Raw genomic sequence first — 441,695 nt, forward strand, 5'->3', positions numbered from 1 at the left:
TTTTTCCTACATTTAATTTGTTGCCAGCACAGCAGAAAAAGATAGAGTTCTTACTAAAGCAAGGCAGCCCATCTCTAAAAGCATTTTAAGTACTTTTTATGACAACAATTTAAAGTTGTTAGCAACACCAAACATCCTTTAAGAAATTGTTGCATTCATAGATTATGCAAATACATTTTTATATCAGTGGGTAAAGTAAGATATTGAAAATTGCAAATGTTGAATATGATGAAGTTTACCACCCTGCTTTTTGAGAAATTAAATAGATAGCAACTACACCTGAAACTTTATTGGAACATGCATGTACAAGAAAAGCTCAAGGTATTGACTTGCATCCTCTAGTGTTGGAGAATAACAGAAACAGAAGTAAAACTATTTTGCAATAAGCATTTTTGAAAGTCAGAGGAGCGTAAAATTGGGTGGCATGTAAAACAGAAGTCCGACCCGAACCGTCTCTGCTCCCACTGGGCAGGTTAGGTTAAAATCAGAGCTCATGTGATTCTATTAAAATTAAAACTGAAAGCAATTTTGGAGACAGATCCCACCTGCGGTACAGATTATGGTTTATTCTTGTAAGCTAACTGCCAAGACGCCCTCAATTATCAAAGCTATCAAAGTTAAAGGAATGTCACCCCTTTTTCATTAGACCCTGTACAAGCAACATTTTAAAAATATATAAGTTCTGCCATTATGGGTTACAAAGGACGATGGGGTAAAAATTGGAAAGCTCCAGCCCACCTCTGCAAACTGGGCACAGGGAACTATCCTTGCACCAGAACAGGTAGGCCCGAGACCTGTGCGAAATTGGGCCTTGAGCCTCATTTAAATTAGACTGGCAAGCTGCGGACACCTGCTGTGTGTCCCCAGGCAGCTCGCTGGCGAAGCGGACATCAATTTCAGGCTGATGTGACCAGTAGTGGGCCTCAGCTAGGTCCTGGTAGGGGTGGGGGCGGGAGTGGGGGGAGGAGGTGATCGGGGGCCGGCAACGATCTGTGGGCATGCTGTGGGGTCGGAGGAGCACTCCTGCTCCTCCTGGCTCTACATTCAGGTAAGAATCTTTTAAGAAACTTACCATTTTTGTGGCGGTCTCCAACAGTCCCTTTAAGGTTATCCAAAACACAGCTGTGTTCCGGGCAGCCCAATTTCAGGAAGAAGTCCTAAAACAGCCGATAGTCCCATCATTAACATATGCAAGGAGTCTTAAGCCTGTTTTAGGCATCTGCCCAGATTGGTCGCAGGCCGTCCCACTGCTAAATTGGTAATCTATGCCCCCGTTTTATGCCCCAAAGGGGTATGCCCCATGCCAGTTCCCAGCAACAGAGAAAACCAAATAAACCAAATGTATTGCTGCCTGCTACACCAAAGCAATAAACTAGTGGCACAACAGAGAAAAAGCCTAGCACAATTAACTTTTTCCTAAAGTGTTTACAGCCTTATTGGTGCTTAGATGGATAGCAAGACAACTGGTGCATCTCCTTAACCTCTCTTCAAGATTTCACTAGTCTCCACAAAAAAATCGCAGTTGTTTTGACTGAATGATATGAACCAGATATTCAGCATGAAGGCAATATAGACTATTTTCCATTGGAAAACATAACGTTTCTACTGAGCCATCAGTACTGAAAAAATCTTCTAATTTACTGTTCTAACAAATGGAAATTAAGCTCCCCAATGGCTTAATGGGTCAAGCCTCCACCCAATGTAGTACTGAGCAACACAGACCAACAAGTCCCAGATTTGAGCCCAGTTGTTATCGGGTTAGCTGATGAAAGCCAAGATGGCAGTAGATGTGGTACAAATGATCTCAACACACCTAAGCCATAGAAGGAAAAAAAATCAGCCTACTTCTGATTTTTATTCAGTGACTCTTGCTGAAAAGTGTGCACTTGTGGATGCTGTGTGAGGACAGGTTTGAGTGTGAGTTGTGACGATTAGTTGTGACTTTCGCATAGTCTGCCAGAACCTATTGTCTAGGCTCATACTTGAAGAGTTTCTGACTGCTTGGATGAAATGCCAGAGGACGGGCAATATCTGTAGAACTGTGTCCCAACAAGTATCAGCATCTTCAAGGGCAGAAAGGAGAAACTGGAAGGGAAAAAGAATTAACAAATGTTAATCAGTTATTTGACCTATGTAAATGAATGTGAGTTTGCTGGCAGTAAAGACTGAAGACTATGAGGGTGAATTTCCTCACCATTGTGCAGGAACAATGTTGGCAACTTTTTTTTGCAAGGTAAGTGGGATAGAAGCCGTTACCACCCTAGTTCCACCTTTAAATGGCTTACCCCTTAGCTCCCTCGCTCGTCTGCAGCTGTCTTGCTATCTGTTCACTGAGTCACCACTGGCTTCATTTGAATATGTCAAAGTGGGAACCAGTGGCAAAACAACTCTGAGTTTCCTGCATTTGGATCGCTGCTGCACTTGTGGTAAGTTATACACAGTTCAATGTGGCACAGCAGCTGTCAGGATCAGCTGTTCAAGGTGGGAGTGAGGAGTTCCTCAAACAGTTCCTGAAACTGGAGATCTTTGAATGCATATTATTGCTGGTAGGAAACGATTGTTAAAGTAGATTTTATTGCCGTTCTGCCTACAGACACCTGCACTTGTTTCTGACTGCTTCTCACAGGTCTAGGCCACCGGTGGAATTTGGATCACCTACCCCCTACTCACAATCAAGGCTTCTCAGGAGCAGATAGAGCATTCCTTATGGGCACCTATTCTCGTGCTTCTTCTAGGTGCCACCTGAGGACCAGGGTCGCAGGAGGTTGGCTGCTCATTCTCAAAAAAAGGCTCATGGAACTGAGGTCGTCCCATGTCTGCATACTCCTTGGCAGCTTGGTGTTTCCATGTTCCTTCCATGTTCCAACTGGTGCAATGCTATGAGGGGGATGGCTGGAGGCCGAACATGTGCTGCTGTCCTGACAGATGACAGTATTATGCAGCTGTGACTCTTGACTGGCTTGGTCCTCATCATCCTCTTCATAATCATCATCTTCCGCCTCCTGTGCTGCCTGTTGCTGTGGCAGATCTGCAGGAAAGGAATGTAGAAGCTAAGAATGGGTGAGTATCACTAGCTTAGGACTAAGGAGCCAGAGAAAGGCGTGGAAGGTTGTTTCTGCATGGTGCTTCAGAGCGACAGTTTAGTCAGATCAATAACCTGGTGCCAATAAGATGTCACCACCTCCCACAAATGAGTGGAGTGTCCTCTCATGACGTCCATGGCCTTCTCCTTGAAAGTGGTGAGATACTTGTGGTTGGGGAACCCCCTCCAGTTGCCAGCCATTGGTGGGTACTGTGTGCCAATTTATCCTGAAATGAGATAGAGTGAGTGAGGGTAAGGCTAACACTTGAGGAGTTTGTGCCCAGTTGCCACGGGAGAGATGAAGTAAGATGTGGGGGTATGAGGTTGTTAAAGTGGAGTCTTAGAATTGTGTATGTAAATAATGGCTATGTGAGGGGCTGGGTAGTCACAGTGCAAAATGCTGAGTTGCACCCCACTGAACCGGAAGGAATTATGAAGGGTTACTTGAGCAAATATTTAAGAGGGTGAAGAGTATGTTGGTGCCCAGGATAGGCAAGGAAGAAAAAGGAGAGATGTGCAGTGTGTTACATTGCCTGCCCTGCTGAGGATGTGGAACTTTTTGCGGCACTGTCCTGTAGTCCTGGGGCTGAGGGAGCCCCAGTTGGTGTCAATGTCACCTCCCTCCAGGTGGCATGAGTCATGATTCTGGGAGACTTGGTGGCAGTCGTACCCAGGAGTCTGTTCATCTTAACCTCAATACCCTCAACGAGAGCTTAGAGGTATGTAGGAGGGAAATTGTGTGTTCATGGAATCATAGAATCATAGAAAATTTACAGCACAGAAGGAGGCCATTCGGCCCATCATGTCCACACTGGCCAAAAATGAACCACCCAGCCTAATCCCACTTTCCAGCACTTGGTCCATAGCCATGTAGGTTACGGTACTTCAAGTGCACTTCCAGGTACTTTTTAAATGAGTTGAGGGTTTCTGCCTCTACCACCCTTTCAGGAAGAGAGTTCCAGACTCCCACCACCCTCTGGGTGAAAAAATCTATCCTCAGCTCCGGTCTAATCCTTCTACCAATTACTTTAAATCTAGTACCCCTGGTTATTGACCTCTCTGTTAAGGGAAATAGGTCCTTCCTATCCACTCTTCATAATTTTGTACACCTCAATTAAATCACCCCTCAGCCTCCTCTGTTCCAAGGCAAACAACCCCAGCCGATTAAATCTTTCCTCATAGCTAAAATTCTCCAGTCCTGGCAACATCCTCTTAAATCTCCTCTGCATCCTCTCTAGTGCAATTATGTCTTTCCTGTAATGTGGTGACCAGAACTGTACGCAGTACTTCAGTTGTGGCCTAACCAGAGTTTTATACAGTTCCAGCATAGCCTCCCTGCTCTTATATTCTATGCCTTGGCTAATAAAGGAAAGTATTCCATATGTCTTCTTAACCACCTTATCTACCTGTCCTGCTACCTTCAGGGATCTGTGGACATGCATGCCAAGGTCCCTCACTTCCTCTACACCTCTCAGTATCCTCCCATTTATTGTGTACTTCTTGTGTTTTTCTCCTCTGGCTTAATGCCATGCCCTGCTGCCCTTTGGGCACAGATGGTGTTTGGGTGATCATAATTCTATATAAGAGTAATAAAAATATTGGTAAGACATTCAGTGAAGTTATTAAAGAGTGAAGTGAAACAGCCAAGCATTGTTGCTGTCTTATCTGTTTGTCCCCCAGTCTGTTGCCAAAGACCGCAGTCTAAACTGTCTTTTTAAAGGCTACACGGTAGTTTCCAAGTAGTTCAGCTGCTTACACCTGTTTTATACCAGTTTTATACCACAGCTTGCACCAACGGGTACCCAGGAACGATGTGTATCTCCCTCTACAGGCCACCAGTAGACACAACACCTTTTTTTTACAGTAACCAATTTTGAGGAAATTCTAAGCTAATGTCCTAGTAAAATATAATTATTTGTTTTAGTAAAATGGTGCACCAGATTCAAAAATTATAGCACAACAATAAAAAAAATGATTTGCAAAGGACACATCACAAACAAAATCCTGCAGCCAATACATTAGACTTGAGTTTTTAAATGAGGCTGTTACTGAAACTGTGCTTACCCAAAAAACTACCCAATTAAGTTGTCAATAGTTTCCTTATGAAAAAGCACAGCTTACCTGATCCAAACCAGTTGCAGTCTCAGTGCAGTCTCCTCACTGGAGAGATCTTGTATGTGTATTTGTTTGGCTTAGCTTGCCCATTTCTACTCTGTGCTTTTGGGCCAACAATGCATCTTAACACTCAACTCACAAATCACCACCTCCCATTACTATGGCACAAAAAGAAAAACCTACAATCCACCCATCATGCATTCCAATAGCCTCTTGAATTCTAAGGTTTTGCCTGAACTATTCTTACTAGATCTCTACACCAAGTATTAATTACTCTTTGCATGAAGAAATTCTTCAGGACATCAGTCCTAATTTACCCTTCACCACTTTAAACCTATGATCCCTCGTCCTCCCATCACAATTTACCTGAAATGATGCTCAGGTTTACCTTTTCTATACCAAAGATCTTAAATACTTCTATAAGATCTTTCACCCTCAGTCATCTTCTTTCAAGGCTAAACAGTCTCAGTTTCTCTAATGTAACCTCATAGTTCAGTCCACTGATGCTGGGGATCAGCCTAATGGGTCTTCTCCTGACTGCCTCCAGGGCTTGAAAATGTTCAGTTTGTCTTGAGGCATTGTGAATGGAGCTGAACACTGTGAAATTGTCAGTGAACAGGCCCAGCTCTGGCTTTATGATGGAGATATGGTCAATTATGAAGCAGATTAAGATAGTTGGGCCAAGGTCGCTGCCCTGAAGAATTCCTGCAGTGATGTCCCAAGCTAGCCCGCATCGCACGGTGTTCCGCATCACAAACACTTCCTCTGCTAAGCAACAGTGCAGCTACACACACCCTTGAGTAAATATATAGTGAGGCTGAGGATGATGGACAGAATGAGTTACATGTACAAGTGAGGAGAAGGAAATTGTATTGGCTACTGAATACCAGGCACCTATTGGTCTCCTAAGAGCAATTGTTCTACTCTTCCTTCACTTTGAAACAAGGTTGACACAGATGATTGCTTTATAATGAAGATATTGGGAGAGGACCGTGAGGAAACAGGCATCCATCTGCATTATTCTGTGCTGGTGGCTGTATACCAGCTGGATATTGATCGAATAAAACCACTTTTGGTTCATATAATGTCACAGATATGATCAGTAACCCCTCCCCCCAGATTCTTGAAAAGCAATCAGACCTGCAAAATTGTGTCGCCATGGTGTCAGCCTTGGCTCAGTGGTCGCATTCTCAACTCTGAGTCAAAAGATTCTGTGCTCAAGTTCCGCTCCAGAGACTTGAACACAGAATCTAGCTGGCATTTCAGAGCCGTAATGAGGGAGTCTTTCAGATGAGATGTTAAACCAAAGCCGCATCTGCCCTCTCAAGTGTATGTTAAAGATCCCATGGGATAATTCGAAGAAGATGACGGTAGTTCTCCGCTGTCCTGGCCAATATTTATTCCTTAACCAAGGCCTAAAACAGATGATCTGGGGGAGACCAAAACTAGGAACCATAAATATAAGATAGTCACTAATAAATCCAATATGGAATTCAGGAGAAACTTCTTTACCCAGAGAGTGGTTAGAATGTGGAACTCGCTACCACAAGGAGTAGTTGAGGTGATTGGAATAGATGCATTTAAGGGGAAATCTAGATAAACACATGAGGGAGAAAGGAATAGAACGAAATGCTGATCAGATTAGATAAAGAGGGGTGGGAGGAGGCTAGTGGAGTACAAACACCAGCATGGGCCAAATGGCCTGCTTCTGTGCTGTATATTCTATGTAATCATATGTAATTTATTTCATTGCTGTTTGTAGGACCTTGCTACTTGCAAATTGGCTGCAGTGACTATATGTCAAAAGTACTTAATTGGTTGTAAAGCTATTTGGGACGTCACAAGACCATGAAAGGTGCTAGATACGTGCAAGTCTGTCTGTCTGTCTGTCTCCCTCCCTCCCTCCATTTCCCATTCCGTCCCACCCTCCCTTTCTTTCTTTTTTTCTTTATCATGCTGCTAGTGCTGGTCAGTGATGAGAGTGAAATTGTTCGCCCTGCTGAATAATGTATCTGTGGCATCTTTGATACATTTGTGAACGACAAACTGATTGTCACTGTACACATTACCATTGCTAGGCTGGAAGGAGGTGATGCATAAAAACTAAATGCAATGCACTGAGTCCACAATATTTTTTTTAACTTTGTCTTTAGCTACTTCTACACTGTTTATACAGTGTAGAAGTAGCTAAAGACAAAGTATGCAATACTTTATGCTTTGATATCTGCATTAAATTTTATTTATCATTATTCTGGCCATTTACAGAAGGGGAAGATCCTGCCAGATTGGTTTATTGAGATTTTTGATGGGGTGGTATATTATGTGGACTATGGTAAACCTTGATCTATATTAAAAATGTCAATGAACTGGTCTGGCAGGATCTTCCCCTTCTGAAGCTACTTACTAGGATATTATTTTATGGGTGATCTTTGAATTTGCTCTTGATAATTTGTTTCATTATTTTATCTGTTATTGACATTAAACAAATGGGTCTGCAGTTTCATTGCTGTTTGTAGGACCTTGCTGCGTGCAAATTGGCTCCAGTGACTTTACGTTGTAAAGCGATTTGGCACGTCACCTCCTCTCTCCCACTCCGTCCCTCCCTCCCTTTTTTTTTTGAATACCAGTGGGTACCAGTGGCTATGCACAAGGCAAGTCAGAAAATATGATCTCTTACCTGTCTCTGTTGTCTTCATGTCGTTTCTCTCTCCATGTTTTGGCTTCTGCTTCGGTTTCTCCCTTTCTCTTCCCTTCTGCTTCTCTCTCTCTCTAACTCCTCTCTCTGTCCTCTTCTGTTTCTTTCTGTCTTTATGTTTTTTACTTTCGAGTAGAATTTAGTCGGTGATTTGGTATAGCAGGGAAACGAGATAGCGACAGCTGTAGGCTGCGGATACCAGAAAATGTGGTCCTCTGCAGTTCCCTTCCCCATCACTCGTGTTTACACACCTTGTCCCATCACAACAGCCCTCCTCCCCTCCCCCTCCTATCTGTTTCCTTCAAGGAGCATTTTTATGCTTTCAAGCTTTATCTTAAAAAAAATCAAATGAGGAAAGACACTTTGTCTCTATCTGCCTGTCATACAGCTGTGTGCAATTATAATCTCGGTCTCAGAGGTATTAACAATTGCAACATTTACATTTTCTAACTGTCAACAATTACAGGGGACATAAAGGAGTTTTTGTTGGCTTTAAAATTCAGCTTTTCAAAAATTAACAAATATTAGCATGAGGAAAGAGACACTTTTTGTCAGCTTAATACACTTTCTGGAGTTTATAAAGCACAAAACAGTCTACAGTAGGTGCATTATTTTCATTTTCATTTCTCTCCCTCTTGCAAACACACAAAGAGCCTCGCTGCTTAAAACTCAACTTATGTAAACTGTACCTGAATAAAGCTTTTGATGTATGTCCTCTAGCTTTTCTTTAAATAATTTTGATAAGCAACTGAAAGCTAAAGAAAACTATTCAATCAACATGATTGACTGAACAAGACTGATGTATCCTGGGAAATTAGATGCTGTGAGCTGAATTTGTATTGTGCAGTCTGGCAAATGCTCTGACTGCACAATCCAAATTCAGCTTACAGTGTCACAGCTCTGGATAAAAATATCAAGTCCAAGCCCAGGCTTTTGGAAGAGGCTGAGGCCTTCAAGTAAAAACTAATCATAGAATCATAGAATGATAGAATGGTTACAGCACGGAAGGGGGCCATTCGGCCCATCGAGTCCATGCTGACTCTCTGCAAAAGCAATCCAGCTAGTCCCACACCCCTGCTACGTTTCCGGCCCAACGAGGAAGGAGGCATTGCTGGACTTGGTTCTAGGGAATGAGGTGGGCCAAGTGGAGCAAGTATCAGTGGGGGAGCATTTAGGGAAGAGTGATCTCAACCTGCCCTGTCACCAGTAACGATTTGTGCACATATACCCTCAGATCTCTCTGTTCCTGCACCCCTTTTAGAATTGTACCCTTTGGTTTATATTGCCTTTCCTCGTTCTTCCTACCGAAATGTATCACTTCACATTTTGCTGCATTGAATTTCATCTGCCACGTGTCCGCCTATTCCACCAGCCTGTCTAAGTCCTCTTGAAGTCTATCACCACCCTCCTCACTGTTCACTACACTTCCAAGTTTTGTGTCATCTGCAAATTTTGAAATTGTGCCCTGTACACCCAAGTCCAAGTCATTAATATATATCAAAAAAAGCAATGGTCCTAGTACCAATCCCTGGGGAACACCACTGTATACCTCCCTCCAGTCCAAAAAACAACCGTTCACCACTACTCTCTGTTTCCTGTCACTTAGCCAATTTCATATCCATGCTGCCACTGCCCCTTTTATTCCATGGGCTTCAACTTTGATGACAAGCCTATTAGGCGGCACTTTATCAAATGCCTGTTGGAAGTCCATATAACCACGTCAACTGCATTGCCCTCATTGACCCTCTCTATGTTACCTCATCAAAAAAATCAATCAAGTTGATTAAACACGATTTGCCTTTAACAAATCTGTGCTGGCTTTCTTTAATTAATCCACACTTGTCCAAGTGACTGTTAATTTTGTCCCGGATTATCGTTTCTAAAAGTTTCCCCACTACAGAGGCTAAACTGACTGGCCTGCAGCTGCTGGGTTTATCCTTACACCCTTTGAACAAGGGTGTAACATTTGCAATTCTCCAGTCCTCTGGCACCACCCCCGTATCTAAGGAGGATTGGAAGATTATGGCCAGTACCTCCGCAATTTCTATCCTTACTTCCTCAGCAACTTAGGATGCATCCCATCTGGACCTGGTGACTTATCTACTTTAAGTACAGCTAGCCTTTCTAGTACCTCATCTTTACCAATTTTTAGCCTATCCAGTATCTCAACTACCTCTTCACTTACTGTGACTTTGGCAGTATTTTCTTCCTTGGTAGACAGATGCAAAATATTCATTTAGTACCTCGGCCATGCCCTCTGCCTCCATGCGCAGATCTTCTTTATGGTCCCTAATCGGTCCCACCCTTCCTCTTACTACCCATTTACTGTTTATATGCCAATAGAAGACTTTTGGATTCCCTTTTATATTAGCCGCCAGTTTATTCTCATACTCTTTCTTTGCCCCTCTTATTTCCTTTCTCGCCTCCCCTCTGAACTTTCTATATTCAGCCTGGTTCTCACTTGTATTATCAACCTGACATCTGTCATATGCTCCTTTTTTCTGCTTCATCTTACTCTCTGTCTCTTTTGTCATCTAGGGAGCTCTGGCTTTGAAGGCATTCAATGGATAAATTTAATAATGTTAAACCCTTATTCTGGGTAATACAAATTTCAGTTACTGAGATAAAAGTGGCAGCTGAAGAAAATTTTAGCAGGTATTTTAAGCAATTTGTGAGGAAACGGTATTACAGCACCACCCAGTGGCCAAAGTGCAGGGTGACATGTTTACATAGGTGGTTTCCATTATAAATGTGAACATAGGTATTCATAATATAAAAAGGAGACATAAAAGTATGATGGAAATAGTGACAACGGGAGGTAAAGTTTTGTAGACAGGAACTGCACACAGATGGAGTCTGTCATTCTCCCATGATGTTGTACACAGGGAGTCAAAACAAATTTCAGTATTTTGGTTACAATGAAGTTTAGAGTGCTGGGATGGGGGGAATAAGTGGAAGGAGAGAGGAGAGGAGAGAAATGTTGATGGGGACAAGGGAAGAATGGTGGTGGTCGATGGGAAGAAAGAGGGGAGGTGGGAAAGGAGGAGCAAAGGAAGGCTCATTTTCTTCTCAGTGGGAGCGTAGCAGAATGGGTTACAGTCCATTTCCTTCATTGTGGGGCAGGGAGGAGAGAAGAGGAGGATAGAGAGAGGAGAAGGGGCAAAGGGTAAAAGAGAGGGGGCAAATGGAGATGGGTGGGTGGCACTGGGCCATGGCTGATTTTCTTCTCAGTGGGAAATTGGGATGTAATGGGCCTGAGTCCCTTCTTTCCACAGTGGAGAGAGTTGCATCGGGCAAGGCATATTGGGTCAGCAGAGAACTACAGATCAGCCATGATTCAATGATGGAACAAGCTCAAGAGGCTGAATGGCCTACTTGTGTTCCTATGCTTCTTTCTTAGCTGGATAGGTACCTAAAAACTTGAACTCTAACCTTCCCCAAACTCTCTGCTTCAAGGTTGGCAAGTTCAGCTGCCAATTAAAGCTACTGCCTTCTATGGGAGTCAACTCCATGCTGAGTTCACTTAAATACAGCTCTTTCAACATACCATGTGTGAATGAGAGAGCTATCCAATTAGCCCCACTCCCAAATTTTTCCCCTTCAGGTATTTATCCCATTCTTCTTTCTTTCCTCCAATCATGGCTTCCCTTTATGCTCTGGGCCATAAAGCAATGGTGTATTTAATGGCACAAAGGAGGCCTACTGTCCTGCTCATCCGTTGGTTGACTTTCCCCCAGGTTCGAGATGAAGTAATCTCCAGCAAGACACGTAAACAATCTTGCTTAATTTATAAACCTACTACTGTCCCTGTAATGAGGCTGAAACTTCTGCTCTACAGGTTTTCATGTCACTGAGTTAAATAAAAGCCACTGGGAAACTTTTTGCACCATGAGGCAGAGAAGACTGAGCCGAGGTGCACGTGGTGGCTTCTAACCGAGACCTCGCAAGTGGGGAAAGGAAATAACAGGGCTGCATGCAGGGGAGGGGAGAAAAACAGGGCTGAGCACCTGGGGGAGGAGGGGAACGGGGCTGAGCGGGGGGGAAAGCAGGGCTGAGCGTGGGCAGGGGAAACAGGGCTGAGTGCGGGTGGGGAAACAGGGCTGAGCACGGGGGAGGGGGAAAAACAGGGGTGAACGCAGGCAGGGGAAACAGGGCTGAGTGCGGGTGGGGAAACAGGGCTGAGCATGGGGGAGGGGGAAAAGCAGGGCTGAGCACGGGGGAGGGGGAAATGCAGGGCTGAGCGCGGGGGAGGGGGAAAACAGGGCTGAGCGCGGCGGAGGGGGAAAAGCAGGGCTGAGCGCGGGGGAGGCGGAAAACAGGGCTGAGTGCGGCAGAGGGGGAAACGGCTGAGCACGGGGGGGGGGAACAGGGCTGAGCACGGTGGGGGGGAAACAGGGCTGAGCACGGTGGGGGGGGGGAACAGGGCTGAGCGCGGTGGGGGGGGAACAGGGCTGAGCGCGGTGGGGGGGGAACAGGGCTGAGCGCGGTGGGGGGGGGGGAAACAGGGCTGAGCGTGGGGGGGGGGAACAGGGCTGAGCGCGGGGGAGGGGGAAAAACAGGGCTGAGCGCGGGAGAGGGGGGAAAACAGGGCTGAGCGCGGCGGAGGGGGAAAAACAGGGCTGAGCGTGGGGGGGGGGGGGGTAAACAGGGCTGAGTGCGGGGGGAGAAACAGGGCTGAGTGCGGGGGGGGGGGGGGGAACAGGGGCTGCGCGGAGCAGTCTCTAACCGCCGCCTCAAGTTAGAGGGAATTCAAGTGCAGAGTGACAACTTCTAAGGAAACGTGCGTTGTGGCGGGGTGAATATAGAAGGGCTGCGCATGGCAGCTGGATGGGGGGTGGGCGGGTGCAGGGAGCGAGCACAGCACGCGGCGGCTTCTAACCGAAACGTCGCGCGGGGTTTGTGACCGTTGGGAAGGGCGGGAGTGAAGGAGGGGGGGGCTGGTTGGCACGCGGCGCAAAAATGGTGGGATTTAAAAAATAACCGTCAAGAGACTGAAGCGCGTTAAAAGGTACAGGGGGGTTATCATCATTTACCAGCGAGCATTTACTGGGGCCAATGAGTAACTTTGCAACCCCGGCCCAGCAGTCTGCGGCTGTGAGCGTGGTGGCAGACGATGTGGATGTTTCGGCTCCGCCCGAGGTATATGCGAGTGTCTTGTGGCATGGCGGACTGCTGGGGCTCGCTTACTACAGCGTAAATGATTGCACCGTCTACATCATGCCGGATGCCCCCGACGAAGAGGATCTCAGATTGCTGAGGAAAGTGATCCAAGAGATCCAGCCCCGGTGCATCCTAACAAGTGCAAAGCAAGACCGTAACATGGCGGACTTCCTCAAGACAACGGGGACCGCCAACAACGGAGGGGATGGGAAGCCAGAAATAGCACTCTTCCCCAACGTGGACTTCGGGCTCAATATCAGCAAGCAGCGAGTATTGTCGGTGAACCTGCCCTTCATCCCCACTCACCTGACTGAAGCGGAAAAGATCATGTATCTGGCGTCAATCATACCATTTGAGAGCGCCACCATGTTGCGAGCACTTGGGGGGCTGTTGAAGTTTCTAGAGAGGAGGAGGATTGGTGTGGAATTGGAAGATCCCAATGTGAGTGTCCCTATCCTAGCATTCAGGAAATTTGCACTGAATGACACCGTGCACATTGACCAGGACGCCTACTGCGTGTTGCAGATTTTCAAGTCAGAAGTGCACCCATCTGTGTACAAACTGGCATCAGGACTGAAAGAGGGGCTCAGCTTGTTCGGAGTTATGAATCGCTGCAAATCTCAATGGGGGGCAAAGCTGATGAGGTTGTGGTTTATGCGCCCGACGAAGAACCTAGAGGAGTTGAACAAACGGCTGGATGTCATCCAGTTTTTCATGCAGGCGAGAAACACCGAGATAGTGCAAACACTTCAAGACTGCTTGAAGCACATCAAAAATGTCCCAATGATTCTGAAGAGGATGACACTGTCCTACACCAAAGTGAATGATTGGCAAGGTCTTTATAAGACCGTGTACAATTCTGTGTGCATTGGAGACACTTGCAGGTCCCTGTCGAGGTCTGTGGAACTCTTTGCAAAGATCTCTCAGACTTTCACAGATGATCTTCATTATATCGCCAGCCTCATAAATAAAGTGGTGGATTTTGCAGGTAGTAATGCGGAGAATAGATTCACAGTTAAGCCAAACGTGGACCCAGCCATAGATGAAAAAAAACGTAAACTGATGGGTCTGTCAGATTTCTTAACTGAAGTAGCAAGGAATGAATTAACACTACTGGACAACAGGATTCCTTCATGCTGTGTTATATACATCCCACTGATTGGATTTCTTCTAACTATTCCACGTCTTCCAAGCATGGTAGACAAGAATGATTTTGAAATAGAAGGGCTGGATTTCATGTTTCTCTCTGAAGGTAGACTTCATTATAGAAGTGCTAGGACCAAGGAGCTTGATACAATGTTGGGAGACTTGCACTGTGAAATCCGGGACCTTGAGACAGCTGTCATGTACCAGTTGCAGGTGAAGATTTTAGAGAAGTCTGCAGTCCTTTATGATGTGATGGAGTATGCAGCTCAGTTGGATTGCCTAATTGCTATGGCTGTTGTAGCCCGAGAGAACACCTACACAAGACCAAGACTAACCAGCAAGAATATAGTCAACATCAAAGATGGAAGACATCCTCTGATGGAACTGTGCACAAGAACATTTGTTTCAAATCCCATCAGCAGTGGTCAGGAACATGGAAAGATTCGAGTCCTCACTGGTCCAAATTCTAGTGGGAAAAGTGTATATCTCAAGGAGGTTGGGCTAATAGTGTTTATGGCACTGATAGGTAGTTACGTCCCTGCCACAGAGGCAGATATTGGTCTAATAGATGGAATTTACACTCGGATCCAAAGCCGTGAATCTGTGTCTGTGGGACTCTCCACCTTCATCATAGATTTGAACCAGGTGGCGGCTGCAGTTAACAATGCTACAGAGAGGTCCCTGGTGCTAATTGATGAATTTGGAAAAGGAACCAACAGTGTGGATGGCTTGTCTCTTCTTGCAGCTGTATTGAGACACTGGGTGCAGCAAGATGTGAAATGCCCCCATATTTTTGTATCTACCAACTTTCACAGTTTGGTCCAGCTTAACCTCATCCCCACTAGTACTCTTATGCGTTACCTAATGCTAGAGACCATCCAGGATGGAGAGGAGCTGGTATTTTTCTACCAGCTGAAGGAGGGAGTGTCCACTGACAGCCATGCTGCCAATATAGCTATACTGGCTGGGATGCCACCACAGGTGGTGCAGCGAGGAATACAGGTTTCTGAGCTGTACCGCAGAGGAGAACCTATTCGTCATGTTGACTGTCCTTCAAAAGCAAACCAATTTGAGGGATACAAGGCATTGGTGGATAAGTTTCTTCAGTTGGACCTCAATGACCCCAGTGTGGACTTGCAGGAATTTTTGAGCAAGGAGGTGCTGTCATTTGCGACATCTGAGCTTTAACATGGCTTGCTGGTGAACTACGTTCCTCAGGACATCGCCTCAAGTGGAAAGTGAATTGGATGTCTTCCTGATGAGCCCATGAATTTTATCCTGTTTCCCAGAAGTTTGTAATGGGTAAACAAAAACCTTTTCTGGGATTGGCAGTTGCTCAAGGTTTGAGGTGAGCCTATCAAAAATGCATTGATAATGTGATTAAACTTTTGTTGCTCAAATCTGTTAGGTTAATTGAGCTCAGCGTTGTGACAGTAGTGATACTGGGTGGGGAGGGGAAAATTCAGACAAAGATCCTGTTACAAATTATGGATGCGCCTTAATTATTCTTTAGGGTTCAGCGGTACTGGTTACTCCTGTAAGCGGTCCGTAGGTCTTAAGTTCAGGATTATACTTAAACTGCCCACTATAGAATACAATAGCAAGTGGTACCTTCTCGTATCTGAGCTAGATGTCATGTCTTTCACATGTGCCCTCATGAGTTTCTTCAATCCTTCTGTTGGCAAACTGAAAACACTTTAGTGAAAAGGGGCCAGATAGGAATCGGTAAACTGCTTTATTTTACAGACAGCAAGTGAATGTATAAAGTGGCAGTTATAATCAAAACTCACTTACTTCACTTCAAACTGATTCTTGCGAATTGGAACAAAAAACAAATACACATTAGTGAGCTCACTTAACTTTTCTGGTCACACTTCTAATTCTAACCAGCTCTAAGCTTAAGATGAGATATGTTTTTTCTTGTTAGGCTGGGCTCCCTTCCTAGGCCAAACTGGACTGAATGATTTTTCGTGTCCCTTTAACCTGTTTTTTCCTCTGTTCCCTGGAAGTTGGAGAGCTGTCCCCCAACTTCTTTCCTGTTCAGAGATTCGCCAGTATGCCTGCCAACCAAACTTGCTACCTCCTTCCCAAGAGCATATTCTCAGCAGATAACCCCTCTGGTTGGGTGCCCAAGAATACTGCCTTGAGTGAATGGTATGTTTGTAGTTTAAATCAAGACAATGAATTACTGCCCCATGTCATTGTGGAAAATAGTGAGGATAGTTGGTTCATTACACATCAATCCCCTCTTTGTTTCAGCTGCTCTCAGGAGGACTGTGAACTCACTAAATTTTAAAACACAACACCTAAACATAGCTCATTCCATAAACCTTTCTGTGGAAAAATGGTCAAAAAAATCCCAAAATATAAGAGTTCCTACTTTAGGTTCATCTCCAGTGATCCTTGCTGAAAATTACATGAGTGTGGACTTTGTGTCCCCTAAATACCAGAATGTGTCTTTAACTGCCCAATATTTACGTAGACATTACTGAGACTCAAAGATCAAACAGAGACCCCTTGCTACAGTATTCCAGCTATTAGAATGCATCACTTGCCACATTTTCAGCAGTCAGATTGAATGTAGACCCTATCAGACTGAGACTCAGGCTATAAATCAGCAGACAATTTATTTGACATAGAACAGGCAAATGAATAGTATTCAGTATAAAATTGTATGCTTATAGTAATTTACAAACTTTGGGTCAGAATTCCATTGTGCCGGACCTTGGTGCACAATCGCAACTGGAAGTGCGCAATTTCACAATATGCACCCCTAAAATGCTACCACTGAATGACTTTTTAGCATAACTAGATCCAAATGGTTGCTCGTTTCTTATGTGGTGAAATACTGCCGTGGAATCAAACTAGCACATATCCCCTGTGGGTAGTAGAATGACTTCTGAGCTGAGGTGACTTCAGATAAGCTCCCAATTGGAGGTCTATGGCCACACATTTATCAATCAAATTTATCTTACTAGAATGCTTGATGCTTTGATTATTTTCAGATAACTAGAACTAACCTGTTTCAAGATCTGGGCCAAATATTTTGAATACATGCGGCTGGCAATTAATATGTTGTCTACCCAGCTTTCAAAGCTATCATACAACAAGTACAACTCAAATGTTTCTGCAGTCAGTCCACATTAGAGTATTAAAACACCATTGTTTGTTTCAACAGGAACAAAGACACAGAAACATATTAATTGACCTTCGCCTGCCTGAATGAAATGCATATTTTCTATACCTTGTAGAAATAACACGTAGAAACCATAATTAACCCTGCATTTATTGTTACTAGTAATTAGTAATTCCATTCAATAACCTAAAATAGACAAAATGTCATATAGAGGATGTCAGGCAACTATGGAACTGAGCCAAGCAGAATTTATTACTTTCAGGAGAGTAGGAGGGGAGAAATTGGCTTTGTCGCTAAAAAGGCAGTTGGATGAAACTTTCTTTTGTTGTGCTGATGACATCATCTTTTTAAGTGTGCTGTAGTGTTATGAAGTTTCATCTCCCACAAACTTCTCTGAGGTGCTGAACCATTGCCTCAGTTTTTTTTGTAAATTATTGGTCTGTTTCTTTGACTCTGGAAACTGTATCAAACTCAAAAATAATTTTATTTAAAGAGGTAGTGTCATGTCATTGGGAATTTTTGGGCTGTTTAGTTCAATGAAAATGCATCAGAACTGCTTTAGTGACAGCCTGGGAAACTTGTGGTGCAGTAAATGCTACATGTGCATTGTCGTATGCTAATTCGATGTGTTTGTTCATGCTTTTATGTGAATTGTTAAATTTTACGTAAATTGGAACATCTTTGGTCCAGGTACAGAAACTGTGGAATCAAACTTAATTTTTTCATTTACAGGTCTGGGAAAATGACATGGGAATCATTTTATTGGGGTGGTATTGTCCCTTTAAGAACATTTCTGTCTCCCCTGGATTTGAATTCAGTTAGGATCAAGGAGAGAAATGGTGTTCAAGCACATGCTATCACTCTGGCCCCCAGGCTGCTTGTCTAATATTGACTTTCCTTTTTGGAGTATTATTGTTCAGTAAAATGTTTGTTCCAAATATTTGATTCCACGGCAGTATTTATCAGACCAACTGTACAGTTTCAAATAGCACAAATCTTTGGGTCCACAAAAGTTGAGAAAGAGCTTCCAAGAATTTTTTAAAAATCAATATTCAACTGCTAACACACTCCCAAAATAATATTGTCTCTTCTGTTATGTGATTTTAAGTTTTACAAAAGCAAATGAACTGGATCCTGTTTGAGGTTATCCACTTAATTGTTGTACCTATGATCGGGTCTTATTGCTGTGTTACGAACCTCATTACATCATGTTGTCATGTATCCATGTTAATGTTGAATAGATGAATGCCAACCATATGAACATACGAAAAAACGGGCAAGAAAAGACCGTTTGGTCCATCAAGTCTGTCTCAAACAGTCGTAAAGCAAGTAAGCATCATGACTCCCAGTGTACCCTTCCACTTATAGCAATGTAATCTCATAGGAGAGCTAAAAAAAAGATTAAAAAATCCATAGGCCAATTCAGGGAAAAAATCTGGAAAATTCTCCTCTGACCCCTGAAGGCGAACAAAACGATTCTAGGAGATCACAGTGACTCAATGTCCCATCTACCTTTTGTACGCAGTGGGATATTAGCCACAGCAAGGAACTTGTCCTGTTCTTTTCCGAAATATTGCAACTGTTCCAATGCGTAAAGAAAAACCTCCTGACGTCTAACCTAGTTCTATGCTTGAATTAAATTTGGTGTAATATGTAAGAAATATTGTATCCATAATTCCAATATATAATCTACCTCAGTCAAAGAATATCAGACGAATCTTTCCCCATTTTTGTAACATGTACACATTGGAAGGTTGGATTGGATATCCATTATTCATGTTTAAAGTTTATTAGATGCTTAAATTAGCTCATGGAATGTCCCATATAGTCAGATCAAATTGTATTGTTAGTTACCTAAGCCAACTCATCACAACAGGACTACAATACTGAGTGAAGTGTAATTAAATTCTACTTGCAGAGTCATCAAAGATGAAGTCAGGCAGAGATGCAACTAACACTACTTAACAACATCTATAATAATACAATTAATATAATCACAAGGTTAAGTGTTGAGAATGGCAGAAGGAATTGGATAGATGCTATTAATCGACAGTGTCTAAATCATCATAAACACAGCAATAATTTAAGTATAATATCTCAACATTAGCCGAGTTTTGCTTAATAACAGCATACCAGTTCAATGCTCAAGATTTCAGTATTTTAGCAAGGTTAAGTTTACAGTCTGCAATTAATGTATTACTGATAAATTTCCAATATTAAGGCTGGCCGATCTGTGACATGAACATAACTGATACCACCTTCTTACTTGTAGTAGATTGGCATTTCTGCCTTTCTCTGAGTTGCTCAGGCTTCACCTCTAGGGACACCTGCAGCATGTCAGTACTTGCCTTCGTCACTCGTCTTGTCTTAGCTTGATTAACTTTGCATCTACATTATTTTTCAGTATTTGTTGTATTACTATTTTATTTCTTTGTAGTCAGAAACTTAAGCTATTAAAATACAGCTATGACACACCTTGCAATTTACTTCTGTTCCACTTAACCTTTCTTAACTTTCCAACTTTCAATCTTAACAGGTTCCAAGGTTTTAAAGTCCTATTTCCAAGGCTCTTTACCACTTTTTAAACTTTTTACCATTTCTGAACAGCTTCTGATTTTTGGTAGGCAAAGTATGGCCTTTAATACCTAAATCCATCAAATATCACATTTAGGGATATCATCCTTAGGGACCTACAATTGTGCACTATTTAGTCACATAGGTCCTTTCCCAAGGTGTCATTCAAATAGACACATAAATCTGAACCTATAATTGGCAGGTTTTAATTAGTTTGATGAAGGACAGGACTCCAAATTAGGTATCACATCCCTTTCCTTTTTCCTAGCACCTAATATAGAACAGAGAGACATCCTTTCTGATACTGAGATTGTTCCAGGCTCTTCTTGGACATTACCCTTTTCTGTTAAAGGATCATAACACATTTGTAGTTTTAAGAAAATAAGAAATAGGAGCAGAAGTAGGCCATACGGCCCCTCGAGCCTGCTCCGCCATTCAATCAGATCATGGCTGATCTTCAACCTCAACTCCACTTTGCTGCCCGATCCTCATATCCTCTGGCTCCCCTAGAGTCCAAAAATCTATCTATCTCAGCCTTGAATATACTCAACGACTCAGCATCCACAACCCTCTGGAGTAGAGAATTCCAAAGAATCACAAACCTCTGAGTGAAGAAATTCCTCCTCATCTTAGTCTTAAATTGCCGACTCCTTATCCGCCTCCAGTTCTAGACTCTCCAGCTAGGGGAAACAACCTCTCAGCATCTACCCTGTCAAGCCCCCTCAGAATCTTATATGTTTCAATGAGATCACCTCTCATTCTTTTAAACTCCAGAGAGTACAGGCCCATTCTACTCAACCTCTCCTCATAGGACAACCCTCTCATCCCAGGAATTAATCTAGTGGACCTTTGTTGCACTGCCTCTAAGGCAAGTATATCTTTAGATAAGGAGACCAAAACTGTACATAGTACTCCAGGTGAGGTCTCACCAAAGCCCTGTACAATTGTAGTAAGACTTCCTTACTCTTTTACTCCCACCCCCCTTGCAATAAAGGCCAACGTGCTTTTTGCTTTCCTAATTGCCTGCTGTAGCTGCATGCTAACTTTTTGTGTTTCTTGTACCAGGACACCCAAGTCTCTCTGGACACCAACATTTAATAGTTTCTCACCATTTAAAAAATATTCTGTTTGTCTATTCTTCCTACCAAAATGAATAACCTTACATTTCCCCACATTATACTCCATCTGCCACCTTCTTGCCCACTCACTTAACCTGTCTATATCCCTTTGCAGACTCTTTGTGTCCTCTTCACAGCTTACTTTCTAACCTAGCTTTGTATCGTCAGCAAACTTGGATACATTACAATGGGTCCCTTCATCCATGTCATTAATATAGATTGTAACTAGCTGAGGCCCAAGCACCGATCCTTGCGGTACCCCACTAGCTACAGCTTGCCAACCTGAAAATGACCCGTTTATTCCTAGTCTCTAGAATCTAGGGAATTTTGGAAGATCATACCAATGCATCCACTATCTCTGCAGTCACCTCTTTTAGAACCCTCGGTTGTAGGTCATCAGGTCCAGGGGATTTATCGGCTTTTAGTCCCACTAGTTTCTCAAGTACTTTTTCTCTACTGATAATAATTACTTTAAATTCCTCACTCTCATTAGTTCCTTGGTTCCCTACTATTTTTGGTATGCTTTTTGTGTCTTCTACTGTGAAGACAGATACAAAATATTTGTTTAACGCATCTGCCATTTCCTGATTCCCCATTATAATTTCTCCTGTCTCAGCCTCTGGAGGACCAACTCTCTTCCTTTTTACATACTTGTCGAAGCTCTTACAATCTGTTTTTATATTTCTTGCTAGTTTACTTTCATATTCTATTTTCTCCCTTTTTGTCAATTTTTTGGTCATCCTTTGCTGGTTTCTAAAACTCTCCCAATCCTCAGGCTTACTACTCTTCTTGGCAACATTATAGGTCTCTTCTTTTAATCTAATACAATCATTATCTTGTTTAGTTAGCCACAGGTGGATCACTTTTTCCGTGGAGTTTTTATTTCTCAATGAAATGTATATTTGTTGAGAATATTGAAATATTTCTTTAAATGTTTGCCATTGCTTTTCAACCATCATACCCTTTAATTTAGCCAACTTGCCCCTCACACCTATGTAATTGGCTTTATTTAAGTTTAAGACTCTAGTTTTGGACTTAAGTATGTCCCTCTCAAACTCAACGTGAAATTCTATCATATTATGATCACTCTTCCACAGAGGATCCTTTACTGTGAGATTACTAATTAACCCTGTATCATTACACACTACAAGGTCTAAAATAGCCTGTTCTCTGTTTGGTTCCATGACGTATTGCTCTAGGAAACCGTTTCGAATGCATTCCATGAACTTGTCCTCCAAAGTACCTTTGCCAATTTGATTTGCCCTGTATATGAAGATAAAGTCCCCCATGATTACTGCATTACCTTTGTTACAAGCTCCTATTATTTCATGACTAATATTCTGTCCAACGGTAAAGCTACTATTACTATTTGCTCAGACCCTAGAAGAAGCTGACACCAGTTTTAATCGGAAATCCCTGGTGATACCAGGATGTATAAATCCTTTGTGTCTAAGATTTCCCAGTATACGAGGATTAACCCTTTTATTTTTCCCAGAGTGCTTGTAGTGTCCAGCATCAAGGTATCCAGAATAGCCACTATCTTTCCAACAGAATCCTTCTACATGCAAACAACTATTTGCACCGTTTCTCCAGGTTTTCCACTGATGTTACGAGATAGGGAACATCCTGCTGAAATTTCTCCCGTGGTAACTAATCAATCTTTCGTGGTGTTGCACATGGAAAGTCAAGACCGAGTGTAGTATTCAGATCAAGCAGGGTTAGAAAGCAGGGAATATTGAATTTGATGAAGAAAGAGGCATGGTGAAGGAGGCAGTTGGGAGGGTGGAGGAAGGGCAAGGCGGAGGAGGGCATTTGGGAGAGGCAGATGGTGGAAGTGGTTGATGGGGGGAGAAAGGGAAAGGGGGGAGAGGAAGCATGAGAGAGAAGGGCAGAGTAGGAGAGAATGGAGGGGAGAGTTGGAGATGAGGAGAATGGGGAAAGAAGAACAAGGAAGCTGTCTCCAATCAGCTAAGTGATGCTCAGTTGGATGGGGAAGGGATTATGCTGAGGTGAGGGTGCTGTTTTCTGGTTACCAAAACGATGTTCAGTGAGTGTGGGGGGTACTGGGAGTGAGAGAGGTTGTACTGTTGCGGATTGTGGGTTCTGATCTTCTAAATCTAATTGATGGTCATTGTGTGGGGTGGGGGAGGGGAGGTGGGGAGATGTGCTCAGGTAAGGTGTGTGGACTCCCATTGGAAGCGATTAGAGGTCAGGTGAGGGGAGGCGGGGGAGAAGCACAATATCACTGCTCAGTGTGAAGGGGAATCTAATGTGAGGTTGGGGTATTGCCATTATGGGCGTCATTTTAGCACCCGCTATCGGGTGCGTTCCTGGCGGGGGGCTCCGAAAATCGGAGAATCCCGGAGCTGGACCGGAGCCCGCCCCGAACCCGCGCACTTCCGGGTTCCCTGCTGACGCGCCGGCGTGCGCGCGCAGTCCCCGCTGGTGGGAATCCCGCAGGCAATTAAAGCCAGCGGGATGCCACTTGAGAGTATTTACCGTGGTATTTCAGGTCATTAACAGACCTGATTAAGGGATTATGTGAGGAGGGGTGGGATTTTAGAGCAAACTGGGACTGTTTCCCACACTGGGGGAAACACTCCCAGGTCAAATGGACGTGTTGCAGCTGTCAGCCTGTGGCAGCTGCAAAGGTCCATTTGACAGGTGGAGGAGGGGGAGACCCTCACCCATTGCAGGAGGCCACTCTGTCACTTGGGACAAAGTTTGGCCTCCACCACCCTCCTCCTGACAGTCAAAGTCACCAACCTGCATACTTACCCCGGGGTCCGGAGACATGTACCTACCTTGCGGACCCCCTCAGATGTACATCTTGTGGATGGGGGCCGCCGTAGCTGCAGTTATGACCTCCTAGGAGGGCGAACAGCATCACTAGCCTCACCATCCACGCCGTCCGCCTCTGACACTTGGAGCTCCACAACAGAGTGCTGTGACACATCCACCTGTACAGCAGGAGGGAGGGCTACCGCAGAGAGAGATGTGACGCAGAGGGAACTACCCTCGCCACAGGGTCCACAGACCGAGGCTCAGCCTCCTGGACCTCTCTGAGCAGCAGTGCACACGGAGGCTCAGAGTCACCCGACATGTAGTCGTGGACATCTGCAGCCTCTTTCATGCCGAGCTGCTCCTGGCTGGCCCGAGCACCATCTTCTTACCTGTCCTCAACAACTTCTCCTCCGCATCCTTCCAGGGTGCTACCGGGGACATCGCCGATGTCTCTCAGTCGTCTGCGCAAAAGAGCCCTGCAAATACACCTACACCCACTCTGCAGTGACACAATGGGTGGCATCAGTTGTGGGTCCTCATAGTGATCCTCAGGAGAGGGCATTATTGCACAAGCCAGACAGGATTCGCGAAGACATGGCAGTAGTGGTGCCAATATAATATGTGATGTGAGTTGGTCAGAAATTCAATATAAGTAACACCCGTGACAAACCCTCAAACACCCTTGTGCATCCCCTTCATGCTCACGACACGTTTTCCTTACGCTGCCTACTGCACATATGTGATGCATGCCCTGTGGCTGCAGCACAGGTAGTGGCAGGTTGAGTGAGGCTGGCCGTGAAAGAGATGCACGAGAGGGTGAGTATGAGATAGAGCCATGAGATTGTATGAGGATTGGGTTGAGTGGTAGTGGCAGGATGAGTACTGGCGAGGTGAGTAGGTGCAGGTAAGCTGAGGATGAGGTTTGAGTGGGTATGAGGGGTGATGTGACAGAGTAGTGTTGGCAGTGCTGAAGGAGATGTGGGGTGGGGGCAGTGATGTGGCAGACGGAGTGTAGGGGAATGAGTAAGTGTACTCACTTTGGCTGACCTACTGAGGTCATTGGAGCGCCTCCTGCACTGTATGCAGGTGGGCGATATGTTGGTTGCGCTGGTGAGCTCCTCTGCCACCTCGAGCCAGGCCTTCCTGGTGGCAGAGGCAGGCCGCTTCCTCCCACCCGCCGGGAGGAAGATCTCTGTCCTCCCCCTCCTCCTCACCCCATGTATTGATACCTGGAGTGAGGCATCATTAAACTGGGAGCAGCCTTTCCCCTGGGCTGCTCCATGCTGTAATTTTTTCTATTTGTTGCAGCATCTGTCAGTGGAGGACTGCCCCTTTAAATAGAGCTCCTCCAGCTGACAGATCGTACTGCGCATGCGCAGCCCGCCCGACGCGCAGATCAGCAGTGGGGAACCCGGAGGAGCAGGTAAGTGAATCCAATTAGTGGATTGTCTGCTACAATCGCGCGGGAAGCTGACTAATTTCACCGGGCGCGTTACCCACGCGCCCGATAGCCCCCCCGCCAAGAACCCGCAGCCCTGCTAACATCGGGCCCTATATTTCTGATCTGTGGGGTGTGTTTCAGTGCTGGGGAGAGGGATCATGGTATCTTGGCTTAGTGGCGGGGTGAGGTGGGGGGAGACATCCAATTGTGGGTTGTAGTCTGATCCCAATTTTTTGGGGGAGAGGTTGTATGTGGGTTTGTGTTCCTGTTCCTGTATTTCTGCTCAGTTGGCAGGGGTGAGGAATAATGTTGCCTGCTCAGTGTGTTTGCGGGGATAGTTTATTTGTGATCCAATTCCTGAACGTGTGCTCAGTTGGGGGCGGGGGGGGTGGGGGTGAGGGGGAGAGAGGAATTGACCTGTTCATTCAGACCTGAATTTCTTGCCGGTGGTTGGGGGGTTGCTTTCAATGTTGATTTGCTGTTTTGTTGGTTGAAAGACGGGAAAGTTTTCAGTCCAAGCTTGCTGTTTAAGCTCAGTGTTGGTGTTAGAATGGTTCTCCTAAGTCTCTTATGTGTGCTCAGTGGGGAGCTGAACAGCTTTGATATTTCTGCTCTGTACTTGGTTTGATGGCTAGGATTGTGGTCCATGGTATGGGGTAGTGCTTTAGACGAGTTTGTTGTGTAGAAGGGGTGAGAAGGTTTTTGAATTTTCTGCAAAAGGGAGGGATTGGGAAGGGGAGGAGGTAAAAGTATCAACTTAATAGTTTCATGTTAAATCAGTTGATTAATATATATGGACCAATGTCCATCATCTGATTAACTCATCACATCATTCAAAGTATGCAAAGAATAGGTCATTACCCGTATCTTTTTGAGAAGCATTACACATCTGCAGTTTTACTCAGACCCGAGTTGAAGCTGACACACATGAGTATTGTATTGGCTACTAAGGACACTTTGAAGGTCAATCAAAGGTTTGTTAGACACACCTTTTGAACATTCATATTAACCTGTGATTTGAGCATACAAAAAGTGATGGACAGGAAAGGATACCTCTGGTCCATCCAGCCTGTACCACACAATTGTGATGCCTTGTGCATCACAATATATACACTCTCCACCCCACCTGTAACTATGTGATCTCCTGGGACTTATGCTATGTCTATGTTTATAACCATTCAAAGATAATTAAGTCAATCTCATTAATGTTCCATTATTATCTGCTAACTCACCAATCCATCATTCCAACCTTTGTTTCCTAAAATATCTATCTTGGCAGGATTGCTGATTGGACCTGAAGTTTTCTTGACCTAGTCTGGCATTATCCTGGATTTTGTACAAGTAAAGGTTGCAATTGAATATTCTCATCCATTTGTAGTCCTAATTATGGGTGTATGGGCACTTACAGTTTGTTGTAATTGGGCCTCATTAGTTCTTTACATTCAAAATATATTTGTACTGGAACGGCCATTCTCACACGAGTTAAACCTTTCACTTAGTCTACATACCTGGATCAATCACGCTATCATCATTTTCTATTGCTAAAACTTCTCTGAGACTTAATTCTAGGGAAATTTTCAACTCATCAGATGAGCTTGGACTTAGCCTGAGTTTAGCCATTTTGGCCCAGCCATATTCTAGTGTTTTGGTTTGGTGTACTTGAGGAGGATGCCGTTGCATGCTTTGACGATTGTCCTCTGAATCTGTGAGTACATCACCACCCTCGGTTTGTTCATTGCTTCAAACTTTTGCAATTTCTTTATTCTTTCTTTCATTTCTTTTAGTAATTTTGAATGATCTCTTTCTGCTTGAGCTAGTAGTTAACTTCGCCGGGGACTTGTATTTTGGGATTATCTCTGTGGCCCGTCATTTATGTTTCTTTGAGGCCTTCTACCCTTGAATTCTTATTCTGTTACTTCTAACCTTTCCAGTAGGTATTCTGTTGAGTATCTTCCTGGCATCTACTATATTCGCATTACACAGGCCATACGTCTGCCATTACTGTGGCTTACTAGCATCTACATCCCAACAGCAGGGGATACCTTTAGAGATAGAAATCTTGCTTGATTGATTTCTTATGTGGTACCTAAATGATCTAGATGAGAATTAACAACCATTAAATGCTTAAAAATAGAGAACCATGGATCTTGTAAGTCAAACATTCACAGAAAACATTTTTTAGTAAGATTTTGTTTTGCATTACAGGGCAGAAATGTCGACTGTGTGTTCCCAGGTTGAGTTTCTGAGACCATAACGACAAGGACTAGAAAAGACCGTTCCCTGTGTAGTATGGGTTCAGACATCATGGGAGGCTATTCCCAGTTGATTCCCCTTGGACTGTCAACGTTCTCCATGGCAAAGCTCACGGAATAGGGGAGAGGAGTTTCTTAAGTTATTTTGGACTTCATCTATTTGATGAAAAAGGTAAGCTTTATCTTCTAATAAACAGGCAAGTTCATCCTGTATCCGTAAAGATCCGGATAAAGTTCCTGTATCCGGAAAAGATGTCTTTTCCCTTGCAGTTTTGAGTTACTTGGTTTGGATCTTGCTTGGTTGCACTTCGACTTATTTCCCATTATTTCTGCTCGAGACTATTAATTTCTAAGTCTCATTCTTTTAACCACATTTGGGCATTATAATATTCCAGCTTAAAGCCTCTAAGTTGTACCTCTACAGTGATGGAGTTCTTGATCCTTTGAGTTCATGTTGTAGCTGTTCTAATTCTTGATCTCTTTCTTTGAGCCCTGTTTCATTTTGATTAACCTTTAAATCACATTGGCACGCTTTCTCTTTCCGCACTAATTTCTTTTTACTTTTACTTCATTAGTTATTTTCGGCTTTGTGCTAATTGCTTGCCTTTTTATTTGCATACTTGTTTTATTTTGATGCAACTGCTGTTTTGTTTTCATGAATTCAGATTCATTCATTGTTGACTCAGCTTTACTTCACAATAGCTCTGCATTTATTCTTTAGGTATGGAAATACAAAACAAGAGAATGTCATTTAGTCTTTCTTTCAGACTTTTCAAGAATATCATTTTTGCATTGATAAGTTTCTGATTATCTATAATCAACTTCTGCCAGCTACTTTCTGATTCTTGTACTTAAGAGCACATAACAGCTTAACTTTACATGCTCTTAAGGATGAAATTGGTATAATAGTGAGAAATGATCTTGGCTCAGAAGATCAAGATGTCGAATCAATTTGGGTGGAGGTAAGAAATAGCAAGGGAAAGAAATCACTGGTGGGAGTTGTATATAGGCCCCCTAACAGTAGCTACACTGTCGGACAAAATATAAATCATGGGTGATTTTAACTTTCACATAGATTGGACAAATCAAATTGGCAAAAGTAGCTCTGAGGAGGAGCTCATAGAGTGTATTTGGGACTGTTTCTTAGACCAATACGTCGGGGAACCAACCAGGGAACAGGCCGTTTTGGCTCTGGTAATGAAACAAGATTAATTATTGATCTCAAAATAAAGGATCCCTTGGGAAGCAGTGATCATAACATGATAGAATTTCACATCCAGTTTGAGAGCGAGGATCTTAGGTCTGAAACTACTGTATTAAACTTAAATAAGAGCAACTACAAAGGAATGAGGGCGGAATTGGCTAAAGTGGACTAGGTAAACAGATTAGATGGTATGATGGTGGATAAGCAGTGGCAAACATTTAAAAAGATATTTTATGACTCACAACAAAAATATATCCCTGTGAGGAGGAAAGACTCCACAAAAAAGGTGAACCAACCATGGTTAACTAAGGATGTAAAGGATGGTATCATGTTAAAAGAAAAAGCATACAACATGGCAAAGATTATTGGTAAGCCCGAAGATTGGGAAAACTTTAAAAACCAGAAAAGGATGACTAAAAGAATAATAGAGGGAGAAAATAAATTATGAGAGTAATCTAGCAAGAAATATAAAAACTGACAGTAAAAGCTTCTACGGGTATGTAAAAAGGAAGAGGGTAGCTAAAGTAAACATTGGTCCATTAGAGGACGAGACTGGGGAAATAATAATGGAAAACAAGAAAATGGCAGAGGAATTGAACAGATATTTTGGGCTCGATATTAGGAGGGAGGTGGGTTGGCAGCGGCGGGGTCGACTTGGTGCGTGGGTAACGCGCCCAGTGAATTCGGGGTGCTCCACACGCGATCGCAGCCTAATTGAAGGCACTTACCATGGCTTCCGGGTTTCCCGTTCCAGATCTGCGCAGCGGGTGCACTTCGCACCCACATCACAGGCTGTCAGCAGGAGGAGCCCTATTTAAAGGGGCAGTCCTCCAATGCTCCTCCTGCAGCAAATAACCAATTTTGGATCATGGAGCAGGCCAGAGGCAAGGCTGCTCTAAGGTTCTCTGACTCCTCACTCCAGATGCTGCTCGATGGAGTGAGGAGAAGGAGGGAATTTTTTTTTCCATCGGATGGGAGGAGGTGTCCTCCCTCTGCCACCAAGAAGGCCTGGCTAGAGGTGGCCGAGGAGGTCACCAGCAGCGGCAATGTATCCAGAACCTGGGTCCAGTGCAGGAAGCGATTTAATGACCTAACCAGGTCAGCCAAAGTGAGTATACTTACACATTCTCCCACACTCTGTCTTCCACATCACTTCCACCACCACACAACGCCATCTGCACTGCCACCACAATGCTCTCGCATCACTCCTCACATCCACTCAACCATCATCCTCACCTTGCCTGCACTTACTCACCGTCCTAGTTCCCATTCGAACACTACCATGCAACCCAATCCTCATACAATCTCATGGCTATGTCTCACAGGCACCCTCCCATGCATCTCCCTCACGCTCACCCCCACCCACACCAATGCATGCAGCGGGTCACCATGCAACCATCACTCAATCATGCCTCTGTGTTTTGCCTTGATAGGAGAAGAGATGCCAGAATGCCTGGGAGAGGGCAAGGACTGGAGGGGGCCCATCACACCAGGTGGTCTTAACAGACGTGGAGCAGCAGGCACTCGAAATAAGCCGCACGCTGGAGTGCCTGTCCGTGGCGGACGCCAAGACTGGGAGTGCACAAGCGGCTGGTGACAGAAATCTAACACTCAGCACTCATTATAGCGAATGATCTTAGCATCACTTGGCATCTGCAGTACCTCAACATCTATCCACATGCTTAATATTGCTTTCTGTTCTCTTGCAGGGCCATCTGCGAGCGTCGTGACGGCGGAGGGCGATTCCTCAGAGGACCTGCTGGCCTCTGAGGGTGCATCATCATATCTGAGCCAGCCATCCACCAGCGCAGATACATACACCTCGGTGGGACCCTGTCCTTAGTTAGTTGGGCTTGCACATGGTGAGTCACCATGCACGTGAGCACGAGCAGATCCTGGTGGCAGGGGCAGCCGTGGAGAGTCCGCGTCGGTGGGAGCACTCTTCTCCAGGCTCTGCTCAGCTGGACCCAGATGCTGAACCCTGGGGGCCAGCCGTGAAAAGGAGAGTCATCGAGGGCCAGCAGCACATTGCCGAAGTACTGGAACAGTTGCCACGCGCACTCTCCATAATCGCGCAGAGGATGGAGGAGTCCAACTCCTGCATGAATGGAATACTGTCACAGGGACGTGAAGGCATCTCTGAGATAGTGTCCCGGGTAGGTGCAGGAATGTCTGCGATGGAGGAAAGGCTAACCTCCACCAAGCTTCAAGCACGGCTCAACAATGAGTCCATTCAGGCCCTGACAATGGCCGTTCGGATTCAGGGTGAGCAACATTCTGCCGCCTTAAACAGGCTGATAGATACCTTACAACTGGCCTTCCAAGGCTTCACACAAGTCCTCCAAACTGTCGTCCAGCAGGGTGGAAGGAGTGATGTGGGCCTGGGCCAGGAGAGGGATGATGGTGAAAGGAAACCCAGAGGGCGTCCGCGCAAAGCATCTCATCGGTCAGGGCATGGACAAGAGCAACCTGCCACTACCTCTGCTGAAGCCACAGGGGTAGCACCACGTAGGGGTTCCTGTAAACGTAAGGCGAAGGTTTTGTGAGCACAAAGGGGATGCACAAGGGTGTAAGACAAAAAGTCATGTTTTTGATTTACTTTTGTTTGTTTTGCAAAAAATCATAAAAATCTGTTATCACCACTACTGCCACGTCTTTGCAAATCTTGTCTGATTTATGCAATAATGCCCTTTCCTGAGGATCACCAAGAAGACCCACAACTGATGCCACCCATTGTGTCACTGCAGAGTGGATGTAGGTGTATTTGCAGGGCTCTTTTGTGCAGACGACTGAGAGATGCTAGCGATGTCCCCGGTGGCACACTGGAAGGATGCGGAGGAGAAGTTGTTGAGGGCAGTGGTGACTTTGACAGCGACAGGTAAGAAGATGGTGCTTGGGCCAGCCGGGAGCAGCTCGGTATGAAGGAGGCTGCAGATGTCCACGACTACATGTCGAGTGACTCTGAGCCTTCATGTGCGCTGCTGCTCAGAGAGGTCCAGGAAGCTGAGCTTCGGTCTGTAGACCCTTTGGCGAGAGTAGTGCCTTCTGCAACGCATCTCTCTCTGCGGTTGCCCTCCCTCCTGCTGTGTAGGTGGATGTGTCACAGCACTGTGTTGTGGAGCTCCACTTGTCAGAGGTGGACGGTGATGCTGTTCGTCCTCCGATGAGGTCATGACTGCAGCTACGGTGGCCCCCATCTCGGAAGATGTACGTTTGAGGGGGTCCGCAAGGTAGGTAAATGTGTTTGCATACCGGGGATGAGGTTGCAAGTTGGTGAATTTTGGTGTTAGGAGGAGGGTGGTGCAGGCCAAACTTTGTCCAAATTGACAGAGTGGCCTCCTGCAATGAGTGAGTGTCTCCACCCCCCCCCCACTGTCAAATGGACCTTTGCAGCTGCCACAGGCTGAGAGTGTTTCCCAGTATGTGAAACACTCTCAGTTTAGATGAAAATCCACCCCTCCTAAAATATCCTACAAATCAGTTCTGCTAACGACCTGAAGTATCAAAATAATTGCCTTAAGTGGGCAATTAAAGCCGGTGGGAGTCCCGCATGCGGGGGCTGCGCGCGCATCTAAGCGCATCACTGGGGAACCCAGAAGTGGGCGGGTTGGAGCCGGGAATCCCCAATTTTCGGAGCTCCACCCCGCCATGAACGCACCTGCTCGGACGTCCGAGAATCGAGCCCTTTGTATTTGTCTTCACATTAGAAGAAACCAATAACACACCAATAATAGTAGATAATCAAGGAGCAAAGGGGAGGGAGGAACTAAAAACAATCACTATCACTGGAGAAAAAGTACTAGTTAAACTAATGGGTCTAAAGGCGCACAAGTCCCCTGGACCTGATGGCTTGCATCCAAGGGTCTTAAAGGAAGTGGCTACAGAGATAGTGGATGCATTGGTTGTAATCTTCCAGAATTCACTAGATTCTGGAAAGGTCCCAGCGGATTGGAAAACCGCAACGTAACAGCCCTATTCAAGAAGGAAGTGTGTTAAAAAGCAGGTAACTATAGACCAGTTAGCCTAACATCTGTCATTGGGAAAATGCTAGAATCCATTATTAAGGAAGTAGCAGCAGGATATTTGGAGACTCATAATACAATCAAGGAAAGTCAGCATGGTTTTATGAAGGGGAAATCGTCTGACAAATTTATTAGAGTTCTTTGAGGAAGTAATGGGTAGGGTGGATAAAGGGAAACCAATGGATGCAGTATATTTGGATTTCCAAAAAGGCATTCGATAAAGTGCCACATAAAAGGTTACTGCACAAGATAAGAGCTCATGGTGTTGGGGGTTATTTACTGGCATGGATAGAGGATTGGCTAACTAACAGAAAACAAAGAGTCGGGATAAAAGGGTCATTTTCAAAATGGCAATCTGTAACTCGTGGGGTGCCACAGGGATCAGTGCTGAGGCCTCAATTATTTATAATATATATCAATGACGTGGATGATGGAACAGTGGGGGAAAAAATTCGATAGGGGCCATTTTTGGGCGTGGGTAGTGTGATGTGCTATTACTCCACGTCCAATGACCCCTGCGCAGGCAGGACGCACGTTTTGACCCACCCAAGTACTTACCTGCAATCAGCCTTTCATTCCAGGCCTTGCACGTGGAATCAATGCAATTTGCACTTTATACCACCAGAGGGAGCTCAATCTCTTAAAGGGAGGATGTTCCTTAGAAATCTCTTAAAGGTAGCTGGTACCTATTATTTGCTGAAAATAACAGCCTGCTGTCTGCACGGGGTCTGAACGGAAATCAGACATCGCACACGTAAAACACAGACGCAGGTCTCATCCCTATGTTTACACACCGATGAGTTATGTTAAAACATTGAATAAAGGTTGCGCACTATTAAATCACACATCCTCCAATCTGCACACCAGACCTCACCAAGCTGCCGAGCTGAGTTGGTACCAGGCCTGCGAGAGTGCATGCACCAAGGTTCTCTGCAATTGCTCTAGAGACCTTGGTGCAACAGGTGGACAGAAGGAGGGACGTCCTATATCCGCAGGGGGGAGTGTGGGGGAGGGTGCGGCAAGAGGCCCTCCAGACATATATCCAAAAGGCAGTGGTAGGCAGCGGGGGATGAAGTCAATGCCAGGCGCACAGCATCATGAACATGGATGCAGTGCAGGAAGAAGTTCAATGCTTTGACATAAACGATCAAGGTGAGTGAGGTCAACTGTCAAGTGGCTTCCCCTACCAACTGCACCACGCACTACAACCCCCATCCCTCACATACCAACAAACTTTTTCCATCAGTACTCAACTCTGCCAATCAGATGCTTCCTCTGACCCTTACACATTACCACTGTTGCAAGCCACCCGCAGGCCACACACACTGACAGGCACATCACCCAGACACACGTCCCAATTTCTTGCAGGAGAAGGTGGCGCATATCAAGAGGCAGCAAGTGGCAGTGGCATTTAGCCCGTTGAGCCTGTTCTGCCATTCAATGAGATCATGATGGACCTGTGACTCACTCCATATACGCATCTTAGCCCCATATCCTTTAATACCCTTGGTTCACAGAAATCTATCAATCTCAGATTTAACATTCACAAGTGAGCTAGCATCAACTGCCGTCTGCAGAAGAGGATTCCAAACGACTCCCACACTTTGTGTGTAGAAGCATTTCCTAACTTCACTCCTGCATGTCCTGGCTCTAAATGTTAGGCTATGTTCCCGCGTCCTAGTGTTCAAGTCTAGGAGACCTCCAAAAACATTTACAAATGTCTCGGCAGCCAAGCAATAATCCAGCAACTAGCCTGTAAATCCTGCATGGCCTCTTTAAATAGTGCTGGTGGAGAGTCCTCCAGGCACTCTAAGACACGTTCAGATGGTCGGGGATAAGACTGTGCGTTGAGTTGAGCGTTAAGTCCCAAAATGGTGTCTATCACTTTAAATCAGCGTTGCGCCCTGATTGAAGCCATTTTCTCCCTACTTTACATGATTGCAGCATTCGTTATCTGCGCCTACGCTAACTCCTATACCAAGATGGCATCTGGCGCACGTCACACTGGAAACGTGCGTCCGCATCCAAGACGCTAACTTGGATGTTGGAGAGGCCGTGTAGCGCCGAAATAACGGGCGCTACATGGCCCAATTTAGCACCCAGAGTGTATTGTGACCAAATTTGCTGATGATACGAAGATAGGTGGAAAAGCAAGTTGCGAGGAGGACATAAAGGCCCCGATATTAGCGGGGAGGCGGGATTTGGGAGGGGGGGGGTGCGATTGGGCGCCTGATTAACCCGTCCAATAAAATCTGTCTCTTCCCCATGTGATTGCGGGTCAATTGGAGCCACTTTATGTGGCTTCTGGGTTTGCCATCCGAAAGCTGCGCAGCGGGCGGACTGACCACCCACATCACAAGCTACCAGCTGGAGGAGCTTTACTTAAAGGGGCAGATGGTGTAGCCATCTCCTCAAATGGCACTTAGTTGCATGCACAATCTTAAAACACCTTCCCCTACTTTAACAGGGTGACACCACCATACCTCTTGCATTAGCTGTCCAATACCAAATGAAAGACAATGAATTGCCATACTTTACTGAATTCACTCAATCTCATTGCAGGAGATATTTGCGCACAATACCCACAAGAGGCAGGGCACAAGCAGGTGCATCCCCGACATCAACCCCGATGAGGATCCAGGCATGGATATGATGGGGAGGCATTCTGCTCTTGTGGGAGATGGCAAGGTCAGGGGCATGGTGCCAGCATGAAGTTAATGGCTGCATACCTACACGGTTGCCATGGCATTCCTGTAGAGCAGCACACAGCCAAAACCCTCCACTTCCTCTGTGTCTCCCTAATCACAAGTGGGTAATGCTCATCACTTCTTAGCATGTACCGTACTTTCCTGCAGATTCACCACAGAAATGGGGAGGTGGTGAGCAGAGGACGAGGGATCTGATAGTACCATTAAATTATCCATTCCACTGATCAGTGGGGGCACAGATTCAGGGCCCAGTGTAATGGTGATGGCTAGAGTCAATCTGCCTGAGGTTGCCATCTCTCAGCACAGCAACACATGGCAGGTATCCAGCCTTCCCTCTCAGAGCACCATACCAGTGGCATGTAGGAGGCAACACAGTGTTGCCCAGAAACAAGCTCCAGAGATGCATCCAGCAGTGGCACCTTCCCAGGAGCAAGATGTCATGAGAGGAGTGCCACCTCAATTCCGTGAGCTCTTTGTAGCATAGGAACAGCCAACTGCCTGGTGAGGTGCATCCTCCTTAATTGCTGCCTTACTCTGTTTTCCTCCATCTTCTCCTGCTCCTCCTCCTCCATGATAATGGCAAACAAAGGTGTGCCCATAGAGAATGCCATAACTGCTTTTGAGAATCGTTCACTGTGGGTGGTGGAATTTCAAAATCTCCAGTGCTCTGCATGGAATACCATCACCTCCAAGTTTCCCTCCAAGTCACACACTTGGACATATATCGCCATTCCTTCATTGTCACTGGGTCAAAATCCTGGAACTCCCTACCTAACAGCATTGTGGGAGTACCTTCACTACATAGACTGCAGTTCATGAAAAAGGTTTATCACCACCTTCTCAAGGACAATTAGGGATGGGTAATAAACCCTGGCCTTGCTAGCGATGCGCACATCCCGAAAATGAAAAAAAAAACACTCCCACAGGAAATCAGAAGCAAGTCCAAGACTAAATGCAAAAAAAAGCTCCAAAAAGTCACTTCCAGATGCAGTAGTTGCTGCTCAAATTTTCAGCAATCTTCAACTCAAAAACTCCTCACTTCCAAAAGTCTCAGCTGTTCATGGCAATGGCTGGGCCTTATCTTTCTTACTGCAGCCGCACTGACGCTCATTATCATAAATTATAATCAGGAGGCTGGGGAACTTAGTGACGGATGGTCGAAAGAGTCAAAAATCATTGGAAACTCAAGGAGATTGATTTTGAGGCGGAAAAGTGATGTAAATGGCTCCCAACCTAACATGCTACCCAGGAAAACTATTTGTCCTGATTTTACACTAAAAAAAATGAAAACAATTTCAGGAACTTTGTCTTCTAAAACCATAAGATCATAAGAGATAGGAGCAGGAGTAGGGCATTTGGCCCCTCGAGCCTGCTCCACCATTTAATGAGATCATGGCTCATCTGATTTTTACCTCAACTCCACTTTCCCACCTTTTCCTCATATCCTTTGATTTCCTTGCTGATCAAAAATTTGTCTCACTCAGCCTTGAATGTATTTAATGACTGAGCATCCACAGCTTTTTGGGGTAAAGAATTCCAAAGATTCACGACCCTCGGGGAGAAAAAATTCCTCCTCATTTCCGTCTTAAACGGGCAACCCCTTATTCTGAGACTATGCCCCCTAGTTTTAGATTCCCCCATGAGGGATAACATCCTCTCAGCATCTACCCTATCGAGTCCCCTCAGAATCTTATTTGTTTCAATTAGATATCCTCTCATTCTTCTAAACTCCAATGAGTATAGACCCAACCTGTTCAATCTTCCCTCATAAGACAACCCTTCTATACCCGGAATCAAGCTAGTGAACTTTCTCTGAACTGCCTCCAATGCAAGCATGTCCTTCCTTAAATAAGGACACCAGAACTGTATGCAGTACTCCAGGTGTGGTCTCACCAGCACCCTGTGCAGTTATAGCACGACTTCCCTGCTTTTATACTCCATCCCCCTAGAAATAAAGGTCAATATTCCGTTTGCCTTCCGGATTACCTGCTGCACCTGTATGTTGACTTTTTGTGTTTCATGTACAGATCCCTCTGTACCGGAGCATTTTGTAGTATTTCTCCATTCAAATAATATTTTGCTTTTTTATTTTTCCTCCCAAAGTGGATGACTTCACATTTTCCAACATTATATTCCATCTGCCAAATTTTTGCCCATTCGCTTAACCTGTCAATATCCCTTTGCAGACACTTTGGGGACGATTTTTGGGTGACGGACCGGGTGCTTTAGGGGCTTCAAAAATCGCTAAAATGCCAAGCGGGTAACCCGCTGACTTCCGGGTTCTCCATTGACGCGTCCGGATGCGCACGCGCCTCCCAAACGCAGGAGTCCCACCGGCAATTAAAGCCGGCGGGATGATAATTTGCATAGTTTCTCCGATAGTTGAGGTAGTTGAACTACTTGATTGACTAGACATTTTAGCAGGGGTGCGATTTTGAAGGATCCTCAGCGTGTTTTCCGCGCTGTGGGAAACACTCCCTGTTGAAACAGACGTGTTTCAGCCAACAGCCGCTGGGAGATGCAAATACTTATTTGACAGGTGGGGAGAAAACGTCATTTATTGCAGCAGGGCACTCTGTCACTTCAGAAAAGTTTTGGCTGCAAGATCTTTGTGTTTTCACTCAAAATTCTTACTTTCCACCCAAAACTCTGCTGTGCAAACATATTTAACTACTTTGTGGACCCCCTCAAACTCACAACGTCAGGATTGGGGGGCGCTATGGCTGCATTCACCACTTTACCCGAGGACAAGCAACATCACCAGCCTCTCCAGGCACGGCATCTACCTCCGCCACGTGGAGCTCCACAACTTAGTGCTGCGCCACAGGCACCTGCACAAGAGCAACAACAGAGAAAGTGACATCGCAGGAGGCACTACCCTCGCAACAGGGTCTACAGACCTAGGCTCAGCTTCCTGGACCTCTCTGAGGAGCAGTGCATATGGAGGCTCAGAGTCAGTCGCCAGGTAGTCACAGACATCTGCGGCCTCCTTCATGCCGAGCTGCTCCTGGCTGGGCCAAGCAGCATCTCTTTACCTGTCACTGTCAAAGTCACCACTGCCCTCAACTTCTTCACCTCCAGATCATTCCAGAGTGCCTTTGAGGACATTGCCGGGGTCTCTCAGTCATCTGCACACAAGTGCATAAAGCAGGTCACCGACAGATTGTTTCGCAGGACCTTGCACTACGTCAATGTCCCCATGGACGACCCCAGCCAGACGGAGAGGGCAGTGAGATTCCACGCTGTGGCTGGCTTCCCACGGGTGCAGGGTGTAATCGATTGCACCCATATAGCAATACGAGCACCTCCACACGAGCCAGGACTTTTCATCAACAGGACGGGTTATCACTTCATCAACACTCAGCTCGTTTGTGACCACTGCAAGAGATTCCTTCACGTATGTTCCAGATACCCTGGCAGCTGCCACGATTCCTTCATCCTCCGGGAGTCCAACATCCCACCCCTCTTCCACGCACTGAACACCTGTGAGGTCTAGCTCCTCGGGGACAAGTGATATCCCCTGCACATGTGGCTCATGACACCTCTGAGGAACCCCACCACTGAGTAACAGAGTTGATATAACGACAGCCACATTGCTACCAGGTATAAAACTGAGCATGCTATAGGGCTGCTCAATATGCGCTTCAGGTGCCTTGATCGTTCTGGGGGAGTGCTTCAATACGCACCAGACAGAGTGGGACGCATTATAGTCGTGTGTTGTGCCCTGCACAACAAGGCACAACAGAGAGGGGTGCCGCTTGAGGTGGCCCCATCCACATCTGCCACCCACATTGAGGAGGAGGAGAAGGAGGAGGAGCAGGAGCAACCCCTGGGCAGAACAGTGGCCCACCTGGCTGCTCGTGAGGCCAGGGAGTCACTGATATGTTAACGGTTCTCCTAACTTCAGACAGTGTGAAGTGTCCAGTCCTCAGCACCTGGATACAGCAGCGGCCACACCAGCCACCCCCCTTCCCTGCACAAAACAGTCCTGCAACTACACATAGGCCCACTGTAGCGTGATCCAATGGGTGGCATCAAGTGTGGGCGTTCATGGTGAACCTCATGAAAGGGCCTTATTACAGAAGCCAGTCAAGAATGGCCAAGACATGGCAGTAGTGGTAACAATAATAATATTTAATGTGAGTTTAACAAAAAGCAAACTTTAATAAAAAGCATGACCAACCGTCAAACACCCTTGTGCATCCCCTTCGTGCTTACAAAACCTTCGCCTCTCGCTTCCGACTACTTCTACGTGGTGCAACCCATGTGGCTGCAGCAGAGGTAGTGGCAGGTTGCTCTTGTTCATGCCCTGACCGATTAGATGCTTTGGGCCTATGCCCTCTGGGTTTTGGTGCCCGTGAGGGCCCCTCCAAACAGTGCTGCATCTGCACCTGTGCAGGGGCAGACTCAACCACCTGGAGAGGGGGCAGCATTGCGGATACTGGTTGAGAGGGGGCTAACGGGTGAGATGTGGGGGTGCTTTGAGTGGCGTCCCAACTTCCATGTCCCCTTTCGCCATCATCCCTCCCCTGGACCAGGCCCACACCACTCCTACCACTCTGCTGGACAACAGTTTGGAGGGCATGTGTGAAGCCTTGTAAGGCCAGTGCTAGTGTATCTGTCTGCCTGTTTAAGGCGGCAGAATGTTGTTCACCCTGAGTCTGAACGGCCGTTGTCAGGGCCTGAATGGACTCATTTGTGAGCCGTGCTTGAAGCTCCATGGAGGCTAGCCTTTCCTCCATCGCAGATATTCCCGCATTTACCCACGACACTATCTCAGAGATTCCTTCCCTTATCTGTGCCACCATTCCTCTCATGCAGGAGTTGGACTCCTCAATCCTCTGCGTGATTGTGGACCTGTTCCAGCACCTCGCAAATGTGCTGCTGCCCCTCGATCATTCTCCTTTTAAAGGATGGCCCCCAGGGTTCAGTATCTGTGTCCAGCTGAGCAGAGCCTGGGAAGGAGTTCTCCCACCAACGCGGACTCTCCACAGCTGCCCCTGCCACCAGTGTCTGCTCATGCTCACATGTGTGTGGTAACTCACTATGTGCGACCCCAACTAACTGTGGGCCGGGACCCACCAAGGTGTCTCTACCTGCGCTGGTGGATGGCTCGCTCAGATGTGACGGTGCACCTTCAGAGGCCGGAAGGTAATATTAAGCATGATCACAGATGTGACATGTTCAAATGAGCATACTGAGGTGCTGAAGATGGCAAGACATGTTAACATCAATTGATATTGTGTGTGCTGAATGTTAAAGTTCTGTCACCAGACATTTGTCGCGTACCGGTCTCGGCGTCCCCGACGGACAGGCACTGAGGAGTGTGGCTCAGCTCCAGCGCCTCCTGCTCCGCATCTGTGAGGACGACTATCTATTGGGGCCCCTCTCTGGTCCTCGCCCTCTCCCGTGCATTCTGGGCTCTCTTCTCCTATTAAGGGGTGAGTGAGTGATGGTGACGTGGTCAGCCGATGAATGCATTGGTTTGGGTGCAGCTGACCATAAAGAGATGCATCAGGGGGTGAGTATGAGACAGAGCCATGACATTGTATGAGCCCTGAGTTGAGTGGTAGTGCTGGGGTGAGTAATGGGGAGGTGGGGAAGTGATGAGGAAGTGCAGGCAAGTTGAGGATGAGCTTTGAGTGGATGTGAGGAGTGATGTGATAGAGTAATGTTGGCAGTGCAGAATGAGTTGGAGGCGGTGATGTGGAAGACGGTATGTCGGAGAATGAGTAAGTGTACTCACTTTGGCTGACCTAGTTAGGTCATTGAAGCGCTTCCTGCACTGGATCCAGGTATGGCAGATGTTGGTGCTGCTGGTGACTTCCACTGCCACCTCGAGCCAGGCCTTCTTAGTGGCAGAGGTAGGCCACTTCCTCCCGTCCGCCGGGTAGAAGACCTCCTCCTCCTCACCCCATCCAGTAGCACCTGGAGTGAGGCATCACTAAATCTAGGAGCAGCCTTTCCCCTGTGCTGCTCCATTGTGCTGTGAGGGTGTTTGCTTCAGGATGTTTTTGCAGGATCTTGCTGGAGGGAAGGGAGGGAATCCGGGGCAGTGGAGGTCACAACTTTACTTGTGGGGCCCGAAGGAGCACTGGTTTCTGTCGGGCAGGTAGGGTTAAAATCGACCCATATAAAATGTAATATTCCTAGTTTGTGCCCCCTTTAATAAGAGTGCATTGTGAATGGTTTGTACATGTCTTAATTATAGAGGTTCAAGAGTGGTGCCCAAGGAATATAAGAAAGAGTGACTAGTATGCTACCTTTCCTGCCCTGGTCAGGTCATTGAACTTCTTGCACCACTGATCTGCAATTGTCAGGGTGAGAGAGATGGCATTCAGAGCTAGTGTCACCTGGCCCAAGACATAGTGAAAGGTTTCCTTCCATGCAGCCCTAGCATTCACTCCCTGTTCTACCTCCTCGAGGAGGGTTTGGAGATTAGTGTGACTAAAATTGTGAGCTCTTCTTTTGTTAATCCTTGACATGCTTTTGACCCTTTGTGACAGATCATCCATTAATAGAGTTTTTTGAAGTGGGACAAAAACACAGTTGAGTATCTAGCGCTTGACAGTGAACTGAGTGATCCAAATAATTTCCTACTCCTGGCTGCTTCCCCAGCCAGTTGCTGCAAACTTCTGCCAGACCAGGCTTTTTAAAGGCTGCATTTTAATTTTCAAGCACTCCCAGCGTATTATTCCTGTTTTATACGGGATTTGTATGGGAGACCGTACAATGGATAGGCAAATGAGCCTACTCAGAACTTTTGGCAGATTTAGCTCTGCAAAGCATCGACAACAGCAACTTGCATTTATATAGCACCTTTAATGTACTAAAACGTCCCAGGGTGCTTCACAACATTGACTGGTGCAACTCATGACTCAAAAGTACAAATCCAGCACAACTAACCATGCGGAATTTTGAGACCAAAATTTCCAGCTGGAATGGTTCATCGATCATTATAACTTAGCAATTCAATACAAGTTCAGATACTGTGAGAAGAACAATTAAAAATTTCACTTCCCAGTTCTAGTAGCGCTGGCATGCATCAGGTGCAATCAGGCAGAAATTTGGGGCAGAGGCCTTGCATCATATATGTGCCATGAATGCACTGGAGGAGCAGGAGGCTTACGATGCTCCAGAGCAAGAGCATTAATAGAAGTGATAATTTGCTGCATATGGAGGCAGACTTCCCAACACCCCCCCCCCCCCGGCCTTTTCTGGACGCCACTATGCAGCCAGAGAAAGTACTTCCTGGGCTTTTTAAAGCTGTCCAATGGTTTTTTTGCCTTTTTGATTTCTTTTGTTGTATTTATTTAATTGCATTGGTTTATCTTTGCATTGCAGTTTAAGTTAGCTTTTTTAAAAACCTTTTTCTCTTTTTAACCACCTACCTGTCAAGGAAGTTTCACTGTGACAGCCTCTGGTAATGAGATGGGCATTCCTTTTGAAATTTCTCTTGCCCTCAGAGAGCTGAATAAATGGCAAGGAGCATTTTCAAAGGATGCATCAGAGGGAGATCTGCCTGTACCTTAGGTGGGTTAGCAGGTCCATAGACCTTGCCAGAACTATTTAAGCATGTCAGCAGAGATGTGCCTTCACCACCTGTAAATAGCGTACAAAGCTTTGAGTCTTTTTACCACCTATTGCTAGGACTGCTGTCCACTGGACAGGACACCCTGAAGTGCCAAATTGGGCAACCTTCCTCACACCACCTCATAAAACTGCATGTCCATTTAGCTATTCACCAAATAGGGGGTTACTTATTGCACCCTTCTTGTCAGTTACCTATAGAATCTGTTTTGTCCTTCCACATTGGGTTTCCTTTAATTTAATTTAAGCCCACTACTTTGCTCCCACTCCAGCCTTGGCCATCGCTGACAAATAACTGAAATTCATTTTGAAGCTTGATAAAGGCTGAAACAGATATTTTTTCCCAATTGAGGGCACTACCTTTTAAATGTGCACACCACTTTAATATGGACGTGCTGGCTAGATTTTCCACTTCCCCCAAACTCTCCCTCCAGTGGGCTTGCTTCCTGCATAAGGCCAAAGTTGCATTGGCAGCTATGAGTTTTTATTGAAATCAGCTCATGTGAAAATTGAGATCATTCAGTTCATTGTACTGCTAGCTAGCTTTCTTCCAGCAATTGAGGCACAAAAGCCATATATTTAAGATTTAAGGCGATTGCTTTTGCACAGCTTAGTGGACTGCCCCTTTAAATTTACTTGTGAAAAGCAATTGCTTTCTGAAAGCTCTGCCCCTAACTCACGATCTGCAGCATACAGCTTTAACCCTTAGTAAATAGCTTACCATAGCTTATTGCTGCATGGTCTTACAAAGACAGGCACTTGAACCCTTTAGCCCCTAATTTTAATCGGCCACTCCTCCAATGGAAGAGTGGTGGAGTGGACCCTAATTCTGTCTGAGCAGACTGTCAGTGCCCATCCCAAATTGAGGGGACAGGGTCATTTGTATACTTCGGGCAAGCAGCTTGTGCCTGTGACTGTAAGAAAGGCACATTAGTGGTGCATGCCTTGATGAACAGTCAAAAAATTAGAGCAGCAACAGGTGGAAGGAAGTATCCAGCAAAAATATTCACCTACAATCTTCTGTTCACAATGGAGCAAGTGGGCTTTTTGGGAAACGTAGGAGGGAATCAGTACCCTGTGGGATCGATTATCTGTCCTTGGTAAAGTGTTGGAGGCTTTGTAAAGCTGGCGAGTGTTCCCCTAATGGCTTATAGTGTATATTGGACAGAATTCCCATGGTAACCCCGATTAGAATTTGGGGACCTTTGTCTGCAGTACACATAAAACTTCTGGTGACTTAATCGCTTCAGTCCTTGAGCAAGAGTTCAAGTTTATTAGGTAAACCTTTGTTTTCTCAGGCATAAGATGTAGCAGTTGTTTGCACAAACTTAAACTGCACATGATGGTGGAGGTAAAAAAAACATGTCAGTATAAAAATGAAAAGCAATGAAAAGCAAAGAAAATAAAGACACTTAATGGCTGAAGCTGCTTATTTACAAATATTTTGAAAAACTGCAATCCAGTTCCTCTAGAGGTCACTGTTAGGTTATAGGCTTAGAAACGAAAAGGAACTGTTAAACATAATAGGGTCGAATGCTACTTTTCCTTCAAAATTACCCAGCAAATTAATAGTTTTACACCTTTTTAATTTTGCATTCACTTTGGCAAAACTACCTTGGAGAAGTATCAGGCATTGGCAATACTAACACTGATCTAATATTATTATGGGTGAGCTGTTTTTTTGTTTGGAGGTTTAACACAGTAACAGCAAGTATTATTCTACCTTTTAAAATAATTAAGGAGCATAAAAGCACAGAGGAGAACGGAAAGAATAATAGTTAATTCCAATATTATCTGGAAAAACAGAAAGCATAACTTTTGGAATGTTTTGTTTTTGACTAAGCACTAATTGTTACCATAGGGATTATAAATCTGATGTTCTTAAAAGTAATTAGATTGTTGGATTCATTGAAGCAAATTGTGAAACAACCTTTAAATAAAATGAATGCAGGGTCTCTCCCTTTGAGATACGCCTCCCTAATGACTGTGTGTGAGACTGTTAGCAAATGGCAACTTGCCAGACCCACATGGAACAGTGTGAGAGCGAGTCAAGTTCGTGCATTTCAGGGGGCAGACAGACTCAGACAACATCACTCCATACCTCCAACTTAGAGGTTGCAGCTGCAGTACAAAAACTCCTGTCAGCCCCTTCAGAAGGTGAGCTACTAACATCAAGGGGTGCATGCTTCTGAGCACTTCATTCTCATTGACTATTATGTAAGTAATTGTGCATAACTGTAAAGAAAATTCTATAAAATGGTGAAAAAAAAAGACAAAGCATGTTAGCCAATTTTGGTATTGGGTACAGTATTGAAAACCAATAATTTAATTTCAAATATTTAATGTTCATACAGAATTGATTGAAATGGGTTCTGATTAGTTTCTTTGTATAAAGTTACGATAGAGAAAAATATGCCCTAATACTGTACTAAAGAACAATTCAAAAGACTTTCTAATACTTGTTCTGTATCTGAAATTAGAATGCTGTTTCCTTTTGCTGTATGTGTAAGCTATGCTCTCTTCTCAAGAACACTAAAGTTTATATGGATTATTTATTATTAGTAATAAGGATTAAACAGAAAATGTTAAAAGTGACAGTTAGGATTCCTGTTCTAAATAAGCTCTTAACATCTGTGAAGTATGATTTGTCTGTAGTCAAACTACAGTCTGTTGATGAGATTGATCCTTCCTGAAACACAACTGTGCTTTATGTTTCAGCATGTTTGTCAGGCATGTGATTTTTCATAATTGTAAAAAAACCACAAAGTTAGGGAGGAGTGAGGAATTTTGTTATGTACAAGAAAGTTAATTTGAGGTTAATGTTCACTGCATGATTCTACAAATAACTTCAAATTAACTCCACGGTGTGAATCTGTAGATAACTATAAATGATTGGAAGCAAATGGGAGCTTGGGACAGTCGTACATACTTGTGCAATGCATCAATAATATTTGAATTATTGCTGTTACAGTTACTTCATTACTAATCAACCAGACAGAAAATCCACATGCCCTGTCGATTTTGCAGGAATTTGGTATATATGCTATAGTGAAAAAAGGTAATTTTCTTAGCATGCAAGATGTAGATGAGCATTTTGCCAATACAAAATTGATAGCAAGGCACAGACCCCAGCAAAGTAAAATGCTTAAGTGTAGATATCCCTGTGTAGCTTGAATGTTAAATATTGAATTATTAAGTAGGGACATCGTCAGAAGTGTTGTCACAGACGTGGTTTGGCACATTTATTAATTGCACAGATACTGACTACTACAATCCATGAAAACAATTTTTAATTTGTGAAAGTACACATTTGCCCTGAAGACCCCTGCATTGCCTATCGTTAATTAGGCTATTTCATTAGTTTTTGCACTATAGCATTTAGAACCATCAATTCTTGCCCATCTACCAGTATTTTGATCTTTAATTTAATATGCTGCATTTTCAATTTTTTTAGACATTTATTTTTAAGTTTTGAAAGAAAATATAAAATTTTAGCATCTGCCAGGGTAACTTTATAGGTAAAGTGAACATTTCTCAAGAGTCCAAGGATTCATTTTTTAAAAGCTGGTTTTCATCCAATTGGATTTACGAACAGCTGGTTGCTATTTGTATGGCTGTGAAATTAACCTCGGCAGTTCCAGGTACTGCAACATAATAAATTAAGTCTGTGTTTAACAACTCAATAAGAATAAGTCATTTTTTTCAGGTGCCTGGCTTGATATTTTTACCGTATTTCTTTTCATACTTCTAAACACGCTAAATCTCATTTTTTTATTCCCAGAGGAGTTACTAATCATTAGAGATGAGGTAAATTCAGGTTCTGGAAGTCGCCTGCAGTTGCCCCTGATTTTCCTGCATCTACCTCCATCGCTCAGCCCTGTGTCAGGGCTACCCCTGGGCATATAAGTGGTCTGGAAAGGAAATCCTGGCAGTCTCGGGGCCGGACAGGAACAGTGCACTGGGGGAGGTGGGGGGGAGTGGGGGTAGGAAAATCTGGCCTCCTTTTCCAGCCATTGCAGAAGCAGAAATGGAGGTTGATTTTCCTGTACTGGTGTAAGTCGTCGAAAAGATAAAGCACTTGTGCTAATCCTGCTTAGATGATAATGTGCTAACAGTGCTCAAATTTCTGGGGTCAGTCTATTTCCATAATTATTCACAGATCTTGGTAACCTCTGCAGATACTGGCAGGTGGGCACAGAGCACCTCTTACGCAACCTGATCTCCCTGACATTCCTCTAGTGGTTCTCCTCTTATCTTTTCTTCCCAGCATTTTAAATAGGTTGGAAACTATTGTCATGTTTAAGGATTTTTGACCATTTTTCACAAAAAGTATTTGGAAAAGAGTTACATTTAAATGTTGGGTTTATAAAGCAAAGTGTATTCATATAAGTTTAAAAAAACATTTGAGACAAAAGGTAGTTAAAATATTGATCTGCTAGGTATTCAAGTTGTTTCCTCAAAGACAAAAAAATAGTAAGCAGTTCATTAGCCTGTCACAAAAATTGATGCTGAAGTTGTTTCTCATATCTTTTTCCCATGACACACTCGGAATCAGCTTTGTTGCCTTCCTAGCCACTGCCTTTAGAGCTGAATTACCCCTTTATGTCGTACCGCACAAGGTACTATAGGTGCAATCTGACCAGGGCACTGCACAGCCTTTAGCATGTCTCAACTGATTTGGTGATATAATCTGGCAATCTATTTGATTTATTTATTACTGCCTCACACTGTTTAAACCTGGTGAACAGCAAGTCAGTTAACATCCTGGGTCTCCTTCAGTTTGCCCTTTACCAAGTTCCTATTCACAGAGTATATATGCCTCCTACTTTTACTTCCAAAATGCAGTACCTTGCATTTATCCATATTGAACTTCATTTGTCACTGATCACCCAGCTACAGACTCTGCCAAGCTGTCTTTGTAAGATTCTATCTACTTCCTCTGGATCTGCAATAAGCACCCATCCCCCGCCCCTCCCCAGGTTGGTGTCACCTTCAAATTTAATAACATTACATTGAGACTTCCAGATCATTTATGTTTGCAGGGAATAGGAGAAGTCCCAGCATGGAGTACTGAGCACTCACTCATTTCCTCCCTCATTGCAACCTAGTTCCCCTACAATTACTCTCCGCTACATACTCTTTAGTCAGTAACTAATCCACTTCCACGTGTTATCTTTGTTACTCACTGACTTTCGTTTGTAAAGGAGCCTATTATGCAGTACTTTATGGAAGACCTTATGGAAGTCTAGGGATACTATGTGAAATGGCTTCTCCCCAACAATTTGGGATGCCACTTCCTTAAAAAAGTGAATTAAGTTGGTCAGACAAGATCTACCCCTTTTAAAACTGTTGAGTATTATTTAATCAAATTTTCATAAATATACTCTTCAGATTTGTTTCTGATTTGACCTAGTGAGGCCTGTAAGTCAAGTTTTGAAGACTGTCAAAGGTTGTTCTGAAGCAATATTGTCTAGCTTGAGTGATAGACAATCTTAGGAGTTGAACTCATGGCAGTCTAGTTGGAATGTAGGTACTCTTCTAACAGAACTTGTAATCAGCCTGCAAATTTTATATTAATCACAATACCCAGATAGCTAAATTGTGTACATGATAGCAACAGTTCCAAAGAGTTACACAAAGTTGCTCTGCATCAGAAACAATACTGTGTTTTGTAACCTTTTTTGGAGAAATATGGTGGAGAAAAGGAGTCATACAGAGCCTGATTTTCCTCCCTTCTGACACCAGTGTAAGTCTGGTGGTGTGCATTTTGAGCTTAGCTGAACACATAGGGAGAAAAATTGGATAGGGGCTGTTTTTGGGCGTAGGTAGCGTGATGTGCTATTACCACACGCCCAATGGCCCCTGCGCAGGCAGGACGCAAGTTTTAGTCCACCAGAGGACTTAGCTGCAATCAGCGTTCTTTTCCCGGTCTTGCACGTGGAATCAATGCAATTCGCACTTTTCACCACCAGAGGGAGCTCAATCTCCTAAAGGGAGGACGTTTCTTAGAAATCTCTTCAAGGTAGCTGGTACCTGTTATTTGCTGAAAATAACAGTCTACTGTCTGCATGGAGTCTGAACAGATATCAGACATGGCACACGTAAAACACAGATGCAGATCCCATCCCTATGTTTACACACTGATGAGTTATGTTAAAACATTGAATAAAGGTTGCGCACTACTAAATCCCACATCCTCAAATCTGCACGTCAGACATCACAAATGTGCCGATCTGAGTTGATACCAGGCCTGCGAGAGTGCGTGCACCAAGGTTCTCTGCTGATGCACTAGAGACCTTGGTGCAAGAGGTGGACAGAAGGAGGGACATCCTATATTCGCGGGGAGGGGGGGATGGGGGGGCCAAGAAGCCCTCCAGACATATATCTAAAAGGCAGTGGTAGGCAGCGGAGGACGAAGTCAATGCCAGGCGCATAGCATCATGAACATGGATGCAGTGCAGGAAGAAGTTCAATGCTTTGACATGAATGGTCAAGGTGAGTGAGGTCAACTGTCAAGTGGCGTCTCCTACCAACTGCACCACGCACTACATCCCCCATCCCCCACATACCAACAAACTCTTTCCATCAGTACTCAACTCTTCCAACCAGATGCTTCCTCTCACCCTTACACATTACCACTGTTACAAGCCGGCCACCCACAAGTCACAGGCCACACACACTGGAAGCTATTCAACCATGACAGGCACATCACCCAGCCACGTCGCGTTTTCTTGCAGGAGAAAGTGGCATATATCAAGAGGTAGCAAGTGGCAGTGGCATTTAGTCCCTTGAGTCTGTTCCAACATTCAATGAGATCATGGTGGACCTGTGATCTAACTCCATTTACCCGCCTTAGCCCCATATCCCTTAATACCCTTGGTTGACAGAAATCTATCAATCTCAGATTTAACTTTCACAAGCATGCTAGCATCAACTGCCATCTGCAGAAGAGCGTTCCAAACGTCCCCCACCCTTTGCGTGTAGAAGCATTTTCTAACTACACTCCTGCACGTCCTGGCTCTAAATGTTACACTATGTCCCTGCGTCCTAGTATTCAAGTGTAGGAGACCTCCAAAAACAGTTACAAATGTCTCAGCAGCCAGAAGCAATAATCCAGCCACTAACCTGTAAATCCTGCTTGGTCCCTTTAAAAAGTGACGGTGGGGGGTGCTCCAGGCACTCTTAAGACACGTTCAGATGGTCGGGGTTAAGACTGTGCGTTGCGTTGAGTGTTAAGTCCCAAAATGGAGTCTATTACTTTAAATCAACTGATTGAAGCCATTTCCTCCCTACTTTACATGATTCCAGCATGCGTTATCTGTGCTTGCGCTAACTCCTATACCAAGATGCGTCTGGAGCCCGTCATGCTGGTAACGTGCATGCGCATCCAAGATGCCATCTTGGATGTCGGAGAGGCCGTGTAGCGCCAAAACAACGGGTGCTACATGGCCCAATTTAGCGCTCATGGTTCCAAGTTCAGCATATTTAAATATGTCGGACAAGTGCCAGCAGGCCTACTGTTGTGAATCAGCACTTAAACCAATTCAGGGGATGGGCAAACTCCTGGGGGCATTTTGGCCTGCTGGCTGCTATGAAAACCAAAACCACATTGCCTTCAGCCACCAGTGCAGCCTTGCACTTTAGAAAGGAAAAAAAAACTTCCTGAAGTTGCTGACTGTCCCTTTGCAGATACCCTGATCTAAAGGGGCAACTGGCATCCTGTACTGCAGTTTCCTTGGGCAATACGTAGTGCAGTGTTCCAACAGGTGGAATCCCAGGAAAATGACATGGGAGTGACATCATTATACCTCCATTGTAACATATACAATTTAAATACTCTGCCTGTTTCAGGCAGGAGCTTCCATCTGCACCAGGGATGCTCCAGGAAATGTGCATCAAATGCAAAGGGTACCGTGAGGCAGCATTTCAGGTCTCTGCCTCCTTTTCTTTTTGGCTGTTGCCCTGGAAATTGACACACATAGATAGAGGTAGATTGGCCTCAGAAGAGGGCTCTCAAGAACATTGTGAAAATCTTCAGATGTTGAGTTTACACCTTTCTGAAGTCAGTTGCTAAACAAAGGTAAAACAGATTTACCTTCAAATTGGATAAATTTAATTGAGACTTGTCCAACGTAATCATGTAAGACTATACTGAGCTGAATTGAAATTTAGATTTGAGAACAAAAGCCAACATCTTAAACCACTGTGCTTCCTTTTCCCTTACTGAGACACTAGGGAATATTGCTCAAAGATTTCCTAAAAACTATAAATTGTTGCTCAGATGCATAAATAATCCAAAATATTTTCCTGACAGGAGTTATTCTCTTGTTAAGAACTTCCCAGTAAGATGTTCTCCAAAAGTATTTCTGGATTTAATAATCTGCATTGGATGTTCCACATAATAAGAATGTATTTGCAGCTGATTAGCTGGACAATAGCCAGTAAATGAAGTCCTCCAGGAGTGCAGTTGCTGATTTGCTACACATTCCTTTTGTCACAGACATACTTCATAATTTCAATATGCTTGGTGGAACAAATATATGACCCCTGCACTAATGCACGCATTATTTGAGCCTAATTAAATTGCCATTAGCAATTGTCATTTTTAATTTCTGGACACAATCACACAAAGTCATAAACAGCTAAATTAATTCCACTGTAGGAAGACATTGGGGGAAAAATTTGATAAGGGTTCGTTTTGAGCAGTGGTAACGCAATGCGCTACCACCTCACGCCCTACGGACCCTGCGCAGGCAGGACGCAAGTTTGGACCCAAGGGAGCACTTACCTGCAGTTGGCGTTCCTTTCCAGGCCTTGCATGTGGAATCAATGCAATTTGCACTTTCCACCACCAGAGGGAGCTCAATCTCTTAAAGAGAGGATGTTTCTTAGAAATCTCTTAAAGGTAGCTGGTACCTGTCATTTGCTGAAAATAACAGTCTACTCTTGATTGATAGAAATCTATCAATTTCAGATTTAACTTTCACAAGTAAGCTAGTATCAACTGGCGTCTGCAGAATAGCATTCCAAACGTCTCCCACCCTTAGCGTGTAGAAGCATTTCCTACCTTCACTTCTGCATGTCTTGGCTCTAAATGTTAGGCTATGTCCCCACATCCTAGTATTCAAGTGTAGGAGGCCTCTAAAAATAGTTCCAAATTTCAGCCAGAGGAAATAATCCAACTACTAACCTGCAAATCCTGCATGATCTCTTTAAATAGCATCGGTGGGGGGTCCTCCAGGCACTCTAAGACACGTTCAGATGATCGGGGTTAAGACTACGTTGCGTTGAGTGTTAAGTCCCAAAATGGTGTGTATCACTTTAAATCAGCGTTGTACACTGTTTGAAGCCATTTTCTCTCTACTTTCCATGATTCCAGCATCCGTTATCTGCGCCTGCGCAAACTCCTATACCAAGATGGTGTCTGGCGCACGTCATGCTGGTAACGTGCGTGCGCATCCAAGACAACATCTTGGATGTCACAGAGGCTGTGTAGCGCCGAAACAACGGGCGCTACACGGCCCAATTTAGTGCCCATTATTTTTTTTTAAAAATTATCCATAATTGTTTTATAATAAAGCTTTTATTTGGAGCATAGTTAAACCATGTACTGTGGTATTCTGTACCTGTCACTATCTATGACAAAATCATACATTTTACATTATAGTGTAGATTTTCCTCTTCCCTGCTGCCAAGCTGTGCCTAAGCTACGGGCACAATGTAGAGGAGAAATGGGCACACACCCCTTGTGCTGGTTCAGTGCCTCATTTGCAATTTCCTCTATAGTTTTCTCTGGTTGAACTAATTATGCCTGAAGTGTTGCAGCTATTTAAATGAGATGGTAATGGGCGCCAAATAATGTTACTCTAGGCTGCAATCAGATTTCCTCCACTTCCCGCTAGTTGCTGATCACGGGCAGGTTATCTCCGTAAAAACCTGGTGCTGCTGCTTCTTGTGCTGGCATTTATATGTTAGTTCCCTTAAAGGGACAGGCTGCTGCTGTATGAAGCAAGTTCTGAATTTTTGGCTCTTTGCTTTGCATCTTGTTTTGGAGCTTCAGTCCTAGTTGCTGAAGGCTGCAAGACTCTGAATTAGTGAATATGTTTAGTGCTTTTCCATCTCCCTGTTCTAAAATGGGATTGCCCTTCCCCTGAGCAAACTACTACTCCATCCCACCGTCAATAAAAAGAGATTCATACAGTTCACCCACCAGCCTGCTCCTATTTCCAGAGCTAGTTATAGTCCAACGATTCCAGAGCATCATCCTTCTGGGCAATACATTTCCTCCTTCCCTACAATCAAAACCTAACTGGTTCATTATTGTTCTTTAGGGAAGGAAACCTGCCGTCATTACCCAGTCTGGCCTGCCTGTGACTCAATCCCACAAGAATGCGGTTGACTCTTAACTGCCCTCTGAAGTGGCCTAGCAAGCCACTCAGTTGTCAGGGTGACTAGGGATGGCCAATAAATGCTTGTGTTGCCAGCAACGCCCACATTCTGAGAATAAATAGCAAAAAAGCAGTGAGAAAAGTAAATAGTACAGAAGAGTTTTCTGCCTAAGAGCTCATATGTAATGACCATTGGTGATTATTGCATGATGGAGGAAGAAAAGTAGGGGTTATTCTAGGACTACAGTGAAGATAGAAGATGCTACACCAGCAGCAGGTCTACAACAGAATCAACTATCTTGGCTTGATGCAGGAGCAATGGGTAAGAAAGTTCAGGCTCAAGAGGGCGGTGGCGACTGATGTGTGCCATCTGATTAAGAAACGCCGGCAGAGACAGCCAGCTATACATATTGCACCATCAGCAGCAGTCAGTGCCTCCACAGTGCTCAATGTTTATGTCACAAGGAACTTTCAGATACTCACAAGGGACATAGGAATAGTAGGCCATTCAGCCCCTTGAGCCTGTTCACCATTCAATTAGATCATGGCTGATCTGTATCTCAACTCCATTTACCCGCCTTGGTTCCATATATTCCCTACCCATGTTAATAGTTTGCCTCCAATTCCATGCGCTTTTATTTTTGCGAACAGTCTCATATATGGAACCTTGTAGAATGTTAATGTTATGGGACATCTCAGGAGTTAGTCACTTTATTGTGCATTCCTTATTGAGGGGATAATTGAAGCCCTGTATCGTCATGCACTTCAGTAGCAACAACAACTGGACAGGCAGCAACAGTTTTCCAGATTGCTGCTTTCCCTAAGATACAGGACATTATTTACTGTATGCATTGACTGTATGTATGTAGCTATTTGTGAAGCTACCAACAACCTTATGGTATCCCTAAAAAGGAAGATCTATTGTTCCATCAATATGCAAATAGGTATACTAAAGGTGAAAAGCGAGTTTTTAACTGGCAATAATATATAGCGCTCAATTCATGGCCAATAGCATAATTTTTGCCTTTATTTCTCCTCAAACAACAATGAAAGGTGTTTAAGGAGAAAAAAAGGACATGCCTATTTGCCAGAACTGTGCTTACATAGCAATGAAGTACAAATGAAGATTAAGCCAAAGTTGCTTTAATTGAAATTAATTTTACTGAGTGATGTCATAAGGATAGAAATTGTGTGCCATAGAAATTTCACACTGCTGCAATAGGACATATCCTTATTACATTGGGACTGATTGTTATCATTTAGAGGGCACTATTTATATCTGCTTTTCCATTGTCTGATTTGAGCTAAGAGTTTTAAAACTGAAATATATATACTAATACCAAGAACATAAACTTCTTTGCATTCTCTGTAAATAGATTCCAAAGTGCAAAAGCTCTTCTTCTGTGGCCTATATTCTGTCCTTCCTGCCAAAAGTTGCCCAAAATGTTCCATTGTTGCAGTATTTTCCACTGTTGCGGCAAGGAAAATGAATAAATCTGTAGATGGGCCACACCACCTATTTTCTCTCTCACCATTTGCTCTGTAATCATTTGCATAGTGCAAATGATAACACCCTACTGTCACTGCTACCAGGAAGGTGAAAATATATCCAGCTATGTTCTGGAACAAACTCTTAAGTTGCTCCAGTTCTAAGCCTCAAAGTACATTGGTTCTGGTACAAACAGCATTTATACCACTCTGCCAATGCAAAAAAAATATAGTTATAGAAAAGAATTAACTCCAGATACTTTTTTCCACTTTTCCGTAGTTCTTGGCTTTGATATTGAAACAAGATTTGTGTACAAACACAAATTTTTGCTTTAATAGAATATTATATGATGAACCTTATCTTATAATGCCCGACTTCAGTTTTTAACTTTTTTTTTGGTGCCCATCAAAGGTCAGTGCTAGGAAATGGAATGCTTGCTCTTTTCAGATATTGTCAACAAGGAGATAGATATTGTCAACAAGGAGATAGATAGCTATATTTCTTAATGCTAAAGGGATCAAGGTATATGGGGAAAAAGCGGGAACAGGGTACTGAGTTAGACGATCAGCCATGATCATTTTGAATGTTCCCGAAGGGCCGAATGGCCTACTCCTGTTCCTATTTTCTGTGTTTCTATGTTAAGCACTCCCAGCTCAATTATAGCAGAGTCAGTTACATAGCAAAGATTTACTCTATCCCAACAATTTAACTTGGCCTCAGTCTCAGAATATTCCCAATGTTGCACCAGTATGAATTTTCCATTTCCCACACGAGTCATCCTTTCGGCCCTTCTAAGCAAAACTACCAATTCGTGCCAAATTAGATGTAGTTTTGTGCTATGGGTCTTTGCTGACTAGGAACTCTGTTAAGACTCCTCAAACTCATTTCATGTAAAACTCTTACTCTTACAGGTCACAAAGAGAGGAGATTTTCATCCCAGTACTCCAGACAGAAATTAAATCCAAATTTCAGAAGTAAAAAGGAAATATGCTAACTTACTGCAATACCCTGTCTCCTAGATTTCCAACTTTAATATGTTATCTGCTTAAAGTCACAACAATAATTATCTTCAGATTTTAATTTACATTGTTAATTAGTTCTTAAATTCAGTCAAATACTATGGAACTTAAGTATATAAACCTTGTCTGTTATGCCTATCTATAATATGATGACTCAGAATTTGTTGGAGCGAGGCATCTCGCAGCATGCGCTATTAGTTAGACTTTTTCCCTCACCCTTCAGCTCGAAAACGTTTTCTGTGCTGTCACCGGGGCATCTGGGACCTTGGTGAACAACGGGACCAATAGTCTGTCTCCTTAATCAATGAGAATTAAGGATTGAGAAAGAAACAGGAATGACGGAGATGGAAATAGGGTGCATTAGAGTCAAATCAGGTACAGAAAGAGTAATAAAGAGAGGGAAAGAAAGGTTGGATTAAGAGAGAAAATAAAGAGATAAAAACGACAAGTAAGAAAATAATTAAACATTTAATTTTTAAAAAATCTCTAAGAACAATTTACTACCTGTAGGAATGAGACTCCACAGTTTCAATTGTTCCCTTTCTGGGCCGGAGAGGTTGAGTGGCATTGCAGGATCATAAATCTGATCATAAAAAGAGTCCTTACGTTGTTAATTACTAGCCCTAACTTTCTGTGGTGCGTTTAATTAGTAATTTTTGTGCAAATGCAGCAATTTCTTCACATGGGGAGGTTGAGGGCGAGCCGCCATTTTCACAAGATGAACGGCTGAGTGGCGTAAATCGGCCAGCAATTTGAGGCGATTTGCACCCTACAGTGTATCTCTTCCTCACCACAAATTGCTGGGTTATTTACAGACTAATAACGGCGTGCACGTTAAACTTGCCATTATTTTCCGAGCAGATTCTGGGTCATTAAATCTTATGTATAGTGCGCATGTCCTGTTCTATAACACTTCACGTAATATCACACTCTTACTATCACATCCAACGTGGTGTGTGGCACTATCACCGTGCTAATTGGGATAGATTCAGAACGGATCTAGCAGCTCAAAACTGGGCATCCATGAGGCGCTGTGGGCCATCATCAGCAGCAGAATTGTATTCCACCACAATCTGTAACCTCATGGCCGGTATATTCCTCACTCTACCATTACCAACAAGCCAGGGGATCAACCCTGGTTCAACGAGGAGTGTAGAAGAGCATGCCAGGAGCAGCACCAGGCGTACCTAAAAATGAGGTGAAGCTACAACTCAGGACTAAACAGTGGAAGCAACATTTTATAGACAGAGCTAAGCGATTCCACAACCAACGGATCAGATCAAAGCTCTGCAGTCCTGCCACATCCAGTCGTGAATGGTGGTGGACAATTAAACAACTAACGGGAGGAGGAGGCTCGGTAAACATCCCCATCCTCAATGATGGCGGAGTCCATCACGTGAGTGCAAAAGATAAGGCTGAAGCATTTGCAACCATCTTCAGCCAGAAATGCCGAGTGAATGATCCATCTCGGCCTCCTCCCGATATCCCCACCATCACAGAAGCCAGTCTTCAGCCAATTCGATTCACTCCACGTGATATCAAGAAACTTCTGAGTGCACTGGATACAGCAAAGGCTATGGGCCCCGACAACATCCCGGCTGTAGTGCTGAAGACTTGTGCTCCAGAACTAGCTGTGCCTCTAGCCAAGCTGTTCCAGTACAGCTACAACACTGGCATCTACCCGACAATGTGGAAAGTTGCCCAGGTATGTCCTGTCCACAACAAGCAGGACAAATCCAATCCTGCCAATTACTGCCCCATCAATCTACTCTCAATCATCAGCAAAATGATGGAAGGTGTCATCGACAGTGCTATCAAGCGGCACTTACTCACCAATAACCTGTTGACCAATGCTCAGTTTGGGTTCCGCCAGGACCACTCGACTCCAGACGTCATTACAGCCTTGGTCCAAATATGAACAAATGAGCTGAATTCCAGAGGAGAGGTGAGAGTGACTGCCCTGGACATCAAGGCAACATTTGACCGAGTGTGGTACCAAGGAGCTCTAGTAAAATTGAAGTCAGTGGGAATCAGGGGGAAAACTCTCCAGTGGCTGGAGTCATACTTAGCACAAAGGAAGATGGTAGTGGTTTTTGGAGGCCAATCATCTTAGCCCAGGACATTGCTGCAGGAGTTCCTCAGGGCCGTGTCCTAGGCCCAACCATCTTCAGCTGTCTGTAGAGTAGTAACATTTGCGCCAGACAAGTGCCAGGCAATGACCATCTCCAACAAGAGAGAGTCTAACCACCTCCCCTTGACATTCAACGGCATTACCATCGCCGAATCCCCCACCATCAACATCCTGGGGGTCACCATTGACCAGAAACTTAACTGGACCAGCCACATAAATACTGTGGCTACAAGAGCAGGTCAGAGGCTGGGTATTCTGTGGCAAGTGACTCACCTCCTGACTCGCCAAAGCCTTTCCACCATCTACAAGGCACAAGTCAGGTGTGTGATGGAATACTCTCCACTTGCCTGGATGAGTGCAGCTCCAACAACACTCAAGAAGCTCGACACCATCCAGGACAAAGCAGCCCGCTTGATTGGCACCCCATCCACCACCCGAAACATTCACTCCCTTCACCACCAGCGCACTGTGGCTGCAGTGTGTACCATCCACGGGATGCACTGCAGCAACTCGCCAAAGCTTCTTCGACAGCACCTCCCAAATCCACGACCTCTACCACCTAGAAGGACAAGGGCAGAAGGCACATGGGAACAACACCACCTGCACGTTCCCCTCGAAGTCATACACCATCCCGACTTGGAAATATATCGCCGTTCCTTCATCGTTGCTGGATCAAAATCCTGGAACTCCCTTCCTAACAGCACTGTGGGAGAACCTTCACCACACGGATTGCAGCGGTTCAAGAAGGCGGCTCACCACCACCTTCTCAAGGTCAATTAGGGATGGGCAATAAATGCTGGCCTTGCCAGCGACGCCCACATCCCATGAACGAATAAAAAAAAACACTTTGTTGATTGCCTCAGAGTAAGATAGCTGCAAATCAAAACGGAAGGGATAGGGAATGTAGGAAACAAAAGTAAGGAAAGTGGCTAGACATCAATACTGAATGACCAGCCAGGAGAACACACCAATGAAAACAATTTTGTCTACCATTTATTTTCTCCACGACTGAAATTTCTAATTTAAAAAATCAGGGTTGTAACATAAAATGAGTTTAAAAAGTCACATATTTTACAAGTACATAATTAAACTTTACTATAAAGTTTTTTTGTGTCTTTGAGTATCTCCAGTTCTGCCAAACCAAAGGTTTCCCTTCCATAATTCTGCCAAACTCCAAGTTTCCCTTCCATAGCAATGCCAAACTATAGAACGTCCCCTCTCTCCCTCCCCATGTTGTCAAACCCCAGGACCCCCCTCTTAGGCTACCAAAGTTACGGTGGGAGATCAGAAGAATCCTTGCAGAAAATTAGGACCTTGGTCTTCTTATGGAACTGTAAACATGACAAAAGATGTTGGGAGAAAAATGTACATGGAAAGATGGGTTTCTCTACATGACCAGTGCTTCCACTGGTGAAGTCCTGAATATTGCAACTGCAAGCTAAGTTCTGAGGAATTTTCTGACTTAAAGCCTCTTTTTAATATGACTGAGAAGAATACTAATGCAGCGGCAGTCACTTGCTAAGACTGCTGCCAGACATCAACCCTCCCTGAATACTGTCACACCATAGCCCTCTTTGAATCTGCTAGGATACTAACCCACTCATCCACCTCAAATGCTCCCAGATCCCAGCCTATTCTGCCCACAATATTACTGGATTTCAATCTTGCTGAAGTGTTGCTAGGTCCCTGACAGCCCGCTCCCCACTTTGCTCCCAATTCCTAAGATGAGCCACAGGCCATCAACTCCCTTCGAGTCCCCATCTGCCTCTGCCCACCTCATCCCATAAGCCAACCCTAGGTGCTGGTGCCCATACTCAGCCTCCGTGCTGCCATTTCTTTCTCGCCTGCACATTTTTCACCAACTTCCAGATAGCCTGTCCATACCCGATTACAGTACCCATATCTGACACATTACATGATGGCTATTAATTTGCTGCATCTTCTGGACTTTAACAAAGGTAAAACAGAAATTTGGTATATTAATAAAGGAACATGTGTTAACAATCAAAGCGGACATCTGACAGCATAAAGAAAAGAGGGAATATAGTGGGATGGTGAGACAGAAAGATCGGAGAGACTTACAAAAATAATGGTAGAGAAATTGAGAAAAGGTATATCCTCTGACTCAACATTAGCAATGCCACAAGTGATCTGCTAGTCTATAAATATTTTATAGGTTTTGTACAATGTGGAAACTATGGCCCCAAAATTCCTGGTTTGGGGGAGACTGTAAATTGGGATATGTGCCTTTGTGGGGCAGGAATTTGAATCAGACCTTAGACCTGCCAGGGTTCCACCCCAGAAGAAACCTCGGATAAATTTCAGCAATTTTCAGGGCAAGCTGAAGAAGTTCCCGTCCTCTTAATGGTTTACATATTTGAATCATGGAGTTCATAGAATCATAAATCTTAGTGCGGAAAGAGGCCATTTGACCCATTGTGCTTGTGCTGGCTCTTTGAAAGAGCTATCCAATTAGTCCCATTCCCCTGCCCTTTCCCCATAGCCCTGCAATTTTGTCCCGTTCAAGTATTTATCCAATTCCCTTTTGAAAGTTATTATTGAATCTGCTTCCACTGTTCTTTTAGGATCTCCAGATCATAACAACTCGCGTAAAAAATTTTCTCTTCATCTCACCTCTGGCTCTTTTACCAATTACCTTAAATCTGTGTCTTCTAGTTACTGACTCTTCAGCCAGTGGAAACAGTTTCTCCTTATTTACCCTTCATGATTTTGAACGCCTCTATTAAGTCTCCCCTTAACCTTCTCTGCTCTAAGGAGAACAACCCCGGCTTCTCTGGTCTCTCCACATAACTGAAGTCCCTCATCCCTGGTACCATCCCAGTAAATCTCCTCTGCACCCTCTCCAAGGCCTTGACATCCTTCCTAAATTGTGGTGCCCAGATTTGGACACAATACTCCAGCTGAGGCCATTCAGTGATTTATAAAAGTTTTGCATAAACTCCTTGCCTTTGTACGCTTTACGTCTATTTATAAAGCCAAGGATCTCATATGCTTTTTTTAACAGCTGTATAAACTTGTCCTGCCACCGTCAAAGATTCCTGTATGAAAACTACTGGTCTCTCTGTTCCTGCACCCACTTTAAAATTGTACCTTTATATTGCCTCTCGTCATTCTTCCTTCCAAAATGCATCACTTCACACTTCTCTGCATTAAATTTAATGTGCCATGCATGTGTCTGCCCATTTCACCAGTCTGTCTATGTCCTCCTGAAGTCTGTTACCATTCTCCTCACTGTTCACTAAACTTCCGAGTTTTGGAAGCTGCAAACTTTGAAATTATGCCCTGCATACCCAAGTCCAGATCATTACTATATATCAAAAAGAGCAGTGGTCCTAATACTGACCTCTGGGGGACACCACTGAATACTGCTCTGCAGTCTGAATAAAAACTTTCACCACTTCTCTCTGCTTTCTATCCCTTAGCCACTGCCCATTTAATCCCATGGGCTTCAATTTTGCTAACAAGTCTATTATGTGGTAGAGTTAGGGCAGGATAACTGATTTGTCCTAAATTCGATGACTTCTGCCTTCCCATGCACCCTTCTGATTGTACGTCACTGTGCAACAGCCGCTGTTGCCAGGACCTTCTCACCAAGGTGGAAATACTTGTTTATAGGGAACCAGTGAAAGGTGTGATACTGGGGCTTAGAGGGTAAATTATGAGGACAGATTGCATAAACTTGGCTTGTATTCCCTTGAGTACTGAAGATTAAGGGGTAATCTGATTGAGGTATTTAAAATGTTAATATGATTCGACAGGGTTGATACAGAGAAACTAATACCCCCTTGATGGCGGAATCAAGAACGAGGTGACATAATCTCAATATTAGAGCTATGCCATTTAGGAGGGGAATCAGGAAACATTTTTTCACACAAAGAAATCTATAGTAGAAATCTGGAATTCTCTGCCCCAACAGATCACGGATGCTGGGACAATTAGAGTTGTCAAAACTGAGATGAATAGATTTCTGTTAGATAAGGTTATCAAGGGATATGGAGCTAAAGCAGATAAATGGAGTTGAGGTACAGGTTAGCCACAATCTAATTGAATGGTGGAGCTGGCTCAAAGGGCTGAATGGCCTACTCCTGTTCCTAGGTAAGATTGGTTTTGGCCATTTTTTGGCATTTACTGGTGCTATTTGAAAAATGATCTCACCATTGTGTTCAAGAAGTCTCCGCATACCTTCTCCAATACCCATGGAGAGCCATGTAGCTAAAGGGAATTAGGGAGTAACTTTTGAAGGTTGCAAAATGGGTTTCTCATTGGGAATCATAGTTAAAAGGATATATGTGTTGGAGGAAGAGGAGCAGCAGGAGGCTGTCAGGCAACACCAGAGGAAAGCCAGACCATCCCGATGATACAAATCTCAGAAGGGTGCATTGACCCCTGTCACAATTCCGCCAGCACACCAGGGACCCAGGAATTTTGAGGCCTATAGAATTAAAGAACTTGCATTAATGTAGCACCTTTCGCAACCTTAGGATTTCTCAATGTGCATCACAGCCAATGATATACTTTTGAAGTGTAATCATTGTTGTAAGGTAGGCAAATGTAGCAGCCAATATGCGGACAGCAAGCTCCCACAAACAGCAATGAGATAAATTATCCGTTTTTTTAGTGGTGTTGGGTTGAGAGATAATAAATTAGAATAAGGGGCTGCTCTTTCAAAACTGAGATGAGGAGAAACTTCTTCACTCAGAGGGTAGTAGGTCTGTGGAATTTGCTGCCCCAGGAAGCTGTGGAAGCTACATCATTAAATAAATTTAAAACAGAAATCGACAGTTTCCTAGAAGTAAAGGGAATTAGGGGTTACGGGGAGCGGGCATGAAATTGGACATGAATTTAGATTTGAGGTTAGGATCAGATCAGCCATGATCTTATTGAATGGCGGAGCAGGCTCGAGGGGCCGATTGGCCTACTCCTGCTCCTATTATGTTCTTAAATGTTAGTCAACACATTGGGAAAGTCCTCTGCTTCTATTCGAATACATCCACCTGAGAAGGCAGACAGGGCCTCGGTTTAATGTCTTATCCAAAAGATAGCACCACTGACAGTGTAGCATTTCCTCAGTACTGCATTGAAGTGTCAGCCTAGATTATGTGCTCAAGTCTATGGAGTGGCGCTTGAAACCACCAACTTCTAGCTCAGAGGCAAGAGTGTTATCTCTGAGCCAAGTCTGGCACCTTGTTTTTCATTTGAGTATGCTTCCACAGGGGATAGATAATATATGCAGTCAGAAAAATCATTTTAACAGGTTCTTAACTGGACTCAAGGCAGAAATTGCTGTTAGCGATGTTATCATGTGAACATTTAGGGGTAAACATTTTCTGGGGCTGTTTTTGGGCCCCGAATTGGCACTGCACAGGCAGAGGCCTAAGGTCGGCCTGAAATTAGGCCTCAGGCCCAAGGGAGAGGGCTTTGTAGTGGCTTCCTCTCCCTTCAGTTGGTCCCAGTCTTGGCTGAAGCCATCAGAGGGATGTTTCCTGTAAATGTTGGGGTACTCTTGCTCCGTTAAGAACTCTCGCCGAATCCTCTGGTGCTTCAAAAGCACTGCACGGATTCTCCAGCTTTGTACTGGTGGGCACCCCTTTGACGTTGTGAATCCCATCGGGCCTCTGCCATGCATATGTAATGAGTCCTGATCTTTGAAGATGGGTTTGGGCTGGGTTGAATACAGAGGAGCAGGTGGAATTTACCTAATCTATTTTATTCTTTTCAGCCTGGAAGGCACCCTACACTTCATGGTGTTGAATTATAGATTTTCCAATAACCATAAAAAAATATATAAAATATAGCCTTCTCTCAAAGGGAACTTGCTCACATGATTTGTCATGTGAGACTTAGTGATTGACAATTCCGTTGAGCTTGATTAAAGGTCTGAGCTGTATTTTCTAGAAGCATTAGTTAATATTTTCTTCCATCAACAAGAAATTTTCTCAAGCAATATCTGTAGGACTTACTAGTTGTGTGCTTCAAGAATTCATTCTTCATTTTTCTTCCAGTTGTTTCACTGGCAAATATATTATTAGAAAGCTCGAAGGAGTTTGAAAGATTACAAAAAGAGATTTTGAAAAATAGGAACATGTATTATGCTAATTTCTGTGAATGTAAGCTGATTAGTATTTGTTATTTTTCTTTATTTCAGTTTTTGATGTGTACTTCCAAAAGCATATGACTTATGGAACTGAATATAAGCGCCATGAAATTTGTCCTGCACAGTTTTCTGTTGCTGTTGTTCCAAGAATTCAGTACAGCTGTGGATGATGACATAAGATCTAGTAAGGAACTAATACTTTCTTTTAATTTTGAATTTGTTGTGGTATTTAGCTCGTCAAGTTGATGAATTACACTGCTAAGCGATGGAACAATTTTCTACTTTGTGCCCAGGTACAATATTTAGCAGTGTTTGGTCATAGAAAGCCTGGACCAGTTCCATTGTAGAACTCATTTTATTTAGCATGGCTCTGAAAGAGAGGGAGAGAATATTTGTTTCTGAGCAACTTGTAAACTCCAATGGAAAGACAATGGGCTCAATTTTAGGGGGAAATTGCGGGAGCGTTGGGGGTGGGGGGGACTCCGAAAATCTCGGAAATCCCTTTCGGGTTCGGAAGTCGACTCCAACCTGCCGAGTTTTCCAAGGACGCACCTGTGTGCGCACAGGCGTCACGAAACCGGAAATCCCACTGGCAACTAAAGCCGGCGGGTTGACAGTTAAAGAGCCAAAGGTACTTAAGGCACTTTACTTGTGATAGATTAAGTGATTGTAACGATTTTTAATTTACCTGGGCGGCTTGCGCACCGCTTCTGATTCACGCCTGGTGAAACCAGGTGTGAAGGGCCGGATCAAGGAAAAGGAAATATTGTTTAATTAAAAGAGAAAAAACGTGCAAATATTGGAAATCTGAAATTAAAACAAAAAATAGTGAAAATACACAACAGATAAATCAGCATCTGGCAATAGGTTAGCATTTCACATGTGGCTCCACCTTCACATCAAAAGTTTCAGAGCTGCTATATATTTCCAGCAGAGTTGTTTTGTTGTATTTGCAACTTGGGTACATTAAAGATGATTATTGGGAATTAGGTATCATGATGAATTACAAAGTGCCTTTTCATCTTTGTGACCATGCTCAAACTCAGACAGAATAATGGGATAAAGTTGAGGCTGCTAAGTAAAATCAATTGGAGTAAAAACTCCAATGTGCAAATCTGTCCAAATGAACAGAAAATTCTGGGCTGGGAGTATGCAATTTTGCGATATGTGCTTGCAGTGCACGCCAAAGAACAGCAGATTGGAATTTTTGTTGGCTATCTCAATCAAATTCTCAATGGTCACAACTCCACGGGAAAAAGTTATAATTTGACACAATTGGTAATTATCTGACAAATTGCATTCAGTAAACCCATAGGAACATAAGAAACAGGAGCAGGAGTAAGCCATATGGCCCCTCGAGCCTGCTCCGCCATTCAATAAGATCATGGCTCATCTTCAACCTCAGCTCCATTTTCCCGCCTAATCCCCATATTCCTTGATTCCCTTAGAGTCTAAAAATCTATCAATCTCAGCTTGAATATACTCAAAGACTGAGCATCCACAGCCCTCAGGGGTAGAGAATTCCAAAGATTCACAACTCCGAGTGAAGAAACTTCTCCTCATCTCAGTCCTAAATGGCCGACCCCATATCCTAAACTGTGCCCCCCAGTTCTAGACTCTCCAACCAGGGGAAACATCCTCTCAGCATCTACCCTGTCAAGCCCTCTCTGAATCTTATATGTTTCAATGAGATCACCTCTCATTCTTCTAAACACCAGAGAGTATATGCCCATTCTACCCAATCTCTCCTCATAGGACAACCCTCTCATCTCAGGAAACAATTTAGTGAACCTTCGTTGCACCACCTCTAAGGCAAGTATATACTTCCTTAGGTAAAGAGACCAAAACTGTATACAATACTCCAGGTGTGGTCTCACCAAAGCCCTGTACAACTGCAGTAAGACTTCCGTACTCTTGTATTCCAACCCCCTTACAATAAAGGCCAACACACCATTTGCCTTCCTTATTGCATGCTGTACCTGCATGTTAACTTTCTGTGTTTCATGTACAAGGACATCCAAATCCCTCTGAACACCAACATTTAATAGTTTCTCACCATTTAAAAAAAATTCTGTTTTCCTATTCCTCCTACCAGAGTGAATAACCTCACATTTCTCCATGTTACACTGCATCTGCCACCTTCTCGCCCACTCACTTAACTTGTGTATATTCCTTTGCAGACTCTGTGTGTCCTCCTCACAGCTTACTTTCCCACTTAACTTTGTACCGTCAGCAAACTTAGATACATTACACTTGATCCCTTCATCTACGTCATTAATATAGATTGTAAATAGCTGAGGCCCCAGCACTGATCCTTACGGCACCCCACTAGTAACAGCCTGCCAACCTGAAAATGACCCGTTTATCCCTTCTCTCTGTTTTCTGTCCGTTAACCAATCTTCTATCCATGCTAATATGTTACCCCCAACCCCATGAGCCCTTATCTTGTGTAACAAGCTTTTATGTGGCACCTTATCAAATGGTGGTGTTTTTACTTCTCAATGGAATGTATATTCGTCGAGAATTATGAAATATTTCTTTAAATGTTCGCCATTGCTTTCTACCGTCATATCTTTTAATCTAATTTCTCATCCTGCCTTATCCAACTCGTCCCTCATACCTATGTAATTGGATTTGTTTAAGTTTAAGATTCCAGTTTCGGACTTAAATACGTCACTCTCAAACTCGATGTAAAATTCTATCATATTATGATCACTCTTCCCCAGAAGACCCCTTACTATGAGATTACTAATTAACCCTGTCTTATTACACAAGACAAGTTCTAAAATAGCCTGTTCCCTGGTTGGTTCCATGACGTATTGTTCTAAGAAACTGTCTCAAATGCATTCCATGAACTCGTCCTCCAAACTACTTTTGCTAATTTGATTTGCCCAGTCTATATGAAGATTAAACTCCTCCACGATTAGTGCATTACCTTTGTTACAAGCTCCTCTTATTTCTTGATAATTACTCTGTCCAACAGTACACCTACTATTAGGGGGCCTATAACCTACTCCCACCAGTGTTTTCTGCCTCTTGTTATTTCTTATCTGATTCTACTCCCTGATCTTCCGAGGCAAGATCCTTTCTCACTACTGTCATCTTATGTCATCCTTTATTATCAGGGCTATCTCCCCTCCTTTTCCATTTTGTCTGTCTTTTCGAAAAGTCAAGTACCCTGGAATATTTAGTTCCCAACCTTGGACACCTTGCAACCACGTCTCAGTAATGACTACTAGATCAAACCCATTTATCTCTATTTGTGCCATTAATTCGTCTATCTTATTACGAATGCTTTGTGCATTCAGATAAAGCCCCTTTAATTTTAACTTTTTACAATTTTTCCCTGATTTGACCTTATTCACTGATGCTCGTCAAACTCTTTGTCCCTTCCTGTCACACTCTGCTTATCTTTACCCAAATCGCTACTTTACTCCATGGCCGTGACTTTTCATAGAATCATTGAAATTTACGGCACAAAAGGAAGCCATTTGGCCCATTGTGTCTGTACCAGCGAAAAAGAACTATCCAGCCTAATCCTACTTTCCAGCTCCTGGTCCATAGCCTTCTAGGCTACGGCACTTCAAGTGCACATCCAAGCACCTTTTAAATGCAATGAGGGTTTCTTCCTCTACCACCCTATCAGGCCGTGAGTTCCAGACCTCTACCACCCTCTAGGTGAAAAAACTTTTCCTCAGCTCCCCTCTAATCTTTCTACCAATTACTTTAAATCTATGTGGTTGATTCTTAACTGCCCTCTGAATTGTACAATCTCACTACAAAAAGTCATAATGAGAATAAAACCAGAGGGACCACCCAGCATCGGACCACTAGGCACCGGACATGACAAAGGCAAAGGCAAAACAAACCCAGTCAACCCTGCGAAGTACTCTTCACTAACATCTGGGGACTTGTGCCAAAATTGGGAGAGTTATCCCACAGACTAGTCAAGCAACAGCCTGACATAGCCATACTCACAAAATCATACCTTTCAGCCAACATCCCAAACTCATCCATCACCATCCCTGGGTATGTCCTGTCCCACCGGCAGGACAGATCCACCAGAGGTGGCGGCACAATGGAATACAGTTAGGAGAGAATGGCTCTGGGAGTCCTCATCATTTACTCCGGACCCCATGAAATCTCATGGCATCAGGTCAGACATGGGCAAGGAAACCTCCTGCTGATTACCACCTACCGCCATCCCTCAGCTGATGAATCAGTCCTCCTCCATGTTGAGCACCACTTGGAGGAAGCACTGAGGATAGCAAGGGCACAGAATGTACTCTAGGTGGAGGACTTCAATGTCCATCACCAAAAGTGGCTCGGTAGCATCACGACTGACCAAACTGGCCGAGTCCTGAAGGACATAGCTGCCGACTGGGCCAACGGCAGGTGGTGAGAGAACCAACACAAAGGAAAAACCTACTTGACCTTGTCCTCACCAATCTACCTGTCGCAAATGCATCTGTCCATGAGAGTATTGGTAGGAGTGACCACTGCACAGTTCTTGTGGAGGCGAAGTCCCGTCTTCACACTGAGGACACCATCCACGTGTTGTGTGGCACTACCACCGTGCTAAAGGGGAAAGATTCAGAACAGATCTAGCAGTTCAAAACTGGGCATCCATGAGGCGCTGTGGGCCATCAGCAACAGAAGAATTGTATTCCACCACAATCTGTAACCTCATGGCCCGGCATATCCCTCACTCTACCATTACCAACAAGCCAGTGGATCAACCCAGGAGCAGCACCAGGTGTACCTAAAAAAATGAGGTGCCAACCTGGTAAAATTACAACGCAGTGCTACATGCATACTAAACAGCGGAAGCAGCATGCTATAGACAGAGCTACGCAATTCCACAACCAATGGATCAGATCAAAGCTCTGCAGTCCTGCCACATCCAGTCGTGAATGGTGGTGGACAATTAAACAAGTAACGGGAGGAGGCTCTGTGAACATCCCCATCCTCAATCATGGCAGAGCCCAGCACGTGAGTGCAAAAGATAAGGCTGAAGCGTTTGCTACAATCTTCAGCCATAAATGCCGAGAGGATGATTCATCTCAGCCTTCTCCCGATATCCCCACCATCACAGAAGCCAGTCTTCAGCCAATTCGATTCACTCCACGTGATATCAAGAAGTGGCTGAGTGCACTGGATACAGCAAAGGCTATGGGCCCCGACAACATCCCAGCTGTAGTGCTGAAGACTTGTGCTCCAGAACTAGCCACACCTCTGGTCAAGCTGTTCCAGGACAACTACAACACTGGCATCTACCCAACAAAGTGGAAAATTGCCCAGGTATGCCCTGTCCACAAAAAGCCGGACAAATCCAATCCGGCCAATTACCGCCCAATCAGTCTACTCTCGATCATCAGCAAAGTGATGGAAGGTGACGTCGACAGTGCTATCAAGTGGCACTTACCAATAACCTGCTCACCGATGCTCAGTTTGGGTTCCACCTGGACCACTCGGCTCCAGACGTCATTACAGCCTTGGTCCAACCATGGACAAAAGATCTGAATTCCAGAGGTGAGGTGAGAGTGACTGCCCTTGACATCAAGGCAGCATTTGACCGAGTGTGGCACCAAGGAGCCCTAGTAAAATTGAAGTCAATGGGAATCAGAGGGAAAACTCTCCAGTAGCTGGAGTCATACCTAGCACAAAGGAAGATGGCAGTGGTTGTTGGAGGCCAATCATCTCAGCCCTAGGACATCGCTGCAGGAGTTCCTCAAGGCAGTGTCATAGGCCCAACCATTTTCAGCTGCTTTATCAATGACTTCCCTCCATCATAAGGTCAGAAATGGGGATGTTCGCTGATGATTGCACAGTGTTCAGTTCCATTCGTATCCCCTCAGTTAATGAAGCAGTCCGTGCCTGCATGCAGCAAGACCTGGACACATCCAGGCTTGGACTGTAACATTTGCGCCAGACAAGTGCCAGACAATGACCATCTCCAACAAGAGAGAGTCTAACCACCTCCCCTTGACATTCAACGGCATTACCATCGCCGAATCCCCCACCTTTAACATCCTGGGGGTCACCATTGACCTGAAACTAAACTGGACCAGCCACATAAATACTGTGGCTACAAGAACAGGTCAGAGGTTGGATATTCTGCGGCGAGTGACTCACTTCCTGACTCCCCAAAGCCTTTCCACCATCTACAAGGCACAAGTCAGGAGTGTGATGGAATAGTTTACACTTGCCTGGATGAGTGCAGCTCCAACAACACTCAAGAATCTCAACACCATCCAGGACAAAGCACCCCATCCACCACTTTAAACATTCACTCCCTCCACCACCAGTGGAACATAGCTGCAGTGTGTACCATCTACAAGATACACTGCAGCAACCCGCCAAGGCTTCTTCGATAGCACCTCCCAAATCCGCAACCTCTATCACCTAGAAGGACAGGGGCAGCAGGCGTATGGGAATACCACCACCTGCACGTTCCCCTCCAAATCGCACACCATCCCGACTTGAAAATATATCGGCGTTCTTTCATCGTGGGTCAAATTCCTGGAACTCCTTACGTAACAGCACTGTGGGAGAACCTTTACCACATGGACTGGTTATTGACCAGATTGCTAAGGGAAATAGGTTCTTTGTAACCACTCTGTCTAGGCCTCTCATGATTTTATACACTTCAATTAAATCTCCCCTCAGCCTCCTCTGTTCCAAATCTTTAGATTTATAAATTTCTCCTCACGTGAACCCCCGCTTTGCCCCCTTTTTCCCCAGTGCCCCGTGAATCAAAACCCCCTGTCTCCCACACTACTCTTTGAGCTACGCATTTAACTCTCTGATCCGTTTGACAATAAGCTAATTTGCCCATGGCTCAGGTGGTAATCCAGAGATTATTACCTTATTAATTTGGACCCTAGCTCTTCAAACTCCCTCAGCAGAACCTCATTCCTAGTTCTACCTTTGTCGTTGGTTCCTATGTGGACCACGACAACTGGACCTTCCCCCTCATGCTTCAAGTTCTTTTCCAGCCGCGAGGAGATATCGTTAACCCGGTCATCGGGCAGGCAACACAGCCTTTGGGACTCCTGGTCATGGCTGCAGAGAACAGTATCTATCCCCCTGACTATACAACCCCCTACCACTACCACATTCCTTTTTACTCCCCCCACTTGACTGGCCTCCTGTACCACAGTGCCGTGGTCAGTTTGCCCATCCTTCCTGCAGTCTTTGTTCTTATCCATACGGGTAGCAAGTACCTCGTATCTGTTGCTCCTCCATCACTGCATCCTGGGTCACCGTACCTACCTGACTCGCAGTCACATCCTTCTGTCCCTGACACTAACCATATCTAAGGGATGTGACTGCCTCCTGGATCAAAGTGTCCAGGTAACTCTCCCCTTTCCTGATGCATCGCAATGTCTGCAACAAATCTGAGCTGAAGTTCCTTGAGGTGCAGACACCTACTGCAGATATGGTTGCCTGGGATCTCGCTGCTCTCCACAAACTCCCACATGCTGCAGCTACGACACACCACCTGTCCAGCCATCCCTTTCTAACCTTGTTTTATATATTTAATTATTTAAAGTTTTTATTCACTAATTAGTTTAACTAGTTTAAGTTAGTGATTCAATAAAGTAATAGTTATAGTTTCCCAGCTGTTAGTTTAAACCACTGCCCTAGCTTAGAGAGCAATAAAACGGTAATACTCACCAACCAATCACCTACCTGCTGCCCTGTGATGTCACACCTTGATTATTTCCTTCTCTTCCCTGCTACTTTATACTCGGGCCAGGGGGATTCCCAGTCACTGGGGGGGATTTCCCGTACTCTCTCTTTCTCCGCTGTGTAGGGGGTGGTGGTGTGTGTCAGCTTCACCTCTGACTTCCGAGCGATTCGAATCGCTCCCACTCCCTTGGTTCTGGACCTTGGACTTATTTGGGGGTTGTGACAAAAAGTGCAGCAGACAACTGGTTTTGGTGCAAGAAAAACTGGGTTTATTGAAGTCACAAATGAACTTATAACATTAGGATTACACTGAGATTATACAGACCTACAAAAGTACACTTAGTTAAGAATGGGGAACACACGGCATAACGAGGTAAAATCACGCTACTAATCCCCTTACCCTTGTCCCACCCCCAAAACCTAACTAAATTGAACTAGGAGAGGTCAGGGATCATGCTCACCAACCAGGGTTCCTTGACAGTTCGAAATCCAGCCAGGTAAGCCGGTTGCAGTTTTGGGGTACGCTCTTTGTGTCCTTTGGGGCCTGCCGTCCCCACGTGGTCCTGGTCTGTGGAATCTGTGAAGGTTCTTCAGTTGGGTGGAGTCCGCTGATTCGGTAAGGTGCGGTTGTGGGTGGTCGATCTTCGTGGAGGGCTGCGGTTGCGGCCTTGTTGTCTTCGGTTGAGCCTGCCACACCCTGCCCCTCGCCGTGATGTTGCCTGCGGGCCTGCGAACCTCCGGATCTCCTTCCTCTGCTTGGCTCAGCTACCTCTCCCTGCTTAAACTCTGCTTAAAACTGCTTAAAACCCGCCCCCTTCGTAACTGGTGGCCCAGTTATACTGTTTTTCGAGTTTCTTATCTGAGCTCCAAATCAAGGTTAGTTCTTTGTCTGATTTAGGTGGGCTTCTTCAGGTGATTATAGTTTTTCGCCTTAACTGGTTTTGGGGCGGTTGTCTCGTTGTTTTTAATGGGCTTGCATAATTGGTCCATTGTTGCCTTCCTGCCTGTTAGCTAGTAGTGATTATTTATGCAAGATTTTGATGGGCTTTAGTTTCGTGTAAGATGAAGTCTTTCTCTGGGTTGATTGTTTTAAAGGGAAGAATACGTATTCTGTCTCCTCTCGTTGTCTGGTTTCAGGCAACAATCCACACTGCACCCAACAAGCCCGGGCATGTCAAGTCCCAGGCCCTTATGGGCCTAACCTCCTGTCTGCAGGGTTCCACATTTAACCCAGCAGTTGGGTCCTCTGCCATTAAAGTCATATCCTCATTGATGATATGAAAAATGTGGGAATTTTGAGAACCCTCCGCTGCTCCTTTATACCCAGGCCGGGGGATTCCCAGTCACTGAGGGGGGATTTCCCGTACTTTCTCTCTCTCTCCGCTGCTCCTTTATACCCGGGCCAGGGGGATTCCCAGTCACTGGGGGGGAATTCCTGTACTTTCCCTCTCTCCGCTGCTCCTTTACACACGGGCCGGGGGGATTCCCAGTCACTGGGGGGGAATTCCCGCACTTTCTCTCTCCACTGCTCCTTTATACCCGGGCCGGGGGGATTCCCAGTCACTGGGGGAGATCCCGTACTTTCTCTCTCTCTCCGCTGCTCCTTTATACCCGGGCCGAGGGGATTCCCAGTCACTTGGGGGGAATTCCCGTACTTTCTCTCTCTCTCCGCTGCTCCTTTATACCCGGGCCGGGGGGATTCCCAGTCACTGGGGGGGAATTCCCGTACTTTCTCTCTCTCTCCGCTGCTCCTTTATACCCGGGCCGGGGGGATTCCGAGTCACTGGGGGGGAATTCCCGTACTTTCTCTCTCCGCTGCTCCTTTGTACCCGGGCCAGGGGGATTCCCAGTCACTGGGGGGGAATTCCCGTACTTTCTCTCTGTCTCCGCTGCTCCTTTATACCCGGGCCGGGGGGATTCCCAGTCACTGGGTGGGAGTTCCCGCACTTTCTCTCTCCGCTGCTCCTTTATACCTGGGCCGGGGGGATTTCCAGTCACTGGGGGGGAATTCCCGAACTCTCTCTCTTCGCTGCTCCTTTATACCCGGGCCGGGGGGGATTCCCAGTCACTGGGGGGGAATTCCCCTACTTTCTCTCTCTCTCCGCTGCTCCTTTATACCCGGGCCGGGGGATTCCCAATCACTGGGGGGGAATTCCCGTACTCTCTCTCTTCGCTGCTCCTTTATACCCGGGCCGGGGGGGATTCCCAGTCACTGGGGGGGAATTCGCTTACTTTCTCTCTCTCTCCGCTGCTCCTTTATACCCGGGCCGGGGGATTCCCAATCACTGGGGGGGAATTCCCGTACTCTCTCTCTCTTCGCTGCTCCTTTATACCCGGGCCGGGGGGATTCCCAGTCACTGGGGGGGGAATTCCCCTACTTTCTCTCCACTGCTCCTTTATACCGGGCCAGGAGGGATTCACAGCTGCTGGGGGGGAATTCCCGTACGTTCTCTTTCTCTCTGCTGCTCCAATATACCAGGCCGGGGGCGGGGGGGGGGGGATTCCCAGCCTCTGGGGGGAGTTCCCATACTTTCTCTCTCTCTCTCCGCTGCTCCTTTATCCCGGGCCGTTGGTGAGGAATTCCCATGCTTTATCTCTTTCTCTCTCTCCGCTGCTCCTTTATACCCAGGCCGGGGGGGGATTCCCAGCCGCTTGGGGGGGATTCCTGTACTTTCTCTCTCTCTACTGCTCCTTTATACCAGGCCGCTGGGGGGTATTCCCGTACTTTCTCTTTCTCTCTCTGTCTCTTTCCTGCTCCTTTATACTGGGCCTCTGGGAGGGGGGGGGATTCCCGGGATTTCTCTCTCTCTCTCTCTCTGCTGCTCCTTTATACCAGGCTGCTGTGGGGGGAATTCCCCCACTTTCTCTTTCTCTCCTTCACATCAGACTGCTGGGGGGGAGGGTTCCCGTGCTTTCTGAGGGTGGTTCCCTCTCTCCGCTGATCCTTTATACCAGGCTGCTGGGGAGGATTCCCACACTTTCTGGAATAAACAGTGACAAAAGAAACATTACAGTAATTGGACTTAAGCGCACTCTTTCTGTTAAGCAGCATGGGAAAGGGGCTCTGCATTAAGTGTGGCCTATGTTGTGGAAGACTGGGTGCAAAGTAGAAATGTAGTGGAGCAGATTCTCTCTCTCTCCGCTGCTTCTTTATACTGGGCCACTGGGGGGGGGGGGATTCCCGTGCTTTCTCTTTCTATCTCTCTCTCTCTCTTTGCTGCTCCTTTATACTGGGCCTCTGTGGGGTGGGGGGATTCCCGGGCTTTCTCTCTCTCTCTCCGCTGCTCCTTTATACCGGGCCGCTGGGGGGAGATTCCCGGACTTTCTCTCTCTCTCCGATGCTCTTTTATACTGGGCTGCTGGGGGGGGATTCCCATGCTTTCTCTCTCTCTCTGCTGATCCTTTATACCAGGCCATTGGAGGGGATTTCCACGCTTTCCCTCTGGAATAAACAGTGACAAAAGGAACATCACAGTAATTGGACTCAAGTGCACTCTTTCTGTTAAGCAGCATGGGTAAGGAGCTCTGCGTTAAGTGTGGCCCATGTTATGGAAGACTGGATGCAACGTAGAAATATGGTGGAGCAGATTTTCCCGTTCCTACGCTTTGGGGTGTTGCATCGCCTAGGTGTAGTGGCTACAGGAAAATCTGATGGAGAGCAGCGTATGCCTCTAATGAAGCCCATCAGATTTTCCATATATTCATTTAAATGGATGGAAAATTGGGCAGGCTACTTTACTTTCCGTTTCTTCTCCATGCCTGGCCTGTGCCCAGGTGATATAATACTCCCAGGTGCAAGAACAGGAAAATCTACACCATTCAACTTCTCAGTAATGGCACTCTTCATAATGAACATAAATACACAAAATGTAGCAAAACGAACAAATAAAATGGCCCTGAATTTCCTCAGACTTTTTGCCGCCGTGCCACTGTGACTTTACCGGAAGTGCGGCAGAAACTTCGTTTACAGCGATGCAGTGGCAGAAGGTCTGAGGAAATTAAGGGCCAATGTCTTCTTTCAAATATTTAGTTTACATTTTATGAGAAAAGATGGTGTCATTATGACCTTTTTTTGTATTAAGTCAAAAATGTTTAGGATATTCATAAAAGGGGTACCAAGCACTATAATTGCTGCTATTGTTATTTGGAAGAAAGCCTCAAGCATAAATCAACAGTCAGACTCCATGATGAAATGGTGGATGACAAAGCTATGTTTTTTTTTATTCGTTTACGGGATGTGGGCGTCGCTGGCGAGGCCAGCATTTATTGCCCATCCCTAATTGCCCTCGAGAAGGTGGTCGTGAGCCGCCTTCTTGAACCGCTGCAGTCCGTGTGGTGACGGTTCTCCCACAGTGCTGTTAGGAAGGGAGTTCCAGGATTTTGACCCAGCGACAATGAAGGAACGGCGATATATTTCCAAGTCGGGATGGTGTGTGACTTGGAGGGGAACGTGCAGGTGGTGTTGTTCCCATGCGCCTGCTGCCCTTGTCCTTCTAGGTGGTAGAGGTCGCGGGTTTGGGAGGTGCTGTCGAAGAAGCCTTGGCGAGTTGCTGCAGTGCATCCTGTGGATGGTGCACACTGCAGCCACAGTGCGCCGGTGGTGAAGGGAGTGGATGTTTAGGGTGGTGGATGGGGTGCCAATCAAGCGGGCTGCTTTATCTTGGATGGTGTCGAGCTTCTTGAGTGTTGTTGGAGCTGCACTCATCCAGGCAAGTGGAGAGTATTCCATCACACTCCTGACTTGTGCCTTGTAGATGGTGGAAAGGCTTTGGGGAGTCAGGAGGTGAATCACTCGCCGCAGAATACCCAGCCTCTGACCTGCTCTCATAGCCACAGTATTTATATGGCTGGTTCAGTTAAGTTTCTGGTCAATGGTGACCCCCAGGATGTTGATGGTGGGGGATTCGGCAATGGTAATGCCGTTGAATGTCAAGGGGAGGTGGTTAGACTCTCTCTTGTTGGAGATGGTCATTGCCTGGCACTTATCTGGCGCGAATGTTACTTGCCACTTATCAGCCCAAGCCTGGATGTTGTCCAGGTCTTGCTGCATGCAGGCTCGGACTGCTTCATTATCTGAGGGGTTGCGAATGGAACTGAACACTGTGCAGTCATCAGCGAACATCCCCATTTCTGACCTTATGATGGAGGGAAGGTCATTGATGAAGCAGCTGAAGATGGTTGGGCCTAGGACACTGCCCTGAGGAACTCCTGCAGCAATGCCCTGGGGCTGAGATGATTGGCCTCCAACAACCACTACCATCTTCCTTTGTGCTAGGTATGACTCCAGCCACTGGAGAGTTTTCCCCCTGATTCCCATTGACTTCAATTTTACTAGGGCTCCTTGGTGCCACACTCGGTCAAATGCTGCCTTGATGTCAAGGGCAGTCACTCTCACCTCACCTCTGGAATTCAGCTCTTTTGTCCATGTTTGGACCAACGCTGTAATGAGGTCTGGAGCCGAGTGGTCCTGGCGGAACCCAAACTGAGCATCGGTGAGCAGGTTATTGGTGAGTAAGTGCCGCTTGATAGCACTGTCGATGACACCTTCCATCACTTTGCTGATGATTGAGAGTAGACTGATGGGGCGGTAATTGGCCGGATTGGATTTGTCCTGCTTTTTGTGGACCGGACATACCTGGGCAATTTTCCACATTGTCGGGTAGATGCCAGTGTTGCAGCTGTACTGGAACAGCTTGGCTAGAGGCGCAGCTAGTTCTGGAGCACAAGTCTTCAGCACTACAGCTGGGATGTTGTCGGGGCCCATAGCCTTTGCTGTATCCAGTGCACTCAGCCGTTTCTTGATATCACGTGGAGTGAATCGAATTGGCCGAAGACTGGCTTCTTTGATGGTGGGGATTTCGGGAGGAGGCCGAGATGGATCATCCACTCGGCACTTCTGGCTGAAGATGGTTGCAAACGCTTCAGCTTTGTGTTTTGCACTCACGTGCTGGACTCCGCCATCATTGAGGATGGGGATGTTTGCAGAGCCTCCTCCTCCCGTTAGTTGTTTAATTGTCCACCACCATTCACGACTGGATGTGGTAGGACCCAAGGGACTCAAGGCGGATAAATCCCCTGGACCTGATGGCTTCCATCCTAGGGTCTTGAGGGAAGTGGCAGTTGGGATTGTGGATGCTTTGGTGATAGTTTTCCAAAATTCCCTGGACTCAGGAGAGGTCCCGGCAGATTGGAAAACTGCTAATGTAACACCGTTATTTAAAAAGGGTAGTAGGCAGAAGGCTGGAAATTATAGGCCAGTTAGCTTAACATCTGTGGTGGGTAAAATTTTGGAGTCTATTATTAAGGAGACAGTAACGGAACATTTAGATAAGCATAATTTAATAGGACAAAGTCAGCATGGCTTTATGAAGGGGAAGTCATGTCTGACAAATTTGCTTGAGTTCTTCGAGGATATAACGTATAGGGTGGATAAAGGGGAACCGGTGGACGTAGTGTATTTAGACTTCCAGAAGGCATTCGACAAGGTGCCACATAAAAGATTATTACTTAAGATAAAAAATCACGGGATTGGGGGTAATATTCTGGCATGGGTGGAGGATTGGTTATCGAACAGGAAGCAGAGAGTTGGGATAAATGGTTCATTTTCGGACTGGCAACCAGTAACCAGTGGTGTTCCACAGGGGTCGGTGCTGGGTCCCCAACTCTTTACAATCTATATTAACGATTTGGAGGAGGGGACCGAGTGCAACATATCAAAATTTGCAGATGATACAAAGATGGGAGGGAGAGTAGAGAGTGAGGAGGACATAAAAAACCTGCAAGGGGATATAGACAGGCTGGGTGAGTGGGCGGAGATTTGGCAGATGCAATATAATATTGGAAAATGTGAGGTTATGCACTTTGGCAGGAAAAATCAGAGAGCAAGTTATTTTCTTAATGGCGAGAGACTGGAAAGTACTGCAGTACAAAGAGATCTGGGGGTCCTAGTGCAAGAAAATCAAAAAGTTGGTATGCAGGTGCAGCAGGTGATCAAGAAAGCCAACGGAATGTTGGCTTTTATTGCTAGGGGGATAGAATATAAAAACAAGGAGGTATTGCTGCAGTTATATAAGGTATTGGTGAGACCGCACCTGGAATACTGCATACAGCTTTGGTCTCCATACTTAAGAAAAGACATACTTGCTCTCGAGGCAGTACAAAGAAGGTTCACTCGGTTAATCCCGGGGATGAGGGGGCGGACATATGAGGAGAGGTTGAGTAGATTGGGACTCTACTCATTGGAGTTCAGAAGAATGAGAGGCGATCTTATTGAAACATATAAGATTGTGAAGGGTCTTGATCGGGTGGATGCAGTAAGGATGTTCCCAAAGATGGGTGAAACTAGAACTAGGGGGCATAATCTTAGAATAAGGGGCTGCTCTTTCAAAACTGAGATGAGGAGAAACTTCTTCACTCAGAGGGTGGTCGGTCTGTGGAATTTGCTGCCCCAGGAAGCTGTGGAAGCTACATCATTAGATAAATTTAAAACAGAAATAGACAGTTTCCTAGAAGTAAAGGGAATTAGGGGTTATGGGGAGCGGGCAGGAAATTGGACATGAAGCTGAGTTCGGATCGGTCAATGCCCTGTGGGTGGCGGAGAGGGCCCAGGGGCTATGTGGCCGGGTCCTGCTCCGACTTCTTGTGTTCTTTAGATTTGTGGTTGGGATCAGATCAGCCATGATCTTATTGAATGGCGGAGCAGGCTCGAGGGGCCGATTGGCCTACTCCTGCTCCAATTTCTTATGTTCTTATGTTCTTATGACCCCAGAGCTTTGATCTGATGCGTTGGTTGTGGAATCGCTTAGCTCTGTCTATAGCATGTTGCTTCCGCTGTTTAGCATGCATGTAGTCCTGAGTTGTAGCTTCACCAGGTTGGCACCTCATTTTTAGGTACGCCTGGTGCTGCTCCTGGCATGCTCTTCTACACTCCTCATTGAACCAGGGTTGATCCCCTGGCTTGTTTTTAATGGTAGAGTGAGGAATATGCCGGGCCATGAGGTTACAGATTGTGGTGGAATACAATTCTGCTGCTGATGGCCCACAGCGCCTCATGGATGCCCATTTTTGAGCTGCTAGATCTGTTCTGAATCTATCCCATTTAGCACGGTGGTAGTGCCACACAACACGTTGGATGGTGTCCTCAGTGCGAAGACGGGACTTCATCTCCACGAGGACTGTGCGGTGGTCACTCCTACCAATACTGTCATGGACAGATGCATTTGCGACAGGAAGATTGGTGAGGACGAGGTCAAGTAAGTTTTTCCCTCGTGTTGGTTCGCTCACCACCTGCCGCAGTCCCAGTCTGGCAGCTATGTCCTTCAGGACTCGGCCAGCTCGTTCAGTAGTGGTGCTACCGAGCCACTCTTGGTGATGGACATTGAAGTCCCCCACCCAGAGTACATTTTGTGCCCTTGCTACCCTCAGTGCTTCCTCCAAGTGGTGCTCAACATGGAGGAGGACGGTAGATGGTAATCAGCAGGAGGTTTCCTTGCCCATGTTTGACCTGATGCCATAAGATTTCATGGGGTCCAGAGTCAATGTTGAGGACTCCCAGGGCTGCTCCCTCCTGACTGTATATCACTGTACCGCCACCTCTGGTAGGTCTGTCCTGCCGGTGGGACAGGACATACCCAGGGATGGTGATGGAAGAGTCTGGGACGTTGGCTGAAAGGTATGATTCTGTGAGTATGGCTATGTCAGGCTGTTGCTTGACTAGTCTGTGGGACAGCTCTCCCAATTTTGGCACAAGTCCCCAGTAAGGAGGACCTTGCAGGGTCGACTGGGCTTGGTGTTTTGCCGTTGTCGTGTCCGGTGCCTAGTGGTCAGATGCCGGGTGGTCCGTCCGGTTTTATTCTTATTCTGACTTTTCGTAGTGAGATTTTGCAACTGAGTGGTTTGCTAGGCCATTTCAGAGGGCAATTAAGAATCAACCACATTGCTGTGGGTCTGGAGTCACATGTAGGCCAGACCGGGTAAGGATGGCAGGTTTCCTTCCCTGAAGGACATTAGTGAACCAGATGGGTTTTTACGACAATCCGGTAGTTTCATGGTCATCATTACTGATACTAGTATTTTAATTCCAGATTTTTATTTAATTAATTGAATTTAAATTCGCCAGCTGCCGTGGCGGGATTTGAACTCATGACTCTGGATTTTAGTTCAGGCCTCTGGATTACTAGTCCAGTAACATAACCACTATACTACCGTACCCCATATGTGATATCATACGCTTATGTGTAAACATATGCAGGGAATACAGTGACAAATCAGAAAATGATTCTTCATATCCGGAGTGGTCTCACTGGCCTTCCACAGTGGGTCATCTGTGAACTTTATTTGGGTGCTTCAGATAGAAGGATAAGGTAAGTGTGGGTTTCTCATCCATCAGGTGGAAGGTGGAGCCTGTGTGAAGAACTTTACTAAAGTACACTACCATGATTAGCTAAGGAGTATCAAAATGACTGACTCCTATATCAAACATATTTCAGCAGTTTGAAAACTGTGTTCTTTGTAAATTGGATTTATACCTGCGGGCCTCCACCTTTACTATTACTGAAATGGTTGTTACTCTGTGAGAAGCACAAGCATGTGATTTTCATTAAACAAAACCCAAGAAGTTTGTGGCTTGCAAGTCAGAAATTCCCAACTACCTGACTTACAAATATAGGTGGGAGCACCAAACAGATAGGTGCAATGTTAAATATAAACCTGTGTAATATTCAGATTCTTTAAAATTCCTACAAAAATTGTAGCACAAAAATAATATTGTTAACTCCATAGTGGATAATATGCATTGTAGTATTGCATTCCTTTATAGTAATAACATTTTTCTTTTCCCTTTTCTTCTAGGCTGCAGAACTGCTCCAAATGACTTAGTTTTCATTTTGGATGGCTCATTTAGTGTAGGGCCGGATAATTTTGAAATCGTCAAAAACTGGATTATCAACATATCCAGCAGTTTTGAAATAGGGACTACGTTTACACAAGTAGGTGTCGTACAGTATAGTGATGATCCTGTGCTAGAAATCCCATTGGAAAAATATAGTTCCAATGAAGATCTGATGAAAGCAATGGAGGCCATATTATATATGGGTGGAAACACTAGAACAGGAAAAGCTATAACATTTGGAGTTAACGATGTGTTTGCTACCTCGACCAGGGCTTCTAATACTGTGACAAAAGTAGCAGTTGTACTTACCGATGGAAAGTCCCAGGATGACGTGAAGGACTCGGCAGAGGAAGCAAGAAAAAAGAAAATTATATTGTTTGCAATTGGAGTTGGTCAGGAAATAGAAGATGCAGAACTTCAGGCAATTGCTAATAAACCGTCATCCACATATGTGTTCTATGTAGAGGACTACACTGGTATCTCCAGAATTAGAGAAGTAATGAAACAGAAACTTTGTGAAGGTAAGTAGTGTTTTTTCTTCTTTACATACTTGCATCAAAAAAGATCCTTTTGCAAGGTTGAAGATAGCTCCCAAAAGCAGTTTCATACTAAAATAAATTCCAGAAACCTAATTTCAAAATTGTTTTATAAAGAAAAAGCTGAATTCTATGATTTTTTTTCTATCAGTGTAGAAATGCGCCAGACTGTATGGTGTAAGATTATAATTTTTACACACTTAAATTTCATGACTTTTTATTTACAATATTTTCTTTAATCTACAAAATACTTTATCTTCTCTTGATACATTCCAATTATTTTCAGCATTACTCGTTCATTATTGTGTAGAAAGCACTAAGAAACTGAAAACAGTACCTTTGTGTAATTCAACACTGCATATGTAATACATTACATATAGAACTCTGGTTCAGCTGGCACGGAGACAGTGGGCCAAATGCCTCCTACTGTGCAGTAAACCTCTGTGTGGTTCTATGATTCCAGCTGCTGAAAAGTCTAAAACTGAAGAGGGGCAGGATTCAGGTGGGCATGGGAATGGTTTCGTGGCATGTGTTCTGCTATTTTCTTTGGTGATGATCAGAATTCATTGAAAGCCTCAAAACAGTGATGTGGATGATATGGATTTCTATTTTTTAAAAGTGAACTTTTGGTGTTGGTATACATTTTAGTGTTTTCCAGATAACCTAATCAAAAGCTGTTCGGCCTAAAGCCAGATGGTGGCAACCCTATGTACAATTTTAAATTTTACAGCCTTTCCTCAAATTATTTAACCTGTGAGGGAGGTGTCTAAGTACAGAGTGTACATTTCCAAGAAGATAAAGATCTGTGAATTTTTTTCCTGATTCTGAAAGTAATCTGGCAAAACTTATGGGAGTTGAAATTCCTCTATGTGGTACTTTTAGTACTGTGGTTAACATATTTGCATCAAATTCCTGTATATACTGTTTTGATGAAGTCAAGAACCCATTTAACAACTTGGTTAAAATAATGCACACAGGAATTTGATGTGAACGTGTTAACCAATGCACTAAATATAGTGCATAGAGGAATTTCAACCTTCAGGATATCAATTTAATATTACATTATTCAATTTTGAGTAGTTGTATTCTGGAGATGGACATTTTCAAGATGTCATGTATCAATGGGCTCCATTCATAGAATTACATAGAATGCACAGCACAGAAACAGGCCATTCAGCCCAACAGATCCATGCCTCTTCTCTCCTACTTCATCTAACCCTATCAGCATGTCCTTCTATTCCTTTCTCCCTCACTGTTTATTAGCTTTACAAACCAGAGTCAGAGTGTAGCTGTTTTGGAACTCAGTGTATGGCCCACTTTGGGTTCCTGTTTCTCTCTGCTCTGGCTGTTGGCAATTGGCAATGATTCTGCTTGCATTTCCAGAAAAAGCTCACCTTCATCCTCATCTGGCCTGCTCCTATGCCTTAATTCCTTCCATACTCAGCTCCCTCTGTCTCATTTCCAACTCCAAGTGTGGTCGAACCAGGGTTCTACACAAGTTTAACATAACCCCTCTGCTTTTCAATTCTGACCCTCTAGAAATGAACCCTTTAACTTTCTAGCTTTCATTTTTGCTCCTATCCCAATATTTAGGTCACAATTGGAACTTTTAGAGTTCTGGACACCCCATTATAGGAAAGATTCGAATCATGAAAAGGGTACAGAGAAGATTCACTGAAAAGATACTGAGAATGAGAGATCATAGTTATGAAGAAAGGCTTGAAAAATTGAGGCTTTCCTCACTTGAACAGAGAAAGTTAATGAGAACATATTAGAGCTTTTCAAAATTCTGAAAGCTATCAAGAGGGTAGAGGGAGAATTGTTTCTGTTGGTTGGGAATTTGGTCACAAGGGGTCGTAGACAGGATTCTCTTAGGAAGAATGAAGGGGGAAGTTAGAAGACATTCTTTCATGCAGTGGTTTGTTAGGACTTGGGATGCTTTACCACAAGTGGCTATTGGATTAGAAACTGTAACCTCATTTAAATGGAATTGGTAAAGTATTTGAAAGGAAGAATACAAAAGAATATGAGGAAAAGACAAGGAAATGGGACTAGAGGACATAGCTCCACTCGAAGAATTAGCACCAGCAAAGATACAATGTTCAAATGATTTCCTTTACTGCAATAATTTTTATGACTCTCTATGTATCCAGCTCTTATTTTTTAAAAAAGGAAAACAGTACTGGATAGTTGCTCGCACCCATGCAACTGTACACCAGCATGACTCAAACAGGAAAGAATGAAGCTGCCAAGAGAAAGATGACAAATATTAGAACATGTAAATTCTGGTTTGTGTTCAAAACAGGGGTATATGGTGTGAAGCCATCGTTTCTGCTGATTGCACTTGCATAGCCATTTACTCCTGATATTCAGGATTTGCAAATGTTGACTATTCAATATAGGCTTCCATCTGTGCTAGGGCTACTTAGTGGGGCATTTGCACCAGATCCACAGATGATGTTGATTTAAAGAGCTGCAGGTGGTGTTTACACTTCAGCATTCTTGCCTTCAACAAAAGGCTTTGAGCTGGAAAATTCCTGGTCAATTTAGGCTTTTCGTCCACGCATAGCCAAATTTACAGATACTGCGGTGAGGGAAAGGATGGTGTCCCCTTTGGTACTAAAGAGCATCCTATACAGAAAAGACTGGTACAGCAAGTCTGACAACAGACAGATAACAGGGTTAATATGGTCACCAGCACTCAAAGGACTTGACTCTAAATGTGCAAAAAGATGGCAGACCTGAGAAAACTGTCACAGTAAGGCTCTCGAAAACCATTCTATACTAAGTAGCTGCCCCAAATATGCATGCCACAAATGTTTCTCATAACATGCCACTCCTGTGCTAACCTGTCAAAGCATTCATACATTTTACATACCTCAGGGCAGCTCTTCTCCATCAACGTGAGAAGTGTAGGAGGAAAACACATTAAATAGAAACTATACATTTACAGGTACATTACTGGAGAAAAATGATGCAATGGAACCACTGCGCTACTGATAGATGGGCATTGTTCAGTTAGGTTAGCACTGCCATTATTTATATTGATGGGAAAATTAAGTCTGAAAATTGCATTTATAAAAACACACAGATAGATAGTGATCATTGGAGGCCATATGATGCTTTCACTCATCTATTCTCTTATTATAAATGAGGTATTAGTGAAGCCATGCAAGTGGTGTTTTCTATTACGAACTTACTGAGTTTCCAAATGCATGCACCACATAGATAGCTACCATTGGTTTTAACTTTACTTTTCCCAGTAAGTGCCTTATCACATCCTCAGAATGTGACCAATTTACTACCAATGGATTACTTTGTACTTACTACAGCATTGTTGTACTGTAGGTAAATGCAACATCCAATTTGTACACAGGAAAGTCCCATAATGAATGAATAATCTGTTTGTGGTGGTGTTGGCTGAGGAAGTGATGTCGGCCAGGATCGTTCTCTCCTCTTCTTCAAATAGTGCCATAGGATTTTTAACATCCACCTGAGCAGGTAGATGGGGCTTTGGTTTAATGTCTCCTCCAAAAGGCAGCACCTCTGACAATGGAGAATTCCCGTAGTACTATATTGAAGCATCAGCCTGATATGTGCTCAAGTATGTCGTGGGGCTTTAACTCACAACTGTCTAACTCAGAGATGAGAGTGAGCCAATCTGACACTTTGCTCAATAATGAAACAAAGTAGACAAAACATTCTAAATTAGATCGCTTTAATACAAAATCGGTCGGTCATTGTGGGGGGGGGGGGGTGGTCGGGGGTCATCGGGGAGATTGGGAGTCATCGGGGTTGGTCATCAGGGGTCAGGAGTCATTGAGGGTGGGTCATCGGGGGGGGGGGGAGGGAGTCACCGGGGGGTCGGAGATCGTGGGGTGGGGTTAGGGTCGCTGCAGGAAAGCTTTTTGGGCCTGGGGAAGCACTCCTGCTCCTCCGGGCCCACAAACAGTGCGATAAAGGCACTTACCTGCTGTTTCGGGCCTTCTCGTCTCCTCTCGTATGGCGTGAAGTAGAAGGCCCAGGGAATCCCGGCCCCCAGGAGTTAAAAATAAAAAAGCTGTAAAAATGGAGGGCCGCAGCCTCCTTGAAAGCTTTCACTGACTGACCCGCCTCCTAAGAGCGGGGTTGGGTTTTATTTTTTACAATTTTTACCTTCGCACCCGCCCCTAAACCACCCATTCGTGGGGTTAAAATTTAGGCCTCAGTGTAAGACTCACTTTGGGATCCTGTTTCTCTCTGTTCTGGTTGTTTGCAATTGGCAATGGTGCTGCTTGCTTTTCCAAAAAAAGCTAACTCTCATCTTCATCTGGCCTGCTCCTATGCCTTAATTCCTTCCAATCTCAGCTCCCTGTCTCATTTCCAACTTTCCTTTGCTGCTATGTGTTGACTTCCTGGCTTGCTGTCTGTAAGTTTTGACCCACCTGTACTCAGCTTTCCCAGATGCATTTTTCAGCATTTGATTTTTCAGTATTTAGTGGTTACTTCCAACTACCTCTACTTTTACTGCTCCCTTGTGCGTTTCTCACTATTTCTGAACTCTACTGCTATGTTAACCATGTTTTGTGATGCAAACGTTTCCTGGGTTTTTCCTTCTTGTTCCAAATTTTCCTGTACATTTAAGCCAGCTGTTGATTTAGATTTGCAATAACTTTAAGGACTAGGAACAGGTTTATATGCTACAGCACTTAAGCATTGCGTAGGATTATCTAAAAACAGGCCCCCAAATTCCACATGGTGAGTTGCACCAAATTTACACCAGTACATCTGGAGTTGCATTTGCTGAAGTTCTACAGAGCTGAATCTGCCAGAATTTTGTGGATCAGCTCATTTGTATATGCATTTGAGGATCGCCAGTGCAAATCCCATGTAAAACAGGAGTAATGTGTTGGGGGTGCTTGAAAATTAGAATGCAGCTTTTATAAAGCCAACTCTGGCTTACGATTGCAGCAGCAGGCTGGGGAAGCATCAGGTAAGTGCTTGGATCACTGAGTGCACTGGATGGCTTTTGTCACACTTTTGAAGAATGTGTACCACTGGAGGATCAGGCACAGACAGCTCAAGAAGAGAGAAGGACAATGCAAGAAGGAATAAAAGAAGAGCTCACAATTTTACAGTATGTATAGCCATTTGCCATTACTTGCATACAGAAACCTAAAACCTCTTCCTCCACATTAACAGGGTGACACCAGGCGGAGAATTTTAACCCCAAGAACGGTTGTGTTGGGGGGCGGGTGGGAGGTCAAAATTACAGGTTTTTAAGTTGTGACCACACTTATCGTGGGCACATTTGGATGAATGCAATGGACGAGGTCGAGTTCCCAATTAGTGCCGGCGGACGGCTATTTAGCGTGGCACTTGACATCGTTAAGAGATGTTAAGCAGTGTTTTTTTAACTAATTGAGAATTAACTTTAAATTTAACGCCTCCAGGATGGCTTTCCCGGGGCTTGTGAATCTCGCCAAGTAAAAGGAAGCGATAAGGACCAGTTCATTTAGGTATGTGCCTTTATTGCACTGCTTATGGGCCAGGAGGAGCAGGAACATTTCCTACAGGCCCAACAAGCTTACCTGCAGTCATTGGTCCCCCACGATCGCCCCCCCCCCGATGTCCGAACCCATCATTGAGTTCACACCACCCCCTCTGTGATTGCCGAGTTCTCACCCGACCCCTTGTCCAGCCCCCGAGGGCACAGATTTCTCCCTGGCTGCTTTCCCGCCTGACAGGCAGCCAGCCTGTCAATCAGGCTGACTGCTGGGCACGAAACCTGGAAGTAAAATTTATTGCCTTCATTTGAGTTGCAATCGCAGATTCTGATGTGCTCACTTCACTTTCCAGGTTTCCCATGCGAAAATGTAACCACCTGCTCTCTTCCCGGATCCAGGTAAAAATTGTGCCCTAGATCTCTAATATCAGCTGTCCAATGCCTCCTGGGAAACAGTCCTCTATAGCTAGCCTTCACCTAATTCATTCAACCTTGTTGCAGGAGAAACTTGCGCACAATATCTGCAAAAGGCAGTGTGCCGGAGGGGCTTCCTCGACATCAATGGAACTCCAAAAAACAATAACCCAGCGAGCTGTTTCTGGACGCCCATTTTGGGCGATCATCTCGCTGCATCTACATTCATGAGGCCCGGCTGTTAAAATGGACCAGGCCTCTAGCAGCAAGTCCCGGGAGTTAAAATCCCTCCTTATATAAATGCAAGTTCTTTCTTTTAAGGAAATAAAAGTTATCTGCAGTTTACAAAGTCGTTTTTTTCAGACTGATCAGAAGGACTGGAAGCAGGTGCAGTGGCAACAGCTGCTGGACACCTGAGAGACAGACTCATTCGGCACATCTTCACAAATGAACACAGCACTGTTATTTGGAAGTCTCAGCCCATCATAGATCTGTCTCCTCTCACCAAGCTCTGAATGGTCCATGTAAAATCCTTGCTCCTCATAGCTCAGGATTAGGATGTCCTGGCTAACTATCACATTCGCTCATTATCTGTTCCCCAGTGTCATACCAAGCTGCAAGCAGTCCTTACATCAAATATTCCAGTGATTTATTTTAACTATTTACAAAACATAATTTGCTTCTGTCACCATGCACACCTTTTGTGACCACGCAAATTTTTCTACATGCCATCTGGACTGCTACAAAATATTATGAACCTCTTGAGATGGAGGTGGCCCTTCTGTCAGGGCTCCCAAGTCCTGCAATGGACACGGAACAGGTTGACTCTTTGTTATGGGCTCCGTGGCAGCCTGGTTCTGCAAATATGAAGACTTCTGCAGGGAGCTGATGGAGTGCTCCTCTATCCTGCAGCCATAAAGGGATACAGAGTCTGAGGCAAACACACCAGCTTCTCCATTGCTACTGAGAATGATCAGTGGGAGAATAGATTTGAAGGAATCAGAAAGATTTTTACATCCCTGGGAAAGAGCCTTTCATTCCTTTCAGATGCTGCCCTATAGACTTTGAAATGGCCTCTCTGGTTGATTCCCCCAAGACTCGCTGTCCTTTATTCAACGCACTCTATCATCAGCAGGTTTTTTGTAGATTTTTTCAAATGGTGTCAAATGCTGGATGTTGGCATGCCTCTCTCCAGTATCCTGGTGTTCTCAGGCATTTTGTGCTGCTTTCTGCTCCTGGAGGAATGCATTGCATTCATTAGCTGCTGCCATCTCAGGTAGTCGGGATTTGTGGGATAGAAAGTAGGAAGAGTAGATGTCAGGGAGCAAGTGTCTAAGTTGTGAGAGTTCAGTGTTCTAGCATATGAGACATTGAATATGAGCGCTGCCGAGCTACTTGAGGGATGCTTCTAACCCTGCCTGCCAACGGGTAGTTAGACTTGCCTATGAGACTTACCTGCTGATTTTCCACTCCGTTCCCACTGTCTTTTATTTTAACTAGCACTTCTGAACAGGTAGGAATGACACCCGCCTGGAGTCGATGGGATCCTTCTTTAAATATACAGATCTGGGTCTGATGATGTCATTGGGTCCCAATTGCTATTTTAAATTGTGGCTTGAGGGGGGAAGCCAGTGTGATCTTCCCGCCAGATAAAGATAACGGGAAGAGGATCCTGGACCAGAAGAACCAACACAGGCACGTGTTTTTTTTACTTTCCTTGTGGGGCTAGGAGGAGAAGGAGTGCTCCTTCAAGCCCCACGAGGAAAGTTCAGAACACCCCATTCCACGCTACCCCCCATTCCGAACGCAAGATATTCCTGAACTGCCTCCATGCTCGAAAACTTCCATCCTCGCTCCCTTAGTGACAATTTTAAATTAATGATGCTTCAATTCTGACTTACCAACCTGAGAGAATAGTCTTTCCCTATTTGTCCTATCAAAACCTTTCACAATTTTAAACACCTCTTAAATCTTGTCATTGCCTTCTCTGTTCCAGTTAAATAGTTCCAGTATCTCAAGTATCTCCTCATAACTATACTTTTGGAGTAGAGTAGGCTTACGCGTTCCACACCAGAAAAATTACTTGGAAAGGTTTGTTTCACAAACTTCACACAGTAGTCATCAGCACTGGTAATAAATAACTAATTAATTGATAGCATCTTTGTGTACCATTCCCAGTTACTTCACTCCAAGTTACTTCAATTTCAGCTTGCAACACTGTCACTTTTTATAGGCTTTGTTTCGTAAGACTTCTTTAGACAGTTAAAATTCTTACACACTTTCGGATTTCTCCATCTACATCTGTTGTATTTCTTTGTTGGCTTACTGTGCTTTTCTCGCAACACAAATCCCTTCTAAATGAGCTATTAAGCTTTGTCAGGGAGCAAAACTATCAACAGAAACTGCACTTGATCCTTTTGGGGGATAATTTTACCTTTAGGTGATGGTGTAAAACAGGCGGTATCGAATTGACTGTCCATTATAAACCTCACCCGATTTTCCATTTCCATTGACTTCATTTCATGCTGTGTGGGTGGAACTTTTTGGAAGCATTTCTAGCACACAATGGCTAACATTATGAGTAAGTTTAGTATTTTTTTGTGAATTATGTAATTTTAATGCATTTATTATGGTATGAAGCTCATAAAGCTCTTCCTGTCCTCAAAACTACTCACCACTCTAGAATAATTCTGGAGAGCAAAGGTAACCCCAGCTTTTTTTTCATCTGCAATCAATCATCTCCTTAAACCCCTCTTCCCAGCCCCTCCACCCTCACTTCTAACAAGTGCAAGGAACCAAGCCTCTGCTGCTTCCATCCTTCCCCTTGCCCACCAAGCCAAACCTAGACGCTGCCCCTCGCCCTAGCCCTAAACCTCCCTTTCTCTTTAATTTCTCTCCTATCTTTGCTCATGCCCTCTCCGAGTTCATCTCAATCATGAGATCCAACTCCTGCTCCCTTAGCTCCACTCCCACTAGACCACACAGCTTCCTTTTATGGCTCCATGCTAACTGACTTTGTAAATGGTTCACTCTCCTTAGACACTGTCAGACACTACCCCCTCCCTTTAAAACTACTGTTGTCACCCATCTCAACTAAAACACACCTCCAACCTTTCTGTCCTTGCAAACTACTGTCCTAAACCAAATCTCCCTTTCCTCTCCAAAAACCTCAAACCTGCTGTCACCTTCCAAATCTCTGCCCATTTCTCCTGCAATAACATGTTTGAATCTTTTCAATCAGATTTCTGCCCCTGCCAAGGAGTCGAAATGGTCCTAACAAAAGTCACAAATGACATTCTTTGTTTCTGTGACCAAGATGCATTATCTCTCCTTATTTTTCTTGTCCTCTATGCAACCTTTGACATGGTCAACTACACCATGTTGTTCCAACACCTCTCCTCCATTATTCAGCTCAGTGGATCCGCCCTTGCTTGGTTCCACTCTTAACCAACCAATTGTAGTCAAAATATTTCGCGCAGTGGTGTTTCTTCCAGCCCTTGCACCATTACCTCCAGAGCTGCACAAGGATCTACCCATTGCCTCGCCTCTTCTGCGCCTACATGCTGCCCCTGGGTGAAATGGGATCAGATTCCATATGTATGCTGATGACATCCAGCTCTATCTCTCCACCACCTCATGACCCCTCCACAGCCTCTGTGCTGTCAGACTGCTTCCAACCTCATATCTTCTCTATCAGAAAGACTGCCTGCTTTCACCTCTAACCATCTGCTGCTGAATCCTTTATCCATGCCTTTGTCAACTCCAGACTCAACTATTTCAATGCTCTCCTGGTTGGCCTCACATCCTCCATAAACTTCAGCTCATCCAAAACTCCGCTGCCCGTATCCTATCTTATATCAAGTCTTACACATCCATCATCCCTGCTCCCACTGACCTACGGTTGGCTCCTGGGGCCCGATTTTAGCACCCGCTACCGGGTGCGTTCTCGGCGGGGGGGCCCCGAAAATCCCGAAATCCAGGTGCGGGACCGGATCGCGCCTCGATCCCGCCCACTTCCGGGTTCCCCGATGACGCGCCGGCGTGCACGCGCAGCCCCCGCTGGTGGGAATCCCGCAGGCAATTAAAGCCATCGGGATGCCACTTGAGAGTATTTACTTTGCTTGTTCAGGTCATTAACTGACCTGATTAAGGGACTGTGTGTGATTTTGGATAAACTGGGAGTGTTTCCCCCAGTTTCACACACTGGGGGAAACACTCCCAGTTGAAACGGACGTGTTGCAGCTGTCAGCCTGTGGCAGCTGCAAAGGTCCATTTGACAGGTGTGGGGGGGAGACCCTCAGCCATTGCAGGAGGCCGCTCTGTCACTTGGGACAAAGTTTGGCCTCCACCACCCTCCTCCTGATGGTCGAAGTCACCAACCTGCACACTTACCCCGGGGTCCGGAGACATGTACCTACCTTGCGGACCCCCTCAGATGTACATCTTTCGGATGGGGGCCGCCGTAGCTGCAGTCATGACCTCCTCGGAGGGCGAACAGCATCACCAGCCTCGCCATCCACACCGTCCACCTCTGACACGTGGAGCTCCACAACAGAGTGCTGTGACACATCCACCTGTACAGCAGGAGGGAGGGCGACCGCAGAGAGAGATGCTTCGCAGAGGGCACTACCCTCGCCACACGTTCCACAGACCGAGGATCAGCCTCCTGGACCTCTCTGAGCAGCAGTGCACACGGAGGCTCAGAGTCACTCGACATGTAGCCGTGGACATCTGCAGCCTCTTTCATGCTGAGCTGCTCCTGGCTGGCCCGTGCACCATCTTCCTAACTGTCGCTGTCAAAGTCACCACTGCCCTCCTGAACTTCTGCCCCACAGCCTTCCAGGCTGCAACCGGGGACATCCCCGATGTCTCCCAGTCGTCTGCGCAGAAGAGCCCTGCAAATACACCTACACCCACTCTGCAGTGACACACTGGGTGGCATCAGTGGTGGGTCCTCGTAGGGATACCCAGGAGCGGGCATTATTGCACAAACCGGACAGGATTCGCGAAGACATGGCAGTAGTGGTGCCAATATAATGTGTGATGTGAGTTGTTCTTTAATTCAATAGAAATAAGAACCATGACAAACCCTCAAACACCCTTGTGCATCCCCTTCATGCTCACGACACGTTTGCCTTACGCTGCCTACTGCACATATGTGATGCATGCCCTGTGGCTGCAGCACAGGTGGTGGCAGGTTGAGTGAGGCTGGCCGTGAGAGAGATGCACGAGAGGGTGAGTATGGGATAGAGCCATGATATTGTATGAGGATTGGGTTGCATGGTAGTGGCAGGGTGAGTACTCGCGAGGTGAGTAGGTGCAGGTAAGATGCGGATGAGGTTTGAGTGGGTATGAGGGGTGATGTGTCAGAGTAGTGTTGGCAGTGCTGAAGGAGATGTGGGGTGGGGGCAGTGTTGTGGCAGACGGAGTGTAGGGGAAAGACTACGTGTTCTCACTGTGGCTGACCTACTGAGGTCATTGGAGCGCCTCCTGCACTGTATGCAGGTGGGCGATATGTTGGTGTCGCTGGTGACCTCCTCTGCCACCTCGAGCCAGGCCTTCTTGGTGGCAGAGGCAGCCCGCTTCCTCCCGCCCGCCGGGTGGAAGATCTGTGTCCTCCCCCTCCTCCTCACCCCATCTAATGATACCTGGGGTGAGGCATCATTAAACTGGGAGCAGCCTTCCCCTTGGGCTGTTCCGTGCTGTAATTTTTGCTGTTTGTGGCAGCATCTGTCAGTGGAGGACTGCCCCTTTAAATAGAGCGCCTCCAGCTGACAGATCTTACTGCGCATGCGCAGCCCGCCCGACGCGCAGATCAGCAGCGGGGAACCCGGAGGAGCAGGTAAGTGGATCCAATTAGTGTGTTGCCTGCTACGATCGCGCGGGCAACCCACTAATTTCACCGGGCGCGTTTTCAATGCGCCCGCTGGCCCACCCGCCGAAAACCCGCACCCCTGGTAAAATCGGGCCCCTGGTCTCCCAATGCCTCCAATTTAAAATTCTCATTCTCATGATTCAACCTCTTCATGACCTTTCCCCTCCCCATCTCTATAAACTTCTCAGCTGTATGACCACCCTCTCTGAACTGTTTGTTTGTCTGACTCTGGCCTTTTCCACATTTCCCTCCATTGGCCTCACTATTGGCTTCACCGCATAGGCCTCATACTCTAGAATTCCCTCCCTAAACCTCTTCACCTCCCTCTGCTCCTTTAACATCCTCCTTGAAACCCACCTCTTTGGTCACCCGTCCTAATTTAATTTTCTGATTTCACCTCTGTGAAATGCTTTGGGACATTTTTCCATGTTAAAGGTGCTATATAAATGTAAGTTATTGTTGTAAATTACATTTTAATATGTTTGTACTTGTATGTGTGAGGAAAGACCTGGTTCCCTCAAAGAATTTGACCAACGGTGCTGAAACAATTTAATTGGTTGGTTTTCTGGTGGTTGCTGGTTGTTGATTGGGAGCCTTGCCTATCTGTTCAGTGAATGGAATTGTTTTTTGGTTGGTTTGCATTTGAATTAATCAATATGATTAGCTTAATAGATCGTGGTTATTTGAACCAATCAATATGGTTAGCTTAACAGATTGTGGTTATTTGAACCAATCTGAATAAGAATAAAACCCGACGGACCACCCAGCATCGGACCACTAGGCACCGGACATGACAAAGGCAAACCAAGCCCAGTTGAACCTGCAAAGTCCTCCTCACTAACATCTGGGGACTTGTGTCAAAATTGAGAGAGCTGTCCCACAGACGAGTCAAGCAACAGCCTGACATAGCCATACTCACAGAATCATACCTTTCAGCCAACATCCCAGATTCTTCTATCACCATCCCTGGGTAAGCCCTGTCCCACCGGCAGGACAGACCCACCAGAGGTGGCAGTACAGTGATATACAGTCAGGAGGGAGTGGCCTTGGTAGTCCTCAATATTGACTCCGGACCACATGAAATCTCATGGCATCAGGTCAAACATGGGCAAGGAAACCTTGTGCTGATTATCACCTACCGCCATCCCTCAGCTGATGAATCAGTCCTCCTCCATGTTGAGCACCACTTGGAGGAAGCACTGAGGATAGCAAGGGCACAGAATGTACTCTAGGTAGGGGACATCAATGTCCATCACCAAGAGTGGCTCGGTAGCGCCACTACTGACTGAACTGGCCGAGTCCCGAAGGATATAGCTGCCAGACTGAGCCTGCGGCAGGTGGTGAGCGAACCAACACGATGGAAAAACCGACTTGACCTCATCCTCACCAGTCTACCTGTCGTAGATGCATCTGTCCATGATAGTATTGGTAGGAGTGACCACCGCAGAGTCCTCGTGGAGTCGAAGTCCCATCTTCGCTCTGAGGACACCATCCAATGTGTTGTGTGGCACTATCACCGTGCTAAATGGAATAGATTCAGAACAGATCTGGCGGCTCAAAACTGGGCATCCACGAGGCACTGTGGGCCATCAGCAGCAGCAGAATTGTATTCCAGCACAATCTGTAACCTCACGGCCCGGCATATTTCTCACTCTACCATTACCAACAAGCCAGGGGATCAACCCCGGTTCAATGAGGAGTGTAGAAGAGCTTGCCAGGAGCAGCACCAGGTGTACCTAAAAATGAGGTGCCAACCTGGTGAAGCTACAACACAGGACTACATGCATGCTAAACAGTGGAAGCAGCATTTATAGACAGAGCTAAGCGATTCCACAACCAATGGATCAGATCAAAGCACTGCAGACCTGCCACATCCAGTCATGAATGGTGGTGGACAATTAAACAACTAACGGGAGGAGGAGGCTCTGTAAACATCCCCATCCTCAATGATGGTGGAGTCCAGCACATGAGTGCAAAAGACAAGGCTGAAGCGTTTGCAACCATCTTCAGCCCGAAGTGCTGAGTGGATGATCCATCTTGGCCTCCTCCCGATATCCCCACCATCACAGAAGCCAGTCTTCAGCCAATTCAATTCACTCCACATGATATCAAGAAATGATTGAGTGCACTGGATATAGCAAAGGCTATGTGCCCCGACAACATCCCGGCTGTAGTACTGAAGACTTGTGCTCCAGAAGTAGCCACGTCTCTAGCCAAACTGTTCCAGTACAGCTGCAACACTGGCATCTACCCGACAATGTGGAAAATTGCCCAGGTATGTCCTGTCCACAAAAAGCAGGACAAATCCAATCCTGCCAATTACTGCCCCATCAGTCTACTCTCAGTCATCAGCAAAGTGATGGAAGGTGTTTGTCAACAGTGCTATCAAGCGGCACTTACTCACCAATAACCTGCTCACCGATGCTCAGCTTGGGTTCCACCAGGATCACTCGGCTCCAAACCTTATTATACCTTGGTCCAAGCATGGACAAAAGAGCTGAATTCCAGAGGTGAGATGAGAGTGACTGCCCTTGACTTCAAGGCAGCATTCGACCGAGTGTGGCACCAAGGAGCTCTAGTAAAATTGAAGTCAATGGGAATCAGGGGGAAAACTCTCCAGTGGCTGGAGTCATACCTAGCACAAAGGAAGATATTAGTGGTTATTGGAGGTCAATCATCTCAGCCCCAGGACATTGCTGCAGGAGTTCCTCAGGGCAGTGTCCTAGGCCCAACCATCTTCAGCTGCTTCATCAATGACCTTCCCTCCATCATAAGGTCAGAAATGGGGATGTTCGCTGATGATTGCGCAGTGTTCAGTTCCATTCGCAACCCCTCAGATAATGAAGCAGTCCGTGCCCACATGCAGCAAGACCTGGACAACATCCAGGCTTGGGCTGATAAGCGGCAAGTAACATTTGCACCAGACAAATGCCAGGCAATGACCATCTCCAACAAGAGAGAGTCTAACCACCTCCCCTTGACATTGAACAGCATAACCATCGCCGAATCCCCCACCATCAACATCCTGGAGGTCACCATTGACCAGAAACTTAACTGGACTAGCCACATAAATACTGTGGCTACAAGAGCAGGTCAGAGGCTGGGTATTCTGCGGCAAGTGACTCACCTCCTGACTCGCCAAAGCCTTTCCACCATCTACGAGGCACAAGCCAGGAGTGTGATGGAATACTCTCCACTTGCCTGGATGAGTGCAGCTCCAACAACACTCAAGAAGCTCGACACCATCTAGGACAAAACAGCTCGCTTGATTGACACCCCATCCACCACCCTAAACATTCACTCTCTTCACCACCGGCGCACTGTGGCTGCAGTGTGTACCATCCACAGGATGCACTGCAGCAACTCACCAAGGCTTCTTCGACATCACCTCCCAAACCCGCAACCTCTACCACCTAGAAGGACAAGGGCAGCAGGCACATGGGAACAACACCACCTGCACGTTCTCCTCCAAGTCACACACCATCCCGACTTGAAAATATATCGCCGTTCCTTCATCGTCGCTGGATCGAAATCCTGGGACTCCCTTCTTAACAGCACAGTGGGAGAACCTTCACCACACGGACTGCAGCGGTTCAAGAAGGCAGCTTATCACCACCTTCTCAAGGGCAATTAGGGATGGGCAATAAATGCTGGCCTTGCCAGCGACGCCCACATCCCATGAACGAATTTAAAAAAATCAATATGGTTAGCTTAATAGATCGTGGTTATTTGAACCAACCAATATGGTTAGCTTAATAGTTTGTGGTTATTTGAACCAATCAAGATTTTTTGCACCACAGACTGTAATGTTTTTTGTGGTGTGTGATACAATGGATGCATGCTAGATGAAAGGTAGATGTGGAATTGAGGAATTTAGAATAAAATAGGATACAATAAAATTAAACTAAAGTAATAGCATCGCTAAAAAATATTTAATTTTTGCATTTTACTTCTTGAAAAGCCTCTTATAATTTGTGCCAACCATATAGAAAGAATGTTAATTATTATTTAGGTGGGCATATCAGATTGTATTTGAAATAGCATCGCTAAGCATTAATTATTTTATGTCGAGGTATAACCACAATTTTCAGAATTTGCATTTGATTAGTAAAAACATTGAACAACCAGTGCACGCTTACTATTATATTTGTTTTAGAAGTATTTTGGGGTTTGTGATGAAGACATAATGTGAAAATTAGGCATTGAAACTTTATTACAGTAAATAAATTAATTTGTTGCAAAGTATGTTGTTGCACTGGGCCTGGCTAAAGGTTAATATGAGAAGCATAGGCAAGCTGGATTGGCTTAGGGGAGGAGATTTGTGAGGGAGTCACAGAACACTGGAGAGGCACCAGTGGATTGAAAATTGGCTAATGTGCACTAAAGCAAATGCAGACAACTACAAACTTATCAATCATAGTTCATTGCCATGTAAAGCAGTTTGAATCAGTTGTCGGAGATAAATTTGAGGATCATTTGTCCAATAATAAGTTTGTAAAAGGCGAACAACACGAACTCAGAATGGGAAGATCCTGCTTGACTGAACTCCTTCACTTTTTGAGAAACAACAGCAACAACAACAACTTGCATTTATATAGTGCCTTTAACGTTGTAAAACATCCCAAGGTGCTTCACAGGAGCGTTATCAAACAAAATTTCAGACTGAGCTAAATAGGGAAGTATTAGGACAAATGACCAAAAGCTTGGCCAAAGAGGTAGGTTTTAAGGAGCATCTTAAAGGAGGAGAGAGAGGTGGAAAGGTTTAGGGAGGGAATTCCAGAGCTTAGGGCCTAGATAGCTGAAGGCACGGCTGCCAATGATGGAGCAATTAAAATCGGAGATGTGCAAGAGGCAAGAATTGGAGGAGCGCAGAGATCTCGGCGGGTTGTGGGGCTGGAGGAGGTTCCAGAGATAGGGAGGGGCGAGGTCGTGGAGGGATTTGAAAACAAGGATGAGAATTTTAAAATTGAGGCATTGCCGAACCTGAAGCCAATGTAGGTCAGCGAGCACAGAGGTGATGGGTGAACAGGACTTGGTGCGAGTTAGGATACGGACAGCAGAGTTTTGGATGAGCTCAACTTTATGGAGGGTAGAAGATTGAAGGCCAGGCAGGAGACCACTGGAATAGTCCACTCTGGAGGTAACAAAGGCTTGGATGAGGGTTTCATCAGCAGAGGAGCTGAGGCAGGGGTGGAGACAGGCGATGTTACGGAGGTGGAATTAGGCAGTCTTGGCGATGGAGCGTGGATATGGTCAGAACCTCATCTCAGGGCCAACTCGGACCCCAAGGTTGCGAATGGACTGGTTCAGCTTCAGACAGTGGCCAGGGAAAGGGATGGAGTCGGTGGCTCGGGAATGGAGTTTGCAGTGGGGAGCAAAGACAATGGCTTTGGTCTTTCCAATATTTAGTTGGAGGAAATTTTTGCTCATCCAATACTGGATGTCGAACAAGCAATGTGACAAATGAGAGACAGTGGAGCGGTCAAGGGAGGTGGTTGTGAGGTAGAGCTGGATGTCGTCAGCGTATGTGTGGAATCAGACGTGTTTTCAGATGATGTCACCGAGCTGTGAATGAGGGCCAAAAATTCTGCAATTATTTAAGAAATAGGTTGGAAATTGTGGGATCTATCTGGACGGACGAACTAAGATCAGCCGAATGGCCTTTCTCGTCCGTGACCTTATAACTATAAGTGATTAGAATCATAGAAGTTTACAACATTAAATAAATTGAATGGGTTCCAAAAGAGTAAACATTGTTTGAGGTTTGTGGAAGAAATGGGCTTGATGGCAAAATAGCCATATGTTGTTCCATGCTTTCTTATGTTCTTATGTTATGCCTGCAGTACAGTTTTGTGTTAAAAACAATACCTGAATTATACATATATGTATGAAACCTGTGTTAAACTGTCATATCTTTGATACTGTGACAACTCTTGAAATCATGCTTGGTTTTCAATTACTTTGCTACATTAGATTTGATTTGAAAACACTAAAGTCAAAGATTCAGCCTTATCTGTTAAACTTTTCTTAACCTAACAACTACTGTCAAAATTTGTATTTTAATGTAAAATTACCCTCCAAGATTGTGCAGAGATTATCCCATATGACTGTGCGTGTGTATGTCAGTAGGTGTGTGTGAATTTTAATAGCAAACATTTTGTTGTCCTTTTCAGAAACTGTCTGCCCTACAAGAATACCTGTGGCATCTCGAGATGAAAAAGGTTTTGATATCCTTGTTGGATTAGATATTAGGAAAAAAGCCAGTAAAATTGAAGGCTCTTACCATGGAAAAAAAGCTTATAGGGTTACATCGCAGAGTGATTTAACAGATAAGACCAGGTATTCGTTTACAGGATCTACTTTTTAGAAAATCATTTCCTTTTATCTTTTCATTGAAGCATTGCCTAAGATATTTTGTGGAGTATTCTGTAATGCAAAAACCAAGAATTTTCATTGCAGGGATATTTTTCCTGATGGTCTTCCTCCTTCCTATGTCTTTGTGTCCACATTACGATTCAAGAGACCTGTAACTAAGGAAAAATGGGATTTGTGGAGAATCCTAGCTCTAGATGGCACAGCTCAAGCAGCGGTTACACTGAATGGTGAAGATAACACAGTCATTTTTCATACAACACATATGATGAATGATACGCAGTCTGTGACCTTCACTTCTGCTCTTATACAGGTAGAAAATACCATTAATGCTGTTTAACCTATTCTGTCCTATTCATAGTCTCTTTACTAGGGACATACTTGTGCATCATTTCGTATAGATATATAGAACTATCATTTATTTTCATTACCAATTCCATCTGTAGGCTTATTTTTTAATTTTATCATTGTCTTATAGTTTTGGAGTTACAGAGAACAATTAGAAATCATCTTGTTTGTGGATTTCCATCAACAGTAAAAATTACAAAGTACAATTAGAAAAATAAACTTAACCAGTGTATTACATAATGACTGGATTTCTACGATACTCCTGTTTTCAGTGGTGAGTTGCAATTTTCCAGGACAGTTTCCACACCCTCAAGTCTTCCTCAGCCTTTAAACTGGGTTTTGCAACATGAACCATAGGCATTTACAGCACAGAAGGAGGTCATTCCACCCATTTTGTCTGTGTTGGCCTTTAATTGTCTTTCCATTAAGTATATATTCCCATTCCTTGCTTTTCCTCCTAAAATATATTACTTTATATTACTTAACAATTATCCACATTAAATTGCATCTGCCACTTGTCTGCCCATTCTTATAACTTGCCTGTGTTGTCCTGAAGTCTTTTACAGTCCTATTTGTTTGCCAACTCCCCCCCTTCTTTTGTGTCATCAGTAAATTTAGAGATTGTATACTTTTATCTTTATATAACTGAAAACAAAAGTGAACCCAGCACTTCCAACCCTTCTCCAATCCAAGTAGCACCCATTTATCCTAATTCTTTGTTTCCTGTCCATTAACAAAGTTTCTATTCATGCTGCTACATTTCGTCTTATTCCATAGGCCTGAATTTTTCCAAGAAGCCTCTTGTGAGACATCTAATCATCACCTTGTGATATTCATATACACTACATGCACTGTATTTCCTTCATCTATTTCATTGGTCACTTCTTCAAAAAACTCTATGGGTATGATTTTGGCTCCGAGCCGGGAAGGCCAAATTGTGGATGGGAAACCTGGAAGTACGGGTTTCCTGGATGACCGTACGATTTTGACGTAAGGACATCTTTTATTTTTTTTGTCGGTTTGCCATCCGACTGACCTGCCAGATTGACAGGCTGGTCTCAGTCGGACAGGAGACCAGCCAGGGAGAGGACGTGTTCAAGTAAGTCTTCAGGTAAGTCTTTGTTTGTATGGAGGGGGGGGGGGCATGGGTGGACATGGGTTGGCACGGGGGGGCATAGGTTGGCACGGGGTCACAGGGGGAGTCAGTCATGGGGAAGGGATTGGGGGTCAGTCACGGTGGGGGTGGTGTCGGGATCAGGGGTCATCGTGGGGGTCCGCGATCATTGGGGGAAATCGGGGTCGGGGGTCTGCGATCGTTGGGAAGGGTGCAGAGATCGGCGGGCAGGGGTCCGCAATCATTGTGGGGAGGGGTCGAGGTTGGGGGTCCGCGATCGTTGGTGGGGGGGCTGAGATCGGGGGCGGGGGTCCATAATCGTTGAGGGGGGGGTCGCTGCAGGTAGGCTTGTTGGGCTTGCAGGAAGCGTGGCGTGAGAGAGAAGGCCCAGGTAATCCCACCACCCTGAGGTTGAAATCGGAATCTGTGCAAAAATGGAGGCCCGCAGCCTCCTTGAAAGATTTTAAGGCCCAACCCGCCTCCTGGGAGCGGGTTGGTTGCCCGCCCCTCGTCCCGCCCCGGTGAAAATCGGAAATGGGCGGGTTGGAGACGGGTTGGAGGCAGGTTGGGGGCGGGTCTGAAATGGTTGCAATTTTGAATGCCCTCCCCGCCCCCAACCCACACGTTTTCACTTTTAAAATCGTGCCCTATATTTCCACTGTCATTTGTAAAAACTAGTGCAAAATATTTCGTATCTCTGCCATACCTTGCCTCATTTTTGTTAGGCAAAGGTATTAAGGATTACGAGCCAAGGCGTGTAGATGGAGTCAAGATACAGATCAGCCATGATCTAATTGAATGGCAGAACTGGCTCGAGGGGCTGAATGGCCTACTCCTGTTGCTATGTTACCTTCATCCTCCACAATTATACTTTCTCCTTCCTCCCAGAGTAGTCCTATCCTCTCCTTAACTATTACTTAGCTTTTTATATGCTTATTTCCTTTTATATTATTTTTTAGTCTTTATCCATATTCCTTTTTAACCCTTATAATCTTCTCTTTCACTTCCCTACTACACTTGTAAGTTCGTCATGATCATCTTTAATATTGTAAGCCCTAACTTTATCATATGCTTTCTTGTAAGTTTTAAATAGCTGGTTAAATTTAAGAAAAAAATACTGCCTAAGGAAAGTGAATGTTTTTTAGCTCACTAAAAGGGTCATAGAATCATAGAAATTTACAGCACAGAAGGAGGTCTGTGCTGGCCGAAAAAGAGCTACCCAGCCTAATCCCACTTTCCAGCTCTTGCTCCGTAGCCTTGTAGGTTACGGCACTTCAAGTGCATATCCAAGTACTTTTTGAATGCGGTGAGGGTTTCTGCTTCTACCACCCTTTCAGGCAATGAGTTCCAGACCTCCACCACCCTTTGGGTGAAAACATTTCTCTTCAACCCTCCCCTCTAATCCTTCTACCAATTACTTTAAATCTATGCCCCCTGGTTATTGACCTCTCTGCCAAGGGAAACAGTTCCTTCCTATCTAGGCCCCTCATAATTTTATACACCTCAATTAAATCTCCCCTAAGCCTCCTCTGTTCCAAAGAAAACAACCCCAGCCTATCCAAACTTTCCTCATAGCTAAAATTCTCCAGTCCTGGCAACATCCTCGTAAATCTCCTCTGTACCCTCTCTAATGCAATCACATCTTTCCTGTAATGTGGTGACCAGAACTGAGTCATTCTGGCATGGTTTATTATTTTTCTCTCATTTATGAGGAAGGACTGAATTTTAAGTGAGTTTTGCTACAGCTGTTACACTGTATATTCGCTTACTGATTCATATCCGGCCTCATTTTACTAAAGTGTTAATCAGTCTTCCTTTAGGCAGTTCAAAAGCCGGAGGGTCTCATTGTTACACCCCTGGCCTACACTATTGTACATCTGGATATTGCGTAGTGAAATTAAACTCCTAATTGTTAGAGACACTTCCAGGAGAGATTAATGATGCTAAACTGGGAGAATATCTAAGGTAGTTCTGAAATTTATAACAAGCACCTTCATAAATTATCATTGCCTTTGTGTTGGGTTTGAATTTGAAAATGTCTTAACTTCTTTGCTGCTTTGTTCTAGGTACAAATCGAATGTCACAAAGTGTTTTTAAAAAAAAGCAGTATTTTTAAAAGACTTCGAAGAAAGTTGTACTTTCCTAAGAATGCAAAGAAATGCCTCAAACTGGTCATAATGGTTAAAGTGTTGCAGCAAATGTAAAACACAGCAGAAGGTTTATGTCTGAGGAACCTTCCCTATGGCAAATATAAGGATAAATTATGGGAAGTTAATCTAACATTTCAGAAGGATAGATACTCAAACAGATCATAAAATTTATATATATATATATATATATCCCATGTATCAATATAAGAGTGAATTTTCAGGCCTCCTGCCCGGAAGAAACAGGGTTGTAGGGCCTTGAAAATGACCTACTGCCCTGTTGTCGCCATGACTGTGGCCACGGCAATATTTTCTCAGGCTTACCGCAAAAGCCCCTAAGTCAGGCGATAGACGTGTTTAAAATTCTAATCGGGTCCTATGATGTACATAGGACCCTGATTGTCATTTTTGGACTGACAGTAACAACATCTTGCATTTAGATAGCGCCTTTAACCTAGGAAAACGTCCCAAGGTGCTTCATAAGAGTATAATCAGACAGAATTTGACACGGACCCACATAAGGAGGTGTTTGGACAGGTGTCAAAGAGTAGTTTGAAAGAGCACCTTAAAGGAGGAGAGAGATAGAGAGGTGGAGAAGTTTAGGGAGGGAATTCCAGAGCTTAGGGCCTAGGCAGCTGAAGGCCCGGGTTGTAGGGCTGGAGGAGGTTACAGAGATAGGGAGGGGCAAAGGCATGGGGGGATTTGAAAACAAGGATGAGAATTTTAAAATTGAGGCGTTGTCGGACTGGGAGTCAATGTAGGTCAGCGAGCACAGGGGTAATCGGTAAACAGTTCTTGGTGTGAATTAGGATTCGGACAGCAGAGTTTTGGATGAGCTCAAATTTACGGAGTGTGCAAGGTGGGAGGCTGGCCAGGAGAGCATTGGAATAGTCCTGGAACGAGCTTGTGCCGTGCACGCTCCAATCAGCACCAGGCGGCACTCTGGCTGAAGAGAAACCCGAAGTTGAGTTCCTCTTTATTTTTGTGGGGCCAAGAGGAGCTGGAGTGCTCCTCCAGGCTTCACAAACCCAGCTTGGGCCATTGGCACTCTGGCTTCCCCACCCTCCGCAGATCAGGGACCCAAAAACCTACCTTTCTCTGGCCTGGAGGTTAGTTAGGCCACCTGATATTGCGCAATCTAGAGCTGGCGGGCTGCCCCAGATGATCGGTTTCCAGCCCTGGCCCGCCGGTCTGATTCAGATTAGGCCTGGTCCTCAAAATCCACATAAGGAAAACATATAGGTCCTGAAATTCCTGGTTGGGGCGGGGGGAAGTTGGCAATTATGCCATTGCGAGCCCAGGAATTTCTGATGTGTTTGATTTATGCCGGAATTCCGCTGGAAAAGAGACCCAACATAAATTCCATTCAGTTTCAGTGTGGATTGAAGACGCGCCCATCCTCACAGTGGTAGCTGCATGCAGATGTCTTAGATTCTGGGACTTCTGTCTTCCCATTCGCCTTTGAGAGTATGCACCACTGTTTAAAAGGTGTAGTCTGCCAGGACCCATTCGTCAAGGTGGAAGTACAGCATTAAAGGGACACTGCTCACTCAGTTTGCTTGTGGAGACTTCTGGCCATATCTTGAGACACGTTGCAAGTATTGCAAAAAAAGCTCCATTTCATTTCAACAGCAGGGGCAAAGGGTGGGAAGGCTGCTGAGTAACAAGTCTACTCCCATGATTCATGATGCCTCTTTGTAGGACCACTAGCACTGCAAAGAAGCGCCACACTGAAGCATACATGAAGACAGGGATAAGAATTGAACAAGCTGTTGGGATCCTCAAGGAAGATTCCAGAATCTGAATAGGTTTGGGTGTGTCTTGCATTATGCGTTCGGAATTATGTCACGAATTGTGATGGCACATTGTGGGAAGTGGTGTAGAAGAGGTGTATAAATTGGGCATGTAGGCAGGAATGATTAAACTTGTAGTATACTGAGGTAAAAATAAATATATTGCACATAGTAGCTGATAAAAGTTATTTTTAGAATTCTTGTAGAAGATAAAACAGTGTATTTGTTTTTTAGGATTTGGAACGGATAGTGGGAAATTAAATCAGAGGATTGGGAAAGGTCATCAGATGGAAAACATTAGTTGTAAACCAGGATTAGGATGTAGCAGTTGTAATGGGGAGGCAGCTATTTATTATTTATATATTTATTAGTCACAGCAAAAAATGTTTTAAAATTCAGCATTGAGAGGAGGGGGGCAGTGTATTACAATTTAAATTTTGAACACAGAGAGGATTTTAGGAGTATGCAGCAGGGAGAAAGGACAACAGAGGGAGAAAAATCATACTAGAATGGGGACGAGCAGCCTGTTGAGTGGCTTTTTCTAAGAAATTTGGCTGCGTGGGTGCAGATTGTGATAGCGGTACAGCAGCGATATGAGAACACTTCCAATCTCTCCGCGCAGTCTCTCTGAGCTTTATTCTGGTAGTGCACCTCTACCTTCGTCCTCCTTCTGGGTTGCACTCCTGAATATTCGCACCCTCTAATCTCTCTTCTCTTCTGTGCTTAGGGACATATGTGGCAACCCGTTTCTTCTGCTGCTTTTATATCCAGCAGGTCATGCTCTGGGTTGTTTTAATAACGAAGACCCCTTTTTATGTGGATAGATCATTAGCCTAACTGGGGGCCACAAGCTAGATGCAATGGGTGGGGGGGGGCCTCTTTACTCCCATCAGACTCGAGTATCCCGCTGGATGTCAACCCAGTATTCAGAGACTGAAACTCTTATCACCGCTTGCCTGGCGCACTGTCTAGTGGGCCGCACGTTCTCCCAGGCCACACAGCTCAATACTTAGCGTCCACTTTTTTAGATATCAGCCAGTAGGCTCCGCAGTCAATGGACATTATGGTTGGATTGCCATCCTTTTTCCGGGGGCAGGCCTAGGGTAATGACCTAAACCCACAAATACAAATGGGTTCAGGTCAGATGAAAAGGAAACAAGAGAAACGACCCCTGGATATTTAGGTAATATAGGATGTAGGGGAGAGAAGTTTAACTTATGGCAGCCCATTTGTCTGTTGTAAAATTGGCGTTAGACCTCCAAATTTTTGCATCATGAGCTGTCGTACACGATCTATGCCGGAAGTCTGCCAGAAGGCTTATTGATTCGGGTGACTTTTAGTCGTCGTGGACACCCGCCTGAAACAAGCGTCCGGTTCCTTAAATTTGCAAATTGGGGTCCCCTTCCAGTTAAAGGATCCGGATTGCAAAATTCAGGTACAAATGAGAGGAGTGTGCGTCATTCATACTCAGCCTAGCTGTACTAGTGATCCTTAAAGGGACCATTGGAGTCCACTCAAAAATAGGCACAAGAAATTCTGAGGCTTGTTTCGTGGGCCGACACAAGAACTTGGGCCCACTTGAAGTCCTCCCTGGGATTGCGTCCCCTCCCAACCTGCTGGCCAGCTCACGATTTTCTGCATTCCCCGACCGGCAAGCTGCAGCATGGTGCCTGTTTGGCACCCATAGCTCGATGGCAGCAGTTAAATGGAGCCCGAAGCCCAATTTTGCTCAGGCTTCAGGCCACGTGAACCAGTGCACAGAGTGGTCACATGCTGATTTCATGCTATTTCTCAGCATAGATTTCTAGGGTAAAAGCAGCTCAATATTTCTCCCGTTCCCCTAGGTTGTGTCTTTTAATATTATGCATGTTCCCTTGCTGTAGAGGTCGGCAGCTGTTCTGAAACCTGCTGCTAGATGCATGAGAGTGGTTCACAGCGCCTTTCTCGTTAACTGTTTCCATCTTTACCTTGGAAAATGCTTGACCTCAACTTGATGTTTCCCCACAGTGGGCTGAGATACTTCTATGGAGGATTCTTGTCATAAGAGCCCCAGTGCAGCACACTACTTTATTGCCAAGGTGGCCTTTAAAATTAACTGTTAATTTTCAAGGCCACCCGGACGATAGACCTGCACATAGGAATGTAGTGAGATCCTTCAAATTGGATAGTTGTTCAATTCATAGCCCCACCATTCTCAATGGCAGCATTATATGAGCATTACTTTCACTGTGCAGCTCAACGAATGTAACAGTGCTGTTCAGGATTGATTGCCTGGGTCACCCATTTCCTCCTACCCTTCACCTCTCAGATCTTCAATTAAACTTGTGAATCCTCTCAGTACCAAGAATACCATGTATAGAAGTTGGCTGTATGATTCATATCCCATTGCATAGTATATCCACCAAAATACTGACATAGCAAGGGATTCAGTCCTGGCTTTATTTTACTAACAAGTGTAAATGCACAAAACTAATTCCAAACTCTGCACGAAACTGGCCAGCACTCCATCTAATGGATTGACTGGTATTACATTAACTGTCATGATAAAACCTACAATATGGTTTACTGTGCAATTCAGGGAATTGCTTTATTTATTAGTATTTTCAAGGAAGCAGTTGTTTGGGGTATCTAATTAATGACTTTTAACAGGTTAACTCCTCTCTTGAAAGAGGGAACAGAGGGACTACAAATGTACAAGTTAAACGTGTATACGCTAATCCTTGCATAATGAATTTCAGGGCCAAAAGAGACTGCTTGCAGATGAACTAACAGTCATGATGGTGAAGAGATTAAGAAGACCCAAACTAAAAATACACTAATACTGAAATTTTATCTCCTTTCTTATTTTACGCAAGGCGTTATTTGATGAAAACTGGCACCAGCTGCGAGTCCTGGTAACAGAGAGGGATGCCACTTTATACTTAGATGATAAATTAATTGAGACAAGGCAACTAGAACCTGTTCTTGGTATCTTCATCAGCGGAAAGACACAGATAGGAAAGTACTTTGGGAAAGAAGCAACTGTACCAGTAAGTTTGACTCTCAGTAAATTGCGCTCATGAAGTAATAATGAATAACAAATTTTCCCAACGTACATTGCAGTCACAGATAGAGTATCAGTATTTAAGATTTGTTCCTTTCTTGAACCTTTTCTGATCTTAATGTGCTAAAATAAAGGGAAATGAAAATGCTCTGGTTATGTAACTACTTCTGTGCAGATCAATGGGAAGCTGAGATTTACAAGTTCAAAAGACTCCATCAAACTTCCAAAATTGAAAATTATTTATTGTATGTAGAACAAAACATAACATTGTTTTAAAAAGCAAAATACTACAAATGCTATTTTTGCTTAACATGGCATTATGTTTTGTTTGCAGTTTGAAGTTCAAAAGTTAAGGATTTACTGTGACCCAGAACAAAGTGAGCGAGAAACTGCCTGTGAAATTCCAGGTGTGGTAAGTACCTCAATGTATGATATATTAAAAATTTTTCTTATAGCATGCACTTCCTGTAAATGTAACCCTTCTTGTACCACTTTCCAATCACACTTTATTGATAACATCCCTATGTCATAAAGAGTATATCCTCTGACTCACCTCAAGCATTGCCACGGGAGAGCTGGTATTAAGTGTACCCATTTTGATAAATGTATAATACTGAATTAAACTTAAATTCAAATAGATTTAAAACAATGGGTGAAATTCCTCTTTTGTTAAAAACGGGAGAATGCCATTTTTCTCCGTAACTAACAACATATTGATGAAATCTTATTCTCGCAAATTGGATGTTTCAAAGCCTTGTGTCCCCATGATTTAGTTAACAAATAACATCCTTCAATTTTTCCTTTATAGTACATTTAGACCATGAACTGTTTAGCCATGAGACAACCCCCATCATCAATGAGTCTTGTGAAACTATTTGATGAATGTTTAAGTTCGAACAGCTGCTTTCCCTTCATCCTCCATTTAGCAAAAAAAGTTTCCTTAGCAACCACTCTGCCATCACCATTAAAAAGGAGACCAAAACTAATCAATAAAAACATTACTTAACAGTGCGAGCTATGATGACATCCACAGATCAGTTATTTTCCACTCCTTTGGTATTATGGCACTTTACTGTGGTCACCTTAATCTACTGCAAATCTGCTTTACTTTTATTTCCATTTTCTGACCTTTTCTCAGTTATGGAAAATATTTATGATCTTATTTGTGTGTTTTAGTTTATATTCATGCGCAAACAGAAAAAGTCTCGAGACCCAATAAATATGATGGTCTCGATTTTCCACCTGTTCCCGATGATTTTTTAATGAAGTTGGGATAGGCAGGCATTGGAAAACTGCTTGGGGTGCACGCTACCATGTCCCCGCCTCATTGTGAGGTCCCTTCCCCTAATTTCCTGATCCCGTATATGGGCGAGCGTATGAAAAGGAAATGCAAATTAGGGAAATATGTTCTCTGACATATTTCTAGCCATTTGCATCTTCAGAACATTGGATACAAGGAACAACCAGCAGTCTAAGGGCAGCAGAGGGGGCCCCAAATGTTTTTTGGATTGTAGGGTTCCTTTGCAGTCACTGTCAGAGAGATGGAGTACATGGAACCAAAAGGTGAGTTCCAACTTTTGTATAAAACATTGCTCGTTCCACAGGCAGCACAGAGAAGCCTCTAATGTGGCAACGACCTTGGGGCCAGGAAAATCATCTGGGGCAAGGGACACATCTCTATGATAGGCAGGTGTGCTCCCTCCCCTCCCCCCAACCCCGAGACGAGCCCCGACTTAACAAGTGTTGAAAATCTAGACCGATATTTGAGTCAGCTATAAGCGTATAAGAGCAGTGAAATTATTTGCATGTTATTTGATTGACTCCGTCTTCTGGAGCAGCATTATATCTATTGAGACCCTGATAAATATACCCTATTTCTTCCACTCTGGGACTGTTATATTTTTGCTCCTTAGGGTTTAGGTCTTCTGTTACCGTTACCAATTTTCCCTATTTTTCACATAAGGAGAGTCAGTGTCATGTGATAAGAAAAGATGAGACAGTGCCATTTTTTTCAGTGTGTTGCTAGGATAGCCATTATTTTGTATCCATTATTGAATTGTGCATTGATATCCTTTAGTTACCAGCCTAATTATACCTTTTTGAACTTTTATTCCAGGATCTTCCGGTATGTATTAAATATCTTATTTTGGAAATGATCAAGTAGGTGGTGTTCATATATTTTAATCGTATTTTAAGCTTATTTGCATAATCAATTAAAATGTTTCTTCTGATTTTGTAAAAAGTTTGAACATAATTTCATCTGAAATAAGCAAAACCATATAATGTTACAGAGAATATGCAATCATTATATACATCATATATGAAAATCTCATTCAAGAGAGTTGCTTGACAACTAAACTTTAATTAGAAATGTGATGCACTAAAAGTTTGCTTACAATTACGGTTTATTTGTATTCAAATTAACAATATTGCTGATATCAGAAACAAAATGAATCCACAATGTTTCTGTATTTCTCCATTTCACAGTGTCTAACATGATCTTTTTGTTTACATACAGCATTTGATAAAGGTTATTTTCAGGTCTGTTACTTATGGCGGCTTTGTGTTGTGATATTTGGCTCTATTTTAGCACCCGCTATCAGGTGCGTTCCTGGCGGGGGGGGCTCCGAAAATCGGGGAATCCCGGAGCGGGTCGGGAGCCCGGCTCCAACCGCCCACTTCCGGGTTCTCCACAGACGCGCCAACGTGCGTGCGCAGCCCCCGCATGTGGGACTCCCGCAGGCAATTAAAGCCAGCGGGGTACCACTTTAGAGTATTTATTCAGGTATTTCAGGTCATTAACAGACCTGATTAAGGGAATATGTCAGGAGGGGTGGGATTTTAGAAACAACCGGGACTGTTTCCCATACTGGGGGAAACACTCCCAGATGAAATGGACGTGTTGCAGCTATCAGCCTGTGGCAGCTGCAAAGGTCCATTTGACAGGTGGGTGGGGAGACCCTCCCTCATTGCAGGAGGCCACTCTGTCACTTGGGACAAAGTTTGGCCTCTACCACCCTCCTCCTGACAATCAAATTCACCAACTTGCACACTTACCCCTGGGTCATGAGACATGTACCTACCTTGCGGACCCCCTCAGATGTACATCTTTCGGATGGGGGCCGCCGTAGCTGCAGTCATGACCTCCTCGGAGGGCAAACAGCTTCACCAGCCTCGCCGGCCAAGCCGTCCACCTCTGACACGTGGAGCTCCACAACACAGTGCTGTGACACATCCACCTGCACAGCAGGAGGGAGGGCAACCACAGAGAGAGATGCGTCGCAGGGGGCACTATCTTCGCCACAGGGTCCACAGACCCGAGGCTCAGCTTCCTGGACCTCTCTGAGCAGCAGTGCACACGGAGGCTCAGAGTCACTCGACATGTAGTCGTGGACATCTGCAGCCTCCTTCATGCCAAGCTGCTCCCGGCTGGCCCGAGCACCATCTTCTTACCTGTTACTGTCAACGTCACCACTGCCCTCAACAACTTCTCCTCCGTATCCTTCCAGGGTGCCACCGGGGACATCGCCGACGTCTCTCAGTCGTCTGCACAAAAGAGCCCTGCAAATACACCTACACCCACTTTGCAGTGACACAATGGGTGGCATCAGGTGTGAGTCTTCATTGTGATCCTCAGGAAAGGGCATTATTGCACAAACCAGACAAGATTCACAAAGACGTGGCAGTAGTGGTGCCAATATAATATGTGATGTGAGTTGGTCAGAAATTCAATATAAGTAAAAACCATGACAAACCCTCAAACACCCTTGTGCATCCCCTTCATGCTCACGACATGTTTGCCTTACGCTTCCTACTGCACATATGTGATGCATGCCCTGTGGCTGCAGCACAGGTAGTGGCAGGTTGAGTGAGGCTGACCATGAAAGAGATGCATGAGAGGGTGAGTATGAGATAGAGCCATGAGATTGTATGAGGATTGGGTTGAGTGGTAGTGGCGGGATGAGTACTGGCGAGGTGAGTAAGTGCAGGTAAGATGAGGATGAGTTTTGAGTGGGTGTGAGGGGTGATGTGACAGAGTAGTGTTGGCAGTGCAGAAGGAGATGTGGGGTGGGGGCGGTGATGGAGCAGACGGAGTGTAGGGGAATGAGTAAGTGTACTCACTTTGGCTGACCTACTTAGGTCATTGGAGCGCCTCCTGCACTGTATGCAGGTGGGCGATATGTTGGTGGTGCAGGTGACCTCCTCTGCCACCTTGAGCTAGGCCTTCCTGGTGGCAGAGGCAGGCCGCTTCCTCCCGCCCGCCAGGGGGAAGATCTCTGTCCTCCCCCTCCTCCTCACCCCATCCAATGATACCTGGAGTGAGGCATCATTAAACTGGGAGCAGCCTTCCCCCTGGGCTGCTCCATGCTGTAATTTTTCCTATTTGTTGCAGCATCTGTCAGTGGAGGACTGCCCCTTTAAATAGAGCTCCTCCAGCTGACAGACCTAACTGCGCATGCGCAATCCGCCCGACGCGCAGATCAGCAGTGGGGAACCCGGAAGAACAGGTAAGTGGATCCAATTGGGCTGCGATCGCGCGTGGGGCAGACTGATTTCGCCGGGCGCGTTACCCACGCGCCCAATCGCCCCCCACCACAAACCTGCAGCCCTGGCAATATCAAGCCCATTGTCCCTGTGCATTGTTGAAGAGGCTGTCTGAACCAACATAGGGAGTTCATCCAGCAGATGATAGTATTCTGCATTTGAGTGACTCAGTGCTGCAGTGTCCCTGGGATTTAGGGTCAGTTCCAGCCCAAACTGATGAGATTCTCTCTCTTAGTGAATGAAATTAGCTTTGGGCAGACACAACCCACTTACCAGTGAGCGTAGGTTCACAGCATAAAGTTGCCCATATTTTACCGTTGTAGGGCGAATTTTCCTCTTGCACACTCTGGATGTGGAGCTTCACTATTGGGTGTGCATATCAAGAAATCATGCAATTTATGCATGGAAGATTGGGGGCTACACATAAGATTTCCTGATGCACACTTCTGGCGGGCAGGGCTTCACGCCAGTTGCGTGAGAGTGGAAAATTTACTCTTTAGTTGTCAATCTTGCTCAGGGAGGCCACAAGGTTGGATTCCACAGACTGGTGCACTGCGAGGGTGGCATTAGAACATATTGTAGGTACAGAATAGTGGAAGCTCAACTCTGTGACTAACCCATACTGTACCTGGCCCGGGAATGTTTTAAGAGGATCGGGTATTGGGAAGATGAAGGGGTAGGGTACACAATGGGTGCAAGGGAATGAGGAGAAACATGAGTGATTGGGGAGTAATGGGAAGGGAGCCACTGAGCCACATTTTCTCTTTAACCCCTACCCTAAATTTAGCCTGTAGTAATTGGTCGCTCCTTTCCTTGACACACCACACATTGCCACCCACAATCTCCCAACCAAAAGGAAAGAAGGAAGGAAGAAAAAGACAGAGAGAATCAGAAGAGGACAGAAAGAGAACAAAAAGTGGAGCTGGGGAAAAAGAAGCAGAAGAGAAAAGAAAGAGATAAAAACAGAAGAGGAGTGACAGAGAGAGAGAAACAGCAACTTGACAACAGCATAGATAGCTAAGAAAAGACCATGGGGGAGATTTTAAGTCACTTGCCAGGTGGAAACAGGGCGGTAGTGCCCCAGAAATGGTGGGAACAACATGCCATCCCATTCCCGCCGACGGTATGACCAACACTATCTTCCCAAGGGCCTACTGCTGGGCGGCCAGAGTGCCTGCCTGAGTCAGGTGGTAGGCCTTTTAATATGCAAACTAAGTCCTATAACATACATAGAACCCCGATATTCACTTTTGGACTTTATATTAAAAAAAGGTTCATCTTGAATAGAAAATGTTAATAGCTGCACTTCTTTTCTTTTTGATATTACATTAACATTTTTAGTGAGGTTAGAAAAACATCAGAAAACATTTCGGCACTATGAAACTGTTACTAAGGGAACAATACTTATAATTTGTATTCAGTTTTGATTTTTTGGGGTCTAGATTTGCCTACAGTTCTCTGGAAAATTGCTGGAATTTTTCTCTGGATTATTTTTATACATGAAGGAAAAGTATCTTCTATAAACAAGCTATAAACAAACTAAATTCTGACCACAATGCCACAAAATGACATTGAAAAAGAACAGTGCTTTAACCGAGAATAGTTAGAGCAAAGATTTAAATTTCCTGCATTAATTCCCCAGTGTAAAATTGTTGGCATGTGGTATTTTCTGTGATTTACTTTCTGTTACATGAAGCAAGTTGATCTTCAAGAAAAAACTCAATCCTGACCATAATATCACAAAATAACACTGAATTAGTTGATACTTTAAAAAGGATCAGCGTCAGCTTTGAACACTATGCAACTTTAATGAGATTTGAATTCGGTGTGTATTAATTCTAGGGCGTTGCTTCTCTGTCAAGTATTTTTCCACAGTTATCTTTGTGTCTTCCCTTTATTTATTTTTATTAACCAATTTTGTTAGTAATTTTATTCCTGTAGGAAAAAATGACTGCTTTTAATTAACAAAGTAAAAGCTTATCATGGGATGGTTGGCCTCAATCAGATAACCATCTTTCCAGCTTTTCCAATAATTGGAATAAACAAGATGGTTCTTTGCTTGCTTGCTTCAGTTCCCAGCAGCTCTGCTGTTCACTACTTTAAGTGGAGCAGCAGAGGGTAATGAGGGCCAAGGCTAATATTAACAAACATTATCATGATTCCATGACCAGCTTTGAAATGCCCAGTAGGGTAATGCACTGACAACTATAGCCCCAATTGGAACGCTAGCCACCATTAAAGATTGCAGCACAATTAAATAAGTCCACAAAAAACATAAATGGAATCCTTGATTTTGTATCTAGAGGCACAGAATATAAAAGCAAGGAGGTAATGTTGGATTTGTGTAAGACCTTAATTAGGCTGCAGTTGGAATATTATGCACAGTTTTGAATATCCTATCACAGGATGTAAAAGCAATGGAAAATATGCAATGTAGATTCACTAGGATGTTACCAGGAATGGGGAGTTAAAGTCATGAAGAGACTTGAGAAGTTATGGCTGAGAAGATTCAGGGGTAACCTGATTGAGGTTGTCAAGATTATGAAGGTTAAGGTATATTAAAAGGTAAATAGTGACACACTGCCAGGATTTTGACCCAGAGCCGGGAAGGGGGCAGTGGGGGGTGGTGGTCGAAATGCAGACGGGAAACCCAGAAGTACGGGTTTCCTGGATGTCCGTATGATTTTGACGTAAGGATGTCTTTTATTTTTTCTTGTTGGTTTGCCGTCCGACAGGCTGGCCTGATTGACAGGCTGGTCTCAGTTGGACAGGAGCAGAGTAAGGAAGAGGATGTGAAAAGGTAAGTCTTCAGGAAAGTCTTAGATTGAATGGATGGGGTTGTGGGGGGCATGGATGGGCACGGGGGCATCGATGAGCACGGGGTCATGAGGGCATGGGTGGGTACGGGGGGGAGAGTCAGATATCGGGGACGGGGGGAGGTCAGTCATCAGAGGTCAGTCACCGGGGGAGTCAGTCGCCGGTGTTGTGGGGGGGGGGGAGGGTGTCGGGATTAGGGGTCATCGCGGGGTCTGCGATAGTTGGGAGTGAGTGGTCTGCGGTCATTGGGAGTGGGGGGTCTGTGATTGTTGGGGGTGGAGGGTCCACGATCATTGGGGAGGGCCCGCGATCGTGGGGGGGCACGCTGCGATCGTTGTGGGGGGGGGGGGGGGTTCCACGATCACTGGGAGGGAGGGTCCGTGATCATTGGGGGGGTGGTCATGATCATTGCGGGTCGCTGCAGGTAGGCTTGTTGGGCCTGGGGGATACATTCCTGTTCCTCCGGGCCCACAAGCTGTGCCAGAAAGTCATTAACCCGCAGTTTCAGGCCTTCTTGCCTCCTCTTACATAGCGTGAAGGAGAAGGCCCGGGAATCCAGGCCCCCAGAGGCTAAAATCGCAGAACCTTTCAAAATGGAGGCCTGTAGCCTCCTTGAAAGGTTTTAGTGACCAACCCGCCTCCTGGGAGCGTATTGGCCACCCACCCCCATCCTGCCCTGGTGAAAACTGGAAATGGGCGGGTTGGGGGCTGGTCTGAAATTGTTGCAATTTTCAATGCCCCCTCACCCCCAACCCACCCGTTTTTCACAGTTAAGATCCTGCCCATTGGTTCTACAACTGGCTAGATGATAGCAAAAGGGCACAAATTTAATATAATCACAAAATGAATTAAAGGGGGAGGGCAGATAATATTTCTTTATACAAGGGCTGGTTAGAATGTGGAATTCTTTGCCAAAGAAGAGCCCAAATTCCTTTCAAAAGGGAATTAATTCCTTGAAAAGAAGAATATTAAAGAGTATGGGGAGCAAACAAGTGGTGTTCATTTAAGGAGTTATTTTACAACTTTCAAAAAAAATATATTCCACTGAGGAAAAAAGGGTGTAAAAGAAATGTCAGCCATCCGTGGCTAAGTAAAGAAATTAAGGATAGTATCCGACTAAAAACAAGGACATATAAGGTAGCCAAACTTAGTGGGAGGATAGAAGATTGGGAAGTCTTCAAAAGACAGCAAAAAGTAACTAAAGGATTGATTAAGAAAGGGAAGATAGATTATGAAAAGAAATTAGCAAAAAATATAAAAACAGATAGCAAGAGTTTCTACAGTTATATAAAAAGAAAAAGGGTGGCTAAGGCAAACGTAGGTCCCTTAGAGGATGAGACCGGGAAATTAATGGTGGGAAACATGGAGATGGCAAAAATGCTGAACAAATATTTTGTTTCAGTCTTTACGGTAGAGGACACTAAGACTATCCCAACACTGGACAAACAGGGGGCTCTAGGGGGGGAGGAGCTAAATACGATTAAAATCACTAAGGAAATGGTACTCGGTAAATTAATGGGACTCAAGGCGGATAAATCCCCTGGACCTGATGGCTTACATCCTAGGGTCTTGAGGGAAGTGGCAGTAGGGATTGTGGATGCTTTGGTAATAATTATCCAAAATTCTCTGGACTCGGCAAAGGTCCCGGCAGATTGGAAAACTGCTAATGTAACACCCTTATTTAAAAAGGGTAGTAGGCAGAAGGCTGGAAATTATAGACCAGTTAGCTTAACATCTGTGGTGGGTAAAATTTTGGAGTCTATTATTAAGGAGACAGTAGCGGAACATTTGAATAAACATAATTTAATAGGACAAAGTCAGTATGGCTTTATGAAGGGGAAGTCATGTCTGACAAATTTGCTTGAGTTCTTTGAGGACGTAACGTACAGGGTGGATAAAGGGGAACCAGTGGACGTAGTGTATTTAGACTTCCAGAAGGCATTCGACAAGGTGCCACATAAAAGATTATTGCTCAAGATAAAGAATCACTGGATTGGGGGTAATATTCTGGCATGGGTGGATGATTGGTCATCTAACAGGAAGCAGAGAGTTGGGATAAATGGTTCATTCTCGGACTGGCAACCAGTAGCCAGTGGTGTTCCGCAGGGGTCGGTGCTGGGTCCCCAACTCTTTACAATCTATATTAACGATTTGGAGGAGGGGACCGAGTGTAACATATCAAAGTTTGCAGATGATACAAAGATGGGAGGGAAAGCAGAGAGTGAGGAGGACATAAAAAACCTACAAGGGGATTTAGACAGGCTGGGTGAGTGGGCGGAGATTTGGCAGATGCAATACAATATTGGAAAATGTGAGGTTATGCACTTTGGCAGGAAAAATCAGAGAGCAAGTTATTATCTTAATGGCGAGAAACTGGAAAGTACTGCAGTAACAAAGGGATCTGGGGGTCCTAGTGCAAGAAAATCAAAAAGTTAGTGTGCAGGTGCAGCAGGTGATCAAGAAGGCCAACGGAATGTTGGCTTTTATTGCTAGGGGGATAGAATATAAAAACAAGGAGGTATTGCTGCAGTTATATAAGGTATTGGTGAGACCGCACCTGGAATACTGCATACAGTTTTGGTGTCCATATTTAAGAAAAGACATACTTGCTGTCGAGGCAGTACAAAGAAGGTTCACTCAGTTCATCCCAGGGATGAGGGGGTGGACATATGAGGAGAGGTTGAGTAGACTGGGACTCTACTCATTGGAGTTCAGAAGAATGAGAGGCGATCTTATTGAAACATATAAGATTGTGAAGGGGCTTGATCGGGTGGATGCGGTAAGGATGTTCCCAAGGATGGGTGAAACTAGAACTAGGGGGCATAATCTTAGAATAAGGGGCTTCTCTTTCAAAACTGAGATGAGGAGAAACTTCTTCACTCAGAGGGTAGTAGGTCTGTGGAATTTGCTGCCCCAGGAAGCTGTGGAAGCTACATCATTAAATAAATTTAAAACAGAAATAGACAGTTTCCTAGAAGTAAAGGGAATTAAGGGTTACGGGGAGCGGGCAGGAAATTGGACATGAATTTAGATTTGAGGTTAGGATCAGATCAGCCATGATCTTTTTGAATGGCGGAGCAGGCTCGAGGGGCCGATTGGCCTACTCCTGCTCCTATTTCTTATGTTCTTATAAACAGAAGATTTGGATTAGACTACGCAGTTCACATAGAGAAAAACACCAGTACAGACTTGATGGGCCAAATCACCAGTTCTTTGCTGTAACAATGTTGGATTTTATTTCAAAAATTGGATGCGCCTTGCATGATTTTCTGTCCATTGTGGACAAAAGATAGTGTGGTATGCGCTGACCACTGTGCCCGAATTCTTGACATGCCCTCCTGCCTCATGACGCCCTGTGCTGGGAGATCTCATTTGTAAAATCTACCTCATTCCTTGAAAAAAATACAAGTAATTTAGCAAAACATTTAACTTTATTTTTGTGAAAATACTTTTCACCAGGAATTGTGATCAGTTCAGCTGAAAATTGGTAAAAAGGCAAAGGACTACTGCAGTTTCCACTTTATAATATCTATCTTAAAATTGTTCACCTAGGTGATAGTGAGGGTCAGACTCCCATCTCATTTTTCTTTCAGTTGTCAATTTTGTCCACAAATTTCTCTCTTCCTTTCCTCTCCTAAAGTCATTGACTCATGCTGCTGCACAGTTCCAAATGTGTCAGTCACATTCTTGTACCTCACCCAAATGGCCAATGTTCATATGTGAACCTTGACAGTGAGTATGGGAAAATCACAGCTGAGCCCAGTCCTGTACTCACCTAATGTTCACACATGTGCACTTGCAGCAGGGATTTCTGTATAGCTATCAGAAGCAGGTACCCTGTTGATTTTTTTTTCCTTCCCTAACCCATGGATACTAAAGCCATTTATAGTCCCCTGCTGCCACCCTAGTTGACATCAGGGGCATCATTTTAGCACTGGCTATCAGGTGCATTCCTGGCGGGGGGCTCCGAAAATCGGGGAATCCCGGAGCGGGTTCGGAGCCTGGCTCCAACCCGCCCACTTCCGGGTTCCCCACTGACGCGCCGGCGTGCGCCCAGGTGGGAATCCCGCAGGCAATTAAAGCCAGCGGGATGCCACTTGAAAGTATTTATGTTGCTTGTTCAGGTCGTTTACAGACCTGATTGAGCTGTTTTATTAGGAGGGGTGGGATTTTAAACTGAACTGAGACTGTTTCCCATACTGGGGGAAACACTCCCAGTTCAAACGGAGGTGTTGCAGCCAGCAGCCTGTGGCAGCTGCTAAGGTGCATTCGACAGGTGGCCACTCGTTCACATTGGACAAAGGTTGGCCTCCACCACCCTCCTCCTAACAAGAAAATTCACCGACCTGCAACCGCAACCCAGGTGTGAAGACACACTTACCTACCTTGCGGACCCCTTCAGATGTACATCTTCCGGATGGGGGCCGCCGTAGCTGCAGTCATGACCTCCTCGGAGGGCGAACAGCATCACCAGCCTAGCCGTCCATGCCGTCCACCTCTGACACGTGGAGCTCCACAACACAGTGGTGTGACACATCCACCTGTACAGCAGGAGGGAGGGCAACCGCAGAGAGAAATGCGTCGCAGAGGGCACTACCCTCGCCAGGGGGTCCACAGACCGAGGCTCAGCTTCCTGGACTTCTCTGAGCAGCAGTGCACACGGAGGCTCAGAGACACTCGACATGTAGTCGTGGACATCTGCAGCCTCCTTCATGCCGAGCTGCTCCCGGCTGGCCCGAGCACCATCTTCTTACCTGTCGCTCTCAAAGTCACCACTGCCCTCAACAACTTCTCCTCCGCATCCTTCCAGGGTGCCACCGGGGACATCGCCGACGTCTCTCAGCCGTCTGCACAAAAGAGCCCTGCAAATACACCTACACCCACTCTGCAGTGACACAATGGGTGGCATCAGTTGTGGGTCTTCATAGTGATCCTCAGGAAAGGGCATTATTGCACAAACCAGACAAGATTCGCAAAGACGTGGCAGTGGTGGTGCCAATATAATATGTAACGTGAGTTGGTCAGAAATTCAATATAAGTAAAAACCATGACAAACCCTCAAGCGCCCTTGTGCATCCCCTTCATGCTCACGACACATTTGCCTTACGCTGCCTACTGCACATATGTGGTGCATGCCCCGTGGCTGCAGCACAGGTAGTGGCAGGTTGAGTGAGGCTGACTGTGAAAGAGATGCACGAGAGGGTGAGTATGAGATTGTATGAGGATTGGGTTGAGTGGTAGTGGCGGGATGAGTACTGGCGAGGTGAGTAAGTGCAGGTAAGATGAGGATGAGTTTTGAGTGGGTGTGAGGGGTGATGTGACAGAGTAGTGTTGGCAGTGCAGAAGGAGATGTGGGGTGGGGCGGTGATGTGGCAGATGGAGTGTAGGGGAATGAGTAAGTGTACTCACTTTGGCTGACCTACTTAGGTCATTGGAGCGCCTCCTGCACTGTATGCAGGTAGGCAATATGTTGGTGGTGCAAGTGACCTCCTCTGCCACCTTGAGCCAGGCCTTCCTGGTGGCAGAGGCAGGCCGCTTCCTCCCGCCCGCCGGGGGGAAGATCTCTGTCCTCCCCCTCCTCCTCACCCCATCTAATGATACCTGGAGTGAGGCATCATTAAACTGGGATCAGCCTTCCCCCTGGGCTGCTCCATGCTGTAATTTTTTCTATTTGTTGCAGCATCTGTCAGTGGAGGACTGCCCCTTTAAATAGAGCTCCTCCAGCTGACAGACCTTACTGCCCGACGCGCAGATCAGCAGTGGGGAACCCGGAAGACCAGGTAAGTGGATCCAATTGGGCTGCGATCGCGCGGGGGGCAGACTCATTTCACCGGGCGCGTTACCCACGCGCCCAATCGCCCCTCCGCCGCGAACCCGCAGCCCTGCTAACATCGAGCCCCAGGTAACTCAGCAAAGACTGGGCATCGAACCTGGGACCCTACTGGTCTGTTTTACTCAGCTATTTACTTATTAAACTTGCTGAGCCGTTAAGCGGAAGCTGTCCTTTCTGTTTTTAAAAGGAAAAGAGTTGACAATTTTCCTGGTCCCCCTCTGCCAGGGCACTCAATAGGCGCAGTGTGCCCGAAGTGTGCTGTGTCTGTCCAGACTGAGCTGTGCCCGAATTTGGTGGACTGAATCATTAACATGGCCCAGTCACACCTCAGTGCAGGCCTGCTCCCTGGTAGAGCCTAGTACCTGGTAACTGGGCAGAAACAGGAGCGCAGCTTCAGGCCTGGTTGCTGGTCTCAAAGTCTTCTGGCATATGGCCAGAAAGTCGCCATGATGTCTCTGAGAAAAAGTTACCTACCTCTCTTCTGCTCCTGTTTGGTTTGTTACAGGGCCCTCTGAGACCCCCCCCCCCCGATCTAAGTGAACTCTGGTGCAAGGCCCACCTCCATCTTCTTAGGGCCCCTCTGCATCTGGTTGCCCCAGGCTACAATGACAGGAAATTGAGGTGGGAGATGCAGGCCATGCAATGCCCCTCAGGGAAAGCCCTGGAAATCCTGGAACAATGTAAAGGAGGTGGCGATACAGCATAATAGGTTTCCACCTCCTTTTCACTGAATTTAGCATCGGGGAATAAGCATTCCTGGGGGGGGGCGGGGGATGAGGGAAAATTGGTCTACGCCAGTAGGATCCAACGGAAAAGAAGATCAGGCGCAGTGTAAAGCGGACTGCTGATTCACGCTACTGGCTGGACCAACTTCACCCCCAAAGCTCAGCAAAATTGGCCCCATAATCTTTGTAGTCATTACTGAAGATTTTTATAATGAAAATTAAGTTTTGTAAAGTTTTGAGTAAAATTTACAATGTTCTTTAATTGTTACCGCCACTAAAGATACAGAGTTGTCACTTCCTTCTCATCTAAAGTTTCATCGCTCAGAGAAGCCATAAAAATGCATCCAGTGCTGGAATGTGATGTTATCACTGGCTTCCTCCTTCTCTGAGATACTGCCAGCAGCTCTTTCATAATATTGGATTGATACCCATATTGTTTATATTATAAATCGATAGTTAACCACATAGTTTTGTTTTGTTATTTTGTAAAAGGCTATTTTGAAAAGGTGTTGTATTTATTTAATGATTTAGTGGATCTGATTTTAGTGATTTCAGTTTTGATGTGAAACATCGTCTAATATATTGCAGCACTGAGCTTGATGCCATTTTAATATTACTACAGTGTACAATAGAAAATTAGGTTAATACCAGAAAATGGTATACAGAACTACATAGAACTTTTTTAAACATTTCTTATGTGCAACATTTTCCAATCTCTAACTCCCAATGCATGCAAAGAAGGTGGCCTCACTAGTCTTTTGGTTAAAGTTGTTTTAGACTACGTGCCCCAAAGTACCATTTCCTTTTTTACTATTTCCAAAAGTACTGTCATTTTATAGATAATACTACTCACAGTTTACCTCACATCAACCAAACATAAAGTGAACACACTGTCTTATGTTCCTTCTTAGAACAGTTTTGTTTTCTCCACTTTAGTGTGACAACAGTCTTGATGATGTTAGTTCTACACCACCCCCTTGTATATGTACCCCAGGACCAGCTGGACCTCGAGGTCTAAAGGTAAGACGTGTTATTTTCCAACAGCCTGTAATATAAATGAATTTTAACTTTCTCAAAAACTCTATAACTTGACAAAGTAAACTAAAGTTAAGTGGGAGTTATTTGGCAACAACAGTGATAATTAGACTCTTGGCCTACAGTCACATATTTAACTGCCCGGAAAGTAGTTATCGCATTTTTTGTGTACTGCCAAATTAATGTTCCCTGAATAGCCCATAAATGTTAACCATAAAGGACTGACCTAATTTACTGTTTTCCTATCAATTGGTTAAAAGTGCTATATTTCCTGTTTACAAACAAGATACCAGAAACAAAATATTAGTCTCAATTTTAACCCCCCATCACAGGCAGGAAAGGGTTGGGTGAGGGGTTAAAATCTTGAAAATCGCAATCCCGCCTGCAACCCGCCAGGTTCCCGGCCTCCCTAATATTAACGGCAGCGATTCTGGTCATCGACGACTCTCCTGCTAAAAGCAGGTGGGGCTTGCTTAAAGTGCAAAAACCGTGGCCCGAATACATCATTGGGCCGCAGCATAATATTAACGTCAAGCCAGGGGGCGTCCCGCACTGCCCGTGCTCAGCGGGAGGAGCGACTGGCCAAAAGAGGCCAAGGTTAGTGTAAGAAATTCCTGTCTCTTTGAACCCCTCCTCCCATTGACTGCCAGAGATCGTTCCCACGGGTCCCCAGCTGCGGCCTCCTGCAGCCAAATTCCCACTCCCTCCCGCCGGCCAGGTAGTGAATCTCGCTGAGTATCAGGCAGGATTCCTGGAACTTTTATTTAAGTGAGGCCCCCTGTTAAGATTGGCAGGCCTCCATGTCCCCGATTCTCCGGGTACGCCGCCTACTACCGGGCTCGCGTGCACCGTTCCCGTCCCCTCGGAAAAATCGAGGCCTTAGTATCAAGATTTGGGAGAACTGTAAAACCTAAAGCATTTAACCAACACTTCTCTTCCTTACAAAGCATTTTTCCAAAATGGATAATAACATGATTTCATCACTTCCTTGATTTTAGAAATTTGTAGCAGAGGTTGATTATGTTGCTTATATTTGAAAAAATTATCTCACAGTTTTGTGTTCATTTATTTATAAACAAAAAAATAACTTCATTAAAATCACATGCATGGCAGATATTAATTTGGTCAAATGTGCTCTATAATATATCAAAAATAAATCTGTTTATAAACTTCAATCTTTCTTATATCAGTGCTTTGCATTCAAAGATAATCAGGAACGTCATATTTTAATAGTAGCCAGAATTAAAATTTGATTGTAATTAAATTTGTTCTGGCTTGTGTTGGTTCCAAATATGATCGGTTGCTCATGAGGAGTAATTAACGATTTTTACTGAATATAACTGGCAATGCGTTATACAACATGTAACATAACTGTTTTACGATGATGTTCTGATAAAGTATTTAAGGAATTCAGTCAATCGTTGGTTGCCTGCTCCATATATCTTTGTGAGTTTCAGTGTCAGAACAAAATTTGGCTTATTGCAAGTTTTGGCTCAGTTCAACAGTATGGGTTAACAGTAAGATATCATCAGCATGATTTCATTATATTCCTGTGTGAGATTATGAAAAGGAAATGAAGAGGTTTCCAAGAAAATTAAGCTGTGTTGAAACAACGATGATCTCTATTCATTATTTCCCAGATTACAAAAATTTCCACTTTTTATATAGGTTGATCTGAAAATTGGAGCTGGGAAATCCTCATTTTACAGCTGTGCTTTGGTGTATTGGAGGATACAGTGTATTGGACATGTTTCTGCAATTACTATACAATTTTCAGCTTTTATAGGACCATTTTCTCTTTCCGCAATTTCATAGCTGTTCTTTTAAATTGGCCTTGTCCTCTATGATCTGGAAGCTGTACTTTTTTTGATAATCCATCTCCTTAGAGTTGCATATTTCTGAGGGTTAACAGTTACTCTATGTGTAGTAATCTCACTGGATTAGACCCAGTTTTGTGCTGTATTGCACACTATCTTCAAATCTCCACATCATATCTTCAAATAGGCAGATGTTACACAGGGATCAGTGTTTCCTTTTTCAGGCTAAAACAACTAATATATTTATTTTCTGTTGAATAAAAATATGGAGCACAAAACAATTTGGTAAATATTATCAAATACATTGTCAAACATAAAAATAGTGAACCAAATCTGGAATGGGTTTATTACCCTTTTCAATAACTTCACTGAAGAAATGTAACAGTTTATTCGTTATTGGAACAAATCCTGGGTTACTGCCAAAGTGAATTCAACAACAACAACTACTACTACTACTACTACTACTTGCATTAATATCGCACCTTTAACATAGTAAAACGTCCCCAGGCGCTTCACAGGAGCGTTATCAAACAAAATTCAACACCGATGCACATAAGGAGCTATTAAGTCAGGTAGGTTTTAGGAGAGGTAGGTTTTAAGGAGTGTGTTAAAGGAGTAAAGAGAGGTACAGAGGCGGAGAGGTTTAGGGAGGGATTTCCAGAGCTTAGGGCCTAGTTGAAAGCATGGCCGCCAATGGTGGAGTGATTACAATCGGGGCTGCGCAAGAGGCCAGAATTGGAGGAGCTCAGAGATCTCGGAGGGTTGTAGGACTGAAGGAGGGTACAAAGATAGGGTGGGATGAGGTCATGGAGGGATTTGAAAACAAGGATAAGAATTTTTAAAATCGAGGCATTGCCGGATCGGGAGCCAATGTAGGGGCCAGCAAGCATTGAAGTGATGGGAGAATGGGACTTGGTGCGAGTTAGGATACGGACAGCAGAGTTTTGGATGAGCTGAAGTTTATGGAGGGTGGAAGTTGGGAGGCCAGCCAGGAGAGCATTGGAATAGTCAAGTCTAGAGGTAACAAAGGCATGGATGAGGGTTTCCGCAGCAGATTTGCTGAGGCAGGGGCAGGGACGGGCAATGTTACAGAGGTGGAAGTATACGGTCTTGGTGATGGAGGGGATGTCTTTTATTTAACACTTCCTGTACAGGAATGTGATGTATTCAACATAAGCCTCGTCTTATGGAATCTTCCCTCTGTCCAAATCCCAATGAATGAATACACTGAACTGAAAAGTTTTTTTTTAACCTGTTGTATTTGTTTGACATTAGGATTTCTGGTGACTTGTGCCATTTGGTTTGAACAGGACTTTGCTCTTAGATATTTGTACATTACTTCCTGATCGCACAGGCAATGCTTTATAATGTTATAATTCATAATATCAATTGATAACAGATGAACATTTCTCATAGGACAATGAGGCAGCTTAATTGTTTCACACTAAAGTGCTTATTTTATGAAGGTACCTCAACTTTGCACATCTGATTTGTGGTGTGCGCCATTTTGCCATTTGGGAAGGGAGGCAGGTCACGTTCATATTTACAGAGTTCAATCATTTAAATCAGGTTCCATACTGAATTTCACAAGTTTGGGCTAGACAAGGGAACATAACAGGGATTTGAATTTGGCCAGCTTTGACCAAATTCTTAAAGTAAAGTTGTCGGTATTTTGTTGGTGTTGAAGTTTCGGGTTTTTTTGGGCAGGACTTATTTGTCTACTTTTTCATTGAATATCCTGTATACTTTTTTCCTAGTGTATTGAGGCCTTTTTTAAGCAAGGCCTTTGCTGAAGTGTTCGGAATTGCTACTGTTATACAAGTTGCACCTAGCAGAGTTGGGAGAATGGGAAATCCTTTGCCTATTCCCATTGTATTGCTTGAATTGAATGAGGAGGACTAATCCTAGCGAGCACAACATCTTCAAAATAAGTTGCACTTATATAGTACCTTTACTAAAAAAAAATCCCAAGGCACTTCATAAATGGAAACTGACAGAGAAATGGATGCTGAACCATGATGGGAGAGATTAGGAAGGGGAACCAAAAGCCTGGATGAAAATATGGGGTCTGAGAAGGCTTTTAAAGGAGGAGAGAGAAGTGGGCGGCAGAGGAATTTTGGGAGGAAATTCCAGAAAGTAGGGCAAAGATGGCTGAAGGCTCTGGTGTTCATGGTGGGAGGAACCATGAAAAGCCAGAGTGAGAAAATCGAAGGATGTGGAGGGAGGAAATGTAAGGGAGGTTGCAAAGATAAGGGTTTGAAGCTGAGAACGATGAGTTTAAATTTAATATGTTGGAGGATGGGGAGACAGTATAGGTCAGCAAGGAAGAGGATGATGTGCAAACAGGATTTAGTGCAGGACAGGATACAGATAGCTGCGATTTTGACAAGTTGGAGTTTGTGGAGGATGGAGGAAACAGGGTATTGGAGTAATAATCTAGAAATGGCAAAAACATGGGATTGGACTTCAGTGGCAGTGAGGCTGAGACAAGCGAACGCAGGCAATATTGTGCAGGTGGAAATATGTGTTCTTAGTGATGGAGAAGATGGAGGGTTTAAAGCTCCGATCGGTAGAAGAACTCACCAAGAATTTACATGGTCTGGTATAGGCTGAGTGGCTACATAAGGGGAATGGAATTAGTGGCAAAAAGTACACAATTCAAGGCAGGAGCTGAAAATGAAGACTGGCAACATCATCCCTGATACCCGCCCACAGTCCAGCTTGCCCAACTGGATTTTATGGCAAGAGGTATAGAATATAAAAGTCAAGGTGTAGTGGTCTACAAACGTCGTAGGAATTATTTTTAGTCAGGAAATTTCAGTGAAAGTCGCCAATAAAACACTTCTCCTGACTTTCCTTGCGCTTTTTGAGCCCTCCCATCAGGTCTGTTGAGACTCCAATGATCTTATTTGCAGAGTAAGAGCCATATTCGCGGGATGGCACTCCAACGCACGCTGGGTAACTTAGACTGAGATTTATGAGGTGCAGCAGCTGTCAATATCAGTTGATTTAGTGAGGAGTTCCTGACACAGAGATTTTGAAAACAGATTTTGGCAGCTGGAAAATGTTTTTTAATGCATTTTTTTGCCTTTCTGCCGACACACATCTGGATTTGCTTGTAACTGCTTCTCAGGGTCACAACTGGTAGGTTTTTGTACCCCTCCACCCCCCATCACCTACCCACAGACAGGGGCTCTCAGGAACAGGTATGGCATTCCCTATGAGCATAGACTTGTATGCCATTATCATGGAGGAGGAGGAAGAGTACTACCGAATGGAGCAAAGGAGACTTGGGCAGCATTTATTGAACGAGGCGGCACAGCACATGTCACCACTGAAAGCTTCTCTTCTGTGAAAGAAAATCTACTTTTGATACCACATCCTGACCTCAATCTTCCCCACTTTCAAATAAAAAGACAATGCGTCCAACCACTACTCACCCTACCACATGACAACACATCAGCCCTCTTTGCCCCTACATGACTGTGCCAGTTATCATCACCTAAGTGAAGATGTCAGCATCACAAAAGTGCTCCCTTCCCTCTATGACTCTAATCTTCATCAATAATAAAGTGCTGTGTCAGTGCACATTCTGTTTTATTACAGTGAATTCAAAAGTGCACACAATCAGCCTACTCTTTCTTAACACCATGCTTCTTGTAGTTGCCTATACATGCTTTAATTAAATCTATTTTTGTGCTTCTAGGTGCCACCTTAGGGTCAGGATTGTGAGAGGTGGTTCGCTGCTTAGACTCTACCAAAGGCTCATGTGATTGAAGTATCTCTCATCTCATGGCAATTGGTTCCTGACAGGGAAACGCTACAGGCGGCATCTCTGAAGCTTGCTCGCCTCCCACGTTCTACCGATGTGGTGCTCTGAAGGGGAAGGCCAGAGGCCTGGCGTGAACTGCTATCCTGATAGATGGCAAAATCAGGCAGGCAGACCCAAGCCATCGTCATTCCACTGGGATGGTATCTAATGGCAGCTGACTGATCCTAAAAGACCTGAGACACAGTGGTCTCCACAGTCTTGAAGCCACGATTCATGCGCTCCATTCTATCCCCTATTGCCTCCATAGCTGCAGTTTTTACTTCCATGGAAGTGCAGGCACCTACTGGTCTCAGGCCATTTCTTAGCTGGGGAATCTGCTGTAGATTACAATGAAGCTGCCACTTGCTGCATTGGTGTCTGCACGGAAGACAAAGCTTTTGTGATGTTACCGCAGAAGACAGTTGTAGACTTGAGTGTCATACCTATTAGTTGCTGCACATCCTTCAAGAATGACCTCAAAGCCTGCACATAAGCATGATGTTCCTCTAATATAGTTCTTTTCATGCCTTCTAGGTCCCATGACTCCAAACCCATTGGCAGCCTTCTCCTCAGGCTCAGCTGGGATGGTGGCACATTCTCCCCACTTCTCACTCCTCCATTGGAAGGTTGTGTCTGTGTGGTGCTTCAGAGGGATGCCAGCACAACAGTGTAGAAGCTCAGCCAGTAACCTACCTCAGCATTTTCCACAGCATGAGCTAAGTGCCTCCCCTTGAGCTGCATGGCCTTGTCCTCGAAGGTGTGGAAGCACCTTCCGGTGGCGTGTATTTGGCGGGCATTGTGCACCAATATCTCCTGCAAATAGATAAGTAAATGAGAGTGCAGCTGGCGGTTAGGGAGTGAGTGGCATGTGAGAGATGAAGTAAGTGATGAGGGCATATGAGCATATTAAAATGGAGGACATGGTTTTGGGGTTGTGCACAGTAGTTTTGTGTTGGGAGAACAGTGTTACCAAAGTGCAGGAAAGAGAGTTGGAGGCACCCTTAATCCGGGAGCATTGTGGAAGTTCTGCTTTAAGAGGGTAAAGAGTGTTTTGATGCCCAGGGTGGGCAAGAAAGAAAAGGAGCAGGTTGGAATGTGTAGCCTTGCCTGTCCTGCTGAGGATGTGGAACTTCTTAAGGCAGTGTTCTGCTGTCCTTGGGTAAGAGTGTTGGCAGTCAGTTCCAGTGCTAACTCAGTCCAGGTGGCATGAATGATAATTCTGGGTGACTTGGTGGCACCCACATCCAGGATTCTGTCATCCTGCTGTCATTGTGTCCTCCAGGAGGGCGTAGAGGTCATGGAGGTCTGAAGTTGTTCATTCTTCTCCTCTGCCTTGGTGCCATGTCCTGCTGCCCTCTGGGCACAGATGGCATTTGAATATGCATAATCCTGTCCAAATGTAATAAAAACATTGGTAAGACATGTAGTGAAATAATTTGAGAGAGAAATAAGAGTTCCTGTCTTAACTTCTTGTCCTCAGTGTGCTGCTGAAAAGGCTGTACAGAAGTTTCCTGCTGGTTCAGCTGCTTGCATTGGTTTCACATCAATGCATGCACCAATGCTGTGCAAATGAAACTTCTGTGGATCTCTCTAGAAGCCAGTGGCAGATGTAACACTTTTTTAAAGGTGCACAGCGTGTAAATCCCCCTGAGGTGTCCATGTCCATAAATCACCAAAAGCTAGTGCACAGATACAAAAGGTAATCAAAAAGGCTAATGTAATTTTCGTCTTTATCTCAAGGGGGCTGGATTACAAAAGTGAGGAAGTGATGCTTCAGTTGTGACGAGCCTTGTTCAGACCCCCAGCATATTGCATTCAATTTTGGGCAGTGGAGGTCAGGAAAGATATATGGGCCTTGGAGGGGGGACAGCGCAGATTCACCAGAATGATACCAGGGCTTCAAGAGTTAAATTATGAGGAAAGGTTGCATAAACTTGGCTTGTATTGTCTTGAGTTTAGAAGTTTGAGGAGTGATCTAATTGAGATGTTTAAAATGATAAAGGGATTCCATAGGGTAGATATGGAGAAAGTATTTTCTTTGGTGGGGGAATTCAGAACAATAGGCCATAATCTTAAAATTAGAGCTAGGCTATTTAGGAGTGAAATCAGAAAGCATTTATACACATGAAGGATAGTGAAAATCTGGAATTCTCTCCCCCCAAAAGTTATGGATGCTGGGTCAATTGAAATTATCAAGACTGAGATTGATAGAGTTTTGTTAGGTACAGTTATCAAGGGCTATAGATCAACAATGGTTGAATGGAGTTGAGCTACAGTTCAGCCGTGATACGACTCAAAGGCGGAACAGGCTCATTAAAACCTACCTCTTTGACCAACCTATTGGTTACCTGTCGTAATATCTCCTTATATGGCTCGGTGTCAATATTTGTCTGATTATGCTTCTGAAGCGCTTTAGGACGTTTTACTATGTTAAAGGCGCCATATAAATGCAAGTTGTTATTGCCGTTGTTGTTGATATGGATCATAGGCGGGTAAATGTAGTTGAGGTACAGATCATCCATGATTTAATTGAATGGCAGAACAGACTCGAGGGGCTAAGTAGCCTACCCCTGGTCCTATGTTCCTAATTCCAGGCCCTTGTGGAAGAGCCGTCCAGAAACAAACAGGGAATCAGGCAGTTTGAGAGAGAGAGAGAAACAAATAATTAGAGAGTTGGGGAAAAGTAGAGAAACAATTGCAGGAAGCAAGTGAGCTAAGTTTTATTTTTTATTTTTGTTCCTGAATACTGTAGGCTTAAAGGCCGTGAATGTCCTCGGAGCTACTCCCAATCCACTGCTGTAACTTCACCGGGAGCAGGTCCAAGGAAATTTCTGGCCAATGTTGAGACTTCGCCGTTTCAAATAATAATGTTTACAAGTCCATGCATTATAATCGTTATCATTGTTGCAAGGCTATTGTGAATATTAGAAAATGTTGCTCGTTTTCAATTCAGTTACTTGAAAGTAATGGGTATGTTGACAGTGCAGACTGTAAAAGTAAAGTTTCTTTTGTAGAGTTCTGAATCACACATCACTTCATAAATTGAAACCCTTAGACTAATAGGAGTGTAGGCTCTGTAGGATATAATGTATTTGTACAAATTTATCAGCAGGTGCTAAAAACATCTTGATTTGACGTTGAAAATTTATCCAGACATTGATTTTTTGTGGACTTTCCTGCTGCAGGATTCTGCCCGTAGTTTGCTAAATATTCAGTAATTGTATTTCTTTGCCTGTGCTGGAAAAGGCGATTACACTTGAGATAAAATTTTACTGGGAGAAACTGACACAGTATTTGTGCTTTTTGGCACAGTTGACTACAAACATGTTTTTTCTATTAGTGAAATGTTCTGTCTTGTGAGCATTGTGCTGCATTATCTAAATGTGTAGTTAAAGTATGTTAGTTAGTGATGCAAGCACCTTTACAACGAACAACTTTGTATCTTTTAACTCTATGCAACATTTCATTTTTAAATGGTAACTGTGCCTAAATCATATAAGTTCCTGAGGAACACATCTTTTTTTTCAGCTAACCATAGCTAGGCATGTTGCCACATTGTATGGAACAATACAACTTATAGGTCTGTTTGAGGGGATTTGAAACAGGCTCAGACAATGCTTATGTTAATATTTCATTTGTTTTTCTATAGGGAGAACGTGGAGTACTTGGGGAATTTGGTCATCCAGGAAGACCTGGTGCAGATGGTAAGCCTGTGAGTACTAAATGGTTTACTCACCTCTATTTGAAGAAAACTGTCGTGCTTTTTTATGAGTCTTGTAGCTTCTTCTAAAATCAACATTTAATTTGACCTCAAAATTAGCATAATTGTAATTTGCAACTCAGCTCCATTATTTTTAACACAATATGCATATATTTTTAAGTAAAATTATTACTGCCATACTTCAGGATATTTTGACAATTTCTCTACAGAAAGGATTTTTTAAAAAGTTATTTTTAATGCTAGTTTTTTAAAATAAAGTGCTTTCTCAGAAGTTTTAAGAAGGCATCTAGACAAATGGTGGTTAATAAGCTAAATGGAACTTGTTTTCGTCAGAGACTAAGCAATAAGCAATTCATTAGTTTGTCTAGGTATTCGAAAAACTCCTCACACCCATTATGTTGAAAAGTCCTATGATTTCTGTCTGTGAACTGAAACTGGGAAATAGACTAAGATACAGGCGTTTTGAAACAGAAACACTATGAGGGCAGTCATGTTGATTTAAAAAAGAAAGCTGTGAGGTTATTTACTCAGGTGAAGAGTTTAGAAATGCTGGAGGATAGTTGGAAACCATCTTGTTTAAGTCAAGTAAGATGAGCTACTGATATGGAATGTTTATTTTGTATTGTGATGTGAGGATATATTGCATGAATTGAGTCTGGTCATAATGGCTGTTTGGTATGTCCAGCTTGCTGTGAAGTAAAGCGACTTAACGAGTCGTATGAGGCCTCAATAAGTGTTTGCTCAGCCTGCCTTCAGAGAGATTAATAAAGAACATGTGCAAAAGACACAAATACCTGGTTCAGCTCTCAAGGGGGTACTATTGTTACAGCCTCAGGTCATGCTATTGTACAAGTAGATATGGGGCAATGTGAGTCAACTCCCACAAAAGTAAGACACTTATGGGAGTGGCTGACAGCATTGTGCTTGAGAAAAGCAGATCTGAATTTGCGACAATTTTATTTTGAACAATCTAACTTTTTATAAAACCTCCTACCAGAAGTTTAAAAATGGTCAGACAGATGATAATAGGTTTTTGTAACAAGAATATTTTCCATACTGTAGAAAGTTCTTTATTCAAAAAAAATTATAGGGGGATTCTGCAAAGGATACTTCACGATCAAGACAGCATGACCTGGTCTTGTTATAGAAAATTTAAAACCATTAGATTTTTATTCTGTATCAGTATTTGCAATGTTGTGATAAATAACTTACATATATCTATGGATTTTGCATGGAGTAATTTCAGGTAAAAATATAACTTCAGTATTTACCATTAGGTTTCATTTTATGATTACATAACATCCAAGATGTGCAGAACCAATGCTGAATGCAGGATTACAATTCTATTACACAAAGTTAATGCTTGACCAATGTAGGGCATTGTCCCAGCTGCACAGACAGGAGACAGAAGATGACCTAATGCTGTTGAATCTAAAAGCTCACCTCTTCAGTATCAATTAATAATGCATATTTGAAACTTAGATATACAATTTTTAAATACAAAAAAAATTGAACAGGAAATTCCTCAGAGCTGATCCTGCTCCACCAGTCTTACTTTGCCGGAAGTGTGACGGAAACCACATTTATCCACAGAATTGATGATTTAAAGAGATCGTTAAGAAGATAAGCTACTGTTTTTGAAGATGCTTTCTGAGTCATTTTGTGCTGTTTCTTTTGTTACCTTTATATTGTTCACAAACTTGGTGAGAAAACTTTGGGGCATGGGCCTTACCATATTTTACTTAGATCCTAGAAATTTGCATAATTGGTTTTTCTATGGGAATTTCACTCTATATTTTCCAGCTGAAGAATATTTTTTTTTGCTCAACTGTGTGTTTGACACAAGTGGAAAGCCGTACCTATGTTTATAAGTATCCAGGTCAAGTTACTGAGGAACCTACACCTACCTGCAGGGTTTCTGTTCATCCAATATGGAGGGTACACAAGTTCTCAGGATTGAGCCTGGAACTATTTGCATTGATGGCTTTGCAATGATTGGCATGGATTCTTTGGTTCAGGAAAGCTGTTCAATCCTTGGAGCCAAACTTCCTGCTTATCTCGATTTTGAGATAATCAAGATGCTTTCTTGCCAACATCTGGCACCAAATACTTTAATAATAGCTTGGTTGAACATACTTCAGTCTTGAGATCTCAGGGGCTCTAATCATCACAGGCTTTGGCCAAACAGCCTTTATGCCAGAGTCATCCTGTTTTCAGTATGGAATCTACTTTCTGCTGCTTTAGTGAACCACATTTTTTTGTACTGTGCACAGTTCTGGTCTCCATATATAAAAAGAACATAGTGGCTCTGGAGAAGGTGCAATAAAAATTTACAAGGATGATACCAAAACTTAAGGTTATACCTATCAGGAAAGATTGAACAAGCTGGGGCTCCTTTCTCTAGAAAAGAGAAGGTTATGGGGTGACCTAATAGAGGTCTTTAAGATTATGAAAGGGTTTGATAGGGTAGACGTAGAGAAAATGTTTCCACTTGTGGGGAGTCCAAAACTAGTGGCCATAAATATAAGATAGTCACTAATCAATCCAATGGGGAATTCAGGAGAAACTTCTTTACCCAGAGAGTAGTTAGAATGTAGAACGCGCTACCACAAGGAGTAGTTGAGGCAAAAGCATAGATGCACTTCAGGGGAAGCTAGATAAACACATGAGGGAGATAGGAATAGAAGAATATGCTGATAGGGTTAGATGAAGTAGGGAGGGAGGAGGCTCGTGTGGAGCAGAAACACCAGCATGGACCTGTTGACTCAAATTACCTGTTTCTATGTTGTACATTCTATGTAATGTGTAATTCTTGCTGACGTATGGCTAGACCAACAGCAAGGACTGTTCATTCAGATAAGATGGAGATTGAGTTTGAGGCTTTTACTGATGAAACTGTGAGTGCCTTGTACTGGTTTCCCTCTTAGATAGAGTAGACATGGTACTCAACAGCATTCTTCAGTTTTGCAAGATGGTACACCCTTAAATCTCAGCAGCTTGTAATACATGACTACCCTTGGCTGTGAATTATTACCAGCGTTCCAAATTGTCTTGGAATCTGGGCATAGTGGAAACAGATTGCAGTAAAAGAACTGTTACAAGATTTGTATGAAAATTTTCTGTTTGCTTGAAAAGCACTGAAGCCCAATTGCATAATTTTAACCTGCCCCTTTAGGGGAGTACAACTAATTCTGATATTTGACTGAGACCTGCCACTGAAGATTGGAGGATAAATGCTTTAAAAGATATATACAACCTGGTTTTATTTTCTTTATTACATTAAGGTCCATTATTTTAAATTCATTCTTATTTAAGGAATTTTCTAAAGGAAATTCCCCAGAGCTGGTTCCGTTCCACTGTCGTTACTTTGCAAAGTTCCGAGGAATTTCCAGGCCTATATCTTCTCCAAGTCTGCATTTCTCTAATGAAAACAGCCCCAACTATTTGAGCTCACCCTGATAACTAACAGCTCTATGACTGGAGTCAGTTTTTCAGTTCTCCAGGATGATTTTTTAAAAATTTGTTCTTGGGATGTGTGCATCGTTGGCAAGGCCAACATTTATTGCCCATCCCTAGTTGCTCTGAGAAGGTGGTGGTGGGCTTTCTTCTTGAATCGCTAGCAACTTGCTACAATTGAGTGGCTTGCTAGGCCACTTAGGAGGGCAGTTAAGAGTCAACCACATTGATGTGGAGTCACAAAAAGGCTAGACGAGGTGAGGACAGCAGGTTTCTTTCCCCAAAGAACATTAGTGAACTAGCTGAGTTTTTAAAACAATCTGACAGCTTCATGGTCACTTTTACTGATACCAGATTTTTTATAAATTTCCATATTTATAAACAGAATTCAACTTCTCAAACTGCTGTAGTGGGATTGAACTCATATTTTTTGGATTGTTCGACCAGGCCTCTGGATTACTAGTCCAATATCATAACCACTATGCTACCATACTCTTGGTGTAATAAGCAGATTTAGCAGTGGAAAGGGAATAATAGTACAGCTTGAAGTGGTCAAGCCAAATCTGGTGGTGGATAGCCAAGCTAGTTTTGTGCCATGCACTTGAGCTCACGGTCCATGGATTTAGGCCCCACGCTATTATACTGAGAGAAGAACGGGGGTGGGAAACCCTCCAGGATATGAGGGCATTGAAGGTGGAAGTCAAGCAGTTATGGAAACAAAGGGGGAGTCAGATACTAACGTTGCATAAGTGAGTTGCTAAAAACTTGCATAACGTAATTATGAGTGATCTAAAAATAGGGTTATACAAAGAAATGAAACTTCGAACTATTCGTTGGAAATGTACATGTCACAGATTACGAAAAAGGAAACCTCAAGCTTAATTTCATGAGTAGGAAACTTAAATGAATTGGTTCCTTACATTTTAGACAAGTATAAAGGATGATTAATGTCTGTTGTCAGAAAAATGACTCCTGCTGGAACTTCTAGGAATTAAGTCAGTGATGCTGCATGTTGTTAAATGTTAGGGTCATTATTGACTAGTGGACACTACCATAGTCAAAATAGTCAATCTCCTGTGGCATTACATATGGGGAGTCGAGACCAGGTGTAATATTCAGTTCAAGTAGTGTCAAAGAAGAGGATGGTGTGAAGTACAGGAGGCGCTGGAGATGGGGAGGGGTGGGGAGAGGAGAGTGGTTGGGTTGGGACCAAAGTGCCTCATGTATCATTGCACCTCCATGTGTTGGCCCTTCACAAACTCTTCCTCCTTATCCCGAATATTCAGCATGTTTGTAAGCCCCAGTGGAATACCCATTCTTTGATGATGATATTTAATACCAGCAGTAACCAAATATAATGAAGAAAAGTATTGACAGGAAAAAAAAACAAAAATGGAAGACTTCCAAGCAAAACTAACTAATGCAGGAAGCACAATGGAATTGAAAACACAAAATTCATTGCAACAAAAACCACCATCTGCCTTTAAGAAGCTTAGTTGAACAGAGCAGGTCCTGGGACTCCCCAGTTACTCAGGATATAATAGGGCAAGCAGCACAATGTGGCCAGAGCTGTGGAATCTTGGGGCTCAGCAACCAGGAACTCCTCGTGCACTCCTCGAGCAGCACAACTCACCACAAAATGTCTGAGTGCACCATCATAAGATAGATACTGATAAAGAAGCACATTCTGTTCATCTTAGCTCATCCATCCAGAATGATCCTAAAATCCCCCATTACACAATCTGCTGTTTCTTAAATGATTCTAGGGTTTTTGCTTCAGTATCCTAATTGAAAGTCCATTCCACTCGTGTGTCAGCTTAGCTCATTCTCATCTCTGAGTCAGGTTGTGAGTTCCTAACGACGGTCCTAAATTTCTTTTTTGCCATTATGTCATTTCTATACTGATTACTGTCTTAGATGGCTCTATAAGATCACTTCTCAAGCAGCCCCTTTAAAGCCTGGAAAGCCCAAGTTTCTCCATTCTTTCCTCACAGCTCAGTCCCCTGACATTAGAGATTAATCTTATGGCTCTTCTCCAGGTTGCTGGCCACCTTCCAATACCTTGCCCAAGTGCCATTCTTCATTCGTGAGTTTGGACAATAAAGTATCTGGATGGCATCTCAGCGAGTATTGATCCTGTCTTTAATCAACATCCAGACATGCGCACTTTCAGAAGGTAACACAGGATAACACTCAGCAGTGGTAACCCTGTCAACTTTCACCGTTCTTTCCCAGAGATGCTGACACCAATTGTTATGCCTGCAGAGTTTGCTTGGCAGAGTAACATTTTTGTGGGAGAGATCATAATTTGTTTACGCAGCAAGTTGTTATGATCTGGAATGCACTGCCTGAAAGGGTGGTGGAAGCAGATTAAATAGCAACTTTCAAAAGAGAATTGGACAAATACTTGAAGGGGAAAAATTTGCAGGGCTTTGGGGAAAGAGCAGGGGAGTGGGACTAATTGGATAGATAGCTCTTCCAAAGAGCTGCCACAGGCACGATGGGCCAAATGGCCTCCTTCTGTGCTGTATCAACCTATGGTTCTCTGATTATCTAACTTTAGTTTGCTTTTGATTATTTCTATCGTTATATGACATTCTTTGGAAATAAGTGGTTGGTGTTCAGTGTTTTCATCTAAATGCTGCTAAAAGTCCGTAGAAAGTTTCTACACTGTGGCTTTTGACTGTGACAGAATGAGTTATGAGGGGAAAACAAATTAGTTTCTGTTGTATGCTTACCAGCTTGGCTTTCTTTACATTTCTCTGTTGGATGAGTCATTTTTATGGGGGTGGATTTTTCTGATGCTCCATGTGGAAAAAGCATAGTCCCCTGAGCTGTAGGAAAGTACAGTAATGCATCATTAGAAAATGGCAATTGTGATCCCCTAACAAATTCTTCATCACTTAGTTGCATGCTCCAATTTAGCATACATTATGCTATCTTGGGCTTTAAACTGATTAGTCAATAATAACAAACAAAATATATCATTTTATTGAAATATACTCCCCCTAAAAAGGATCTGTCATCACAGCAATAGAATTCAAATTGAGACCCTGTAGACATGTGCAATTTGCTGTTTAAATTTTGTGATTAAACATTAATTATTAATTAAGTATTAATCACTCTTGAGCTTTTTCTTTATTCGTTCATGGGATGTGGGCATCGCTGGTGAGGCCCTCATTTATTGCCCATCCCTAATTGCCCTTGAGAAGGTGGTGGTGAGCTGCCTTCTTGAACCGCTGCAGTCCGTGTGGTGAAGGTTCTCCCACAGTGCTGTTAGGAAGGGAGATCCAGGATTTTGACCCAGCGACGATGAAGGAACGGCGATATATTTCCAAGTCGGGATGGTGTGTGACTTGGAGGGGAACATGCAGGTGGTGTTGTTCCCATGTGCCTGCTGCCCTTGTCCTTCTAGGTGGTAGAGGTCACGGGTTTGGGAGGTGCTGTTGAAGAAGCCTTGGTGAGTTGCTGCAGTGCATCCTGTAGATGGTACACACTGCAGCCACAGTGCACCGGTGGTGAAGGGAGTGAATGTTTAGGGTGGTAGATGGGGTGCCAATCAAGCGGGCTGCTTTGTCCTAGATGGTGTCGAGCTTCTTGAGTGTTGTTGGAGCTGCACTCATCCAGGCAAGTGGAGAGTATTCCATCACACTCCTGACTTGTGCCTTGTAGATGGTGGAAAGGCTTTGGGAAGTCAGGAGGTGAGTCAATCACCGTAGAATACCCAGCCTCTGACCTGCTCTTGTAGCCACAGTATTTATATGGCTGGTCCAGTTAAGTTTCTGGTCGATGTTGACGGTGGGGGATTCGGTGATGGTAATGCTGTTGAATGTCAAGGGGAGGTGATTAGACTCTCTCTTGTTGGAGATGGTCTTTGTCTGGCACGAATGTTACTTGTTACTTATCAGCCCAAGCCTGGATGTTGTCCAGGTCTTGCTGCATGCGGGCACGGACTGCTTCATTATCTGAGGGGTTGCGAATGGAACTGAACACTGCACAATCATCAGCGAACATCCCCATTTCTGACCTTATGAAGGAGGGAAGGTCATTGATGAAGCAGCTGAAGGTGGTTGGGCCTAAGACACTGCCCTGAGGAACTTCTGCAGTAATGTCCTGACTCTTGAGCTCGGCAAGTATTACCTGAATTGTGAAATTTTACAAAGAATAATGTTGCATGGTATCCCTATAAATATCAATTTGAAGTTTAGCTGTTGTACAGAGAGGTATAACATTACAGATCTACAAAAGAATGGATCACTCTACAGGAAGCAGTTAAACCCTTTTTATGTTAGGATTTTCGTGCGGAATTACACTGTAGCAGTGTAAACTCAGTGCTACATCGAGGTAGAGAACATTTCAGTTAAGTTACTCTCCATTTAACGAGACACATCTTTTAGGCGGCCTGAAGCTAGGGTACAGCATAAAAACTGTAGACGGCACAGTGCTCCAATAACTAAAGTGCATTTTGATATCACAGCTGACTAATGCCGGGACGTAGTTTGAAGCTATGTACGGCTGGATGAAATGGATGGCCACACTAGATGCTCGGGCCCAAGTTTCCACGCGGTGAGTTGCGCTAATGCAAGATGAGTTGCATCCACTGATGATCTAGAATGCTGTTTGCAGCAGAGTTTTGTGGCTCACTTGCATGTCCATTGGAGGAGTCATTGGCATAAATCCCATGTAAAACAGGAGTAGGAACATAGGAACAAACAGGAGTAGACCATTCAGCCCCTCGAGCCTGTTCTGCCATTCAGTTAGATCATGGCTGATCTGTACCTCAACTCCATTTACCCGCCTTTGCCCTATATCCCTTAATACTCTTGCCTATCAAAAACCTAACAATCTCAGTTTTGAAATTTTTAATTGACCCCCATCCTAAACAGTTTTTTGAGGGAGAGAGTTCCAGATTTTAACTACCCATTGTGTGAAGAAGCTTCCTGACATCACCCCTGTCTTCCACCCTTCATAAATTTGAGCTCATCCAAAACTCTGCAGCCCATATCCTAACTCGCACCAAATCCCGTTCTCCCATCACCCCTGTGCTCACTGACCTACACCGGCACCCGGTCTGGAAACGCCTTGATTTTAAAATTCTCATCCTTGTTTTCAAATCCCTCCATGACCTCGTTCCTCCCTATCTCTGTAACCTCCTCCAGCCCTACAACCCTCCGAGATCTCTGCGCTCCTCCAATTCTTGCCTCTTGCGCATCCCAATCACTCCACCATTGGCGGCCATACCTTAGCTGCCTAGGTCCTAAGTTCTGGAATTCCCTCCCTAAACCTCTTCACCGCTCTGCCTCTCTCTTCTCCTTAAAACCTACCTCTTTGACCAAGCTTTTGGTCACCTGTCCTAATACCTCCTTATGTGGTAGATGGGGTGCCAATCAAGCGGGCTGCTTTGTCCTAGATGGTGTCGAGCTTCTTGAGTGTTGTTGGAGCTGCACTCATCCAGGCAAGTGGCTCGGTGTCAAATTTTGTTTGATAACGCTCCTGTGAAGCGCCTTGGGACGTTTTACTACATTAAAGGCGCTATATAAATGCAAATTATTGTTTTTGTTGAACGGCCTAGCACTAATTTTAAGATTATGTCCTCTTCTTCTAAATTCCCCTGTGAGGAAATGTTTCTTCTTGAGTGCAACCTTTTAAATGCCTGTTCTGGATGAAGATTGCAGCAGCAGGCTGGGAAACCAGTGGACAAGAGTATGGCAGAGGCATTAAAGAAAAACCCACAACCTCAATGTGTCAGACCTACAAACTCTCCTCAATGGAATAGAGCAGAGGAAAGACAGACTGCTGGGTGTTTGTGACAGGAAGCCTGCAAAGAACATCTCTTGCGCCATGTGGAGGGAGGTGGCACAGTCGCCACGGCATTCTAATGAAGCACTACACAGCCACAAAGTATCACCTCCTTGTCTAACTCCCTAATTCCAAGGCAATAGTGCTCACCCATTCATAGCTTCTACTCTCCTACAGATCCATCACAGAAAAGAGAGACACAGGAGGAGGAAGATGATGATGATGAGGATGAGGGGGGAAGGGAGATGGAATTACTTCTTCATAGATTATGAGGATGACAAACATGAGGATGACAAACATGAGGATGATGATGAATTGGGAGAGGAAGTCAGGATCAAGACCTTCAAAAATCACATGCAGTGTCTCTGCCACAACACTCTCGAGCTTACTCCCTGTGTCACTTGCTTTTTCCCCACCATGCACTAGCTCAGGTACTTTCACTGGGGGCAATTACATAGTGTTAGTGAGGGTGTGGCACCAGGTGGTTCACAGAGCCCTTGGGAGCAGGGAGTGGGTGAGGATGTGCTACCATCTCAGCGGAAGCTGAGGAGAAATTGCTCATGGCTTTGAAGTCGTAGAATTCAGAACTCATGCATATTTGCCTTCAGGCAAATATCCATGAGTTCTGGATTCTGCAATTTCAAAGCCACGAGCAGTCTTCGAGGAAGTACAGCAATTGACATGTGTGACTCTTGAGTCTGCAGCTGTCGCAGCAACAGCAGGGAATTTGTTTCTTTGATGCAGATACCAGTGTAGTGTGTGGCAACTGCACTGGAATGTGCAGCAGACCGCCACTTAAGAAGAGGCCAGGGATCAATTGGTGCCTCCACCTCCACGGAAGCACAGACTGCTGCCAGTAGGGGACCGACTAGGCAGTAACCTGCATACCAGCTTCCAGTTCCTGATTACTGGGATATATTCCGCTGCCTCTCAGAGCTTTCAGGATTTGGTAGCTTCCATCAGAACAGCAAACCGGCTGATCAGTAGGGACACAGCACCTGGGTCCAGTGAGATGGTGACGTCTGGAAGAGGCCTGCCCGAGGCCACCACCTTACAAGACAGCTGCACATTCCAGGCCCCTGGCTTTACCCCTCAGAGGCGACACCAGGCCGCCCAGAAACAAGTTCCAAAGATGCAGCCAACAGCAGCTCCCTCCCAGGAGGAAGCTACCATGAGAGGAGGGCCTTACAATGGTATGCCCTCAGGGAATGCCACATCTGCTCTTGAGAACCCCTCACTGTGGGTTGATCAGAATTACACATGGTCTCAGACTCTCAGAAGCAGTGAGAAGCAAGTCAAAGCTATGTGGACAGAATTGCAAAATTGTTGTTCCCAGCTGCGATAATTACTATTCAAACTATCCACATTCTAGAAGCTCAGAAACTCTTCACTTCCATTTATCTCAGCTGATCTTGGCAGGAGCTGTGTTTTACATCTCTCATTCTAACTTATATCTAGGAAATACAGGGTCACACCATTACTTCTCCTCATTACCGTATATTATAATGAGCTCACTCAGGACTCAGTGCGCAGATTGTGAGAAGGATCAAATCACATTAGGAAACTCAGGAGTACCGATTTTGGGATGTGAAAAGTAGTGGAAATGGCTTCTGCCCCATTTTGCTGCCCAAAGCAAAAAAAAAACCCCGATTTTGCACAGAGGACATGCTAAAAATGGTTATGAAATTCGGGACCTCGGATTCTTCAACATTTCAATGTGGCATTAGGTATAACTGGCATGTATGCCCAGTGTCACATTTACTTGCACATGTGTAATGGTCTTCTGAGCTTAAGGGAAACTGGAACACCACAACCTAGAAATTCGCCATGCAGCCCCATTTTTTGCGTGCTAAATGGCCTCCTGAGACTCCAATATGGCGAGCAGGAAGCTCATGCTCATTACAAGTTGGAAGTGCACTGCTTGCCATATAGGTAAAGGTCAAAAAGTCAGGGTGCAGTGCCCATACCTGAAGCAGGTGTTAGGTCCTTTGCATATAAAAATAAGGGAACCAACACTTGTTTGAGGCCTCCACTGCAATAATGGTTTGCCCTGAGGAGTTTCTGAGCCTGAAGAGTCTGGAGAGTTTGAATAGTGATTTCTGCAGCTGGGAAACAATTTGTTTTTGCAATTTTTTATTGCTATTCTTGGTGCAGACACCTGCACTTGATTCTGACAGCTTCTGACAGGGTCAGACCACTGACAGGTTTTCACCCTCCACCCCCTACCTACAGTGAGGGCTTTTCAAGAACATTCACTATGGCATTTCCTATGGGCATACCATTGTATGCCATTATCATGGAGGAGGAAGAGCAGCAGGTGATGGAGCAAACGAGAGTCGGGCGGCATTTAAGGAGGATGCAACCTACAAGATACTATCCCCCACCCATAGAATATACAGGCAGCACAGATCCTATGAGGACCTTTCTGAGGAGTTAATGCATAGAATCATAGAATCATAGAATCATAGAAGTTACAACATGGAAACAGGCCCTTCGGCCCAACATGTCCATGTCGCCCAGTTTATACCACTAAGCTAGTCCCAATTGCCTGCACTTGGCCCATATCCCTCGATACCCATCTTACCCATGTAACTGTCCAAATGCTTTTTAAAAGACAAAATTGTACCCGTCTCTACTACTGCCTCTGGCAGCTCGTTCTAGACACTCACCACCCTTTGAGTGAAAAAAATAGAAAGAATGAGTTTCATCAAGGGACCAATAGGGCAGCTCTGTCGTCTACTGATAGAAGGACATGCAGCCACGCTCAGCTGCCTGAACTGCTCTCCCTGTGGCTTTGAAGGTGACCACCGCTCTCAGTTTCTAGGGCACAGGATCATTTCAGGCAACCATGGGCAATCTGTGCAATATCAACCAGGCAGTAGTATGGGTATGCATTTGTTAACCTGATGGATGCTCCAATGGCAGCTATCAGATCCTGAAAGCCTTGAGAAACAGCAGTCAGCGTGGTCTGGGAGCTCTGTTCTCTTCCCTATTGCCTCCAGAGCAGCAATCTGTGCTTCCATGGATGTGGCGGCACTGACTGGTTCCTGGATGCTAATTAGCTGGGGATCTGCTGCAGATTTCAGTGAAGCTGACACACTCTGCGTTGGTTCCTGCAACAAAGGCAAAGCTTCCAAGATGTTCCTACAAAGGAGAGCTCTAGATACGGGAGCCACATCTGTCAGTTGTCGCACATCCTCAGAGATTGGCCAAAGAGCTTGCACGTAGTTACGATGTTCCTCAAACATTCCTTCTTTTCCGGCATGTGCTCCTGAATTGTGGATCAGAAGCCATAGGCAGCCTTCTCTTGGTAGGTGGTACATCCTTATCCATGTCCCAGTTCTTTGGCTCTGTGATGCTCAGTGCTTCACCCAGTGCCACATCCTCACTAATTGCCCCCAAGTGAAAATGTCCGCATCATCATTCTCATTGTCCCAGTCAACGAGGAAGAAATATCTTCCCTGCTGCTCCTCTTTATCTTCATCATCATCCTCCCCCACCGCTGCCCACTCCACCGTTGCCGTCGTGGATCTGTGAGAAAGGAAGGTAAGAATGGATGAACATTGAATACAGGAGTTGGGATGTCTTGTTGAAGTTGTACAAGACATTAGTAAGGCCACACTTGGAATACTGTGTACAGTTCTGGTCACCCTATTATAGAAAGGATATTATGAAACTAGAAAGAGTGCAGAAAAGATTTACTAGGATGCTCCTGGGACTTGATGGTTTGACTTATAGGGAGAGGTTGGATAGACTGAGACTTTTTTCCCTGGAGAGTAGGAGGTTTAGGGGTGATCTTATAGAAGTCTATAAAATAATGAGGGGCATAGATAAGGTAGATAGTCAAAATCTTTTCCCAAAGGTATGGGAGTCTATAACGAGGGGGCATAGATTTAAGGTGAGAGGGGAGAGATACAAAAGGGTCCAGAGGGGCAATTTTTTCACTCAAAGGGTGGTGAGTGTCTGGAACAAGCTGCCAGAGGCTGTAGTAGAGGCGGGTACAATTTTGTCTTTTAAAAAGCATTTGGACAGTTACATGGGTAAGATGGGTATAGAGGGATATGGGCCAAGTGCAGGCAATTGGGACTAGCTTCATGGTATAAACTGGGCGACATGGACATGTTGGGCCGAAGGGCCTGTTTCCATGTTGTAAACTTCTATGATTCTATTATCCCCTTGGGATTAGGGAGAGAGAGAAAGGGCTGGAAAATTGTATCTGTGTGATGCTACACATGGATGCCAGGTCAACAGTGTAGGCGTTCAGTCACTAACCTGGTGCTAGCAATATGCCGCCAATTTCGCCATCTCTCATAGCAAGAGCCCCACAAGCTCCACGGCTTTCTCCTCATAGGGCGCGAAGGATTTAAAGGTTGGACTGTCATGCACGAGGCCTGCTTCTGTCGGGCACCAAAAAAGGTGGATCTCCAAAAAGACAGATGACACAAAACTGCCTCTAGAGCTCCCCTCATGGCCCAGTAGATTAAGACAGTGAGCAGCTGAGCTATACAGTCCAGGAAGTTCCCATGATTAATTCCCAATCTATGTTGAATTAGCTGATCTTAATTGAAGTGGTAGCATTATAATTCATCCCACTACCTTGCATAAAGGAAGCAGGTCCCTGGTCCTGATCACTATTCAGTGACCCCTGATGGAAGTGCACATTAGGTGAGGATAGTATTGGCCTTGACTGTAACGTCCCCTGCAGTTAAATAGGCTTTCTTGCCACTTGGGTGAGGTACAGGTGATCCAGCATCTATCCAGCTGTACTCCAAGGAGTAAACACTGTAAGAAGAGGAGATGGAGTGGACAGGAAAAATACAAAATTGCATTGTTTATGTTGGCAAATGGAATCAAATGATAGCTTTATTCACCTCTCATTCACTTCTGTAAATTTCTATTCCTACAATATTGCTATTGCCTCTTACGTGACCTGTATGAAATATTTTCTTCCTTCTATGTGCCTGGGCCCCCAAAGTGTGCTCTGCCTGCAGTGACCTGAAACTGCCTGTATTTCTAGGTTAAGATCTTTATCTTACCCCCGATGTGCTCACAGTTCAGGCCTGCCCTCAGTAAGGCCTTGCATCTAGAAATGGGGGTGGAAAATAGCCACTGGCTTTGGAGTCTTTTAGATGCAACACAGGTCTCCACCCTCTTTTCTTCTCCTAACTGAGTGTACCCAGGCACATTAGAAAGGAAATTTGACCCTTAAATGTTTAAGAAAATATCTCAAGGCAGAAGTAAACCTTGTGCAATCTACAGTCTAAATGTTAAGATAAAAAATTCCACATTTAAACTAAGGTAATTGTTACTCCCTCAAGAGAAATGAAGTCAGTGCACTCTAATATTGGCATGTGCTAACTTGTCTAAGGAAGAGAAAGGTGGCTATTTAGACTTTTCTTCACCAAAACTTCATCAGATTTTCTTTTAATTGAATTGATTTAGCACAATTAAGGCTGTTTTTGTTGGGCCAATTTTCTGAGTTCATCATGCTGGCAGGGAGCATTGCCTTTTGGCTGTACATACAGGGAAATCCATATGGATGGAAAATCAAGGGCAGCATAGATTTCCAGATATGCATGGCCGGCAGTTAAAGTTCCACACGGACAGCACTGAGAACATTACCCCTAATGCCTACTACGGCCAAAATATATTCCTTTGTGTTATCAATATGATACAACTTGGAAGATAATGTACAATGCTAGTTTTGTATTATTTTTGGATGTGGTGCAAAAATGCTATTGCAGTTCCCAAAAGACTAAGATGGCCTGCAATTCTGATGGAAAGTTGAGGGAAGAAAAAGGGAACCAGGAAAAAGTTTTGCACCTATTTAATTCTCAACAAAATAGGCCTTTGTGAGGACAGTGCTCTACATTTTATAATGCTAATTGTATCTAGTGTAGAAAAATAAGTGCTAGAAACATAACTGTCAAAATGCAAATAAAAATTGCTTAAGCACTGTAGAATTGACAAGGGAATCCTTGATTCTGACATTACTGCAAAAGTAGCAAAATGCTCTTTTCTCCAACATTGATATTTATCATCTTGAGAAGCACAAAAAAAACCTTTCTCCAAAAATTTACCAAGCACAGAAGAATATTCAAAGCTAAAATACAAAAAAAAGCAAATAATTTTCACCAAGCCTTTACACTTTATACTAGCACTGACTGTGTGTAAGCATACTAGGAGGTATCTTTTCCTGTCTTTACTAATTTTCTACAAAAAGGCATGAACTTGGGCAATCCTGGGGAGTGGCCCTAGCTGCTTTGGGGGCAGAAGCACACGGAGCAGAGCGTCACGATGCCCATCACTCCAAGGTCTCTTTAGTGACTGCTGCAAGGAGCATCAGAGCACAACTTATCACTGAAGTGTTCTCGTCTGTTTAACACAGACTACCTTTGTCACCACTGCCATAACTCCTTCTACCCCACCTTCAAATAAGGACAAATCCTTCAATTCCGCACTCATGCTAGAACATCACAACACCACTTCACCCCTACATGTCCATGCAAGTCTTAATCATCTAATTGAAATGTCATTACAAAATAAATGCACCCTTTCCTGTATGACTATAATGGGCCGAATCTTGCTGGAAAAATAACAGTGTGTTAATGACAAATGCCATTATTAAATGCGCAAATCGGCCAGCAAGTTCAGGGGATTAAGAGATACACCGTGAGTTGCAAATCTCCAGAACTTGCTGGTCGATTTACGCTGCTCCGCCATGTCCAGCATCTTGCCCTTAGCCTTCCCATTATTTTTAAGAATTTGCTGGATTTGCACATTAATTGCCCATTAAACTCGCCGCAGAAAGTTGGGGCTGGTGATTAAGAGTGTAAGTACCCTTTCAAAGATGTGATAATTGTTAATGCAATGCCAATTCACCTCTCTGGCCTAGAAAGGGAATAGTTTAAACTCAGTCTCATTCCTGCTTGTGGTCAATTCTTCTTAGAATTTTACAAATTTCAAGTGTTTTAATGTTTTTCTTACATTTCCTTTCTGTCTCTTTTTTTCTCTCTCTCTTAATCCAATCCTTTCCCTCTCTTTATTTCTCTTTCTGTACCTGATTTGACTTTATTTACCCTCCTTCTCCATTGTTCCTCTGGTTCTTTCTCAATCCTTAAATCTCATTGGTTAAGGAGATAGATTGTTTGTCCCGCTGTTATTAAGGTCCCAGATGCCCCTTTGCCTCACCACGCCGTTATCAGCTCGCACTTCCAGCAAGTTATGATGCAAAAAGATTTTGAGCTGAAGGGTACATAAAGTCTAACTAACGGCACATGCTGAGAGATGCCCCACTCCTGCAAAATTTGGCCCATTCTTCACAAGTAGTAAAGCTTTAATACAAAAAAATCCAAAATGAACAAAGGTCAAGCTACTCTCTCCTTACACCTTGTTTCCCCTGGGTGATTAAAGATGCCTTTCTCCTATTCTAGTGCTTCTCCTAGGTGCAATCTGAAGGTTAGTATTGTGAGAGGTGGTTGGCTGCTTCTGTTCTAATAAAGGTTCATGAGATTGAAATAGCCTTTCTCTCATGGCAGCTTGCTATTGGGATGGAGTTGCTTCAAGCTCCTTCTCTGGAGGTTGTTGCTGGCAGCTTGACATTGCCTCCTGTGTGTCACTTGTGTGGTACTTTGAGGGGGAAGGCCAGATGCTTGGCATATGCTGTTGTCCTGAAATAACAGCCTCCAGCCATCGCCATTCTGCTGAGGCCTGGATCTGTATTCCCACTGGATGGCTAATAGAAACAAAAAAATTTATGGTACAGAAGGAAGTCATTCAGCCTATCGTGTCTGTGCCGGTCAAAAAGAGCTACCTAGCTTAATACCACTTTCCAGCACTTGGTCCATAGCCTTGTAGGTTATGGTACTTCAAGTGCATATCCAAGTACTTTTTAAATGTGATGAGGGCGTCTGCCTCTACCACCCTTTCAGGTAGTGAGTTCCAGACCCCTACCACTCTGGGTGAAAAAATATTTCCTCAGCTCCCGTCTAATCCTTCTACCAATTACTTTAAATCTATGCCCCCCTGGTTATTGACCTCTCTGCCAAGGGAAATAGGTCCTTCCTATTCACTCTATCTAGGCCCCTCACAATTTTATTAAATCAATTAAATCACCCCTCAGCCTCCTCTGTTCCAAAGAAAACAACCCCAGCCTATCCAATCTTCATAGCTAAAATTCTCCAGTCCTGGCAACATCCTCGTAAATCTCCACTGTACCCTCTCCAGTGTAATCACATCTTTTCTGTAATGTGGTGACCAGAACTGTATGCAGTATCAAGCTGTGGCCTAACTAGTGTTTTATACAGTTCTAGCATAACCTCCCGGCTCTTATATTCTGTGCCTCAGCTAATAAAGGAATGTATCCCTTATGCCCTCTTAACCACCTTATCTACTGGTCCTGCTACCTTCAGGGATCTGTGGACATGCATTCCAAGGTCTCTCTCTTCCTCTACACCTCTCAGAATCCTTCCATTTATTGTGTATACCCTTGCCTTGTTTGACCTCCCCAAATGCATTATTTCACACTTCTCCGAATTGAATTCCATTTGCCATTTTTCTGTCCACCTGACCAGTCCATTGATATCTTCCTGCAGTCTACAGCTTTCCTCCTCACTTTCAACCACACAGCCAATTTTTATATCTTTTTGCAAACTTCTTAATCATGCCCCCTATATTTAAGACTAAATCATTAATATATCCCACAAAAAGCAAGTGACCTAGTACTGAGCCCTGCAGAACCCCACTGGAAACAGCCTTCTAGTCACAAAAACACCCGTAGACCATTACCCTTTGCTTCCTGCCTCTGAGCCAATTTTGGATCCAATTTGCCACTTTCCCTTGGATCCCATGGGCTTGTACTTTTTTGACCGGTCTGTGAGACCTTATCAAAAGCCTTGCTAAAATCCATGTAGACTACATCAAACGTACCACCCTCATCGACCCTCCTTGCTACCTCAAAAAATTCAATCAAGTTAGTCAGACACGACCTTCCCTTAACAAATCCATGTTGACTGTCCTTGATCAATCCGTGCCTTTCTAAATGACGTTCGTACTGTCCCTCAGAATTGATTCCAATAATTTGCCCACCACCAAGGTTAGACTGATTGGCCTGTAATTATTAGGTCTATCCTTTTCTTCCTTTTTAAACAATGGCACAACGTTAGCAATCCTCCAATCCTCCGGCACCACGCCTGTAGCCAGGTAGGATTGGAAAATGATGGTCAGAGATGCACTATTTCCTCCCTTGTTTCTTCTAACAGCCTGGGATACATTTCATCTGGGCCTGGCGATTTATCTACTTTCAAAGATGTTAAACCCCATAATACTTCCTCTCTCACTATGCTTATCCCATCCAATATTTCACACTCCTCCTCCTTAACTACAATCTCTGAATCAACCCCCTCTGTTATGAAGACAGATGCAAAGTATTCATTAAGAATTATACCCATATCTTCCGCCTCCACACATAGGTTACCTTTTTAGGCTAGCCTAATGTCAGCTATCAGATCCTGAAAACCCTGAGATACAGTGACCGCACTGTTCCCTCTAAGCTGCACGCGTGCGCGGCCGGGCAGCAGTGTGTTGTGTGCCATGCACTTAATCATTCCATCTGTGCGCCAAACCAGTGCTCTCTATCCCTGTCCCAGACTGACCAGTCCCCAGGCATCTCTCTCACAATGACCAGGCTCTTCTCCAGCTCTACCTCCCCGGTCCCCAGTACTTCAGCCTCAGGCAGGCTGCTCTGCCTCTGATGCTGGGAAGTGTCCGAGTGTCCGGAGGTCTGAGTTTTGCCGCCACATTGTTTACCTCGTTGCTAGGAAATGCAGTCAGCGAGCAGCTGATTGGCTGCGCAGAAACCAGACCAGGAAGTAAAATAAACCGATTGACGAACCAATCACAGACTGGACCTCTCCACCCAATCACAGATTGGGCATTTCCACCCAATCAGAGATCAGGTCTCCCCACCCAATCATAGAACAGGCATCCCATCCAATCACAGACCAGGTACCTTCACCCAATCACAGATGAGGGGCCCATGACCAAACCAGTTCCCTGCCTTACATAGAGGGAGCCAAAACTAATGAGACCTGCAAGATGTACAGTTGTAATGCATTCATTTTTTAAACCCTGCTGAGGATTCACTGGAGGGGGAGGAAGGGGGACGGGGGCGGGTGGGAGAGCTTTAATTAAATTGTTCCCTATCCCTAAATTCACACTGACTGATTTGACAGCTGTTTTGAATTTCTGACTCAATTTAACAATTCTGATTGCACACAATTTATTTCTGTTTGAATCAGAGTTATTAAGCTGATTCAATTAAAATCTGATTGGAATCGTTCCCATCAGATAATTTTTAATAAAATATAATGAGACAGGTCTGCTCAATCCTAGTGCAACTTAACAAACCCATTTCATAAATTATATAAATTTATCAGCCAATATAGCATTAAATTGTTACAATTATCCATTATTTTGTACATTTTTTCTGTTTGTTATAAACCCCGAATAATGTTTTTTAAAAAGATGTTCTTTTCAAAGTTGTGATTTTTTTTTACGGTGGCGCACACAGCCTTTATATCGGTGCACAAACTCAAATTCATTTCGCACATGGCTGAAAAAAATTAGAGGAAACATTGAGTGACTGATATCCCGACCTTGCGACTAACAAGATAGAGAATCCTGTGGTCGTTTGTGGCTGTGTGCTGCTTCATAGGAATGCTGCAGCAGCCGTATATGTGTGCACCCACTAACCTGGCAGTAGCACTCTTCCACCAATTGTACCATCTCTTTGCCACTAGAGCAGAGTGCTTTCCCAGCAGCTCCATGGCCTGTTCATCGCCGGGGGTAAGTTCTTTAATGTCGAGGATGCTCCTTCCAGTACCCTAACTCTCACAGGCATTGTGTGCAAGTATCTCCTGCAACAAAATTTAGTGAATAAGGTGAACGGTAGCAATTGAGGGTTGTCTCCCAGGTGCTGATGTATGAGTACCACCCTGTTAAAGTGGGAGAAAGGGATTTTAAGGTTCTGCATACAAGTAATTGCTGTTAAGGGAGATGGCGATGCATAGTACAAGATCATAAGTTAATGCCTTCACTTAACAGGAGTGCATTATGAAGGGTTATTTGTGCAGCTCTTAATTTTAGAGGATGAAGCGTGTGCTGGTGCCTAGGATGCCTTCGGAAGTCAACAGAAGGTTGCTAGTGTGTTACGTTGGCTGCCTTGGTCCGGTCATGGAACTTCTTGAGGTATTAGTCTAGAGTTCAGCTGAGAGATCTGAGACATGGCACGAGATACATATTTTGCAGCTTCCTCCCAGCAGACTCTCTTTGTTCTCTGCTGAATCTCCTCTAGAAGGTTTGGAGGTCCATCTTATTGAAACTTTGCATGCGTTTTTTGTGCCTTTTTCCCATCTCCCTTCTTTGGCTGTCTCTGCCGGATCCTCTAGTGGAAGACATCATTAAAAAGTGGGACAAAATGACATGAGCCATCCAGTGCAGCTACTGATCCAAGCACTTTCCTATTTACCTGCTGCTGCCCCAGCCTGCTACTCCAATCTTCAGACAGATTCTAATTTCCAAACACCTGTAGCACAGTTCTTTTGTTTTACATAGGATTTGTATTATAGAATTGCCAATGGACATTTAAGTGAGCTGTACAGAGCATTAGCAGGTGGAGGTCCTGCCTCATTGCTGCAAATCCAGCGCATTTCACCACGTAGGATTTCAGGGCCATAAGCCCCAATATTTGCGGGGGGAGGGGGACGCGGTAGCGGGGGGTATCCAGCAAGTCCGTGGCCGAATTTAATGGCAGGACCTCATTATAACTTTCTTCTTCCATTTTCCGCCCGGCAGCCAGCCAAATTAACAGGTTGGCCGGCTGCCGGGCGGGAAATCCAGTGGCTGTAGGCCACAACTGGGGACTCTTGGTTCGGTCTCCGGCAATCGAGAGGTGGACAGGCTGCAGATCAGGGCTTGGTGGGGGGGAGGTAGGCGGTCATGGAGCAGGCTGCAGATTGGGGGCTGGGTGGGGAGAGGTCAGCGATTGCAGCAGGGGGCAAGAGAGAGGCCGCAATCTACAGAAGGGAGGCCGAAAGATTCCTCGAGGGTTCGGGAGAAGTACTCCTGCTCCTCCTGGCCCACAGGAAGTGCTATAAAAAGCACTTGCCTTCTGGAGCCGGCAGCTCCCGCCTCCATTTCGCTGTTGGGTTTCCCGAGCCCTGGGTAACTCGGCCGGCAGCTGTTAAATTTAAATCCAATTGCACTGCGGCAGCCTGATTTAAATATGTTAATAAAGTGTTCCGCCTCTCCAAGACGGGACACTTGCGCGGCACACTACCTGCCACTGTAAAAATGGCGGCAGGCGTTTCCCGTCGGGTTGGGGTCGTGTTTCACATTTTTAAGAGTTTACCCCCCCCCCCGACTTCCTCCCGCCCGTCGTCAGGGGGGTTAATATCAAGGCCATAATTTCTGAAACTCTTCCTTAACTTTCTGGACTCATTAATGTTGGAAGAAACAAAATATTTTTAAGAAATTGTAACAAAACTCTTAAGAGTTGGGAAGGCAACGTAATAGTTAAAAAAAAATCACATTTGAAAGGAAAATCCTAAATGTATCATTGTACTTCGCACTGTACAAATGTAAAAAAATAAGAGCTCAGGAGGGAACTCCTACTAAACTGCCTTTTTGGACAACAGAGATGTGGGAGTTAACACAATGTCAAGAAGCCAGTAATTTTTCCAGCCAGCACACACATCTGTGCTCATAATGGCAGGCTCAGAGCTTGCAAACTAAACCTGATACACGTGCATCTTATACAAGGAAGGAAAGTACAGAATAGTATATGTAAAGATGTAGACACAATACCTTGCATTTTTAATGCTCATCTCTGCTTCTTTTGCCCCTTGCTTTTTAATGCTCTGTTGCATTTCTGTTCTTTTACTATTCTTGTGTAAGTAGTTCTTACCCAATTCTTTAATCTGCTGGTTCTGTCTGGGCCCCATTAATCCTGGCATTTTTTATCTGCTGTTACTCTTTCTGTTCTTGCATGTGTTTTTGGTTTTTGGCTTTGTTACTTTATTTTTCCTATTCCAACTCTGTTCCGCTAGATTACTCTATCCCTGGCTGTGTTGGCCTGTGATCTTCTGCATTACACTATTCTTTTTGTTACTGCCACTAGTTCTTCATGTCATGTATTTTCTAAATGTTAGGATTGAATTAAAAAACCATGTCACTTCTTGTTAGTGTTAGGGTGAGATTTCTGAAGTGTCAGCCTATTAGAAGTGCACCACATTAATGTTTTTTAAAAATGAGTTGTGAATAATACAGCACAGAAGGAGACCATTCGGCCCATCGTGCCGATGCGGCTCTTTAAAAGAGCTATCCAGTTAGTCCCACTCCCCTGCTCTTTCCCCATATTTTTCCTTTGCAAGTATATATCCAATTCCCTTTTGAAAGTTACTATTGAATCTGCTTCCACCACCCTTTCAGGTAGTGCATTCCAGATCAAAACAACTCGCTGCCAATTAACTTAAATCTGTGCCCTCTGGTTATAAAACCTCCTGCCATTGGAAACAATTTCTCCTGATCGACTCTATCAAAACCCCTCATAATTTTGAACACCTCTATTAAGTGTCACCTTAACTTTCACTGCTCCAAGGAGAACAATCCCAGCTTCTCTAGTCTCTCATCTCTGGTACCATTCTAGTAAATCTACGCTGCACCCTCTATAAGGCCTTGACATCCTTCCTAAAGTGTGGAACCCAGAATTGGACACAATTGAAGCCTAGTCAGTGATTTATAAAGGTTTGCCATAACTTCCTTACTTTTGTACTCTGTGCCTCTGTTTATAAAGCCAAGGATCCCATATGCTTTTTTAACAGCCTTATCAACTTGTCCTGCTATCTTTAAAGATTTGTGTATGTGAGTTAATTGAAAAATTATTTATAAAGACTAATTTTAAGATTTAAATTATTGATTAGTAGAAGACTGATTTAACAGTCTAGAAACATAGAAAATAGGAGCAAGAGTAGGCCATTCGGCCCTTCGGTCCTGCTCCGCCATGGCTGATCGTCTAACTCAGTACCCTGTTCCTGCTTTTTTCCCATATCCCTTGATCCCTTTAGCATTAAGAAATATATCTATCTCCTTCTTGAATACATCTAATGACTTGGCCTTCACTGCCTTCTGTGGTAGAGAATTTCATAGGTTCACCATCCTCTGAGTGAAGAAATTTCTCCTCATCTCGGTTCTAAATGGCATACCCCGTATCCTGAGACTGTAACCCCTGGTTCTGGACAGCAAACGGGAACATCCTCCCTGCATCTAGTCTGTCTAGTCCTGTTAGAATTTTATATGTTTCGATGAGATCACCTCTCATTCTTCTAAACTCCAGTGAATATAGGCCTAGTCGACCCAATCGCTCCTCATATGTCAGTCCTGCCATCCCAGGAACCAAGTCCGGTAAACCTTCGTTGCACTCCCTCCATGGCAAGGACATCCCTCCTCAGATAAGGAGACCAAAACTGCACACAGTACTCCAGATGTGGTCTCACCAAGGCCCTGTACAACTGCAGTAAGACATCCCTGCTCTTGTACTCAAATCCTCTTGCAATGAACGCGTACATACCATTCGCCTTCCTAACTGCTTGCTGCACATGAATGCTTGCTTTCAGCGACTGGTGTACAAGGACACCCAGGTCGCGTTGCACCTCCCCTTTTCCCAATCTATCACCATTCAGATAATAATCTGCCTTTCTGTTTTTACAACCAAAGTGGATAACCTCACGTTTATCCATGTTATACTGCATCTGCCATGTTCTTGCCCACTCACCCAACTTGTCTAAATCACATTGGAGCCTCTTTGCATCCTCCTTACAGCTCACATTCCACCCTAGCTTTGTGTCTTCTGCAAACTTGGAAATGTTACATTCCATTCCCTCATCCAAATCATTGATATATATTGTGAATATCTGGGGTCCAATCACTGATCCCTGCAGTACCCCACTAGTCACTGCCTGCCACCTGGAAAAAGACCCGTTTATTCCTACTCTCTGTTTCCTGTCTGTCAACCAATTCTCAATCCATGCCAGTATATTCCCCCCAATCCCATGTGCTTTAATTTTGCACACTAACCTCTTGTGTGGGACCTTATCAAAAGCCTTCTGAAAATCCAAGTACACCACATCCACTGGTTCTCCCCTATCTATTCTACTAGTTACATCTTCAAAAAAACTCCAGTAGATTTGTTAAGCATGATTTCCCTTTCATAAACCCATGCTGACCTTGTCCAACCCTGTTAATGCCTTCCAAGTGTTCTGTTATCACATCCTTTATAATAGACTCTAGCATTTTCCCCACTATTGATGTTAGGCTAACTGGTCTGTAATTCCCTGTTTTTTCTCTCCCTCCTTTTTTAAATAGTGGGGTTACATTTGCCACCATCCAATCTGTAGAAACTGTTCCAGAGTCTATAGAATTTTGGAAGATGACCACCAATGCATCCACTATTTCCAGGGCCACTTCCTTCAGTACTCTGGGATGTAGATTATCAGGCCCTGGGGATTTGTCAGCCTTTAGCCCCATTAATTTCCCTAGCACTTTTTTTACTAACACTGGTTTCCTTCAGTTCCTCCCTCCCACTAGACCCTTGATTCCCTAACATTTCCGGGAGGTTATTTGTGTCCTCCTTTGTGAAGACAGAACCAAAGTATGTGTTTAATTGTTCTGCCATTTCTTTGTTCCCCATTATAATTTCCCCCACTTCTGACTGTAAGGGACCTACATTTGTCTTCACTAATCTTTTTCTCTTGACATATTTATAGAAGCTTTTACAGTCAGTTTTTATGTTCCCTGCTAGTTTACTCTCATACTCTGTTTTTCCCCTCTTAATCAATCTCTTTGTTCTCCTTTGCTGAATTCTAAACTGCTCCCAATCCTCAAGCTTGTGCTTTTTTCTGGCAATTTTATATGTCTCCTCTTTGGATCTAATACTATCCTTAATTTCTTTTGTAAGCCACAGTTGAGCCACCTTTCCTGTTTTATTTTTGTGCCAGAAAGGAATGAATAATTGTTGTAATTCCTGCATACGTCCTTTAAATATTAGCCATTGCCTATCCACCGTCATCCCTTTTAGTAAAGTTCCCCAATCTATCCTAGCCAACTCACACCTCATACTTTCATAATTTCCTTTATTTAGATTCAGGACCCTAGTTTCGGATTCGACTACTTCACTCTCCATCTTAATGAGGAATTCTATCATGTTATGGTCGCTCTTCCCTAAGGGACCCTGCACAACAAGATTGTTAATTAATCCTTTCTCATTGCACAATACCCAGTCTAGGATCACCTGTTCTCTAGTTGGTTCCTCAACATATTGGTCTATAAACCCATCACGTACACACTCCAGGAATTCCTCCCCCACAGTATTATTGCTAATTTGGTTTGACCAATCTATATGTAAATTAAAGTCTCCCATAATTATAGTTGTATCCTTCTTGCAAGCGTCTCTAATTTCCTGTTTAATGCCCTCCCCTTCATAAATCATTGACAAAGTAGCCTCTTACTACTTTTATTCACTTTATTTATAACCTATTCAAATTATAGAGATGTGACCTCAGATAGATCTCTTAAATATCTAATTAGTTTCATTACACGTTGCGGCAATTGTGCCTGTTTAAAAAAAGTTCACAAAATTAGATTGAGGGGAAGTGTAATCCACTGAAGTGCCCCATAATCCTAAATGTTACAAAGGGTAAATATGCACAATTGCATGTTTTTCCTCAGTTACTTCTTGTAACTGCATTTTATGCTTTAGAACTGCTGGCGAAAAATGGCCTGAAGTAAACATTTTGGCCCCGATATTACCAGGGAGGCGGGATGGCAGCGGGGGGTGATTGGGCGCGTGGGTCCCGCCCAGTAAAATCCGTCCATTCCTCACGCGATCGCGGGTAAATTGAAGCCACTTACCATGGCTTCGGGTTTCCCGTCATTCATCTGCGCAGCGGGAGGACAGCGCCCCTGCATCACATGCTGTCAGCTGGAGGAGCCCTATTTAAAGGGGCAGTCCTCCAATGTTGCTCCTGGAGCAAACAACCAAAATTATAGAAAGGAGCAGCCCATGGGAAAGGCTGCTCCCAGATTTACTGATGTCTCACTCCAGGTCCTACTGGATGAGGTGAGGAGGAGGAGGGATATTTTCTACCCGGCGGACAGGAGGAAGTGGCCTGCCTCTGCCACCAAGAAGGCCTGCTTGAGGTGGCAGAGGAGGTCACCAGCAGCAGCAACGTCTCCCGCAAATGGATACAGTGCAGGAAGCACTTCAATGACCTAACTAGGTCAGCCAAAGTGAGTACACTTAATCATTCTCCTACACTCCGTCTTCCACATCACCGCCCCCACCCACAACTTCTTCTGCACTGCCAATACTACTCTATCACATCACTCCTCACACCCACTCAAACCTTATCCTCAACTTACCTGCACTTCCTCACCTCCCCAGTACTCATCCCACCATCACCACTCAACCCAATCCTCATACAATGTTATGGCTCTGTCTCATACTCACTCCCTGATGCATCTCTTTCACGGTCACCCTCACCCAAACCAATGCATTCAGCAGTTGGCGCCGTCACCATTACTCACTCACGAGAGACCAGAATGCACGGGAGAGCGCGAAGACCGAAGGGGGACTGCAAAATCTGGTCGTCCTCACAGACCTGGAGCAGGAGGCTCTGGAACTGAGCCGCACCCTCGAGTGCCTGTCCATTGGGGACGCCGAGACTGCCACCCAACTAATGGCTGGTGACAGAACTTTCACATTCAGCACTCACAGTAGCAAATGTGTTAACGTGCCTTGCCATCTTCAGCACCTCAACATCTGTCATCATGCTTAATATTGCCTTCTATTCTCTTACAGGGCCTTCAGCAACCACCTTGACAGCGAAGGGCGATTCCTCAGAGGACCTGCCGGCCTCTGAGGGGGCAACGTCACATCTGAGCAAGCCATCCACCAGCGCAGATACACACACCTCGGTGGGTCCCCGTCCTCAGTTAGTTGGGGTCACACATGGTGAGTCACCATACACATGTGAGCACGAGCAGACACTGGTGGCAGGGGCAGCTGTGGAGAGTCCGCGTCAGTGGGAGCACTCTTCTCCAGGCTCTGCTCAGCTGGACACAGATGCTGAACCCTAGGGGCCATCCATGAAAAGGAGAATGATCGAGGGGCAGCAGTACATTTGCGCGGTGCTGGAACAAGTGCCACACGAACTCTCCACAATTGCGCAGAGGATGGAGGAGTCCAACTCCTGCATGAGTGCAATGGTAGCACAGGTACAGGAGGGAATCTCTGAGATACTGTCACAGGGACGTGAGGGCATCTCTGAGATAGTGTCGCGGGAATGTCTGCGTTGGAGGGAAGGCTAGCCTCCATGGAGCTTCAAGCACGGCTCACCAATGAGTCCATTGAGGCCCTAACAATGGCCCTTCGGACTCAGGGTGAGCAACATACTGCCGCCTTAAACAGGCAGGCAGATACTTCTGGCACTGGCCTTACAAGGCTTCACACATGTCCTCCAAATTGTCATCCAGCAGAATGGTAGGAGTGATATGGGCCTGGCCCAGGGTAGGGAAGATGGCGAAAGCGGACATGGAAGTGGGAACGCCGCTCAAAGCGCCCCACGTCTCACCCGTTGCCCCCCTCTCAACCAGTACCCTCAATGCTGCCTCCTGTCCAGGTGGCCGAGTCTGCCCCTGCACAGGTGCAGGTGCAGCAGTCTTTGGAGGGGCCCTCACGGGCACCGAAACCCAGAGGGCATAGGCCCAAAGCATCTAATCGGCCAGGGCATGAACAAGAGCAACCTGCTACTACCTCTGCTGCAGCCACAGGGGAGGCACCATGTAGGAGTACTCGTAAGCGTAAGGTGAACGTTTGTGAACACAAAGGGGATGCACAAGGGTGTTTGACGGTTTGTCATTTTTAAATTTATATTTGATTTTTGTTAATGGCGCGTTAAATATTATTATTGTCACTCCTACTGCCACGTCTTGGCCATTCTTGACTGGCTTGTGTAATAAGTCCCTTTCATGAGGTTCACCATGAATGCCCACACTTGATGCCACCCATTGGGTCACTTTACAGTGGGTGTATGTGTAGTTGCACGACTATTTTGTGCGGGGGCGGTTGAGGGGGGGATGCTGGTGTGGATTCTTCACACTGTCTGATGTTAGGAGAACCATTCACGTATCAGTGACTCCCTGACCTCACGAGCAACCAGGTGAGCTGCTGTTGTGCCCATGGGTTGCTCCTCCTCCTCTGCTTCCTCGTCCTCGTCCTCTTCCTCCTCCTCCTCCGCCTCTTCCTCCTCCTCAATATGGGTGGCAGATGTGGATGGGGCCTCCTCCAGCGGCCATGTCGTGTAGGGCACAACAGATGAATATAATGCGTCCCACTCTGTCTGGTGCATATTGAAGCGCCCCCCCCCCCAGAACGATCAAGGCACCTGAAGTGTATCTTGAGCAGCCCTATAGAATGCTCAATTGTAGACCTGGTAGCGATGTGGCTGTCGTTATATCGACACTGTTGCTCAGTGGTGGGGTTGCTCAGAGGTGTCATGAGCCACGTGTGCAGGGGGTATCCCTTATCCCCGAGGAGCCAGCCCTTGCGGGTGTTCGGTGCGTTGAAGAGGGGCGGGATGTTGGACTCCCGGAGGATGAAAGGATTGTGGCAGCTGCCATGGTATCTGGCGCACACGTGAAGGAATCTCTTGCGGTGGTCACAGATGAGCTGATGGAGTGATAGCCCTTCCTGTTGATGAACAGTCCTGGCTTGTGTGGAGGTGCTCGTATTGCTATATGGGTGCAATTAATTACACCCTCCACCCGTGGGAAGCCAGCCACAACGTGGAATCCCACTGCCCACTCCGTCTGGCTGAGGTCATCCATGGGGAAGTTGAGGCCCTACGAAACAAGCCGTCGATGACCCGCCGTATGCACTTGTGTGCAGACGACTGAGAGACCCCGGCGATGTCCCCAGTGGCGCCCTGGAACGATCCGGAGGCAAAGAAGTTGAGGGCAGTGGTGACTTTGACAGCGACAGGTAAAAAGATGCTGCTCGGGCCAGCCGGGAGCAGCTCGGCATGAAGTAGGCTGCAGATGTCCGCGACTACCTGGCGACTGGTTCTGAGCCTCCGTATGCACTGCTCTTCAGAGAAGTCCAGGAAGCTGAGCCTTGATCTGTAGACCCTGTAGTGAGGGTAGTGCCTCCTGTGACGTCGCTCTCTCTGTTGTTGCCCTCCGTGCTGTTGTGCAGGTGCCTATGGCACAGCACTGTGTTGTGGAACTCCACATGGCGGAGGTGGACGGCATGCCTGGCGAGGCTCGTGATGTTGCTCATCCTCAGATGAAGTGATGAATGCAGCTATGGTGCCCCCCATCCTGACGGTGTGAGTTTGAGGGGGTCCGCAAAGTCACACACCATCCCGACTTGGAAATATATCGCCGTTCCTTCATCGCCGCTGGGTCAAAATCCTGGAACTCCCTTCCTAACAGCACTGTGGGAGAACCTTCACCATACGGACTGCAGCAGTTCAAGAAGGCGGCTCACCACCACCTTCTCAAGGGCAATTAGGGATGGGCAATAAATGCTGGCCTTGCCAGCGACGCCCACATCCCATGAACGAATAAAAAAAATGTGTTTGCACAGCAGAATTTAGGGTATAAATTAAAAATTTTGAGTGGAAAGACAAAGGTGTTGCAGCCAAAACTTTGCCTGAAGTGACAGAGTGCCCTGCTGCAATAAATGAGGTTTTCCCCCCACCTGTCAAATAATCCTTTGCATCTCCCACTGGCTGCTGGCTGAAACACGTCTGCTCCAACAGGGAGTGTTTCCCACAGCACGGGAAACACGCTGAGGATCCTTCAAAATTGCACCCCTGCCAAAATCTCCACTCAGTGAGATCTCTCAAGTACCTAACTATCTGACTATCTATCTAAAGCAGCATCCTGCCGGCTTTAATTGCCAGTGGGAGTCCCGTATTCAGGAGAGCGCACTGGAACGCGTCACTGGGGAACCCGGAAGTCAGCGGGTTGGAGCCGGGCTCCGAACCTGGTCCGGGATTCCACCATTTTAGGAGCACCCCCCGCCCCCAACGTACCCGCTCAGCCATCCGAAAATTGGCCTCTTAGTGTAGAACCTCCTTAATGTAACATCATTAGATTCCCTCCCATTAACACCATGGCCCGATTTTAAAGAGGGAGGGATATGGAACGCACGAGCCCCGGAGCGAGCGGCGAAGCCAGGGAGTCTGGGGATGTGGAGGCCCGAGCAATCTAAACTGCCCAGCCCTCATTACCATAAATGTTCCCGCTGACCCACCTGAAACCAGCCAGATCCACTACCAGGCCAGCGGGCATGTGTGAGAATTCAACGGCAGAAGGCCACAGCTGGGGACCCAGATAAGTGGTGGGGGGGGGGGGGCTCTGGATACAATCGGGGGGAGCCAGGAGCAAGGGAGGCCCAAGGTTTCCTTGTGAGGCCCAGAAGAGCACTCTTGCTCCTCCTGGCCCACAAAGCCACCTCAAATAAAATTTTAAAACTTACCTGCCTGGATCTCTTCTGGCCCACGATCCATCTCCCGGCAGGTCTGGCCTGGCAAGGAAGCCGTCACTGCTCCTCCGCTCAGGCCTCCGACTAAAGTTGCAGATTGGGTCTCAATGACATCATTGGGGCCCAATCTGCACATTTAAAGAAGGACCCTACTTCCTTTCTCTGTGTGTACTGCTCGCCTGCTCAAGAGAGTAGGTTAACTTCGGGACACAGCGGGACGGCAGCAGGATCAGAGCGGGTAAGATTCTGCCCTAATTTTAACTGCTCCCCTGCCTGGTTTCCATTAGGCAGGGGGGAGTTAGAATTGGAACCCACGAGTGAGATGGCAGATTGTGGGAGGTACTCACTAATGATGTCACAGACAGTGGAGTGCTGCCCAAAATGTTTGCTCTCAAACCGCCTTGAGAAAACTGAGAGGTACTGGTAAGTGTGATTCTCCTTGAACCTTTTCCCTGTAGGCACCTTTCTGTCTTCCAACGCAGACTACTTCCTGTTCCTTGCTCCCTCTGATCCACCATCAGCAGCCTCTCCTTCTGCCACCTTGCTCTGCCCTCTGGAATTCCCTCCCTCAGTATCTACGTTTTGCCATCTCCCTCTTTGCCTTCAAAAACATCCTTAAGACTCTGCTGTTTGACTGATTGTGTTGCCTTCTGTGCTTCATCCTTTTCTCCCCCTCTGCTTGGCGCCCACTTGCTATCCCCTTAATGATATTCAGGATTACCAGCAATTCAATAGACAAGGAGTGGCCAACATTTAAAAGTTTAAGAACTTTAAAAGAAATTGCATACTAACAAAAAACCACAAGTCTTGAACATAGTATAATAGTATGCTCGCTGATAATCTCATTAGAATGACAAGTCTACCATGCAAGAAATTTTGACATTCTTTGTTTTCAAATATTTACTTGAAATCTGGTTTGTGCTCTTTCGTTTCCTTCCTCTGCTCCCTTGTATCATTTCCTATTCCCTGTCTAATAGTCCCAAATCTCTCACAATCCATCTGTTTCATTACTTTTGTCATACTCTCTCTTCCAGTTTCTCACTTTCCCCCACTCCCTCTTACTCATTCCCTCTTTACTTCTCAATCCCTCTGTCCCTCTTACTCAATCCCCCTCCATCTCCCACTTTCCTTTTTTCTCTATTTCTCTCTCTTTCCTTCTTTCTCCTTCCTTTATCCCTCTCTTTTTATTATTCTGTATACCTAGATAGTGATTGTTGGCATAACAGAACTGAGTTCATGGGTAGAACAACATTCAAGAGGTGCACTTTAGCAACAGAGAAGCTAGTTGGGAATATTGGGAATTCAGGTGCACATCTTCCATGAATTTCCATCCATTACAATACTGGCAGATCTGATGAATTGTTATACCCAAACTTGTCTTTTCTCTTTACTTTACATTTTTCTTTTTATTGCACATTTAAATCTTTTTATTTAATAGCTTGCTATTTTTTGAGAATAGCAACATTTAGCTGACATTTGCCATGAGTCTGCTCAGTGAATTATCAGCCAGGCAGTATGGAGATTGACTTAATTTTAATTTCTGGATGCCAGAATTAGCATTTATTTTCCAAAGCAGTAACAAATGAGTTTTGCTATTGATTCACTATAACATGTCCAGTTAGTACTGCCTTAGAAAATTATTTAATTGCCATTCAGTTTAGGAAACAATTCCAGTGTCCATTTTTTTCTTCTTTTTCTTCCTCCCCTTCTTCCTTTCCTAGTGAGATAAATTTCCTACTGGGGTACAGTTCCATGGGCATTGGCTATTCTCAGTATCTTACCCAAACAGCCATTCTTCCTAAATACACCTAGACAGGCTCTTTGTCCAGTGGAAGGAGGAAGGCACTAAAGCTGAGCATGATCCTGTCCCCACAAACAAGCACTTCCAGTATTGGTCATTGGATGGTGATGAGGAGCAGGAACCTTGGCTGATTTTTCCTTTCCTAACGCAGGGATGCTCATTGTAGCGTAGCAGCCTGAGCTGGACATAAAACCAGATTCCCTAAGATAAAAGATCAACTCTTCAAGCTAATGTAGCAAACAGCTCCATCCTCTCTAAAGAAATATTTGCTTTCAAGTAACTTCTTGTCAAGTTATTTGTTATTCTCAAATGAATATTCAAAGTGATATTTTCGATAACATGAAAAATCTTTTAGAAATGTTTTGGCCAGTATCAGCACCTTCCACCTTATTGAAATTATATCCATCACTGATTGCTGAAAGAGGAGAGGGTAGCATGGAAGAGTGTCTTCCACTGTTGAGTAACGGCAGAAATGGCAGAGACGAATATTAAAATTGTCGGAAAATCAGGAGATTAGCTGACCTGCCAATTCTATTTCCCACCTCTGCATTGCATTACTCCCTTTTTTTTGTCCCCAGATTTATTTGAAAAATCCATTTTTGCATATTAAGCCTTAGCTGATGAGCTTTCACAGAAAAATGTAATAGACTTCAACCGAGGGGGGAGGGAACTAAAATGACCAGGGAGGAGTTCACTGGCTGACTGAGCTGTAGTTAACCCAGCTGATTGAGCAGTTAAATTCCTTGGCAGAGTATCTGTTCAACCTCGATTTTGCTACAATCATTACATCAAAAGGCTCAGTGTTACCGCTGGTGGGAGAAGGCTGTCATGGAATTTACCATGGATGAACTATCATCCCACAAACTACCTTTGGGCAATTAAAACCCAACTGTGCTGCACTTCCTGGCACTTTATTCAGCTCACCGGAGCTCAGCTCAGGAGTATTTTAAATTAATAAGTAGTAAAGTGTTCAAAGGCCCTGCTCATTTTTATGTTTAATTTTTCCTCATGGGAAACTGAAAATCTCTAACTTTTGACAGTCAAATAAATCAATACAAGTACAAACAAAGTTTGAACTAGCCATCAAATCTATATAATAGATTAAAGTTCTTGCGTGTGATGTGCACTTTCTGTACACATTACTTACTTACTATGTCATAATATTTCAGAAATCCTATATTTCCATCATTAATAGTAATATTTGGGACGTCTGAGCATTGCCTGTAACGTATAAAATAAAATATCAATGTAGACTTAACATTGGCCTTGATTTTCATCTCCCTTCTGTCCCATTTTTCAGCATCAACAGGGCTGTAGTGTGATAAAATTAGCGATAAAAAACGCTGACTTACTGCCCGAAGTTCATACCCGATGCAATTTTCAAGCAGATCAGCACTCCCACTCAAAGCAGGCAGGAACCTCATGCAAACATTTAAATTGGGGTCGTATGGTTGTATTTAGGACCTTGATGCTATTTTGGAGTGAGTCAGCGCTGCCACCGCTGTTTCTTAAAGCTTCCTACTACGGACTATTCATGATTGGTACAGGTTGGGAAACAGCCAGCTCGAGCACTACTTAAAGGGGCACTTGCTATCGTTTACATCACTGGAATCATTTAGTAGACATCTTGCCGGCATTTATCTGTTGATTTTGGCTGCAGAATCACTGTTTTTTGATTGCAGTTGCTACAAACCTATCAGGAAGTTGAAGGAGGTACTGGCAACATCAGAAGATGGAAATCCTTTTGGCCACTCCAATCTGGCTAGAGGAAGAGGAGCAGCAACAACGGGTGGAAAGGCCACATGTAACTGTAGCTGGAGCTGCAGGGAGTCCGCAGAGGAGGAGGGAAGCTCGCAAATGTCCTTGCCCTCCAAATAGGGTGCACAGTCCCAGAGTCACCTAAGTCCAGTTCTCTGAGGAGCAGTGTAGAAGGAAGCTGCACTTCTCCAGGGAGGCTGTCACAGACCTGTGTCGCCTCTTACAGCAGGAGCTGTAACCCACTGCCACAGCTACCAATGCATTGCCTGTTGCAGTCAAAGCAACAACAGCCTGTTTGCCTCTGGCTCCTTCTAGGCTCTAATGGAAGATAGCAGCAACATCGGTCAGTCTTTTCATGCTTGCATTAAGCAGGTGACTTATGCCATGTTCGATACAGCAAGCGAATTTATTACATTCCCCATGGACATCTGGAAGTAGCAGAATATGGCTCTGGGGTTTGCACACATTGCAGACTTCCCCCAAGTCCAGGGCATCATTGGCTGCACACACATTGCCATGAGGGTTCCTGCAAACAAGCCTGCTACCTTCATGAACCACAAGCATTTCCATTCCCTTAATGTGCAGCTGGTGTGCTGTCTCCATCAACAGATCATGCAGATCTGTGTGCTTTCCTGGCAGCTGTCATGATGCCTTCATACTGGGCAAGTCCTTCATCCCCCACTCTTTGACTTAGACCTATACAGCAAGTCAGAGCCAGGCTGATTGAGGAAAGGGCTATCTTGCCTGTGCACCTGGCTCATGGTATCCCTCAGATACCCATGCTCGCCAAAGGGCCTGCACTACAACCAGGTTCACAGGCCAGCTAGAGTCCTCATTGGAGTGTTCAAGCAATGCTTCTGCTGCTTGGAGGTCGATTGGCTTTTTCCAATACAACCCAGAGAGAAAGTCTCAGATCTTCGTTGTCTACCACATGCCACACACCTTTGTTCTGCAGCAGGGAGAAGACATGGAGCCATCACTGGATGAAGAACTTCAGCTTCGTGACCAGGACAACTCCAACAACATCGAGGATGGGGCAAAGGTGGGAGGTCACCAACAGCACCCTGCAGCCAGAGCTCTTTGGCAGCAACTAATTGAAAATCGCTTCGGCTGATCTATCCTGCATCCCCCATCACATTAACAGTCCAGTCCAACATCTCTCCCAGACCTTCCAAACTCCAATAAACTACTTCCAACCAAAGACCAACATTGATATATATGACACCTGACATTGCAAGGTCAACAGCTACTACAGGATCACGTTGCAGACAAAATAATAGTTTAATAGCCTACACAAATGCCATCAAATAAATTATCACCCAAGTATTAGCTCATACTGCCTTTCTTAAATTATTTCTTTCCTACTTTATCAATTCTACAAGGTGCTCCCTCAGTGGCTTCAGCATGGGAGGTAAAGGCTGCTATTGCTTAGATGAGGGCTCTTCAGATGCTCCTGGTTGGCGATCTATAGGAGTTCGAGCCTGAGAGGGCCCGTCTGCAGACTGCAGCATCTCAGCAGCAGCTGAGGCAGTCTGTCCCAGCTGCCGTCCTGTGTGCCATGGAGCTGCGGCTTGGCACTCCCACGGATCAGAGGGAGAGCAGAGTATGATGCATGTGAAACCCTACCTATTCAATCCCAAGCCTGTCCAAGGCAAAGGAGATGGTGGCGCCCAGAGCCTGCATGACACCGGTATGTACCTTCCTGAGAGATGCAACTACTGGTGCCATAGACTGCTGAAAGGAAGACAGAGGTGTAATGTCCAAAGAGGTAAACACACACTCTGAGATTGGCTGCAATGTCAATGCCATGCACCAGAACCCCACACAAGTTGGAAATGGACTCCTCCATACTCTCCACACATGGTGCGGCAGCAACTTACCACACATTCCAATCCTTCAAGCAGTTACTGGTGTACATGAAAGACTTCTGGAAGAGGAAATGGAAAGGTAAGCAGTAGCAGATGAGGAGCTGCACACTGTAGCACTACATTGCTGCCCTGACTGCATGTGTGATTGTCTGAGGAAAGAGAAAACGAAAGGAAAATATCCAAACACCCTGCTGCACTTGGCCACCAGCCTCACCATCTCCAACACTGCCTGTCCTCCCTCTGCCAATTATATCGATGGTAGCATCCTCCACTTAAGCGAGGGTTTGCAACATTACTTCACTTCCACCGGTTCTGATCATCTCTGCGATTACTTGCTAGCTTGTTCTGCACAAAGAGTGGTAGTGGGGTTAGTGTCTGCCCTATCACAGAGTTGTAAAGATTTGTGATGCAGCTTCATATAGTGTGCATACTGAAAGGAGAATCAGCAAGTTGTGTGCAGTGGGGGAGGGGGGGGGTTGCGGGAATGGCGGTTGTGGTTGTCTGGAAGTGCATACATTGCGAGGTGTGAAAGAAGTTACCACAACAGTGAAATTTCTTCTAATTCTAACCAAATAAAAGCAGAATGTTGTTTGTGCCAATTTTGAGGACAGTAGCAGGTGCTAAATTATGATTAGATGCAAAGGGAGGTGTGATGGAGTGTGGTTAGGTGATTGGAGGAGAGGCATGTGGAGTATGGGAGAGACGATTGGTGGTGGTAGGGGAAAGTGTGATGTTACAAGGCTTCATTCAGAGTAAAACAAATATAAAGTTAACATTCTTACCTTGACAGCCCTGGTAAGGTCATTGAATTTCTACCTGCACTGCAGGCAGGTCCTCGGTATGCTACTGCTGGCTTATCCTGTTGAACCACCTCTCTCCATGCCTATTGGCTGATTTGTCTAGGGACCCATCTGCCATCAGAAGGACCTCCTTTCTAGCCATCACTTGCTCCACCAACATCTCCACGACAGCATCGCAAAGACAGGGTGCCCTGGCATTCAGTGTTCTTCCTTCAGCTTTTACAAACGTGTTTCTCAGAAACCACCACTAAAACGTCACCTCCCCTTTAAAAGGTGCAGGCTGGCTTTAAGAAGGGTTTCCCACCCTTCAAATGGCGGCATGCCTATGAACAACGAGGTTCATGCTGGCAGCTTTAAATCAAACTTAAATGCAACCCAACCATTAAAATGGTTCGGGCCTTCTGATGCCTGCTGCCCACCCGATATACGCTCCAAACCAAAATCGGGGCCATAATATTTACTGTTCAATCTTCCCCACGCTAGTTGGCACTTCTGTTCCCCCAAATGGTGTCCTCCACATCTGCTTTTCTAGGTGGAGCTACAGGTAGGCTTTATTAACTTAACTTTTACAATTTACTAAAAGTATATTTTAATATGGTAACTTTTAAAACCTGCTGCCTGCCTGCCTGCTCTTCTTGCTGCTGATAATGTGATGCTAGACGCTGATAGACCTCATGCATATTGGGTGCAGGTGACCTATATTATTGAGCATTGATGCATGCTGTACATCTGTGGTGCATAGCATGGTATAATATGGTGGGAAGCAGTTGGGGTGCTAAGTGTCATAGCACCAGATGTGTGCCATGCCCACTAAGGCCTCTAAAAATGTTAATACAGTCCTTACCCCAAAATACAGTCTCAGCACTTGAACAGCACTACTGGTTCTCAGCACCCATATAAAATGGGTGCTGAATGGTCTGCCCATTCAGTCAAGTTGGATCCTGTTCAGTAAAGGGTATTTTGCTTGGCTGTTGCATCAGTAACTGCAAGTTGCCCCAGCATATGTATGGTGCAGTATCACATCAGATAGTGCTTTAACCTACCAAGCCATCTGGCGAGCTTGAGAAACATGCTGTAAGCTCCCAGGAATTACAGCCCATGTGGCAAACCTCCTGGCCTCAACCACTCTCCTGTTAACCTGTGCCAGCCATTGATCACCCTCTGTGCATAAATATTTCCTAACATTTGTTCTTAGTTTCCCTGCACAACCTCGAACCTCTTGTGCTATTGCCCTGGTGTATATGAAAGTACCATTTCAAGTTCATTTCTCTATTCTCTCTGAGATGTCTCTTTCCAAAGTTGAAAAGTCCTAACTTATCAAGGGATTCCAGGGATCAGCCTTGATCTCGAACTGTGGTTATAGCTTTAGGGTGGAAATAGTCTTTGACCAGTATTTTATACTAGGTAGTTTAATACAGTATACTTTAGTATGTAAATAGAGCTGTAATAGCTTTGCCTTTGATATTTTAAATGCTGATATCTTAAAGCCCCGATTTTAACCCGGAGCGGAAATCGGGTGGATGGGAGGAGGGGGTTGGTGTGGGGGGGGGGGGGGGGGGGTGAGGCCTAAACTTTCCTTATGGATCCCGAAGGAAAATAGACTTTACACAAATAATGTAGTGGGTTTGATGAAATAGTCTCCCAGTGAAGTCGGAGAATCATAGAATTTTCCAGTTATATTTTTAGTGACTTTTGTGCTCATCAAGGGTATATCAGAACTGGGAAATGAAATGTCATTTTCAGTTTTGACAGCTAGTTTCAGTATCAAGCGGTCCTAGATCAGATATAGCACAGGCAAGATACAGACCACAGCTCTTCTGAAATCCTTCGGTATTGCTGGTTAACCTAACCTCAGAACACTGCACCAGTGTAACATTTCCTTGTCCACACCATAGCAACTGCCTTTATGACCTCTACAATGAGACTGTCAATTGTGAAAATTATGAACAGCAATGAGCTGTGGACTTGTGCCAGTTGGGAAGCTTCCCAAACTCATTTCATACATGACCTTTTATAGCTTTCAGAGAGACTTTCATTGCTAATCTAGGCTGTATGTGAAGTGAAATCCAAGAATGAAGGGAAAGTATTCTGCCCACTGTGACAACCCATTCCCCACGATTTTCCATTTTAAATGTTACAAGCACAAATTGCAATATAATGTACTTTATAATAAACTGTGGTAAGCTTTTGACAAGGTCCCACATGGTAGACTGGTCAAAAAAGTACAAGCCCATGGAATCCAAGGGAGAAAGGCAAGTTGGATCCAAAATTGGCTCAGTGGCAGGAAGCAAAGGGTAATGGTCGACAGGTATTTTTGTGACTGGAAGGCTGTCTCCAGTGGGGTTCAGTACTAGGTCCCTTGCTTTTTGTGATATGTATTAATGATTTGGACTTAAATGTAGGGGGCATAATTAAGAAGTTTGCAGATGATACAAAAATTGGCCGTGTGGCTGATAGTGAGGAGGAAAGCTGTAGACTGCAGGAGGAAGGTACCAATGGATTGGTCAGGTGGGCAGAAAAGTGGCAAATGGAATTCAATCTGGCGAAGTGTGAGGTAGGGCAAACAAGGCAAGGGAGCACACAATAACTGGGAGGATACTGAAAGGTGTAGAGGAAGTGAGGGACCTTGGAGTGCATGTCCACAGATTCCTGAAGGTAGCAGGACAGGTAGATAAGGTGGTTAAGGAGGCATATGGAATACTTTCCTTTATTAGCCGAGGTATAGAATATAAGAGCAGGGAGGTTATGCTAGAACTGTATAAAACACTGGATAGGTCACAGCTTGAGTACTGTGTGCAGTTCGGGTCACCACATTATAGGAAGGATGTAATTGCACTACAGAGGGTACAGAGGAGATTTACGAGGATGTTGCCAGGACTGGAGAATTTTAGCCATGAGGAAAGATTGGATAGGCTGGGGTTGTTCTCTTTGGAACAGAGGAGGCTGAGGTGATTTAATTGAGGTGTACAAAATTATGAGGGGTCTAGATAGAGTGGATAGGAAGGACCTATTTCCATTAGTAGAGAGGTCAGTAACCAGGGGGCATAGATTTAAAGTGATTGGTAGAAGGATTAGAAGGGAGCTGAGGAAAAATGTTTTCACCCAGAGTGGGGTAGGGGTCTGGAACTCACTGCCTGAAAGAGTGGTAGAGGCAGAAACCTTCAACTCATTTAAAAAGTACCTGGATGTGCACCTGAAGTGCTGTGACCTGCAAGGCTACGGACCAAGTGCTGGAAAGTGGGATTAGGCAGGGTGGCTCATTTTCGGCCGGTGTGGACACGATGGGCTGAATGGCCTCCTTCTGTGCTGTAAATTTTCTATGATTCTATACAGATATTGGGTATAGCATTTATATAGTTGCATTGAACATTTGCTTTTTCTGTGATCATTGAAAATAAATTTAGAACTGAAGCAAGTTCTTTGAAATGTTTTTTTACAATCAGGTTTGCAGACCAAAAGGACTTTTTTCTGACATACACAACTAATTTTCAGTAACATCAACTGATTTTTCATAATTGTTTCTTTATATGAACTCATTTAGATTTTTAAAAAATGGATGGAAATATCCCAAGTCTCTGTAGTACTATTTTTTACACATTTTTGTAGAGAATCATTGAATTTTCCAGTTATATTTTTGGTGAATTTTGTGCTCATATTAAATGTCAGCTGTGGCTCAATGGGTAGCACTCATGCCTGAGTCAGAAGGTTGTGGGTTTAAGTCCCACTCCAGAGACTTGAGCACAAAATCTAGGCTGACACTCCCAGTGCCAGTACTGTGGGAGTGCTGCACTGTCAGAGGTGCCCTGTCTGCCCTCTCAGGTTGTTGTAAAAGATCCCATGGCACTATTTTGAAGAAGAGCAGTGGAGTTCTCCTGAGTGTCCTGGCCAATATTTATCCCTCAACCAACATCACTGAAACAGACTATCTAGTCCTTTATCGCACTGCTATTTGTGGGATCTTGCTGTGCACAAATTGGCTGCCGCATTTCCTACATTACAACAGTGACTACACTTCACAAAGTACTTAATTGACTGTAAAACACTTTGGGATGTCCTGAGGTTGTGAAAGGTGCTTTATAAATGCACATTCATTCTTACTCTTTATTAGTACTGGGAAATTTCAGATATAATTTCATCCTTCTTAAAGACAGTCTCAATTATGGTTCAAGGAAATTCAGTTGAAGTTCATCAGTTCGAAGAACACTATCCAGTTCCAGAATTCCAAAGATACTATCCTGTTATGGCTGCTAGCTCTCTCTGGTTTATCTTTTCCTAAAATGTATGCATCTGTGGTATAATGAATCACATATAAGTGTTACATTACGCAACTTACATACATTACATTAACAGGACATTCCTCCAACAGATATCACTTTCCGACTTCAATTAGAGGGAAGGGTGTGTTTCACTGTAGTTTATTCTGGTACTCCTTGGACCAGTGTATTGTTGTGTCTTCCTGTGGTGCAGGATTTTAAAGGATACTGAATGGCTGCCAGTATAGACCAGACGATGCCTGAGAAGCCACAATAGAGAATCTCAGCAGTTTGTTATCTACTGAGCCCCAATATTTGATTTATATATTCACCCTTAGGATGTGGGCATCACTGACAAGGCTGGCATTGATTGCCCATCCCCACTTGCCCTTGAGAAGGTGATGGTGAGCCTTAAATTACTAACAGCCAAGTAGTATTGCCTATATTATGTATAGATTAAGGAACTTCTGTTTGTAAAATGAAAAGTAAGGACTTTTCAGTTTTGATAGCATTGACAATAGATTAACACTGGCCGGTGTTTAAGGTGTTGCCATATAAAGTAGGATCTTACAAAATATTGATATAGGTCCTCACAGGATAGTGAAAGAAGGGAAGTAGTTGCTTTTATATAAGGCCTTATATCGTCAGACTATCCCAAAGCACTTTACAACCAATGAATTATTTTTTGGAAGTGTATTCCCTGATGTTATACATATAAGTAAACATGGCAGAGTCCCACAGATGGTATATGAGATGAGAGATCAGTTAAATGTCTTTGGTGAGGTTTATTGAGGGAGGAATTTTAGGCAGCACACTGGGAGAATTCCCTGCTCTTCGAATAGGGACATGACATCTTTTACGTCCATCTCAACAAGCAGACATGGCCTCGGTTTACTGTTCCATTGAAAGATGGCACCTCAACAATGCAGCACTCTGTCGGTACTGCACTGAAGTGTCAGCCTAAATTACGTTCTTATGTCCTGGAGTGGAGCTTGAACCTAAGACTTTCTGGCTTAGAAATTCGATAGCGCAGCACTTGTTTTTCAGGTGCAGAACAGGTGTCTAAGTATGCGCTCCGCCCCCTGCATTCCCATTTTTGGGTGCGATCAAATTTCTAAGCCTCTGACTCAAAGGCAAGAGTGCTACCTACTGGGTCAAGCTGGCACTTATTAAGGTTATTCGTATGGTGAATTGTGCAAAAATTCAGTATCCTCCCTAATGTACTTTCTGGCACATTAAACTGTCTCGTGTCTAAAATGCATTACATTTAAATGCCATCACATTATGGTATTTTATTTAAGAAAATTACAATATATAGATTCATAGATTTTGTTGAATTTGATTGCTATGTTAAAATGTCGATATTATTTTACAGGGAATTCCAGGATTGCCTGGAAACCCAGGGTTACCAGGACCCCAAGGCATTCAGGTAAGAATTATTCTTTAATGAATCTTATCAAGCAGTTGATGTTCACTTTGTAACTCAGTATACTTACTAATGGATGCCTTTTATAGGGATTGCGTGGGTTTCGTGGCTACAAGGGCGAGGAGGGGAGACATGGTGTTCCGGTAGGAATGAGTTTAATACATTTACTATATGCTATAATAAACGGATTTCAGAATGAGAATTGAACTCATTTTCTCTTATGTAACAAAACAACATCAACAACAACTTGAATTTATATAGCACCTTTAACGAAGTAAAACATTCCAAGATGCTTCATAGGGGCGATTATCAAACAAAATTTGACACCGAGCCACATAAGGAGACATTAGGACAGGTAACCAAAAGCTTGGTCAAAGAGGTAGATTTTAAGGAAGGTCTTAAAGGAGGAGAGAGAGGTAGAGAGGTGGAGAGGTTTAGGGAGGGAATTCCAGAGCATAGGGCCTAGGCAGCTGAAGGCATGGTTGCCAACGGTGGAGTGATTAAAATCGGGGATGTGCAAGAGGCAAGAATTGGAGGAGCGCAGAGATCTCGGAGGGTTGTAGGACTGGAGGAGGTCACAGAGATAGGGAGGGGCAAGGCCATGGAGGGATTTGAAATCAAGGATGATAATTTTAAAATCGAGGCGTTGCCAGATCGAGAGCCAATGGAGGCCAGCGAGCACAGGGATGATGGGTGAATGGGACTTGGTGCGAATTAGGATACGGGCAACTGAGTTTTGGATGAGTTCAAGTTTATGGAGGGTGGAAGATGGGAGACCGGCCAGGAGAGCATTAGAATAGTCAAGTCCAGAGGTAACAAAGGCATGGATGAGGGTTTCATCAGCAGATGAGCTGAGGCAGGAACGGAGATGGGCAATGTTACAGAGGTGGAAGTAGGCGGTCTTGGTGAAGGAGCGGATATGTGGTCGGAAGCTTATCTTGGTGAAATAGGTTGCCAAGGTTGCGAACAAATATAAAGAATAATAGATTGCACTCATCGGGGTAGATCTGGACTTTGTGCGATAGTGCAAAGTGGGTGACAGCAAATCTGCAACCTGTTTCATATCTCTCCCAATTTTTATTTCCATTGATCAAAATAAAAATGGGGAGGGATGTAAAACAGGCTGCCGATTCGCAGTCACCTGCTTTACATTATCACACATGTCAAGATTTTTTTTTTATTTGTTCATGGGATGTGGGCGTCGCTGGCGAGGCCAGCATTTATTGCCCATCCCTAATCCCTAATTGCCCTTGAGAAGGTGGTGGTGAGCTGCCTTCTTGAACCGCTGCAGTCCAAGTGGTGAAGGTTCTCCCACAATACTGTTAGGAACGGATTTCCAGGATTTTGACCCAGCGACGATGAAGGAACTGCAATATATTTCCAAGTCACGATAGTGTGTGACTTGGAGGGGAACGTGCAGGTGATGTTGTTCCCATGTGCCTGCTGCCCTTGTCCTTCTAGGTGGCAGAGGTTGCGGGTTTGGGAGGTGCTGTTGAAGAAGCCTTAGCGAGTTGCTGCAGTGCATCCTGTGGATGGTACACACTGCAGCCACGGTGCGCCTGTGGTGAAGGGAGTGAATGATTCGGGTGGTGGATGGGCTGTCAATCAAGCGGGCTGCTTTGTCCTGGATGGTGTCAAACTTCTTGAGTGTTGTTGGAGCTGCACTCAGCCAGGCAAGTGGAGAGTATTCCATCACACTCCTGACTTGTGCCTTGTAGATGGTGGAACGGATCTGGGAGTCAGGAGATGAGTCACTCACCGCAGAATACCAAGCCTCTGACCTGCTCTTTTATGTGGCTGATCCAGTAAAGTTTCTGGTCAATGGTGACCCCCAGGATATAGATGGTGGGGGATTCGGCGATGGTAATGCTGTTGAATATCAAGGGTAGGTGGTTAGACTCTCTCTTGTTGGAGATGGTCATTGTCTGGCACTTGTCTGGCACGCATGTTACTTGCCACTTATCGGCCCAAGCCTGGATGTTGTCCAGGTCTTGCTGCATGCGGGCACGGACTGCTTCATTATCTGAGGGGTTGCGAATGGAACTGAAGACTATGCAATCATCAGCGAACATCCCCATTTCTGACCTTATGATGGAGGGAAGGTCATTGATGAAGCAGCTGAAGAAGGTTGGGCCTAGGACATTGCCCTGAGGAACTCCTGCAGCAATGTCCTGGGGCTGAGATGACTGCCCTCCAACAGCCACTACCATCTTCCTTTGTGCTAGGTATGACTCGAGCTACTGGAGAGTTTTCCCCCTGATTCCCATTGACTTCAATTTTACTAGGGCTCCTTGGTGCCACACTCGGTCAAATGCTGCCTTGATGTCAAGGGCAGTCACTCTCACCTCACCTCTGGAATTCAGCTCTTTTGTCCATGTTTGGACCAAGGCTGTAATGAGGTCTGGAGCCGAGTGGTCCTGGCGGAACCAAAACTCAGCATCAGTGAGCAGGTTATTGGTGAGTAAGTGCCGCTTGATAGCACTGTCGCTGACACCTTCCATCACTTTGCTGATGATTGAGAGTGGACTGATAGGGTGGTAATTGGCTGGATTGGATTTGTCCTGCTTTTTGTGGACAGGACATACGTGGGCAATTTTCCACATTGTCGGGTAGATGCCAATGTTGTAGCTGTACTGGACCAGTTTGGCTAGAGGTGCGGCTAAGTTCTGGAGCACAAGTCTTCAGCACACAGCCGGGATGTTGTCAGGGCCCATAGCTTTTGCTGTATTCAGTGCACTCAGTCGTTTCTTGATATCACGTGGAGTGAATTGAATTGGCTGAAGACTAGCTTCTGTGATGGTGGGGATATCGGGAGGAGGCCGAGATGGATCATCCACTCGGCAATTCTGGCTGAAGATGGTTGCAAACGCTTCAGCCTTGTCTTTTGCACTCACTTGCTGGATTCCACCATCATTGAGGATGGGGATGTTCACAGAGCCTCCTCCTGCCGTTTGTTGTTTAATTGTCCACCACCATTCATGACTGAATGGGGCAGGACTGCAGAGCTTTGATCTGATCCATTGGTTGTGGAATCGCTTAGCTCTGTCTATAAAATGTTGCTTCTGCTGTTCAGCATGCATATAGTCCTGTGTTGTAGCTTCACCAGGTTGGCACCTCATTTTTAGGTACGCCTGGTGCTGCTCCTGGCATGCTCTTCTATACTCCTCATTGAACCAGAGTTGATCCCCCGGCTTGTTGGTAATGGTAGAGTGAGGAATATGCCAGGCCATGAGGTTACAGATTGTGCTGGAATACATTTCTGCTGCTGCTGATGGCCCACAGTGCCTCATGGATGCTCAGTTTTGAGCTGCTCGATCTGTTCTGAATCTGTCCCATCTAGCACAGTGATAGTGCCACACAACACGTTGGATGGTGTTCTCAGGTGTGAAGACGGGACCTCGTCTCCACGCGGACTGTGCGGTGGTCACTCCTACCAATACTATCATGGACAGATGCATCTGCGACAGGTAGATTGGTGAGGACAAGGTCAAGTCGGTTTCTCCCTCGTGTTGGTTCGCTCACCACCTGCCGCAGACCCAGTCTGACAGCTATGTCCTTCAGGACTCGGCCAGCTCGTTCAGTAGTGGTGCTACCGAGCCACTCTTGTGGTGATGGATATTGAAGTCCCCCACCCAGAGTACATTCTGTGCCCTTGCTACCCTCAGTGCTTCTCAACATGGAGGAGGACTGATTCATCAGCTGAGGAAGGACGGTAGGTGGTAATCAGCAGGAGGTTTCCTTGCCCATGTTTGACCTGATGCCATGAGATTTCATGGGGTCTGGAGTCAATGTTGAGGACTCCCAGGGCCACACCCTCCTGACTGTATATCACTGTTACCGCCACCTCTGGTGGGTCTGTCCTGTCGGTGCGACAGGACATACCCAGGAATGGAGATGGAAGTCTGGGAGATTGGCTGTAAGGTATGACTAAGTCAGGCTGTTGCTTGACCAGTCTGTGGGACAGCTCTCCCAATTTTGGCACAAGTCCCCAGATGTTAGCGAGGAGGACTTTGCAGGGTTGAACTGGGCTTGAGCTTGGTTTGCCTTTGTCGTGTCTGGTTTCATTCTTATTATGATTTTTTTTCACAAGATTGTACAACTGAGTGGCTTGCTCAGCCATCTCAGATGGCAATTAAGAATCAGCCACATTGCTGTGGGTCTGGAGTCACATATAGGCCAGACTGGATAAGGATGGCAGGTTTCCTTCTCTAAAGGGCATTAGTGAACCAGATGGGTTTTTACAACAATCCGGTAGTTTCATGGCTTCCATTATTGATACTAGTTTTTTTTTAATTCCAGTTTTAATTTATTGAATTAAATGCCCCAGCTGCTATGGTAGTGATTTGAACTCATGACTCCAGATTACTGGTCCAGTAACATAACCACTATGCTACTGCAACCTTAGAGTTAAAACACAGATCAATCATGATCTAATTGTATGGTGGAACAGGCTCGAGGGGCTGAATGGCCTACACCTATTCCTATGTTCCTGTTTTCTCACTATCAAAGTTAACTTTGGATTTTTACAACTAAGCATGTATAAAATCGAAGTATCTTTTCACTTTGCCATTGACATAAAGTGCAACCCAATCAGCTGATAACTGGATTTTGTTAATTCTCTCCATACTACCACCTTCATTTAAAAAAATTTACTGATGACTTTGATCGCACTAGTAGATATGCAGGACAATTATTTAACATGTACTTGACTGCTAAAATCCTATGGGTAAATTCATCAATCAGGGAGTGGCACTCAAAGGAGCGCTGGTTACAGACAAGACTGCAACAGCGTATCCCTGAATAAACACACCCTATCCTCGTTACAGGGGTCTCAGTAATAGCATCATTTCTGCCATAAACCCACGGCCTCCAACTTCTCCATGTTATATTTTACACTATGTTATGGGAAATACATTATAGCACACATCTTATTCCAAAAAGAAAATGTTATAAAAGAATAAACGATTCTTCCTACACCGTGATGCAACCATCTAGATATAAATAATATTTTGCACATAAGGGCATTTACTAGCTGTGTGTGAGAGAAACCTTTTGCAGGTATATTTTCTTGAATTTTCTAATTTTAATTAAAAAATTGAATAATGCACCTTTCATTAAAAAGCAGTACATGCTTTGACTCACAGTGAAAACCATTGTAAGTGATCATTAGTATAATATATTAAAAATCTTACATACTCCATGACTTTCTGCCCATATAAGCTTACTTCCTGTGTCAATGTTTTTATGTCATTACTTTATAATGAGCAGCACATAAATTGGGAAGTCCTACGTCAACATTTTGCTGTCTGATTTTTGCTTGAACCAATCGAAACACTCAAAATGCTTTCTTAAAACAATTTTGCCTGCCATCTGTTCTTAGTAACTGAAATTTCTAACATCCAAAATAAGGGCCCGATTTTAACTCGGAGCCAAAATCAGGTGGATTGGGGCCGAGGCAAGGGACAAACCCCCTTGGCCTCTGCAGCGTGACTAAAGTCCCGCTCCCTTCCCGCAGTCTTCAATTTTAAACTGCTCTTCTGATCATGCAGGAAGAACACCTGCCATAAACTGGTAGAGTCTGGGATCGAGTGATTTTAACTTCGGTCAGTTGCTCACCACCGGCAGCATAATGTCGGGTCGCTTGAGGCCGCTCGCGGGAAATGAAGGAATGATCCCCGGCACACCATTGAGTCACAGGGAAAGCAGAGACAGAGAAGGCCTGCTCCTCCTCCTTTATGTGGCTGATCCAGTTGAGTTTCTGGTCAATGGTGACCCCCACAATGTCGATGGTGGGGGACTCGGCTATGATAATACCATTGAATGTCAAGGAGAGGTGGTTAGGTGCTCTGTTTTTGAAGATAGTCATTGCCTGGCGCTTGTGTGGCGCAAGTGTTACTTGCCACTTAGCCCAAGCCTGGTTGTTGTCCAGGTCTTGTTGCATGCGGCCATGGACTGCTTCATTATCTGAGGAATTGCGAATAGAGCTGAACATTGTGCAATCATCAGCGAACAGCTCCATTTCTGGCCTTATGATGGGGGAGGGTCATTGATGAAGCAGCTGAAGATAGTTGGGCCTAGGTTGCTGCCGTGAGGAACTCCTAGAACAATTTCCTAGGGCTGAAATGATTGACCTCCAACAACCACAACCATAATCCTTTGTGCCAGGTATGACTCCAGCCGCACAAGAATTTTCCCCCTGATACCCATTGACTTCAGTCTTACTAGGGCTCCTTGTTGCCACATTCGATCAAAGGCTGCCTTGATGTTGAGAGCAGTCACTCTCACCTCACCTCTGTCTGGAGCCGAGTGGTCCTGGCAGAACTGCAACTGAGCATCGGTGAGTAGGTTATTAGTGAGTAAGTTTTTTTTTATTCATTCATGGGAGGTGGATGTCGCTGGCAAGGCCGGCATTTGTTGCCCATCCCTAATTGCCCTTGAGAAGGTGGTGGTGAGCCGCCTTCTTGAACCGCTGCAGTCCGTGTGGTGAAGGTTCTCCCACAGTGCTGTTAGGAAGGGAGTTCCAGGATTTTGACCCAGTGACGATGAAGGTACAGCGATATATTTCCAAGTCGGAATTGTGTGTGACTTGGAGGGGAACGTGCAGGAGGTGTTGTTCCCATGTGCCTGCTGCCCTTGTCCTTCTAGGTGGCAGAGGGGGTTTGGGAGGTGCTGTTGAAGAAGCCTTGGCGGGTTTCTGCAGTGCATCCTGTGGATGGTACACACTGCAGCCACGGTGCGCTGGTTGTGAAGGGAGTAAATGATTCAGGTGGTGGATGGGGTGTCAATCAAGCGGGCTGCTTTGTTCAAGATGGTGTCAAGCTTCTTGAGTGTTGTTGGAGCTGCACTCAGCCAGGCAAGTGGAGAGTATTCCATCACACTCCTGACTTGTGCCTTGTAGATGGTGGAAAGGCTTTGGGGAGTCAGCAGAATACCCAACCTCTGACCTGCTCTTGTAGCCACAGTATTTATGTGGCTGATCCAGTAAAGTTTCTGGTCAATGGTGACCCCCAGGATGTTGATGGTGGGGGTTTCGGCGATGGTAATGCCGTTGAATGTCAAGGGGAGGTGGTTAGACTCTCTCTCTTGTAGGAGATGGTCATTGCCTGGCACTTGTCTGGCACGAATGTTACTTGCCACTTATGAGCCCAAGCCTGGATGTCGTCCAGGTCTTGCTGCATGCGGGCTCGGACTGCTTCATTATTTGAGGGGTTGCGAATGGAACTGAACAATGTGCAATCATCAGCGAACATCCCCATTTCTGACCTTATGTTGGAGGGAAGGTCATTGATGAAGCAGCTGAAGATGGTTGGGCCTAGAACGCTGCCCTGAGGAACTCCTGCAGCAATGCCCTGGGGCTGAGATGATTGGCCTCCAACAACCACTACCATCTTCCTTTGTACTAGTGCCGCTTAGTAGAACTGTAGATAACTCCTTCCATCACTTTGCTGATGTTTGGGAGTAGGCTAATTGGACTAGATGAGCAGAATTGAAGAGCATTCACCAGGCCTACCTGAAAATGAAGTGCCAACCTGGTGAAGCTACAACACAGGACGATGTGCATGCTAAACAGTACAAGTAGCATGCTATATTCAGAGCTAAGTGATCCCACAACCAATGGATCAGGTCAAAGCTCAGCAGTCCTGCCACATCCAGTCGCAAATGGGTTAGATTTGTCCTGTTTTTTGTTGAAAGGACATACCTTGGAAATTTTCCACATTGTTGGGCAGATGCCAGTGTTGTAGCTGTACTGGAACAGCTTGGCTAAGGGCTTGGCTAGTACTGGAATTCAGGTCTTCAGCACTACATCTGGGATGTTGTTGGGGCCGATAGCCTTCGCTGTGTCCAGTGCACCCAGCCGTTTCTTGATATTATGTGGAGTGAATTGTATTGGCTGAGGAAGTGGAATTGTATTGGCTGTGATGGTGGGGATATCGGGAGGAGGCAAGAAGGATCATCCATTCAGCACTTCTGGCTGAAGATGGTTGCAAACCCTTTAGCCTTGTCACTTGCACTCATATGCTGGGCTTCGCCATCATTGAGGATGGGGAAGTTTATGGGTCCTCCTCCTCCCATTAGTTGCTTAATTATCCTCATTGTTGGTCATCTGGCTTGATAATGATGTGAGAGATATACCGGGGCATGAGGTTAAAGATTGTGGTGGAATACAATTCTACTGCTGCTGATGGCTCAACGCCTCATGGATGCCCAACTTTGAGCTGCTAGATCTGTTCTTAATCTACCTTGACAGATTTTTGTTAGGCAAGGGTATTAAGGGATATGGAACCAAGGCTGGCAAATGAAGCTAAGACAGATCAGCCATGATCTAATTGAATGGCGGAACATGTTTGTGGAGGTGAATGGCCTACCCCTCTTCCTATGTTCCTATCCCATTTAGTGCCACATGATAGAGGGTGTCATCAGTGTGATGAAGAGACTTGGTCTCCACAAGGAGTCTGCAGTGATCACTCCTACCAATACCGTCATGGATAGATGCATCTGCAACAGGTAGATTGGTGAGGACGAGGTCATGTAGGTTATTCCCTTGTGTTGTTCTCTCACCACCTGCCGTAAGCCCAGTCTGGTAGCTATGTCCTTCAGGACTCTGCCAGCTCGGTCAGTGGTGGTGCTACTGAGCCACTCTTGGTGATGGACATTGAAGTCTCCCACCCAGAGTATTCTCTGTGTCGTTGCTACCCTCAGTGCTTCCTCCAAGTGTTGTTTGACATGGAGGAGTACTGATTCATCAGCTGAGGGAGAGCGGTAGGTAGTAATCAGCAAGAGGTTTCCTTGCTCATGTTTGACATGAAGCCATGAAGCCCAGAGTCAATGTTGAGACGAGGCAGCCGGCCGACATTGTTCCCATGGCAACCGTTGTGCTGCAGGTGCCTGTCACATCTCCAGAGGCAGCTCGCCGGTTGCCGTGGGTTACAATGAGGTCTGAGGCCCAATTTCTGTCGAGCCTCAGGTCTCCTGGTTCAGGCGCTTGTTGGAACTGCACCATCAGTTAAAACAGGCCAGAACGAATTGGTATCCTCCAACTCATTATGAGCAAGGCCACCAGAGATTCGCTCATGTTTAAAATGTTTCCCTATGATGGTTAAATAGGGTTCTATTTTAGGCTCTTTTTCAAGCTGGTTGTATCTTCCAAGCCTTTGCAGTAATTTAATCTCTTTACCATTCCATATTCAATATTTGGACCATGGTTTAGCCAAACAGGTGTTGGCTTTAACTTTTCAATAATGATTGATGTGGAACTGGAGGTAAAATGAAATGTACATCATATAATGAATTGGAACCATTTCACAGAAATCATTGAAAAAAATACATGCAGTCTCTAAATTGTACAGCAAATGTATACTAAATACCACATTTTATATGGTAATAATTAGTATACTTACTTAAACTTTGTTCATTTTAATTGAATTCATAACTTTTCAATATACCTTTCATACCACAAGCCAAAATAGTTCCAGTTGCATTTTCAGCTAACATGTTTAGCTATTTATTCCCAGCTGAAGCATTGGGATAGATTACTCTGAATTACTATCACATCTACATACAAATGTCTGGTATAAGCAATGTCCTATCTAAAGCACATTTTAATTATGTCTGAATCAGTAGAGTGCAATGTCATTCTGATTCAAGCATATTATTTCAATGCGCCAAATTGATTACAGTTGACCACCATTTCATAGAGTTCTGATCCATGTATAACATTTGAACGTTTGTCCCTGGATAGCTGGATTTTCCTTAATGATTTGGTGCGAGATAGCGTGGAACATGAGGGAAAATTGGGCGATGGGGCCTACCACCACCAATTTTCTGCCAGGGCCTCTCTCTTCTCTCTCCTCCAGCCCTTTTGCTACCCACTGCATGTAAATGTCAGCAAGGAAGCGGGGTCTGGTAAGCTGCCCCATTTCTCTGCTTACTGCAAATCCCAGCAGTTCCTGTGGTAAAGAAAGAAAAAGAAACAAAACTTGCATTAATATTGCTCCTTTCATGACCTCAGGACATCCGAAAGAGCTTTACAGCCAGTGAAGTACTTTTGTAGCATCGTCACTGTTGTAACATAGGAAATGCAGCACAGCAATGTAGCAAGGTCCTATAAACAGCAATGAGATAATGACCAGATAATCTGTTTTAGTGATGTTGGTTGAGGGATAAATATTAGCCAGGACACCAGGGAGAACTCCCCTGCTCTCCTTCAAAATAGTGCCATAGGATCTTTTATGTTCACCTGAGAGGGCAGAAGAGGCCTCAATTTAATATCTTATCAGAAAAACAGCACCTCTGACAGGGCAGCACTCCCTCAGTACTACACTGAGAGTGTCAACCTAGATTCTGTTCTCAAATCTCTGGAATGGGGCTTAAACCCACCAACCTTCTGAATCAGAAGCAAGAGCGCTACCCACTGAGCCACAGCTGACACCGTGGTAACCCCACAGTTGCAGGATGAAGGGAAGGGGCCTCATGGTGGCCTTTTCTCCCTCCACATACGAACATACGAATTATGAGCAGGAGTAGGCCCTTCAGCCCCTCGAGCCTGCTCCATCATTTGATAAGATCATGGCTGATTTGATTATGACCTCAACCCTACTTTCCCGTCTACCTACTATAACCTTTGACTCCCTTGTTAATCAGGAATCTATCTAACTCAGCCTTAAAAATATTCAATGATCCTGCCTCTACCACTCCCTGGGGAAGGGAGTTCCACAGACTCACGACCCCCTGAGAGAAAAAAATTCTCCTCAGCTCCATCTTAAATGGGAGACCCCTTATTTTTAAACTGTGGCCCCTGTATTGGGTACGGTAGCATAGTGGTTATGTTACTGGACTAGTAATCCAGAGGTCTGGAGTCATTAGTTCAAATCCTACCATAGCAGTGGGGGAGTTTAAATTCAATTAATTTTAAAAAAACAGCACTAGATTGTTGTAAAAACCCATTCTGGTTCACGAATGCCCTTTAGGGAAGGAAACCTGCTATCCTTAGCTGGTCTGGCCTATATGTGAATCCAGACCCACAGCAATGTGGTTGATTCTTAATCACCCTCTGAAATGGCCTAGCAAGCTGCTCAGTTGTTCAAGAAATGGCAGCTCACCACCACCTTCTCAAGGGCAATTAGGGATGAGCAATAAATGCTGGCCCTGCCAGTGACACCCACATCCCATGAATGAATAAAAAAAAAGTTCTAGTCTCTCCCAAATAGGGGAATCATCCTCTCAGTATCATATCCCTTCAAGTCTCCTCAGGATCTTATATGTTTCAATAAGATCACCTCTCCTTCTAAACGCCAGTGGCCAGTGTATACAGGCCTAACCTTGCGTCATAAGATAACCCTGTTGAATCTTCTCTGAACTGCCTCTAAAGCAATTGTGTCCTTTCTTAAATAAGGAGACCAAAACTGCACACGGTATTCTAGATGTGGTCTCACCAATGCAACTGTAGCAAAACATCTCTACGTTTATATTCCATTCCCCTTGCAATAAATGACAACATTCCATTTGCTTTCCTAATCACTTGCTATACCTGCATACTAACTTTTTGTGATTCATGTACTAGGACACCCAGATCCCTCTGTACCTCAGAGTTCCGCAATCTCTCTCCATTTAAATAATATACTGTTTTTCTATTCCTCCTGCCAAAGTGGACAAGTTCACATTTTCCCACATTATACTCCATCTGCCAAATTTTTGCCCACTCACTTAACCTGTCTATATCCCTTTGCAGATTTCTTATGTCCTCTTCACAACTTACTTTCCTACCTACCTTTGTGTCATCAGCAAATTTAGCAACCATATATTCGATCCCTTTATCCAAGTCATTGATATAAATTGTAAATAGTTGAGGCCCAAGCACTGATCCCTGTGGCACTCCACTCGTTACATCTTGCCAACCCGAAAATGACCCATTTATACCTACACTCTGTTTCCTGTTAGCTAACCAATCCTTTATCCATGCTAATATGTTACCCCCTACACCATGGGCTCTTATTTTGTGTAGTAGCCTTTGATGTGGCACCTTGTCAAAAGCCTTCTGGAAATCCAAGTACACCATATCCACAGGATCTCCTTTATCCACGTTGCTTGTTACTTCCTCAAAGAACTCTAATAAATTAGTCAAAGACGATTTCCCTTTCACAAAGCCGTGTTGACTCTGCCTGATTGCATTGAGATTTTCTAACTGCCCTGCTATAACCTCCTTAATAATAGATTCTAGCATTTTCCCTATGACAGATGTTAAGCTAACTGGCCTGTAGTTTCCTGCTTTCCGTTTCCCTCCTTTCTTGAATAAAGGAGTTACATTCGCTATTTTCCAATCTGATGGGACCCTTCCAGAATCTAGTGAATTTTGGAAAATTAATACCAATGCATCTACTATCTGTGCAGCCACTTCTTTTAAGACCCTAGGATGAAGTCCGTCAGAACCTGGGGACTTGTCAGCTTTTAGTTCTAATATTTTTATCAAAACCCTTTCCCTGGTGATTGTAAATGTTTTAAGTTCCATAGGCTCCATACACCTTTTAAGACATGAAAATAAATTTAAATCCTGATTTAACTTGCCTCCACCTCTTCCGCGGCGGCCTCACTACAGCACCAGGAGAATTTTCCGCTCTTGTCCTGTCGGGATCTCTCTTGGCAGCAGGAATCCTTCTGGGAGCCCACGCTGCATACCTAATGAGCCCCAATGCAGCAAAATAGGTTGGGTAAGGATGGGATCAAGCTGGCAGTCAGACGTCCCATCCTGCTGCACTACAGTCAACAACAGGAAAATCCAACCCTATATAATCTGTTCATGTTTTCATAGCTAAGTACACTAAATACTGTTAGTCTAGAAATGTATCATTCATCTCCGCAACACTAACTGCTTCCTGTAAGAGGTAATGCGTTTGATTTTTTTTTTCTTGGATGCAAGATACAAGTGGTATGTGCTCCCGGATGATTGGTACGTCATTATACTGCACTCGCAGTGTAGTCAGCCTGTGTGTAGTAATGTGCACAGGAAATTTGCAGTTAATACCGCCAGCTCATGTCGTCTGGATTGGGGATTGCAGACCTCTGTGTAAAATACATGTACAGAGCACCACTTATGGACTGTTGTACTGCTAGTGAGCTTTTTTTTACTGATTGGACAGACAGCTGATGGTACAGCCTGCTTTTCTCAATGAGTAGGAAATAGAAAAGTGGGCCAGAAAGCTGCCTATGTTGTTAAAAAAAAGTTTTTGTATCAGAAGTAAGTGAAAGGGGACTTTGCACCTTATTATGACTGGATGAAACAAAAATAATACAAGGGCACTGGTCATATATAGTCTCCCTTACACCTTGGAAATTGCTGTGAGAAATGTTGGCCTAGAGTTTCCTCAAAATTAGTCACTCCACTGTCGCCCCTTTTTAAAAAAATATTGCGCCCTCCTACAGAGGGAGCTACATGTGGGTTTCCTCGGTCTGCTCATTCGAATTCCCATTGGTGTAAGACCCGTGTAAAACGGGTGTAAGCAGCTGAACTACCTGGAAACTTCTGTGTAGCCTTTAAAAAGACAATTCAGCCTGCATGCTTCAGCAACAGACAGATAAGACAGAGTCAATGCTTGGCTCTTTCACTTCACTCTCTAATAACTTCACTGCATGTCTTACCAATATTTTTTATCATACTTACACAAAATGATAACTACTCTGAAACCACCTGGACCCAGAGGGCAGCAGTGCAGGGCCCCAATCAGGCCCTAACACAGAACTTCACTGATGGGGACCTCTAGGCCCTTCTTGAGGAGATCAAAGGAAGGAGGCACTCACTCCAAAGCCACTCAGAAATGTAACACGTGCTTCCTGGAGGGAGGTGGAACTGGCACTGATTGCCAATGTCCTCAGCCCAAGAACTGCAGAACACTGAAGCAAAATGTTAAACAACCTCAACAGGTCTGGCAAGGTAACCCACTGGGTGCTCTCTTTCTTCCTTGCCCACCCTGGGCACCAATAAACACTTCCACAACTAACCCTTGACACAGCACTCCGGTTCAGAGTGGTGCTGGCTCACTATCAAGCAGCCCTCACAGCAATTAATTACATGCAGATCCCGAAAACTCCTTACTTCACTTTAACAGCCTCATACTGCTCCATCTCTTACTTCACCTCTCCCATGCCATTAGGCACACACTCCCCAACTGCTAGCCTTATCCCCATTCACTCTATCTTCTTGCAGGATAAATTGGTACACAATGCCCACTAAAGGCAGACCACCAGAGGGGGCACCCCACCTATAACCCCCACCACCACCCCTTCGAGGACAAGCAGCACATCTCAGGCCACCGGCTTCTCACCTTAGATCACAGCACCAGTGGAATGTGGGAGGCTAAACCAGACTTACCAAGAGCAAGTTCCAGAGATGCCGCCTGTAGCACTTCCCTATCAGGAACCAGCTGCTTTGAGATGAGGGACGCCTCAGTCCCATGAATCTTTGGTAGAGTATGAGCAGTGATCCTGACCCTAAGGTGGCACCGAGAAGAAGCACGAGAATCCATTAAAAAAAAGGCCTGTGTAGCCACCCAGGAGAAGCATGATGTTAAGAAAGAGTAGGTTGATTGAGTGCACTTTTGAATTCACTGTAATAAAACAGAATGTGCACAATGGCACTTTGTTATTGATGAAGATTAGAGTCATAGAGGGAAGGGGCACTTTCGAGGCACTGACATCTTCACTCAGGTGATGATGATCAGTACAGTCGTGTAGGGGCAAAGAGGACTGATGTGTTGTCATGTGGTAGGATGGGTAGTGGTTGGAGGGATTATCTTTTTATTTGAAAGTGAGGAAGATTGAGGTCAGAATGTGGTATCAAAGTTGACTTTGTTTCACAGAAGAGAAGCTTTCTGTGATGACATGTGCTGTGATGCCTCTTGCAGTAAATGCTGCCAAAATCTCTTCTATCATAATAATATACAACCATATCTGGTCCTGAGAACCCCTGGTTGCAGGTAGGAACAGAGGGGGGTCCAAAAATCTGTCGGTGGTCTGTCCCTGTGAGAAGCAAATCCTGTGTTTTGGTAGAATGCCAAAAAAATGCTTTAAAAAGCATTTCTAAGCTGCAGAAATCAGTGTTTGAAGTTTCCAGATTCCTCAAGCTCACAATCTCTTTAATTCTGCCTGTACCAACCGATGCCTGGCAGCTGCTGCAACTCATAAATCTCAGTCTAAGTTACCCAAAATATTTTAACATTGCAAGCACAGGAAACTCACAGCTGCAACATCATGGGCTGTCATTCTGATATATGCAGATGAGACCAGTAGGAATCGACGGATCACAGCTTTCTCAAGAAGCATGAGGGCACTTGTGGGGAGCATTTTATAGGCACACAAGTGGCGGAGATTACTTCCATTGAAGCTTTCTGCGCCATTTACACACTGCTAATGCGCTGAACACTGTGAAGGAATTCACCCCCATTACCTTATGAACATATTCTTATGAAATTCCTCTCTCTGCTATATTAATGGATCCATTAACCTACATAGAGTAATTTAACCATTGCCTTCAAGATGGTGATGTGCTTCTAATAAAGGTATGGGAATGTTTTCTCAGACCACTGTTCCTATAGAGATTTTCACCGATTCCTTTCTGGTTATTGTAACTGGAATCTGATTGTTGAGCACTGAGACGAAGATTTCATTCTGCTCGGGCAAATCGTCAGATCAGATTACTACCGTACAATCATCTGTTTTCTTATTGTGCTATGGAGCTGCTGGCAGCAATCTTCGTTTGTTTTATTTATTTATACACTTCAAGTGGCAGGTGTTTTTGTAGTGAAGTATCTGTTCTCTCTTTGTTGCACCTGTTCAATGACAGCAAAGTAGAGATAATGAACACCCTTTGTGGAATCAAGAGTAGAAAGCGGTGGCTTCCTACTCTATGGCACCGTGCCCGAAAGGAGTATTATTGTACCAATTCCATTTCAGCCTCTATTTGTTTCTCAATTTTTTTTCTGACTTGACCTATCGTCTAATTTTGCTACCCGTTAAGGTCAATAAGGGCATTGTGTCCTTTCAATTTTTAACCACAATCCATTGATTTTCAAAGTTAATTTAAAAAATGAATAATGAATGGCGACATCCTGAATAAAACAACTTTGCAGACCTAATTGATGCAGTAAATCCACTGTGCAACCATAATTTAAAATTAACTTTGAGCTAGCACCATGTATTTAAATTGGAACCATAGATGTTTACAGCGCTGAAGGAAGTTGTTTGGCCTATCATGCCTATGCTTTTTTTTATTCATTCATGGGATGTGGGCGTCGCTGGCAAGGCCAGCATTTATTGCCCATCCCTAATTGCCCTTGAGAAGGTGGTAGTGAGCCGCCTTCTTGAACCGCTGCAGTCCGTGTGGTGAAGGTTCTCCCACAGTGCTGTTAGGAAGGGCGTTCCAGGATTTTGACCCAGCGACGATGAAGGAACGGCGATATATTTCCAAGTCGGGATTGTGTGTGACTTGGAGGGGAACGTGCAGGTGGTATTGTTCCCATGTGCCCGCTGCCCTTGTCCTTCTAGGTGGTAGAGGTTCACGGGTTTGGGAGGTGCTGTCGAAGAAGCCTTGGCGAGTTGCTGCAGTACATCCTACGGATGGTACACACTGCAGCCACATTGCGCCGGTGGTGAAGGGAGTGAATGTTTCTGTTGGTGGATGGGGTGCCAGTCAAGCGGGCTGCTTTGTCCTGGATGGTGTCAAGCTTTTTGAGTGTTGTTGGAGTTGCACTCATCCAGGCAAGTGGAGAGTATTCCATCACACACCTGACTTGTGCCTTGTAGATGGTGGAAAGGCTTTGTGCAGACAGGAGGTGAGTCACTCGCCGCAGAATACCCAGCCTCTGATCTGCTCTCGTAGCCACAGTATTTATATGGCTGGTCCAGTTAAGTTTCTGGTCAATGGTGACCCCCAGGAAGTTGATTGTGGGGGATTCGGCGATGGTAATGTCGTTGAATGTCAAGGGGAGGTGGTTAGACTCTCTCTTGTTGGAGATGGTCATTGCCTGGCACTTGTCTGGCGCGAATGTTACTTGCCACTTATGAGCCCAAGCCTGGATGTTGTCCAGGTCTTGCTGCATGCGGGCACGGACTGCTTCATTATCTGAGGGGTTGCAAATGGAACTGAACACTGTGCAATCATCAGCGAACATCCCCATTTCTGACCTTATGACGGAGGGAAGGTCATTGATGAAGCAGCTGAAGATGGTTGGGCCTCGGACACTGCCCTGAGGAACTCCTGCAGCAATGTCCTGGGGCCGAGATGATTGGCCTCTAACAACCACTGCCATCTTCCTTTTTGCTATGACTCCAGCCACTGGAGAGTTTTCCCCCTGATTCCCATTGACTTCAATTTTACTAGGGCTCCTTGGTGCCATACTCGGTCAAATGCTGCCTTGATGTCAAGGGCAGTCACTCTCACCTCACCTCTGGAATTCAGCTATGTTTGTCTATGTTTGGACCAAGGCTGTAATGAGGTCTGGAGCCGAGTGGTCCTGGCGGAACCCAAACTGAGCATCGGTGAGCAGGTTATTGGTGAGTAAGTGCCGCTTGATAGCACTGTCGACGACACCTTCCATCACTTTGCTGATGATTGAGAGGTAATTGGCAAGATTGGATTTGTTCTGCTTTTTGTGGACAGGACATACCTGGGCAATTTTTCACATTGTCGGGTAGATGCCAGTGTTGTAGCTGTACTGGAACAGTTTGGCTAGAGGCGTGGCTAGCTCTGGAGCACAAGTCTGTCGGGGCCCCTAGCCTTTGCTGTATCCAGTGCACTCAGCCGTTTCTTGATATCACGTGGAGTGAATCGAATTGGCTGAAGACTAGCTTCTGTGATGGTGGGGATATTGGGAGGAGGCCGACATGGATCATCCACTCGGCACTTCTGGCTGAAGATGGTTGCAAACGCTTCAGCCTTGTCTTTTGCCCAGTTTTGAGCTGCTAGATCTGTTCGGAATCTATGCCATTTGGTATGGTGATAGTGCCACGTGTTGGATGTGTCCTCAGTGCGAAGACGGGACTTCATCTCCACGAGGACTGTGCGATGGTCACTCCTACCAATACTGTCATGGACAGATGCATCTAGCGACAGTTAGATTGGTGAGGACGAGGTCAAGTAGGTTTCTCCCGCGTGTTGGTTCGCTCACCACCTGCCGCAGTCCCAGTCTGGCAGCTATGTCCTTCAGGACTCTGCTAACTCGGTCAGTAGTTGATGCTACCGAGCCACTCTTGGTGATGGACATTGAAGTCCCCCACCCAGAGTACATTCTGTGCCCTTGCTACCCTCAGTGCTTCCCAACATGGAGGAGGACTGATTCATCAGCTGAGGGAGGACAGTAGGAGGTCATAGAGTTACACAGCACGGATAGAGGCCCTTCGGCCCATCGTGTCCGCGCCGGCCATCAAGCCCAGTCTAATCTAATCCCATATTCCAGCATTTGGTCCGTAGCCTTGTATGCTATGGCATTTCAAGTGCTCATCCAAATGCTTCTTGAATGTTGTGAGGGTTCCTGCCTCCACAACCCTCTCAGGCAGTGAGTTCCAGACTCCAACCACCCTCTGGGTGAAAAAGTTCTTTCTCAAATCCCCTCTAAACCTCCCGCCTTTTACCTTGAATCTATGTCCCCTTGTTATAGAACCCTCAACGAAGGGAAAAAGCTCCTTAGTATCCATCCTATCTATGCCCCTCATAATTTTGTACACCTCAATCATGTCCCCCCTCAGCCTCCTCTGCTCCAAGGAAAACAAACCCAATCTTCCCAGTCTCTCTTCATAGCTGAAGCGCTCCAGCCCTGGTAACATCCTGGTGAATCTCCTCTGCACCCTCTCCAAAGCGATCACATCCTTCCTGTAGTGTGGCGACCAGAACTGCACACAGTACTCCAGCTGTGGCCTAACCAGTGTTTTATACAGCTCCATCATAACCTCCTTGCTCTTATATTCTATGCCTCGGCTAATAAAGGCAAGTATCCCATATGCCTTCTTTACCACCTTATCTACCTGTTCCGCCGCCTTCAGGGATCTGTGAACTTGCACACCAAGATCCCTCTGACCCTCTGTCTTGCCTAGGGTCTTCCCATTCATTGTGCATTCCCTTGCCTTGTTAGTCCCTCCAAAGTGCATCACCTCGCACTTTTCCGGGTTAAATTCCATTTGCCACTGTTCCGCCCATCTGACCAACCCATCTATATCGTCCTGCAGACTGAGGCTATCCTCCTCGCTATTTACCACCCTACCAATTTTTGTATCATCAGCGAACTTACTGATCATATCTTTTACATTCATATCCAAGTCGTTAATGTAGACCACAAACAGCAAGGGCCCCAGCACAGATCCCTGTGGTACCCCACTGGCCACAGGCTTCCAGTCACAAAAACAACCTTCAACCATCACCCTCTGCCTTCTGCCACTAAGCCAGTTTTGTATCCAAAGTGCCAAGGCACCCTGGACTCCATGGGCTCGTACCTTCTTGACCAGTCTCCTGTGCGGGACTTTATCGAAGGCCTTACTGAAATCCATGTATACCACATCCACTGCGTTACCCTCATCCACACGCCTAGTCACCCCCTCAAAAAATTCAATCAAATTAATCAGACATGATCTTCCCTTGACAAAGCCATGTTGACTATCCCTGATTAATCCTTGCTTCTCCAAGTGGAGACTAATTTTGTCCTTCAGAATTTTTTCCAATAATTTTCCTACCACTGATGTTAGGCTCACTGGCCTGTAGTTCCCCGGTTTTTCCCTACTCCCCTTCTTGAATAATGGTACTACATTAGCGGTTCTCCAGTCCTCTGGCACATCCCCTGTGGCCAGAGAGGTTCTGAATATATGTAAACAATTTTACAACACCAAGTTATAGTCCAGCATTGTTTACAATTGTCAACCCCAGTCCATCACCGGCATCTCCACATCCTGAATATATGTGTTAGAGCCCCCGCAATCTCCTCCTTTGCCTCACACAGTAGCCTGGGATACATTTCGTCCGGGCCTGGGGATTTATCCATTTTTAGGCCTGCTAAAACCGCCAATACCTCCTCCCGCTCGATGTTAATATGTTCGAGTATATCACAGTCCCCCTGTCGTATTTCTCTGTCTACGTCGTCCTTCTCCATAGTGAAAACAGATGCAAAAAATTCATTTAGAACCCCTCCTACATCTTCCGGCTCCACACACAGATTGCCATTTTTGTCCCTAATGGGCCCTATTTTTTCCCTAGTTATCCTCTTACCCTTAATATACTTATAAAACATCTTAGGATTTTCCTTTATTTTGCTCGCCAGTGTTTTTTCATGGCCCCTCCTTGATCTCCTAATTTCCTTTTTAAGTATCCCCCTGCACTTTTTGTACTCCTCTAGGGCTTCCTCCGTCCTTAGCCTTTTGTATCTGCCAAAAGCCCTCCTTTTTTTCCTAATCCATTCTCGTATATCCCCTGACATCCAAGGTTCCCTGGAGTTCTTGGAACCACCCTTGACCTTTACGGGAACATGTTGCCATTGTATGGTCTCAATCTCCCTTCTGAAAGACTCCCATTGCTCCGATGTGGATTTTCCTACAAGCAGCTGATCCCAGTCCATTTTGGCCAGATCCTGCCTTATCCTATTAAAATCGGCCTTCCCCCAATTTAGAACCTTTATTTCCGGCCCCTCCCTGTCCTTTTCCATGACCACCTTAAATCTCACTGAATTATGGTCACTGTCACCAAAGTGCTCACCTACTAGCACTTCTTCCACTTGGCCGGCCACATTCCCTAGAATTAGGTCCAGTACCGCCCCCTCTCTTGTAGGACTTTCTACATGCTGGCTCAAAAAGCTCTCCTGGATGCACGTTAAGAATTTTGTACCCTCTAAGCCTTTTACACTCGGAGTATCCCAGTTAATATTGGGGAAGTTGAAATCCCCCACTATTATTACACTATTATTTGCACAATTTTCTGAGATTTGCCTACATATCTGTTCCTCTATCTCCCCCTGACTGTTTGGGGGCCTATAGTACACTCCCATCAAAGTGCTTGCCCCCTTTTTGTTTTTAAGCTCCACCCATATGGCCTCATTTGAGGAACCTGCTAATATATCATCCCTCCTTATGGCAGTAATTGATTCTTTAATTAATATTGCGACCCCCCCTCCTCTTATACCTCCCCCTCTGTCTCGCCTGAAGATTCTGTACCCCGGAATATTGAGCTGCCAGTCTTGCCCCTCCCTCAACCATGTCTCTGTGACAGCAACAATATCATACTCCCATGTGTTTATCAACACCTTCAGTTCATCCACCTTATTTGCAAGACTCCTTGCATTAAAATAGATGCCATCCAGCCTTGCTCTTACATATTTGCCCTGTCTTCCAAGCTGACTTGTTTTTTCTCAATATTTGGCTGCACATCACCCCCTATTGTAGCTCCACTCTGTATCCCATCCCCCTGCCAAGTTAGTTCAAACCCCCCCCCAACAGTACTAGCAAACCTCCCCGCAAGGATATTTGTCCCGCTCTGGTTCAGATGCAACCCGTCCGACTTGTACAAGTCCCACCCTCCCCAGAAGCAGGCCCAGTGATCCAGGAAACTGAAACCCTCCCTCCTGCACCAACTCTTTAGCCACGCATTCATCTGTTCTATCCTCCTATTTCTATACTCACTAGCCCGTGGCACTGGGAGTAATCCAGAGATTACAACCTTTGAGGTCCTGCTCTTTAATCTGCTACCTAGCTCCCTAAATTCTTGATGCAGGACCTCATCTCCCTTCCTACCTATGTCATTGGTCCCAATGTGGACCACGACCTCTGCCTGCTCACCCTCCCCCTTGAGAATGCCCTGAAGCCGCTCAGTGACATGAGTGGTATCCTTGCCCATATTTGACCTGATGCCATGAGATTTCATGGGGTCCAGAGTCAATGTTGAGGACTCCCAGGGCCACTCCCTCCTGACTGTATGTCACTGTACCACCACCTCTAGTTGGTCTGCCTTGCCGGTGGGATAGGACATACCCAGGGATGGTGATGGAAGATTCTGGGACGTTGGCTGAAAGATATGATTCTGTGAGTATGGCTAAGTTAGGCTGTTGCTTGAATAGTCTGTGGGACAGCTCTCCCAATTTTGGCACAAGTCCCCAGATGTTAGTGAGGAGGACCTTTCAGGGTCAACTGGGCTTGGTTTGTCTTTGTCGTGTCCGGTGCCAAGTGGTCTGTCCACCATCTGGTTTTATTCTTATGACTTTTTTTTTAAGCAAGATTTTACAACTGAGTGGCTTGCTGGGCCATTTCTGAGGGCAATTAAGAATCAACCACATTGCTGTGGGTTTGAAGTCACATATCGGCCACCACTGGGTAAGGATGGCAGGTTTCCTTCCCTAAAGGGCATTAGTGAACCAGATGGGTTTTTACAACAATCTGGTAGTTTCACGGCCACCATTACAGATACTAGTATTTTAATTCCAGATTTTATTTAATTAATTGAATTTAAATTCCCCAGCTGCCGTGGTGGGATTTGAACTCATAACTCCAGATTATTAGTACCAGGCCTCTGGATTACTAGTGCAGTAACATAACCACTATGCTACCATACCCCTCACCAGTAAATGGGGAGGGGGCAGTAGGTGGTGAACAGCAGGATGTTTCCTTGATCTTGTTTGACCTGAAGCCATAAGACTTCATGAGTACGGTGCCAATGCTGAGGACTTCCACTGTTCCCCACCTATGCCTATGCTGGCTCTTGCTGGAGCAATCCAAAACTAATCGCACTGCGTCATCTTTTCCCAATAGCCTTGCATATTCCTCTGCTTCAGATATTTATCCAATTTTCCCTTAAAAAGCTGCAAAGCCTCAACCACTTCCTGTGGCAAAGCATCCAATGCTGCAACAAGCCTCTACATAATGACACTTCTCCTAACCTCTCCCTTCACTTACTTAGTGACAAGTTTAAATTGATGACTTCTCATTACTGATTCTCCAACCAGTATTGAAAATAGTATTTGTCTACTCACTTTATCAAAACTCTTCAGAATTTTAAAAAAACACTAATAAATTTCCACTTTCTCTGCTCCAGTGGAAATAGTTCCAGTATCTCAATTCACTCCTCATAAATTCTACTCCTAGTCCATAATTAAAGTCTGCATCAAAAATGCAGAATCCTGAATCTGCAACTTCAACTATATTGTCGAATTGTTGCATGATGTGTTCCATAAAATAATACACTGAGCTGAATGGATAATTGTAAGGAGTCGTACAACACCAGGTTATAGTCCAACAGCTTTATTTGAAATCACAAGCTTTCAGAGCTTTGCTCCTTCGTCAGGTGAGTGCAGGGTTCCATAAAGGCACAGCATATATAGTCAGAGAACAATGCCTGGTGATTACAGATAATCTTTCCAACTGCCCGTTATCACACCTCGGCAGAGAGATAATCACAGCAATCAAAGGAGTGGATGGTGTTCAGACAGGGAAACATTACATCCAAGAATACTGAATACACAAGCGGTCAGATGTTAGCAGGGCTGCGGGTTCTCGGCGGGGGGGCTATCGGGCACGTGGGTAATGCGCCCGGTGAAATTAGTCAGCTTCCCGCGCGATTGTAGCAGACAATCCACTAATTGGATTCACTTACCTGCTCCTCCGGGTTCCCCACTGCTGATCTGTGCATGCGCAGTACGATCTGTCAGCTGGAGGCGCTCTATTTAAAGGGGCAGTCCTCCACTGACAGATGCTGCAACAAATAGAAAAAATTACAGCCCAGGGGGAAGGCTGCTCCCAGTTTAATGATGCCTCACTCCAGGTATCAATACATGGGGTGAGGAGGAGGGGGAGGACAGAGACCTTCCTCCCAGCGGGCGGGAGGAAGCGGCCTGCCTCTGCCACCAGGAAGGCCTGGCTCGAGGTGGCAGAGGAGGTCACCAGCGCAACCAACATATCGCCCACCTGCATACAGTGCAGGAGGCGCTCCAATGACCTCAGTAGGTCAGCCAAAGTGAGTACACGTGGTCTTTCCCCGACACTCCGTCTACCACATCACTGCCCCCACCCCACATCTCCTTCAGCACTGCCAACACTACTCTGTCATACCCACTCAAACCTCATCCTCAGCTTACCTGCACCTACTCACCTCGCCAGTACTCATCCCGCCACTCCCAATCTTCATACAATCTCATGGCTCTATCTCATACTCACCCTCTCGTGCATCTCTTTCACGGTCAGCCTCACTCAACCTGCCACTACCTGTGCTGCAGCCACAGGGCATGCATCACGTATGTGCAGTAGGCAGCGTAAGGCAAACGTGTCGTGAGCATGAAGGGGATGCACAAGGGTGTTTGAGGGTTTGTCACGGGTGTTACTTATATTGAATTTCTGACCAACTCACATTACATATTATATTGGCACCACTACTGCCATGTCTTCGCGAATCCTGTCTGGCTTGTGCAATAATGCCCTCTCCTGAGGATCACTATGAGGACCCACAACTGATGCCACCCATTGTGTCACTGCAGAGTGGGTGTAGGTGTATTTGCAGGGCTCTTTTGCGCAGACGACTGAGAGACATCGGCGATGTCCCCGGTTGCACCCTGGAAGAATGCGGAGGAGAAGTTGTTGAGGGCAGTGGTGACTTTGACAGCGACAGGTAAGAAGATGGTGCTCGGGCCAGCCAGGAGCAGCTCGGCATGAAAGAGGCTGCAGATGTCCACGACTACATGTCGGGTGACTCTGAGCTTCCATGTGCACTGCTGCTCAGAGAGGTCCAGGAAGCTGAGCCTCGGTCTGTGGACCCTGTGGCGAGGGTAGTGCCCTCTGCGACACATCTCTCTCTGCGGTAGCCCTCCCTCCTGCTGTTCAGGTGGATGTGTCACAGCACTCTGTTGTGGAGCTCCACGTGTCAGAGGCGGACGGCGTGGATGGCAAGGCTGGTGAGGCTGGTGATGCTGTTCGCCCTCCGAGGAGGTCATGACTGCAGCTACGGCGGCCCCCATCCGCAAGATGTACATCTGAGGGGGCCCGCAAGGTAGGTACATGTCTCCGGACCCCGGGGTAAGTATGCAGGTTGGTGACTTTGACTGTCAGGAGGAGGGTGGTGGAGGCCAAACTTTGTCCCAAGTGACAGAGTGGCCTCCTGCAATGGGTGAGGGTCTCCCCCCCCCCCCCACCTGTCAAATGGACCTTTGCAGCTGCCACAGGCTGACAGCTGCAACACGTCCATTTGACCTGGGAGTGTTTCCCCCAGTGCAGGAAACAGTCCCAGTTTGCTCTAAAATCCAACCCCTCCTCACATAGTCCTTTAATCAGGTCTGTTACTGACCTCAAATACCACGGTAAATACTCTCAAGTGGCATCCCGCTGGCTTTAATTGCCTGCGGGATTCCCACCAGCGGGGGCTGCGCGCGCACGCCGGCGCGTCAGCGGGGAACCCGGAAGTGCGCGGGTTCGGGGTGGGCTCCAGTCCAGCTCTGGGATTCTCCGATTTTCGGAGCCCCTCCGCCAGGAACGCACCCGATAGCGGGTGCTAAAATGACGCCCCAAGTTTCTACAGAGCTGCAAGAAAGCAGACAAGATCCCAAAAGGACTACAGATCATGAACCCACTCAAGTCGACATACAACTCAGACTACGCTGAGAGACTCTGCCGTCGTACCTCTCGCACACTCCGCAACCATCTCGCACACCAACTCTACAGCAGACGCCGTAACCTCGAAACCAAGATAGAGTCCATACTCTCAACCTGTACTCAGGACACAGCCGACCAGCTACAAGACAACGGAACTATGCTGCCTACATGAAAACCAAGAGCAGGAAGCTTGAGAAACTCGGCATCACCACCAGCATCAACCAAACCTCCCCCGGTACCATGGTTGCAACCACAGGGAAGTCCATCGTCAATTTGTCCGACCACACCCTTCAACCAGACGAAATTGAAGTTTTCAGCCGAGGGCTCAATTTCTGCCCCACCACCAAAATGGACCCCATCGGTCTCGCGGCGGACACAGAGGAATTCATCAGGAGAATGAGGCTCCGGGAATTCTTCCACAAATCCCAAGATTTCAGCAGCGAACCCAATGAGACAATCAACGATCCGGAACAGCAGACAGAGGGATCCGCAGTACAGCAACCGAAGAAGAAAGAGTTAAATTGGACTCCTCCGGAGGGTCGCTGCCCTAAGCTTGACATGTATGCTCAAGCTGTCAGGAGATGCGTCAACGCCAGATTCATCAGCTGCACTCACAAGACAGTCCAGAATGTCACCCGAGCACAACGCAACGCCATCGACGCTCTCAAGACCAACCGCAACATCGTCATCAAACCAGCGGACAAAGCAGGAGCCATCGTCATACAGAACAGAACGGACTATTGCAAAGAAGCATACCGACAACTGGACAACCAGGAACACTACAGACGGTTACCCGCAGATCCGACCAAAGAACACACCCACCAGCTCAACAAACTGATCAAGACCTTCGATCCAGACCTCCAAAGCATCCTACGCGCTCTCATCCCAAAGATACACAAAGCCAACACACCCGGACGTCCTATCGTATCAGGCAACGGAACCCTGTGTGAGAACCTCTCTAGATACGTCGAGGGCATCCTGAAACCCATCGTACAGGGAACCCCCAGCTTCTGTCGCGACACTACAGACTTCCGACAAAAACTCAGCACCCACGGACCAGTTGAACCAGGAACACTTCTCACCTCAATGGACGTCTCGGCACTCTACACCAGTATCCCCCACGATGACGGCATCGTTGCAACAGCCTCAGTACTCAACACCAACAACAGCCAATCTCCAGACGCCATCCTACAATTCATCCGCTTCATCCTGGACCTTCGATAACTAGTTCTTTACCCAAACACACGGAACAGCCATGAGGACCGAATTCGCACCCCAATACGCCAACATTTTCATGCACAAGTTCGAGCACGACTTCTTCACTGCACAGGACCACCAACCAACGCTATACACCAGATACATCGACAACATTTTCTTCCTATGGACCCACGGCGAAGAATCACTGAAGAGACTACACGATAACATCAACAAGTTCCATCCCACCATCAAACTCACCATGGACTGCTCCTCAGAATCAGATTCATTCTTGGACACACGAATCTCCATCAAAGACGGGCACCTCAGCACCTCACTCTACCGCAAGCCCACGGACAACCTCACGATGCTCCACTTTTCCAGCTTCCACCCTAACCACGTCAAAGAGGCCATCCCCTATGGACAGGCCCTGCGAATACACAGGATCTGCTCAGACGAGGAGGAACGCGATGGACACCTACAGACGCTGAAAGACGCCCTGGTAAGAACGGGATATGACGCTCGACTCGTCGATCGATAGTTCCGACGGGCCACAGCGAAAAATCGCATCGACCTCCTCAGAAGACAAACACGGGACACAACCAACAGAGTGCCCTTCGTCGTCCAGTACTTCCCCGGAGCGGAGAAACTACACCATGTTCTTCGCAGCCTTGAACATGTCATCGATGACGACGAACACCTCGCTAAAGCCATCCCCACGCCTCCATTACTCGCCTTCAAACAGCCACCTAACATCAAACAGACCATCGTTCGCAGCAAATTACCCAGCTTTCAGGAGAACAGCGTCCACGACACCACACAACCCTGCCACGGCAACCTCTGCAAGACATGCCAGATCATCGACACAGATACCACCATCACACGAGAGGACACCACCCACCAGGTACATGGTTCATACTCCTGTGACTCGGCCAGCGTTGTCTACCTCGTACGTTGCAGGAAAGGATGCCCCAGAGCATGGTACATTGGCGAGACCATGCAGACACTGCGACAACGGATGAACGAACACCGCACAACAATCGCCAGACAGGAGTGTTCCCTCCCAGTCGGGGAACACTTCAGCAGTCAAGGACATTCAGCCTCCGATCTCCGAGTAAGCGTTCTCCAAGGCGGCCTTCAAAACACACGGCAACGCAAAATCGTCGAGCAGAAATTGATAGCCAAGTTCCGCACCCATGAGGACGGCCTCAACCGGGATCTTGGGTTCATGTCACGCTACATGTAACCCCACCAGCGAAAAAAAGTTATCTGTTTTTAATACAACTGGTCATTCTCTCTCTCTGCCTTTCGGATCTCTCTCTCTCTCTCTTTCTTTCTCTGTCTTTGTGATCTGACCGCTTGTGTATTCAGTATTCTTGGATGTAATGTTTCCCTGTCTGAACACCATCCACTCCTTTGATTGCTGTGATTATCTCTCTGCCGAGGTGTGATAACGGGCAGTTGGAAAGATTATCTGTAATCACCAGGCATTGTTCTCTGACTATATATGCTGTGCCTTTATGGAACCCTGCACTCACCTGACATAGGAGCAAAGCTCCGAAAGCTTGAGATTTCAAATAAAGCTGATGGACTATAACCTGGCGTTGTACGGCTCCTTACATTTGGCCACCCCAGTCCATCACCGGCATCTCCACATCATGAATGGATAATGTAAGGGGTATAATTGAGAATCAACTCATGATATAATCAGTGGAACAGTCTTTTGATAGCAAAAGTAATAATAGATATTTTACACTAAAAATTAATTTATATTCAGGTTTTCAAATCTTTAAATATTACAGATTAATTAAAATAATTGTGTTAAGGAATATGTAGTGTGTTAATAATTTTAAAATTTGCTTCTTATAACTTAGGTTGGGAGGTTCAAATGTTGAGAGTAAATCATTCCTAGAATCATATATACTTGGATTAGTATGTGAAGTGTACTGAAAACTGAATTAATTTAAAATTGTACAGTAATTTAAACTAAGAAATAATTATGTCTGGTTGAGTAATTTAATTGAAATGACTAAGTTTGATTTGTAAAATCATTTTTTAATTGTGCCAGGGTGAACGAGGAGTTCCAGGTTTTCAAGGACTATCTGGACCACCAGGCCATATGGTAAGTACTACAGAAGATGTCTTAATCTTTTTATATTGGAGGAGGAATGAAGGTTTACAGGTCTGGAAGCTAATTTCATCAATCAGAAATCACAAGATAAGAACTATAACAAGACATACTGTAGAACAATAAATTCAAATTGTAGATTTCTATATAAGTAAAGCAAGGCAGGTGTACAGAAGTGTTTATCTTAGCTGTTTACAGTAACAATATCCTTTTGAGCCTAAATACCAGGTCTCCTATCATTCTTGGATCCTGCAACAGATCAAAACTTACTGCAATGACAGTGATTTCAAGTGCTGTGGGTACACAGTACCACAATATACAGATCCACTTAAGATAGTACTATTCAGAGACAATCTATTGTTTAGAGGCAGATTTTCCACCCTCCCTCCACCAGTAATGCATTGGAAATTTGAGTAATTTTTCCAAAAGTATTGTAGCTGTAATGCATACCAATGTTAACTACCAACAAATAACTACACACAAGCCTTCTGCACATCAATAAACATTCCAGGATATTTATTAGCTGCAGTCTGTTTAGTAATGATGGCCTGCTGTTGTAGTTGAAAACATTTAAGTCCTTTGTATTCTACCTATAATTACTTACTTAAATAGAGTAGAATTGAAGCTTTTGTCAATAAAGATATATACTGCAGACCTGAAGAAGCCTATTTAAAGATGCTCCGCAAAGGAACAACTCCTATCGAGTGATCTTGTAATTCTATTGTTGAGGACTGTTATTTTATTATGAAACACATTTCTTGTTTCAATGTTACACGTTTTATTTGCATTACAGGGTCCTAAAGGTTTCAAAGGAGAACCAGGCCTGCGTGGTTTTGAGGGTAAAAAGGTACATGCAAAATCATTTTTAATTTTTGAAGATAAAAACTTTTAACCTATTGCTTCAAAGATACAGAATAAAATATTTTAAAACTGATTTTAGTACCATTTTTTGTTCAAGGGTGCAAAAGGTGACAAAGGTTCTTATGGTTACCCTGGATTACGTGGACCTCCTGTAAGTTTAAATGAACAAATGTTTGATGTTGAAATTTATCAGCGTAAAGTGTACACAGTAATACAATTGCATTAACATTTTTTTTAACTTCATAGGGGCATCAAGGTGAAAGTGGAAAAAATGGCTTACCTGGAATTCCTGGCACAAAGGTTTGTGAAGTTTGTAATTGGTTTCTATCCCTAAACAACATTTACTGTATCACCAAGAAAGAAAGAGCTTGCATTTATATAATACCTTTCGCATCCTCAGGATGTCTCAAAACACTTCATGGCCACTGAATCACTTTTAAGGTGTAGTCACTGTCGTTATGTAGGCAAACATGGCAGCCAATTTGCACACACCATGTCCCACAAACAGCAATGAGATAAATGACCAGTTAACCAATCACCATGGGAAAGGTTTCTTCTGTCTGCTGTGTCTAGTGAAATTGTAAACACATTCTCTACATTTAGTGCACAAAGGGATTCTTCACCCCAAATTGTCTAATGCTCAATTAAATGGACGCAATGAATTAATGAGAACATCGGACAACAAAAGTGATTAAAAACACATAATGTGCTCATTTAAATGGTTTGGTGGGGAAAAATTGAATACTCAGCAGCCACATCAGAGAATTTATCTTTCAAGGTGAAATTAGTTCCACACTGTTGATTCTTCATCTGAAGTTTTCAGCTGTGTGTCAGGATTAGTGTCTGTACTCTAGCTTGACATATAGTTGGAACTGAGAGAAAATTATATCCGTGATGAATGAACTGTAATAAGTCTTCATAGCTTCAAAATAAATATTAATAACGCAGAGAAGTGTGAAGTGATACATTTTCGTAGGAAGAACGAGGAGAGGCAATATATACTAAGGGGTACAATTCTAAAGGGGCTGCAGGAAAAGAGAGACCTGGGGGTAAGAACATAAGAAATAGGAGCAGGAGTAGGCCAATCGGCCCCTCGAGCCTGCTCCACCATTCAATAAGATCATGGCTGATCTGATCCTAACCTCAAATCTAAATTCATGTCCAATTTCATGCCCGCTCCCTGTAACCCCTAATTCCCTTTACTTCTAGGAAACTGTCTATTTCTGTTTTAAATTTATTTAATGATGTAGCTTCCACAGCTTCCTGGGGCAGCAAATTCCACAGACCTACTACCCTCTGAGTGAAGAAGTTTCTCCTCATCTCAGTTTTGAAAGAGCAGCCCCTTATTCTAAGATTATGCCCCCTAGTTCTAGTTTCACCCATCCTTGGGAACATCCTTACCGCATCCACCCGATCAAGCCCCTTCACAGTCTTATATGTTTCAATAAGATCGCCTCTCATTCTTCTGAACTCCAATGAGTAGAGTCCCAAATATGTGCAAAAATTGTTGAACGTGGCAGGGCAGGTTGAGAAAGCAGTTAAAAAAGCATATGGGATCCTGGGCTTTATAAATAGAGGCATAGGGCTCGATTTTAAATGGTGGTGAGTTGGCAACGGGAGTTGGAGGGGGGCGGGGGTGAAGATGCACGTAGCAAACCCGAATAGACCTTACCGTTTCCAACGCAATCGCATCGTAATTGATGGTGATTAACGTGCTCTCCGGGTTTTACACCCAGCAGCCAGCCTGGTTGACAGGCTGGCTGCTCTTAGGAGCTGCAATGCGAGGGGTGGGGGGGGTGGAGAGAAAGAGAGAGAGAGTGAGATGTCATCCAGTGCTGGAACGGAAGATCTGGGGGGAGGGGGATATTCGGGGGGGAGAGGGGAAGATTGGGGGGTGAAGAAGGGGAGATCAGGGGGACATCGGGGGGGGGTGAAGAAGGGGACATCGGGGGGGTGAAGAAGGGGACATCGGGGGGTGAAGAAGGGGACATCGGGGGGTGAAGAAGGGGACATCAGGGGGTGAAGAAGGAGAGATTGGGGGAGATCGGGGGGGTGAACGGGAGATCGGGGGGGTGAAGAAGGGGAGATCGGGGGGACATCGAGAGAGGTGAAGAAGGGGAGATTGGGGGGGTGAAGAAGGGGAGATCGTGGGGGACATCGGGGGTGAAGAAGGGGGGATTGTGGGGGTGAAGAAGGGGAGATCGGGGGGGATATCAGGGGGGATGAAGAAGGAGAGATCAGTGGGGGCCATCGGGGGGGTGAAGAAGGGGAGATCGGGGGGGTGAAGAAAGGGAGATCGGGAGGGTGAAGAAGGGGAGATTGGGAGGGACATCGGGGGGGTGAAGAAGGGGAGATCGGGGGGACATGGGGGGGTGAAGAAGGGGAGATTGGGGGGACATCGGGGTGTGAAGAAGAGGAGGTCGGGGGGACATCGGGGGGTGAAGAAGGGGAAGTCAGGGGGGTGAAGAAGGGGAGATCGGAGAGGGAAACATCGGACATCGGAGCAGGGTGGAAAGGTAGGTTCATTTTGTCTTTTAACTTCATGCAATGGTTTTTTATGTAATTTATTTTGTTTCTTTTTGCTTGATCCGGCCCAAATCAGAAGCCGTGGGAAAACTGCCCAGGTAAATTAAAAATCGTTCTAACCACGTAATCTGTCACAAGTAAAGTGCCTTAAGTACTTCAATGAGGTACATTTGGCTCTTTAACTATCATCCCGCCGGCTTTAATTGATGTCGGGACTTCCGGATTCGGGACGCCCGCGCACACACAGGTGCGCGCGTGGGGAACTCGGTCGTTGGTGGGTTGGAGCAGGGCTCCAAACCCAAACGGTATTTCCCCGATTTTTGGAGCGCCCCTGTACCCACCGCACCCGCAATTTCCTGGGAAAATCAAGCCCATAGAGTACAAAAGCAAGGAAGTTACGATGAACCCTTATAAAACACTGGCTTGGCCACAGCTGGAGTATTGTGTCCAGCTCTGGACACTGCACTTTAGGACGGTTGTGAAGGCCTTAGAGCGGGTGCAGAAAAGATTTACTAGAATGGTTCCAGCGACTGGAGGCTTCAGTTACGTGGATAGACTGGAGAAGCTGGGGTTGGTCTCCTTAGAGCAGAGAAGGTTAAGAGGAGATTTGATAGAAGTGTTCAAAATCATGAAGACTTTACATAAAGCAAATAAAATCATAGAAAATTTACTGCACAGAAAGAGGCCATTTGGCCCATCGTGTCCACGCCGGCTGAAAATGAGCCACCCTGCCTAATCCCACTTTCCAGCACTTGTTCTGTAGCCTTGTAGGTCACGGCGCTTCAGGTGCACATCCAGATTCTTCTTAAATGAGTTGAGGGTTTCTGCCTCTACCGCCCTTTCAGGCAGAGAGCTCCAGACCCCCACCACCCTCTGGGTGAAAAAATCTTTCCTCAGCTCCCGTCTAATCATTCTGCCAATTAATTTAAATATAGTCCCCCTGGTTATTGACCTCTCTACTAAGGTGTGGAGATGCCGGTGATGGACTGGGGTGGACAAATGTAAGGAATCTTACAACACCAGGTTATAGTCCAACAATTTTATTTTAAAATCACAAGCTTTCGGAGATTATCCCCTTCGTCAGGTGAATGAGTGAAAGGTTCTCAAATCCCATATCTTATATGAGGCTGGGACACCATCACACCAATCAAAAGCTGTCGTTGGTGTTCAAACAGGCCAGTCACGGAGAACAGTACGTCCCAGTACACTGAATATACATTGTGCCAATTACACAGACAGAGAGAAAGAGACCCAAATGGCAGAGAGAGAGAGAGAGAGAGAGTATTAAAAACAGATAACTTTTTTTCCCTTTTGCTGGTGGGGTTACGTGTAGCGTGACATGAACCCAAGATCCCGGTTGAGGCCGTCCTCATGGGTGCAGAACTTGGCTATCAACTTCTGCTCGACGATTTTGCGTTGTCGTGTGTCTCGAAGGCTGCCTTGGAGAACGCTTACCCAAAGATCGGTGGCTGAATGTCCTTGACTGCTAAAGTGTTCCCCGAGTGGGAGGGAACCCTCCTGTCTGGCGATTGTTGCGCGGTGACCGTTCATCCGTTGTCGCAGTGTCTGCATGGTCTCGCCAATGTACCATGCTCCGGGGCATCCTTTCCTGCAACGTATGAGGTAGACAACGTTGGCCGAGTCACAGGAGTATGAACCATGTACCTGGTGGGTGGTGTCCTCTCGTGTGATGGTGGTATCCGTGTCGATGATCTGGCATGTCTTGCAGAGGTTGCCGTGGCAGGGTTGTGTGGTGTCGTGGACGCTGTTCTCCTGAAAGCTGGGTAATTTGCTGCGAACGATGGTCTGTTTGAGGTTGGGTGGCTGTTTGAAGGCGAGTAGTGGAGGCGTGGGGATGGCCTTAGCGAGGTGTTCGTCGTCATCGATGACACGTTGAAGGCTGCGGAGAACATGGTGTAGTTTCTCCGCTCCGGGGAAGTACTGGACGACGAAGGGTACTTTGTTTGTTGCGTCCCGTGTTTGTCTTCTGAGGAGGTCTTTGCGATTCTTCGCTGTGGCCCGTCGGAACTGTCGATCGACAAGTCGAGCGTCATATCCCGTTCTTACGAGGGCGTCTTTCAGCGTCTGTAGGTGTCCATCACGTTCCTCCTCGTCTGAGCAGATCCTGTGCATTCGTAGGGCCTGTCCATAGGGGATGGCCTCTTTGACGTGGTTGGGGTGGAAGCTGGAAAAGTGGAGCATCGTGAGGTTGTCCGTGGGCTTGCGGTAGAGTGAGGTGCTGAGGTGCCCGTCTTTGATCGAGATTTGTGTGTCCAAGAAAGAAACCGATTCTGAGGAGTAGTCCATGGTAAGTTTGATGGTGGGATGGAACTTGTTATCGTGTAGTCTCTTCAGTGATTCTTCGCCATGGGTCCATAGGAAGAAAATGTCGTCGATGTATCTGGTGTATAGCGTTGGTTGGAGGTCCTGTGCAGTGAAGAAGTCGTGCTCGAACTTGTGCATGAAAATGTTGGCGTATTGGGGTGCGTCCTGTGCAGTGAAGAAGTCGTGCTCGAACTTGTGCATGAAAATGTTGGCGTATTGGGCCAGCTCAACAAACTGATCAAGACCTTCGATCCAGACGTTCAAAGCATCCTACGTGCTCTCATCCCACGTACTCCCCGCGTAGGAGACTTCTACTGCCTCCCAAAGATACACAAAGCCAACACACCCGGACATCCTATCGTATCAGGCAACGGAACCCTGTGTGAGAACCTCTCTGGATACGTCGAGGGCATCCTGAAACCCATCGTACAGGGAACCCCCAGCTTCTGTCGCGACACCACAGACTTCCTACAAAAACTCAGCACCCACGGACCAGTTGAACCAGGAACACTTCTCACCACGATGGACGTCTCGGCACTCTACACCAGTATCCCCCACGATGACGGCATTGCTGCAACAGCCTCAGTACTCAACACCAACAACAGCCAATCTCCAGACGCCATCCTACAACTCATCCGCTTCATCCTGGATCACAATGTCTTCACCTTCGATAACCAGTTCTTTACCCAAACACACGGAACAGCCATGGGGACCAAATTCGCACCCCAATACGCCAACATTTTCATGCACAAGTTCGAGCACGACTTCTTCACTGCACAGGACCTCCAACCAATGCTATACACCAGATACATCGACGACATTTTCTTCCTATGGACCCACGGCGAAGAATCACTGAAGAGACTACACGATAACATCAACAAGTTTCATTCCCCCAATCAAACTCACCATGGACTACTCCTCAGAATCGGTTTCTTTCTTGGACACACAAATCTCCATCAAAGACGGGCACCTCAGCACCTCACTCTTAGCAAGCCCACGGACAACCTCACGATGCTCCACTTTTCCAGCTTCCACCCCAACCACGTCAAAGAGGCCATCCCCTATGGACAGGCCCTACGAATACACAGGATCTGCTCAGACGAGGAGGAACGCGATGGACACCTACAGACGCTGAAAGACGCCCTCGTAAGAATGGGATATGACGCTCGACTTGTCGATCGACAGTTCCGACGGGCCACAGCGAAGAATCGCATCGACCTCCTCAGAAGACAAACACGGGACGCAACCAACAGAGTACCCTTCGTCGTCCAGTACTTCCCCGGAGCGGAGAAACTACACCATGTTCTCCGCAGCCTTCAACATGTCATCGATGACGACGAACACCTCGCTAAGGCCATCCCCACCTTATCAACCTGTGCTGCTACCTTCAGGGACCTGTGGACATGCACTCCAAGGTCCCTCACTTCCTCTACACTGTAGGGGGTGGTGGTGTGTGTCAGCTTCACCTCTGACTTCTGAGCGGTTCGAATCGCTTCCACTCCCTGGGTTCTAGACCTTGGACTTATTTGGAGGTTGTGACAAAGTGCAGCACACAACTGGTTTTGGTGCAAGAAACTTTGACCTTTATTCAAGAGAGAAAATACAACACAACAATCTTAACACTCTAATAAAATGGGGAACACTTCAGTACACACGAGGGAGATTACAGTGGAAAGGTACCTCACCCCTCACAATCCCACTATACTAACTAAGTTGGACTCTAAAGGGCCAGAGATAATGCTCACCAAACGAATCCTTGACAGTAATTCACCCAGAGGTAAGTCAGAAATAGATTGTAGAGTGGAAACTTTGTGGATCTTCGGTTTTCTCCCGAGTTGGTTTTCTTTGGTCGCGGTGGCCCAATATTACCCGGTTGGTTGGTGGCAATATTCGTTTGGTTGTTTCATAAGGCCCTTGTTGCCGCGAGGTGTCTGATGGTCACTGGGGCTGTTGCTCTGGTTTCTTCTTGTGTGTCGGCCTGCTTCTAGAGCTGCTGACCTTCCCTGTCGAACTGCTTTCCTGTTGTTGTATAATCTGTATTGTGCCCCCTCGCCTTGTTGTTCGCTGGAAGCTGCTCTTCCTTCCAGAGACAGGCAGAACAAGATCAGCAGCACACAAGCGCCAGCAAGCCAGAGCCAGAGAGAGAGAGAGAGAGAGGTTTTGAGTTTCCACTTCTATATCCCTCTCTTACAATGGGCTTCGTCACTTTAAAAAAGACACTTCATGTCTGTTTAAACAATCCTTACAAAGTCCTTAAGAATCTTTGATGGCATTTTGATGGTCCCTCATCATGTTGCAATTGCTTCTCCCGATGGGTCATTGTTTTAATTCCGATTTGCTGATCACCTGGTATACAGGCTTCCTTTTGTATCCAACGTCCTAGGTGTTGATCGGTTTTGCTTTAAAACAAAGACATGACCCCACCATGCCTGAAGCAGTTGCCTCTTTCAATGGCAGTGCGTGTTGACCACCTGCTGTACGTTTTGCATTAAAACAGAGACATGTCTGAAGCAGTAATTCTCCCACATTCCACTGTGTATTGTTGATTTCGTCTGGTGACCTCTCACCTATCCTTCCATCTTAAGATTTTGGTCAATGGCCAAGGTTTTTCCATACTCAGGGAAAAGGTGAATTTCTTTAGGGTTTTTCTCCAAGTTTTTGGGGGATCTGTGAATTTTGAGAATCTTACAACATCTTTCAGTATCCTTCCATTTATTGTGTACTCCCTTGCCTTGTTTGCCCCTACTCAAATGCATTTCCTCACACTTCTCCGGATTGAATTCCATTTGCCACTTTTCTGCCCACCTGACCAATCCATTGATATCTTCCTGCAGTCTACAGCTTTTCTCCTCACTATCAACCACACGGCCAATTTTGTATCATCTGCAAATTTCTTAATCATGCCCCCTACATTTAAGTCCAAATCATTAATACATATCACAAAAAGAAAGGGACCTAGTACTGAGCCCTGCGGAACCGCTCTGGAAACAGCCTTCCAGTCACAAAAACACCCGTCGACCATTACCCTTTGCTTCCTGCCACTGAGCCAAATTTGGATCCAACTTGCCACTCTCTCTTGGATCCCATAGGCTTGTACATTTTTGACCAGTCTGCCACGTGGGACCTTGTCAAAAGCCTTGCTAAAATCCATGTAGACTACATCAAATGCACAACCCTCATCGACCCTCCTTGTTACCGCCTCAAAAAATTCAATCAAATTAGTCAGACACAACCTTCCCTTAACAAATCCATGCTAACTGTCCTTGATTACTCTGTGCCTTTCTATGTGACAGTTTATCCTGTCCTTCAGGATTGATTCCAATAATTTGCCCACCACCGAGGTTAGACTGACTGATCTGTAATTACTCGGTCTATCCCTCACTCCCTTTTTAAACAATGGCACAACGTTAGCAGTCCTCCAATCTTCCGGCACCACTCCTGTATCCAGTGAGGATTGGAAAATGATGGTCAGAGCCTCCGTTATTTCCTCTCTTGTTTCTTTTAACAGCCTGGGATACATTTCCTCCAGCCCTGTTGATTTATCTACTTTCAAAGATGCAAATCCCCTTAATATGTCCTCTCTCACTAAGTTTATCCCATCCAATATTTCACATTCCTCTTCCTTAACTACAATGTCTGCATCGTCCCTCTCTTTTGTGAAGACAGACGCAAAATATTCATTGAGCACCATACCAACATCTTCCACCTCCACACATAGGGTTACCTTTTTAGTCTCTAATAGGCTCTACTCTTTCCTTAGTTATCCTCTTGCTCTTACTGTATTTATAAAACATCTTTGGGCTTTCCTTGATTTTTTCATGTCCTCTCTTTGCTTTCCTTATTTCCGTTTTAATTTCACCCCTGCACTTTTTATACTCCTCTAGGCTTTTTGTAGTATTTAGTTCTCGGTGTCTGACATAAGCTTTCCTTTTCTGCCTTATCTTACCCTGTATGCTCCTTGACATCCAGGGGGCTCTAGATTTGGCAGCCCCACCATTTTTCTTTGTGGGAACATGTTTACTCTGCACCCCTTGAATCTTCTCCTTCAATGCCTCCCACAGTTCTGACATTGATTTACCTTCAAGTAGCTGTTTCCAGTCCACTTTTGCTAAATCACTTTTTAGCTTAGTAAAATTGGCCTTTCCCCAATTGAGAACTTTAACTCCTGTTCTATCTTTGTCCTTTTCCATAACTATGCCAAAACTAACTGAATTGTGATCACTACCACCAAAATGCTCTCCCACTGATACTCCTTCCACCTGCCCAGCCTCATTTCCTAAACCTAAATTCAGAATTGTCCCCTCTCTTGTTGGGCTAAAAAAGTTCTCCTGAATGCAATTTAAGAATTTTGTGCCGTCTATACCCTTTACACTGTTTGTGTCGCAGTTAATATTAGGGTAGTTGAAATCCCCTACTATTACTGCCTTACTGTTTTTGCACTTCTCAGAAATTTGTCTTCTCAGAAAGAGAAACTGTTCCCATTGGCGGAAGGGTCGAGAACCAGAGGACACAGATTTAAGGTGATTGGCAAAAGAACCAAAAGTGACATGAGGAGAAACCTTTTTGCGCAACGAGTGGTTATGATCTGGAATGCACTGCCTGATAGGGTGGTGGAGGCAGATTCAATCCTGGCTTTCAAAAGGGAATTGGATAAATACTTGAAAGAAAAAGTTTGCAGAGCTACGGGGAAAGGGCGGGAGAGTGAGACTAGCTGGATTTCTCTTGCAGAAAGCCGGCACAGGCTCGACAGGCCGAATGGCCTCCTTCTGTGCTGTAACCACTCTATGATTCTAATATTGTTGATGTTTAACATTTATTTTTGCGTTTTTATGTTTTGATTTGAACTGTATTTTTTTTCCACAAGGACTGTGTTTCATTATCTGTCTGGCAGATTTTTATCTTTCCTAAATTGTTACATGTGCAGCAGAATGTTTTTAACTAAGGATATGGGTTTGACCCAAAATCCAGACGGTCCTGGCGAGCAGAGACAAGAGTTTGGTTCTCATCCAGTGGGGTACTTATGTCCGATGGGAGCGGAGTGCCCCCCACTCCCTATCATAGCCCTGGCGATCAAGAGATAAGGAGCATAATTTTATCGGGGAGTCGGGAAAGGGGCAAGGGGGGTGGAATTCATGAGGGGAACCCAGAAGTATGGGCTTCCTTATGATTGTAACTTAAGGATGTCTTTTATTTCTTTTTGACGGTTTCCCGCCCGACAAGCTCGCCAGATTGACAGGCTGGCCTCAGTCGGACAGGGAAAGAGGAAGGAAGAAGATACGAGCAGGTAAGTCTTAGTTTGGAGGGGGGAGTCAGTCATCGGGGGTCATGTGAGTGGGGTCTGTCATCGGGGGAGGTCGGTCATCAGTGAGATCTCAGTCATCGGGGGTCATGGGGGGGTCAGTCACCGGGGAGTCAGTCATCGGGGGTCAGTGGGGGGCTCAGTCATCGGTGGGTCAAGGTCGGGGGTCATTGAGGGGGTCAGAGATCGTGAGGGGTGGTCAAAGATCATAGGGGAGCCTGGTGGGGGGATTGGGGATCGTTTGGGGGGGGGTGGGAGATTCCCCCCCACCCCCAACCCACCGGTTTTTCGAGTCAAAATCATGCCCCAGATCTGAGTTGACATCCAGCGGGGGTGAGTACTCACATCTGATGGGATGCCCCATTGCATCCAGCCACCTGGTAGGGAGTTGTTAGTCAGTCAGATGACCTGTCACCGTAAAAAGGGACTATGTTATGGAAACAGCCCAGAGCACTGTCTGTCGGTTAGTTGCTGGATTATTGCTTCTGGCTGCTGGAGGAGTAGGAAGTGTTTTTTGAAGCTCCCTATTCTTACTGAGAGTTCCTAAAGTACAGTTGAGAGTGCTTTGGCAGGTACTGCCTTACAGGTCGGAAAGGGGATCAACCCTAGTTCAATGAGGAGTGTAGAAGAGCATGCCAGGAGCAGCACCAGGCGTACCTAAAAATGAGGTGCCAACCTGGTGAAGCTACAACTCAGGACTACATGCATGCTAAACAGCGGAAGCAACATGCTATAGACAGAGCTAAGCGATTCCACAACCAACGGATCAGATCAAAGCTCTGCAGTCCTGCCACATCCAGTCGTGAATGGTGGTGGACAATTAAACAACTAACGGGAGGAGGAGGCTCTGCAAACATCCCCATCCTCAATGATGGCGGAGTCCAGCACGTGAGTGCAAAAGACAAGGCTGAAGCGTTTGCAACCATCTTCAGCCAGAAGTGCCGAGTGGATGATCCATCTCAGCCTCCTCCCGATATCCCCACCATCACGGAAGCCAGTCTCCGGCCAATTCGATTCACTCCACGTGATATCAAGAAACGGCTGAGTGCACTGGATACAGCAAAGGCTATGGGCCCCGACAACATCCCAGCTGTAGTGCTGAAGACTTGTGCTCCAGAACTAGCTGCGCCTCTAGCCAAGCTGTTCCAGTACAGCTACAACACTGGCATCTACCCGACAATGTGGAAAATTGCCCAGGTATGTCCTGTCCACAAAAAGCAGGACAAATCCAATCCAGCCAATTACCGCCCCATCAGTCTACTCTCCATCTTCAGCAAAGTGATGGAAGGTGTCGTCGACAGTGCTATCAAGCGGCACTTACTCACCAATAACCTGCTCACCGATGCTCAGTTTGGGTTCCGCCAGGACCACTCGGCTCCAGACCTCATTACAGCCTTGGTCCAAACATGGACAAAAGAGCTGAATTCCAGAGGTGAGGTGAGAGTGACTGCCCTTGACATCAAGGCAGCATTTGACCGAGTGTGGCACCAAGGAGCCCTAGTAAATTTGAAGTCAATGGGAATCAGGGGGAAAACTATTCAGTGGCTGGAGTCATACCTAGCACAAAGGAAGATGGTAGTGGTTGTTGGAGGCCAATCATCTCAGCCCCAGGGCATTGCTGCAGGAGTTCCTCAGGGCAGTGTCCTAGGCCCAACCATCTTCAGCTGCTTCATCAATGACCTTCCCTCCATCATAAGGTCAGAAATGGGGATGTTCGCTGATGACTGCACAGTGTTCAGTTCCATTCGCAACCCCTCAGATAATGAAGCAGTCCGAGCCTGCATGCAGCAAGACCTGGACAACATCCAGGCTTGGGCTGATAAGTGGCAAGTAACATTCACGCCAGATAAGTGCCAGGCAATGACCATCTCCAACAAGAGAGAGTCTAACCACCTCCCCTTGACATTCAACGGCATTACCATCGCCAAATCCCCCACCATCAACATCCTGGGGGTCACCATTGACCAGAAACTTAACTGGACCAGCCATATAAATACTGTGGCTACAAGAGCAGGTCAGAGGCTGGGTATTCTGCGGCGAGTGACTCACCTCCTGACTCCCCAAAGCCTTTCCACCATCGACAAGGCACAAGTCAGGAGTGTGATGGAATACTCTCCACTTGCCTGGATGAGTGCAGCTCCAACAACACTCAAGAAGCTCGACACCATCCAAGATAAAGCAGCCCGCTTGATTGGCACCCCATCCACCACCCTAAACATTCACTCCCTTCACCACCGGCGCACTGTGGCTGCAGTGTGCACCATCCACAGGATGCACTGCAGCAACTCGCCAAGGCTTCTTCGACAGCACCTCCCAAACCCGCGACCTCTACCACCTAGAAGGACAAGGGCAGCAGGCGCATGGGAACAACACCACCTGCACGTTCCCCTCCAAGTCACACACCATCCTGACTTGGAAATATATCGCCGTTTCTTCATTGTCGCTGGGTCAAAATCCTGGAACTCCCTTCCTAACAGCACTGTGGGAGAACCATCACCACACGGACTGCAGCGGTTCAAGAAGGCGGCTCACCACCACCTTCTCGAGGGCAATTAGGGATGGGCAATAAATGCTGGCCTCGCCAGCGACGCCCACATCCCGTGAACGAATAAAAAAAAAAGTTACAGCCATGGTTGAAAAACATTCCTGCCAACTATGGGCAGTCTGCTAGGGCTCCCGCTGTGCATTGAGCACAACTGGGAGTATGCAGAGAGGTCACGCATAGCAGGTCAAGCTGCGAGGAGATGGAGGAAGAGGAGGCACAGGGCACTGATCAGGCGGCCCTACCCAATGAGGGCCTTCCGAGATCAAGTCTCTTACCTCAACATGTCCGAGGAGGATTGCATCCGATGCCTGAGATTCACCAAGGAAGCCGTGACCGAGATCTGGTGCGGCCACAACTGCAGCCTCAGAGCAGGGCAAGGACAGCATTGCCTGTGGTTGTGAAGGTCACTGTGGCGGCAAATTTCTACGGCTCAGGAGCATTTCAGGCTTCTGCTGGCGACAGTATGCAGTGCACTGCTGCATAAGGGAGGTCACAGACCATATGAGGAACAGGTTCTTCACCTTCCATCAACTTAGCCATCTTTCTCAACCGAAAGGGCTTCCACTCCCTCAACGTGTAGCTGGTGTTCGACCACACGCATCGCATCATGGAGGTCGATGCCCGCTACCCTGGGAGCAGTCATGACGCCTTCGTAATGTGGCAGTCCAACGTGCCAGCTATATTTCATCTGACTCGGCAAGTCAAAGGCTGGCTACTGAGCGACAAGGGCAATCCCCTCACGCCATGGCTTATGACACCGGTCAGGAACCCACGCACACGTGCACAGCAGGCCTATAATGAGAGCCATGCTGCCACACGCAACATCGTGGCACACACCATAGGCCTCCTCACACAACGCTTCCGCTGCCTAGACCGGTCTGGAGGAGCCCTGCAGTACTCCCCTGAGCAGATGGGCAGATTTGTGGTGGTATGCTGCATGCTGCACAACCTCGCCATCATGAGGGACCAGCCTTTGCCATCAATGATTGGTGAAGACTCTGAGCCAGAGGTGGAGGAAGAGGAGGCTGTGGAGGAAGAGGCAGTGGAGCAGGAGGAGGAAGAGGCTGAGGAAGAGGAAGAGGCTGAAGGGGTGGAGCCGGAAGAGGAAGTGGAGGAAGACACAAAGCTGCAACAGGAACCACACACCTTGTCTGCAAGGGCTCTGTGTGCTCGCCTGATCCGTGCCACTATCAATAATTTGAAGTACATCTCCCAACTCACCAACAGTCCTACACTCCCCACCTTTCTGCTCCCACAAGACAATCAGATAGTCCTCCATCTGATTACATATTGGTTTCCCTCTCAGCTCATTGCATAAACAAAAACCACCACCAAATGCAAAATCAAAGTCGCATTTATCAATGAATAAATGAAATTATGCAAACATAATAGAACTATTCACCCTTGTGCATTCCCTTAGTGCCTTTTGTTCGTGTGACTTTACCTATCCTAGTGCTCCTATGAGGTGCTTCCCCAGTGGCTGGAGCATGGGTGGTGGAAGGCTGCTGGCCTTCAATGGAGGAATGTCCAGATGGCCTTGGAGCATGACCTCGTGCAGCTCTGGGCCAGGAGGGCCCAGCTTCAAACTGCACCATCACAGCATGGGCTGCAGCAGTCTGGCCTGGCTTGCCGATAGGCAACAACGGGCACTGGCGGAGCGGAAGGGGTGGGAGCAGGAAGGCTGATGTCCTGAGAGAGGATAGCAGGTCCGACTGCCATGGTGCCACTGCCACTCTCCAGGGGCAGTGCCTCAGCAACCCTGGTGATCAGCTGGAGAACGGATTGCTGGAGTGCTGTGACGCCCTGGAAGCCCCTGCAAATGCAGCAGCCAGACCTTGGATGGCAGATGTTTGTGCTGCAATGGAAGCCGTGACATCAGTCATAAGGCGCTGCTCATGGTGGGTTCCACAGGTGGTGACCACCCGTTCCATGTTGGAAAGGATGGGCTCCAAGCTCTGCGCAAAGCCCTGTGACAAGTTGGAGCTGGACTCCTCCATGCCCCTTCTCATTGTGCGTAGGCTTTCTGGCAGGTTTTCCAGTGCCCAAGCATTTGGTGGTGTACGTCTTCTGTAGCCTGGCCCATCAAAGTCCTCATCTGACTCCTCTGCAGCAGAACTAGTGAGCGACCTCGCCCTCTGGCGAGCTGGCATCTGTGGTATCCGATCTCCCCACCCCGGCTCCTGCGCACTTGTGCTTAGTGTCTCACAATGTGCAGATCCCTCCTCTAACCTAACCGTTAAAGGACGCGCAGTGTCAGTCTCTGAGCTGGTGGAAGCAACTGTCAGATTGAGTGACGGTGTGGCTTCAGTGTCCTCCTCCTCCTCCTTCTCCTCGGACGGTGCCACCACGTGTTCTTGGGTATCTGCAATGACAAAGGGAAATAGGTTGAGTTGTGGAATGGGGAGAGGAGCAAGTAAGATGTGTGTTCTGACAGCATGTGCAGCACGTGAGTCAGAAAAGATTATGGGAGGAGGGAAATGTGGAAAAGGAGAAGGAGCATTAGATATGCAGAGATCCCCTTCATCGGGACCTCCAGTGCGGCATGTTGTGATGGTTGCTACGACAGCCCGCCCAATAATCCTAAGCACTGTCTCCTCTAGGCGGGGTGAGGACGTGTAAATATGCCCGTCCACCCTCAGATCCCTCCTGCTGCTGGCTGTTATGCGCCATCTTCTCCTGCAAGACAAAGGATAGTGTATCAGTAAGTGTCCTGCAAGGTGTGTGGGTGATGTGCCTGCCATGGTTGAATAGCTGCCAGTTTGTGTGACTTGTGAGTGGTGGTTGTGTGGCCTGCAAATGTGGTACTATGTGCGGGTGAGATGCAGCATGCCGAGTGCAACATTGCGTATGGATGGGCAGTGTTTGTTGGTGGTGGGTGACGGTGAGTGCCGTGCTTGGAGCAGTGGTGCAGTTGGTAGGATGTGCCATTTGACACTTGCATTCACTCACCTTGACCACTCGTGTCAAATCATTGAACATCTTTCGGCACTGCACCCACTTGCGTGGTGCAATGCTCCTGGCGTTTACTTCCTGCGCCACAGGCTGCCAATGCCTGTGGAGCTGCAGTCCGGAGGGTACATGTTGGCCCTCCTTTCGTCCATGCCTTCCACGAGGGCCCCCAGAGCATCATCAGAGATGCGTGGAGCCCTCTCTCATGCCGGTCCAGCTATTCTCATGGCCATCTTTCCCTCCTGCAAGTAAGCTGTGTACCTGCCATTTGCAATGTGCACCTGCACCTTTAAGAGGTGCAGGCTGCTGATGATGTGTGCTGTGCACGCCTCATTTCCAACTTCCTCATTCTCCGAGCAGCCTCTCAGCAGAGCGGGTTGCGCTGGCTGCACGGAGATATCATGGTAAGTAGCAGGCAGCACGAAGTTCATGTGCTGCCTGCATAGGATCCATCGGGCACAAGATACTAGCGCATCACACTACCCCCGCCCGAAATGGACCCTTATCCAATTTTTTCCCCCTTACTCCATCCATTTCGGATAAGAGGTAGTAAAATATATTTAGTGAAACCCATGGAAGATCACTTGTTAGATTCTTTCAGGCTCGCCCCCAACGGCCTAGTCGATAAAGATAACGTGATGTAGTACTAAATTATACAGACTAAAGCATTCCAGGTTAGTTTCCAGTCTGTATTGAGTTAGCGGATCTCAGGCAATGCAGCAGTTGGCATGTTACAATATCATTGACCGTTACTGATACAATATACCTTTCCTAAACTAAGTAACTATCGATAACCAGTATGGCATCAGAAAATTAATGGGGAGTAAAAAGCCCCGAAGAGTGCAGTTTACTTCTGACACATATATTATTTGTTTAATATTCTCATTTCATTTAGCTTTGGTGAAGGGGTAAAGGATATAATCTTACATGGCAAATGGTTTGGATTATGTTGTTAAAAGTCCTCTAAAGAAATCATGCAAAATTTTCTTATTTTTTAGGGAGAACCTGGAAAGGTCGGTCTTCCAGGATTGGATGGAATGGCGGGAAGGCCTGTAAGTACATTTAAGATATACTAATTAGATATTCAACTTGTAGATGTACTGTACTGCTTCTTTCCTCAGATACCATGGGGTGAAATTGGTCTTCAGCGGTAGGGTAAAATCGGCAATAGCAAATCAGCTGCCTGTTTAAATCCCACCTAATTTTCGTGCTGAGTGTAAAACGAGCTGCTGATTCATCGTTGCCCATTTTGCACTGCCGCCAAAGGCCAATTTCAACCCCCCATACGTCTTAATTATAGTTCTACATAAACAAATAATTCAGGCTGTTAATAATCAATTCTTATTCATGTAGACATGTCTTATACTTTATTTATCTTTACACATGAAATCTCATTGTAAGATCTTAGTGAGTATTCTTCCTAGCAATCATCTTTAACCCTCTGGATTTTTAATCTGTACAATAATTGAACATTAATACGACATTTACTTTTCTAGAATTTCTGCCACTTGATCATTTAATACAGTATTATAATAGTTTCCATTCTCTTTTGCTCCTCTGGTTCTTTTCACTTGGTCAAATATAATATTACTTTAGTTTGGTCAAATATAATATTGCTTTAGTTTAATCCAGCTGCACAAATAATAACTATAGAGCACTGTAAGACTGGATTCTAGTAGTCCTTTTAGGCACAGAGTCATCCTCCCTTGTGCCAGGAACAAAGGGAAACACAGGCCCTTCTAAAGGCTAATGAGGCATGACCTTTTGTTGTAGCACAGCCAATTCCCAGAGCCAGTGATTAGGGCATCATTTTAGCACCCGCTATCGGGTGCGTTCCTGGTGGGGGGGCTCCGAAAATCGGAGAATCCCGGAGTGGGTCAGGAGCCCGACTCCAACCCGCCCACTTCCGGGTTCCCCACTGACGCGCTGGCGTGCGCACGCAGCTCCCGCTGGTGGGAATCCCGCAGGCAATTAAAGCCAGCGGGGTTCCACTTGAAGCTATTTATTTTGCTTGTTCAGGTCATTAACTGACCTGATTAAGGGATTATGTGAGGAGGGGTGGGATTTTATAGCAAACTGGGACTGTTTCCCACACTGGGGGAAACACTCCCAGTTCAAATGGACGTGTTGCAGCTGTCAGCCTGTGGCAGCTGCAAAGGTCCATTTGACAGGTGTGGGGGGGGAGACCCTTACTCATTGCAGGAGGCCACTCTGTCACTTGGGACAAAGTTTGGCCTCCACCACCCTCCTCCTGACAATCAAAGTCACCAACTTGCACACTTACCCCGGGGTCCAGAGACATGTACCTACATTGCGGACCCCCTCAGATGTACATCTTCTGGATGGGGGCCGCCGTAGCTGCAGTCATGACCTCCTCGGAGGGCGAACAGCATCACCAGCCTCGCCATCCACGCCGTCCACCTCTGACACGTGGAGCTCCACAACAGAGTGCTGTGACACATCCACCTGTACAGCAGGATGGAGGGCTACCGCAGAGAGAGATGCGTCGCAGAGGGCACTACCCTCGCCACAGGGTCAGCTTCCTGGACCTCTCTGAGCAGCAGTGCACACGGAGGCTTAGAGTCACTCGACATGTAGTCGTGGACATCTGCAGCCTCCTTCATGCCAAGCTGCTCCTAGCTGGCCCGAGCACCATCTTCTTACCTGTCGCTGTCAAAGTCACCACTGCCCTCAACAACTTCTCCTCCGCATCCTTCCAGGGTGCCACCCGGGACATCGCCGACGTCTCTCAGCCGTCTGCACAAAAGAGCCCTGCAAATACACCTACACCCACTCTGCAGTGACACAATGGGTGGCATCAGTTGTGGGTCTTCATAGTGATCCTCAGGAAAGGGCATTATTGCACAAACCAGACAAGATTCGCAAAAACATGGCAGTAGTGGTGCCAATATAATATATAATGTGAGTTGGTCAGAAATTCAATATAAGTAACAACCATGACAAACCCTCAAACACCCTTGTGCATCCCCTTCATGCTCACGACACATTTGCCTTATGCTGCCTACTGCACATATGTGATGCATGTCCTGTGGCTGCAGCACAGGTAGTGGCAGGTTGAGTGAGGCTGACCGTGAAAGAGATGCACGAGAGGGTGAGTATGAGATAGAGCCATGAGATTGTATGAGGATTGGGTTGAGTGGTAGTGGCGGGATGAGTACTGGCGAGGTGAGTAGGTGCAGGTAAGATGAGGATGAGGTTTGAGTGGGTATGAGGGGTGATGTGACAGAGTAGTGTTGGCAGTGCAGAAGGAGGTGTGGGGTGGGGGCTGTGATGTGGCAGATGGAGTGTAGGGAAATGAGTAAGTGTACTCACCTTGGCTGACCTACTGAGGTCATTGCAGCGCCTCCTGCACTGTATGCAGGTGGGCGATATGTTGGTGGTGCAGGTGACCTCCTCTGCCACCTCGAGCCAGGCCTTCCTGGTGGCAGAGGCAGGCCGCTTCCTCCCGCCCGCCAGGAGGAAGATCTCTGTCCTCCCCCTCCTCCTCACCCCATGTATTGATACCTGGAGTGAGGCATCATTAAACTGGGAGCAGCCTTCCCTCTGGGCTGCTCCATGCTGTAATTTTTCCTATTTGTTGCAGCATCTGTCAGTGGAGGACTGCCCCTTTAAATAGAGCTCCTCCAGCTGACAGATCTTACTGCGCATGCGCAGCCTGCCCGACGCGCAGATCAGCAGTGGGGAACCCGGAAGACAAGGTAAGTGGATCTAATTGGGCTGCGATCGCGCGGGTGGCAGACTGATTTCGCCGGGCGCGTGGGTTACCCACGCGCCCAATAGCCCCCACGCCGAGAACCCGCAGCCCTGGTAACATCGGGCCCTAGAAGTTGTGAATCAGAGGATGATCTTTGCTTTTGTGGTATTGTAGAAATAAATTACAATCAGATGTCATTGCTAACAATGGTGTGAACATTACCATCCAATTGCCTTGTCTGTGTTATTCATAAATATTTAAGTTAATGCCTATAAATACTCGGAAATGTTGTAATATTCATGTAGGTGATTCTCTTCACTTCAGTTTGGCAATTTTGCAGTATTGGACTACATAGCAAATTTCATCAGGGGGCTGAATCATTTCATTAAAAATGTTGGAAATGTTTATTGGTCATGAATTGTTATAGCACGTAACTAAGGGTCTTTTAAATTCAGTTTCTGATTGCCATGTTTCAGCCCAGGGTATTTTTTGGTTTTTGTTTCAGTTTTCATTTTTAGTGTTAAAAACAGGAGAAAATCACATGAAAAAAAACTTAACCCCAAAAACCTGAGTAAATTCTGAGAGTATCAGTAAAAAACAGTTTTTAATCTGAACATTGCTAAAACTCAAGAAATCAAGGAAGGGACCTAAAGAAAAGTACAGACAATCTAAAGGACATCTCACAGTTACACACGCAGATCATAGACACCACTTTTATGGAGGTTACCATCTAATGATCATTTAACCCCTGGATAACTTTTTAAATTAAAAGTAAACCATGACAGGGCACCGCTGTCCTTGCTGTGTACCTGACTAGGAAGGAAAGACTCGTGTTTGCTGCAGTACAAAGAATATCGTCCTTGCAGCGGTACCTAAAGATGATCTGACCCCCTTAACAAAAATCAAAATTGCACAGCCTTCATTTCTTTGCCTGGCGAAAATCAGGTCCAAAGGTGTGCGCACATCAAATCCATGATGTCAGCATGGCACACGTAGCATGCAGTGAGCATGCTGACGTCACGGATGCAATGCTAAGAAAACAATGGGAAATTTCAGGGAGTTTTTTTCTCAAATTGAGGAAGAAATTATTTTTTATAAGTAATTTTTGGAATGTGGGTGGCGCTGGCAAAGTCAGGATTTTCTTCCCATTCCTAGTTGACCTTGAGACGGTTCTTCTTGAACCACTACAGTCTGTATGGTGTCCGTCCGGTTTAAACTTGTTATTCTTTGTAGTAGTTTGATACAATTGAATGGTTTGCTAGGCCACTTCAGAGGGCTGTTAAGAGTCAACGGGGTTAAATTGGTTAACCCCCGAATCCAGGCGAGGTATCATAGTGCGTGATTAGCCCGTGCCCCGTGGTACCAACATGTTAGATTGGTGCTGCAACTTCATTTACCTGATTGATGTGCAGCGTGAAGGCCTAGCTGTGTCTGTCTCTCCATTTTCTCCATCCTCTCCACTTCTCACCAGCAGGGGGGCCCAGATATCCCATGAGTTGCTCACAACTCTTAAAGGCAGGCTGCACCTGTTAAAGGCAGCCTGCACCTCTTATTTGCAAAAACTAAGATACAGGTCTGCACGGAGTCGGAACGGAGATCAGATATCGCACACATAAAACACAGATGCTGGTCCCGTCCCTATGTTTACAAACTGTTGAGTTATGTTAAAACATTGAATAAAGGTTGCGCACTATGAAATCCCACATCCTCCAATCTGCATGCCAGACATCACCAATGTGCCGATCTGAGTTTGTACCAGGCCTGCGAGAGAGCGTGCACTGAGGTTCTCTGATGATGCACTAGAGGCCTTAGTGCAAGAGGTGGACAGCAGGAGGACAAGAGGCCCTCCAGATATATGCTCCCAAGGCAGTGGGAGGCAGTAGGGAATGAAGTCAATGCCAGGCACATAGCACCACAAATGTGGATGCAGTGCAGGAAGAAGTCCAAAGCTTTGACATGAATAGTCAAGGTGAATGAGGTCAACTGTCAAGTGACATCTCCTACCAACTGCACCACTAGCCGCATCCATTGCTCCACGCACTACACCCCCATCACCCAATTACCAACAAACTCTTTGGGCCCAATGTTACCAGGGCTGCGGGTTCTCGGCGGGGGGGCTATCGGGCACGTGGGTAACGCGCCCGGTGTAATCAATCAGCTCCCCACGCGATCGTAGCCCAATTGGATCCACTTACCTTGTCCTCCGGGTTCCCCACTGCTGATCTGCGCGTCGGGCGGCCTGCGCATGCGCAGTAAGATCTGTCAGCTGGAGGAGCTCTATTTAAAGGAGCAGTCCTCCACTGACAGATGCTGCAACAAATAGACAAAATTACAGCATGGAGCAGCCCAGAGGGAAGGCTGCTCCCAGTTTAATGATGCCTCACTCCAGGTATCAATACATGGTGTGAGGAGGAGGGGGAGGACAGAGATCTTCCTCCCAGCGGGCGGGAGGAAGCGGCCTGCCTCTGCCACCAGGAAGGCCTGGCTTGAGTTGGCAGAGGAGGTCACCTGCACCACCAACATATCGTCCACCTGCATACAATGCAGGAGGCGCTCCAATGACCGCAGTAGGTCAGCCGAAGTGAGTACACTTACTCTTTCCCCTACACGCTGTCTGCCACATCACCGCCCCCACCCCACATCTCCTTCTGCACTGCCAACACTACTCTGTCACATCACCCCTCATACCCACTCAAACCTCATCCTCATCTTACCTGCACCTACTCACCTCGCCAGTACTCATCCCGCCACTACCACTCAACCCAATCCTCATACAATCTCATGGCTCTATCTCATACTCACCCTCTCGTGCATCTCTTTCACGGTCAGCCTCACTCAACCTGCCACTACCTGTGCTGCAGCCACAGGGCATGCATCACATATGTGCGGTCGGCAGCGTAAGGCAAACGTATCGTGAGCATGAAGGGGATGCACAAGGGTATTTGAGGGTTTGTCATGGTTGTTACTTATATTGAATTTCTGACCAACTCACATTATATATTATATTGGCACCACTACTGCCATGTTTTTGCGAATCGTGTCTGGTTTGTGCAATAATGCCCTTTCCTGAGGATCACTATGAAGACCCACAACTAATGCCACCCATTGTGTCACTGCAGAGTGGGTGTAGGTGTATTTATAGAATCATAGAAGTTACAACATGGAAACAGGCCCTTCGGCCCAACATGTCCATGTCGCCCAGTTTATACCACTAAGCTAGTCCCAATTGCCTGCACTTGGCCCATATCCCTCTATACCCATCTTACCCATGATAGGAAACAGTCCCAGTTTGCTTTAAAATCCCACCCCTCCTCACATAATCCCTTAAACAGGTCAGTTAATGACCTGCACAAGTAAAGTAAATAGCTTCAAGTGGCATCCTGCTGGCTGTAATTGCCTGCGGGATTCCCACCAGTGGGGGCTGCGCACGCATGCCGGCGCGTCCGTGGGGAACCCGGAAGTGGGCGGGTTGGAGTCGGGCTCCCGACCCACTCCGGAATTCTCCGATATTCGGAGCCCCCCCCCAAGGAACGCACCGGATAGCGGGTGCTAAAATGACGTCCTTTCAATCAGTACTCAGCTCTTCCAATCAGATGCTTCCTGTCACCCTCACACATTACCGCTGTTGCAAGCCGCACAGCCACAAGTCACAGATCACACGCACTGGCAACTATTCAACCATGACAGGCACATCATCCAAACACCCTGCAGGACACTCACTGACACATGTCCCACTTTCTTGCAGGAGAAGGTGGCACATAACAGGAGTCAGCAAGTGGCAGTGGCATTTAGCCCCTCGAGCCTGTTCCTCCATTCAATAAGATCATGCCTGGTCTGTGGCCTAACTCCATATACCCGCCTTAGCCCCATATCCCTTATTACCTTTGGTTAGCAAACCTATCAATTTCAGACTTAAAATTAACAATTGAGCTAGCATCACCTATCTTTTGCGGAAGAGCATTCCAATCTTCTCCCACCCTTTGCACGTAGAAGCATTTCCTAACTTCACTCCTGTAAGTCCAGGCTCTAAATGTTAAGCTATGTCTCCTAGTCCTAGCATTCAAGTATAGGAGACCTCCAGAAACGGGTACAACTGCATCAGCAGCCAGAAGCAATAATTCAGCAACTAACCTGTAAATCCTGCATAGTCCCTTTAAATGGCGCTGTTGGGGAGGGGGGGGTGCGGGTCCTCCAGGCTGCTTAGGACATGTTTAGCTGGTCATGATTAAGACAGTGCATTGGCTGCAGCGTTAAGTGCCAAAATGGGGTCTGTCCCTTTAACTCAGCGTTGCACACTGCTCAAACGCATATTCGCCTTACTTTACATGCTGCCAGCATTTGTTACCTGCGCCTGCGCAAACCCCTTTGCCAAGATGGCATTCGGCACACGTCATGCTAGAAGCGTGTACACGCATCCCGGACGCCATTTTGGAACTTCAGGAAGCCGCGTAGTGCGTCTAAAATGGGCGCTACACAGCCGAATTTCTAGCCCAACTACTTTGGTGAGGGACTGGAGTCAAGTATAGGCCAAGACCGGGTAAGGATGGTAGGTTTCCTTCCCTAAAGGACATTAATGAACCTGTTGGGATTTTACGATAATCCAACAGCTTCATGGTCACTTTTACTGGTACCAGCTTTTTGTTTCCAGATTTTAAAAACTGAATTCAAATTCTCATAAACTGCCACAAGATTTGAACTTATGTTCATGGATTACTACTATAAGACCGTAAGAGGTAGGAGCAGGAATAGGCCATTCGGCCCCTCGAGCCTGCTCCGCCATTCAATGAGATCATGGCTGATCTGATTTTTACCTCAACTCCACTTTCACACCTTTTCCCCATATCCTTTGACTCTTTTGCTGACCAAAAATTTGTCTAACTCAGCCTTGAATGTATTCAATGGCTCAGCCTCTACAGCTTTTTGGGGTAAAGAATTCCAAAGATTCACGACCCCCTGGGAGAAGAAATTCCTCCTCATTTCCGTCTTAAACGGGCAACCCCTTATTCTGAGATTATGCCCCCTAGTTTTAGATTCCCCCATGAGGGGTAACATCCTCTCAGCATCTACCCTATCGAGTCCCCTCAGAATCTTGTATGTTTCAATAAGATCTCCTCTCATTCTTCGAAACTCCAATGAGTATAGACCCAACCTGTTAAATCTTTCCTCATAAGACAACCCTTCCACACCCAGAATCAACCTCGTGAACCTTCTCTGAACTGCCTCCAATGCAAGTATGTCCTTCCTTAAATAAGGGCACCAGAACTGTACGCTTAATTCCAGGTGTGGTCTCACCAGCACCCTGTACAGTTGTAGCATGACTTCGTTGCTTTTATACTCCATCCCCCTAGAAATAAAGGCCAATATTCCCTTTGCCTTCCGGATTACCTGCTGCACCTGTATGTTGACTTTTTGTGTTTCATGTACGAGGACATCCAGATCCCTCTGTACCACAGCATTTTGTAGTATTTCTCCATCAAATAATATTTTGCCTTTTTATTTTTCCTCCCAAAGTGGATGACTTCACATTTTCCAACATTATATTCCATCTGCCAAATTTTTGTCCATTCGCTTAACCTGTCAATATCCCTTTGCAGACACTTTGGGCTCGATATTAGCACCCGCTATCGGGTGCATTCCTGGCGGGGGGGGCTCCGAAAATCGGGGAATCCCGGAGCGGGTTGGGAGCCCGGCTCCAACCCACCCACTTCCGGGTTCCCCACAGACGCGCTGACGTGCGCGCGCAGCCCCCGCATGTGGGACTCCCGCAGGCAATTAAAGCCGGCGGGGTGCAACTTAAAAGTATTTATTCTGATATTTCAGGTCGTTAACAGACCTGATTAAGGAGATATTTCAGGAGGGGTGGGATTTTACAAACAACTGAGACTGTTTCCCGTACTAGGGGAAACACTCCCAGTTGAAATGGACGTGTTGCAGCCATCAGCCTGTGGCAGCTGCATAGGTCCATTTGACAGGTGGGGGGGGAGACCCTCACTCATTGCAGGAGGCCACACTGTCACTTTGGACAAAGTTTGGCCTCCACTACCCTCCTCCTAACAATAAAATGCACAAACTTGCACACTTACCCCGGGGTCCAGACACATGTACCTACCTTGCGGACCCCCTCAGATGTACATCTTCTGGATGGGGGCTGCCGTAGCTGCAGTCATGACCTCCTCGGAGGGCGAACAGCATCACCAGCCTCGCCGGCCACGCCGTCCTAATACGTGGAGCTCCACAACACAGTGCTGTGACACATCCACCTGCACAGCAGGAGGGAGGGCAACTACAGAGAGAGATGCGTCGCAGAGGGCACTACCCTCGCCACAGGGTCCACAGACCGAGGCTCAGCTTCCTGGACCTGTCTGAGCAGCAGTGCACACGGAGGCTCAGAGTCACTCGACATGTAGTCGTGGACATCTGCAGCCTCCTTCATGCCAAGCTGCTCCCGGCTGGCCCGAGCACCATCTTCTTACCTGTCACTGTCAAAGTCACCACTGCCCTCAACAACTTCTCCTCCGCATCCTTCCAGGGTGCTACCGGGGACATCGCCAACGTCTCTCAGTCGTCTGCACAAAAGAGCCCTGCAAATACACCTACACCCACTCTGCAGTGACATAATGGGTGGCATCAGTTGTGGGTCTTCATTGTGATCCTCAGGAAAGGGCATTATTGCACAAACCAGACAAGATTCGTAAAGGCGTGGCAGTAGTGGTGCCAATATATTATGTGATGTGAGTTGTTCTGAAATTCAATATAAGTAAAAACCATGACAAACCCTCAAACACCCTTGTGCATCTCCTTCATGCTCACGACACGTTTGCCTTATGCTGCCTACTGCACATATGTGATGCATGTCCTGTGGCTGCAGCACAGGTAGTGGCAGGTTGAGTGAGGCTGACTATGAAAGAGATGCATGAGAGGGTGAGTATGAGATAGAGCCATGAGATTGTATGAGGATTGGGTTGAGTGGTAGTGGCGGGATGAGTACTGGCGAGGTGAGGAAGTGCAGGTAAGATGAGGATGAGTTTTGAGTGGGTGTGAGGGGTGATGTGACAGACTAGTGTTGGCAGTGCAGAAGGAGATGTGGGGTGGGGGCGGTGATGTGGCAGACGGAGTGTAGGGGAAAGAGTAAGTGTACTCACTTTGGCTGACCTACTTAGGTCATTGCAGCGCCTCCTGCACTGTATGCAGGTGGGCGATATGTTGGTGGTGCAGGTGACCTCCTCTGCCAGGCCTTCTTGATGGCAGGCCTTCTTGGTGGCAGAGGCAAGCCGCTTCCTCCCGCCCGCCGGGGGGAAGATCTCTGTCTTCCGCCTCCTTCTCACCCCATCCAATGATAGGCATTAAATCTGGGAGCAGCCTTCCCCCTGGGCTGCTCCATGCTGTACTTTTTCCTATTTCTTGCAGCATCAGTAAGTGGAGGACTGCCCCTTTAAATAGAGCTCCTCCAGCTGACAGAGCTTACTGCGCATGCGCAGTCCGCCCGACACGCAGCTCAGCAGCGGGGAACCCGGAAGACCAGGTAAGTGGATCCAATTAGCCTGCGATTGCACGCGGGGCAGACTGATTTCACCGGGCGCATTACCCACGCGCCCAATAGACCCCCCCCACCGCCGCGAACCCGCCACCCTGGTAATATCGAGCCCTTTGTGTCCTCATCGCAACTTGCTTTTCCACCTATCTTTGTATCATCAGCAAATTTGGCCACAAGCCACTCTGTTCCTTCATCCAAGTCATTGATATATATTGTAAATAGTTGAGGCCCCAGCACTGAGCCCTGCGGCACCCCACTATTTACATATTGCCATTATGAAAATGACCCTTTTATCCCGACTCTTTGTTTTCTGTTAGTTAGCCAATCCTCTATCCATGCCAGTATATTACCCCCAACACCACTACTCCAGGCCACTGGATTACTGCCATGATGTGGAGATGCCGGTGATGGACTGGGGTTGACAAATGTAAGGAATCTTACAACACCGACACTCACCCGACGAAGGAGAAAGCCTCCGAAAGCTTGTGATTTTCAAATAAAACAGTTGGACTATAACCTGGTGTTGTAAGATTCCTTACACTGGATTACTAGTCGAGGAACATAACCATTACGCTACCATACCCGTAATTTATCGGTGGAAATCAGTAAAAGAAACTATTTTAATTATCCCTATTCATAATTATATATGCCAATAACAAAGAAAAGAGACTTGAGTACCTTAGAATACCTTCATAGAATACCTCATCACATCTTTCAGAAACGCAGCAAATTGAGATGAATAATAAGTTAAACTACTTCTGGTGGTGCTGGTTGAGGGAAGGTGTTGACCAGAACATTAGGTGAATTCACTACTCTTCTTCCAAGTAGTGCTAAAGGATTTCTAATATCCAGCAGAACAGGCAGACCACATTAACCAATTCCGTAAATGTTGCAAACAGAGGAATTTTAATTCCAGCGTAGTGGCCACTGACTTACAGAAAAAATTACTCCAATTGAAAAATTTAATCCCCAAAACATCAGTAAAAAAAAATTGAAAAAAGTTGTGGTAAGAATGAGATCTGACTTATTCATTGATTGTAAACCTGTGACTCTGATCATGGCATTTATTAAGAAAGATCAGGGTCCAAAAAATTAGGGAAGGAGAGAGGGCACTGGAATTGCAGTCAGGCTGCACTGTGTGCTGTCAATCAAAACCGACCAGGCAGCCCATCAAATGGCTTCCATTGTTTTGGCTTCTTCCCTACTCCTTGTGATCAGATGACCATAAAATTCCTACCAAAACATCATTTTTAATATGTTTTATTATTCAATGGACTGTCAAATACTCAGTGAAGACCCAGAATATCATACAGCACAATAGCAATAGTATACACATCAACTTTAAAACAATAAAGCAGACTTAAAGGTGCCTGCTTGCTGCATTAAATCATTTCTGCTTTTTTCATTATACACAGCAAAATAACATGCACGTTGCAAATTGAGTGGGCAGGTTTTGTTTTAATTCCTCAGGGCAACATGTCGTGCATTGTGAAATATGATAGGAACACATTAAGGGAGATTTACCTGGGTATTTGCTCAGGTGTACTGGATTGCCTGAGCACAGCGGATATTTCGACACAAGCACGATGGGCCGAATGGCCTTCTCCTGTGCTGTCTGATTCTATGTATGTATGATTCTGTATCAGAAAATCGGGCTGGTCGGAGCACCACCTGAAAAGAAAATCATCCACTGTCCTTCCATTTAAATAAAATCCCTTTACAATCTCTGACCAGTCCGATTTTCCAATATTTGCTGCACTCACACGATCTAGCACGCCGAGTGCAGATCTAGGAAAATCTCCACTCTTTTATCTTGAGTCGAATGTAATAGAATTCTGGCCTGACATTAACTTTCTAACAATTTGACGTGAATGTTTCTTTTTTTAATGAAATTAGTTTCTTAAACTAAATGGACATGATGTAAAGGCCACATTAAGAAGACCAGATGACGTGTAATATTTTTGACTCAATGGTTAACTTTGGCCGTTTATGCTATTTCTCCAGGGTTTCCATTGATTCTCCTGTGGTTCGAGATGAGGAATAGGCAGTTCTCATTCAGAAGTTCTTAAAAAAAATGGGACAGCTCTGAATTAATTTATTTTTTGGGAAAAGTTATTGTTTGTGGTTCTTTTAACTTTTTTAGATAAGGTGACAATTATTAGCTGTTAAAAAAAAATTCCAAGTGTTCTCATGCTATTGATTTATATTGGAAATGGGATAAGAATTCCTCTGGTTGCTATGGATAATAACATTGTAAATGCATTTCTGAAGATTTTCATGTTCACTATTTGTAGCAATAAATAGAGCAAAGAAATGTAATACGCACATACCCTTTTAACATAACTAACCCCTTCATATAACTAACCCCTCCCCATTCCAAATGGGAGTTCAGGGCTCAATTTCCATTTACTCTTCCCTTCCTGTGCATGATTTCCTCAAGATAAGCTGTTAACAAAGGCTACACAGTCCTTAACAAGCCATTTATAAGCAACATTTTCCCCTGTTGATTTACTTATGCCTATTTCAGAGGAGCCGATGAAAAGTCAATTGAAGATTTCTGCAAGTCTTGCTGACCTGTCTACTCATTTCTTTTTTTATTCAAGTTAATACCCAGAGGAAAATATGGGATAGGTTCTACGTATTAGTACTCCTGCATGATGGGAGCACATATCAGGAATTTGTGTGGGGTGCGCTGACTTCCAAACCTGAGTTCCTGATACGCATTCCTTCATGCAATGCAATGCATCATAAGCATTCGTAAAAGTTAACCCAATATCCCTTAGTTGGGCCCGTTGCATGTATGAAAAATAGTAATTTTCCTTTTAATACATAGACAATGAATAACAAAATTATATTCTATGCTAGGCAGTGCAGGAATTTTGCCTTGTCTATTTGTTGTGTATTCATTGGAGGAATATATCATTGGAGGAATGAATCATGTGCAGTGTACCTAATTTCCCAAAATGCAAATGATACCCTCAGTCAGCTGTACTAAAGGAATATTTTCTCCAGCTTCTGCCCTCTGCCAAAACATTTTTCAAAATTATTAGAGAAATGCTAGAGGACACATTCAAAAGCATTATTCAGATAAAGTCTATATTGAATGTTTTTTTTAGAACAGAGTGACAGCATTTTTGTGTATGTGAGAGAGAGAGAGAGAGTGAGAACAATGGCAGAGTAATGATTACATACCTGTTGTTTAGTGTTCTATAAACTTAAGAAATTGTATTAAGCTGAAGGAGAAACACTGGGGTCAGCGAGAACGGAGGAATGTTTGTTCATGGCATTAATTCAATTTTCAAAAAAGACACCAGCTGAATTTTGAAGTCAACTAATTATCTCATCTGTATTCTGTTGACACTTAGAAAAGGTCTAATTGATTATATTTGTAAGACATAGATTCTAATTTCTAACACCCAAAAGAGAAAGAGACAAAGGGCCCGGTATTACCATGGTGGCGGGTTCGCGGCAGGTGGTCGATTGGGCGTGTGGGTAACGCGCCCGGTGAAATCAGTCTGCTTCGCGCGCAGTCGCAGGCTGATTGGAGCCACTTACCTGTTCTTCCGGGTTCCCCGCTGCTAAGCTGCACGGCGGGCGGACTGCGCATGCGCAGTAAGGTCTGTCAGCTGGAGGAGCTCTATTTAAAGGGGCAGTCCTCCACTGACTGATGCTGCAAGAAATAGGAAAAAGTACAGCATGGAGCAGCCCAGGGGGAAGGCTGCTCCCAGGTTAATGATGCCTCACTCCAGCTTTTATTGGATGGGGTGAGGAGGAGGGGGAGGACAGAGATCTTCCCCCCGGCGGGCGGGAGGAAGCGGCCTGCTTCTGCCACCAAGAAGGCCTGGCTCGAGGTGGCAGAGGAGGTCACCTGCACCACCAACATATCACGCACCTGCATACAGTGCAGGAGGTGCTCCAATGACCTAAGTAGGTCAGCCAAAGTGAGTACACTTACTCATTCCCCTACACTCCGTCTGCCCCATCACCGCCCCCACCCCACATCTCCTTCTGCACAGCCAACACTACTCTGTCACATCACTCCTCACACCCACTCAAACCTCATCCTCATCTTACCTGCACTTCCTCACCTCGCCAGTACTCATCCCGCCACTACCACTCAACCCAATCCTCATACAATCTCATGGCTCTATCTCATACTCACCCTCTCATGCATCTCTTTCACAGTCAGCCTCACTCAACCTGCCACTACCTGTGCTGCAGCCACAGGGCATGCATCACATATGTGCAGTAGGCAGTGTAAGGCAAACGTGTCGTGAGCATGAAGGAGATGCACAAGGGTGTTTGAGGGTTTGTCATGGTTTTTACTTATATTTAATTGCTAAGCAACTCACATCACATATTATATTGGCACCACTAATGCCATGTCTTAGCGAATCTTGTCTGGTTTGTGCAATAATGCCCTTTCCTGAGGATCACAATGAAGACCCACAACTGATGCCACCCATTGTGTCACTGAAGAGTGGGTGTAGGTGTATTTGCAGGGTTCTTTTGTGCAGACGACTGAGAGACGTCGGCGATGTCCCCGGTGGCACCCTGGAAGGATGCGGAGGAGAAGTTGTTGAGGGCAGTGGTGACTTTGACAGCGACAGGTAAGAAGATGGTGCTCGGGCCAGCCAGGAGCTGCTCGGCATGAAGGAGGCTGCAGATGTCCATGACTACATGCTTTAATTACCGGCGGGAGTCCCACATGCGGGGGCTGCGCGCGCATTTCAGCGCGTCAGTGGGGAACCTGGAAATGGGGCGGGTTGGAGCCAGGCCGATCGCGGGTGCTAAAATTGAGCCCTAAGAGTTCCTACAGGTATTTAAAAAGATAAAGTAAGTAAAGTGACCGTTGGTCCTCTCGAGAGAGAGTCTGGGGAATTAATAATGAAGAATAAGGAAATGGCGGATGAATTGAACAGATATTTTGCGTCTGTCTTCACTGTAGAGGATACAAATAACATGCCAGAAATAATTGTGAATCAAGAGGTGAAAAGGAGGGAGGAACTTAAAACATTTATATTCACCAGGGAAAGGGTTCTGAAAAAAATATTGGAACTAAAAGCTGACAAGTCCCCCAGTCCTGACGGACTTTATCCTAGGGTCTTAAAAGAAGTGGCTGCAGAGATAGTAGATGCATTGGTATTAATTTTTCAAAATTCCCTAGATTCTGGAAGGGTCCTGTCAGATTGGACAATAGCGAATGTAATTCCTCTATTCAAGAAAGGAGGAAGACAGAAAACAGGAAACTACAGGCCAGTTAGCTTAATATCTGTCATAGGGAAAATGCTAGAATCTATTATTAAGGAGGTTATCGTAGGACACTTAGAAAATCTCAATGCAATCAGGCAGAGTCAACATGGCTTTGCAAAAGGGAAATGGTGTTCGACTAATTTATTAGAGTTCTTTGAGGAAGTAACAAGCAACGTGGATGAAGGGGATCCCGTGAATGTGGTTTACTCGGATTTCCAGAAAACTTTTGACAAGGTGCCACATCAAAGGCTACTACACAAAATAAGAGCTCATGGTGTAGGGGGTAACATATTAGCATGGATAAAGGATTGGTTAGCTAACAGGAAACAGAGAGTAGGCATAATAGGGGTATTTTCAGGTTGGCAAGATGTAACGAATGGAGTGCCACAGGGATCAGTGCTTGGGCCTCAACTATTTACAATCTATATCAATGACTTGGATGAAGGGACCGAATATATGGTTGCTAAATTTGCTGATGATACAAAGGTAGGTAGGAAAGTAAGTTGTGAAGAGGACATAAGGAGTCTACAAAGGGATATAGACAGGTTAAGTGAGTGGGCAAAAATTTGGCAGATGGAGTATAATGTGGGAAAATGTGAACTTGTCCACTTTGGCAGGAGGAATAGAAAAGCAGTATATTTAAATGGAGAGAGATTGCAGAACTCTGAGGTACAGAGGGATCTGGTTGTCCTAGTACATGAATCACAAAGAATTAGTATGCAGGTATAGCAAGTGATTAGGAAGGCAAATGAAATGATGTCATTTATTGCAAGGGGAATGGAATATAAAAGTAGAGATGTTTTGCTACAGTTGCACAGGGCATTGGTGAGACAACATCTAGAATACTGCTTTAGAGGCAGTTCAGAGAAGGTTCACTCGACTGATTCCTGGGATGAGGGGGTTATCTTATGAGGAACGGTTGGACAAGTTGGGCCTGTATACACTGGAGTTTAGAAAAATGAGAGGTGATCTTATTGAAACACATAAGATCCTGAGGGGACTAGAAGGAGTAGATGCTGAGGGGATGCTTCCCCATGTGGGAGAGACTAGAACTAGGGGCCACAGTTTAAAAATAAGGGGTTACCCATTTAAGACGGAGATGAGGAGCAATTTTTCCTCTCAGAGGGTCGTGAGTCTGTGGAACTCCCTTCCCCAGAGAATGGTGGAGGCAGGGTGATTGAATATTTTTAAAGCTGAATTAGATAGATTCCTCATTTTAGTAGGTAAACAGGAAAGTAGGGTTGAGGTCACAATCAGATTAACCATGATCTTAACAAATGGCAGAGCAGGCTCGAGAGGCTGAATGGCCTACTCTGGCTCTTAATTCATATGTTTGTATGTGAGTGCAAAAGTCAAGGCTGAAGCATTTGCAAACATCTTCAGCCAGAAGTGCCAAGTGGATGATCCATCTCGGCCTCCTCCCGATATCCCCACCATCACAGAAGCCAGCCTTTAGCCAATTCAAATCACTCCACATGATATCAAGGAATGGCTGAATGCACTGGACACAGTAACGGCTACGGGCCTCGACAACATCCTGGCTGTAGTACTGAAGACTTGTGCTCCAGAACTAGCCGCGCCTCTAGCCAAGCTGTTCCAGTACAGCTACAACACTAGCATCTACCTGACAATGTAGAAAATTGCCCCCAGGTATGTCCTGTCCACAAAAAGCAGGACAAATCTAATCCGGCCCCATCAGTCCACTCTCAATCATCAGCAAAGTGATGGAAGGTGTCGTCGACAGTGCTATCAAGCGGCACTTACCAATAACCTACTCACCAATAACCTGCTCACCGATGCTCAGTTTGGGTTCCGCCAGGACCACTCGGCTCCAGACCTCATTACAGCCTTGGTCCAAACATGGACAAAAGAGCTGAATTCCAGAGGTGAGGTGAGAGTGACTGCCCTTGACATCAAGGCAGCATTTGTCTGAGTATGGCACCAAGGAGCCCTAGTAAAATTGAAGTCAATGGGAATGAGGGGGAAAACTCTCCAGTGGCTGGAGTCATACCTAGCACAAAGGAAGATGGTAGTCGTTATTGGAGGCCAATCTTCTCAGCCCCAGGACATTGCTGCAGGAGTTCCTCAGGGCAGTGTTCTAGACCCACCCATCTTCAACTGCTTCATCAATGACCGTCCCTCCATCATAAGGCCGGAAATGGGGATGTTCGCTGATGATTGCACAGTGTTCAGTTCCATCCGCAACCCTTCAGATAATGAAGCAGTCTGTGCCCGCATGCAGCAAGACCTGGACAACATCCAGGCTTGGGCTGATAAGTGGCAAGTAACATTCGCACCAAGCAAGTGCCAGGCAATGACTTATGGGAGGCTCAAGCCTCTGAGGGCCCGGCTGCAGATTGCAGCACTTTGGCTGCGGCAGGGGCAGTCTGACCCAGCTGGCTTTCTGACATCATGGCTGGTCTTGATTGAGGGGGTGGTGAGGGACCAGACATACTGGCATCCTGAGAGAGGGCAACACGTTCTGCTCCCAGGTCGAAAATCACTCTGACAGTTCCTACTCCATATGCCTTACTTAGTCTTCCTTAACAGCGGGCACCAAAAGGTTTATATCAAAAAGTCCAAAATCCTTCTGGTGTCTTCTTCGGGGGTGTGTGGCTGTTGAGAACGACCTAGAGGAAAGAGAAAAGGGACAAATTGTGATGGCACTGAGAAGCTGAATAGTAGCAGGTGATATGCAGTTTGATGTAGATTGTGCAAGTAATAGTCAGAGACCATGTTCACAGAAGCCCCCAGCCTCAAAATCTTCTTGCTTGACAGCGCCGGAGGGGCCGCATCTCCAGCTCTTGCTGCTGCAGCTCCAACAGCACCATGAGATTGGGTGGTCCTCCCCCAATCTTATTCCCCTCTCTGGTGTTGTGCGCTATCTAGCCCTGCAGAGAAAAAGTGCGAGAGTTAGTGAGTAGTTCCTCCAAAGGACAGTGCAGATGTGTGGGGCTTCTGCTTGTTATGTAGGTGCTGAGAGGGAGAAGAAGCAAGAGGCAATCAGGATGGGAAGGTGTTGAATTGAAAGCAGGTGTGGAAGGAGCCAATCGAGACATTGGTGATTGTGCAAAGGCTAGCATGCTTGAAGAGAATGGTACAAGTGGCTGTTGTAAAGGGGACAAAGAAGAGGTGAGTGTGTGTTTGCAATGAGAATGAGAACTGGTCTAGTGTGACTTTGTGCTAGGTGGTTTAGGATGTGATGGAGAGAAGAGAACTACTGAGAGTGGTGGAGATAGGGGGAAAGGACTGTTACCATGTGTTGAGACAGCTGGAGAAATGAAGAGCTGTACTAACCCTTGCTACTCTTGAGAGGTAATTGAAGTGCTTCCTGCACTGCATCTAGCTCCTAGGGGGGTGATGCTCCTGGAGCTGACAATCTCAGCAATCTCTCTCCACGCCTGGTGGACTTGGTGTTTTAGGATCCTCCTGTCACTGGCTGGAAAGAGAACTTCCATCCTCACCTGTCTTCTTCCATCACGTCCTCCAGGGAGGCTTGAGAGAACCTGGGAGCTTACCTGCTACTCATTTCTGTGCAATTTCCTTTTCCTGCAATGAAACTGTGAAATCTTACAGAAGGGAATGCAACCTTGCTTTGAGAGGGTGCATTCCCGCTTTAAATAGGCCAGAAATTGCGCATCAGAAGTCAGCGCATTTCCTGGCGGGTCATTGAATCGGGTGGGAGATCTCTCCATGAGATTCTAATGAGACCCGGGAGATAAAATACCCCGGGCCGGTTTTCTGAAACGCGAGAGTTTCAAGCTCACTCAGTTTCTGCTACCCACCCGCCCGGGTTAAAATTGGGGCCCTGGTCATTAGCTCCATACCATTGGATCTAGGGACTTTAAAGAGAGTGGGTAATGTAGAGATATTTGTGTGCTTACTGTCACTGCCAATCCAAAAGTCACAAAAATGCTGCCAGTACCACCATTTCCCATTATTTTCAGGAGGATCATGCACCCAATGTAAGTATAGATTCAACCCTACCCTTCATTTAACTCGTGCAATACTTGCCCTTGGGAGTGGAATAAATTTAATTCTCCAGCACTGGCATTCTCATCTAGAGCCCCTCCAAGAACAAAAATCTATATGGTTGCATCGTATTTTATACAATTTTAGATTAATAATCCTGCAGAATCTTATTATACTGATTATTAAATTTAATCAAATGTTTACTTTGAATTGCAGGATAAATAAGTAAATTTCCACAGGAAATTTTGAAAATGTTTCGTGTCTTTAAAAGGAGTTGAAGGGAAAAAATAAATTGAGTGTTTGTTTTGATGGTGACATTTGCTACTGAATTGCAAATTATTTTAAAAGCTAAAGAGCAAACAGTAGACTGTCACCAAGGAGCATATTACTAAAAATAATATTTTATTGAAGGCAATTAGGAATTATAATTTAAGAGCTTTGGCAACCCGAGAACAGTCCACTGGGAATGGAGTATCTCCACAATCCAGCACATAACCAGACCTTCATCGTAAATCTCAATCTTGAGAAAGTTTAGTTGAACATCTGTGAAAACACAATGTTACCTGCTGTAATAAAGGATGCTTGTCTGGAAATAATATTAAGTTTCCTAATACATTCACTAGTAAAGCTTTGTTTGTGGTGTCCTCTGTCCAGTGTCATTTGTGGCCTTGAGAAGGTACCAGTTGGTGTTGAGACTGCAGCTTTGGTAATGGAGTGTAGCAAATGTCCTCACAATGCTTGTGAAATGAATGGGTTAATTCTATTGAAGATGGAGAAGGAAATTAAGATGACTGGTGGGAATAGATTTTCATCTTCCGCAACTGGTGAAGCAGATCGCCTGCGCTTTATAGAACCAACCTGATTTTTATTCCATTGAAATCAAGTGCCCGCCATTGGCAGTCAAATTGTGGAACTTCTCCTTGACCCTGACAAGTCTGCTTTGGTATTTAGTGAATTTAGAATTCTTTTCTGTGATAACTGAAGAAGAATGTTTTAAAAATTGATTTATCTTTTCCTTTGGGGCCAAAACTAAGAGCACACACTACTGTGGCCTTTAACTACAAGTTTGTATGTGGTAATTTATTCATTTGAACAGCCTGTTCTGATCTGCAGATGAAATTTGAACTCAATCAAGCTGCCATCAATTTTTACAGTCTCTGCATACTTCAGATAAAATCTGTCTCATGCTCAGCGGAGGGTAACAAATGACAGAAAAACCTAACATTTCTTGATATATTTCTTGTTCTCTTATGTAAATTGTTGTACTAAATTTCTTACCCTCTTCCAAAGGCAGTAAGTTATGCATTCCAGGTTCTATACAGCTTAGTTTCAGCAAGTCAGAATTTTTAGCATAATTTGCATAAAGTATGTCAGATTTATAAACCTATAAATCGGTAAGACCGCGCTTAGAATACCGTGTACAGTTCTGTTCGCCTCAGTACAAAATATTGCAACTATTGAAAGGATACAGAAGAGAGCAACCAGAATTATTGAGGGGATGGAGGGATTGGATTACGGAGAGCGATTATGTAAATTGGACCTGTTCTCACTGGAAAAGAGGTCAAGAGATGATATGATTGCTAATTTTAGGATTCTAAAGGGACTAGATAATGTCAAACATGACAAGCTATTTCACCTTATCCAGAACAGTAGAACCAGAAGACATGGCCTGTGCTTGAAGGGGGGTAAATTCAAAACTAATCTGCGGAAACATTGGGGGTAATTTTAACCCCCCCTCCCCCCAAGATGGCGTGAGAGGGTCGGGGGAGGGGGTTAAATTGTTAAAAAGGTGAAACCCGACCCCAGCTGGCTGCGAACACGACTATCTTCGTTTAACCGGTCGGGGGGCATCCAAGTAACCCGCTCTGGAGAGGGGGGTCCGTGATTATAATATGTTAATGAGGCTATGTTCCTCAGATTTTAGCAGCCATCTAAATTTAATGACTTCAGGCTGGTTTCCCAGGGGTCGGGAAAGCCGGCAGCTGAAGGGAGGCAGGAGGTACCGAATCGAGCAGGTAAGTGCTTTCCCAGCACTGTTAGTAGGCCATGAGGAGCAGAAATGCTTCTCCACGGCCCCCACAAGAACATCTTCTGCCGCAATCTCTCCTTCCCCGCGATCTGCCGATACCCCCCGCGATCTGCCGACACTCCCCGCGATCTGCCGACGCCACCCGAGATCTTCCGACGCCCCCCGCGATCTCTATCTCTCCCCCGCAATCTCTATCCCTACTCATGATCTCTATCCCCACCTGCAATCTCTATCTCTCCCCCGCGATCTCTATCTTTCCCCCACGATCTGCCGACCCACCCGCAATCTCTATTTCTTCCCGCTATCTTGATCTCTTCCCCCCCTCCCGTGATCTGTTTTTCCCCCACGATCTGCTTTTCCCCCACGATCTGCCAACCCTCCACTTTGTTGATCTCTCCCTCGCGATCTCTCCCCCCTGTAATCTCTATCTCTCCCCCGCGATCTGCCGACCCCCCCGCAATCTCTCACTCACTCCCTCCTTGTTGCTGTGCTCCAAGTCGCCCCCCCACTCGATCATCTTGATCGCCGGGGACTGACCCCAGCGCACCCCAGCTGCTGCCTTCTACAGCACACTTTTCCGCCCGGCAGTCAGCTAGCCTCTCAATCTGGCCAGCTGTTGGGTGGGACATGGAGCAAAAAAAATTAATGAGGTCCTGCTGTTAAATTGGACAGGACCTCCGCCTTTCTGACATTTCCAGGTTTCCCGGCCGCTGACACTCGCCCCCGCTCCCTCCCCACCTCCCATAAATATCAGGCCCATTATTTCAGTGAGCAAGTGGACAATCTATGCAACAGGCTCCCTCAGGAGATAGTGGATACAAATAGTATTGATTCATTCAAATGCAAATTAGATAGATTTCTTTCAGTAAATAATATTTGGGATGCAGTATATGAGTAATTTGAGACATGACGTGTGATAAGTGTAACATGCTTAGGAGGAACAGGTGACTTTGGATAGCGGGAAGAAATAGAGATTGCGGGGGGGTCGGCAGATCATGGGGGAAAGATAGAGATCGCGGGGGAGAGATAGAGATCGCAGGTGGGGATAGAGATCGTGAGTAGGGATAGAGATTGCGGTGGAGAGATAGAGATCTTGGGGGGCGTCGGCAGATCGCGGGGAGAGTCTCCACCACTGGCGGTTTTCCTCGACTCACGTCTGGGTCTGTTTAGACTAATTGATAGAGATTGATTGCTTCATTATCATTGTATCATGTGATTAGCAGGATGGCTGACGGTGAACTAGATGGTTGTTGGTCAAATTGTTTTTCATTTAGCAATTCATAGTGCTGCTTATGTTGGAGTTTGCCTATCATAATCTAATCACTGGTGTAGCTCATGTTTTGTACTGTAGCTTGATCTGTAAATAAGTTTCTAAGTAAAAATTTTTACAGTATTTAAACTGGATGTCACTGCTTCAATTTAGGTTCCTTTTGAAGAAGTTAAATAATTTTGAACAGTAAAAAATCATTTTGGAAGTCTACACAGGCATTTGAAGATGTTATTTTGCTAAACTCCTATTATCATAAACTTGATTTGTTGCCGGATAGAAAGTGCAGGGGAAGTATTGTAAGCAAATTTAAATTCACATATTGTATAGCTCATTTGCGCTTTGAGAGGTATGTATGCTAGAGGCAGCTGGAGAATGCGTAACTATGTCGGAACTGGAATTTTAAGCAGCCTTATTTTCAATCATTCATGAAGTATTTTAGAATTTCAGTTTGGGAAGCCTCCTAGTAATGAGCTTTATATATTGTAGCCTAAAGTACATCTTTAGTTGGCAAAAAAAAAGGAAATATCTCCTCTCTAACCTTCGTAGTTATAGCCAGTGGGTCGACCATTGAGACCAAGATCTCCCATCATCTCAAACTAATATGTTATTGTTAGATGATGCATTTCTACGACAGTTAGAATTCTAGCGAATTTACCCTAAACAATATCCCACATACCTAGTATATTTTTGGGAATAATCCTTTGTGAACCACATTTAAGTTAATAGCAACATAATGATATAATTTAGCCTGGAAGTTCCATCTAGGCTAAATCAGTGAAAATTTCAAAATGTAGCCCTTGTACAGGAGTCGAAAATAGACCAGCATTTGGTAAATGTGCGAGAATTACTGTATTGGAACCTGATTGAGAGACGCCCACGACACAGTCGTAGCACAGGTACAGTGACCTGCCACTGAGCTGCTTTGGTGCACGATGGTAGTATATTCTACACTGAATCATTCACTGATTGCTGCTTGGTGATCAGTTTGTCTTGGATCTTCAACTGATAGAAAAAGAATAATGCTGCAGATGTTCAAAATTGCTTCACACAATAGCATAACTTAGAGCTTGACAAGCATCTACATATTGAGAAAGACATTCAGCTTCCAACTGATGTGGGGGGATAAAACGATGGGACAATATGTTCATCCAAATAACAATAAAAGCAATATTTGGTAGGAACTGGAGGTGAATCATTGGCTTCGTAGTAGCACTGTTGCCTCTGAATCAGAAGGATTCAAGCCCTACTCCAGAAACAGAGCACACATCTAGGCTAACTCTTCAGTACTGAGGGAATGCTGCATTATTGGAGGTGCTGTCCTTCAGATGTGGCATTAAACCGCAGCCTCTTCTGCCCTCCAGGTAGGCATAAAAGATTCCATGCCACTATTCAAAGAAGAGCAGGGGAGTTCTCCCAGTGTTCAGGTCAACAAAGACCACTAAACAGATTATTTGGTCATTTATCTCATTATTATTTGTGGGATCTTGCTATGTATAAATTGACTGTTACGTTTGCCTACATTACAACAGTGACTATACTTCAAAAGAACTAAATTGGCAGTGAAGCGCTTTGGGACATCTTGAAGATGTAAAGGAACTAAATAAATGCAAGTTCTTTCTTTCTTTCCAATTAGTTTATGCTTCTCTAAACAATTAGTTCCACTAATTAGGTAAATCCCACTATAGTGCAAGTTGTAAACAGTGCAGAAACAAGGTCCTGTGTGTATTTGTTTCCAAATTCTGCCTCATCCACTCTTTAGAAAAATACTCAGTAACTAACTAACTAAATACTGAGTACTAACACATCTAGGCATTTGGATGACATTCTTCTTTCTCTTTAAAGTAAACGAGATAAAGCCTTTGTTAAGACACGCACAGACGGCATTCACACAAATGGGTTTATGCATCCAACACAATGCAAGGTGTCAGCCTTGGCTCCGTGGAAGTACTCTTGTCTTTAAGTCAGAAAGTTGTGGATTCAAATCTCACTCTAGAAACTTCAGTACAAAATCTAGGCTGACCCTCCAGTGCATTACTGAGGGAGTGCTGCTCTGTTAGAGGTGCCATCTTTTGGATGCAACATTAAACCAAGGCCCAATCTGCCCTCTCAGTCACCTCCTGACTCCCCAAAGCCTTTCCACCATCTACAAGGCACAAGTCAGGAGTGTGATGGAATACTCTCCACTTGCCTGGATGAGTGCAGCTCCAATAACACTCAAGAAGCTCGACACCATCCAAGATAAAGCAGCCCGCTTGATTGGCACCCCATCCACCACCCTAAACATTCACTCCCTTCACCACCGGCGCACTGTGGCTGCAGTGTGCACCATCCACAGGATGCACTGCAGCAACTCGCCAAGGCTTCTTCGACAGCACCTCCCAAACCCGCGACCTCTACCACCCAGAAGGACAAGGGCAGCAGGCGCATGGGAACAACACCACCTGCACGTTCCCCTCCAAGTCACACACCATCCCGACTTGGAAATATATCGCCGTTCCTTCATTGTCGCTGGGTCAAAATCCTGGAACTCCCTTCCTAACAGCACTGTGGAAGAACTGTCACCACACGGACTGCAGCGGTTCAAGAAGGCGGCTCACCACCACCTTCTCGAGGGCAATTAGGGATGGGCAATAAATGCCGGCCTTGCCAGCGAAGCCCACATCCCGTGAACGAATAAAAAAAATTTAAAAAATGTGAGCGATTCCATGGCACTATTCAAACAAGAGCAGAGGAGTTAACGCCGGTGTCCTGGCGAATATTTATCCCTCAACCAACATCACTAAAACAGATTACCTGGTCATTAAAGGCACTATATTATTACAAGTCTTTCTTTTTTTAACTAATATTGCACAGCATGATTGCAATCCAACAGTCTTGGTGAGATCCGGAGGTAAATTTTCCAATCTGTACTCCTGATGCGGAGTCTCCCTCCATGAGAGTACAGATAAATGACCAGAAAATCAAACCCACTAACCTCCATGTCTGGTTCTCCCATTTGCCCTTCCATTGAGTGAAACTCAGCACCAGCAGCACACACTCAGAATATTTACCCTCTTATGTTTCATTCAGTCCAGAGTTCTTTTTTTTTTCACTTTGACTAAATGGGGAAAAATACAGAAAGATAATACAAACATACAGAGGGACATGATGGGAAACAGAAGGAGTTGGAAGAAAACCACATTTTGAATTCAGAGATTAAAAAAAGTGATGACAAGGAAAAATAAAGAGAATGTTTAATTCAATCCTTGGTATCATAGGGCAGTGATATCTTCATTAACACTCTGCAAGTAAGCGATACAGTCACCTGAAATGAAGTCGTGCGTGTACAGTCGCACAGCATTTTATAATTGAAGATGAGCAGTTTATCCTGCATTCCAGGTCTCTAACCTCAGTTACAACCTACAATGGTTCCATTGTTGTTTCACTGATCTCACAGTCTTATCAGACTGATTTTCAGTCAGAGTTCACAGATGTTTGTTACTATTCCAGATTTTTCAGTATTTTTTTGATCAAATACTTTGCTGTTTGTGCCAATATTTATCTAACTGCCTGGGGTTGACCTAACTGCCTGTCTGACACCACAACACAATTGTAATACAAGGTCACCAGTCAAATTCAACTGTTCTTCAATTAAACTTAAACAGTATCTGACAACTAATCAGTCTTCAAATGAGCTGCGATTATACATCATTTTATACCCTTGTGGAGTTAGAAATATATTTCCAAATTGAAAGGAGTACTCCAATGCAAACCACCCACACAGTGTGTTTTATGTTACTGGATGTGTTATTATAGAATGAGAAGAATTCGAAGTAGAAAGTTAGAAATTGCTGTTAGCAAAGTTATTGTACAAATGCTCTTTGCAAATTTTTCTCTGCAGTATTTTAATGAATGTGTGAACTTGGTTATTTTAACTTGATTAGCCTAACATGTAAGTAGCAGGAAGAAATCTCCCTTCCACTCGTTCAAGAAAGGAACAAAGATAAGGAGAGAATAAACTTGTTTTTATTTGGCACCCTCAGGGCAAGCATTCCAAAGTGTTTCCATACAAGGAATTACTCTTGAAGTGTAATCACTGTTGTTATGCAGGCAAACAGAGCAGCCAACTTATGCCATAATGAGGTCGCACAAATGGAAAATAAATGAATGCCAAGTTAAATCGATTTTGATTGTTGGTTGATACTGGGCAACTTCCTGCTCCTTGATCAGACCCATTGGATCTGTTACATCCACCTGAACCACTGGAACAGGCAGACTAAGACTAGGTTTAACATCTTGTCTAAAAGATAGCACCTCTGAACACCCTCTCACTACTGCATATGTGCTTATATGCTGGAGTAGGGCTTGAACCCAGAGCCTTCTGATCCTGAAGGGACAGAAGCCAGTGCCATGATACTACAGTAAGATCAAGGATAAGGCGAAAGAGAGGAAACAGCAGGAACCAATTGAAGGAATGATGTGGAGATGCCGGTGATGGACTGGGGTTGACAAATGTAAGGAATCTTACAACACCAGGTTATAGTCCAACAGTTTTATTTGAAAATCACAAGCTTTCGGAGGCTTTCTCCTTCGTCAGGTGAAGTGTGGGATTCCTTGAATGTTACCGCATTTATAGTCAGAGAACAATACCTGGTGATTACAGATAATCTTTCCAACTGCCCGTTGTCAAGGCAGTCAAAGTGTTCAGACAGAGAGATGTTACATACAAGACCACCGAATATACAAACGGCCAGAACAAAAGACAGAGAGAGAGAGAGAGAGAGAGAGAAACATCCGAAAGGAAGAGAAAGACAGAGAATGACCCATTGTATTAAAAACAGATAACTTTTTTTCGCTGGTGGGGTTACGTGTAGCGTGGCATGAACCCAAGATCCCGGTTGAGGCCGTCCTCATGGGTGCGGAACTTGGCGATCAATTTCTGCTCGACCATTTTGCGTTGTCGTGTGTCTCGAAGGCCGCCTTGGAGAACGCTTACCCGAAGATCGGTGGCTGAATGTCCTTGACTGCTGAAGTGTTCCCCGACTGGGAGGGAACACTCCTGTCTGGCGATTGTTGCGCGGTGTCCGTTCATCCGTTGTCGCGGTGTCTGCATGGTCTCGCCGATGTACCATGTTCCGGGGCATCCTTTCCTGCAACGTATGAGGTAGACAACATTGGCCGAGTCACCTGGTGGGTGGTGTCCTCTCGTGTGATGGTGGTATCTGTGTCGATGATCTGGCATGTCTTGCAGAGGTTGCCGTGGCAGGGTGGTGTGGTGTCGTGGACGCAGTTCTCCTGAAAGTTGGGTAATTTGCTGCGAACGATGGTCTGTTTGAGGTTGGGTGGCTGTTTGAAGGCAAATAGTGGAGGTGTGGGGATGGCCTTAGCGAGGTGTTCGTCGTCATTGATGACATGTTGAAGGCTGCGGAGAACATGCCGTAGTTTCTCCGCTCCGGGGAAGTACTGGACGATGAAGGGTACTCTGTTGGTTGCGTCCCGTGTTAGTCTTCTGAGGAGGTCTAACCACATCAAAGAGGCCATCCCCGATAGACATACCCTGCGAATACACAGGATCTGCTCAGACGAGGAGGAACGCGAAGGACACCTACAGACGCTGAAAGACGCCCTCGGAAGAACGGGATATGACGCTCGACTCATCGATCGACAATTCCGACAGGCCACAGCGAAAAATCGCATAGACCTCCTCAGAAGACTAACATGGGACGCAACCAACAGAGTACCCTTCATCGTCCAGTACTTCCCCGGAGCGGAGAAACTACGCCATGTTCTCCGCAGCCTTCAACATGTCATCGATGACGACGAACACCTCGCTAAGGCCATCCCCACACCTCCACTACTCGCCTTCAAACAGCCACCCAACCTCAAACAGACCATCGTTCGCAGCAAATTACCCAACTTTCAGGAGAACAGCGTCCACGACATCACACAACCCTGCCACGGCAACCTCTGCAAGACATGCCAGATCATCGACACAGATACCACCATCACACGAGAGGACACCACCCACCAGGTACATGGTTCATACTCCTGTGACTCAGCCAACGTTGCTACCTCATACGTTGCAGGAAAGGATGCCCCGGACCATGGTACATTGGCGAGACCATGCAGACACTGCGACAACGGATGAACGGACACCGCGCAACAATCGCCAGACAGGAGGGTTCCCTCCCAGTCGGGGAACACTTCAGCAGTCAAGGACATTCAGCCACCGATCTTCGGGTAAGCGTTCTCCAAGGCGGCCTTCGAGACACACAACAACGCAAAATCGTCGAGCAGAAATTTGATCGCCAAGTTCCGCACCCATGAGGACGGCCTCAACCGGGATCTTGGGTTCATGTCATGCTACACGTAACCCCACCAGCGAAAAAAAGTTATCTGTTTTTAATACAACTGGTCATTCTCTGTCTTTCTCTTCCTTTCGGATGTTTCTCTCTCTCTCTCTCTCTCTCTCTCTCTGTCTTTTGTTCTGGCCGTTTATATTCGGTGGTCCTGTATGTAACATCTCTCTGTCTGAACACTTTGATTGCCTTGACAATGGGCAGTTGGAAACATTATCTGTAATCACCAGGTATTGTTCTCTGACTATAAATGCGGTAACATTCAAGGAATCCCACACTTCACCTGACGAAGGAGAAAGCCTCCGAAAGCTTGTGATTTTCAAATAAAACTGTTGGACTATAACCTGGTGTTGTAAGATTCCTTACAATTGAAGGAAGGATGAGATGAAAGGGAGGGTTTGGAGAGAGACTTAGTGAAACTCTGCACTCTGCTCAGAAATGGCCAAAATAAAATGAAAGTTATCCAAAGGCATTGGTGACTGTTAGTGCTGTTAAATAAGTTGGTGCAGGAACATTATAACTTACAGACATTCAGAACATTATAACTTACAGAATTCTAAGTCCTGAGCCCCCCACCACCACCTGCTAAAATGACAAAAAATAGTATTCATTTTAAAATGCTGAAGAATTTGAAACCGGTTTCTGGCAATGGCATTTGGGGAGGGGAGCTTGACAATAGTGAATTTGTTAGTAGAATTTCTCCAGCGGTGAGGAACCTGTATTATTGAAAATAAATACTGGACAGAGTATTTATATTAAATACAGTTCTTTCCACTTCTGAGGAAACCCTTTTAATAAAAAACAAAATACTGCAGATGCTCAAAACCTGAAATAAAAGCAGGAAATGCTGGAACCCAATGAAAAGTCATCGACCTGAAACATTAGTCCTATCTTCCTCACTCCACAGGTGCTGCCTGTCATGTTGAGTGTTTCCCGCATTTCCTCTTCTTATTTCAGATTTCCAGCATCTGCAGTATTTTACTTTTTGTTTTATTATTTAGTTCACTGCCACTTCCCTTTTAAGAAAGCTTAGCCTGCCATATACCAGATTGCCCCCACCACCACTGCTGGTATAGCTCCTCCCCTACTGCAACCAGATCCTGAGTCCCAAAATCTGACCTCAAGGCTGGCTATGGGTTTGGTTGCAGCAGAGTGTTTACAGCAGGGGGTGGGAATTTGCTGGAAGGGTTTCCCATGCTGAATGCCTATGCCTTCCCCTCCGCTATCCCTGAGAAAACCCTATACTGTGCTTTTGTCTGCGGCACCCTGAAAGCCCTCACCCAGTATTCCCACACCCAAGAACCTCTCTGCTCAATGGTCCAACACCCCCACCACTGCCATCCCAGTGCTGCCACACCCCGATCCCTCCCAGTTGCCACATCCAATACCCTCCTCCCAATGCTCCAATACCCTTGAACCCCGCCTCCAATCCTACCACATTCCTGGATTCCCCCTTTACTTCCATTCCTAGACACCTCTCCCATTTTAACAAAACACTCGAACCACCTTCCTTGTGCACCCAAACACCACATCCATCCCTCCCAACACTGCCAAATCCTGCAACCCAGCATCTGTGTCTCCCAGATCCTTGACATGCTTGTAATGACTTTGCCAACTGTAAGAAGTGCTTTGAAAGCGGCAACGGTGAGTTAGTGGCCTTGGGGGCAAAAGGCAGCAATGGCAGTGGAAGGAAGGGGGCAGGGAGGTGGCAGGTTTTACACCCAAGAAAGACATCCCCCCCATTGGATAGTAAGAGGCAGGAAGCATGTAGACTGCGGGAGCAGGAATGGCAGATGATCGGTGCCATCTTCATCAATTTATTAATTCCTTGGTACCTGCTGCTCCATTAATTCATTAATTGGCTGGTGTCTGCTAGCTCCTCAATTTATTGATTCATTGCATCTGCTGTCCTATAGAAATATAGCCACCACTAAATTAGTAAACTCATGGAACAGTACCTGCACTTACCTTTGTTGACCTTGTGACCCAGGTTCGATTCCGGTCAATGAACTAAAATTCTCAGGTACAAAAAATAATTTAAATGGCTAATGGAATGTTGGCTTTTATCTCAAGAGGGCTAGAATACAAAAGGGTAGAAGTTATGTTGCAGCTGTACAAAGCTCTTGTGAAAACCCATTTTGAGTACTGAATTCAGTTCTGGGCACTGCACCTCAGGAAGGATATATTAGCCTTGGTTGGGATGCAGCGCAGGTTCATCAGAATGATACCAGAGCGTTAAGGGTTAAATTATGACGACACATTACTTGTATTCCCTTGAATATAAAAGATTAAGGGGTGATCTAATTGAGGTCTTTAAGATGATTAAAGGATTTGATAGGGTAGATAGAGAGAAACTATTTTCTCTGGTGGGAGAGTCCAGAACAAGTGGGCACAACCTTAAAATTAGAGCTAAGCCATTGAGGGGTGATATCAGAAAGCACTTCTTCACACAAAGGGGAGTGGAAATCTGGAACTCTTCCTCCACCCAAAAAAAAGGTGTTGAGGCTGGGGGTCAATTGAAAGTTTCAAAACTGAGATTGATAGATAGGCAAGAGTATTAAGGGTATGGAACCAAGGTGGGTAGATGGAGTTTAGATCATAGCCATGATCAGGCTCCAGGAGCTGAATGGCCTACTCCTGTTCCTATGTTCCTATAAACCTTGTCCTGCATCGGAGAGGGGCTCTGAGATTAGGGAGATGCTACTCACTACCTGTGCCATTTTCTTCCACATGGTTCAGACTGCTGTATTGTCATTCACTTTCACTGTCCGCCCACCCACCCCTCACCACCATGCCTAATTTCAGCAAAAATCAAGTTACAGCGCTTTCTGAGAAGTTTCAAGCTCTCCTCTTCCTGGTTCTTTTTTGAGCCAGGATTTGAAAATGCAGCATGTTTTTCTTCACAAGGGCCCTCCCACGACTTTTCTGGGCCTTCTGGCGTAATTGGGTAGTTGCTAGTAGGACATACGTTTGGCCAGCCCAGAAATATTTTAATCTACTGACCCCAAAGTTTAGGTAGGGGTCAGCATTGGGCTGGCTGTGGGGAAATCCCGCAGTGCCACTATCGCAGACTCTGCATTTCAGGGCCAAAGAGAACCTCTTTATTTATATTAAGGATGACTTCAACAAGTCATTAGCAATGAGAAGAATTTTTTTTTCTGTGTCTCATTATAATGCCATGCCTATCTCTGCAGCTGTGGTAACACTTCAAATCTTCCCACCCATTAAGCTCACTGATGCCAGTCTGACCTGGAGTTTAATGCCCCGATTATCTTGAATTTTTCATCATCTCCCAAGCTGCATACTTAGCACATGTTGTCCTTAATTGTTCTTTAACAAAGCCTTAGCAAGCAAAAAGGTTTTTTTAAAAAATTTTTGTTAATTCCTTGAAGCTCATTTTTGTATAAGAGTAATCCTCAGACCAACATTAGACACAGATACAAAGGGGGTTAAGTTGTTCTTGGCTGGTAGTAGAAAATTGGCGATATCGAATTGGCAGCCCATTCTACACAGCGCCCAATTTTCTTTTCTAATTTCTTAATTTCACCCTCAAAAGTCAATTTGCTTTCTTTATCGGCACTGCATTACTGTTTACCTTTTCGTTAAAATTAGTGAAGACAAAAAAGTACAGGCCACAGTGATAAAAATGATGACAAGCTCTCCTAGACTGTCCTCTTCCCCAAATGGCAATGATTCCCCTTTAAACTTTGGTTTTACATTTGCGATGGTAGAATGCTAATGATGATAGTGATAATTCGAGCTATTTTAAAGGCATTGCCATGTAACAAAATGGAAGATTCACATGTTTGTAAAGTGTGTTGCTACATTTGTCTTAACAATGTTAGTTTTATACAACTAATCCATTAGAGAGCAACATCAAAAAGTGAACAGCAGCATTGAATTTAAAACAACATTTAACAGCTGGTAATACTTTCTAATGTCAGAACAGATGCTGTACTGTACATTGGTGCAGCACTAATGTCCACAATGACTCACATTTTTTCCTTTTGGACTCTTGAGATGTGTTTTCAGTATTGGAAGTTTTATGATATTACCTTCACTGATGTATCTGTCATCATTTTAGGACAGTGTAATCCACTCCAGCTGATTTGAGCATTTTTTTCCCAACAATTTTAAGGAGTATTCTTCCATACTGTGTGCCAGTGTTTTTGTGTTCTGTTTATAAAACACATCTCCATGGCTTTGTTAAATAACTTCCACTGTTTTTCATCACTGCTGTCACTTGATGTGAGATCTTCGGAAAGGAAGAGGAGGTTGAAGATGTAAGGGTAGTTCAAGAGGACAGAGGGATTGAGAGCTGCTTTTCTTCAAGAATAAGAGTGATGACAGCAATTTTGAAAGAGGAGGAATAATGCCTGAGGAAAAGGAGTGGCTGACAACGTTGATGAGCATTAGGCTAATTATAGTTGAGTTGTGAGGAACTTGGTCAGGGGAGATTGGGGGAGAAGATGGAGGGTCACAGAAGAAACGGGTCTGATGAGGGTTGGAGAAGAGATGGAGAACTAGAAATTGTTTTGGGATGGGGGCCGATGAGGTGAGTTGGGAGGGGTGGGGAACTGGGTGAGGTGGAATGCCGGTTTTACACCTCACCTAATATGAAGTCAGTGGAGAGTAATATTAGGCGGGGTGTAAAACCGACATTCCACCTGATCGCATGGGATTCCTGCCCGGCAAGTTAGGTTAAAATTACCCCCTGAAGCGGTTTCCAGCCAGTAGCCACTTTGAATTAAAATCGACCCCAAAGAATAGGCAATGTTTTTTGTTGTTTGATTTATGAAAAAGCTGCATGAAGTTACTGGTTTTCTGTTATAATAGAATTAGCAGTTTACTTTTTTTAAAACTTCAGATTTATTTCTGCACTGTCGTAAGTGCAGACTTTCCAAGGTGTTACTTACAAAGCCTTGTGCTCTGCATTTGCCCAGGTCAGGAAGATACAAGAATTACTGGCACAGATCCTCTGCACATAATGCAACCTTTCTTGTAGTAGCACTGACAAAGCGCAAAAATAGTTCAAATACCATTGCAATCAAAAACTCCAATTCTGTTTCTGCAACACAGGAAATTCCTTTGTATGGGCTCAAATAGCTGTAGCAATGATTGTCCACGTGGAAATTCTGTTCTATGTATTTAAATATAGCCCGGAAATTGCTGTTGCTGTTAAGCCAGCAAAACCGCAAATTGAAGATCGCTGGTTAGCTCTTGTGTACTGCTTATTTTGTGAACGCTCCAAAATTGCTCCATAGTGAAAATCAGGATCTGAGTGCTGTAGCGTCCCAGGCAATGCAGCAGCCTTATTAAGCTTGCTATTACTGACACAGTACCTTGTTAAGAATTCAGCACATTGAAGGCCATATTTTTCAGTGAGAAGGATGGGTCCTGCCAGTGTGTAATGTGTGTGCGAGAGTCAGCACATCAGGCAGGGATCCCCTTTGCTGGATCCTTGCTCCACTAGCACTGCTCTGTTATGTATAAGAACTTCATCTACGTATATTAATATACGTTGAAAGATGGTATTGGTGCCTGGGGCGACGTTCTGTCCATTGAAGTTTCATTCTACTGATAACTTTTAGTGATTGTTCATATTCTTTTTACTGTACTTGTTTTGTTTTTTAAATTATTGCTGATATCAGAACACCTAATGAAAGTTAGAAACTAAAATAGCCACAAATACTATCTGCAAGATCACCAGTATTGATGCATTTACAAGAATTCAGCAGAAGTGGAAAAATGTAAAGACAAAGTAGACCTGAAAAGAACATCTCACAATTCAAACATTTACTGCAACTCAGGAAGAGAACAGGAGGAGAAATTCATTGTTTTTCATGCATAAAATTGTTGTTGGGCATGCGAATTTCAGGTTGAGAACTCCCGTGTGCGCTGTCCCCATATTGGATCGGGCAACTTTTAGATGTCGGGGGTGAGGGGGGTCGCCTAAAAGCAGCGGGACCTCATGTATATATTAAAATTAGGGTTCTGCACCTGGTTAAAGAACCATTTGCCAAATTGAAGCGTGGGAAGGCTGAATACGTTCACTCTTAAACCATCTCACAGCCTGAGCTCTTTCTCCCTCATTTGCCAATAAAGAGACAATCTCTCAATCCATTACCCATCCTACTTCAACACAACACATCAGCCCTCTTTGCCCTGACATGACCATGCCAGTAATCATCACCTGAGTGAATAGTTCAGCACCAACTGAATGCCCTGTATATCTGTAACCACCATAAGTAACAAAGTGCCATGTCAGTGTACAATCTATTTTAATACAATATTGCAAACTATCACCCTACATTTTCCGAACAATGTACTGCCCCTGGAGTCTACACATGCCTGTGTATTATTTATTCTTGTGCTCCTTCTGAGTGCCACCTGAGGGCCTAGATCATGGGAGGTGGTTGGATATTCTTGCTATACTGAAGGATCGTGGAATGGAGGAAGCCCTTGTCACATAGCTGCCGGCTGTATCTCTGGATGGTGCTGCTGGGCAGCCTGGTCTTGCGTCTAATGTTCTGTTGGCACGGTGCAGTGAGGAAGAAGGCCAGAGGCCTGGCATAGACTGTTGTCCTGAGAGACAGCAGAATCGGGCAGGAGGACTGCGGCCATTGCTACTCCACTGGGTCCTAGATGTGTAGCCCCAATGATCAGTACCATGGCTGGTCCAAAGGCAGCTATCAGGATCCTGAAAGCCCTGAGACAGAGCAGTTGTCACGGTCTGGAAGCTACAATTCATGCTGTGCTCCATTCTGTCCCTTATTACCTCCAGTGTTGCAGTCAGTACTTCTGCTGAAGTGGAGGCACCGACAGGTCCCTGGCTGTTTCTTTGCTGGGGATTTGTTGCAAATTTCACATGCTTCATTGATGCCTGCAAGGAAGACAAAGCTTCTGGGTGCTCCTCTGGGCCCCAAAAGGAAAATTTAGGCCTCCCCCTCCCCCGACCGTGAGGCCCTCCCGAACCCAATCCCAGCCACTAACCTGAGTGCCGGAGACCATTCCTTTAGTCTCAGGCGGCTGTATCCTGCTGCCCGAAATTCTGCTCCCACCCGCTGGTCAGCTGCTGCTTCCCCCCAGCTCCAGATGGGAAACTGGCCAGTTAAAATCTTACAGGCTTCACACTGCCGAGGTCAGGATGGTTTGCCACCTGTCTGCATGGCTGCCGCCCTGAGTTAAAATCGGGGCATAAGAAAGGGTGAGCATTACATTCCCTTGGGATTAAGGAAGCAGAGAAAGGGGATGGATGGTTCTGCCTGTATGGTGTCTCACAAGGATGCCCGGACAACAGTGTCGGTGCTTAGTCACTAACCTGGTGTCGGAACAAAGCCACCAACCTCGCTATCTATAGCAAGAGCCATTTGAATGCCCAATGGCTCCATGGCCTTCACCTCAAATTTGGTGAGGGGTTTGAAGGTGCATATGTCCCCTCTGATGGCCAGCCTTTGCTGGGCATGGTGTGCTAATTTGTCCGGCAAGAAGATAGAGTAAATGAGAGTGAGACTGGCAGTTGAGTATATGCCAAGTGGCACGGGAGAGCTGAAGTAAGAGATGTGGAGGAATGAGGCTATTAAAGTGGAAGAAAGAGTTTTTGGGTTGTCCATGCAAATAATTGGTATTTTGGGCTCTGGCTGGCCATAGCGCAGGATACTGAGTTAGAGCTGTCCTCAACCAGAGTGCAGTGTGAAGGGTTAGTTGTGCAAGTGTTGCTTTAAGAGGGTGAAGAACTTGTTGGTGCCCAGGGTGGGCAAGAAAAAAAGGAGGTTGCACCCAATGTATTACCATGCCTGTCCTGGTACAGTCATTGAACTGTTTCCAGCACTGGCCTGCAGTCCTGGGGGTGAGGGAGTTGGCATTCTTTAATGCCACCTCCTCCATGGGGCACGAGTTATATTCCTGGCAGGCTTGGTGGCAACCACACCCAGGAGACTGCCTCCTGCCTTCAGTCTCCCCAAGGAGGGCTCAGAGGTCTGCATCAATTAAGTGTCCTTCTCTTGGATGGGCCCTGTCCTGTTGCCCTCTGGGTACAGATGGCGCTTGAATGGTCATTATTCTGTAAGCATATAATGAAATGATTGCTAAGACGTGCAGTGAAGTTATTTGAGAATGAAGTGAAAGAGCCAACCACTGTTCTTGTCTTACCTGATTTTCCCCCAGCCTGCTGCTGAAGAGTGCATACTGGACTATCTTTTTAAAAGCTGCACGCAAGTATTTCCATATAGTTCAGCTGCTTACGCCCATTTTACACAGGCTTCACACCAATGATTGCATCATTGAGAATGCAAATGATTTGACCCAGGAAATGCATGTGTTACTCCTGCTGCAAGCCACCTGCGAGCATTCAGCGGTGTAACTCACTTTGAGGCAATTCTACTAAATCTCTCTTTCGCCGGGGAGCAAGAGGAGGAGGAACAGTGCTGAATCTCTGCTCTCTCAACCCCTCACGACCATGCAGGGCATGAAGGAAGGCTTAGAGATCTAAAGATTCTGGCAAGGGCCAGAGGTGAAATGGAAGGTGGGCTGCAAGTGGTGCCTGGGCTTTGTTACAAGTACCACTGCTCTAGATCATAGGCAGCGTGTAGCTTAAAATTTGATATACCGATGGTGCACAGTGATTACTTAGAATTACATAGAGTCTACAACACAGTAACGGCCATTCGGCCCAACTGGTCTATGCCAGTATTTATGCTCCACACGAGCCTCCTCCCACCCAGCAAGTAGAAAATATTAGGCAAATAAAAATACAGGAAGCAAATAATTTCAGTCATAACACTGTAAAATCAAAGCGTAACGCAATAACATATAATTAGCAATAAGAAATGAGAAGCTTGTAAAGTGACATAGTGGGAGAATCTAAAAGAAACACCATTTGGTCAGGGAACTGTGAAGTGTTCCTGGCACACATCTTCTCACACTGGGAGCAACTGAGGATGAAAATTTATCTCAGTGTGTTGTGTAAGAGTAGAATAATATGATTAAAATGTAGGGGAAAATAAAAGTTTCAGTGTCTCTCCCCAGGTCTCCCAGAAAAATTTTTTCCAGAGACAGCATCAAGGGATCAATAATTTACTTTAAAATCCAAAGATCATAGGATTTGCATTAAATGCACCATATGGAAAACTCCAGTAAAACAATTTTATGACAATTAAATGTTTTTATCAAGGGAATCTAGCAAGAGACAATGTTAACTTTTCCATAAAATGTCAAATTTTAGTAATTAATTGCTTGTCCTTTAGAAGAGAACTAAATCCATATGTTTCCTTTCCCTCAGAGCTTAAGTTTTAACCTATTTTTACCTAAACACTATGAGACCTTCCCTTATTATCAGTGATAATTCATTATTGTTTTTGCAGATAAAACCAACAAAATCTTTGTATTTAATTTACTTTAAATCAATATATTATCAAACAATAATAATTTTGTTGTATGCTTCATTATAGGGTATTCCTGGAATGCCAGGACATCTGGGACCAATGGGACACAAGGTTTGTATATAACTTAAAATAACAATTGTTCTTCTAACTTTTAATTACTATAAACTGATTTCATTATGATTAATAATGTTCCAATATCAGCCACCTTATTGGATCATTGTAGATGAATAATTTAGAACAATACAATGTGCATCGAAAAAAAAAGACATACTCAAGAGCCGTGATCGTAGATGGAGTAAGAGGAAGATTTTTGTCTTGTACAAAAATGCAACATTACCACATCATCTAAAATATCTATGAAGTATTATGTTACAGAGGCACGTAACTATTACCATGATTAAATATTTGCGGTACCCTGCAGGTCACTGATTAGGGCATTAATGGATTAGTGGAGCAAAAATGAACTGTTATTAGTTAGAACTGGTCCCATATTAGGGTTGCCAACCATCCAAGATTGCCCTGGAGTGTCCAGGAATTAAAGATTAATCTCCAGGACACTACTGCAAGCAAACCCAGGAGAAAAATCATAGCAGTATTAAAAATGTTGTTTCTATTTAAAATTTCTTTTGAACACTTTTGATTATTAGTTAGAACAATATCAGACATGGGAAAAAAGGCTATTTGACTGACAGTCAAGAATCATCCAATTGGGTAATGAAGAGTCTTTTCATTTTCAATTGGCCGTGGGAAGGTGGTAAACCCCGAGGATGGGCGTGTTGGGCAACCAATGGCAGGAGCCTGGGGGCGGGACGGTTGGAGGCAGGAGGTCATGTGATGACATCTCCCGGAATATGTCCAGAGTTGTCAACCCTATCCCATATGTGTGATTATTGTACCTAAGTTCTTTTTTGTGCCCTTGTTTCTTTTGCAGTAGTCATTTTCATTTTTTTCCTGTGTGTGGAACCTCCTGCAAATATTTGCATAGTGTACGTGACACCCTGGCCTCGATTTTCGAATGGCGGAGCGGGTGCGTTGGGGGCGGAGGGCTCCTAAAATTGTAGAAATCCGGAGCAGGTTCAGAGCCCGACTCCAACCCGCTGATTTCCGGGTTCCCCAGTGACGCGTTTGGGTGCGCGCACGCCTCCCAAATGCGGGAGTCCCACCGGCAATTAACGTCAGCGGGATGATGATTTACATATCTTGACAGATAGTTAAGGTACTTGAGATACCTGATTGAGTAGACATTTTGGCAGGGGTGCAATTTTGAAGGATCCCCAGCGTGTTTCCGGTGCTGTGGGAAACATTCCCTGTTGCAACCGATGTGTTTCAGCCAGCAGCCAGTGGGAGATGCAAATGATTATTTGACAGGAGGTGAGAAAACCTTATTTATTGCAGCAGGGCACTTTGTCACTTCAGACAAAGTTTTGGCTGCAAGACGTTTGTGTTTTCACTCAAAATTCTTACTCTCCACCCAGAACTCTGCTGTGCAAACATATTTACCTACTTTACGGACCCCTTCAAACTCACACCGCAGGATGGGGGTGGTGGGCACCATGGTTGCATTCATCACTTTATCCGAGGACAAGCAACATCGCCAGGCACGGGGTCCACCTCCACCACGTGGAGCTCCACAACTTAGTGCTGCGCCACAGACACCTGCACAAGAGCATGGAGGGCCACAACAGAGAGAGCGCCGCCGCAGGAGGCACTACATTCGCAATAGGATCTACAGACCGAGGCTCAGCTTCCTGGACCTCTCTGAGGAGCAGTGCATATGAAGGCTCAGAGTCAGTCGCCAGGTAGTCACAGACATCTGCAGCCTCCTTCATGCCGAGCTGCTCCCGGCTGGGCCAAGCAGCATCTCCTTACCTGTCGCTGTTAAAGTCACCAGTGCCCTCAATCTCTTCGCCTCCGGATCATTCCAGGGTGCCACCGGGGACATCGCCGGGATCTCTCAGTCGTCTGCACACAAATGCATACGGCAGGTCACCGACGGCTTATTTCGCAGGGCCTCGCACGACATCAACTTCCCCATGGGTGACCTCAGCCAGACGGAGAGGGCAGTGGGATTCCACGCTGTGTCTGGCTTCCACGGGTGCAGGGTGTAATCGATTGCACCCATATAGCAATACAAGCACCTCCACATGAGCCAGGACTGTTCATCAACAGGAAGGGCTATCACTCCATCAACACTCAGCTCGTTTGTGACCACCGCAAGAGATTCTTTCACGTGTGCGCCAGATACCCTGGCAGCTGCCACGATTCCTTCATCCTCCAGGAGTCCAACATCCCGCTCCTCTTCCATGCACCGAACATCCGCAAGGGCTGGTTTCTCGGGGACAAGGGATACCCCGTGCACATATGGCTCATGACACCTCTGAGGAACCCCACCACTGAGCAACAGCGTCGATATAACGTCAGCCACATCGCTACCAGGTCTACAATTCAGCATGCTATAGGGCTGCTCAATATGTGCTTCAGGTGTCTTGATCGTTCTGGGGGAGTGCTTCAATATGCACCAGACAGAGTGGGACGCATTGCAGTCGTGTGTTGTGCCCTGCAGATATGGCAGAACAGAGAGCGGTGCCACTTGAGGTGGCCCCATCCACATCTGCCACCCACATTGAGGAGGAGGAGGCAGAGGAGGAGGAGGAGCAACCATGGGCAGAACAGGGATCACCTGGCTGCTCGTGAGGCCAGGGAGTTACTGATATGTGAACGGTTCTTCTAACATCAGACAGTGTGAAGAACTCCAGTCCTCACCACCTGGATCGGCCACACCAGCGCCCCTCCCCTTCCCTGCACAAACAGTCCTGCAATTACATATATGCCCACTGTAAAGTGACCAATGGGTGGCATCAAGTGTGGACGTTCATGGTGAACCTCATGAAAGGGCCTTATTACAGAAGCCAGTCAAGAATGACCAAGACGTGGCAGTAATGGTGACAATAATAATATATAATGTGCATTTAACAAAAAGCAAATATAAATAAAAAACATGACCAACCGTCAAACACCCTTGGGCATCCCCTTTGTGCTTACAAAATCTTCGCCTTTCGCTTCCGACTACTTGTATGTGGTGTATCCCCTGTGGCTGCAGCAGAGGTAGTGGCAGGTTACTCTTGTTCATGCCCTGACCGATTAGATGCTTTGGGCCTACGCCCTCTGGGTTTTGGTACCCATGAGGGCCCCTCCGTGCAGGGGCACACTCGGCCAACGAGAGAGGAGGCAGCATTGCGGGTTATGGTTGAGAGGAAGGCAACGGGTGAGACGTGGGGGCGCTTTGAGTGGGGTCCCCACTTCCATGTCCCCTTTCGCCATCATCCTTCCCCTGGGCCAGGCCCACACCACTCCCGCCACTCTGCTGGATGACAGTTTGGAGGACATGTGTGAAGCCTTGTCAGGCCAGTGCTAGAGTATCTGCCTGCCTGTTTAAGACAGCAGAATGTTGTTCACCCTGAGTCCGAACGGCATTGTCAGTGCCTGAATGGACTCATTTGTGAGCCGTGCTTGAAGCTCCATGGAGGCTAGCCTTCCCTCCATCACAGACGTTCCCGCACTTACCCGCAACGCTATCTCAAAGATGCCCTCACGTCCCTGTGACAGTATCTCAGAGATGCCCTCCCTTACCTGTGCCACCATTCCACTCATGCAGGAGTTGGACTCCTCCATCCTCTGCGCAATTGTGGAGAGTGTGCAAGGCACCTGTTCCAGCACCTCGCAAATGTGCTGCTGCCCCTCGATCGTTCTTCTTTTAATGGAGAGCCCCCAGGATTCAGCATCTGTGTCCAGCTGAGCAGAGCCTGGAGAAGAGTGCTCCCACCGACGCGGATTCTCCACAGCTGTCCCTGCCACCAGTGTCTGCTCGTGCTCACATGTGTGTGGTAACTCACCATCTGTGACCCCAACTAACTGCAGACGGGGACCCACTGTGGTGTGTGTATCTGCGCTGGTGGATGGCTCTCTCAGATGTGACGGTGTACCCTCAGAGGCCAGCAGATCCTCTGAGGAATCGCCCTCCAACGTCAAGGTGGTCGCTGAAGGCCCTGTAAGAGAACAGAAGGCAATATTAAGCATGATGACAGGTGTTGAGGTGCTGAAGGTGGCAATGCATGTTAACATCAATTGATATTGTGTGTGCTGAACGTTAAAGTTCTGTCACCAGACATTTGTCGGGTGCCAGTCTCAGCAATCCCCGATGGACAGGCACTCGAGGATGCGGCTCAGCTCCAGCGCCTCCTGCTCCGCTTCTGTGAGCACGACTATTGCGGTCCCCCTCCGGTCCTCGCCTTCTCCCGTGCATTCTGGGCTGTCTTCTCCTATAAGGGGAGAAAATAGAGACACGTGAGTGAGTGATGGTGACATGGTCAACCGCTGAAAGCATTGGTTTGGGTGAGGCTGACCGTGAAAGAGATGGATCGGAGGATGAGTATGAGACAGAGCCATGACATTGTATGAGGATTGGGTTGAGTGGTAGTGGTGGGATGGGTACTGGGGAGGTGAGTAAATGCAGGTAAGTTGAGGATGAGGTTTGAGTGGGTGTGAGGAATGATGTGATAGGGTAGTGTTGGCAGTGCAGAATGAGTTGGGGGGTGGGGGCGGTGATGTGGAAGACGGAATGTAGTTTAATGAGTAAGTGTACTCACTTTGGCTGACCTAGTTAGGTCATTGAAGTGCTTCCTGCACTGGATCCAGGTGCGGGAGATGTTGCTGCTGCTGGTGACCTCCTCTGCCACCTTGAGCCAGGCCTTCTTGGTGGCAGAGGCAGGCCACTTCCTCCCGTCCACCGGTTAGAAGACATCCCTCCTCCTCCTCACTCCATCAAGTAGCACCTGGAGTGAGACATCACTGAATCTAGGAGCAGCCTTTCCCCTGGGCTGCTCCATTGTGCTATTTGGGTGCTTCCTCCAGGAGCAGCCATTCGAGGACTGCCCCTTTAAATAGAGCTCCTCCAGCTGACAGCTTGTGATGTGGGTACGCTGTCTGCCCACTGCGCAAGTTTCGGACGCCAAACCCGGAAGCCACGTTAAGTGGCTCCAATTTACCCACGATCGTGTGTGGAACGGACGGATTTTATTGGGCAGGTTACCCACGCCCCCAATCGCCCCCTCGCTGCCATCCCGCCTCCCTGCGAATATCGGGGCCCCATCTTAATTTCCGAAACAGTTAATCAGTTGGCTAAAGGCAAACAGGACTATCATTGCAGAAAACATTTTTTATTAGTACATGTATATGTACAGCAACAGAAATAACCTGGTTGTAAGTGAACAGAGACAGAAATGTACAGAAATCTGGTGGACCTGATGACTTTGGGGACTTCTTAGGATCCCTTTGCGGGTCTCTTGGGGTTCAGGGGTCTCAGTTTGAAAACTTCTAGGGGTCCGATTTTCCTCCCCTCCTCGCCACTTTGCCTGTGTTTTAGACTGGCATAACATGCCCAAAGTGTGCTGTGCCTGTCCTGACCTTACCACATCTGACTTTGTTGTGACGCTTTATTAGCATGAGCCGATTGCATCCCTGGAACAGACCCAACCTCTCTCAGGACCTTGTTCCTTAGTATAGGGATGGAAATACTGACGCAACTACAAATCTCAGGTCTGCAGCTATGGGCCTGGCCGCTGGCCTCAGGGAAAACAGCAGCCAGAAGGCTTTCAGTCCGTAAGACGCATAGGACAGTTGGAAGGACACGGTAGTATTTACTTTCTCAGGTACTCCCTTGATTTGCTGCTTGCCATGCTGAGATCCTTCAGTGTGAGAGCGTTCCAGGTTAGGTTGCCAACCCTCCAGAATTGCCCTGGAGCCTCCGGGAATTAAAGACTAATCTCCAGGACACTTCGGCAAACCACCCAGGAGAAAAAATCACAGGGGCATTAAAAAAACTGCTTTTTGTTAATTTTCTTTGAGCATTTTTGTTTACTAGTTATAAAAATATCAGACCTAGGAAAAAGACTATTTGACTGATAGTCAAGAATCATCCAATCGGGTAATGAAGAGTCTGTTCACTTTCCAGTTGGGCGTGGGAAGGCGGTAAACTGCGAGTGTGGACATGTTGGGCGACCAATTGCAGGAATGTGGGGGCGGGGCAGTTGATGGCATGTAGTCATGTGATGACACCTCAAGGAATATGTCCAACCAGAGTTGGCAACCCTAATCCAGGTGCAAGGCCCAATGCCATCTTCTTCTGCTACGCCTCAAAATGGGCACCCTTCCAATGAACTCCTCCCGCCACCTTTACATGCCCATACTTTGTCGGCAGGGGTCTTGAGCACAGCCTGAAGATGGAAGGAGGCTGCAGGTGAGATTCTTTCCTTACCCCTTATGTTGTCAGGGGGACTTTCGGGGCTCAAGTGATTCTGGCTGCTGCCAATGCGGGCAGCCGATAACAGAGCTGTAGGTCTCAGAGGCCTGCACTTGTGCTGGAACATCCTCCTCCTTTTGCAGGCATAGGCTCTGTCAGGAAGTGGACTAATTTTTTGCACGATTTATTACAGGGTGAAGGTGGAATTCCCGGGGACAAAGGAGATAAGGGGCCTCATGGGGAAAAGGTAGGTTGTCTTATCGTAAACATGTACAACATGGCTTCTAATTACATAAATGCCAAAAAGATGGTATTTAAGGAAAATTGAATATGTATATTTTTGTTTATGTATTCTAAATTATAAAACTTATGTTTTATTCATATTTTTCGTATATTAGCATTTTGTCATTTTGACAAGAAACTACAAAAATATTTCCATATCCAAACTTTTATACTGCAAAACAATCACTAAGGAAGATCCAATCTGGTTGCACATGTTTGACAAAGATTTTGGAAGCATGCCAAAAAACTAGCAACAGTTAATTCAGTGCAGTAAGTACAGTAAGTGCTAATTGTTTTCTCCAATGCTCAGTCGGTTGAATTCTCCTCCCATTGGCGGGTTAGAGGCAGAGTGAAATTACCGCCCACCAACATGAATCCACCATTAATCCGCTACAATTTCCTCCCGGGACCTTCATTTGCAATGCTGGGCGAGCTTAGAGTAGTAATACAGCTCTGGACAGGTTTCAATTCTGGTGCAACCGTTAAAAGACTGCAGCCAATTAAAGGGGAACATCATTTCTTTGCAAGAATATCAGATGCAACAGCCGCCTCGAGGATGTCAGCGGCAGGAAGACCTCCCAGATTCTTAGACATATGTCGATGTCCTTTTGGCAGAGGTGAGGACCAAAAGGGCAATACTGTTTAGCACTGAGGCCAAGAAGCACGAAGTTGACCACCTGGGCACATCCAGATCCAGAACTCCTGCCACTTCATCACCAGCGCTGTCATGGTATCTTATCATAGAATCATAGAATGGTTACAGCACAGAAGGAGGCCATTCAGCCCATCAAGCTTGTGCTGGCCCTTTGTAAGAGCCATCCAGATAGTCCCATTCCCCCGCTCTTTCCCCGTAGCCCTGCAAATTATTTCCCTTCAAGTATTTACCCAATTCCTTTTTGAAAGCCACAATAGAATCACCACCCTTTCAAGCAGCGCATTCCAGATCATAACTACTCGCTGCGTAAAAAAGTTTTTCCTCATGTCACTTTTGGTTCTTTTGCCAATCACCTTAAATCTGTGCCCTCTGGCTCTCAACCCTTCCACCAATGGGAACAGTTTCTCTTTATTTGCTTTATCTAAACCCGTCATGATTTTGAACACTTCTATCAAGTCTCCTCTTAACCTTCTCTGCTCCAAGGAGAACAACCCCAGCTTCTCCAGTCTATCCACATAACTGAAGTCTCTCATCCCTAGAACCATTGCATTAAATCTTTTCTGCATCTTTTCTAAGGCCTTCACAACATTCATAAAGTGCGATGCCCAGAATTGGACCCAACTCCAGCTGTGGCCGAACCAATGTTTTATAAAGGTTCAACATAACTTCCTTGCTTTTGTACTTTATGCCTCTATTTATAAAGCCCAGGATCCCATTTATTTTTTTAACTGCTTTCTCAACCTGCCCTGGCACCTTCAAAGATTTGTGCACGTAGACCCCCAGGTCTTTCTGTTCCTGCACCCCTTTTAGAATTGTACCACTTAGTTTGTATTGCCTCTCCTCATTCTTCCTCCAAAATGTATAGCTTTGCACTTCTCTGTATTAAATTTCATTTGCCATGTTTCCACCCATTCCACCAGCCTGTCTATGTCCTCTTGAAGTCTTTTACTATCCTCCTCACTATTTACTGCACTTCCAAGTTTTGTGTCAACTGCAAATTTTGAAATTCCACCCTGTACACCCAAGTGCAAGTCATTAATACATATTAAAAAAAGTAGTGGTCCTAGTACTGACCCCTGGGGAACACCACTGTATACCCTCCTCCAGACCAAAAAATAACTGTTCACCACGACTCTCTGTTTCCTGTCACTTAGCCAATTTTGTATCCATGCTGCCACTGCCCCTTTTGGGCTTCAGTTTTGCTGACAAGCCTATTATGTGGCACTTTATCAAACGCCTTTTGAAAGTCCATATACACGACATCAACCGCGGATGCATCTGTCCATGACAGTATTGGTAGGAGTGACCACCGCACAGCCCTCGTGAAGATGAAGTCCCATCTTTGCACTGAGGACACCATCCAATGTGTTGTGTGGCACTATCACCGTGCTAAATGGGATAGATTCAGAACAGATCTAGCAGCTCAAAACTGGGCATCCATGAGGCGCTATGGGCCATCAGCAGCAGCAGAATTTTGTTCCAGCACAATCTGTAACCTCATGGCCTGGCATATTCCTCACTCTACCATTACCAACAAGCCAGGGGATCAACCCTGGTTCAATGAGGAGTGTAGAAGAGCATGCCAGGAGCAGCACCAGGCGTACCTAACAATGAGGTGCCAATCTGGTGAAGCTACAACTCAGGTCTACATGCATGCTAAGCAGCAGAAGTAACATGCTATAGACAGAGTTAAATTATTTCACAATCCAAGGATCAGATCAAAGCTCTGCAGTCCTGCCACATCCAGTTGTGAATGGTGGTGGACAATTAAACAACTAATGGGAGGAGGAGGCTCTGTAAACATCCCCATCTTCAATGATGGCGGAGTCCAGCACGTGAGTGCAAAAGACAAGGCTGAAGCGTTTGCAACCATCTTCAGCCAGAAGTGCCGAGTGGATAATCCATCTCGGCCTCCTCCCGATATCCCCACCATCACAGAAGCCAGTCTTCAGCCAATTTGATTCACTCCACGTGATATCAAGAAACGGCTGAGTGCACTGGATACAGCAAAGGCTATGGGCCCCGACAACATCCCGGCTGTAGTGCTGAAGACTCCTGCTCCAGAACTACCCGCGCCTCTAGCCAAACTGTTCCAGTACAGCTACAACACTGGAATTTACCCGACAATGTGGAAAATTGCCCAGGTATGTCCTGTCCACAAAGAGCAGGACAAATCCATTCCGGCCAGTTACCGCCCCATCAGTCTACTCTCAATCATCAGCAAAGTGATGGAAGGTGTCATCAACAGTGCTATCAAGCGGCACTTACTCACCAATAACCTGCTCACCGATGCTCAGTTTGGGTTCAGCCAAGACCACTCGGCTCCAGTCCTCATTACAGCCTTGGTCCAAACATGGACAAAAGAGCTGAATTCCAGAGGTGAGGTGAGAGTGACTGCCCTTGACATCAAGGCAGCATTTGACCGAGTGTGGCACCAAGGAGCCCTATTAAAATTGAAGTCAATGGGAATCGGGGAAAACTCTCCAGTGGCTGGAGTCATACCTAGCACAAAGGAAGATGGTAGTGGTTGTTGGAGGCCAATCATCACAGCCCCAGGACATTGCTGCAGGAGTTCCTCAGGGCAGTGTCCTAGGCCCAACCATCTTCAGCTGCTTCATCAATGACCTTCCCTCCATCATAAGGTCAGAAATGGGGATGTTCGCTGATGATTGCACAGTGTTCAGTTCCATTCGCATCCCCTCAGATAATGAAGCAGTCCGTGCCCGCATGCAGCAAGATCTGGACAACATCCAGGCTTGGGCTGATAAGTGGCAAGTAACATTCGTGCCAGACAAGTGCCAGGCAATGACCATCTCCAACAAGAGAGAGTCTAACCACCTCCCCTTGACATTCAACGGCATTACCATTGCCGAATCCCCCACCATCAACATCCTGGGGGTCACCATTGACCAGAAACTTAACTGGCCCAGCCACATAAATACTGTGGCTACAAGAGCAGGTCAGAGGCTAGGTATTCTGCGGCGAGTGACTCACCTCCTGACTCCCCAAAGCCATTCCACCATCTACAAGGCACAAGTCAGGAGTGTGATGGAATACTCCCCACATGCCTGGATGAGTGGAGCTCCAACAACACTCAAGAAGCTCGACACCATCCAGGACAAAGCAGCCCGCTTGATTGGCACCCCATCCACCTCCCTAAACATTCACTCCCTTCACCACCGGCGCACTGTGGCTGCAGTGTGTATCATCCACAGGATGCACTGCAGCAACTCGCCAAGGCTTCTTCGACAGCACCTCCCAAACCCGTGACCTCTACCACCTAGAAGGACAAGGGTAGCAGGCACATGGGAGCAATACCTCCTGCACGTTCCCCTCTAAGTCACACACCATCCTGACTTGGAAATATATCACCGTTCCTTCATTGGCGCTGGGTCAAAATCCTGGAACTCCCTTCCTAACAGCACTGTGGGAGAACCTTCACCACATGGACTGCAGTGGTTCAAGAAGGTGGCTCACCACCACAAGGGCAATTAGGGATGGGCAATAAATGCTGGCCTCGCCAGCATCGCCCACATTCCATTAACGAATAATAAAAAAAAATTGCCCTCATCAACCCTCTCTTTTACCTCATCAAAAAACTCAATCAAGTTAATTAAACACGATTTGCCTTTAACAAATCCGTTCTTGCTTTCCTTTATTGATCCACACTTGTCCAAATGACTATTAATTTTGTCCCGGTTTATCGTTTCTAAAAGCTTCCTCACCACTGAGGTTAAACTGACTGGCCTGTAGTTGCCGGGTTTATCCTTGCACCCTTTCTTGAACAAGGTTGTGACATTTGCAATTCTCCAGTCCTCTGGCACCACCCCCTTACCTAAGGAGGATTGGAAGATTATGGCCAGAGCCTTCATAATTTCCACCCTTACTTCCCTCAGCACCTCGGATGCATCCCATCTGGACCAGGTGACTTATCTACTTTAAGCACAGCCAGCCTTTCTAGTACCTCTTTATCCATTTTTAGCACATCCAGTATCTCAACTACCTCCTCTTTTACTGTGACTTTGGCAGCATCTTCTTCCTTGGTAAAGACAGATGCAAAGTACTCATTTAGTACCTCATGCCTCCATGCGTAGATCTCCTTTTTGGTCCCTAATCGGCCCCATCCCTCCTCTTACTACCCGTTTACTATTTATATGCCTACAGCAGACTTTTGTATACCCTTTTATGTTAACCGCCAATCTATTCTCATACTCTCTCTTTGCTCCTCTTATTTCCTTTTTCACTTCTCCTCTGTACTTTCTATATTCAGCCTGGTTCTCACTTGAATTATCAATCTGACATCTGCCATACACCCCCTTTTTCTGCTTCATCTTCCTGTCTATCTCTTTCGTCATTCAGGGAATTCTGTCTTTGGATGTCCTACCTTCCCCCCTCGTGGAAATGTACCTAGACTGTACCTGAACCATCTCCTCTTTAAAGGCCGCCCATTGTTCGATTACAGTTTTGCCTGCCAATCTATGATTCCAATTTACCTGGGCCAGATCCGTTCTCAAATTGGTTACTGAAATTGGCCCTCCTCCAATTAAGTATTTTTACTCTAGATTGCTCCTTGTTCTTTTCCATAATTAATCTAAACCTTATGATACTATGATCACTGTTCCCTAAATGTTCCCCCACTGACACTTGCTCCACTTGACCCACTTCATTCCCCAGAACTATATCTGCACAAGAACCATCCAAGTGACGCCCTCTTCGGAGGAAAGAAAGAAGGGCTTGCATTTCTATAGTGCCTTACACGACCTCTGGACATCCCAAAGCGCTTTACAACAAATGAAGTACTTTTGAAGTGTAGTCACTGCTGTAATGTAGGAAACGCGGCAGCCAATTTGCGCACAGCAAAATCCCACAAACAGCAATGTGATATTGATCAGATAATTTGTTTTAGTGATGTTGGTTGAGGGATAGATATTGGCCAGGACACCGGGAGAGAACTCTCCTTGCTCTTCTTCAAAATAGTGCCATGGGTTCTTTTACGTCCACCTGAGAGGGCAGACAGAGCCTTGGTTTAACATCTCATCTGAAAGACGGTACCTCTGACTGTGCAGCACTCCCTCAATACTGCACTGCAGTGTCAGCCTAGATTATGTGCTCAAGTCTCTGAAATAGGGGCTTGAACCCATGACCTATCTGACTCAGAAGCAGGAGTGCTACCCGCTGAGCTAAGGCTGACACCTTTGATACAGTTTGATCATTACCTCATCGGAGTTATATTCTACTGCTTTGGCTATAGGACTCTGTGTATGCTACTCTTGATCATTGCTTTTCAATAAATGCAGAGGCTAAATTCCTTTAGGTGTCCTGGCTACACCTGTCATTACCCCGCAGTACCCCCAGTACTGTCAATACCTGCACCCAGTCGTAGTAGAGTGTCCTGTTCTCACTGTCTCTGCTTTACAAAACAGGGTGACACGTGGTTATGCATCTGCTGCACAATGATCTGCACACAACAACTGGATTAAAGATAGCTGTGCCCTGTGAAGGTCACCACAGCATAAATGTTTCCTGACAAGACATGTTAAGAGTGTTAGTTGGGATTGCCATTCTTTGCCAAGTGCAAAACTGGACAAAGGGTGGAACTGGGGCAGAGTTTAGGAAAGAACATCTTGAAATTATGTTACGGCAAACTGTTTTAACTTTCACGTGGCATCAAAATTCATATGGTATAGGCAGTAGATTTGCTTCAATACACTCTCGTTCTCTTCTCCTTTATAGGATTGCCTAGCTCATGCTTCTTTGTCAACTCTTTGTTCACATACTGCAGATTTAGATATAGTGGGACCTAAATTCAACATTGTTGCACCCTTGAACTTCCTTCAAGGGCCTGGTGACTTTGCAGCCAGTGGAATAGTCCAAATTGACTCAGTTTTGACATTCTGCTCTGTACGTTGCAAGTTCAGATAAAAAGAAAACTGCCAAAAAACTGAACTGTACTTCTGCTGCCTAGTTTACATTAAATTTTAAAAATGGACAGCCTACTCAAAAAACAGACTGTGCAGGCAAAAAACGAGATGGGTGTCAACCTCAGTGTCATTCATTCTTACTGCAGCTCCTCAGGCAGCTGGAAGGATTGGTCTCCAGGCCCTTTTGAATTCCCTTTTGAAAGTTATTATTGAATCTGCTTCCACCACCCTTTCAGGCACTGCATTCCAGATCATTACAACTCGCTGCGTAAAAAAATGTTTCCTCATGACGCCTCTGGCTCTTTTGCCGATCACCTTAAATCTGTGTCCTCTGGTTACCAACCCTTCTACCACTGGAAACAGTATCTCCTTATTTACTCTATCAAAACCATTCATGGTTTTGAACACCTCTATCAAATCTCCCCTTAACCTTCTCTGTTCTAAGGAGAACAACCCCAGCTTCTGCAGTCTCTCTACATAACTGAAGTCCCTAATTTCTGGTACCATTCTAGTAAATCTCTTCTGGCACCCTCTCTAAGGTCATGTCATCTTCCCTAAAGTGTGGTGCCCAGAATTGAACACAATACTCCAGCTGTGGCCTAACCAATGTTTTATAAAGGTTTAGCATAATTTTATTGCTTTTGTACTCATGCCTCTATTAATAAAGCCCAGGATCTCATATGCTTTTTTAACAGCCTTCTCAACTTGTCCTGCCCGCTTCAAAGATTTGTGCACATATACCCCCGGGTCTCTCTCTGTTCCTGCACTCCCTTTAAAATTGTACCATTTAATTTATATTGCCTCTCCTCATTGTTCCTACCAAAATATATCAATTCACACTTCTCTGCATTAAATTTTATCTGCCACGTTTCTGCCCTTTTCACCAGTCTGTCTATGTCCTCCTGAAGTCTGTTACTATCCTATACGATGCACGATGTGAGCATTTGAAGCCGCCGTGATCAGACTTTCCAGGCAGGGTTGATCCTTAGTTCTAAAATGTGAGACTGGGACATTAATGACGAGGAATTTGCTTACTTACCTGCTGAGCTGCGAACAATCACACCACAGAGCCCCCACTCTACTGAGAACGAAAGACTATGGGCTCGATTTTCAAATGGCGGTGGGATGGCAGCTTGGGGGAGGGGGGGTGGTCAATGGGTGCGCAGCAAACCCGAATAATAAAATTTTACTGTTCCCCATGCGATCGCGAGGTAATTGATAGTCATTAATCTTGTTTCCGGGTTTCGCGTCCGGCGGCCAGCCTGATTGACAGGCTGACTGCCGACAGGAGCTGCAACACCGAGGGAGGGGTGGAGAAAGAGGGAGAGAGAGAAGTCACGGGCGCTGGGGTGGGGACAAAGATCGGTGGGGGGGAACATCGGACATTGTCGGTGGGGGGAGACATCGGGGGGGGTGGTGAGACATCGGAGAAGAGACTCGGGGTTGAGACATCAGGGGGTGAGACATCGGAGCAGGAAGGTGCAGGTGAGATTGTTTGAAAGGCAGGTTTATTTATTTTTTAACTTTGTGAAATGTTATTTTATTTAATTTATTTAGTTTATTTTTGCCTGATCCGGCCCTTCACGCCTGGTTTCACCAGGCGTGAATCAGAAGCCGTGGGAAAGCCGCCCAGGTAAGTTGAAAATCGTTGTAACTACCTACCATGTAACAAATAAAATACCTTAAGTACCTCAATGAGGTACATTTGCTTCTTGAAATATCATCCCGCCCTTCCGGATTCCAGAACTGCGCATGCACACAGATGCGTCTGCCTATTTGTTTACTATATTTCCAAGTTTCGTGTCATGTAGAAACTATTAGAAAAATACATTGAAGCCTATTATTTCCTATTTGGTTTTAATCATTTCTAATAAATAAAGTACAAAAATCTGACATCTAAACCAGTAAAGTAAAAAAAAGAATTTGGAAACATTCATGCTTAAACACTTAATTTAATGGATTGATGTGCTTAAGGGGATTTGCTGAATGGCAATAAATATCAGGGGATGTTCATTATTTGCTACAATAGAAATATTGTGCCAACACGTGGAGTTTGATACAGCCACTTCTGTATGTTCTTCTCCCGCTTCAATGTTATGAAAATGTTACAATTATTGCCTTTTCCTTTGGAAAGGGACTAGGTGCCATTGATGTTTGTTATGTATTTGCCTTTTGAATATTTTTTGTGCAACCACAATTTGGCAAAACAAATCGTATTGAGAGATGATTGTCGTCTAATATAAGTCGATATAGGGTTTCTGCTAGGTTTTCAGAAGATCCTGGGCTCGATTTTAGGGTCGGGTTACCTGCGGGTTTCCAGCGGGGGGGCCCCGAAAATCCCGATCTCCAATCACGTGACCGGATTCGGACGAAATCCCGGCCACTTCCGGGTACCGCGCTGACGTGCGGGGCTGCGCGCGCAAGCCCCGCTGGTGGGAATCCCGCAGGCAATTAAAGCCAGCGGGGTTCCACTTGAGAGCACTTAACTTGCTCGTTGTGGTCAGTTAATGAGCTGAAGCAGCTGTCAAAAGAGGAAGTGTGGGATTTTACGGTCAAAGCAGTCAGTTTCCCACACTGGGGGAAACAGGACCCTTCAAACCAGGCGTGTTGCAGCCAGCAGCCTGTGCTAGGTGCCAAGGTGCGCTCCACGGGGGAGCGCCCTCACCCACGCAGGAGGCCACCGCGTCACATAGGGCAACCCCTGCCCTCCACCAACCCCCGCCAAGCCAGAGGACAGACCGACACGAAACCGCAGCCCCAGTCCGAGGACCCACCCACCTACCCTGCACAACCCCTCACACCAACACCTGCCAGATGGGTGGTGCGTTGACATCGTCGGAGGACGAACAGGATGACCAGCCCCAGCAGCCTCGCAGTCCACGCCGTCCGCCTCGGAGAGGTGGGGCCCCCCAACACGGTGCTGCGGCACACCCACCTGCACAGCAGGAGGGAGGGCAACCGCAGAGAGAGATGCGTCGCAGGAGGCACTACCCTCCGCACAGGGTGTACAGAGCGAGGCTCAGCTTCATGGACCTCTCCGAGGAGCAGTGCATACGGAGGCTCAGAGTCAATCGCCAGGTAGTCGCCGACATCTGCAGCCTCCTTAACGACGAGCTGCTCCCTGATGGACCAAGCAGCATCTTCTTACCTGTCGCCGTCAAAGTCACCACTGCCCTCAACTTCTTCGCATCCGGTTCCTTCCAGGGTGCCACCGGGGACATCACCGGGGTCTGTCAGTCCTCTGCACACAAGTGCATAAGGCAGGTCACCGATGGGTTGTTCCGCAGGGCCTCCCACTACATCAACTTCGCCATGGACGAGCGCAGCCAGATGGAGAGGGCGGTTGGAATCCATGCCATGGCCGGCTTCCCACGGGTGCAGGGTGTAATCGACTGCACCCACATCGCAATACGGGCACCTCCGCATGAGCCAGGGCTGTTCATCAACAGGAAGGGGTATCACTCCATGAACGCCCAGCTCATCTGTGACCACCGCCAGAGATTCCTACACGTGTGCGCCAGATACCCCGGCAGCTGCCACGATGCCTTTGTCCTCAGGGAGTCCGCCGTCCCGCCCATCCTGCAGGCACCCAACGCCGGCAACGGCTGGCTCCTCGGCGACAAGGGGTATCCCCTCCACACGTGGCTCATGACACCTCTGAGGAACCCCATCACCGAGCCGGAGCGTCGGTACAATGACAGCCACACTGCTACCAGGTCTACAATTGAGCAGACCATAGGGCTTCTCAAGATGCGCTTCAGGTGCCTTGATCGTTCTGGGGGAGCGCTCCAATACACACCATTCAGAGTGGGACGAATCATAGTTGTCTGCTGTGCCCTGCACAACATGGCCCAACAGAGAGGGGTGCCGCTGGAGGAGGCCCCATCCACACCCGCCACCCACATTGAGGAAGGCGAGGAGGAGGAGGAGGCGGAGGCGGAGGAGGAGGACGCGCCCGAGGATGTTGGACGACCCATGCGCCGAGCCGTGACTCACCGGGATGGTCGCCGGGCCAGGGACGCACTCATACGTCAACGGTTCTCCTAGAGTCAGACACTGCGAGGCGCTCGCATCTCCTCACCTGCACATGCGAGCGGCCATACCAGCCCCCTCCACTGAAGAGTGCTGCCAGTAATCCTGCACCCACAGCAGTGTGCCCAATGGGTGGCAGCAGGTGTTCGCCGTCATGATGGCCTCCACGGAACGCAACTACTGCACAAGCCGTGGAAGAATGGACGAGAGGTGGCAGGAGTGGTGAGAATAGACTATTTAATATGTGGAATGTGACATCATTTAAGAAACAAAGTACAAAATAATAAACACCCTGGTGTATTCCCTTTGTGATTATAAGGCCTTTGGAATTCTTCTCCGGGAACCCCTACGTGGTGCTACCCCTGTGGCTCCAGCAGAGGTAGTGGCAGGTTGCTCGTCTTCTTGCCTTGACCGGGTAGATGCTTTTGGCGGACGGCCCCTGGGTTTCGGTGCCCGTGAGGGCACCTCCACAGACTGCTCCTCCTGCACCGGGGCAGGGGCAGACTCGGCCACCTGGAGAGGAGGCACCATTGCGGGTGCTGGTTGAGAGGTGGGCGACGGGTGGGACGTGGGGACGCCTTGAGAGGCGTCCCCGCTTCCATGTCCCCGGTCACCATCATCCCTCTCTTGGCCTCGGCCCACATCACCCCTTCCACCCTGCTGGACGGCAGTTTGGATGGCATGTGTGAGGCCTTGCAAGGCCACCCCTAGTGTATCCCTCAGCCTGTTGGTGGCGTCGGAATGTTGCTCACCCTGAATCCGTACAGACGTTGTGAGGGCCTGCAAGGACTCGAAGTGGAGCTGTGCGTGACGCTCGAGGGAGGCCAGCCTGTCCTCCACCGCAGACAGTCCCGCACCTACCCGCGACACTGTGTCGCCGGTACCCTCCTGTGCCTGCGCCACCAATGCCCACATGCAGGAGGTGGACTCCTCCATCGCCTGCGCTATTGTGGACAATGCGCGCGGCACCTCTGCCAGCACCTCAGCAATTAGCTGGTGGCCCTCGACGACTCTCCTTTTCTCTGGTGGCCCCCTGGGTTCAGCATCTGGGTCCGGCTGAGCAGAGCCTGGAGATGAGTGCTCCCTTCGTCGCGGACCCTCCGCGGCTGCCCCTGCCACCAGGGTCTGCTCATGCTCACTCGTGCGCAGTGACTCACCAAGTGCTACCCCAACTAGTTGGCGAGGGGGACCCACCGAGGTGCGTGTCTCTGCGCTGGTGGATGGTTGGCTCTGATGTGACGATGCACCCTCAGAGACCGCCATGTCCTCTGAGGAATCGCCCTCCATGCTCGCTTGATCCAAAGACGCACCTGCAAGAGAACAGAGGGCACTTTGAGGCATGTGGACCAACTTGACAGTGCGCCTGATGGCAGGTGATGATACGGTCACTCGCGATCATGGGTGTTGAGTGTCAGCTTTCCCTTACCGGCCGTTTCGGCAGCGACACACTCGCCATCGGCCACCGACAGGCAATGTCGCGTGCGGGCGAGGTCGAGCGCCTCCACCTCTGCGTCGGTGAGCTCCACCACTTGCGGCGGCCCACCTCCGGTGCGTGCCCTTTCGCGGTTGTTCTTGCTCCTCTTCTCCTGTGAAGGCAAAACACAGATGTGTGAGTGGGTGCGTCTTGCATCGTGAGACGCATCGAGCATCGGTGTGGTTGGGTTGAGCGTGGCACGGAACGGATGGGAGGAAGTGTGGGCCACGTGCCCATCCCATTGCATGGGGATTGGGGTGTGTGGTAGTGTTCGGGTGGGGTCAGGGACGGTGGGTACTTGCGTGCACGGCGAGGATGGTGAATGAGTGGCTGTGAGGATTGCTGATGGAGCGCAGTGGTGGCTGTGCAGGAGGGGGTTGTGATCTGCTTGGCGTGATGGTGGGGACGGGATGTGGGAGGGTGCGTTGGTGTACTCACCTTGCCAGACCTAGTCAGGTCATTGAAGCGCTTGCGGCACTGCTCCCAAGTCCTTGGGGTGTTGCCCCTGCTGCTCACCTCCGCCGCCACCTCTGCCCATGCCTTCCTGGTTGCGGCGGCAGGGAACTTGCGCCCATCCTCAGGGAAGAGTGTTTCCCTCCTCCTCCTCACGCCCTCCAGCATCAGCTGCAGTGCCAGATCTGAAAAACGGGGCGCAGCCTTTCCCCTTGGTTGAGCCATTCTCCCAGACCTCTTGCTTGCAGCAGGAGGGGCTTTGGGAGACTGCCCCTTTAACTGGAGCTCCTACATCGCGTCGACGGTACTGCGCATGCGCAGCCGGCCGGCACGCAGCTGGGGAGCGCAGAACCCGGAAGCAGGCCTTAATGGGTCCAATTATCCCGCGATCGCGTGGGGGACGCACACAATTACCCGTCCGCGTTTTCGACGCTCCCGGAGGACCACCCGCTGGGAACCCGCAGGCCTGCTAAATTCGAGCCCCCTATGTTTGAAACAGTAATTACTTAAATTGAAAAGTGGCCAAATATCCAAAGGAGTTATCCTTATTTCTTTTTGCTATTCACCGTTTATGAAAATCTACTTTACTCTCTTAATCATGGAGCAATTCCATATTAATTGTCGCAAAATTACTATTTCAACAGTAAAGTTTAATAAATAACCATTCAATTAATTTTGAGGCCAAAAAAATACAAATCTTATCTTCTAAAGTAAGATATCCACCTTCGTATCCACCAGGATTATCAAGAAATGCAGGAGAAGCGCACAAAAATATACTTCTGTTTGCTAATCTTAGCAAAAAAAAGATGAGTATAAAATGGTTTCTCATGTCTACTTTTTTGTTAACATTTGTGAACGGAAGATAGTATACCCCTTGATTGATAGTGGTTAATGTCCTCTCCAGGTTTCGCACCCGGCAGCTAGCCTGATTGACAGGCTGGCTGCCATCGGGTGCTGCAACGCAAGGGGGGAGGTCAAGAAAGAGAGACAGCCAGACGTCATCCAGCGCTGGAACGGAAGACTGGGGGGGGGGGAGAATGGAAGATCCGGCGCTGGACTGGAAGACAGAGGGGGAAGAGGGGAAGATCGGGGGGGAGAGGGGAAGATCGGGAGGGTGAAGAGGGGGACATCAGAACGGGGGACATCGGAGCAGGTTTCAAAGGTAGGCGCATTTAGTGTTTTCACTTCACTGCGTGGTTTTTTTATTTAATTTATTTAGTTTCTTGTTTGTTGATCCAGCCCTTCACGCTTGGTTTCACCAGGCGTGAATCAGAAGCAGTGGGCAAGCCGCCCAGGTAAGTTAAAAATCTTTCTAATCCCTTCATCTGTCACAGGTAAAGTTCCTTAAGTACCTCAATGAGGTACATTTGGCTCTTTAACTGTCATTCCGCCAGCTTTAATTGCCAGCGGGACTCCCGTTTTCAGGTCGCCCGTGTGCACACAGGTGGGCCCATGGGAAACTCGGAAACTGGCGGGTTGAAGCCAGTTTCCGAACCCGAAGGCAATTTGTGCGATTTTCGGAGCGCCCCCACCCCCAACGCACCCGCATTTGCCTCCTAAAATCACCCCCTTTGTGTCATAATGCAATATAATGGAGCTCAGCAAATTAGCTTTAAGCAAAAACAACTCATCTCTTCATAGTTAATTCCTTAAATGAGTTTGTGAATAGCACATGACATGTGGAACCAAATTGTAGTGACAACGTGAAAGTATCCCAGTATACAGAAACTATTTGGCTATATTCCTGCCTTATTAGATATTGTTATGTAGAATTTTATTTAAACTGGAATGGTGACCTCTTCTCGAACTTTATTTTACACATTGTTCTATTTGTATAGATTTGGTGGCCATCCAAAACATCCATTTTTCTATTCAGTGAACCATGACTGTAATTTTTCCACTGGTCGTGATCATTGGGGAAAAAATTCACCTCATAAGTTATTGGAGTTAAATAAGGATATTTTCATATGTGTCTATGGACATTTTTGATAAAATATCATTGATCGTGTTGACAAAATGTTTTATTTTACATAGTTCTGGTTGACCTTAATGGCAATGCTCATGGAATATGCTTAAATACAAAGAAATGGTCAAAAATCTAAATAATCAAGGGCCAATCATGGAAATAATATATGGTTAACAGAAATCAATGACAGGTTAACTTTAGTCAGTCACTTTCTTCTCCGTTCAAATGATGCTGTAAAGAATTACCCCCGTTGTGCCTGTGCTGACTCTCTGAAAAGTGCCATCTTGCTGCCTTTTCCCCATACCCTATTATGTTTCTCTTTTTCAAATATTTATCCAATTCCGTTTAAAAGATTATTTAAAAAACTTATCTTTCTAGTGGCAGGCTCTAGTTGCCCCTTTAAGGACCGCTGGTTGGGCCACATGTAGACCACGTTTTCCTCAACGCAGCCGGGGCCTAAGGCTTATTTCAGGCACGGGCCCAGGACAACATTTTTTCTGCCTTCACCAATATGGCTGATGGCGCACTTTCAGTGCATAATGAGCGTGCTTACCCTGCTGCCATGTTGAATGCATAGCCACCAAATTTGTGCGGCGCCATTAAATTTCTAGGCCAGTGACTCTGCCTAGGGCCTGCATCAGGAGATTCAGAGCTGCATCAACAGGAGCAAAGAATCTCGGCCAGGACACAGAATTACTGACTTCCCAGGACTGACAGCTGTTATCATTTCAGCAAAGCCCGAGTGCAAAACTTGAAGGTGGAACTGGAAGTCACTGGGGTCAATTTTAACCTTACCCACCTGTCAGAAACCAGTAGCAGTTAGAAACAAGCAGGTTACTTACCCGCTCACAACTTGATCCTTTCGCGCCACAACGAATTTTAACCTGCAGCGTCCTGCAGGCAGATAAGGCCTTCTAAGGTAAGTGTAAAACTTTCCTTTATAGGGCAGGCAGAACAGGAGTCCTCCTCTGGGCCCCACAATGACAGTGGTCGCCTCTTCTGGCCCACAACCCCCCTTCTCTCCCGCAAGACCCTCCCAAAACCCCTTCCCCGCGACTTACCAGCTTGCCAACAACCCTTTCTTTAGTGCCGATCCTCTGACTGCCCAAACATCCTCTCATGCCCACCAACCAGCTGCTGTATTCCACCCATTTTAGGCAAGCAGCTCACCAGCGGCATGTAGATGAGGCCCAGAGTTAAAATACTTTGGGCCTGAAACTTAGGCTTGCGAGTCATTTTTCACTGGTGAATAAAAATCAGCCCCACTGAGTGTGAACCTTGACTTCAGCTTTAGTCCTGCATGGGTGAAGCACAGAAAGAACCACAGTAAGATAGAGGAAGCCAGTCTGAACAACCCTGCCAGACGCACCTTTGTTCAAGAGAGATGCTGGCAATCAAACCCAATCACTGCATCCTTTGGTGGTAATAACCATGTATGTACTTGAGCCTGCAAGTACCAACTGGGTTAGTCGAAGACTAGAACTAAGGGACCAGAGGGTACTGAACTATGTTAAGTTATAAAATAAAGTATAAGAACGTATGATACTATATGAAGTAAATTGTACTGTAATAGGTAGAGAGCTACACTTACAAGATAAAGTAACGTATTCCAGTCTCACTTTTGGACTGCCTATTAATAAAGTTATTGTTCTTTAACATTACCACCACCACATGGTTTATGACCAATAGATTAACTTGGTTATGCAGATTATAAAATATTTTCTGCTTAAAATGAATATACAAATATATTTCTTTAAATGTTACAAAAGTAGATAGTCTGGTCCTTTGGAAAGTCTTTGTTACATGACTGCTTTTTGGAAAATTGCATTGAGGATTACAGATTAAGGGTTGTTTAGATAGATGAATAAATAAGTGAACAGACGAATTAGATATGCTCTTCAGTCACCCAGGCTGTTGCACTTGGGGAGCTAAGACCAAGTGAAGTCTTTTGGTGAAGCAGCTTTAGAGGGCAGAGAATAATTGAACCAGAGCTCACAGACATAATTCAGTCATAAATGTTGTCCTTATTTGTATATTAAATTAATTTGATATTCTTATTTGTAATTAAATGGTAACATTTAGGGCAATTTGGGAGGCAGAATATTAGTGTTTCTCTGCAGTTCAGTCTGAGCTGGGAGTTGCAAAACTGAAGTGCTGCAGCAGCACCGGTGGCAAGAGGGTGTAATTACAGCATAACCAGTTTACATAGTCAGTTTCCATTAAAAATGTGATGTGGAGATGCCGGTGATGGACTGGGGTTGACAATTGTAAACAATTTTACAACACCAAGTTATAGTCCAGCAATTTTATTTTAAATTCACAAGCTTTCGGAGGCTTCCTCCTTCCTCAGGTAAATGTTCAGGAGCTCCTCGAAGCCTACGCATTTATACATATAGAACAATATATGGTGTTTACAGAATGACCATGCAGACGCTGCGACAACGGATGAACGGACACCGCGCAACAATCGCCAAACAGGAGGGTTCCCTCCCAGTCGGGGAACACTTCAGCAGTCATGGACATTCATCCACCGACCTTCGGGTAAGCGTACTCCAAGGCGGCCTTCGAGACACACGACAACGCAAAATCGTCGAGCAGAAATTGATAGCCAAGTTCCGCACCCATGAGGACGGCCTCAACCGGGATCTTGGGTTCATGTCACGCTACACGTTACCCCACCAGCGAACAAATGTTATCTGTTTTTAATATAATGGGTCATTTGCTGGCTTTCTCTGCCTTCCGGATGTTTCTGCCTCTCTTTTTTTTCCTGTTTGTTTTTTTGTTGAATGTGTATTCGGGGGTTCTGCAGGTGACACCTCTCTGTCTGAACACGGTGATTGCCTTGGCAACGGGCAGTTGCAGGGGCAGTCTGTAAACACCATATATTGTTCTATATGTATAAATGCGTAGGCTTCGAGGAGCTCCTGAACATTTACCTGAGGAAGGAGGAAGCCTCCGAAAGCTTGTGAATTTAAAATAAAATTGCTGGACTATAACTTGGTGTTGTAAAATTGTTTACAATTAAAAATGTGGACAGAAGAATTTATAATGGAAAAAGTGTTGACACAGAGGACGGAGAAAAACGTGACAAGAGGAAGTCACATTTTGTAAGCAGGAAGTGCACACAGATATACCATTTTTAATATATTACTTAGCTCATCCTTGAAATTATACTGTGCAAAGATTAGGAAGGAATGCATGATTAAAATAATGGATTAATGCTGCCATTAAAATAATGGTCAAATAAATTTAATGTAAATGCATTCAGCATTCCTCACTAATCTTTGCAGAGCATAATTCCAAGGCCATTAATGTAACATTTGTTTCTCATTTCAATAATAGGTGTGTCAGTTTTTTTTCTTTTGCACTAGGGTGAAATGGGACTGCCAGGTGTATCTGGTTCACGAGGACTACCAGGATCCAAGGTATTGTATGTAAAGATACTTTAAATGCAAATCCATGTTAATTAATGAGAAGCTGTCGATGAGATGCTAGTAACACCTGCAATAGTGTTCATTATTACACCGGATTTATTTCAATTTATTTTCTATTTTCATCTGTAATTCTTTTGACTTCATAGCAGGTCTAATGCAAAAGAACAAATGGCTCAGCAAAACCTTACATTTATGGGGATTTTCCATAAGAGCTAGCAATAAATAGGAATCTTTCTTAGGGATTTTTTGTCAATGTATGTGTTAGTTTGTAGTTTTTGAAGTATTTTAGATTTGAATCTGGAAAATAGAAATTCAAGATTATCTGATATGAAAAGGGTAATAAACCCTGATCCATCCCTGGTGGGCGTCCAAAGATACTAATCTCCATTTTTTCAACTTCAGAACAGGAGGGAGCGGGAAAGACGCTGGACTTTTTAATGTATGAGATATTGATTTTTGTGTGTGTGTGTGTGTGTGAAAGTCTCATTTTTTGTATATGGTGGGGGTGGGGGGGGAAAGGGGGGCGCTTAGATCATTTGGGAAAAGTTTTCTGAGACCACTTGCCATCAGTGGAGTCTCGGTTGAAACAAGTGCCTTACTGGAAAATAGCAGGCCTCAGTGATTTTCTCATAAGCTGGGTGTTGTATGTAAGTTCCTGCCAGTAGCATGGGATCTCAGAAATGTTCATCCTTTGTGTTTGATTGGGCTTGGATTTTTGTGTGTATGGGACTCTTGTGTATAGAGGTTGAATTTTTAATGAATGGGAGCTTTTTTGATATAGGGGTTTGATGTTTTATATAAGGGGCTTGTAATTCTTGTGTATGGGACGTTTGGATTTTCTGCCTATGGAGGCCTTGCATTTCTGCAATTGTATATGGCCCACTCATGGTCTCATGCGTATCTGGTCACCCAGCTCCAAATGATTGAAACAAGTGTCTTAAGTTTAGGGTGTGCCCATACTGACGAATATCTAACTTTACGATAGCATAACCCAGGAGTGTAACAAAAGGACCCTCTTGTGATATAAACTGGATATTGTGTCTTTTGCACATGTACTTCCCCAATCTTTTCAAAGGCGAACTGAGAATACTTGGTAAGACGGGGCCAAATACAAATCGCTAAACTTCTTTCTTTCACTGACAGCACGTGAACATACAGAGTAACAGTCAAAACAAGTTCCACTTAGCTCAATATTACTTCTCTTTTCAAAACATGTGAAAAATAATAAACCACATGCTCTGTCCCTTTTGACATTACCTTTCTTTCAGACTACTTCTAACTTCAAAAACCTGACCTTTTATTTTTAGCTTCATGCTTCATGCCAAAGGCTGTGTCTCACAGTCCTCCCATTTTCCTCCAATTGCCTAGGTCCTAAGCTCTGGAATTCCTCCCTAAACGTCTACTTATCTCTCCTCTTTTAAGACGTTCTTTAAAACCTACCTCTTTGACCAAGCTTTTGGTCACCTGTCCGAATATCTCCTTATGTGGCTCAGTGTCAACTTTTGCCTGATAACGCTCCTGTGAAGCGCCTTGGGACGTTTTATTACATTAAAGGCGCTATATAAATGCAAGTTGTTGTTGCTGTGTGCTGACTTCCTCCCCGGTAATGGTTTGCCAATAAACCTGTCAATAAATTCAGCCACCTCTCTTCCCTCCTTGGGTGAGTTTAAAGAGAACATCTCCTCATATTCTCAAGATGAATGGGGGCCATCTTGATTAATTTGCCAGGATGAGACAACTGACCCTCCTTGTGTCAGTTGTGAATTCCACAAACTAGTCAATCTGGCTTCAGTGCACATGCTCAATACCTGCATCCTGTGGCTTTCTTTCTAAATACATGCAAAGTCACTTTCTCTTAAAACACAACAGCAAAACATAACTCAATCACATACATCCCCTTATCATCGGCATTATAAAGTTAAAGCATGGGTTCAGAGTAAGCCAATAATGTTCTGAAATAGTTTCTAGAAGGTAAGTGAGAGCAGTCTGGAAATGACTATATTCTTCCTCCACTTCAGTCATTCTCATCTGCCCTCACCTGCTACATTTACAAGGATACATTTATAGGACTTGTACAGACCATTTTTGATCATCTTTGATGCCATGTTATAGATTCATACAGCACAGAAAAAGACCATTCAGCCCATCAAGCCTGTGCCTGCTCTTTGAAAGAGCTCTCCAGTTAGTCCTACTCCCCCCCCCCCCACACTGCTCTTTCCCCATAGCCCTGCAAATTTTTCCTTTTCAAGTATATATCCAATTCCCTTTTGAAAGATACTCTTGAATCTTCTTCCACCACCCTTTCAGGCCGTGCATTCCAGATCATAACAACAAAATTCAAATCCTTTTTTTTGAAAATTAAGAATCTAAGCATATTTCAATTAAATTTGCATTCACCTTGCTAGTTGACAATCTATTACGGCTAATTTTACAAGTCTCACACCTCTCAGTTACCAGTTTTTCCTTTCGAGTAAAAGCTTTCACTACTTTAATACAGAATTGAAGTTTAAAAAGTGCAGGCTATGCAAGCACTCTGAGACTATTTAATTGTTATTAAGTGATAGTACAGTAGTAGATATGGAAAATATTACTTGGGTGAAAGCCAGATTAAATTCTTTATTTCTGATAGTCAAGAGAAGCAGTATTAACACCAGTGTCACAATTTAAGGTAAATCTCAAAAGAACTTTCCCTAGCTTAACTGTATTTCTGAATGTTTCTGTAGTTCCTCACTGAAATTAGGTTAAATCATTTATTTCTTTACAGAAAGTACCATAAAAATGGTTGTTAGAAAATAAAATGAAACCAAGTGAAAAAGTAAGTTCATTTACAGGCTATAACAGTAGCTCCAGTTACAACTCTGGTGATCTCATTATCTCATTTTCTTTGCAATTCCTATCAGGTCTGTATGATTAAAGTTGACCTTGTGTTATGGATGGGTACCAAGGTACAACAGCAACAGTGGAAGAAACTAACTTTGATCCACATTAACAACAAAATGTATCTTGAAATCCTATCAGGGAAACTGGCACATCACTTCAAATATTACAACAGATGAAAGGACTAGAGTCCTTCAAAATTAATTTGATATTTTGCAATTTATTCTCATTGTAGTTATGAATCATTTATACTGTATGTAACAAATGCATTTCTTAGGTTGATGATAAAATCCAGTGTAATTCCTTTAATTAATATATGTTTTCCTTATTCAAAAAAAATTAAAACGTTAATGAAAACATGGGGTTACACTCATAACCTTGATTGGAGAGTTCCAGATCTTTAGCCAACATGTTTTGGGTGGGAGGAGAATTGCCAGCCGTAGGTGAAACACCCCCTCCTCTCCAAGGAAAAGGATTGGAAAAATCAGCTGGTGACTCAACCTTGTGGTGTCTAGTTACAAAAAAACAGATTGCACAAAAAGAGGCCTGGAAGCTGATTGACTCACCCTTACTCTCAGCTGCTAAATGTTGAGTAGCTCACAGGGAATTAAAGAAGATAAAATAGCTTAAAATAGAGGGAATAAGTAAAAGGAGTGATTCCATGACCTGGTGCTCCCATTGGAATGTACCTCAGGTAATTGTGCCCCCCCCCCCCACATTGCGACCACTGAATCATGGAATCCCCCCAAAATTTGTTAATGCAGTAAAAGTTCAAACAAATGTATAAAAGAACGATATTAAATGACTCAGCCTGCTTCATTCTGCAGGGCAGCAAGGGTGAACGAGGATTCCAAGGGATTCAAGGGCAATATGGTAATAAGGTAATAGATCATAAATGTACAATTTATCATGATATAAGTTGTTTTCATTTTTTTTCTGTCCAAAACCGACTCTGATTAATCTTTTGTGGACCAAGTAGCATTTCTGCAAATTAAATAAGCAAGATCAATTTTGCTGAATTTCTATATTGAATATTATGAATTAAAAAGCATTTAGTGGTTCCATAATTCTACTTTATAAAGTTTAGAATTTTACAGATTACTGTATAAATGTATCAGATATTTTTAAAGCTGTAAAAGACCATCAGTGTTGGAATGGTTAACAAAGACAATATTTAGTGTATCTATTTTTATTCTAGGAAAGAAGCCATTGAATACTAGTCATTTTTTTAAAGTGTAAAGATTCTTCAAGATATCACAAGCTCACTTCAGCAGCACAATCAGACTGAGAGAGCTCAGCAGCACCAGCATGTATCACCTTGTCACGTTTTTGTCGCACTTCCATGTCAAATTTTTCCCATTATAAATTCCCATGTCCATATTTATAATGGAAACTGCCTATGTAATTTGACACACTGTAATTACAACCACCTGCCACTGGTGATACTGCAGAACGTCAGTTTTGCAACTCCCAGCAACTGTACTGCAGAGAAACTCCTACGTCCAAATAACTCTACTTCTCTTCCTCCCAAATTGCCCTAAGTTCTACCATTTGACTACAAATAATAACATAAAAGCAATATTATATAAAAATAAGGACATAATTTATGGCCTTAAATGAGTATTGAATTACGTATGTGTGCCCAGGTCAAATTATGCCCATACTTCCAACTCGACTTCACCTGAAGATTGCACTTGGTCTTCCGTGCAATGATATGGAAGATTGACTGGTACTTTACTGAGATCAATCACGACCCATAGGTTGTAAGGTATGAGCTTAGCTCACTCATTAAATATTTATTTCATTCAACATTAGTTTTGCCGGTTATCATTTAATCTTTTTAAAGTTTTTGCTTAGATAAGCATGCACCAGAAGAATCATAATCTTAGCATGATAGTAAAAGGATGGGGTTTTTTTCCATTCTGCTTGAGGGCTTTTGTTCTGTATTTCATAGGGGCAGGAAGGAGAACCAGGTCTACCAGGTCAGCCAGGACATTCTGGAATGCCAGGAATGAAAGGAATAAAGGTATAGTGTTTCTGTTCTCATTTCAAGGTCCTGTCAAAATCTTCACAAGAAGCTGCCTGATGGCTCAGCAAGTTTATCCAGTAACAACTGAGACATACAGACCAGTGAAGGTCCCAGGTTCAGCCCCGGTTTGCGCTAAGTTAGTGAATCTCAGACAGAGCAGTGGTAGAAGCTTCAGCTTCCCTGGGTTGGGGAGATATCAGTCAGGGTTCCTGCTATTACTATCCACCAGTCCTTGTTGGAAATGTGCATGCATGGACAGGCTTGATCTTGCCTGTAATGCTGTTCCTGTATGAGGCTTCCAACACCCACTGTTGGGACTCAGTGGGTGACCATAATGACCATTTGAGCAAGGGTGCCTGTGGATTTATTCTCCAGTAACAAGTCAATGCCTTCAAGAACAGAGGAGGGAAGAAATTGGCAAAGAACAGAAAACTTTACAAAAAATGTGACTTTGATATCCACTGTATGATATTTCATTTAACATTAAATTACAGTGTCAGCACTAATCAAAGACAAAGAACTGCACAATTTTAGTTTATTTCCTCTACTCCTCTCCAGTGCGTGCTGACTCACTTTTCACAAGTGCTAGCCTCTGTCCAGCTGTCCGTCGAGGTGTTGAGTGTGAACAGACTATCATCCATGTGGGCATCACAGCCAAGCCTGATTGTCAACATTGGGTGAGGACACATACATGAATTTTGCAGTAGGGGGTCATTGAAAAGCGATTAAGAGTGGGAAACCGTGGCTAATTTGTTTCCATTCTTAGCCTGAATGAAATTTTAATGTTTTTGCTGCCGCCCTCACTGCAGTCAGTTAACACAGGAACAGGCTGGTGACTGAGCCTGGAATCTTCCCGATCACCACATTTGAGTGCTGCACTGGGCAGTACGTTCACCCTCCAGGCTATCTGGGGAATCATTCATTATCTTTGCTTATTTGTGCATTTTCATTAATGTTTAAAGGTTTACAAATAGGAGATTCTCAGGAGTTATTTAGTAGTGTAATCTGATTGAGAGTTTCAATTAAGTTTTAAAACACCACCAATGAAATTGAAGCAATTTATAACTGTTTTGTGATCATTACCGTGGAACTATATTTTATAATAGCGCTGTAAAATGGTAGCATTTTAATTTTGCAATGTTTTGTTGTCAACAAGTGTCATTGAATGCCAGCAATAGTGCCAGTACATCCCAAGTAAATTGTAGAAAGCCCTACAACATATCTAAATTTTGAAAGGCTGCTAATTAAGTTCAACATGGTGACGATTCAAATGAAAATCTGGGAAAGGATGAGAAATTGGCTGAAGGATTGGAAGTAGCAGGTACTTATTAGGGGAGTGATGCCAAGATGAGGGAACGTGCTGAGTACAGTCTTCAAGGGGTAGGTGTTCAGAGCCCAACTGCTTGTAATTTATATTAACAACCTGGAGGGAGGGAGGGCCTCGCACAGACTGGCAGTAGGCTAAAGTATTTTATGGACCCAGAAGTAAAAAAACAAAGAAAGTTTTGCATTTATATAATGCCTTTCACAACCTCAGGATGTCCCAAAGCTCTTTACAACCAATTAAGTACTTTAGAAGTGTAGTCATTGTTAAAATGTAGGAAAGGCAGCAGCCAATTTGCACACAGCAAGGTCGCACAAACAGCAATGTGATAATGACCAGATAATCTGTTTTAGTGATGTTGGTTGAGGGTTAAATATTGGCAGGACACCGGGGAGAACTCCCCTGCTCTTCTTCAAAATAGTGCCATGGGATCATTTCTTGGCCTCAGTTTCACATCTCATCCAAAAGACAGCCCCTCTGACAGTGCAGCACTCCACCAGTACTGCACTGGGAGTATCACCCTAGATTTTGTGCTCAAAGTCTCTGGAGTGGGACTTGAACCCACAGACTTCTGACTCAGAGGCAAGAGTGCTACCACTGAGCTACAGCTGATACTAGAAAGAGAACTCTACTCTTCCTGGCCCTACAAAAATAAAAGTTTTTTAAAAAGTTTGGCTACTTTCTGAGTGGCCTCCAGCAGTCCTTTTAAGACCGTTGGTCACTCAACCCTGTACAAATGGATGGGGCGGCACGCCATACGGTCCTCCCATTTGTATCTTAGTATTGCAATCAAGGTCATATGTGTGTCATAGGACGCTGATTTATATTTAACAAGTGGCCTCTCACCTGAGGTCTCTCACCAGGCAGGTGCTCCGACTACTCATCTCAGGACCCTACCCAAGAGGCGGTGTCAGTGTAAACAGGGCAGTAAGTGACCCAACACCATTTCCAGACCGCTATGGCCCTGTTTACACCAGGTGGAGATACTTAAAATCAGCCCCAACATAAGGCAAGTAGAATGCTTGGAGCCAAAACAGGACAGCACAATGCAAGGAAGACATGCTTAAACTGCTCTAGTTAGACCACACCTTGAGTGCTCTGTCCAATTCTGGCCACCAAGACACAAGGGAGACAGGCACTGGAGGCAATGCAGAGAAAAGGCACAAATATTATCCCTAGCATTTGAGAACTGAGTCAAGATGAAAGGCAGGAGAAACCTGAGCTTTTCAGCCCAGGAAGGAGGTAACTGAGAAGACTTCATGGTGATATACAAGACAGTTAATAGTCTGGTTTGTTATGATCTGGAATGCACTGCCTGAAAGGGCGGTAGAAGCAGATTCAATAATAACTCTTAAAAGGGAATTGGATAAATATTTGAAGGGGAAAAATTTGCAGGACTATGGGGAAAGGGCAGGAGAGTGGGACTAATTGGATAGCTCTTTCAAAGAGTCACTACAGGCACAGTGGGCCGAATGGCCTCCTTCTGTGCTGTATCATTCTATGATTCTATAAGTAAATAGCATAGGAAAGGTAAATGAAGAACTTTAATTAAACCGTGACAGCAGGACAAGGAAAACAGACACTTCATCGTTAGTCAGTGATTAAAGCCTGTGGGATCCCACTTAAACCAATTAATTAGATAGTTCGGGTCGTTTGCAGACCTGATTGGGAGGATATTTTAGGAGGGGTGGGATTTTCACATCAACTGAACATGTTTCCTGTACTGGGGGAAACACTCCCAGTTGAAACAGATGTGTTGCAGCCACCAGCCTGTGTGAGCTGCAAAGGTCCATTTGACAGGTTGTGGAGGAGACCCTCACTCATTGCAGGAGGCCACTCTGTCACTTTGAATAAAGTTTGGCCTACACCACCCTCCTCCTAACACTAAAATTCACCAACTTGTAACCTCAACTCCAGTGTGTGGACACATTTACCTACCTTGCGGACCCCCCTCAAACGTACATCTTCCGGATGGGGGCCGCCATAGCTGCAGTCATGACCTCATCGGAGGACGAACACCATCACCAGCCTTGCCAGCCACGCCGTCCACCTCTGACACGTAGAGCTCCACAACACAGTGCTGTGACACATACACCTGCACAGCAGGAGGGAGGGCAACCGCAGAGAGAGATGCGTTGCAGAAGGCAATACCCTCGCCACAGGGTCTACAGACCGATGCTCAGCTTCCTGGACCTCTCTGAGGAGCAGTGCACATGAAGGCTCAGAGTCACTCGACATGTAGTCGTGGACATCTGCAGCCTCCTTCATTCCGAGCTGCTCCCAGCTGGCCCGAGCACTATCTTCTTACCAGTCACTGTCAAAGTCACCACTGCCCTCAACAACTTCTCCTCCGGATCCTTCCAGGGTGCCACCGAGGACATCGCCGGCGTCTCTCAGTCGTCTGCACAAAAGAGCCCTGCAAATACACCTACACCCACTCTGCAGTGACCCAATGGGTGGTATCAGGTGTGGGTCTTCATGGTGATCCTCAGGAAAGGGAAATATTGCACAAACCAGACAAGATTTGCAAAGACGTGGCAGTAGTGGTGATAACAAATTTTAATGTGGTTGGCAAAACAAACAAAACTAAATGAAAAACATGACATTCTGTCATACACCCTTGTGCATCCCCTTTGTGCTCACAAAACCTTAGCCTTACGTTTACGGGAACCCCTACGTGGTGCTACCCCTATGGCTTCAGCAGAGGTAGTGGCAGGTTGCTCTTGTCCATGCCCTGACCGATGAGATGCTTTGGGCCTATGCCCTCTGGGTTTCAGTGCCCGTGAGAGCCACTCCAAAGACTGTTCCACCTGCACCTGTGCAGGGGCAAACTCGGCCACCTGGAGTTGTGTGGTGGTGGAGGTGATGTGGAAGATGGAGTGTGGGAGAATGCGTAAGTATGCTCACTTTGGCTGATCTGGTTAGGTCATTAAAGCACTTCCTGCACTGGACCCAGGTTCGGGCGACATTGCTGCTGCCGCTGACCTCCTCTGCCACCTCGAGCCAGGCCTTCTTGGTGGCAGAGGCAGGCCACTTCCTCCCATCTGATGGGAAAAACATTTCCCTCCTCCTCCTCACCCCATCGAGCAGCAACTGGAGTGAGGAGTCAGAAAAGCCTGGAGCAGCCTTGCCTCTGGCCTGCTCCATTCTATAATTTTGGTTCTTTGCTGCAGGAGGAGCATTGCAGGACTGCCCCTTTAAATAGGGCTGCTCCTGCTGACAGCCTGTGATGCGGGTGCGCAGTGCGCCCGCTGTGCAGGTCTGCAACGGGAAACCCGGAAGTTACCCACGCGTCCAGTTGACCCCCTGCTGCCAACCTGCCTCCCTCCTAATATCGGGCCCTTTGTCTCACTCTTATTTATACTTCTCTCTCCGAGATGAGATTGAAAATTTGCAGTGTGGAAAATTGCGGTCACAATATAGAGCTCCAGTGCACTAACACATCACTTTGCTGGACTACAGCAATCCTGTCATCTGTAGTCAAAGGCATTATTTATTGTGGCTGAATAAGTCAAATTCCATTAAGCATAGGATTCCAAGATATTTATTGGTGTTGTGAAAATATTATTCTGCGATTCCATCCATTTATAATTAAGGATACTGGTTTGTAGTGTCTGAATAATTGAAGTCCCATTCTTATTACATGAGGTTCCAAGATTTTTACCAATGTTTTGCTAATTAAATTCTACAATTCCATCTATTTTTGCATAGACCTTATCTATAAAGTTTTCAGAAATCCTGAGAATTAATGGATCATGGAACTAAGGACAATATTTCTCTCTCTTTGCCCAATTTGCTGAAAAATAAATGAGCGAAAATGGTGTAACAGCAATTCCGACTGTTCTAAAAATGGATTAAATGAGCCTTAACAAAAAGTACCAAAATAGCAGATTTTTGCTTGTTAAGGTTTTGTTAAAGTTTCTTAATGTGACCTTGTACAGCTTTCCCAAGCTGTGGAGTCAGTTTTTTAAAAAAGCAGCATTTTACTGCAGACCAAATCTGGTATTAGTGACCTAATAAATCAAAAGCTTTCGAGGTAGCACCACAGTAAAGATAGCAGAGTATGGAGCCAATTTATTTAAGCTCTTTCCCTGATCATCCGTTCTCACCCAGAGCCTGCAAGCTGCCAAAAGAATGATTAGACTACAATTAACTCCTTCCATTCTCTCAGTAAAGTGATCAGTAAAAAGGTTAACTTTCACTGTGTGGCAAAAAGGTTAAGAATATATGTATTTTTATTTTTTTTAAAATACTAAAAATGTATACCCCCCCCCAAATCTTTTTTAAAATTATCTTTTTATATATGGCTGGTGTTATGAATATGTGATTTATTTAGATTTTAAAAAGTCATCTTTTTTCTCTCCTGATCATCTTTGAAAATAAACAACGGTGGAACATCAGTAAAACAAAATTTGCTGGAAGCTTGCACCATAGTAATGGTGCATCTAAGGTGTACACTATTATTCCAGTGCAGAAATTCCAGGAAATTATGGTGTGAATGACTTACAAAGAAACTATTTCCTCTGGTGGGGGAAAGACCACAGCATGCCATAATTTCCTGGGACTTTTGCTAGAAGGTAATTATAATAGCTCCACCCCCATTAAAATCAATGGCGATCACGAATTTACAAAGGATCAGGAGGAGGCCATTCAGCCCCTCGAGCCATTCAGTTAGATCATGGCTGATCTGTACCTCAACTCCATTTACTCGCCATTGCTCCATATCCCTTGCTAGCCCTACCTAACAAAAATCTGTCGCTCTCAATCTTGAAAGCTCCAATTGCCACCACCCCACCCCCCATCCCCAGCATCCACAGCCCTTTGGGGGAGAGAATTCTAGATTTCTACTACCTTTTGTATGAAAAAGTGCTTCCTTATTTTCCTCCTTAATGGCCTGGCTCTAATTTTAAGATTATGTCCCCTTGTTCTTGATTCCTCCACCAGAGGAATTAATTTATCTGTATCTACTGTATCAAATCCTTTTAACATTTTAAACACCTCGATCAGATCACCCCTCAATCTTCTATGCTCAAGGGAATAAAAGCTAAGTTTATGCAACCTGTCCTCATAATGTAACCCTCTAAGCCCCAGTATCATTCTGGTGAATCTGCGCAGTCCCCTCTCCAAGGCCAATTTATTCTTCCTGAGGTGGAATACTGAATGCAGTACTCCAGATAATGTCTGACCAAGGCTGTCTATAACTTCCTCGCCTTTGTAATCTAGCCCCCTTGAGATAAAGGCCAACATTTCATTCACCTTTTTGATTGCTTCTTGTACCTGTCTAGTAGCTTTAAATGATTTTGTACTTGGACTCCCAAATCTGTTTGCTCCTCTACAGTTCCTAGTTTCTCAGCATTCAGAAAATACTCCGATTTATCTTTCTTAAGTGGATAACCTCTCACTTGTCCACATTAAACTCCATCTTCCATAGTTTTTCCCACTCACTTAACCTGTCTGTGTCCCTTTGCAACTTCTTGCTCCCATCTTCACTGCTTATTGTTCCCCCTAACTTAGTGCCATCTTCTAACTTGGACATACAACTCTCTATTCCTTCATCCCAGTCATCAATAAATATGGTGAAAAGCTCAAGCCCCAGAACAGATCCCTGGGGAACACCACTTGTCACATCCTGCCAATTAGATCACCAACCCATTATTCCCGCACTCTGTCTCCTACCTCCCAACCAGTTTCCAACCCAAGTCCAAAGGTTACCTCCAATTCTGTGTGCTCTCATATTTGCCAACAATCTTTTGTGTGGAATTTTGTCAAAAGCCTTCTGGAAGTGCATATAGATAACATCCATTGACACTTCCTTGTCTATCTTAGGGACCACCTCAAAAAATTCAATTAGATTAGTCAGGCATGACTTACCTTTAACAAACCTATATTGTCTCTCTCTGCTGCATTTAAATCGTTCTTCACACTCCTGCCACTTAAACTGAAAATGAATGACACCGAAGACCTGGCAGCAGCGTGATTGATGGATTTGTATTTGAAGAAGCAGGTTGTTTTATTTCCCAGGCCTTTGGAGCTCGGCACAGGCCGCACACCAATTCTTGCCTATTGACCCAAATTAGTGTGTAATGAACGTTACTGGGAAACGACCTAAGCAATCGGGACCTTTCCCTTAATCAAAGCTGTGACTTTGGAATCAGGTTGAACCTTCATGAGATGTATTCTCGTCTCCTGACGCCATGAATCCAAGGAAAACCCTGATCACAGACAGGCACTTTTATGCCCTTAAAGACACCATAGCCATTGGTTAAACGACCCAGTGTGCAGACGGAGATACCTGAAATTAAAAGTGTGCATGAATAAATAATTGTTTTCACTAATCAGAAATTGAGTCTGACCTAGATCCCCTGAAAATAGAAAAAAATATTGGAAATATTATTATAACAGTTTCCGGATATTGGGATAGTCCTGACGTACCATTAGCGGCGGGATCAATACATTGGCCATTGACCATGTCGCTTCTGATTCGCCGCCATAGCGTATTCTAATCACTTCCCTATTGGATTTATGTCGAAAAACTTTTTGAAATGTTCCTCCTGTTTTAGGGCCACCTTTCTTTTTCCCTTGTTTATACTTGACCTCCAACAGCCAATCCCCGAAAGGGGGACTTAGGTACCGACAGCATTAAAAAAAGTGTGCGCTTTCAAAGCGGCCAACAGGCTTTTACTACTGCTGGCACGCGACATTCCAGCTACAACCCTCATGGAACTCCATCATGTAATGCACTGCACACCGTGAACACCATAAAAATAAATACGTAAATGGCTGATATAGCATTATTGTGCAGGACCAACCGGGTCCCCATTATCTGCTGGGTGTTGGTGGGCTATTTGAGGATGAGTGACTTAATAACCAAGCCTCATTCTGTCTTCATCTGACATCCAGAAGCACGTACTTTCTAGCAAAGGACACTGGATACTAATTAAGCTGATTTTTCCTTCTCTGGCCTAGTCATACAACGACCCATGTTAGCAGTTCTACCGGTACTCTGGTTGAGATCAGTTAATTTGGCATGTGACTGCAGTGATCAAATCTGGGACAGTCAGGGTCTGTATGGCATAGTACCACACCAGCCACTGCTGGGTCGATTTCAACCCAACATGCCCAGCGGAAACCGGACCGGTAGGTGACTTACGCGCTGATGTCGTCGGCTGGATCCCGCCTGCTTCAATTTTAACCTGCCTTTCTGAGCAAGCGGCAGAGACACCTGCCTGAAGCCAGCGTGGCCCTTCTTTAAATCTACGTATCAGGGTCCGACGACATCATTGGGCCTCAGCTGCGATTTTAACTCGCAACTTGAGCATCTAGTGTCCGCATCAAATACTCCTAGGCCAAGTACAACATGGGTTAGATACTGAGTACAGAACCCTCTTCTCGGTCCTAAGAATGTGTCTTGATCCCTTCTTTAAAGCAGTGCACATTTCTGACTCCAGCCAACTTTATGGTCTGGCTGAGTGAGACAGCAGATTTTCCACTTGTGCAGTCTCAGCACGGAGCCTTGGTGGAACACTCCCCACAATTTTCCATTCATTAAAAATTGTCCGTTTAGTGTCAACTTGTGCCAAATTAGGGCCAAGTTTATACAGTAGAATTTTGGCACTGGGAACTGGTTTGAGATTGTCATGATGCATTTTAATTAAGACACATATAGCTAGCTGAAAGAGAAGACTTACAAAAGATATTGCTGTGATGCTACTGAGATTTTTTAAAATTGACAAACCAGGTGAAGCAGTAAGTCCAATAGTGTAAGAGGGAGGAGGAAGAGAGCATATAAAATTATGTATTTGGAGCCTTGTAGGAAAAAGAGAGTAGAGTTAAGAGGAGCAATGACTATAGCAATATTGGTAGAAAAAGACAAGAAAGTTGATGATGGTGAGAGAAAGATTGCAGGCTGCAGGCTGCCCATCAGACAAGAAGCCCACAAAAAATGCTGGAAATGCACCGCAAACCTTTTGGCATCCTAAACAGGAGTGCCAAAGAGATGTTACAGAACATCCCCAAATATAGAAGCAATATAGAAAGTCTTGGGCAGACGTGAGCTCGAGAGACTCAAGAATTGTTATGGGGAAAAGAAGTGTTTGACAGACAAAAGAAAAGAAACAGTACTTCTTCAATATAACTTTAGCAAAGAAGGAGATGTTGGTATTCTATTTGAGGACAGAGAAGATAGCAAGGTCAAAAATGTCAATAGATGAAAACAAACTAAGGGGGAAGATTTTCTCTGTGAGCTATTTATAGTGAAGTTCTGAACACATTTATAAAAAGTGCATTTATTGTGGAAAAGCTTAAGAAATTTCACCCCTAACTTAGAGCTTCCAACGGCAAGAAGAGGTAGCATTTTGATTGAATATGCCAGAGACGCAAACTAAGACAAAGCAATCACCAGCTTCCCACTATTTTCCTCTGCCGTGCTCCCAAATACCGACCAAAATGCAGAGGAAAAATGGATGCTAATCCTTTGCTCACATTTTGCACTGCACATGAACAGAACATCCTCTGTGGCTTCCCTGGTGTCTGCACTTGAAGAGGGTGTAGCATTGTAAATTTTATGCAACTGAATGTTGCAGACCTCTGTACTCAAACTTCCTCTAATGGTGCTGGATGTAATTTAGGGCAAGCTACTGCCAGAAAAATCTGGCACTGCTGATTCCAGAGCTGCTATCTGTCTTAAGGAACAGTACGGTCTTGCCAACAACAGTCTTTAATTTTGACTTTTTGAATTTGCTTCTGTTCCCGATGCAGACAGCTGTCAGTCCTTTACACTTGGTGATGGAGGCTGTGTTCTGTAATGTGCCACCTGCCCTTTTGTGATATGGCTTATTTGGAGGCAGATGAGGACAAACAACAAGTCCACTTGATGGCTGCTAAAGTCATTTACCCAGTCATCTCCTGAATTATAGACATCTGTTTCTTTACCCCCGAATAGAACCCCTCCCCCTGGTTAGAATGTAGTACTTGGAGTGGTTGAGGCAATTAGCATAGATGCATTTAAGGGGAAGCTAGATAAACACAAGAGGGAGAAAGGAATAGAAAGTTATGCTGATAGGGTTAGATGAAGTAGGGTGGGAGGAGGCTCATATGGAGTATAAACACCAGCATAGACCAGTTGGGCCGAATGGCCTGTTTCTGTGCTGTAAATTCCATGTAATTCTATGTAATTACCTGAAAACATGAAAATCATTCTTGCTCTCCCATGGAGCTTTAACTATGCCTGTCCCTTTAAGGCCCAGGATGTGTCCAGACTTTGGCCTGTAGCCAAAAGTGAACCACTAAATGCACCCGCCTGGCCCCTCCTTTATTTAAATAATGCCTGACAGCAAGTTTGGGTGGTGAGCTCTGGACCCCATTGGATATCACTTCCAGCGCACGCCACGCTAATTGCTCCCAGATAGCACCAGGTGAGAAAGATTGTGTGGTTTTTTTCAAACTCTTCACAAAGACGCTTGATTTTCATTGCCCCAGTGAAAAACATGAAGATTAAGATATAGCGATTCAACCATTGCAACCCAAGAGGCATGAAAATTGTGGGTGTGCGACCTTAAGGAAGTTGTTGAATGTAGAGTAAAATGATAAGTGAAACAATGGTTAATGAGTGAAGGTCACTCATATGGGGAAGAAACAGAGTGGGAGGGAGTATAGAACATAGGAAGGAACATAGGAACAGGAGTAGGCCATTCAGCCCCTCGTGCCTGCTCCGCCATTTGATAAGATCATGGCTGATCTGTGATCTAACTCCATATACCTGCCTTTGGCCCATATCGCTTAATACCTTTGGTTGCCAAAAAACTATCTATCTCAGATTTAAATTTAGCAATTGAGCTAGTATCAATTGCCGTTTGCGGAAGAGAGTTCCAAACTTCTACAACCCTTTGTGTGTAGAAATGTTTTCTAATCTCGCTCCTGAAAGGTCTAGCTCTAATTTTTAGACTGTTCCCCCTACTCCTAAAATCCCCAACCAGCGGAAATAGTTTCTCTCTATCCACCCTATCTGTTCCCCTTAATATCTTATAAACTTCGATCAGATCACCCCTTAACCTTCGAAACTCTGGAGAATACAACCCCAATTTGTGTAATCTCTCCTCGTAACTTAACCCTTGAAGTCCGGGTATCATTCTAGTAAACCTACGCTGCACTCCCTCCAAGGCCAATATGTCCTTCTGAAGGTGCGGTGCCCAGAACTGCTCACAGTACTCCAGGTGTGGTCTAACCAGGGTTTTGTATAGCTGCAGCATAACTTCTGCCCCCTTGTACTCCAGTCCTCTAGTTATAAAGGCCAGCATTCCATTAGCCTTATTGATTATTTTCTGCACCTGTTCATGACACTTCAATGATCTATGTACCTGAACCCTTTGGACATCCACTGTTTTTAACTTTTTACCATTTAGAAAGTACCCTGTTCTATCCTTTTTTGATCCAATGTGGATGACCTCACATTTGTCTACATTGAATTCCATTTGCCACAGTTTTGCCCATTCACCTAATCTATCAATATCACTTTGTAATTTTATGTTTTCATCTACACTGCTTACAGTGCCACCAATCTTTGTGTCATCGGCAAACTTAGATATGAGACTTTCTATGCCTTCATCTAAGTCGTTAATAAATATTGTGAATAATTGAGGCTCCAAGACAGATCCTTGCGGGACTCCACTAGTCACATCCTGCCAATGTGAGTACCTTCCCATTATCCCTACTCTCTTCTCGCCTTTCGCTCAGCCAACTTCCTAACCAAGTCCATACTTTTCCCTCGATTCCATGGGCTTCTATCTTAGCTAACAGTCTCTTATGTGGGACCTTATCAAATGCATTCTGGAAGTCCATATAAATAACATCCATTGACATTCCCCTGTCCACTACTTTAGTCACCTCTTCAAAAAATTTAATCAGGTTTGTCAGGCACGACCTACCTTTCACAAATCCATGCTGGCTCTCTCTGATTAACTGAAAATTCTCGAGGTGTTCAGTCACCTTATCCTTAATTATAGACTCCAGCGTTTTCCCCACAACAGATGTTAAGCTAACTGGTCTATAATTCCCCGGTTTCCTTCTCTCTCCTTTCTTAAAAAGCGGAGTGATATGTGCAATTTTCCAATCTAGAGGGACAGTTCCTGAATCTAGAGAACTTTGAAAGATTATAGTCAGGACATCCGCAATGTGCTCACCTACTTCATTTAAAACCCTGGGATGGAAACCATCTGGTCCTCGGGATTTGTCACTCTTTAGTGCTATTATTTTCTTCATTACTGTTGCTTTACTTATGTTAATTTTATCGAGTCCCTGGAAAACTCCTTTATTAATGGAAAAAGAGTCATTAACTATACGGAAAAAGATGTTCCAACTCAAAGTGGATCACTTTATTGCTGCCCCGAGCCTCCTGAGAAATACCTTGCGGGAGCTGCTGCCTTTCTGCTTTAGGATGAAAAGTGTCCCCAATCAAGCATGGGTAGCTCAGACAGATTGGCATCTGGCTCAGAGTAAACAGATCTTTTGCAACCATTACAGTTTTTGAGAAAGGCTTTCAGAAAAGTATCATCCTGGGTTAGCGTGACTTAGTACATAGAGAAATTCACTGGTGAAACTAAAGTAGTGCCCGCTTTATGATACTTCGTCACACTTCAACATCCTATAAATCCAAGCAAAATTTCCCTTCTGTCAAAGTATTACTGGAGCACATGAAAATATCTGGCAGCATTCTATCTTGTCCCAGAATTGTTGCACATTAATTTTCATGTATTGTTAATATTTTTATTAGAGGAAATATCAAATGACAATGTTGTTGTGAAAGAGCCTTGAATTTCATGGTTTGGATAGTAATAAATCATTTAAGGAGCATATGTTTCTACGCTTGGAGGTAGTTGTAGCTTTCTAAAGCATTCCCAGTCCATCTGTTATTTTATCTGGTATAATAGTTACAAGATTTGGCAGAATCAACCAAATATTAAAATGGAAGGACCATGCTTTATTGAGAGTATATATATAGCATGTATAATGAGGAGGCATGAAATACAATTTGCAAGAGTGACTGGCATGATAATGAAAGGGACTAAGTTGCATGTCAGTTGTGGCAATCACCCTAGACAGAATCCCAGTTGTATTCCATGGTTTCTAATAATGTGTTATATTGGAAGTTAGGTCATTAAAAATGATTAATGTCACTAGAAGTATGCATGTTAAATGCAAACTGTATAGATTGCATACCAGCTGCAATGCCCCATAGTGTTTTCATCTCTCAGTGTTATCTACTTTTCATTGTGACTTGTAGTATTAAAATAGCATTTTCTCAGCATTGGGCACCTACCAAATAATTTAACATATATATTTCAGTTTGTTCTATTACATTTTCACACAGTAAAACATTTATTTAAAAAAATAATTCAGTTTTTATAGGTTTAGACTACAACCATCAACATTTTTTTTTAAGTTTTAAACTTTTCCCTACTGCTATATGAGTTTTATCATGAAGGCTCTCTTCACTAAGAGTATCATAGCTAAACAGATCAATTGCTAAAAGCATCTCGTTCCTGATTCATTGCAACAGTAATTTATTGCATTTTCCTTAGATTTGCAGTTGCTTCTATTTCCTTTTAGCATTAGTTGTGACAGTTAAACATTATGCTTTATTTGGGATAGTTTCTTGGCAACCTGAAGTGCCCATGGCGAAATAAAACCGTTGTTCCAAAATTTCAAATCATCTGGCATGATTATCATTTTTTCTCTCACCAATTTTCTCCATTCTTCTCAAGGCACTGACTCCTTGTTGGAGTATGATTCCATGGGGCCAGGTTCCAAGCTGGAGAACTTGTTCAACAGCCATGTTTCGTTCCCCCATCTGTTTTTCCCAATTTCAGAAACATCCCAAAGCACTTCACAGCCAATTAATTACTTTTGAAATGTAGTCACTATTGTTTTGCAGATAAATGTGGCAGCTAATTTGCGCACAGCAAGGCCCCAAAAACAGCAATGAGATAAATAACCAGTTGATCCATTTTGGTGGTTTTGGCCGAGGGAAGAATTTTAGCCAGGGCAATGTGAGAACTTTTGAAAAAGTGTCCTGGGACCTTTTAAATCTACCCGTACAGGCAGACAAGGCCATAGTTTTACGTCTCATCTGAAAGACGGCACTTCCAGCAATGCAGCACTCCTTCAGTACTGCATTGGAGTGGGGTTTGAACTCACAGCCTTCTGATTCAGAGGTGAGAGTGTTATTAGTGAGCCAAGCTGACTGTAAGAAAGAAATGTCAATTATGACAAGCAAATTATGTTTAAAAAAAAGCTTAAAAATCAATCATTCTAGATTCACAACGGGACACTTTCTTGGGTCTCTGCTCAGCTGCACTGGATAATCCAAGTTCAGCAAATACTGGAAATTCAGCCAGATTGGAACAACAACAACTTGCATTTACATAGTGCCTTTAACGTAGTAAAACACGCGCCTGTAAAGTAACTGGCTTGATTTTCCTCCATTAATTTCAATTTTCTGATATTCACTGCATCTGCGTGCAGACACAGGAAAATCTCCCATACAGTTTCAGTTGGAGTAATAATAATGGCCCGAGCCATTGCCAAAAAAACTTTGTAAAGTGATGTGTATTAGTATCTAAATACATGATTACTAAAACACATAGCTACTCATGGAAAACAAGTTGCTAGTGATTTAAATTGTCTTGAAAGTTTCATTTCAAAAATGAAGAAAGCCCCACTTTGTTAAGAATATATCTGTATTCTTAATTAATGCTTAAAATTTTCTGATGTGAGAAAGGAACTGAAATCTACCATCTGCTTCAACATCTTGGTCACAACCAAGAGTTCTAATTGGAGAATTTTTCAAATAAAGTTGCTGCATTGAAACTATTTCATACCAATTAAGTTGCATGAAACAGAGGTCCCAAGGCACGGCGCAGTGCCTCTGCCCAAATTTCTGTAATAATCAAATGTGTGATATTCAACTATTACAGAAATTGGATCAGTCTTTAATTAGAGATATTCCAGTGGTATATTCTTGCTATCTATACTATGGGGGTTCCATTTTATAATAGTTTGGTATTTATATAGATATATTTATAAATGGGTAGAACTAGGTGATTTTTACTTTTATGGATGATCAGTTTTCAGAACTATATGGTGTCTTCATCTACAGTGAACTTGATATAGCTGCTTACCAACCTTTCCCAACAGGTTGAGGCTAATTGAGACCAGGGGTCAATTGAAAATTTCAAAACTGATATTGATAGATTAATATTAGGCAGGGAGATTAAGGATTACAGAACCAAGGCGGGTAGATGGAGTTAAGATACAGATCAGCCATGATCTAATTGAATGGCGGAACAGACTCAAGGGGCTCGATTTTAGGATCGTGTTTCCGGCGGGTTCCCAGCGGGGTGGCCCCGAAAATCCCGATATCCAGTCACGTGACCGGATCGCGACGAAATCCCGGCCACTTCCGGGTACCGCGCTGACGTGCGGGGCTGCGCGCGCAAGCCCCGCTGGTGGGAATCCCGCAGGCAATTAAAGCCAGCGGGTTTCCACTTGAGAGTACTTACCTTGCTCGTTGTGGTCAGTTAATGAGCTGAAGCAGCTGTCAAAAGAGGAAGTGTGGGATTTTCGGTTCAAGGCAGTGAGTTTCCCACACTGGGGGAAACAGTCTCCCTCCAACCAGGCGTGTTGCAGCCAGCAGCCTGTGGCAGGTGCCACGGTGCGCTCCACGGGGGAGAGCCCTCACCCACGCAGGAGGCCACCGCGTCACATAGGGCAACCCCTGCCCTCCACCACCCCCCGCCAAGCCAGAGGACAGACCGACACGAAACCGCAGCCCCAGTCCGAGGAACCACACACCTACCCTGCACAACCCCTCAGACCAACACCTGCCAGTTGGGTGGTGTGTGGAGACCCTCTGAGGACGAAGAGCATGACTAACACCAGCAGCCTCGCAGTCCACGCCGTCCGCCGCAGAGACGTGGATCCCCCCAACACGGTGTTGTTGCACGCCCACCTGCACAGCAGGAGGGAGGGCTACCGCAGAGAGAGACGCGTCGCAGAGGGCACTACCCTCGCCACAGGGTCCACAGACCGAGGCGCAGCTCCCCGGACCTCTCCGAGCAGCAGTGCAGAGGGAGGCGCAGATTCGCTCGACATGTAGTCGTGGAGATCTGCAGCCTCTTTCATGCCGAGCTGCTCCTGGCTGGCCCCAGCACCAACTGCTTACCTGTCGCTGGCAAAGTCACCACTGCCCTCCACACCTTCTCCTCCGCATCCTTCCAGGGTGCAGCCGGCTACACCGCCGATGTCTCTCAGTCGTCTGCGCGGACGAGCCCTGCAAATACACCTGCACCTACTCTGCAGTAACACGATGGGTGGCATCAGTGGTGGGTCCTCATAGTGATACCCAGGAGCGGGCATTATTGGACACAACGGACAGGATTCGCGGAGACATGGCAGTGGTGGTGTCAATATAATGTGTGCTGTTTGTTGCTCTGAAATTCAATATGGGTAACACCCATGACAAACCCTCAGACACCCTTGTGCACCCCCTTCATGCTGACGAGACGTTTGCCTTACGCTGCCTACTGCACATATGTGATGCATGCCCTGTGGCTGCAGCACAGGTGGTGGCAGGTTGAGTGAGGCTGGCCGTGAGGGAGATGCACGAGAGGGTGAGTATGGGATGGAGCAATGAGATTGTATGAGGATTGGGTTGCGTGTTAGTGGCAGGGTGAGTACTGGCGAGGTGAGTAGGTGGAGGTAAGATGAGGATGGGGTGTGAGTGGGTATGAAGGGTGATGTGACAGAATAGTGTTGGCGGTGCCGAAGGAGATGTGGGGTGGGGGCAGTGTTGTGGCAGACGGAGTGTAGGGGAAAGACTTCGTGTTCTCACTGCGGCTGACCTACTGCGGTCATTGCAGCGCCTCCTGCACTGTATGCAGGTGGGCGATATGTTGGTGGCGCAGGTGACCCCCTCTGCCACCTCGAGCCAGGCCTTCTTGGTGGCAGAGGCAGACCGCTTCCTCCCGCCCGCCGGGGGGAAGATCTGTGTCCTCCCCCTCCTCCTCACCCCATCTGATGATAGCTGGGGTGAGGCATCATTAAACTGGGAGCAGCCTTCCCCCTGGGCTGCTCCATGCTGCAATTTGTCCCATTGGTTGCAGCATCTGTCAGTGGAGGACTGCCCCTTTAACTAGAGAGCCTCCAGCTGACAGATCGTACTGCGCATGCGCAGCCCGACAGACGCGCAGGCCAGCGCCGTGGACCCCGGAGGAGCAGGTAATTGATTCCTATTAGTGGGTTGCCTGCTACAATCGCGTGGGCAACCCACTAATTTCGCCGAGCGTGTTGACCACGCTCCCGGAGGACCACCCGCTGGGAACCCGCAGGCCTGCTAAATTCGAGCCCAATGGCCTACTCCTGTTCCTATGTTCCTAGGTGCCCATCTGTAGCATAATCCCCAATGTGAAAATATTCTTCTGTAAGTATCATTTGAAGAAACTATATAATGACTTAACAAAACAAACTTTTTTTTCTGAATGAAAAAAAAGCCCTGAAATAAAGGAAGATCGATATTATTCTTTTAAATAATCTATTCAGAACTGAAATTTAATTTTGGAAGCCTCATTATTGTCTGAGAGTAGTTCAACTTATTTAAAAACAATCTGTTGTTACAAAAATATACTAGTTAGATTATTTTTCAAATATTTTAGATCAAAAATGTTGAGTACATCAGCAAGGAATTTTGAATTTTTTTATACAAGAGGTATTCTTTCAGTCGGTCCTATTTTTTTGATTCTGGTTCTATTCTGCAAGATACAGATGAAATTCAATGCTGAAATAGTTCATAAGTTTTAGTTTGCATATATCATGAGAGAAATATAACATTTTCAGAAAAGTCCAATGTTTTTTCTTTCAGGGTGACAAAGGAAATGCAGGTGTCAAGGGAAACCAGGTAAATAGCACTAATCTCTTGATAATTACAAATCAATTAATAATTACAGTATTCTAATGACACAAATATAAGTAAAATTACACAACGCTTTCTATAACACCAGTATGAATTGTGAACAAAAGAATCAAAATGGAAAGTAAACTCTATATCAATTATTATTTGTTGAGTTTTATGGTAATGTAGTTCAGTGCATGCGTTATTTTTGTGACTTAACTTTAAATGTATCAATTATTAAAAACTTGGAGCATCAAGCTGCTGTATTAAATTTGCCAATAGTAATCAAGGATGCAGCCAATTTAACCGTGCCTCTGACTACAATATGTGTGTAATATAGAAAATGCCACACAAGTAAAGTATCTGTATTTTAGTGCTATATAAGACAGTTAATAAGTACAATTTTAATGGGAATTTTCATTTAAAAAGAACATTTTACTCAGACACTCTACTCTTAAATGCATTCTATTGGAAAGCCTGTTGGTTTATACCAGACAAACCTCTACCATGTATTACCAGCTTATATACAACTCTTAGTCGTTTTATCTATTTTTTTGATTAGCAGATTATTTGGAAGCTTACTATCTTCAAGATATAGAATAGTCAAGATATTTTGACACCTTCATTGAGCAAACATAGATAAAGTATATATAGGGGTGCATTATCACAGCAATTCCTTCATCAGGTTGAAAAGTGGTAAGAAAGAAAATCTGTTACTGTTTAGATATTCAAATACATCTCCTGTTGGATTCAGATGAAATGTTGATAAATAGAGGAAGGAAGGAAAGGAGGGAGGGAAGAAAGGTAGGGAGGAAGGAAGGAATTGCGCTGATACAGATTCTTTCATGTCGTAGGACAGCCCAAAGCACTTCATAGCCAATGAATTACTTTTGAAATGTAGTTACTGTTGTTTTATTGCAAAACACAGCAACTAATTTGTAGATGCATTGCTGTCAGCAGGAAAGATAATTGGCTGTTGCTAGTGCCAGTTGCATCGGTCTACCCTCCTATGGTGTATATGTAGCCAAGAATGCCCTTTGCTAGGGCACATTGCTTTCCAAAGCATGGCTGTAGCCACCTATGCAGAACAGTGGCCCAGAACTGCCACTGACATCGCTGCCCTTAAACTGTTCCTGTGCTTTTCCATGTATGCCACTGCTGGTGAGGTACAGTAATCTGTCTTTTTTTTATTCGTTCATGGGAAGTGGGCGTTGCTGGCAAGGTCAGCATTTATTGCCCATCCCTAATCGCCCTTGAGAAGGTGGTGATGAGCCGCCTTCTTGAACCGCTGCTGTCCGTGGTTCTCCCACAGTGCTGTTAGGTATGGAGTTCCAGGATTTTGACCCAGCAACGATGAAGGAACGGCGATATATTTCCAAATCGGGATGGTGTGTGACTTGGAGGGGAACATGCAGGTGATGTTGTTCCCATGTGCCTGCTGCCCTTGTCCTTCTAGGTGGTAGACGTCATGGGTTTGGGAGGTGCTGCCAAAGAAGCCTTGGTGAGTTGCTGCAGTGCATCCTGTAGATGGTACACACTGCAGCCACACTGCGCCGGTGGTGAAGGGAGTGAATGTTTAGGGTGGGGGATGGGGTGCCAATCACACTCCTGACTTGTGCCTTGTGGATGGTGGAAAGGCTTTGGGGAGTCAGGCGGTGAGTCACTCGCCGCAGAACACCCAGCCTCTGACCTGCTCTTGTAGCCACAGTATTTATGTGGCTGGTCCAGTTAAGTTTCTGGTCAATGGTGTAAGGGGTTTTGTTTCCGGGGCTTATTGTAGGTCAGCCAGTTATGTTTTCCTGAGCTGCCCTGCCCGCTGTGCAGTTTCGAATCGCTTTCCCCTTCCTGATTCTGAGCTCAGGACTTATCGAGCGGTAATAAGGACAGAGGAACAGACCAGTGGATTGATGCAAGGAAAACCAATGTTCATTAATAAGAAAACTAAAACTACAAGGTAAACAGTATTATACAGACGATAAAAGGAATCGCTATGGATGCAATACAGTCTTACACTTAACAGGGTGGAAGAAACGGACACATCGAGGGAAAATTCTAAAATCACAATTTTAGCAATACCCCTTTAACTCCCACCCTTACACCTAGCTAGGTTGTCTTGTGACGGCCAGAAAAAAAATAATGCTCACCGATGAAACAGATGAAAAGGCCTGGCCCCTGTGTCCTGCTGCTGCCGTCGACACGTGGTTGCGATGTTTACTGGACGGCCTTCCTTCTTGGTTGCTAGCAGGCAAGCAGGACGCTGGACCGAGGCAAAGAGAAAGAGAGGGAGAGATGTTCTCGGACGCCCCAGTTATACCCTCCCGGTAATAGGTTATCTTCGGGCCTCATCAGTTTGCTGCAATGTCCGATTTGGGCGCGAAAACGTAAGACAAAAGGGGTCCCGATCTTGGCCCATTTACATTAATGGCCGGTACTTGTACTGATCTGTTCCATAACTGCTTTCCATTGTTCCGAATGTTCCTTAATGGGTCACCTTAGTCCTGGGATTACTCCTGCTCGAATTTTGATTGTGTAGTCCGGCAACGTTGATGGCTTGCCTCAGGGCATGCATGCAACTGCATTGTTCAAAGAGCCCTGTCTGAAACACAGAACCTGCCAAGCTGTCAGAGAATCCAATTTCAAATGCTGCAGGCCCTTGGCCATGTGTCTGACCGTAGCCATTTTGAACGACCCTGGATTTTTTAAAACACAGTCACACCAGGGTTTCTTTAATAACTCCAATAAATCTTTGGGGGGGGGACATGTGAAATTTTGCAAATCCCTTCAGTCCCCCTTGTGGATACTTAAACTTGCTTGAAGTGTCCATGCAAGGTGAGCAAAATTTTCTGACTGTCGCAAACAGCCCTCCCCTTTATTTACCTATCCCTAATCCCTCGACACATACATTCCCTTACTTGGAGAGAGCCCCAGTGTACGGCAGGCATTCAGATAGAAAACAAGGTTGAATTACAACAATCCCAGCATGGAGGGGTCCAAATACCCCTGCACCACTTGGGATGAAACAGTATTTCGCATACCATACATTCTTTATAAAATGAAAAATACAACGAGAGCAATCCTTATTGAAAACAACAAACGGAAGGGACCATCTTTATTAAAATAATGAAACAGGCTGCCATCACTCGCAAGTGATGCGTCACCGAACTTACGCGGGTGTTTTGTCTACCCGAGCATACTGGTCCTTCCATACCCTTTGTGTTCTAACTACTACCTCGAGACCCCTATTCCTACACTGGACGCAAACCAGATAGAGGACGATCCCGAGCTGACAGATTACTAGTACGTGCGATGCCAGACGAATCCAGGAGGGGACCTCTATATTCTCAAAGATGTCCCACCAGGGTGGGGTCGTAATACTCAGAATATCGGCCCCTATCTGGACAGTCTTTCTGTTCCAGCGTGTAAAAGTGTTTTTGGGAAACCACTACTGCTTTTAATAATTTAACGAGGTATTCTGGGAGAGGGGGGATCTGGTAGCCGAAGTGGGCTACATACTTTTGGAGGTTGGTGAAATTCTCTTTCACAGTGAGGTGAACAGTGGATGGTTCAGGGATGGGGACAATTCGTAACTGTGCCACTTGAACTTCTGCCTCAGGTTTAAAGCAGAAACTGCTGTCACTCACCGCGCACCAGCTGTGCTGACCGTGCTGGTAGTGAGACGCTGCTGTGGTGACACAATATGTCCCACCTCCTATATACGCCACTTGTGGGGGAACATGGCCTTGTGCCATGGCTTCCATTGTGCAGTTTATAGGCTTCGCGTCAACAGCTCTGAACCCACACTGCGGTTTTGAATAGGCGTTCTCAAGTGCTGGGGACACAGGATTATGTGTGATCCCCAGCTCCGGCACCCCGAGAGGTCAGTACCTGTCATAGCATGCTCCCACTTTATGACGTAGGGCGGGACCGCTGTAAAACGAATGTGTGCACCCCCCTGAATGGCACCAATGTTCTCCACCCTGTACACCGGCACGGGTTGGGCCGTCCCGCCCATGACTGGCATCCTTACAATTATCCCTATGATGGTGTGGTTGGAACGCCCACAGTCCACTGGGACTGGGTAGGCCTCAGAAGCTAGGCGGAGCTGGCACGGACTTAATGTATTCTCAAAAGGGTGGAGGGCTGCGAGGTGTTTGTTGCTGATCCAGGAGGGGACTAAACCTTGCTTTAAATCCTCCAGATTGCTGCGGCCCTCGCCCAGCAACCATGCCCCATACAGCACGCACACTTCATTCTGCGCCGCCTGGTCTGACGCATCCCAATCCTCCCTAATGAGCGCATTCACCGTCTCTGCATGCTTTTCCAGCTCTGATATGATCTCCTTTAAGTGGAGACTCATGGCCTGATCTTCGTGCAGTTCCGAACCCACCACCTTATTCACATCGATTAATATTTTCTTTAATTGCATATTTAAACCATTAATCTGGGTCTGCAGCTCGATGTCATCTAAGCTGTTGATGACAGAAGACCCCATGTTAAAACCAGTTAAGACATCGTTAAAAGCACCCCTTCTTTGTCTCCCAATCCCGTCCAAAAGCTCGTGGGTGTATAGTCTGCTTCTGTCAACGTCTGAAAAATCAATCTGATAAAATTTACGGAACATATCTTTTAAGAGGCCTTGATACAACTGCGCAGTCTCTGTGGGGCACCACGCGGGTAGGTGTACCTCGGTGAGGTTTAAAATCACAGAGGCTACCACGTAGTGCACCCCTTGATACAGCACCTGGTCTGTAGGTACTAGCACCAAGCCGTTCCCTGGTCCTTTGGTAGTGGCGGGGCATCCCTTTACTATCATATGTGACGTCGCGGTCGTGGGCAGGGGCTGTCGGGGGCGGGTTACTAATTCAGTGGCATTAACCGAGATTGGGGAGTATGGGATCGCGCATGCGCCCAGGCGCGATTCCCAGTCCATCCCCCTCCCGTCATCTTGCCACTGGCTGTGGAAAATGATGGAAATGCCTGTGGGGCAGACCTTCTCTGAACCCCACACACAGACATAGGTCCCCTGATACGGTTCCCACCATTTGTCCCAGTGCACACTTAACCCTCCCTGGGTCCCTGTGATGGTCCTGTGGGTGTTATTCCCTAACCTCTCCCACTCTACCCTAGGGTTCCCCATATCCTTACTTAATTTTCTAAGCCACCACCACCTATCCAGGGGAACGTTGCCTTTACATGACAAACATATTCCTTTTCCGGAGCATCCGAAGATGTGGTGGTCCTTGGTGTCGCCCCTTCTCGCGAGGCTCAGCCCAGACAGGGCGAGCAGGATCACGCCTCCGAACATTCCCTTTAATTCCCTGTAAAAGATAAAGAACATCTGGCCGGGCTTCCTATAGGCTTCCTGGCTCGGGTGAAGTGTGAGCGGGTCCCTCGACCTCAGCTCACGTAGACAACACTGGAACGGTTCCATCTTAAAATTACACTACGGTTCCACACCTTATAATTAACCTAAACATCTTAACTTAAAACTACAAACTTAACTGCTAAAGTTATATACATCCGCCGCCCATCTCCGAGCGGCCAGCTCAAATTCTGTCAGGACTGCTGCAGGCTGCTCCCTGCGGCATGGCTGTACTGACCTTTACTTCCGGTCCCTCACAGCCCGCGACTGCTGGCTGAGGACCTTTGTCTTTCGACTTAACTTTAACGCGGGAGGTAGCCCTTTTAAACTGGGGAGCCGGCGACCATGTCTTCCTAGGCTGGGGTGTCCGAGGGGACCTCCTAGGAAGTGCTGTTGGTGGGGCTACCCTGGCGAGCGGACCCTTGTTGTGGGTCGCAGTCCTCGCTGGCTGGGGGCTTTTCCCCTGTGGCTCCTCCCTTCCCAAGTCTGAGCTGGGGACAGGCAACCCCTCGCTGCCTGCTGCCGGTGAGAGTCTTCCTCTCCAGGTTCAAAACCTGGGTTGGAGGTGGGGCTACCTGCCTCGGGCTCCTCCTCCTCCCCACCTGAGTCCCAGAAGAGAGGGGGAGTGTTTTGGACAGGGGCCTGGGTGACTCGTCCCCTGACGCACGTGACTGCGCCTGCGTGTGCTGCCTGTGAGCTGTGACCTGCTGGGAGCTGGGGATTTCTAACCTCGGGTTGGATCCCAGCTACCTGCTTTTTCGCCTCCGATCTAAACAGCTTACATTGGTTTATTTGTAACCATTTTGTCCGCCGGGGCAATTTTACAGCGTAAACCATGGGGCTGGCTTTATCTACTATGCTATAGGGTCCCATGTACAGTGGCTCCAAACTCCCTACTCGGGCGTAGTTCCTCACCATCACCTGGTCCCCTATCTCCCACTGATGACTTTTGTTAGGCTCGAGCAGCAATCGATTATTCCGATGCTGCTTCCCCATACTACCTGCTGCCTATTCGTAAATCTGCATCAGGCGCTCGAGGAGTGTTCAGTCGAATTTATCCTGGTTTACCTCCCGAAGCCGCCCTTCAGTAAGAACTGGGGCTAGGACATGGGTGGGGGTTCTCATGACCCTGGGCTCGTGCGGGGAACACCCCGTACTCTTTGACTGACTGGCCCGGATCCCCATGAGGACTAGAGGCAGGACCTCTGCCCATTTTTGGGGCGAGTCCGCTGTTTCCTTCCTCAGCCTTTCTTTGACGGTGCGGTTCATGCGTTCCACAATTCCTGAGGACTGTGGATTGTGGGCTACGTGCCACTTCCCCTGAATACTGAGCAGCATAACTGTATTCTGCATGACCTGGCCGGTGAAGTGGCTACCCTGGTCGGACACCACAAACTGGGGTAGCCCCCACCGCGAGAACACCTCCCGTACCAAGATCCTTGCAGCCCCTAATGCTGTGGCTTTTCTACAGGGGACGGCCTCGACCCATTTGGAAAACACGTCCACCAGGACGAGGCAGTATTTGTAGCCTCCCTGGGCGGTGGGTAGGGGCCCGATGTAGTCGATCTGGATCGACTGCCATGGTCCCTCTACCCTCCTAACGTGTCCCATAGGCACCTTCCTTCTGTGGGGGTCGGGGTTATTTGCAGCGCACACAAGACAGCTAGCGCAGAACTCGCGGACATCTTCCCAGAGTCCTGGCCACCATCCCGCCTGCTCCACCCGCTGCCAGGTGGCCTCAGGCCCGGGGTGTCCTGCTCCCGGCCCTTCATGGGCCAGTTGAAGGAACTCCCTCCGGTGCTGCTGGGGTACTACCCACTGCCCTTCCTTGAACAGCATGCCCTCTCTTATGGAGAGGGCTGCCGCGCCGTAAGGGCCTTCTATCCTCCTACCCTCGCTCACTGCGCTAGTGATGGTTTTCAGGACAGGGTCCTGGGCTTGGACTGTTTTAAGATCCGGGGCTAATGCTACCCCTAAGCTCCTCTGGGTCCCACCCCTGCCTCTAACTGCTGCCACGGGCCCAGACCCATAGGGGTCCCAGAAAATGCCGGTGCGGGCATCCTCCTTGGCCAGCGTGTTGGCTTGCTGGTTGCCCTGGCTGCAGGGTTCTGTGGAGGAGTGTGCCTTCACTTTGTGGATGAAGACCTCGCCTTTCTCCCCCACGGCTTCTAGGATTTTCTCCAGCAGGGTTTTTACTGTTAAGGGCCTCCCGTCGGCGGAGGTATATCCGCGACAGGACCAGATTGCCAGGTATTCCGTGCACGAGTTGCAAGTGAACATACTGTCCGAGCAAATCGTGTATGGGGTGGGGAAGATTTCGGGGTGGGTAACCACGTACACCACCGCGGACAGTTCAGCCTGCTGGGTGCTCATGGTGCTGGGGAGCTTGATCGCCAAGGCAATGTTAGCTGATGGGTCATAGACTCCACATCCCATGAGACGTTCACCAGTGGATACCATGCTAGAACCGTCTATATAGATCTTGCGGCCTGTGGGATGTATCCCGGCCCGTAGACCAATGTTCGCCTCCCACACCCCTTCTATGGAACACTGATGGGCTGTTCCAGGATATACCATGTTAGCCGCGAGCTTCGGCTTGCAAAGGCCCCTCACCCTCAGATCCATCTGGGAAAGGAGGAGGGCCCAGCGCGCAATGCGGGCACTGCTGACTGTCCCATCTTTGATCCTCCCGTCCAGAAGCATCTGAGTGTGATGTGTGAGAAGGGTGATAGGAGACGTGCCTGTGAATATCGAGGATCTTTTCACGGCCCAGTACGTGGCCAAAAGGTGCCTCTCGCAAATTGAGTAGCTCTTTTCCACGTCAGTGAGTACTCTGGAGTAGTAGACCACGAGTCTTAGCCTGCCGTGCCGTTCTTGGAGCTGCACAGTACTGAGACTATCCCCGCTGCCCTCTACCTCCAGAAAGAACTCTCTCCCTCCATCTATCGCTCCCAGGGCTGGTGCGGTCTGCAGGTCCCTCTTGAGCTGGACAAATGCTGCCTGGCACCCCTCATCCCAAGACCACTCCACTCCCTTGTGTAGGAGTTGGAGTAGAGGGGCTGCCATGGCCACATAATCCTCAATAAAATATCTGCAGTACCCCGTTAGCCCTAAGAACGACCTCACACCACTCACAGTACTGGGGACCGGTAGCTCTTGGACCGCTTCCCTCCTAGCCTTGTCTATGGCTCGTTCCCCTGCACGGACGGTCAGGCCCAGGAGTTTCACCTCCTGCTGGCCGATCTGCGCTTTCTTTGGGTTCACTTTAAAACCTTTACTCTGCAGCAGCTCCAGCAATTCGGCCAGTAGCGGGCCATGCTCCCCGACTGAGTCGGTAAACAAGAGCAGGTCGTCTACATACGTGGGCTGGCTAAATTCCTTTAAAGTACTCGCCATGCACTGGTGAAAGATGCTGGGGCTGTTATGAAAACCTTGCGGCAAGCAGTTCCAAGTATACTGTTGCCCTTTAAAAGTAAAGGCGCACTTATACTGGTCTTCCCTCCTTAAGGGGATCGACCAAAACCCATTCAAAATATCCAGCACCGTGAACGTCGTCGCGGATGCTGGTATGCTTCCGATGAGGTCGGCAACTGCTGCCACTGTGGGGGCACACGTGGGGATATTGCTGTTGAGCACCCGATAGTCCACCGTGGCTCTCCATGAATTTACCGGTTTCTTGACCGGCCAAAGCGGAGAATTAACATGGGTGGCTATGGGCCTCAGCACTCCCTGCTGCACCAACGAGGATATGGCCATATCGGGCTCTGCTTCTCTAGGAAAGTTATACTGCTTCTGGGCCGGGCCATGGGGTCCCCGTCCACCCTGACCTCAAACCCGGTGACCCTCCCGCAGTCGTGTTTGTGCGTGGCGAACGCAGCTAGGTGAGCCTGCACGAATGCTTTAAATTCCTCCGGGACACCCTCCACCATGAGCCCGAGGTCATAACCTCCTTTCGGCTTCACAGTACACAGGGTTCCCTTCCCTTCTTTTCCTGGATAACTACCACGCCATTCTCCTCACCCGTGTCGGCTCCCCAAAGGCAATGGTTGAGGAGGTCCACGAGGATCCCATGGCCCACGATGAAGTCGGCCCCTAGGATCCCCTTTCCTCCCTCTGCTTCCCACCTCGCCAGGACACACGTCCACTTGGTTTGGAGTGGGCCCAGGCGGATTGAGAGCGGCTTGGAGAATGCTCCCGCCTGTTCCTTGCCGGTGAACCCCGATAGAACGTATGGAACTCCGCTAGACAGAGGTGAGGTGGTGGGATTAGCTGCATGGATCACGGTGCATGATGCCCCCGTATCCAGCAGATAAGTCCCTTTAACCTTCTCTACCTCCATCTGCACGAGCGGTCTCTTCCATCCATCATACCGGAGAGCACACAGGTAGACAGGCTGCGTGGGCTCTAGTCATTTTGGGGCGTCGGCTGAGGGAGCTACCACACCAGTAGTGGCTGCTATTTTTCCCTGGCTGGCCATAAAAGATCGCATGGCCTCAAAAAATGACTCCATGGCAGCAGGGACAATTCCTGTCTCTGCCTCCTCCGTCGCTGCCTTTTGGGCTGGGACGGTGGGATTCTTTCCCTTGGTGTCCTTCCAGGGGTTTTTACAATCTCTGCGCCAGTGGCCGTCCTTCCCGCACCCATAGCAGTTTAACTTAGCCTGGGCGGGACGATTCCCTTCCTGGTGCCATTCCCTTTTATGCTGGGCCCCTGGTTTAACCTCGTGGACTTTCCCCCTGGGTTGGGGCGTCTCGATACCCCTGATATTTTTGAATGCTATCGTGAGCTGGCGGATCACCGTTTCCTCGGTGGTCTGGGGGCTACGGAGGTCAAACCAGGCCACAGCTCGAGTTCGAATTTGGGGCAGGCAGTTTGCCATGAGACAGCGGAGCCAGTGGGCCAATTGATCTCTGTCCAGGAATGCCCGCCCTGGCATTCCCGGGCATGCGCTCCAGTAGACTGGCCACAGCCTGTCTGCGAACGCCTGTGGGGACTCCCCGGGGAGCTGTACCGTTTTTTTCCACCTGGGCGAACGGACTCCCGTCATTGAGTCCCATGGCCTCCAATATCTCATCCCTTAACTCCTCGTAATCTTTCTGCCCCCTTTTGCACTCATCTGATAAGGTTTGGAGGAGGTCACCACCCAGAGAAAACAGCAGCATTTTTGCTTGTTCTGCTTCATCGCACGCACGCTGCCTGCTCTATCTCATGGAAGTGTAGAGAGGGGTCTCCCTTCACTAAGATTAGGGATATGGCTAACCATGGCCCTGAGCTGTTGGGTGCCATGCGGAACTACAAACTGGTTCTGGATGGCCCCTAGGTCCTCGCCATCGGCGGGCAGGCCGTACCTCCGTTGTCGGAGGAGGTGCACTGGTCCCGGTCCTGGTCTATCTACCAGGGCTTGCTGGGTCTCCCCTAATGCGTCATCTTCCGCCCCCCCTTGCTGCCAGACCTCCTGAAAACTCGGGGCTATGGGTGGTGGCCGTGAAGCCTCTGGTTCCCTAACCAGTGTCGTTCTGGGAGCTGCCTGTGGGACTTCCCAGCTTGGGCTGCTGGTAAAATCCGACTGCCCACCTTCGGGCTAATGAGGCATACCATGCCCTTCGCCCTTGCTAAGGCCATGCCCAAGCTTTCTATTTCTTGCCTGCAGGGACCATGATCTGCGTCTTCAAGCCTCTGGACGCAGGCCAGCTTATATGCTGCCTTTACCTCGCCTACTTTCTCCTCCTGCTCTTTTAGTTCTTGCGTGAGGCTGTGGATCTTATCCATTAGCCTAACCTCACTGCCTCTCACCTCTCTGACCTGGTATTCCAGGTGTTCCATTCTACCTCTAGTGCTACTTTTGAGCTCAGCGATCTGGTATTCCAAGCGCTCTACCTTTGCCTGGTGGTCCCTTGCCATCTGCGCCCTTTCTTGGCTTATTGCCTGGAGCGCCGCTACCCCTTTCTCTTCCGCTGCTGTCTTTTCCTGCAACTCTCGGGTCAACTGCTTAATCTTGGCTGTTTGTGCTGCTACAGCACGGTCTAGTACTAAGACCTGCTTTTTTAAACACAAGAGCCAGACCGCCTTCTCGATACCCTTCTTATACTGTTTACTTGCTGTCCACTGGATGGCTGCATCTATGGGACGTTCGGCCTTTAACATATCGCCCACCCATTTTTTCGCGATATTTATCTTGCCGCACACATAGGTAGACAACCTTTCCTCCATTGCGGATTCCTCCTCCGCACCACTGTCTGCCTTGTTACACACTTTCGCCTGAGCTCCTCCTGACTCGCCATTTCTGTAAGGGGTTTTGTTTCCGGGGCTTATTGTAGGTCAGCCAGTTATGTTTTCCTGAGCTGCCCTGCCCGCTGTGCAGTTTCAAATCGCTTTCCCCTTCCTGATTCTGAGCTCAGGACTTATCAAGCGGTAATAAGGACAGACGAACAGACCAGTGGATTGGTGCAAGGAAAACCAATGTTTATTAATAAGAAAACTAAAACTACAAGGTAAACAGTATTATACAGAAGATAAAAGGAATCGCTATGGATGCAATACAGTCTTACACTTAACGGGGTGGATGAAACGGACACATCGAGGGAAAATTCTAAAATCACAATTTTAGCAATACCCCTTTAACTCCCACCCTTACACCTAGCTAGGTTGTCTTGTGACGGCCAGAAAAAAAATAATGCTCATCGATGAAAAGGCCTGGCCCCTGTGTCCTGCTGCTGCCGTCGACACGTGGTTGCGATGTTTACTGGACGGCCTTCCTTCTTGGTTGCTAGCAGGCAAGCAGGACGCTGGACCGAGGCGAAGAGAAAGAGAGGGAGAGATGTTTTCGGACGCCCCAGTTATACCCTCCCGGTAATAGGTTATCTTCGGGCCTCATCAGTTTGCTGCAATGTCCGATTTGGGCGCGAAAACGTAAGACAAAAGGGGTCCCGATCTTGGCCCATTTACATTAATGGCCGGTACTTGTACTGATCTGTTCCATAACTGCTTTCCATTGCTCCGAATGTTCCTTAATGGGTCACCTTAGTCCTGGGATTACTCCTGCTCGAATTTTGATTGTGTAGCCCGGCAACGTTGATGGCTTGCCTCAGGGCGTGCATGCAACTGCATTGTTCAAAGAGCCCTGTCTGAAACACGGAGCCTGCCAAGCTGTCAGAGAATCCAATTTCAAATACTGCAGGCCCTTGGCCATGTGTCTGACCGCAGCCATTTTGAAAGACCCTGGATTTTTTAAAACACAGTCACACCAGGGTTTCTTTAATAACTCCAATAAATCTTCGGGGGGGGGGGACATGTGAAATTTTGCGAATCCCTTCAATGGTGACCCCCAGGATGTTGATGGTGGGGGATTTGGCAATGGTAATGCCATTGAATGCCAAGGGGAGGTGATTAGACTCTCTCTTGTTGGAGATGGTCATTGCCTGGCACTTGTCTGGTGCGAATGTTACTTGCCACTTATCAGCCCAAGCCTGGATGTTGTCCAGGTCTTGCTGCATGCGGGCGCGGACTGCTTCTTGTTCTGAGGGGTTGCGAATGGAACTGAACGCTGTGCAATCATCAGCGAACATCCCCATTTCTGACCTTATGATGGAAGGAAGGTCATTGATGGAGCAGCTGAAGATGGTTGGACCTAGGACACTGCCCTGAAGAACTCCTGCAGCGATGTCCTGGGGCTGAGATGATTGGCCTCCAACAACCACTACCATCTTCCTTTGTGCTAGGTATGACTCCAGCCACTGGAGAGTTTTCCCCCTGATTCCCATTGACTTCAATTTTACTTGAGCTCCTTGGTGCCACACTCGGTCAAATGCTGCCTTGATGTCAAGGGCAGTCCCTCTCTCACCTCACCCCTGGAATTCAGCTCTTTTGTCCATGTTTGGACCAAGGCTGTAATGAGGTCTGGAGCCGAGTGGTCCTAGCAGAATCCAAACTGAGCATCAGTGGGAAGGTTATTGGTGAGTAAGTGCCGCTTGATAGCACTGTCAATGACACCTTCCATCACTTTGCTGATGATTGAGAGTAGACTGATAGGGTGGTAATTGGCCGGATTGGATTTGTCCTGATTTTTGTGGACAGGAGATATCTGGCCAATTTTCCACATTGTCGGGTAGATGCCAGTGTTGTAGCTATACTGGAACAGCTTGGCTAGAGGCGCGGCTAGTTCTGGAGCACAAGTCTTCAGCACTACAATCGGTCTTAGCGTGGTGTAAGTGTTCCTCTCTGACATCCTTGAATCCTTCCCCGTTTAAGCATTCTTCAACTGAAAATTAGCATATTCATCTTAGATTTGGGACGTCAAGGCAGCCACAGTAGCCACAGTAACCTTCTCGAGGGCAATTAGGGATGGGCAATAAATGCCGGCCTTGCCAGTGACGCCCACATCCCGTGAACGAATAAAAAAAAAATATATAAACATTTATGAAAACATATATAACAATGCCAAGGTCATTCCTGTGTTAATGGCCTTGGTTAGTGTAGTGTAGTAATGTACTAGTGTTCCCATGGTATTGCCTGATGTTCGGTGTCAGACAATACAGATAACTGCTGCTCTGGGTATTGATCCAAGTTCCTGATGAACACTGTGCATATGTTCTAACATTCTCTGTCAGAAAACAGGCTGAGCAAAGTCTGTATCCTGAGGCAACTCACAAGCAATCATCACGCCAGACCTCTGCCCCATACCTCAGTAGCTGCATCTGTGCTGAACCTTCACCATCAGTGATCCTTGCTTCAGCTAATGCTGTCTCATCAGTAAATAATGGATGCAAAGTATCTGTATCTGGGCTGCTGATTGCTGCAGCTCTGGGTGGATAGTTCATGCAGTGGTCATTGATCTTCTGCCACTGCACTGGTGGCTATTCAGTTCTTCATGTTTTTTGGAGACGGCAGATTGGACATTATTAGTACCTAAGCACAATTATTTATTTGGACAAAAGGAAGAAAGAACTTGCATTTCTATAACGCCTTTCACAGCCTCTGCATCCCAAAGCGCATTACAGCCAACGAAGTACTCTTAAAGTGTAGTCGCTGTTGTAATGTAGGAAACGCGGCAACTAATTTGCGCACAGCAAGGTCTCACAAACAGCAATGAGATAATTATAATCTGTTTGGTGATGTTGGTGGAGGGATAAATATTGCCCAGGACACTGGGGAGAACTCCCCTGCTCTTCTTTGAAATAGTGCCATGGAATCCATTACACCTATCTGAGAGGGCAGACGGGGCCTTAGTTTAACACCTCACCTGACAGTGTAGCACTCCCTCAGTACTGCACAGAAGTGTCAACCTAGACAATGTGCACAAGTCTCTGGAGTACTGACCTTCTGATTCATAGGCGAGAGTGCTACCACTGAGCCACGGCTGATACTAGACAGTATTGCCACTAAATAAGTATTTACACTGTGACTGCAGTGTCCATGCGAATGACTTCACTGCAGTTATGGTGTAAATGTAGCCTGTTCCCAAAATCATGGCCTAACCTGAGCAAAGCTTCTCAGCAGCAGACTAACAGTGTAAACGTGTCCTTGGACACTACCCTTAGAGTATTGCGTTTTTGTCACATGAAGTCTGAAGCATTTGTGCAATATCAGTGTATATGAACACATTGATGTAACACATGGGCTTCGATTTTAACTATGGGTCTGTTTTGGGCAGGTGAGTTTTGGTTTCAGTTGAAAACTCATCTGCTGCAGCCAGAAACAGGTGCAGGGTATTTTAGCTCTTGGGCCACATTATATTCTCACCAGCAGGTTTCTCACTGAATTGGCTGACCTGAGCAGAAACCCGTCCACTTTCACAGAGCATTTTCTATTGGGTCAGCTGGTGGCCTATTTAAAGTGCGAATCCACCTCTTAAAGGGAGATTGCATTGGCTTGCGGCTTCCTTAATTGCCAAAGCTCTGGAAGAAGAATTGTCTCTAAAATGAGTCACAGGCAAGCCACAGGTTCTCAGAAGCCTCCCTGGAGGTGCTTGTGGAAGAGGTGAGGACGAGGAGGGTTCTACTGTTCACCAGGAGGGTTGCCAAACTGTCTGTCCACCAGGCGTGGAGAGAGATTTCAGAGATCGTCAGCCCCAGGAGTGTCACCCCCAGGACCTGGATAGAGTGCAGGAAATGCTTCAATGACCTCATTAGGGTAGCAAAGGTGAATACTGCTCTTTATTTATCCCTCGCTCTAGAACACATGGCAGCAATTCTTCACACCCCTCCTCAGCACCCTGAACAGTTCCTTTCCCTCAATCACTTCCTTTGCCACTACATCACCTCCCTTTCTCAATACAAATACACACTCACTATGGCCCGTTTTGCCGTACTGCCCAAGTCAAATTTCACCCCCAGCTTCCCAACCTCTGCTGTTCCATTTTAACACTGCTTTGCACACTCCACAATTCTAAGTGCTTGAAAAATGTAAATATTGCATTATGATTGGCCAATTTTCTTTCATTCCCACTGTTGAATTTGGATCGAACAAAAACTTTCCGGCAAAATAGCCCCCAGCTGCCATCTTGATTCGGGTTTGTTATTTCCACCAAATATGGGAAGTAACATTTCATTTGAAAAAGAGCAAGATACATCCTCCAGTTATCAAGGCATGACCTTTGAAGTCATTATTCAATAACTTTCATTATAATTGCTCACAGTGGTACATTTTCAAAATACTGTGGTATTGTAGGAACAGATATTTTAAGATTTTGTTTCCAGACAGAACACTCTGTTGGTGCTTGGAGGTGATCCAGATATAGCTTGTACTGCAGCTGTCTAAACCCAGAGTGCAAGTTAGAATTCACTTTTGAAAGCAACTATTCACAGTAGCAACTTGTAGGGAGACATATGTGACTGGATTCATCCTTTGTGGATGTGTTGGATTGAAACAACTGTATTCCAGGCGAAACAATAAATGCATCTGTATTTGCTGTTTCTCCTGTGTATTGATTTCATTTTAGTAACATTCCAATTTTAGACAAGGTGGTAAAACATCTGAAACTATTTTCCATGGCAGCTTTACTAGGTAAACCTTTAGCTTTCCAAAGAAAACACCGCAGTTAATATCATGCATACTTTTACATACCTGACATAAGCTACATATGTATTGTAAATTATTATTCCTTTCAGAAGTGAATCACTTAACTCACAGTGTAAAAAAAGAATGGCCAGAAGATCATGTAGGCCATGAATTGGGCAGCCAAACTTGTGCGTCTGAATTGCTAATATGAACTTCCATCGCATAAAGCTCTACACCAGGAGCACTAAATAATAACATTTGCCCCACAGTGTTTAAAATGTGCCTTAAGTACATTGTTCAGATGTTATATAGTGTATTTTTGCTGATTCTTTTTTTTCAACTGTGTCTGACCTTGTTTGTTGAATTAAAATTTACAAGCACCTGGTAAAATGATGGCCCTATCATTTAACCAGATTGATAATTGCCTTTTTGGAGAATGTTGGGCCCGATATTAGGAGGGAGGAGGGTTGGCAGCGGGGGATCGACTGGGAGCGTGGGTAACGCACCCAGTGAAATCGGTGGGTTTGGCATGCGATCATAAGTAAATCGAAGCCACTTACCTTGGCTTCCGGGTTTCGCGCTGGAAAGCTGCGCAGCGGGTGGACTGCGCACCCGCATCATAGGCTGTCAGCTGGAGGAGCCCTATTTAAAGGGGCAGTCCTCCAATGACTGATGCTGCAGAAAATTACAGCATGGAGCAGCCCAGGGGGACGGCTGTCCCAGGTCCCAGGTCTTACTGGATGGGGTGAGGAGGAGGAGGAAGATCTTCCATTCGACGGACGGGAGGAAGTGGCCTGCCTCTGCCACCACGAAGGCCTGGCAGAGGAGGTCACCACCACCACCAACATATCATGCACCTGCATACAGTGCAGGAGGCGCTTCAATGACCTAACCAGGTCAGCCGAAGTGAGTACTCTTACTCATTCCCCTACAATCCATCTGCCACATCACCGTCCCCACCCCACATCTCCTTCTGAACTGCCAACACAACTCTATCACATCACTCCTCACACCTTCTGAACCCGCTCCCTCATCTTACCTGCACTTCCTCACCTCCCCAGTACTCATCCCACCACTACCACTCAACCCAGTCCTCATACAATCTCATGGCTCTGTCTCATACTCACCCTCTCTTTCACGGTCAGCCACACCCAACCTGCCACTACCTCTGCTGCAGCCACAGGGCATGTATCACGTATGTGTAGTAGGAAGCGTAAGGCAAACGTGTCGTGAGCATGAAGGGGATGCACAAGGGTGTTTGAGTGTTTGTCATGGTTTTTACTTATATTTGATTTCTGATCAACTCACATTACATATTATATTCTCACCACTACAGCCACGTCTTGGCCATTCTTGCCTGGCTTGTGCAATAATGCACTTTCATGAGGTTCTCCATGAACACCCTTGATGACACCCATTGGGTCACCCTACAGTGGGTGTATGTGTAGTTGCACGACTACTTTGTGCAGGTGCCTGTTGCACAGCACTGTGTTCTGTAGCTCCACGTGGTGGAGGTGGACGGCATGCCTGGCTGGTAATGTTGCTCGTCCTCCAATGGATTGATGAATGCAGCTATGGAACCCCCCCTCCTCCATCCTGACGTTGTGAGTGTGAGGGGGTCCGCAAAGTAGGTCAATGTGTTTGGACAGCAGAGTTTAGGGTATGATGTAATAATTTAGAGTGTGGAGACAACGGTGTGGCAGGCAAAACTTTGTCTGAGGTGACAGAGTGCCCTGCTGCAATGAATGAGGTATTCCCCCCAACTGTCAAGGAATCCTCTGCATCTCCCAATGGCTGCTGACTGAAACACGTCTGCAACAACAGGGAGTGTTTCCCATAGCGGGAAACACGCTGAGGAGAGTCCAAAATCACATCCCTGCTAAAATCTCTTCCCAACAATGAGGTCTGTCAACGACCTCAAGTACCTCCCTAACTATCTAAACTGTGATCCCGCCGGCTTTAATTGCTGGTGGGAGTCCCGCATGCGGGGGCTGCGCGCGCACCGATTCGCGTCATTGGGGAACCCGGAAGTGGGCGGGTTGGAGCCGGGTTCCGGACCCGCTCCAGGATTCCCCAATTTTAGGAAACACCCACCCTGCCACGAACGCATCCGCTCAGCCATCCTAAAATTGACCCCGTTATCTCAATAACTGATTGTAGTTCTGAGCATTTGAAAATTACTGACTAATTATATTGTTATATTTTGCTAACTATTTTCAATTGTGTGGGTTTTTTTCTGCACGTGTGTGTCCCAGCTTTGATCCCTGGTCTGTGCTGAGTTAGCTGATCTGGCAACACACATGCCACAATTGGCCACAGCACCCTGGACTGGAAAGGAAAAAACCTGCCAGGGTTCGAGCTCCTGACCCTCACTGGAAAATGTACATGAATGGATGTAGGGCAAGCTTGAAGGTGATGTCCCCCATAATCAAAATGCCTGCTGACATTTGCTGCCGAGGCTCAATATTAGAGAGCTGTTGACATATATGGAATTGTACCCTACCATGAGTCAGTGGGGTAGAAATTGTTTCTCATTGCACCCCTTTTGTGTGTTTAAAGCGGGCGCAACGTGGCCCAATTTCAGGGACCAGTATCCTATGCGGACATCGGGGGCCTAATGCCTGATTTAGATCCCGTCTCCTAAGTTGATCTGCGACGAGCGGGTCAGGTGTTGGATCATTTTGTGTCAATCATCCCCGATAATTCAGTACTAAAGCATTGATCTCCAGACAGGTCAGCTCCACATTTACAAGCCCCTCCTCCTCCCCTTACCTTACAGCTTTATTTTTAACAAAGGAACCCACACAAAAATGAGGGGTCGTGACCTGTAGGGATAATGACTTTACGACTTAACTGCTTAAAAGCCTGGATTAACTATTTACTTTCCAGCACTTCAACAGCTGAACTCCACATTGTATGGGCATCCTCAGGCAGTTTACAGGGTATTTCCCTTACGAATCTCGAAGGCAACCATTCAGGCAATCACAAGCCCAAATGGGTGCACAATGTTCTGCATTGGATAGCAGAGTGCAATAGCAGCTGAGCGTAAAGTGGAGGCATTTAGGAACAGGAATAGGTCATTCAGCCCCTCGAGCCTGTTCCTCCATTCAATTAGATGCCCAGGCAGAGCCGGCAAGTTTGGCGATTATGTTATTTCGGGTTTTGACTTCCTCAGCAGTTTTCAATGGATGGTTTTTGTAGGTTAGTAACCGGTCGAGGGTGACGCCCAAGTAAACAGTGTGAGCATCCAATTTAAGAAGTTGACCATTTAGGATAATAGTGAGTAATGAGAGGCACTGGCATTGTGCAAGTAGTCTTTGTGGTACTTGGATGAAGATGCCATTTCAGGCAGTAATACTGTGTATTCGCCATAAGTTTCATATCAATAGTGAGAATGATGTCCAGGGTGGAAAAGTCACTAGCTCGAGTAGCAGCGGCACTTTCAACGTCATAGATGAATTTGCTCGAACTGGTCACAGTTTATGTACAGATTAAAAAGGAACGGTGGTACAACTAAGGCCATCGATCTGGTATCTCCATGGTGCAGTCGACCATGTGTACTCTAAAACGTCGGCCCCGTATCAGTAATTCAACCAAGCAGGTGGCCCAATATGACACGACTCTCCATCTTTTCGCCAGAAGACCAGAGGTTAGGTGAAATTTCTTTATGTAGAGAGCTGCTCAAGCGTGTAACTCTCTGCCAACGGAGTATCTGAGATCATTGCATCAATTAAGGGAAAGGTGGATAAACATTTGAAGCAGTGGAAAAAACAGGACTATAGGGAGAGAACAAGGCAGTGGGATTAGTTTTGGATTTCTCTAGCAAAGAGCAGACACGCATATGACAACCCAGATAGCCTCTTTTTGTGCTGTAAATGTCTATGGTTCTATCTTAGGCTATCTAGTGTTCATCCAAGGAGGTACTGTCATCTTTCCACTCTACTCCTGAATACCTAAACAAACTTTACTTTAAAAGTACTCTCACAGAATGATAATAAAAGAACAGTAAAACCTTTATAAAATTATCTTTCCTCAGTGAAAATCCTATCTGCATACCTGTAGAGCAGAAGATTATTTTGGAAAGCACAGACATGACAACTAGACTGCTATCTTAATCCATTTGTTTCCATTAAGTAATTACTGCAGAGTAGACTATAATGGAAACCACTGATGTCTGAGCAGTTTTCTTTAAATAAATGTTGAATGTCTATTAACTGGCAGGTAATATAGTAAAAATATAAATATGGTGCCCCTATATCATTTGTTCCAATTAGGGATATTAGATATTGAAATCAGAATTTCATCTTTTTTAAAGTAACCTGAATTGTATAATACCTTTATTGGCATATCAAGTAGATCCTCTTTGTAAAACTGTTTTCTATTTCTTTCAAAAAGGGTGAAAAGGGTATAACAGGAGAGCCAGGATTCCCAGGAGTACAGGTAACATCTAATTCATATATATCTCTTTGTTTGTAATTTCTTTCCCTTTGTATATCATCATAAGCAATCGCTATTAAAGTGTTCACGTGCATGTCTTAGTTTTGATTAATATTCCCATACAAAATAGCAATAATCACACACAATGCTCAAGGTAATTAATCCATTTAATTACAAATATAGATTGAAAATCCAACTTTATTTAAACTGGAGTACTTCCACAATAGATTTGGTATGAGAATAACTTGCATTTGTTTTCAGTGTTGTAATTGACAAAGGAAGTGTGTCAAGTTCTTATGCTGAAATTGAGTTGGAGATGGGACTAGTGGTTTAAAATGGTTCAGATTTGGCGTCTGGATCCAATTTGATAGGAATTTAATCATCCTAACTAATCACAGTACTAATTAATGGCTTAATTAAAAGCACGTAGCAATAATAATGGTGTACAAATATAAGGAAACCAATTAAGTACCATTTAAATCATGTGGTACTTTGTTATTTATAATAATATTTTAATTGTGAAATCAGAAATATTACAATTTTAATGTAATTATGTATAAACAATTTTTAAGTGTGTGTACAAATATACAACCAGTTACAAGAAAGATCAATTGACTGTTCTTAAATATGTAAAGAGTTTTCACACAAGGTATGATCCATAAATTGTATTATATACATAGGTGGCTCAAAACTAATAACTAAAATACTTATATGCAAATTAATGGGTAACAGACCCCCTAAGACACCAAAATTTGATAAACGTGGAACTTGAACCATATTGCATAATGAATGGTAAGGTATTTTCACTAAGATCTTTCTATATATCTCCCAACCTGCAGTACAGTACAATGTACAGTTCTTCTTCCCGTATCTTTGACACCTCTCCAGTTGGTTAATTTAGAACTGGAACAATTTAAGATGGCCACAATGAGCCTCATCTGAATGCGACATATCCTCAGAAACCTGAAAAACATTGGAAATGACCAGTTACAATAAATGTAACTTTTTCATTCTGCACTAAGAATACAATATTATATTGTACGATACAACTTTTCCTATACTTGTGAGTACAATATTCATAATTCGCCCCCGATTTGTGGGGGAGAAATTAGACCGTGTTGCACCCATTTTTTGGGTGTGAAATGGGACAAAAAGGTACGATTTCATGGGGCTCCTGAGCTCCTAAAATACATGGGATGCCATTTTGGCTCAGGTGATATTCAAACATTCCTGGCATATGCTGAAAAGGGGTCTAACACCTGTTTAAGGACCCTCTCAGAAATTGGCCAGTGCTCAGTGAAACAGGCGCTGTGGATGTTCCCCTCAGGTTTTCCTGTTTTGCTGCTACCTAACCAACAGCCCTTGTTAGTTTTATGTCATCACTAACAAAATTGCATTTTCAGGAAGCATGTTTCAAAGCCGTATATTCCAATAATTTTGCTAGCCTTTCCTTAAGTGTGATTAAAAGCAGAAATTTCTCCCGTCTTTCAATACAAGAGGAATGCAAACATACAAAGCAAGAATCTGCCAGCATCAGCTTTGGGTCCTAGGTTGCTTTGATCAAATTCATACAAGCTAAATCAAGAATGTAATGCAGATAGGTTACCAGCTCTGGTTGGACGTATTCCTGGACATTTCATCACATGACCTCCCACCTCCAACCACCCCACCCGGTCAAACACCCCCCATCTCCAATATTTTTATAACTAATAAATGGAAGTGTTCAAAGAAATGGTTCTATGATTTTTCTCCTGGGTTGCTTGCAGCAGTGTCCAGGAGATTAATTTTCAATTCCTGGATACTCCAGGGCAATCCTGGAGGGTTGGCAACCCTAAATGCAGGGTCTTTTTCAGAAAGTTCTGCCAAAAAACAATCCAGGGCTGCGCCAACAGGAATATCTGTCAGAATTCAAACAAATGGCAGTGTATTGGGTTAACATTTTGCGATAGCTGTAAGTTCTGTGTAGATGACCATATCCTGCCAGGCTTATTCTAGAAGGGTAATTGTGCAAATTGGTGCAGAGCTTTGCCTGCTGCCAGGAATTTGGGTGCGTTTACCGCAATTTTCAATCCAAATGGACAGAAAATCATGGCAAGCATGGTGCATGGATTCCCGATAAGCACTACTGCCAGAAGCATGAATTCATAAAGTTACCTGTAAATTCCAGACAATGCCTATAAACATGATCAGATAGCTAGGGACTGATAGTAAAATGGGACTTTTACCTGCATATACTATCATAAGGTTATTATCCTGGAGTGTTATGGAACTGAGTAAGTGTACCTCCACCAGAAACTCTAGCAATATTAATGCAGAAGAATCATTTAACCTTTGATGTATGGGTGGATGTACTATACATGAGCGTTAATGATAAATCAAATGATGATTGAATCCTTCAAATGACTGGATTATCCTCCAATCTCTGATATAGTACATGCACAAGTATCTAATTGTTATTAGGAACATACGACCAGGAGTAGGCCATTCAGCCCCTTGAGCCTGTTGCACCATTCAATTAGATCATCAATTCCACTTACCCACCGCTTTTGCTCCATATCCCTTGACACCTTTACCTAACAAAAGTCTAATAATTTCAGTCTTGAAAATTTCAATTGACTCAGCACTCAGAGCCATTCGGGGGAGAAAGTTCCAGATTTCCACTACCCTTTGTGTGAAGGTGCTTCCTGATTTCACCCCTAAATGATCTAGTTCTAATTTTAAGATTATGCCCTCTTGTTCTAGATTCCCCAACCAGATGAAGTAGTTTTTCTACCTACCCTATCGAATCCATTTATCATTTTAAACACCTCGATTAGATCACCCTTCAATCTTCTGAACTCAAAAGAATGCAAACCAAGTTTATGCAACCTGTCCCCTAGCCCTTTAAACCCCGTTATTATTCTGGCAGATCTGCATTGCACCCCCTCCAAAGCCAATATATCTTTCCAGAGGTTCGGTGCCCAAAACTGAATGCAGTACTCCAGATGGGGTCTGACCAAGCCTCTGTACAACTGAAGCATCAACTCCTCACTTTTAAATTCCAATCCCCTTGAGGTAAAGACCAATATTCCAATAGCCTTTTGGATTGTGCCTATGCACTAGCTTTTAGTGATCTATGCACATGGATACCTGAATCCTTTTGCTTCTCCACAACTCCTAGTCTCTCACCATTAAGAAAATATTATGATTTGGCTTTCTCAGCTCCAAAGTGGATGAACTCACACTTCTTCACATTGATCTGCATCTGCCACAGTTTTGATTACTCATTTAGTCTGTTTATACCTCTTTATAACTTCCTATTGAAGCATATCTTCAAAATATCATGGAAAGTGACTACATTTTTGCATTTAAAAATGATAGTGGTTTTATATCCAGCTAGGAACAGTGTAGTGAGTGACAGTCTGATCTCACAAGGGTATTCTCAGTTGTATTGAGGGATCACAGTCAAGGTTGACAAGATGGTAAGGAGCCAGTTCACACAAATAATTTAATAGCCGGCATAAATCAAACTACTAGCAAGGATGTGTTTTTGGTGGCATTATATAGAGAAGAATGCTTCCTAAGTACATTATCAAAGTTATTGGACTCAGTCCAGATCTGAGAAAATCCATTGATAGATTAGAGCAAGAATAAGTAGCCAACAGAAATGAAGTTGTAGCTATTAAGACCACATGTCTCAGTTCTCTTACTACAACGCGCTTGTAAGTTAGATCGGCAATGTTATTCCCAAGTTACATGTTCAATTTTGTGTTATAAATTGGTAAATCATTTTGTGTTAACACAATACACTTGTATAATGGTACTGTAATATTTCACTCTGACCGTTTGCATTTCACAGATAATGGGGCAGATTTTCCTGTTCTTGTGCCTGGGTGTATTGGTTAAAATAAGTAAACTGATAATGTAATTCTTTTCTGCAGGGCACAAGAGGCTCAGCAGGACTAAAAGGGGAGGTAGGTCAGCCAAAATGTGTTGCTCGAACCAATACCGCTGCAAAGGAATTGTTCACACTACATTTAAATATTCTAAAAATGGCGATACTATCACTGTTATTACAATTCTTTTTCCTCTAGACAGGTGAAGTAGGAGCATCTGGCACTGCAGGGATAAGAGGCCCAAGAGGAGAACCTGGCACACCAGGCAGAACTGGACATCAAGGCCGTAAAGGAAACAATGGATTTACAGGATCGCCGGGACCACCAGGACCAGAAGGAATTCCTGTAGGTGTACATCTAATGTTATTTTGATACAATTTCCTGTTTAATATGCTGTTGCTAATTCCTAATGCCAAACTGTTTTAATAGGGAAGAGTCATTTCAGATGAATACATCCGACAGGTTTGCATGGATGTGCTAAGAAGTAAGTATGAAGCATTAATCCTTCCCAACTTAAAATCAGCTAAAATTAGTTAAAATATTCACAGTAAAGAAAATGTTGTCCTAATGCCATTTTTATTGAGAGAGAATTCAATGCAGAATCTTCTGTTGAAATGTAAAAGGAGAAATAAATGGATAGGGATGAGGGACTTCAGTTATGTGAAGAGACTGGAGAAGCTGAAATTGTTCTCCTTAGAGCAGAGAAGGTTAAGGGGCAATTTAATAGAGGTCATGTTTGGTTGATTTAATTGAATTTTTTGAAGAAATCACAATGTGTAATGTGAATTTGGTGTATGTTATATATATGGATTTCCAGAAAAAAAGAAATAACTAATTTATGTAGCACCTTTCATGACCTCAAGATGTCCCAAAGCCAATGAAGTACTTTTGAAGTGTAGTCACTGTTGTAATGTAGGGAAACATGGCAGTAAATTTGCACACAGCAAGGTCCCACAAACAGCAATGAGACAATGACCAGTTGATCTATTTCTTTTTACTGATGTTGTTTGAGGGATAAGTGTTGGCCAGAACACTGGAAAGAACTCTCCTGCTTTTCATCAAATAGTGCCATGAGATCTTTTACATCCACCTGAGAGGGAAGACGGTTTAGCATCTGATCTGAAAGGCACCACCTCCAAAAGTGCTCCCTCGGTACTGCCCTGAAGTGGCAGCCTAGATTATGCGCTTAAGTCTCTGGAATGGAACTTGAACCCATGACCTTCTGACTAAGAAGCAAGAGTGCTACCAAATCTAACACAGTTTGTTGAGATGCCACATAAGAGACATTTTACCAAAATTAAGGCACGTGATATTAAAGGGGTTAGAGAGATCTGTTGCTGCTGTAGTTGCGAGTCCTGCCTGTTTCCTAGTACATCTACTGTCACTTGTGCAGGGATACTGGATGATCTGGATGTGGCATCTCGCAGAGACTCTGCAACCTTATCCGCGGCTACTCCATCCATGTCCCTGCTGCTGAGTGCTCCCTCAGCATGTCTGTTGATCTGCATGGTAATGAGGTCAGTGAATACCTGCCTCAAGCTCCTCTCAATCAGATCCCCCACCATGTTAAAGCAGGACAAGGGAGCAGCAGCTTGAGCATTCATGGGAGATACTCTGACTGGACTTAGGACCTGTGCCACTGCGTGGTAGACTGCAGTGACGACAATTGTTCATGCACAACTATACAGAAGCAGCTACTGGACTCCTCCACACTTCTAGCTAGACCTTGCAAGCAGTTTCATTTGGATAGAGGAACAGTTGAAGGAAGAGGAGCAGCAGCAGCCACAGCGACCAGCACCGGCAGCAGCTGGGCCTGTTAGAAAATAGCAGGTGACAGACCTGTTCGTAGGAGGCCGTGCCCAGCACACAAAGTGTACAGGCTGAGTCACTTTCTTGGATCTGTCTGAAGAGCGGTGCATGAGGAGGCTGTGCTTCTCCAGACAGGCTGTTGCAAACCTCTGCAGCCTCCTGCACTATGACCAGATGCCTGTTGGAGCAGGGGCCATGCTTTGCCAGCGGCTGTCATTATAACCAGAGCCCTTAATCACTTCGCCACTGGCTCCTTCCAGTCTGTTACAGGGGACATTAGCCACATCTCCCAGTCTGCAGCACACAGCTGTATTGAGCCGGTCATTAACGCCCTGTTCGCCAGGACTAACCTTCCCATTTGACGTCAACAGTCAACATGAGAGAGCTTGGGGATTTGCAGCGGTGATTGGTTTTCCCCGTGTCCAGGACACCATTGACTGCACGCATATTGCCGTCAGAGAGTCAGAACACCAGCCAGCCAGCAGCATTCATGAATAGGAAGAGCTACCACTCCATTAATACCCAGCTAGTTTCCAATCTCAGAAGCAAGATCATGCAAGTTTGTGCAAGGTACCCAGGCAGCTGTCACAATGTATTTATCCAGTGAAGCTCAACCATCATCCCAATATTCAACCCTTCCACCAACGGGACAGGATGGATGATGGATTGTCTACTGGGAGACAAGGGATAACCCCTACACATGTGGCTCATGACACCCCTCCACAACTCTATCATGCTTGAGCAACACAGGTATAATCAATGCCATGGGACCACCAGGATAATTGTTGAGCACATCATAGGGATGATGAAGCAAAGATTCAGGTGTCTCGACAGGTCTGGGACTTCCTACAATATGCCCCAGAAAAAGGGTGCAAGCGGGTGCATTCGTGGCAGGGGGGCTGCTAAAGTTGGGGATTCCCGGGGTGGGTCCGGAGCCCGGCTCCAACCCACCCACTTCCGGGTTCCCCAATGACGCGTTTAGATGCACGCGCAGCCCCTGCATGCTGGACTCCCACCGGCAATTAAAGCCGGCGCGATCCCACTTAAAGCAATTAATTACATAGTTCAGGTCATTTGCAGACCTGATTGGGAGGATATTTTAGGAGGGGTGGGATTTTCATGTCAACAGAGCGTGTTTCCCATGCTGGGGGAAACACTCCCAGTTGAAACAGACGTGTTGCAGCCACCAGCCTGTGTGAGCTGCAAAGGTCCATTTGACAGGTGGGAGAGGAGACCCTCACTCATTGCAGGAGGCCACTCTGTCACTTTGGACAAAGTTTGGCCTGTACCACCCTCCTCCTAACACTAAAATTCACCAACTTGGAACTTCAACTCCGGTGTGCAGACACATTAACCAACCTTGCGGACCCCCTCAAACGTACATCCTCTGGATGGAGGTCGCCATAGCTGCAGTCATGACCTCATCGGAGGGCGAACAGCACCACCAGCCTCGCCGGCCACGCCGTTCACCTCAGACACGTGGAGCTTCACAACACAGTGCTGTGACACATCCACCTACACAGCAGGAGGGAGGGCAACCACAGAGACAGATGCGTCGCAGAAGGCACTACCCTCGCCACAGGGTCTACAGATCGAGGCTCAGCTTCCTGGACCTCTCTGAGGAGCAATGCACAGGAGGCTTAGAGTCACTCGACATATAGTCGTGGACATCTGCAGCCTCCTTGATGCCAAGCTGCTCCCGGCTGGCCCGAGCACCATCTTCTTACCTGTCTCTTCAAAGTCAACACTGCCCTCAACAACTTCTCCTCCGGATCCTTCCAGGGTGCCACCGGGGACATCGCCGGCGTCTCTCAGTCGTCTGCACAAAAGAGCCCTGCAAATACACCTACACCCACTCTGCAGTGACCCAATGGGCGGCATCAGGCGTGGGTATTCATGGTGATCCTCAGGAAAGGGAATTATTGCACAAACCAGACAAGATTTGCAAAGACGTGGCAGTAGTGGTGATGACAAAATTTAATGTGGTTGGCAAAACAAACAAAACTAAATGACATTCTGTCATACACGCTAGTGCATCCTCTTTGTGCTCACAAAACCTCAGCCTTACGTTTACGGGAACCCCTATGTGGTGCTACCCCTGTGGTTTCAGCAGAGGTAGTGGCAGGTTGCTCTTGTCCATGCCCTGACCGATGAGATGTATTGCGTGGACTCCCTCTGGGTTTCGGTGCCCGTGAGGGCCCCTCCAAAGACTGCTCCACCTGCACCTGTGCAGGGGCAGATTCGGCCACCTGGAGAGGAGGCAGCATTGCGGGTACTGGTTGAGAGGGGGCAACGGGTGAGACGTGGGAGCGCTTTGAGTGGTGTCCCCACTTCCATGTCCCCTTTCGCCATCATCCCTCTCCTGGGCCAAGCCCACATCACTCCTTCCACCTTGCTGGATGACAGTTTGGAGGACTTGTGTGAAGTCTTGGAATGCCAGTTGTAACATATCTGTCAGCCTGTTTAAGGTGGCAGAATTTTGCACACCCTGAATCCGAACGGCCGTTGTCAGGGCCTGAATGGACTGATTGTTGAGCCATGCTTGAAGCTCGATGGAGGCTAGCCTTCCCTCCATCGCAGACATTCCCACACCTACCCGCGACACTATCTCAGAGATGCCTTCACGTCCCTGTGACAGTATTCCATTCATGCAGGAGTTGGACTCCTCCATCCTCTGTGCGATTGTGGAGAGTGCACGTGGCAACTGTTCCAGTACCTTGGCAATGTGCTGCTGGCCCTCAGTGATTCTCCTTTTCATGGCTGGCCCCCAGGGTTCAGCATCTGGGTCCAGCTGAGCAGAGCCTGGAGAAGAGTGCTCCCACCAACGCGGACTATCCACGGCTGCCCCTGCCACCAGGGTCTGTTCATGCTCACATGTGCGTGGTGACTCACCATGTGCAAGCCCAACTAACTGAGGACGGGGACCCACCGAGGTGTGTGTATATCTGTGCTGGTGGATGGCTGGCTCAGATGTGACGATGCCCCCTCAGAGGCCGGCAAGTCCTCTGAGGAATGGCCCTCCGCAGTCACGGCTGTCGCAGATGGCCCTGCAAGAGAACAGAAAGCAATATTAAGCATGTGGACAGTGTTGAGGTGCTGCAGATGCCAAATGATGTTAAGATCATTCACTATCACGAGTGCTGAGTGTTAGATTTCTGTCACCAGCCGCTTGTGCGCTCCCAGTCTCGGCATCCGCCACGGACAGGCACTCCAGCGTGCGGCTTATTTCTATTGCCTGCTGCTCCGTGTTCTTTAGGACCACCTGGTGTGGCGGGCCCCCTCCAGTCCTTGCCCTCTCTCGGGCATTCTGGCATCTCTTCTCCTATCAAGGCAAAACAAGAGAGGCATGATTGAGTGATGGTTGCATAGTGACCCGCTGCATGCATTGGTGTGGGTGGGGGTGAGCGTGAGGGAGATGCATGGGAGGGTGCCTGTGAGACATAGCCATGAGATTGTATGAGGATTGGGTTGTGTGGTAGTGTTCGAATGGGAACTGGGGCAGTGAGTAAGTGCAGGCAAGGTGAGGATGATGGTTGAGTGGATGTGAGGAGTGATGCGAGAGCGTTGACAGTGCAGAAAGAGTTGTGTGGTGGTGGAGGTGATGTGGAAGATGGAGTGTGGGTAAAAACGCGTAAGTATACTCACTTTGGCTGACCTGGTTAGGTCATTATAGCGCTTACTGCACTGGACCCAGGTTCGGGCGACATTGCTGCTGCTGCTGACCTCCTCTGCCACCTCGAGCCAGGCCTTCTTGGTGGCAGAGGCAGGCCACTTCCTCCCGTCTGATGGGAAAAACGTTTCCCTCCTCCTCCTGACGACATCTTGGAGCAGCCTTGCCTCCGGCCTGCTCCTGCTGCCATTATGGTTGTTTGCTGCAGGAGGAGCATTGGAGGACTGCCCCTTTAAATAGGACTCCTCCTGCTGACAGCCTGTGATGCGGGTGCGCCATGCGCCCACTGAGCAGGTCTGCAATGGGAAACCCGGAAGCACGCATAAGTACCTTCAATTAGGCTGCGATCGCGTGCGGAGCACACCGATTTCACTGGGCGCGTTACCCACTGCTGCCAACCCGCCTCCCTCCCAATATCGAGCCCAAAGTCTCCTGCATTTTGGTCGTGTTCTGCGTACTGCACAACCTAGCCATACAGAGAGACCTGCATTTGGAGGAGGCAGAGCAACAGCAGTAATCGTCATTGGACAAGGAAGATCGTAGAGAAGTTGAGCAGTCTTTGCTGGTGCTTGGGTTGGATAGAGCACTTCACGATGCATCCTCAGGAAGATTTTTGCTGAGAAGGACCTAGAAGAAAGAGAAAAGGAACAAGAGTTAGGATGGCACTGAGAGGCTGGACATTAGCCGGAGACAGTCTTGAGAATGTAGCTTGAAGTTGTAAAGCTTGCTAAATATTTGCTGAGGTGTATGAAGACTTACAAGTAATATCATCGGGATACATCTTCTTTCTTAGTTGTATCCAGGGTCACTGGGTTATGCAGATACCATTAACTCTGTCTGCTATCTGCTGATTTTCTCTTGAGAAGCCTCCATTTTAAGCCACTTAAGTGCTGCTCAGCTGCTCAAGAGGTGCAGGCATCACATTGGGAATCTTGCTGTGAGAGATGATACCTCACAATTTCCAAATCATATAAAAATAAAAATGGGCAGGTAAACATTCTTGTAGCAATCTGCAATAACTCACTGTTAACCCCTGATTAGCACAGTTGCAGCAATTTTGAGGCTTGTAAGTGTAAAATATTCTGCAGGACACTGGCTGTTATGACCCCTTATGACCTAGGCTGTTATGGGTGGGAAAATATTGGGATGGATAAATATTCTGAAGTTTTTCTTGAATATCTTTAGGGAACAGGAACATTTTATGTTGGGGAATGAGGGGAAGATTAAATAAGCAAAGTAAAATAGGATAGTCTCTATATGATCTGTGAAAGAGAGCTCACCGATCTTATTTCCTTCCATGTTAATGTTCCTATATAAACATGTGCTTTTCCCTGCTTCAGGAGGGGAAATCAATACTCTGTAAAAACTGCAAGCTGCTCCACCATCCTCAAACAAGTAATCTGACTACGAGCAGAAATAATATCTACTGCCAAGAACACTCGCACAAAATACTTCAGCACATTTCAGTGAAAAATAATCACACACACAAATTCACAACACTAGTTGTATAGCTAGAGTATCTGATGACCATCATATAGGGGTAGAATTTCTACAGGGGTTCTCCTGATCTCCTGCCGTAACTGGAGAAATGCTGTAAACAAGATGTGGACATGCCAGGCAAAATATTTGGTGCTTTTTTGAGGGAGACCTACATTACTCGCTGGTAATTTAATCACTTTTGAATTATGAAGCCAGAATTAGTCCTGTGGTAATCAATGTATCATATCCAATCCTAATGAGCCTCCTACAGCTCTACAAACCTCAGATTTTAAATTTTGTTGTAATTCTGACAAAGATCCAAGATAATAAAGAAAGAAAAAATTGCATTTATATAGCAGCTTATCATGTCCATCGGACGTCTCAACACACTTCACAGTCAATGGATTATTTTGAAGTGCAGTTACTGTTATGTATTTAAACAGCAAAGCCCCACAAACAGCAATTAAATGAATAGTTAACCTGTTTTTGATTGGTGTTAGTTGAGGGAAGAATGTTGGCCAGGACATCGAGAGAACTCCCTGCTTTTCTTTGAATAGTGCCATGGGATTTTTTTTTTACACGCAACTGAGCAGTCAGCTTTCCCTCAGTACTACACTGAAGTGTCGTTCTAGGTTATGTGCTCAACTCAATACTGGTGCTTAAAGCTACAACCTTCTGACTGAGAAGCAAAGGTGCTACCTACTGAGCCAAGCTGACAGTAAAGCACAAATTCTGAATTGATCTTACTTCAACAACACTAAAGGCAATCACTCGTGCACACACTAAAGAGGTGATCCTGCGTTCCCACTCCTAATGGTAAGCTGTGCTCACAAGGAGCAGGGGTGGGACAATCAGGGCCATAGTGTTGTAGTGCATTCTCCAATTTGCATTCCTCAGGAGCACAGTTCCCCATTGGTAGCACAGGATCGCACAATCACCCCTTATGTATAATGTATACATTGTTCATATATAAATGGGAGTATTTGCTCTTTGGTTGTGCTATGCTGATAAAAATAACTTCACTTTAAATATTTTTGTTTAGTTTGGTACTTGATTTGATTTTTCATTGCCATATCATTCTATTTTTTTAGCCCAATTATCTTCAGTTTTGCGGAACCAAAGGAGTCAAAACTGTTGGCACTGCAAGGCACACAAGGGTTCACCTGGCCCACCAGGACCACCAGGACTTCAAGGTCCAAGCGGTTTCCCAGGTTCAGATGGTGGACAAGGTCAGCCAGGTCATTTAGGTTTACCTGGTCTCCCAGGCATCCAAGGACTCATGGGTAAGACTGAAAAAATGAGTTGAGATTCAGTTTAATATGCAGCTCATTATACATGTGTACCACTATTATTTCTCTTTAGTCCACATTTGGCAAAGGAATTCCCATTATATTTCTATATTCATTTCTGTTTTTCTCTTCAAAAGGAGAGGCAAATCCAAATTAGTCATAATCATGGTATCGTGCCTGTGCCGGCCCTTTGAAAGAGCTATCCAATTATTCCCACTCCCCTGCTCTTTCCCTATAGCCCTTTAAATTTTTTTCCCTTCAAGTATTTATCCAATTCTCTTTTGAAAGTTATTATTGAATCTACTTCCACCACCCTTTCAGGCAGTGCATTCCAGATCATAACAATTCGCTGCATAAAAAAATGTTTCCTCATGTCGCTTCTTCTAATTGGTAACAAGGAATTATGATTAATTATTGATTATTGACAAATAGAACTGGAGCACGAGCCCACATTTTAAATGTTTCATCCATCTTAAAAATAGTGGAAGCAGTCTTGAGTCTTGATGATGAGGAGTTACATTACATAGAATAACATATTCTTTAGCATAGAAACAGGCCATTCGGCCTGCTGGTCTATGCCGGCGCTTATGCTTCACACGAGCCCCCTCCCACCCCTCTTCATCTCACCCTATCAACATATCCTTCTATTCCTTTCTCCCTCATGTGCTTATCTAGCTTCCCCTTAAATGCGATGTAAAGTTAACTGATATGCTGAACTTTGCAAAGAAAGAAGGTTATCTAGGATTGCAACGGGATCTTGATAAATTGGGCCAGTGGGCCGATGAATGGCAGATGGAGTTTAATTTAGATAAATGTGAGGTGATGCATTTTGGTAGATCGAATCGGGCTAGGACCTACTCCGTTAATGGTAGGGCGTTGGGGAGAGTTATAGAACAAAGAGATCTAGGAGTACAGGTTCATAGCTCCTTGAAAGTGGAGTCACAGGTGGATAGGGTGGTGAAGAAGGCATTCAGCATGCTTGGTTTCATTGGTCAGAACATTGAATACAGGAGTTGGGATGTCTTGTTGAAGTTGTACAAGACATTAGTAAGGCCACACTTGGAATACTGTGTACAGTTCTGGTCACCCTATTATAGAAAGGATATTATGAAACTAGAAAGAGTGCAGAAAAGATTTACTAGGATGCTACCGGGACTTGATGGTTTGACTTATAGGGAGAGGTTGGATAGACTGAGACTTTTTTCCCTGGAGAGTAGGAGGTTTAGGGGTGATCTTATAGAAGTCTATAAAATAATGAGGGGCATAGATAAGGTAGATAGTCAAAATCTTTTCCCAAAGGTATGGGAGTCTATAACGAGGGGGCATAGATTTAAGGTGAGAGGGGAGAGATACAAAAGGGTCCAGAGGGGCAATTTTTTCACTCAAAGGGTGGTGAGTGTCTGGAACGAGCTGCCAGAGGCAGTAGTAGAGGCGGGTACAATTTTGTCTTTTAAAAAGCATTTGGACAGTTACATGGGTAAGATGGGTATAGAGGGATATGAGCCAAGTGCAGGCAATTGGGACTAGCTTAGTGGTATAAACTGGGCGACATGGACATGTTGGGCCGAAGGGCCTGTTTCCATGTTGTAAACTTCTATGATTCTAACAGAGGTCACGCATAAGTCCATTTGATTTTCAACTTGGAGGAGGCTTGGCTTTACATGAGCAGTTAAGGGCCAATCTGTTAGTCTGCCTTGATTGGTTGTTAGCTCAAAGCCCACCGTGATAAGTTTTTGAAGGAATCGATGGGCCAAATGACCTCCTTCCATGCTGTAACCTTTCCATGATTCCTATGATTTCTAAGCAATTAAATGGATGTCAAGCAGGAACTGCATTGATCAAACTAAAAACTTACACAGCAGAGATATTCTGGCAGCTACTCTTTGAGAATAAGACGCATATTCTCGCAACGCTGTGATTTAAATGGTTTTACTCAGGTCTTTTTAAAGTTGCTAAAACATTGAGCAAGTTTCAAAAGAAGACCATACCTTTATTTCAGATGGAAATTGATTTATCATGTTCAAAAATACTATATCTGAAATAAAGGGGACGAAAACATGGGTCTAGTTTCCCAGCTTAGGTGCTGGAATTGCCCGCCCACGAACTCTACCAAAGTTAGTGGGGGGGTCAAGGGGAGGCTACCCAATTTAAATATCCTGGGCCATGCTTCCAGAAAAAAACAGATACCTACAATCCACCGGAAGAAATGGCCAAAAATCTAGAAAAACAATCTCACCTTCAGCATCTGCCCTTCAAACGACCACTTCTACCTTTGATGCGCCTGCTACATACAATCAGAAGGGTGTGTGGACAGGCATGAGACAAAGGATTTAGGATGCGTGACGTCACCTCATTCTAACTCTGTGATTCACATCTGTCTACCACTGAGAATGCGGGCGCTTCTTCAGCCTGCCCTGAAACCCATGGGAATTTATCACGTGCCACTTTTGGGGGATCCTCCTGATATCCCCACTATCACAGAAACCAGTCTTCAGCCAATTCGATTCACTCCACTCAAGAAACGGCTGAGTGCACTGCATACAGCAAAGGCTATGGGCTCCGACAACATCCCGGCTGTAGTGCTGAAGACTTGTGCTCCAGAACTAGCTGCGCCTCTAGCCAAGCTGTTCCAGCACAGCTACAACACTGGCATCTATCCGACAATGTGGAAAATTGCCCAGGTATGTCCTGTCCACAAAAAGCAGGACAAATCCAATCCGGCCAATTACCGCCCCATCAATCTACTCTCAATCATCAGCAAAGTGATGGAAGGTGTCGTCGACAGTGCTATCAAGCGGCACTTACTCACCAATAACCTGCTCACCGATGCTCAGTTTGGGTTCCGTCAGGACCACTCGGCTCCAGACCTCATTACAGCCTTGGTCCAAACATGGACAAAAGAGCTGAATTCCAGAGGTGAGGTGAGAGTGACTGCCCTTGACATCAAGGCAGCATTTGACCGAGTGTGGAACCAAGGAGCCCTAGTAAAATTGAAGTCAATGGGAATCAGGGGGAAAGCTCTCCAATGGCTGGAGTCATACCTAGCACAAAGGAAGATGGTAGTGGTTGTTGGAGGCCAATCATCTCAGCCCCAGGACATTGCTGCAGGAGTTCCTCAGGGCAGTGTCCTAGGCCCAACCATCTTCAGCTGCTTCATCAATGACCTTCCCTCCATCATAAGGTCAGAAATGGGGATGTTCGCTGATGATTGCACAGTGTTCAGTTCCATTCGCAACCCCCCAGATAATGAAGCAGTCCGTGCCCGCATGCAGCAAGACCTGGGCAACATCCAGGCTTGGGCTGACAAGTGGCAAGTAACATTTGCGCCAGACAAGTGCCAGGCAATGACCATCTCCAACCAGAGAGAGTCTAACCATCTCCCCTTGACATTCAACGGCATTACCTTCGCCGAATCCCCCACCATCAACATTCTGGGCGTCACCATTGACCAGAAACTTAACTGGACCAGCCATATAAATACTGTGGCAACAAGAGCAGGTCAGAGGGTGGGTATTCTGCAGTGAGTGACTCACCTCCTGACTCCCCAAAGCCTTTCCACCATCTACAAGGCACAAGTCAGGAGTGTGATGGAATACTCTCCACTTGCCTGGATGAGTGCAGCTCCAACAACACTCAAGAAGCTTGACACCATCCAGGACAAAGCAGCCCGCTTGATTGCACCCAATCCACCACCTTAAACATTCACTCCCTTCACCACCGGCGCACTGTGGCTGCAATGTGTACCATCCACAAGATGCACTGCAGCAACTCGCCAAGGCTTCTTCGACAGCAGCTCCCAAACCCGTGACCTCTACCACCTAGAAGGACAAGAGCAGCAGGCACATGGGAACAACACCACCTGCACATTCCCCTCCAAGTCACACACCATCCCGACTTGGAAACATATCGCCGTTCCTTCATCGTCGTTAGGTCAAAATCCTGGAAACTCCCTTCCTAACAACACTGTGGGAGAAGCTTCACCACATGGACTGCAGCGGTTCAAGAAGGCGGCTCACCACCTCCTTCTCAAGGGCAATTAGGGATGGCAATAAATGCTGGCCTCGCCAGCAATGCCCACATCCCATGAACGAATTTTTAAAAACCTGGCAAATATGAGGCCTGCCCCAAATGCCTGCCGCCACACAGGGCACAAATGCTGACTTATGACCTCCCACAACCTAGGAATCTCGTGGCTTTGGTTTCCTCATTTGTAAAACGTTAAATATTTTCATGCATTTCACTGCAGACATTCAATTTCACATCAATCTGTCACTGATTAAACAGTCAATGTGGAGAACACAATTGTAAGTGAATGTTTCTGTTAAACAAAAAGTATTTTCCACCTGAATTGCTTCATAATCTATCTGCCATCTCAGTTACCTTTTGCTGCTTCTTTTTGTACTTTAGAATTACTGGTTGGAAGCATCCTGAGAGCATATCTCTTGTGTTGAACCTCCCCATCCTGTGTGAGTTTGCCTATTGACATCGTGAGGGAGGAAATCTATCCGTTCATGTTGGCAGTGTGTGGAGACTGATAATGTCACATGAGAGGAAGCTATGCATCAGACTTTTGCTCTCAGAGTTCTTCTGACTATCTTTTCTAAAATACAAAACATAACAGCATGAGGTGCCCAGGCTTGACTTGTGGCCTGGTTCCCTGAAATTTTTACCCATCTTTGGCCAATTTTCAACCACCCTTATAAAGGGGGTTGATGGGGATACTTACAGTATCTTTCTGGGGAGGGACATCCGGCATCCCCATTACCCCACCTCCAGAGTGGTCATCCTTCTTCAGGATTTCCAAGACACACCCCGAAAGGAGCAAGTGCCAGCCACTACTATGATGAGGTGACATCCCCTCACTCTCCACACTCCAGCTAGAGGTCACCAATGGATCATTTTTTTAAATATTTGTTCTTGGGAAGTGGGAAACACTAGCAAGGCTGCATCATTGGCCATCCCTAGTTGCCCTGAGAAGTTGGTGGTGTATCTTCTTCTTGAACCACTACAGTCCTTGTGCCACTTTTTTGCCAGCATGTGAGGTACATGGATTATTGGCCACTTTCAGCCAGAATATGCTTATTGCCAACTTCTGCCATTTCAATAATCTACCCAATCATAAGGTTAAAAGTAACAAATATTTCTCATAGGATCATAGGAACTGCTAGTTGAGAAAAGACCAAGGTCCATCTAGTTCGCCTTTGACCATCCTGGTAGTCGCATGATACGATAATGGAGTTGTTGACTAATCATAGCAATCAGTCTCCATCATTTAGTCTACAACAGACCCAGGAAAACCCCCAGTGGTGGAGAGCTTTGGGAACCATAGGTCTAAAGTCACCTGTTCCTCCCAAGCATGCTACACTTTACCACATGTCATCTCTCAAATTACTCATATATTGTATCCCAAAATGTTATTTTCTGAAAGAAGTCGATCAAATTTTTATTTGAATGAATCGATGCTTCCACCATCTCCCTAGGGAGTCTGTTCCATAGATTGACCATTCGCTCACTGACATATTGGGCCCGATATTAGGAGGGAGGCGGGTTGGCAGAGGGGGGTGGACTGGGTAATGCGCCCAGTGAAATCGGTGGGTTTGGCACGCGATCATAAGTAAATTGAAGCCACTTAACGTGGCTTCCGGGTTTCACGCTGGAAAGCTGCGCAGCGGGCAGACTGCGCACCCCCATCATAAGCTGTCAGCTGGAGGAGCCCTATTTAAAGGGGCAGACCTCCACTGACTGATGCTGTAGAAAATAGGCAGAATTACAGCATGGAGCAGCCCAGGGGGAAGGCTGCTCCCAGGTTTAATGATGCCACACCCCAGGTCTTACTGGAAGGGGTGAGGAGGAGGAGGAGGAGGGAAATCTTCCACCCGGCAGACGGGAGGAAGTGGCTTGCCTCTGCCACCACGAAGGCCTGGCTCGAGGTGGCAGAGGAGGTCACCAGTACCACCAACATATCACGCACCTGCATACAGTGCAGGAGGTGCTTCAATGACCTAACCAGGTCAGCCGAAGTGAGTACTCTTACTCATTCCCTTACACTTCGTCTGCCACATCACCGCCCCCACCCAACATCTCCTTCTGCGCTGCCAACACTACTCGATCACATCACTCCTCGCACCCACTGAACCCTCATCCTCATCTTACCTGCACTTCCTCACCTCCCCAGTACTCATCCCACCACTACCACTCAACCCAATCCTCATACAATCTCATGGCTCTGTCTCATACTCACACTCTCATGCATCTCTTTCTTGGTCAGCCTCACCCAACCTGCCACTACCTGTGCTGCAGCCACAGGGCATGCGTCACGTATGTGTAGTAGGAAACGTAAGGCAAACGTGTCGTGAGCATGAAGGGGATGCACAAGGGTGTTTGAGGGTTTGTCATGGTTTTTACTTATATTTGATTTCTGATCAATTCACGTTACATATTATATTGTCACACTACTGCCACGTCTTGGCCATTCTTGACTGGCTTGTGCAATAATGCCCTTTCATGAGGTTCTCCATGAACACCCATGATGCCACCCATTGGGTCACCCTACAGTGGGTGTATGTGTAGTTGCACGACTGTTTTGAGCAGGTGCCTGTTGCACAGCACTGTGTTGTGTAGCTCCACCTGGCGGAGGTGGACGCATGCCTGGCGAGGCTGGTGATGTTGCTCATCCTCCAATGGATTGATGAATGCAGCAATGGACTCCGCCCCCCCATCCTGACGGTGTGAGTGTGAGAGGTCCACAAAGTAGGTAAATGTGTTTGGACAGTAGAGTTTAGAGTATGATTTAATAATTTGGAATGTGGAGACAACGGTGTGGCAGGCAAAACTTTGTCTGAGGTTTCAAGAGTGCCCTGCTGCAATGAATGAGGGTTTACCCTGCACCTGTTAAATGGACCTTTGCAGCTGCCACTGGCTGCTGGCTGCAACACATTTTTTTAAACAGGGAGTGTTTCCCCCAGCATGGGAAACACAATCTGGGTAGTCCAAAATCCGAATCCTCCTAAAATCACCAATTAATGAGATCCGAAAATGACCTCAAGTACCCAGATAATGATCTTAAGTGGGATCCCGCCGGCTTTGATTGCCGGTGGGAGTCCCGCATGTGGGGGCTGCGCGCGCACCGATTCGTGTCATTGGGGAACCTGGAAGTGGGCGGGTTGGAGCCGGGCTCCAGACCCGCTCCGGCAATCCCCAATTTTAGGAGCCCCCCCCCGCCACGAACACACCCACTCAGCCATCCGAAAATTGACCCCATTGTTTCTGCAGATTAGTTTTGAATTTACCCCCCCTTCAAGCGCAGGCCATGTCCTCTGGTTCTACTGTTCTGGACAAGGTCGAATAGCTTGTTGTGCTCTACATTATCTAAACCCTATGGAATCCTAATAGCAGCAATATCACCTCTCAACCTCTTTTCCAGTGAGAAAATGCCTAATTACGTAATCACTTCTAATAATCCAATCCCTCCATCCCCTCAGTCATTATGGTTGCTCTCTTCTGCATCCTTACAGTAGCTGCAATATCCATTTTTTACTTTGGTGACCAGTACTGTACACAGTTCTGTATTCCATCACAATTAAAACCATGGAAGAAACTGTGCAACAGAAATTTTCAGTGTGAACTTAGATGAATGCTCCTGCTACGTGATTAATATATTACAATAAACAGATTTGTTGCTTAATAGAAATTGACTCAACTTGTTAGTGTAGTAAAGAGATGCCAACTGGAAAACATGCCACATTGTGCACTTAAATTGATTTATATTTATGAGATAATATCAGAAGGCCACATGGACTGAGGTAGAATTTGACAGATTCAGCGGAAACTTGTATAAGATCATCTGTAAAGATACAACAGGGATGAAATTCAACTTTGGCAGGGTCTTCAATGGAAAGAAAAATCGGGCAGAGTGTGTAACGGGCTATTTTATGTCCCTGCTGAAGTTGAATTTTACCCCTCCCCCTATAAGTCTTAAGGAACATGTGTGCAAGATAGATTTACTGAAATGTATTTAACTCCAGTTAAGTGTCTGTTGCCTGATCGCACTGAAATCTCATTGAATGGTCATATGATGAGATTTGCAGCAGCATCTCTGTCAGCCCAAAAGTCTGCATTCACATTAGCAGCAAATCCTTACACGCCATTCCTCCTGCCTCGATACCAGGCAGTATTGTCACCTAGGATTCTTTGCCTTGTGCACAGCCATTCAAAAACTAAATGGGGATTGTTGGAGCATTCTGCTCTAGGAATTCTCTAACTTCCTGTTTGAAAATGTTTTATGTCTACAACGGTCACTACGATGAAATTCATGTGACATCTGCCCCAGTTAGATTTACATTGACTGCGCACTCGTAGCCAAATGGTTGATCACTCCTGGTGAATTTGGAGAAGACCTGCACCTTTAAACTGTGCTGAGCTATATAACATTCAAAGAAACTTCATACAAATGCATGTGATTTCAAAGATGCAAAAGCTTATTCCTGGCAGAGCATCTCCATATCTGTTGCCTTTGGTATGACTTGTTAAGCCAGAAAATGTTCATAACCCTTCAATCCAATGTTCCAGGCTTTACTTTTACTGTATCCAGTTAATAAAATGGTGCAGTTAACAAAAGTTGTATTTGGACAGTGTCAATGGAAAAGATAAATTAATAAAACTTAAACCAAATAATAATGACTTTACAAACAGCTTTACATGAAATAATCAAACAGTTTCTAGGATATTAGACTTCAGTTGGAGCTGTAATAGAAGATTTGAAAGCTCAAAAATACTAAAATTACTTTTTTAACATACGAACATTTTTAACTGAAATATTCAAAGATGTTTTATTTGAAATCATGTTGTGTGATATTAATAACAAATATGTTTGGGTGCAACTTAAGCAAGATGCTAATTTGCTTATTTTACATAGTGAATGGTACATTAATGTAATTATAAATATGGTTTGGGGTGAACGTATGTGGTTGGAATGAACTGGTAATAACTGGGCATGATTCTGAATATTATACTAGATGACTCAGATCTATAAATTTCCACAGTTTCAACTGTTGTATTCGTTGCTTTATTCTAAGTGTAGTATTCGTTTTTTAATTCTAGGTGTAGTACTTGTTGGTTTATTCTAAGTGTAATATTCATTGTTTTATTCAAAGCATAATATTCATTGTTTAATTCACGGTGTAGTTTTCATAGTTTTATACTAGATGTTATATTCATTGTTTTATTCTAGGTGTAATATTCATTGTTTTCTTCTCTGTGTAGTATTCATTGTTTTATTCTAGGTGTAGTATTCATTGTTTTCTTCTCTGTGTAATATTCATTGTTTTCTTCTCTGTGTAGTATTCATTGTTTTATTCTAGGTGTAATATTCATTGTTTTCTTCTCTGTGTAATATTCATTGTTTTATTCTCTGTGTAGTATTCATTGTTTTATTCTAGGTGTAATATTCATTGTTTTCTTCTCTGTGTAATATTCATTGTTTTATTCTCTGTGTAGTATTCATTGTTTTATTCTAGGTGTAATATTCATTGTTTTCTTCTCTGTGTACTATTCATTGTTTTATTCTAGGTGTACTATTCATTGTTTTATTCTAGGTGTACTATTCATTGTTTTATTCTAGGTGTACTATTCATTGTTTTCTTCTCTGTGTACTATTCATTGTTTTATTCTAGGTGTACTATTCATTGTTTTATTCTAGGTGTAATATTCATTGTTTTATTCTAGGTGTACTATTCATTGTTTTCTTCTCTGTGTAGTATTCATTGTTTTATTCTAGGTGTAGTATTCATTGTTTTCTTCTCTGTGTAATATTCATTGTTTTATTCTAGGTGTAGTATTCATTGTTTTCTTCTCTGTGTAATATTCATTGTTTTATTCTCTGTGTACTATTCATTGTTTTATTCTTGGTGTAGTATTCATTGTTTTCTTCTCTGTGTAGTATTCATTGTTTTATTCTAGGTGTAGTATTCATTGTTTTCTTCTCTGTGTAGTATTCATTGTTTTATTCTCTGTGTACTATTCATTGTTTTATTCTAGGTGTAATATTCATTGTTTTCTTCTAGGTGTACTATTCATTGTTTTATTCTAGGTGTACTATTCATTGTTTTATTCTATGTGTAATATTCATTGTTTTATTCTCAGTGTGGTTTTCATTGTTTTATTCTAGGTGTAATATTCATTGTTTTCTTCTCTGTGTAGTATTCATTGTTTTATTCTAGGTGTAGTATTCATTGTTTTCTTCTCTGTGTACTATTCATTGTTTTATTCTAGGTGTACTATTCATTGTTTTATTCTAGGTGTAATATTCATTTTTTTATTCTCAGTGTGGTTTTCATTGTTTTATTCTAGGTGTAATATTCATTGTTTTATTCTAGGTGTAAAATTCATTGTTTTATTTGAGGTGTAGTATTCATTGTTTTAGTCACGGTGTAATATTCATTGTTTTATTCTAGGTGTAATATTCATTGTTTTATTCTAGGTGTAAAATTCATTGTTTTATTCGAGGTGTAGTATTCATTGTTTTAGTCACGGTGTAATATTCATTGTTTTATTCTAGGTGTAATATTCATTGTTTTATTGTAGTTGTAATATTCATTGTTTTATTCTAGGTGTAATATTCATTGTTTTATTCTAGGTGTAATATTCATTGTTTTATTGTAGTTGTATTATTCATTGTTTTATTCTAGGTGTAATATTCATTGTTTTATTGTAGTTGTAATATTCATTGTTTTAAACAAGGTGTAATATTCATTGTTGTATTTTAGGTGAAGTATTCATTGTTACATTCTCGGTGTAATATTCAATGTTTTATTCTAGGTGAAGTATTGATAGTTTTAGTCTAGGTGTAGTAGTCATTGTTTTATTCTAGGTCTAGTAATCGTGTTTTATTCTAGGTGAAGTATTCCTTGTTTTATTCTTGGTTTAGTATTCATTGTTTTATTCTTGGTGTAGTATTCCTTGTTTTATTCTTGGTTTAGTATTCATTGTTTTATTCTTGGTGTGGTATTCATTGTTTTATTCTTGGTTTAGTATTCATTGTTTTATTCTTGATGTAGTATTCATTGTTTTATGCTTGGTTTAGTATTCATTGTTTTATTCTTGGCGTAGTATTCATTGTTTTATTCTCAGTGTATTTGTTGTTTTATTCCAGGTGTAGTATTAGACAATACATCTGAATGTTTACATCTTTTACATCATCAGCCCTGATGTCGTCAACAATTGTTTTTTTTACAGGAATCCCTGGTGAGAAAGGTGAAAAAGGTGATAGAGGAGTAGGATACCCTGGACTGCAAGGTCTACCAGGACTACCAGGTACTATAAAATGTTAATGGTATATCTCATTTTCATTTCTGAAAAATATAAGCACAGATTTTCCATGAATGATCCATTCCTGGTGTTTCTTTTATCTTGGTTTTAAACCAGGTGTTTAAAAATAACAATTGGAACAAACACGCATCTATGATATATTATTATTATACACAATAATATTATATATTATTGTGTATGGTCCCAACATTTTATAGTATTGCACCAAGAGGCAGTACTGAAAGAGTTAACATTATGTGACTCATGTGAACGTTAAATAACATCCCACCTAACGTTATGTGACTGTCAATCGACTTATCTTCTTCAGTGAAATTGTGGTGCATTTCCTAACTTTGTCCCCGGGTGATGTAGCAGCAATCCCTTCCTCAGAGAATGGCTGAAATGTTAGTCTAAGTGAGCATAGGTCTCATATAAGCACAGAAAAAATAACCCAAAAAAAACTGCTGCCACTGTACAAGTGGGAAAGAAGACATATGTTTAACTCCAAGGACGTTTTAGAGGTAATCGATACTCAATCAGCAGATCACTCACACAATGACCAACATGGCAGACAGCACCAACTATGAAGACAGAAGCACTCTGAAGTCTGCTGGGTCACCTCAGAAGACCATGGATCGAGGAGAGAAACAACTGGAACGTAACTCTGCTGCTAGGCAGGAAACAACATTAGTAATGTTTGGTTCACATGATGACAACCAGATCCAGTAGGCAACCACGATTCGTGGCTGCACGGGCAACCAAGCTTCTCTGACCACTCCTAGAAAGAACTCTTTCTCTCCAAACCCCCTCCCCCACCCACTGACCAGAGTTAATGAAGCTCAGATCTCTAATCTAATTTCACCCTCCCAACCCCACTAAGAACAAATTGAGGCAACGGAACTCAAACCCACATTGAACTGCCCGTGGAGCAGAAATTGAGGCATAGGAACAGGAATCCAGATTGAACCTACCCAAACCCCACCCCACCCAACTGGACAGAAATTCAGAGATCAGACCACAAACCCTTATTCCCTCTGCTGCCCACTGCTCCTAAATACTTCAGTCAGGCCATAGCTCTCCATCCATTGGATTTCCCCTCACCAATGAGCAGAGAGAGTGCAAACGTCTCCCTCCAGCATTGACTCCACCTCCCACCTGGAAAAGAAATATTAAGACCATAACTCAAAACCACATAGAATGTCTTTCTCTCCTCACCATGAGCAAAGATATCATGCTACCTCACCGGACAAACAGCAAACATATCTGGAAGGAACCCCACCAACCCGCACTTGGGACCCATCTACATTCAACAGCCCCCACTAAGCAGTACCTAGGCACTTGGAGCCAACCCTCTTCAGCTAAATAACCCCACCCCACACTGACCAGCTGAATAACTTCTGTCCCATTCACCAAGCATCGTTTTGGTCACCAGAACCCAGCCTCCTCACCTAAGCACATTGCCTCTCTTATTCCATCCCCTCAAGTGAGCATCACACTTTATTGGAGCCAAACTCCCCATCCCCCTTTCCCCTTCCTCCTCCTCATCTCTTCCACTTCCCCTCTCTCTCTCACCCCACTCTAATCGTTCTCATCTCCCCCTACTCCTTCTCCCCCTCTTTCCTCTCCTTCCCCCCTTCTCTCTCTCTCCCCCCACCTCCTCCCTCCCTCCCCCTTTAGTGTCAGCCATAGCTCAATGATGGCACTCTCAGCTCTAAATCAGATCATAGGTTCAAGCCCCACTTCAGAAACTTGAAAGCCTAATTCAGGCTTTCAAGTTCAACTTCAGTGCTCTAGTGCAGTACTGGGGGAGTGCTGCATTGTCAGAGTTGCTGTCTTTCAGATGAGACACTACACCAAGCTCGCTTAGGTGGACATAAAAGATCATTGCTTCCTCCCTACTTCTCTTCCTATCCCCTCCTTCCTCCCTCATTCCTCCTTCCTCTCTCTCTCTGCCTCCCCATCTCACCCCCCCCTCCCCCTGGCCTTCACCTGCTCGCCCCCTTCCCCTCTTTGATCCAATTCAATTATCCTCACCCCCTAACCCTGATTTATCTGAATACTGCTCTTGGTCTTGACTCCCCTTGTGCAATACCACAGGAGATTGACCTATACAAACATGAATATAAAATTATCTGCATGTGAGAAAACTGCTCTACGAAGAGAAAATTGGCAAGAAAACAATGTACAATGTGTGAATGGGAATCATTATTTAAAGGGGACATTTACTCAAACACCAATGGAAAACAAAACTGCTGATTTTTATGAATAATTTAGATCAACGTTCCTGTGATGTGATGTAACACAGCAGCAAATGCACAAGAAAAATAACATGCTGTTCCTTGGGTTTTTTTTGCACTGACATTGTTCCTCCCCGCATATAAAATGGCCTCAGAGATTCTCTTAGAGAACAATTGTTGTAAAAAGGGGGAAGTAGAGAGCAGTGACGATGTATTTACACACAAGTCAGATGTCACCATGCCAACATCCCCACGGTCAAGCAAGTCAAAGCTCATGGAAACAAGGATGTATATAGGGTCTGGTCTAGGGTTGTCAACCCTCCAGGATTGTCCTGGAGTCTCCAGGAATTGAAGATTAATCTCCAGGACACTGCAGGGAGCAAACCCAGGAGAAAAATCATAGGGGACATTTTTTTTTAAATTTCAACACTTTTGTTTATTAGTTACAAAAATGTTGGAGATGGGAAAGAAAAGGATGTTTGACTGATAGTCAAGAATCATCCAATCGGGCATTGAAGAATCTGCTTTCCAACTGGCCGTGGGAAGGCGGTGTGCATTGAGGATGGACATGTTGGGTGACCAATGGGGGGAGTGTGGGGGCGGGGCAGGTGGATGGAGGAGGTCATGTGATGAAACCTCCAGGAATACATCCGGCCAGAGTTGGCAACCCTAGTTTGGTCAGTTGCAGGAGGAGGAAATCTAAAGCAAGAGATTGATGTGCAAAGAAAAGAGACTGAGAACAAGGGAAACATAAAAACAAATCAAAGACAAATACATAAAAGAACACAAGAAATAAGAAGAACAAAATTCTAACTGTGTTGTAATTAAATTAATGAAAGTATATAACCTTTCTGTCAATTCCAAACGTACACAGATGGACAGGATATTGTAGTACCGAGAACCCACATGTCTCAGTAAGAATAGATGGTTATTAGTGTGTCATAGCTTTTCACTCCAGTGAACAACATACATTTTATAAGCAAAAGTTACATTTGACTCTAAAAGCTGTTTCTGATTTTTTGTTCTCAGATGTTTTCTGTGAACTGTGATCGTACAATTTATCATGAAGTGTACTTCATACAGCTTTTGCATGGTTTAGGGTTAAATAAACAAATTTGGGTCCGTGCTGAGTTGTGGTCCTAAATTTTTTTAATACTTTGCCAATTTAATTAATTTACAGTGGAGTCACCTTTGATGGGAAAAGGACAAGTACATTTATCAAAGTTTTTCATTGTTTAGCGCCATAATAAATGTGTTATTTATGGAGTGTGCAGATGGATGTTTGAACTCAGGACAAATTTATCACTACAGTTGCATGACTGCCAAGATAAACTCATCTTATACAGGATTTTCCCTCCAACTGATGTTTGTTGCAGTGAATTGTTGAGTGAAGTGTTCCCTTATCCAAATATTCCAAGTATATAAAACACTGTATATAAAAGCTGTTTGTACTGGCTCTAACTGGCAGCGTTGCACATTAGTGCCTTTAAGTGGCCAAGAACCAATGTGGTTAACCAATCTCTAACAGTAGATTTTCATTATGTAATTAAGCGGTAACACTTACGTTAAACTTGTATAGAACCTTGGTTAGACCACACTTGGAGTATTGTGCACAGTTCTGGTCTCCATATTATAAAAAAGATATAGAGGCACTGGAGAAGGTGCAAAAGAGATTCACAAGGATGATACCAGAATTGAGAGGTTATAACTACCAGGAAAGGCTGAACAGGCTGGGGCTCTTTTCTCTAGAAAAGAGAAGGCTGAGGGGTGGCCTGAGAGAGGCCTTTAAGATAATGAAAGGGTTTGATAAGGTAGACGTAAAGAAGATGTTTCCACTTGTAGGGGAGACCAAAATTAGAGGTCATAAATATAAGATACACTAATAAATCCAATAGGGAATTCAGGCGAGACTTCTTTACCCAAAGAGTGGTAAGAATGTGGAACTCGCTGCCACAAGGAGTAGTTGAGGCAAATAGCATAGATGCATTTAAGGAGAAGCTAGATAAGCACATGAGGGAGAAAGGAATAGAAGGATATGCTGTTAGAGTGAGATGAAGAGAGGTGGGAACAAGCTTGTATGGAGCATAAACGCATGGACCAGTTGGGCTGAATGGCCTGTTTCTGTGCTGTAGTCTCGATGTAACACTGTCCCCATGATCTCTTTAGGGCTAGTTCTATTTCATTATAACAGCCAGAAGCAAATAAAAATCTACTCCTGCAATTGCATTGCAAAGACCTACATCTGTAAAGCAGCAACTCAAGATGATATTGGAAATCAAACCAAAACTACTTGTAAACCTCATGAATTAATGGAAAAATACACAAAACCAGCTGCATAATAATCTCCAATTCACTGTGTTGTAGACTGGCAGAAAGTGGGTCTATTACCTGCAGTCCACCGTCACAAAGTTCCACTCCTGCCACACACCAGGAGCACCTAACATGAAAAATTTCCCTCCTATGGAAGGAAAATTTATTCTGGCCACCATTGTTATCAATGTTGTAAACAATACAGAAAGATTTCTTGCATTCACATTTCTGGTGAAATCGTGAATGCATTCGAAAAGAAGATTTTTACGATTTTGCCAGGAGTAGTGCCAGTTTTAGTGGTGAAACAGCAGAAGAAGCTCCAAAAGGTACGGTTTAAATTCTTCTGTGGGGCCAGGAGGAGCAGGGGTGCCCACGTGGGCCCCACAACAATAATCTGGGCCACTGCTCCCTCCGCCCTCATTGTCAAATAATATGAAATGATTTTACATTTATAAAAGAAAGAAAGACTTGCATTTATATAGCGTCTTTCACGACCTCAAGACATTCAAAAGCGCTTTACAGCCAATGAAGTATTTTTTGAAGTGTAGTCACTATTGTAATGTAGGAAATACAGCAGCCAATTTGCGCACAGCAAGCTCCACAAACAGCAATAAGATAATAACCAGATAATCTTACCAAATTTTATTTGATTACGTTGCTGTGAAGCGCCTTGGGATGTTTTACTGAGTTAAAGGTGCTGTATAAATGCATGTTGTTGTTGTTGTAATCTGTTTAACATCAAATATTTTAAGAATATAAAACATATATTGAAAACACAGAAACAAAGCTTTATATCTTGGTCCAAACATGGACAAAAGAGCTGAATTCCAGAGGTGAGGTGAGAGTGACTGCCCTTGACATCAAGGCAGCATTTGACCGAGTGTGGCACCAAGGAGCCCTAGTAAAACTGAAGTCAATGGGAATCAGGGGGAAAACTCTCCAATAGCTGGAGTTATACCTTGCACAAAGGAAGATGGTAGTGGTTGATGGAGGCCAATCATCTCAGCCTCAGGACATTGCTGCAGGAGTTCCTCAGGGCAGTGTCCTAGGCCCAACAATCAATGACCTTCCCTCCATCATAAGGTCAGAAAAGGGGATGTTCGCTGATAATTGCACAGTGTTCAGTTCCATTTGCAACCCCTCAGATAATGAAGCAGTCCGTGCCTGCATGCAGCAAGACCTGGACAACATCCAGGCTTGGGCTGATAAGTGGCAAGTAACATTTGTGCCAGGCAATGACCATCTCCAACAAGAGAGAGTCTAACCACCTCCCCTTGACATTCAGCGGCATTACCATCGCCGAATCCCCCACCATCAACATCCTGGGGGTCACCATTGGACCAGCCACATAAATACTGTGGCTACAAGAGCAGGTCAGAGGCTGGGTATTCTGCAGCGAATGACTTACCACCTGACTCCCCAAAGCCTTTCCACCATCTACAGGGCACAAGTCAGGAGTGTGATGGAATATTCTCCACTTGCCTGGATGAGTGCAGCTCCAACACCACTCAAGAAGCTCTACACTATCCAGGACAAAGCAGCCCGCTTGATTGGCACCCCATACACCACCCTAAACATTCACTCCCTTCACCACCGGCGAACCATGGCTGCAGTGTGTACCATCCACAGGATGCATTGCAGCAACTCGCCAAGGCTTCTTCAACAGCACCTCCCAAACTCGCGACAAGGGTAGCAGGCACATCAGAATAATACCACCTGCACGTTCCCCTCCAAGTCACACACCATCCTGACTCGGAAATATATCACCGTTCCTTCATCGTCGCTGGGTCAAAATCCTGGAACTCCCTACCTAACAGAACCTTCACCACACAGACTGCAGCGGTTCAAGAAGGCGGCTCACCACCATCTTCTCAAGGCCAATTAGGGATGGGCAATAAATGCTGGCCTTGCCAGCAACGCCCACATCCCATGAACGAATTTTTAAAAATCATAATTAGCCTGCTTTTTTTGCTGAACAATTCCTGAATTATCTTTTTCTCCATTCAGGTTCTACGGGCTTACCTGGAATTAGTAAAGAAGGGTACCCGGGAAAACCTGGCTCACCTGGACAAGCCGGAGATACTGGAAAATCAGGGAGACCTGGTCCTCCAGGTCCACCTGGAACTTGTCAACCATCTCTCTGTTATGAAGCAATAGTAGGAAGAGACCCCTTCAGAAAAGGACCAAACTATTGAAGCTGTATCACATTGTATGAATGAACTTAGAGTGAGTTTATAGTGGACATTACTGAAACTGGTGCTTGTCTTTGAAAAGTCCTAAAAGAAGTCTCAGGAAGATTTAAATGAGAGTACCTATGCTCCGCATTAACAAGCAACTTTTACTTAATCCATTGCTAAAATAAGAGGAATATCAGCTGCTTAAAAGAGATCATTATCTGCATTTGTGTTGTTAGTTTTCATCCCATTTTTCTTTTTCATTTACATCAGTTGTATTTGTTATTTAATGCAATGCTGAGATATGGAGAGGTCAGAGATTGTAATATCTATTCCTGAGTTTGCTGTACAATGTGCTTTGATCTGGTAGTGTCTGTTATTTCTTGGATAAAACCATGGTCAATTCCTTAATGTGTCATACTGCTTTTTATCTTTTGGCAAATTGAATCAGATAAGCCAACCTTCCTACTGATACCAACAATTGTAAAGATGTTCCAAAGAATGCACTCTGTGATCAGTTTGCAAAGTCTTATATATGACCCATCTGAGATGTATACTTAATACAGTTACAACATAACTCTTCTCAGCTGCAATTTTTCCCTTAAGTGACTTCTAAGAATATTAGAGTCAAAAAAAGAAAGAAAATCAGCTCAAGAAATACTTGTTAGCCATTGTTTTGTTTAGAAAGTTGTCCTGTTTTTATTTTCCAATCTTTATTTTGTTGCTTTTCTATACCTTTGTAAATCTTTCATTAAAAAAATAATCTATTTTGTAGGTTATTGAAATTAAATCTCAAAATATACTCCTGCTAAGATTTAATGTTATTGGGCTGTTTTATTACTATTTTAGGATTAATATATTTATCATGATTTTGCATACTAGAACTCTTTGCATGGAACTGCTGCCAAGAGACTTGCTTAGGGAGAAATGGTTCCATCATTCCAACTCAGTTAGTGAACAGTAAATATTAATCTAAAATTTAGCTAAATTAAAATGCATAAAGATTCATTTACCTTAACATTAGCCTACTTATCATACATTCCATACCACGGTTTTCAGCAGGCTATAGGGCAATAATTAATAGTCCAGATTTCACAGTTTTGAAATTAAAGTACGTTTAAAGTCTTATCATTTTTCACTAACAGTGGGACCTACATTCAAGATTCACTGCATTATAAAATGAACCTGGAGCCATAAAAACTACAATGAACTGCTTTGTGTCTTTCATTGACCATCGTAAATAAAGAAATTTGTACAATATTTCCATTATCAATGTTTATTGTAAGACCTATTGACTACTGCATTCTTGCTTTAGAAAAAAAATCTGGAAATAAAAAGCAGGTATCAGTAAAATTGTTGCTGTGTGTTTTATTTTTATTCATTCTTGGGCGTCACAGGAAAAGCCGGCATTTATTGCCCATCCCTAGTTGCTCTGAGAAGATGGTGGCGGGCCGTCTTCTTGAACTGCTGTAGCAGTTTTGATACAACCGAGTGGCTTTCTAGGATGCTTCAGAGGGCAGTTAACAGTCAACCATGTTGGTGTGGGACTGGAGTCAAATATAGGCCAGACTGGGTGAGGATGAATAGGTAGTATTTTGTAAATTTGATGCGTAAAATAATTGGTAAATTTCCTGATACCGTCCTCTGTGCATTAGTGTACCAAGGAAAATATTAGGGATACTGGTTTATTTTATAACAACAGTTAATCAGCAATTGCAGATTCTTCTTCAAAAATGTACACTTCGTAACCTTTCATATTTTATTCGGTTAATTCTGGATTTCAACATGCACAGTATCAACCTACGCATTTGTTTAGCAGTATTTGTGGATTTCTGCCTTGTATTCAGCTAGATTTTCAGCAGGCTAAAGGTAAATGTACTAATATTTCCAAATAACCTCTGACCTTAAATGTAACCCATCATAGTGTAACACCCAGAGATAAAGAAATTGACTTCTGTTCCATCCAGACATTAAGAAAATGTTTACATCTTACATTTCTCAACTCTATTTAGCACTAGAAATTGTAGGGAGGAGCTTTCGACTCTGGCGGGGGGGGTGTAAAAGAGGTGGTAGTGGATATTCTGCCCATATTACACCCCACCCCATTGAAGTCAGTGGAAAGGACAATCAGGCGGGGCATATATATCGGTAATCTCCTGTGTTCTGACCTTGGTATAGTGTGTATGCACAATACAACTACTATGTGCAGTGTATCTGACTCCCCAGACTCATGTGCTTTCCCTGAAAATACACTACTGCACTTAGTAGTATTACAATAATTGTGCACATTAAAGGAATGGCTTTGTGCACGTGTCACGTTACATGCTGTTGTATTTCCATTATATCTGAGTATGTAAAGTAAAAATGATTTTAAATTGTGTGCTAAGGTGCACCAAATGTACACATAGCAACGAAGGTGGAATTTGGAGGATACAAAACATAGCCATCATAAAGGTAAGTAACATAGAATTTGTTTGTTACATAGAATTACATAAAATTTACAGCACAGAAACAGGCCATTTGGCCCAACTGGTTTATGCTGGTGTTTATGTTACACACAAGCCACCTCCCACCCTTCTTCATCTAACCCTATCTGCAAATCCTTCTATTCCTTTCTCCGTTGTGTACTTATCTATCTTTCCATTAATGTAATGTCACTGCACTGTGTAAGGTAGTATTTGATTATTTCATCTCTTGTATCTTATTGTTTTCTATATTCTGTTATCTGCCAGTCTCTTCTGCATATGAGATTTTTCACCCTTTTTCTCTCCTTATCCCCTAATGGCTGTGACTCATGGCGATGTGCAATTGGTGTAGGCAGCTATCCCTTCTTAATAAATAAGCTTAGACTGTAAGTATTGGCAGACCTTTCCACCATGCAGCATCACAGCCAATCCAAACCACGTCCCCATCCAACATCTACATAGATGGAGTTTGCAGCAATCGGGAATAGAAACCCCGGCTATTTTTATTTATCATTCCTAGCCCAGGAACATTGTTGTAAATCAGATCAGCTCCCAGCACAGACCAAGGATTGAGCATTAGATCATTTTATTCTGTATAGTGCAATGCTGCTGCATCCTGTTGAGCCATTGGGGATTGCATCTAGGAATTTATTTAATTTAAACATTGCCACATTTCTGCATACATTCACAATGTAATGAATATGTATGACAAATACTACAAAATATTTTGTAAATATAAAGTTATTTAGCCTTCACAGACATTTTGTGCTATATTCCATTTAAAGAATGAAAGACTTGCATTTATATAGCGCCTTTCACAACCTCAGGACGTCCCAAAGCGCTTTACAGCTAACAAAGAACTTTTGAAGTGTAGTCACTGTTGTAAAGTAGGAAATGTGGCAGCCAATTTGCGCACAGCAAGGTCCCACAAACAGCAATGACCAGATAATCGGTTTTAGTGATGTTGGTTGAGGGATAAATATTGACCAGGACACCGGGGAGAACTCTCCTGCTCTTCTTCGAAATAGTGCCATGGGATCTTTTATGTCCTCATGAAAGGTTTAACATCTCATCCAAAAAACTGCACCTCTGACAATGCAATGCTCCCTCAGTACTGCACTGGAGTATCAGCCTAGATTATGTGCTCAAATCTCTGGTGTGGGAATTGAATCCACACTCTTCTGACTCTACCAACTGAGCCATGGCTAACAAAGGGACAGATATAATGGGACAACCAGTGTTTTGTTAGTTTTTAATGGCCGGGCCTCATCTAAAATACGCCGACCGACTTCACACCCATTCCTGGTGAGAAGTCGGCGGGAAGTAGTGGAACATCGCGCAGCCTGGAGATAGCTTGGCCATCCCGTGGGGGTTACCACAATCGGAGGACAGGGCCAGTTCGTGGCAGGTAAGGCCTAAGCTTTCCTTGTGAAGCCAAGAGGAGCACTCCTGTGCCTCTGGGCCCAAGACCTTCTCTCCCAAACTCAGACTTAAAGGGAATATCATGATTTTCCTCAAGGATTGTTTTAGAACAAATCAAATGGAACAAATCTGCAACCTATTTTATACAGTACATGATATTCTGATGGGTTATCAATCCCCTACTTCGAGAAGCCAGGACCCCCTCTCTGCTCACAAACCCCTGGACCGCATTCTAGGTCGTTCAGGGGTGATGTCGGGAAGCACTTCTTCACACAAAGGGTAGTGAAAATCTGGAAAAATCTCCCCCAAAAAGCTGTTGGTGCTGGGGGTCAATTGAAAATGTCAAAACTGAGATTGATAGATTTTTGTTGGCAACGGTGTTAAGGGTTACAGCACCAAGATGGATAGATGAAGTTGAGATACAGATCAGCCATGATCTAATTGAATGGCGGAACAGGCTTAAGGGGCTGACTGGCTTACTCCTGTTCCTATGTTCTTATGTTCCATTCTGTGCCCAGTGTTCCCAGACCCTGAGACCTCCCTGGCCAATGTCCAAGATCTTCTCCCAGTGATTCCAGCTCCCTGGTTCTATCCAGGGATTTTGAATATTCCTGAATCACCTACCAATGATCCCAGGCCTGGGGACTTCCATACACTGCTAGACCCTGAGACATCACCTCAATAATGCTAGACCCCAAGCCCCTTCCCAGTGCTCCCAGATCCAGGGCTGTTCCCAATGGTGGTAAGTTGGTGTCCCTGGTAACACTCATAAAACTGCTAACTCATTGTGAGGAACACGATGAGAGATCAGTTAGTTTATCCAATGACTTTGATTGATAACCCATCGGCATATCGTGTACTGTATAAAATAGGTTGCAGATTTGTTCCATTTGATTTGTTCTAAAACAATACTTGAGGAAAATCATGATATTCCCTTTTAAGTCTGAGTTATTGAGCCATACCCAAAGCAAAAGGACACTCTTCAAAGAAATGTCGTTCCTCACAGGGCCACATGGGTTATTAGTCACAAACGTAAATGTACCCCATCTTTCCATTCTTGAAGAAGACATTCCTGGTGGAATTCTCCTCTAAAAGACTGAAAGTGCTCAAAACGTGAAACCTTGGTGTGAAGTATGTGTCTCGTGTCAATGTGACACTGTATTCCTTCTGAATCACTAACAGTAGTGTTCTGAAAAATGAATCATATTAAACAGAAATAAAAGATTACATAATAAAAGAATTATGGAATAACAACCGTGTAACCTGACCAAATATAAGAACATAAGAGTTTAAGAATGAGAAAGTGCTATCCAGCTCACTCTATCATTCAGGTCTTAATTCAGCACCCGATCTCAGCATTTTGAAGATAACTTTTCCTATGCCAAACCCATATTTCATTACTCTTTGTGGAGTCAGGAATAGATCCAATTCTATTTTAAATGATTCAGCATGGCAGAGGAGTGCTAACAGGAGTATTTTAATGAAGCCATTCCCATGTGTACATGTGACCTTGCAAACTTAAACACAAAGTCATGGACAGGTACAGAAAATTATCAAAAAGGATAATGGAATGCTGGCCTTTATATCTAGAGGACTAGAATACAAAGGGATAGAAGTTATGCTACAGCTACACAAAGCCCTGGTTAGACCACACCTTGAATACTGTGTTCAGTTCTGGGCACCACACCTTAGGAAGGATATATTGGCCTTGGAGGGTGTGCAGCATAGATTAGGTTAAATTAGGAGGCGAGATTACACAAATTAGGGTTGTATTCCCTGGAATTTAGCAGATTAAGAGGTGATTTGATCGAAGTTTTCAAGATATTAAGGGGAATTGATAGGGTGGATAGAGAGAAACTATTTCCGCTGGTTGGGGAGTCTAAGACTAGGGGACATAGCCTAAAAATTAGAGCCAGGACCTTTAGGAGTGAAATTAGGAAACATATTTACACGCAAAGGGCAGTAGAGGTTTGGAAAACTCTTCCGCAAATGGCAGTTGATGCTAGTTCAATTGTTAATTTTAAATCTGAGTTTGATAGATTTTGTTAACCAAAGGTATTAAGGGATATGGGGCTAAGGCGGGTATATGGAGTTAGGTCACAAATCAGCCATGATCTCATTGAATGGCAGAACAGGCTCAAGGTGCTAAATGGCCTACGCCTGTTCCTATGTTCCTAAAAGCAAATCAGCAAAATTAGAAAATGCATATCAATCAGTTCTTGGAAGTCTATTCTCTGTTGGTTGTTTTAGGTTGAATTATGATAATCTATTTTAGGAACATAGGAATTGTTAAACGAGAAAAGATCAAAGTCCATCTAGTTGGCCTTCTACCATCCTGGTAGTCACATGATACAATGATAATGGAGTTGTTGACTAATCACAGCAACCAACCTCGATTAGTGACAATCAATCTCTATCTGCGGAGATAGTGGATGCATTTGTTATGATCTTCCAAAATTCCCTAGATTCGAGAACGGCCCCAGCAGATTGGAAGGTAGGAAATGTAACCCCATTATTCAAGAAAGGCGGGAGAGAGATAACAGGGAACTACAGGCCAATTAGCCTGACATCAGTTGTCGGGAAAATGCTGGAATCCATTATTAAGGAAGGGGTAACAGGGCACTTAGAAAATCATAATATGATTAGGCAGAGTCAACATTTTTATGAAAGGGTAATTGTGTTTGACAAATTTATTAGAGTTTTTTGAGAATGTAACTAGGAGGGTAGATAAAAGGGAAGCAGTGGATGTAGTATATTTGGATTTTCAAAAGGCATTCGATAAGGTGCCACAGAAAAGAATGGGCCAGAAATTGCTCACCTTGGTATGCCGTGTTGCAATGGCGTCCTCTCTCTCCGCCGGCGAATCCAGGCAGCAAGTTCGCGAATGTGCATAACCCGGAAATTGCGAACTTGCTCCCATTGGTTGGCCGGCGGTTTGACAGTTCCGAATTAAAGGGCCATGCCACGCTACAATCAATGGAATCATTAAACATTCGTAAACTTACCCATCTGCCCAGCTGAAACGAAAGTACTTACGCAACCAAAGGGTACGCCGAACAATACCAGCCCTACACTACTTTTTAAAAGCGCGATGACTGTTAATGACTACGAAATAACAAAAAATTAAGTTTTAAAAATTTGGAATGTTATATTCTTATTTTAATATTTTATGATCATTAAAAAAATTAAAAATTAAAAATTAAAAAAAAAATTTTGACTTTTAACTTCTGTAAGTTTCATTACATTAAATCATTTGCTTGACTTTTTATATGTTAAATTTTTATTTAAACTAACATACAGAAGTTAACTGTGAAGGAATGATTTCTAGTTGCCTGCTTGTGGGCGGGACTTCTCCTCTTGACAGATTCTTTGGGCATTGCTTCCATTCCCACAGTCTGTATCGGATCCAAACAAACCTGTGCTGAAATCACAGCGCACAATTTACAAAACGAGGTAAGTTTTTTGTCATGTTTTTCACAGGATGTGCGGACAATCTCGCCACGCCGATTGGAGCAAGTTCCAGCTCGTTGTTACGCAAGATAAGAGCTCATGGGGTTCAGAGTAACATATTAGCATGGATAGAGGATTGGTTAATGGACTGAAAACAGAGAGTAGGGATAAATGGGTCATTTTCAGGTTGGCAGGCTGTAACTAGTGGACTGCCGTAAGGTTCAGTGCTTGGGCCTCAGCTATTTACAATCTATTTTATTGACTTAGATGAAGGGATCGGCTGTAATGTATCAAGCTTGCTGACAATACAAAGCTAGGTAGGAAAGTAAGCAGTGGGAGGCATTAAGGGATGAAGTCAATGCCAGGCGCACAGCATCATGAACATGGATGCAGTACAGGAAGAAGTTCAATGCTTTGACATGAGTGGTCAAGGTGAGTGAGGTCAACTGTGGCATCTCCTACCAACTGCACCACTAGCCGCATCCACTCCTCCACGCACTGAACCCCCCCCAACACCCACCTACCAACAAACTCCATCAGTACTCAACTCTTCCAATCAGATGCTTCCTCTCACCCTCACACATTACCACTGCTGCAAGCCGCCGACCCACAACTCACAGGCCACACACACTGGCAGCTATTCATACATGACAGGCACATTGCCCAGGCACATGACCTGCTTTCTTGCAGGAGAAGGTAGCGCATATCAGTAGGCAGCTAGTGGCAGTAGCATTCAGCCGCTCGAGCTTGTTCCGCCATTCAATGAGATCATGGTGGACCTATGACCTAATTCCATATACCCGTCTTAGCCCCATATCCCTTAATACCCTCAATTCACAGAAATCTATCAATCTCAGATTTAGAATTTACAATTGAGCTAGCATCAACTGCTGTTTGTAGAAGAGCTTCCCAAACTTCTCCCAACCTTTGCATGTAGAAGCATTTCCTAACTTCACTCCTGCATGTCCTGGTTCTAAATGCTAGTCTATGCCCCCTAGTCCTAGTATTCAAGTATGGGAGACCTCCAAAAACAGTTACAAATGTCTCGGCAGCCAGAAGCAATAATCCAGCCACTAACCTGTAAATCCTGCATGGTCCCTTTAAATAGCGCCAGTGGGGGGGTCCTCCAGGCACTCTAAGACACATTCAGATGGTTGGGGTTAAGACTGTGTGTTGAGTTGAGCATTAAGTCCCAAAATGGTGTGTATCACTTTAAATCAGCGTTGTACACTGATTGAAGCCATTTTCTCCCTACTTTACATGATTCCAGCGTCTGCGCTACGCTAATTCCTATACCAAGATGGCGTCTGGTGCAAGTCACGCTGGAAACATGCGTGCACATCCATGACGCCATCTTGGATGTCAGAGAGGCCGTGTAGCGCCAAAACAATGGACGCTACACGGCCTAATTAAGCGCCCATCTTCTCTACGTCGACCCTATTGAACCCCTTCATAATTTTAAAGACCTCTGTCAGGTCACCCCTCAGCCTTTTCTTTTCTAGAGAAAAGAGCCCCAGCCTGTTCAGTCTTTCCTGATAATTATAACCTCTCAGTTACGGTATCATCCTTGCAAATCTTTTTTGCACCTTCTCCAGTGTCTCTGTAATATGGAGACCAGAACTGTGCACAGTACTCTAAATGTGGTCTAACCCAGGTTCTATAAAAGTTTAACATAATTTCTCCGCTTTTCATTTCTATACCTCTAGAAATGAACCCCAGTGCTTTGTTTGCATTTTTTATGGCCTTGTTAACCTGCGTTGCTACTTTTAATGCTTTGTGAATCTGTACGCCTGGTTCCCTTTGCTCCTCTACCCCATTTAGACTCTTATACGACACACTATCCTACAGAGGCGTCATGATGGCAGCTCTTTAAATGTAGCTTTCCATTCAAATGAATGACGTGAAATTGTGCTTCAGCTTATGCTTTGGTGCCAGTGAGTGACTAGGATGCAAAGTAAACAGAACAGGAGAAATTTAGTACAAGCCCTGACATGCCAAGGCCTCCTAGTTCCCCATCCCCTGCTTCCTCAATGTCCTGAATCTCTCACGCTGCCTCCTCACAAGGGTGTGTGGTGTGGCATTGAATTATACAGAACAGGAAGGTCCAAGATTCAATCCCAGGTCTGCGCAGAGCTGGCTGATCCCTGCTCCCTCCATGGCCTTGCCCCTCCCTATCTCTGTAAGCTCCTCAAACCTTACAACTCTCTGAGAACTCTGCGTTACTCCAATTCTTGCCTCTTGCGCATCCCCGATTTTCATCTCTCCACCATTGGCAGTCGTTCCTTCAGCTGCCTAGGCCCTAAGCTCTGGAATTCCCTCCCCAAACCTCTCCGCTTCTCTACCTTTCTCTCCTCCTTTAAGAAGCTCCTTAAAACCTACCTCTTTGGTCACCTGTCCTAATATCTTCTTATGTGGCTCAGTGTCAAATTTTGTTTGATAATCGCTCCTGTGAAGTGCCTTGGGATGTTATACTACGTTAAAGGTGCTATATAAATGCAAGTTGTTGTTGATGTGGTGCCGTGAGTGCGACAATGGCTTCAGCTTCCCTGAGCCACCTGGGCCAAGATACAGGAATGGGAGGGGGGAGAAACAGCCACAGTTCCCAAACCTGACTGGTCTCCAGTAACCTCACTGAAAAGTGTGTGTAAATGCGCACATGGTGAGGATAGGATCAGGTTCGGCCCAATGCTCTCTACATTCAGATAACCTGCCAAGACTCTATTGTCAAGGCTGCAAGTTGAGTAGCAGCAACAAGGGGGAAAGAGCGGAAGAGACCTACTGGTTCCTATGGAATCAACATGGGTCACCACATTCAGGAGAGGAGCAGTGAGAGGAGAAAATGGGGAGGGGGGGCGGAGAGGAAGAGTCACTACTTCACATTGCTGAACACTGCAGGAGAGAAAACACACCTGTTCTAGCCAAGACGATTGAGTGTCTGAGATATTGACCTTCTGAGGTTCCTTAATGTTGCTATAAATTGCTCAATCCTTTTGACCAGGATTTTCATTCCATAAGCTGACCCTGAATTGATTATTAGTAAATATTTTGGTCTATTATGATTCATATTGGTTCCTTTACACCCATACCCACAATCAATCAAAACTATGAAAGAGCAGGCATAGACTGGATGTTAGGCAGTTCTTCTTTTCCTCAGAGAGTAGCGAGCCTCTGGAATGTGTTGCCAGCTGATGTGTTAGGTGCTGACTCTCTGCCTTCAAGAGGGAGCTGGACCGGTTCCTGACTGGGGCAGAGATCAAATCATATAGAAGGTAAGTGTCTTTATAGATAGCACTTGATCCACGTGATCTCCTGGACTGGTTTCGATTGCCTGAGGGGGGTCATAGTATCATGGTATGTTGCAGCGCAGAAGGAAGCCATTTGGCCCATTGCACCCGTGCTGGCTCTTTGAAAGAGCTATCCAATTAGTCCCACTCCCCTGCTCTTTCCCCATAACCCTGCAATTTTTTTCCCTTCAAGTATTTATCTAATTCCCTTTTGAAAGTTACTATTGAACCTGCTTCCGCCGCCCTTTCAGGCAGTGCATTCCAGATCATAACAACTCACTGCGTAAAAAAAATGTTTCCTCATGTCGCCTCTAGTTCTTTTGCCAATCACCTTGAATCTGTGTCCTCTGGTTACTGACCCTTTTGCCTGGAAACAATTTCTCCTTATTTACCCTATCAAAACTGTTCATGATTTTGAACAACTCTATTAAATCTCCTCTTATCCTTCTCTGCTCTAACGAGAACAACCCCAGCTTCTCCAGTCTCTCCACATAATTGAAGTCCCCCATCCATTCTAGCAAATCTCCTCTGCACCCTCTCTATGGTCAGAGAGGAATTTTCCAGTGTATTTTTTTCCCTTACTGGCCCTGGGTTTTTTCTCTGATTTTTTTGCCTCTCCCAGGAGATTACGTGGCTGCAGGGAAGGGAGGTGGGGGGAGATGAGGAAGTGTTTAGTCATGATGTTCCAGCCATCATGGTGTGTGGGACAGGCCTGATGGACCAGCTGGTCTTTTCCTGCCCGTCAATTTCGGATGTTTGTAAAATCCAGTGAAAACATAGAAAGTTGCATTGAAGAAAGGCTATTATAAAAGACGCCCCCTGCAGCCCACACTCTTGTCCTTGTTCCAACACCCTGAAAAGGCTCCCATCTGGTTGGCACAATTCCCACTGTACTTCCCTCCCCCACATTCAAACTTTAAAGTTACTTCAAAGCCATGGCTTTCTGGAAGTTCAACACTTCAATTCAATTTTCATCTAACAAACATGGTACATTCGTGGAAATTCAGCCACTTCAGTGAAGTAAGAAATGGACTTGGAATCAAACTCCAGGAAAAATGAGTGTGAGATCCTTCCCACACACTACAAGAAGCTTAAATTATCAGAGGGAGAAACTGACAGTGTGGGCAGGAGAGGTCGATAAATAAAATATAGAATGGAATTCATATTACCTACCGGTGAGAAAGTAATGTATGTATTCCATGGTGCAACATACCCACCACAGGAAAAAGGACAGAGACTATATAGTGCGATTAGTGACCTCAACTTCGCCACACTGTCAGAATGGGAATGATAAATTGAAGTGAATTTCTAAGGGAGGAATATCTGAGGTCATTTTGGGGTCGTTGAAATTCGATGTTAAATTCATTAACAACCTGACAACCAGAACAGCCAAAGTTCTAATTAATGGTTTCTCTGATTCAACAAATGCAGGGAGGAGAGGAAACAATCCCTTGGGGAGTTTCTGGGTTAGCAACCGTACAAATAAAACAGCTCCATGCTCTCACTGTGCGAATAGTTTCAGGTGCATGTTCGTTTCAGAAAATATAACTGGCATAATCTCCCTGTGAGAGGTGCATGCGGAAAACTTACATTCCTCAAATGCACTTGGGGAATTTTAACTCTTAAGAATTGGCCCCTTTATTCTTTAATACTCAGTCATAGTAAGAGGCTGGAATTTTACTTCCATTTTTAAAGTAATTTGCAACCACGGATTTGGAGTGATTACATAGCCCACTGGAGGGTCTTGGACTCTCTCGCCTGATGAGGTCGGATTGGCTGTGTACCCCAAGATTCACAGTCGTTTTGATACCTTCTATTAGACGCAGAATTTCCTCGATGTGATTTACACCACTGTTGCACCATTTTTAAAAAAGTGTTACATCCGCTACTGGCCTCTAGAGGGAGATGAACAGAAGTTTCCTGGGTATGCTTATTTGCATGCATAGGTGTGAAACCAGTGTAGAACCAGTGCAAGCAGCTGAATCAGCAGGAAACTTCTGTGCAGCCTTTTCAGCAGCACACTGAGGACAAGAGGTTAAAGAAAGAAAGAAAGACTTGCATTTATATAGCGTCTTTCAAGACCTCATGGTGTCCCAAAGCTCTTTTGAAGTGCAGTCACTGTTGTAATGTAGGAAACAGCAGCATCTAATTTGCACACAGCAAGGTCCCACAAACAGCAATGAGATAAAGACCAGATCATCTGTTTTAGTGATGTTGGTTGAGGGTTAAATAATGGCCAGAACACCAGGGAGAACTCCGCTGTTCTTCTTTGAATAGTGCCATGGGATCTTTCACATCCACCTGAGAGGGCAGACTGGGCATCGGTTTAACTCGGTCTCATCCGAAAGATGGCACCTCCGACAGTGCAGCGCTCCCTCCATATGGCACTGGAATGTCAGCCTAAGTTTTGTGCTCAAGCTCTGGAGTGGGTCTTCAAAAGAGATTTGACAAGAGGTTAAGGCAGGAACACTACTTGGCTCTTATTTCTCTCTCAAATTATTTCACTACATGTCTTACCAATGTTTTTATTACACTTGGACAGGATTATGCATATTCAAATGCCATCTGTGCCCAGAGGGCAGCAGGACATGGCACCAAGGCAGAGGAGGAGAAGAATGAACAACTTCAGACCTCCATGACCTCTATGCCCTCCTGGAGGACACTGAAGGCAGGATGACAGAATCCTGGGCGTGGGTGCCACCAAGTCACCCAGAATTATCATTCATGCCACCTGGACTGAGTTAGCACTGGAACTGACTGCCAACACTCTTACCCCAGGACTGCAGAACACTGCCTTAAGAACTTCCACACCCTCAGCAGGACAAGTAATTACATGTGCCAATCTGCTCCTTTTCTTGCTTGCCCACCCTGGGCATCAACACACTCTTCACCATCTTAAAGCAGAACTTCTACAGAACCTTGGTTAGACTACATTTGGAGTAATGCAAACAGTTCTGGTCTCCACAATATAAAAAGAATATTGAGGCACTGGAGAAGGTGCAAAAAGGATTTACTAGGCTGATACCAGAAATGTGAAGTTATACCTATCAGGAAAGATTGAGCAGGCTGGAGCTCTTTTCTCTAGAAAAGAGAAGGTTGAGGGGTGACCTGATAGAGGTCTTTAAGATTACGAAAGGGTTTGATAGGGTAAACGTAGAGAAGATGTTTCCATCTGTGGGGGAGACCAGAACTAAATATAAGATAGTCACTGATAAATCCAATAGGGAATTCAGGAGAAACGTCTTCACCCAGAGAGTGGTGAGAATGTGGAACTCGCTACCACAAGGAGTAGTTGAAGTAATAGCATAGATGCATTTAAGGGGAAGCTAGATAAGTACATGAGGGAGAAAGGAATAGAAGGATATGCTGATAGGGTTAGATGAAGAGGGGTGGGAGAAGGCTCATGTGGAGCATAAACACCGGCACGGACCCGTTGGGCCGAATGGCCTGTTTCTGTGTACATTCTTTGTAATTCTTTGTAAGAACTTCCACAATGCTCCCTGGTTAAGGGTGCTGCCAGCTCTCTATCCTGCACTATGGTTGCGTGGTTCTGCTAACACACAACTACTGTACACAACCCCAAAACCACGTCCTCCACTTTAACATGCTCACATGCCCACATCACTTACTTCATCTCTCACGTGCCACTCACTCGCTGTCAGCCGTACTCTCATTTACTTATCTATTTGCAGGAGATATTGGTGCACAATGCCCGCCAAAGACACGCCACCGGAGGGTGCTTCCACACCTTCAAGGACAAGGCCATGCAGTTCAAGGGGAGGCACTTAGCTCGTGCTGTGGAAAATGCTGAGGTAGGTTACTGGCTGAGCTCCTACACTGTCGTGCTGGCATCCCTCTGAAGCACCACACAGACACAACCTTCCATCTCTTTAATCCAAAAGGAAGTGATGCTCAACCATTCTTGCCTTCTGCACTCCCCTCCTGAAGATCCACCACAGCAACGGGCAGCACAGGAGGAGGAAGATGATGGTGAAGAGAATGATAAGGACCAAGCCCCCCAGGAGTCAGCTGCATGAAATTGCCTTCTCTCAGGACAGCAGCACGTGTCAGGCTTCCTGCCCTTAGAGCACCATGCCAGTGGAATGTGGGAGGCAAGACCAGGATGCCCAGGGGCATCCTCCAGAGATGCAGCCAACAGAAACTCAATGCCAGGAACTAGTTGCCATGGGAGGACCACCTCAGGCCAATAACCCATTGGGTGCAGCATGAGGAAACAAACATCTCCCACAGTCCTGGCCCTCAGGTGGCATCGAGAAGCAGCACGAAAATACGTGCCCATAGGGAACGCCTTATCTGCTCCTGAGTATCCCTGACGTTGGGCAAAGGGGACTCCAAAAATCCGCTGGTGCTCCGACTGTCTGAGAAGCAGGTTTGCGTGGGTGGAATGCACAAAAATAAAATTGAAAAAATCTCCAGGCTCTTTTCAGTCACTTTCATCTTAAACAGCTGATCCTGACAGCAGCTGCGCCTCAGACAAACAGGTGTGACTTATCCCGAGTGCAATAGCGGGGTAAGTCCAGGAAACTCTGCTCCGCAGTCCCACTGGCTGACAGGCGGGTCCATGGGGGAAGTGGCGACGTGGTGGGAACATCATGAATGGTCTGAAAACTCTGGGGGAAGCTGCTCAAAGTCGCACAAGCACTGGATACAGGTTCCTCGTGGATTTCCTGGCTGGAACAATATCCGACGTTGTTCCTTCATTGCCAATGCACTGGAAACGCCAGGAAATTCAACTCCCTCAATAATCCCGATAAATAAAGTCTAAAATCTGCTTAATTTCACACCATACCAGCAGCTCTTCTGTCACGCCGTTCGTGGCAAGTTGTTTTATAATAGGGAATGAGGAAAATATTACACAAACTAAGTATGACACTTAAAAAAAGTATGTGTTATTTATGAGACTTTTAATATATTATAAATGTCCTGAACAGAAAACCTACAATAATCACATCATCAAAATAGTAAAACTACTTGTGTAAATCTCATCATTCATTAAGTGCACAGATCCCGATTAACTGCCACTATATAATGCAACACATACCAAAACATAATATTGTTTCCCCCACAAAAATGTATGCCAGTTTTGGTACCGGCTATAATCAGACTGTAGAGAGGGCCAGAGATTGCTGCTGAACCGCGGCACCTCCAACAGGTGGGACCACCATTCAATGAGTTATGGGTGGGTCATTTTAACTTTGGTCAATGGCGTCAAATGGGCAATATTGGATTGGCCGTCCATGATACACCCCGTCCTATTTCCTGTTCCATTGAAATCAATTGGGCGGGTAAATCGGGAGGGATGCATAACGGCCGGCCAATTCGATAGTGCCGGTTTTATACCATCACCCAAAGCTAAAATGATCCCTCATGGTAGTTAGGAGGATGGTCACTCAAACACTTTATGGGAAGTTGTGCTGTTCGCCTTGCTGATTGGAAAGAGTTCCTGGCACTTGATGTCCATCTAGCAAGGGTGAAAACCAGTCAGTTGTCTAATAGGAACAGGAGGAGGCCATTCAGCCCCTCGAGCCTGTTCCGCCATTTAATTAGATCATGTCTGATCTGTATCTTAACTTCATTTACATGCCTATGCTTCATATCCCTTGATACCCTTAACCACCCTTGATACAAAAATCTATCTAAATCAGTCTTGAAAGCTTCCACAGCCTTTTGGGGGAGAGAATTCCAGATTTCCTTTAGCCTTTGTGTGAAAAAGTGTTTCCTGATTTCCCTCCTAAATTGCCTAGCCCTAATTTTACAGTTATGCCCCCTTGTTCTGGATTCCCCCAGCAGAGGAAATAGTTTCTCTGTATCTACCCCTATCAAATCCCATTATCATTTTAAACACCTCAATTAGATCACCCCTCAAGTTTCTGTACTCAAGGGAATATAAGCCAAGTTTATGCAACCTGGTCTCATAATTTAACCCTTTAATCCCCAGTATCATTCTGGTGAACAATTAGTAGCTGTCTCTTTTGTGTCACGTTGACTCCAAGATTTTTTTTTTAAATTTTTTTTATTCGTTCACGGGATGTGGGCGTCGCTGGCAAGGCCGGCATTTATTGCCCATCCCTAATTGCCCTCGAGAAGGTGGTGGCGAGCCGCCTTCTTGAACCGCTGCAGTCTGTGTGGTGACGGTTCTCCCACAGTGCTGTTAGGAAGGGAGTTCCAGGATTTTGACCCAGCGACAATGAAGGAACGGCGATATATTTCCAAGTCGGGATGGTGTGTGACTTGGAGGGGAACGTGCAGGTGGTGTTGTTCCCATGCGCCTGCTGCCCTTGTCCTTCTAGGTGGTAGAGGTCGCGGGTTTGGGAGGTGCTGTCGAAGAAGCCTTGGCGAGTTGCTGCAGTGCATCCTGTGGATGGTGCACACTGCAGCCACAGTGCGCCGGTGGTGAAGGGAGTGGATGTTTAGGGTGGTGGATGGGGTGCCAATCAAGCGGGCTGCTTTATCTTGGATGGTGTCGAGCTTCTTGAGTGTTGTTGGAGCTGCACTCATCCAGGCAAGTGGAGAGTATTCCATCACACTCCTGACTTGTGCCTTGTAGATGGTGGAAAGGCTTTGGGGAGTCAGGAAGTGAGTCACTCGCCGCAGAATACCCAGCCTCTGACCTGCTCTCATAGCCACAGTATTTATATGGCTGGTCCAGTTAAGTTTCTGGTCAATGGTGACCCCCAGGATGTTGATGGTGGGGGATTCGGCGATGGTAATGCCGTTGAATGTCAAGGGGAGGTGGTTAGACTCTCTCTTGTTGGAGATGGTCATTGCCTGGCACTTATCTGGCGCGAATGTTACTTGCCACTTATGAGCCCAAGCCTGGATGTTGTCCAGGTCTTGCTGCATGCAGGCTCGGACTGCTTCATTATCTGAGGGGTTGCGAATGGAACTGAACACTGTGCAGTCATCAGCGAACATCCCCATTTCTGACCTTATGATGGAGGGAAGGTCATTGATGAAGCAGCTGAAGATGGTTGGGCCTAGGACACTGCCCTGAGGAACTCCTGCAGCAATGCCCTGGGGCTGAGATGATTGGCCTCCAACAACCACTACCATCTTCCTTTGTGCTAGGTATGACTCCAGCCACTGGAGAGTTTTCCCCCTGGTTCCCATTGACTTCAATTTTACTAGGGCTCCTTGGTGCCACACTCGGTCAAATGCTGCCTTGATGTCAAGGGCAGTCACTCTCACCTCACCTCTGGAATTCAGCTCTTTTGTCCATGTTTGGACCAAGGCTGTAATGAGGTCTGGAGCCGAGTGGTCCTGGCGGAACCCAAACTGAGCATCGGTGAGCAGGTTATTGGTGAGTAAGTGCCGCTTGATAGCACTGTCGACGACACCTTCCATCACTTTGCTGATGATTGAGAGTAGACTGATGGGGCGGTAATTGGCCGGATTGGATTTGTCCTGCTTTTTGTGGACAGGACATACCTGGGCAATTTTCCACATTGTCGGGTGGATGCCAGTGTTGTAGCTGTACTGGAACAGCTTGGCTAGAGGCGCAGCTAGTTCTGGAGCACAAGTCTTCAGCACTACAGCTGGGATGTTGTCAGGGCCCATAGCCTTTGCTGTATCCAGTGCACTCAGCCGTTTCTTGATATCACGTGGAGTGAATCGAATTGGCCGAAGACTGGCTTCCGTGATGGTGGGGATATCGGGAGGAGGCTGAGATGGATTATCCACTCGGCACTTCTGGCTGAAGATGGTTGCAAACGCTTCAGCCTTGTCTTTTGCACTCACGTGCTGGACTCCGCCATCATTGAGAATGGGGATGTTTGCAGAGCCTCCTCCTCCCGTTAATTGTTTAATTGTCCACCACCATTCACGACTGGATGTGGCAGGACTGCAGAGCTTTGATCTGATCCGTTGGTTGTGGAATCGCTTAGCTCTGTCTATAGCATGTTGCTTCCGCTGTTTAGCATGCATGTAGTCCTGAGTTGTAGCTTCACCAGGTTGGCACCTCATTTTTAGGTACGCATGGTGCTGCTCCTGGCATGCTCTTCTACACTCCTCATTGAACCAGGGTTGATCCCCTGGCTTGTTGGTAATGGTAGAGTGAGGAATATGCCGGGCCATGAGGTTACAGATTGTGCTGGAATACAATTCTGCTGCTGCTGATGGCCCACAGCGCCTCATGGATGCCCAGTTTTGAGCTGCTAGATCTGTTCTGAATCTATCCCATTTAGCACGGTGGTAGTGCCACACAACACGTTGGATGGTGTCCTCAGTGCGAAGACGGGATTTCATCTCCATGAGGACTGTGCGGTGGTCACTCCTACCAGTACTGTCATGGACAGATGCATTTGCGACAGGTAGATTGGTGAGGACGAGGTCAAGTAGGTTTTTCCCTCATGTTGGTTCGCTCACCACCTGCCGCAGGCCCAGTCTAGCAGCTATGTCCTTCAGGACTCGGCCAGCTCGGTCAGTAGTGGTGCTACCGAGCCACTCTTGGTGATGGACATTGAAGTCCCCCACCCAGATGACATACAATAGGAGATGGGAATCAAGTCAATCTTCTGTTGTGGGATTTGTGATCTGGTTCCTGAACGGGCAGGTCCAACACCACCAAAAACAGATGACCTATTTGCTGTGTCAAATTGGCTGCTGCGTTTTCCTTTTCACTTCAAAATGTACTTCATGGCTGTAAAGTGCTTTGGGACATCCTGAGGTCATGAAAGGCAAGCTTTTATAAACAAACAAACAAACAGGCTCACTTAGCATAGCTACTACCAAAAAAATAATGGAATAAACTACCTCAGGTGATTATATAGTGATTTTCAAGGCTGTAATTTCATCTTGGGTTTCAAATGATTGTTGTAAACTATTTGGTATCACACTTTATGAGGATGTCGATGAGATTGCTGTCCTTTAATCACTCCTAGGCGTCCATTGTTCTCAATTTAATGGCCATTTGCCAGTAATTGAAATGGAAGTAATATATTCGATAAATGTATTATCAACTATTAACTAATATGTAGGGAAAATAATTGCAATTGCAAATTGTCTTCAATTAACTTAGTACTTAAAACAGTTTATATTTATAAATATAAATGTGCGTTACGCTTTTAAATAGCTATATGGTTTGCTTTCTTCATTGTTGAAAGAGACTGCATCCAAACTTTGACATTTACATCAACTAGTAGCACATCTCTCAGTGTCAGCGAGGCTATGTGAGATTAATGTGAGTCTTCTGCCCTCTGCTGTTCTGTGTTGAACCACCTCTAAAAATGTTTTATTTCCACGTTGAGGAGACTTGTCACTGCAATGAATTTGACCTTCACCCGTGCACTCACATTCCTCCAGGAAAACATATCGCCAGGAGACACCCCAGTTCAATCTATCCTTTCACCTGCGTTCCACTTAAAATTGGGCATCAAACCAAATTTGCTTTCTGTTCATCAAACTGAATTGTACATCTTCTTCCCATGTTAATAAAGGAGAAAGATTGAATATACATAGCACTGTTCACATTCTCAGGACATCCCAAAATACTTTACAATGAATGGGGTACCTATGAAGTGCAATTGCTGTTGTTATGTAGGCAAATAATCTGCACACAGGAAGGTCCCACAAACAGCAATTAATAAACGACCAGATAATCCCACTCCAGTGACTTGAGGTGTCAGCTGTGGCTCACTGGGCAGCACTCTCACCTCTGAGACAGAAAGTTGTGGGTTCTAAGCCTCAATCCAAAGACTTGAGCATAAAATCCAGGTTGACACTCCCAGTGCAGTACCAAGGGAGTGCTGCACTGATGGAGGTGCCAGTTTTTGGATGAGATGTTAAACCGAGACCCTGTCTGCCCTCTCAGGTGGATGTAAAAGATGCCATGGCACTATCGTGAAGAGCAGGGGAGTTGTCACCAGTAGCCCTAGCCAATATTTATCCCTCAACCAACATCACTGAAACAGATTATCTGGTCATTTATCTCTGTGCTGTTGCATTTCCTACAACAGTGACTCCGCTTCAGAAGTACTTAATTTAAATGTAAAGCACTTTGGGGCGTCCTGAGGTCATGAAAGATGCTGTATAAATGCAAGTTTTTTTTCTTTAATCCATTTTTGATTGAAAGAGGAATCCTGGCTAGAATACCAGGATAACTCCCTCTTCAAATAGCGCATGAGATTTTTTTACATCCACCTGAGTAGGCAGACAGGGCCGCAGTTTAACATATCAGAAAGATCACACCTCTCCAAGGTGAACAGGATAAGCTACAGGAGGATTTGAATATACTTGGGAATTGGGCAGACAGAGGGCAGATGAAATTCAATGTAGACAAATGCAAAGTGCTTCACATGGAGACAAAAATCCAGGAATTAACTATTACTTAAATGGAAAGAAAATAATGCACATGGAAATGAAAGAGACCTGGGGGTCCTGATTGACAATAAATTGAAGCTATCGCAACAATGCTCGGTGGCAGTGAGTAAAGCAAATCAGATGTTGGGATGTATTAAAAGGTCAATATTGAGCCAAAATAGTTAGTTAATCCTGCCACTTTATAAATCATTGGTGCGACCGCACTTCGAATACTGTGTACAGTTCTGGTCACTGCAGTACAAAAAGGATATTGCAGCTATTGAAAGGATACAGAAGGGGGCAACCAGAATCATTATGGTGATGGAGGGATTGGATTATGAGGAGCAATTATGTAAATAGGGCATGTTCTCACAGGAAAAGAGGTGGAGAGATGATATCATTGCTGTTTTAAGGATTCTAAAGGGACCAGATAATGTCGACCATGACAAACTGTTGCACTGTGTCCAGAACAGTAGAACCAGAGGACACGGTCTGCACTTGAAGGGGAGTAAATTCTAAACTAATCTCCGGAAACATTATTTCAGTGAGTGAGTGGTCAATCTATGGAACAGGCTCCCGAGAGAGACGGTGGGAGCAGATAGTATTGATTCATTCAAATGAAAATTAGATAGATTTCTTTCAGAAAACAACATTTTGGGAGACAGTATCTGAATAATTTGAGACATGTTGTGGTGAGTGTAAGAGGCTTGGGAGGAAAAAGGTGACTTTGGACCTATGGTTCCCAAAACTCTCCACCACTGGGGGTTTTCCTCACCTCATGTCTGGGTCTGTTGGAGACTAATTGAGAGAGATTGATTGCTATGATTAGTCAACAACTCCATTATCGTTGTATCATGCGACTACCAGGATGGTAGAAGGCCAACTGGATGCTGGTCTTTTTTCATCCAGCAATTCCTAAAGCTTTCGATCCGAGAAAGATAAATGTTGTGGACTGGTGAACATATTTACATTGCTCCCCCACTTCCATCTCTCCAAAAATAGGTTCAACTTATCGACATGCCTAAAACCTGCAACCAGCCAATCCTCATGCGGTCTTTCCATGGTACAAAAATGCGAATATAGTCTTTCAGTAGTTAATAAAAATGACAAATTTTTATTAGAATTCTTGCAGTTTAAAATGAAATCAAACATTTAGTACAAAAGGTCAATAGTGTGAATCAATGAAAGACCAGCAGGCTGGGGAGAACCTCTCAACGCAAACTTCCACCCACCAAAACCTCAATGTAGAAGTCTACTTTGTACACTAATTTAGAGACTTCTTTCAATCTTCACCTTAGTTATATCAGAGAATTCAACCTGACCCTTCATTGCCTTTTCATATTCTCATATATTTGAGAGCAAAAAAATACACGGGTACAGAGGTGTTTCGGACAAGTTGTGAGATTAATAGGTACAAACTAATAATGTGAATACATTAGATGTAAGTATGCCAGTGCAATGTTTAACCAGATGGTAATGGATATGAATACAGCGTTAGTGAACCAAATGTTTCAGTTCCTGGAGGATGGATAAAAGGTAATGCAGCCCAAATGACAGAACTATTGGTGAATGAAACAACTGGCAGAAAAGGTTCTCAGAAGTCAAATAATCTTCAATGGAAATGTGTAGTGTATGTTTCAAATTGCAGCAACAAAATCTATTCACTTTGAGTCACAGTAGGGAGATTGAAGTATTAACGAATGTAACAATTCATTTAGTTGTAGATATCTTTACACAAACAAATTAAAATAACCACGCACATGCTCAACAACTTCAAAGACTGCGTTCCTTTCCACTACTTGTTAAACCTCACTTTTTTGCGTGTTTAGGCTTTTTTTTTGGTATTCTTCATCCGGCAAGTTAAGATACCCAGAACCAGGGGCGTGTACAAAGGTCACCCGCAGCTTAATAACCCAGAACCAGGGGCACGTACAAAGGTCACCCGCAGGTTAACAACCCAGAACCAAAGGCACGTACAAAGGTCACCCAGACTGATCCTGGTGTCCTTAATACTGGTCACGGTGAGGTGCCGGAAACGACTCAGATACAACACTCCTGATTTTCCCTTCCGACTCTCCCATGGCTCAGATGAAAGGGCCTCAAACCTTTTCCTGCAGCACTGAGTGAAGTGCACCAATGCTCAGCGCCACCACTTTGAACATTAATTTTAGTTGAATCTACTCTACTGACTTGGCACCTGCTGTGACAACACAGTTCAAATTTTTACTTTCGGTTCTCAGCCATTTGAGAACCAGAGGGCCGTTGTAACGACAGTTCAACAGGCTTCTCAAAAGAAAACGGTAAAGGTTTTCGAGCAACAAATGCTGATATTCAAGACAGCTTCCTGTTTCTCCTCAGCCTGTGTATGATTCAAAAAAAATTAAATAAATTAAATAACGTTCTTAAAGACCAGCTCAGAGTTTCCCACGTGGTTGCCTTAAGATGTGTGAACTTATGTTTTTGGAACAGAAATTTCATGCAATATCATTTCAATAGAAAAGTTAGCACTGAGCTACACACAGCACTTTTGTCAGAAAGTCTGTTTCATTAAAACAAGCTTTAAGGCAGCGACATGTTAAGGGGGACATGGTTGGACTCTGGTGTCTATATTTAGCAGCAATGTCCCGTGTACAGCAGAAATGGAACCAATGAATACTCTGGTGTACAAAGTAAAGCTATTAAATTGGGTCAACTGTCGCTCCGCAACGATCCCACACTCCTCGTATCCTTCCTTCAAAGTGTTTTACGGTTCCATAAAGTCAGGTGACTGCGATGAATGTTGTTACATTTGATGGTGGGGCCACGTCAACACATTACAGGATCTCAGTTTCAAATGTTGCAGCTGATGGGGGAGGGCATTCAAATCTATTTTTGGCAATATATGTGTAAACAAAAATGCGTATGCTCACTTCTTTAACAAAACATTCTAACGCTGGATGAGTCAACTGTATTGAAAAGTGAAACCATGCTGCTTTAGTAGCAGAGTTCTGGACCTCCAAACTAACAACTGCTCCTTGATTCTGGGATGAATTTAGGATCAGTCACTCAAGTAGATTCACAAAGCTCAACGTTTCACTTGGGGGAGTCGAAAACCAGCCCTTGGACATTTATTTTCAAAGAAATCTGCCCATTTCCCCACTAACTATCGAACAGCACCGTTATCACTCAAAGGAACGCAAAGGAAGAGAATTAGGATCGAGGGCAGGGGTGAGAAACAATGGATGAACAACTATGAACATCGAAGCATTATCCACTTGGTGATCTAGTTAATGAAATAAGGCGGTAAAACTAAAGTGCTAAAAGTGGTAAAATTGTATAGCATGAATCCACTGCACTGTGCCATTTTTTTGCTTTTGATCAGCGTGAGGTATAGTATTGCTCTGCAGCAGCAAACTTACAGATGTATCTTAAAAGGACAATCTTTCTAACCTCAAAACGTGCTAGAGTTGTGACTCGAAAAGACGAGAAGCATCGTGTTGATGACATTTCTCCGATTTGCCAAACGACTATTGGCTTTGCCGTATTTTGGTCACGATTTAGCCACGACGATAAATATCTCCTTCGCATGTACGACATTCGCTAAAATATAAGATTGCTCTGGGGGAGGGCGGGGGGGGAAGCAAGACTTTTTTTTTTAAAAGGCCAGATCCATGCAAGAAAACCGTATGTACAAATGGAAGACTCCAATAAGGGGACGGTTTCACCCACAAAAATGTCCATCAGTTCAATATTTCTTTCATCAAGGCATCTTTCTTTGCCTTAAGCACGACAGCACAGGTACTGTACTACAAAAATAAATCTCACATCAAAGCAAAATATATCGTATACAAAGGTGACAGACCACATTTAAGATTAGAATGTTTCGCAGTATGTCATCAGCGCCCAAAGGGATTAGAGAACTGCTTTTAGGACAGAGCGTAAGGATCGGCCTCCTTTAGTGAGCTCCCGGGTCACACACATGCAGGGCAATGGGACAGCTTCTCCCGTCCTCTCCACTGTGTTGTACCGACAGTCCTTCAGGTGATCAGCCATGCTGGAAATATCCGCAAACTTCCACTCGCTCACTGTGCCGAAAGCAGTACTGAATCGCCAGGCCTGAAAGAGAAAAGTTACACAGGTCACAAAAGTGCTGTACAATTAACATGCGCTTTCACACTGGGTGTGGGGGGGGGGGGGGGGGTCAGCCGCTGAACGACCCCAGGAGGCACCTGATACAGCAAGATTTGAACAAAGGATTCCAACTAGTCGCTGTAGTCTGACTGTGCAGTGGCTCTGATACCATTTGTATCAACTGGCATTTTCATAGTGACAGCCTGCGTCTTAGTTCAGAATCCAAACAAAGTGCCAATTGACATTTGCACTGGAATACACATGCGATCCATTTGACTAAGAGTACAGTCGATTAGAGTACACGCACGGCCAATTAGACCACGAGTGCAGTCCGTTAGCCTACGTTCTATTAGACCACGAGTGCAGTCCGTTAGCCTACGTTCTATTAGACCACGAGCGCAGTCCGTTAGCCTACGATCTATTAGACCACGAGTGCAGTCCGTTAGCCTACGTTCTATTAGACCACGAGTGCAGTCCATTAGCCTACGTTCTATTAGACCACGAGCGCAGTCCGTTAGCCTACGTTCTATTAGACCACGAGTGCAGTCCGTTAGCCTACGTTCTATTAGACCACGAGTGCAGTCCGTTAGCCTACGTTCTATTAGACCACGAGCGCAGTCCGTTAGCCTACGATCTATTAGACCACGAGTGCAGTCCGTTAGCCTACGTTCTATTAGACCACGAGTGCAGTCCATTAGCCTACGTTCTATTAGACCACGAGCGCAGTCCGTTAGCCTACGTTCTATTAGACCACGAGTGCAGTCCGTTAGCCTACGTTCTATTAGACCACGAGTGCAGTCCGTTAGCCTACGTTCTATTAGACCACGAGTGCAGTCCGTTAGCCTACGTTCTATTAGACCACGAGTGCAGTCCATTAGCCTACGTTCTATTAGACCACGAGCGCAGTCCGTTAGCCTACGTTCTATTAGACCACGAGTGCAGTCCGTTAGCCTACGTTCTATTAGACCACGAGTGCAGTCCGTTAGCCTACGTTCTATTAGACCACGAGCGCAGTCCGTTAGCCTACGATCTATTAGACCACGAGTGCAGTCCGTTAGCCTACGTTCTATTAGACCACGAGTGCAGTCCATTAGCCTACGTTCTATTAGACCACGAGCGCAGTCCGTTAGCCTACGTTCTATTAGACCACGAGTGCAGTCCGTTAGCCTACGTTCTATTAGACCACGAGTGCAGTCCGTTAGCCTACGTTCTATTAGACCACGAGTGCAGTCCGTTAGCCTACGTTCTATTAGACCACGAGTGCAGTCCGTTAGCCTACGTTCTATTAGACCACGAGTGCAGTCCGTTAGCCTACGTTCTATTAGACCACGAGTGCAGTCCATTAGCCTACGATCTATTAGACCACGAGTGCAGTCCATTAGCCTACGTTCTATTAGACCACGAGTGCAGTCCGTTAGCCTACGTTCTATTAGACCACGAGTGCAGTCCGTTAGCCTACGTTCTATTAGACCACGAGTGCAGTCCGTTAGCCTACGTTCTATTAGACCACGAGTGCAGTCCATTAGCCTACGTTCTATTAGACCACGAGTGCAGTCCGTTAGCCTACGTTCTATTAGACCACGAGTGCAGTCCATTAGCCTACGATCTATTAGACCACGAGTGCAGTCCGTTAGCCTACGTTCTATTAGACCACGAGTGCAGTCCGTTAGCCTACGTTCTATTAGACCACGAGTGCAGTCAGTTAGCCTACGATCTATTAGACCACGAGTGCAGTCCGTTAGCCTACGTTCTATTAGACCACGAGTGCAGTCCATTAGCCTACGTTCTATTGGACCACGAGTGCAGTCCATTAGCCTACGTTCTATTGGACCATGAGTGCAGTCCGTTAGCCTACGATCTATTAGACCACGAGTGCAGTCAGTTAGCCTACGATCTATTAGACCACGAGTGCAGTCCATTAGCCTACGTTATATTAGACCATGAGTGCAGTCCGTTAGCCTACGTTCTATTAGACCATGAGTGCAGTCAGTTAGCCTACGATCTATTAGACCACGAGTGCAGTCCGTTAGCCTACGTTCTATTAGACCACGAGTGCAGTCCGTTAGCCTACGTTCTATTAGACCATGAGTGCAGTCAGTTAGCCTACGATCTATTAGACCATGAGTGCAGTCAGTTAGCCTACGATCTATTAGACCACGAGTGCAGTCCGTTAGCCTACGATCTATTAGACCACGAGTGCAGTCCGTTAGCCTACGATCTATTAGACCACGAGTGCAGTCCGTTAGCCTACGTTCTATTAGACCATGAGTGCAGTCCGTTAGCCTACGTTCTATTAGACTATGAGTGCAGTCCGTTAGCCTACGTTCTATTAGACCATGAGTGCAGTCAGTTAGCCTACGTTCTATTAGACCACGAGCGCAGTCCGTTAGCGGAAGCTATTAAATGGCTGCTGCTCTCCGTTAAAGGGGAGAGGACTGCTTTTGTAAATTACACAGCCTGCAGAAGGATTTTGTAACTGTGAGGAGGAGCAGATATTGTTAAGTTTGGAAATATGAGAGACATGAAGAAGTGTGAGGTAATATATTTTGGGTGGGAAAAACAAGGAATGGGAGTATATACTCAATGGAAAGATGCTGAACGGGTGTGGATGAACAGAGAGACATAGAGGTTCAAATATATTATTCTTTGAAGGTACAAGTGTAGTTGGATAAAGCCATAAGAAAGTCAGTGGCATTTTGGTCTTAGAAAAGCAGAGAGAGATTATGATAAATTTGCACAATTAGGTGGTAGTTTGGAGTAATATTTTTGGCCACTCCATTACAGAAAGGACATTGCAGCCCTAGAAAGTGTACAGCACAGATTTATCAGGATGATACCAGGTACAAGAAACCAGAGTTACGAGGAGAGACTTGAGATACTGGGAGTATTTCCACTGCAGCAGATAAGTCTAATAGGAAATGTAATGGATTCTTAAATTCTGAAAGATTTTGATAGGAGTGAATAGGGAACAAATATGTTCTCCAACTGGGGAGTCAGTGACAAGAGATCATCAATTTAAAATTGTCGGAGTGAAGGGAGAGAGAGGAGGAGAAATTTCTTTATGCTGGAACATGAAATGTTTTGCCACAGGGAGCGGATTTGGCAGAGACCATTACACCTTTTAAAGGACAAATTGGGTAAATATTGAAAGCAGAGAAAGACACTGGGCTGAGGGAGAGTGTGTGGGAGTGGGATCAATTGCAGGCTAGCAAAGAGCCTGCAGGGACATGATAGGCCAACTGGTCTTTTTCTGTCCTATAAACTGCTAAGGTTCTATTTAACAATTAATGATCCTGGTATACTATTTTTTTTAAAAAACAGTCCAGATACAACCATTTAACAATTAATGGTGCAGGTACAAACATTGATAAATGAACGGTCTGTGCATTTAATGAACAGACTACGTATCGTCAGTTAACAAATAACGGACCGGGTTAAATAATTAACAGTTTAGCTAGAAAAAAAATGTTGAATTTAAAGCTTTTTTGTAAAAAAAAAGAATTTTAAAAACATGCACTGATTTTAGGTTAGTCTCAGTGTAAATTCTCACACTGATACTGTCCCGGTGTAAAGTCAATCCCATCACAACTCTGAAGATAGACCACAACAAAAGCAGATTAAAACATTCTTCTCTCAAATCTACGGCAGGTGGGCAGCCATGAAGACTAGTCAAATACAGACCATGCTTGCAGGGAATCAAAGCACTTGGCTCCATAGCATCTTCACCACCTGTGGACCCGCCTGATGCATAGCGGCCGCAACAGGGGTTCATTTCTTGAGCTGAGCCTGGTTTTAACCCCAAGGAACCGTCACAATAGGAACAAACCCCAAAATAATCTTCATTTTTGTCACATCACATTGTGAGCCATAGTCTACTTGGGATGTCACTTCATGTAATCTTAAGCAAGAAATACTTTGCATTATTTGTTAAGTCACGTCTTATATGGCCTCGCCTCTCTATCTCTGTAGCCTCCTCCGGCCTTACAAACCTCCCAGATCTCTGCTCCACTCCAATTCTGGCCTCTTGTGCATCCCTGATTTTCTTTGCTCCACCATTGGCAGCTGTGCCTTCAGCTGCTTAGGCCCTAAGCTATGGAATTCCCTCTCTAAAACCTCTCCGCCTCTCTACCTCTCTCTCTCTCTCCAAGATGCTCCTTAAAACCTACCTCTTCGACCAAGCTTTTGGTTGCCTGTCCTAATATCTCCTTACGTGGCTCGGTGTCAAATTTTGTTTGATAATTGCTCCTGTGAAGCGCCTTGGGACGTTTTACTACGTTAAAGGTGCTATATAAATGCAAGTTGTTGTATGTGAAAAAAGTCCCTTACAACACTAATGACCAGTGATAGTTTGATGTACCCTTTACTTTAAGCCAATTCAGATCCTGATGATACTTTGCTTATGCAAATAGAAAAACGAATGAAAAAAAAAACAGAAAGAAACAAATCACAAACCTTGCCTTTTGTTTTCCAAGAGATCTTTCCGTGAATGTCCTGGCTTTTTTCCCAAAGTAGGACAACCATTCCTCGCACCTGCAGCAGACTGCCGCATACGTCCCTCATTAAGTGCGACACTTTTGAAAGCTGAGACAAACTGAAACCGTCTAGAAACCCAGCAACATGCTGCAAGATCTCAAAAGGCAGCCTGCTCAGCTGGTCAACTGACCCACCTAGGCCAGCTACGCGGTTCTCCAGGGCGTCCAATAAAACAGAAGGGACACACGGTTGGATCCCAAATGACTTCAGATGTCGGTCATGAATGACCCTGGAACCCTGGGTAGAAGGACAGAAGCGTCTCTGGGAATAGGTGCAGCCATAATAGGCCAAAGGACATCGGTGTTCCAACCAGCCATTGAGGCCGGCGTGAATGTCACCATGCACATTCTTAAAGTGAGAGGGGAACTCGTCCCTCCTGAAAAACTGCCCGCATACAAAAGTGAACATTGACCGTTGCTTTGTTTGGTACCTGGTCACACATTCCAGGACCAAGTCCAGCCCGAGTGTCTGGAAAGGGCTTGGATTCGACAGCTGAGGGTTCGCATGGTCACAAGCAGAGGCAGAAGCGATCTCTCCAACCATAGTATTTGTGGCTAATATGGCCGCTGGGAACGAGAAAGTCTGGGTCCCTAAATCGACACGGCTTCCATCAACACTGCGGCTGTCCGAAATCCCTCTACCACTGGGAGAATCCCCTAAACAGAACAATAAAGCAGCTGTGATCAGATCTATTCCCTGTAATTCCAGAGGGTCGTCGTCCACCTCCAGATCCGAGGTATCAACTGCTTTGCTTTCCATTTTCTTCCTATACCAATTCAAATCCCCAAGATACGGCCTGCGCCCATTATGCCCTTCCAGCAGTTTGAAAGTGGCAACGTTCTTCAGTGCTTGGCGCTCAGCTGGTCTGTTTGGTAACTTTCTTGCTCCACAAGGATCAGAAGTAAAGGAGCCCTCCTGAAAACGGTCTGGGTGTAACAAATTTTCCACAGTTAGTAACTGTGCAAACACAGGTAAGAAGTGATCGGGCTCCGATGAACTCCCATCGCAATCCATGTCATTTTCATGACATGACCCATTCATCGCCTCTTCCACTTGCTGATCACAGTCGTATGAATCCATTCCCTCCTGATCCAATGCGTAAGTATTCGTATCCGCCTCGTGGAAACCATTACAGAAGGCTCCTGTCTTTAACTGAATGCATCCATCACCCCCATCATTCGCTTCAGTTACCATTCCCGACAATGCATGAAATCCATTTTCCTCCAAACATAAGTTCCAATCCCTCCGAGGCGGACCATCGGCAACAGAATCACGATCTGCAACACCAATCACTCCTCCCTCTCCTGCACTTTTACAAGGATCGTCTTTGACTTCTGTAAACTGTGGTCCTTTAGAGCCATCCTCCTCGGCAAGCTGGGCACCTCCATTCCTTTCAGATAGTTCCTCCGGCAACCTTCCATTTGCCAACTCCACATCTTTCGTGGCATTGTTCAAGAGGTCAAGAGCCACCGCTAACGTTCTGGTCGTTTCAACCGTAGCTCTGTACAGTTCACTGTAGGTCTCTTCACTCACTGACAGCAAACCGCTGGAAGGGGTTTCGTCCGATGCTCCCAAAGCGACGGGCATTTGTTCGGCGTTTCTGAACTGCTTGGCAGCTGAGTTTGAAGCAGTGGTTACGACTTTGAGCGATTCAAGCAGCATCCGCTGGTCCTGCAGGGCTAAAGCCATGTCCAGCTGCTCCACCCCGTCGCCGTCTTTGCTCAAGCTTTCGTAAGACTTGCGGTCAGCGTAGCTCACGGGCCACCGATTCCATTCCATCGTGCAGCACACCACGCTGGCGGGGCAAAGTTCCAGGTGTTCCGCGATCTTGTTCCGCGCGATGATAAACGGGCACCCAAACTCGCTGTTCAGGCAAGCCACTCTCTCCAGGGGGCACAGTAGCCGGTGCTCATCAGCTTTGCACGAGTGGAAAACAGCTCCGCACACCAAGGGGCAGCCGATCAGGTCGCAGGAAACGTTGGCCTCCGGCCTGACCATACAACGCCGACTAACACAGTTTAAGCAGTGCAGATGTTGCTCCATTATGGCCTGTCCAGCCCTGTGTAGAAGTTCAATTAAACAAACATTAATAATACTACAGATCGACATCAGCATTATTAAAACAATTTCGGCAGAAACATAGAAACGGGCCATTCAGCCGCTCGGGCCCAGGGTCGCCAACTCTGGTTGGACATAGTCCTGGAGGTATCACATGACCTCCTATCTCCAACCGCCCCACCCCCACTCTCCCGCCATTGGTCGCCCATCCTCGCGGTGCCCCGCCTTCCCTAGGCCAATTGGAAAGCGAACAGACTCTTCCTTACCTGACTGGATGATTCAAACAGCCTTTTTCCCCATCTCCAATAGTTTTATAACTAATAACCAAAATGAAAAAAAAACAATTTTTTTAATGCACCCTAATGATTTTTCTCCTGGGTTTTTGCTCGCAGCGGTGTCCTGGAAATTCATCTTTAATTCTTGGAGACTCCAGGACAATCCTGGAGGGTTGGCAACCCTACTCGAGCCTGTTCTGCCATTCAATTAGATCACGGCTGAATAATAGCTTAACTCCGCCTTGGTTCTGTAACCCTTATTATCCTTGCCCAACAAAAATCTATCAATCTCAGTTTTGAAATTTTCAACAGACCCCCTGTCTCAACAGTTTTTTGGGGGAGAGAGTTCCAGATTTCCACTCCCCTTTGTGTGAAGAAGTGCTTCCTGACATCACCCCTGATCAGCCTAGCTCTAATTTTAAGGTTATGCCCCCTTGTTCTGGACTCCCCCACCAGAGGAAATAATTTCTCTCTATCTACCCTATCAAATTCTTTAATCATTTCATTTCCCCTTCACTGCTACCCTATCTCTAGTCAATGTATGAAACCTGGGGCCTTTCTTTTTAAACTTGCACAAATACACTATGTTTTAAAACACAACTCTTAAACATAACCCTCTCCCCTTCCCCTGTGCGTTTTCCCCTTGCTACGCATTTTGCCCCCTCCCCTTGCCATACATTCTACTTTCATTCTCTTTCACTTAACAGTGCCTTGCCCCCCGCCCCTTGTATTCGTCTCCTTGTTTTCTTTAGCCCCTCTTTTTGCTTTCTCTTCTCCAGGTCCTACCCGTGTCTGGCGACCAGTGCACTGGAAAGGGAGGGCTCCTTCACTTCACGTGCTTCGAGCACTGCTGGCCCTGACTGCCTCCTCAGTATCCTGGAGATGGGTAGCTCCTGTTCTCCCGAGTCTATGTCCAGTATACCAAGACAGCAGTTGGGTCCATTAGCCTGGAAGCATGAAGAAGTTGTTCAGGGGATGACCAATACAGTAACCATTGAACCTGGGAGCAGTGAGACTGGGGAGCAAAGATTTGCACTCATTTGTGTCAGTAAACACTGACAATTGGCATGGCTGCATTTCCCTAATAACCACAGTAATGATATAGTTACCCTCTGAGATCTCTGCGCTCCTCTAATTCTGGCCTCTTGCACATCCCCGATTTTCATCATTCCACCATTGGTGGCCGTGCCTTCAGCTGCCTAGGCCCTAAGCTCTGGAATTCCCTCCCTAAACATCTCCGTCTCTCCATCTTTCTCTCCTCCTCTAAGAAGCTCCTTAAAACCTACCTCTTTGACCAAGCTTTTGGTCACCTGTCCTAATACCTCCTTATGTGGCTCGGTGTCAATATTTGTCTGATTACGCTCCTGTGAAGCACCGTGGGACGTTTTACTACATTAAAGGTGCAGTATAAATGCAAGTTGTTGACTGCAACAGGAGATTGAACAATTGGCAAAAAACAATATTACTGATCCCAATAATAGAGCCTCAACTCTAACGCTTAATGCCTATCCCACCACATTCTGTCAAATGGAGGACAACCTGTCAATATTTCTACCAAATCAACCTCGCAACGAAAATATCCTCACATACACTGTAGTCTGAGCCAACTAGCTATGTAGAGGAGGAATTGGCAACATTTCACATTCAGTCACTAAAAGTGTTGGTGTCTGCCCTGTAAATATTCTGCCAGCTTTGTTGTTGTTCCTCAGCAGAAGATTTTATTTTCCCTTCTTTCCTCATTGTATAATTTACCACTCAGATTTCAGATATGAACTCTGAAAATACAATATAATTATAAATGTTATCCTTCCAAATTTGGGTTGTGCCCAAAAAAGAGTATTTTGAGCTGTATGAGGGTGAAGTACTAACACTCCCATATGATACTCACATGATCTATAATAATCAGGTCCTCATATAATAATCACCTACATTTAATACTGACCTCTTCATATAATACAACCAATATAATATTCACAGCTCATAGAAAATCCCCAGTCAAACCCCACATAATACTCTTCCCCATATAACAAAATCTAATACATCAAATATTCACTCCCCATTATTTATCCCCAATACTAACCTCCCAGATAACATCCACATCCCCATAATACACCTTCAAATAATGCTCACAAAAGCTATAAATGCCCATATGTAATACTCACTCCTGTATAATATTCACCTGCACATAACTCACTCCCATGTAACTTTCATACAATGCTCATATCACAGAAAGCCCATCTCCATAATACTCACACCCTCATAATACTCAAGACACATACAACATTCGCTCCTCATATAATACTCACCACCATAAACCCCTACTAGATAATACTCACAGCTCCCAGATAATACTCACAGCTCCCACACAATACTCATGCTCCCTTTATAGTACAGCCCCCAAACAATACTGACAGCCCTTATCTAACACTGCCAAATATACACCTCTCTTACAAGAATCACACCCCATATAAAACTCACTCCCAATTCAACCCCTTGGATAATACTCTCAACCATTCATAAAATACTCACACCCCTTAAAATATTCACCGCAATACAGTATTCAAGCTTTATATTACTCAGAACCCCCATATAATGTTTGTCTACCATGTAATATTCCCCTGCTAGATAATACTCACCCATACAAGAGTTACCACCATAAGATTATGGGACTGAGTTATGTTTATGAGCAATGTTTTAAAACAAAGTGATCTTGCACAAGTTTAAAAAGTAATAGCAGAATTAACAAAAAAGGCAAAACCCTCTGGTCTTTGGGCAGTCAAGTTTTGAACAAAGGACTGCAAGACACAATCTAGGGCCCAGAACTGGAAGCTAAACATTCTCCTCAGGGTTTCTGGTTAGAAGTTAGAAGGAAAGGTTATGTCAAAAACAAGTAAATCAGCCCACAAAAAGGAACATGGCATGTTGTTTATTATCTTTTCCTGGAGAGAAGCGAGATTGAGTTAAGTGGAATCTGCTTGGACTGCTACTCTGTATGTTCACTTGCTGTGGAAATAAAGCTAGATGATTTGTATCTGGCCTCATCTCGCCAAGTGTCTCAGTCCACTGTCAAAAAGAGTGGAGAAGCGAAAGACAAGTGCCAGTAACTTCCTCAAGGGTTATCTCAATTTCCCGCCGATATTTTGGTGGATATCCCAGAGATGTTACAGAAGGATATCGGGAAGTTCTACCTCACAGTAGCCAGTTCAGATCACAAAGGATCCTGTTTCACATCCCCCTGGGTTATGCTACCATATAGTTAGATACTGGGCAGTTATGGGCACACTCCTGAACAACAGATGTTCAGACCGCTTACAGGAATCTCTAGCAACAATGTACCCCGAGAGAATATCCACTGCAGACCCAAAACTTGCAACACCCCACCCACCATAATACTCACACTCACTCCCTACATAATACCTACAGCCCCATATAAGACTCAACTCTGGTATATTTCTCAGGATGTGGGCGACACTGGCAAGGCCACATTTATTGCCCATCCCTAGGTGTTGAGAAGGTGGTGATGAGCCTTCTCCTTGAACCGCTGCAGTCCTTGTCGTGATCGCACTGCCAGAATGGTGTCAGGTAGCAAATTCCAGGATATTGATTCAATGTCAATGAATTAACATTGATAAATGTCTACACCAGGATGATATGTATCATGCAGGTGATGGTGTTCAGACATATATAATGCATGTATTCCACTCACACCACATATATTACACCCCTCATATAATACTGCGCTATATGATATTCAATCCTACATAATAGACATCCTTCTGTACTAAGTTCACTCCCCCCAAAAATGCTCAAGAACCATATGATACCTACATTTAATAATTATCCCCATATAATACTCAACTCTGCGTATAAAACTCACATTGCATATAATACTATCCCCCCCCCGTATAGGGTTCACCCCGACATAATAGTCACCAACCCAGGCAATACTCACTCCCTCAAAAATGCTAACAGCCATATCATACTCACATTTAAGAACTACCCCACATTATACAATCATATTATACTCACCCCATATAACCCTCATAATACCCACCCATCATCCTCATAATACTAAACACACTATAATAACCCTCACATAATAGTCACCATCATATAACTCATCCCCATATAATAAGCAATCCTATATAACCCTTTTAATACTCACTGCCATATCATAACCCTCACGTAATACTCACCCCCATAACCGTCATATTATATTCATGATGTGGAGGTGTTGTAAGATTCCTTATATTATATTCACCCCTCATAACCCTCACATAATACTCATCCCATATAACCTTCATACTATACTTACCCCATATAACCCTCATAATACTCACCCCATATAACCTTCATACTATACTTACCCCATATAATAACCCTCATAACACCCCCATATTGCTCAACCCATATAACCTTCATATTATACTTACCCCCTATAACCCTCATAATACTCACCACAGATAAGCCTCATAACACCCCCACATAACAATCCTCATAATTCTCACCCCTTATAATAACCCTCAATACTCACCTCCATTAATACTCACCCCTTATAACCCTCACAATATTCACCTCCATTAATACTCACCTCACAATACTCACCTGTTAATACTCACATTTAACCCTCACATAATACTCCTCCATTAATACTCAACCCATTTAACCCTCACATAATACTCCTCCATTAATACTCAACCCATATAACCCTCACATAATACTCCTCCATTAATACTCAACCCATATAACCCTCACATAATACTCCTCCATTAATACTCACCCCATTTAACCCTAATAATACTCACCTCATATAACCCTCACATAATACTCCTCCATTAATACTCACCTCATATAACCCTCACATAATACTCCTCCATTAATACTCAACCCATATTATCCTCACGTAATACTCAGCCCCATTTATTACTCGCACCCCATAAAAGGTTCTCTCGCATGTAGTAATCCCCAGCCCCCATGTAGGACTGATGCCCGTACGGAAGACCCCTTCCCCCGATCGCTGCCTTGGGCCGTGGCCTGGGCCCAAGCCCGTAGTCTCCGGACTGGATTTTGCCCAGGCCCAGCTTCACCTACACGGAGACCCGGCTGCTTGGCCTCGCCTGTAAAGAGCAGCGTCAGGCCATCGGGCACGGCGCCAGCTCGGCCAGGGGCCGCAGGAGAGAGCGGCCGGGCGCCGCCGGACCGTAACCACGCCTGCCCGATCCAGGGCCCCGCCGCTCCCGGCCAGCAGCAAAACCCACGGCTCCTCTCCGAGGCCGCGGCTACTCGCACTCACCCAGGCCGCGGTCCTCCGCTCCACATCCGCTCTGAACTGCACCCGAGTCCGACCAACAAACCCCGCCCACAACAGGCCAGGGGCGGGGCCAGGTCGAGGGGGAGGGGCTAGGTCCAGGGGGAGGGGACGTAGGCGTGGGCGGGGCCACCCCGGGGGCGGGGCCACCCCGGGGGCTGGGGCAGTCCCCCAGGGGCGTGGCCAACCTGAGGAGAGGGGCGGGGCCGAGAGGGCGGGGCTAGGTTGAGGGGGTAAGGGAGTAATCCTGGGGTTGTGGGAGGAACTGAGGGAGTAACCTCTAGGGGGATTGTGAGTAACAGGTGGAGTCAGTAATGGGGGTGTGTGGGAAGTAACAGGTGGAGTGAGTAATGGGGGGGAAGAGAGGGAAGTAACAGGTGGAGTGAGTAATGGGGGGGGGTGAGGGATGTAGCAGGTGGAGTGAGTAATGGGGGAGTGAGGGAAGTAACAGGTGGAGAGTAATGGAGGGAGTGAGGGAAGTAGCAGGTGGAGTGAGTAATGGGGGGGGGGGTGAGGGATGTAGCAGGTGGAGTGAGTAATGGGGGAGTGAGGGAAGTAACAGGTGGAGTGAGTAATGGGGGGAGTGAGGGAAGTAACAGGTGGAGTGAATAATGGGGGAGTGAGGGAAGTAACAGGTGGAGTGAGTAATGGGGGTGTGTGGGAAGTAACAGGTGGAGTGAGTAATGGGGGGGAAGAGAGGGAAGTAACAGGTGGAGTGAGTAATGGGGGGGGGGTGAGGGATGTAGCAGGTGGAGTGAGTAATGGGGGAGTGAGGGAAGTAACAGGTGGAGAGTAATGGAGGGAGTGAGGGAAGTAGCAGGTGGAGTGAGTAATGGGGGGGGGGTGAGGGATGTAGCAGGTGGAGTGAGTAATGGGGGAGTGAGGGAAGTAACAGGTGGAGTGAGTAATGGGGGGAGTGAGGGAAGTAACAGGTGGAGTGAATAATGGGGGAGTGAGGGAAGTAACAGGTGGAGTGAGTAATGGGGGGAGTGAGGGAAGTAACAGGTGGAGTGAATAATGGGGGAGTGAGGGAAGTAACAGGTGGAGTGAGTAATGGGGGGAGTGAGGGAAGTAACAGGTGGAGTGAATAATGGGGAGTGAGGGAAGTAACAGGTGGAGTGAGTAATGGGGGGAGTGAGGGAAGTAACAGGTGGAGTGAATAATGGGGGGGAAGAGAGGGGAGTAACAGGTGGAGTAAGTAATGGGGGAGTGAGGGATGTAACAGGTGGAGTGAGTAATGGGGGGAGTGAGGGAAGTAACAGGTGGAGTGAGTAATGGGGGAGTGAGGGATGTAACAGGTGGAGTGAGTAATGGGGGAGTGATGGAGTAACAGATGGAGTGAGTAATGGGGGAGTGAGGGAAGTAACAGGTGGAGTGAGTAATGGGGGAGTGAGGGAAGTAACAGGTGGAGTGAATAAAAGGGGAGTGAGGGATGTAACAGGTGGAGTGAGTAATGGGGGAGTGAGGGAAGTAACAGGTGGAGTGAGTAATGGAGTGAGAGAAGTAACAGGTGGAGTGAGTATTAGGAGGAATGTGAGTGAGAAATGGGAGGAATGTGAGTGAATAATAGGCGATTGAGGGAGTAAACCTGGGAGGCGAAATAGGGAGGAAGGGGAGGCGAAAACTGAGTAACCATGTGGGGAGTGAGTAAATAATGAGGCAAGAAGAGAGTAACAGGAAGAGTGCGTTATCCTGGGAGGATTGAGTGAGGACCAGGAGGAATAAGCAATGAGTGAATCATTGATAACAGGAGGATTGATTGAGTAGTGGGCAGTGAGGGAGTAGCAGTGAGAATGAGTAATGCCAGGAGGTGGTGAGTGAGTAACCCTGGGGGAAGCAAGTACCAGGTGGAGCGAGTGTTTAATGGGGGGTGATGGAGTAACAGGAGAAGTGAGTAACCCTAAGGGCTAGTGAATGAGTAACCTGGGAGAGGGCGTGAATATCAGTAGTGAGTGAATAATAGGAAAGTGAGAGTGTAACAGGAGGAGTGAGCTACCCTGGAGAGTGAGGGAGTAACAGGAGAAGTAACCCTGGAGGGAATGAGTGAATAACTCTGGCAGAATGAATGAGTAATGGGGGAGTCAGGGTGTAATAGGAAGAGTGAGTAGCAGCAGAGTGAGATAGCAACAGGAGGAATGTGTATCCCTCAAGAATGAATGAGCAATGGAGGAGTGAAGGAGTAACATGATTAGTGAGGAGGAGTGAGTGTGAGTAAGTAATTGCAGAGTGAGGGAGTAACAGGAGGAGTGAGTTAACCTGGGGAGAGTAATTGTGTAATCCTGAGCAGATTGAGTAATTGGGCAGTGAGGAGTAATGGGGCAGTGAGGAGTAACAGGAGAAGTGAGTTACAAGAGGAGTGAGTAATGGGGGAGTAATAGGAGGAGTGTGCAAACCTGGAGGAGTAAGTAATGGGGGAGCAAAAGAATAACTCTTCAGGGGGAGTGAGTGAGTACCCATGGGGAGTGTGTTCATCTCCTTGGATAATGAAGCAGTCCATGACATCATACAGAACTCTAGGCCCTAAACACCATTGACCATGAATTCCTGCTCTGTGCTTTGAAATAAAATCTGACCTCTTAATTCATTAAAGAGATACAGGTTTTAGCCTGAATTGTTAGATGTTTTGACCTGGTCCTAGCAGTCCTTCTGCTATTTGGATCTGGAAGACTTGCATTTTCAGATTCATGTGTCTTTATCAGATGTTGGTATTATCCTTCTGGGTCTTTTCCTATTCTATTGTCACTTTGTGAATATGATTGTTGAAATACTGTGTGTTTTTTTTAAACCCTTTCATTTTGCTGTTTTGCCTGATCAAACTTTATTTTGAGTGCTAAGAAAACTGTTAAACTAAAGGTTAAAATTCCCTGATTTGCTCCCAGTGGGAAGCTGTGCTGGAAGTGGGGGGAGGGAGGGCAGGGGAAGGGGGGAAGTTGGACCCTGCGCTCCCTTTGAACCTTGGTCCACACTGGGAGTAGGGGATCAGTGAATTTAATCTGACATATGAAGCTGGAGGTGAAAAATAACGATATTTCTAGAGTGTGCAGTATTTACACTTTTTGTTAATACAATATCATGCGTTTCATTTGGGTTCTGTAAAGACATATGCACATACAAAAACATTTGCAATCAGAGCTTGGGGAGTAATAATAAAGTATTCTTTAATCTTGATAAACTTTCCATGCCCACATTACTCCAGCAAAACTTAAATATCATTCTATTCCACTTAATCTTCTTAACAGTAATAAATGTGTGCTTCCCAATATTCCTCCATAGTGCCTGAGAAACACACAATTCCCAGGCACTATGGAGAGGAAATGGGGCAGAGATTGGCTTCAACAGGTGTTCTACTGCTCTGGTGTGCTCAGCTTGTGCGGGAGCTGGACAATAGTGGGAGACGGGGGTGAGGGGGGGGGGCATTGGGCACAGCAATTTTGTGGCTGTGCTCTATAACATCCTGCTTAATGAGTGAGATGAGAGTCAATGGAACAATGAGTGAGATGAGAGTCAATGGAACAATGTGAGAGTCACTCTTCCTGCTCTGTCACATAAATATGAAAACAAATTAATGTCATACGGTCAGTTGTTACTAAGACATCATTGGGCCATGGAGCAAGATGCAGATGGAAGACAACTAGCAAATAGGGCAGGATCATCTTCTACTTTTCTTCGAATTGTAGAACCTTTTGGTGGTGACGCAATGTTCAAGATGCTAGTTCAGAACGAGAGAAGTTTGCCAGAGTCAGTTGTGCCTGAGCGGTAGGGTTTGATCCTTTTGTCCGCAACCAGAGTTTGCACAGGACAGCCGATATTATCAGAACAACCAGCAGCAGTCCAGTCAAGACGAATGTTTCAACAGCGGGGAGATTTACTGTCCCTGCAATAAAAGAGGGTATTTAGATTAATAAATGTGTAAAAATCAAAATGTAAATCCTTATCAAGCACGAATGTCATTTCACAAAACATAGTAGCGGCAGCTCGCTGAGTGTTCAAAAGGTATCACACAAACATATGAAAATGATGGGCAGGAAAAGACCAGCAGGTCCATCAAACCTGCCCTGTGCTCATGAAGGCTGGAGCATCATGACTGGACACTTCCAACCCCCAACCCCCCCACCACTTTAAATTTGAGGCATTGCGGACTCAGGACCAATGTAGGTCGGCAAGGACAGGGAAGATGGATGAGCAGGAGTTGGTGCGAGGTAGGATACAGAGAGCAGAACTTTGAATTAGATGAAGTTTACGGAGGGTGGAGAATGGGAGGACGGGTCAGGCGTGCATTGCAAAAGTTGAGTCTGGTGATGACGAAGGCATGGATGAGGGTTTTAGCAGCAGATGGGCTGAGGCAGGGCAGAGGTAGGTGATGTTATGGAGGTGGAAATAGGAAGTCTTTGTGAGGGAGAGTAAATGGGGTCAGAAACTCAGCTCAGGGTCAAATAGGATGGCAATATTATGAACAATCCAATTCAGTCTCAGATAATGGTGAGAGAATGGGATAGAATTGGTGACGAGGGTACATAGTTTGTGGTGGAGACTGAAGACTTCAGTCCGGCTTCAGTCTTCCCAATGTTTAACTGGAGGAAACTGCGGTTCATCCAGGACTGGATGTCAGACAAACAGTCTGTCAACACAGAGGCAGTGGAGGGTTGAGAGAGGTGACGGAGAGCTAGATTTGGGTGTCTTGAGCGTGCATGTAGAAGCTGACCCCAGATCTGCAGATGATGTAAATGAAGAAATGGAGGGACCCAAGGATAGAATCATAGAAATTTATGGCACATAAGGAGGCCATTCGGCCCATCGTGTCTGTGCCGGCCGAAAAAGAGCTATCCAGCCTAATCCCACTTTCCAGCTCTTGGTCCATAGTCTTGTAGGTTACAGCACTTAAAGTACACATCCAAATACTTTTTAAATGCGATGAGGATTTCTGCCTCTACCACCCTTTCAGGCAATGAGTTCCAGATCCCCATCACTCTCTGGGCGATAGGTCCTTGGGGGACTCCAAAGGTAAAGGTGCAGAGGCTGGAAGAGAAGCTATTGCTGGAGATGCTCTGGCTATGATCGGATAGCTAAGAGTGGACCCAAGTTATGGTAGTCCCACTGAGCTGGATAACTCAGCAGACAGTGGTGAACTTGAGTGTATCAAAGGCTGCAGAGAGGTTGAGGAGGAAGAGGAGGGATAGTTTACCACGGTCACAGTTGCAGATGATGTCATGTGTGACTAATTGGGGCCGTTTCAGTGCTGCGGCAGGGACGGAAATCTGATTGGAGATGTTCAAACATGGAGTTGCAGGAAAGATGGGCTCAGATTTAGGGGCGAAAACATATTCAAGAACTTTGGAGAGGAAAGGAAGGTTGGGGATGGGGTGGTAGTTTGCAAGGACAAGGAAGGGTCAAGGGTAAGTTTATTTTTTTTGAGTTGGGTGGGGGGGGGGGGGGGTGGGGGTGATGATGACTGCAATTTTGAAAGGGAGGGAACAGGACCTGAGAAGATGGAACCATTTATAATATCAGCTGGCACAGGGGCTGGAAGGGAAATCGGTGGTCAGAAGTTTAGTGGTAATGGAGTCACGTGAGCAGGAAGTAGATTTCGTGCACAAGATAAGTTTGGAGACGGCATGATGTGAGATAGGAGAGAAACTGGAGAAACACCTGTGTTCAGGACTGAGGAGTGGAGTGGGGAGTCTGGGGAGAGATTTGGCTTGGTGGGCTGGGGAAGGGGAGTTACAGAAGACACAACAGAACAGATGGTCTCAATCTTAGTGACAAAGAAGTCTATGAGCTCCTTGCATTTGTTGCAGTTTGTCAGGGCCAGTTCATGTCCCATTATAACTACTTTATTTTGAATATCGTACACGAGGCCATTGGGTTTCAGTTTTCACAGAGCAACAAACTGAACTGGGGAATGTGACCACAAAACAGGAATAAAAATTCTTTAATCCAATGCAATAAATAGGAATTTAATTTATCCATCCAGCTTGGACATAAGGTCTTTATTCAAGGCTGTTTTTCAGTTTTATGTTGTCTTTTGAGTTGTCAGCTTTTTGGGGGCTCTGTTACCTCAGTACCTGCACTTTCCAGCCAATCTTGGGACATGCCTGCCTCCCTGCACATATGTTCCATGTGATTTCTTGATACATGTTCATGGGGAGTGCCTGTGATTTCCTGATATGCATTCATGGGGAGTGTACCCCTGATTTCCTGATATGTGTTCATGGGGAGTGTGCCCCTGATTTCCTGATATGCATTCATGGGGAGTGTACCCCTGATTTCCTGATATGCATTCATGGGGAGTGTACCCCTGATTTCCTGATATGTGTTCATGGGGAGTGTACCCCTGATTTCCTGATATGTGTTCATGGGGAGTGTGCCCCTGATTTCCTGATATGTGTTCATGGGGAGTGTGCCCCTGATTTCCTGATATGTGTTCATGGGGAGTGTACCCCTGATTTCCTGATATGTGTTCATGGGGAGTGTGCCCCTGATTTCCTGATATGTGTTCATGGGGAGTACCTGTGATTTTCTGATTCATGCTCCCAGGAGGTGAGGCTCTGTCCTGAGATAAGAGAAAGGTTTACCTGGATTCGCTGACTTCGTCTTGGTTGATTTTCGACTGATTGTTTCTTATGGACCAATGTGTAATGAGGCAAGATCTCTCCGCATCCTTGTAACCTCCTCTGAACTGCTACAATTCTGTTCAAATATATGGAATTATCATTTATTTCATGTTTGGAACAAAGGGAGTCACATTTTGAACATTTATTTTGGCTACAAATCAGAATCAATTTGAGGACACAATAATAAAGGAATATTTTATTCTTTGAGTGCTAATATCTTTCTCACGGTTCTCTGGATTTGGTATACTGGCAAGTAAAGAGCATGTCTGACACAGCTGGTAAATTCCAGGCCGTGCCTGGGTGCTCCAGCACCCAGCCAGAAATGACCGCTAACTAGTCAAAGTACAGTACAACAACAGCTTGCATTTATATAGCGTCTTTAACGTAGTAAAAAGTCCCAAGGCACGTCACAGGAGCGATTATCAGACAAAATCTGACACCGGGCCACATAAGGAGATATTAGGTGACCAAAAGCTTGGTCAAAGGGGTAGGTTTTAAGGAGTGTCTTAAAGAGAGGAGATAGAGGTGGAGAGGTTTAAGGAGGGAAATCCAGAGCTTAGGGCCTACGCAGCTAAAGGCACAGCCGCCAATGATGGAGCGATGAAAATTGGGAATGCGCAAGAGAACAGAATTGGAGGAGCGCGGAGATCTCAGTGGGTTGTAGGGCTGCAGGAGGTTACAGAGATAGGCCCAATTCCCCCAGTGCAGCAGACACGGAGTGGCCCCTCACTGGCAGCACACGAAGCCTGCAGAATCAGGAGGGTAGGCCTCAGTGCACTTGGTGCTGAACTCCCACTTCTATGGGAGAAAAAAGGTTTCCCCCATCCTGGAGGTCATGCCTCCACCATCCACTGACCTCATTAATAATTCAGAAAGTCTGTAAAACACATGATAATATTCCCATATGCTGATCCAAATGCAGCTCTTGTTTCATTAAGTGCTAGCATGAATTGGTTGCTGGGAGACCAGCAAACCGTTTGATGAAGATCCCTGCCGTTTGAATCTAGCTTGCCATACTTACATAGTATTTTACAGCACAGAAACAGGCCATTCGGCCTAACTGGTCTATGCCGGTATTTATGCTCCACATGAGCCTCTTCCCACCTTATTTCATCTAACTGTATCAACATATCCTTCTATTCCTTTCTCCCTCATGTACTGATCTACCGTTCTCTTAAATGCGTCTATACTATTCACCTCAACTACTCCTTGTGGTAGCGAGTTCCACATTCTCACCACTCTCTGGGTAAAGAAGATTCTCCTGAATTCCATGTTGGATTTATTAGTGACTATCTTATAGTTATGGCCCTTAGTTTTGGACTCGCCCACACAAGTGGAAACATCTTCTGTACACCTACCCTATTTGTGGGAGATGCATTCTGACTCCTGTTTTTTGATGATTAATTGAATTTCTGGTCTTGTACATTCCTACGTCCCTGTGTACACACTTGAAAGGCAAGTGATTGCATATGAGGACAAATATTATTTCATCCTTTTTAAAGCTTAAAAATGAATTTTACGTACTCGCCAGCCTTTTGCCAAGTGTTGGGGAGGAGTACAGGGTTAAAAAAAAAAACAGCCCAAAGTGGAGGCACAAAGCAGAAGGGATTTTCCTGGGTCTGTGCCCGGATGTACTGGATGGGCCTGCGCATTGAAAATCGGGCAGGTTGGAAAGCACACAACAACAACAACAACAACAACTTGCATTTATATAACGCCTCTAATGTAATAAAATGTCCCAAGGCGCTTCACAGGAGTGTTATCAAACAAAACATGACACCGAGCCACATAAGGCAATATTAGGTTGGGTGACCTAAAGCTTGGTCAGAGGTAGGTTTTAAGGAGCATCTTAAAGTAGGGGAGAGAGAGAGAGAGACGGAGAGGCGGAAAGGTTTAGGGCGGGAATTCCAGAGCTTAGGGCCTAGGCAGCTGAAGGCATGGCCGCCAATGGTGGAACAATGAAAATCAGGGATGCGCAAGGGGCCAGAATTGGAGGAGCACAGAGATCTCGGAAGGTTGTAGGGCTGGAGGAAGTTACAGAGATAGGGAAGGGACGAGGCCATGGAGCGATTTGAACACAAGGATGAGAATTTTAAAATCGAGGCGTTGCCGGACCGGGAGCCGATGCAGGTCAGCGAGCACAGAGTTGATGGGTGAACAGGACTTGGTACGAGATCAGATATGGGCAGCAGAGTTTTGGATGAGCTCAAGGTTATGGAGGATGCAGGTGGAAGGCTGGCCAGAAGAACATTTTACACAACTGTAAAAGGACCCCTTCCTGATATGCTGCACCAAGGTGATTTAGTGTACCTAGGTAAAGACCCAGGAAAATCTCCACCAGAGTGTTTGGGCCATATCTGAACTGCCTTTGTAACCTCAATTATTAATTCCATCAGTTAATTGTATCTACTAAATAGTTTGTATAGTTTAATGTTTAAATGTTGGTTTTCTAAGGTATCAATAAAGAAATGTTAGTTTGTGACTTCATGGTCTGATTTCCTAGCCAATGATTTGGCAAGAAGGGGTTAATTTACACAGTAGCTTATACGTATCCTAATAGGGGTTGGTAGGATAAATATTAACATAATCTAAATCAGTTCAGCCAAGACTGTTCGGCAAGCCAAATATAGAGATCTAGTACTTCCCTAGACACAGAATAGATGGTAAACTCCAGAAAGGAGGAGGAGTTGAAGTGGAGACATTAAGGATTCCCCAGCACCTTTGGATTAATATAAGTTTACTGATTCCAGTGCACTTACAAAGGGAAACAGCTAGAAGTCGTGGTTCATGTTGGAACCAACGTAATGGGAAGAAACAAATTGAGATCCCACAAAGAGAGATAGATTAAAGAACAGGACCTTGGGGGATTATTCCTGGCGTGACTTGATAAATCGGCATATGAATAGGAAGAAGGGGAAGTAAATGTGTGGCTGGAGAGATGGTGTAGGAGTGAAGGGTTCAGATTCCTGGGACTAGTTATGGGGCAGGAGAGGTCAGTACAGGATAGATGGGATTCACCTCGACAGGGCTGGGACAGTGTCTTAGTGCCGGGGTTGGAGGGGGTTAAAGTAATATGATGGTGGGTGGGGGGAGAAAAACAGAAAGGAATGGAAAATGGGCAAAGGGTATAGGAAAGGAAAAAAAGAGAAAAGTAATGGAAAAAAAAGATCAGGAGGAGGATGAAGAGGAATTAAAAATAGTAAGGTACCAAAACTTTAGTTCCAGGATTAGGTGGGATATATATGAATGAACAAAGCATTCAAAAGAGGATTAGAGTATTATAACTACAGAGGGATATGATATATGATACAGCAGCTATAATGGAGATATGGCTTTGGCTCGGACTGGATTGGGAACTTAATATTCTTGGTTCATAACCTTTTCAGGAGAGACTGGGAGGGGAGCAAAAGGCGAATGGAATGTTGGCCTTTATCTCATGGGATGGGAATTAGGAACAAGTGTAGGCCATTCAGCCCCTCGAGCCTGTTCCACCATTCAATTAGATCATGGCTGATTTGTGCCTGAATCCCATTTACCTGCCTTGGCTCCATATCCCTTGATACCCTAAATTAGCAAAAATCTATCAATCTCTGTCTTGAAGATTTTGAATAACCCCCAGCGTCCACATCCTTTTGGGGAGAGTGTTCCAAATTTTTACTACCGTTTGTGTGAAGAAGTGCTTCCTGATTTTACTCCTGACTCTAATTTTATGCCCCCTTGTTCTGGATTTTCCCAACAGAGGAAATAGTTTCTCTGGATCTACCCTATCAACCCCGATATCATTTTAAACGCCTCGATTAGATTATCCCTCAACCTTCTAAACTCAGTCCTCATAATTGAATCATTTTAGCCCCGGTTTCATTCTGGTGAATCTGCACTGCACCCCCTCCAAGGTAATATATCTTTTCTGAGATGCGATACCCAGAACTGAACACAGTGCTCCTGGGGTCTAACTGAGGCTCTGTACAACAGAAGCATAACTTCCTCAACTTTGTATTCAAAAGTGAGGCAGTTATGCTTCAGAGTGTACAAGACACCAGGCTTGGATGTACTTAAAGTGTCGACTGAAATCAATAACACTCATGCCATTACCCTTAGTGAACCATTAGAAGGAGGCCTATATTCAAGGATTGGAAATTAGCTCACGCAATGCAAATTAAAAAGGGCAGATGGCATGAGCCAGGGGTTGGGCTCACAGGCCAGATGTTGAGAGTAAAGTGTTAGGTGAATGACCTCTTTTCACAATTCAAGTCATCACACTATAAACGTACAATGAACACCCTTCAAACTTCAAGTCATTTTATACTTACAGGCTGGCACAGGGCAGCTGTGTTGTGACATATTTGAACGTGGCAGTGCAGGAAGATATCTTTGTAGGAGTCCCCCACAAACTTAAACATCTGGATACGAAACATGGCCTCAGGACCTTGACCATTCACTTTCACTAAAAGGGTGCACTCAGTCATAACCTCTGGACAGCTGTTATTGGAACAATAACACAGTGGCATCAGTTACACCCGAGGCGAGTGTGAGCAATTGTACGCAAATCACAGGTCGCTGTTATTGCTCACATCTTCTACAGCACTGGTACTAGGGTTGCCAACCCTCCAGGGTTGTCTTGGAGTCTCCAGGAATTGAAGATTAATCTCCAGGACACTGCTGCGAGCAAAAAAAAAGATAAATCATTGGGGGCATTAAAAAAAGATGATTTTCTTTCAACAGTTCTGTTTATCAGTTATAAAAATGTTGGGAGCTGGAAAAAAAAACTGTTGGACTGGCAAGTCAACTGGGTAAGGAAGAGTCTGTTTGCTTTCCAATTGGCCGTGGGAAGGCTGTGCCCCGTGAGAATGGACATGTTGGGCAATCAATGGGGGCGGGGCGGTTGGAGGCAGGAGGTCATGTGATGAAACCTCCAGGATTACGGCCAGAGTTAATGATCCCTAACTGGTACAGGAACACAGCTAAACATTGTGAAAGGAGCTGATGCAGTGAGTGACAACATGAGACTGTCACTTTCAATCACTGACCTTATTCACATGAATATTGCATAAAGTGACAGATCTGTTAAAAACACAATGGGCCAGATTTTGCTGTGACAATAACGATGAGGCTAACAGTTATTTCTGTGCAAATCGGACAGTAACTTCTGGCGACCGCACACGCGCAGTTAAACGCGGAAATCTGGAAGTTGCTGTCCAAGATGCCCTGCTCCTCTGTAAGCTGTGCAAGAACAGCATCTCGCTGTCTGGCTCCCCGTTCAAATGTATTGAACGGCGTGAAGTTCCTGCACTGACAACGTAGATACGGACTAATCGCGCCAGAAAAGTAAGTGTCTGCAGCTCGAGGAACTTCGGCTCAGAGTTGAGGGACTGGAGTCTGAGATGCAGACATTGCAAGGCATCAGGGAGGGAGAAAGTTACCCAGACACTTTGATCCAGAAGGCAGTCACGCCCCTTAGACTAAATACTGTAGAATTGGCACGTGGTCAGGGACAGGAGGGTGTGACTGCGAGTGAGGCAGGTACAGGGATCCAGGAGGTAGCATTGCAGGAGCCTCAGCCTCTGTACTTATCCAATAGATACGAGGTTCTTGCAGCCCTTGTGGGCGAATGCAGGGACTGCAGGGAGGATGGGCAAACTGGCCACGGCACCGTGGTTCAGGGGGCCATTCAAGTGGGGGGAGTAAAAAGGAATGTGGTTGTAGTAGGCGACAGTATAATTAGAGGGATAGATACTATTCTCTGCAGCCAAGAGCGAGAGTCCCGAAGGCTGTGTTGCCTACCCGGTGCCAGGGTTAAGGACATCTCCTCAGGGCTGGAGAGAAACTTGAAGTGGGAGGAGGAGGAGGATCCAGTTGTCGTGGTCCACGTAGGTACCAACGACATAGGTAGGACTAAGAAAGGGGTTCTGCTGAGGGAGTTTGAGCAGCTAGGGACTAAATTAAAAAGCAGAACCACAAAGGTGATAATTTCTGGATTATTACGTGAGCCACGAGCAAATTGGCACAGGGTAAATCAGATCAGAGAGATGAATGCGTGGCTCAAAGATTGGTGTGGGAGAAGTGAGTTTCGATTCATGGGGCACTGGCACCAGTACTGGGGAAAGAGAGCGCTGTTCCATTGGGACGGGCTTCACCTGAACCATGCTGGGACCAGTGTTCTGGCAAACTGAATAACTAGGGCGGTAGAGAAGGCTTTAACCTAATAGAAGGGGGGAGGGCTCAGGTGGGGCGAAGTTTAGATTGATAGAGAAAAGACAAAGAAATAGTACAGGAAAATGATGGGGGTAATGATAAACGGAGTGTGTCAGGAAGGGACAGAGCGTACAAACATAAGAGTGCACTAGCAAATGGGGCCGGGGTAGGAAAGAATGGTAAAGACAAAATTAAAGATTCTTTATCTGAATGCACGCAGCATTTGTAATAAGATAGATGAATTGACGGCACAAATAGAAACAAATGGGTATGATCTCGTGGCCATTACAGAGACATGGTTGCAAGGTGACCAAGGTTGGGAGCTAAATATTCAGGGTTATTTAACATTTCGGAAGGATAAGAAAAAAGGTAAAGGTGGTGGGGTAGCTCTGTTAATAAAGGATGAAATTGGTATAATAGTGAGTAATGATCTTGGCTCAGAAGATCAAGATGTCAAATCAATTTGGGTGGAGATAAGAAACAGCATGGGAAAGAAATCACTGGTGGGAGTAGTATATAGGCCCCCTAACAGTAGCTACATTGTAGGGTAAAATATAAATCAGGAAATAAGGGGGGCTTGTAAAAAATGGTAATGCACTAATCATGGGCGATTTTAACTTTCACATAGATTGGACAAATCAAATTGGCAAAATTAGCCCTGAGGAGGAGTTCATAGAGTGTATTAGGGACTGTTTCTTAGACCAATACGTTAGGGAACCAACCAGGGATCAGGCCGTTTTGGATCTGGTAATGGGTTACGAAACAGGATTAATTAATGATCTCAAAGTAAAGGATCCCTTGGGAAGCAGTGATCATAACATGATAGAATTTCACATCCAGTTTCAGAGTGAGGATCTTGTGTCTGAAACTATGGTATTAAACTTAAATAAGGGCAATTATGAAGGAATGAGAGCGGAATGGGCTAAAGTGGACTTGGTAAACAGATTAGATGGTATGATGGTGGATAAGCAGTGGCAAACATTTAAAAAGATATTTTATGACTCGCAACAAAAATATATCCCTGTGAGGAGGAAAGACTCCACAAAAAGGGTGAACCAACCATGGCTAACTAAGGAAGTAAAGGATGGTATCAGGTTGAATGAAAAAGCATACAAAACATGGCAAAGATTACTGGTAAGCCCGAAGATTGGGAAAACTTTAAAAACCAGCAAAGGATGACTAAAAGAATAATAAAGAGGGAGAAAATAAATTATGAGAGTAAACTAGCAAGAAATATAAAAACTGACAGTAAAAGCTTCTTAGAGGATGAGACTGGGGAAATAATAGTGGAAAACAAGGAAATGGCAGAGGAATTGAACAGATATTTTGTATCTGTCTTCACAGTAGAAGACACTAATAATATACTAATAATAGTAGAAAATCAAGGGGCAAAGGAGAGGGGGGAACTAAAAACAATCACAATCACTAGAGAATAAGTACTAGGTAAACTAATGGGTCTAAAAGGCTGACAAGTCCCCTGGACCTGATGGCTTACATCCAAGGGTCTTAAAGGAAGTGGCTACAGAGATAGTGGATGCATTGGTTGTAATCTTCCAGAATTCACTAGATTCTGGAAAGGTCCCAGCGGATTGGAAAACCACAAACGTAACACCCCTATTCAAGAAGGGAGTGAGACAGAAAACAGGTAACTATAGACCAGTTAGCCTAACATCTGTCATTGGGAAAATGCTAGAATCCATTATTAAGGAAGTAGTAGCAGGACATTTGGAGACTCATAATAAAACCATGTTGACTCTCCTTGATTGTATGAAGGGGAAATCGTGTCTGACAAATTTATTAGAGTTCTTTGAGGAAGTAACGGGCAGGGTGGATAAAGGGGAACCAATGGATGCAGTATATTTGGATTTCCAAAAGGCATTTGATAAGGTGCCACATAAAAGATTACTGCACAAGAGCTCATGGTGTTGGGGGTAATATACTGGCATGGATAGAGGATTGGCTAACTAACAGAAAACAAAGAGTCTGGATAAAAGGGTCATTTTCAAAATGGCAATCTGTAACTAGTGGGGTGCCGCAGGGCTCAGTGCTGGGGCCTCAACTATTTACAATATATATCAATGACTTGGATGAAGGAACAGAATGTCTTGTGGCCAAATTTGCTGATGATACAAAGATAGGTGGAAAAGCAAGTTGCGATGAGGACACAAAGTGTCTGCAAAGGGATATTGACAGGTTAAGCGAATGGGCAAAAATTTGGCAGGTGGAATATAATGTGGGAAAATGTGAAGTCATCCACTTTGGGAGGAAAAATAAAAAAGCAAAATATTATTTGAATGGAGAAATACTACAAAATGCTGCGGTACAGAGGGATCTGGGTGTCCTCATACATGAAACACAAAAAGTCAACTTACAGGTGCAGCAGGTAATCCGGAAGGCAAACGGAATATTGGCCTTTATTTCTAGGGGGATAGAGTATAAAAGCAGGGAAGTCATGCTACAACTGTACAGGATGCTGGTGAGACCACACCTGGAGTACTGCGTACAGTTCTGGTGCCCTTATTTAAGGAAGGACATACTTGCATTGGAGGCAGTTCAGAGAAGGTTCACGAGGTTGATTCCAGGTATGGAAGGGTTGTCTTATGAGGAAAGATTGAACAGGTTGGGTCTATACTCATTGGAGTTTAAAAGAATGAGAGGAGATCTTATTGAAATATACAAGATTCTGAGGGGACTCGATAGGGTAGATGCTGAGAGGATGTTACCCCTCACGGGGGAATCTAAAACTAGGGGGCATAGTCTCAGAATAAGGGGTCGCCTGTATAAGACGGAAATGAGGAAGAATTTCTTCTCCCAGAGGGTCGTGAATCTTTGGAATTCTTTACCCCAAAAAGCTGTGGAGGCTGAGTCATTGAATATATTCAAGGCTGAGTTAGACAAATTTTTGATCAGCAAGGGAGTCGAAGGATATGGGGAAAAGGTGGGAAATTGGAGATGAGGTAAAAATCAGATCAGCCATGATCTCATTGAATGGCGGAGCAGGCCCGAGGGGCCGAATGGCCTACTCCTGCTCCTATCTCTTACGGTTATGGTCTAAAAGGATAGGGCTTGTCCATTTCAATGTAAGTACTCTTTTAACAGCGTGGTAAGTCTTAATTACTGCCAAATAATCTGGCACTGAAAATTAACTTTAACAAGTGTGGAGTTTCATTCCTTCAGATTTTAATTGTTCGATGTTTTTAAAAAAAATTTAATACATTTTTAGTTTTTTACTTTTTTTTTCAGTCTCTTTTATCTCTGTCTCTTAATACTATCTTTCTTACCCTCTCTTTATTTCGCTTTCTGTACCTGATTTGACATTGAATTCACTATTCTAACTTACACTTCCTGGTTCAGTCGTTGCGTGGCTTATTCACGATGCTTCAATCTGATTGGTTAAGGAGATACACAGTTGCTTGCCCTGTTCACACGGGGTCCAGATGCCCTGGAGGGGGCGCTGTTCTTTTTGGCTTTCTAATTTAGAGGAAGTTGCCGTGCAAAAGCTCACAGAAAGTTTTTGGACAAGTGGAAGTTTAACGAGGGGCCGGCACCATTCATTCACCGATCACAGCAAAATCCAGCCCATTAAGTATGCTCTCTGGCCATTAATCTGGCCACAGACGGCACAATCCTCTCTATCAAATTCTGCACAATTCTTTCAATTAGAAGGTGTACAATCCTCCTTGTCAAACTCTGTCCAATCCTCTCTCAATGGTCCCCTCCCTGGTCACTGCCTCAGCCTGAACCAGACTGTTCACAACCTCAGCCTCCTATTTGACCCTGAGCTGAGGTTCCAGCCCCCATATCCGCTCCATCACCACCTACTTCCATCTCCGTAATGTCACCCGTCTCCGCCCCTGCCTCAGCTCATCTGCGCCCCTAGGTAAGCTGTTCCAATACAGCTGCAACACTACCCGACAATGTGGAAAATTGTCCAGGTACGTCCTGTCCACAAAAAGCAGGACAAATCCAACCCAGCCAATTACCTCCCCATCAGCCTACTCCCAATCATCAGCAAAGTGATGGAAGGAGTCAACGACAGTGCTATCATTGTGGCCACAGGCCACAAAGCTAAGGTTAAGAGCACATGATCATGGTTAAGAGTACAAGGCCGGGGTGAATAATACATAGATAACACACACTTGGAGGAAAACACTCGGTCCTCACACACGACAAGGTTTGTGCAGAGACTGTTCTTACCAAGGTATGTGAGCACGTTGCATCAGGTGGCAGGGTTGGGAGGTTTGTGAATTGACAAAGATTTTAGGCGCTGGAGGCCAAGGCATGTTTGTGGAGGGGCTGTTAATGCAGCGGTCTACGTATGCAAGTTGAGAAGATGTCCTGCATGAGAACTTGACAAGTGGCTCTCACAGCTAGCATTGGGTTCTGATCTACATCCTTTGCATGTTCCTCTTCATAGTCCCATTGTGATGCCTAGGGGACTCCTTCCAACGGGGCCTTCATGATGATGGCACTTTGTGGAGTGAAGTTGCGCAGTGTGCATAACCCAAGGGCAACCTTCGAAACCTTAGCCCCCGGAACTGTCCAGGTGCCTGAAGCTTGCCTCAGTATTCCAATGGTGTGCTCAGTGATTACTTGGGTGGATGCCAGCAGTTCATTCTAACCGTGGTCAGCTTCTGTCCTGCGATATTGCAGAGGAGTCAGGAATACGGAAGAGGACTGGAGGTTGACATAATGGGAAATAGCAAAGGCTTCTATAAGCACATAATAATTAAAATGAAGAGGTGGGGCCATTTAGAGGTGAGTCGTCTTGTACTTGAGTGTGAGGGAGGTGTAGGTGCTTTCTAAGCATTTGGCCTCAGTTTTTACAGAGTAAGGTGGCAGTGGGACTGGAGGGGGACCCGAGGAGGGTGTGGAAGAGCAACGACTAGAGATTAAAGTTCAAAAGGCAGCTGAATTAACAAAGTGAGACTGAGATAGAAAAGTCATCAGGTCTAGATGGTATGCATCCCAGGGAATAGTGCAAAGGACTGGAGAGGGAAAGTAACAGTCACTGGAATAGAGTGAGAGGGAGAAGCAAAGGCACGGGGAGACTAGAGGTCGGGGCATGAAAGTGGACATGGGCGGGGACACAAAATGGGCAGAATCGCTTTTGCCGCCTGTCACACGACTCGTCTAAAATTCAGATTCTATTGGAATCGGTGGAACTGAACATTGCGGAGGGCGAATAACGAGGGGCCACGTAACGGGGGGCCACTGCGATAATGTCGGTTTTGTGTCCCCGCCCACGTCCAATTTCACTCCCATTGTTTATACTGTACCAGAGTGGATCTTTCCTGGGCACCGGGTTTATTCTGTAGCAGAGTGGATCTCTCCTGGGCACTGGGTATATCCTGTACCAGAGCGGATATCTCCTGGGCATCAGGTTTATCCAGTACCAGAGTGGATCTCCCCTGGGCACCGGGTTTATACTGTACCAGAGTGGATCTCCCCTGTGCGCCAGGTTTATACTGTACCAGAGTGGATCTCTCCTGGGCACCAGGTTTATCCCGTACCAGAGTGGATCTCCTCTGGGCACCGGGTTTATACTAGCAGAGTGGATCTTTTCTGGGCCCCGGGCTTATCCTCGACTAGAGCGGATATCTCCTGGGCATCAGGTTTATCCAGTACCAGAATGGATCTCCCCTGGGCACCGGGTTTATACTGTACCAGAGTGGATCTCTCCTGTGCGCCAGGTTTATACTGTACCAGAGTGGATCTCCCCTGGGCACTGGGTTTATACTGTACCAGAGTGGATCTCTCCTGTGCACCAGGTTTATACTGTACCAGAGTGGATCTCTCCTGGGCATCGGGTTTATCCTGTACCAGAGTGGATCTCCCCTGGGCACTGGGTTTATACTGTACCAGAGTATATCTCTCCTGGGCACCGGGTTTATCCTGTTCCAGAGTGGCTCTCTCCTTGGCACCGGGTTTATCCTGTACCAGAGTGGATCTCTCCTGGGCACCGGGTTTATCCTGTACCAGAGTGGATCTCCCCTGGGCACTGGGTTTATACTGTACCAGAGTATATCTCTCCTTGGCACCGGGTTTATCCTGTTCCAGAGTATGTCTCTCCTTGCCACCAGGTTTATCCTGTACCAGAGTATATCTCTCCTTGGCACCGGGTTTATCCTGTTCCAGAGTGGCTCTCTCCTGGGCACCGGGTTTATCCTGTACCAGAGTGGATCTCCCCTGGGCACTGGGTTTATATTGTACCAGAGTATATCTCTCCTTGGCACCGGGTTTATCCTGTACCAGAGTATGTCTCTCCTTGCCACCAGGTTTATCCTGTACCAGAGTATATCTCTCCTTGGCACTGGGTTTATCCTGTTCCAGAGTGGCTCTCTCCTGGGCACCGGGTTTATCCTGTACCAGAGTGGATCTCCCCTGGGCACTGGGTTTATATTGTACCAGAGTATGTCTCTCCTTGCCACCAGGTTTATCCTGTACCAGAGTATATCTCTCCTGGGCACTGGGTTTATATTGTACCAGAGTATGTCTCTCCTTGCCACCAGGTTTATCCTGTACCAGAGTATATCTCTCCTGGGCACTGGGTTTATATTGTACCAGAGTATATCTCTCCTTGGCACCGGGTTTATCCTGTACCAGAGTATATCTCTCCTGGGCACCGGGTTTATCCTGTACCAGAGTATATCTCTCCTTGGCACCGGGTTTATCCTGTACCAGAGTATATCTCTCCTGGGCACCGGGTTTATCCTGTACCAGAGTATATCTCTCCTTGGCACCGGGTTTATCCTGTACCAGAGTATCTCTCTCCTGGGTACCGGGTTTATCCTGTACCAGAGTGGAACTCCCTGGGCACTGGGTTTATCCTGTACCAGAGTATATCTCTCCTTGGCACCGGGTTTATCCTGTACCAGAGTATCTCTCTCCTGGGCACTGGGTTTATCCTGTACCAGAGTGGAACTCCCTGGGCACTGGGTTTATCCTGTACCAGAGTATATCTCTCCTGGGCACTGGATTTATCCTGTACCATAGTGGATCTCCCCTGGGCACCGGGTTTATCCTGTACCATAGTGGATCTCCCCTGGGCACCGGGTTTATCCTGTACCAGAGTGGATCTCCCCTGGGCACTGGGTTTATATTGTACCAGAGTATATCTCTCCTTGGCACCGGGTTTATCCTGTACCAGAGTATATCTCTCCTGGGCACTGGATTTATCCTGTACCATAGTGGATCTCCCCTGGGCACCGGGTTTATCCTGTACCATAGTGGATCTCCCCTGGGCACCGGGTTTATCCTGTACCATAGTGGATCTCCCCTGGGCACTGGGTTTATCCTGATCCAGAGTGGAACTCCCTGGGCGCCGGGTTTATACTGTTCCAGAGTGGACCTCACTACCAGGCTATTCCGCTATGCCGAGTTTAATGTGCACTTGTTAAAACACTTTTGATTTATGCGGCTCTGACTTGTTCCACCATTAACCTGGCAGCAGATGATCGTGTTTATGAACAAAGCACCAAACACTAACCTAGCTTTAATGAAGATGTACTGAGTGTTATGATGTGGCTCATTGGTTGGCGTTGCCCAGCACTTTTCTAGACGCACCAATAAATGAGTTGGGATCTGTAAAACAACCACAAAGAGCATAGTGGGGGGAATCCATGAGTGTCTTTTAACTGGAGAGAAGGAATGCTATGAGAAATAAATTATAACAGTGACAGTTACTGAAAAAAACAAAGGTCACATCTTAAAAGCATTCGCATACAATCATTTATTAACTAGTGACTTTCAATTATTAATAATCCATCTTTTGGATGAGACGTTAAACCGAAGTCCCATCTGCCCTCTCAGGTGGACGTAAAAGATCCCATGGCACTATTTCGAAGAAGAGCAGGGAGTTCTCCCTGACCAATGTCACTAAAAAACGGATTACCTGGTCATTTATCTCATTGCTGTTTGTGGGACTTTGCTGTGCGCAAATTGGCTGTCGTGTTTCCTACATTACAACAGTGTCTACACTTCTACAGTACATCATTGGCTGTAAACACTTTGGGACTGAAGGCGTGAAAGGCACTATATAAATGCAAGTTCTTTCTTTAACTAGCAACCAATGTTTATTAACTAGTGAGCTACATCTTGATTGAATTTCTTCTGGAGAGAAAGTACATCATCACAGGGTAAAAGTTCTGATTTGTGGGAACGGTCCCTCTGGCATTGAAACTGTGAGCTGGGTGCAGAACCCTGAAGTCGCCGTTCCCTCCTCCAGCGCACCACTTCCCAGCCTGTGTTTCCCACCAGGAGCATTGGCTCTGCACAGGGTGTGTGAAACCCTCATCATGCATAAGAAGGAATTGATATTCTGCTCTCAATTTTCCAGGTTTGGGGGCAGAAGTGCCACCTAATATTAAGTCTACCCACTGAGGTGACACCAGTGCCCCATTTCCCACATCCACCAGCCGTATCTCCAGGCCTTTGCTCACCTCCCTGGCAATGCCGAAAACAACAATAACTTGCATTTGTAGAGCACCTTTAACATAGAAAAATGTCCCAAGGTACTTCACAAGGGTTGTAAACAGACACAAATGGACACAGAGACAAAGGAGGAAATAATAGGAGGGGTGACCAAGAGTTTGGTCAAAGAGACGGATTTTAAGGAGGGCCTTAAATGAGGAGAGGAAGGTAGAGAGGCAGAGGGGTTTAATCAAGGAAATTCTAGAATGTGGGACTCAGGCAGCTGAAGGCATGGCCGTCAATTATGATTAGAAGAGGAGCTGCGTAAAAGGCCAGAGTCAAAGGAATGGAGAGTTCTGGGGGTGGAGGTTGTAGGGCTGCAGGAGGTCACATGGGAGGGGCGAGGCCATGAGGGGATTTAAACATTAGGATATTGAATTTTAAATATAAGGCGCTAGGGGACTGAGAGCCAATGTAGATTGGCAAGGACAGGGGTGATAGATTAGCGGGACTTGGTGCGAGATTGGATTTGGGCAGCAAAATTTTGGATGAGATGGAAGGTGGAGGATGGGAGGTTGGTCAGGAGAGCATTGGAATAGTCCATTCTGAAGGCAACAAAGGCATCGATGAGAATATCAGCAACAGAAGGGCTGAGCAGGGGCAGAGACGGGTGATGTTAAGGAGTTGGAAGTCTTTGTGATGGAGAAAATTTAAGGTCAGAAACTCAGTTCAGAGTTTAATAGGAGACCGAGGTTGTGAATAGTCTGGTTCAACTGAGACAGTGGCCAGGGAAGGGGAAGGAATCAATGACAAGGATATGGAGTTTGTGGCGGTGGCTGACGATGATGGCTTTGGTCTTCCTAATGTTAATTGGGTTAAATTGCGACTCATCCAATAGTTGATATCAAACAAGCTGTCTGACAGCACATAGAGGCAGTAGAGGGTGTGAGAGAGAGCTGATGGTTGTAATAAATTGGCTAGCTAGGTGGTGAAGGATAGAATACTAGAGCCTCGTCTTCAATTGCTTCCAAGCCTTCATTCACAGAGCTCCACATTACACACACACCACACCCTAGATCAGCTCTCATATAAATGGATACAAGAGAGTCCCCAATTGACACACACCACCTGAATACAATTAACACTAATTGATATAAATCACATGGATACAATTAACAGTGGTGAGGTAGAGCTGGGTGTCGTGTGGAATCTGACCCCATGGGCTCGATTTTACCGTCGGGTTTCCAGCGGGGGGGCCCTGAAAATCCCGATATCCAGTCACGTGACCGGATCGCGCCGAGATCCCGGCCACTTCCGGGTGCCGCGCTGACGTGCGGGGCTGCGTGCGCAGGCCCCGCTGGTGGGAATCCCGCAGGCAATTAAAGCCAGCGGAGTTCCACTTGAGTGTACTTACCTTGCTTGTTGAGGTCATTAAATGAGCTGAAGCAGCTGTCAAAACAGGAAGTGTGGGATTTTAGCTTCAACGCAGTGTGTTTCACACACTGGGGGAAACAGTCTCCCTTCAACCGGTCGTGTTCCAGCCAGCAGCCTGTGGCAGCTGCCAAGGTGCACTCCACAGCGGGTGGGAGAGCCCTCACCCACGCAGGAGGCCACCGCGTCACGTAGGGCAACCCCTGCCCTCCACCACCCCCCGCCAAGCCAGAGGACAGACTGACGTGAAACCGCAGCCCCAGTGCGAGGAACCACCTACCTACCCTGCACAACCCCTCAGACCAACACCTGCCAGATGGGTGGTGCGTTGACATCCTCGGAGGACGAACAGCATGACCAGCCCCAGCAGCCTCGCAGTCCACGCCGTCCGCCTCGGAGATGTGGAGTCCCCCAACACGGTGCTGTGGCACACCCACCTGCACAGCAAGAGGGAGGGCTACCGCAGAGAGAGACGCGTCGCAGAGGGCACTACCCTCGCCACAGGGTCCACAGACCGAGGCGCAGCTCCCCGGACCTCTCCGAGCAGCAGTGCACACGGAGGCGCAGATTCACTCGACATGTAGTCGTGGAGATCTGCAGGCTCTTTCATGCCGAGCTGCTCCTGGCTGGCCCCAGCACCATCTGCTTACCTGTCGCTGCCAAAGTCACCACTGCCCTCCACAACTTCTCCTCCGCATCCTTCCAGGGTGCAGCTGGGTACACCGCCGATGTCTCTCAGTCGTCTGCGCGGAAGAGCCCTGCAAATACACCTGTACCTACTCTGCAGTAACACAATGGGTGGCATCAGTGGTGGGTCCTCATAGTGATACCCAGGAGCGGGCATTATTGGACACAACAGACAGGATTCGCGGAGACATGGCAGTGGTGGTGCCAATATAATGTGTGATGTTTGTTGCTCTGAAATTCAATATAGGTAACACCCATGGCAAACCCTCAGACACCCTTGTGCATCCCCTTCATGCTCACGACACGTTTGCCGTACGCTGCCTACTGCACATGTGCGATGCATGCCCTGTGGCTGCAGCACAGGTGGTGGCAGGTTGAGTGAGGCTGGCCGTGAGAGAGATGCACGAGAGGGTGAGTATGGGATAGAGCCATGAGATTGTATGAGGATTGGGTTGCGTGTTAGTGGCGGGTGAGTACTGACGAGATGAGTAGGTGCAGGTAAGATGAGGATGGGGTTTGAGTGGGTATGAGGGGTGATGTGACAGAGTAGTGTTGGCGGTGCCGAAGGAGATGTGGGGTGGGGGCAGTGTTGTGGCAGACGGAGTGTAGGGGAAAGACTACATGTTCTCACTGTGGCTGACCTACTGAGGTCATTGCAGCGCCTCCTGCACTGTATGCAGGTGGGCGATATGTTGGTGGTGCAGGTGACCCCCTCTGCCACCTCGAGCCAGGCCTTCTTGGTGGCAGAGGCAGGCCGCTTCCTCCCGCCCGCCGGGTGGAAGATCTCTGTCCTCCCCCTCCTCCTCACCCCATCTGATGATACCTGGGGTGAGGCATCATTAAACTGGGAGCAGCCTTCCCCCTGGGCTGCTCCATGCTGTAATTTGTTCCATTGGTTGCAGCATCTGTCAGTGGAGGACTGCCCCTTTAACTAGAGAGCCTCCAGCTGACAGGTCGTACTGCGCATGCGCAGCCCGCCCGACGCGCAGACCAGCAGCGCGGACCCCGGAGGAGCAGGTAAGTGATTCCAATTAGTGTGTTGCCTGCTACGATCGCGCGGGCAACCCACTAATTTCACCGGGCGCGGAAGCCACGCACCCGAAACCCAACCCGCCGGAAACCCGCAGGCCTGCTAAAATCAGGCCCCATGTCTTTGGATGATGTCGCCTTGGGGCAGCATGTACATAAGGAAAAGGTGGGAGCTAAAAATAGATCCTTGGAGGACTCCTTAGGTAATGGTGCAGGGACAGGAAGAGAAACCATTGCTGAAGATGCTCTGGCTACAGTTAGAGTGGAACCAAGCAAGGGCAGTCCCTCTGAATTGGACAGAAGAGGAGAGGCCTTAGCAGAACATGGTGTGTCAAAGGCTGCAGAGAGGTAGTGAAGGATGAGGAGGGATAGTTTACCACAATCACAGTCACAGAGGAGGTCATTTGTGACTTTGATTAGGTTAGTTTCAGTGCTGTGGCAGGGGCGGAAACCTGATTGGAGAGATTCAAACAAGGAGTTGTGGGGAAGATGGGTACTGATTTGGGAGGCGAGAACACATTCAAGGTCTTTGGAGAGGAAAGGGAGGTTGGAGATGGGGCGAAAGTTTGCAAAGACAAAGGGGTTGAGGGTGGGTTTTTTTGAAGAGGGGGTTGATGATGGCTGTTTTGAAAGGAAGGGGGACAGTACCTGAGGAGAGGAAACCATCTACAGTTACAGCTTGCATGGGGGCCAAGAAGGGAAGTTGGGTGGTCAGCAGTTTAGTGGGAATGGGGTCAAGCGAGCAAGAAGTGGGTATCACGGACAAGATGAGCTCAGGGAGGGCACGAGGGGAGATAGGAGAGAAACTGGAGAAGGACGCAGGATCAGGGTAGGTCAGGGGCTGTCCATCCAAGTAATAGTACTGTGTATATCAGCAGGACTCTGTTGGTACCAATCCCACCTGTGAGTCTCGGACTTGAGCCTATAATCTAGGCTGACACTGCAGCACAGTACAAAGGGAGTCGCTGCATTGGTGAAGGTGGTGGCCTTTGATGTGACAATTAAGTGCAGGTTTTAAAAAGAACTATTAAAGAAGGCAAATAGAATTTTGGGTTTATTTGGAGAGGGATTGAATATAAAAGCAAGGAGGTTATGAGGACCCTGCTCAAAATAATGATTAGACCATCTCTGAAATGTGGTGTGCAGTTTTGGGAATCTAGGAACATAGGAACAGGAGTAGGCCATTCAGCCCCTCGTGCCTGCTCCGCCATTTGATAAGATCATGGCTGATCTGTGATCTAGCTCCATATACCTGCCTTTGGCCCATATCCCTTAATACCTTTGCCAAAAAGCTATCTATCTCAGATTTAAATTTAGCAATTGAGCTAGTATCAATTGCCGTTTGTGGAAGAGAGTTCCAAACTTCTACCACCCTTTGTGTGTAGAAATGTTTTCTAATCTCACTCCTGAAAGGTCTGGCTCTAATTTTTAGACTGTGCCCCCTACTCCTAGAATCCCCAACCAGTGGAAATAGTTTCTCTCTATCCACCCTATCTGTTCCCCTTAATATCTTATAAACTTCGATCAGATCACCCCTTAACCTTTGAAACTCCAGAGAATACAACCCCAATTTGTGTAATCTCTCCTCGTAACTTAATTCTTGAAGTCCGGGTATCATTCTAGTAAACCTACGTTGCACTCCCTCCAAGGCCAAAATGTCCTTCTGAAGGTGCGGTGCCCAGAACTGCTCACAGTACTCCAGGTGTGGTCTAACCAGGGTTTTGTATAGCTGCAGCATAACTTCTGCCCCCTTGTACTCCAGTCCTCTAGATATAAAGGCCAGCATTCCATTAGCCTTATTGATTATTTTCTGCACCTGTTCATGACACTTCAATGATCTATGTACCTGAACCCCTAGGTCCCTTTGGACATCCACTGTTTTTAACTTTTTACCATTTAGAAAGTACCCTGTTCTATCCTTTTTTGATCCAAAGTAAATGACCTCACATTTGTCTACATTGAATTCCATTTGCCACAGTTTTGCCCATTCACCTAATCTATCAATATCCCTTTGTAATTTTATGTTTCCATCTATACTGCTTACAATGACATCAATCTTTGTGATGTGGAGGTGATGGACTAGGGTATACAAATGTAAGGAATCTTACAACACCAGGTTATAGTCCAACTGTTTTATTTGAAAATCACAAGCTTTCAGAGGCTTTCTCCTCCTGGACACTCACCTGACGAAAGAGAAAGCCTCCGAAAGCTTGTGATTTTCAAATAAAACAGTTGGACTATAACCTGGTGTTGTAAGATTCCTTACACCAATCTTTGTGTCATCGGCAAACTTAGATATGAGACTTTCTATGCCTTCATCTAAGTCGTTAATAAATATTGTGAATAATTGAGGCCCCAAGACAGATCCCTGCAGGACTCCACTAGTCACATCCTGCCAATTTGAATACTTGCCCATCATCCCTACTCTCTGTCGCCTTTCGCTCAGCCAATTTCCTAACCAAGTCCGTACTTTTCCCTCGATTCCATGGGCTTCTAACTTAGCTAACAGTCTCTTATGTGGGACCTTATCAAATGCCTTCTGGAAGTCCATATAAACAACATCCATTGACATTCCCCTATCCACTACTTTAGTCACCTCTTCAAAAAATTCAATCAGGTTTGTCAGGCATGACCTACCTTTCACAAATCCATGCTGGCTCTCTCTGATTAACTGAAAATTCTCGAGGTGTTCAGTCACCCTATCCTTAATTATAGACTCGGTAGGAGGGATATAAATAGCCCTGGAGAAAGTGCAATGAAGATTTACTAGGGCAATACCAGCACTAACCTTCATTACTCAATATTCCAAGAATTTTTGAAAGTTAACACAATCACTAACAGAACAAAATAAATTCATTTCAGAGAATGTATAAAAACAGTTGCAGTTAGTCACCCGTACTGGACTCAGAGGGTTTTGAAAGAGTAAATAAGAAGAAACTGTTTCCACTGGCAGAAGGGTCGAGAACCAAAGGACTCAGATTTAAGGTAATTGGCAAAAGAGCCAAAAGCGAGATGAGGAGAACTTTTTTTTTTACGCAGCGAGTTGTAATGATCTGGAATGCACTGCCTGAAAGGGTGGTGGAAGCAGATTGAATAGCAACTTTCAAAAGGAAATTGGATTAATACTTGAAGGGGAGAAAATTGCAGGACTATGGGGAAAGAGCAGGGGAGTGGGACTAATTTGGATAGCTCTTTCAAAGAGCCAGCACAGGCACGATGGGCCTCCTTCTGTGCTGTAAGATTCTATGATTTCTATTTGTACATTAGTCCTCCATGTAATGATGGAATTACTGGCAGCCAATTGTGTGATCCAAGATGTTGCCTGCTTTTATTCATGAGGGTTGTCTTTAGGATCCCCAGGGCAGGTTATAGCCCATCGCAGTGATCTGCTGTTGGTACCACATTGGAATGAAATGTCCTCCTTCTCATCCAATCACACTCTATCTCTGCTGACGGGCTGGTACGAACCTCTCATTTATTCCTTCGCCCCCTTCCCCACCCCCCCATTGAAAAAAGTTCAGCTCAAAGAACAAATTTCACGGTTGTTACAGGTACAATCAGAAGCTTAGATCAAAGTGGGGGGGGGGGTGGGGGAAGAAAGTGAATTCATACCATGTTGACTTTCACATAGATGTTACCTTCCAGACTCAGAAAAGGAACAGTCGTCCATTTCTCCTTATAACTTTCATCTTTGAAAAGTATCATTGCAATAGAAAAGTTCCCGTCTTCGGTGTTAAGTGTGATGGTTCTGAAAAACCACAGTGAATTAGCACTGAAAAAACATCTTTAGATATAAGGGACAAAGCTCAGGCAATATTCCACACGCAGAGCGGTTACCTGGTGTCAGCACTTATCTTGTTCTCAGCGTTAAACTGTTGAACAATGTAGTTCATTGGGTATCTGCATGCAAACGTGATGTTGATGTAGGTTCTGGTGATAATGGCAGAGTTGTTCTGTATCGTATTGCTAAACACGATGTACAGATCATCAGAGGCCTGGAAAACAATACAACACATCTTTAAAAACAATTTACAGCGTTCATTTATAACAAATAAGTTAAGGAAGACAAAAGGACATTCGGCCCATCTAACCCTAACCCTCCCACCAAAGCGCATCCTTCTTCTACATTAACTATCCCACTCAAGCCCATGCGGCGTCCAATTTTGTTCTCGATATATATCGATAATTTGGACTTGAGTATGGAGAGCGTAATATTGAAGTTCCTGTTGGCACAAAAGGAGAGAGGTTTGGCAAACAGCGAAGTGGAGCTCCAGAGTCTTCAGGAAGACTTGGGGGGGGGTGGGGGTTAGTGGAATGGGTGAATGTATTTAATTAAGAATTTACCGTTTAATAAATTCAGACGACCAATATTTTCGCATTGGTAAATTAATTTCAGTGCATAAAACCAGGGCAATGCAAGACTACTGAGTCCTCACTACAGATCAAGGAATGATAGCTGCTTACCCCTGTCTGTACTAGCATTTAGTACATTCCATTTAGTATATTGCCTCTGACATTAACTGAGAGTCAATATTGCATTGCTATAATTCTCTCAAATTATCATCACCTAAACATAGTAGTGAAAGCTCGGGGGGCAGTACCATAATGGTGCCACAGTCTGAAAGGTTCGTTTTCACGCTGAACACATAGAAGTCTTCAGTTTCCATTCCGTGGTATTCAGCATCATTCAGATGTAAATCCCAGATCTGCAAGGAGTCAGGATTTGATTAAAGACAGCTGACATTTCAGAAACTTTCAGAATACCAACACTATGAACATCAGTCAATACTCGGTAGTGAGATTGACACCATTCTTGGTGTTGAATCTTGGCATCAAACCAAAGGAAGTTTCAAATGCTCACTGACAAATAGAAACAAGGCAAAGCTCGGGATTCTGCCAGAGGCTCCTGCCACCCGTACCCACTTACCAATCTCCGTACTCGTGTTTGATATGCCAGAGTGGCTCTCTGCTCAGCATTGTCAAGAAAATTGATGTTGTCTACCTTCTCTGCCATAAAGCACCCACAATTGCACCAACATCTTCCCTCAACCATGTCAAAAGCCACTTATCCTTATACAGTACTGCAGCCAACATGTAGATGAGTGCGTCAATAGACACTGGGGAGGTACCAATAGATTGGAAACAGGTTAATTTGGTGCCCACATTAAACAAGGTGACAAAATAGACACATATCTATAGACCCACTAGTCTTTACATAGAATTACATAGAACTTTAAAACACAGAAACAGGCCATTCAATCCAACTGGTCTATGCCGGTGTTTATGCTTCACACAAGCCTCCTCTGACCTTACTTCATCTCACCCTATCAACATATCCTCCAAATCCTTTCTCCCTCATGTACTTATCTAGAGGGGTCGGAAATAAAGGTTCTAAATTGGGGGAAGGCCGATTTTAATAGGATAAGGCAGGATCTGGCCAAAATGGACTGGGATCAGCTGCTTGTAGGAAAATCCGCATTGGAGCAATGGGAGTCTTTCAGAAGGGAGATTGAGACCATACAATGGCAACATGTTCCCGTAAAGGTCAAGGGTGGTTCCAAGAACTCCAGGGAACCTTGGATGTCAGGGGATATACGAGAATGGATTAGGAAAAAAAGGAGGGCTTTTGGCAGATACAAAAGGCTAAAGACGGAGGAAGCCCTAGAGGAGTACAAAAAGTGCAGGGGGATACTTAAAAAAGAAATTAGGAGATCAAGGAGGGGCCATGAAATAACACTGGCGAGCAAAATAAAGGAAAATCCTAAGATGTTTTATAAGTATATTAAGGGTAAGAGGATGACTAGGGAAAAAATAGGGCCCATTAGGGACAAAAATGGCAATCTGTGTGTGGAGCCGGCAGATGTAGGAGGGGTTCTAAATGAATTTTTTGCATCTGTTTTCACTATGGAGAAGGACGATGTAGACATAGAAATACGGCAGGGGGACTGTGATATACTCGAACATATTAACATCGAGCGGGAGGAGGTATTGGCGGTTTTAGCAGGCCTAAAAATGGATAAATCCCCAGGCCCGGACGAAATGTATCCCAGGCTACTGTGTGAGGCAAAGGAGGAGATTGCGGGGGCTCTGACACATATATTCAGAACCTCTCTGGCCACAGGGGATGTGCCAGAGGACTGGAGAACCGCTAATGTAATACCATTATTCAAGAAGGGGAGTAGGGAAAAACCGGGGAACTACAGGCCAGTGAGCCTAACATCAGTGGTAGGAAAATTATTGGAAAAAATTCTGAAGGACAAAATTAGTCTCCACTTGGAGAAGCAAGGATTAATCAGGGATAGTCAACATGGCTTTGTCAAGGGAAGATCATGTCTGACTAATTTGATTGAATTTTTTGAGGGGGTGACTAGGCGTGTGGATGAGGGTAACGCAGTGGATGTGGTATACATGGATTTCAGTAAGGCCTTCGATAAAGTCCCCCACAGGAGACTGGTCAAGAAGGTACGAGCCCATGGAATCCAGGGTGCCTTGGCACTTTGGATACAAAACTGGCTTAGTGGCAGAAGGCAGAGGGTGATGGTCGAAGGTTGTTTTTGTGACTGGAAGCCTGTGGCCAGTGGGGTACCACAGGGATCGGTGCTGGGTCCCTTGCTGTTTGTGGTCTACATTAATGACTTCGATATGAATGTAAAAGGTATGATCAGTAAGTTCGCTGATGATACAAAAATTAGTAGGGTGGTAAATAGCGAGGAGGATAGCCTCAGTCTGCAGGACGATATAGATGGGTTGGTCAGATGGGCGGAACAGTGGCAAATGGAATTTAACCCGGAAAAGTGCGAGGTGATGCACTTTGGAGGGACTAACAAGGCAAGGGAATACACAATGAATGGGAGGACCCTAGGCAAGACAGAGGGTCAGAGGGATCTTGGTGTGCAAGTTCACAGATCCCTGAAGGCGGCGGAACAGGTAGATAAGGTGGTAAAGAAGGCATATGGGATACTTGCCTTTATTAGCCGGGGCATAGAATATAAGAGCAAGGAGGTTATGATGGAGCTGTATAAAACACTGGTTAGGCCACAGCTGGAGTACTGTGTGCAGTTCTGGTCGCCACACTACAGGAAGGATGTGATCGCTTTGGAGAGGGTGCAGAGGAGATTCACCAGGATGTTACCAGGGCTGGAGCGCTTCAGCTATGAAGAGAGACTGGGAAGATTGGGTTTGTTTTCCTTGGAGCAGAGGAGGCTGAGGGGGGACATGATTGAGGTGTACAAAATTATGAGGGGCACAGATAGGATGGATACTAAGGAGCTTTTTCCCTTCGTTGAGGGTTCTATAACAAGGGGACATAGATTCAAGGTAAAAGGCGGGAGGTTTAGAGGGGATTTGAGAAAGAACTTTTTCACCCAGAGGGTGGTTGGAGTCTGGAACTCACTGCCTGAAAGGGTTGTGGAGGCAGGAACCCTCACAACATTCAAGAAGCATTTGGATGAGCACTTGAAATGCCATAGCATACAAGGCTACGGACCAAATGCTGGAATATGGGATTAGAGTAGACAGGGCTGATGGCCGGCGCGGACACAATGGGCCGAAGGGCCTCTATCCATGCTGTATAACTCTATGACTCTCTATGACTCTATTCCCCTTAAATGCATCTATGCTATTGACCTCAACTATTCCATGTGGTAGCAAGTTCCACATTCTAACCACACTCTGGCTAAAGAAGTTTCTCTTGAATTCCTTATTGGATTTATTAGTGACTATCTTATATTTATGGCCCCTAGTTTTAGACTCCCCACAAGTGGAACCATCTCTACGTCTATCCTATCAAATCCCTTCATAATTTTAAAGATCTCTATCAGGTCACCCCTCCATCTTTTCTTTTCTAGAGAAAAGAGCCCCAGCCTGTTCAGTCTTTTCTGATAGTTCTACCCTCTCATCCATCTAAATCTTCTTTGCACTTTCTCCAGTGCCTCTATATCCTTTTTATAATATGGAGACCAGAACTGTGCACAGTACTCCAAGTGTGAAGTAACCAAGGTTCCATACAAGTTTAACATAACTTCTCTGCTTATGCCTTACTTCCATTCTGTGTAAAATAATGGAATTGAGTAAACATGAAGATTATCTGTATAACAATAACCTGGTTATCAGCAGTCAGCATGGATTCAGAAGTGGGGGGGGGGGGGGGGGGAAGATCCTACCTTCTAACCTCCTTGACATCCTCGAGGGAGTGCCCAAGTGGAATGTGATAAGCCCCGTGACGTGGTGTATCTCAACTTCCAAAAGGCTTTTAATAAAGTTCCACATGAAAGGCTATTAATTAAACTCAAAGCTGTGGGGGTTCAGGGTAAACCCTGGGATTGGATAAGAAACTGGTGGAAGGGTAGGAAACGAGTACTCATTAGAGGAGTTATGTCAGAGTGGTAGTGTGGGGAGAAGTATTGAGTGAGGTACCTCAGAGTTCGATGCTGGGACCACTACTTCTAATTTAAATAAATGACTGGATTCAGAAATTCAATGCAAAGTAGTCACATTTTCAGAGGATACCAAACTTGGAGGGGCAGTGGAACTGGAAGAAGCAGCTCATAAATTACAACGTGAGTTGGACAAGTTGTTTAAGTGGGCAGAAGAGTGGCAGGTGAAATTTAAGCAGACAAGTGTAAAGTGCTACATATAGGTACGAAAAATGGACAACATGCAAACTTCATGAATGGTGGGTAAATAACTAAAGGTGAAATTAAAAAAGAGGAAGGAGTTTTACCAGCCTCAATGCAAATCATGCCCACCAAGGGTCGCCAACTCTGGTTGGACGTATTCCTGGAAGTTTCATCACATGACCTCCTGCCTCCGACTGCCCCGCTCCCGCCCCCCCACTCCCGCCATTGGTCACCGAACACGACCAACCTCATGGCACGCCGCCTTTCCAAGGCCAACTGGAAGGCAAATAGGCTCTTAATTACCTGATTGACTGACAGTCAAAGCATCAACTAATCAGTCTTTCTATCCCGTCTCCAATATTTTTTTATAATTAATGCTCAAAGAAAATGAAAGAGTCGCACATAACTTTTTTTAATGCCCCCATGATTTTTCTCCTGGGTTTTTGCTTGCAGCAGCGTCCTGGAGATTAATCGTCAATTCTTGGAGGCTCCAGGGCAATCCTAGAGGGTTGGCAAACTATGCCCACCTAATACAGAGCAGCAATCAGCAAAGCCAATAGAATGTTGAACTATGTAGTTAAAACAGCAGAATATCAGTCAGAGGAAGTCGTGATCAAACCGTTCTCGTTATTGAAAAACATGAGAGCCATTCAAGCACTGAAGATCGTGCAGAGAAAAGCCACCGGGCTGATCGCCAATGTCAGAAAGGTTAGATAGAGAGAACTTGCATTTATATAGCGCCTTTCATGACTTCAGGACGTCCCAAAGCACTTCACAGCCAATTAAGTACTTCTGAATTGTGATCACTGTTGGAATGGAAAGTTATGAGAAAAGATTGGAGAGTTAGGTTTGCAACCTGGAAAGGAGGCAACTGAGAGGTGACCTTATAGAAGTATGCAAGTTTGATAAGGGTATAGAAAACATTAATTCAATGTATTACTTTAAATTAAGCTGTGGGAGTGGAACAAAGCAACACAGGTTCAAAGTAGTGAAAGGTAATTTTAGGACTGTTCTGTACTTCAGACACTGTAGAATCTGTACTCTAGAGAGTGTCTAGATTCTGTACTGTACAATTAATTTCTATACTTTGGAGAGCATGTAGACACTACTGCAGAGAATATAAAGGGTTGGCCCAGAATTTGCTGAAAAAATAACAACGTGTGAACAACGCACTCCGTTATTAAGGTGAAAATCTGCCAGCAACTTGTGGCGAGGAAGAGATACCCTGTGAAATGTGAATCGCCAAAAGTTGCTGGACGGTTTGTGCCGCTCCACCGTTAGCCTCATGAAAACGACATCTCGCCCTCAACCTCCCCGTGATTTTCATGAAGTTGCTGCATTTGCACATTAATTGCCCATTAAACTCGCCACAGAAAGTTAGGGCTGGTACTTAACAGCAAAAGGACCCTTTTAATGAGGAGATTTATGTTCCTGCAATGCCACTCAACTCTCTGGCCCAGAAAGGGAACAACTGAAACTATGGAGTCTCATTCCTACAGGTAGTAAATTGTTCCTAAAGGTTTTTGAAATTTAAAAAAAATGTTCTTACTTTTCCTTTCTGTCTCTTTTTGCTCTCTCTCTTAATCCAATCTTTCTTTCCCTCTCTTTATTCATCTTTCTGTACCTGATTAGAGTCTAATTCACCGGATTTCCTTCTCTGTCGCTCCTGTTTCTTTCTCAATCCTTAAATCTCTTTGGTTAGGGAGATAGACAGATAGTCCCATCGTTTACCAAGGTCCCAGATGCTCCGTTGCCCTTGCCGTACTGTTATCAGCTCGCATTTCCAGCAAATTACAGGGCAAACATTTTTCGAGGGGAAGGGTGAGGAAAAAAAATCTAACAAATGGGGCACCGCACCAGCAAATTCTGGGCCATAGATTCTCTATATACCAACATGATTCCTAGGTTGACAAATTCCCACCCATAATCTAATTGAATGGCGGAACAAGTGCGAGGCACTGAATGGCCTACTCCTGTTCCTATGACACCAGTATAATTTAATCCTTTATAAAATCATATAATGTACACTGTAAAAGTCCCAAATGATCTGCTGTTTAAACTCATGCTCCATACAACTCTTGGAAAACAACCTCCATTTAGTATCTTAACCACATTTTGTCCAGGTCCCTGTTGTTTAAAACTTGAGAATCCTTAGTTTAAAATAAAATTACTGTTAACTTTTTTGCCAATTTGTTTCTGTGGCAAAATTGCCAAAAGATCCCAAAACATGACAATTGTCACACATTGCAATACACACAAAATCATTAAAACATAGAAATCTTCTCCTACCAAATCTCATACACTGCGCACTTTACAATAGAGGTATAATCTCCTGTATAGACCCATACACTGTGCTCTGTATAATTGCAGTGTAATCTTCTGAAAAGAGCCATATACTGCACTGTATAACCCCTTCTTATCTCTCATCTGTCACAGATTCTCCGCAGCCTTCAACATGTCATCGATGACGAACACCTCGCTAAGGCCATCCCCACACCTCCACTACTCGCCTTTAAACAGCCACCCAACCTCAAACAGACAATCGTTCGCAGCAAATTACCCAGCTTTCAGGAGAACAGCGTCCATGACACCGCACAACCCTGCCACGGCAACCGCTGCAAGACATGCCAGATCATCGACACAGATACCACCATCACACGAGAGGACACCACCCACCAGGTACATGGTTCATACTCCTGTGACTCGGCCAACGTTGTCTACCTCATACGTTGCAGGAAAGGATGCCCCGGAGCATGGTACATTGGCGAGACCATGCAGACACTGCGACAACGGATGAATGGACACCGCGCAACAATCGCCAGACAGGAGGGTTGCCTCCCAGTCGGAGAACACTTCAGCAGTCAAGGACATTCAGCCACCGATCTTCGGGTAAGCGTACTCCAAGGCGGCCTTCGAGACACACAACAACGCAAAATCGTCGAGCAGAAATTGATAGCCAAGTTCCGCACCCATGAGGATGGCCTCAACCGGGATCTTGGGTTCATGTCACGCTACACGTAACCCCACCAGCAAATAAAAGTTATCTGTTTTTAATTCAACGGGTCATTCTCTGTCTTTCTCTTCCTTTTGGATGTTTCTCCCTCTCTCTCTCTCTTTTGTGTTCTGGCCGTTTGTATATTCGGTGGTCCTGTAGGTAACACCTCTCTGTCTGAACACTTTGATTGTCTTGACAACGGGCAGTTGGAATGATTATCTGTAATCACCAGGTATTGTTCTCTGAATATAAATGCGAAACGTTCAAGGATTTCCTGACATTCACCTGACGAAGGAGGAAGCCTCCGAAAGCTTGTGATTTTCAAATAAAATTGTTGGACTATAACCTGGTGTTGTAAGATTGTTTACAGATAGGGATGAGAGGACTTTCCATCACAATGGGTGTGAGGTATTTTTTATTTACCGAGAGAAGCTAATGAGTTACTCACTCAGTGAGGAAAATAACTTCCAGTTAGCAAATTAACTAGTGTTCATCTCGGTGCTTTTTTAAAAACTGAGAATACTCTATTCTTAAAAAAAAATTAAAAGTAACTTTTTTTCAAATCCTTTCTGTGGACAAATAAAATCCGAAAACCTGACAATATTCACACACTGAGAATTGTACAATATTAATATAACCTCCTGTATAAACTCATACACCTCACTTTGTACAATACGCATTATCTTATTTAATAGAGGTGTTCAAAGTCATAATGGGTTTTGATAGAGTAAATAAGGAGAAACTGTTTCCAGTGGCAGAAGGGTTGGTAATCAGAGGGCACAGATTTAAGATAATTTGGCAAAAGAACCAGAGGTGAGATGAGGAGAAATTTTTTACGCAGCGAGTTGTTACGATCTGAAATGCACTGTCTGAAAGGGCGGTGGAAGCAGATTCAATAGTAACTTTCAAAAGGGGACTGGATAAATACTTGAAGGGGAAAAACTTGCAGGGTTTCAGGGATAGAGCAGAGGAGTGGGACTAATAGGATAGCTGTTTCAAACAGCGGGTACAGGCATGATAGGCCGAATAGCCTCCTGCTGTGTTGTATCATTCGATGATTCTATGACCTGTAGTAAGTGTTTATTAGCGTCACATTGGAGATAATTGTCCTTCTGTTAGCAATTTACTTACATACACTGGAGGACTCCTCATTAAGAAGAAATATTTGGGGATCTCCACTTCCATCAAGTCTTTGCTGCACATCACTGTTTCATTGATTTCTGAATGAACAGAAGACACGTTTACTTATTATACATCTACTCTGAACAAGAAAAGCAGGGGATTCTGGTCCAATGGGAACCTGACACACAGAGAAATACATCACCATGTTTAAAAGTTTCCAACTCAAGTTACAACCACCTGTAGGGTCCCTTTTTACCCTGATGTGGATTGGACACTCTCTCCCTGTAGGGACTCTATTTACCTCAATATGGAGTATACTCTCTCTCCCTATAGGTACACATTCCGCTTATCTAAGTGCAGAGAGTTTAGGCACAGATTGGCAGAGCCATGGCCCAGAGACCCTAAGTGCGCAAAGGGACACTGCTGGAGCTCAACCAGCTGAAACAACACAGCTTACTCGAGCTGTGCATTGGGAAGTTCCCCGCTGCTTGTCCAGCTAGGACCACACTGCCCATTAGGGCAATGACCTGCAGGGTTACCTGAAGCCAAGTGGAATGGCCCTGGTCCCCAGTGACAGGTCCACATCTCCATTAAGGAGCCCAAGTTTTATCCCCCTACATATAGTAGGTCGGCAATGTCATTGCTCACACCAAGTTGATAAAGAGAAATAGACTTGCATTTATATAGCATCTTTCATGATACCCCAAATGAAGTACAGCCAATGAAGTATAGTCACTGTTGTATTGTAGGAATTGCAGCAGCCAATTTGTGCACAGCAAGGTCCCACAAACAGCAATGAGATAATTGACCAGATAATCTGTTTTAATTATGTTAGTTAAGGGATAAATATTGTCCAGGACACTGGGGAGAACTCCCCTGCTCTTCTTCAAAGTAGTGCCGTGGGATCTCTTACATCCACCTGAGGGGGAAAACAGGGCCTCGGTTTAACATCTCATCCGAAAGACGGCACCTCCTACGGTGCAGCACGCCCTTAGTACTGCACTGGGAGTGTTAGCCTAGATTATGTACTCAAGCGTCTGGAATGGGCCTTGAACCCACAACCTGCTGACTCAGAGACAGGAGTGCTACCCACTGAGCCACAGCTGAATGATGCACTGTTTCATAACGACAAGAGAGTGTTAGATGATGGACCCACAATGTATTATTCTGCTGCCAAGATGCAGCTGGTGTTTAGTCAGGCCTGCTCTAAATAGGACATCCTGAAGTCAGTTACAGAAGCCACCTGGTTTAATCCCATTCTAGTGCTCCATTTAGTATTCCTCTTTTCAAGCAGCTATCTAATTTTTTTTGAAGAATATATGAGCCCCAAAATTCCTCGGACTACTGTGGAATTTTGGGGTCCATATATTCTTCAAAAAGATGAGGATTTCAGCCTCAGACTCTGCTTCTGTGGCAAAGAATTCCACATTATAATCCCCCCACCCACCCCCCCCAAGTGTTAAGGCACTTTTTACAACATTTTTCTTGTATTTATGTAGTGCCTTTAACATAGAAAACATCCCAAATTGCTTAACATAGAAATAATAAGAGCTTCAGACACGTAATTGTGGGAGAGAGGTTAGGAGAGGTGATGGAAGGCTGGATCAAAAAGATTGTTTTTAAAAAATAGGCCAGAGAAGTGCAGAAGGGCCAAGTTTAGGGAGGGAGTGATGGAGGGTAGGGTTGAGGTGGCTGAAAGATCTGCCACTAATGGGATGAGGGGAGGGGAGGACGGGATTCAGAGTAAAGCTAGAGTCAGAGGAGGGAAAGATACGAGGCGGGGGGAGGTTGTGGAGGGATTTGAAGATAAGAACACACGAAATGGAAGGGCAGGAAAAGACCAGCTGGTCCACACCTCATGTTGGCTGGAGCATCATGTCCAGACACTCCCGACCCTCCCGCAGCCATCTAAACACCTGGGAGTGGCAAAAAAGAGAAAAACCCAGGACCAATAAGGGAAAAAAATAATCTGGAAAATTCCTCTCCCACCCCACCCCACTCAGTCGATCGAAACAAATCCAGGAGATCACAGGGACCAGGGGTATTACAACAGTTACTGCACTTCAAAAGTACTTCATTGGCTGTAATGCGCTTTGGGACGTCCTGAGGTCGTGAAAGGCGCTATATAAATGCAAGTCTTTCTTTCTTTGCCTTCTATGTGATGCGATCTCTGCCCCGGTCAGGAACTGGTGAGGATGAAATGAGGACAAGAATTTTAAATATGATTCATGGGGGAACAGGAAGGCCATGTCGATCAGCAAGGATGTTGGTGATGGGCAAGAAGAACTTAGCATTCAGATGGAGAGCGGATGATGGAAAGCCAGCAAGGAGCCACTGGAGTATTCGCAACTGGAGGTGACAAAAGCGTGGGTCCTGCAGCAGAGAATATTTATCACTAAAACAGATTAAAACATTGATGTTTGTGGGACCTTGCTGTGTGCAAATTGGCTGCCGCGTGTCCTACAACAGTGACTACGCTTCAAAAGTACTTCATCGGCTGTAAAGCTCTTGGGGACGTCCTGAGGTTGTGAAAGATGCTATATAAATGCTATTCTTTCTTCTGTAAGTAGGAGTGGAACCATGCAAGGAGAGGGACAGCTGAAGAGAGGAGTGGAGGACGATGGTACAGTCAACAATATCAAATGTTATGGAGGTCAAGGAGGAATAATATGCCATGGTCACAGACCCAGAGGAGGTTATTCAGGACTGTTGGGCTCCATCTGCCCTCTCAGGTGGACGTAAAAGATCTCACGGCCACGGTACTATTCGAAGACGAACAGGGGAGTTCTCCCCAGTGTCCTGGCCAATATTTATCCATCAACCAATGCCTAAAACAGATTATCTGGTCATTATCTCATTTCTGTTTGTGGAACCTTGCTGTATTCAAATTAGTTGCCACGTTTCCTACATTACAAGTGACTACACGTCAACAGTACTTCATTGGCTGTAAAGCACTTTGGAACGTCCGGAGGTTGTGAAGGGTGCTGTATAAATGGGAGTTCTCTCTTTCTTTAATTAGACTTGCACCACGGAGCAGAACAAGCCTCCTCTGCCCACAATGCAGGCCCACCCAGGGCTGGTGGAAATCGGTGCAACACCCCTGCTTCCGGTTAATGATTCTTTTGCGCGGTGTTTGCGTGCACAAGAGACAAATTTCAGCACCATAAGAAACAATATTAAAGGCTTCTATAAATACATTTGGAGTAAATAGGGAATCAAAGAAATAACAGAGTCTTAGGACTGGAGGAAGTTTTTGGGTAATTAAAATCTCCTACAATTGTAACTATTGTTAATACACACCCCTCTAATTTGTTATCCTTGTGTTCAAATCCCTCCATGCCCTCGCCCCTCCCTATCTTAGAATCATAGAAAGGTTACAGCGCGGAAAGAGGCCATTTGGCCCATTGAGTCCGTGCCAGCTCTATGCAAGAGCAATCCAGCTAGTCTCACTCCCCCATCCTATCTCTGCAGCCCTGCAAATTTTTTCCTTTCAAGTACTTATCCAATTCCCTTTTGAAAGCCATGATTGAATCTGCCTCCACCACCCCCTCAGGCACTGCATTCCAGATCCTAACCACTCGCTGTGTAAAAAGGTTTTTCCTCATGTCACCTTTGGTTCTTTTGCCAATCACCTTAAATCTATGTCCTCTGGTTCTAGACCCTTCCGCCAATGGGAACAGTTTTTCTCTATCTACTCTGTCTAGATCATTCATGATTTTGAATACCTCTATCAAATCTCCTCTCAGCCTTCTCTGTTCCAAGGAGAACAACCCCAGCTACTCCAATCTTTCCACGTAACTAAAATCCCTCATCCCCGGAATCATTCCAGTAAATCTCTTCGGCACTCTCTCTAAGGCCTCTATACCCTTCGGAAAGTAGGTACCCAGAACTGGATACAATACTGCAGTTGTGGCCAAATCAGTGTTTTATAAAGGTTCATCATAACTTCCTGGCTTTTGTACTCTATGCCTCTATTTATAAAGCCCAGGATCCCGTATGCTTTTTAAACCACTTTCTCAACCTGCCCTGCCCCCTTCAAAGATTTCTGCATATATACTGCCAGATCTCTCTGTTCTGTACCCCTTTTAGAATTGTGTCCTCTAGTTTATATTGCCTCGCCTCAGTCTTCCTACCAAAATGTATCACTTCGCATTTTTCTGCGTTAAATTTCATCTGACACATGTCCGCCCATGCCACCAGCCTGTCTATATCCTCTTGAAGTTTATCCTCCTCACTGTTCACTACACTACCAAGTTTGGGGTCATCTGTAAATTTGGAAATTGTGCCCTGTACACCCAAGTCCAAGTCATATATCTATATCGATATCTATATCTATCAAGAAAAGCAGTGGTCTAGTACCGACCCCTGGGGAACACCACTGTACATCTCCCTCCAGTCCGAGAAACAACCATTCACCACAACTCTCTGCTTCCTGTTACTTAGCCAATTCTGTATCCATGCTGCTACTGCCCCTTTTATTCCATGGGCTTCAATCTTGATGACAAGCCTATAATGCAACACTTTATCAAATAACTTTTGAAAATCCATATACACCACATCAACTGCTTTGCCCTCATTGACCTCATCAAAAAACTCTATCAAGTTAGTTAAACACAATGTGCCTTTAACAAATCCATGCTGGCTTTCCCTAATCAATCCACACTTGTCCAAACGACTGCTAATTTTGTCCCAGATTATCGTTTCTAAAAGTTTCCCCACCACCAAGGTTAAACTAACTGGCCTGTAGTTGCTGGGTTTATCCTTACACCCTTTTTTGAACAAGGGTGTAACCTTCTGTGTACCCTGGCTTCAAAAAGTAAGAGATAAAAATGTCGTACATGGGTAAAGGAGCGACATATAATGATCATGGAATTCAATCCCAAAAATACTGGAACACTCTCAGAATACTTATGCAATAAAAAACAGAATTTGACTTATTCAGTTACCGTTTAACCATCGTGTGTTACATGCAGAAACCAGCATATCCTCCGACTCGCCCTAAACTAAGCCACAGAAGATCCAGTTCCTTATAAACTCTGTATCCTCCATCTGAGCATAATCGATCCACTGATAGATATAAATTCAGACATAGACAGATATATACAAATAGATGGACAGATTTTAGTAGATGGACAGACATATAGATAGGTGGATGGATGAATTGACAGATATAGATAAATAGACAGACAGACATAGAGGCAGATAAATAGGTGGGCATAGACACACAGATAACTATAGGCAGATAGACAGACAGACATAGATAGATAAATAGACAAATAGATAGGTAAATAGACCGATAGACAGAAACAAATTCCAGAATCAAAGAATAATTCCATCCTGCCCCAAAGGAAAGTGAAGGTGGAAGAGACTGACACAATCCCAGAACAGTTGCAGGCTATTGGACAGTTCTGGGATTGCTCACCCTGTTATGTGAAAGTAGCTGGGAGAGACATGTTGCTGCATTATTTTAGTACTCACCCTCTTCAGCATTAAGAAACGATAAAGTTAAAGCTGGGAAGAGAATCAATACGAACGGCAGTTTTAAGCAAGACATTGGGAACTGGTCATAATTCTCTGTTGCGGTGTGCAGCATGTGGACACTGAGGAACAGATCTGTTTTTACCTCATGCTTCACATCAGCTCAATCCCTTGAAATCGCACTTGTATCCTGAGTGGCGTTTTCAGCCTGAACTACCCACTTGGATCACATCCAGACACAGATTCTGAAGATGAATAGGACAGGCTAATGGGGACCGTGGTAACAGATACATGCGGAGAAACTCTCAACAGGCATTCAGCGAAACAAACAGCATCGGACATTTCTCCAGGCTCACATCACACTTAGCACTGAGCAAAGACAATGAGATGTGTCTCACGGGCAGGAGGGCGGTGACTCCAAGTACAGCCCCCTGACCGCTGCTTGCTTAGGAGAATGAAGCAGGCCCCCAGGAAGAACTGACAATCTTTTTGTGTCTGTTGTCAGCTACAATGCCAGCTGTGGCCCAGTGGGTAGCACTTTCGCCTCTGACTCAGACGGTCGTGGGTTCAAGTCCGCACTCCAGAGACTTAAGCACATAATCCAGGCTGACATTCCCAGTGCAGTACCGTGGGGGTGCTGCACTGTCAGGGGTGCCGTCTTAAAACCGAGGCTCTGTCCGCCCTCTCAGGTGGATGTAAAACATCCCATAGCACTATTCAAAAAAGAACTTGCATTTATATAGTGTCTTTAACGTAGTAAAATGTCCTAAGGCGCTTCGCAGGAGTCTAGGCAGCTGAAGGCATGGCCACCAATGGTGGAGTGATTAAAATCGGGGATGCTGAAGAGGCCAGAATTGGAGGAGCGCAGAGGGTTGCAGGAGGTTACAGATATAGGAAGAGGCAAGGCCATGGGATTTGAAAACAAGGATGAGAATTTTAAAACTGAGCTGTTACCGGACTGGGAGCCAACGCAAGTCAGCGAGCTCAGGGATGATGGGTGAATGGAACTTGGTGCGAGTTAGGAATCGGGCAGAGTTTTGGATGAGCTCAAGTTTACGGAGGGTGGAAGGTGGAAGGTGGGCCAGGAGAGCATTGGAATAGTCGAGTCTAGATGAACAAAAGGCATGGATGAGAGTTCTTCAGCAGATGAGCTGAGGCAGGGGAGTTCTGCCTGGTGTCCTGGCCAATATTTATCCCTCAACCAACGTCACTAAAAACAGATAATCTGGTCAGTATCACATTGCTGTATGTGGGACCTTGCTGTGCGCAAATTGGCTGCTTACAACAGTGACACCTCAAAATTACTTAAATGGCTATTAAGCGCTTTTGGACATCCTGAGGTCGTGAAAGATGCTATAGAAATGCACGTCTGTCTTTCTTTTTGACCTGGGAAGCTAAAGAAATAAGAGGTGAACCGAAGGTGGATCTGTGCGTTAATAATGTTAATTTAGTTATTGGCAGTCTCGCAAGAGGGCTCCATTGGTGGCCGGTTTGTAATTAAATGTTGCATTCAAAGCAATTATTGGTGAATGGTTTTAGTTTCCATATGCTAGAGTATCAACCACTGAGCCACGACTGACATAGATATGTAAGAGCAACAGGTCGATAATATTGGGTGATTTAACTATCCAATGATAGATTGGAATAGAGGTAATACATGTGGTCAAAGTGGGAAACACTTTTTTCTTTAAAAAGAATGCATCCAGTGTTGGTTGTTGTACATTTTTAAATTGCAGCTTGACACTGTAGCCAATCATTGCAAATTCAAACCAGTGTGCAAGGGGCTCCTGACGAGAGTCTGATATTACCTAGTCATGTTGGCATCTTGACACCAAGACAGTGCCAATACTGATGTACTTGTATTCCCTGGAATATAGAAAGTTAAGGGGTGATTTGAGGTTTTTTTAGAATTTTTAAAGGCATTGATAAGAGTAGATAGAGAGAAACTTTTTCCACTGGTGGGGGAGTCTAGGACAAGAGGACATAACCTTAAAATCAGAAGTAGGCCATTCGGGAGAGAAGTTAGGAAACACTTCTTTACGCAAAGGGTGGTAGAAGTGTGGCACTCTCTCCCACAAAAAAAACTGTAGATGTTATCTCAATTAATAATTTAAAATCTGAAATTGATAGATATTTGGTAGCCAAGAGTATTAAGGGATATAGAGCCAAGGCGGGGGGGGGGGGGGGGGGGGGAGTTTGGATACAGATCAGCCACAATCTAAATGAATGGCGGAACAGGCTTGAGGGGCTGAATGGCCTACTCCTGTTCCTATTGAAGGGAAAGTGGCATGGGAGGCGACGCCTTAAATCAGTTTGAGTGATGATTTACTCCCTAAATTTTGAAGTCGTCACCAATGCCTCTTGTGTTTTGAGGAGGATGAGCTTCACTGGTTGCAGTTCCTGCTGCTGA

General features: G+C 45.2%; 3 protein-coding genes across 5 annotated transcripts; 2 read left to right on the forward strand and 1 right to left on the reverse strand.

The window, feature by feature from the left end:
- Positions 1-12,947: 12,947 nt before the first annotated feature.
- Positions 12,948-15,386, forward strand: msh5 (mutS homolog 5). Its single transcript, XM_067985250.1, has one exon. It carries the CDS (start codon positions 12,948-12,950, stop codon positions 15,384-15,386), a length of 2,439 nt encoding a protein of 812 aa, XP_067841351.1.
- Positions 15,387-45,127: 29,741 nt separating this feature from the next.
- On the forward strand, positions 45,128-360,825 carry col21a1 (collagen, type XXI, alpha 1). The gene is made up of 30 exons (XM_067985251.1): positions 45,128-45,184; positions 64,221-64,353; positions 81,714-82,274; positions 100,237-100,402; positions 100,523-100,748; positions 108,693-108,866; positions 109,215-109,292; positions 110,997-111,005; positions 123,737-123,820; positions 133,113-133,175; positions 175,899-175,952; positions 176,039-176,092; positions 204,802-204,855; positions 205,655-205,708; positions 205,820-205,873; positions 205,969-206,022; positions 222,365-222,418; positions 260,927-260,971; positions 267,352-267,405; positions 285,313-285,366; positions 289,080-289,133; positions 290,207-290,278; positions 308,518-308,553; positions 329,300-329,344; positions 333,262-333,294; positions 333,415-333,561; positions 333,646-333,700; positions 341,266-341,457; positions 352,696-352,773; positions 359,322-360,825. The coding sequence occupies exons 2-30, from the start codon at positions 64,254-64,256 to the stop codon at positions 359,507-359,509; spliced, it is 2,892 nt and encodes a 963-aa protein (XP_067841352.1). The 5' UTR covers positions 45,128-45,184; positions 64,221-64,253; the 3' UTR covers positions 359,510-360,825.
- A 20,692-nt stretch (positions 360,826-381,517) lies between these two features.
- fbxo30a (F-box protein 30a) lies at positions 381,518-396,757 on the reverse strand. 3 transcript variants are annotated; one of them, XM_067984072.1, is made up of 4 exons: positions 396,696-396,757; positions 392,189-392,349; positions 388,989-391,128; positions 381,518-384,521 (listed from the first exon to the last, which is right to left on the reverse strand). In XM_067984072.1, exons 3-4 carry the CDS (start codon positions 391,110-391,112, stop codon positions 384,318-384,320), a joined length of 2,328 nt encoding a protein of 775 aa, XP_067840173.1. In that variant the 5' UTR covers positions 391,113-391,128; positions 392,189-392,349; positions 396,696-396,757; the 3' UTR covers positions 381,518-384,317. The 3 variants fall into 3 exon arrangements, with proteins under 3 accessions (XP_067840173.1, XP_067840171.1, XP_067840172.1); XM_067984070.1 differs by lacking the exon at positions 392,189-392,349 and having other exon boundaries at positions 396,696-396,751; XM_067984071.1 differs by lacking the exon at positions 392,189-392,349 and having other exon boundaries at positions 384,369-384,521; positions 388,994-391,128; positions 396,696-396,751.
- Between the last annotated feature and the right edge of the window lie 44,938 nt (positions 396,758-441,695).

Source organism: Heptranchias perlo, chromosome 5 (genome assembly GCF_035084215.1).
Source record: "Heptranchias perlo isolate sHepPer1 chromosome 5, sHepPer1.hap1, whole genome shotgun sequence".
NCBI lineage: Eukaryota > Metazoa > Chordata > Chondrichthyes > Hexanchiformes > Hexanchidae > Heptranchias > Heptranchias perlo.

Coding starts and splice junctions, on each gene's coding strand:
- msh5 (XM_067985250.1), top strand. CDS start 12,948: ATGAGTAACTTTGCAACCCCGGCCCAGCAGTCTGCGGCTGTGAGCGTG.
- col21a1 (XM_067985251.1), top strand. CDS start 64,254: ATGGAACTGAATATAAGCGCCATGAAATTTGTCCTGCACAGTTTTCTG. Junction 123,821..133,112: donor CTGGACCTCGAGGTCTAAAG/GTAAGACGTGTT, acceptor GTTTTTCTATAG/GGAGAACGTGGAGTACTTGG. Junction 176,093..204,801: donor AGGGGAGACATGGTGTTCCG/GTAGGAATGAGT, acceptor TAATTGTGCCAG/GGTGAACGAGGAGTTCCAGG.
- fbxo30a (XM_067984070.1), bottom strand. CDS start 396,721: ATGTGGAGCGGAGGACCGCGGCCTGG. Junction 391,129..396,695: donor AGCGGAGGACCGCGGCCTGG/GTGAGTGCGAGT, acceptor ACTTCTACACAG/GGCTGGACAGGCCATAATGG. Junction 384,522..388,988: donor CTTGGAAAACAAAAGGCAAG/GTTTGTGATTTG, acceptor TTTCTCTTTCAG/GCCTGGCGATTCAGTACTGC.